Raw genomic sequence first — 576716 nt, 5'->3', positions numbered from 1 at the left:
AATAGAGAGTCACACCCGGGATCAACAGACCCATTCGAGAGGCACACCCCTAAACTACAGACACATGAGAGAGTCACACCCCGAAACTACAGACCCAACAGAGAGTCACACCCCAAAACTACACACCCAATAGAGAGTCACACCCCAAAACTGCAGACCCAATAGAGAGACACACCCCGAAACTACACACCCAATAGAGAGTCACACCCCGAAACTACACACCCAATAGAGAGTCACACCCCAAAACTACAGACCCAATAGAGAGTCACACCCCAAAACTGCAGACCCAATAGAGAGTCACACGCGGAAACTACGGACCCAATAGAGAGTCACACCCTGAAACTAAAGATCCAATAGAGAGTCACACCCCGGGAACTACAGACCCAATAGAGAGTCACACCCCGGGAACTACAGACCCATTAGAGAGTCACACCCCGAAACTACAGACCCATTAGAGAGTCACACCCGGGAACTACAGACCCAATAGATAGTCACACTCCGAAACTACAGACCGAACAGAGAGTCACACCCCGAAACTATAAACCCATTCGAGAGTCCCACCCGGGAACTACAGACCCAATAGAGAATCACACACTGATACTACAGACCCAATAGAGTGTCACACCCCGGGAACTACAGACCGATTAGAGAGTCACACCCCGAAACTACAGACCAAATAGAGAGTCACACCCCAAAACTACAGACACAATAGAGAGTCACACCCCAAAACTGCAGACTCAATAGAGTCACACCCCGAAACTACAGACACAATAGAGAGTCACACCCCGAAACTACAGACCCAATAGAGAGTCATAGCCCGAAACTACAGACACAATAGAGAGTCACACCCCAAAACTGCAGACTCAATAGAGAGTCATAGCCCGAAACTACAGACCCAATAGAGAGTCACACCCCGAAACAACAGACCCAATAGAGAGTCATAGCCCGAAACTACAGACACAATAGAGAGTCACACCCCAAAACTGCAGACTCAATCGAGAGTCATAGTCCGAAACTACAGACACAATAGAGGGTCACACCCCGAAACTACAGACCCAATAGAGTGTCACACCCCGGGAACTACAGACCGATTAGAGAGTCACACCCCGAAACTACAGACCCAATAGAGAGTCACACCCGGGAACTACAGACCCAATAGAGAGTCATACCCCGAAACTACAGACCCAATAGAGAGTCACACCCCGAAACTACAGACCCATTGGAGAGTCACACCCCAAAACTGCAGACCCAATAGAGAGTCACACCCCGAAACTACAGACCCAACAGAGAGTCACACCCCAAAACTGCAGACCCAATAGAGAGTCACACCCCGAAACTACAGACCCAATAGAGAGTCACACCCCAAAACTGCAGACCCAATAGAGAGTCACACCCCAAAACTGCAGACCCAATAGAGAGTCACACCCCGAAACTACAGACCCAATAGAGAGTCACACCCCGAAACTACAGACCCATTAGAGAGTCACACCCCGAAACTACAGACCCATTAGAGAGTCACACCCGGGAACTTCAGACCCAATAGATAGTCACAGCCCGAAACTACAGACCCAACAGAGAGTCACACCCCGAAACTACAAACACATTAGAGAGTCCCACCCGGGAACTACAGACCCAATAGAGAATCACACCCTGATACTACAGACCCAATAGAGTGTCACACCCCGGGAACGACAGACCGATTAGAGAGTCACACCCCGAAACTACAGACCAAATAGAGAGTCACACCCCAAAACTACAGACTCAATAGAGAGTCACACCCCGAAACTACAGACACAATAGAGAGTCACACCCCGAAACTACAGACCCAATAGAGAGTCATAGCCCGAAACTACAGACACAATAGAGAGTCACACCCCAAAACTACAGACTCAATAGAGAGTCATAGCCCGAAACTACAGACACAATAGAGGGTCACACCCCGAAACTACAGACCCAATAGAGTGTCACACCCAGGGATCTACATACCGATTAGAGAGTCACAACCCGAAATTACAGACCCAATAGAGAGTCACAATCCGGGAACTACAGACCCAATAGAGAGTCACACCCCGGGAACTAAAGACCCAATAGAGTGTCACACCCCGGGAACTGCAGACCCAATAGAGAGTCACTCCCCGAAACTACAGACCCAATAGAGAGTCACACCCCGGGAACTACAGACCCAATAGAGTGTCACACCCCGAAACTACAGACCCAATAGAGAGTCACACCCCGGGAACTACAGACCTAATAGAGAGTCATAGCCCGAAACTACAGACACAATAGAGAATCACACCCCAAAACTACAGACACAATAGAGAGTCACACCCCAAAACTGCAGACTCAATAGAGAGTCACACCCCGAAACTACAGGCCCAATAGAGAGTCACACCCGGGATCTGCAGATACAATAGAGAAACACACCCCGAAACTACAGACGCATTGGAGATTCACAGCCTGAAACGACAGACCCAAGAGAGAGACACATCCCGGAACAAGAGACCCAATAGGGAGTCACACCCGGGATCTACAGACCATTAGAGAGTCACACCCGGGATCTACAGACCCAGTAGAGAGTCACACCCGGGATCTACAGACCCAATAGAGAGTCACTCCCCAAAACTGCAGACCCAATAGAGAGTCACACCCCGAAACTACAGACCCAATAGAGAATCACACCCGGGATCTACAGACCCAATAGAGAGTCACACCCCGGAACTACAGATCCATTAGAGAGTCACACCCCAAAACTACAGTCCCAATAGAGAGTCACACCCCGGAAATAGTGACCCAATAGGGAGTCACACCTGGGATCTACAGACCCAATAGAGAGTCAAGCCCTGTCCAACAGACGATTAGAGCGTCACACCCCGGGACCTACAGACCCAACAGGGAGTCACACCCCGAAACTACAGACCCATGAGAGAGTTACACCCCGGTAACTACAGACCCAACAGAGAGTCACACCCCGAAACTACAGACCCAATAGAGAGGCACACCCCGAAACTACACACCCAATACAGAGTCACACCCCGAAACTGCAGACCCAATAGGGAGTCACACCCCGGGAACTACAAACCCAATAGAGAGTCACACCCCGAAACTGCAGACCCAATAGAGAGTCACACCCCGAAACTGCAGATCCATTAGAGATTCACACCCCAAAACTACAGTCCCAATAGAGAGTCACACCCCGAAACTGCAGACCCAATAGGGAGTCACACCCCGGGATCTACAAACCCAATAGAGAGTCACACCCCGAAACTACACACCCAATACAGAGTCACACCCCGAAACTGCAGACCCAATAGGGAGTCACACCCCGGGAACTACAAACCCAATAGAGAGTCACACCCCGAAACTGCAGACCCAATAGACAGTCACACCCCGAAACTGCAGATCCATTAGAGATTCACATCCCAAAACTACAGTCCCAATGGAGAGTCACACCCCGAAACTGCAGACCCAATAGGGAGTCACACCCCGGGAACTACAAACCCAATAGAGAGTCACACCCCGAAACTACAAACCCAATAGAGAGTCACACCCCGAAACTGCAGACCCAATGAGAGTCACACCCCGAAACTGCAGACCCAATACAGAGTCACACCCCGAAACTGCAGATCCATTGGAGATTCACACCCCGAAACTGCAGACCCAATAGAGAGTCACACCCCGGGAACTACAAACCCAATAGAGAGTCACACCCCGGGAACTACAAACCCAATAGAGAGTCACACCCCGAAACTACAATCCCAATAGAGAGTCACACCCCGAAACTACAGACACATTAGAGAGTCACACCCCGAAACTACATACCCATTAGAGAGTCACACCCCGAAACTACAGACCCAACAGAGAGTCACACCCGGGAACTACAGAGCCAATAGAGAGTCATACCCCGAAACTACAGACCCAATAGAGAGTCACACCCCGAAACTACAGACCCATTGGAGAGTCACACCCCAAAACTGCAGACCCAATAGAGAGTCACACCCCGAAACTACAGACCCAATAAAGAGTCACACCCCGGGAACTATAGACCCAATGGAGAGTCATAGCCCGAAACTACAGAGCCAATAGGGTGGAATACCCCGAAACTGCAGACTCAATAGAGAGTCACACCCCGAAACTACAGACACAATAGAGAGTCAGACCCCAAAACTGCAGACCCAATAGAGAGTCAATCCCCGAAACTACAGAGCCAATAGGGTGGAATACCCCGAAACTGCAGACTCAATAGAGAGTCACACCCCGAAACTACAGACACAATAGAGAGTCATACCCCGAAACTGCAGACCCAATAGAGAGTCACACCCCGAAACTACAGACCCAATAGAGAGTCACACCCCAAAACTGCAGACCCAATAGAGAGTCACACCCCGAAACTACAGACCCATTAGAGAGTCACACCCGGGAACTACAGACCCAATAGATAGTCACACCCCGAAACTACAGAACCAACAGAGAGTCACTCCCCAAAACTACAAACCCATTAGTGAGTCCCACCCGGGAACTACAGACCCAATAGAGAATCACACCCTGATACTACAGACCCAATAGAGTGTCACACCCCGGGAACTACAGACCGATTAGAGAGTCACACCCCGAAACAACAGACCCAATAGAGAGTCACACCCCGAAACTACAGACACAATAGAGAGTCACACACCAAAACTGCAGACTCAATAGAGAGTCACACCCCGAAACTACAGACACAATAGAGAGTCACACCCCAAAACTGCAGACTCAATAGAGAGTCATAGCCCGAAACTACAGACACAATAGAGGGTCACACCCCGAAACTACAGACCCAATAGAGTGTCACACCCAGGGATCTACATACCGATTAGAGAGTCACAACCCGAAATTACAGACCCAATAGAGAGTCACAATCCGGGAACTACAGACCCAATAGAGAGTCACACCCCGGGAACTAAAGACCCAATAGAGTGTCACACCCCGGGAACTGCAGACCCAATAGAGAGTCACTCCCCGAAACTACAGACCCAATAGAGAGTCACACCCCGGGAACTACAGACCCAATAGAGTGTCACACCCCGAAACTACAGACCCAATAGAGAGTCACACCCCGGGAACTACAGACCTAATAGAGAGTCATAGCCCGAAACTACAGACACAATAGAGAATCACACCCCAAAACTACAGACACAATAGAGAGTCACACCCCAAAACTGCAGACTCAATAGAGAGTCACACCCCGAAACTACAGGCCCAATAGAGAGTCACACCCGGGATCTGCAGATACAATAGAGAAACACACCCCGAAACTACAGACGCATTGGAGATTCACAGCCCGAAACGACAGACCCAAGAGAGAGACACATCCCGGAACAAGAGACCCAATAGGGAGTCACACCCGGGATCTACAGACCATTAGAGAGTCACACCCGGGATCTACAGACCCAGTAGAGAGTCACACCCGGGATCTACAGACCCAATAGAGAGTCACTCCCCAAAACTGCAGACCCAATAGAGAGTCACACCCCGAAACTACAGACCCAATAGAGAATCACACCCGGGATCTACAGACCCAATAGAGAGTCACACCCCGGAACTACAGATCCATTAGAGAGTCACACCCCAAAACTACAGTCCCAATAGAGAGTCACACCCCGGAAATAGTGACCCAATAGGGAGTCACACCTGGGATCTACAGACCCAATAGAGAGTCAAGCCCTGTCCAACAGACGATTAGAGCGTCACACCCCGGGACCTACAGACCCAACAGGGAGTCACACCCCGAAACTACAGACCCATGAGAGAGTTACACCCCGGTAACTACAGACCCAACAGAGAGTCACACCCCGAAACTACAGACCCAATAGAGAGGCACACCCCGAAACTACACACCCAATACAGAGTCACACCCCGAAACTGCAGACCCAATAGGGAGTCACACCCCGGGAACTACAAACCCAATAGAGAGTCACACCCCGAAACTGCAGACCCAATAGAGAGTCACACCCCGAAACTGCAGATCCATTAGAGATTCACACCCCAAAACTACAGTCCCAATAGAGAGTCACACCCCGAAACTGCAGACCCAATAGGGAGTCACACCCCGGGATCTACAAACCCAATAGAGAGTCACACCCCGAAACTACACACCCAATACAGAGTCACACCCCGAAACTGCAGACCCAATAGGGAGTCACACCCCGGGAACTACAAACCCAATAGAGAGTCACACCCCGAAACTGCAGACCCAATAGAGAGTCACACCCCGAAACTGCAGATCCATTAGAGATTCACATCCCAAAACTACAGTCCCAATGGAGAGTCACACCCCGAAACTGCAGACCCAATAGGGAGTCACACCCCGGGAACTACAAACCCAATAGAGAGTCACACCCCGAAACTACAAACCCAATAGAGAGTCACACCCCGAAACTGCAGACCCAATGAGAGTCACACCCCGAAACTGCAGACCCAATACAGAGTCACACCCCGAAACTGCAGATCCATTGGAGATTCACACCCCGAAACTGCAGACCCAATAGAGAGTCACACCCCGGGAACTACAAACCCAATAGAGAGTCACACCCCGGGAACTACAAACCCAATAGAGAGTCACACCCCGAAACTACAATCCCAATAGAGAGTCACACCCCGAAACTACAGACACATTAGAGAGTCACACCCCGAAACTACATACCCATTAGAGAGTCACACCCCGAAACTACAGACCCAACAGAGAGTCACACCCGGGAACTACAGAGCCAATAGAGAGTCATACCCCGAAACTACAGACCCAATAGAGAGTCACACCCCGAAACTACAGACCCATTGGAGAGTCACACCCCAAAACTGCAGACCCAATAGAGAGTCACACCCCGAAACTACAGACCCAATAAAGAGTCACACCCCGGGAACTATAGACCCAATGGAGAGTCATAGCCCGAAACTACAGAGCCAATAGGGTGGAATACCCCGAAACTGCAGACTCAATAGAGAGTCACACCCCGAAACTACAGACACAATAGAGAGTCAGACCCCAAAACTGCAGACCCAATAGAGAGTCAATCCCCGAAACTACAGAGCCAATAGGGTGGAATACCCCGAAACTGCAGACTCAATAGAGAGTCACACCCCGAAACTACAGACACAATAGAGAGTCATACCCCGAAACTGCAGACCCAATAGAGAGTCACACCCCGAAACTACAGACCCAATAGAGAGTCACACCCCAAAACTGCAGACCCAATAGAGAGTCACACCCCGAAACTACAGACCCATTAGAGAGTCACACCCGGGAACTACAGACCCAATAGATAGTCACACCCCGAAACTACAGAACCAACAGAGAGTCACTCCCCAAAACTACAAACCCATTAGTGAGTCCCACCCGGGAACTACAGACCCAATAGAGAATCACACCCTGATACTACAGACCCAATAGAGTGTCACACCCCGGGAACTACAGACCGATTAGAGAGTCACACCCCGAAACAACAGACCCAATAGAGAGTCACACCCCGAAACTACAGACACAATAGAGAGTCACACACCAAAACTGCAGACTCAATAGAGAGTCACACCCCGAAACTACAGACACAATAGAGAGTCACACCCCGAAACTACAGACCCAATAGAGAGTCATAGCCCGAAACTACAGACACAATAAAGAGTCACACCCCAAAACTGCAGACTCAATAGAGAATCATAGCCCGAAACTACAGACACAATAGAGGGTCACACCCCGAAACTACAGACCCAATAGAGTGTCACACATCCCGGGATCTACAGACCGATTAGAGAGTCACAACCCGAAATTACAGACCCAATAGAGAGTCACAACCCGGGAACTACAGACCCAATAGAGTGTCACACCCCGAAACTACAGACCCAATCGAGAGTCACACCCCGGGAACTAAAGACCCAATAGAGTGTCACACCCCGGGAACTAAAGACCCAATAGAGCGTCACACCCCAAAACCGCAGACTCAATAGAGAGTCACACCCCGAAACTACAGGCCCAATAGAGAGTCACACCCGGCATCTGCAGATACAATAGAGAAACACACCCCGAAACTGCAGACCCAATAGAGAGTCACACCCCGAAACTGCAGACCCAATAGAGAGTCACACCCCGAAACTACACACCCAATAGAGAGTCACACCCCGAAACTACACACCCAATAGAGAGTCACACCCCGAAACTACAGACCCAATGGAGAGTCACACCAGGGATCTCCAGACCCAATAGAGAGTCACACCCCGAAACTACAGATCCATTAGAGAGTCACACCCCAAAACTACAGATCCATTAGAGAGGCACACCCCGAAACTACAGACCCAATAGAGAGTCCCACCCCGAAACTACAGAGCCATTAGAGAGTCACACCCGGGCTCCACAGACCCATTAGAGAGGCACTCCCGAAAACTACAGACCCAATGGAGAGTCACACCCCGGGAAGTACAGACCCAATAGAGGCACACCCCGAAACTACAGACCCATTAGAGAGTCACACCTGGGCTCTACAGACCCATTAGAGAGTCACACCCCGAAACTGCAGACCCAATAGAGAGTCACACCCCAGGAAGTACAGACCCATTAGAAACTCACACCCCGAAACTACTGACCCATTAGAGAGTCACATCCCAAAACTACAGACCCAATAGAGAGTCACACCCCAGGAATAACAGATCCATTAGAAACTCACACCCTGAAACTGCAGACCCAATAGGGAGGCACACCCCGGGAACTACAAATCCAATCGAGAGTCACACCCCGGAACTAGAGACCCAATAGGGAGTCACACCCCGGTAACTGCAGACCCAACAGAGAGTCACACCCCGAAACTACAGACCCATTAGAGAGTCACACCCCGGTAACTACAGACCCAACCGAGAGTCACACCCCGAAACTACAGACCCATTAGAGAGTCACACCCCGAAACTGCAGACACATTAGAGATTCACACCCCGACACTATAGACCCATTAGAGAGTCACACCCCGAAACTGCAGACCCATTAGAGATTCACACCCAGACACTACAGACCCAATAGAGAGTCACAGCCCAGGAATAACAGATCCATTAGAAACTCACACCCCGAAACTGCAGACCCAATCGGGAGTCACACCCCGGGAACTACAAACCCAATACAGAGTCACACCCCGGAATTAGAGACCCAATAGGGAGTCACACCCGGGATCTACAGACCCAATAGAGAGTCACAACCCAAAACTACAGAGCCATTAGAGAGTCACACCCCGGTAACTGCAGACCCAACAGAGAGTCACACCCCGAAACTACAGATCCAACAGAGAGTCACACCCCAAAACTACACACCCAATAGAGAGTCACACCCCAAAACTGCAGACCCAATAGAGAGACACACCCCGAAACTACACACCCAATAGAGAGTCACACCCCGAAACTACACACCCAATAGAGAGTCACACCCCGAAACTACAGACCCAACAGAGAGTCACAGCCCAAAACTACAGACCCAACAGAGAGTCACACCCCGAAACTACACACCTAATAGAGAGTCACACCCCGAAACTACAGACCCAACAGAGAGTCACACCCCGAAACTACACACCCAATAGAGTCACACCCCGAAACTGCAGACCCATTAGAGAGTCACACCCCGGGACCTACAGACCCAATAGAGAGTCACACCCCGAAACTACAGACCCATTAGAGAGTCACACCCCGGTAACTACAGACCCAACAGAGAGTCACACCCCGAAACTACAGACCCAACAGAGAGTCACACCCCGAAACTACAGACCCAATAGAGAGGCACACCGCGAAACTACACACCCAATAGAGAGTCACACCCCGAAATCGCAGACCCAATAGAGAGTCACACCCCGAAACTACACACCCAGTAGAGAGTCACACCCCGAAATTGCATACCCAATAGAGAGTCACACCCCGAAACTACACACCCAATAGAGAGTCACACCCCGAAACATACAGACCCAATAGAGAGTCACACCCGGTATCTCCAGACCCAATAGAGAGTCACACCCTGAAACTACAGATCCATTGAGAGTCACACTCCAAAACTACAGACCCAATAGAGAGTCACACCCGGGAACTACAGATCCATTAGAGAGTCACACTCCAAAACTACAGTCCCTATAGAGAGTCACACCCCGAAACTAGAGACCCAATAGAGAGTTACACCCGGGATCTACAGACCCAATAGAGAGTCAAACCCTGTCCTACAGACTATTAGAGAGTCACACCCCGGGACCGACAGACCCAATAGAGAGTAACACCCCGAAACTGCAGACCCAATAGAGAGTCACTCCCCGAATCTACAGACCCATTCAAGAGTCACACCCGGGATCTACAGACCCATTCAAGAGTCACACCCGGGATCTACAGACCCAATAGAGAGTCACACCCGGGATCAACAGACCCATTCGAGAGGCACACCCCTAAACTACAGACACATTAGAGAGTCACACCCCGAAACTACAGACCCAACAGAGAGTCACACCCCAAAACTACACACCCAATAGAGAGTCACACCCCAAAACTGCAGACCCAATAGAGAGACACACCCCGAAACTACACACCCAATAGAGAGTCACACCCCGAAACTACACACCCAATAGAGAGTCACACCCCGAAACTACAGACCCAACAGAGAGTCACAGCCCAAAACTACAGACCCAACAGAGAGTCACACCCCGAAACTACACACCTAATAGAGAGTCACACCCCGAAACTACAGACCCAACAGAGAGTCACACCCCGAAACTACACACCCAATAGAGTCACACCCCGAAACTGCAGACCCATTAGAGAGTCACACCCCGAGACCTACAGACCCAATAGAGAGTCACACCCCGAAACTACAGACCCATTAGAGAGTCACACCCCGGTAACTACAGACCCAACAGAGAGTCACACCCCGAAACTACAGACCCAACAGAGAGTCACACCCCGAAACTACAGACCCAATAGAGAGGCACACCGCGAAACTACACACCCAATAGAGAGTCACACCCCGAAATCGCAGACCCAATAGAGAGTCACACCCCGAAACTACACACCCAGTAGAGAGTCACACCCCGAAATTGCATACCCAATAGAGAGTCACACCCCGAAACTACACACCCAATAGAGAGTCACACCCCGAAACATACAGACCCAATAGAGAGTCACACCCGGTATCTCCAGACCCAATAGAGAGTCACACCCTGAAACTACAGATCCATTGAGAGTCACACTCCAAAACTACAGACCCAATAGAGAGTCACACCCGGGAACTACAGATCCATTAGAGAGTCACACTCCAAAACTACAGTCCCTATAGAGAGTCACACCCCGAAACTAGAGACCCAATAGAGAGTTACACCCGGGATCTACAGACCCAATAGAGAGTCAAACCCTGTCCTACAGACTATTAGAGAGTCACACCCCGGGACCGACAGACCCAATAGAGAGTAACACCCCGAAACTGCAGACCCAATAGAGAGTCACTCCCCGAATCTACAGACCCATTCAAGAGTCACACCCGGGATCTACAGACCCATTCAAGAGTCACACCCGGGATCTACAGACCCAATAGAGAGTCACACCCGGGATCAACAGACCCATTCGAGAGGCACACCCCTAAACTACAGACACATTAGAGAGTCACACCCCGAAACTACAGACCCAATAGAGAGTCACAGCCCAGGAACTAGAGACCCATCAGAGAGTCACACCCCGAAACTACAGACAGATTAGAGTGTCACACCCCGAAACCACAGACCCATCAGAGAGTCACACCCCAAAACTACAGACCCATTAGAGAGTCCCACCCGGGATCTACAGACCCAATAGAGAGTCACGCCCCAGAACCACAGATCCATTGGAGAGTCACACCCCAAAACTACAGTCCCAATAGAGAGTCACACCCCGGAACTAGAGACCCAATAGGGAGTCACACCCGGGATCTACAGACCCAATAGGGAGTCAAACCCTGTCCAACAGACTATTAGAGAGTCACACCCCGGGACCTACAGACCCAATAGAGAGTCACACCCCGGAACTACAGATCCATGAGAGAGTCACACCCCGAAACTACACACCCAATAGAGAGTCACACCCCGAAACTACAGACCCAACAGAGAGTCACAGCCCAAAACTACAGACCCAACAGAGAGTCACACCCCGAAACTACACACCTAATAGAGAGTCACACCCCGAAACTACAGACCCAACAGAGAGTCACACCCCGAAACTACACACCCAATAGAGTCACACCCCGAAACTGCAGACCCATTAGAGAGTCACACCCCGGGACCTACAGACCCAATAGAGAGTCACACCCCGAAACTACAGACCCATTAGAGAGTCACACCCCGGTAACTGCAGACCCAACAGAGAGTCACACCCCGAAACTACAGACCCAATAGAGAGGCACACCGCGAAACTACAGACCCAACAGAGAGTCACACCCCGAAACTACACACCCAATAGAGTCACACCCCGAAACTGCAGACCCATTAGAGAGTCACACCCCGGGACCTACAGACCCAATAGAGAGTCACACCCCGAAACTACAGACCCATTAGAGAGTCACACCCCGGGACCTACAGACCCAATAGAGAGTCACACCCCGGAACTACAGATCCATGAGAGAGTCACACCCCAAAACTACAGTCCCAATAGAGAGTCACGCCCCGGAACTAGAGACCCAATAGGGAGTCACACCCGGGATCTACAGACCCAATAGAGAGTCAAACCCTGTCCAACAGACTATTAGAGAGTCACACCCCGGGACCAACAGACCCAACAGAGAGTCACACCCCGAAACTACACACCCAATAGAGAGTCAAACCCTGTCCAACAGACGATTAGAGAGTCACACCCCAGGACCTACAGACCCAACAGAGAGTCACACCCCGAAACTACAGTCCCAATAGGGAGTCACACCCTGGAACTAGAGACCGAATAGGGAGTCACACCCGGGATGTACAGACCCAATAGAGAGTCAAACCCTGTCCAACAGACTATTAGAGAGTCACACCCCGGGACCTACAGACCCAATAGAGAGTCATCCCTGTCCAACAGACTATTAGAGAGTCACACCCCGGGACCTACAGACCCAACAGAGAGTCACACCCCGAAACTACAGACCCATTAGAGAGTCACACCCCGGTAACTACAGACCCAACAGAGTCACACCTCGAAACTACAGACCCAACAGAGAGTCACACCCTGAAACTACACACCCAATAGAGAGTCACACCCCGAAACTGCAGACCCAATAGAGAGTCACACCCCGAAACTGCAGACCCAATAGTGAGTCACACCCAGAAACTACAGACCCAATAGAGAGTCACACCCCGGTAACTACAGACCCAACAGAGTCACACCTCGAAACTACAGACCCAACAGAGAGTCACACCCTGAAACTACACACCCAATAGAGAGTCACACCCCGAAACTGCAGACCCAATAGAGAGTCACACCCCGAAACTGCAGACCCAATAGAGAGTCACACCCCGAAACTGCAGACCCAATAGAGAGTCACACCCAGAAACTACAGACCCATTAGAGAGTCACACCCCGGTAACTACAGACCCAACAGAGAGTCACACCTCGAAACTACAGACCCAACAGAGAGTCACAGCCCGAAACTACACACCCAATAGAGAGTCACACCCCGAAACTGCAGACCCAATAGAGAGTCACACCCCGAAACTGCAGACACAATAGAGAGTCACACCCCGAAACTGCAGACCCAATAGAGAGTCACACCCCGGTAACTACGGACCCAACAGAGAGTCACACCCCGAAACTACAGATCCAATAGAGAGGCACACCCCGAAACTACACGCCCAATCGAGAGTCACACCCCGAAACTGCAGACCCAATAGAGAGTCACACCCCGAAACTACAGACCCATTCGAGAGTCACACCCGGGATCAACAGACCCATTAGAAAGTCACACCCCGAAACTACACACCCAATGGAGAGTCACACCCCGAAACTACACACCCAATAGAGAGTCACACCCCGAAACTACACACTCAATGGAGAGTCACACCCCAAAACTACACACCCAATAGAGAGTCACACTCCGAAACTACACACCCAATAGAGAGTCACACCTCGGGAACTACAGACCCATTCGAGAGGCACACCTCGAAACTACAGACCCAATAGAGAGTCACAGCCCAGGAGCTACATACACAAACGAGTGTCACACCCCAAAACTACTGACCCATTAGAGAGTCACATCCCGAAACTACAGACCCAACAGAGAGTCTCTCCCGGGACCTGCTTACCCAAAAGAGAGTCACAACCCGAAACTACAGACCCAATAGAGAATCACACCCGGGATCTACAGACCCATTCGAGAGGCACACCCGAAAACTACAGACCCAATGGAGAGTCACACCCCGGGAAGTACAGACCAATTAGAGAGTCACACCCCGAAACTACAGGCCCAATAGAGAATCACACCCCGAAACTACAGACCCATTAGAGAGTCACACCCCGAAACTACAGACCCAATAGAGAGTCACACCCCAAAATTACAGACCCAATAGAGAGTCACACCCAGGATCTGCACACCCATTAGAGAGTCACACCCCAAAACTACAGACCTAATAGAGAGTCACACCCCGGAACTACAGACCCAATAGAGAGTAACAGCCCGGGAACTACAGACCCAATAGAGAGTAACACCCCGGGAACTACAGACCCATTAGAGAGTCATACCCGGGATTTACAGCCCCAATAGGGAGTCACACCCTGTCCTACAGACCATTAGAGAGTTACACCCAGGAACTACAGACCCAATGGACCGTCATACCCGGGAACTACAGAACAAATATAGAGTCCAACCCCAATACTACAGACCGAATAGAGAATCACATCCCACGCACTATCAACCCATTCAAGAGTCACACCTAGGAACTACAGACTCATTTGAGAGTTATACTCCGGGAACTAATGGCCCAGTGGAGTGTGACACCCTGAAACTACAGATCCATTGGAGAGTTGCACCCAGGGAACTACAGAGCCATTAGAAAGTCATACCCAGGGGACTACTAACCGTTCATATAGTTACACCTGGGGACTGCACACACAGTAGACAGTCGCACCCGGGCTCTACTTCCCATTAGAGAGACACAGCTGTTCTCATCCAGAAACCCAGTTGGTGAAGGATAGAACTGGAGACAATCTTTCCACAAATGTTATATTTATTTACAGAATTACACATTATAAGCATACACATCCCAACCCAACAACCACAGTTTTATTCTGTGTCTGTTTTATAGCGGCTCAAGTGAATCCTCAGGTAATACCCACCACCTGCAAACAATTAATACACAATTCCCTCTTGAAATAATAATTGGAGTTTATATTTTCAACAAAATTGAAAATATACTTAAATGAAAAATCTTCATAGTCTGTAGAAAGCATTACATTGCGAGACGCCCCTACTCTCGGACCACCCAACAATTTCTTTACACATGCATTTCTTTTTGTAAAAGAATCAGACAGTTAATGACTTGCATCCACCCAATTAATTTTAGAGATTTCCTTTCTCTTCTCTTGCTTCAAGACAGCAAGGTCAATCTGTAACTTTTTCTCACACAGTTTTTGTGGAGTGTATATTATCCCACAATGAACGATTGTCAAAATAATATTCAATGGGTGTCCTATCTTCGGTACAGCCATTGTACAAAATCTCACTTAAAATATTTAACTAATAGAACCCCATACCCACTGCCTCCACAAAAGCCCATGTTCCGTCAGTCAAAGTACTTTTAACAACCCTTTTTATTTTCTTAGCTTCCCAAGCTAAAGGACAACATTTCCCATTTTTAGCCATACGAAATATTATGAAACCAGCTGCACTTGAATACCCATCAGGAAGATTAGCATGTGAAACATGGGTGGCACAGTGGCGCAGTGGTTAGCACCGCAGCCTCACAGCTCCAGCGACCCGGGTTCAATTCTGGGTACTGCCTGCGCGGAGTTTGCAAGTTCTCCCTGTGTCTGCGTGGGTTTCCTCCGGGTGCTCTGGTTTCCTCCCACATGCCAAAGACTTGCAGGTTGATAGGTAAATTGGCCTTTATAAATTGCCCCTAGTGTAGGTAGGTGGTCGGGAAATATAGGGACAGGTGGGATGTGGTAGGAATATGGAATTAGTGTAGGATTAGTATAAAATGGGTGGTTGATGGTCGGCACAGACTCGGTGGGCCGAAGGGCCTGTTTCAGTGCTGTATCTCTAAATAAAAAAACATCATTAAAATAACTCTCTAATGGGTCTGTTCTTTGGGTCATGTAAAGATAGGAGCTTATTTTTTAAATATTTTATTTGCTCTAAATACATTCTCAGCTTTAGGGTGTTTCATCATAATACTTAACCAGCACATCAAAACCAGCATCTAGTCTGGACTGAGTGCACACCAGTTCAACTGACAAATCAAGCTTCACAATTGCTCTGTCTGTTCTTTAGCTATAACATTTTTCAGTGATAGCCTAGTATGATTAACTAGCTGGGAGTAACACTCTCTAAATAGGATGGTTAGTTAAAGTTATTCCAGACCTGCTCTGCTTAATATTCACATCAATATATTTTAAAGCATCAGAAGCCCGACTTCCAATTTTAAATTCTACTCTAATCTTACTAATAACACATTTCTCAAATTCCTCAGTGCCAGCCCATCAGAAATCATCAATATGCATCATGAAGGTGTCTGAAAGTTTCCCTTTATGAAAGCAATAAAACATTGCGGGATTTGCTTTTAGTTGAACACAACCATTTGTTCAGCAAAACAGATTTCATTGAAAAATACCACAGCCTGGGAACATTATTCAGGTTGTCGACACGTGTTTAGTTTCCATTGTTTTCCTTCTGCATCTGCTGCTTCTTTGGGCGGTTTCAGAAATTCTTCTTTCTGAAAAGTGTTGCCCTGCAGAAATGCAGCTATTATGTCGATTGATCTACACTCCCACGAATAAGTGCCCAAAAGAGCTAAAAAGATTTTCAAAATTACTTTTCCAGCTGTGGGAGAATCGACTCTAACATCGGTATCACCCAGTTGTTCTTCAAAACTCCTCGCAACTCGCCTGGTTTTAGCCTCCCAAGGAGTTTTTCAATACAAATCCCCCTCTGTGACACAGCTTCTTTCCCCTTACCTGGTACTGCAGAATGAACTCCAAACTTTCTCCAACTATCTAATTCCCTTTGTTTTGCCTCTCTTATTAGTTGATTCTCAAGTTTATTGGCAGCTACCCATTATAGAAACATAAATATAGAAAAATAGGAGCAGGAGTAGGCCATTCGGCCCTTCGAGCCTGCTCCGCCATTCAATACGATCATGGCTGATCATCCAAACTCAGTACCCTGTTCCCGCTTTCTCCCCGTATCCCTTGATCCCTTTAACCCTAAGAACTATATCTAACTCTTTCTTGAATATATTTAATGATTTGGCCTCAACTGCTTTCTGCGGTAGAGAATTCCATAGGTTCGCCACTCTCTGGGTGAAGAAATCTCTCCTCATCTCAGTCCTAAATGATCATGAGGACTTCTGCTTCGAGTTCTGTTGCGAGACTGTTCTGTGATCTTTATTTTATTGTCTAATCTATTCAAACTACAGCCTCTACTTGCACTTTTATGTCTGTCGGGACTATTACTGCGAGATCTCCGTCTCGCACTATCAGAGGGTCTTTCTCCAGTGCATGATCATTTTCCGACACAAGAGTCACTTCCAGACACACTGGTACTTACACTGCACTTTATTACTCTCCACTCTTTCACTCCATTCTGCCAGTCTATGTACTTCACTTCTTGACCATCATCCTGAACATTCAATCAATATTTAAACTTGCCATAGATTTTTCTGCACATCCCTCAATTATCGCATCCCCCCATTCACTAGACTCCTCTGGAATATATGTCACCCAAGTACCCACTTTGGGCAATTGGCCTGTGGATGTGATAGCTCTGTCCTGTGTCTCATGATCACTCACATTCCCATTATCCAGCCCTTGATCGACCATATTCTGTTCCTCAGGACCTTCATTACAAAACACATGAGCATTTGAGGTACAAGGTGCCTCGCTTACTTCTATCAGCTGCTCAGAGTCTGAGATTTTGTAATTAATAGCGACTATCATGAGGACTGAACATTAACAGTTTGATTTCCATGTTTGATAACTACTGTCTTAACATCATGACCGATTACTTTACCAAGGTCTTTCCATTCCCTAGGACCCTCTCTTCTATAAAACACCGAATCGCCTGAATTAAATTCTGTCTCAGATGGTCTTATCCCATGCCTCAGAGCTCACTGAATTTTCTCCAAGAACTCAGACTTGATGAAAGTCCATTTTCCTGCATGAAAAACATTCAAATATGCAGAAAAATTGATCTAATTGTAGTACCTTCCACAGCAGGAGGACTATCACACAGAACTGAATTGGCAGAGACGATACCCTCCAACCATCTAGACCATGTCAGGAGAGTTGTCATCTTGTAGTCTGATTGATCAACTAAAGTTTTATGCAACATTTCATCGATCACCACATGATTTCTTTCACAAAGTCTATTGCTGGAAGTTCATTCAGCTGTAGTACTCGTAAACATGATGATTAGATTTTCACACATGTCTCTGAACTCGTCATTGCCAAATTTTCTCCATTATCAGTCACGCACCAATGGAAGGCCTACAGGAGGACATGGTGATGTCCTCCAATGCTATTCACAAATTTCACAATTCTCACTAATCTCTTCTAATAGCCTCGTACACTCTTCATCAGCTACACTTGCGTCATTTTGCAGGATTTTTAACCTTTGACAAGTAGGGTGAGCAAATTGTCTATGAAACTTTAAGATAATTTGCTTTTTTCTCTCTGATTCTTATTGCCTGATTCCATTAATACCACTCTAACACTCTGATGAGGAACATCCGGTTTTGTTAAGGTGATACAATAATGTCCTGTCTGGGTAAACAGCAGATCAACTAATTTTCCAAAAATAATTGCTTTTGGGGCGGCACAGTGGCACAGTGGTTAGCACTACAGACTCACACCTCCAGTGACCCGGGTTCAATTCTGGGTACTGCCTGTGTGGAGTTTGCAAGTTCTCCCTGTGACCATGTGGGTTTTCTCCGGGTGCTCCGCTTTCCTCCCACAGCCAAAAACTTGCAGGTTGATAGGTAAATTGGCCATTGTAAATTGCCCCTATAGGGGAATTGAGGGAAGGTGGGGATGGGGTAGGAATATGGGATTAATGTAGGATTAGTATAAATGGGTGGTTGATGGTTGGCACAGACACAGTGGCCGAAGGACCTGTTTCAGTGCTGTATCTAAAATAAATAAATCTATGTCAAATTTCATTTGTGCCTTTTTCATAGAAGCTTTATTCAACAGCATAGGTATCTCACTAGAGACTACATCAGTACTTGTAAAATGGCTTACTGCAGCTATTTTACATGGAATTACAACTTTCTTCAGTGACCTCAATGTATCGACATCACCAAACCTAAAGCAAGTAGTACCTTTATATTCCTTAACCTTGCATCTATTCTCACTAATTAGTGAATCAAGATAACAGTTTACCCAATCTATTCTATATACTGTCGAAGTACAAACACTATCTAGCAGTGCACAGATAAACGGGTCCGTGACTAGCACATTCATCACAGGACTAAAACCCCTTGTGATCTGTACAATTTTGTCAGATTCATTATTGTCTTCCTCCTCTTCCTCAGAATTCTCTGCATCATGTTTCATTTTTAGGACTCTGCCTCTTCACTTTGGGCACTTCATTACATAATGATATTTCAAGTTATGCCTGAAGCACCTGTTAACTGCTCCTTGGATATTCCTGGGATTCATTCACCTATTATTGCTGTTCCAATTCTGTCTTCTGCTGTAACATCCTGATCTGCTGAAGATGATTTCATTCTTTTCTGCCTGTCTTTAATCCTTCCATTGAATTTACGCATCCTGCATGCAGTATCTGGACCATTTTCAAACCTGGCAATATTTGAGTCCTCTATTCTTTGTGTCACCACGGAATGTTCCATTTGTTCTACGAAGGCTGAAGGAAATGAATGTTTACCCAGGAATTTGCTCAAGGCAGCAGACAGGTGATCCAATAGGGTCTCCCTCCCTGAGAATCGAACACCAGTCAGAACCAGTCGCCTGTCCATATGAGACACCTTAGCACAATTCAACAATTTAATCCTCTCTCCCTACTATCCCAGACCCCAACACTCCTTTCAGGTGAAGCAGCGATTTACTTGCACTTCTTTCAATGTAGTATACTGTATTCGCTGCTCACAATGTGGTCTCCTCTACATTCGGGAGACCAAACGCAGACTGGGAGACCACTTTGCGGAACACCTCCGCTCAGTCCGCAAGCAGGACACCGAGCTTCTGGTTGCTTGCCATTTCAATACACCCCCCTGCTCTCATGCTCACATCTCTGTTCTGGGATTGCTGGAGTGTTCCAGTGAACATCAACGCAAGCTCGAGGAACAGCATCTCATTTATCGATTAGGCACGTTACAGCCTGCCGGACTGAACATTGAGTTCAATAATTTCAGAGCATGACAGCCCCCCATTTTACTTTTATTTTTAGTTATTTTTTTCTTTTTCCTTCTTTTTTTAATATATTTTTTGTGTTTATTTAATTTATTTCATCTGAGTTTGTTCTGTTTGCCTACCCACTGTATTTTTTCATGTTTGTACCTGCAGCTGTTCAATTTTCAGTCCGTTAACACCCGATCTGTACGAATGCTTTGTCATTCAAAACACCATTAACATGTTGTTTGCCTTTGCTCCACGACCTCTGGTCAGCTGTTCTGTGACCCTGTCCTATCTACATCTTCTCCTTTGTTATCTCTTGCCCCACCCCCACTTTACTTGCTTATAACCTTTTACATTTCTAATATTTGCCAGTTCTGATGAAAGGTCACTGACCTGAAACGCTAACTCTGCTTCTCTCTCCACAGATGATGCCAGACCTGCTGAGTATTTCCAGCATTTCTTGTTTTTATTTCAACAATGTAAACACTAGAACTGATCCAGGGATCCCCAAATTGAATTTTGTCAATCTCTTATACCATCTTTTGAAGTCCATAAGATATTTTTCCATGGAATGACCATCTGTTTTCTGAAATCTATCAAATTCTGATCATGCCTCAGAGGCAGTCAACAGATCTTGTTTTAAAAATTTAATCCATGGAACTCTAATAGAAGGTCCAAACCTGGATCAATATCCAACTCATAAAATACTTTACTTCTGATTTTACTTCTTGTAGGAAGTGAGAAAGCCAAGGCCATACCTTGTTTCCTCTTTTGTAGAGATGTAACCCATATCTACCTCATTTTTCTACTGGTCATCTGGTTCAGACTCTTGACAAACATAGAAACATAGAAAATAGGAGCAGGAGTAGGCCATTCGGCCCTTCGAGCCTGCTCCGCCATTCATTATGAAAGCCTGTTCCCGCTTTCACCCCATACTCTTGATCCCTTTAGAACCAAGAGCTATATCTAACTCCTTTTTGAAAACATACAATGTGTTGGCCTTAACTGCTTTCTATAGTAGCGAATTCCACAGGCTCACTACTCTCTGGGTGAAGAAATTTCTCCTCATCTCAGTCCTGAAAGGTTTACCCCGAATCCTTAGACTATGACCCCTGGTTCTGGACTCCCCCACCATCGGGAACATCCTTCCTGCATCTACCCTGTCAAGTCCTGTTAGAATTTTATAGGTTTCTATGAGATCCCCCCTCACTCTTCTGAACTCCAGCGAATATAATCCTAACCAACTCAATCTCTCCTCATACGTCAGTCCCGCCATCCCAGGAATCAGTCTGGTAAACCTTCGCTGCACTCCCTCGATAGCAAGAACATCCTTCCTCAGATAAGGAGACCAAAAATGCACACAATATTCCAGGTGTGGCCTCACCAAGGCCCTGTATAATTGCAGCAAGACATTCCTGCTCCTGTACTCGAATCCTCTTGCTATGAAGGCCAACATACCATTTGCCTTTTTGACCGCCTGTTGCACCTGCATGCTAACCTTCAGCGACTGGTGTACGAGAACACCCAGGTCTTGTTGCATATTCTCCTCTCTCAGTTTATAGCCTTTCAGATAATAATCTGCCTTCCTGTTTTTGCTACCAAAGTGGATAACCTCACATTTATCCACATTATACTGCATCTGCCATGCATTAGCCCACTCACTCAACTTGTTCAAATCACCTAAAGCCTTTCTGCATCCTCCTCACAACTCAAATACATGAATAGGATGGGAATAGAGGGATACGGACCCCGGAAGTGCAGGAGGTTTTAGTTTAGACAGGCATCAAGATCGGCGCAGGCTTGGAGGTCCGAATGGCCTGTTCCTGTGCTGTACTGTTCTTTGTTCACCCTCCCACCCAATTTTGTGTCATCTGCAAATTTGGAGACATTACATTTAGTTCCCTCATCTAAATCATTAATTATATATTGTGAATAGCTGGGGTCCTAGCACCGATCCCTGTGGTACCCCACTGGTCACTGCCTGCCATCCCCAATCCCATGTGCTTTAATTTTACATGCTAATCTCTTATGTGTGACTTTGTCAAAAGCCTTCGGAAAGTCCAAATAAACCACATCCACTGGCTCCCCCTCATCAACTCTACTAGTTACATCCTCAAAGAATTCTAGTAGATTTGTCAAGCATGATTTCCCTTTCGTAAATCCATGCTGACTCTGCTCGATTCTACCACTGTTCTCCAAGTGCTCTGCTATAACATCTTTGATAATGGACTCTAGAATTTTCCCCACTACCGACATCAGGCTGACTGGTCTATAATTCCCTGCTTTCTCTCTACCTCCCTTTTTAAATAGTGGGGTTACATTAGCTACTCTCCAATCTGTAGAAACTGTTCCAGAGTCTATAGAATCTTGGAAGATGGCCGCCAATGCATCCACTATTTCTAGGGCCACTTCCTTAAGTACTCTGGGAAGCATACCATCAGGCCTTGGGGATTTATCGGCCTTCAATCCCATCAATTTCCCAACATCATTTCTCTACTAATACTTATTTCCTTCTGTTCCTCTCTCTCACTAAGCCCTGTGTTCCCCAACAAGATCAAAGGCAAACATAGCCAGACAATTTACACATGCTTTTTGCTATTTTTCACAATGGCAACTAAGACTGTAGTTTTCTGTCTGATTTTTGTTTTCTTCGCTTCCAACCTTCATCTTTAAGAAACCATTCTCAGCTATTATGTTCTAATCCAGAAAGCCAGTCGGTGAAGGGTAGAACTGTAGCCAATATTTACACACGTATATATTTATTTACAGAAATACACATTGCAAGCATTAACCTCCTAACCCAACAACCACAATTTCAATCTGTGTCAATTTATAGGGGCTTAAGTGAATTCCCAGTTAATGCCCACCACCTGCATACAATTAAACACAATTAATATACAATTAACAGCACTGGGGAACTGCAGATCCATTGGAGAGACACACCTGGGAATTATGATGACTTATAATGCTGCCAAAAAGAGCAGTAAGCCTGATGATTGGAAGGAATTTAGTATTCAGGAAAGGATGACCAAGAGTTTAATAAAGAGATGGAAAATAGCACATGCAAATAAACTAGGAAGAGACATAAACACAGATTGTAAAAGCTTCTATAAGTATGTAAAAAGGAAGAGATTAACAAAAGTAAACGTGGCTCCTTAAAGGCAGAGACAGGAGAAATTATAATAGGGAATAAGGAAATGGCAGAGATATTAGAAATATACCTCACAATAGAAAGCCACAATAACATTCTGGAAATAGTGGGGATCCAAAGGTCTAGCGGGAATGAAGAACATAAAGAAATTAGTACTAATTAGAGGCCGGTGAGCCTTATGTCAGTGGTAGGGAAACTAATAGAGAGGATTCTTCGGGACAGGATTTACTCCCATTTGGAAACAAACGAATTTATTAGCGAGAGACAGCATGGTTTTGTGAAGGGGAGGTCGCGTCTTACTAATTTGATTGAGTTCTTTGAGGAAGTGACGGAGATGATTGATGAGGGAAGGGCGGTGGATGTTATCTATATGGACTTTAGTAAAGCCTTTGACAAGATCCCGCATGGCAGACTGGTGCAAAAGGTGAAGTCACACGGGATCAGAGGTGAGCTGGCAAGATGGATACAGAACTGGCTCTGTCACAGAAGACAGAGGGTAACAGTGGATGGGTGTTTTTCTGAATGGAGGGATGTGACTAGTGGTGTTCCGCAGGGATCAGTGCTGGGACCTTTGCTCTTTGTAGTATATATAAATGATTTGGAGGAAAATGTAGCTGGTCTGATTAGTAAGTTTGCGGACGACACAAAGGTTGGTGGAGTTGCGGATAATGATGAGGATTGTCAGAGGATACAGCAGGATATAGATCGGTTGGAGACTTGGGCGGAGAAATGGCTGATGGAGTTTAATCCGGACAAATGTGAGGTAATGCATTTTGGAAGGTCTAATGCAGGTGGGAAGTATACAGTAAATGGCAGAACCCTTAGGAGTATTGACAGGCAGAGAGATCTGGGCATACAGGTCCACAGGTCACTGAAAGTGGCAACGCAGGTGGATAAGGTAGTCAAGAAGGCATACGGCATGCTTGCCTTCATCGGTTGGGGCATAGAGTATAAAAATTGGCAAGTCATGTTGCAGCTGTACAGAACTTTAGTTAGGCCACTCTTAGAATATTGTATGCAATTCTGGTCGCCAAACTACCAGAAGGACGTGGAGGCTTTGGAGAGGGTACAGAGAAGGTTTACCAGGATGTTGCCTGGTCTGGAGGGCATTAGCTATGAGGAGAGGTTGGAAAAACTCGGATTGTTTTCACTGGAACGACGGAGGTGGAGGGGCGACCTGATAGAGGTTTACAAAGTTATGAGCGGCATGGACAGAGTGGATAGTCAGAAGCTTTTTCCCAGGGTGGAAGAGTCAGTTACTAGGTTTAAGGTGCGAGGGGCAAAGTTTAGAGGGGATGTGCGAGGCAAGTTCTTTACACAGAGAGTGGTGAGTGCCTGGAACTTGCTGCCAGGGGAGGTGGTGGAAGCAGGTACCATAGAGACGTTTAAGAGGCATCTTGACAAATATATGAATAGGAAGGGAATAGAGGGATATGGGTCCCGGAAGTGCAGAAGGTGTTAGTTTAGGCAGGCATCAAGATCGGCGCAGGCTTGGAGGGTCAAATGGCCTGTTCCTGTGCTGTACTGTTCTTTGTTCTTTGTTGTTCTTTAGTGAAGAAATAGTACTGGAATAATTAATGGAACTGTAAGTCAACAAATTCTCTGTACCTGATAACCTGCTTCCTGGGGTTATAAAAGATGTGGCTACTGAGAGAGTGGATAATGGTTTTGATCTTCCAGAATCCCTTAGATTCTAGAACGGTCCCTGCAGAATGGAAGATAGCAACTGTAACCCCACCATTCAAAAATGAGGGAGAGAGAAATCAGGGAACTATAGGCCAGTTAGCTTGATATCAGTAGTAAGGAAAGTGCTCAAATCGATAATTCGGGACATGGTATCATGTTTGACAAATCTGTTAGAGCTTTTTGAGATTGTAACTAGAAGGGTAGATAAAAAGGAACCAGTAAATGTGTTTTTAGATTTTTTTTAAAAAGTTTGATAAGGTGCCACACAAGAGGCTATTACGCAGAATGAGATTGGGGGCAAAATATTAGCATGGATTGTGGATTGGTTAATGGACAGAAAACAGGGAGTAGGAATAAATGGACATTTTTGGGTTGGCAGGCTGTAACTCGTGGGGTACCACAAGGTTCAGTACTTGGGCCTCAGCTATTTGCAATCTGTATTAATGATTTAGATGAGGGGACTGAATGTAATGTATTCAGGTTTGCTGACGATACAAAGGTAGTGGAAAATTAACGGTGAAAAGGATGCAAAGAGGCTGCAGGATATAAACAGGTTGGATGAATGGTCAAGAACATGGCAGATGGAATATAATGTGGAAACGTGTGACATTATCCACATTGGTAGGAAAAAATTTAAAAAGCAGAACATTTTTGAGTGGGAAGAGACTGGGAAATATTTGCATTTAGAGGGACCCGGGTGTCTTTGTTCATGAATCACAGAAAGTTAACATGTAGGTACAGCAAGCAATTAGAAAGACAAATGGTTTGTTAGTTTTTGTTACAAAGGGATTGGAGGATAAGAATAAAGAATTAATCCAATTAATAATTATACAGGGCGTTGATGAGGCCACACCTGGAATAATGTGTGCATATTTGGTTTCCTTATGAAGGACATACTTGCCCGAGAGGGAGTATAATGAGGGTTCACTAAACCAATTCCTGGATGAGGGGATTGCCTGTAAGGAGAGATTAAGTAGACCAGGCCTATCTACCCTGGAGTTCAGAAGAATGAGAGGTGATCTAATAAATACATATAAAATTCTAAAGGAGCTTGACAGGGTAGATGCTGAGAGGCAGCTTCCCCTGGCTGGGGAATCTAGAACATGGGGTCACAGACTCAGAATTTTGTTTTTTATTCATTCATGGGATGTGGGCGTCACTGGCCAGGCCAGCATTTATTGCCCATCCCTAATTGCCCTTGAGAAGGTGGTGGTGAGCTGCCTTCTTGAACCACTGCAGTCCATTTGGGGTAGGTACACCCACAGTGCTGTTAGGAAGGGAGTTCCAGGATTTTGACCCAGCGGTAGTGAAGGAACGGCGATATAGTTCCAAGTCAGGATGCTGTGTGACTTGGAGGGGAACTTGCAGGTGATGGTGTTCCCATGCATTTGCTGCTCTTGTCCTTCCAGTTGGTAGAGGTTGCGGGTTTGGAAGGTGCTGTCGAAGGAGCCTTGGTGCATTGCTGCAGTGCATCTAGTAGATGGTACACGCTGCTGCCACTGTGTGATGGTGGTGGAGGGAGTGAATGTTTGTGGATGGGGTACCAATCAAGTGGGCTGCTTTGTCCTGGATGGTGTCAAGCTTCTTGAGTGTTGTTGGAGCTACACCCATCCAGGCAAGTGGAGAGTATTCCATCACATTCCTGACTTATTTATTTATTTAGAGATACAGCACTGAAACAGGCCCTTCGGCCCACCGAGTCTGTGCCGACCAACAACCACCCATTTATACTAATCCTACAATAACCCCATATTCCCTACCACATCCCCACCATTCTCCTACCACCTACCTATACTAGGGGCCAATTTACAATGGTCAATTTACCTATCAACCTGCAAGTCTTTGGCTGTGGGAGGAAACCAGAGCAGCCAGCGGAAACCCACACAGTCATCGGGAGAACTTGCAAACTCCACACAGGCAGTACCCAGAATTGAACCCATCGCTGGAGCTGCAAGGCTGTGGTGCTAACCACTGTGCCACTGTGCTGCTCTAGATGTGCCTTGTAGATGGTGGACAGGCTTTGGGGAGTCAGGAGGTGAGTTACTCGCTGCAGGATTCCGAGCCTCTGACCTGCTCTTGTAGCCACAGTATTTATATGGCTGCTCCAGTTCAGTTTCTGGTCAATGGTAGCCCCTAGGATGTTGATAGTGGGGGATTCAGCGATGGTAATGCCATTGAATGTCAAGGAGAGATGGTTAGATTCTCTCTTGTTGGAGATGGTCATTGCCTGGCACATGTGTGGCGCAAATGTTACTTGCCACTTGTCAGCCCAAGCCTGGATATTGTCCAGGTCTTGCTGCATTTCTACACGGACTGCTTCAATATCTGAGGAGTCACGAATGGTGCTGAACATTGTGCAATCAGCGAACATCCCCACTTCTGACCTTATGATTAAAGGAAGGTCGTTGATGAAGCAGCTGAAGATGGTTGGGCCTAGGACACTACCCTGAGGAACTCCTGCAGTGATGTCCTGGAGCTCAGATGATTGACCTCCAACAACCACAACCATCTTCCTTTGCGCTAGGCATGACTCCAGCCAGCAGAGGGTTTTCCCCCTGATTCCCATTGACCTTAGTTTTGTTCGGGCTCCTTGATGCCATACTCGGTCAAATGCTGCCTTGATGTCAAGAGCAGTCACTCTCACCTCACCTCTTGAGTTCAGCTCTTTTGTCCATGTTTGAACTAAGGCTGTAATGAGGTCAGGAGCTGAGTGGCCCTGGCGGAACACAAACTGAGCGTCACTGAGCAGATTATTGCTAAGCAAGTGTTGCTTGATGGCACTGTTAATGACACGTTCCATCACTTTACTGATGATTGAGAGTAGGCTGATGGGGCGGTAATTGGCCGGGTTGGACTTGTCCTGCTTTTTGTGCACGAGGACAGACCTGGGCAATTTTCCACATTGCCGGGTAGATGCCAGCATTGTAGCTGTACTGGAACAGGTTGGCTAGGGGCGCGGCAAGTTCTGGAGCACAGGTCTTCAGTACTATTGCTGGAATATTGTCAGGGCCCATAGCCTTTGCAGTATCCAGTGCCTTCAGTGATTTTCTGATATCACATGGAGTGAATCGAATTGGCTGAAGTCTGGCATCTGTGATGCTGGGGACTTCAGAATAAGGGGTCCGACATTTAGGACCATTTGTGACCATTTCACACCTTTGGGCGGAAGTCCTATGGTTTCAGATAAATCCAGCACTTTGTGCAGCTCAATGGGTTATTTCATTGCTGGGTGTCAGACAGACTAGAAAGGCCATTGGTTTGATCATTCAGTTGGATGATCTTGGCCAGACAGTAGGGACACCAGAATTCATCGTTGAGTCAGTCAGGCTTTGATTGCTATGCAGTGACTACTGTGAACAATGCCAGAGTGTGGATGTCAGGAGAAGAGGAGTTTGAGTCACGCTGACATTCATGATCGAAACACACAACATGAGGCCACTGAGTTGACCTTCCAACTCCACATCCTTTCCATTACACTTACTTACACCTCCGTAACATCACCCACCTCCACTCTGCCACTGTTGATCTGTGACTGAAACCCTGATCTGTGCCTTTTGTCATCTCCAGACTTGATTTTCCGGTGGCTTCCTGTCCGATCTCCCTTCTTCTATCCTCCATACAATTCCGCTAATCTAAAATTCAAAAGCCTGTTTTCTAACTCACACCAAGTTCTGTTCACTTGTCAACCCTATCCTTAGTGGCCCATTTTGCCTTGCAGTCTCCCAATGACTCCAATTTCAAATTTTCATCTTTGTGTTTAGATTCCTTCATGGACTCATCGCTCCCTATCTCTGTAACCTCATCCAGTCATACAGTATTCCTGGAACTCTGCCTTCCTCCAACCCTACATTCCTCCAACCTGGCATTCCTCTAACTCTGCGTTCCTCTAACAATGCGTTCCTCGAACACTGCGTTCCTCCAAAACTGCGATCCACCAACTCTGCCTTCCTCCAACTCTTCGTTCCTCTAACTCTGCCTTCCTCCAACACTGCATTCCTCCAACTTGGTGTTCCTCCAACTCTGCCTTCATCCAACTCAGCCTTCCTCCAACTCTTCGTTCCTCTAACTCTGCCTTCCTCCAACTCTGCCTTCCTCCAACTCTTCATTCCTCCAACTCTGCGTTCCTCCAACTCTGCCTTCCTCCAACTCTGCCCTCCTCCAACTCTTCGTTCCTCTAACTCTGCCTTCCTCTAACACTGCGTTCCTCCAACACTGTGTTCCTCCAACTCTGCATTCCTCCAGCTCTGCTTTCCTCCAAATCTACATTCCTCCAGCTCTGCGTTCCTCCAACTCTACGTTCCTCCAGCTCTGCCTTCCTCCAACTCTACATTCCTCCAGCTCTGTGTTCCTCCAGCTTTGCGTTTCTCCAGCTCTGCGTTTCTCCAACTCTACTTTCCTCCAACACTATGTTCCTCCAGCTCTGCGTTTCTCCAACTCTTCGTTCCTCCAACTCTATGTCCCTCCAACTCTGCGTTTCTCCAGCTCTTTGTTCCTCCAGCTGGGCGTTCCTCCAACTCTACATGTACCTCCAACTCTGCGTTCCTCCAGCTCTGTGTTCCTCCAACTCTACATTCCTCCAACTCTATGTTCCTCCAGCTCTGCGTTCCTCCAGCTCTGCTTTCCTCCAACTCTACATTCCTCCAGCTCTGCTTTCCTCCAACTCTACATTCCTCCAGCTCTGCTTTCCTCCAACTCTACGTTCCTCCAGCTCTGCTTTCCTCCAACTCTACATTCCTCCAGCTCGCGTTCCTCCAGCTTTGCGTTTCTCCAACTCTGCGTTACTCCAACTCTTCGTTCCTCCAACTCTTCGTTCCTCCAACTCTGCGTTTCTCCAACTCTGCGTTTCTCCAACTCTTCGTTCCTCCAGCTCTGCGTTCCTCCGGCATTACGTTCCTTCAGCTCTGCGTTCCTCCAACTCTATGTTCCTCCAACTCTGCGTTCCTCCAGCTCTGCATTCCTCCGGCACTACGTTCCTCCAACTCTGTGCTCCTCCAGCTCTGCGTTCCTCCGGCACTACGTTCCTTCAGCTCTGCGTTCCTCCAACTCTGTGCTCCTCCAACTCTGTGTTTCTCCAACTCTATGTTCCTCCAGCTCTGCGTTCCTCCAACTCTGCGTTCCTCCAGCTCTGCTTTCCTCCAGCTCTGCCTTCCTTCAACTCTGCCTTCCTCCAACTCTGCATTTCTCCAACTCTGCCTTCCTCCAACTCTGCATTCCTCCAGCTATGCGTTCCTCCAACTCTGCCTTCCTCCAACTCTGCCTTCCTCCAACTCTGCGTTTCTCCAACTCTGCGTTCCTCCAACTCGGCCTTCCTCCAACTCTACATTCCTCCAACTCTGCGTTTCTCCAACTCTTTGTTCCTCCAGCTCTGCGTTCCTCCTACTCTGCCTTCCTCCAACTCTGCCTTCCTCCAACTCTGCGTTTCTCCAACTCTGCGTTTCTCCAACTCTGCGTTCCTCCAACTCTGCCTTCCTCCAACTCTACATTCCTCCAGCTCTGCTTTCCTCCAACTCTACGTTCCTCCAGCTCTGCTTTCCTCCAACTCTACATTCCTCCAGCTCTGCATTCCTCCAGCTTTGCGTTTCTCCAACTCTGCGTTTCTCCAACTCTTCGTTCCTCCAACTCTACATTCCTCCAACTCTGCGTTTCTCCAACTCTTTGTTCCTCCAGCTCTGCGTTCCTCCGGCACTACGTTCCTTCAGCTCTGCGTTCCTCCAACTCTGTGCTCCTCCAACTCTGCGTTTCTCCAACTCTTTGTTCCTCCAACTCTGTGCTCCTCCAACTCTGCGTTCCTCTAACTCTGTGTTTCTCCAACTCCATGTTCCTCCAGCTCTGCGTTCCTCCAACTCTGCGTTCCTCCAGCTCTGCTTTCCTCCAGCTGTACATTCCTCCATCTCAGCGTTCCTCCAACTCTGCCTTCCTCCAGCTCTGCGTTTCTCCAACTCTGCGTTCCTCCAACTCTGCCTTCCGCCAACTCTACATTCCTCCAGCTCTGCGTTCCTCCAACTCTGCCTTCCTCCAACTCTGCGTTTCTCCAACTCTGCGTTCGTCCAACTCTGCCTTCCTCCAACTCTACATTCCTCCAACTCTGCGTTTCTCCAACTCTTTGTTCCTCCAGCTCTGCGTTCCTCCAACTCTGCCTTCCTCCAACTCTGCGTTTCTCCAACTCTGCGTTCCTCCAACTCTGCCTTCCTCCAACTCTACATTGCTCCAGCTCTGCGTTCCTCCAACTCTGCCTTCCTCCAACTCTGCGTTCCTCCAACTCTGCCTTCCTCCAACTCTGCGTTCCTCCAACTCTGCGTTTCTCCAACTCTCCGTTCCTCCAACTCTACATTCCTCCAACTCTGCGTTTCTCCAACTCTTCGTTCCTCCAGCTCTGCGTTTCTCCAACTCTCCGTTCCTCCAACTCTACATTCCTCCAACTCTGCGTTTCTCCAACTCTTCGTTCCTCCAGCTCTGCGTTCCTCCAGCTCTGTGCTCCTCCAACTCTGCGTTCCTCTAACTCTGTGTTTCTCCAACTCTATGTTCCTCCAGCTCTGCGTTCCTCCAACTCTGTGCTCCTCCAACTCTGCGTTCCTCTAACTCTGTGTTTCTCCAACTCTATGTTCCTCCAACTCTGTGCTCCTCCAACTCTGCGTTCCACCAACTCTGCATTCCTCCAGCACTACGTTCCTCCAGCACTACGTTCCTCCAACTCTGTGCTCCTCCAACTCTGTGTTCTTCTAACTCTGCGTTCCTCCAGCTCGGCGTTCCTCCAACACTACGTTTCTCCAACTCTGTGCTCCTCCAACTCTGCGTTTCTCCAGCTCTGCGTTCCTCTAGCTCTGTGTTCCTCCAACTCTGCGTTCCTCCGGCACTACGTTCCTCCAACTCTGTGCTCCTCCAACTCTGCGTTCCTCTAACTCTGCGTTCCTCCAACTCTGCGTTCCTCCAACTCTGCGTTCCTCTAGCTCTGTGTTCCTCCAACTCTGCGTTCCTCTAACTCTGTGTTCCTCCAGCTCTGCGTTCCTCCGGCACTACGTTCCTCCAACTCTGTGCTCCTCCAACTCTGCGTTCCTCTAACTCTGCGTTCCTCCAACTCTGTGTTCCTCCAACTCTGTGTTCCTCTAGCTCTGTGTTCCTCCAACTCTGCGTTCCTCTAGCTCTGTGTTTCTCCAACTCTGCGTTCCTCTAACTCTGTGTTCCTCCAACTCTTCGTTCCTCCAACTCTGCCTTCCTCCAACTCTGCCTTCCTCCAACTCTGCCTTCCTCTAACTCTGCGTTCCTCTCACACTGCGTTCCTCCAAAACTGCGTTCCTCCAACTCTGCCTTCCTCCAACTCTTCGTTCCTCTAACTCTGTGTTCCTCCAGCTCTGCATTCCTCCGGCACTACGTTCCTCCAACTCTGTGCTCCTCCAACTCTGCGTTCCTCTAACTCTGCGTTCCTCCAACTCTGTGTTCCTCCAACACTGCATTCCTCCAACTCGGTGTTCCTCCAACTCTGCCTTCCTCCAACTCAGCCTTCCTCCAACTCTTCGTTCCTCTAACTCTGCCTTCCTCTAACTCTGCCTTCCTCCAACTCTTCATATCTCCAACTCAGCGTTCCTCCAACTCTGCCTTCCTCCAACTCTGCCCTCCTCCAACTCTTCGTTCCTCTAACTCTGCCTTCCTCTAACACTGCGTTCCTCCAACACTGTGTTCCTCCAACTCTGCATTCCTCCAGCTCTGCATTCCTCCAACTCTACATTCCTCCAGCTCTGCGTTCCTTCAGCCTTGCGTTTCTCCAGCTCTGCGTTTCTCCAACTCTACATTCCTCCAACACTATGGTCCTCCAGCTCTGCGTTTCTCCAACTCTTCGTTCCTCCAACTCTATGTCCCTCCATCTCTGCGTTTCTCCAACTCTGCGTTCCTCTAGCCCTGTGTTTCTCCAACTCTGCGTTCCTCTAACTCTGTGTTCCTCCAACTCTTCGTTCCTCCAACTCTGCCTTCCTCTAACTCTGTGTTCCTCTCACACTGCTTTCCTCCAAAACTGCGTTCCTCCAACTCTGCCTTCCTCCAATTCTTCGTTCCTCTAACTCTGCCTTCCTCTAACACTGTGTTCCTCCAAAACTGCGTTCCTCCAACTCTGCCTTCCTCCAACTCTTCGTTCCTCTAACTCTGCCTTCCTCGAACACTGCATTCCTCCAACTCGGTGTTCCTCCAACTCTGCCTTCCTCCAACTCAGCCTTCCTCCAACTCTTTGTTCCTCTAATTCTGCCTTCCTCTAACTCTGCCTTCCTCCAACTCTTCATTCCTCCAACTCTGCGTTCCTCCAACTCTGCCTTCCTCCAAATCTGCCCTCCTCCAACTCTTCGTTCCTCTAACTCTGCCTTCCTCTTACACTGCGTTCCTCCAACACTGTGTTCCTCCAAATCTGCATTCCTCCAGCTCTGCGTTCCTCCAAATCTACATTCCTCCAGCTCTGCGTTCCTCCAACTCTACATTCCTCCAGATCTGCGTTCCTCCAGCTTTGCGTTTCTCCAGCTCTGCGTTTCTCCAACTCTACATTCCTCCAACACTATGTTCCTCCAGCTCTGCGTTTCTCCAACTCTTCGTTCCTCCAACTCTATGTCCCTCCAACTCTGCGTTTCTCCAACTCTGCGTTCCTCTAGCTCTGTGTTTCTCCAACTCTGCGTTCCTCTAACTCTGTGTTCCTCCAACTCTTCGTTCCTCCAACTCTGCCTTCCTCTAACTCTGCGTTCCTCTCACACTGCGTTCCTCCAAAACTGCGTTCCTCCAACTCTGCCTTCCTCCAACTCTTCGTTCCTCTAACTCTGCCTTCCTCGAACACTGCATTCCTCCAACTCGGTGTTCCTCCAACTCTGCCTTCCTCCAACTCAGCCTTCCTCCAACTCTTTGTTCCTCTAATTCTGCCTTCCTCTAACTCTGCCTTCCTCCAACTCTTCATTCCTCCAACTCTGCGTTCCTCCAACTATGCCTTCCTCCAAATCTGCCCTCCTCCAACTCTATGTTCCTCCAACTCTGCATTCCTCCAGCTCTGCGTTCCTCCAAATCTACATTCCTCCAGCTCTGCTTTCCTCCAACTCTACATTCCTCCAGCTCTGCGTTCCTCCAGCTTTGCGTTTCTCCAGCTCTGCGTTTCTCCAACTCTTCATTCCTCCAACATTATGTTCCTCCAGCTCTGCGTTTCTCCAACTCTTCGTTCCTCCAACTCTATGTCCCTCCAACTCTGCGTTTCTCCAACTCTTCGTTCCTCCAGCTCTGCGTTCCTCCAACTCTGCGTTTCTCCAACTCTTCGTTCCTCCAGCTCTGCGTTCCTCCAACTCTGCCTTCCTCCAACTCTGCGTTCCTCCAACTCTGTCTTCCTCCAAGCAAGCGTTCCTCCAACTCTGCGTTTCTCCAACTCTTCGTTCCTCCAGCTCTGCGTTCCACCGGCACTACGTTCCTCCAACTCTGTGCTCCTCCAACTCTGCGTTCCTCGAACTCTGTGTTTCTCCAACTCTATGTTCCTCCAGCTCTGCGTTCCTCCAACTCTGTGCTCCTCCAACTCTGCGTTCCTCTAACTCTGTGTTTCTCCAACTCTATGTTCCTCCAACTCTGCGTTCCTCCAACTCTGCATTCCTCCAACACTACGTTCCTCCAGCACTACGTTCCTCCATCTCTGTGCTCCTACAAGTCTGCGTTCTTCTAACTCTGTGTTCCTCCAGCTCTGCGTTCCTCCGACACTACGTTTCTCCAACTCTGTGCTCCTCCAACTCTGCGTTACTCCAGCTCTGCGTTCCTCCGGCACTACGTTCCTCCAACTCTGTGCTCCTCCAACTCTGCGTTCCTCTAACTCTGCGTTCCTCCAACTCTGCGTTCCTCCAACTCTGCGTTCCTCTAGCTCTGTGTTCCTCCAACTCTGTGTTACTCTAACTCTGTGTTCCTCCAGCTCTGCGTTCCTCCGGCACTACGTTCCTCCAACCCTGTGCTCCTCCAACTCTGCGTTCCTCTAACTCTGCATTCTTCCAACTCTGTGTTCCTCCAACTCTGCGTTCCTCGAGCTCTGGGTTCCTCCAACTCTGTGTTCCTCTCGCTCTGTGTTCCTCCAACTCTGCCTTCCTCTAACTCTGTGTTCCTCCAACTCTTCGTTCCTCCAACTCTGCCTTCCTCCAACTCTGCGTTCCTGTCACTCTGCGTTCCTCCAAAACTGCATTCCTCCAACTCTGCCTTCCTCCAACTCTTCGTTCCTCTACCTCTGCCTTCCTCTAACACTGTGTTCCTCTAACACTGTGTTCCTCCAACACTGTGTTCCTCCAACACTGTGTTCCTCCAACTCGGTGTTCCTCCAACTCTGCCTTCCTCCAACTCAGCCTTCCTCCAACTCTTCGTTCCTCTAACTCTGCCTTCCTCTAACTCTCTCTTCCTCCAACTCTTCATTCCTCCAACTCTGCGTTCCTCCAACTCTGCCTTCCTCCAAATCTGCCCTCCTCCAACTCTTCGTTCCTCCAAATCTACATTCCTCCAGCTCTGCGTTCCTCCAAATCTACATTCCTCCAGCTCTGCTTTACTCCAACTCTACATTCCTCCAGCTCTGCGTTCCTCCAGCTTTGCGTTTCTCCAGCTCTGTGTTTCTCCAACTCTGCGTTCCTCCGGCACTACGTTTCTCCAACTCTGTGCTCCTCCAACTCTGCGTTCCTCTAACTCTGCTTTCCTCCAACTCTGCGTTCCTCCAACTCTGCGTTCCTCTAGCTCTGTGTTCCTCCAACTCTGCGTTCCTCTAACTCTGTGTTCCTCCAGCTCTGCGTTCCTCCGGCACTACGTTCCTCCAACTCTGTGCTCCTCCAACTCTGCGTTCCTCTAACTCTGTGTTTCTCCAACTCTGCATTCCTCCAACTCTGCGTTCCTCTCACTCTGTGTTCCTCCAACTCTGTGTTACTCTTACTCTGTGTTACTCCAGCTCTGCGTTCCTCCGGCACTACGTTCCTCCAACTCTGTGCTCCTCCAACTCTGCGTTCCTCTAACTCTGTGTTTCTCCAACTCTGCATTCCTCCAACTCTGCGTTCCTCTCACTCTGTGTTCCTCCAACTCTGCGTTCCTCTAACTCTGTGTTTCTCCAACTCTGCGTTCCTCCAAATCTGCGTTCCTCTAACTCTGCGTTCCTCTAACTCTGTGTTCCTCTAACTCTGCGTTCCTCTAAATCTGTGTTTCTCCAACTCTGCGTTCCTCTAACTCTGTGTTCCTCCAACTCTGTGTTCCTCTAACTCTGTGTTCCTCCAGCTCTGCGTTCCTCCGGCGCTACGTTCCTCCAACTCTGCGTTCCTCTAACTCTGTGTTCCTCCAACTCTGCGTTCCTCTAACTCTGTGCTCCTCCAGCTCTGCGTTCCTCCGGCACTACGTTCCTCCAACTCTGTGCTCCTCCAACTCTGCGTTCCTCTAACTCTGTGTTCCTCCAGCTCTGCGTTCCTCCAACTCTGTGCTCCTCCAACTCTGCGTTCCTCTAACTCTGTGTTCCTCCAGCTCTGCGTTCCTCCGGCACTACGTTCCTCCAACTCTGCGTTCCTCGAACTCTGTGTTCCACCAGCTCTGCGTTCCTCCGGCACTACGTTTCTCTAACTCTGCTTTCCTCCAACTCTACGTTCCTCCAACTCTGCGTTCCTCCAACTCTACGTTCCTCCAACTCTGCGTTCCTCTAACTCTGTGCACCTCCAGCTCTGCGTTCCTCCAACTCTGCGTTTCTCTAACTCTGCGTTCCTCCAACTCTGCGTTCCTCCAACTCTGTGCTCCTCCAACTCTGCGTTCCTCTAACTCTGCTTTCCTCCAACTCTGCGTTCCTCCAACTCTGCGTTCCTCCAACTCTGCGTTCCTCCAACTCTGTGCTCCTCCAACTCTGCGTTCCTCTAACTCTGCTTTCCTCCAACTCTGCGTTCCTCCAACTCTGCGTTCCTCTAACTCTGCTTTCCTCCAGCTCTGCGTTCCTCCGGCACTACGTTTCTCCAACTCTGTGCTCCTCCAACTCTGCGTTTCTCCAGCTCTGTGTTTCTCCAGCTCTGTGCTCCTCCAACTCTGCGTTCCTCCAACTCTGCGTTCCTCTAACTCTGCTTTCCTCCAGCTCTGCGTTCCTCCGGCACTACGTTTCTCCAGCTCTGTGTTTCTCCAGCTCTGTGCTCCTCCAACTCTGCGTTCCTCCAACTCTGCGTTCCTTTAACTCTGCTTTCCTCCAGCTCTGCGTTCCTCCGGCACTACGTTTCTCCAACTCTGTGCTCCTCCAACTCTGCGTTCCTCCAACTCTGCGTTCCTCTAACTCTGCTTTCCTCCAGCTCTGCGTTCCTCCGGCACTACGTTTCTCCAACTCTGTGCTCCTCCAACTCTGCGTTTCTCCAGCTCTGTGTTTCTCCAGCTCTGTGCTCCTCCAACTCTGCGTTCCTCCAACTCTGCGTTCCTCTAACTCTGCTTTCCTCCAACTCTGCGTTCCTCCAACTCTGCGTTCCTCTAACTCTGCTTTCCTCCAGCTCTGCGTTCCTCCGGCACTACGTTTCTCCAGCTCTGTGTTTCTCCAGCTCTGTGCTCCTCCAACTCTGCGTTCCTCCAACTCTGCGTTCCTCTAACTCTGCTTTCCTCCAACTCTGCGTTCCTCCAACTCTGCGTTCCTCTAACTCTGCTTTCCTCCAGCTCTGCGTTCCTCCGGCACTACGTTTCTCCAACTCTGTGCTCCTCCAACTCTGCGTTCTTCTAACTCTGTGTTCCTCCAACTCTGCGTTTCTCCAGCTCTGTGCTCCTCCAACTCTGCGTTCCTCCAACTCTGCGTTCCTCCAACTCTGCGTTTCTCCAGCTCTGTGTTCCTCCGGCACTACGTTCCTCCAACTCTGTGTTCCTCCAACTCTGCGTTCCTCTAACTCTGTGTTCCTCCAGCTCTGCGTTCCTCCGGCACTACGTTCCTCCAACTCTGTGCTCCTCCAACTCTGCGTTCCTCCAACTCTATGTTTCTCCAGCTCTGTGCTCCTCCAACTCTGCGTTCCTCTAACTCTGTGTTTCTCCAACTCTATGTTTCTCCAGCTCTGCGTTCCTCCAACTCTGTGCTCCTCCAACTCTACGTTTCTCCAACTCTGCGTTCCTCCAACTCTATGTTTCTCCAGCTCTGTGCTCCTCCAACTCTGCGTTCTTCTAACTCTGTGTTCCTCTAACTCTGCGTTCCTCCAACTCTGCGTTCCTCCAACTCTGTGCTCCTCCAACTCTGCGTTCTTCTAACTCTGTGTTCCTCCAGCTCTGCGTTCCTCCGGCACTACGTTCCTCCAACTCTGTGCTCCTCCAACTCTGCGTTCCTCCAACTCTATGTTTCTCCAGCTCTGTGCTCCTCCAACTCTGCGTTCCTCTAACTCTGTGTTTCTCCAACTCTATGTTTCTCCAGCTCTGCGTTCCTCCAACTCTGTGCTCCTCCAACTCTACGTTCCTCTAACTCTGTGTTCCTCCAACTCTGTGCTCCTCCAGCTCTGCGTTCCTCCGGCACTACGTTTCTCCAACTCTGTGCTCCTCCAACTCTGCGTTCTTCTAACTCTGTGTTCCTCCAACTCTGCGTTTCTCCAGCTCTGTGCTCCTCCAACTCTGCGTTCCTCCAACTCTGCGTTCCTCCAACTCTGCGTTTCTCCAGCTCTGTGTTCCTCCGGCACTACGTTCCTCCAACTCTGTGCTCCTCCAACTCTGCGTTCCTCTAACTCTGTGTTTCTCCAACTCTATGTTTCTCCAGCTCTGCGTTCCTCCAACTCTGTGCTCCTCCAACTCTACGTTCCTCTAACTCTGTGTTCCTCCAACTCTGTGCTCCTCCAGCTCTGCGTTCCTCCGGCACTACGTTCCTCCAACTCTGTGCTCCTCCAACTCTGCGTTCTTCTAACTCTGTGTTCCTCCAGCTCTGCGTTCCTCCAACTCTGTGTTTCTCCAGCTCTGTGCTCCTCCAACTCTATGTTTCTCCAGCTCTGTGCTCCTCCAACTCTGCGTTCCTCTAACTCTGTGCTCCTCCAACTCTGCGTTCCTCCAACTCTATGTTTCTCCAGCTCTGTGCTCCTCCAACTCTGCGTTCCTCTAACTCTGTGCTCCTCCAACTCTGCGTTCCTCCAACTCTATGTTTCTCCAGCTCTGTGCTCCTCCAACTCTGCGTTCCTCTAACTCTGTGCTCCTCCAACTCTATGTTTCTCCAGCTCTGCGTTCCTCCAACTCTGTGCTCCTCCAACTCTACGTTCCTCTAACTCTGTGTTCCTCCAGCTCTGCGATCCTCCGGCACTACGTTCCTCCAACTCTGTGCTCCTCCAACTCTGCGTTCCTCTAACTCTGTGTTCCTCCAGCTCTGCGTTCCTCCAACTCTGCGTTTCTCCAACTCTTCGTTCCTCCAGCCATGCGTTCCTCTAACTCTGCGTTCCTCCAACTCTGCGTTCCTCCAACTCTGCGTTCCTCTAACTCTGTGCTCCTCCAACTCTGCGTTTCTCCAACTCTTCGTTCCTCCAGCCATGCGTTCCTCTAACTCTGTGTTCCTCCAACTCTGTGCTCCTCCAACTCTGCGTTCCTCTAACTCTGCTTTCCTCCAACTCTGCGTTTCTCCAACTCTTCGTTCCTCCAGCCATGCGTTCCTCTAACTCTGCGTTCCTCCAGCTCTGCGATCCTCCGGCACTACGTTCCTCCAACTCTGTGCTCCTCCAACTCTGCGTTCCTCTAACTCTGTGTTCCTCCAACTCTGCGTTCCTCTAACTCTGTGCTCCTCCAACTCTGCATTTCTCCAACTCTTCGTTCCTCCAGCCATGCGTTCCTCTAACTCTGTGTTCCTCCAACTCTGTGCTCCTCCAACTCTGCGTTCCTCTAACTCTGCTTTCCTCCAACTCTGCGTTCCTCCAACTCTGCGTTCCTCTAACTCTGTGTTCCTCCAACTCTGTGTTACTCTAACTCTGTGTTCCTCCAGCTCTGCGTTCCTCCGGCACTACGTTCCTCCAACTCTGTGCTCCTCCAACTCTGCTTTCCTCTAACTCTGCTTTCCTCCAACTCTGGTTCCTCCAACTCTGGTTCCTCCAACTCTGCGTTCCTCCAGCTCTGTGTTCCTCCGGCACTACGTTTCTCCAACTCTGTGCTCCTCCAACTCTGCGTTCCTCTAACTCTGTGTTTCTCCAACTCTATGTTTCTCCAGGTCTGCGTTCCTCCAACTCTGTGCTCCTCCAACTCTACGTTCCTCTAACTCTGTGTTCCTCAAACTCTGTGCTCCTCCAACTCTTCGTTCCTCCGGCACTACGTTCCTCCAACTCTGCGTTCCTCTAACTCTGTGTTTCTCCAACTCTGCATTCCTCCAACTCTGCGTTCCTCTAACTCTGTGTTCCTCCAACTCTGTGTTACTCTTACTCTGTGTTCCTCCAGCTCTGCGTTCCTCCAGCACTACGTTCCTCCAACTCTGTGCTCATCCAACTCTGCGTTCCTCTAACTCTGTGTTTCTCCAACTCTGCGTTCCTCCAACTCTGCGTTCCTCTAACTCTGTGTTCCTCCAGCTCTGCGATCCTCTAACTCTGCGTTCCTCTAACTCTGCGTTCCTCTAACTCTGCGTTCCTCTAACTCTGTGTTTCTCTAACTCTGTGTTCCTCCAACTCTGTGTTCCTCTAACTCTGTGTTCCTCCAGCTCTGCGTTCCTTCGGCACTACGTTCCTCCAACTCTGCGTTCCTCTAACTCTGTGTTCCTCCAACTCTGCGTTCCTCTAACTCTGCGTTCCTCTAACTCTGCGTTCCTCTAACTCTGTGTTCCTCCAGCTCTGCGATCCTCCGGCACTACGTTCCTCCAACTCTGCGTTCCTCTAACTCTGTGTTCCTCCAACTCTGTGCTCCTCCAACTCTGCGTTCCTCTAACTCTGCGTTCCTCTAACTCTGCGTTCCTCTAACTCTGTGTTTCTCCAACTCTGCGTTCCTCTAACTCTGTGTTCCTCCAACTCTGTGTTCCTCTAACTCTGTGTTCCTCCAGCTCTGCGTTCCTCCGGCACTACGTTCCTCCAACTCTGCGTTCCTCTAACTCTGCGTTCCTCCAACTCTGCGTTCCTCTAACTCTGTGTTCCTCCAACTCTGCGTTCCTCTAACTCTGTGCTCCTCCAACTCTGCGTTTCTCCAACTCTTCGTTCCTCCAGCCATGCGTTCCTCCAACTCTGCGTTCCTCCAACTCTGCGTTCCTCTAACTCTGTGTTCCTCCAACTCTGTGTTACTCTTACTCTGTGTTCCTCCAGCTCTGCGTTCCTCCAGCACTACGTTCCTCCAACTCTGTGCTCCTCCAACTCTGCGTTCCTCTAACTCTGCGTTCCTCTAACTCTGCGTTCCTCTAACTCTGTGTTTCTCCAACTCTGCGTTCCTCTAACTCTGTGTTCCTCCAACTCTGTGTTCCTCTAACTCTGTGTTCCTCCAGCTCTGCGTTCCTCTAACTCTGCGTTCCTCTAACTCTGCGTTCCTCTAACTCTGTGTTTCTCCAACTCTGCGTTCCTCTAACTCTGTGTTCCTCCAACTCTGTGTTCCTCTAACTCTGTGTTTCTCCAACTCTGCGTTCCTCTAACTCTGTGTTCCTCCAACTCTGTGCACCTCCAGCTCTGTGTTCCTCCAGCTCTGCGTTCTTCTAACTCTGTGTTCCTCCAACTCTGCGTTCCTCTAGCTCTGTGTTCCTCCGGCACTACGTTTCTCCAACTCTGTGCTCCTCCAACTCTGCGTTCCTCTAACTCTGTGTTTCTCCAACTCTATGTTTCTCCAGCTCTGCGTTCCTCCAACTCTGTGCTCCTCCAACTCTACGTTCCTCTAACTCTGTGTTCCTCCAACTCTGTGCTCCTCCAACTCTACGTTCCTCTAACTCTGTGTTCCTCCAACTCTGTGCTCCTCCAACTCTACGTTCCTCTAACTCTGTGTTCCTCCAACTCTGTGCTCCTCCAACTCTTCATTCCTCCGGCACTACGTTCCTCCAACTCTGTGCTCCTCCAACTCTGCGTTCTTCTAACTCTGTGTTCCTCCAACTCTGCGTTCCTCTAGCTCTGTGTTCCTCCGGCACTACGTTTCTCCAACTCTGTGCTCCTCCAACTCTGCGTTCTTCTAACTCTGTGTTCCTCCAGCTCTGCGTTCCTCCAACTCTGCGTTCCTCTAGCTCTGTGTTCCTCCGGCACTACGTTTCTCCAACTCTGTGCTCCTCCAACTCTGCGTTCCTCTAACTCTGTGTTTCTCCAACTCTATGTTTCTCCAGCTCTGCGTTCCTCCAACTCTGTGCTCCTCCAACTCTACGTTCCTCTAACTCTGTGTTCCTCCAACTCTGTGCTCCTCCAACTCTTCATTCCTCCGGCACTACGTTCCTCCAACTCTGCGTTCCTCTAACTCTGTGTTTCTCCAACTCTGCATTCCTCCAACTCTGCGTTCCTCTAACTCTGTGTTCCTCCAACTCTGTGTTACTCTTACTCTGTGTTCCTCCAGCTCTGCGTTCCTCCGGCACTATGTTCCTCCAACTCTGTGCTCATCCAACTCTGCGTTCCTCTAACTCTGTGTTTCTCCAACTCTGTGCTCCTCCAACTCTGCGTTCCTCTAACTCTGTGTTCCTCCAGCTCTGCGATCCTCCGGCACTACGTTCCTCCAACTCTGTGCTCCTCCAACTCTGCGTTCCTCTAACTCTGCGTTCCTCTAACTCTGCGTTCCTCTAACTCTGTGTTCCTCCAACTCTGTGTTCCTCTAACTCTGTGTTCCTCCAGCTCTGCGTTCCTCCGGCACTACGTTCCTCCAACTCTGCGTTCCTCTAACTCTGTGCTCCTCCAACTCTGCGTTTCTCCAACTCTTCGTTCCTCCAGCTCTGCGTTCCTCCAACTCTGCATTCCTCTAACTCTGGTGTCATATGCATCCCTACCCCTTCTCTGAAGCCATGGCCATGCCCTTCCCTGTGAAATTCCCTCCTCACCACCTCTCTCAGCTCACTTCTGTCTCCTTTTTAGGGCTGTCATAATATCTCTTGTATTGGCTCAGCGTTCATTTGTTTCTGATTATCCTTCTGTGAAATGTTTTGGAACACTTCCATAGAGCACGTGTGGAACTGTACCCCAGCGTCCTCAGGGTACGGAATGGAGGAGAGAAACTCTCAGACAGGCTCCATTCTGTTGGATTGTTCAGGCTGATCTTTGTTTTTTTTATTCGGTTTGAAGTTCGGTTTTGACATGATGACGTCACAGTAAATAATGTGAAGTATTGTTTATGACCTGATTTATGTGAAGTGGCTCGTGATTGTAAATAAATGCCCAAAGGCTGTGGTATCTTGGACAGAGACAGTGCCAGTTTAAACAAGCCTGTTCCTTTCCCAAGTGACAATGGAAATTTGCAGTTTGTTTATAAGAATGTTCTAATTCTGTTCTGAGATTTACCCTCAATGTTGAAGAATTTAAAGTCTAGGTCCAACATTCTAAAGGCCTTCACCGGGAATTAACTGAAGGAGACTAAACAAGCAGAACCTCACTTTCCTCTGCTGTGTATGAAATGATGCCCCAGCCAAAAAGAAACTCAGCTTCTGACGTCACAGTTTAATCTCCCTCTACTCTGTCCCAGCAATGAGCCTCAGACTCAATGGCAACTCCACAAGAGCCTCACTTGCTCTCTCAGTTCTGACACCTTTTAATTCCCCGGACCTCAAGTCACCCTTTACCTTGTCTGAGTGTTAGTGCCAGTTGGGCAGGTTCAGCACTGGAGCGCATAGGGATCATGAAGTAAAAACAAAAAATGCTGGAAATACTCAGCAGGCCTGCCAGCATCTGTGGAGAGAGAAACAGAGTTAATGTTTCAGGTCAGTGACCGTTCAACAGAACTAGCAAAGGTTAAAAAGGGAATAGGTTTTACACAAGTGACAGGGTGGAGGAGGGGAAGAAGAACAAAAGGAAAGGTCTGTGATAGGGCGGAGAGATTAAACGACAAAGATGTCATGGAACAGAAGGAGTGTAGTTTTGGTTTCGGACAGAAGTGTTCATTATTCTGCCACTACCACTCTCTTTGGACAAATGCTTTGTTTTTCACCAGAACTATTTAGCCCTCCATTTTACCCACCATTGCTCCATATCCCTTGATACCAAAAGGCAACAAAAATCTATCAATCTCAGACAAAAAAATTGCAAATTCCACCAGCATCCACAGCCTTTGTCACGCACAGCATAACTGATAATCGGCTGACGTGTGTTACACACAGGATAATACAGGCTGAGGTGTGTTACACACAGGATAACACAGGCTGAGGTGTGTTACACACTGGATAACACAGGCTGGGATGTGTTACACACAGGATAATACAGGCTGAGGTGTGTTACACACTGGATAACACAGGCTGGTATGTGTTACACACAGGATAACACAGGCTGAGGCGTGTTACACACTGGATAACACAGGCTGGGGTGTGTTACACACAGGATAACACAGGCTGGGATGTGTCACACACAGGATAATGCAGGCTGGGATGTGTTACACACAGGATAACACAGGCTGAGGCGTGTTACACACTGGATAACACAGGCTGGGATGTGTTACACACAGGATAACACAGGCTGAGGCGTGTTACGCACTGGATAACACAGGCTGGGATGTGTTACACACCGGATAACACAGGCTGGGATGTGTCACACACAGGATAATGCAGGCTGGGATGTGTTACACACTGGATAACACAGGCTGGGATGTGTTACACACTGGATAACACAGGCTGGGATGTGTTACACACAGGATAACACAGGCTGAGGTGTGTTACACACTGGATAACACAGGCTGGGGTGTGTCACACACAGGATAACACAGGCTGAGGTTTGTTACACACAGGATAACACAGACTGGGATGTGTTACACACTGGATAACACAGGCTGGGGTGTGTCACACACAGGATAACGCAGGCTGGGATGTGTTACACACAGGATAACACAGGCTGGGGTGTGTCACACACAGGATAACGCAGGCTGAGGTGTGTTACACACTGGATAACACAGGCTGGGATGTGTTACACACAGGATAATACAGGCTGAGGTGTGTTACACACTGGATAACACAGGCTGGTATGTGTTACACACAGGATAACACAGGCTGAGGCGTGTTACACACTGGATAACACAGGCTGGGGTGTGTTACACACAGGATAACACAGGCTGGGATGTGTCACACACAGGATAATGCAGGCTGGGATGTGTTACACACAGGATAACACAGGCTGAGGCGTGTTACACACTGGATAACACAGGCTGGGATGTGTTACACACAGGATAACACAGGCTGAGGCGTGTTACGCACTGGATAACACAGGCTGGGATGTGTTACACACCGGATAACACAGGCTGGGATGTGTCACACACAGGATAATGCAGGCTGGGATGTGTTACACACTGGATAACACAGGCTGGGATGTGTTACACACTGGATAACACAGGCTGGGATGTGTTACACACAGGATAACACAGGCTGAGGTGTGTTACACACTGGATAACACAGGCTGGGGTGTGTCACACACAGGATAACACAGGCTGAGGTTTGTTACACACAGGATAACACAGACTGGGATGTGTTACACACTGGATAACACAGGCTGGGGTGTGTCACACACAGGATAACGCAGGCTGGGATGTGTTACACACAGGATAACACAGGCTGGGGTGTGTCACACACAGGATAACGCAGGCTGGGATATGTTACACACAGAATAACACAGGCTGGGGTGTGTCACACACAGGATAACACAGGCTGAGGTGTGTTACACACAGGATAACACAGGCTGAGGTGTGTTACACACAGGATAACACAGGCTGAGGTGTGTTACACACTGGATAACACAGGCTGGGATGTGTTACACACTGGATAACACAGGCTGGGGTGTGTCACACACAGGATAACACAGGCTGGGATGTGTTACACACAGGATAACACAGGCTGAGGTGTGTTACACACAGGATAACACAGGCTGAGGTGTGTTACACACTGGATAACACAGGCTGGGATGTGTTACACACTGGATAACACAGGCTGGAATATGTTACACACAGAATCACACAGGCTGAGGTGTGTTGCACACAGAATCACACAGGCTGGGGTGTGTCACACACAGGATAACACAGGCTGGGGTGTGTCACACACAGGATAACGCAGGCTGGGATATGTTACACACAGAATCACACAGGCTGGGATATGTTACACACAGAATCACACAGGCTGAGGTGTGTCACACACAGGATAACGCAGGCTGGGATATGTTACACACAGAATAACGCAGGCTGGGGTGTGTTACACACAGGATAACGCAGGCTGGAATGTGTTACTCAGCTGGAAATACTCAGTAGGTCTGCCAGTATCTGTGGAGAGAGAAACAGCAATGTGGTTAACTCTTACATGCCCTCTGAAATGGCCTAGCAAGCCACTCAGTTCTACCTAACCGCTACGAAGTCAATAAAAAGGAATGAAACCGGACAGACCACGCGGCATCGACCTATGCACCGGAAACGACGACGGCAAACCCAGCCCTGTCGACCCTGCAAAGTCCTCCTTACTAACATCTGGGGGCTTGTGCCAAAGTTGGGAAAGCTGTCCCACAGACTAGTCAAGCAGCAGCCTGACATAGTCATACTCACGGAATCATACCTTACAGACAATGTCCCAGACACTGCCATCACCATCCCCGGGTATGTCCTGTCCCACCGGCAGGACAGACCCACCAGAGGTGGTGGCACAGTGGTATACAGTAGGGAGGGAGTTGCTCTGGGAGTCCTCAACGTCAACGCCGGACCCCATGAAGTCTCATGGCATCAGGTCAAACATGGACAAGGCACTCCAGCCTGTGTTATCCTGTGTTTTTTTTAAATTCATTCCTGGGATGTGAGCATCGCTGGCCAGGCCAGCATTTATTATCCATCCCGAATTGCCCTTGAGAAGGTGGTGGTGAGCTGCCTTCTTGAACTGCTGCAGTCCATGTGGGGTAGGTACACCCACAGTGCTGTTAGGAAGGGAGTTCCAGGATTTTGATCCAGCGACAGTGAAGGAGCGGCGATATAGTTCCAAGTCAGGATGGTGTGTGACTTGGAGGGGAACTTGCACGTGGTGATGTTCCCATGCATCTGTTGCCCTTGTCCTTTTAGTTGGTAGAGGTCGCGGGTTTCGAAGGTGCTGTCTGGTGAGTTGCTGCAATGAATCTTGTAGATGGTACACACTGCGCGTCAGTGGTGACGGGAGTGAATGTTTGTGGATGGGGTACCAATCAAATGGGCTGCTTTGTCCTGGATGGTGTCGAGATTCTTGAGTGTTGTTGGAGCTGCACCCATCCAGGCAAGTGGAGAGTATTCCATCACACTCCTGACTATGTCTTGTAGATGGTGGACAGGCTTTGGGGAGTCAGGAGGTGTGTTACTTACCACAGAATTCCCAGTCTCTGACCTGCTCTCATAGCTACAGTATTTATATGTCTACTCCAGTTCAGTTTCTGGTCAATGGGAACCCCCAGGATGTTGATAGTGGGGGATTCAGCGATGGTAATGCCATTGACCATCAAGGGGAGATGGTTAGATTCTCTCTTGTTGGAGATGGTCATTGCCTGGCACTTGTGTGGTGTGAATGTTACTTGCCACTTATCAGCCCAAGCCTGGATATTGTCCAGGTCTTGTTGCATTTCTACATGGACTGCTTCAGTATCTGAGGAGTCACAAATGGTGCTAAACATTGTGAAATCATCAGCGAAGATGCCCACTTCTGACCTTATGATTGAAGGAAGGTCATTGATGAAGCAGCTGAAGATGGTTGGGCCTAGGACACTACCCTGAGGAACCCCTGCAGTGATGTCCTGGAGCTCAGATGATTGACCTCCAACAACCACAACCATCTTCCTTTGCGCTAGGTATGACTCCAGCCAGCAGAGGGTTTTCCCCCTGATTCCCATTGACCTTAGTTTTGCTCGGGCTCCTTGATGCCATACTCAGTCAAATGCTGCCTTGATGTCAAGGGCAGTCACTCTCACCTCACCTCTTGAGTTCAGCTCTTTTTCCATGTTTGAACCAAAGCTGAGCGGCCCTGGCAGTACCCAAACTGAGCATCAGTGAGCAGGTTGTTGCTAAGCAAATGCTGCTTGATAGCACTGTCGATGACCACTTTGCTAATGATTGAGAGTAGACTGATGGGGCGGTAATTGGCCGGGTTGGATTTGTCCTGCATTTTGTGTACAGGACATACCTGGGCAATTTTCCACATTGCAGGGTAGATGCCAGTGTTGTAGCTGTACAGCAAGTTCTGGAGCACAGGTCTTCAATACTATTGCCAGAATATCGTCAGGGCCCATAGCTTTTGCAGTATCCAGTGCCTTCATTCGTTTCTTGGTATCACGCGGAGTGAATCGAATTGGCTGAAGTCAGGCATCTGTGATGCTGGGGACTTCAGGAGGAGGCCGAGATGGATCATCAACTCAACATTACTTCCTTGTTCTTGAACTCTGTGCCTCTATTTATAAAGCCCAGGATGCTGTATGTTTTATTGACTGCTTTCTCAACCTTCCCTGCCACCTTCAATGATTTGTGCACATATACCTCCGCCCCCACCCCGCCCCCCCCACCCCCCCCCCCTCCCCCGCCCCCGCCCCACCGGTCCCTCTCCTCCTGCGACCCCTTTAGAATTGTACCCTTTATTGTATATTGCCTCTCCCATTCTTCCTACCAAAATGAATCACTTCACACCTTTCTGCATTAAATTTCATCTGCCACTTGTCTTCCCATGCCACCAGCTTGTCTATGTCCTCTTGACGTCTGTCTCTGTCTCCCTCACAGTTTACAATGCTTCCAAATTTTGTGTCATCCGCAAATTTTGTAATTGTGCCCTGCACACCCAAGTTTAAGTCATTAATATAGATAAGAAAAGCAGTGGTCCCAATATTGACCCTTGGGGAACCCCACAATGAATCTACAGTGCTTAGGTGCAGGCCACCTACAGAGACCACACGGGGAGTTCAGTTTCAGAACTCATTGCACACAAACACCACTCTCACTAAAGTGCAATAAAATGTGTGCATCTTTACTACAGCTTATATTCTGTTACAGAACCATACATACAGCCCATCAAGACTGTGCTTGCTCTTTCAAAGAGCAATCCAGTTAGTCCCACTGCCCTGCTCTTTCCCCATATCTCAGCAATTCTTTCACCTTCAATTATTTATCCAGTTCTCTTTTGAAGGTTACTATTGAATCTGTATCCATCATCCTATCAGACAGTGCATTCCACGTCCTAACCATTTGTTGTGTAAAAATGTTTTCCTCATGTCACTTCTGGTTCTTTAACCAATCACCTTTAAATCTGTGCCCTCGCGTTATCAACTCTTCAGCCATTGGAAACAGTTTCTCTTTATTCACTCTATCTGAACCATTGATGTTTTAAAACTCCTTTATCAAATCTCTTCTTAACCTTCTCTGCTCCAAGGAGAACAACCCCAGCTTCTCCAGTCTCTCCACATAACTGTAATCCCTCATCCTGGGTACCATTCCAGTAAATCTCTCCTCTACCCTCTCCAAAGTCCTTCCTTAATTGTGGTGCCCAGAATTGAACACAATACTCCAGTCAGAGCCCAACTAGTGTTTTATATAGATTTAGCATAACTTCCTTTTGTACTCAGTGCCTCTATTTATAAAGTCCAGGATCCTATATGCTTTATTAATGGATTTATTGCATGCTTTACTATTTGTTAACCTGTTCTGCCACCTTCAGAGATTTATTAAGGGTAAATCATTCTTTGATTTTGCCCAAAGTGTGGATTGTCCAGTATACTTAAAAAAAGCAAGGGGAGATGTTCATTTCTTGGTAAAGATTCAGTCGGTAGCATCAGGCAGCGGATGGTATGTGTGCAGTTTGAACCCAATTGCAGAGCTCACTGGAAGTGCTTGATGAGGCAGGTACACTGAGATGTTGCTCACTTTTCCTCAGGTTTTGTGTTTTGCTGCTGCTCATTCAAATCCAAGCCAGGATTGTGCAGGGGGCAGTTTAATGTTGCCCACCCTCTCAGGGGCAGGATCTACCTTCCCCTGCCCCTCCCAGCCCAATTCGCCGAGCATCTGAAGCAAGTCTTTAGCCCCACAGGCATTTGCTGAGTGAGGGCTTTGGCTGCCCATGTGTCCTTGTTCTTTATACTATCTGCTGAGATACTGCTCGTGCCTGGAGCTGTGTAGCACCTGGTACCAACCAGGTTCACCTTCATTTTCCCTCACAGGACTTTACAATGTTTGATTGTGTGAGAAGGACAGAATCCTGCCATGGGATCTGTGTGTGTTAACTTGTGATATGTTCTGACATCGCAGTCAGCAGTAGGATGACTGCACGTGTACAGTTAATGATACTCAGACGCCTGGGGAAACATTCAGCCAGGCTCCATCTACCTGCTCCAGTGGATGTGAAACATCCCATTGACACTCTTTGACAAATAGCAGGAAATTCTCAGATTCCCTCAACTAACAACACTAAAAGCTGCATTAACTGCTTCCTCTGTAGGACGTTGCTGAAACAAGGTGGCTGACAAGTTTGCAACATGACCATTCATGAGCTTGGGAAATAACGAATTCTTAGCGTGAAGCTTTGCAAGATATCACATATAGTGGACGTGTTGATGCCAACATGATTTGTCCAGTATACATGTTGGACTGCTGATATGAATGGGTTTTATTTGTGAGAGGATCTTTATTGCAAATTTCCACCATTCTTCTTCTTCTTTGGCCTCCTTGTCTCAAGAGACAATGGGTAAGCGCCTGGAGGTGGTCAGTGGTTTGTGAAGCAGCGCCTGGAGTGGCTATAAAGGCCAATTCTAGAGTGACAGACTCTTCCACAGGTGCTGCAGATAATATTGTTTGTCGGGGCTGTTACACAGTTGGCTCTCCCCTTGCGCTTCTGTCTTTTTTCCTGCCAACAGCTAAGTCTCTTCGACTCGCCACACTTTAGCCCCGCCTTTATGGCTGCCCGCGAGCTCTGGCCATCACTGGCAACTGACTCCCACGACTTGTGATCAATGTCACAGGACTTCATGTCGCGTTTGCAGACGTCTTTAAAGTGGAGACATGGACGGCCGGTGGGTCTGGTACCGGTGACGAGCTCGCTGTACAATGTGTCCTTGGGGATCCTGCCATCTTCCATGCGGCTCAGTATCGGAAATGAATGCGGCTTTCAGATATCACCTCAGAGTGTGAAATCCTTTATGAGCATGTGTTATTCACTCTGCTCACAATTTCTTCAAATACTTCGAGGTGATTCTGCTTGAAATAGCTGTAAATAGCGACCTTTTAATTGACAATAACAGTAATGGGAAATCATTTGTGCTATTTGCCTGATTTAAACATGGGTCCTTTAAGCAGTGAGGACTGTACTTTGGTGCTGTGAGGAGGAGTTATATATAAACCTGCGTCTGTAGGCCCTGGCAGGAAGGATTACTCACCATTCTCGAAAAGCTGTACTTCTTCAGATAGCTCTAGACATTTCTGATGTGACCAAATTTGTAATACGTGCATGTGTGCTGGACAAGTGAAGGCCAGAGGCAAAGGTCGAGCCCATCAATCTAGCAATTGTTAGGCAGGATAATATCGAAAGTGTACAACATGTCACTGCTGATTAGACACAATCTCTCAACAATCTCACACAGGCAGCACAAGAGGAACTAACATTAATTACTGTGTCTCCAATGGAGGGGAGGAGACATTCTCCACTGATCCACTGGAAATTGTGTGTCTATAAATAAATTGCATTTGTGTGTGAGAGATAATGCTGGTTTGAGGGGGGTGGGGAATCCTCCTGCCTCGAGGGGGATGGGGGATCCTGCTGGTTCGAGGGGGATGAGGGTTCGAGGGGGATGGGGGATCCTGCTGGTTCGAGGGGAATGAGGGTTTGAGGGGGATGGGGGGTCCTGCTAGTTCGAAGGGGATGGGGAATCTTGCTGGGTCAAAGTGGATGGGGGATCCTGCTGGTGCGAAGGGGATGGGGGATCCTGCTGGTTTGTAGGGGATGGGGGACCCTACTGGTTCAAAGGGGATGGGGGATCCTGCTGGTGCGAAGGGAATGGGGGATCCTGCTGGTGCGAAGGGGATGAGGGATCCTGCTGGATCGAAGGGGATGGGGGAATCCTGCTGGCGGTCAGGAGTGAGAGGTGTGATGTTCGCAGGATTGAAGTAAGGTTCAGCTGAGTTTAGTAAGAGATATGAGACTGCATGCTGTTAAACACAATGGATTCTTCTTTATTCCTTGTACTTTCACTTTCCAGCCCCTCTGCTGGCAGGTATGTGTACAGCAGCTTCAAGTGAACATAATGCAAGGTGCAATTTCCAAAACACTACAGCGGGGGGAAGGCATTTCTGTCGTGCCTTTCACAATCTCAGGATGTCTCAAACACTTTCCTCTCTGAATGACAAGGTTGCAGCTTCAGGTGTTCAGGTGTTGAACACATCATCTTGGCTGATGCCCCTGGTGTCTGGGCTCACTCTCCTCCCTCAACTGATGCCACCAAAACAATTAAATACCTTGTCGCATTGTTGGGCATGAGGTCTTGCTGTCCACAAAATGGCTGCTTTGATTCCTTTGTTAACTGCAGTGACTGTACTTTAAATTCATACAACATCTGAATAGTCTTTTGGGGTGTTTGTGAAAGGTCACTATATATAAGTGTTACTGTTTTGCACACTGAGTTATAGAGTCACTGAATCATTACAGTACAAGAGGAGGTTATTCAGCCCATCGAGTCTGTGCTGGCTCTCGGTAGATCAATCCAGTCAGTCCCATTCCCCCGCTCTATCTCTGCAGCTTTGCAAGTTTATTTCCAACAAGTGCCCATCCAATTTCCTTTTGAAATCATTAATTGTCTCTGCTTCCACCACCTTCATAGGCAGCGAGTTCCAGCTCATTACCACTCGCTGTGTAAAAAAGGTCTTCCTCACGTCCCCCCCTGCATCTCTTGCCCAAAACCTTCAATCTGTGTCCCCTAGTCCTTGTACCATCAGCTAATGGGAACATTTTTTCTTTGTCTACCATTTCCAAACCTGTAACAATCTTGTTCCCCTCTATCAAATCCCCCCTCAATCTCCTTTTCTCCAAGGAGAACAACCCCAACTTCTCCAACCTAACCTTGTAACTAAAATCCCTCATCTCTGCAACCATTCTGGTAAATCTCCTCTTCACCTTCACAAGGATCCTCACATCTTTCCTGAAGTGTGGTGACCAGACTGGACACAATATTCTAGTTGTGGCCTAACCAGAGTTTATAAATGTTCATCATAACTTCCCCTGCTTTTGTACTCGATGTCTCGATTTATGAAGCCTAAGATCCCATATGCCTTACTAACCACTCTCTCTATATGTCCTGCCACTTTTAAAGGTCTCTGCACATGGACCGCCCTCACTCCCCCCGCACATTCTTCAGAACTGTGCCATTGCTTCATCCTATCCCTTCGGCCAAAATGCATCACCTCACAGTTCTCTGTATTAAATTCTGTCCGCCATATGTCTGCCCATTCTGCTTGCCTATCTATACACTGTTGCAGTCATTGTCACTGTTTGCCACTCCTCCAAGTTTGGTATCACCGGCAAATTTTGAAACTTTTCTCTTTATCCCAATATTCAAGTTCCAGGAGAAGTTTTCAAAAGGGTTTTTTCATCGTCCCATCACTAGAGTTAATGACACCATGTGCAAAATTGAAGGGTGCATCTAAAGGGATGTCAGTCCAATGAGACAGGGCACGCCTTGGAGTGAGGACTAGACAGGGAAAGGTTTGCAGATAATGCAAAGCTTAAAGCCGCTTCTGCATTTGCTCAGGGCTTCCACACTCTAAGGAACTGCACAAGGTCTCTTTGCTCCATCCCAGTCCCTGGAAGAGACCCTGTGGAAACTTCCTGCTGACTACGACCATCGACCATGAGCAGATGTCTTTTATTTGCCATTGATTCATTCACGGTTAACAATAAAATACTAATTATAGTCTTGAGGTGGTAGCACTCTTGCCTCTGATCAGAAGATCATGGGTTCAAATCCCACCCCCAGAAACTTCAGCACAAAACCTAGGCTGGCACTCCAGTACAGTACTGAGGGAGTGCTGCACTGTCAGAGGTGTTGTCTTTCAGATGACAAGTTAAACTGAGGCCCCTTCTGTCCTTTCAGGTGGATGTAAAAGATCCCATAGCACTATTTTGGAGTAGAGTATGGGAGTTCTCCAGGTTTAGTTTAGAGATACAGCACTGAAACAGGCCCTTCGGCCCACCGAGTCTGTGCCGACCATCAACCGCCCAATTATTCTAATCCTACACTAATCCCATATTCCTACCAAACATCCCCACCTGTCCCTATATTTCCCTACCACCTACCTATACTAGTGGCAATTTATATAATGGCCAATTTACCTATCAACCTGCAAGTCTTTTGGCTTGTGGGAGGAAACCGGAGCACCCGGAGGAAACCCACGCAGACACAGGGAGAACTTGCAAACTCCACACAGGCAGTACCCAGAATTGAACCCGGGTCACTGGAGCTGTGAGGCTGCGGTGCTAACCACTGCGCCACTGTGCCGCCCTGACTAATCAGGTGTCCCTGACTAATATCTATTCCTTGTCCGACATCCATGAAACAGATGATCTGGTCATTATCACATTGCTGTTTTGGGGAGCTTTCTGTACACAAATTAGCTGCTGCGTCTCCTACATTACAACAGTACCTACACTTCAAAAAGTACTTCATTGGCTGTGAAGTGCTTTGGGACATCATGAGGTTGTGAAAGGCACTACAGAAATGAAAGTCTTTTCTTTCTGTCCTATGCATGTGTGATTTTATAGGGGTTTAATATCCCTGCCAGAACAGGTCGTTGAGCCAGCTCAGCTATCATTACTATCAGCCACCAATTATTCCTCGACTTTGACAAGAAAGCATTACCGAGCTTTGTGAATGGGTTGCTGACATCAGTGATAGTTTCCATCCGAGACCTCCAATCAGCAGTTAGAGATGTATACAAATGAGAGTTGGCCTAGTTCTATAAGTGATGAGGTGCTCAGTGCTCGGGATGGATGCGATACAACGCAAGGGTAAATGGCTGAATGTCAGCCCATAAAATTCCCCTCAAGTCTGGAGAGAAATTTGGTTCAGGCCTGGTCCAGTTTGATATCTCGCTTCTGCTTAGTCAGTCAACTGATGGTGAGCGTTGGTAGTGGGACTACATTCATCCTCAGCATCACTGGGATAGGGGGTTAAAATTACCCAACGGCCATACCTGCAGCATATACATGGGTGGGTGGTTATTGGGGACAGATTGGGATCTCAGTTAGGGACCCCCTTCACATGATAGAAGCTCAGTGAAATTCACTGTTCAGGAACTCACACAAGGAATGGGGGGTTGGGCAGGGTCCTGTGGGGTGTTAGATCCAACAAGGGGGTAGCACTTTTAGGACAGTTGAAAACTCTCAGGAGAGGGAGTTTTTGACTAACAGAAAATAAGAAATGTTTCATTTTTTTTTAAGAAAACTTTGATCTGCAGATTTTGCTGTTCAAATTCGCGGTTTAAATGTTTGCTATGATAACGAGTGCACAATGCCCTCCTGTTTTTGCAGATACAACAGCTTGGTGACTGGTCAACGTGCCAGAGGAATCATCTGTATCTGTTGGGTTCTGTCCTTTATGATTGGCTTGACCCCAATGCTCGGCTGGAATAATTCCAACTACAACATCACGATGAAAATGAACAAGACTAAGACATGCAGTGAGGGTATGGTCTCCTGCCTGTTTGAGGAGGTGGTCACCATGGACTATATGGTATATTATAACTTCTTTGCCTGTGTCTTGATACCCTTGCTTATAATGTTTGGGATTTATCTGAGGATCTTCATGGCTGCTCGCCATCAACTCAAGCAAATGGAATTTAAAGTCATCCACACAGAGAAGAGCAGGTCCACCCTCCAGAAAGAAGTCCATGCAGCCAAGTCACTGGCCATCATCATGGGACTCTTCACCGCCTGCTGGTTGCCGCTGCACGTTATAAACTGTGTCAATCTTTTCTGTGAGAACTGTCGGCCACCAGCCTGGATCATGTACTTTGCAATCATCCTGTCGCACGCCAACTCTGTCGTCAACCCCTTAATTTATGCATACAGGATCAGAGAGTTCCGCCAGACTTTCCGGAAGATTCTGAAAAGGCACATCCTGAGGAAAACAGACCAGATGTTCAAAAACCAGAGCACAAGGAGCTCCGTTCATGGAGGGAGTATAAATATTCATGTCAATGGGTATGCTTTAGATCTCCTTAACACTTGTCCTGATGAGAAAGCTGGTGTGGTAGATGACAATATTCACCGGAACGGGCACATTCTGGTTCTGCAGCCAAATGGGACCCTGCCAGAAGGCCATCAAAATGAACAGCCTCTTGATCAAAATGGAGATGTGCAGAGCATCAGCAGCTCCTGTGATGTACATCTCAACACAACCTTTCTACAACAGACTTCCTGCATGACCCTCGCCAAAGTCTCCTGACCTGCAGCCAAGCGAGGCTCCAACTTGTTGTCATAATGGCAAGGTGAAGGGTTGCATAGCGAACTGCAGCAAGAAAAAGACAGAGAGAGAGAGAGAGAGGGAGAGACAAAAGGATGACATGCCCATGGAGCCAAAAGAACAAGTGTGGCGATCAGATTGAGGCCCAAGTGCCTAAGAGGTTTGACAGCAGCTCAGTGTAAAGTTTGCATTGACTGAGTTCACTCTGCAATGTATTTACGTTCCTCTGTAATGCTCGGCAGGCTCTCATCTTTCCACATTGGTTGGAGAACTGGAGTGTATGCTGCCTGCACCCTGGTGGACATTGGTGTGCATTCTTGTCATGCTTTATATTCCTGTTTGTAAGCTGTTACATGTCGGGTTGTGTGTGGTGTTTACACAAGTTCAGTTTATGTGGATGTTCCATAGTTCAGGTTGAAACATAGGCTGCACACAGTGGTCCTGCCTGGTCAATCGAAGCGTGTCCGCTCCTTAATGGTCACCTGTGGGGGTCGTTTGTATTTGTGGGTTAGCTTTGTAAATGGCCGCTAGCACTTTAATTGTGAATATGTCAACCTTTCTGGATCTAAATTCCAAGCTAGCTGTAATCTTTGAGGAACAGTATGAGCTTCCAGTGGAAACTGTGGACAGTTCTCAGTTAGAATAGCAGAAGCAGGTTCAAGGTCTGGATTTTGTTTATTTCTGTCACTCAGATTTAAAATAAAGTAATCAGACCCTTTTGGAATGAATCTGTACTCGGCACTATGGGGCGGAGCAGGAATTCCCGGGAAGCCTATGAGAAACCATAGTTTCCACAGCTTGTACACCTCATGCTCCATTTCAGAGAAGGAAATTTTTCAGTTCCTCCTTATTTATTCTAATTCTGTTGGAGCCCAGTGCCAGGAGCCTGAGCTTTAGGATCCTGTCTATTAGCTCCACTGATGTCTTCGTGAACAAGGAGCTACACAGACCAGAAATTCAGGCTGAAATTCTGGCAATGAAGACAAATATTACTGACCCAGTTGGGAATAGCTAGCTCAGCATGACCAGGGAATCAAAAGTGGGATTTCCTCTTTTGTGTGGCTTCATCTCTGGATCTTTATTGGAGATGTGCATCCCATGGCAGGCCTGGAGTTTGCTTGAGGTTGGTAGTGATATTGTAGAGAAATTTTTCAGGCAGTGAGGATGGAAAGAAGCAACCTTCTCATTTCCATTTTTTTCTCTCCTTTCCTGGTGAGGTACGTTAAGGTGCGATTCCTGGCACTGTTTAATACTCTGATGACAGTGAATGTGGGCTGGAGTGGACTGGCTCCACCCAAAAGGGTGCAGAATTCTTTGTGCTTCTCATGGGGGAGGAGATAATAAAACTCTGCGGAACCATTCACAGGTGCCCTCGGGAAATTTCCCAGGCCCGCACAGTGTTCTGCTCCATGTTCTGAGGCCTTGTTCTGAGCAGTGTCTGAATCATCCTTTTATCCATGTTAGATTCCCTCCAGCCCTGGGCTTTCTGCTGCATCTCTTTCACTGTGGATCTTTTTCCAAAAGTTTGTTCTTTATTTCACAACTAACCCGGCAAGTTCATTGGATGGAATGTCCCAGTTCCCTTTCAGATGTCTGATGGTTGTGAAATGTGCTATATAAATGCAAGTCCTTCTTTCCTTTTTCCCTCAAATTCCCACTCACACTCTAACCACCATCCTTTACCCTCCAACTGATTGGTGTAGGAATGGGACTGAAAGTTCCAGCTAGCTACTGACATCAAGTACTCAATGGCGCAGTAGTTTGAAAGATGGCTTCAGAGAGGGGATTAACTGTGCACAACAACTGTCCAGGGTGGACAATTATGGTCAGACAAGAGTTTGGTGATGATGGAGTGTATATGTTAAAGAAATAAATCTATCTGAAAATGAGGGAGCAGGTCATTAGCATGAGGTGAAGCAGATGGGGGGAAAACAATGATGTCACTGGATGTCAGGGTGATGTCACTGAGGATGACGCAGTGATGTCATGGTGGGTAATGCTGTGATGTCACTGTGGGGCTGCAGTGATGTCACTGTGGCTTTTGTAGTGATGTCACCGTGGCTTTTGCAGTGATGTCATTGAGTGGGGTGTTGCAGTGATGTCACTGGGTGATGCGGTGATGTCACTGGGGCTGTTGCAGTGATGTCACTGGATGGGGTGTCACAGTGATGTCACTGGGTGGGGTGTTGCAGTGATGTCACTGGGTGATGCTGTGATGTCACTGGGTGATGCAGTGATGTTACTGTGGATTTTGCAGTGATGTCACTGGGTGATGCAGTGATGTCAGTGTGAGAAGTGCAGTGATGTCACTGAAGGTGATGCAGTGATGTCACTGTGGGTAATGTAGTGATGTCACTGTGGGTGATGCAGTGATGTCACTGTGGGAAGTGCAGTGATCTCACTGAAGAAGATACAGTGATGTCGCTGAAGTTGATACAGTGATGTCACTGAAGGTGATACAGTGATGTCGCTGGGTGATATAATGATGGCGCTGTGGGTGATACAGTGTTGTCGCTGAAGGTGATACAGTGATGTCACTGAAGGTGATACAGTGATGTCGCTGTGGGTGATACAATGATGTCACTGAAGGTGATACAGTGATGTCGCTGTGGGTGATAACAATGATGTCACTGAAGTTGATACAGTGATGTCGCTGTGGGTGATACAGTGATGTCACTGCAGGTGATACAGTGATGTTGCTGTGGGTGATACAGTGATGTCACTGAAGGTGATACAGTGATGGCGCTGTGGGTGATAACAGTGATGTCACTGAAGTTGATACAGTGATATCACTGAAGGTGATACAGTGATGTCACTGCAGGTGATACAGTGATGTTGCTGTGGGTGATAACAGTGATGTCACTGAAGTTGATACAGTGATATCACTGAAGGTGATACAGTGATGTCACTGAAGGTGATACAATGATGTCGCTGTGGGTGATAACAGTGATGTCGCTGTGGGTGATACAGTGATGTCACTGCAGGTGATACAGTGATGTCGCTGTGGGTGATACAGTGATGTCACCGCAGGTGATACAGTGATGGCGCTGTGGGTGATAACAGTGATGTCACTGAAGTTGATACAGTGATATCACTGAAGGTGATACAGTGATGTCACTGAAGGTGATACAGTGATGTCGCTGTGGGTGATACAGTGATTTTACTGAAGTCGATACAGTGATGTCACTGAAGGTGAGCAATGATATCACTGAAGGTGATACAGTGATGTCGCTGAAGGTGATACAGTGATGTCGCTGTGGGTGATACAGTGATTTTACTGAAGTCGATACAGTGATGTCACTGAAGGTGAGCAATGATATCACTGAAGGTGATACAGTGATGTCGTTGAAGGTGATACAGTGATGTTGCTGTGGGTGATACAGTGATGTCGCTGAAGGTGATACAGTGATGGCGCTGTGGGTGATACAGTGATGTCGCTGTGGGTGATACAGCGATGTCACTGAAGGTGATACAGTGATGTTGCTGTGGGTGATACAGTGATGTCGCTGAAGGTGATACAGTGATGGCGCTGTGGGTGATACAGTGATGTCGCTGTGGGTGATACAGTGATGTCACTGAAGGTGATACAGTGATGTTGCTGTGGGTGATACAGTGATGTCGCTGAAGGTGATACAGTGATGGCGCTGTGGGTGATACAGTGATGTCGCTGTGGGTGATACAGTGATGTCACTGAAGGTGATACAGTGATGTTGCTGTGGGTGATACAGTGATGTCGCTGAAGGTGATACAGTGATGCCGCTGTGGGTGATACAGTGATGTCGCTGTGGGTGATACAGTGATGTCACTGAAGGTGATACAGTGATGTTGCTGTGGGTGATACAGTGATGTCACTGAAGGTGATACAGTGATGTCGCTGTGGGTGATACAGTGATTTTACTGAAGTCGATACAGTGATGTCACTGAAGGTGAGCAATGATATCACTGAAGGTGATACAGTGATGTCACTGAAGGTGATACAGTGATGTCGCTGTGGGTGATACAGTGATGTCACTGAAGGTGATACAGTGATGTCGCTGTGGGTGATACAGTGATGTCACTGAAGGTGATACAGTGATGTCGCTGTGGGTGATACAGTGGTCACTGAAGGTGATACAGTGATGTTGCTGTGGGTGATACAGTGATGTCGCTGAAGGTGATACAGTGATGTTGCTGTGGGTGATACAGTGATGTCGCTGAAGGTGATACAGTGATGTCACTGAAGGTGATACAGTGATGTCGCTGTGGGTGATACAGTGATGTCACTGAAGGTGATACAGTGATGTTGCTGTGGGTGATACAGTGATGTCGCTGTGGGTGATACAGTGATGTCACTGAAGGTGATACAGTGATATCACTGAAGGTGATACAGTGATTTCACTGAAGGTGAGACAGTGATGTCACTGAAGGTGGTACACTGATGTCACTGAAGGTGATACAGTGATGTCACTAAAGGTGATACAGTGATATCACTGGGTGGTACAGTGATGTTACTGAAGGTGACACAGTATGTCACTGAAGGTGATACAGTGATGTCACTGAAGGTGATACAGTGATATCACTGGGTGATACAGTGATGTCATTGAAGGTGATACAGTGATATCACTGGGTGATACAGTGATGTCTCTGAAGGTGATACAGTGATTTCACTGCGTGATACAGTATGTCATTGAAGGTGATACAGTGATATCACTGGGTGATACAGTGATGTCACTGAGGGTGGTACAGTGATGTTGCTAAAGGTGATAGAGTGATGTCGCTGGATGATACAGTGATGTTACTGAAGGTGATACACTGATGTCACTGAAGGTGATACAGTGATGTCACTGAAGGTGATACAGTGATGTCACTGGGGGATACAGTGATGTTACTGAAGGTGATACACTGATGTCACTGAAGGTGATACAGTGATGTCACTGAAGGTGATACAGTGATGTCACTGGGGGATACAGTATGTCACTGAAGGTGATACAGTGATATCACTGGGTGGTACAGTGATGTTACTGAAGGTGATACAGTGATGTCACTGAGTGATACAGTGATGTCACTGAAGGTGATAGAGTGATATCACTGGGTGATACAGTGATGTTACTGGGTGATACAGTGATGTCACTGAAGGTGGTACAGTGATGTCGCTGGGTGATACAGTGACATCACTGAAGGTGGTACAGTGATGTCACTGAAGGTGATACAGTGATGTCACTGATGGTGATACAGTATGTCACTGGGTGATACAGTGATGTCACTGAAGGTGATACAGTGATGTCACTGGGTGATAGTGACATCACTGGGTGAGGTTGTGTCGGATAAGCTTTCACACCTTGATGGTTAAACTTCAATCTGTAGAAGGCCTGTTGTTTAAAGCTGAAGGGAGCGCATAAGCACATGACCCACAACTTGTGAGGTATGGTATCATAGTGGTAATGTTACTGGCCTAGTAATTGGGGGTGCAGGCTTATGATCTGGTGACATGAGTCCAAATCCCACCACAGCAGTTGGGGGAATTTAAATTGAATTAGTTAAATAAATATGGAATAAGAAGTTGGTCTCAGTAATAGTGACCATGAAACGACTGGAATGTGTAAAAAAACAAGCTGGTTCACTAATATCTGCCATTGCTACCTGGTCTGGCCTACATGTGACTTCAGACCTACAGCAATGTGGTTGACTCCAACTGCCCTCTGAAATGGTCGAGCTGATATGAAACCTTCCCCATACAGACTGCACTGGTTTAGGAAGGTGGCTCACCACCACCTTCTCAATGGTGATTAGGGATGGACAATAAATACTTGTCTTGCCAGCGATGCCCACATCCAATAAATTAACAAAACATCATGCTGCCAGCCTAATGAGTGCCGATGGTTTAAAAGGTGACACTGTTCATCGTGAGTAATAAAAACCTTGCAACGAGAAACAAGGCTGATCTTAAATTAAACGGTTTCTTTTTTATATTTGTTGCGAAAATTTCGGGTTTATTGTTTAATAAACATGAATCTTCTGTTTAAATTCAAGAGGAAACTTGTCACTGTCTGTTTATTTGAACAACAAAACACAGGCTGAAACACTATTAAACTGTGCTTGGTTGAGAGGTGAATAGTGGAAAGCAGCCACTCCATCACCCTGGTGACCATGACAACTGGGGGCTGTGAGCAGGGATTTTTCAAACATCAGCTTAAACAAGAGATTTGGAAACGTGAGAAAAATTGATCTCTAAAACTGTGGACAATTCAACAAACAGGTTTTCTTGTATTCTTTTCTTCTCTACGGTGCGAGACACAAAAGGGACGGTCACATTTACTGCTAGAGAGTTTGTAGAGCAGGGAGAAATATCCAATGCCAAATTAAATCAATTAGATATTGAAGATTTTAAAACTCCAGCTGCCCAGGTTGGAGTCGCTTTCAAGCAAAAGGCAAGGAAACTGGAAATACGAACATACAAATTAGAAACAGGAGTAGGCCACTCGGCCCCTCGAGCCTGCTCTGCCATTCAACAAGATCATGGCCGATCTGATTGTCACCTCAACTCCATATTCCCACCTACCCCCGATAACCTTTCACCCCCTTACTTATCAAGAATCTATCTACCTCTGCCTTAAGAAATATTCAAAGATTCTGCTTCCGCTGCCTTTTGAGGAAGAGAATTCCAAAGACTCACGACCTTCTGAGAAAAAATTTCTCCTCATCTCTGTCTTAAATGGGCGACCCCTTATTTTTAAACAGTGACCCCTTGTTCTAGATTCTCCCACAAGGGGAAACATACTTTCCACATCCACCCTGTCAAGACCCTTCAGGATCTTATATGTTTCAATCAAGTCATCTCTTACTTTTCTAAACTCCAGCGGATACAAGCCTAGCCTGTCCAATCTTTCCTCAGAAGACAACCCACCCATTCCAAGTATTAGTCTAGTAAACCTTCTCTAAACAGCTTCCAATGCATTTACATTCTTTCTTAAATAAGGAGACTAGTATTGTACACAGTACTCCAGATGTGGTCTCAACAATGCCCTGTATAACTGAAGAATAACCTCCCTAATTAAAAAATAAATAAATAAAAATAAATAAACTTTTATATTCAATTCCCCTTGCAATAAACAATAACATTCTATTAACTTTCCTAATTATGTGCTGATCCTGCATACTGACCTTTTGCAATTCATACACTAGGACACCCAGATCCCTCTGCATCTCAGAGCTCTGCAATCTCTCACCATTTAGATAATATGCTTCTTTTTTATTCTTCCTGCCAAAATGGACAATTTCACATTTTCCCACATTAAACTCCATTTGCCAGATCTTTGCCCACACACTTAACCTATCTATATCCCTTTGTAGCCTCCTTATGTCCTCTTCACAACTTACTTTCCTACCTATCTTTGCGTCATCAGCAGATTTAGCAACCATACCTTCAGTCCCTTCATCTAAGTCATTTATATAAATTATAATAAGTTGAGGTCCCAGCACTGATCCTTGTGACACACCACTCATCACATCCTGCCAAACAGAAAATGATCCATTTATGCCTATTCTCTGTTTCCTATTAGCTAGCCAATCTACTATCCACACCTAAAAATTATGCCCTACACCTTGAGCTTTTATTTTCCGCAATAACCTTTGATGTGGCACCTTATCAAATGCCTTCTGGAAACCTAAGTACAATACATCCACTGGTTCCCCTTTATCCACAGCACATGTTACTTCTTCAAAGAACTCCAATAAATTGGTTAAACATGATTTCCCTTTCACAAAACCATGTAGACTCTGCCTGATGACTTTGAATTTGTCCAAGTGCCCTGCTATAACATCTTTAAGAATAGATTCTAACATTTTCCCTAACACAGATGTTAAGCTAACTGGCCTGTAGTTTCCTGCTTTCTGTCTCCCTCCCTTTTTGAATAAAGGAGTTACATTGGCTATTTTCCAATCTAATGGAACCTTCCCTATATCTAGGAAGTTTTGGAAAATTAAAACCAGAGCATCAACTATCTCACTAGCCACTTCCGGACCTGGGGAATCGTCAGCCCGCAGCTCTAACAATTTGTTCAGTACCACTTCCCTGGTGATTGTAATTTTCTTGAGTTCCTCCCTCCCTTCCATTCCTGATTTACAGCTAATGCAGGGATGTTACTTGTATCCTCAAATACCTGTTCAATTCATCTGCCATTTCCTTATTTTCTGTTATTAATTCCCCAGACTCACTTTCTATAGGACCATGCTCACTTTGTTAAATATTTTCTTTTTAAAATATCTATAGAACCTCTTACTATCTGTCTTTATATTTCTAGCTAGCTTTCTCTTGTACTCTAATTTTACCTTCCTTATTAATCTTTTAGTCATTCTTTGCTGCTTTTTATATTTTGTCCAACCTTCTGACCTGCCTCCCATCTTTGTGCAATTATATGCTTTTTCTTTAAGTTTGATGCTATCTTTATCTTTTTTAGTTAACCACAGATGATGGGTCCTTCCCTTGGAATTTTTCTTTCTTGTTGGAATGTATCTATTCTGTGTATTATGAAATTTCCCATTAAATATCTGCCACTGCATCTCCATTGGCCTATCCCTTAACCTACTCTGCCTGTTCATTTTTGGTAATGCTGCTTTCATCCCCTCATAATTGCCCTTATTTAAGTCTAAAATACTTGTCTTAGACCCACTCTACTTTGCGCGGCGCAGTGGTTAGCACCGCAGCCTCACAGCTCCAGGGACCCGGGTTCAGTTCTAGGTACTGCCTGTGTGGAGTTTGCAAGTTCTCCCTGTGACTGTGTGGGTTTCCGCCGGGTGCTCCGGTTTCCTCCCACAGCCAAAGACTTGCAGGTTGATAGGTAAATTGGCCATTATAAATTGCCCCTAGTGTAGGTAGGTGGTAGGAGAATGGTGGGGATGTGGTAGGGAATATGGGATTAATGTAGGATTAGTATAAGTGGGTGGTTGTTGGTCGGCACAGACTCGGTGGGCCAAAGGGCCTGTTTCAGTGCTGTATCTCTCTCTCTCTCTCTACTCTCCCTCAAACTGAATGTAACATTCAATCATATTATGATCACTGCTGCCTCGGGGCGCCTTCACTATGTGGTAATGACTTAGTCCTATCTCTGCACAATAACAGGTCAAGTATAGCCTGCTCTCTGTTTGACTCCAGAACGTGCTGTTCTAAGAAACTATCCCGAAAACATTCTATGAACTATTCATCTAGGCTACCTTTGCCCATCTGATTCTTCCAGTCTAAATGTAGATCAAAATCCCCCATAATTATCATCGTACCTTTCTGATAAGCTCTCATTATTTCTTCCTTTATACCCCGTCCTACCATGTGGTTACTGTTAGGGGGCCGATACACCACTCCCACAAGTGACATCTTGCCTTTATTATTTCTCATCTCTACCTAAACCACTTCTACATCCTGGTTTCCTGCAATTAGGTCATCCCTCTCTATTGTGCTAATACCATCATTAATTAACAGAGACACTCCTCCACTTTTCCTCACTTCCTGTCCTTCCGAAATGCCATGTACCCTTCAATATTCAGGTCCCAATCTATGTCATCCTGCAGTCATGTCTCAGTAATAGCTATCAGATTGTACTTATGTATTTCTATTTATTTATTTTGATTTTATTTAGAGATACAGCACTGAAACAGGCCCTGTGCCGACCATCAACCACCCATCTATACTAATCCCATATTCCTACCACATCCCCACCTTCTCTATATTCTCCTACCACCTACCTATACGAGGGGCAATTTATAATGGCCAATTTACCTATCAACCTGCATGTCTTTGGTTGTGGGAGGAAACCGGAGCACCCGGCGGAAACCCACACGGTTCATAGGGAGAACTTACAAACTCCACACAGGCAGTACCCAGATTTGAACCCGGGTCGCTGGAGCTGTGAGGCTGTGGTTCTAACCACTGCGCCACTGTGCCTTTCAGTTCATCTGTTTTATTTTAGAATGCTACGTGCATTCAGATACAGGGCCTTTAGTTTTGTCCTTTTATTATTTTTGTAACCTCAAGCCTTGTCTGCTAATTTACTCTTAGATTTGTATTCACTGTTCCTTCCTGTCACGTGTTTATCTTTTCCCTTTCTCTCTTGCCTTGTCTCTACTCTTTGATTTACCACATCTTCCAAAATTGGATCCCTTGCCCCCACTATTTAATTTAAAATCCTCTCTACTTCCCTAGTTATTCAGCTCGCTAGAACACCAGCCCCAGAATGGTTCAGGTGTAGACATCCCAAATAGTGAAGAATTTTGCTGACTATTTTAATCTTGCCCCGAACCAGAAGAAGCAAACATAGAATCTGAGCTCAAGTAAATAACCCTCCTAGAATGCAGTCGAATAGAGAGGAGATGCAGCTTCAAAAGGAAAGAGAGTACCAGTTCAAAAGAAAGGAAATACACTTGCAGAGGGATGGAGAAGAAAGAGAGGCAGCGGCAAAAAAGGTTGTGTTAGAAAGACTGCAAGCGCACGATGAGAATGCCGCCAGCAATTTAAACAGGATCCACAATTCGGAGCAAAACTTTGACATTATGAAACACTCTAAAGTCATGCCAAAATTTAATGAGGAGGAACTTGAGACTGATTTCATCTACTTTGAGAAAAAAGCTAATAGACTAAACTGGCCGAAAGAACATTGGACTATCCTCCTGCAAGGCGAATTGGTAGGTAGGGCTTGCAAAGTATTTCTCTGCTGTCAGAAGAGAGTTCTTCTGACTACGAACAAACTAAAATGGCAATTCTGCATGCGGATGAGTTGGTACCTGAAGCCTATCGACAGAAATTTAGAAACATTTGGAAAAGACCTGCCCAGACTTTGAAATTGAAAGAATTAAACATGTGGCTTTCAATCATTGAATACGATCTCTAAAGTTAGACACCTCATATGAAAATTTGAGAGAGATAATTCTATTAGAAGAATTTAAAATTAGCATCCCAATTAATATAAGAACCTATATTGAGGAGTAAGGAATTACAAGGGTGAGGGAAGCCGCCACCATGGCAGATGACTATGAGCTTATTCATAAACCCTTTTCGCAGGGAAAGTCCTTCCATAATAATAATTCTCAGAGGTTCAGAAAGGACAGAAGATGGGAAAGTGATAATAGATGGAGTGCTAGCAATAGGAAAGTAAAAAGTGACATTGCAAAAAGGCCTCCACCAGTGAAGAAAGAAAATGCAGAGGGAAGGAATGTTTTCCACAGACCTGTGTGTTCCCATTGCAGTAAAGCAGGGCATGTGAAAGCTGGCTGCTGGAAGCTAAAGGGAAGACCAGTTAGTTTTGTAGGAGTGCACAGGGCTAGCCAAGAAAAGGGTAGCAAGGCAGACCCTAACCATGGTAGGAACCCTGCAAAGAATACAGCCGTAGGTATGGCAGAGGTAGAGAAAATTCCTGAAGGCTATCAGGATTTTATTTTAACAGGAAAGGTGTCCCATACCCCTCTAGAGAGACAGGCAAACCCATTGTCCTATTTCGAGACACAGGGGCTACTCAATCGTTCATGCTGGGTAAAGGAATGACCTTCCCACCAGGGAGCTTGCTAAAAGCAAAGGTTCTGATAAAAGGGATTGAGGGGGGATACTTGTCTGTACTTATGTATCAGGTTCACTTGCAGTGTGACCTAGTTTCTGGACCAGTTACTGTAGGGATTTTCCCTAGTCTACCTGTGGCCAGAATAGACTTGCTACTCGGCAATGATTTGGCTGGGGATAAGGTGGTCGCAGCCCCAGTGACATTAGACCAGCCAAATGAGGCAAAAGAGACAGAACAAATACAGGAGGAAGTCCCAGGAATCTTTCCTGCCTGTGTAGTAACAAGGGTCATGACCAAACAAGCACCCAAAGAGAGAGCAGAGTCTGTAAATCAGTCATGTGACCCAGAGGTCTGGCTGGCCAAAACATTTTTTAGAGATTTAGGGGTGGTATACAGTAGACCCTCCTTAATTGAAGTCCAGCAGGCAGACCCTGATTTATAAAGGATAGCACAGACAGCCTATACTGAGGCAGAGGCAGAGAAACTGCCTGAGCATTACTGTTTTAAAAATGAAGTGGAGACCCCTACAGCAACCCACAGAGGAGGCGTGGACAGTAGTTCACCGAATTGTATTTCCCCCTAAATATCGCAGAGAGATCCTGCGAATTGTCCATGAAACTCCTATGGCTGGGCATGTGGGTATCTGAAAGAGTCAGGCCTGGATTAGCCGACAATATTACTGGCCTCAAATCCACAAGGACGTGGTCAAACTTTGTCGGACCTACCATACCTGCCAGGTTGTTGGGAAACCACAACCTACAATCAAACCTGCTCCGCTGATCCCCATTCTTAATTTCGAGGAACCTTTCTAATTGACCGCATGAGACCCCTACCCAGAACCACGACAGGTTATCAATACATTTTAACCATCATGGATATGACTACCCAATGCCCAGAAGCCATACCCTTGAGGAAAATTACTGCCAAAGCTGAGGGGTTAACCTAGTTCTTCACCAGATATGGACTCCCCCGAGAACGTCAGTCTGATCCGGGAACCAATTTTATGTCTCGACTGTTCCAGGAGGCTGTGCAAAGCCTTGGTGTTGACCATCTGAAATCTTCAACATATCACCCACAATCACAAGGGGCTCTGGAACAGTACCATCTGACCCTAAAAACTATGCTCTGAGTATGTTGTTGTGAATACTGAGACAAAGGAGTAATTTTCCTGCTGTTTGCTACCAAGGATTCCCCTCGTGAATCCATAGGTTTTAGCCCCTTCAAATTGATTTTCGGATGTGATGTGAGAGGCCCCCTAAAATTAATCAAAGAAGTCACATGAGGAACGGGAGCACGCGGAGAAACTGATGAGATTCCAGAAGGGTCAAAGGGAGGAAATTTCAATACTCAATGGTGTGTCCAGCTTCCTGGAAAGACTTTTCCAAACCTCTGCGGTGGAAAAGGAACACCTCAAACCCTCTCAGGAAGAAATGAAAGGGCAGGCAGGTAAGAAAGCTGCAGGCCATGAGTTTAAGCTAGGAGACCATGTTCTGATGCTCCTACCCCTGCAGGGCAAACCTCTAAAAGCCAGGCTTAGCGGCCCATATAGTGTAGGGAAAAAGGTGAATGATATAAATTACTTAATTAATACACCAGACAGGAGGAAAAAACAAAGACTGTGCCATGCTAACATGTTAAAAAGATACCACAGTCAGGAATCCGACAGACCAGTAAGTGTGTGCCAGGCAGTAAAAGCGGAAGAGGAACAGAGCAGAAGTGAGGACGAAGTGGAAGAGGAAGAGAACCCGAAAATTCTCAAATCAAACCCCCAAATGGCAAATTGGAAAACACTGAAATTCTAAGGAGATTAGACACAATTCTTGTCTATCTCTCTGAACAGCAAAGACAGGACCTAACTACATTACTAAAGGAGTTCAAGGAAGTCTGTAGGGACAAACCAGATTGCACACCCTTAACAATACATAGTGTAGATGCAGAAGAGATCCCACCAATAAACCCTATAGATTGAACCCCGATAAGCTAGCTCAACTCCACAGGGAAGTCCAATACATGCTGGAAAATGATTTAATTGAACCCAGTCAAAGTAGCTGGAGCTCTCCTATAGTACCATCTCCCAAGCCTGATGGTTCGGCCAGACTCTGCATTGAATACTGCAAGGTCAATGCAGTTACCAGAACCAACTTATAGCCAATCCCCTGTATCAAAGACTGTATCAACCAAGTAGAAAATTACATCTACATCAGCAAAATAAATTTATTAAAAGGAAACTGGCAAGTGCCAATGAGCCAGCAGGCAAAGGAAATCTCAACCTTTGTCACCCCCGATGGTCTATTTCAGTGCAAAGTAATGCCATTTGGTCTGAAAAATGCCACAGACACGTTCCAAAGATTAATGAACCAGGTGGTAGCTGGTTTGAACAACCATGTTGTTTACCTCAGTGACTTGTTAGTTTTCAGCAATACCTGGGAAAACCATTTAAATAATTTAAGGGAACACTTTTAGGGTCTAAGAGGGCATACCTAGTGGCCAACTTGGCAAGAAGGGGAGATGCTGGCATAGTGGTAATGTCAATGAACTGGCAATCCAGATATCCAGGCTAATGCCCTGGGGACATGAGCTCAAATTTAAATTCAATTAATTAATACATTCAATTAATTAATAAAAATCTGGAATTGAAAGCTAGTCTTAGTAATAGCTGCTTCCTTAACAGACCTGAAAAGTGCAAAATTGCTGTGGTCAGAGCAGTGCCAGCTAGCTTTCGAAAAGTTAAAGGTAATCTTAACAAACAACCTAGCATTGGCAGCCCCGAATTTCAATAACCTTGAAGATGACTATTGATGTCAGTGATGTTGAGTGTTAGTCTGAGATGATAATTTAGGCTTTGAGAAACCAATTATCTATTTGCCAAAAAAATTCTAAACAGACATCAGAAGTATTCCAGCACAGAAAAAGAAGCATTAAGGATATTCCTAGCTGTTCAACATTTCGAAGTCTAAATAATAATAGACACAAAAAGATTCAAATTTACACAGCCCACAGCCCGCTCACATTCCTGGAAAACTTCAAAGTTAAAAATGCCAGGCTTTTTCGATGGAGTTTACTTCTCCAACTATTTAACCTGAAAATTATACACACAGGGGGAAGAAAAAACATTCCAGTCCATGCACTGCCCAGCATGTGAAAAACACAATCAACAAAAGTCTGTACCAGAATCAGGTGTGAAAGCCTGAGGAATGTATGAGATGGTGGTGTGGTCCTATCTCTTCTTTCTTCCTTTCTTTCAAGCCACAAGAAACAAATAACAAAAAAATGAAATTCAAGGCATTTCATTTTTTCCCCTTTTTGTGGGAGGTGTCACATTCACAGGAAGGGCAGCAATGGAAATGCAAGATAAACCAAAGAGTTATAAAAAAAAAATAGAGCAATTTAAAAGACTGGTGCACTTGCCTTCAACAAGTTGGAGGAAAAAGTCACATGACACATACCTTCACCTGCACTAAAATATACATCCATGTCTGCTAGGACTGATACTCACTAACCGCATCTGCATTGAAATTTAACAGCTCAGTACACCTGGATGTGAACTGTCCACAAAATGAGCTAAAACAAAGGCATTAGAGATGCTCTATCTCCAGCTACAATCACTACAGTGAGGTGTAAACATCCCTCATCTTATCAAAATGGGATGAGATTAGATGCCATTGTACAGCCCCTCAGGAACAGAAAGCCTAAAGTCACATGGGCGAAATGATCACTTTATGAATTTACCTTTAAAGGTAAATTTTTGGGAGAACAAAGGAAGTCATCAGTCATCAAGTTGTCAGAACATCAAGATTATCATTCTGGGATCTCCAGTCACAGAGAGAACATCAAAAGCCATTTTAATTCCAGTGCAAGGTTGAGAGAGAGAGAGATATCAATTCCAGTTAAGGCATTTGAACCTTGCTCAGAAGAGTTGGAAAGTAACTGCAGCAGAGAAGTAAGAGAGTGCCTTTTGAACAACTCCTCCACTTGTGAAAATTGAACTAAGAGACACCAGCACCATCTTCAAACTGAAGTGTTGTGTGCCGGGAGACTTCAGCAACCCAGCAAAGCCAAGACGACCAGCGAACAGGCCTGCAACTTTAAAACTCACCTTCTAAGAGAATCCCACAGGTGTTGCCTGAAACAGCAGACCTTTGCAACTTGAACCCTTAATGCCTCTTGCCCTTTACCTTCTATTTATCTTTTCTTGAGTTTGCATGAACGAGTGAATGCATGCATGGGTGGTGTTGCGAACATTTTGGGTGATTATTGTTTAATAAATATTTAATCTTCTGTTTAAACTCAAGAGACAACCTGTCACTGTCTGTTTATTTGGACAACAAAACACAGGGGCTGGAACACTAATTTAAAACAAAACACATGGATGTGAAATTGGCTGTGACAGGAAACAGAGAGTAGTGATTAATGGATTTTTTTGGGCTGGAGGAAAGTTTGTCGTGGAGTTCCCCAGGGATCAGTGTTGGGACCCTTGCTCTTCCCGATATTTATTAATGACTGAGACCTTAGCGTACAGGGCACAATTTCAGAATTTGCGGATGATATGAAACTTGGAAACATTATGAACTGTGAGGAATGTAGAACTTCAAAAGGACATAGACAAGTTGGTGGAATGGACAGACAGGTGGCAGATGAAGTTCAATGTGGAGAAATGTGAAGTGATTCATTTTGGTAGGAAGAAGATGGAGAGACAATATAAAATAAAGGGTACAATTCTAAAGGGGATGCAGGAGCAGAGGGACCTGGGTGTATCTGTGCATAAGTCATTGAAGGTGGCAGGATGGGTTGAGAGGTCAGTTAATAAAGCATACAGTATCATGGACTTTATTATTAGGGGCATAGAGTACAAGAGCAAGGAAGTTATGTTGAACTTGTATAAGACACTAGTTCAGCCTCAGCTGGAGTATTGCGTCCAATTCTGGGCACCACACTTTAGGAAAGATGTGAAGGCATTGAAGAGAGTACAGAAAAGATTCACGAGAATGGTTCCAGGGATGAGGGAAAAAAAACATAGAAACATAGAAAATAGGAGCAGGAGTAGGCCATTCGGCCCTTCGAACCTGCTCTGCCATTCATTATGATCATGGTTGATCATCCAACTCAGTAACCTGCTCCCGCTTTCTCCCCATATCCTTTGATCCCTTTCACCCCAAGAGCTATATCTAACTCCTTCTTAAAACATACAATGTGTTGGCCTCAACTGCTTTCTGTGGTAGCGAATTCCACAGGCTCACCACTCTCTGGATGAAGAAATTCCTCCTCATCTCAGTCCTGAAAGGTTTACCCCGTATCCTTAGACTATGACCCCTGGTTCTGGACACCCCCACCATCGGGAACATCCTTCCTGCATCTACCCTGTCAAGTCCTGGTAGAATTTTATAGGTTTCTATGAGATCCCCCCTCACTCTTCTGAACTCCAGCGAATATAATCCAAATCGACTCAATCTCTCATCATACGTCAGTCCCGCCATCCCAGGAATTAGTCTGGTAAACCTTTGCTGCACTTCAGTTATGAAGACAGATTTGAGAAGTTAGGACTGTTTTCCTTGGAGAAGAGAAGGCTGAGAGGTGATTTGATCGAGGTATTCAAAATCATGATGGATCTGGACAGAGTAGATAGAGAGAAACTGTTCCGACTCATGAAAGGATCGAGATCGAGAGGGCACAGATTTAAAGTATTTGGTAACAGAAGCAAAAGTGACACGAGGAAAAAGTTTTTCACGCAGCGAGTGGTTAAGGTCTGGAATGCGCTGCCTGAGAATGTGGTGGAGGCAGGTTCAATTGAAGCATTTAAAAGGGAATTAGACAGTTACCTAAAAGGAAGAATGCGCAGGGTTATGGGGAGAAGGCAGGGGTGTGGCAATAGGTGATTTGCTCATTCGGAGAGCTGGTGCAGACATGATGGGCCGAATGACCTCCTTCTGTGTTATAATAATTCTGTGATTCGATGACTACCTGTGGTCAGTTGGGAAGTGACCAGTGGAAACCAGCCACACCATTTTCCACCTGTCCACAGCGATAATAAAATCTGGTTGTATTTGAGCAGAGTATCTGACTGTACAGTAGACAGTTTATAGCTAAATACTGACTAGGCTTTTGGTTTTTAAAAGCATAAAAAGTGCAGAGAGTTTAATACTTGTTTAAAAAAGGATTTTTCTCTGAATTGGTGCATGCTGGGTGACTGTGTGTGATCTCCCCTCACTGAGTCACATTCACACCTCCTGCCCTGGGCATTAGGGCCACAAACCAAACATTGAAAAGCCGGCTCGAGGTGTGAGCCTGGGAAACCAGTGTGCGAGATGGCCAATCGGCAGAGACTTGCCTGCAGAGGGATGCGGGGGAAGGGGAGAGGGACGGGGAGAATCAGGGGAGGATCAGGGGAGGGGGAGGGGCAGGGAGAAGAGCAGGGGCAGGAGAGGGGGGCAGAGGAGGGGTGCCGGGATTGGGAGGGAAGGGGAGGAGCTGGGGAGGGGTGGAGCACGACAGGGGAAGGAACAGAAGAGGGAATGGGTGGAGGCCGGGGTAGGGGAGGAGAGGGGCAAGGGAGGGGGCATGTGAAGGAGAAGGGGATGGGAGGAGAAGAGGCAGAGGGAGGGGAGGGATAGGGAGGAGCAGGGCAGGGGGAGGAGCAGGGGGAGGGGGTGCAGGGGAGAGGAGGGGGTGGGACAGTCTGGTTAGGGCTGTGCCTGGAAGGGGGTGGGGAATATTTAATGGGCTGGGTCCAGGGAGGTGTCTGTTATGGGGTTGGACTGAGTGGGGGCAGACAGGCTAAAGTGTTACAAGGGCTGGACTGGGTAAAGCTTGTTCTGGCTAGGTTGGGGATCCCAGTGAGTGTTACAAGGACTGGGGTCAGGGTGAGCACGTGAGTGTTAGAGGATGGGCCTGAGAGGTGGGGGTCGGGTTGTAGTGTTGGAGTCTCAGGGAAGGTGAGCAGGTGAGAGTTATGGGGGCCGAGGCCTTGGAGGACACGGGTTGTAAGTGAATGTTATAGGGTCTGGAGTGCTGGGGAATGGTATTCATGTAGAGTGCATTATTCTGCTATCACATGTGCTAACAGTTAACATTTCCATTCAAAGAGTAGCCAGAGTAATTTCACACAGCACATCCTGCATTGTATCCAATATCACACTGCACCAGGCCAACCAGCCAGCATTAACCTGATGGTGAACAAACACAAGCCATCGGGGACATGATCTCCCTCTGTGAAGAAGTCAGTGATAGCTGTATTCCAAAGTCTGAATGCCAACTTCCAGCCTTGTGTAAACATATGGAAACTTTGCCAGTTGTCACACACAATCTGTAGGTTCAGGGAGTGGAAGATATTGATTGGGATAATGTTAGAGTAAAGGGAAAGAAGGGGGAGGGATTTCTGAAATACGTTCAGGGGAACTTCTTTGACCAGTATGCTCTCAGTCCAACTAGAAAGGAGGCATTTCTGCATCTGATGCTGGGAAATGAGGTGGGCCAAATGGACCAAGTGTCTGTGGGGAGCATTTGGGTAAGAGGGATCATTGTATAATAAAGTTTAAACTAGTAATTCAGTAAAGCAAGGAACAATATAAGGTAGAACATCTAGATTGGAAGAGGGCTAATTTCAATGCGACGGTAAGGGATCCAGTCAGGATAAAATAGAACCAAAGACTGACAAGAAAAGCTGTAATGGAACAATGGATTATCTTTTAGAAACAGATGCTTCAGGTACAGGCTAGGAACATTCCAACAAGGGCGAAAGGTAGAGAATCAAAAATAGAGATCCTTGGATGACGAGGATGAAGAAAATGATGAAACAAAGAAGAGGGTGTATGATGCATTCTGGGGAATTGTACAAGTGAGAACCAGGCCATATACAATAAGTTGAGAGGGGAGGTGAAGAGGGAAATAAGACTGGCAAGGAGAGAATATGAGAATAGTATGGAAGTCCACTTAAAAAGGAACCCAAAAATCTTCTACTGGCACATAAATAGTAAGCAGGTAGGAAAAAGTGGAGTGAGGCGTATTAAAGACAAAGAGGGTAATATATGGTTAGAGGTACAGGGAAAGGTTAATATACTTAATGAGTTCTTTGTATCAATGTTTACTAAGTAAGAGGAATCTGACAAAATATTGGTAGAAGTGGAGAGAGTAAAGACAAGGGATAGAGTAAAAATTGGATGTGGAGGAGGTACTGGAAAGACTGGCTATGCTTAGGGTAGATAAGTCACCAGGCCCAGATGGCTTGTATCACAGGTTGCTAAAGGTAGTGGAGGTGGAGATAGTGTTTGCCATAATCTTCCAATTTTCCCTAGATATGGGGGAGATGCCAGAGGATTGGAGAATGGCAAATGTGACGCCCTTATTCAAGAAAGGGTGTAAGGACAATCCTAGCAACTACAGGCCCATTAGTTTAACATTAGTGGTGCGTAAGGTTTTAGAAACAATAATCAGGGAAAATGTCAACAGGCCGGAAGGTTCGAACTAATTAATGATAGTCAGCACGGATTTGTAAAAGGCAGATCATACTTGACTAATTGAATTTTTTGATGAAGTAACAGAGAAGGTTGATGAAGGGATGTTCTTTATATGGATTTTAAGAAAGAATTTGATAAGGTACCACATAAAAGGCTGATTAACAAAATTGAGGTTCATGGAATAGAAGGGTCAGTGTCCAATTGGATTAAAAGTTGTCTTCAGAACAGAAGACAATGATTTGTGGTAAATGATTGTTTTTCAGACAATGGTGTTCCCCAAGGGTCAGTACTGGACCACTGCTTTTTTTGATATATATATAAATGACTTGGATCTTGGAATACCGAGCATAATTTCAAAATTTGCTGATGATTCTAAACTTGGAGGAGTGGCAAACAGTGAGGATGATATGAACTGCCTGCAATAGGACATAGATAGGCTAGTACAATGGGCAGACAAGTGGCAGATGGAATTTAATGCAGATAGGTGTGAAGGGATGCATTTTGGTAGAAGGGTTAGGGTGAGGCAAGATATACTTAATGGCCCAGTTCTAAAGAGAGTGCAGGAACAGAGGGACCTGGGGTGTATGTGCATTGATCTTTGAAAGTGGCAGGACATATAGAGAGAGTGGTTAGTTAAGCATATGGAATCTTAGGCTTCATAAACAGAGATATTGAGTACAAAAGCAGGGGAAGTTATGCTGAACCTTTATGAAGCTCTGATTAGATTACAACTGGAGTATTGCATTCAGTTCTGGTCACCACACTTTTGGATGGTTCTGAGGGTCCTTGAGAGGGTGCAGATGAGATTTACCAGAATCGTTCCAGGGATGAGGGATTTTAGTTCCAAGGTTAGGTTGGAGAAGCTGGGGTTGTTCTCCTTGGAGCAAAGGAGTATGAGAGGAGATTTGATAGAGGTGTACAAGGTTATGACAGGTTTAGATAAGTTAGACAAAGGAAAACTGTTCCCATTAACTGATGGCACAAGGACGAGGAGACACAGATTGAAGATTTTGGGCAACAGAGGCAGGAGGAATGTAAGGAAGAACCTTTTTTGCACAGCAAGTAATAATGACCTGGAACTCATTGTCCACAAGGGTGGTGGAAGCAGAGATGATCAATGATTTCAAAAGGAAATTGGACGGGCACTTGAAGCGAATAAACTTGAAGGGCTATGGGGATAGAGCAGAGTGGGACTGACTGCATAGCTCCACGAAGAGCCAACATGGACTTGATATGCTGAATGACCTCCTTCTATGCCGCAAATGACTCTATGACTCCATAACCTGAGGGGGATAGACAGAGATTCAGACCTGAGGGGGATGAGCACAGGTTGGAGTTATACCTAGAAGAAAGGAAGATGGTTGTGGTTGTTGGAGGCCAATCACTGCAGGAGTTCCTCATGATAGAGTCCTCGGCCCAACCACCTTCAGCTGCTTCATCAATGACCTTCCTTCAATCATAAGGTCAGAAGTGGGGATATTTGCTAATGATTGTACAATGCTCAGCACCATTCGCAACTCCTCAGATACTGAAGTAATTCGTGTGCACATACAGCAAGACCTGGCTTGGGCTGCTGAGTGGCAAGTAACATTCGGACCACACAAGTGCCAGGCAATGGCCATCTCCAACAAGAGAGAATCTAACCATCTCCCTTTGACACTCAAATACATTATCATCACTGAATCCCCCACTGTCAACATCCTCGGGGTTACCTACACCAGATGGACTGCAATGGTTCAGAAGGCTGCTCTATACTTTTGTGGGATGATCTTAAGAGCAGACAACCTTAAGGACCTGTAAGTGTAGATCACTGGAGGAAGTGATAGCTTACTGAAGCAGTATGTGGATGGCCCTACTAAAGAAGGGGCTACACTCGACCTCCTCTTAGGAAATGAGGATGGGCAGGTGGTTGATGTGTAAGTGGGGGAGCACATTGGGACCAGGGACCTTAACTCTATTAGCTTCAAGATAGTTATGGAAAAGGATAGGACTGGTCCTTAAGTTGAAGTCCTAAATTAGGGGAAGGATAATTTCAATGGCATCAGACAGGAACTCTCAAAAGTTTACCCGAGCAAGCCTTTAATTTACCTCTATTTGTACCTTCAAATCATCTACCTTGTTGCGAATGCTGCTTGCAGTCAGATAGAGTGTCCTTCTCTTTGTCTTAACATTAATCCTCATTCCCATCCAATTTGATGTTTGCCTTCGTTTTGTCTGCCTTCCAATTTCGCTTACTACTTCTCTACTTCCTGTTACCTGTTTTGCTTCCCTCCAATCTGAGCTCCCTCTCAGGTTCCCATCCCCCTGACAATTTAGTTTAAACCCTCCCCAACAGCACTGGCAAATCTCCCTGCGATGATGTTAGTCCCAGTCCTTCTAAGGTGCAACCCATCCATCTTGTACAGGTTCCACCTGCCCCAGAACCGGTCCCAATGTCTCAGAAATCTAATGCCCTCCCTCCCACACCAATTCTCCAGCCACATGTTAAATCGCTTAATCCTTCTATGCTCACTGGAACTTGGCACTGGGAGTAATCCTGAGATTACTGCTTTTAAGGTCCTGCTTTTTAATTTCTTTCCTAACTCCCTAAAATCTGCTTTCAGGACCTCATCCCTCTTCCTACCTATGTCATTGGTACCAATGTGGGCCACGACATCTGCTGTTCACCTTCCCCCAGAAGGATGTCCTACAGCCACTCTGTAACATCCTTGACCCTGGCGCTGGGGAGGCAACATACCCTCCTGGAGTCACGTCTGCGGTCGCAGAAATGCCTGTCTGTCCTTCCAACTAATGAATCCCTGTAACTATTGCCCTTTCACTCTTCTTCCTGCCCTCCTGTGCAGCTAAGCCACCCGTGGTGCCATGGACTTGGCTGTTGCTGCACTCCTCTGAGGAACCTTCACCCTCACTAGTATCCAAAATGGAAAACCAGTTAGCAAGCAAGATTGACTCAGGGAACTCCTGAATATCAATGGTCACAGCTGTAGGAATGGGGGAAGTGATGACATGTATAGATTTATAGTTATGCAGTCCAAGGAAATGGGGGGAGGTTCAAGGGTCACAGAGGGAAGGTGGATAAAGGGTGTTGGGTGCAGGCTGGAAGGTGGCAGGAGGAGGTTGGAAGGTGGGGGAATTCGCCTGGAATAACACACGCACCAGTTTGCCAAATGACACTGTTCAAGGATTTCAAATCGATTGAGAGGAGACCATTGATTTCAGGTCAGATCACATGTGGCTCGAGTGCTCAACCAGACTCGCCATGGACCTCGCCAAACTCTCGACTGAGGAAGCCATACTCTCATATGCCTGGGACATGGCAGATGGCATGGCTTGCATGGACTCCTGTATGGCACGTGCAAAGCCATGTTAGACCTCAGGCATCTCCGACATATTTTCCCCATGAGATCACTGCACTTCCTGTAGACTTCTTGTCACCTCAAACAGAGGAGCATCATCTGGATGAGGCTGAGCAGGGGCCTGGTGCCCAGCAGTCCTCCTATTGTCAGGGGACCCGGCTGGCACATGCTCCCTCAGCTGCTGGGACATGTGCACACCAGTTTGTGACTCTGATTCTAATTTTAAACCCCCCTGTGGACCGTGTGGATGTATCTGTGCTGGCAGAGGTGGAAGAAGAGGCAGGTGACGGTGCACCCTCTGGGGCAGTGGCTGCATCTTCACCAGAGGAGGCAGCTTGTTCCTCGTGGTATGCAGCTGGTCAAGTGTGGGCACCTGCAGTGGCAAACCAAACAGAGACACATTAAGTACTATTGCATCATGAGGTCAACACTTTAACACACATTCCTCCTGTAATCACATGTGGCTGCAACAATAAATCCAACACTTCATCTTAAGCTTTGGTGATCCTGCCTCGCCATCAGCAATTGCTTGATCACCCTCCTCTCCAGCCAACTCTACTGCCTCCTCCTCTGCTGCTGTGAGTAATCTCAGGTTGGGCACTCCTCCACCCATTCTGGTCTGTTCTGGCACATTATGGGACTGTTTATCCTACAGGAGAAGGTGCTGATTCAATGAGATGTCAAATGATGCCTCAGAAGCATTTTCCACAGGCATCGGCATCACTCTTTCGGGACTGTCATTCACTTGCTGCATCTAAGGGCAAACATGCGCCACACTTACACCTTCTGCACAATGATGTGATATTTGGCACCAAGGCTGATCACACATTTGAGCACATGCCATGACTGCCCGCTGTCATAAACACTGTCACCGAGCCATGGAGCAGAACACTTGTACAGCTTCAGCAACATCACTTATCCTCTCCGATCTGAGCAAGTCATTGACCAGTTTCCAACACTGAACCCAGGTTCTACGGGTGATCCCACAGTTTAATACCTCGCCGTAACCTCCATCTAGACTACCTTGATCAGGCGGGAGGGTCTTCTGAGTCCACCCCTTTGGAAGAGGACCTCACGCCTTCCCTTGACAGCCTGGCGGAGAGACTGCAGGGAGGCATCCCTGAACCATGGCGCAGGACACTGCCATTATGATGCTGGGTGTGGGCGGTGCTGGTGAGATAAACATAAATGGGATTGGACAAAGTCAGCATGGGTTTACGAAAGGGAAATCATGCTTAACAAATCTATTGGAGTTTTTTGAGGATGTAACCAATAGAATAGATAAGGGAGAACCAGTGGATGTGGTGTATTTGGATTTTCAGAAAACTTTTGATAAGGTCCCACATAAGAGGTTAGTTTGCAAAATTAAAGCACATGGGATTGGGGGTAATATACTGGCATGGATTGAGAATTGGTTGACAGACAGGAAACAGAGAGTAGGAATAAACGGATCTTTTTCCAGATGGCAGGCAGTGACTAGTGGGGTACCGCAGGGATCAGTGCTTGGGCCCCAGCTATTCACAATATATATTAATGACTTGGGTGAGGGAACTAAATATAACACTTCCAGGTTTGCAGATGACACAAAGCCGGGGGAGAATGTGAGCTGTCAGGAGGATGCAAAGAGGCTCCAATGTGATTTGGACAAGTTGGGTGAGTGGGCAAATGCATGGCAGATGCAGTATAACGTGGATAAATGTGAGGTTATCCACTCTGGTTGTAAAAACAGAAAGGCAGATTATTATCTGAATGGTGATAGATTGGGAAAGGGGAGACCTGGGTGTCCTTGTACACCAGTCGCTGAAAGCAAGCATTCAGGTGCAGCAGGCAGTTAGGAAGGCGAATTGAATGTTGGCCTTCACTGCAAAAGGATTTGAGTATAGGAGCAAGGATGTCTTACTGCAGTTATACAGGGCCTTGGTGAGACCACGTCTGGAGTATTGTGTGCAATTTTGGTCTCCTTATCTGAGGAAGGATGTTCTTGCCATGGAGGGAGTGCAAAGAAGATTTACTAGGCTGATTCCTGCGATGGCAGGATTGATGTATGAGGAGAGATTGGGTCAACTAGGCCTATATTCACTAGAGTTTAGAAGAATGAGAGGGGATTTCATAGAAACCTATAAAATTCTCACAGGACTGGACAGACTAGATGCAGGGTGGATGTTCCCGATGGCTGGGGAGTCCAGAACCAGGGGTCACAGTCTCAGGATACGGGGTATGCCATTTAGAACTGGGATGAGGAGAAATTTATTCACTCGGAGGGTGGTGAACCTGTGGAATTCTCTACCACAGAAGGCAGTGGAGGCCAAGTCATTAAATATATTCAAGAAGGAAATAGATATATTTCTTAATGCCAAAGGGATGAAGGGATATAGGGAAAAAGCGGGAACAGGGTACTGAATTAGAGGATCAGCCATGACCTTTTTTGAATGGCGGAGCATGCCCGAAGGGCCGAATGGCCTACTCCAACTCCTATTTTCTATGTTTCTATGTTGGGTGGGGGGGGGGTGAAAATAAAAAGAGAGTTGGTGCTGGGGTTGGGAAGATTGCAAGAGATGAAGGATTCCAAAAAGAAATTACTTTATCTATGCAAGATGAAAAGTAAAATTCTCGGTGAGAAGATTGACCGGGAAGGCTTGCACTGCAAAATGATTTATAGCCCTGGCATTAATTGTGCTTTGCAGAGTGATGGTGGGTTCCACCAATGAAAATCCATCTCTGCTGCATGATCACACGTATCTCCCGTGGCCGCCATTGGCACTTTTTAAATAAGTAATCGTGTGGGAAATGGCAAAATGGGTGGAAGGGGAAGTGCTGCCTGCTTCCGGCTCCCCCATTGGAGACGTCCTGGGGCTCATAAAATACTGACCCACGTCTACAAGTTCCCCTATATCCACTTTGCTTGTTACTTCCTCAAAGAACTCTAATAAATTAGTCAAGCTTGATTGCCCTTTCACAAAACCATGTTGGCTCTGCTTGATTGTATTAGAATTTTCTAAATGTCCTGCTATTACCTCCTTAATAATGGATTCTAGCATTTTCCATATGACAGATGTTAGGCTAACTGGCCTATATTTTCCCGCTTTCTGTCTCCCTCCTTTCTTGAATAGATGTGTTACATTCACAACTTCCCAAGCTGCTGACACCTATCCTGAATCTAGGAAATTTTGAAAGATCTACTATCTCTGCAGCCACTTCTTTTAAGACACTATCTGCTCCTAAGGACTTATCAGTGTTTAGTCCTGCTAGTTTTCCCAGTACCTCTTCCCTAGTGATTGTGATTGTTTTAAGTTCCTCCCTCCATTTTACCTCTTGATTTTTCAATTACTCTTCGGATTTTTTTTGTGTCTTCGACAGTGAAGCCAGACACAAAATACCTGTTCAACACTTCCACCATTTCCTTGTTTCCCATGATTAATTCCCCAGTCTCACCCTCTAAGGAAACAACACTCACTATAGTTACTCTTTTCCTTTTCAAATACATGTAGAAACACTTACAATCTGTTTTTATATTTCTAGTTTGCTTTCTCCCATACTCCCATTTATCCCTTTTTTTAAGTCATTCCTTGCTGGTTTCTAAAATCTGCCCAATCTTCTGACCTGTCACTAATCTTCACAAAATTGCACACTTTTTCTTTCAATTTGATACTATCTTTAACTTCCTTAGTTAGCCACAGATGGTGCATCCTTCTCATAGAGTCTTTCTCAATGGAATATATCTTGGCTGAGAGTTATGAAATATCTCCTTAAATGTCTACTACTGCTTCTCTACTGTCCTACCTTTTAATCTATTTTCCCAGTTCATTTAGCCAGCTCTGTCTTCATGCCCTTGAAATTGCCTTTATTTATGATTACTATGCTAGTCTTAGACCCACACTTCTCACTCTCAAACTGAATGTGAAATTCTACCATGTTATGATCACTATTGCCTAGAGGCTCCTTTACTATGAGGTCATTAATTAATCCTGTCTCAGGCCTAGAATAGCCTGTTCCCTGGTTGGCACTAGAATGCACTGTTCTAAGAAATTGTTCCGAATACACTACAAGAGTGTTTCATCTTCCAGGCTACCTTTGTCAATCTGATTCATCCAATTTATATGAAGATTAAAATCACCCACGATTATTGCAATTCCTTTCCTACAAGCCCCATTGCTTCTTCCTGTATACTCTGTCCTACAGTGTAGTCACTCTTAGGACACTTATAAACCATCCACACAAGTGACTTCTTACCTTTGCCATTTCGCATCTCTACCCAAACAGATTCTACATCTTGATCTTCTGAACTAGGGTCATCTCTTACTACCGTACTAATGTCATCCTTAATTAACAGAGCTACCCCACCACCCTTTCCTAGCTTCCTGTCTTTCTGAAATGTCAAATACCCTTGAATATTTAGGTCCCAGCCTTGGTCACTTTGCAACCACGTCCCTGAAATGGCTATCAGGACATACAAATTTCTTTATTTTTTTAAATTCATTTATGGAACTGTGGGCATCGCTGGGCAGGCCATCATTTATGGCCCATCCATAATTAGCCTTGAGAAGGTGATGGTGAGCTGCCTTCTTGATATTCTGCAGTCCATGTGGTGGAGGGAGTGAATATTTGTGGATGGGGTGCAAATCAAGCAGGCTGCTTTGTCCTTGATGGTGTCAAGCTTCTTGAGTGTTATTGGAGCTGCATCCATCCAGGTAAGTGCAGAGTATTCCATCACACTCCTGACTTGTGCCTTGTAGATGGTGGACAGGCTCTGGGGAGTCAGGAGATGAGTTACTCGCCACAGGATTTCCAGCCTCTGACCTGCTCTTGTAGCCATGGTATTTATGTGGCTACTCCAGTTCAATGGTAACCCCCAGGATGTTGATAGTGGGGGATTCAGCAATTGTAATGCCAAGGGGAGATGGTTAGATTCTCTCTTGTTGGAGATGGTCATTGCCTGGCACTTGTGTGGCATAAATGTTACTTGCCACTTATCAGCCCAAGTCTGGATATTGTCCAAGCCTTGCTGCATTTCTATTTGAGCTATCAATTCATCTATTTTGTTATGAATACTGTGTGCAATTATATACAGAGCCTTTAATTCTGTCTTTTTAGCACTCTTGCCTTATCTGCTGGTGCACTCTTCAGTTTGTGGAAGAGTCTGTCATCTAGAATTGGCCTTTATAGCCACTCCAGGCGCTGTTCCACAAACCACTGACCACCTCCAGGTGCTTACCCATTGTCTCTCGAGACAAGGAGGCCAAAGAAGAAGAAGAAGAAGAAGACTCTTCAGTTTATACGCTCTGTCCCTTCCTGCCACTCTCTGGTTATCATTACCTATGTCACTATCCTGCTCTATTGCCTTGTCCTTTCTCTTTAATTTACCACAGCTCCCTTCACATGATCTGCCCCCCACCCCCCACTATATAGTTTAAAGCCCTCTCTACTGCCCTAGTTATACAACTCGCCAGAACACTGGTCCCAGCACAGTTCAGGTGTAGACCATCCCAACGGTACAGCCTCCACTTTCTCCAATACTGGTGCCAATGTGACAAGAATCGAAACCCATTTCTCCGACACAAACCTTTGAGCCACACATTCATCTCTCTCATCTTATTTACTCCACACCAAGTCACTTTTGGCTCAGGTAGTAATCCAGAGATTATTACCTTTGAGGTTCTGCTTTTTAATTTAGACCTTAGCTGCTCAAACTCCCTATGCAGAACCTCTTTCCTAGTCCTATCTATGTCGTTGGTACCCACAAAGACCACGACAACTGGATCCTCCTCCTCCCACTGCAAGTTCCTCTCCAGCCCAGAGCAGATGTCCCAAACCCTAGCACCGGGCAGGCAATGTTAGTGTCTAATAAGTTCTGTTAATGGATGTTAAATACCTAGTATTTGAAGGTAATAGGGTGAACAAGTATTGGGTGTTGATTAGTTAATTGCACTCAAATGTTTATAGAAAGAAGAGACAGCCAGCACTGGCTGGGTGTTGGTAGAAGTGGAGAATTCAGCTCTGTGTCAACCAATAAACAGTCTCCACCAAAGCATCCTAGTCTCAGTATCTTCTTCACAAACAGGCTTAGAGATTTTTCTAACATTGGTAGCAGAGAATGGTTACTTGAAAGTGAACATTGGAGACGAAGATTTGTTTTGAGACAGGAGATTAAAATTGGTGGGTTTTTTTGAGAAGGCTGTATTTGGGTTTTTTTTGAAGAAATGTGAATGAAAGCAGATGTAAGGTGTCAGGATCTGAACTTCCTCTGCTGCTTTGTGAAGCTGAACCTTATGATCAATGGAAGAATGAAGTTGATATATGGACACGGGTTACATCTTTACCAAAAAGGAAGCAAAGAATCGCCACTTCCTGCCAGAAGCAAAATCAGTGGCAAAGTGTTCACGGAGCTAGAGGCTCATCATTTGGACGATGAGGAAGGTTTGGACAAACTCTTGAAATTAATGGTTAAAACTTATATGAAAGATGACTTATTGAATGCCTATGAGGCGTGGTTGGACTTTGATCAATTTAGAAAAATGGATGGTTCTTCCATAGAATAATATATTATGGAGTTTAACCGACTATATGCAAGGTGCAGCGATTCTGCTTGGAAATTCCTAGATCAGTACTTGCCTTCAAATTGTTGGATTGTGCTAGGATATCGAACATGGATAGGCTTTTGGTATTAACTGAAGTTGGTTTCAATGCAAAAGGTATGCTGTTTGATCAGATGTCTGACACCCTGAAATTTTTTGGGGGAAAAACATAACTTTCCGGCTGCTTTCATGGCACAGATGGGCTCCTTAGCGGTGACACCGAAGGTGGAGGATACAATGCAGCAGCATTTTGAGGCCTTTCAAGTATGGGGCCCAGACATCAGTATGAAAGGAGAAACACATAGAAAACAAATGAGGATAAAGACCCTTTTGGCAGCTATGACAGACGGCAGGAATTGGGTAATTATGGCAGAAGGATGAACCCCAGGAATGACCAAGGGGTGGTCAACAGGTGTTTCTGATGTGACTCTATTGCATTGTCCAAAAAGGAATAACAGGCTTTTTGAGATGAGACATGACGTGGAAGGCGAGGATGACATTACTGATCAATCAGCAGGAATCGTACTGGTCACAAGAAGCTTCAGTCCGGTAATGAGTGTCCTAGTCGCAGATTCTTTCAATTGCGCAGTACTAGACAGTGGGTGCGCGTCCACATTATGTGGAGTGGACTAGTTAAGGTGTTACATGGATTCTTTAAATAAGGAAGACCGAAATAAGGTCAAAGATTACGATAGTTTGACCTGTTTCAGGTTTGGGGATGACAACATGTTGAAATCACTAAAAAGAGTGGTAATTCCATGTAAAATAGCAGGGGTAAACCTTTTTATTTGTACAGATGTAGTAATATATCTTTGCTGTTAAGTAAACCGTCTATGAAAAAGGCTCGGATGAAATTGGATATGGAACATGATAGGGCAGTTGCCTTTGGGAAATCTGTAGCTTTGCAGTTTACACAGTCGGGACATTATTGTATTCCTTTAGCGAGACCTAACATCTCTAAGCAGGTTGTTAAAGAAGTATTAATGGCATCTGGGGGTAGGGATTTAAAGGAGAAAAGGCAAATTATTTCAAAACTACATTAACAGTTTGCACATCCATCTTGTCTTCTGTTAAAATGCAGATGCAGGGGTAATGGATGACAACTACACTAAACTTATCGAAGATATCAGTGGAAAATGTGATATCTGTAAAAAAAAAAAATACAGGAGGTCGCCATCGCGACATATAGTGAGTCTCCCATTAGCAAGGGACTTTAATAAAACCATAGCGATGGACTTGAAGGTATGGGATTAAAAAAAAACATGTTTATTCTACACTTTATAGACATAGTGATTAGATTCAGTCTGTCGATGGTAATTTATAATAAAGACAAAAAATAGTGGACAAGATAATGGAAAGGTGGATGGGAAGAGGACTGGGAGCACCGGCTAGGAGGAGAATTTGCCAATGATGAGTTCGGGAGTATGTGTGAAAATCTGAATAGTGTAGCAATGCCCACAGCAGCAGAAAGTGCTTTTAGTAATGGGATTTGTGAGAAATCATGCCGTGATTGACGAAATGCTCTGAAAAATTTTAACTAACCAGCCAAATTGTAAATTGACTGCTGCTGAGGCGTGGGCAGTACACGTGGAAAATATGCTTCAAACGGTTGGGGGCTACAGCCCATATCAATTGGTTTATGGCAGAAATCCGGAAATATCTTCGGTAATGTGGGATCATTCCCTGACTTTCGAGGGGACTACAATTAGTTCAATTTTTGCGGAACATTTAAATGCCATGCATGCAGGGAGGAGAGCATTTATTAAGGCGGAGGTTTCAGAAAAAATCAGGACAGCTTCGAGGTATCGGATCAGGCCATCAGAAAAGAATTTTGATTCCGGGGATATGGTGTATTACAAAAGAGAAGGGCAGAAAGAATGGAGAGGCCCAGGAAAAGTTATCGGCACTGATGGTAAAACAGTGATTTTGCAACATGGCAACCAGACCATTAGAGTACATTCCTCGGGGCTTATTGGCACTGATTATACATTGACAGAATCTGAACAAATGATGGACACTTATGATACACCATGTACGTCACATGCACAAATGTCGGACCTTTGGGAGCAACAGATTGCGGCAGATAATGGGCTGACTGAGAGTGGATCAAGTGATAGTGAAGATCCAGATAAGGCCATTTATCCCAAAGGTCAACTACCGAAAGTTGGGACTAGAGTGACGTATATGCCAAAAGGGGCCAGTGAATGGAGGGAAGCCACCATTATAGGAAGGGCAGGAAAGGCCACAGGGAAATACAAACATTGGCTGAATGTGCAAGACAAGGGACAGAATATCTGACCTATAGATTGACAGAAGGAAGTAAAAATGTGGAAGGCCAGAAAACGTAGTATAAGTTCAGACAGTGGGCCTGAAGATGATCAGAGTCCAAGGAAAAGGTCACGAACTTGTGAAAGTAAGTTTGGTTGTAGGAGGGACAGGTCGGTAGTAGCAGTCCAGAAAGGGATAAGAACTCTAGTGGGGGATGTGGTTTCACTAGAGCAAGGACCAAAGAGCTGGCGAGGGGTGCCACAGGAAGTAGGAGCCCTTATGATAGAGAAGCTCTAGTGGCTACTAACAAGTTAGATGGTAAATTGATAAAGGATGCCAAGCAAAAAGAGATTGACAGTTGGACGTATAGAGAGAGAGAGAGATGCAGCACTGATACAGGCCCTTCAGCCCACCGAGTCTATGCCAACCCTCAACCACCCATTTATACTAATCCTACATTAATCCCATATTCCCTACCACTCCTACCACCAACCTACACTAGGAGCAATTTACAATGGCCAATTTACCTACCAACCTGCAAGTCTTTGGCTGTGGGAGGAAACCGGAGCACCCTGCAGAAACCCACGCGGTCACAGGGAGAACTTGCAAACTCCGCACAGGCAGTACCCAGAATCGAACCCGGGTCCCTGGAGCTGTGAGGCTGCGGTGCTAACCACTGTGCCGCCCATTGTGCCACTGTGCCACCCATATACACGGAGGTGCCAGATAGAGGACAACCAGCATTATCCCATAGATGGATCTGTACAGAGAAAGTACTTCCCGATGGTACGTATAAAGCGAAGGCCAGACTTGTACCTCGGGGGTTTGAGGAATGACTAGGCAACCAGGAAGTTAGAGTGGACTCCCCAACAGCAGGAAAAGCAAGTTTGAGGATTTTCCTAGCCCTTTTAGCGACACACTCATGGGAATGTATGTCCATTGACAGCAAAGCAGCATTTTTGCAAGGGGAGAAATTTCAAAGGGAAGTATTTTTAAAGCCACCAGAAGAAGCTGGAGATATAGAAGAGAAATTATGGAAGTTAAACAAGTGTGTTTATGGGCTAAATGATGCATCCAGGGTGTGGTATTTTTCAGTTAGGTCCGTCCTACTAAAAGCTGGTTGTATTCAACTAAAGGTGGATCTGACAATATTTTATTGGTACTATGAAGAAAAGTTAGCAGGCATTTTCTTACTGCACGTGGACGATTTTCTGTGGGGAGGATCTGAGGCATTTGAGAAATTTGTGGTAGATTAAGTTCTGTAGGAATTTTAAATGGGTCAGGCTTCCAGAACTTTTAAATATACAGGGTTGAATATTAGACAGACTAAGTTGGGGGTAACCCTTACTTAACAGTCTTACCTAGAGAATGTTAATAGGATCCCGATAAATCTGGCCAGACTCTCTCAGAAGGAAGACTCTGCAACCAAGGAAGAAGTAGACCAGTTAAGGAGCTTAATCGGGCAGTTGGACTGGTTGTGAACACAAACTAGGCCGGATGCTTGCTATGATGTATTAGAATTGAGCACCATGCTGAAACATGCTACTGTTGGGGAAGTGCTGAAAGCAAATAAGACATTGAAGAGATTGAGTTTTGATAAATGTACACACAAGTTTCCAGCATTGGGTGACCCAGAAGAGATGAAATTAGTCATTTTTAGTGGCGCCTCACACGCTAATCTTCCCGATGGTTATTCGAGCGCAGCAGGGTTCATTATATTTTCGATGGGAAGAAATGATAAATGTTGTCCATTAACCTGGGAATAGAAAATAAAGAGGATAGTTAAAAGCACCTTAGCTGCTGAGACACTTGCACTGATAGAAGCAATAGATATGGGTATGTATTTATCGAGTATTTTAAAAGAATTCTTGTGTAAGGGGCAAACGGAGAAGAGTTTTCCTGTAGAATGTTATAGATAACCACTCTCTCTGGGACAATGTCCATTCAACAAAACGTGTCGCACAAAAGAGGTTGAGGGTTGACCTTGCGAGTATAAAAGAAACGTTGGGAAGAAAAAGATTTCCAAAATAAAATGGGTCGACGCAAGTCATCAGTTGTCCGATTGTTTTCCGAAGAGAGGTGCTTATTCAAAGAAGTTGTTGAATGTCCTGGAAGAGGGTTGTCCTGTTATGATGAGTTAGGAAAATGTGGACTCTTTTAATGTTAAGATCGCTTTGTAATTATTCAAATGAGTTTTTTTTGTTTTTTTTTTAAAGTGGGGGAATATACAGCATGTTAATGGCTGGTGCTATTGAAAGTTAATGTATAATAATGTGAGATAAAGAAAAAGAAAGTGTACCAATATTTTGTCTCTCTGCTTTTTTATTTTATATTTATGTATTTTAATTTAAAGAAAAGTGTGGAATCTGTGAGTGTCTAAGTTCTATTAATGGAGGTTAAATACCTAGTAGTTGAAGGTAATAGGGTGAACAGGTATTGAGCGTTGATTAGTTAATTGTACTCAAATGAATATATAAAGAAGACCAGCCAGCACTGGCTGGGTGTTGTTAGGAGTGGAGAAGTCAGCTCTGTGTCAAGCAATAAACAGTCTCCACCAAAGCATCCTAGTCTCAGTGTCTTCTTCACAAACAGGCTCGGAAGTTTCTCTAACAGGCAACACAGCCTTCTGGACTCTCCCGGCTGCAAAGTATGGTGTCCGTTCCCCCTGACTATACTGTCTCCTACTACCACTACATTCCTATTTACTACCCCTGCTTGAATGGCTCCCTGCACCATGGTGCCATGGTCAGTTCGCTCATCCAGCCTGCAGCCCTCACTCTCATCCATCCAAGCTGCAAGATCCTCGAACCTGTTGGGCAAGTGCAAGGGCTGAGGCTCCTCCAGTGCTACCTTCTAGATCCCCATACTTGCCTCTCTTGCAGTCACACCCTCCTGTCCCTGACCACGAAACAAATCTGAAGTACCTAGCCTAAGGGGTGTGACTACCTCCTGGAACAAAGTGGCCCATCCCTGATGCATCTCAGAGTCTGAAGCTCAAACTCCAGCTCAGTAATTCTGAGCCGTAGTTCCTCAGGCTGCAGACACTTCCTGCAGACTGCTTGCCATGGATCACACAGGCGTCCACCAGCTCCCACATGCTACAGCTGCAACACATCCTGCTATCTCTATTGTGTATTATTTAACTAATTAGGTTTATAAATATCACTCAATGATTATCTGTAGTTATATCAAGTTGTTTAACTAGTTAAGCTGTAAATTTAATGCAATACTTGTATCTCCCCAGAACCAGTTTTAACGACTGCCACCATTTAGAGAAAAAAGAATTCAAAACTCACCAACCACTCCCCTACCTGCTCACCTAATTAATGCTTCTCGGCCTCAGCTCTCAACGTCTTGCTGCTGCTCTCTGGCTCCCGCTCTCGGTCCACACCTTTTTTGTACATGGTGGGAACAGCACCTCCTTGCTCACTGCACTGAATTCCCTAACTTACCAAATTCCCAAGTTCTCACTCTGCCTCTAGCTGCACTCAGTCACGGCTTGCTGAGTCGGAAGGTGAACAACCAGAGGAAGGGCATGCTAACCAGAGTTCTGAGTCTCTGAGGAGTCATTAAGACAAGCTCAGTTCTGGGAGGAAGTTCACGATGACAAGACTGGGATGAATAAGCACACCTCCTCAATAATTTAGGCAGTGTTAAGTTTGCTTACCTGTAAATAACGTTTTGTTTTAATCATGTATAGTTAGTCCGAACTGCAACATCATTGTTTATTATACATATGTTTTTATCTTAGGGAAAAAAGGGGGAGATTGTGGGATGACCTTAAGAGAGGACCATCTTAAGGACTTGTAAGTTAAGATCACCAGAGGAAGTGATGTCGTGTCACAAATGACCAAACAGTTGTGGGTAGAACCTGATAGAACAAGACATGTTTAGGTGTGGCTCGTGCAGTAACTGTTTAGATATATATGTTCCAGTTAAAGTTTAATAAAACATAGTCCTGTGAGTCCTCCAATAGATCACACATCAAAGGAACAAGTAATAATTATATACACCACCATCACAAGGGTAGTTAGGGACGGGAAATAAATGCTGGCCTTGCCAACAATGTTCACATCCCATGAACAAACAAAAAAAATTGTCTGACCCAAAAGGGATGGGCAGGGTCTGACCCGGGGGGGGATAGGCAGGGTCTGAAACGGGAGGGGATAGGCAGGGTCTGAACCGGGAAGGGATGGGCTGAGTCTGACCTGGGAGGGGATGGGCAGTGTCTCTCCCAGGACGGGATGGGCAGGGTCTGACCTGGGAGGGGATGGGCAGGGTCTGACCCAGGAGGGGATGGACAGGGTCTGACCCGGGAGAGGATGGGTAGGGTCTGACCCGAGGGTGATGGGCAGGGTCTGACCTGGGAGTGGATGGGCAGGGTCTGACCCGGGAGGGGATGGGCTGGGTCTGACCCGAGGGTGATGGGCAGGGTTTGACCCGGGAGGGGATGGGCAGGGTCTGACCCGAGGGTGATGGGCAGGGTCTGACTCAAGGGTGATGGGCAGAGTCCGACCTGGGAGGAGATGGGCAGGGACTGACCCGAGGGGGATGGGCAGAGTCTGGCCCGGGAGGGGATGGGCAGGCTCTGACCCGGGAGCAGATGGGCAAGGTCTGACCCGGGAGGAGATGGGCAGGGTCTGACCAGAGGGGGATGGGCAGAGTCTGACCCGGGAGGGGATGGGCAGAGTCTGACCCGGGAGGGGCTGGTCAGAGTCTGACCCGTGAGAGCATGGGCAGAGTCTGACCCGGGAGGGGATGGTCAGAGTCTGACCCGGGAGGGGATGGGCAGAGTCTGATCAGGGAGGAGATGGGCAGGGTCTGACCCGGGAGGGGATGGGCAGAGTCTGACCTGGGAGGGGATGGGCAGGGCCTGACCCGGGATGGGATGGACAGAGTCTGGCCTGGGAGGGGATGGGTTGGGTCTGACCCGGGAGGGGATGGGCAGAGTCTGACCTGGGAGGGGATGGGCAGGGTCCGACCCGTGAGGGGATGGGCGGAGTCTGACCCGGGAGGGGAAGGGCAGGGTCTGACCCGGGATTGGCTGGGCTGGGTCTGACCTAGGAGGGGAAGGGCAGAGTCTGACTCGGGAGGGGCTGGCAGGGTCTGACCCGGGAGGGGATGGGCTGGGTCTGACCCGGGAGGGGATGGGCAGAGTCCGACCTGGGAGGGGATGGGCAGAGTCCGACCCGGGAAGGGATGGGCGGAGTCTGACCCGGGAGGGGATGGGCAGAGTCTGACCTGGGAAGGGAAGGGCAGGGTCTGTCCTGGGAGGGGATGAGCAGAGTCTGACCCAGGAGGGGATGGGCAGGGTCTGACCCGGGAGGGGATGGGCAGAGTCTGACCCGGGAGGGGACGGGCAGAGTCTGACCCGGGAGGGGATGGGCAGAGTCTGACCCGGGAGGGGATTGGCAGCGTCTGACCCAAGGGTGATGGGCAGAGTCTGACCCGGGAGGGGATGGGCAGGGTCTGACCCGGGAGGGGATGAGCAGAGTCTGACCCAAGGGTGATGGGCAGGATCGGACCCATGAGGGGATGGGCAGAGTCTGACCCGGGTGGAGATGGGAAGGGTCTGACCCGGGAGGGGATGGGCAGAGTCTGACCCGGGAGGGGATGGGCAGACTCTGACCCGGGAGTGGATGGGCATGGTCTGACCTGGAAGGGGATGGGCAGTGTCTGACCCAGGAGGGGATGGGCAGTGTCCTACCTGGGAGGGGATGGGCAAGGTCTTACCCGGGAGGGGATGGGCAGAATCTGACCTGGGAGGGGATGGTCAGAGTCTGACCCTGGAGGGGATGGGCAGAGTCTGACCTGGGAGGAGTTGGGCAGGGTCTGACCCAAGGGTGATGGGCAGAGTTTGACCCGGGAGGGGATGGGCAGAGTCTAACCTGGGAGGGGTTGGGCAGAGTCTGACCCGGGTGGAGATGGGCAGGGTCTGACCCAAATGTGATGGGCAGGGTCTGACCCGGGAGGGGATGGGCAGAGTCTGACCTGGGAGGGGATGGGCAGAGTCTGACCTGGGAGGGGATGGGCAGAGTCTGACCTGGGAGTGGTTGGGCAGAGTCTGACCCGGGAGTGTATGGGCAGTGTCTGAACTGGCAGGGGATGGTCAGAGTCTGACCCGGGAGGGGATGGGCTGGGTCTGACCCGGGAGGGGACGGGCAGAGTCCAACCCTGGAGGGGATGGGCTGGGTCTGACCCGAGGGTGATGGGCAAGGTCTGAATGGGGAGTGGGTAGGCAGAATCTGACCCGAGAGGGGATGTTCAGAGTCCGACCCTGGAGGGGTTGGGCTGGGTCTGACCCGGGGGTGATGGGCAGGGTCTGACTCGTGAGGGGATGGGCAGAGTCTGACCCAGGAGGGGATGGGCTGGGTCTGACTCGGGAGGGGATGGGCTGGGTCTGACTCGGGAGGGGATGGGCAGAGTCTGACCTGGGAGGGGATGGGCTGGGTCTGACCCGAGGGTGATGGGCAAGGTCTGACTGGGGAGTGGGTAGGCAGAATCTGACCCGGGAGGGGATGGGCAGATTCTGACCCGGGAGGGGACGGGCAGAGACTGACCCGGGAGGGGACGGGCAGAGTCTGACCCGGGAGGGGCTGGGCTGGGTCTGACCCGAGGGTGATGGGCAGGGTCTGACTGGGGTGGGGATAGGCAGAGTCTGACCCGAGAGGGGATGGTCAGTTTCTGACCCGGGAGGGGACAGGCAGAGTCTGACCCGGGAGGGGATGGGCTGGGTCTGACCCGGGAGGGGATGGGCTGGTTCTGACCCGGGAAGGGAGGGGCTAGGTCTGACCAGAGGGTGATGGGCAGGGTATGACTGGGGAGGGGATAGGCAGAGTCTGACCCGGGAGGGGCTTGTCAGATTCTGGCCCGGGAGGGGACGGGCAGAGAGTGACCCGGGAGGGGATAGGCTGGGTCTGACCCGAGGGTGATGGGCAGGGTCTGACTCGGAGATGATGGGCTGGGTCTGTTCGAGGGTGATGGGCAGGGTCTGACTGGGGAGTGGATGGGCAGAGTCTGACCCGGGAGGGGATGGGCAGAGTCTGACCCGGGAGGGGATGGGCAGGGTCTGACCCGGGAGGGGATGGGCTGGGTCTGACCCGAGGGTGATGGGCAGGGTCTGACTGGGGAGTGGATGGGCAGAGTCTGACCCGGAAGGGGATGGGCAGAGTCTGACCCGGGAGGGGATGAGCAGGGTCTGACCCGGGAGGGGATGGGCTGGGTCTGACCCGAGGGTGATGGGCAGGGTCTGACTGGGGAGTGGATGGGCAGAGTCTGACCCGGAAGGGAATGGGCAGAGTCTGACCCAGGAGGGGATGAGTGGAGTCTAACCCGGGAGGGGATGGGCAGAGTCTGACCCGGGAGGGGATGGGCAGAGTCTGACCCGGGAGGGGATGGGCAGAGTCTGACCCGGGAGGGGATGAGCAGGGTCTGACCCGGGAGGGGATGAGCAGAGTCTGACCCTGGAGGGGATGGGCAGAGTCTGACCCGGGAGGGGATGGGCAGAGTCTGACCCGGGAGGGGATGAGCAGGGTCTGACCCGGGAGGGGATGAGCAGGGTCTGACCCGGGAGGGGATGGGCAGAGTCTGACCCGGGAGGGGATGAGCAGAGTCTGACGCGGGAGGGGATGAGCAGGGTCTGACCCGGAAGGGGATGGGCAGAGTCTGACCCGGGAGGGGATGGGTAGGGTCTGACCCGGGAGGGGATGGGCAGAGTCTGACCCGGGAGGGGATGGGCAGAGTCTGACAGTTTACCCATCTCTCTTCTGTTTGTTGAAGATTGCTGTGACCTTTACTGCAACAAACCAGGAGAATTGGCTGCAGTTGCTGGAACATACCTCCGTCTCCCTTCTTGGTGAAGTGTAGTCTCCACACATCTGCATTTCCCACAGGAACAGGAATGTTCACTTTGGTTTTATATTCAGTTGGCATTCTAGGATGTGTGTGTGTCGGCAATCCCCCTATCTTGACCAGAATACTTGCATTCTTCCTCCAGGTGAAATGTTTATTGTGAGATTCTCATGTGCAAAGACTGGGAAACCTGTAAAAATGGCCACAAAAAACCCTACTGCAAAATTTCACAGAGTGCAAAAACTGCTGAAAATGAGAAAAGCCTGAGTTGTCGAGTGTGTGCTGAAGGTAAGATAAGCCTTTACCCAGGCAGTGCTTTAATTGGATGTCCTGATCCTGGGAACAGTGGTTTCTGGGTGACAAGGACTGAGATGCTGCAGCAGAAACTAGTAAAATCACTTGGCCATCTATGTGACATCACTTACTAATGGTGATTGCGGGGTCTAAATAGGGGCAAACAGATATATGATTAAATACAATTGATTTAGCACAGAAAGTAGCAGAAACCTTTTATACTGAGTTGTGAGATTGTGCAGTCAAAATGTCAACATTTAAGAAAATAAAAACAAACTGCTGGAAATACACAGCAGGTCTGGCAGCATCTGTGGAGAGAGAAACAGAGTTAACCTTTCAGATCTGTGAACCTTCATCAGAACTGGCAAAGGTTAGAAATATAATAGGTTTTAAGCAAATAAAGCACGGGTAGGGGAAAAGTGAACTAAAGGGAAGTTTATGATAGGACAGAGGGCCGGAGAGATTGACAAGGAGGTCATGGGGCAAAAGCAAGTGTGCTAATGGTGTGGTGAAAGACAAAGCGTTAGTGCAGAGAGAGTGTTAATGACAGAATAATGAACAGCCCTAGCTAAAAGCACGAAAAAAACAGTAGGCAGGCACATGGTTAAAAAAAACAAAAAAAAGGAACAAAATAAAATAAAATAAAAATAAAAAAAGGGCCCATCATGCTCTGAAATTATTGAACTCAATGTTCAGTCCAGTAGGCTGTAATGTGCCTAATCGGAACATTTAAGAATTAAGAACAACATTTCGGAATAGGTTAAATCAGTGCTTGAGGGAACGGAGAGTAAAATGATATGGGAAGAGGGTAGGCACATGGGATTACAACTAATGCTGATGGAGAGAATAAAGACTATGTTGTGATGTATACCTGCATGTTGTATCGTGCTTTGTACTCTTCTCTCTATTTGCTTCAAGGGGAGATGAAGAGTTTTGTTTTTGCGTAGTGAGCTCTGATCTGGTCTGCACTGTGTAAAAGGATTGGTGCAAACAGTTTCAGTTGTAACTTTCAGATGGGGATTGGATACAAATTTGAAACAGAACAATTTGCAGGGCTATGGGGAGAGTGAGATTAATTGAATAGCTCTTTCGACGAGTCAACACAAGCACAATGGCCCAAATGACCTCTATCTGTTCTGTAGGATTCTATGAGATAATTGTATTTCTTAAAGCTACTTGTGAATTGCCAGAATGAGTGAATTTGATCGTTCGTTAATGGTATGACTTTCTCTTATGCTGCATAGCAACCAAGAGTCCACAAAACTGGCAACCCTAATGAGATACAAAGCTGTTTAGAAACAACACTGGAGAAAAAATAACTTGCACTGACAGAACCAGAAGAGAAGCCTGGAGATGACTGCCAAGGGATGTCCGAGTGAAGCTCAGTCCTATTGTTGACACTGTGTTAATTGATACATAAATGTCTGGTCTTAGGAAGAGCAGATAAGAATTGTCCAGGTTCGAAAAACTTTGCAGTAAACACATGAGAATGAAATTAGCCATCCAACAGGAGAGCAGCTACGTCTGATCTGAAGGAAAAGAGACCCAAATATCACACCCTTGCCTGAGAGGTGAAGAACACACAACAAAGACAGAAGAGAAAAAACTTATCTTCAGATTAAATTACTGCTATCATGAGATTCTCTGTTCATTAACAATAAAACATGTGCCTAGTGTGGTTCGATTGGAATCGAATGAACATTATGTATATACAGGATATTTCTCTGTTTTTTCTTCCGTTCTCAGATATGTTTTTCTAAACACTTACAGTTGCCCGGTCTTTATCAAATTAATATTGGTTAAATAACATTTGGCTACCTTAACAGACTTAGAGATAGTACATAGCAGCCAACACGGACTGTTGGGCTTAAGGACCCGTTTCCATTATATAATTTGTATCTAATCACTAGAACATGCTTTTGAAGCTCCCATTTTACATAATGGAACAAATTCAGCCCCTCCATATGGGTTGAAATAAAAGGGAAGAGGGGATCCGGCATGCTAATTGTCTATACTACAGATCACCTCACACTGGAAAGCAAGTAGAGGGAGAAATATATAAGCAAATATCTGAAATGAGTTAATGACATAGAATTATAATCACAGAAGATTTTAACAAACTACAAATAAACTGGCAAGAGGAGGAAAGGATACAGGGAATTGAGTTTTTACAATGTATGCAGGACTCCCATCTCACCCTGTAAAAAGCCAAACTGGAGAGAAAGGGAGCTCTGCTGGATCTAGTAATGAAAGATGAACCAGAACAGATAAGAGAAGTAAGTGTAGGGGAACATCTAGGCAATAGCGATAACATAAGTTTTTAAGATAAAGATTGAGAAGGACTTAAGTAAGACAAAAATCAAAGCAATAAAATGGAAAAAAGTTGATTTTAAAGGGATGAGAATGGAACTAGGGAAAGTGAACTAGAAAAATTTACTGACAAACTGAATTAGAACAACAATGGAAACAAATAAATCTGTAATCAATAGAGTCCAGGAGAAATATATTGCACTAAAAAGCACGAACAAACCAGCCAGTAATGACACACCATTGATGTAAAAAGAAATAAGGGAAGAATTGAAACTAAAGAAATAGACAGTCAATGCACAGACAAGAAAGAAGAGGATGTGTGGAGCATAAACACTAACATGGACTTGATGGGCCGAATGGCCTGTTTCTGTGCTGTAAATACTTATTTTGACCTACTGCCCCGTTTCCATGGGAATCTTGATGGCCACGATTTTAATTGCTAACTGCAGTTTGGTGGCTAAGGTACCTCCTGGAAGTAGGAGGGGCACTCATGAATTTATGGAAATTAAAGTCCAGTTACATCAAAGCGTTTTCACTCAGGGCTGAGTGGGAAAACCGCCAAGTGAAGGCAGGTCTGCGGCTGCTGGGAAGGGCAGAGAGGTCCTCCAAGGTGAGTGGACTTTCCTTTTGTGAGGCCAGGAAAAGCTAAAGTGCTCATCCAGCCTTCCCAGCCAAAGGCTGCGCCCCCCCCCCCCCCCACCCTGCCCCCCTCCCCCCTTACACTTTCCCATTCGTAAAACCTTCCTGATACCAATCCCTGCAGCTTGCCAGCAAGCTTTCCTTTAGTGCCAGCTGGTACCCTCTGAACCCCCGCAGTTCCTCGCTCAGCTGTCTGCCTGCTGCTGCTTTCCACCCATTTCTTGTGGGCACCTGATCAACAGCATGTGGATAAGGCCCTGCAGTTAAAATGCCCCGGCCTTCAAACTGATACTTAGACCACTCACCCCACTTCTCCCACCCCCTGCCACCTAAAACTGGCTGAGGGGTTAAAATCAATCGCAAAGTGTAACAGTAAAATAGTGCAAGAGCTGGGGGATAACCAGAGTAAGCAAAATTGGCAAGTGTACTCATTGGGGAACAAGGACGAGAGCTGATGTTTGGAGCAAGAGCTCAGGTGTCCACTGGTACTGAATGTCATGATGTTTTGAGGTCAATAGATCCTAAACTGATCCATTGTCAACTAGCGACCATTTAAATTTTATTAAGAGGAGGCATGGAAAATCATGGCAGCTCCATATAAACTGAAGCAGAGGAGGAAAGCGTGTGTTACTGAGGGACAAAAGCGTCTGCCAGACTCCTTCTCACTCCTGTGGAGCTTTACAGAGACATGTCAAGGAAGAGATTTTCCAATGAGTCAGCAGTAAAATAGAGAAGGGCACATCCATTGCAGTCTTCAAGCGGTGTTGGCTAATACTTGGGGAGGCTTGGAAAATAACTCCACAGAGCTAGGCCTCAACCAGCCTCGGAGAGGGTGACAGCATTTCAATATCACTCAGACCCCACATTCTTTTAAAAAATGGAGCGAAATAGACCCGTTTTCAGAAAATTACGATTATTCATGAAGCAAAACTTTAGGACAATGGCATTGTTCTTCCCTTTAATGAGATCCTGACCCTGTGCTCTTTTTAGAAATGATATATATTGGTTTAGATTTATTTATGAATATTAAATTAAGAACATCAAATATAATTTGGCATTTCTCTGTCCAATTGCTACATTGCTGTAGGGTTTTATGATTTTTAATAAAATACTAAAGTCATGACAGATTTCAATATGTAGCTGAAGAAATATTAACTTTGCTTTGGGATCAGGTGACTGGGCATGTTCTTTGAATACTAGATTACTATTGAGATGTGTTCTGTTGAACTTCCCATTGAATTTCATCAATAGCCCTGTCAAAAGGATTTTCAAAATGGTGGTGAATGGGGAGAGACTGCTTCTGCCTTTACTGAAAGTGTTCACGTCCTCTCAATCCAGCAATCAGTCTCCTCTGAACTGCCTACAGTGTTTGACTGCCTCCATTGTGTATCAGTAGCCTGAACAAGACTTGGTATTCAGTGCCTGACCAGAGTGTTGTGTAGTTAATACTAGCTAGCTGCTCTACTGTATTGGCTATATAGTCCAACAGCTATTGTCTCTCGTGATTGCTGTGCTGCACTGGATGGACAGGATGAATGTTAAGTCTAGTGGGAATCATCAGTCTTATAGTAGCTTTGAACCCTATTCAAGGAGTATATGTGCCACTTACTTGCTCTTTCTGCCAGCTTGACTGGACACTTATATTGAGTTACTGCTGATATGATAAACCAGTAAATGGGAACTCAAAGAAGACTCTTGGCAGCTCGCCCTTGATTTGTCACTGACACAAGATCTACCTGGTTCACTGATTGAATACCAGCTGAAGTGCCGTGACTGACTATCTCAATGTGTACCCCGGGTGTCAGAATTCGAATTGAATCTTCAAGACAAGCACTTCTCTGCTTTTCTTTCTAGTTTTCAGACACTTTCAACTGTTTCTTGAATCACCTTGGATGGTAATGTCATCGTTATCACCACAAAATCAGATGAATCAGTTGTTCTGACCTTCATGCCCAACTGTGGTCCCATTGTTGGAGCCTTGTAAATTTTACTCTCTGTCCATCGGATGAGACTTTGTGGTATATCTTCAGATATAAATTGAAAAATAATGACTTGCATTTATATAACCTGGTAAAATGACCATAGGGGCTTTACAAAGTGATAATCAGATATCAATGGATACCGAACCAATGAAAAAGTGATCAAAAACTCAGTCAGAAAGGTGGGTTGAAGGAGGGTCTTCAGGAGTGGGAGGTGGAAAGGTGGAGGGGTTTATGGAGGGATTAATGTGCTGTGTGTGTACACCTTTAAGAGGTGTGGCTAAAGATCATGTTAGTCATGCAAGAGCTATGATGTAACACATCACATGATTCTGAGTGTTGGCAGTTTTGAAGAAACGCCTGTACAGTGAACACCTCGATGTACCAGCTGTTTGACCATCACTCAATAAAGAACCCACAATATTGTGTTACTGATTCCATCTTTGTGTACAGTCTATAGTAACACAGCGGTTCAAAGAACATGCAACATGTTGGCAGCAGTGAGAGTTGTGAAGACCCAAAGACGCAACACATTAGCACTGCTGGGTTTTTACAAGAACTGGACACATTACAAGCTGGTAATGGTGTTAGACCACGTTGCAAGCTGTTTTATTTCTCTCAAGTCTGCTCAGCAACAATCTGGATCTCCAACATCCTGACCCTTCAAACCTTTTTACCTTCGAAGCAATGCAGTCAGCAGCTGCTGGCCAAGCTTCTTTACAGCTCGGGCTGTGAAGTCGGTGACTGCAGACTTCTGTTCACTTGATCGACACGGGGATTTGGAGGTCAGTTTCTCACGTTGGGAGCAACTTGAAGAATTCTGGGGAGTTGAACGCCGAACAGAGGTAACTGATCCCGTTACGTTTGCAAGGTGTGTCGGATAGTTTAGCACCATCATGGCAGTAAGCTAAGGGTCCCCGATATGGGGAATGCCGCAATCCGTTGGTGAACAGTGGAATGGGCAACAGTCAAGACACAGAACGGAAGAGAGCCATTACAGTTTTGGGCCTTCAATCTTTCTTCATGTCAAATCCACCCTTCATGGGCGAGGCTAAGCCAAAAGTGTGCAAATTCAGCAACAGTGCCACAAACCCCAAGCCTGTTCATTTGTGGTACTACAACAAATCTCCACAGCAAGTAGCAATGCCACAACCTCCAAAACAGTTCAACAGTGGAACTGCATCTCTTTTTTCATTAGAGAAGACAGCACCACACCATCCAAATCTGTTCAGAAGTGGTATTGTAAGTCTTTCTATTATTTGCCTTCACAACTTATCTTTTCTTCTGTAGGTGTGATGACACAGAGTCATTGTAATTATGGCAACACTATTTCTTACTATTAATTGGAAAACATCTGACCTGCTTTCTGAATTTCTTCTTTTCAAGCTGAGAGTCAAGATTTGTTTCGATGACCTAGCCATTGATGATCCACAGAAGGAAGCAGTAAAGATTCACATAGCCATTGGCAACAAAGAACTACATCATCCCAACACCTCTGGTCTTAATGACCAAGAGCAGAAGGACCCTGCAAATATTTGGTCCACTCTAGAAGACCAGTTATGCCTCAATCTCAATTTTCGAGTGCACTGACTCGAATTCATGTCTTTCAGACAACAACCTTATGAATCCATAGACCAGTTTGTCAGTTGTTGTCATGCCAAAGACCGAGAGTGTGATTTTACATACACTGAACTGGCAGATCGCATCATCGAACTTGTGACTGCATCCACACTAATGGAATTCTACCAAAAGGATCTTTTGGACAAACCCAAAGAGTACACGGGTGATGCCTTATTGAAGGATTGCCTCAAATTAAAGCCCATCATCGCGGGTCAACAAAGCCTTCAATCTCTATGTGTTGCAAATAACATAGGTGCATTGAACAGGGATTTCAAATCCAAGATACTATGTAGAAGGTACAGCTTTTACATTCGCACAGTGGCGCAGTGGTTAGCACCACAGCCTCACAGCTCCAGCGACCTGGGTTCAATTCTGGGTACTGCCTGTGCGGAGTTTGCAAGTTCTCCCTGTGACCGAGTGGGTTTTCTCCGGGTGCTCCGGTTTCCTCCCACAGCCAAAGACTTGCAGGTTGATAGGTTAATTGGCCATTGTAAATTGCCCCTAGTATAGGTAGGTGGTAGGGGAATATAGGGACAGGTGGGGATGTGGTAGGAATATGGGATTAGTATAAATGGGTGATTAATGGTCAGCACAGACTCGGTGGGCCGAAGGGCCTGTTTCAGTGCTGTATCTATAAATAAAATAAATAAAGCCTGTCCAACACTTAACTCCCTATGCAAAGCATGTGGTGTCAAGGGACAGTGAAAATGACAATGTCACAAAGCCAAGACAGACACTGCAGGCAAGAGTCTTGAAAACAAACAATCAAACTGCAGGACAGCTTCACGCCCTGACAAGCTTCACAATTTTCCATCAGGACACATCCGATTCATCCATGAAGTTGCGGGTGACACTAACACTACTGATCCCGAAGATCAGTATAAGCATGAGTGAGCGAGTGGAACAGTCATTCCACGTTGTCAATGTTAGCGAGCACATTGATTCCATTACTCCACTAGAAGCATTTGCATCCATTCATATTTCATGTCCAAGAAAAGAGGGCACACACTTGCTCTGGGCAAAAGTGAACACGGGTGCCAGTGCAAACGTTATATCCTGACACATCTTAAAATGCATGTATCTGGGTAAATGGCATTCCAAGATAACTCTGAGCAACGCTCAACTAACTGGGTCCCCGATCCCATGTCTCGGATCCATTATGATTGTGTGTTGTTATAATGATTCCAATTGGAAAGCCCAACTTTTCTAGATTGTTCAAATGACTGGACCTGCTATCGCTGGGCTACCAGTGACTATCCATGGTATTGGCCACTGCCCCGGGAACAGACGAGGATTCACCAATTCGTTCCATTGCAGATCTTACATCGATGAACCCTGACTGCTTTAACAAAATAGGCAGCTTCAAGGAAGATGTTACACTGCACCTCTGGGCAGATGTTACACCCACCATCAACCCGCCCCGGAAGTGTAGAATCCATATACAGGCCAAACTCCAGACCGAGCTGGACAAGATGGAGACAGATGGCATCATCCCTCATGTCCAAGACCACACTGACTGGTGCAACTCTCTCACTTGTGTGCTGATAAAGGGCGGCTGTTTACGAGTATGCCTTGACCCCACAGGCTGAATCGTGCCCTGAAAAGATGGAGCACAAAATTCTGACCCTCGAGGAGCTGAACCCCCAGTTTGCGGGTGCTCATTTTTTCTCCAAACTTGATGCCAAGAATGGCTACTGATCCGTGCAGTTAGCCAAGAACTCACAGGAGATCACCACCTGCCACACCCCTTTGGACAGGTCCTGCTTTCAGTGCCTCCCTTTTATCCATTAGCTCGGATGTGTTCCAACAGCATATGGACTACATCACGAAGCAGGTGCCTGGCTGTGTATGCATTGCTGATGATATCACCGTGGTGGGCAGGACCGGAGCAGAGCATGACCACAACCTGCATGCCCTGATACGTACAGCCATGTCAAATTCGCATTTGCCAAATTAACTTTCTTGGCTCCATCTCTTCGGACTAGGTCATCTGACCAGATCCTGGCAAATTGGAAACCATCCGTGCGATACCTGTCCCACAGGACAAAGAGGACCTTCAGCAATGCCTAGGTCTCTTCAATTGCCTCTCCCCCTTTATCCTCAGAAGGTGGCACCACTAAGAGATCTCTTGGAGAAGGACATCGCCTTCCTCTGACATGAAAACCATCACATGTCTTTGACCAACTGAAGACCTCGGTCACTGAGACTGCTTCAGTACTGCAGTTTTATGACCGTGCAGAGACCATGATGGTGGAGGTGGATGCCTCACAAGGACCTGGGTGCCTGCCTACTTCAGAAAGAGTGACTGTTTGCTTTTGTGTCCAAAGGCTTGTCGCAAGCCCAAGCCAATTATCGAGGAGACCTTGGCTCTTGTTTTCGGCATTACACGTACTATTGCTTTGTGGTGGAAACTGACCACAAGCCTTTGGAGATGATTTGGGGGAAGCCACTGATGAGAGTGCCTCTACACCTCCAGCAACTACTGATAAAGATAAAAGACTCTGACTGTGAAGTGAAATACAAGCCAGGCAAACTGATGACCACTTCCAACACACTGAGCCGATAATCCAACCCGGCGAATGCTGGAAACGTTTCAGTGGTATGGCAAGTTGACCTTGTCGACATCAAGTTAGAGGCTAAACAGTCCATTGACCTTGTCCATTTCACACAGCTGAAGTGTGACTAACTGCAGGCAGAGACTGTGGCAGACCTCACCTTCCAGGAACTCTGGAAGACCATTATGCAAGGCTGGCCAGACTCCATTCAGGACGTGGCTGAGTCCATTAGGTCATCCTGGGCATTCAAGGAATCGCGCACAGTGTCATTTACAAGGACAGACAAGTCCTGATCCCCGCATCACTATGTGTGGATATTCCCCAGCAGCTTCACCTGTCGCACATGGGCATTTACCACACCAGGCGATTGGTCAGGGATTCACAATGATATTGTCCACTGTCCAAGCCTGCCAGGCATGTCAGGCTCACCAGCCAAGCCAGCACAGAGAGCCCCTCATCCCCCAAGAGGTTCTTGTGGCCCCCATGGGCTAAGATTGCCAAGGATATGTTTCACATTCGCAACACCGACTAGCTAGTGGTCACAAATTATTTCTCTAAATATCCAATCATCCGTCGCCGACACATTGAGCTGTATGGTCACAAGTACTCCCAGTGCTATTTTCAGTCTGTTCGGAGACCAGAGGAGGTGATCTCCGATAACGTTCCTAAATACACTGGCGGATTGTTCCAGGACGTGCCTGAAATGGGGTGTTAAGCACACCACATCATCACCCCACTACCCACGTTCCAATGGCCTTGTGGAACATGTGATTTGCACCATCAAGTCATTGATCCTCAAGTACCAGCAGACTGGTCAGGATCGGCAAATTGCTATGATCCACCTTCGTGTAACTCCTCTGAGCTCTAACCTTCCGTCTCCAGCCGAGATCATGGTCAGATGTCGGGTTCATACGGATCTTCCTGGCTTCCACCAATCAGTACATCCTGAAGTTAGAGATGTTCTTGGAAAGTGAAAGAAATGCATGACAATCACACTGGGTGTGAACTTCCCAAATTAGCCATTGGTCAGCAAGTTAACATCCAAAACCCTATTGCTGGTACGTGGAGTTCTGCAACAGTCTCCAAGGTTCAACCAGAACCACGTTCTTATGAAGTAACTACAGCTACTGGCACTACACTGCATCATAACCGAGGTCAAATCAGAACTGTTCATTATTCCAAGTCCAATGAAAACTCCATTGCAGCTTGTACAAGATCAAGGATAGATCTCAGGCAGAGTCTACACAGTCTTCTTCCATGAAATCCAATTCACAAACATCTGTTTCAGTATCTGAGAGTTTCAAAATCTGGCAGAGTTATTAAACCACCTTTACATTTTCACAATTGATGTTCTCACATTCTTATTGGCTTTTTTGTATTGTCTCACAATACTTTTCTGTACATGTATATAGTTAACTTCTACTTACCTAAAGGAGATGTTTAAAGTTGTAAATATGGTCCTCGTTTCCTTTTGGGAAAAGGATTACTGATACCATCTGGAGTGGTCAGTCTTTGTGTATGTTCTATAGGAACACAGTGGTTCAAGGAACATGCAACAGTGAACATATGAAATCTTGTTGCTAACAATTAGCAAGCTGAGCTGATCCTCTCAGTAGGTGGGTCTATGTGAAAGACTTGTTAGAGAAAGAATTTGCATTTACAATATATATCAACCTTACCTGTAGCACTCTCAGCTCTGTGTTACAAGGTTATCGGCTCAAGTCCCACTTCAGAGACTGAGAAGGAGAAATTTGTGTTGAGCTACAAAGAATTATATCAATTCCTCAGGAGCAGGCATCCTTCGAAGAAGAACAGGCGAGTTCTCCCCGGTGTCCAGGCCAATATTTATACCTTAAGCAACATGACTAAAACAGATGATCTGGTCACTTTGTTGCTGCTCTATTTGGGATCTTGCTGTGTGAATTGGCTGCATCTTTTCTACATTACAACAGTGACTACACTTCAAAAGTATTTAATTGTGAAATGCTTTGGCACATTTTGAGGTTATGAAAGGTGCTATATAAATGCAAGTTCTTTCTTTCTAAGCTAATGCAATGCTTTTGAATTGCAGTTTATCTTGTGTAGGCAAACACAACAGCCACGCTTTCCAACAAACTGCAACAGGAAATAAAATCAAATAATCTGTTCTAGTGGTGTTTTCTGAGGGATAAAGATTGGCCAGGACACGGAGAACTCCCCTGCTCTTCAGATATCATTATGGGATCATTTACATCACCAAAGAGGGCAGACCTTGACTTAAAGTCTCACGCAGAAAGTGACACCTCTGACCATGCAGCATTCATTCCTTCAGTATTGAACTGGAGCATCAACCTTAATTATGTATTCAAGTCCTGAGGTGGGATTTGAATCAGAGGCAAAGCTGCTACCACTGAGCTAAGGCAGTAATGACATCATCTGCTGGTCTGTATATATTGTGAGTTTTACAATTTGTACCAAACCAGTGATTAAAGGTACCAACTGTGACATTCAGATCTGGTCACTTGCTGTTCACTGATGTTGAACTTTCTCTGAGTTTGCTCCGACTGCATCATCTCTTTGAGCCTTTCATTTTCATCATTCAAAGTATTTGTGTATGCAGTGACAAGTCTGACTCACAATGGTGTAGCATGGCCACTCCTAAAACAAGGCCTGTGGGATATCGATCACTGAAGCAGATTGGAGTCAATTCAGGACCTCCTGAAAAGGTACAGCCGCCCACACTGGACAATGTCCCTCTCACAAACATCATTAGGGACTTGCTCAATCACACAGCGAGCTGAAACAGAGATTACAATATTAGCAGTCTGAAGAGACCCGGATGATTAATGCATCAAACACAGCTGCGTGTGTTCCTGTTGGATTTAGCCCTGATGTTCCAGCCACACAAAATCTTCAAAGAATTAGAATTCTCAAATGGTCACAGCTCCGGGCTACTCCTCCCTCAAACTGCATGTGATGAAAGGTCATCGGCCTGCAACGTTAACACTGTTTCTCTCTCCACAGAGGTGCTGCTTGACCCGTTGAGTGTTTCCAGCATTTTCTGTTTTTATTTCAGGTGGAGTGTTCAGGAGTGTTTCCGTCCCCTCCCCCACTGTCTTAGATTAAATGCCATTGCTTGACAGGCTTCATCAAACAGTGCCCAGACATTTCTGTTTGCTGAGTCCCAGCTGACTGTGTAAGTGTTTGACTCCACTCCTCTGATAAGAAGCCCTCTAAGAATTTTCCAATACAGCAGTAATGGGACTGGTTGAGGGTCACTGTGGCCTGCCTAAGGGTATGGGGGGGGGGGGGGGGGGGGACATGGAGGAAGCTGTTTTTGGAACACTTCCTACATATTGGTTAATGTTTGTGAGGCAGTTCATGGATCTGGAGAGTAAAAGGCTCCTTCAGCAGCTCGGTGAGCAAAGGTGTCATGTGGTGTGGTACTGAGGCACACAATCAGTTCCCAATCTGTAACACATACAGTAAAGTCCAAAGGGTCTGGCTGTTAAGCAAGACCAGGATCTGACTCATCTGTGATGTCCCCACAGTTGAACATCTCTGATGTCTGGGCTCATACATGAGAAGGAGTTGCTGCAGCACCAATCCAGCTTCACGGATTGACTTTGTTTAAAACAGCTGACCTGTCTGTGTTTGAACAATACTCAGGTCAGCATTGCTGGGCAGCCCGTCATTTGCTCCCAAATGTGGGCGGCACAGTGGCGCAGTGATTAGCACCGCAGCCTCACAGCTCCAGCGACCCGGGTTCAATTCTGGGTACTGCCTGACTGGAGTTTGCAAGTTCTCCCTGTGACCGCGTGGGTTTTCTCCGGGTGCTCCGGTTTCCTCCCACAGCCAAAGACTTGCAGGTTGGTAGGTAAATTGGCCATTATAAATTGCCCCTAGTATAGGTAGGTGGTAGGGAAATATAGGGACAGTTGGGGATGTGGTAGGAATATGGGATTAGTGTAGGATTAGTATAATTGGGTGGTTGATGGTCGGCACAGACTCGGTGGGCCAAAGGGCCTGTTTCAGTGCTGTATCTCTAAACTAAAAACTAAATATAGAGTGCAAGAGAAAGGAGGTTAAGTTGAACTTGTATAAGAGAATAGTTCAGCCTCAGCTGGAGTATTGTGTCCAATTCTGGGCACCGCACTTGAGGAAAGACAGGAAGGCATTGGAGAGAGTACAGAAAAGATTCACAAGAATGGTTCCAGGGAATTTCAGTTATGAAGATAGATTGGAGAAGTTAGGACTGTTTTCCTTGGAGAAGAGAAGGCTGAAAGGTGATTTGATAGAGGTATTCAAAACCATGAGGGGTCTGGACAGAGCAGATCGAGAAAAACTGTTCCCACTCGTGAAAGGGTCGAGAATGAGAGGGCACAGGATTAAAATAATTGGTAAGAGAAGCAAAAGTGACATGAGGAAAAACTTTTTCACGCAGCGAGTGGTTAAGGTCTGGAATGCACTGCCTGAGAACGTGGTGGAGGCAGGTTCAATTGAAGCATTTAAAAGGGAATTAGACTGTTATATGAAAAGGAAGAATGTGCAGTAAAGGCCTGCTTAGGTCAGGAAAAACAACCCAACCCGAACGATCCACAGCAGACCTGAGCCTGATCTGGCCAGAGTCCCTCCAATTTCTCCCCGAGCCTGACCCCACTCGACCCGACCCGACCATCCCTTTACATATCTTGTGACTAGGAAGCTCCATGAAGATGGAACGCATGCGCAAGATGTCATAGTGATGTCACTCGCTCACTGCACAGACTCAGTTTCATCCCGGACTCCCAGCTCAGGTAAGTTTTTTTATTTTTAATACTTACCAGCAGCGCACTTACCGTGTGTGTCCGGCCTGACTGGACCCGATCCTGAAAGCCGGACCTGGAAGAAGGGCCCGACCCGACCCGATACCGACACATGCCGTCGGATCCTGTCAGGTTCGGATCGGATAGCAGGCCTTTAATGTGCAGCGTTATAGGGAGAAGGTGGGAGAACGGAACTGAGGGAATTGCTCTTTCGGAGAACCAGTGCAGACATGATGGGCCGAATGACCTCCGTCTGCGCTGTAACAATTCTGTGATTCTGTGATCCACTTTAACAGGAAAGCCCTGGGTCATAGGCCAGGGGTCAGAGGTGAAAGAATGAAAAGAAAGAAAGACTCAAATCAGTGGGAATCAGGGGGGAAACTCTCCCTTTGGAGATATACATAGCACAAAGGAAAATGGCTGTTGTTTGGATAAATACTTTTGTACACTTTGGCTTGCTGTACATGTGAACCTTGATGTCATGATATGTGATTAAAGGCTTTTGGGCAGTAGCTATTTTATGCACCACATGGAACATGGTGTCAGAAGTGAGTAGTCTGAATTTGAGAGGATTTTGATAGCTGTAAGACAGACAGCTAATGTGCAAAACTTCAGAGTTCAAAACAACTCCTGTCTGCAACTTTGCACAGGACAATGACAGCTGGGTAAGTCATTATGGCTTAGAATTTTCCAGTAGCTGCTCCTATAGACACGAAGGGAGATTTGAGAGTGAATTAGCATTTCTTCAAGTCTCAATGGCAGAATTATAAGATTACCACAGAGTTGGACAAGGAACCCGACAGATAATAGTAACTGTGTTATCATTGATGGGGAAGGAGTGTTCCAAGCTGTATTGCACCTAGATTTTACTGAGAGGAAAAGCAAGACTTGTGAGATTATGGAGGCCTTGAAGTCTCACTTCGAACCCTCTACTAATGTCATTTATGAACGCTATGTGTTTAACACTAGAGTTCAGATAGAGAGTATTGATCAGTATGTAACTGTATGTAAATGTTGAGCTGAGTCTTGTGAGTCTTGCAACTGAAGGATGATCTCAGAGATAGGATTGTCTCAGGAACAAGAGATCCCACTGTGAGAGCACGTCTACTGCGAGACGAGAAGCTTACTCTCAAAAAAGCTTTTGACATGTGCCGAAGCTCAGCTGAAGAGTATTGATGGGAGTATGGATGAGGCTGTGCACTATACTGAGAGGCAGTCCAAATCATCCAAGCACAAGTGAATGAAGAAAATAAAGGACAACTTTCGGAAAGGTCAGTGGAAAGATCAAGGCCAGAGTACTGGATATAAATACTGTGGTGACACCACAAGAAGGAAGAGGAAGCTTGTCAGTGTGAGGAAAGCAGTGTTCTAACTGCAAGAAGCTCAACCACTTTGCACGTAAATATTTTGCTAGAAAGAAGAAAATTCTGTAAAGATGGTTGACAGAAACACGTCAGGCGACGATTCTGACGAATCACTCTACACCCGAGAACATGTTGGTGCCTTCAAGACTCGAGGTAGAAAGTGGTTTGTGACTGTTGAACTGATGACTGCAGAAGTAGAGCATCAAGTTGATGTGAGGTGTCAGATAGACACTGGTTCTACATGCAACATGATGAGCTTCGCAGACTTGTGTGAAATGGCAGAAGATGGTGATTGGAATATGAAACCATTGAAGATACAGCTGAGGCTTTGTGGTGGAGTGATGCTCACCCCAAGAGGACAAACAAAACTGAGAGTCCAATGCAACAGGAAGAAAGAAGAACTTCAGTTGCAGATAGTGAACACGAAGCAAACTCCTCTCATCTCAGCTGAAACAAGTCAAAAGCTTGGACTGGTAACTCTCCACATACCAGAAAAGATTTGCAGTATTTCACATAACACCAAGCCATTGACTGCTGAACAAATCCTGACAGATTACAAAGATGTTTCCACAGGTATTGGATTCCTTTATGGTGAATATCATCTCAAAGTAGATGAGAGCGTGAGGCCAACTCAACATCTTCAATGGAGAATTCCAGCTGCCCTCAAGTTCAGCCTGAAAGACAAGATAGAGGAGCTTAAAAAGATGGGAGTAATCAAGAAAGTGACCACTTCTACAGACTGGATTAGCAGCATGGTAGCAGTGAAAAAATCTTGGAAGTTGAGAGTGCGTTTCGATCTAAAGGACCTCAGTAAAGCTTTTTAGAGATCTCCAATCATTGAATACCAACCATTGAAGAGATTCTGCCTCAACTTGCCAAGGCAAAGGTTTTTATTATGCTAGATGCTAAGGATGGATACGGACAAGTGACGTTGGATGAAAACAGCAGCTTTCTGACTACTTTCTGGATGCCATTTGGGAGGTACAGATAGTTGCACATGTCGTTTGGCATTCCTACTGCTGTGGAAAAGTACCAACACAGAACAGCATGAGGTAGTCAATGGTCTACCAGGAGTGAAAACGATCGTGGATGATCTTCTAGTCGATGGATGTAGAGATATGATGGAAGACACCATCACAGACCATGACCAGAATCTAGTGCGACTGCTAGAGAGAACTTGTCAGACATGAAAAGTTAGAGCTGAAGATGACCAAAGTCAGGTACATAGGGCATGTACTGACAGCTAAAGGTCTTTGCCCTGATCCTGATAAGGTGCAAGCTGTAGCAGAGATGCAGCAACCAACAGATGTGTGAAGATAGTTCAATGATTTGTTGGATTTGTGAACTACCTAGCCAAGTTCTTGCCCAAACTGTCATCAGAATATGAACCTCTACGCAAGCTCACTGCAGAGGAAGTTCAGTTATATTGGGGCACAGAACAAGAAGCAGCTTCCACTCACATCAAACGATGGGTGACGGCAATACCACTGCGGACACACAGTGATGTCAATGAGAAAGTCACCCTGCAGTGCGATGTCAGTGAAACAAGACTTGGAGCAAGCCTCAGACAGCAAGAACAACCAGTTGCGTTTGCATCCAGAGTGTTAACAGAAACTGACCGATGTTATGCACAGATCAAGGAAGAGTGTCTTTGCTTGTGAGCATTTCAGCCAGTATCTGTCTGGGAAGACAGAAAGTGATGGTAGTGTCTGACCACAAGCCACTTCAAAGCATTTTTCTCAAACCGCTTCTATCTGCCCAAAATTGTTTGCAAAGTGTTACGAGAGTTTCCATATATTTTTTGATAAAACTTGGAGTCTATATTTTAAAACTGAAGAGGCTAACCTTTGGGTGTTTTTTGAAAAGGAAGTTCAACAAAAGGCAAACTGTGAACAATTTTTTGCTGGAAAGCATGTGATTTCAAGTAAGCACCACAAGGACTTAAGAGCTATTTTTTGGTGTGACAAGACAGAATTTATGATTACCATGGGACTTGCTTGGAAAAAGTTTGGTTTCACTTTGAACTGGTAAAAGATGCTGGTTTTGGACTAAAAGAGGCAATTGGAATTTGTTTATGGACCTGCCAGGAGTTCAGAAGAAAACTGTTACCTCTCTTTGAAGAATCCCTGCTCTTGAAAAGCAAACACCATATGAAGTTGTACTGTTGCCTCCTGCATTTTTGAAGAAGTCCTGAATGGTTGCAGAAACCTTGCATCTTTAAAAAAGGATTTTGCATCGAATAGGTGAGGACTGAAACCTCTGTTGCTGCACACCTGATGGAAGACCTATGTGAAGCCTTCTGTAGTTGAATTTCTTTGCCGACCAAAATAGACGGTTCATCAACATCACCTGGAAAGATTCCTAGTGGCAGCCCTATTCAACTTTGGGACACCTCAAAACAAAGGACTTCCAAATTCGGTATAAGTTTTATTTTATTCCTTTTATTTGTAACAGCTGTAAACAGAAATCCCTATTTTTCCTGGTTAAGCAGTTTTTGGATGTATGTATGGGCTCAGATATAAAAAAATACGGGGCTTTAATATCTCAATTTGCATATATATTTACTTCATTATTGGTTAAGACTTGGTTTATAATAAACGGATAATTTTGTTGTTTATTAAAGAAACCTGGTTGGTGTGCTTTTATTCTAGGGAAAAGTAGAGTATCTAATTGGCTGTTTTGGGAAGTGGGAAATGTATTGATATGTTGTGAACTGTGGAGAAGTGGGACTGAATTAACAGTGCACTCCTCCCGCCTCAGTCGGAACAAAAGGATGTTCCTTTGTTTGCAGAGTTATCATAAGATCATAAGAACTAGGAGCAGGAGTAGGCCGTCCGGCCCCTCGAGCCTGCTCCGCCATTCAATAAGATCATGGCTGATCTTTTCATGGACTCAGATCCACTTACCCGCGCTCTCACCGTATCCCTTAATTCCTTTATTATTCAAAAAGATATCTACCTTAGCTTTAAAAACGTTTACTGAAGAAGCGTCAACTATTTCACTGGGCAAGGAATTCCATAGATTAACAACCCTCTGCGTGAAGAAGTTCCTTCTTAATTCAGTCCTAAATCTGCTCCCTCTAATCTTGAGGCTATGCCCTCTTGTCCCAGCTTCACCTGCCAGTGGAAACATCCTCCCTACTTGTATCTTATCTATTCCCTTCATGATTTTATATATTTCTATAAGATCCCCCCTCATTCTTCTGAATTCCAATGAATATAATCCCAATCTACTCAGTCTCTCCTCATAAGCCAACCCCCTCAACTCTGGAATCAACCTAGTGAACCTCCTCTGCACCCTCTCCAGTGCCAGTACATCCTTTCTCAAGTAAGGAGACCAAAACTGCACACAGTACTCCACGTGCGGCCTCACCAGTACCCTATACAGCTGCAACATAACCTCTCTGCTTTTAAACTCAATCCCTTTAGCAATGAAGGACAAAATTCCATTTGCCTTCCTAATTACTTGCTGTACCTGCAGACCAACCTTCTGCGATTCATGCACAAGGACACCCAGGTCCCTCTGCATAGCAGCATGCTGTAACTTTTTACCATTCAAGTAATAATCCTTTTTACTGTTACTCCTACCGAAATGAATGACTTCACATTTATTAACATTGTATTCCATCTGCCAGACCTTTGCCCACTCACTCAATGTATCTATGTTCCTCTGCAATGTTTCACAGTCATCTGCACACTTTGCTCTGCCACTCATCTTAGTGTCATCTGCAAACTTTGACACCCTACACGTGGTCCCCAACTCCAAATCATCTATATAAATTGTAAATAATTGCGGTCCCAACACCGATCCCTGAGGCACACCACTAGTGACTGATTGCCAACCAGAATAGCACTCATTTATCCCCACTCTCTGCTTCCTGTTAGTCAACCAATCCTCTATCCATGCTAATACTTTACCCCCATCCTTATCTTATGCAACAGCCTCTTATGCGGCACCTTGTCGAAGGCCTTTTGGAAATCTAGGTACACCACATCCACTGGGTCCCCATTGTCCACCTTGCTCGTAATGTCATCATAGAATTCCAAAAGATTTGTCAAGCATGACCTGCCCTTCATGAACCCATGCTGCGTCTGCCCAACGGGACAATTTCTATTGAGATGCCCTGCTATTTCTTCCTTGATAATAGACTCAAGCATCTTCCCCACTACAGAGGTTAAGCTAACCGGTCTAGAATTCCCCATCTTTTGTCTACCTCCCTTTTTAAACAGTGGCATCACATCTGCTGTTTTCCAATCTGCTGGGACTACCCCAGAATCCCCAGTGAATTTTGGAAAATTACCGCCAGTGCACCTGCTATTTCTCCCGCCATCTCTTTTAGTACCCTGGGATGCATTCCATCAGGGCCAGGAGACTTATCAATCCTTAGCTCCATTAGCTTGCCCAACACTACCTCTTCCGTAATAATGATTGTTTCCAGGTCCTCACCTAAGTTCGTCTCTTTGTCAATTACTGGCATGTTATTAATGTCCTCCACTGTGAAGACCGATACAAAATACCTGTTCAATGCCTCAGCCATTTCATCATATCCCATAACCTAAATTCCCCTTCTCATCCTCTAAAGGTCCAACGTTTACTTTAGCCACTCTTTTTCGTTTTATATATTTATAGAAACTTTTGCTATCTGTCTTTATATTCTGTGCTAGTTTTTTCTCATGTTCTATCTTACTTTTCTTTATAGCTCTTTTTGAGGCTTTCTGTTGACCTTTAAAGTTTTCCCAATCTTCTAGTTTCATGCTGTTTTTGGCCACTTTGTATGCCTTCTCTTTCAATTTGATAGCCTCCCTTATTTCCTTAGACACCCATGGCAGATTACCCCTTTTCTTCCAGTCCTTCCTTTTCACTGGAATATACTTTTGCTGAGCACTTTGAAAAATTGCTTTGAAAGTCCTCCACTGCTCGTCAACTGTCCCACCGTAAAATCTTTGTTTCCAGTCTACTTTAACCAAGTCCTCCCTCATTCTATTGTGGTCCCCCTTGTTCAAGCGCAGGACCCTGGTATTGGATTTTATCTTCACACTCTCCATCTGTATTCTAAATTCAACCATACTGTGATCACTCCTTCCAAGAGGATCCCTAACTATGAGGTCATTAATTATTCCTGTCTCATTACACAGGACTAGATCTAGGATAGCTTGCTCCCTCGTCGGTTCCATTACATACTGTTCAAGAAAACTATCACGGATACACTCAACGAATTCCTCCTCAAGGCTACCCTGACTGAGCTGGTTCGACCAATCTACATGTAGATTAAAATACCCCATGATAATTGTCGTACCATTTTTACAGGCATTAGTTATTTCTTTGTTTATTGCCCGCAAGGGAAGCACATGTGCATCGCCAACATGCTGTCGAGGGCTGTGCTACCTTGGAAGGAAGTTGATGATGCTCGTACAGAGTGCAAAATCTTCCAGATTCAACATGACGCAACAGTATGACATGCTCTGGCTGTCATCAATCCAGCAGAGACATTGAATCTAACAGACAAGTGTCTTGATCAGATCAAACAAACTACGTGACATGATGCAACTCTTCAATTGCTACAGGAAGTTGTGATGAAAGGATAGCCTGAAACCAGCAAGGACACACCTGTTGCTGTAGGAGAGTATTAGGCATACAGAGATGAAGTGACTGCCCAAGATGGTAACTTGTACAAAGGGGCTATGGTCATTATCCCTAAAGAGATGAGAAAAGAGATGCTGAAGCACGTTCACACAAGCCATCAAGGAATCGAGTCTAGTCTGAGGAAGTCAAGAGAAGTGCTCTACTGGCCAAACATGAGCAATGAGGTTAAGGACCACATCAGTCAGTGCAGTGCTTGCAATGAACATTAAGCTGAGCAAACTAAAGAGTCTCTCATGACTAATGATATCCCAGACAGAGCATGGCTGAAGCTTAGAGTAGACCTCTTCACTCTCACTGGAACTGATTATCTCGTCACAGTCAAATACTATTTGGACTACTGGGAGTTAGACTAGCTGACGTCAACAACTACCAGTGAGATTGTAGAATGCCTGAAAGCACACTTCAGTTGTCATGGCATTCCCAACATTGTGATGAACAACAATGGCCCTCAGTTCACAAGCGAAGAATTCAGACACTTCATATAAACTATTGGGAGATTCAGCATTACACATCATCTCCACACTATCCCCAGTGAAATGAAAAGACTGAACCTGTGGTGAAAATTGCCAAAAGGATCATAAAGAAATCTAGATCTGGCAAAGCTGTGTACAAGGAAATCTTAGATTGGAGAAACACACCTACTGAAGGCATGGGAAGTAGTCCAATCCGGGGACTGGTCGCACCTCAATGACAATTCCAACAGCTAAGAAACTACTGAAACTAGACATAGTAACAGGTGTGAGAAACAAGATTGTAGTGAGATGACAGGAAGTCAAATGTCACTTTGATAAAGCTGCCAAATTGTTGTCAGAGCTGAGAGTTGGAGAGCAGGTCAGAGTGCAAAGATTCAACACACTCAGGAGAAATGAATTCACTTGGCAACTTGGGACTTGCATGAAGTAGTTGCCACCTTGATTACACCAAGTGAAGGTGAACGACCAGATCTATCATCACTACTGCCGACATCTACACTCAACTGGAGAAGCTGCTCCTTCACAGCAAACGGCTGATGAGAAAGATCTGAATTTGCCAAATGAACAAGGAACTGAACGACTAACAGTCCCGGAGGTCAACCGTACTCCAACCAGTTCAACAGATGAGCAGCATCAATCACCACAATAACAACATTCCCCAGAGAAGGAACACCGACAACATCAATCAAGGAACCAGCAGACACCAGACGAATAGCCAACAACAACTCACATGCGTACCACAAAATGACCTGAATGCTTTAAAGATGATGTGTGAAAAGTATGTGTCAAGACAGACAAATTTAAAAGGACAAGAAAGAACAGACTTTATGAAAAGGGGGATGTTTGGATAAATACTTATGAAGCCTTTCGCTTGTTGTACACATGTGACCTCTGATATCATGATATGTAAATAAAGGCTTTCAAGTAGTAGACATTTAATGCACCACATGGAACAGTTGTTGTTGTTGGGAGCCAGTCATCTCAGTCCCAGGACATCACTGCAGGAGTTCCTCAGGATAGTGTCCTAGGCCCAACCATCTTCAGCTGCTTCATCAATGACCTTCCCTCTAACACAAGGTCAGAAGTGGGGATGTTCGCTGATGCTTGCACAATGTTCAGCACCATTCGCAACTCTTCATATACTGAAGCAGTTTGTGCTTGAATGCAGCAAGACCTGAACAATATTCAGGTTTAGGCTGATAAGTGGCTAGTAACATTCGCACAACACAAATACAAGGCAATGACCATCTCCAACAAGAGAGATTCTAACCACCTCTGCTTGACATTCGATTCACTCCGCATGATATCAAGAAACGACTGAAGGCATCGGATACTGCAAAAGCTATGGGGTCTGACAATATTTCGGTGATAGTACTGAAGTCCTGCGCTCCAGAACTTGCCGCGCCCCTAACCAAGCTGTCCCAGTACAGCTACAACACTGGCAGCGACCCTGCAATGTGAAAAATTGCAGGACAAGTCCAACCCGGCCAATTACCACCCCATCAGCCTACTCTCAATCGTCAGTAAAGTGATGGAAGGTGTCATCAACAGTGCCATCAAGGGGCACTTGCTTATCAATAACCTGCTCAGTGACGCTCAGTTTGGGTTCTGCCAGGGCCACTCAGCTCCAGACCTCATTACAGCCTTGGTTCAAACATGGACAAAAGAGCTGAACTCAAGAGGTGAGGCGAGAGTGACTGCCCTTGACATCAAGGCAGCATTTGACCACGTATGGCATCAAGGAGCCCTAGCAAAACTGAAGTCAATGGGAATCAGGGAGAAAACACTCCGCTAGCTGGAGTCATACCTAGCGCAAAGGAAGATGGTTGTGGTTGTTGGAGGTCAATCATTTGAGCTCCAGGACATCACTGCAGGAGTTCCTCAGGGTAGTGTCCTAGGCCCAACCATCTTCAGCTGCTTCATCTATGACCTTCCCTCTGACACAAGGTCAGAAGTGGGGATGTTCGCTGATGATTACACAATGTTCATAACCATTCGTGACTCTTCAGATACTGAAGCAGTCCATGTAGAAATACAGCAAGACCTGGACAATATCCAGGCTTGGGCTGATATGTGGCAAGTAACATTCACGCCACACAAGTGCCAGGCAATGACCATCTCCAACAAGAGAGAATCTAACCATCTCCCCTTGACATTCAATGGCATTACCATCGCTGAATCGCCCACTATCAACATCCTAGGGGCTACCATTGACCAGAAACTGAACTGGAGTAGTCATATAAATACTGTGGCTACAAGAGTAGGTCAGAGGCTAGGGATCCTGAGGTGTGTAATTCACCTCCTGACTCCCCAATGCCTGTCCACCATCTACAAGGCACAAGTCAGGAGTGTGATGGAATACTCTCCACTTGCCTGGATGGGTGCAGCTCCAACAACACTCAAGAAGCTCAACACCATCCAGGACAAAGCAGCCCACTTGATTGGTACCCCATCTACAAACATTCACTCCTTCCACCACTGACTCACAGTGGCAACAGTGTGTACCACCTACAAGATGCACTGCATCAATGCACCAAGACTCCTTAGACAGTACCTTCCAAACCCATGACCTCTACCAACTAGAAGGACAAGGGCAGCAAATACATGGGAACACCACCACCTGCAAGTTCCCCTCCAAGTCACACATCATCCTGACTTGGAACTATATCGCCGTTCCTTCACTGTCGCTGGGTCAAAATCCTGGAATTCCCTTCCTAACAGCACTGTGGGTGTACCCACACCAGATGGACAGCTGTGGCTCAGTAAGGCAGCTCACCATAACCTTCTTAACGGCAATTAAGGACGGGAAAGAAATTCTGGCCTTGCCAGCGATGCCCACATGCCATGTATAAAAGAAAATGACCCTTTGTTTGCGGATCATTCAGCTCTGTCTATATCATTCGCTTTCCGATGTTTAGCACGCATGTAGTCCTGTGTTGTAGCTTTAGCAGTTTGGCATCTTATTTTATGTATATCTGGTGCTGGTCCTGGCATGCTCTCTTACACTCCTCATTGAAACAGAATTGGTCCCTGGCTTGATGGTAATGGTAGAGTGGGGAATATGCCAGGCTATGAGTTTACAGATTGCGGCTGTATACAATTCTGCTGCTGCTGATGGCTCTCAGCACCTCGTGGATGCCCAGTTTTGAGTTGCTAAATCTGTTCTGAATCTGTCCCATTTAGAACGGTGGCAGTGCCACACAACACGATCACAGATGTCCTCAGAAGACGGAGCTTCATCTCCACAATGACTGGTGGTCACTCTGACCAATACTGTCATGGACAGATTCACCTACGACAAGTAGATAGGTGAGGGCAGTGCCAAGTAAGTTTTTCCCTCGTGTTGGTTCCCTCACCACCTGCCACAGACCTAGTCTAACAGTTATGTCCTTTAGAATTCAGCCAGCTCAGTCAGTAGTGGTGTTACCGAGCCACTCTTGGTGATGGACATTGAAGTCCCCCACCCAGAGTACATTCTGTGCCTTTGCCACCCTCAGTGCTTCCTTCAAGTGCTGTTCAACATGGAGGAGTACTGACTCATCAGCTGAGGGAGGGGGGTGGTAGGTGGTAATCAGCAGGAGCTTTCCTTGCCCATGTTTGACCTGATGTCATGAGACTTCATGGGATTCAGAGTCAATGTTGAGGACTCCCAGGGCGACTCCCTCCTGACTGTATACCACTGTACCATGTCTGGTGGTCTGTCCTGCCAGTCGGACAAGACATACCCAAGAATGGTGATGGAGGTGTCTGGTATATTGGCTAAATGGTATGACTCGATGAGTATGACTATGTCAGGCTGTTGCTTGACTAGTCTGCGGGATAGATCTCCCAACTTTGGCAAAAAACCCAGGTGTTAATGAGGAGAACTTTACAGGGTTGTCTGCGCTTGGGGTGCCCTTCTCATGTCTGAATCTAGGTCGATGCTGTCCGGTTTTATTCTTATTATACTTTCTTATCGTGGTTCAATACATCTGAGTGACTTACTAGACCATTTCACAGGGCAGTTAAAATCAACCATATTGTTGTGGGTCTGGAGTCACATGTAGGCCAGACCCGGTAAGGACGGCAGATTTCCTTCCCTGAAGGGCGTTAGTGAACCAGATGTGTTTTTACAACAATCCAGTAGGTTCACGGTCACCGTTACTGAGACTAGTTTTTTATTCCAGATTTATTGAATTTAAATTCAAAAGCTGCCATGGTGAGATTTAAATTCACATACCCAGATTTTTAAGCCAAGCCTCTGGGTTACTAGATACATAACCCCCACTCTACCATACACCATGACTCTCATGTCTCCCTCCTTTCCACCACCCTGTGTCTTGAGAATTAAAATTGTCTGGATAATTTGAGAGAGGGATGGTTTTTACACAGCGAGTGGTTAAGGTCTGGAATGCACTGTCTGAGAGTGTGATGGAGGCAGGTTCAGTGAGTGTTTAGGATCTGGAATGCACTGTCTGAGAGTGTGGTGGAGGCAGGTTCAGTGAGTGTTTAGGATCTGGATTGCACTGTCTGTGAGTGTGGTGGAGGCAGGTTCAGTGAGTGTTTAGGATCTGGAATGCACTGTCTGAGAGTGTGGTGGAGGCAGGTTCAGTGAGTGTTTAGGATCTGGAATGCACTGTCTGAGAGTGTGGTGGAGGCAGGTTCAGTGAGTGTTTAGGATCTGGAATGCACTGTCTGAGAGTGTGGTGGAGGCAGGTTCAGTGAGTGTTTAGGATCTGGATTGCACTGTCTGTGAGTGTGGTGGAGGCAGGTTCAGTGGGTGTTTAGGATCTGGAATGCACTGTCTGAGAGTGTGGTGGAGGCAGGTTCAGTGAGTGTTTAGGATCTGGATTGTACTGTCTGAGAGTGTGGTGGAGGCAGGTTCAGTGGGTGTTTAGGATCTGGAATGCACTGTCTGAGAGTGTGGTGGAGGCAGGTTCAGTGGGTGTTTAGGATCTGGAATGCACTGTCTGAGAGTGTGGTGGAGGCAGGTTCAGTGAGTGTTTAGGATCTGGATTGCACTGTCTGTGAGTGTGATGGAGGCAGGTTCAATCATGGCTTTCAAAAGAGAACTGGATAAGCACCTGAGGAAAAAAAATGTGCAGGGCTGCGGGGAAAAGGTAGGGGCTTGGAGCTAACTAGATTGCTCCAGTAAAGAGACGGTACAGACACAACTGGCTGAATAGCCTCCTTGGAAGCTGCAACCATTCTATGGTTCAATGATTCTATCATTCTAGAAAGTTCCAAGTGTTTACTCAGCTGAGGCTTAGCCTGTACAGTATGCAGTACACACTGCCTGTACAGTACAGTCATTAGCTGAGGCTCCGCCTGTACAGTGTGCAGTACACAGCCTGTACAGTAGTCATTAGCTGAGGCTCCGCCTGTACAGTGTGCAGTACACACTGCCTGTACAGTACAGTCATTAGCTGAGGCTCCGCCTGTACAGTGTACAGTACACACTGCCTGTACAGTACTGTCATTAGCTGAGGCTCCGCCTGTACAGTGTGCAGTACACACTGCCTGTACAATACAGTGTGTACAGTCATTAGCTGAGGCTCCGATCACTAGTGCACTTAGAAAATTCCTCTGTAAATCTACTCTTCAACTGAGTGCTGGCAGTTCATAGTTCAACACAGCGGTCAGAAACCAGTACAGAACAGAGAACTTTTCACACACTCATACACATTAGGCCCCTTACACTCACTGAACTCACACACAAGCACATCAGGCCCCTCACACTCACACACGTCACACTCAGTTCCTCAGCTGTTGTTTCAGGGAGAGTGAAGCTCAGCAGTACAGGGAAGAAGGGGGGAATGTGGGACAGTATTGGGGAAGGGACAAGAGATGAAGATGAAGGCGTGAGGGATGGATTGGGGTCGGACGGTGATGTGGAGGTAGCTGAGCGATGGTGATGGAAGGGTCTCTGAGGGATGGTGATGGCAGGTTGAGGGATGATTAAGAGGGTGTGAGGGATGGAATGGGGAATGGATGCTGATGTGAGGGTGTCTGAGGGATGGGATGATAGTGAGGCAGGTTGATGGATGGTGATGGGGTAATGAGGGGTTTGAGGGGTGGGGCGATGAGGGGTTTGAGGGGTGGAGCGATGAGGGGTCTGAGGGGTGGGGCGATGAGGGGTCTGAGGGGTGGGGCGATGAGGGGTCTGAGGGGTGGGGCGATGAGGGGTCTGAGGGATGGGGCGATGAGGGGTCTGAGGGATGGGGCGATGAGGGGTCTGAGGGGTGGGGCGATGAGGGGTCTGAGGGATGGGGCGATGAGGGGTTTGAGGGATGGGGCGATGAGGGGTTTGAGGGATGGGGCGATGAGGGGTTTGAGGGATGGGGTGATGAGGGGTTTGAGGGATGGGGTGATAAGGGGTTTGAGGGATGGGCTTTGGTGAAGCCTGGCAGTGATGGGTTGGATTGCCTTCTCTTCAAAGCTTCTCAGTTTTCCTACTTGAGGAGACATTTGAAGTGTAGAAGGGGAGGAATTTCTCAAGGAAGGATCAAACTTTCCTGACAGGGCTCCTTGATGGAGGCTGGAAGGGAGGGGAGGGAGGGTGTGAGGGAGGGAGATGTGCCCATAGATCCACTAACCAGAATTACAAGGTCCAGTTTAAATGTAGTGGAGGCCTGGCAGAGAAAGAGTCCTGGCCGTCCTGAACTCCTCACACCCACCACACCCCTCACACCCCACCCCAACTCTTTTACCCCCACTCCCACTACCCTCTATAACCATTGCCCACTCCTGTCCCCCTCCTTCCCCATCCCCACCCCCATTATCCCACTCTCCCACCCACCACTGCGCACCCACTCAGGCATAACTGGCCACTCCAGCCCATAACCTCTCACCAGCTTGTGACCCTGATTCTAAAGCCGAGCAGTTTCCCACTGAGGTGAAATTATCTGCACTGGTGGAGGGTTTAAGAGACTCATGGGATGGTGGACGCCTGTCCCCCTGTGACTGCAGACCCCTGCGAATGGCTACCTGTTGGGCTGTGCCGATCTCCTACTAAGCGTTATGTGGGTCTCCAACATTGATGCACATGCCAATGGGAGACAGTCCTCACTCTCTGGAGTCTCTGTGCAAATATTCCCGTCGGATATTGCGTGGCCGCCCTGGCTGACTGCCAGCTCCAAGGCCTCTTCCCTCGGCAGAGGTGAGTGGACATACAATTGGGAGTCCTCTGCCTGTCCGGGACATCTCCCTCTTATCATGGGCTCTCTTGTCCTGCAAGAGGAAGGATGGAGATGGTAGAGAGAACAACATGACAATTCTGCTCATTTCAGCCCCTCATCCCCTATTGAGGGATCTGACGTCTCTCATGCCGCCACTCACTGTCATGGGAATTAAGGTGGGGCGGTGGGTGGGCACTGCTGCCATCCTTAACTGGTCTGGCCTACATGTGACCCCATAGCAATTAATGTGGTTGACTCTTAAATGCCCTCTGAAATGGCCCAGCAAGCCAGTTTCTCAAGGGCAATTAGGGATGAGCAATAAATGCTGGCCGAGCCAGTGATGCCCACATCCCATGAACGAATAAAAAAAGCTCAGTCAACACCACAGCGCTGCCACCCTTCCCATATCACACAACCTCCTGCATAGTCACATGCAATGCTCAGTAACATATGGAGCACTCACCTTGACTGAACGCAGGAGGTCATTGACCCTCTTCCTGCACTGGACCCAGTTGCATTGGGTGATCCCACAGCTGCTAACCTCCTCTGCCATCTCCACCCTGGCTTGCTTGGTCAGGCGGGAGGACCTCTTATTACCATTGTGGGGGAAGAGAACCTCTCACCTTTCCCTTGCAGCCTGGAGGAGAATCTGCAGGGAGGCATCACTGAACTGTGGGACCAGCCTGTGTCATTGCTCGGACATCGTCTTCTGCCTTCCTTGGGGAGGGAGTGGGGGAATGCAGGACCCAATTGAACAAAGTTGTAGGCTGCATCAAGCTGAAAATATATCCAGGACAGGAGTGAATGCAGGGCTGGCAGGCCTTAAATATGGCGCCAACACCTGCTCTGGAGTTATCTGAGGGCATAATCAATGACTCGCCTCGCCCCGCCCCACCACGTGATTGGTGAGGTGTGGGGGGAGATCTCACTGTCAAATGGGACAGGAATGGCAACATTTACCAGGCCCGCCGCTGGGATTGACAGTGGACTCATTAAATTTAGCCCCTAGTGTTTCCTTTGACTCCTCCACACAAAGATCTGGTGTGATCATTAATCTTGTCTGTCCTGCACACCAGCTCAGATCTCTCATGTGTGGTACAACTCAGCCCCTCACTCATCCAATTTATGGTTTGCACTTTGAGTTTCCTTTTCCAAAGTTTCTGAAACATGTTTCATGAGCTCAGGGTCTTTTTCACATCCTGGTTAGATTAAACCAGGAGTAGTGGTGCTGGTGGGGTAGGGGGAAGGCTTGGGGATCCTTGCAATACAACGTACACGCAGCTATTCTGTGGCCACTCAGTCCCCCTCCCCCCACAACTCCTTCAGGAATCCTGGTCTATTTTAGGATACACCATCTGTTAGCCTCCAGTTCATCACTTGTGAGTGGCTAACAGTTGTTCAAAGAGATGACAAGTGAAAAACATTCAACAAGAGAATAGATTTCTTGTTCAGTTTAGGAGCCTGGTTTTGTATTTGTAAAGTGTGAGTGGGATTTGTTGGACAGCTTCAGACATACAAACTGGAACATTCTCCTGACACTGCCTCTGTTGGCTGGGGCTCCTGTTACCACTTCATTCCCTCTCCTTTCTCCTGCCAGCTTCTAGCTGCAGTCTGGTACTGAGTAGGCCTCTGGGAATCGAGCCCCGTCCTACTTGGTATTTCTCCACTTTGCCATGGCTGGTGCAGGTTGGGTTCAGTCCCTCTGTCTGCTTCAGTTGGTGCTTGGAGTTGAGATCAAAGGGTAGAGATACCCGAGGAATCTTTTTGGGTCACTGCAGTGTGAAGATATGGCAAGTCAGGGCAGGGCAGGAGCAGCTCTGAGGATGTGTGATGCACTGCAGCAACTCACCAAGGTTCCTTCGACAGCACCTTCCAAACCTGCGATCTCTCCCACCTAGAAGGACAAGGGCAGCACATACATGGGAACACCACCACCTACAAGTTCCCCTCCAAGTCACACACCATCCTGACTTGGAACTATATCGCCATTCCTTCACTGTCGCTGGGTCAAAATCCTGGAACTCCCTTCCTAACAGCACTGTGGGTGTACTTACCCCAAATGGACTGCAGTGGTTCAAGAAGGCAGCTCACCACCACCTTCTCAAGGGCAATTGGGGATGGGCAATAAATGCTGGTCTTGGGAATGTCACCCACATCCCGATTATCAATGTATAAAAAAGCTTTGTTTTAAAGTCTACAGCCTAAAAATTTGACTGCACTGTACCCGTTTACCAGTGCTAATTGTAAAATAACGACATATAAGGGTTAATGTTGGAGATAGTGAGAACACCCCTCCCATTGTAGAGATGATGTAATAGTCACATGGTAATGGGCTTTGGAGTGAAGAGAGTAGCAGCACGAAGGATGCTAGCTAAGGAGGCTTGAGGAGATTGTAAACAGTAATGCATATATAATAAAGAGTTATTAGTTGTCCTAATCTAGACTCTAGACTTTATCTACAACACCCTAGCTACGCTACAGCAACTACGACAACAAGACCACGCAACACTAACCAGCCTAGTAAACCCAATTTTTGTTTCCATTAAAATCATTCAGAACAAGGCCGAGTGAGTAAGTCCGAGAGGCCTGCCACAGTGGTAATGGCTGTTGGCTATCCAGCCTATTGACAAACAGCAGCCTGAAGGCCTCAAGCCCAAATCACCTTTTCTTTTCTGGGCTTGGGCCCTTGGCTTGGGCCTTGGGCCTTGCTACCTCACCATCTCAGATCCTCCAATCGAAATGAGACCGGGCACAACACTCAAAGCCAACTTCTATTCAGTGTCTCCCCAAAATGGAGGTAAAGTGAGGTAAACAGACATGAATATGCCAGACACACTGTGACATCACCCTGCCTCGGTACCATCTGAATTCATACCCTAGGCATGCGGTAAGAGCAGCACTCCATTCAGTCTCAGCATCTGAGGAGCAAATCTCCGTGTAACAGCATCAAAAGACCCCCTTGTACTTTGCTTTGTCCCCCAGGCATAACTGTTCTCCCAGCACAAAGTAGCAGACAAATGGACCTGTTGCGTATCAACCATTTTGAGATGTTTCTGAGAGACACAACACAACGTTGAGTAAAAGGACATGACCTGCACAACACATGGTTCAGATGGTGAATTGAGAGCGACTGCCTTTGACATCAAGCAGTATTTGCCCGAGGGCAACCCCACAGAGCCCTAGTAAAATTGGAGTCAATGGAAATCAGGGTAAGACTCTCCTCTGGTTGGAGTCATACCGAGCACAAAGGAAAATGGTTGGCTAAAAATCTCAGCTCCAGGACATCACTGCAGGAGTTCCTCAGGGTAGTGTCCTAGGCCCAACCATCTTCAGCTGCTTCATCAATGACCTTCCCTCTGAGACAAGGTCAGAAGCGGGGATGTTCGCTGATGATTGCACAATGTTCAACATCATTTGCAACTCCTCAGATACTGAAGCAGGCCGAGTCCAGATGCAGCAAGACCTGGACAATATTTAGGCTTCGGCTGATAAGTGGCAAGTAACATTCGCGCCACACAAGTGCCAGGCAATGACCATTTCCAACAAGAGAGAATCTAACCTTCTCCCCTTGACATTCAACGGCATTACCATCGCTGAATCCCCCACTATCAACGTCCTGGGGGTTACCAATGACCAGAAACTGAACTGGAGTAGCCACATAAATACTGTGGCTACAAGAGTAGGTCAGAGGCTAGGAATCCTGAGGCGAGTAACTCACCTCCTGACTCCCCAAAGCCTGTCCACCATCTACAAGGCACAAGTCAGGAGTGTGATGGAATACTCACCACTTGCCTGGATGGGTGCAGCTCACTCAAACACTCAAGAAGCTCGACACCATCCAGGACAAAGCAGCCCGCTTGATTGGCACCCCATCCACAAACATTCACTCCCTCCACCACCGACGCACAGTGGCAGCAATGTGTACCATCTACAAGATGCACTGCAGCAAAGCACCAAGGCTCCTTAGACAGCACCTTCCAAACCCGCGACCTCTACCACCAGGAGGCTATTCGGTCCATTGTGCCTCTGGTCATTTGGTAAAGCAATCCAATTAGTCCCAGGCCCAGGGGCGAGTTCGGTGCCCTATTCACAGCACTGGGAGCTGCCTGGAGGCAGGAGCTAGAAAGGAGGGCCCTTTGAAAAGGTAGCCAGGACAGGGTTTACTGTGCACCGACGATCTGGCACCAGCGGGTCTGCAGACAGGCAGTGATGGCACGGGTAGGCGTCCACGGGCAGCCTCAAGGTTTTCAGATGCCTCACTTGAGGCATTAACAGAGGCAGTAGCTCAGAGACAAGATATTGTTCCCAACTTCCGGTAGAAATAATCCACCCAAAGAACCTGGATGGAGGTGATGATGGAGGTCATCAGTAGAGGAGAGGCCACAAGGACGTGGGTCCACAGCCGGAAAGGATTCAATGACCAGCTAAGATGTGGAAAGGTGAGTGTCAAACGACACCCAGGTGACTGGCCTCTCTGGATGCAGCAGCATGCAGACTAGACGAGCAGAACAGACTGAGTGCCCATAGTTCCCCCTTACATTGTCACATCAAGTGCTCTGCTTGGCCTCGATGCTGGGCCTCAGGTGCCACACACAAGGAGGGTTTTCCTGCAACATCAGAGGCAGTTGAGTTCCCATATGTTGGAAATTCCTGAGGCATTGTGGAGCCATGGACAGATAGAGGAGTCAATGCAGTGGATGTGTGCCATTATGACTCAGGGATTTGAGCACATGAGCTCCTGCATTGAGAGAGTGGCCAATCTCTTAAACAGCCATATGCAGCAGCACTCTGATTGGATGCAGGAGCAAAGCCCTGATACACACAGGAAGACTGAGGCTCTCTGTAGCATGAACCGCTCAGAGTTGCTGATGGAGTGAAAGCCATCTGATGGCCTCATCCAGCCTGCAACCATGCCATGAAAGGGCTGAGGCAGTCGAGGAGGCTAATGAGGGCACCACTCCTCGGGGGCACTGGCGTCATCCCTCGCCACCTTGGCCCCTCTGAGGAACCACCCACATCGCAAGGCCCTGTGACAGAGGATGCCCCTACAAGGACGCAGGCACAGCAGCCCATGGAAGAGTCCCCATGGGCACCTCCACGACCAGGACAGAAGCCACAGGTATCTGAGCCAGTTGCAGAGACAATGGAGCAGGCTGCCTCCACCTCATCCTCAGCCACAGGGGGAGAACCCAGTAGAAGAGGACAGCTCCAGCTTCTCCAGTCTCTCCACATAACTGAAGTCCCTCATCCCTGCTATCATTCTGGTAAACCTCCTCTGTGCCCTCTTTAAAGCCTTGACATCCTTCCTAAAATGAGAGAGACAGTAAGGCAGCTTCATTAGAGCCGATGTTTGAGAGACAGCAAATTCTGGAAATAGCTGGTCATTAGATTGGAAAGTTCTGGAAAACTGTCTCTGGATAGAGAGACTCAGTGACGACGGAGCAGTTTAATTTGCTTAAGGACTGCTGAAGGTCTGGTGACTCATTCACTATCTTCAGGAAATCTTGATTAAATGCAGACCCTAACATTCCTCTTTTAAAACTGAAACTATTATTAACCTTTAGACTGCTGGCAGATGCTAGAAAACCACAGGTTCCAGTTCGGCCTGGGTTTCTATCTACAGCTGTCACAGTCTTACACTCAGACAAATCCCAGCAGATTCCCTTCAGTTTGTACGTCTCGGCCATAAGGCAGGGTTTCGAGTCACGGATTCACCCTTTGTCACTTGTGTCTGAATTTTGTTCAATGTTTGGCTTCGGGAATCCGAAAACACAAACACACACCACACAGACACACCGACACCACACACAAAAACTCACACACATACAAATATATACACACACTAAAGCGTGGCTACCCGACCCGAACCCAACCAGACCCGACGGCATGTGTGGGGTTTGGATCAGGTTGGATCTCTCTTCCGGGTCCAGCATTCGGGCTCGGGTCGAGCTGGACGTGGACGGCGCTGCCTTGCTCCGGGAAGTAATCTTCAATTGAACATTCAGGATGTCAAGGCGGGAAACGTGCAGTCCGGACTCCGCACTCTGCAGTAAAGCCTGCCTACCCGACCAAACCTAAGTTCACGTGTCAGGTTCGGGTTGGGTGGGATATTTAAAGAAATTAAAAGGCTCGGGGCCTGGGTTGTGTTTTAATTTTATACCCAGGCCAGGTTTTAACACACACACGTTATTCACATTTCTGCTCTCACTATCTGAGAGGGGTCTGCTCCTACTCTGGTCCCCTCCTTTGAACTGTGTGTGATGATGATACTCCTGCAATTTTCATGGTGGAGATGTTTTTGGAAACTGCTGCCTCTTTTTGCCTGTTGCTATGGGATGTTTGGAGTTTCTGGTTTGAACAGGATTCAGTAGGAAGCGTGAGTGAGCTCGTATCATCCAGGCAGGGTGAGGTACCAGGCCTGGAGAACTCACGTGGCTGATTGGTCACTGCTTGATAAAATTCCAAAAGCTTTTTTCTTGCCATTCTAGTTGTTAAAAAGATTTTGAAAGGTCCATTTCCTGGCAGGGAATAGGGAGAAGGAGCGATGTTCCTGGATTTTCATTCAAATCCTGGTTTGTCTGAGTAGGATTCCCTGATGTTAAAGTTTAAAAGATGGTGTTGGTTGGGACACTAGTCATTACTATAGGAACCCTCACTTACAAACTTAAAACCATAGAGAAAGGCTAATCCATCCAGCAGAATCTTGTGAACTCAGTCCCTGCCGAAACAACGGGACCATTTTCGGGTCAGGAACCCAGTTAACAAACTTGTGCATCATGCTGAGCTTCTTTAACTGAGCCACAACATTAGTACCCCGCCTCCGGGTTGCCTGACCAATTAGAGAGTGCTGGTGGGATGACACGTGTATACTGTCAAAGGAAAGATTTCTAATTGAAGGGACCAGGGCATGGGTTACAAGGGCTCACCTGCGCATGGGTTTTTGGGGCTGTACAACCACAGGGATGGAGAGGAGACCTGGGAAGTCTCCCCCACCCCCGGGTCTCCCACTCTTACCTGGAGGTCCAGCTAAAGGAGCTGAGGGGCTGCAGGGAGGTGAGCTCGCCCAGGGACAAGAGGAAGGGGACAGTCTCTCCAACCGAGCAGGCCTGTGTGCAAGTGGATCCAGGACATCAGGAGGGTGGGAAAGGTGAGGAGCAGTACACTTTCATCCCCACACTCCGACTTTCCCAACATTCTTCTGCACAGCACTCAGAATAACACACTGTGCAGTTGCACTCATTCCTGTCTATCCGGGTGCCTCCTCACATCCCCATCTGAACAGCCAACACTCACACTTGCCCTCATCCTATTGCCCTCTTGCACCCATGCCTCACAGTCACCCTCCACCAATGTTGTCTTTCCCACCTCTCCACACAAGCCATTACTAACACTTATAACTCTCTACTTTGTCCCCTTGCTGGAGAAGAGATCACACAAACTTGGGAGACTGTGATGGGGGATGGGGGTGGCCCTCCAGTTACAGACACCCATCAGCCACTGGCAATGCATGCCCACCTGCTCCTCTAGGTAGGAGGTCTCGTTCCAGGAGGCTGTAGATGTCAGCAGTGACCTGCCATGAGAGCCTGAGCCTCCTGAGGCACTGGTGGTCAGACATGTCGAGAGAACTGATCCTCTGCCTGTAGATTTGCATCTTGCCTCCTTCCCATACTGTGGTGAAGACTGGCAGCAGGGAAGTGCAGCAGAAGGTGAGCGAGATGCAAGACAGGTGAAATAACTTCCAAGAAGTTGGTAATCACCTGCCAGGTAGTGAATGCACTCTGAGAAGGAGTGCTGTGAGCAGCAGCCTCTCACCTGGCCATGGCTGCAGCTCTTCAGTGGAACTGATCAAAGACTTCCCAGCCTGTTAGTTTCACTGAAGAAGCTCTTCCTATTGTGCCCTCACCTCAGTGACCCTGGCTGGTTGCTGACAACTCAGGAAACAGATGCCCTGGCTGGGAAATCCAGAACTAAGTGTTCTAACAGGTCTTAATTGGCTTCTTAGCTACCTTACCTACTTCTTAATTACTTACTCAACAGATCAAAAGGAGTTTCCTTGCTTGCCTTCAATCTAACCCCCCGGAAACCCAGAAGAGATGTTGTTGGGATCCTGACCTGAAGTCAATTTCAGAGGATTTAATTCCCAGCACACGTTAACCCACCTCCCCTTACCTGAGAAAATCCCCTCATGTCTATGCTGGGGCTTTGCTTGAGCAATCCAAAACTATTTGCATTGTAATATCCTTTCCCCATAGCCCCGTCTCTTCCTCTGTGTCAAACATTTAAAAAAAGACTTGCATTTATATAACACCTTTCATGACCACCGGATGGCTCAAAGCACTTTACAGACAATGCTGTTTGTAATCTGGCTGCTGTGTTTCCTCCATTACAACAGTGATTGTCATGTAGTCATTGTAATGTAGGAAACACAGCAGTCAGTTTACACACAGCAAAATCATCATGAGCAGATAATCTGTTGTTGTGATTTTGATTGGGAGATAAATATTGGCCGGGAGACCAGGGAGAACTCCCCTACTCTTGTTCAAATGGTGCCATGGTAATGTTTACAACTATCACAGGGGCAGACATGGCCTCATCTGGGAGGCAGTACCTCCAACAAAAGAATACCTCTCTCAGTACTGCACTGGAGCGGCAGCCTAGAATTTTGCACTCAAGTCTCTAGAATGGGACTTAAACCCATGAGCTTCTGACTCAGAGGCAAGAGTATTATCTATTAGTCATGGCTGACACAGTTAAACAATTTCCTCATGCAAGAAACAATGATCTCTGCCTCACTCTCTCCCTGTGACAAAGTATTGCATAAGCCAACATCCTTCTAGGCAGAAACATTTTTCCCATGCTCTCTCTTCACTGAGTAACAGTTTTAGATTGATAATCCCTTGTTGCTAACTCCCCAACCAGATCTTCATTTCCACTCCAATTGGAATTATCTCGGTATCTCCAATCTTTCCTCATAACTATAGATGCCGTTCCTGGCATCATCTTGGTGAATCTACACTGAACACTCTCTGGGTTTCATGCCTTCGTTATAATGGGACATTCATAGGAACAAGAATAGGCCATTCAGCCAATCGAGCCTGCCCTGCCATTCAATATGATCCTGGCTGATCATTCACTTCAATGCCTTTTTCCCACACTATCCTCATATCCCCTTATGTCATTTGTATTTCGAAATCTGTCAATCTCCGCTTTAAACATACTCAATGACTGAGCTTCCACAACCCTCTGGGGTAGAGAATTCCAAAGATTCACAACCCTCTGAGTGGCACAGTGGCGCAGTGGTTAGCACCGCAGCCTCACAGCTCCAGGGACCCGGGTTCGATTCCGGGTACTGCCTGTGTGGAGTTTGCAAGTTCTCCCTGTGCCTGCGTGGGTTTTCTCCGGGTGCTCCGGTTTCCTCCCACAAGCCAAAAGACTTGCAGGTTGATAGGTAAATTGGCCATTATAAATTGTCACTAGTATAGGTATGTGGTAGGGAAATATAGGGACAGGTGGGGATGTTTGGTAGGAATATGGGATTAGTGTAGGATTAGTATAAATGGGTGGTTGATGTTCGGCACAGACTCGGTGGGCCGAAGGGCCTGTTTCAGTGCTGTATCTCTAATCTAATCTAATCTAAAGAAATTTCTCCTCATCCCTGTCCTAAGTGGCTTCCCCCTAATTTTGAAATTGTGTCCCCTGGTTCTAGACTCCCCAACCAGGGGAAACATCTTAGCTGCATCTACCCTGTCTGTCCCTTTAAGTATTTTGTAGGTTTCAATTTCATTCTTTGAAACTCTAGCGAATACAGACCCAGTTTCCCCAATCTCTCTTCATACGGCAGTCCTGCCATCCCGGGAACAAGTCTGTTGAATCTTTGTTGCACTCCCTATATGGCAATAACATCCTTCCTAAGGTAAGGGGACCAAAACTGCACACAGTACTCCAAGTGCGTTCTTAACCAAGGTTCTATACAATTGAAGCAAGACTTCGCTACTCCTGTGCTAACATACCATTAGCCTTCCTAATTGCTTGCTGCACCTGCATTTTAGCTTTCAGTGACTTATTGACAAGGATACCCAGGTCCCTTTGTACATCTACACTTTCTAATCTCTTACCATTTAAGAAATACTCTGCACATCTATTCCTCCGACCAAAGTGGATAACCTCACATTTTTCCACATTATATTCCATCTGCCACATTCTTCTCCCCCAATAAGTCTGTCCAAATCCCAAAACTGCATGTCAGACTCCAAGTGTAGCCTGACCAGTATTTGATCATTTATCATCACCTCTTTACTCCAGTGCTCTACGGCCATATTTTTTAATTGCACTTATGCACAAATTGCACTCCGTGCCTGCATGCAGCAAGAATGCAACATTCAAGCTTGGGCTAATAAGAGGAAAGTAACTCAATTGTCACAAAAGTACCAGGCAATGACCATCTCAAACAAGAGTGAATCTAAACATCTCCCACTTGATGTTCAATGGCATTACCATCGCTAAATCCCCCACTATCAACATTCTGGGGGCTACCATTGACCAGAAACTGAACTGGACCAGCCATATAAGTACCGTGGCTATAAGAACAGGTCAGAGACTGGGAATTCTGAGGCGAGTAACCCACCTCCTGACTCCCCAAAGCCTGTCCACCATCTACAAGGCATAAGTCAGGAGTGTGATGGAATACTCTTCACTCACCTGGATGGGTGCAGCTCCATCAACACTCATTTTACTCGACACCATCCAGGACAAAGCAGTCCTCTTGATTGGTATCCCATCCACAAACATTCACTCCCTCCACTATTGATGCACAGTGGCAGCAGTATGTACCATCTACAAGATGCACTGTAGCAACTCACCAAGGCTCCTTAGACAGCACCTTCCAAACCCGCGACCTCTACCAACTAGAAGGACAAGGGCAGCAAATGTAGGGGAACACCACCATGTGCAAGTCACACACCATTCTGACTTGGAACTATATCGCCGTTCCTTCACTGTCGCTGGGTCAAAATCCTGGAACTCCCTTCCTAACAGCACTGTGATATGTAAGAATGAAGATTTTGTGACTTATTGATAAAGTGTTCAACGTCCAACCTAACGGAGTGCACACTTTGCTCTGGATGCATACTACTGCATCCATATCTGTGAGCAAATGGTTTGTGCAGAATTCTTGAAGTAAGGGACAAAGTCCTTCATCACGTATCACATCACTCCCTCTGGACTCAAGCAATTTCAGACACCTCTGGATGCCATCTAACACTTCTACAATCATAGTAACAGCCAATAGAAACCAATCAGCAACTAACCTGGAACAGTTGAGGATCTTTATAAATAGCGCTGCTGGGAGGTCCTTCCAGCTGCTGAACACATGTTCAGTTATGTGAGATTAAGCGACACGTTAGCTGGAGCAGTGAGTTCCAAAATGGCAAAGCAGTGTCACACTCACACCAGAAGTATGTGTCATCTTGGACTTCAAAGACCACTTGTAGTGACCTAAAAACAGGCAGTACACATCCGAATTTTGCACTGTGTGTTTTCCTGAGATTTCAGGTTCAATGATTTCTCCCAAACCAGAGGGTGGACTACTGGGCGACAAGGGCTATCCATTGACCACATGACTGGTGCCTAACCCACGCACACATGGGCAGCAATCATATAACAAAAGCCCTGCTGCCACATGAAATGTGATAGAGCAGACCATTACAGCGTGCTGGAAGAATGCTTCTGTTGCCTGGACCGCTCTGGAGGAGCCTTGCTCTACTTGGAGGAGCGCATGTCAAGATTCGCGGTGCTCTTCCGCAGGCTCCACAACCATAAGGGCACAAAGCATCAACTTTGTGACAGCTAGCTGAGGAAGAGGACACTGACCGTCACAGCACCCACCAACACAAAATAAACATTCCAGACCAAATTTATAAATCAAACCATCTTAATATTTCAAACAAAAGTCTTGTGCATTCCTTTAGTGCCTGTCTTCCACGTGACTTTGTCTCTCCTACTGCTCCTACACACAGTGCTACCCCAATGGCTGCAGTGGAAAGCTACTAGCTTTCAGTGGGGGAGACTGCAGGTGACCTTGCAGGACGACCTCAGCAGCTCTGGCCCTAGAAGGTCTGAATCAGACTGCACCATCTCAGCATGGGTGGCACAGACTGGGCGGGCTGGCTGACAGGCAACAGTAAGGGCACTGGCAGACTGGCAGGGATGGGAGCCTGAATGGTACCATCCGGAGGGTGGACAGGAGGTTCATGCTCCACAAAGCCACTGCCTCCGGGATGGCAGCTCAGCAGTCCTTAGAAATCTGTTGGAGTATCGATTGCTGGATTACTGTGAAACTCTGCAAACCCCTTTGAGCACTGGTATCTGTAGCTATGATGGCAGCAGTCTGAGCTTGCACGGTGGCAAGCTGAGAGTTCACAACCTCAGTCTGAGCTTCCACTGCAGCACTCAGACGTTGAGTGGATTCTGCTTGTGGAGTGGAAATTGAGACGTTGAACATCAGACGCTGCATCATGGTTATGTACACAGATTTTCACATGGAGATGCCAACACTGCCATGCTGGAAAGGATGAGCTCTAAGCTCTGCACAGAGTCCTGTGCCAAGGTGATGCTAGACTCCTCCATGCCCCTTGACCATAACAGCAGCCTTTCTGACAGGCCTGGCAATACACCAAGCATCTCCGTGTGCACGTCCATCAACCTTTCTCTGTAGCCTGCTCCATTAACTTGCTCATCTGACTCCTCTGTGACAGAACTCCCTCTGGTGAGTTTGTACCTGCACTACCCTTGTTCCTTGCCCCGGCTGCAGGCCACTCATGCCTGGTGACTCACCACATACAAATGCCACCTCTAAACTATCCTCTAAATTATGTGCAGGAACCTGAAACAGGGTTGGGGTGAGGGAAAGGGGGAGAAACAGGAAGTGCATGCTTCCACCATCTACAGCCTGTAAATCAGAAGAGGTTGTGGGATGAGGGGGAGTGGGATGTGAGAGGGAGGATTATGAAGGAACATCAGGACATATCTTTGATGGTTTCATCCATGCCACTGGCCACGGCCTCAGTCACGGCTGCTCCAGTGATGGTGAGAACCTTCTCCTCCATCAAGGTAAGGAAATGCAGCCGTGCCTGTTCCTGGCTGGTTCAGTGCTGCTGCCTGTGCTTATGTGTCACCTTGTCCTGCAAGAGAGGGGGAAATGTGTCAGTGAGTGTGGTGTTTGGCTGATGTGTCTGTCACAGTTAAATTGCTGCCAGTGTGGGCAAGCTGTGAGATATGGGTGTGAGACTTGCAGCAGTGCTAAATGTGGGAGGGTGAAGTGAGGCCATGAATGTTAGGTCTGAATCGTGTTTGATAGAGACTGTTGGGAGGTGAGTGATAGGATTATAGTGCATTGAGAGCATGTGGGTCTAATGGTGCAGCTGATCACACAAAGTTTAAAGCACAGAAAGCGGCCACTTGGCCCATCGAGTCTGTACCGGCCAAAAAATGATCCACCTATTCTAATCCCACCTTCCAGCATTTGGTCCGTAGCCCTGCAGATTACGGCACTTGAGGTGCATATCCAGACTCCTTTTGAATGAGTTGAGGGTCTCTGCCTCAACTACCCTTTCAGGCAGTGAATTCCAGACCATCACCACTCTGTGGGTGAAAAAAAAAATCTTTCCTCATCTCCCCTCTAATCTTTCCACCAATCACTTTAAATCTAAGCCTCTCGTCACTGACCTCTCTGCTAAGGTGAATAGACCCTTCCCCTCCACTCTATCCAGGCCCCTCAGACTTTTGTACATTTCAATCAGATCTCCCCTCAGCCTTCTCTGTTCCAAGGAGAACAACCCCAGCCTATCCAATCTTTCCTCATAGCTGCATTTTTCCAGTCCTGGCAACATCCTTGTAAATCTCCTCTGTACCCTCTCTAGTGCAATTACATCCTTTCTGTAATGAGGTGAATAGAACTGCAACCAGTACTCAAATTATGGCCTAACTAATGAGTTATACAGTTTCAGCATAACCTCCCTGCTCTTATATTCTATACCTCGGCTAATAAAGGAAAGGATTCCATATGCTTTCTTAACCACCTTAAATCGATCTGTCCTGCTACCTTCAGGGATCTGTGGACATTCACTCCAAGGCCCCTCACTTCCTCTACAATTCTCAGTATTTTCCCACTTATCGTGTATTCCTTTGCCTTGTTTGACCAACCCAAATGCATCACCTCAGACTTCTCCAGGTTGAATTCCATTTGCCGCTTTTCTGCCCATCTGACCAGACCATCAATATCTTCCTGCAGCCTACAGCTATCCTCCTCGCTATCTAGCACACGGCCAATCTTTGTGTTGTTGGCAAACTTCTTGATCATGCCCCTTACATACACATCCAAATCATTAATATATACCACAAAAAGCAGGGGACCCAGTACTGAGCCCTGTGGAACGCCACTGGAAACAGCCCTCCAGTCGCAAAAACACCCGTCAACCAATTACCCTTTGTCATAGAGTTTAAGAGTTATACAGCACAGAAACAGGCCCTTCGGCCCACCGAGTCTGTGCCGACCATCAACCACCCATTTATACTAATCCTACACTAATCCCAATATTCCTACCACATCCCCACCTGTCCCTATATTTCCCCACCACCTACCTATACTAGGGGCAATTTATAATGGCCATTACCTATCAACCTACAAGTCTTTTGGCAGAAAACCGGAGCACCCGAAGAAAACCCACACAGACACAGGGAGAACTTGCAAACCCCACACAGGCAGTACCCAGAATTGAACCCGGGTCGCTGGAGCTGTGAGTCTGCGGTGCTAACCACTGCACCGCCTTGTATCCATCTTGCTGCATTTCCCTGTATCCCATGGGATTTTATTTTTTAAAACCAGTTTGTCATGTGGGACCTTGTCAAAAGCCTTGCTAAAATCCATGTAGACCACACCAACTGCACTACCCTCATCTACCTTCCTTGTTACTGCTTCAAAAAATTCAATCAAGTTGGTCAGACAAGATCTTCCCTTAACAAATCTATGCTGACTATCCTTGATTAATGTGCCTTTCTAAGTGATAGTTTATCTTGTCTCTCAGAATAGATTCCAATAATTTGCCCACTACTAAGGTTAGACTGAGTAGCCTGTCTATCCTTTACTCCCTTTCTAAACAGAGATACAACATTAGCAGTTCTCCAATCCTCCAACACCACACCTATATCCAGTGAGGACTGGAAAATGATGGTCAGACCTTCTGCTATTTCTTCTCTTGCTTCTTGTATCAGCCTGGGGTACATTTCACTGATGAGATATGACATATCAAGATATATTCTCTGACCTTGCCCACTCCTGAGGTTATTGAACTTCTTGCAGTACTACATCCAGGTCCTTGAGGCTAGACACTTGGCATTGACACCACAGGTATCTGAACTCAGTGTCTTTGTAATGTCTGTCTAGAGGGTCTACTGGCTCCCTGTGAATAAATGGCAACCCCAACCCCAACCCCTCCCCCTCCCCTTCCCCTTCCCCTTCCCCTTCCCCTTCCTGTACCAAGGCCTCCAGTGCAGCATTGGGAAATCTGTCAGCCCACGCTTTCCCATGTTGTGACATTCTTGTGTCTTTCCCAGCTCAGAATCAATTCTGGAATAACTTCCAACACCTGCTCCAGCTTAACTTCACTTCCCTTTAAGTGGTGCAGGATAGGTTACCACAGCAACCTTGGCCAATCAGCACAGGGTAGTTTGTGATGTCATGCAATTACTTATCATCTGGTGACATGACCTCATTAGTCCATATATGGTAGTGACCCCTTTTTTTTAAGAGATACAGCACTGAAACAGGCCCTTCGGCCCACCGAGTCTGTGCCGAACATCAACCACCCATTTATACTAATCCTATATTTCTACCACATCCTCACCTTCCCTATATTCCCCTACCACCTACCTATACTAGGGGCAATTTATAATGGCCAATTTACCTATCAACCTGCAAGTCTTTGGCTGTGGGAGGAAACCGGAGCACCCGGAGAAAACCCACACGGTCACAGGGAGAACTTGCAAACTCCGCACAGGCAGTACCCAGAATTGAACCCGGGTCACTGGAGCTGTGAGGCTGCGGTGCTAACCACTAACCTTGTTGTTAACTGCCAGGTTGTGACTGGATACAGCAGCAATGTATTGGATGGGTCCCAGTCAAGGAAACACAGTAATCATCTGAAATATTCCACCTCTGTTGTGAATTTTTCCTTTGGTTTGATATCTATAATGTACCACTCAGCTGGCTCGCAGCACTCCCTGCCACCCCCCCCCCCCCCCCCCTCCACCACCTCCCCTCCCCATGCTGGGAGGTACTGAAGAGTAGCACAGAGAGTCTGCTCTGCTGGTTTCCCTCCATTCACTCCTTCCTGCAGTGAGGAACTCACTGTCTTCACTATTCTCTTCTGAGGGAACAACCTTGAAGAGCTGAACACCACTTTCATCATTAATGTTTCAGGACAGTCACAGCAGTTTAGGTTCCTCTCCCCCACTCTCTCCCACTCTCCCCCACTGTCTCCCCCTCCCCATTCCCCCACCCTCCCACTCTCTCTCTCCCACTCTCCCGCTGTCTCTCACTCTCCCCCACTCTCTCTCTCCCGCTCTCTCTCACTCTTCCATTCTCTCTCTCAGCCACACTCTCTCACTCTCCCACTCTCTCTCACTCTCCCCCACTCTCTCGCTCTCCCCCACTCTCTCTTTCCCCACTCTCTCTCTCTTCCATTCTCTCTCTCAGCCACTCTCTCTCACTCTCCCACTGTCTCTCACTCTCCCACTGTCTCTCACTCTCCCCCACTCTCTCTCGCTCTCCCCCACTCTGTCGCTCTCCGCCACTCTCTCTTTCCCCACTCGCTCTCTCTTCCACTCTCTCTCTCTCTTCCATTCTCTCTCAGCCACACTCTCTCTCATTCTCTCCCACTCTCTCTTCCATTCTCTCTCTCTCCCCCACACTCTATATTTGTAGTGAATTGCAGCTTTTGATCCACAATGACCATTCAAAGCACACAGTGAATAGGAGGAGCCACAGGGCTAACAATTACCCATCTGCTGCTGGATTACAGCCTGGAGGTTACACATGCCGCCCACCAGGGACTCCTGCACTCTCTGTAAAGGGCCATGTTCTCAGAGCGGGCAGTAAAACACACTGCAATACAACCTGTAACTTACACACTCTATCCAGACTCAGGAAATAACAGTGGGCTGGATTTTGTGCAGCCATTGAGGATGAGAATGGTGGTGTGGCGGGAGGACGGGGTCAGAGAATTGTAACAACGCAGCCATTCACCCAGAAATCTGGCGTTGTGACATCGTTTCCAGATTTTGTCTGCTTCGGGAAAGCACAATGGCGGCATTCGTGCCAGGATGCTGCAGGAACCTATTTTAAATTGCTGAGATGCTGATTTAAATGCATTTAAATATCATTAATTTTCGAAGAGCAATTCTGGGAACACGAGTGACACTTACGTGCCTCCGGATTCATGACCAGTGAAACGTGGCAGCATTGAGGTGAGAGGGCACATTGACCCAATGGGTAGGCAGCCTTGAGCATTGCTGCATAGGAGAAGAGGGAGGTTTGGAGGCCATTGTGAGACTACATTGTTGCAGGCTTTGCAGGGAGTGGGGGGTGGGGGGGTGTCCGGGGTCCCTGGGCTCTGCTACGCGCATCCGGGGTACCGGGGGATCTGCAGTGGGGTACCAGAGGTTCTGAAAGGGGGTCTGGGGTCCCAGGGGCTCTGCAAGGTGGGGTCCAGGGTCCCGGGGTTCTGAAAGGGGGAGAATTGTGTGTTTAGGGTGGGAGGTCAGTACGGGGTTGGCAGACTGCTGTGTGATGGATCTGGTTACTCACACAGCTGGAACAGAGGGTGGGCCATCATTTAGGCCGGGATCTGAGGTCCATGGACAACGACACCAACATAACTGTCACATGCTCATGTACCAAGGCAGGAGGCCAGGTGGGGAGAGCTAAGCGCAAAGGAGGCAACAGAGAACCTCACAATGTCTCGTTTGAGGCCATCCTGGTGTTTATTCACAGAGAGTGAACTGAAGTCTCACCTTAATGCCTGAGCTCTTTCCATTTGTGGTCCCTGTCTTGTGAACGGATGCAATGTGCGCTGGTGCCCATGGGAGAGCATTTGTTAACGGGAGCTCTCATTACATTGGCATGTTAATGAGGACTGTGTTCACATTGGCACAGCCCTAAGGGGGAAGGGTGAGGTTAACATCTCACAATTAATGAATAATCATGCATGGCTTTCAAACAATAAAGCCTAAAGATTTCAACAAAGCATCTTTTAATTATATAACAGAAAAGGTATAATCCACACCCGTAAAACCCAAAGTGTGGCTATGTGCTCTCTTTAATCTGTTTGCGGGTGCTCCTACACAGTGTGATCCTGGCAGTAGAAGCTGGGCTGGAGGCCGGTTACTCACCAGGCTGCCCCTTGGCCTCTGATGACTTTGGCGGGCGACCTCTGGCTGCCTGAAGCCTGGAAGGCCCCGGCTGCCTGACGGTGTCCTGGACTGGTGCAAAACTCTCCTCAGACGTTGCAGCTGCTGGAGCTGGGCTCACTGGCAGAGGGACTGAGGAGCCAGGGGTCACACTCGGAGCACCCTGAGGGAAGCCCCCAGATGTCAGCCTCTCCTCCCCCTTTGAAGGTTCTCTTGAGGTTCTCTGTTGCCTCCTTTGCGCTTAGCTCTACCCACCTGGCCTCCTGCCTTGGTACATGAGCATGTGACAGTTATGTCGGTGTCGTTGTCCATGGACCTCAGATCCCGGCCTAAATGATGGCCCACCCTCTGTTCCAGCTGTGTGAGCAAACAGCCTCCCTGCTCACCAGAGAAAGACCAGGAGCTGCAGAAACCTCCCGGCTGCTGTTCCTGCTCTTGCCTTGCCACTGCTGTGTCGAACTCATGGCCAAGGCGATGGTGTCCAGATCCACGTGAATCTGTGGGATCTGCCTCTCCATGAGGGTCACCAACATCTTGATGGAGGAAGCCATGTGCTCATAGGCCTGAAACATGGCAGATGTCATGGCATGGATGGACTCCTCCATCGTCCACTTTTTGCTGTGCATGGCCTCTGCTATCTCTGCCAGATTTTGCCCTATCCCTCTTTGCAGCTCCAGCATGCCCTGTGCTGTCGACACCAGAGGCCCGTCATCAACCTGGTGCTCGCATGGGACTAGACACCCACAGCTCTCTGACTGTCAGAGGCCTCGGCTGTCTCAGCCTCCGCCAGCTGCTTGGGCGCGTGTGGTGCTCTCACCAGCTTGTGACGCTGATTCTAAAGGTGAGCGGTTACCCACCGAGGTAAAAGGTTCTGTGCTGGTGGAGGGTGCAAGAGAGTCATGGGACGGGGCATCCTCTGAGTCGTCCTCCTCCTCAGAGGTGGATATCTGTCCCCCTGTGGTTGCGGACTCCTGCGAATGGTTACTGGCATGAGAGAACACAAACATATGTGGGTTAGGCGGTGCAGATCTCCTAATGCCTACTCAGCGTTATGTGGGTCTCCAACATTGATGCACATGCCAATGGGAGACAGTCCTCACTCTCTGGAGTCTCTGTGCAAATATTCCCGTCGGATATTGCATGGCCGCCCTGGTTGACTGCCAGCTCCAAGGCCTCTTCCTTGGCAGAGGTGAGTGGACGTACATCTAGGATTCCTCTGCCTGTCCGGGACATCTCCCTCCTATCATGGGCTCTCTTGTCCTACCAGAGAAAGGATGGTGATGGTAGAGAATGTCAGAGATCAAGATGACAGTTGTGCTCATTACAGCCCCTCATCCCCTACAGGGGAATCTGATGTCTCTCATGCCAACACTCGCTGTCATGGGAGTTAAGGGTGGTCAGCTATGAAGGAAGGTGGCCTGCAGCGGAGAGACAGCCATACATCAGGAAGAGACAGAACCCTAGGCACTCAGCCAACACCACAGTGCTGCTACCCTCTCCATGTCGAACAACCTCCCGAGTAGTCAAATGCAGTGCTCAAGAAGGCAACTGTTATGGAGCACTCACCTTGACTGAACACAGGAGGTCATTGACCCTCTTCCTGCATTGGACCCAGTTGTACTGGGTGACCCCACAGCTGCTAACCTCCTCTGCGATCTCCACCGAGGCTTGCTTGGTCAGGTGGGAGGACCTCTTCTTACCATTGTGGAGGAAGAGAACCTCCCGCCTGTCCCTTACAGCCTGGAGGAGAATCTGCAGGGAGGCATTACTGAACCGTGGGGCCACCCTATGTCATTGCTCAGTGTTATGATCAAGTGAGGAGGAGTTGAAAGGCTCCCCTCTTGTTTGGCCACAACTGGGTTTATTTCTTTTAAACAGTGGATGTGCTTACAAATTCTTTTGTGCTATGATCGTAAAAGAACCAGTCGGACAGGTTTTCTTCAGCTTAAACAAAACAGGAGTGAATGCAGGGTTACAGATCTTTAAATATGGGGCCAGCACCTGCTCTGGAGTCATCTGAGGTCTCCCTCCCTTCCCTCGGCAAAATAGCCATCAGCCGCTGGCTGGCACCCACGTGACAGACGGGAACGGTGCCATTCACCAGGCCCAGTGCCAGGATCAGGGGCAGGCTCATTAAATTTAGCCCCATGTGAGCCATGCTTTTTAAAAAGCTGTTGATTAAACCCAATGGTCTTTCTGCGATCTGAACGACTCCCCTCACAAACGTGCATCTCACTGTGTGGAAATGATGGACTGAAATTAGCACACTAAAGACAATTAGCTATACAAAGCCCTCTGCCCATTGAAGCCTTTAAAGTTATTGGTTTTAAACATGAGATATAAACTACCTTCCATTTTCGGTAGTGGAGTGGGTTGATAAGGATGGTTCAGTTAATGTTGCTCGTGTGGATTTTCAAAAGGTGTTTGATAAAGTACCACAGCAGAGACTTGTTAGAATAATCGAAGCCCCCGGGATTAAAGGGACAGTGACTGCATGGATACGAAAATAGCTAAGGGACAGAAAGCAGAGAGCTGTGATGACTGGTTGTTTTTCAGAAGTTTATGGTGGTGCTCCTCAGTGATTGGTACTGGGATTTGTACTCTTTTTAATAAATATTGATAACCTGCATTTATGTATACAGGAAGTGATGCTAAAACTACTGAAAACACTGGTTAGGTCCTAGCTAGAGAATTGTGTCCAATTCTGGGCATGTCCCTTTCAGAAAAAGGTCAAGGCTTTCGAGCAGGTGGAAGGAAAGATTCACTAGCATAGTTCCCGGGATGAGGGATTTCAGCTACATGGGGAGACTGGAGGTGCTGGGGCCATTCTCCTTAGAACAGAGGTTAAGGGGAGATTAGATAGAGATGTTTAAAACCATGAATGGTTTTGATCGAGTAAACAAAGAGAAATTGTTTCAAGTGACAGAAGGCTCAGTAATGAGCGGACACGGATTTAAAGAACCAGAGGAAACTGGAGGAGACTTTTCTTTACACAGTGAGTTGTGATCTGGAACGCGCTGCCTGAACGGGCAGTGGAAGCCAATACAATACTAACTTTCAAAGGGGAATTGGAGAAATACTTAAAAGGGAAAACGCTATGTGGAAAGAGCAAGAGAGTGGGATTAATTGAATAGCTCTTCGAAAGGCCCAGCACAGGCATGATGGGCCGAATGACCTGTCCGAATGACCTGTGCTGTATGATTCCATATCCTCTGGTGGATTACAGATAATTACTAATTTTGTTATTTATTTTCGGGATGTTTGTGGCGAGTTGGGGCTTATTGTCTATCCCTAGTAGTCCTGAGAAGATGGTGACGTGCATTCTCCTTCAATAGATGCAGCCTTGTTACATTGGGTAAGATATTCCAGGATATTCCCAGTGGGCAGGAGAGCTTAGGAAAATGGAGCTCCATGCTTTCCTTGTGCTACTCCCGTCCCACAAGGAAACTCACCTTGCAGAGCCTCTCCTGCCCCTGACTCCTGTTCCCAGCAGATTTGGTTCCCTCTTCCCCACTCAGACCTTGGGTTAAAATCATAGATAAGATGACATCATTGGAGACCAATCTGCATATTTAAAGAGAACCCCATCGGCTTGAGACAGGTGCATCTGCAGCTTGCAATTTAAAATTTTAATTGGTTAGATCAGGGTGGAAAGGGAGTTACTAATTCCCCCATTCCATTTTAACTGAGGAGAAACTGGTGGGGAAGGTAAAATTGATCCCGATGACGCATTGCTTCAAGAGCATACACAATTATATTACAAAGTATTCACAGCACAGAAACAGGCCATTCAGCCCAACTGGTCTCTGCTGGTGTTTATGCTCCATAGGAATCTCCGCCCATCCTACTTCATCTAACCGTATCAGCATATCCTTCTATTCCTTTTTCTGTCATCTACTTATGAATGAGGTTGAATCCATTTGGGTGGAAATTAGAAACTCTAAGAAGAAAAAGTCATTGATAGGCGTAGTCTATAGGCCACCAAATAATAACATCACATTGGGGCGGGCAATAAACAAAGAAATAACTAATGCCTGTAAAAATGGTACGGCAATTATCATGGGGGATTTTAATCTACATGTAGATTGGTCGAACCAGCTCAGTCAGGGTAGCCTTGAGGAGGAATTCGTTGAGTGTATCCGTGATAGTTTTCTTGAACAGTATATAATGGAACCGATGAGGGAGCAAGCTATCCTAGATCTAGTCCTGTGTAATGAGACAGGAATAATTAATGACGTCATAGTTAGGGATCCTCTTGGAAGGAGTGATCACAGTATGGTTGAATTTAGAATACAGATGGAGAGTGTGAAGATAAAATCCAATACCAGGGTCCTGTGCTTGAACAAGGGGGACCACAATAGAATGAGGGAGGACTTGGCTAAAGTAGACTGGAAACAAAGATTTTATGGTGGGACAGATGACGAGCAGTGGAGGACTTTCAAAGCAATTTTTCAAAGTGCTCAGCAAAAGTATATTCCAGTGAAAAGGAAGGACTGGAAGAAAAGGGGTAATCTGCCATGGGTGTCTAAGGAAATAAGGGAGGCTATCAAATTGAAAGAGAAGGCATACAAAGTGGCCAAAAACAGCATGAAACTAGAAGATTGGGAAAACTTTAAAGGTCAACAGAAAGCCTCAAAAAGAGCCATAAAGAAAAGTAAGATAGAACATGAGAAAAAACTAGCACAGAATATAAAGACAGATAGCAAAAGTTTCTATAAATATATAAAACGAAAAAGAGTGGCTAAAGTAAACATTGGACCTTTAGAGGATGAGAAGGGGAATTTAGGTTATGGGATATGATGAAATGGCCGAGGCATTGAACAGGTATTTTGTATCAGTCTTCACAGTGGAGGACATTAATAACATGCCAGTAATTGACAAAGAGACGAACGTAGGTGAGGACCTGGAAACAATCATTATTACGGAAGAGGTAGTGTTGGGCAAGCTAATGGAGCTAAGGATTGATAAGTCTCCTGGCCCTGATGGAATGCATCCCAGGGATCTAAAAGAGATGGCGGGAGAAATAGCAGGTGCACTGACGGTAATTTTCCAAAATTCACTGGACTCTGGGGTAGTCCCAGCAGATTGGAAAACAGCAGATGTGATGCCACTGTTTAAAAAGGGAGGTAGACAAAAGATGGGGAATTATAGACCGATTAGTTTAACCTCTGTAGTGGGGAAGATGCTTGAGTCTATTATCAAGGAAGAAATAGCAGGGCATCTCGATAGAAATTGTCCCGTTGGGCAGACGCAGCATGGGTTCATGAAGGGCAGGTCATGCTTGACAAATCTTTTGGAATTCTATGATGACATTACGAGCAAGGTGGACAATGGGGACCCAGTGGATGTGGTGTACCTAGATTTCCAAAAGGCCTTCGACAAGGTGCCGCACAAGAGGCTGCTGCATAAGATAAGGATGCATGGCGTTAGGGGTAAAGTATTAGCATGGATAGAGGATTGGTTGACTAACAGGAAGCAGAGAGTGGGGATAAATGAGTGCTATTCTGGCTGGCAATCAGTCACTAGTGGTGTGCCTCAGGGATCGGTGTTGGGACCGCAATTATTTACAATTTATATAGATGATTTGGAGTTGGGGACCACGTGTAGGGTGTCAAAGTTTGCAGATGACACTAAGATGAGTGGCAGAGCAAAGTGTGCAGATGACTGTGAAACTTTGCAGAGGAACATAGATACATTGAGTGAGTGGGCAAAGGTCTGGCAGATGGAATACAATGTTAATAAATGTGAAGTCATTCATTTCGGTAGGAGTAACAGTAAAAAGGATTATTACTTGAATGGTAAAAAGTTGCAGCATGCTGCTATGCAGAGGGACCTAGGTGTCCTTGTGCATGAATCGCAGAAGGTTGGTCTGCAGGTACAGCAAGTAATTAGGAAGGCAAATGGAATTTTGTCCTTCATTGCTAAAGGGATTGAGTTTAAAAGCAGAGAGGTTATGTTGCAGCTGTATAAGGTACTGGTGAGGCCGCACCTGGAGTACTGTGTGCAGTTTTGGTCTTCTTACTTGAGAAAGGATATACTGGCACTGGAGAGGGTGCAGAGGAGGTTCACTAGGTTGATTCCGGAGTTGAGGGGGTTGGCTTATGAGGAGAGACTGAGTAGATTGGGATTATATTCAAGAAATGCTGGAATCACTCAGCAGGTCTGGCATTTTTTGCCAGACCTGCTGAGTGATTCCAGCATTTCTTGTTTTTGTTTCAGATTTCCAGCATCCGCAGTATTTTGCTTTTATTATATTGGGATTATATTGATTGGAGTTCAGAAGAATGAGGGGGGATCTTATAGAAACATATAAAATCATGAAGGGAATAGATAAGATACAAGTAGGGAGGATGTTTCCACTGGCAGGTGAAGCTAGGACAAGAGGGCATAGCCTCAAGATTAGAGGGAGAAGATTTAGGACTGAATTAAGAAGGAACTTCTTCACCCAGAGGGTTGTTAATCTATGGAATTCCTTGCCCAATGAAGTAGTTGACGCTTCTTCAGTAAACGTCTTTAAAGCTAAGGTAGATATCTTTTTGAACAATAAAGGAATTAAGGGATACGGTGGGAGTGCGGGTAAGTGGATCTGAGTCCACGAAAAGATCAGCCATGATCTTATTGAATGGCGGAGCAGGCTCGAGGGGCCGGATGGCCTACTCCTGCTCCTAGTTCTTATGATCTTATGATCTTATCTAGCTTTCCTTTAAATACATCTCTGCTATTCACCCCAACTATTCCACATTCTCACCACTCTCTGGATAAAGAACCACTCTCTGTGTTGCTGAATTGAGAAGTCCAGGCCAAGGACCATTATGCAGGATGCCACCAAGGTTGAAAAGGGTAAAAGAGAAGACAAAGTAAAGGAAGAATTTGTGACTCGAACAACTCACAACAAAAACAACTTGTATTTATATAGCGCCTTTAACAGAATAAAACATCCCAAGATACTTCATAGCAATCTTTTCAAGCAAAATTTGACAAGAAGCCACAAAAGGGGGTCAGACTGCCAAAAGCTGGGTCAAAGAGATAGGTTTTAAGAAGTGTCTGAAAGGAGGAAAGTGAGATAGAGAGATGGAGAGATTTAGGGAGGGAACTTCAGAGTTTGGGGCCTCGCGACTGAAGGTACAGCCACCAATGGTGAAGCAATTAAAATCGGGGATACTTGAGAGACCAGAATTAAAAGAGCACAGATACCCTGGAGGGTTGTGGGGCTGGAGGAGATTACAGAGATAGGGACGGAGAGCCCATGGGGGATTAGAAAACAAGGACGAGAATTTTTAAAAATCTTTTCACCCCACCATTGGCTGTGCCTTCAGCAATCAATGTTCTCGAATTCGCTCCCTAACCCTCGCCTCTTTCTCCTCCTTTAAGATGCTCCTCCAAGCCCCATTTATTTCACTTTCTCCCCTAATATTTTCTCCTTTGCCTTAGTGCCCTGGCTTTTTTGGGGAGCATTTCCCCAGTTAAAGGTGTGGAGAAATGCCATTTGCTGCTGTTGGAGTTGATGTCAACTTGGAATTTGAAAGACTGGTAGACTCAGTGCTAAAGTTGAGGTCCTGGAAAAGAATGTGTTAGTAATAACTCGAGATTTCAATGCAGTCAGGAGGAAGACAATAACGAGTTTGTTGTAGACGTTACAGGAAGACAATGTATTTCCTGTCACTAATCAGCTCTGTGCAGATTCTATTGGTGGTTAATTGAGCATTTTGTAACCCAATTTTTTTTTCATTGAACAGTAAGACTGTTGAAGACTGGGCTGAAATTCAACACCAGTGAAGAGAAATTCCCATTAAATTGTGGTCTGAATTTCTCAATTAATATGTAAGTTTAAAAAATAAAATGGCTGGATTCTTCATTAGAAGAGCAGTAAATGAAAGTGTGAACTTAAAAATCAAAAGGAACATCAAATTCTTAAGTGAAAAATGAATTTCACCCCAGATGGGACTCGAACCCACAATCCCTGGCTTAGGAGGCCAGTGCCTTATCCATTAGGCCACTGGGGCAGCACGGCTCCAAAACCTGCCGACAGCTTACTTAACGCTTTATCCAGCAGAGGGCGCAGCAACTACTCAGCAAAGTCATTGGGGAACCGGTCACAGGAAGAATGGAACACGGGGGGAGGGGCGGAATGCGACATGGGGGAGGAATGGGACATGGGGGAGGGGGAAATGTGACATGGGGGGAATGGGACATGGGGGGAGGGGGACATGGGGGGATTGGGATACGGGAGGAATGGGACATGGGGGAATGGGACATGGGGGTGAAATGGGACACGGGGGTGAACTGGGACATGGGGGGGGAATGGGACACAGGGGAGGGGGAAATGTGACATGGGGGGAATGGGACATGGGGGGAGGGGGACATGGGGGGATTGGGATACGGGGGGAATGGGACATGGGGGTGAAATGGGACATGGGGGGGAATGGGACATGGGGGTGAAATGGGACACGGGGGTGAAATGGGACATGGGGGGGGAATGGGACATGGGGGTGAAATGGGACACGGGGGTGAAATGGGACACGGGGGTGAAATGGGACATGGGGGAATGGGACATGGGGGTGAAATGGGACATGGGGGGAATGGGACATGGGGGTGAAATGGGACATGGGGGTGAAATGGGACATGGGGGGAATGGGACATGGGGTGAAATGGGACACGGGGGTGAAATGGGACATGGGGGGAATGGGACATGGGGGTGAAATGGGACATGGGGGGAATGGGACATGGGGGTGAAATGGGACATGGGGGGAATGGGACATGGGGGTGAAATGGGACATGGGGGGAATGGGACATGGGGGTGAAATGGGACATGGGGGGAATGGGACATGGGGGTGAAATGGGACACGGGGGTGAAATGGGACACGGGGGGGCGGGGGGGGGGATATCGATACCCAAGTTCAACACAAACAACAACTGTTTCCAATCCACTTTCGCTAAATCACTCCTCAGTTTAGTAAAATTGTCCTTGCCCCAATTGAAAACGCTAACTCCTGTTCTATCTCTGTCCTTTTCCACAATTAAGTTAAGACTGACTGAATTATGATTTTTTTCCTTTTTTTTTCTTCAAGAATCAGCAAGTATTTAGCCAAAGTATTCTTTTTGGTCTTTTATTTTGTAACAGAGCTCTGAAAGAAAATCTCTTTTTTTGGTTTACTGGCTGTGTGTGTGTGTAAGGTAAAAAGAGAACTTTCATATTCCAATCTGTGTGTTAATCTGACTGATTAAGTCTTGTTTTATAATAAATGGATAGTTTTGTTGTTTAGTAAAGAAACCTGATTGGTGTATTTTATTCCGGGATAGAGTCCATGATTGACCCTATCGGTAACAGTAAACATTTAAATATATGTTGTGACCTATGGCGAAGTGGAACTAGAAAAGACAATGCACTCCTCCCACCTCGGGCGTAACAGAAGGTTGAGAGGAGATTTGATAGAGGTATTTGAAATAATGAGGTGTTTGGACAGGGTAAATAGCAAAGAACTGTTCCCACTGGCAGACGGATCAAGAACAAGGGGGCACAAATTTAAGGTAAATGGCAAAAGAAGCAAGGGGGACATGAGGAAAATCTTTATCACACAGCGAGTGATTAGGATCTGGAATGCACTTCCTGAGAGTGTGGTGGAGGCAGGTTCAATCGAGGCATTCAAGAGGGAATTGGATTGTTATCTGAAAAGGAAGAATGTACAGGGTGACGGGGAGAAGTTGGGATGTGGCACTAGGTAAATTGATCTTTCAGAGAGCTAGCGCAGACACGATGGGCTGAATGGCCTCCTTCTGTGTTGTAACAATTCTGTGATTCTGCGGAGACATTGCTTGACTGGGAACCAATGGTAAGTCAGTGAGCACAAGGATGATATGTGAGCGGGACTTGATGCGAGTTAGGACAAGAGCAGCAGAGTTTTGGATGACCTCAAGTTTACAGAGGGTAGAATGGGGGAGATCAGACAGCAGTGCACTGAAATAGTCAAGTCTAGAGGTAATGAAGCATGAATGAGGGTTTCAGCAGCAGATGAGCTGAGACACGGGCGAAGTCGGGCAACGTTACAGAGATGGAAATAGGCAGTTTTAGTGATGGCGCGAATATGAGGTCGGAAGCTCATCTCGGGGTCAATGTGACACCAAGGTTGCAAACAGACTAATCTCAAATAAAAACAAGAAATGCTGGAACCACTCAGCAGGTCTGGCAGCATCTGTGGAAAGAGAAGCAGAGTTAACGTTTCGGGTCAGTGATGCTGCCAGACCTGCTGAGTGGTTCCAGCATTTCTTGTTTTTATTTCAGATTTCCAGCATCCGCAGTATTTTGCTTTTATTTTAGTTTAATCTCAGATTGTTGCTGGGGAGGAATGGAGTCGGTAGCTAGGGAACAGAGTTTGGAGCGGGGACTGAAAAGAATAGCTTCTGTTTTCCCAATATTGAATTGGAGGAATTTTCTCCTCATCCAGTACTGGATGTAGGATAAGCAGTCTGATCATTTAGTAACAGTGGAGGAGGGGGTGGTGAGGTAGAGCTGGGTGTTGTCAGCATACATGTGAAATCTAACACTGTGCTTTCAGATGATGTCACCAAGGGGCAGAATGCAGATGAGAAATAGAAGGGGGCCAAGGATAGATCCCTGGGGAACACCAGAGGTAACGGTGCGGGGGCAGGAAGAGAAGCCATTGCAAGTGATTCTCTGGCTACAATTAGACAGATAAGAATGGAACCAGGTGAGAGCAGTCCCACCCAGCTGGATAACAGTGGAGGAGGATGGTGTGGTCAACCATGTCAAAGGCTGCAGACAAGTTGAGAAGGAAGGAAAGTTTACCTTTATCACAGTCACATAGGATGTCATTTATTTGACTTTGATAAGAGCTGTTTCAGTGCTGTGGCAGGAGCGGAAACCCAATTGGAGGAATTCAAACATGAGGTTCCGAGAAAGGATTTGGAAGGTGACAGCACATTCAAGGACTTTGGAGAGAAAAGGGAGGTTGGAGACGGGGCGGTAGTTTGCAAAGGTGGTGGGGGTCAAGGGTTATTTTTTTGCAGAAATGGGCGATGGTGACGGATTTAAAGGAGAGCGGGACAACACCTGAAGAGAGAGAACCATGAACAATATCATCTAACATGGTAACCAGGAGGGGAAATTGGTGGTCATCTGTTTGGTGAATAGGGTCGAGGGAACAGGAGGTGGGTCTCATGGACAAGATGAGCTTGGAGAGGGCATGAGGAGAGATTGGAGAGGAACTAGAGAAAGATTCAAGTTCAGGATTAGGGTGAGGGGAGAACTTTAGAGGAGATCTGACTCGGTGGGCTAGTGGAAGGGAGGGAAGTGCCAGAGGCAGCTGACTGGATGGTCTGTATGTCAGTGACAAAATGTCCATGAATCCCTCACACTTATTGTGGGAGGTGAGGCTGGAGGGAATGGGAACAGGGATTTAAGAAGATGGTTTGCAGTCGAGAAAAGAAGCCAGAGGTTATCTTTGTATTCCAGGATGATCTTGGAATAGTGAGCAGTTTTAGCAGACCAGCACTCCGCAGTGCTTTATGTGATCCAGCCAGAACTGATGGTGAATATCTAAACTGTTGTTCACTATTTTCTTTCAAACCTGCGTCCCTTGGACTTGAGGGAGTGGAGATGAGGGCTGCAGGGAAAATGGCCAGGATGAAAGAGAGTAATGGTTTTATTGTAGACAAGGGCATCAATGCTGAGGGTGCAGTTGAGCAAATTATCAGCTGAAGAAATATTGTCGTGAATGGAGGGCCAAAGGGTAGACAGTTGGGATTTTGAAAGCGCAGTTGCAAGTGAATTAGGGGATAGTTTTTTCCAGGGGCCGATACAGAAGGAGGTAAGGTTGGGATGGTAAAGGGGGATGTGGGTAGAGAATGATGGGAAATGATCAGAGATGGTCTTACCTGTGATTGATGCGATGAGACAAGCGAGATGTGTGAGATGCAAAGGCAATGGAAGTGGATTGAATGTGGGTTGGGGAGTTTACAAGGAAGGAGAGATCAGGAGTGGATAAGAAAGCAATGAATTCAGATGGGAGAGAACATGATGAGTTGCGATAGAGGTTGAAATCACTGAGGACAAGAGTCGTTTGGTGTAGAGGCTGAGGGAGGAAAGCAGTGAAGATATCTCAGAATTATTTTTATCATACTTGGATGAACGGTAGAGAACGAGAATTTTAAATGAGGTAAGAAGGTGGAACAAGGTGAGATGCTTAAAACAGAAGAAAGTGCTAAAGCAGTTGACGGTCAGGACAAGTTGTGATTTGGTGATGTGCCACATGATGGTCTTGACAGGGTAAGTGGTGTCCTGGTGGAGAGGTTTCATTTAGGGGGAAGGTGTTATCATCCCTCAGCCAATTTTCATTAAGGACATAAGTTCAGGTCATTAATATATATCAAAAAGAACAGTGGTCCTAATTTGTGTCAAGTACTTGCTGAATCTATTTTTATATTCAAGACAGAGATTGATAGATTTCCAGATATTAAAGATATTAAGGGATTTGGGGATAGTGCGGGAAAATGACATTGAGGTAGATGAGCCATCATCTAGTTGAATGGCAGAGCAGGCTCGAAGGGCCGAATGGCCTCCTCCTGCTCCTGTTGCCTATTTTCCTATGTTCCTATGTACCCTCAGCCATTATGGAGGATGATTGCTGTGTAGAGGTGCTAATAAATCTCACTTCTCTTTCTGTCAGTGTTGCTGCCCATTATCTTTCTCTTCTGTCTACCATGTGAAACTGGTGTTTTTGTTGGACTGAAGCTGACCGCATACATCTGGCTGATGCTGTCAGTTTGATGCAATGTTGTGTTCTGAGAATTTGGGGAAAAGCCGCAACAGGCAGCTGTGCCATCACCCCACAGATACACCAATCTCAAACCATGCTCAAGGTCAAATACACTGTGGTAAACGGAGCTGTGGGAAGCTGGGAAGCAGAGTTACTTTGTGGTGAATCTTCCCTTTGTTCCCGTTGGTTTCTGTGGGGCAGTTGGCACTGTGGATGCCACGTGTTTATTAACAGCAATACTGTGGATGTGTAATGCTGGTGAAATCTGGGCATGGTGCCAGCTACTGAATTGAGATAAATACCTCAATGCAAGTTGACTCCAAGTCCTTTATAAGGTGTGTCAGGTTACTCAATGGGTTGTTGGTTTGCCAGCAGTAAGCACAGAACCTGGAGCTGATTATAGGCAGCATGTTTCCAGCTGTCAAGTCCCCACCCTCTGGAATTCTCTCCCGAAATCCCTCCACCTCCTTTAAGACCCTCCTTACAAACCAGCTCTTTCACCAAGAGTTGGTTACCGATCCTAATATCTTCTTCTTTGGCTTAATGGCCATTTTTGTCTCATTACACCTCTGTGAAGTGCCTTAGGTCATGTTTCTAGTTTAAAGGTGCTACATAAAAACAAGTTGTTGTTGGTTATGAGTGAATATTAGCTTTTATTAGTAGGGGGATCGAGTTTCGGAGCCACGAGGTCATGCTGCAGCTGTACAAAACTCTGGTGAGACCGCACCTGGAGTATTGCGTGCAGTTCTGGTCACCGCATTATAGGAAGGATGTGGAAGCTTTGGAAAGGGTGCAGAGGAGATTTACTAGGATGTTGCCTGGTATGAAGGGAAGGTCTTACGAGGAAAGGCTGAGGGACTTGAGGTTGTTTTTGTTAGAGAGAAGGAGGAGGAGAAGTGACTTAATAGAGACATATAAGATAATCTGAGGGTTAGATAGGGTGGATAGTGAGAGTCTTTTTCCTCGGATGGTGATGGCAAACACGAGGGGACATAGCTTTAAGTTGAGGGGTGATAGATATAGGACAGATGTCAGAGGTAGTTTCTTTACTCAGAGAGTAGTAGGGGCGTGGAACACCCTGCCTGCAACAGTAGTAGACTCGCCAACTTTAAGGGCATTTAAGTGGTCATTGGATAGACATATGGATGAAAATGGAATAGTTTAGGTCAGATGGTTTCACAGGTCGGCGCAACATCGAGGGCCGAAGGGCCTGTACTGCGCTGTAATGTTCTATGTTCTAATATTTTTCAGTTAGGTAAAGTCCCAGCCAATGCCCAGAGATCTGGAACCTAGAGGAAAGGCCACATTGATCTTTCAATTCTGCGTCCTACTTTTAAATTATCCATAGACTAGCAGCAAAAAGGAAATTATTGCTAACCTCAATACAATTCCTAATTGCAAAATTGCCCTTAGTTTAGCATTAATGGAAATGGGAACATGTTATGTGTGAAGTGGAGACTGCATTTCTGGGACAGTGGCTCATTGTTGGGACAGTGTAAGGGGAGTTGTACTCAGCAAACATCCTCTGCTCCAACTGAGCTCCGTCCAGATGCTGGAATAATATTCCATTCCCTGTTCTGACATCACTCAGCAAGCAGAACAAATTTGGCAGAAACGGTAGAAGGACGACAACAGACATCAAACAGGGCGAGAGGTCACATCTGGTGTAGTTTATCCAAATCGCCCAGTTAGAGATGTGAACAGCTGCATTTTCATTTCATGTGTTATTTCTGGGTCCCCTCCAGACTGTGCTTTCCCTCACAGTCCAAGTGTTCCAGTCAGGACACAGCTCCCAGGTTAGCAACCATTAATCATTCAAAAAAATCATTAAAATATCAAAAGTTGTCCACATCCACCTCACATTCAGAGAGCTTCTCCTCAACCCATCATTTCTCTCCTATTACTGCCACATCTCTAAGCTTTCTCACTGTATTCACTGTGGTGTCTCCTAGCTCCCAGCCCATTCCCTACAAAACTCCCTGGTCCAATCCCTTCACTCCAATTGCTACCCTGGTCATGGTACTGAGACCAGCTTAACCAGACTCAGACAACTCCTATTGCTCATTCACCACACTCACAGCGCCCATTCACCCTAGTGTCCATTCACCCCCTTTGTCCATTCACATCCCCAGTGCCCATTCACCCCCAGTGCCCATTCACCCCAGTGTCCATTCACCCCCTTGGTCCATTCACATCCCCAGTGCCCATTCACCTCCTTTGTCCATTCACATCCCCATTGCCCATTCACCCCTATTGCCCATTCACCCCAGTGCCCATTCACCTCCTTTGTCCATTTACCCCCATTTCCCATTCACCACACGCCCATGCCCAATTCACCCCCTCATTACCTATTCACCCCCGCCCCCACCCCCCCCCACCCCACCCCGCCATTGCCTATCCACCCACAACCTCTCCCCCTCCATTACTGTTGAAACTTACTTTGGTTAGACTTGATTATTCCAGTGTCTCCCTCACTGATCTCATAGAAATGGGTCATTCAGCCCCTCATAATTGTTCCACCTTTCAGTTAGTTCACGGCTAATCTGTACCTCAACTCTATGTGCTTTTGCTCCATATCCCTTGATACCCTGACCTATCAAAAGCCTATCAATCTCAAACTTGAAAGTTTCAATTCCGACCCAGTACCACAGCACTTTGGTGGACAGAATTCCAGATTGCCAGCACACTTTGTGTGGAAATGCCCTCCCTGATTTCACTCCCAAATGGCTTGGCTCTAATTATAAAATTGTTCCCCTTGCTCTGAAGTCCCTGACCAGAGGATATAGATTTTCTGTATTTACCCTGACAAATCCTTTCATCATTTTAAGCACTTTGATTCAATCACACTAAATAACGCCGCACGGGAAGTGGTTAGCCAATTCTGCCACCTTGGGACCATGGTGACAATCTGTCCCTTGATACAGAGCTCAATAAACGCACAGTGAAAGCAGCTACCACCTTTGGCCGACTCGCAAACCGCGCATGGCCTAACACCAAGCTGACCCTTAGGACCAAGCTGATGGTTATAAGGCCTGTGTTCTCAGCACCTTGCTCGATGGCTGTGAAACATGGGGGACTTACAGTGACAAGGAAAAGAAGCTCAATAATTTCCATCTTCACTTGTGCAGTGCATTATGGGTATATCCTGGCAGGCCAAAATGACAGATGTGGCAGTCCTCTCGTAGGCGGAGCTCCCAAGTGTGTTGGCACTAATCAGAAAGAGGTGACTTTGGTGGATCGGACATGTCTACAGGATGGAAGACAGTCACATACCCAAGGACCTTCTGGATGGTGAGGTAGCCGGGTCCAGATGACCAGGGGGGCGCCCAAAGCTCTGCTTCAAGGATGCTTGCAAGTGTGACATGAAGGCCCTAAATGTTGACTAGCGCACCTGGGAGTCACTAGCTGGTGAAAGAGGGAAATGGCGACACATCCATTCACAAATGGTTAGTATGTAGGTACAGCAAGTGATTAGGAAGGCAAATGGAATGTTGGCATTTATTGCAAGGGGAATCGAGTACAATAGTAGGGAAGTTTTACTGCAGCTGTAAAGGACCTTGGTGAGACCACTGGAGTACTCTGTACAGTTTTGGTCTCCTGATATAAAAAAGGATATAATTGTGGAAGTAGCAGTTCAGAGAAGGTTCACTCGACTAGGAATGAAGGGCCGATACCCATTGGAGTTTAAAAGAATGAGAGGTGATAATATTGAAACATATAGAAACATAGAAATATAGAAAATAGGAGCAGGAGTAGGCCATTCGGTTCTTCGAGACTGCTCCGCCATTCATTATGATCATGGCTGATCATCCAGCTCAGTAGCCTGTTCCCGCTTTCCCCCATATCCTTTAATCCATTTCACCCCAAGAGCTATATCTAACTCTTTCTTGAAAACATACAATAGAGTCTTAGAGTTGTACAGTTTAGAAACAGGCCCTTCAGCCCATCGCGTCCATGCCGACCATAATGCCTATCGAGACTAATCCCACCTGCCTGCATTAATTAGGGCGGCACAGTGGCGCAGTGGTTAGCACTGCAGCCTCACAGCTCCAGGGACCTGGGTTCGATTCCGGGTACTGCCTGTGTGGAGTTTGCAAGTTCTCCCTGTGTCTGCGTGGGTTTTCTCCGGGTGCTCCAGTTTCCTCCAACAAGCCAAAAGACTTGCAGGTTGATAGGTAAATTGGCCATTATAAATTGTCACTAGTATAGGTAGGTGGTAGGGAAATATAGGGACAGGTAGGGATGTTTGGTAGGAATATGGGATTAGTGTAGGATTAGTATAAATGGGTGGTTGATGTTCGGCACAGACTCGGTGGACCGAAGGGCCTGTGTCAGTGCTGTATCTGTAATCTAATCTAATTCCATATCCCACTATGCCTTGCTCATTCAAGTACTTGTCCATTTGCCTCTTAAATGTCGCTACTGTTCCTGCCTCCACCACCTCCTCAGGCAGCTCATTCCAGATACCCACTATTCTTTGTGTGAAACATTTACCGGTTTGATCCCCTTTAAACCTCCTCCCTCTCACCTTAAATCTATGCCCTCTAGTTTTAGTCACCCCTACCATGGGAAACAGACTCTTGCTATCTACCCTATCTATGCCTCTCATAATTTTATATACCTCTATCATGTCGCCTCTCAGCTTCCTTTGCTCCAGGGAAAACAGACCCAGCCTATCCAATCTCTTTTTATAACACAAGCCCTCCAAACCAGGCAACATCCTTGTGAATTTTTTCTGCACCCTCTCTAGCTTAATCACATCTTTCCTGTAGTGCGGCGACCAGAACTGCACACAGTACTCCAAATGCAGCCTAACCAACATTATGTACAACTGTAACATGACGTCCCAACTCTTGTACTCAATGCCTCGGCCGATGAAGGCAAGCATGCCATAAGCCTTCTTCACCACCCTGTCTACCTGTGTTGCCACTTTCAGGGAACTATGTACTTGCACCCCAAGGTCTCTCTGCTCAAGAACACTCCCCAGGACACTGCCATTCACTGTATATGTCCTGCCCTGGTTTAACTTCCCAAAATGCATCACTTCACGCTTGTCTGCGTTAAATTCCATTTGCCACACCCTTGCCCACTTTCCCAGTTGATCTATATCCTGTTGTAACCTTAGACAACCTTCTTCACTGTCCACTAGACCACCAATTTTGGTGTCATCTGCAAACTTACTAATCATGCCCCCTACAGTCACATCCAAGTCATTAACATATATGACAAACAACAGAGGGCCCAGCACCGATCCCTGCGGCACACCACTGGTCACCGGCCTCCAATCTGAAAAACAACCCTCCACTACCACCCTCTGCCTCCTATCACCAAGCCAATTTTGTATCCAATTGGCTAGCTCACCCTGAATCCCATGTGTTTGAACCTTCTGGACCAGCCTACCATGCGGGACTTTGTCAAAGGCCTTGCTAAAGTCCATGTAGACAACGTCCATCGCCCTGCCCTCGTCAATCCTCTTGGTCACCTCCTCGAAAAACTCAATCAAATTCGTGAGACATGATTTCCCACGCACAAAGCCATGCTGCCTATCCCTAATCAGACCATGCCTTTCCAGATGCATATAAATCCTGTCTCTCAGAATCCCTTCCAATAACTTTCCCACCACTGATGTAAGGCTCACCGGCCTGTAGTTCCCTGGCTTATCCCTGCTGCCCTTCTTAAATAAAGGCACAATATTAGCTATCCTCCAGTCTTCCGGTACCTCACCCGTGGCAACGATGATACACTTAAGAAGGAAATTAGGAGCGCGAAAAGAGGCCATGAGATTTCCCTGGCAGAGAAGATAAAGGAGAATCCTAAAAGATTCTCTAAGTATATTAAGAGTAAATGGGTAGCTCGGGAGAGAGTAGGTCCCCTTAAGGATCAGTGTGGTAATCTATGTGTGGAGCCACAGGAAATGGGCGAGGTCTTAAATGAATACTTCTCGTCAGTATTTACCGTGGAGAGGGTCATGGAAGCTAGTGAGTTCAAGGGAGGGAACAGCGATATCCTGGAGCATATCAACATTACAAAGGAGGAGGTGTTGGAGGTTTTGAAGTGCATCAAGGTGGATAAATCCCCAGGGCCTGACCAGGTGTATCCTTGGATGCTATGGGAACCAAGGGAGGAGAGTGCTGGGGCCCTGGCACAGATTTTTGTATCATCGTTAGCCACGGGTGAGGTACCGAAAGACTGGAGGATTGCTAATGTTGTGGGATTAGTATAGATAGGCATTATGGTCGGCATGGACACGGTGGGCTGAAGGGCCTGTTTCTATGCTGTATGGCTCTATGACTCTATAAAAATCTCTGCCAAGGCCCCAGCAATCTCCTTCCTTGCTTTCCCTAGCATCCTAGGATACACCTGGTCAGGCCCTGGGGATTTATCCACCTTAATGCGCTTCATAACCTCCAACACCTCCTCCTTTGTAATGTTGATATGCTCCAGGATATCGCTGTTCCCTCCCTTGAACTCACTAGCTTCTATGACCTTCTCCACGGTAAATACAGACGAGAAGTATTCATTGAAGACCTCGCCCATTTCCCGTGGCTCCACACATAGATTGCCACACTGATCCTTAAGGGGACCTACCCTCTCCCCAGCTACCCTTTTACTCTTAATATACTTATAGAATCTTTTAGGATTCTCCTTTATCTTATCTGCCAGGGAAATCTCATGGCCTCTTTTTGCCCTCCTAATTTCCTTCTTAAGTGTAGTCCTACATCCCCTATACTCCTCGAGGGACTCGCTTGATCCCAGCTGCCTATACCTGACATATGCCTCCTTCTTTGTCCTGACCAGACCCTCAATATCCCTCATCAACCAAGGTTCCCTAAACTTGCCAGCCTTGCCCTTCCATCTAACAGGAACATGCCAGCCCTGAACTCTTCCTATCTCCACTTTTAAAAGCCTCCCACTTGCCAGATGTCCCTTTACCTGTAAACAGCCTCTCCCATTCAACCTTTGAGAGTTCCTGTCTGATGCCATTGAAATTAGCCTTCCCCCAATTTAGGACTTCAACTTGAGGACCAGTCCTATCCTTTTCCATAACTATCTTGAAGCTAATAGAGTTATGGTCACTGGTCCCAAAGTGCTCCCCCACTGACACATCAACCACCTGCCCATCCTCATTTCCTAAGAGGAGGTCGAGTGTAGCCCCTTCTCTAGTAGGGCCATCCACATACTGCTTCAGTAAACTATCCTGGACGCACTTAACAAATTCTTCCCCATCTGATCCCTTAGCACTAAGGCAGTCCCAGTCAATATTAGGGAAGTTAAAATCACCTACTATTACAACCCTATAATTCCTACACCTATCTGTGATTTCCCTACATATCTGCTCCTCCACTTCCCTCTGACTATTGGGGGGCCTATAGTATAATTCCATCAAAGTGATCACCCCTTTCTTATTTCTAAGTTCTACCCATATGGCCTTGCTGGACATTCCCCCCGGGATATCCTCTCTAAGTACTGCCGTGAGGTCCTCCCTAATCAATAGTGCAACTCCCCCTCCTCTCTTACCTCCACTTCTGTCATGCTGGAAGCATTGGTACCCCGGAACATTGAGCTGCCAGTCCTGCCCATCCCTCAACCACATTTCCGTAATATCTATAATATCACAATCCCATGTACCGATCCATGTTCTGCCTTAACTGTAAGGCTTCTTGCATTAAAGTAAATGCAGTTTAGCCTACCAGACCTTCCACACTCCCTGTCCTGCCCCTGCCCGGCCTGCCTACTGGACTTGCTTGCTTTAACCTCTCCATTTGCCTCAACAATCTCATCGGAGAGACTACTACTTTGGGTCCCACCCCCCTGCAAGACTAGTTTAAACCCTCCCGAGTAGTGCCAGCAAACCTTCCCTCAAGGATATTGGTCCCCTTCCAGTTTAGATGCAACCCATCCCTCTTGTACAGGTCATCTCTGCACCAGAAGAGATCCGAATGATCCAAGTAGCTGAAGCCCTCCCACCTACACCAAGTCTTCAGCCACACATTCATTTGCCTTATCCTCCTATTCCTACCCTCACTAGCATGTGGCACAAGGTGTAATCCTGAGATTACAACCCGAGAGCTCCTGCTTTTTAACCTTCTTCCTAACTCCCTATATTCACTTTGCAGGACCTCATCTCTTTTCCTGCCTATGTCGTTTGTACCAATATGGACCACGACCTCTGGCTGCTCACCCTCCCCTTTCAGAATGTCCTGCAGCCACTCCAAGACAGCCTTGACCCTAGCACCATGGAGGCAACATACCATCCTGGAGTCTCGTTTGCAGCCACAGAAATGCCTATCTGCACCCCTTACAATAGAATCCCCTATCACTAAAGCTCTTCTACCCCTTTTCCTCCCCTGCAGTGCAGCAGAGCCCTCCGTGGTGCCACGAACTTGGCTGTTGCTGCTTTCCCCTGAGAGATCATCCCCCCCAACTGTATCCAAAGCGTTATATCTGTTTGAGAGGGGGATGGCCACAGGGGACTCCTGCACTACCTGCCTGTGCCTACTACTCCGTCTGGTGGTCAACCATCCCTCTTCTGCCTGTGCAGCCATTACCTGCGGTGTGACCAACTCACTAAACGTGCTATCCACGACGTCCTCAGCATCGCGGATGCTCCACAGTGAATCCACCCACAGCTCCAGCTCCGTAATGTGGGTAGTCAGTAGCTGCAGATGGATACACTTCCTGCACACATGGTCGTCAGGGACACTGGAAGCGTCCCTGATTTCCCACATAGCACAGGAGGAGCATATCACGGGACTGAGCTCTCCTGCCATGACTTACCCTTAGATTAATTAGTTAACACAAAAGTCTGAGTGTATCAGGCCTGTGTCCTCAGTATCTTGCTCTACGGCAGCGAGGCCTGGACAACGTATGCCAGCCAAGAGCGACGTCTCAATTCATTCCATCTTCGCTGCCTCCGGAGAATACTTGGCATCAGGTGGCAGGACTATATCTCCAACACAGAAGTCCTTGAAGCGGCCAACACCCCCAGCTTATACACACTACTGAGTCAGCGGCGCTTGAGATGGCTTGGCCATGTGAGCCGCATGGAAGATGGCAGGATCCCCAAAGACACATTGTACAGCGAGCTCGCCACTGGTATCAGACCCACCGGCCGTCCATGTCTCCGTTATAAAGACGTCTGCAAACGCGACATGAAATCGTGTGACATTGATCACAAGTCGTGGGAGTCAGTTGCCAGCATTCGCCAGAGCTGGCGGGCAGCCATAAAGACAGGGCTAAATTGTGGCGAGTCAAAGAGACTTAGTAGTTGGCAGGAAAAAAGACAGAGGCGCAAGGGGAGAGCCAACTGTGCAACAGCCCCAACAAACAAATTTCTCTGCAGCACCTGTGGAAGAGCCTGTCACTCCAGAATTGGCCTTTATAGCCACTCCAGGCGCTGCTTCACAAACCACTGACCACCTCCAGGCGCGTATCCATTGTCTCTCGAGATAAGGAGGCCCAAAAGAAAGAATTAGTTACACCCTTAATTAAAATTTACTAATTACACTAGGAGCCTTGTTCTACCCAGAACAATTGAAAGTCCTTAATAAGCTACACTGAATTTATTAAAAACACTTTCGTAGTACTTAACACCAGAGGTTTTTTATTTCAACAAAAAAAAGTTCCCCTTTTTTTTTAGGATATTTAAATGCACTAACTGCAGTGACTCACCATCCAATCACCTTGCAGCTCTCCTCTGACGTCACTGTTGACTTTTTATTCTTTTTTTTCAAAACCCTGACGCGCTGGAAGAGCTCCTCTCCGCTCCACTCCCGGAAGGTAATGTTTTGACCTCAACTGCTTTCTGTGGTAGCGAATTCCACAGGCTCACCACTCTCTGGGTGAAGAAATTGCTCCTCATCTCAGTCCTGAAAGGTTTACTCCGTATCCTTAAGATCCTGAGGGGACTTGATAAAGTGGATACTGGGAGGATGTTTCCTCTTGTGGATGAGAGTAGAACTAGGGGAGACAGTTTGAGAATAAGAGGTCTCCCTTTTAAGATGGAGATGAGGAGAATTTTATTTTCTCGAAGGGTTGTTAGTCTGTGGAATTCTCTTCCTCAGAAAGCAGTGGAGGCTGGGCCATTGAATTTATTCAAGGCTGAGTTAGATAGATTCTTGACAGACAAGGGAGTCAAGGGTTACGGGGGCAAACAGGAAAGTGGAGTTGAGACCATAACCAGATCGGCCATAATCGTATCGCCTGGTGTAGTAGGCTCAAAGGGCCGAATGGCCAACTCCTCCTCCTAAGTCCTATGTTCCTATCCTGTGGACTGGTCTGCACTACCACAATGACCATTTGCTACAGCAGCTTGACAAAGGCGCCAAAGTCAAAAACAACAACTCACAGCATCACTTGGCAGTTTCATGTGCAGCACTTGTGGCAGAACCTGCCCCTCAAGGATTGGCCTTCACAGCCATCAACAGAGGTGCAGCAAGAGAAGACATCCCACCTAAATGGATTGTTTGCTGTGTGTCCATCATCTCTCATAGATGGAAGGATGCCAAACAAATAGATCACCCCTCAACCTTCTAAACCCAAGAGAATACAAGTCAAATCTATGCCACCTGCCCTCATAATTTAATCTTTTTAATCTTGGTGTCACTCTGGTGAATTTGCACTGCACCCTCTCCAAGGACAGGTGTGGTGCCCAAAACAGCATTCAGACAGGGTCTGACCAGAGCTTTATAGTACTGAAACCTGACTTCCATCCTTTCTATTCCAGTTCCCTCGAGGTAATAGTTTCCCCGGTCAACCTTCCATTAGCCTTTTTGATTACTTTTTGTAATTATTCACTAACTTTTAGTGATTTGTGTTCCTGGACACTCAAATCTCTCTGCTCCTCCACAGTTCCTTGTCTCTCACCATTTAGGAAAATTCTGATTTATCTTTCTAAGATCCAGAGTGAATGGCCTCACATTTTTATCCCACTCATATAATCTACCTTTGTAATTTTTGTGCCCTCGTCTACACTTACTGTGCCTCCTAGATTTGTGTCATCTGCAAACTTGGATATACAATTCTATTCAATCAAACCTTTTATCTTGTCTCCCACCTCCTAACCAATTATGAACCCATGTCACAAGGTTACCTCCAGTTCTGTGCACTCTCATTTTTGCTGGTAATCTCTTGTAAGGAACCTTAGCCAATCCCATCTGGAAATACATATCGACAAACTCACAGATCCTCCTTATCCACCATGTTAGCAACCTCCTCAAAACGTTCAACTAGATTAGTCAGACATGTCCTACTCTTCATAAATCCATGCTGACTCTGTCTGATCAGCTCATATTTGTCCAAGTCCTCGGTCACTCTGTCCCTGGTGATATTTGTAGTAACATCTCCACAACAGACATAAAACTGACAGATCTGAAGTTACCTAGTTTCTCCCACTTTACCTTCTTAAATAATGGAGTGACAATCCAAAGGCACACTTCGTAAATCTAGAGAGGGTGGAAAATTATGACCAACACATCTGCAATTTCTTTACCTGTTTCTTTAAATACTTTGGGTGGAAACCATTAGGTCCTGGAGATTCGTTTATGTTAAATCCTATTATTTTCTGCATTACCAATTAAAACAATTAATTAATCCAATAAAATTGACCTCAACTTATCTTTAGGTTCTCTGATATTTTATCCTCTTCCTCGACTGTAAAAGCAGATGCAAAGTATTCAAGTAACAAGTCCATCACGTTTTTTATTGTGCATAAGAGTGTCCCCTGAATCTGTCTTTAATGGGTCCATAGTCCCATTTACTGTTCTCTTCTATTTATAGAAACTGTTACTGTTAACTTTGAGACTCCTTGCAAGTTTTTTTTCATATTCCTTTTTGCACCTGTTACATTCTCTCCCAGTTTTTGGGTTTCCACACTTCCTTACATTTATTGAACTTAATACTGCCTCTTACCTCATTTGATTGCTTAACTGCACAAGTTGAACTTTAGCCAGTTAGGTACAGCTTTTATATAAATAATTCTTGAATACTTCCCACAGTCTGTAGCTTTACCCATGAACAGTTCAGCCCAGTTTACTGCGGTCAGTTCATTTCTCATCCTTTCAAACTTTCCCTTCCCTAAACTCCTCCCATTTCCACTTCTCTCTGTTCCTTTAAAAGCTTCTGTCAAGCTATCTTCTCAACCAAGCTATCACTTGCCCCTCCTGATCCTCTGGCCATTGTTCAGCCTCCTTTCCATTATCCCTTTCATCCATTTTTCCTGTTTTCCATCTCTGTGGGGCACCAGCAGATGTTTTTCTACTTTGAAGATGTTGTATAAAAGTATAAGCATTCCAAACGCCTCTTCAGCCAGACCTGTCAATCATCCTTGATTAATAACTCAGTGATAGCTGATATTCCATATTATACACAATGCTGCCAATGCTTTAAAGAACAAAGAACAAAGAAAATTACAGCACAGGAACAGGCCCTTCGGCCCTCCAAGCCTGCGCCGATCCAGATCCTCTATCTAAACATGTTGCCTATTTTCTAAGGGTCTGTATCTCTTTACTTCCTGCCCATTCATGTATCTGTCTAGATACATCTTAAAAGACGCTATCGTGCCCGCGTCTACCACCTCCACTGGCAACGCGTTCCAGGCACCCACCGCCCTCTGCGTAAAGAACTTTCCACGCATATCCCCCCTAAACTTTTCCCCTCTCACTTTGAACTCGTGACCCCTAGTAATTGAATCCCCCACTCTGGGAAAAAGCTTCTTGCTATCCACCCTGTCTATACCTCTCATGATTTTGTACACCTCAATCAGGTCCCCCCTCAACCTCCGTCTTTCTAATGAAAATAATCCTAATCTACTCAACCTCTCTTCATAGCTAGCGCCCTCCATACCAGGCAACATCCTAGTGAACCTCCTCTGCACCCTCTCCAAAGCATCCACATCCTTTTGGTAATGTGGCGACCAGAACTGCACGCAGTATTCCAAATGTGGCCGAACCAAAGTCCTATACAACTGTAACATGACCTGCCAACTCTTGTACTCAATACCCCGTCTGATGAAGGAAAGCATGCCGTATGCCTTCTTGACCACTCTATTGACCTGCGTTGCCACCTTCAGGGAACAATGGACCTGAACACCCAAATCTCTCCGTACATCAATTTTCCCCAGGACTTTTCCATTTACTGTATAGTTCACTCTTGAATTGGATCTTCCAAAATGCATCACCTTGCATTTGCCCTGATTGAACGCCATCTGCCATTTCTCTGCCCAACTCTCCAGTCTATCTATATTCTGCTGTATTCTCTGACAGTCCCCTTCACTATCTGCTACTCCACCAATCTTAGTGTCATCTGCAAACTTGCTAATCAGACCACCTATACTTTCCTCCAAAGCATATATAGTTTAATTAGCACATAGAGCCAATCTAATCTAACTAATCTACCTATCCAAACTAATCCTCAGCTCCATCAAACTGGCCTGGTCCCAGGCCTCTGTTTTGAAACTGGGTAAGGAAAGTCAGCTTCCATTTTAACCCTAACTACTTAAGAATTGGAGGAAATGAAATCCAGCTATCTGCCCATTTTGTCACACGGCGGCAAATGCTCTGAGGCAACGGAGAGCTTCCCAACTTCAATTTAATTCTGATTATCACATACGACCATACGAATTAGGAGCAGAAGTAGGCCATTCAGCCCCTCGAGCCTGCTGCACCATTCAATAGGATCATGGCTGCTCTGTTTGCGTATGAATTCCACACTCTCATCTACCCCCGATAATCTTTGATTCCCTTGCCTGACAAGAATCTATCTACCTCTGCCTTAAAAATGTTCAATGACCCCGTCTCCAACACCTTGAGGCAGCGAGTTCCAAAGTCGCACAACCCTCTGAGAAAATATTTCTCTTCATCTCTGTCCTAAAAGGGCGCTGCCTAATTTTAAAACAGTGCCCCCTAGTTCTGGACTCCCCCACAAGAGGAAACATCCTTTCCACATCCACCTCGTCTGGACTGTTCAGGATCTTATAAACTTCAATCAAGTCTCCCCTCACTCTTCTAAACTCCAGTGAAAACAAGCCCAGTCTGTCCAATCTTTCCTCACACTCTAGGAAGGATGTGAAGGCATTAGAGAGGGTGCAGAAAAGATTCACGAGAATGGTTCCAGGGATGAGGAACTTCAGTTATGCGGATAGATTGGAGAAGCCGGAGCCATTCTCCTTAGAGAAGAGAAGATTGAGAGATTTGATAGAGGTGTTGAAAATCATGAGGAGTCCAGACAGAGTAGATAGAGAGAAACGTTTCCCATTGGTAGAAACATCAAGAACCAGAGGAACCAGATTTATGGTGATTATCAAGAGAACCAGAAGTGACATGAGGAAAAGCTTCGTTACACAGTGAGTGGTTAGGATCTAGAATGCGCTGCCTGTGAGTGTGATGGAGACAGATTCAATTGAGACTTTCAAAATGGAATTGGATAAGCACCTGATGGAAAAAATTTGCAGGGCTGCCAGGAAAAGGCAGATGAGTGGGACACGCTGAGTAGTTCTTACGAAGAGCCAGCACTGACACAACGGGCCAAATGGCCTCCTTCTATGCTGCAACTATTCGATGATTCAATGACCGGAATTTGACGTTGTGGAGGTGACCCCATCCACGGGGAATAAGTTAGGGGTGAGCCCTCCTCCACTGGGCCTGGAAGCCACACTGCAATTTAACGTGGCCCAAGCCCTTAATTGGCTTTGGCCGGAGTCCCGCCCCCACCCCACCTCAAGGCAGGAAGCCCCGCCTCCAAAATCTGGCAGCCAATCAGAGGCCCAGCAGCTCTTTAGCCCCAGCAGCGTCATCAGGAGTGGTGGCCACTGCTGGGACTGCACCCAGCCAGGACCAGCAACAATGGAGGAGGTCCCGAAAATGATAAGTGGGGATCAGACCTCGCTAGCAACAATCAGTGGGGCCCCAGAGAGGCGGGGGGTGGGGGGAGATTGATCAAGAGGGCAGGGGAAGGTGCTCCAGCAGGGGCTGCTTGTTCTGCTGGGGAGGCCATCCTTGGGGCCACAGTATGCCTAATCAGGGCGATCCCCCCGCCCAACCCGCAAGGAGGCCGCCGGGTATCACTGGGTAGCCTCCTCTGGTGTTGAAGTGCCAGTGTACCAGTGTCGGTGTGAGGAGGCTCTTAACTGGCATTTAATTGGCCACTTGGGCCTGAATTATGGTCCTGGGGTGGGGCGGACCATTTGCCACCTCCCCCGCTGGTAAAATAGCAACGGGTAGGTGACAGGAATGGCACCCCCCTACCTCCCACTCGATTTTATTCCCCTCCCCCCAACCCTGGCCTAGATTCTGTGCTACTGTCGGATGACTCTGAGCTCTCTGCACACCCCCTCACTCCCCATCTCCCACAGCAGTCAGACATTTTCCATACCAGCCCCTCTTGTGTCCCTTTCGGAAAATTATCAGCAATAAGACTATTTGTATTAACTCAATTGGTTCCGCCTTCGATCCCATTGGCAGCTGTGAGAAAGGGGTCTTATTCTGTGAACCCCAGGGGTGAAAGAGAAGTCTCCTGACTCACCCCCTGTATTCATGAGTACAGCGAGTGATACAGGCTCAGACAGAGGAGGAGGTGTTCTGTTCTGTTCTTTCCTCTATGAAACATTTAAGGAGATGTGGTGGTGTATTCAGCCACAGTAACTGTAATCACAGCAAGATTACATATCAACCAAACCCTGCAATCTGTTCTGCTGTGACATGTGCTGAAGCACTAAGGCATTATTCAACATGAAAAGGGAATTGTGACAAATATTGTCTGCAGAGAAAGGTAATGAGTCCCGGCTCATTGTTGCTGCAACACAGATCCGATTGCTTCAAATGGTCATGTTTCTGTTGTTATGTCTTTAAATTGTAGCAATGACAGAGCAGTGTGGATGTTAAAATGGAAGCACTGTTTCATTTGCCCTCTTGGTTTGAGATCCTGTGGGTAAAGAGTTCTGTCTAATGTTGGCCCAGTTGGCAGTCTCCCACTGTCTGTCACTGTCTGTACTTTGATCTACAGTTATCCCTGCTCTTTCGAATGCTAAATGTAAGCAAGTCTCCAATCTCTTTTGGGGAGAGAGTTCTAGATTTCACCATCCTTTGTGTGAAAAAGTGCTTCCTGATTTCACTCCTGAGCACGTTGGCTTGAACTGTAAGATTATGTCCCCGTCTGGATTCCTCCAGTAGGAGTCTTATTGGATCATGATCCTTGGCGCTGCACCGCACCCCGTGATGGAACTTTTCTTTGTGTGGTCAGATTGGCCGGGAATGAGACTCCATCCCAAACCCCACCACCGCCCCCACCATTTCTACATTCCATTCAGTCAGCACTGACCCACTGGGCACACACTGGCACTCACTGTCACCACAGACCCACCGGACTCGCACTGGCACTAACAGTCACTGCTGACCCACTGGGCACACACTGGCACTCACTGTCACCACAGACCCACCAGTTCGCACTGACACTCACTTTCACCACAGACCCACTGGGCACACATTGTCATAACAGACCCACCGGGCATGCACAGTCACCACAGACCCACTGGGCACACACTGGCACACACTGTCACAACAGACCCACTGGGCACACACTGGCACTCACTGTCACCACAGACCCACCAGGCATGCACTGTCACCACAGACTCACTGGGCACACACTGGCAATCACGTCACCACAGACCCACCGGGCATGCACTGGCACCACCGACCCACTGGGCACACACTGGCACACGCTGTCACAACAGACCCACCAGGCATGCACTGGCACTCACTGTCACCAAAGACCCACCGGGCACACACTGGCACTCACTGTCACCACAGACCCACCGGGCATGCACTGGCACTCACTGTCACCACAGACCCACTGGGCATTCACTGGCACTCACTGGCACCACAGACCCACCGGACACGTACTGGCACTCACTGTCACCACAGACCCACCGGACATGCACTGGCACTCACTGTCACCACAGACCCACCGGGCATGCACTGGCACTCACTGTCACCACAGACCCACTGGGCATTCACTGGCACTCACTGGCACCACAGACCCACCGGACACGTACTGGCACTCACTGTCACCACAGACCCACCGGACATGCACTGGCACTCACTGTCACCACAGACCCACCGGACATGCACTGGCACTCACTGTCACCACAGACCCACCGGACATGCACTGGCACTCACTGTCACCACAGACCCACCGGACATGCACTGGTACTCACTGTTACCACAGACCCACCGGACATGCACTGGCACTCACTGTCACCACAGACCCACCGGGCATGCACTGGCACTCACTGGCACCACAGACCCACCGGACACGTACTGGCACTCACTGTCACCACAGACCCACCGGACATGCACTGGCACTCACTGTCACCACAGACCCACTGGGCACACACTGGCACTCACTGTCACCATAGACCCACTGGGCATGAACTGTCACCACAGACCCACTGGGCATGAACTGTCACCACAGACCCACCGGACATGTACTGGCACTCACTGTCACTGCTGACCCACCGGACATGCACTGGCACTCACTGTCACCACAGACCCACTGGGCACACACTGGCACTCACTGTCACCATAGACCCACTGGGCATGAACTGTCACCACAGACCCACTGGGCATGAACTGTCACCACAGACCCACCGGACATGTACTGGCACTCACTGTCACTGCTGACCCACTGGGCACACACTGGCACTCACTGTCACCACAGACCCACTGGGCATTCACTGGCACTCACTGGCACCACAGACCCACCGGACACGTACTGGCACTCACTGTCACCACAGACCCACCGGACACGTACTGGCACTCACTGTCACCACAGACCCACCGGACATGCACTGGCACTCACTGTCACCACAGACCCACTGGGCACACACTGGCACTCACTGTCACCATAGACCCACTGGGCATGAACTGTCACCACAGACCCACTGGGCATGAACTGTCACCACAGACCCACCGGACATGTACTGGCACTCACTGTCACTGCTGACCCACTGGGCACACACTGGCACTCACTGTCACCACAGACCCACTGGGCACACACTGGCACTCACTGTCACCATAGACCCACTGGGCATGAACTGTCACCACAGACCCACCGGACATGTACTGGCACTCACTGTCACCATTGACCCAGCGGGCAAGGTCCCTTGTGGTACAGCAGGCTGCTTGTGCAGAGGAATTTTGAAAGGCCTGCTACATTGGAAAGATCAGGGCACAGGCCCCCAGCAGTCATCTGTTGTCCTGAGCCAGATCCACAGGATTAGTCTCAGTGAAACACAGGGTTAAAGTTATTTATTCACCATAGAAACTGGGGACGTTGGCAATGAGTGGCCCCTTGAATAGGATGGATTACAGATCTGTGTGAAACTTTACCCAACAACTGTGAACTCCAGCAGGCATTGAAATGATCCACAGGACACTAATCTTACCATTTCTTAAAGGGGACAGCCTCCCACTTCCGAGAGGCTTAGAATTCCTGTCTATATCCCAACATAGTGTTGGCCGATCAGGGGTAGCTGGTGGGGAATTCTGTTTGGGGAACTGCTCTACTGGGTCTTCACTTCCTGCTCTGAACCTGGCTTCCCAGATCCCACATCATTCAGCACAGCGACATATTCACAAATATTGGCATGAAATGCAAGTGAGGGCAATAGGTCCTCCAGAATAATTTCCCTCTAGTTGGTTTGAATCTGGTTTTCTCCAGACGCCCACTGTGCTGTCAGCAGAGATGGGCCCAGGGAGTTTATCCGATAAGAAAAATGCAGTTATTCACAGACCAGAACAGGAAGCTAAACATTTATAGGTTTCCTATTTCGCAGGCAGCAAGGCAAGGCCCAATCCTCCAGCTCTACCAACAACAACTTATATATATATATATATATATATATATATATAGCGCCTTTCACATAACAAAAGGCTCCAAGGCACTTCACAGGAGCATTATAAAACAATATCAGACACCGAGCCACAAAGGAGATATTAGGTCAGATGACCAAAAGCTTGGTCAAACAGGTAGGTTTAAGGAGTGTCTTAAAGGAGGAAAGTGAGGTGAAGAGGCGGAGAGGTGTCGGGAGGGTATTCCAGAGCTTGGGACCCAGGCAACTATAACCACAGCAACCAAGCAGTATGTGGATGGCCCTACTAGAGAAGGGGCTACACTCGATCTCCTCTTAGGAAATGAGGATGGGCAGGTGGTTGATGTGTCAGTGGGGGAGCACTTTGGCACCAGTGACCATAACTCTATTAGCTTCAAGATAGTTATGGAAAAGGATAGGACTGGTCCTCAGGTTAAAGTCCTAAATTGGGGGAAGGCTAATTTCGATGGCACCAGACAGGAACTCTCAAAAATTAATTGGGAGAGGCTGTTTACAGGTAAAGGGACATCTGGCAATGGGGAGCTTTTAAAAGTGAGATAGGAAGAGTTCAGGGCCAGCATGTTCCTGTTAGATGGAAGGGCAAGGCTGGCAAGTTTAGGGAACCTTGGTTGACGAGGGATATTGAAGGTCTGGTCAGGACAAAGAAGGAGGCATGTGTCAGGTATAGGCAGCTAGGATCGAGCGAGTCCCTCGAGGAGTATAGGGGATGTAGGATTACATTTAAGAAGGAAATTAGGAGGGCGAAAAGGGGCCATGAGATTTCCCTGGCAGATAAGATAAAGGAGAATCCTAAAAGATTCTCTAAGTATATTAAGAGTAAAAGGGTAGCTAGGGAGAGAGTAGGTCCCCTTAAGGATCAGTGTGGTAATCTATGTGTGGAGCCACAGGAAATGGGCGAGGTCTTAAATGAATATTTCTCGTCCGTATTTACCATGGAGAAGGTCATGGAAGCTAGTGAGTTCAAGGGAGGGAACAGCGATATCCTGGAGCATATCAACATTACAAAGGAGGAGGTGTTGGAGGTTTTGAAGCGCATTAACGTGGATAAATCCCCAGGGCCTGACCAGGTGTATCCTAGGATGCTATGGGAAGCATGGGAGAAGATTGCTGGGGCCCTGGCAGAGTTTTTTGTATCATCTTTAGCCATGGGTGAGGTACCGGAAGACTGGAAGATAGCTAATGTTGTGCCTTTATTTCAGAAGGGCAGCAGGGATAAGCCAGGGAACTACAGGCTGGTGAGCCTTACATCAGTGGTGGGAAAGTTATTGGAAGGGATTCTGAGAGACAGGATTTATATGCATCTGGAAAGGCAAGGTCTGACTAGGGATAGTCAGCATGGCTTTGTGCATGGGAAATCATGTCTCATGAATTTGATTGAGTTTTTCGAGGAGGTGACCAAGAGGATTGACGAGGGCAGGGCGATGGACGTTGTCTACATGGACCTTAGCAAGGCCTTTGACAAGGTCCCGCATGGTAGGCTGGTCCAGAAGGTTCGAACACATGGGATCCAGGGTGAGCTAGCAAATTGGATACAAAATTGGCTTGGTGATAGGAGGCAGAGGGTGGTAGTGGAGGGTTGTTTTTCAGATTGGAGGCCGGTGACCAGTGGTGTGCCACAGGGATCGGTGCTGGGCCCTCTGTTGTTTGTCATATATATTAATGACTTGGATGTGAATGTAGGGGGCATGATTAGTAAGTTTGCAGATGACACCAAAATTGGTGGTATAGTGGACAGTGAAGAAGGTTGTCTAACTTTACAACAGGATATAGATAAACTGGGAAAGTGGGCAAGGGAGTGGCAAATGGAATTTAATGTAGACAAGTGTGAAGTGATGCATTTTGGGAAGTTAAACCAGGGCAGGACATATACAGTGAATGGCAGGGCCCTGGGGAGTGTTCTTGAGCAGAGAGACCTTGGGGTGCAAGTACATAGTTCCCTGAAAGTTGGAACACAGGTAGACAGGGTGGTGAAGAAGGCTTATGGCATGCTTGACATCATCGGCCGAGGCATTGAGTACAAGAGTTGGGACGTCATGTTACAGTTGTACATAACGTTGGTTAGGTCGCATTTGGAGTACTGTGTGCAGTTCTGTTCGCCGCACTGCAGGAAAGATGTGATTAAGCTAGAGAGGGTGCAGAAAAGATTCATAAGGATGTTGCCTGGTTTGGAGGGCTCGAGTTATAAAGAGAGATTGGATAAGAACAAAAGAACAAAGAAAAGTACAGCACAGGAACAGGCCATTCGGCCCTCCAAGACTGCACCAATCATAATGCCTGTCTAAACTAAAAACTTCTGCACTTCCGGGGTCTGTATCCCTCTATTCCCATCCTATTCATGTATTTGTCAAGATGCCTCTTAAACGATAGGCTGGGTCTGTTTTCCCTGGAGCGAAGGAGGCTGAGAGGGGACATGATAGAGGTATATAAAATTATGAGAGGCACAGATAGGGTAGACAGCCAGAGTCTGTTTCCCATGGTAGGGGTGACTAAAACTAGAAGGCATAGATTTAAGGTGAGAGGGAGGAAGTTTAAAGGGGTAAATTTTTCACACAAAGAATAGGGGGTATCTGGAATGAGCTGCCTGAGGAGGTGGTGGAGGCAGGGACCGTAGTGACATTTAAGAGGCAGCTGGACAGGTACTTGAATGAGCAAGGCATAGAGGGATATGGAATTAATGCAGGCAGGTGGGATTAGTATAGACAAGCATTATGGTTGGCATGGACGCGGTGGGCCGAAGGGCCTGTTTCTTGCTGCACGACTCTATGACTCTACGACTCTATTACTCAATGGTGGAGCGATTAAAATCGAGGATGCACAAGAGGCCAGAATTAGAGGAGTGCAGATTTCTCGGAGGGCTGTGAGGCTGGAGGAGGTTACAGAGATAGGGAGGGGTGAGGCCATGGAGGGATTTGAAAACAAGAATGAGAATTTTAAAATCAAGTTGTTGCTTGACTGGGAGCCAAGTAGGTCGGCGAGCACAGGGGTGAAAGGGCATCGTGACTTGGTGAGAGTTAAGACACGGGCAGCAAAGTTTTGGATGACCTGAAGTTGACGGAGGGTAGAATGTGGGAGGCCAGCCAAGAGTATGTTGGAATAGTCAAGCCTAAAGGTAGAAAAGGCATGAATGAGGGTTCAGCAGCAGATAAGCTGAGACGGGGACAAAGTCGGGTGATGTTACGGAGGTGGAAATAGGAGGTCTTAGTGATGGCACGAATATGAGATTGGATGCTCGTCTCTTTGTCAAATGTGACACCCAGGTTGTGAACAGTCTAGCTTAATCGCAGACTGTTGCCAGGGAGAGGAATGGAGTCGGTAGCTAGGGAATGGAATTTGGAGTGGGGACTGAAAACAATGGCTTCAGTCTTCCCAATATTTAATTGGAGAAAATTTCTGCTCACCATTTCTATCGGATAAGCAGTCTGGTCAGTTAGCAACAGTGGAGGAGTTGAGAGAGATGGCGGTGGGGTAGAGCTGGGTGTTGTCAGCATACATGTGAAAACTAACATACGAACATATGAATTAGGAGCTGGAATAGGCCACTCGGCCCTTCGAGCCTGCTCTGCCATTCAATAAGATCATGGCTGATTTGATTGTAATCTCAACTTCACATTCCCGCCTACCCCCAATAACCTTTCACCCCCTTGTTTATCAAGAATCTATCTACCTCTGCCTTAAAAATATTCAAAGACTCTGCTTCCACCGCCTTTTGAGGAAGAGAGTTCCAAAGACTCACGACCCTCTGAGAGAAAAAAATCTCTCCCCATCTCTGTCTTAAATAGGCAATCCCTTATTTTTAAACAGTGACCCCTAGTTCTAGAATCTCCCTCAAGAGGAAACATCCTTTCCACATCCACCCTGTCAAGACCCCTCAGGATCTTATATGTTTCAATCAGATCACCTCTTACTCTTCCAAGCTCCAGCGGATCAAGCTGAGCCTGTCCAACCTTTCCTCATACGACAACCCGTTCATTCGGGTATTAGTCTAGTAAACCTTCTCTGAACTGCTTCCAATGCATTTACATCCTTCCTTAAATAAGGAGACCAGTACTGTACACAGTACTCCAGATGTGGTCTCACCAATGCCCTGTATAACTGAAGCATAACCTCCCTACTTTTGTATTCAATTCCCCTCGCAATAAACAATAACATTCTATTAGATTTCCTAATTACGTGCTGTACCTGCATACTAACCTTTTGTGATTCATGCACTAGGACATCCACATCCCTCTGCTTCTCAGAGCTCTGCAATCTCTCACCATTTAGATAATATGCTTCTTCCTGTTAAAATGGACAATTTCACATTTTCCCACATTATACTCCATTTGCCAGATCTTTGCCCACTCATTTAACCTATCTATATCCCTTTGTAGCCTTCTTATGTGCTCTTCACAACTTACTTTCCTACCTATTTTTGTGTCATCTGCAAATTTAGCAACCATACCTTCGGTCCCTTCATCCAAGTCATTTATATAAATTGTAAAAAGTTGTGACCCCAGTACTGATCCTTGTGGCAAACCACTCATTACATTTTGCCAACCAGAAAATGGCCCATTTACGTCTCCTCTCTGTTTCCTATTAGCTAGCCAATCTTCTATCCATGCCAAAATGTTACCCCCTACAACATGAGCTTTTATTTTCCACAATAACCTTTGATGTGACACCTTATCAAATGACTTCTGAAAATCTAAGTACAGTACATCCACTGGTTCCCCTTTATCCACAGCACATGTTACTTCTTCAAAGAACTCCAATAAATTGGATAAACATGATTTCCCTTTCACAAAACCATGTTGACGCTGCCTGATTACCCTGAATTTTTCTAAGTGCCCTGCTATAACATATTTAATAAGGGCTTCTAACATTTTCCCTATGAGAGATGTTAAGCTGTGCTTTTGGATGATGTCAGTGAGTGGCAGCATGTAGATGAGAAATAGGAGGGGAGAAAGGATAAATCCTTGGAGGACACCAGAGGTAATGGTGCAGGAGCAGGAAGAGAAGCCATTGCAAATGATACTCCAGCTATGATTAGATAAAATGAAATCTGGTGAGAGCAGTCCCACCCAGTTGGACGACAGGGGATAGGTATTGGAGGAGGATGATGTGGTCAACCATGTCAAAGGCCGAGAAGGATGAGGAGGGAAAGTTCCCTATAATATACACAGAGATTGCTATTCCATATATTATACACACAGCTTCACTTTCTGTTCCTTATTGAGAGCTATCTGCGGTGTCGAGCCTGGTTGCAGATGTGGCTACAACAGCGAGCAGAACTGCTCCAAAGCTTCCTGAAGGAAGCACGGTCTCCTGAAATGGAAACCCTGGGAAAGGTCTCAGAATGTACGCCTGGATCTGTGGATCCAGCTGGATAGGTAACGCCAGGATGATCTGGCTCTGCTCTGGTGCTGCCTCATGAATCTGGTCGCCCCCACAGTCTCCTCCTACTCTAACTTATCCCATTGGCTGTGCCGATCCAGCACACCTTGCATTTACTGGATCTCAAGAGTGTTGCATTATGAGGTTGCATTCCCTTGAGTATAGAAGACTAAAGGGTGATCTAACTGAGATGTTTAAAATAATTAAAGGATATGACAGGGTAGATAGAGAAAAATCTTTTGTTCAAGCGAGTGAGTGCAGAACAAGGAGGCATAACCTCAAAATAAGAGCTAGGTCATTCAGAGGTGATGTCAGGAAGCACTTCTTCAGATTCATGGCAGCAGAACTCGGTGCCCCCAAAAAGCTGTTGAAGCTGGGAGTCAGCAGAAAATTTCCACAACTGCAATTGATAGATTTTTAATAGACAAGGGTATTAATGGTTCCAGAACCAGGGTAAATAGAGTTGAAATACAGACAAACCATGATCTAAATGAATGGCAGGTTTGAGGGGCTGAATGGCCGCCTCCTGTTCCTGGGTTCCATTGAGCAGCCTTTGGATTGTAGCCCAGTCAATCTCTTCCAATAAGAATGCTCTCAATTGGTAATGCAGACTGTAGAGGGAGCTTCCTGTGTAGAAGGGTGAAAACTCCTTTACAGTAGCTGCAGTGAGTGTCAGACATGATCAAACATCTCAGTCAACAGTGTCCCTTTAAAAAGATACTTCTCCCGTGATCAATCAGTCCTGGCAACCTTTGTCTTCTAAGCAGTCTCGCAGGTTGTCAGAGTCAGCTGGCAAAGGCAGAAGTCCTGTCCTAACTCCATTAATTTCTGCCGCTGTGAGGACAGGCACATCTTCAGCCATCTCTGAAACCAAATGGGTTGATGTTCCAGGAGAATTCCAGTGTGAAATTGGGCCAGTTTGGAAATTCCTGGCCTTGCAGAGGTGCAAATCCCACCTTCGACCCTTCCCAACCCAAGAATGTCAGGCTTGCTGTATTTCCTAAGGGGTTAATGTATCCCAACCTGTTGTATGTGACATGATTTCATCAAACTGCTCCAATGTCCTTATTAGCAACGCACCATTGACACACCCATCCCCCAACTAGGAAACAGGATTCATTCTCTACCAGCAGGGCTGCTGCCTTGAGTAGACTCCGGGTGAAACACCTCCTGAGGTAAATGCAACCATTTAAACTCCATTGCTACTGCCAAAGTGGAGACCTGATCTTCACTGACCATAGTGTCCTTCTCCATCATCAACTTTCACCCACCAGGATTTGTTGTAAAGTTTTTAATGTCTTGCTTCACTTGAAATTCTCAAATACCAACTTTTTGATCTACCAGCAACTAGTGCAAACACAATACTGCAGAGTGATCCATAGAATAAGGAAAAGTCAGATCTGGGCTTTCTGCTTTGCCATGCCCACCTCCTGGCAGTCACGATACCAATGAAGACTTGGCATCAAGAGGTGCCCTCCCCTCTCAGTCCTCCGAGCTCCTTTGCGCTGGCCTGGAGCACTCCGTCTGTGAAGATCCGTGGCACCTTTAATGCAGGCAGCTGCTTCCAATGTTGCTGTCACAGGCACTGTAACTGCTCATGGGTGGGAAGTGTGGCCCCTGCAGGGCGGCGTCAATAAGTTCAGGTGTCTACAAACTCATCTTCCAGACTACCTTTGCTAATTTGATTCGTCCATTCTATATGAAGAGTAAAGTCCCCCACAATTATTTCTTGCTTAATGCTCCATATTTATATGGGTAGTCCAGTTAAGTTTTGGTTAATGCTGACAATCCCGGATGTTGATATTGGAGGATTCAGTGATTGTAATCCGTTGAATGTAAGGGGAGAAGGCTAGATTCTCTCTTGTTAGTCATTGCCTGGCACTTGTGAGGCAAGAATGTTATTTGCCACTTACCAGTCCAAGCCTGAACGTTGTACAGGTCTTGCTGCATGCAGGGACGGACTGCTTCATTATGTGAGGAGCTGTGAATGGTACTGAACACTTTGCAATCATCAGCGAACATCCTCATTTCTGACTTTATGATGGAGAGAATGTCATTGATGAAGCAGCTGAAGATGATTGGGCCTAGGACACTACCCTGAGGAACTCCTGCAGAAATGCCCCGGGACTGAGATGATTGACTTCCAACAACCACAACCATCTTCCTTTGTGCTAGGTATGACTCAAACCAGTGGAGAATTTACCTCTTCATTCCCATTGATTAGGGCTCCTTGATGCCATACACGGTCAAATGCTGCCTTGATGTCAAAGGCAGTCATTCTCACCTCACCTCTGGAGTTCAGCTCTTTTGTCCATGTTTGGACCAAGGCTGTAATTAAATCTGGAGCTGAGTGGCCGACAGAACCCAAACTGAGGGCGGCACAGTGGCGCAGTGGTTAGCACCGCAGCCTCACAGCTCCAGCGACCCGGGTTCAATTCTGGGTACTGCCTGTGTGGAGTTTGCAAGTTCTCCCTGTGTCTGCGTGGGTTTCCTCCGGGTGCTCCGGTTTCCTCCCACATGCCAAAGACTTGCTGGTTGAAAGGTTAATTGGCCATTATAAATTGCCCCTAGTATAGGTAGGTGGTAGGGAAAATGTGGGGACAGGTAGGAATATGGAATGTGTAAGATTAGTATAAATGGGTGGTTGATGGTCGGCACAGACTCGGTGGGCCGAAGGGCCTGTTTCAGTGCTGTATCTCTAAACTAAACTGAACGTCAGTGAGCAGGTTATTGTTGAGTAAGGGCTGCTTATAGCACTGTCGACGACCCCTTCCATCACTTTGTTGATGATTGAGAGTAGGGCAGTAACTGACCAGATTGGACTTGTTCTGCTTTTTGTGCACGAGGACAGACCTGGGCAATTTTCCACATTGCCAGGTAGATGCCAGTGTTGTAGCTGTACTGGAACAGCTTGACTAGGAGTGCGGTTAGTTCTGGAGCAGAAATTTTCAGCACCACAACTGGGATGTTGTCAGGGCCCATAGCCTATGCTGTATCCAGTGCCTTCAGCTGTTTCGTGATATCATGTGGAGTGAATCGGATTGGCTGAAGACTGGCATCTGTGATGCTGGGAACCTCAGGAAGAGGCTGAGATGGATCATTGAATTGGCACTTCTGGCTGAAGATGGATGCAAATGCTTTAGCCTTGTCTTTTGTACCAACATGCTAGGCTACCCCATCATTGAGGAGGGGGACTGTTTGCGGAGCCACCTCCTCCGGTTAGTAGTTTAATTGTCCACCACCATTCACAACGGATATGACAGAACTGCAGAGCTTAGATCTGATCCGTTAGTTGTGGGATTGCTTATCTCTATCTATAGCATGCTGTTTCTGCTGCTTGCCTTGCATTTCGTCCAGTGTTGCAGCTTCACCAGTTTGACACCTCATTTTCAGGTATGCCTGGTGCTGCTCCTGGAATGCCCTCCTGCATTCTTCATTGATCGAGGGTTGGTTCCCTGACTTGATAGTAATGGTAGAGTGGGGGATATGTCAGACCATGAGGTTACAGATTGTAGTTGGATACAATCCTGCTGCTGTTGATGATCCACAGTGCCTCATAGATGGCCAAATATGAGCTGCCAGATCTGTTCTGAATCTATCCCATTTAGCATAGTGGTATTGCCACACAACACGATGGAGGGTATCCACAATGTGAAGATGGGACTTGGTCTCCACTAGGACTGTTCTGTGGTCACTCTGACCAATACTGTCATGGACAGATGCATCTGCAACAGGTCGCTTGGTGAAGGCGAGGTCAAGTAGGTTTTTCCCTCGTGTTGTTTCCCTCACCACCTGCCGCAGACCCAGTCTAGCAGCTATGTCCTTCACGGCTCGGCCAGCTCTGTCAGTCGTGGTGCTACCGAATCCCTCTTGGTATGAACAGTGAAGTCCCCCACCTAGAGTAAATTCTGCTACCCTCAGCGTTTCTTCCAAGTGGTGTTCAACATGGAGGAGTACTGATTCATCAGCCGAGGGGTAGTGGTAGGTGGTAATCAGCAGGAGGTTTCCTTGCCCATGTTTGACCTGATACCATGAGACTTCATGGGATCCAGAGTCAATGTTAAGGGCTTGCAGGGCAACTCCCTCCCGACTGTATACCACTGTGCCACCACAGTGGTCTGTCCTGCTGATGGAACAGGACATACCCAGTGATGGTCATAGTCATAGAGTTATACAGCACAGAAACAGGCCCTTCGGCCCATTATGTCTGTGCTGACCATCAATCACCAAACTATTCTAATCCCATTTTCCAGCACTTGGCCCATAGCCTTGTATGCTATGACGTTTCAAGTACTCATCTAAATACTTCTTAAATGTTGTGAGGGTTCTTGCCTCTACCACCTCTTCAGGCAGTGTGCTCCAGATTCTGACCACCCTCTGGGTGAAAAAATCCCCCTCAATCTCCTGCCCCTTACCTTAAATCTATGCCCCCTGGTTATTGACCCCTGCAATCTCCTCCCTTGCCTCACATAACAGTCTGGGATACATCTCTTCTGGGCCTGGGGATTTATGCACTTTTAAGCCTGCTAAAACATTTAATATTTCCTCCCTTTCAAGGCTAATATATTCAAGTATATCACAATCCCCCTCCCTGATCTCTACACCTACATCGTCCTTCTCCACAGCGAACACAGATGAAAAGTAATCATTTAAAGCCTCACCTACATCCTCCGGCTCCACACACAGATTGCCACTTTGGTCCCTAATGGGCCCCACTCTTTCCCTGGTTATCCTCTTGCCCTTAATATACTTATAAAACGGCTTAGGATTTTCCTTTATCTTGCCCGCCAGTGTTTTTTCATGTCCCCTCTTCGCTCTCCTAATTACTTTTTTTTAGTACCCCCCTACACTTTCTGTACTCCTCTGGTGCCTCCGCTGTTTTCAGCGCTCCGAATCTGCCATAAGCCTCCTTTTTTTCCTGATCCAATCCTTTATATCCATTGACATCCAGGGTTCCCTGGACTTGATGGTCCTACCCTTCACCTTAATGGGTACATGTTGGCTCTGAACCCTCACTATTTCCTCTTTGAATGACTGCCACTCGCCTGATGTAGACTTTCCGACAAGTAGCTGCTCCTGGTCCACTTTGGCCAGATCCTGTTTTATCCTATTGAAATCGACCTTCCCCCAATTCAGTACCTTTATTTCCGGCCCATCTTTGTCATTTTCCATAACTAGCTTAACTCTTACAGGGCTATGGTCACTATCCCCAAAATGCTCTCCCACTGACACTTCTACCACTTGTCCAGCTTCATTCCTGAGGATTAGGTCCAGTACTGCCCCTTCTCTTGTATATCTTTCTACATACTGGCTCAAAAAGCTCTCCTGTATGCACTTAAGAATTCCGCTCCCTTTAATCCTTTTACACTAAGATTATCCCAGTTGATATTAGGTAAGTTGAAATCCCCTACTATTATTACCCTATTATTTTTACACCTCTCTGAGATTTGCCGACATATCTGCTCCTCTGCTTTCCCCTGGGAGGCCATTCCCTCCCAACAGTATCCAAAGCGTTTGAGAGGGGGATGGCCACAGGGGACTCCTGTACTACCTGCCTGCACCTACTACTCCGTCTGGTGGTCACCCATCTCTTTTCTGCCTGTGCAGCCATTACCTGCGGTGTGACCAACTCACTAAACGTGCTATCCACGACGTCCTCAGCATCGCGGATGCTCCACAGTGAATCCACCCGCACCTCCAGCTCCGTAATGTGGGTAGCCAGTAGCTGCAGATGGATACACTTCCTGCACACATGGTCACCAGGGACACTGGAAGCGTCCCTGATTTCCCACATAGCGCAGGAGGAGCATATCACGGGTGCGAGCTCTCCTGCCATGATTTACCCTTAGATGAATTAGTTACTGTCTTTAAAAATTACTAATTACACTAGGGACCTTGTTCTACTCCAAACACTACCCACTAGTCACATAATCACTATGCTACCATAACCACAATACTGCTATTCTCTACAATATAGACATGGGCTGCCAATTTCTATATACATTGGGGCTGCTAATCTCCATAATATTCAAAGTGGATGCTATTCTGTATAAGATGCACATGGACTTCTATTCTCTATAATATAAACAGGAGCTGCTAGTCCCTATTATATACCCAGGGGATGCTATTCTTTTTAATATACACAGGGACTTCCATTTTCTTTAATATACACAGGGTTTTCTCTTCCTGATAATGTATACAGGGATTGTAATTCTCTATGATATACACATGTATTGCTATCCTTTATAACATACATTGGGGCTGCTGTCAGCCCTAACATACAAAGGCCTGCTAATATCCCTAACATAAACACATGTTGACATTATCCCTAATATATACAGAGGCTGATATTATTCCTAATATAAACAGGGGCCATAGTTGTCTATTATGTAGTCATGGGCTGTTATTCTCTATAATACACACTCTTCTCTATAATTTACACAAGGCTCATATTATCAATAATATACACATGGGCTGCTACTTTCTATAATATTCTACAATATTATAATATAGGGGCTCCTAATCTCTATAAAAGACGTAGCGGATGTTATACCATATAATATACACCTGGGCTGCCATTATCCATAACATACAAGGGTGCTTCACTTTTCCACATTGTACACAGGGCCTGCTATTCCTTATAGTATAGATAGAGGCACAGTGGCGCAGTGGTTAGCACCGCAGCCTCACAGCTCCAGCGACCCGGGTTCAATTCTGGGTACTGCCTGTGTGGAGTTTGCAAGTTCTCCCTGTGTCTGTGTGGGTTTTCTCCGGGTGCTCCGGTTTCCTCCCACAAGCCAAAGACTTGCAGATTGATAGGTAAATTGGCCATTATAAATTTCCCCTAGTATAGGTAGGTGGTAGGGAAATATAGGGACAGGTGGGGATGTGGTAGGAATATGGAATTAGTATAGGATTAGTATAAATGGGTGGTTGATGGTCGGCACAGACTTGGTGGGCCGAAGGGCCTGTTTCAGTGCTGTATCTCTATCTATCTATCTATAATGTATACAGGGGCTGCTATTCTCTATAATACGCGCAGGGGCTGTGTTTCCCTATAATATACAAGGGATCTGTTGATCTCAATAACAGACACAGGGTCTGCTATGGCCTATAATATACACTGGGACTGCTATTCTCTATAATATACAAAGGGGCTGATGATCTCTACAATATACACAAAGGCTGCTTTTGTCTATAATATACACTGGGGCTGCTATTATCTATAAGATACAAAGGGGCTGTTATTATTTATAATATACACAGGGGCTGCTATTTTCTATAATATACTCTGGGACTGCTATTATCTACAATATACAAAGGAGCTGCTGTTCTCTATGATATACACAAGGGCTGCTATTGTCTACAATATACACAGGGGCTGCTATTCTCAATAGTATACAAAGGGGCTGCTATCATCTTTAATATACACAGGGGCTGTTATTATCTGCAATATACAAAGGGGCTGCTGTTCTCTATAATATACACAGGGGCTGCTACTCTCTATTAACATACACAGGGGCCGCTATTCCCTATAATATACACAGGGGCTGCTATTCTCTATAATATACACAGAGGTTGCTATTCTCAATAATATACAAAGGGTCTGCTGTTCTCTATAATATACACAGGGGCTGCTATTCCCTATAATATACAAAGGGGCTGCTAGTCCCTATAATATACAAAGGGTCTGCTATTCTCTATAATATACACAGAGGTTGCTATTCTCAATAATATACAAAGGGTCTGCTGTTCTCTATAATATACACAGAGGTTGCTATTCTCAATAATATACAAAAAGTCTGCTGTTCTCTATAATATACACAGAGGTTGCTATTCTCAATAATATACAAAGGGTCTGCTATTCTCTATAATATACACAGAGGTTGCTATTCTCAATAATATACAAAGGGTCTGCTGTTCTCTATAATATACACAGAGGTTGCTATTCTCAATAATATACAAAGGGTCTGCTGTTCTCTATAATATACACAGAGGTTGCTATTCTCAATAATATACAAAGGGTCTGCTGTTCTCTATAATATACAAAGGGGCCGCTATTCCCTATAATATACAAAGGGTCTGCTATTCTCTATAATATACACAGAGGTTGCTATTCTCAATAATATACAAAGGGTCTGCTGTTCTCTATAATATACACAGGGGCTGCTATTCCCTATAATATACAAAGGATCTGCTGTTCTCTATAATATACACAGAGGCTGCTATTTTTAATAATATACAAAGGGTCTGCTGTTCTCTATAATATACACAGAGGTTGCTATTTTTAATAATATACAAAGGGTCTGCTGTTCTCTATAATATACACAGAGGTTGCTATTCTCAATAATGTACAAAGGGTCTGCTGCTCTCTATAATATACACAGAGGCTGCTATTCTCAATAATATACAAAGGGTCTGCTATTCTCTATAATATACACAGAGGTTGCTATTCTCAATAATGTACAAAGGGTCTGCTATTCTCTATAATATACACAGAGGTTGCTATTCTCAATAATGTACAAAGGGTCTGCTATTCTCTATAATATACACAGAGGTTGCTATTCTCAATAATGTACAAAGGGTCTGCTGCTCTCTATAATATACACAGAGGCTGCTATTCTCAATAATATACAAAGGGTCTGCTATTCTCTATAATATACACAGAGGTTGCTATTCTCAATAATATACAAAGGGTCTGCTGTTCTCTATAATATACACAGAGGTTGCTATTCTCAATAATGTACAAAGGGTCTGCTGCTCTCTATAATATACACAGAGGCTGCTATTCTCAATAATATACAAAGGGTCTGCTATTCTCTATAATATACACAGAGGTTGCTATTCTCAATAATGTACAAAGGGTCTGCTGCTCTCTATAATATACACAGAGGCTGCTATTCTCAATAATATACAAAGGGTCTGCTATTCTCTATAATATACACAGAGGTTGCTATTCTCAATAATATACAAAGGGTCTGCTGTTCTCTATAATATACACAGAGGTTGCTATTCTCAATAATATACAAAGGGTCTGCTGTTCTCTATAATATACACAGAGGTTGCTATTCTCAATAATATACAAAGGGTCTGCTGTTCTCGATAATATACACAGAGGCTGCTATTCTCAATAATATACAAAGGGTCTGCTGTTCTCTATAATATACACAGAGGCTGCTATTCTTAATAATATACAAAGGGTCTGCTGTTCTCTATAATATACACAGATGCTGCTGTTGTTTGTAATATGCAAATTCGCTTCAAGTGGATTTGGAGAGGCTATGCAAGTGGGCAGAAATTTGTCAGATGGAATACAATGTGAAGAAACGTGAAGTTATTCATTTTGGTAGGGAAAAACAGAAATACAGAGTATTTTTTAATGGTGGGAGGCTGGGAAATGTTGAACTTCAAAGGGACCTGGGTGTCCTTGCTCATGAGTCACTGAAAGCTATCATGTAGGTACAGAAAGCAATTAAGAAGGAAAGTGGTATGTTGGCCTTTATTACAAGAGGATTTGAGTATAGGAGTAAAGATGTCTTACTGCAATTATATAGAGCCTAGGTGAGACCACACCTGGATTACTGTGTGCAGTTTTGGTCTCCTTACCTAGGCACATATATATTTGCCATGGAGGGAGTGCAACAAAGGTTCACCAAACTAATTCCTGGGATGGGGAGATTGTCCTACGAGGTAAGATTAAATAGACAGTGCCTTTATTCTCTGGAGTTTAGAGGAATGAGACGTGATCTCATTTAAAAAATTCTTCCAGGGCTGGACAGAGTAGATGCAGGAAGGATGTTTCCCCTGGCTGGGCAGTCCAGAACCAGGGGACACAGTCTCAGAATAAGGGGCAGCTGACTTAGGACTGAGATGAGGAGGAATTTCTTCACTCAGAGGGTGGTGAATCTTTGGAATTCTCTACCCCAGAGGGCTGTGGAAGCTCAATCATTGAGTATGTTCAAGATTTAGATCGACAGATTTCGACATATTAAAAACATCAAGGGAAACGGAGATAGTGCAGGAAAATGGTGTTGAAGTAGAAGATCAGCCATGATCTCATTGAATGGTGGAGTGGGTTAGAAGGGCTGAATGCCCTTCTGCTTCTATTTCTTATCTTCTTATACGCAAGGGCTGCTATATCCTATAATATACACAGGGGCTGCTATTCCCTATCAAGAACAAAGAACAAGGAACAGTACAGTACAGGAACAGGCCATTCGGCCCTCCAAGCCTGCGCCGATCTTGATGCCTGTCTAAACTAAAAGCTTCTGCACTTCCGGGGTCCATATCCCTCTATTCCCATCCAATTCATGTATTTGTCAAGATGTCTCTTAAACGTCATTATCGTACCTGCTTCCACCACCTCCCCCAGCAGCAAGTTCCAGGCACTCACCACCCTCTTTGTAAAGAACTTGCCTCGCACATCCCCTCTAAACTTTGCCCCTCGCACCTTAAACTTATGTCCCCTAGTAACTGACTCTTCTATAATATGCACAGGGGCTGCTATTCCCTACAGGATACACAGGGGCTGCTATTCCTTATAATATACGAAGGGGTTGCTATTCCCTATAATGTACACAGGGGCTGATATTCCTTATAATATACACAGGGACTGCTATTCCCTATAGTATATACAGGGGCTGCTGTTCACTATAATATACAGAGAGGCTGCTATTCCCTATAGTATACATAGGGGCTGCTATTCTATATAATATACACAGGAGTTACTATTATCTATAATGTACACAGGGGTTTGCTATTCCTTATAATATACACAGGGACTACTATTCTCTATGATGTACACAGGGGCTGCTATTCTCTATAATATACACAGGGGCTGCAATTCTCTATAATATACACAGAGACTACTATTCTCTATAATATACACAGGGGCTGCTATTCTCTATAATATACACAGGGGCTGCAATTCTCTATAATATACACAGGGGCTGCTATTCTCTATAATATACACAGGGGCTGCAATTCTCTATAATATACACAGGGGCTGCTATTCCCTATAATATACACAGGGGCTGCTATTCCCAATAATATACACAGGGGCTGCTAATCTCTATAATATACACAGGGGCTGCTATTCCCTATAATATACACAGGGGCTGCTATTCCCTATAATATACACAGGGGCTGCTATTCCCAATAATATACACAGGGGCTGCTATTCTCTATAATATACACAGGGGCTGCTATTCCCTATAATATACACAGGGGCTGCTAATCTCTATAATATACACAGGGGCTGCTATTCCCAATAATATACACAGGGGCTGCTAATCTCTATAATATACACAGGGGCTGCTATTCCCAATAATATACACAGGGGCTGCTAATCTCTATAATATACACAGGGGCTGCTATTCCCTATAATATACACAGGGGCTGCTATTCCCAATAGTGTACGCAGGGGCTGCTTTTATCCATGATATTTGCAGATTGACACTGCATTTATTATTAATCGGTGCACGTTTTACTCATTCTATTTGTTGTTCAGAGGGTTGTTACCTGATAACAGTTAGTATGATGGAGCTTGTGGGATGGATACATTCAGATGAAGCAGATTGTATTGTTGCTGTTTCTGAATCCTTTCTCTTTTTTTGTTATTTTCCTTTCAGCTTTAAGCTTTCCAGTAGCCTTTCTGCCCAGTGAGGTGTTTCTGTTATCCCCTAGCACCAATATCTTACCACTGGGTTCTTAAATGATCAGTCCTAATATTATCACTTGAATGTATTTATTCCTGACTAATCATTGAAGCCTCCCAGTCACAGTCCGTCCTGCTATTAATGACATTCCATAACTGCAGACATGGCAGGAAGACCAACACCTAGCACAGCCTCAATAGTTGCATTGCCAAGATGCCACCAATCAGTTCAGTCGACTTTGGCAAATTGGCCTGGCAATACCGATGGGGAACTTTTTTTACAGGGTCAGGGTTAGTAGAGTAGCTGCTGCCGAGCTGTGCCAACTGCTTTAAAAGCACCAGCAGCTCTCAGGCAATATGACGATGCCACTGGCTAGGACACCACTCGTCAGTCTTGGAATGTGTCTCACCTACTATGCAAGCAGACTGCAGTGATGATGGAGTGGCAGTGGTGACTGTGGATTGGCACAGAGGGCAAACTCCTCACACTCACGTCAGGGAGGGTGTGACAGGGCAAACCATCACTTGTCTCATGCTTCTTCCTGGCAATTCCTTTCTCTTCCTTTTAGTCAACAACATCCCAATTCACTTCATCTTTAACACTGGTCAAGTCTCTGATAGATTCAGACGATTTGTACCTCTCACAACACTCTCACAATTTGTCCCTGCCTCACGAGATTCTCTCTTGAACGTTCCACTCTCCTGTTTATCTTCACTTGGAGGAAGTTTCCATTTCACCACTGATGCCATCCCTGCACTCACCCAAAGAATGGTTACAGGGTGGGTATTACACATTGGTTACAGGGTGTGTATTACACACTGCTTACAGGGTGAGTATTACACACTCCTTAAAGGTGAATACTACACAGTGGTTACAGGGTAGGTATTACACTGTGGTTACAGGGTAGGTATTACACGCTCCTTACAGGGTGAGTATTACACAGTGGTTGCAGGGTGAGTATTACACCGTGCATACAGGGTAGGTATTACACTGTGGTTACAGGGTAGGTATTACACACTCCTTACAGGGTGAGTATTACACCGTGGTTACAGGGTGGAGTATTACACAGTGGTTACAGGATGAGTATTACACTGTGGTTACAGGGTGGGTATTACACACTCCTTACAGGGTGAGTATTACACAGTGGTTACAGGGTGAGTATTACACAGTGGTTACAGGGTGGGTATTACACAGTGCTTACAGGGTGAGTATTACACAGTGGTTACAGGGTGACTATTACACAGTGGTTACAGGGTGGGTATTACACAGTGCTTACAGGGTGAGTATTACACAGTGGTTACAGGGTGAGTATTACACAGCGGTTACAGGGTGGGTATTACACAGTGGTTCCAGGGTATGTATTGCACAGTGGTTACAGGGTGAGTATTACACAGTGGTTACAGGGTGGGTATTACACAGTGCTTACAGGGTGAGTATTACACAGTGGTTACAGGGTGGATATTACACAGTGCTTACAGGGTGAGTACTACAATGTGGTTACAGGATGGGTATTTGACAGTGGTTACAGGATGGGTATTTGACAGTGGTAACCAGGGTGAATATTACACAGTGGTTAGAGGATGGATATGACACTGTGGTTACAGGGTGTGTGTTACACAGTGGTTACAGGATAGGTATTACTCAGTGGTTACAGCATGGGTATTACACTGTGGTTACAGGGTGAGTATTACACAGTGGTTACAGGATGGGTATTTGACAGTGGTTACCAGGGTGAATATTACACAGTGGTTACAGGATAGGTATTACACAGTGGTTACAGGATGGGTATTTGACAGTGGTTACCAGGGTGAATATTACACAGTGGTTACAGGATGGGTATTACACTGTGGTTACAAGGTGAGTGTTACACAGTGGTTACAGGATGGGTATTTGACAGTGGTTACCAGGGTGAATATTACACAGTGGTTACAGGATGGGTATTACACTGTGGTTACAGGGTGAGTGTTACACAGTGGTTACAGAGTGGGTATTACACTGTGGTTACAGGGTGAGTGTTACACAGTGGTTACAGAACGGGTATTACACTGTGGTTATAGAGTGAGTATTACACAGTGGTTACAGAGTGAGTATTACACAGTGGTTACAGGGTGAGTATTACACAGTGGTTACAGGGTGTGTATTACACAGTGCTTACAGGAGAGTATTACACAGTGGTTACAGGCTGGGTATTACACACTGCTTACAGGTGAGTATTACACAGTGGTTACAGGGTGGGTATTACACACTCCTTAAAGGTTGAGTATTACACAGTGGTTACAGGGTGAGTATTACACAGTGGTTACAGGGTGGGTATTACACTGTGGTTACAGGGTAGGTATTACACACTCCTTACAGGGTGAGTATTACACAGTGGTTACAGGGTGGAGTATTACACAGTGGTTACAGGATGAGTATTACACTGTGGTTACAGGGTGGGTACTACACAGTGCTTACAGGTTGTGTATTACACTGTGGTTACAGGGTGTGTATTACACAGTGGTTACAGGGTGGGTATTACACTGTGGTTACAGGGTAGGTATTAGACACTCCTTACAGGGTGAGTATTACACAGTGGTTACAGGGTGGAGTATTACACAGTGGTTACAGGGTGAGTATTACACAGTGGTTACAGGGTGGGTATTACACAGTGGTTACAGGGTGGGTATTACACAGTGCTTACAGGGTGGGTGTTACACAGATGTTTACAGGGTGGGTATTACACAGTGCTTACAGGGTGAGTATTACACAGTGGTTACAGGGTGGGTATTACACTGTGGTTACAGGATGAGTATTACACTGTGGTTACAGGGTGGGTATTACACAGTGCTTACAGGGTGAGTATTACACAGTGGTTACAGGGTGAGTATTACACTGTGGTTACAGGGTGAGTATTACACAGTGGTTACAGGGTGGGTATTACACAGTGCTTACAGGGTGGGTGTTACACAGATGTTTACAGGGTGGGTATTACACAGTGCTTACAGGGTGAGTATTACACAGTGGTTACAGGGTGAGTATTACACTGTGGTTACAGGGTGAGTATTACACAGTGGTTACAGGGTGGGTATTACACAGTGCTTACAGGGTGGATGTGACACAGCTGTTTACAGGGTGGGTATTACACAGTGGTTACAGGGTGAGTATTACACACTGGTTACAGGGTGGGTGTTACACAGTGGTTCCAGGGTATGTATTGCACAGTGGTTACAGGGTGAGTATTACACAGTGGTTACAGGGTGGGTATTACACAGTGCTTACAGGGTGAGTATTACACAGTGGTTACAGGGTGAGTATTACACAGTGGTTAAAGGGTGTGTATTACACAGTGCTTACAGGGTGGGTATTACACACTCCTTACAGGTTGAGTATTACACAGTGGTTACAGGGTGAGTATTACACAGTGGTTACAGGGTGGGTATTACACTGTGGTTACAGGGTAGGTATTACACACTCCTTAATGGGTGAGTATTACACAGTGGTTACAGGGTGGAGTATTACACAGTGGTTACAGGATGAGTATTACACTGTGGTTACAGGGTGGGTATTACACAGTGCTTACAGGGTGAGTATTACACAGTGGTTACAGGGTGAGTATTACACAGTGGTTACACGGTGGGTATTACACAGTGCTTACAGGGTGAGTATTACACAGTGGTTACAGGGTGAGTATTACACAGTGGTTACACGGTGGGTATTACACAGTGCTTACAGGGTGAGTATTACACAGTGGTTACAGGGTGAGTATTACACTGTGGTTACAGGTGGGTATTACACAGTGCTTACAGGGTAGGTATTACACACTCCTTACAGGGCGAGTATTACACAGTGGTTACAGGATGAGTATTACACTGTGGTTACAGGATGGGTATTTGACAGTGGTTACAGGATGGGTATTTGACAGTGGTTACCAGGGTGAATATTACACAGTAATTACAGGATAGGTATTACACAGTGGTTACAGGGTGTGTGTTACACAGTGGTTACAGGATAGGTATTACACAGTGGTTACAGGGTGGGTATTACACAGTGCTTACAGGGTAGGTATTACACACTCCTTACAGGGCGAGTATTACACAGTGGTTACAGGGTGAGTATTACACTGTGGTTACAGGATGGGTATTTGACAGTGGTTACAGGATGGGTATTTGACAGTGGTTACCAGGGTGAATATTACACAGTAATTACAGGATAGGTATTACACAGTGGTTCCAGGGTGTGTGTTACACAGTGGTTACAGGATAGGTATTACACAGTGGTTACAGGGTGGGTATTACACAGTACTTACAGGGTGAGTATTACACAGTGGTTACAGGGTGAGTATTACACAGTGGTTACAGGGTGGGTATTACACTGTGGTTTCAGGGTGGGTATTACACACTCCTTACAGGGTGAGTATTACACAGTGGTTACAGGGTGCAGTATTACACAGTGGTTACAGGGTGAGTATTACACAGTGGTTACAGGGTGGGTATTACACAGTGCTTACAGGGTGAGTATTACACAGTGGTTACAGGGTGAGTATTACACAGTGGTTACAGGGTGGGTATTAAACAGTGGTTACAGGGTGGGTATTACACAGTGCTTACAGGGTGAGTATTACACAGTGGTTACAGGGTGAGTATTACACTGTGGTTGCAGGGTGAGTATTACACAGTGGTTACAGGGTGGGTATTACACAGTGCTTACAGGGTGGGTGTTACACAGCTGTTTACAGGGTGGGTATTACACAGTGGTTACAGGGTGAGTATTACACAGTGCTTACAGGGTAGGTATTACACACTCCTTACAGGGTGAGTATTACACAGTGGTTACAGGGTTAGTATTACACAGTGGTTACAGGGTGGGTATTACACTGTGGTTACAGGGTAGGTATTACACACTCCTTACAGGGTGAGTATTACACAGTGCTTACAGGGTGAGTATTACACAGTGGTTACAGGGTGAGTATAACACTGTGGTTACAGGGTGAGTATTACACAGTGGTTACAGGGTGGGTATTACACAGTGCTTACAGGGTGGGTGTTACACAGCTGTTTACAGGGTGGGTATTACACAGTGCTTCCAGGGTGAGTTTTACACAGTGGTTACAGGGTGAGTATTACACTGTGGTTACAGGGTGAGTATTACACAGTGGTTACAGGGTGTGTATTACACAGTGCTTACAGGGTGGGTGTTACACAGCTGTTTACAGGGTGGGTATTACACAGTGGTTACAGGGTGAGTATTACACAGTGGTTACAGGGTGGGTATTACACAGTGGTTCCAGGGTATGTATTGCACAGTGGTTACAGGGTGAGTATTACACAGTGGTTACAGGGTGGGTATTACACAGTGCGTACAGGGTGGGTATTACACTGTGCTTACAGGGTGAGTACTACACTGTGGTTACAGGATGGGTATTTGACAGTGGTTACAGGATGGGTATTTGACAGTGGTTACCAGGGTGAATATTACACAGTGGTTACAGAGTGGGTATTACACACTCCTTACAGGGTGAGTGTTACACAGTGGTTACAGAATGGGTATTACACTGTGTTTATAGAGTGAGTATTACACAGTGGTTACGGAATGGGTATTACACAGTGGTTACAGGATGGGTATTTGACAGTGGTTACAGGATGGGTATTTGACAGTGGTTACCAGGGTGAATATTACACAGTGGTTACAGGATAGGTATTACACAGTGGTTACAGGATGAGTATTTGACAGTGGTTACCAGGGTGAATATTACACAGTGGTTACAGGATGGGTATTACGCTGTGGTTACAGGGTGAGTGTTACACAGTAGTTACAGAATGAGTATTACACTGTGGTTATAGAGTGAGTATTACACAGTGGTTACAGGGTGGGTATTACACAATGGTTACAGGGTGAGTACTACACTGTGGTTACAGGATGGGTATTTGACAGTGGTTACAGGATGGGTATTTGACAGTGGTTACCAGGGTGAATATTACACAGTGATTAGAGGATGGATATGACACTGTGGTTACAGGGTGAATATTACACAGTAATTACAGGATAGGTATTACACAGTGGTTACAGGGTGTGTGTTACACAGTGGTTACAGGATAGGTATTACACAGTGGTTACAGCATGGGTATTACACAGTGGTTACAGGGTGAGTGTTACACAGTGGTTACAGGATAGGTATTATACAGTGGTTACAGGATGGGTATTGCACAGTGGTTACAGGATGGGTATTTGACAGTGGTTACCAGGGTGAATATTACACAGTGGTTACAGGATAGGTATTACACAGTGGTTACAGGATGGGTATTTGACAGTGGTTACCAGGGTGAATATTACACAGTGGTTACAGAATGGGTATTACACTGTGGTTATAGAGTGAGTATTACACAGTGGTTACAGGGTGGGTTTTACACTGTGGTTACAGGATGGGTATTACACTGTGGTTACAGGGTGAGTGTTACAGAGTGGTTACAGGATAGGTATTACACAGTGGTTACAGGATGGGTATTTGACAGTGGTTACCAGGGTGAATATTACACTGTGGTTCCAGGACGGAAATTACATAGTGGTTACAGGGTGGGTGTTGCACAGTGGTTACAGGTTGTATATTATACTGTGGTTACAGGGTCAGTATTACACTGCGGTTACAGGGTGAGTATTACACTGTGGTTACAGGGTGGGTGTTACACAGCTGGTTACAGGATGGATACAAGGACACTGGGAGTTGAGGACTTGTAGGAGATGTGGACACCCCCACACCCATACCTCCTATGAATATTTTATTATTTCTTTCCTGGGTTTCTCAGTTGATGCTATAGCTTCTCTCGCTGTCTCTGGTCATTATGTCAGAGTTTTTGTTGAAAGGGAGGATGAGAGCGTTTCTCTCAGTGTTATTTTGTTTTGTCTTGTTTACTCTCGATCTGGCTTGTCAGTATATTTCCTGTCTTTTCCTTTGGAAATGGTAGGGACATTCCAGAATGTGCTTATCATGTCCAGCCAAGAGCAAGAATGAGTGCAGCTTCTAGAAGTTACCAAATCAGAGCCTCTGATGGCCTCAGTCAGTGAGGAACTGGCAACAATCACCTTCCCAAGCTCAGTGAGACAATAATGATCTTTTGGCTTTGATCCATGATCTGACTTTCTCTGTTTGACTCACCTTGTTTCCAATCGCTAATGTTTCTCCCTAGTGTCCATCTCCCTGCCAAATTAGTTTAAAACATTCCCAGTTTCTATTCACCTGTTAAAAGGATGCACAATCATGCAATAACTTCACCACCACACCATTTTCTGGCCTATCAAATTGTTAACGGCTGCAAGTATTCAACTCTGAAATATTTATTTTGGATCCTTTCATTCCAATGAATGTTTCTTACTGATTCCCTCCCCTTAAGTTCACTCCAAGTGAACCCGCAGAATTTGAAAGTGTGCAGCCAGCTCTGCAGTCAACACTCGCACTCAGCCCCACACTCAGCCCCACACTCAGCCCCACATCCACACTCAGCCCGAAACCCATACTTAGCCCCACACCCAGCCCCACCCTTAGCCCCACATCCACACTGAGCCCGACACCCATACTTAGCCCCACACCCAGCCCCACACTTAGCCCCACACCCACACTCAGGCCCACACCCAGCCCCAAGCCCACACTGAGCCCCACACTCAGCCCCACACTCACCCTCAGCCACACACCAAAACGCACACTCATCCCCACACCCAGCCCCACACACAGCCCCAAACTCATCCCCACATCCACACTCAGCCCCAACCCACACTTAGCCCCACACCCAGCCCCACACCTAGCCCCACACCCACACTCAGCCCCACACCCAGCCCCAAGCCCACACTCTGCCTCACACTCAGTCCCACACTCACCCTCAGCCACACACCCACACTCACAATCAGCCCCACACCCAGCCGCACACACAGCCCCAAACTCAGCCCTACACCCGCACCAAGCCCCACATCCACACTCAGCCCCACATCCACACAGCCCCAAAACTGCACCCAGCCCTACACCCACAGTCACACCCACATTCACACTCAGCCCTACACCCACACCCAGCCCACACACACTCAGCCCTACACCCACACTCACACCCACATCCACACCCAGCCATACACGCACACCCAGCCCCACACCCACACCCAGCCCACACCCACTCAGCCCTACACCCACACTCACACCCACATCCACACCCAACCCCACACCCACACACAGCCATACACGCACACCCAGCCCGACACCCACACCGAGCACCACAACCACACTCAGCCCCACACCGAACCCCACACTCACAGCCAGCCCCAGACCCACACCCAGCCTCACACCCACATCGAACCCAACACCCACACTCAGCCCCACATCCATACCGAGCCCCAGAACCACACCCAGCCCCACATCCCCACCCAGCCCCAAACCCACACCCAGCTCCACACCCACACCATGCCCCATATCCAGGGGGCATAGATTTAAGGAAAGGGGCAGGAGATTTAGAGGGGATTTGAGGGAAAAAAATTTCACCCAGTGGATGGTTGTAATCTGGAACACACTACCTGAAGGGGTGGTAGAGGCAGGAACCCTCACAACATTCAAGAGTATATAGATGTACACTTGGAACGCTATAGCATACAAGGCTGCGGGCCAAGTGCTGGAAAATGGGATTAGAATAGATAGGTGCTTGATTGCCAGCACAGACACGATGAGCCAAAGGGCCTGTTTCTGTGCTGTAAAGCTCTATGACTCTGTGACTCAGCCCCACACCCACACCAAGCCCCACTCCCAGCACCACACCCACACTCGGCCCCAAACCCACACCCAGCCCCACACCACACCTACACTCTGCCCCAAACTCAGCCCCACATCCAGACTCAGCCCCACACCCACACTCCCACTCAGCCCCACTCTCAGCCCCACATCCACACTCAGCCCCACAGCCACCCTCAGCCCCACACCCACACTCAGCCCCACAACTGCACCCAGCCCTACACCCACACCCAGCCCACACACACTCAGCCCTACACCCACACCCACACTCACACCCACATCCACACTCAGCCCCACACCCACATCCAGCCCCACACCCACACCCAGCCCACACACACTCAGCCCTACACCCACACTCACACCCACATCCACACTCAGCCCCACACCCACACCCACATTCACACTCAGCCACACACCCACATCCTGCCCCACAACCACACCCAGCCCACACACACTCAGCCCTACACCCACACTCACACCCACATCCACACCCTGCCCCACACCCACACACAGCCATACATGCACACCCAGCCCCATACCCACACCGAGCACCACACCCACATTCAGCCCGACATCCACACCCAGCCCCACACTCACAGCCAGCCCCAGACCCACACCCAGCCCCACACCCACATCGAACCCAACACCCACACTCAGCCCCACATCCATACCGAGCCCCAGAACCACACCCATCCCCAAACCCCCACCCAGCCCCAAACCCACACCCAGCTCCATACCCGCACCATGCCCCATATCCAGGGGGCATAGATTTAAGGAAAGGGGAAGGAGATTTAGAGGGGATTTGAGGAAAAACAATTTCACCCAGTGGATGGTTGTGATCTGAAACACACTACCTGAAGCGGTGGTAGAGGCAGGAACCCTCACAACATTCAAGAAGTATTTCAATGTGCACTTGAAACACCATAGCGTACATGGCTACGGGCCAAGTGCTGGAAAATGTGATTAGAATAGATAGGTGCTTGATGGCTGGCACAGACACGATGAGCCAAAGGGCCTGTTTCTGTGCTGCATAACTCTATTGCTCTATGACTCAGCCCCACACCCATACCAAGTCCCACACCCACACCTACACTCAGCCCCAAACTCAGCCCCACATCCACACTCAGCCCCACACCCACACTCAGCCCCAAACTCAGCCCCACACCCACACCCAGTCCTACACCCAATCCCAGCCCACACACACACTCAGCCCACACCCACACCGAGCCCCACACCGACACTCTCACCTGCACACACATTGAGCCCCACATCCACACTCACACTCAGCCCCACACCCACACTCATCCCCAAACTCGGCCCCACACCCGCACTCAGCCCCACATCCACACTCGGCCCCACACCCACACACAGCCCCACATCCACACCCACACTCAACCCTACACCCACACCCAGCCCCACACTCACAGCCAGCCCCAGACCCGCACCCACATCGAGCCCAACACCCACAACGTGCCCCACACCCACATTCAGCCCCACACCCATATTCAGCACCACATTCACACCCAGCCCCACCCACACCCAGCTCCACATCCACATCCAGCCCCACACCCACACCCACATTCAGCCCCATACGCACACTCAGCTCCACACATCCCTGCACCCACACTCCTACACGAACACCCACCAACCACACCCAGTCCCACACACCCACACTCAGCCTCACACCCACATTCAGCCCCACACCCACACTCAGCTCCACACTCAGCCCCACACCCACACACCTATTCGAACACCCACGCCCACACCAAGCCCCACACTCACACCCACAGTAATACCCAGCCCAACACTCAGACATACACCCACACCCAGCCCCACTCTCATACTGATCCCCACACCCACACACACCCACACTCAGAGCCACACCCACACCCAGCCCCACACTCACACTGAGCCCCACATCCATACTCAGCCCCACACCCACACACCCACTCGAACACCCACACCCATCCTCCACCTAACCTCCACACCCACACCTACACTCAGTTCTGCCACACTCTCAGTCCCAGCCCCACCCCCTGCCCTCCCCATCCCCATCCCAGCCCCCCTAGAGATTGGTCCATGGACAACACAACCTCCTAATGCAGCAGAACCATCTAAATATTCAAAATGGCAAAGTGGACCCAGAATGCACTGCCACCATTTTGGTGCTCACATTAGAATCATTTGGCAATTGATTCATGGGAGCATCACCATTCTGGACCATCCCAGTTAATTGGACGCCACGTCCTGACTTTACTGGCTAAGGGATGTTAATCCCTCTCCTTCCTGGTGTATAGATAGGCTGAGAGAAGGACTCAGGTGTTCTGGCCCTACTGTGCAATATTGTGCTGGTCCATCCAGTGTAGAAGGTCCTGGATTTGACCCTCAGTCTTCTCTCAGTTAGTGACCTCATTCAGGACAGCAGTCTGTCTGGGACTGTGCAATTGGTCTCAATGCCCTTGGACAAGGAGGGGCAAATTCAACCAGGCTCCAGATCCTGATTTCTATCCAATGACTTCTGCTGGAAACAGTGAGAACAAGATAGTGCTGGGATGTGATGTCTGCCTGTAGTCAAATAGCCAGTTTAGGTGACATGTAACAAAGAGTCACTTGAAAAAGTTCCCAAATGCTGTGGAATTATACATCAGTGGGGAGAGAAGAGAAAAACAGCAGCCTGACCTGTGAATGAACTTTCCGTCTGCCAGGCAATCAGTGTTCTGTCTCATTACAACATGCTGCTATCTAGACCACAAACTGATATCGTTTGGAAAATGTATATTTTCTGGTCTGGCCTCACACATTCTGCTCTGCAGTGTCTCCTACTCACATGCCAGGCAGAAAAGGAGAGGACAGGCTCACTCAGAGCCTCTCACTCCCCGTATGGTCAGGTCTCTGGTGCAGTGATTGGTTGGTGGGGCAAGGGACTGTGTTTTTATTGCAGGTTATGCTTGTTTCCTGGGACAAGGTGTATTTAAAGAGCACAGTGACTGAATCACAGGCAGGTCTGATATAAGATCACTCGCTCTCCAGTAAACTGCTGCAGTCTTTCCAGTTTTACCATTTATTTTCTTTAAAAGTCTCAGTATCAGAAACTCCAAACACTCTGACTGCTGACCAAATAGTGTCATTTATCACATTTCTGGAACTGACTCACTGTCTAGTTACACAACATTCATTCAGGTCCAACTCATATTGTTATTAAATCAACCTTATTAACTTATTTATTGTCTTTAATATTTAGACCAATGTTTATGGGGCTGTTGTGTGTGAGTGTGTGTGTGTGAGGGTTTGTCTGTATGTGTATATCTGTTTGAATGTGTGAAGTGTGTGTATCAGTGTGTGTGCACGCAAGAGGATGTACAACTGCGTGTATATGTGTGAGTTTCTGTGTGTGAGCGTGTGAGTGTATTGTTACAGTCACGAGAGGAAGGGTCAAAGGACTTCCCTCTTTTCCCTCTCCTTGTTTGACCACAACAGGTTTAATTCTTTCTTAAAATGAATGTACTGGCCAATTCAGTAGGTGTTTGATTACTTACTTGCCATGATCATAACAAGAACCAATCGGATATGTTTTCTTGAGTTAACAAAGAAAGAGGTTAACTTTATTGTACCTAAACTGAACTAAGAAAAATAATAAACTACGTGCCAACTTTCACATTCTCACACACACACTAGAGGTTTACACTCACAAAAATAGGTTACAGAGTGGGGAAAGGTAGATTATATAAGTTAGAGTCCATAGAAAAAATGGGTAAACAGGTTTGTGGTTTGGTGATTCAGCTGGCTTTTAGTTGAATTCAGCGGTCCTGAGACTTTTCATTTAAAGAGTTGATGACTGGCTCGGCGGTTCTCTTGGAGATAGCGCTGCAGATGATTTCCTTCAATAGGGTTTCTGATTGTAGCTGGAGTTGGCAAAGATGATCAGTCAACAGGAGAGTTTGAAGTTTGTAAGCTGAAATGGAGAGAGAGAGTGAGAGGGGCCCCCACTTATGTCTGCACCTGTCAGAGTCCAACAGTTTCTCCTTTCTCTGCTGCAGAAAGACACAAGCTTGTCACATCACAGTTACTTAGCGATTCAAACATAGCAGGTTGCAGTATTTATTCTTGCTAAAAGAACAGGTAGTTCCCTTAAACCTCCTGGGTCTTGGTCCTTGCTGGGAAATGAGCAGACATTTCGTCTCCTTCTTCACAAGCCTTGCTTGTTACAAATAAGGTAGCCATCTTAAGCTGCTTGCAAAGTAATCTATCTGTCTTTTTTAAAATTTCTGTTCAAAAATATATAAATTCAGATCTCCAGTCAGTGGATAAAGAAAATTATCATTCAACAAAGCAAGTTGGCGTGAACCTTCCTACCACGCAAAATTAAATATGACAACAGGGACATTTCATTATGAAGACACAAATTAAAAAGGAACTGTACACACACATTCCTCAGTCTCACTGTAATAGACATGCTCTTGTTCATTTTTTTCATCAGGGCCTGGGTACGAGCTCAATTGGGGAACTCCAACTGCTCCGACTGGGCTCTATCAGCTTGTACTCCAGCATACACTGAATTCCCTCATGTATTTCTACAATATCTTCCTTTTCCAGTTTCTCTATATCAGTGAACTCAACCCTGGATTCAAAGCTGTTCATAATTTTGTGAAGATCATCCAGTACTTTTTGTATATGGTTCTTCTGTGCTCCACCAGGCCAACAGCTTAATTTGCAGAGCACTTTGCAAACCAGTTGTCATTGGTGACTTCATTTGTGTGGATTAGCTGTCCTGTCATAAATGCAAGTGGGCCAAATGGCACCATAACATCATGAGACACTTTGTTAGGCAAAGTTTTAAGCCTGCCTTGAAGTGTTTCGCAGTCATTTTGTATTTTAACCCAGTGCTGGATGTTTTTCCTTGCAGCTTGAGACCACCGATCAATTTCATCCTGCGGCACAGTGGCGCAGTGGTTAGCCCCGCAGCCTCACAGCTCCAGCGACCTGGGTTCAATTCCGGGTACTGCCTGTGTGGAGTTTGCAAGTTCTCCATGTCTGCGTGGGTTTCCTCCGGGTGCTCCGGTTTCCTCCCACATGCCAAAGACTTGCAGGTTGATAAGTAAATTGGCCATTGTAAATTGCCCCTAGTATAGGTAGGTGGTAGGGAAATATAGGGACAGGTGGGGATGTGGTAGGAATATGGAATTAGTGTAGGATTAGTATAAATGGGTGGTTGATGGTCGGCACAGACTCAGTGGGCTGAAGGGCCTGTTTCAGTGCTGTATCTCTAAATAAAAAAATAAATAAATAAAACTCTTCCTGTTCCAGCTCATCCAGGCTGGTCCACAATTCCTCCTCAGTTAGGATACCTGACTTGCAGTCACCACCACCATCACCACCCTCCAAATCTGCCACAAAACTCTTTTTGGGCTTAGGGTTTTCCCTTGGCTTATGAGCTTTTCTGTGCCTCCCTTCACAGGGAGGCAGTGGCATAGTGGTAATATCACTGGGCTAGTAATCCAGAGGTCCAGGCTTGAGCTCTGGGGACATAGGTTCGAATCCCACCACGGCAGATGGTGAAATTTGAAGTCAATTAATCTGGCATTACAAGCTAGTCTAATGGTGGCCATGAAATGATTGTCGATTGTCGTAAAAACCCATCTGGTTCACTAACGTCCTTTCGGGAAGGAAATCTGCCATCCTTACCTGCACTGGCCTACATGTGACTCCAGATCCACAGCAAAGAGGTTGACTCTTAAAAATGTCCTCTGAAATGGCCCAGCCACTCAGTTCTAGGGCAATTAGGGATAGGCAATAAATGCTGGCCTAGCCAGTGATGCCCACATCCCACAAATGAATTTTAAAAAAAAATCTTTAATTTCTAGGTCTTCATTCTGAATTTCCTCCTGAACCTGGGTCAATTTCCTGGGACCTAAGCAATTGGGATTTTGTTTTATGGAGGGGATCTCTCCTGCATCCATATCGTGTAGGGTTAGGGTTGTTGGTAATAGCACTAACACATGGTCTCCGGGCTGAAATGTTCTGGCCTTGCCAAGTTTATCCACCTGCCTTTTCATAGCTGTCTGGGAGGTTTTTAGGTGTTCCTGAGACACCTCACAGGCTCTCATGAGCCGTTCTCGGAACATGGAGATGTAGTCTAATAGGGATCATTTGTCCCTGTGTCCCCAAAACCTCTCCATGATTAGTTTTAGAGGACCTCACACCTCGTGTCCATAAACTAATTCAAAGGGACTAAAGCCAGTGGATTCATTGGGTGAGTCCCTGGTAGCAAACAGGAGAAATCCCAGCCCTTTGTCCCAGTCATGGGGTTACTCATAGCAGAATGCCCTTAGGGTCTGGTGATACCGTTCCAAAGCCCCTTGTGACAGTGGGTGGTAGACTGAGGACTTTAGGTGGGTTATGCCCAGAATACCAATGACCTTTTGAAAAATACTGGACATAAAATTCGTGCCCTGATCCGACTGTATCTCAGCAGGCAGCCTATATGGGGTGAAGAATTGGGTTCGCCCCTCCACCACTACCTTGACAGAGATAATTCTTAGAAGGATAGCCTCTGGAAATTGGGTAGCCACATCCATAATAGTGAGAAGATACTGGTAACCCCCATTTGTTTTAGGCAGGGGCCCCGCACAATCTACCAGCACTCTCCTGAACGGTTCCCCAAAAGCTGGTATGGGAATTAGGGGTGCAGGTTTTATTGCAGGTTGAGGCGTTCCCATCCGCTGGCACGTATGGCAAGTCTTACAGAACTCCACCACATCCTGATGGAATTGTGACCAGTAAACATGCTGTCTCATGTGGACTTGGGTTTTTCTGATACTGACATATCCAGCCATTGGAATCTCGTGGGTTATTCTCAATATTTCCTTACGGTACCTCAACAGCACCACTACCTGGTGAACCACCATCCACTCTTCGTCAGCAGGTCTGTGAGGAGGTCTCCACGTCTTCATCAGCACCTCATCCTTTAAATATTAGCATTCTAGAAGTCTCTCTGCTTCAGCTTCAGTTTGGGCAGTCTGTGCTAAATTTTGTAACCCTGAGTTGACTTGCTGAGCCTCAACCAAGGAAGACCTGTTTAACCCATCCTTTGGGTCCTCTAACTTCTCAAAGAAAGTTTCAGGTAACAGACAGAAGGGACATTCTCCGGCAGTGCCAGTTCAGCCTGCTCTGACAGTACTTGTCTGGCCATGGATCGTGTCACCATACAGTCAGGAAAAGTGCCTGGGACCTTTTCCTGTAACTGCTCTGTCTCCATGACCTCTTTCAGTCTCTCTAAAACCACTATCACCTTCGCCCCCGCCAGATCATTACCCAGGAGCAGGTCGATCCCGTCCACAGGTAAACTAGGGACAATCCCCACGGTTACCGGTCCTGAAACAAGGTCGCACTCCAGGTGCACCCGGTATAAAGGTATGGGCATATACCTTACCCCAATACCGTTAACTAGCATGCTAGCATTCAATGTACTCTCTGAAGTATTCCCGCACTCTCAGCAGTAGGTTTACTGGGTTTTACTGCTATAGTTACAGTCACAACCTGGTCTGCTGTGCTTTCCATCAGGGCCCCTTTTCCTGCACTGGTCTGGTGTATCCTGACTAAACCTACGGGTTTTCTCCGTACCTTCCAGCAGTCAGCTCAAAGGTGACCTGCCTTGTTACAATGGAAACATACAGGCTTCCGGGCATCACTCCTGTTCTCAGCACCATCCTTTTTAATCTGAGGAGAGCCCCCTGTGTTTCCAGCTCTCCCTTCTTGCCCATGGCTGTTCATCCTCCTATCACCCTCCACCTTCTATCCTTTTCAGGCTTTTGGAGGTGACTAGGGAAGGGTTTCCCTTGACGAAAGGGTTTGTGAATAAGTTTATAATCATCAGTCAGGAATGCTGCCTGCCTGGCTCTTGGAAGCTTTTGCTCCTCCACGTTGTTTCTTATGGAAAGGGGAAGCAGGTTTTTGAACTCCTAGAGGAGGATCACCTCTCTGAGGTTTTCATAGGTGGTCTCTATCTTAAGTGCCTGTATTCACTGGTCAAAAACAAACTGCTTAACTCTTTCAAGCTCAAGGTAAGTTTGTTCAGGCTGCTTTCAGAGTGTTCAGAATTTTTGGTAGTACGCATCTAGTACTAGCTCATATGCGCCCAGGATAACATTTTTAATCATCTCATAGTCTGATGAACTCAGTGAATAAACTTCCTGGGCTTTTGCTGTTAATTTGCTTTGCAATAACAGTGTCCAGCTTTCTGCCAGCCACTTCAGTTGTTTTGCAAGCTTTTCAAGAGACGAAAATACTTCCACATCCCGCTCATTGAACTTTAGTATCAAATGGGAGAACTTTAAGAGCTCAGCACCCGGTCCTGAGCTAGGGGTAACTCCCTCACTGGTTGTATTGGGTCCTCCCATAGTTAGTTCGAGCTGCCTTAACTCCCATTCCTCCTTCTCCTTCTGGAAAGATCTTTCTTTTTCCCTTTCCTCCCTTTGTTTTTCTCTTTCTTCCCTCTGTTTTTCCCTTTCCTGATACTCTCTTAGGAATTAGGAGAGCAAAGAGGGGATATGAGAAAGCTCTGGCTGGTAAAAGTAGGGAAAATCGCAAGATATTCTATAAGTATATCAATGGGAAGAGGATAACCAGGGAAAGAGTAGGACCCATTAGGAACCAAGGGGGAAATTTGTGGGTGGAGCCAGAGGACATTGGTAGGGTGTTGAACAAATACTTCACATCTGTCTTCACCCAAGAAAATGAGGATGTAGATATGGAACTTAGAGAGAGAGACTGTGAGGTTCTTGAGCAAATTGTCATAGGGAGTGACAAGGTATTGGAGGTTTTGGAAGGCTTAAAAGTGGACAGATCTCCAGGTCCGGACGATTTGTGTCCCAGAATGCTGTGGGAGGCGAGGGTGGAGATTGCAGGGGCTCTGACCCTAATTTTTCATTCCTCTCTGGCCGGGGCGGGGGGGGGGTGTGGGTGATGCCAGAGGACTGGAGAACAGCTAATGTGGTCCCACTATTTAAGAAAGGTTGTAGAGATAAGCCAGGGAACTACAGACCAGTGAGTCTCACATCAGTGGTAGGGAAACTATTGGAGAAAATTCTGAAGGAGAGAATCTATCTCCACTTGGAGAGGCAAAATTTGATTAGGAATAGTCAGCATGGCTTTGTCAGAGGGAGGTCATGCCTAACAAATTTGATTAAATTTTTTGAGTATGTGACCAGATGTGTAGATGATGGTAGTGCAGTTGATGTAGTTTACATGGATTTCAGCAAAGCCTTTGACAAGGTCCCAAATGGGAGACTTATCAAGAAAGCAAATGCACATGGGATATAAGGTAACTTGATAAGGTGGATTCAAAATTGGCTTAGCTGTAGGAGACAGAGAGTGATGACAGACGGCTGTTTTAGTGACTGGAAGCCAGTGTCCAGTGGCGTACCACAGGGATCGGTGCTGGGTCCCCTATTGTTTGTCATTTATATAAACGACATAGAAGACTATGTGGGGGGTAGGATCAGTAAGTTCGCGGATGACACAAAGATTGGCCGAGTGGTTAACAGTGAGGTGGAGTGTCTTAGGTTACAGGAAGATATAGACAGGATGGTCAAATGGGCAGAAAAGTGGCAGATGAAATTTAACGCTGAGAAGTGTGAGGTGATACACTTTGGAAGGAGTAATGTGACACGGAATTATTCAATGAATGGCCTGACACTGGGAAGTTCCGAGGAACAAAGGGACCTTGGCGTGTTTGTCCATAGATCTCTGAAGGCAGAAGGGCAGGTTAATAGGGTGGTGTAAAAGGCATATGGGACACTTGCCTTTATCGATCGAGGCATAGATTACAAAAACAGGGAGGTCATGTTGGAGTTGTCCAGAACTTTGGTAAGGCCACAGCTGGAGTACTGTGTGCAATTCTGGTCACCACATTATAGGAAGGATGTGATTGCATTGGAGGGGGTGCAGAGGCGATTCACCAGGATGTTGCCTGGGATGGAACATTTAAGCTATGAAGAGAGGTTGGATAGGCTTGGGTTGTTTACACTGGAGCAGAGAAGACTGAGGGGTGACCTGATCGAGGTGTACAAGATTATGAGGGGCATGGACAGGGTGGATAGGGAGCAGCTGTTCCCCTTAGTTGAAGGGTCAGTTACGAGGGGTCACAAGTTTAAGGTGAGGGGCAGGAGGTCTAAGGGGGATTTGAGGAAGAACTTTTTTACCCAGAGGGTGGTGACAGTCTGGAATGCCCTGCCTGGGAGGGTGGTAGAGGCGGGTTGTCTCACATCCTTTAAAAAGTACCTGGATGAGCACTTGGCATGTCATAACATTCAAGGCTATGGGCCAAGTGCTGGCAAATGGGATTAGGTAGACAGGTCAGGTGTTTTAATGCATCGGTACAGACTCGATGGGCCGAAGGGCCTCTTCTGCACTGTATTATTCTGTGATTCTCCCTCATCTCTCTCTTTCTGGAAAGCTATCTCTTTTTCTCTTTCCTGGAAGTCTAATTCTAGTCTCCTCTGTTCTAGCGGTATCTTAGCTAATGTTACTTTGTCTTTTTCAGATTCTATGCCTGTCTCCGGTTCTTTACTGTCAATTTTAAAATGGTTGGCCAAAGGTTTTATGATTTTGGGTTTCCTAGCTTTTGGATGGATAGTAATCTCTAACTGCCCGGGTATATTTCTCAACTCTTCAACAGATAGGGCTTTTACCTTGGCCCAAGTCACTTCACTCTGTTCTAGGAAGGTACTGGCCTCAAATGTAGACATTTTAGTACTCGAGCACTGAAAACCACAAGAAAACCTGTCCTGAAGTTTTTAAATTATTGCTAGGGCCCAATTTGGTTTCCTGCTTCCAATTTCCCATTTGTCTTTTAGTCTGGTCCCAGATGTGAGTCCCCAATTTCTGTTACGGTCAAGTGAGAAGAGTGTCCCTCTTTTCCCGCTCCTGGTTTGAACACAACAGGTTTAATTCTTTCTTAAAGTGAATGTACTGGCCAATTCAGTAGGTGTTTGATTACTTATTTGCTATGATCATAACAAGAACCAATCAGACAGGTTTTCTTGAGTTTAACAAAGAAAGAGGTTAACTTTATTGTACCTAAACTGAGCTAATAAAAACAATAAACTATGCGGCAACTTTTACTCACACACACAAACTAGAGGTTTACACACACACAAATAGGTTACAGAGTGGGGAAAGATAGATTGGTTAAGTTTAGAATCCATAGGAAAAAGGGGGTATGCAGTCTTTGTGGTTTGGTGATTTGGCTGGCTTCTAGCTGAATTTGGTGGTCCTGAAGCTTTCAGTTTGAAGAGGTAGATGATTGGTTCAGTGGGTCTCTTGGAGACAGCGATGCGAATGTTTTCCACCGACATGGTTTCTGATTGTAGCCGGAGTATGCAAAGGTGGTCAGTCCACAGGCAGAGTTCAAAACTTGTAAGCTGAAATGGAGAGACAGAGAGAGAGAGATAGAGAGAGAGAGAGGGGCCCCCCACTACCACTTGGGTCTGCATGTGTCAAGAGTCCAGAAGCTTCTCCTTTCTCTGCTGCAGAAAGACACAGACTTAAAACCACAGATGGGGAGGGGCTTGTCACATGATATTCACTCAGTGATTCAAACATAGCAGTTAGCAGTATTCAAAGAACAAAGAACAGTCCAGCACAGGAACAGGCCATTCGGCCCTCCAAGCCTGCGCCGACCTTGATGCCTGTCTAAACTAAAAAAACTTCTGCACTTCCGGGGACCGTATCCCTCTATTCCCATCCTATTCATGTATTTGTCAAGATGCCTCTTAAACGTCGCTATCGTACCTGCTTCCACCACCTCCCCCGGCAGCAAGTTCCAGGCACTCACCACCCTCTAAACTTTGCCCCTCGCACCTTAAACCTATGTCCCCTAGTAACTGACTCTTCCACCCTGGGAAAAAGCTTCTGACTATCCACTCTGTCCATGCCACTCATAACTTTGTAAACCTTTATCATGTCGCCCCTCCACCTCCGTCATTCCAGTGAAAACAATCCGAGTTTATCCAACCTCTCCTCATAGCTAATACCCTCCAGACCAGGCAACATCCTGGTAAATCTCTTCTGTACCCTCTCCAAAGCCTCCACATCCTTCTGGTAGTGTGGCGACCAGAATTGTACGCAATATTCTAAGTGTGGCCTAACTAAAGTTCTGTACAGCTGCAGCATGACTTGCCAATTTGTATACTCTGTGCCCCGACCGATGAAGGCAAGCATGCCTTATGCCTTCTTGACTACCTTATCCACCTGCGTTGCCACTTTCAGTGACCTGTGGACCTGTACGCCCAGATCTCTCTGCCTGTCAATACTCCTAAGGGTTCTGCCATTTACTGTATACTTCCCACCTGCATTAGACCTTCCAAAATGCATTACCTCACATTTGTCCGGACTAAACCCCATCTGCCATTTCTCCGCCCAAGTCTCCAACTGATCTATATCCTGCTGTATCCTCTGACAATCCTCATCACTATCTGCAACTCCACCAACCTTTGTGTCGTCCTTATTCCTTCTTGCTAAAAGAACAGTTAGTTCCCTTAAACTTCCTGGGTCTTGGTACTTGCTGGGAAATGAGCAGATATTTCGTCTCCTTCCTTACAAGCCTTGCAATGTAGGATACAGTGTTACAAATTAGGCAGCCATCTTAAGCTGCTTGCAAAGTCATTTTCTATCTGTCTTTTTTTAATGTCTTTTAAAAAATATATAAAATCAGATCTCCAGTCAGTGGATTAAAGAAAATTACCATTCAACAAAACAAGGTTGGTGTGACAGTGTGAATGTGTGTGTGTGAGTGTGTATGAGTATGTTAGTTTCCTTAAGTGTATATAACTGTTTGAATATGTTTGTGTGAGTGTGGATGTGCAGATGAGTGTGACAGTGTTTGGCTGTATGTGTATGAATGGTTGTGTATGTGTGTTATGTGCGGGCATGTGTGAACAAGTGCGCCAGATTTATGAAGGCCGCTGGGGGTGGGACCAGGTGTGCATGTGATTTGAAATCGCATGCTTGGACGTCGACACCTGGTCCCGCTGACTCCGAAAGGTGAAGCCATTTTAAAGGGGTTGCCGGGAAGGAGGGAGTAGCTGTTGAGCTGATTGTGGAGATCATTAACAGGCCTGTCAGCAGCAGTTTGGGATTTTCAAAGGCAGAGCACAGGGAAAACACCATGTCTGGAACATGACCGGGTGGTCAGGATGTGAACACTGCGGAGGGCAATGAGGGCTGTGGGATGGGCTGATTAACATAATGGAGAGGCCCAAAATAAATCTCATCTGCTTCAAACATGCCACAGAGTAGTCACTGCTGGAGCTGAAAGATTTGCTTTTCTCACTGGTGAGTGATAGGAAACCGGAGAGGGATGTGAGCTGGCTGGCATCACTGGGGCAGCTGGGGTTGGCAGGGGAAGGCCTGGTGAAGATACAAAGCCCAGCTGAGGGCGTTCAGAGGGGAAAAGGCTACTCTGACATTCAGGCAGCTAATGGATGCCATATTTAGGAAGGTGGAGGATTACATCCACTTTGACATGGGCCTGTGCAGGCACAGAGGGTGCTCCATTTCGTCTCCACTGCTGGATTTCCCCAGGTGCAGGGCAGCATCACTTCTACCCATGTGTCATCAAGACTCCCAATGACAGGCCAGTAAGATCCATCAACAGGAAGGGCTTCCACTCCCTCAACAGTTGCAAGCACAACAGGAGCCTCCTCCATGTGTGCACTCGCTTTCCTGGCAGCTGCCATGTCTCCTTTATCCTCCGCTTGTCCAGGCTGCCTCGGATCTTCATTCCATCCCCCAAAGTGCGTGGTGTTTCCAAGGGGACAAGAGAAATCCCTTGAAGAGATGGCTACTAACCTCTCGACAGAAGCCCCAGACAGAGGCACAGAGGTGACACAACCATTGCCACCTGCTCAGCAGGACAAGCATTGAGCAGGCCATTGGGCTGCCGAAGAAGTGATTCCGGTGCCTGGACCAGTTGGGTGGCACCCTCCAATACCCCCCTGCATGGGTCTCAGTCATTGTGGTGGTCTACTGTGCTCACCATAACATCGCCCTCCAGAGAGGTGTGGACCTTGAAGACACTGAAACCCTGGAAGGAGACAGGTCATTGTGGAAGGAGCAGGAGTAGGAGGTAAGAGAAGAGGAGGAAGAGGATGCAGAGAGGGGTAACACTAAACAGAGTGGTGCCCCTGCTGCACAATGAGGTGCAGTCCTTCTGCCACCCTCTGGGAAGGGGATCTCTCTCCTCCCCTTCACGGTCTCTAACATGAGATCAAGGTGGGCATCAATGAAGCGAGGTTCTGCCCTGCCCCGAGTGCCAGGCCTCCAGCTCCGTTGTGATATCTCACTTCCCTCTGGTGCAGTGGAAGGTTTTGACACAAACCGCAGATCTCTCCCTCAGGAAAACTAGCAGTTCAGTGATGGCTGTCGGTGGGGGGGTGGGGGGGGGGGGTGTCTACATGAGCCTGACACTTTGGGCTGGATTTTATGGACCTTCCTGAGACAGGGTTGGAGGTGGGGGGGGAGCCACATAGAATTGCGATGGGAGACGGTGGGGGGGGTGGGGGGGGGATGCCCCACCATCTCCAAGCGATTTTATCAAGGCCAGGAGGGACTGATCCAGCAGCGGGGTGGGGGGGGGACCTCCGCTATGCAGGGAGGTCGCCCAGTAATACGAGGCACCTCCTTCCCTTGGGCCTGGGGTGGGGGGGTGGCGGGGTCACCTCTCTGTGGGCAATCTGTGGCCCATGGAGGGCCTCCACCAGGAAAACCCCCACCTCCCTGGATTCCCCTCCCCTCCACCACACCCAACCTCCCCCACCCTGTTAATGGTTAATTATGTTGTTAAAGGTAAACAGCTGAAGGGCATTGTTCAATTCAGGATTTGACGTGAATGCTTTGGAGTGGCGCAGTGGTTAGCACTGCAGCCTCACAGCTCCGGCGACCCGGGTTGAGTTCTGGGTACTGCCTGTGCAGAGTTTGCAAGTTCTCCCTGTGACCACGTGGGTTTCCACCGGGTGCTCCGGTTTCCTCCCACAGCCAAAGACTTGCAGGTTGATTGGTAAATTGGCCATTGTAAATTGCCCCTAGTGTAGGTAGATGGTGGGGATATGGTAGGGAATATGGGATTAATGTAGGATTAGTATAAACGGGTGTTTGTTGGTCGGCACAGACTTGGTGGGCCGAAGGACCTGTTTCAGTTTTATATCTCTAAATAAAATAAAAAAATAAATAAGACCCTGTTGGGCACAAGTGTGCTTGGTGAACAGAAGGTAGAGATATGTAATGCTGTATTCTGTGAATAAACCCGATATCATGCAAAGGATCTATGTGTCCTTTCATTCTTCACCAGCTGACTTGGATCCACTGAACATTGGTAGCAGAGGATAGTTGCCAAAAAGGAGAGGTTTGGAAGCTAAGAATTCTTTATCAGACAGAAGGTTGTGATCTGAGTTACTTCTGAGAAGAATGGCTGAAACCAAGGGTAAAGTGTCAGGCTATGATTTCTCAATGATGTTCTTTGAATCCAAACCTAATGATCAATGGGAAAATGAAGTGGATATATGGACACGGGTTATCCATACTGAAGAGAAAACAAGGTATGACCTTGGCACTATCACTTTCTAATAAGAGCAAGATCAGGTGCAAAGTATTTTGTAAGCTCCAGGCCTGTCAGTTGGACACTGAGGAAGGTTTGAACCTTCTGTTAAGCTTTATGGATAAAATTTGTAAGAAGGACGATCTATTAAATGCATATGAGGCATGCCAGCCTTCGATAAATTTAGAAAAACGGGCAGTTAGTCCATAGAGGAATGTATCATGGAATTTCAAACACAATATAAAAGATTCCAGAAATTCTATTTGGAAATTTCTTGTTCAGTGCTTGCTTTCAAATTGTTGGATTGTGCTAAAGTGTTGCACATGGATAGGCTCCTGGTCTTTACTGGAGTTAGATTCTCAGAAAGAGACACGCTTTTGGATCATATGTCTGATGCTTTAAGAAAATTCCCTAGGAAAGCAGTCATTTCCAGCAGCCTTTATGGTACAAATGGAACATTCGGCGGTGTCCCAGAGGCAATGGTCACAGCATTTCGAGATCGCTCAGATATGAGGCGTCAGCGTCAATAGAGCAGAAAATTCGCAGACAAAGAAATGAGGATGGAGACATATTTGACAGATCTGGCAGACGACAGGAACAGAGTAACAACAATGCCCGGGGGAATTAATAACAGGAGTATCAGATATGACTCAAAATTATTCTGTAGTAAGTTGTCCAAACTGGAACAGGGTTTTCGAGAAGATGCATGACATGGAAGGTTCAGAAGTGGAAGTTGATATTGATCAGTCTGCGGGAATTGTACTGGTCACAAGAAGCTTCAGTCCAGTAATTAGTATACTAGTCACGGATTCATTTAATTGTGCCGTGTTGGACAGTGGTTGCACATCCACAGTCTGTGGAATGGATTGGTTTAAATGTTGTTCAGAATCACTCAGTAGTGAGGATCGGAGTAAGGTTAAGGAGTATGAAAGTTCTACTTGCTTCAGGGTCGGAGATGACAACACATTAAAGTCACTGAGAAGGGTGATGACTCCATGCAGAATAGCTGGAGTAAGTCACTTTATTAGTACAGATGTGGTGTCTAGTGAGATACCCTTGTTGCTGAGCCAGCCTTCCATGAAAAAGGCACAAATGAAATTGGACATGGAACATGATAAAGCAATTGTCTTTGGAAAGTCAGTAGATTTGCAATTTACCCAATCAGGACATTATTACATCCCTTTAACAAAGCCTGGCATCTCTTATGCGAATATTAAAGAAGTGTTAATGGCATCAGGTGATAGGATTTAGAAACATTGAAACATTAGAAAATAGGACCAATAGGCCATTCGGCCCTTCGGGCCTGCTCCACCACTCAAGAAAGATCATGGTTGATCGTCTAATTCAGTACCCTGTTACTGCCTTCTCCCCATATCCCTTGATCCCTTTGGCATTAAGAAATATATCTATCTCCTTCTTGAATATATTTAATGATTTGGCCTCCACTGCCTTCTGGGGTAGAGAATTCCACAGGTTCACCACCCTCTGAGTGAAGAAATTTCTCCTCATCTCAGTTCTAAATGACACACCCCGTATCCTGAGACTGTGACCCCCAGTTCTGGACTCGCCAGCCATCGGGAACATCCTCCCTGCATCTAGCCTGTCCAGTCCTGTTAGAATTTTACAGGTTTCTATGAGATCCCCTCTCATTCTTCTAAACTCTAGTGAATATAGGCCTCGTTGACCCATCTCTCCTTATATGTCAATCCTGCCATCCCAGGAATCAGCCTAGTAAATCTTCTTTGCACTCCCTTCATGGCAAGAACATCCTTCCTCAGATAAGGAGACCAAAACTGCACACAATACTCCAGATGTGGTCTCACCAAGGCCCTGTATAACTGCAGTAAGACATCCTTGCTCCTATACTCAAATCCTTTTTCAATGAAGGCCAACATACCATTCGCCTTCCTAACTGCTTGCTGTACCTGAATGCTTGCTTTCAGCGACTGGTGTACAAGGACACCCAGGTCTCATTGCACCTCCCCCTTTCCCAATCTATCACCATTCAGATAATAATCTGTCTTTCTGTTTTTACAACCAAAGTGGATAACCTCACATTTATCCACGTTATACTGCATCTGCAATGCATTTGCCCACTCACCCAACTTGTCCAAATTACATTGGCGCTTCTTTGCATCCTCCTCACAGCTCACGTTCTCCCCTGGCTTTGTGTCGCCTGCAAACTTGGAAATGTTATATTTAGTTCCCTCACGCAAGTCATTAATATATATTGTGAATAGCTGGGGCCCAAGTACTGATCCCTGCGGTACCCCACTAGTCACTGCCTGCCACCTGGAAAAAGACCCGGTTATTCCTACTGTCTGTTTCCTGTCTGTCAACTAATTCTCAATCCATGCCAGTATATTACCCCCAATCCCATGTGCTTTAAGTTTGAGAGACAAGAAGCAAATTGCCTTAAAGTTACATCGACAATTTGCTCATCCCTCTTGTCTCAGATTAAAAATCCTACTAAAGGTGGTTGATGGTGAGTACACAAACCTATTGAACAGATTAGTATAAAATGTGATATATGCAGAAAGTATTGGAGGACACCATCAAGGCCTATTGTCGGCCTTCCATTAGTAAGAGACTTTAATGAAATAGTAGCTATGGATTTAAAGGAGTGGGACAAAGACAGAAACAGTTTTGTTTTGCACTTCATAGACATGGCGGCAAGATTCATTCTTTCTACAATAATTCATGGTAAAGACAAAAGAACAACTGTGGATAAAATCATGGAAAAATGGATAGGGACTGGACTGGGGGGCACCGGCGAAATTCCTGACTGACAATGGGGGGGAAAATCACACAGTGATTGATGAGATGCTCCAGAACATCTTGGCCGACCAACCAAATTGCAAGCTAACATCTGCCCCGGCATAGGCAATCCATGCGAAGAATTTGTTTCAAATGGTTGGGGGTTATAGACTGTACCAGTCTTTGGGAGGAATCCCAAAATACTTTCTCTGCTGTGTTATCATCCCACTGCCTTAGGGACTACAATTAGTTCCACCTTTTCTGTGTACTTGAATGCCCTACATGCAGGGAGAAGGTTATTCATCAAGGCAGAAGTCTCAGAAAATTTGGTGAATCTTACGGCATTGCATAAAACCATCAAAGATAGACTTTAATCTTGGGGATTTAGTAAACTATAAAAGAGAGGGTCAGAAAGAGTGGGAAGGTCTGGGTAAAGTGATAGGGCGTGATGGGAAGACAGTGATTCTCCAACATGGTAGTCAAACTATTAGGGTCCATTCTTCTCAGTTAATCGGGATTAATTATAAGCTTGCAGAATATGAACAATTAGTAGCAGGTCGTGAGGCACCCTGTACCTCACATACTCATATGTTTGTCAGTTATGAGGAACAGCATGCAGTAGATAGGGGCTGGATGATGACAGACAAAGTGATACCGGTGCTCAAGATAGGGCTATCTTACCCAAAGGACAACTACCTAAAGTCAGTACTAGGGTAAGGTACATACCAGAGGGATCCACTGGATGGAGGGATGCGACCATTGTAGGAAGAGCCGGGAAAGCCACTGGCAAATTGGAACATTGGCTGAATGTCCAAGATGATGGACAAAAGGTAAGATCTATGGACTGGCAAAATGAGGTGAAACGGTGGAAAGCAAGAAAATGCAGTGCGAGTCCCCATAGTGGATCTGGAAGTGACTCCAGCACTAGAAAGCGATCACGTACTGGCGACAGGACTTCTGATAGTGGAAGGGAGAGTTCCTGTAGCAATAGCTCACAAAGAGATAAGAGGACAAGTAGAGGCCGTAGTTTGACTAGGCTACATGGTAGAACAAGGACTACAGAACAATTTAGGAACAATACTGGAAGTAGAAGCCCTTATGATCAGGAAATTATGGTGGCTGCAAAAATTAATGAGGCAAAACAAAAAGAGTTGGAAAGTTGGAAGGAATTTGGTGTCTATTCTGAAGTACGAGACTAGTGGCTCAGGGTTGCGTAGAGAGTCTTGGTGATCAGGCTATTAGAGTGAACACCCCCACGGCAGGAAAAGTGATCTTGAAAATGTTCTTAGTTCTTTTAGCCACATACTAGTGGACATGTAGGTCAATTGATTATAAAAGCTGCATTTTTGCAAGGTGAAAAATTTCAAAGAGAAGTGTTTTTGAAACTACTTAAAGAAGCGAGTGATGGAGAAGGGAAGCCGTGGAAATTAAACAAATGTTTTTATGGATTGAATGGTGCATTGAGAGTATGGCATTTCTCAGTTAGGTCTGTCTTGCTGAAAGTAGGCTGTATTCAGCTGAAAGCAGATCCGGCAATGTTCTACCGGTATCACAAAGAGAAATTCACAGGCATCTTTGGGTTTCTCTCAGGGGAGCTTCAGCAGAATTTGAGCAGTTGGTTATAGATAAATTAAAAGGGGAATTTAAGATTGGAAGTCAGGCTTCGGGGGCCTTTAAATATATAGGGTTAGATATTGATCAACTTGGGAATAACCTTGAATCAACAATCATACCTAGAAAGTGTTAATTGGACAGTTAAGCTGGTTATGTGCTCAGACAAGGCTTGATGTCAGTTATGACATAATGGGACATAGTACTAGGACGAAACACACTACAATTGAGAAGGGTTTGAGGGCAAATAAAACAATAAAGAAATTAAATTTGGAAAAATGTGTACTCAAGTTTCCAGCCCTGGGTGATCCAAAAGACATGAAATTAGTCCTTTTTAGTGAGGCTTCTTATGCCAATCTTCCAGATGAATATTCGAGTACAGTTGGGTTTATCATATTCTTGGTGGGGAAAAATTAGAAATGTTGTACCTTGGCCTGGGAAGCCAAGAAAAGAAAAAGAGTAGTTAAAAGCACTCTCGCTGCAGAAACACTGGTGTTTATAGAAGCGACAGATATGGGATTTTACTTTACTAACATTTTAAAAGAAATCGTATGCAACTGGCACTCTGCGAAAAGTTTGCCCATTGGATGTTATGTGGATAACCATTCATTTTGGGATAATGTTCATTCAACAGAGTGTCACCAAGAAAAGATTAAGGATTTACCTTGCCAGTATAAATGTTAGAGAGAAGAGAAATCTCTAAGATAAAATGGGTCGACGCAAGTCATCAATAATCAGGCTGTTATACTAGAAGAAATGCTTGTTCCAAGAAATTGTTGGAGGGGCTAGAAGAGGGACACCTCATACTATAAGTTGTATAGAATGTGGAAAATCATATTTTTTCTCTCTTGTTTTGTAATTGTTTAAGTTTCTTTTAAAGAAAGGGGAATCTGTTAATAGTTAATTATGTTGTTAAAGGTAAGTAGCTGAAGGACATTATTCAATTATGGATTTGAAGTGAATAGAAAGAGTGCCTGCTGGACACAAGTGTGGTTGTTGAACAGACAGCAGAGATATGTAATGCTGAATTCTGTGAATAAACTGACTATGAAGAAAAGGATCTGTGTGTAGAATCATTGTTCAATATTTGGCTTGGATCCGTTAAACACCCACCCTGCCCCCTGCCTCGCTGGGGCCTGCCAGACTGGCCCCGGCAACCCAGCCTCACTTACCTGGGGTCCGGGGTTCCAGCACTGGGTCTGGATTCAAGACCTCTTGCAGTACCGGTAGTGGCCACATCTCTTGGAGGCGGAATCCACATCTTTAAAGGGATGGGGATCCTGGCGCCAGGCACTTAGGTTCTGGAACAACGTAGGATCGTGCAAGAGGGGCTCAAAAGCAGAGACAGGGCTGCACCTCCCCCCCCCCCACCACCCGCCTTTTTGGCCCAATGTCAGGGGCCCCACCAACACCACAAAATCCAGACCTTCATCTGACCCACCTCCATTTCCCATCTCAACTGGCTCTAAGTGGACAGGAAACCCGTCTCCATACAAATTAAGAGCTCACCCATTTGAAAATCTGAACCTGAACCAGTTTCCAACTGGAGGCAGGTTTCTGACCCAAAACCAGACCCAGCTCCTGTTTCCCACCTCTGTAATGAGCCCAGTGTATATGAGCGTACGTATGTGTGTGAATGCGTGTGTGTGTGAGTGCATGAGTGTGTTTGTGAGCGTGAGTATGAATATGTATGAGTAGGTAAGTGAGTGATTGTGTGAGCGCGTATCAATGTGTGGGTGCGTGTGTGTGTATGTGTGTGAGTGAGAGCGCATGCATGTGTGGGTGTATTTGTGCACGTGCTTCTGAGTATGTGAGTGTGAATGGGTGTGTGGGTCTGTGAGTGTCTGAGTGCATATGGGTTTGTGTGTGAGTGTGTACAGGTGTATGTATGGATGTGTGAGTCCATATGGATTTATGTTTGTGTGAGTGAGAGTGTGAGTGGGAGTGTGTATAGATGTGTGAGTGTGCGTAATTGTAGAAGTGCGTGAGTGTGTGGGTACATGTCTGTGTGCGTACATGTGAGAAAGTGTGTGAGTGCATGTGTGTATGTGTGTCTGTGCGTGCATGTGAAAGTGTGTGTAAGTGTATGGTTGTATGGGTGAGTGTGTCAGTGGCCAGAACTTTACATTGGGATGGAGGGCCCACTGGCCAAAAGTTCGGGGCGGTGGGGGGGGTTAGTAAGCCTGCTTCCACCAGGCCTGAAAGCCATGATTTTGCGTAGCACAGCCCCTTGATTGGACTCGGGCAGGACTTCTGCCCCTCTGAGGCAGGAGATCCCGTCTCCAAGAGCTGCTGGGCAATCAGCAGGTCAGCAGCTCGTCAGTCCCAGCAGCGCCACTGGGGAGTGATGGCCACTGCTGGGACTGCACTCAGCCAGAACAGAACCGTGGAAGTCGGCCTCCATAAAGGTGTGGGGATTCGAGCCTCACTGGGGACAATTGGCTGGCCCCCAGCAAGGCAGAGGAGGGGTCAGGCAAGATACCGGGGGGCGGTACTCCAGCAGGGCGGCTTGTGCCACGGGGGGTGCTCCCCGTGGGGCACAGGGTACGCGATCAGAGGCCCCCCCACCCCACTGGCAAACAAGGAGGTCACCAGGATTTTTTCTATTCTTTCATGGGATTTCCAGGATTTTGACCCAGTGACAGTGAAGGAACAGAGATGTAGTTCCAAGTCAGGATGTGTGTGGTTTGAAGGGCAACTTGCAGGTGATGGTTTTCCGAAGCATCTGCTGCCCTTGTCCTTCGAGGGAGTAGAGATTGTGGGTTTGGAAGGTGCTGTCTAAGGAGCCTTGGTGCGTTGCTGCAGTGCATCTTGTAGATGGTACACACTGCTGCCACTGTGCGTCAGTGGTGGAGGGAGTGAATGTTTGTAGATGGGGTGCCAATCAAGTGGGCTGCTTTGTCCTGAATGGTGTTGAGCTTCCTGAGTGTTGTTGGAGCTACACCCATCCAGGCAAGTGGAGAGTATTCCATCACACTCCTGACTTGTGCCTTGTAGATGGTGGACAGGCTTTGGGGAGTGAGGAGGTGAGTTACTCGCCACATATTTCCCAGCCTCTGACCTTCTCTTGTAGCCACAGTATTTATATGGCTACTCCAGTTCAGTTTCTGGTCAATGGAAGCCCACAGGATGTTGTTAGTGGGGGATTTAGCGATGGTAATGCCATTGAATGTCAAGGGGAGATGCTTAGATTCTCTCTTGTTTGAGATGGTCATTGCCTGGCACTTGTGTGGCGTGAATGTTATTTGCCAGTTATCAGCTCAAGCCTGAATGTTGTCCAGGTATTACTGCATATGGACTTGGACTGCTTCAGTATCTGAGGAGTCACGAATGGTGCTGAACATTGTGCAATCATCACCAAATATTTCAATTTTTGACCTTATGATGGAGCGAAGGTCATTGATGAAGCAGCTAAAGATGGTTGGGCCTAGGACACTACCGTTAGGAACTCCTGCAGTGATGTCCTGGGACTGAGATCAATGACCTCCAACATCCACAGCCATCTTCCTTTTTTGTGCTAGGTAGGACTCCAATCAGCGGAGAGTTTCCCCCCTGATTCCCATTGACGCCAGTTTTGCTAGGGCTCATTGCTGTATTACTCAATTAAATGCTACCTTGATGTTAAGGGCAGTCACTCTCAACCCACCTCTTGTGTTAAGCTCTTTAATCCATGTTTGGACAAAGGTTGTAATGAGGTCAGGAGGTGAGTGGTCCTGGCGGAACCCAAACTAAGCATTGCTGAACAGGTAATTGCTGAGTAAGTATCACTTGATAGCACTGTCAATGACACCTTCCATCACTTTGCTGATGACCAAGAGTAGACTGATAGGGTGGTAAGTGGTCGGGTTGGACTTATAAGGACATAAGAAATAGGAGCAGGAGTAGGCCATTCAATAAGATCATGACGGATCTGCCCCAGACCTCAACTCCTCTTTCGTTCCAACTCCTCACAGCCCTCAACTCCCTGACATTTCAAAAATCTATCTACTCAGTGATCTAGCCTGCACAACTCTCTGGGGTAGAGAATTCCAGACATTCACTACCCTCTGAGAGAAGAAATTCCATCACATCTCAGTTTTAAATGAGTGTCCCCTTATTCTGTAACTATGTCCCCTAGTTTGAGATTCCCCCACTAGTGGAAACATCTTCTCAACATCTACCCTGTCAAGCCCCCTCAGAATCTTGTACATTTCGATAAGATCATCCCTCATTCTTCTAAACTGTAATGAATAAAGGCCTAACCTGTTTAGCCATTCTTGATAAGACAACCCCTTCATCCCAGGAATCAGCCTAGTGAATCTCTTTCGAACTGCCTCCAATGCCAGTATATCCTTTCCTAAATACAGGGACCAAAACTGTACACAGTACTCCAGGTGCGGCCTCACCAACACCCTGTACAGTTGGAACAAGACTTCCCTATTTTTAAACTCCAAACCCCTAGAAATAAAGGCCAAAATTCCATTTGCCTTCTTAATTACTTGCTGCACCTGCCTGCTAACTTTTTGTGTTTCATGCACAAGAACACCCAGATCCTTCTGTGCTGCACTTTTTTGGAGTCTCTCGCCATTTAAATAATAGTCTGCCTTTTGATTCTTCCTACCAAAGTGCATGACCTCACACTTTCCTACATTAAACTCCATCTGCCAAGTTTTTTCCCACTCATTCAACCTATCTATATCCCCTTGCAGATTCCTTATGTCCTCATCACAACATGCCTTCCCACCTATTTTTGTATTGTCAGCAAATTTGGATATATTACACTCTGCCCCCTCCTCCGAGTCATTAATATAGATCGTAAATAATTGAGGCCCTAGGACTGATCCTTGTTGCACTCCACTAGTTACGTCTTTCCAACCTGTAAAAGACCCATTAATCCCTACTCTCTGTCTTCTGTGAGTTAACCAATCCTCAATCCATGCTAATACATTACCCCCCAATACCGTGAGCTCCTATCTTGTGCAATAATATTTTATGTGGCACCTTATCGAATGCCTGCTGGAAATCTAAATACACTACATCTACTGAAGCTGGGTGCAAATGCTTCATCCTTGTCTTTTGCACTGATGTGCTGGGCTCCCCCATCGTTGAGGATGAGGATATTTGTGAAGCCTCCTCTTCCTGTTCGTTGTTTAATTGTCCACCATTCATGCCTGGATGTGCAGGACTTCAGAGATCAGATATGATCAGTTGGTTGTGCGATCGCTTAGCCCTGTCTATTGCATGCTGCTTACGCTGTTTGGCATGCAAGTAGTCCTGTGTTGTAGCTTCACTAGGTTGACACCTCATTTTGAGGTATGCCTGGTGCTGCTCCTGGCATGCTCTCCTGCACTCTTCATTGAACCAGGGTTGATCCCCCAGCTTGATGGTGTTGGCAGAGTGGGGAATATGCCGGGCCATGAGGTGACAGATTGTGGTTGAGTACAATTCTGCTGCTGCTGATGGCCCACAGCGCCTCATGGATGCCCGGTTTTGCATTTCTAGATCAGTTTGAAATCTATCCCATTTAGCACGGTGGTAGTGCCACACAACATGATAGAGGGTATTCTCAGTGTTCTGACAGGACTTTGTCTCCACAAGGTCAGTGTGGTGGTCACTCCTATCAATACTGTCATGGACAGATGCATCTGAGACTGGTAGATTGGTGAGGACGAAGTCAAGTAGGTATTTCCTTGCTCAGGCAGCCTCCTCAGGTGCTGACGTTCCTGGCCACCACTGGTAAAATTGCAGTGGGGACGGGAAGGTAATGGGAAGGGCAACTCCCCACCCCCAGCCCCCGCCTCCCATTTGATTTTATGTCCCCACCCCCAGCTCCTGCCCACTGCCGCTGGGGGCGTAAAGTTCCGGCCCGTGTGTGAATGTAAGTGTGTCGGTGAGTGAGTGTATGGCTGTGTGTTTGTTTGAGGGTGTAAAAGATTGTGCGAGAGTGTGTGTGTGTGCGTGTGTGTATGTGTGTGGGTGTGTGTATATGTGTGTGGGTGTGTGTATGTGTGTGGGTGTGTGTATATGTGTGGGTGTGTGTGTATGTGTGTGGGTGTGTGGGTGTGTGTATATGTGTGTGGGTGTGTGTATGTGTGTGGGTGTGTGGGTGTGTGTATATGTGTGGGTGTGTGTATATGTGTGTGGGTGTGTGGGTGTGTGTATGTGTGTGGGTGTGTGGGTGTGTGTATATGTGTGGGTGTGTGTATATGTGTGTGGGTGTGTGTATATGTGTGTGTGTGTGTGGGTGTGTGTGTTCGACTGTATGTTCCATCCACAAATTAGTGAGGGAATATTTTGAGATTCAATGCCTGGGACAGTGTTTCGGAGCCACAGGTGGCGATGATGGAAGGGCAAGGAGAGGAGAATTTGATGGAGACACTCTGTCTATGTTTGGATTGGTGGAACCAAGTGAAGTCAATGCTTCTGAGCTGGACATTGGAGGAGAGCCGTTGGGAAGAATGGTGTGGTCATTTGCGTCAAAGGCTTCAGAACGGTTAAGGTCAGACAATGCACCAGAGTCATAGTTACAGGGATTTTCATGCATGGCTTTGGTTAGGGCTGTTTCATTGTTATGGGAAGGGCAGAACCTGACTGGTGAAACCCAAACAAAATGATACAGGAGTGGCGGCCTGGGATTTGGGAGGCAAGAGCATGTTCAAGGAGCTTGGAGAGGAAAAGGAGGGTGGAGATAAAAAGGTTTTGAGGATGTGTCATTTTGAGGAAGTTGTGATGATGGCAACAGTGTAAGAGAATGAGAGAGGGACAACATGTGAGTTACTGACGGTGAGATTTTTCAATCCAAGATAGGGATAGAACTTGAAGAAGTTATATAAAAGGTCATACAACTTTAAGAAATCTTTGAGCTGAATTGCCTTTAATCCGGAACAACACCCAGTCTGGAAGCATAAAAAGCAGAGAAATAGATGATTTTGGAGAGGAAGGAGCTGAGGATGAGCAGTGGACTGGATAGTAATAAATAACTACTGGCTTGTTTTTAGGTGAGGTGAGAGTGACTGCCCTTGACATCAAGGCAGCATTTGACCGAGTATGGCATCAAGGAGCCCGAGCAAAACTGAAGTCAATGGGAATCAGGGGGAAAACCCTCTGCTGGTTGGAATCATACCTAGTGCAAAGGAAGATGGCTGTGGTTGTTGGAGGTCATTGATCTCAGTCCCAGGACATCACTGCAGGAGTTCCTAACGGTAGTGTCCTCGGCCCAACCATCTTCAGCTGCTTCATCAGTGACCTTCCTTCAATCATAGGGTCAGAAGTGGGATGTTCACTGATGATTGCACAATGTTCAGCACCATTCGTGACTCCTCAGATACTGAAGCAGTCCATGTAGAAATGCAGCAAGACCTGGACAATATCCAGGTTTGGGCTGATATGTGGCAAGTATCATTTGTGCCACACAAGTGTCAGGCAATGACCATCTCCAACAAGAGAGAATCGAACCATCTCCCCTTGATATTCATTGGCATTACCATCGCTGAATCCCCCACTACCAACATCCTGGGGGTTACCATTGACCATAAACTGAACTGGAGTAGCCATATAAATACTGTGGCTACAAGCACAGGTCAGCGGCCAAGACCTGAGAGGAGCTGAGGAGAGGTGGAGCAAGAGAGGGAGAGAAAGATAAATGGCTCAAACAGAGGCAGAAAGGCCAAGACCCAGGAAGAGCTGAGGAGAGGCATACCTTCGGGACCTCCAAGGGGCGGAATTTCAAGTGATGTCAGGATTCAAAAAGTGACACAGGCACAGTGAAGCAGCTGATTGGTAAGTAGGTTCAGCTGAGTTTTTCTACTTTTCTACTATTTATACTACTGCAGTCCATTAGCTTCCAAACTATAGGTAAGGACTTTAGACTGTAGTGGGTAGTGTTTGAAGTAGAGCAAGGCCTTTAGCACAATTAGTATTTTTTAATTAAAGGGCGTAACTAAGTAATCTAAAGGTAAGTCATGGCAGGAGAGCTCGCACCCGTGATATGCTCCTCCTGCGCTATGTGGGAAATCAGGGACGCTTCCAGTGTCCCTGACAATCATGTGTGCAGGAAGTGTATCCATCTGCAGTTACTGGCTACCCACATTATGGAGCTGGAGGTGCAGGTGGATTCACTGAGGAGCATCCGCAGTGCTGAGATCGTTGTGGATAGCACATTCAGCGAGGTGGTCGCGCCGCAGACAAATGCAGCAAAGGCAGGAAGGGAATGGGTGCCACCAGGCAGAGTAGAGGAAGGCAGGTAGTGCAGGAGTCCCCTGTGGCCATCCCCCTCGCTAACAGATATACCACTTTGGATATTGTTGGGGGAGATGGCTCAGGGGAAAGCAGCAAGAGCCAAGTTCATGGCACCATGGGTGGCTCTGCTGCACAGGAGGGGGGGAAGAAGAGTGGCAGGGCTATAGTGATAGGGGATTCAATTGTAAGGGGAACAGACAGGCATTTCTGCGGCTGCAAAAGAGACTCCAGGATGATCTGTTGCCTCCCTGGTGCCAGGGTCAAGGATGTCTCTGAGCGGCTGCAGGACATTCTAAGGGGGGAGGGCGAGCAGCCAGTTGTTGTGGTGCATAACAGTACCAACGATAGAGGTAAAAGAAGGGATGAGGTCCTAGAAGCTGAATACAGGGAGTCCAGACGTAAATTAAAAAGTAGAACCTCAAAGGTAGTAATCTCAGGATTACTACCAGTGCCACGTGCTAGCGAAAGTAGAAATAGCAGGATATATCAGACTCATGGCCCTCCTGCCTTGGGTGCTATGGCGTTGGAAGGATGAATGAGAACGGGCAGAGACTGCTTGAGTTGTGTACCTATCATAACCTCTGCATCACCAACTCGTTCTTTCACACTAAACCCTGTCACCAGGTTTCATGGAGGCACCCAAGATCGCGTCGTTGGCACCAGCTAGACCTCATTGTCACAAGGCGAGCCGCCTTAAACAGTGTTCAAATCACACGCAGCTTCCACAGTGCGGACTGCGACACCGACCACTCCCTGGTGTGCAGCAAGGTTAGACTCAGACCAAAGAAGTTGCATCATTCCAAGCAGAAGGGCCACCCACGCATCAACACGAGCAGAATTTCTCACCCACAGCTGTTACAAAAATTTCTAAATTCACTTGTAACAGCCCTTCAAAACACTCCCACAGGGGATGCTGAGACCAAGTGGGCCCACATCAGAGACGCCATCTATGAGTCAGCTTTGACCACCTACGGCAAAAGTGCGAAGAGAAATGCAGACTGGTTTCAATCTCATAATGAAGAGCTGGAACCTGTCATAGCTGCTAAGCGCATTGCACTGTTGAACTACAAGAAAGCCCCCAGCGATTTAACATCCGCAGCACTTAAAGCAGCCAGAAGTACTGCACAAAGAACAGCTAGGCGTTGCGCAAACGACTACTGGCAACACCTATGCAGTCATATTCAGCTGGCCTCAGACACCGGAAACATCAGAGGAATGTATGATGGCATGAAGAGAGCTCTTGGGCCAACCATCAAGAAGATCGCCCCGCTCAAATCTAAATCGGGGGACATAATCACTGACCAACGCAAACAAATGGACCGCTGGGTTGAGCACTACCTAGAACTGTACTCCAGGGAGAATGCTGTCACTGAGACTGCCCTCAATGCAGCCCAGTCTCTACCAGTCATGGATGAGCTGGACATACAGCCAACCAAATCGGAACTCAGTGATGCCATTGATTCTCTAGCCAGCGGAAAAGCCCCTGGGAAGGACAGCATTACCCCTGAAATAATCAAGAGTGCCAAGCCTGCTATACTCTCAGCACTACATGAACTGCTATGCCTGTGCTGGGGCGAGGGAGCAGTACCCCAGGACATGCGCGATGCCAATATCATCACCCTCTATAAAAGCAAAGGTGACCGCGGTGACTGCAACAACTACCGTGGAATCTCCCTGCTCAGCATAGTGGGGAAAGTCTTTGCTCGAGTCGCTCTAAACAGGCTCCAGAAGCTGACCGAGCGCGTCTACCCTGAGGCACAGTGTGGCTTTCGTGCAGAGAGATCGACCATTGACATGCTGTTCTCCCTTCGTCAGATACAGGAGAAATGCCGTGAACAACAGATGCCCCTCCACATTGCTTTCATTGATCTCACCAAAGCCTTTGACCTCGTCAGCAGACGTGGTCTCTTCAGACTACTAGAAAAGATTGGATGTCCACCAAAGCTACTAAGTATCATCACCTCATTCCATGACAATATGAAAGGCACAATTCAACATGGTGGCTCCTCATCAGAGCCCTTTCCTATCCTGAGTGGTGTGAAACAGGGCTGTGTTCTCGCAACCACACTTTTTGGGATTTTCTTCTCCCTGCTGCTTTCACATGCGTTCAAATCCTCTGAAGAAGGAATTTTCCTCCACAAAAGATCAGGGGGCAGGTTGTTCAACCTTGCCCGTCTAAGAGCGAAGTCCAAAGTACGGAAAGTCCTCATCAGGGAACTCCTGTTTGCTGACGATGCTGCTTTAACATCTCACACTGAAGAGTGCCTGCAGAGTCTCATCGACAGGTTTGCGGCTGCCTGCAATGAATTTGGCCTAACCATCAACCTCAAGAAAATGAACATCATGGGGCAGGACGTCAGAAATGCTCCATCCATCAATATTGGCGACCACGCTCTGGAAGTGGTTCAAGAGTTCACCTACCTAGGCTCAACTACCACCAGTAACCTGTCTCTAGATGCAGAAATCAACAAGCGCATGGGTAAGGCTTCCACTGCTATGTTCAGACTGGCCAAGAGAGTGTGGGAAAATGGCGCACTGACACGGAACACAAAAGTCCGAGTGTATCAGGCCTGTGTCCTCAGTATCTTGCTCTATGGCAGCGAGGCCTGGACAACGTATGCCAGCCAAGAGCGACGTCTCAATTCATTCCATCTTCGCTGCCTCCGGAGAATACTTGGCATCAGGTGGCAGCACTATATCTCCAACACAGAAGTCCTTGAAGCGGCCAACACCCCCAGCTTATACACACTACTGAGTCAGCGGCGCTTGAGATGGCTTGGCCATGTGAGCCGCATGGAAGATGGCAGGATCCCCAAAGACACATTGTACAGCGAGCTCGCCACTGGTATCAGACCCACCGGCCGTCCATGTCTCCGCTATAAAGACGTCTGCAAACGCGACATGAAATCCTGTGACATTGGTCACAAGTCGTGGGAGTCAGTTGCCAGCATTCGCCAGAGCTGGCGGGCAGCCATAAAGACAGGGCTAAATTGTGGCGAGTCGAAGAGACTTAGTAGTTGGCAGGAAAAAAGACAGAGGCGCAAGGGGAGAGCCAACTGTGCAACAGCCCCAACAAACAAATTTCTCTGCAGCACCTGTGGAAGAGCCTGTCACTCCAGAATTGGCCTTTATAGCCACTCCAGGCGCTGCTTCACAAACCACTGACCACCTCCAGGCGCGTATCCATTGTCTCTCGAGATAAGGAGGCCCAAAAGAAATAAGATCAGATGAATACGTGGTTGGAAAAATGGTGCAGGGGGAATTCAGATTCCTGGAACATTGGGACTGGTTCTGGGAAAGGTGGGACCAGTACAAGATGGACAGGTAGCATCTGGGCAGGACCGGGACCAATTTCCCGGGGGGTGTTTGCTAGTGTTGTCGGGGAGGGTTTAAATTAGAATGGTAGGGGGATGGGAATCTGAGCAGGGAGACAGAAAGGTAAGAAGCAAAAGTGGAAGGCCTTAGCCAGTGACATGAAGACATTTTTAAGATGTAAAGTTCCTTCATCCTGCTCCAACAATGTGACTCTGCCCCAACCTCACTGAGCTATGTCCCTTTTCCCACACTAACCATCTTGAGCCTTCTGGGTGAGATCGCCAAATTAGTGTTAATTCAATCCTGGTGTCCTTGGGACGTATTGGGGAATGGGTCACTGCACCATATCTTTTGGAGCTGTTTTTTCCCCAATAGCACAAAAACAGAGGATTGATTGGTCCCCTTGGGTTTCTCCAGGAGCATGCTGAGAATAGTGAGGAAGGTTCATGCTATGACCATTGCTGCGCAGTCATCACTGGAGGAAGTGCAGGATTCACAGCTTTACATCCTGTGAGAAATGGTCACAATGAGGCTGGTTGCATATTCCCCAAGGATGGCTCAAGCTGCTCCCCATTATAGTGCATTCTCAGGCTCTATGCACTCGCCTTTGCACTCACATGTAGGAAGTACACATGGAAGTGTTTGACCCTGAATAAGTGGAGGAGACATACAAGATCCCTTGCATGGGGTGGGAAGTAAATGAAGAAAAGGAGCCAGTGATGGGCTGTATGATTTAGTAGAATAGATACATCATGGCATTAAGCTGCAGCTGACTGCTGTAAATAGCAAGTTCAAGCAGCCAAGAGAAAGGCCAGCACTCCAGAAACTGCTTAGAAGTTTATTTTTCCGCTGTTATGAGCAACCCTCAGAACCGATCCACTGAGCCACTCGACTCTTTCCATATCAGAGCCTTCTGGCAAAGCTAGCTCCCTGACTATACCCCAACACCCCCCGACACCCTTTCCATAACACCCCATTAGGTGACTGTTTCATGGACAGACGGCAGGAATTCTTTAGAGTCTCTCCTGTTTTACACTGATGAATGGAGTTTGTGCTGAAGTTACGGTGGAGGAGTGGGAGTAGCTCAAAGGAAATTTCTGGCCAGAGAGTTGCCCAGACAATGGCCTCAGAGTCTTGTTAAATCTTGTATCCCGTTACATCCGCTACATGGCAGAAGAAGGTGGTGGGGGAAGAGAAAATGGCTGAAGAGCAAAAGGGACAGAGTCTCGGAAACAAAGAGAGAAAAAGAAGTATGAAGCAGGCAGAAAGACAGCAGGTTAAAATGAGCAGGATCGCCAGAAACTACATCCTTTTTCCAATCACTTCAAGAAGGTCCCACACACAAACTCTGCTGGGTCTCAGGCACATCCCCAACTCAGGTACATCCTGGTCTAGGATATCCAAGGCCCAATGAGAAGAATCCATGTGTAATGAGCTCCAGTTTGATCTCGTGTCCAATCCCAGACAGCCCAGCCAATGTCTCACATTTCACAGGCCCTGGCTCTGAGCCTGGCCCTGGGCACTTATGGGTCCAACCACAGGAATTCCAGACAGAACAGGGGACAGGCCACAGGAGCTGTGGCTGAGTAGCCCTGTGTCACTGAGGGCTGGGTTTCCTCCTATTTTCCATCTATTTTTTTTGACATCTTGAGGTACCCAAAGGAAGATATTTGGAATTGTGGGACCTACTGCAAACAATGCCAAAAACTGCCACACAATCTCCTTGAGCCCTTGATGGGGCAAACCTCAGGTTAGCTGGATTGCCCTGTTTCCCTTCCCTGTTGCCTGTCAGCCTTTCCAGGAAAATCCCTGCATCTTGGGAGCTTACAGGCTGTAGGCTTGTGTAGGCCACCATCACACAGCAGACCAGGCAGCCTGTATGGGTCTTTATACAGTTTCATGATCTGGGCCTATCAGTGAATTTCAGTGGCTGGAATGATTCTTTTTGGTGGGGAGGAGGATCTGTCAGGAATCTGTACCCCGGGAAATAATGGGAGTCCATTGCCAATCTCTTTGGTCCTCTGCTATAAAGAGAGGTGAGGAGAAGCACCACAGAGAGGCCAGGCTGGTTAATACCAGGGTACCATTTAATTCCACCCCCTCGTACCCCTGCCTCCTAGGGCCTAGTTTACCCTCATGGCTTGACAATGCTTGAAAAGGCTCAATTTCCTGCATGAGGCAACATCTAAATCGTGCCAACTGCGAGTCCAATGCAGGGAGCTCAATAAGCTCTGTGTCCACTGCCAAATGGGTCCTGTATCATGGTGCTCTGGCAATGATCTCCATTCATTCACTTGTCCTTGCATCACAGCTTGGTTAGGCTTCACTTAGAATACTATGTTCAGTTTTGGTCTCTTTTTATTCGTGATTGAGATGTGGGCGTTGCTAGCAAGGCCAGCATTTATTGTCCATCCCTAATTGCCCTTGAGAAGGTGGTGGTGAGCTGCCTTCTTGAACCACTGCAGTACATGTAGTGTAGGTGCACCCACAGTGCTGTTAGGGAGGGAGTTCCAGGATTTTGGCCCAGTGACAGTGAAGGAACGGCGATATAGTTCCAAGTCAGCATGGGCATTAAAGGTGGTGGTGTTCCATGCATCTGCTGCCCTTGTCCTTCTAGGTGATAGTGGTTGTGGAAGCTGCTGCTGAAGAAAGCTTGTCAAGTTGCTGCAGTGCATCTTGTAGATGGTAGATACTGCTGCCACTGTGTGTTGGTGGTGGAGGGAGTGAATGTTTGTGGATGGGGTGGCAATCAAGTGGGCTGCTTTGTCCTGGATGGTGTCGAGCTACCTGAGTGTTGTTGGAGCTGCACCCATCCAGGAAAGTGGAGAATATTCCATCACACTCCTGACTTGTGCCTTAGATGGTGCACAGGCTTTGGGGAGTCAGGAGGTGAGTTCCCCACTGCAGAATTCCTAGCCTCTGACCTGCTCTTGTAGCCACGGTATTTGTGTGCCTACTCCAGTTCAGTTTCTGGTCAATGGTAACCCCGAGGATGTTGATAGTGGGGGATTCAGTGATGATAATGCTATTATAGCTACCTTGTAAGTGGTAAGGTTAGTACTCCTAAGGCTTTAGTTAGTGTAATTTATTCATAATTACTAATTAGAATAGTGCTGTTTGGACAGAGTATAAGGCTGTGAGTTGGTGCGTGAGGGATTTCACTGACTAGGGGAAGGAGGTGCTCTTTGCAGTCTTTGTTTTCTTTTCTGCCTTTTCAGCCTGCACAGTACAGGGGAAGAAGCTGATTGGCAAGTAACTGGTAAGTTATTCTACTTATATTAGCAATAATTAATTTGTAAAGCTAATGGCAGGGCAGCTCGGCCAAGTGGAATGTGCTTCCTGTGGTATGTGGGAAATTGTGGACAGACCATGTGTCTTTGGCAAACATATCTGCAGAAAGTGTCACAGGCTGCAGAAGCTTGAGCTCCGGGTTTTGGAACTCGAACAGCAGCTGGGAGTCACTGTGGTGCATCTGCGAGGCAGAGAACTACATGGATAGCATGTTAGCACGTTTCAGGAGGTAGTCACCCCAGAGCTTAAGAAAGCACGAGCAGAAAGGGACTGGGTGGCTGCCAGCCAGACAGACAAGGTGGTCAAGGCTGGTAGTGCAGGAGCCCTCGGAGGGCATCCTACTTTCTAACAGGTATTCAGTTCTGAGTACCAAGAGCAGACAGGGTTCCTCTGGAGAGTTCAGCGAGCCAATGGCAGAGAAGTTTCCTCTGGAGAGATCAGCGAGCCAATGGCAGAGAGGGTTCCTCTGGAGAGTTCAGTGAGCCAATGGCAGAGAGGGTTCCTCTGGAGAGTTCAGAGAGAGTCATGACCAGAGCACCATCGGTGGCTCAGCTGTGCAGGGAGGGAGGAAAAAAGACAAGAGAGCAATAGTGGTAGGGGATTCTATAGTTAGGGGAATAGATGGGTGTTTCTGTGGTCGCAGACATCATTCCAGGATGGTATGTTGTCTCCCTGATGCAAGGGTCATGATCAATGGGAGCCTCCAGGATGTTGATAGTGGGGGATTCAGCGATCTTATTGCCAATGAATGTCAAGGGGAGATGGTTAGATTCTCTCTTGTTGGAGATGGGCATTACCTGGCACTTGTGTGCACGAATGTTACTTGCCACTTATCAGCCCAAGTCTGAATGTTGTCCAGGTCTTGCTGCATATGGACACGGACTGCTTCAGTGTCTGAGGAGTTGAAAATAGAATTGAACATTGTGCAATCATCAACGAACATCCCCATTTCTAATGTCATAATGGAGGGAAGGTCACATGGTTGGTGATATTGAGGCTTTAGGGACAATGCGGAGGAGGGTAACTGGACTCATTTCAAGTTTAAAACACTTTAGCTAACCAGGAGAGCAGGGCCTGTATAATTCAGAAAAGCAAAGACGTCGGGTTGATTTGACTAAGTTTTATAAATTAATAAAGGAACTAGATGTGTTTATGTAGACCAATTATTTCAACTGTTAGGGAGAAACAGGGGTCAGGCTTGCAAGTAATGTAGAACAGTGGACCTGTGGAGGAGGTTACCAGCTTTGTACAACAAACACTGATCTTCTCAATTCTTTTAAGAATCTATTTCTGGTTGGGGTGGAAATCACCTCTGCAGATAGACTGGAACATATATCACAGCCAACGTGATATATACTGGAACATATATCTCCACGGTGGCTATACTGGAACATATATCACAGCCAACGTGATATATACTGAACATATATCTCCACGGTGGCTATACTGGAACATATATCACAGCCAACGTGATATATACTGGAACATATATCTCCATGGTGGCTATACTGGAACATATATCACATCCAACGTGATATATACTGGAACATATATCTCCATGGCGGCTATACTGGAACATATATCACAGCCAACGTGATATATACTGGAACATATATCTCCACGGTGGCTATACTGGAACATATATCACAGCCAATGTGATACATACTGGAACATATATCTCCACGGTGGCTATACTGGAACATATATCACAGCCAACGTGATACATACTGGAACATATATCTCCACGGTGGCTATACTGGAACATATATAACAGCCAACGTGATATGTCAACTGGCACCAGCAGCATTCTCTCTCATGAGATGATGGTTTGCGCCTTGGTGGTCAACTCTGTGTTACGCATCGCCTGGTGTGACTCAGGACCCCCGCTCTGGCTTGGCAGTCTCTCCGCACTTGCTATAGATGAAGACAGTGGGCTGAGAAGGTGCAGCATTCGCTAACCTGTTTTCTCCTGGCCTTCTCAGCCAGCTGAGCTTTGCATTTCTGCTCACCTCTTCCGATGCCCCTCTGAGCAGTCAGCCTCCAGAGATCCTGGCCATTGGCAGCTGTCTCCTAGTTGCCTGTGTCAATGTCCTCCATCTTCATATCTTGCTTGCAGGCGTCCTTGTAGCGGAGGTATGGACATCCAGCAGGCCGCCCCAGTGGTCAATTCACTGTATAGAAGGCCTTTGGGTATATGGCTGTCGTCCATCTGATGAACGTGGCTGAGCCATTGCAGACATCGTTGGCTTAGTAATGAGTGTATGCTGATGGAATTAGCAGGCTCCAGGATGTCTGAGTTGGTGAAGTTGTCCTGCCAAGAGATGCTGAGGATATGTCTGAGACAGCGAAGGTGGAAACTGTTCAGCTTTTTCTCCTGCCATGCATATGTTTTTCTTGTCTCACTACTATAGAGGAGTGCACTGAGGACACAGGCTTGGTAGACTCGCAGTTTCGTGTTCTCTGTCAAGTTACTGTTGTTCCACACTCTCTTACTCAGCTTACACTGAACAGCTGCAGCTTTTGCAATTCACATGTTGATTTCAGCATCAAGTGACAGATTGCAGGTGATTGTGAAGTCTAGATATGTGAAGCTATCAATAATCTCCAGCGTCACATTATCAATGCTGATTGAGGTCCTGGACCGTGACACTCGTCTTCCTGATGCTGATGGTCAAACCAAACTCTTTACAGGTGTGAGAGAGTCTGTCCATTTACCGCTGAAGATGTTCCTCAGTCTGGAATGCTAGTGCGGAATCATCAGCAACTCTCTGATGAGGACTTGGTGCACTTTTTTCTTGGCTCTCAGATGGATAAGGCTGAACAGCTTTCCATCAGTTCTGGTACATAAATAGACCCCTCTGTAGATGAACTAAAGCCACACAACAGTAACAAAGATGTCATGCTGGGCCCCCACCAGCCAAGAATGTGGCATAGTAATTTCGCCATATGGACATTACATTTCAAATTGTTGTTGGGAAGAAGAGAAGGCCTGTTACAAGGGCTGCCAGACTTGGATGGAGGATATTTGCATACCAATAAGGACAAGAGAGGTTATTTCCTTTATACAATTTAACCCACATTGAACAATAAGCACCAGACATTGTAGGTGAGGGAACTCAAATTTCAGGATGACTGCTGGGATAGCTGAATCCACAAACAGACATGGTCAGACCAGCTGGTCACATGACTAGCCTGCTTGGCAACCTGGTTTTTCTGAATTGCACAAACAGTTTGAACTGAGAAAGACTGTTTGCTCCTGGACAGAGAAGATCTCTCTCCTGTCTGCTCCTATCTGTTTCTCACAAGCCTCTGAATCCGCTGAAGACACATGAACCCCAAGAGAGAAAAGTCTCTACAGCGAACAAGGTTTAAGAAGAATAATGGGCGCCAGCGAAAAGCAAGATCTACCTACAATCAAGGACTCTACAGTGAGCTCAAAGAACCGTGACAAAAACTCTTCAGATATTGCCTCAAACTTTTCCACTTTATTTCTTCTGCTCTTTTCTGTCTCTATTTGCATGTATGTATCGCATATGCATGCTCGTATGGGCATGTCTTGTATCCGTAGGTGTCAATTGAATTAGAGTTTAAGTTCAAGTTTAATAAATTTCAACTTTTCTTCTTTAACCTAAGAAAGCTTGTTTGTGCTGGTTTCTTTGCCCTATAATTGGAAAGCGATGAATCAAGGGGGAGCTAAAAACATGGTGTGTTTAAAATTAAACCCTGTCATGGTAAGACCAGGTGAAGGCTGAGAGGGACCCCTAAACACCTTTCTCACCTGGTCGTAACAAAGAGAATATGTCAAACAGTGTCGGCACCAGAACACATCGTGTTTGACTCCACTGCGGATCTCGAAGGGTACCGAAGTTGCCCCATCGTAGCTAACCTTACCCCTCGTTATCATGGAAGGAGGAATCACACTGAGCAGCTTCGATGGGCAACCAATTTTTGTCAGCAGCTTAAATAGACTGCCTTTACTCACGTGGTCAAATGCCTTGGTGAGGTAGATGAAGGCAATATATATTGTCACCTTTGTTCACAGCATTTCTCTTGCAGCTGCCGGACTGAGAAGATCACCTCAATTGTGGATCTTCCAGTTCTGAAACCACACTGTACTTTGGGATAGATATGTTCAGCCAAGATCTGCAGTCTGATAAGGGCAACACAGACAAATAGTTTTCCTGCAATCCCCAGCAAGGAGATGCCCAATAATTATTACAATCACTGCAGTCGCCCTTGTTCTTGTACAAGGTCACAATCTTTGCATCACACATATCCTGAGGCACTGCCCCTCCTTCCAGCAGAGACAGAGAAGTTTGTGCAGATGTTGCAGGATGTCTTGTTGCGTACAGGGAGTATAGCATCATCAGCAGGTAATGTGATATATATTGTCATGTATATCACAGCCAATGTGGTCTCCTGGATTAGCTTTGGCATTCTACAGTGATCAGAGAAGAATTTTCCTTTTCCTAATTGGCCTGGGTTTCGATCTTTTTTTCTCTCTCAGGAGAATACACTGGGAATGTTGTGGAGGCTGGATGGAGGAGTGGGTCTTTTGCCATTCATCATTTGTTATGTTGACATGAATCCCGCTCCCCCCCTCCTCCACAACTACCTAGGTTCTTGTTTAGAAGACATTCCCCAATCTTACTCCAAACCATTCTGCACGTATATCACAAGTGCCAAGAAATGTTGCAATTAAATCCAATGTGGTTGCCTTCCAGTGGTTTGTGACCATGATACTTGGCATTGGGACCTCCAACCGTGTGTCCTAGCCCCCCACTTCCCCTTAGTTCCCCCTCAGTGGCAGGTGGTTCGGAGGTGGTTGGCTGAAGCTTTCGAGCAGGAGCCATAGGAACCAGAAAAGGCCATTCAGCTGCTTGAGCCTGATACACTATTCAATTAGATCATGGAAGATCATGACCAATTCCATTTGCTCCATATCCCTTGATTCCCTTACCTATCAAAAATCTGTCAATCACAGACTTGAAAATTTCCATTGACACCCCTCCCATCTAGACTTTTGGCGGTAGAGAGATACCCAGACTTGGTTGCGGGATTGAGGTGATAATTTTTCCCCTTTGGCTGCTTGCCTCTTTCTCTTTGATGCAGCAAGTGGAGAGAGTGAACACGCTATTGTTATAACTGTGCTTCTGTATATTTTCTTAGATTTTTTTTTGAGGACTCATATATTTTAGAATTATGGACATTGTTTTATTTGGGAAATTAAAAAGGATTCCAGGGATTTGTTTTAAACTGGGGTCATTGAGAAGAGTTCATTGGAAGGTCTTTTGGACTTGGTTTGTAAACAACCCTTACTGGAAGTCACCAGCTGCTGCTTTTTGACTTAAGGGAGATGTTTACAGAGAAATGGCAGGTCAAGATTTATAGGGGTCAGGAGGCTTGGCTCTTAAGATATTGTTTGTTGTTTCGCTTTGTATTCTAAAGGATTCTAAAGTACTCTATCTATTCGAAAGGATGTGATAAATGGTCACTTGGATAATAATGATCTGATTGGGCATAGTCAACATGGATTTATGAATGGGAAATCATGTTTGACAAACCTATTGGAGTTTTTTGAGGATGTTACTAACAGAATTTATAAAGGGGAGTTGGTGGACGTGGTATACTTGGATTTTCTGAAGGCTTTTGATAAAGTCCCCCACAGGAGGTTGGTAGCAAAATTAAAGCACACAGGATAGGAGGTAATGTACTGGCATGGATTAAGGATTGGTTAACAGGCAGAAAGCGGAGAGTAGGAATAAACAGTCATTCTCATGTTGGCAGGCTCTGACTAGTGGGGTACCGCAAGAATCAGGCTTGGGCCCCAGCTGTTCACAATATATATCAATGATTTGAATGTGGGGACCAAACATAGTATTTCCAAGTTCGCGGATAACACAAAACTAGTTGGGAATGTGTGTTGTGAGGAAGTTGTAATGCGGCTTCAAGGGAATTTGGACAGACTTAGTGAGTGGGCAAGAACATGGCAGATGGAATATAACGTGGAAAAACGTGAGGTTATCCACTTTGGTAGGAGGAATAGATGTGCAGAGTATTTCTTAAATGGTAAAAGATTAGAAAGTGTAGATGTACAAAGGGACCTGGGTGTCCTGGTCAATAAATCACTGAAAGCTAACATGCAGGTGCAGCAAGCAATTAGGAAGGCTAATGGTATGTTGGCCTTTATCGCAAGAGGATTTGAGTACAGGAGTGATGAAGTCTTGCTTCAGTTGTATAGAACCTTGGTTAGACTGCACTTGGAGTACTGTGTGCAGTTTTGGTTCCCTTACCTTAGGAAGGATATTATTGCCATAGAGGGAGTGCAACAAAGGTTCACTAGACTTGTTCCCGGGATGGCGGAACTGTCCTATGAAGAGAGATTGGGGAAACTGGGCCTGTATTCTCTAGAATTTTGAAGAATGAGAGATGATCTCATTGAAATCTACAAAATACTTAAAGGGATAGACAGGGTAGATGCAAGTAAGATATTTCCCCTGGTTGGGGAGTCTAGAACTAGGGGACACAGTTTCAAGATAAGGGGGAAGCCACTTAGGACAGAGATTAGGAGAAACTTCTTTACTCAAAGCTTTGTGAATCTTTGGAATTCTCTACCCCAGAGGGCTGTAGAAGCTCAGTCATTGACTTTGTTTAAAGCAGAGATTGACAGATTTCTAAATACAAATGACATAAGGGGATATGAGGATAGTGTAGGGAAAAAGGCATTGAAGTGGATGATCAGCCATAATCTTATTGAATGGCAAGGCAGGCTCAATGGGCTGAATGGCCTACTCCTGCTCCTATGTTACTGCAGTCTGTTGGGGTGTGAACTGTTTTGAAGGCAATTGGAGAAAACCAGCCAAGAGAGCAGTCACCATCAGCTCATCCTCTTCCATCTCTGAGAGCCTCCTGAGAAGCAAATGTAAGAAATAGAGAAACTGATGCTTCATTTCTCCTGGAAAACCTGCCAAACTGATCCTCAACGTCGCCTGAAAAGAACAGTTCTAGAAGGATCCCATGACAGCCGTCGACGCATATTTGGGATACCAAACCAAAAAGGGACAACTGACATCTTTCCACATCTTCCCTTTTTTCTTCAAGAATTAGCAAGTACTTGGCAAGTATTTTTTTCGTCTTTTTTTTTGCAACAGAGCTCTGAAGAGAAAATCTCTTGTACTCATCTACTGATTAGGCACACTACAGCCTGCTGGACTGAACATTGAGTTCAATAATTTCAGAGCATGACAGCACCCCATTTTACTTTCATTTTTAGTTATTTTTTCTTCTTTTTTTCTTTTTTACATTCTTTTTTACATTTTTTACAATCTTTTTTTTGCACTTATTTAATTTCATCTTAGTTTGTTCAGTTTGCTTACCCACTGTTTTTTTTCAGGTTTGCACCTGCTGCTGTTCAATATTCAGTGCATTAATACCTAGTCTGTACTAATGCTTTGTCTTTCAACACACCATTAACATATTGTTTGCCTTTGCTCCATGACCTTTTGGTCAGCTATGTGGCCTGGTCCAATCTACACCTTCTCCTTTGTTATCTCGTGCCCCACCCCCACCTCACTTGCTTATAACCTGTGACTTTTCTAATATTTGTCAGTTCCGAAGAAGGGTCACCTACTCGAAACGTTAACTCTGCTTCTCTTTTCACCGATGCTGCCAGACCTGCTGAGTGGTTCCAGCATTTCTTGTTTTTATTTCAGATTTCCAGCATCCACAGTATTTTGCTTTTATATTATTAAGACAGTGCACTCCTCCTGCCTCAGTTGTAACACTATGTATATTGTTATGACCAAAGCAGGAGGAATGCACTGTTTATTCGAGTTCCACTTCTCAATGGGTCACAATATTTTTTTCCCACTTACCGATACAGTCAATTGTAGACTATATTTTTTATCCCAGAATAAAATATACCAACCAGATTTTGTTAATAAACAACAAAATTATCAGTTTATTATGAAAAAAAGTCTTACCCGGTAATGAAGTAAAACATAAACACACAGTCTGAAATATTAAAGTTCCCTTTTTACCTTAGCCCCTCATACTCACACACACATACATATACCGGTTAACCGGAAAAATAAAGGGATTTTTTTTCAAAGCTCTATTACAGACAAAACAAACACTTGGGCTGAATACTTGCTCATTCTTGAAGAAACAGCAGATGAGATATGTTGTGTTCCAAAACTGACATACAGTCTGGCCTCCGAGTATATGTAGACGGGTCACTGGGATCTTTTAGAACAGCTTTTTTCAGGCGCATGGAGAATTAATTTGTGGGCTTTTCTTCGAAGACAGGAGATGAGATGAGTTGGCACAATGGACTTCACAGGGTCTTTTAGAGAGGTGATGGAAAACTGAGCTGGGTTGTGGTCTTCTCTCCTTCCTTGGGAATTCTCCTCTCTCCTTGGAAGTTCTCTTCTCTCCTTGGAAGTTCTCGCCCTTTTTATACAGTTCAAAACAATTCAATAGCGAAACCAACAACAGGAGGTCAACCTCTTGACCTCCATCAATCTTGACCTGTCACTTCTTTATAAACAACTTCTCCAGGTGTCCAAAGTTCTCTGTTGTTTGTTGAGCTGGAAGTCAGGTAGTTTCCTGGACAGGCTAGTTGTTGCTGGAAGTCAGGTGGTTTCCCAGAAAAGCTTGTTTTCCTCACAAGACCTCTCAGTGCACCTTTTAAAAAACATTTCCGGGGCTGTTTTTTTAAGTCAAGTGGTGTTTACATGACCCCCTTTGAAAACCCCAAAGTTTAGCACTCTTTCAAAAACTAATCCTCAAAAAAGTATTTAACAAAACATAGAAGCACTATCATAACAATGTATATATTAAAAATATGTATATAAATATGATGGTCCCGCTATCATAAGGAATGTGAGTGAGCATGCCTTAGTAACAGATGTAAGAGATAAGTCAGAACAGATCATACAAGTCTTTCAGTGCTGTGAATGGAGAGGTTGCCAGCTGAAAGGGTGTGTGTTACAATCAGGTGAGGAAGGGTCGAAGGGTTCCCCTCTTGTCCCTCTCCTTGTTTGACCACAACATGGTTTATTTCTTTTTTAAAGTGGATATATTTGGCAATTCAGTGAGTGTTTAACTATTTACGTGCTATGATCATTAAAAAACAGCCAATCGGACAGGTTTTCTTGGGTTTAACAAAGAAAGAGGTTAGCTTTATTGTACTTAAACCGATCGAAGTAAAGTAATAAACTATGCTCCAACTTTCTCACACACACACTGTCGAGGTTCACACACACACACAAATAGGTTACAGAGTGGGTAAGGATAGCTTGGTCGGATTAGAGTCTGGAACATAAAGAAGGGGTATAGAGTCTGTGGAGTTTGGTGACTCGGCTGGATTTCGGCTGAATCAATGGTCCTGAGGCTTCCGGTTTGCAGATGTGGACAGCAGATTCAGTGGTTCTCCTGGAATCAGCAATCCGGATGATTTCCTTCACGGGGTGTCTGTCTGCAGCAGTGATAGATTTAGGTGTTTATGACCAGCAGGCATGGTTTGAAACTTGCAAGGTGGACTGGAGAGAGAGAGAGAGAGAGGAACCCCACTTGGGTCATCTCTGGCCATTGATTCTCTAGCCAGCGGAAAAGCCCCTGGGAAGGACTGCATTACCCCTGAAATCATCAAGAGTGCCAAGCCTGCTATACTTTCAGCACTGTACGAACTGCTTTGCCTGTGCTGGGACGAGGGAGCAGTACCACAGGACATGCGCGATGCCAATATCATCACCCTCTATAAAAACAAGGGTGACCGCGGTGACTGCAACAACTACCGTGGAATCTCACTGCTCAGCATAGTGGGGAAAGTCTTCACTCGAGTCACTTTAAACAGGCTTCAGAAGCTGGCTGAGTGTGTCTACCCTGAGGCACAGTGTGGCTTTCGAGCAGAGTGATCCACCATTGACATGCTGTTCTCCCTTCGCCACACGCTGCTATCTATGCCTCTGTGTCAACAGACCCCAGCAGAGCTGACGACCTTCATCAATGAACAGTGGGCAAGGCAGGTGGAGATATAAAACATGCTTCTAATCCTGCACTGCTTCCAGGTGTGACTGCCTTCTTTTACCTGGGCCAACCTGCTGAGGCCACTCAGTGTCCATCAGCAATAAGGAGCTACTCAGAGGTTGCTGGATGTACCAGACTAGCCACCGAGCCTGGATCATACCCTTTGGGGCCTCCTTCCCTTGAAGCCAAAGAGATGGGTCATCCAGTTGCCAGAGTTCAGCCACCACCTTAACTGTAACCTGGGCTCTCCAGCCATTTTAGTGCTGCAGGAGCCCTCGATGTTCCTTCGCCTTCTCTCCCTGTGACAGACTTCCTGTAAGAGGCACTAGTAGCTCAGAGATGAAGGAAGACCAGACCAAATCTGTTTCTGTCAACTGGCCAAGGAGGAAAATCCAGTCCTCACCATCTAGGTTCACATGGCAACAATGGTCAACTGAGTGCAGTACATCAACCCCTCGGAAATGATACCTTCAGAAGAGAATGGAGGATATGGGTGGGGGACAGTGGCATTCCTTACCAGTTTAATTATGCAACAATGTGGGCAGAACAGCTGTGTTTCACACAACGAGCGCATAGGTGTCTTCACTCCCAGAGGACAAGAATCATCAGACAGCCCTCACCACAGACGCCGTGGAATTTGTTCACAGTTGCTGCCCATACTGTGAATTCCACACATATTCAAAGTGGCTTTAAATATGGGCAGTCACTCCCCAACAGCCCCTTTCAATGGTCTAAGGGAGAATGATCCTAACCAATCAGATACCAGCAAAGTGAGTGCGGTCTTCTGCTCATGGGCTGAGGCCTCTTTATATTAATGAACAGCTCAGGAGTTGTATGGGTTTCTGCTGTGACCAGTCTGCCCCGTCATTGGGTGAACTCCATGACAAAGTGGACATTTGCATACTCCAAAACTGTGATCTTTGTCTAGTGGTTTTCACAAGTTTCGCACAGAAAATTCCCATCCAAACCACACTGGTACCAACATTCCCATCAAGAGCAGGGAATGAGGCATACATTTCCATTGGCATTCACTGCCTCTGATGATGGGACTATCTTTGTTTATACATCAGGATTATCTCCAACAGCCTTCATCCCTGTACAATACAGACACCAGTCCTGGGGGACAGAACACAGTTTGTATCTTAAATGCCCGTCAATCCTGTTCCAGGTCCACATCTGATCATTCTGTTATTGACATCCTTCCCACTCCATCTGTTGATTGCTTTCTTTAAGAAACATTAAACTGTAGATCTATATTTATATAGCACCTTTAATGTAACAAAAGGTCCCAAGGTGCTTCACAGAAGTGTTACAAAACAAAATATGACACAGCCATATAAGGAGATATTAGGTCAGAGAACCAAAAGCTTGGTCAAGGAGGTAGGTTTTAAGAAGTGTCTTAAAAGAGGAAAGTGAGGTAGAGAGATAGAGGGGTAGGGAAGATCTTCCAGAGCTTAGGGCCTAGACAACTGAAGGCATGGCCACCAATGGGGATACTCAAGATGCCAGATTTAGAGGAGTGCAGATATCCCGGAGGGTTGCAGGGCTGGAAGATATTACAGGCCGGATGGGTTACAGCTGAACAGAGCCGGGACCAATGCCCTGGTGAGGTGGTTTGCCAGTTCTTTGGAGAGGGTTGGAACTGTATCACTGTTTCTTCATTGTCGCTGGGTGAAAATCCTGGAGTTCCCTTCCTAACAGCACTGTGGGTGTACCTACACCACATGGACTGCAGCAGTTCAAGGCAACGGCTCACCACCACCTTCTCAAGGGAAATTAGGGATCAGCAACAAATACTGGCCTTGCCAGCCAGGCCTACATCCTGAGAATGAATTTATTTAAAAACGTGCAGCTAAATAAATTGGCTGCATGCAGTTCCAGCCTCAGATCGAGCTGGATCATTAACCACCCAGGATCCCAGTGCTGAGTTAATCATCATTTGGGTTCATGGGATGAGAGCACTGACCCCAATGTTACAGGCTAAACATGGAGTGATAATAACACTTTCAATCACAGTGTGACCTTGAGCAGTTTTGTGTAACACCACATTGCTGTTTATTATATGACCATTTTTTCTGGATATGTAGAAATTTCTCATAAATTATTCTGCAGTATAAAGTTCAACTTGCTAATAAAAATTCAATTTCTCCTCCCACACCCTGTTACATTTATTTTCTCCCTGTTTTATTTATTCATCTCCATACCTCTTGTACATTGGAGTAAATCAAGAGCTTGCAAATAGCATGTGAGACTCAGGTCAAAGGTCATTCAGGTTATTTACCCTCACATGTCTGTTTTAACCTTTGCCCTCTCTCTTCACCAGTCCCCCTCCTGAGCTGGTCAGAGATCTGTGAATCAGCTGGGGTGACTCCCACAGTGATTTCTCCTTACTTTTCCTACAGGGAAATATCAATGTCTCTCCCTTGCCAGCGCTATCACAATCAGCAGCTCACTGGAGCAGTAACCTACCACAGTCCCAGATAATAACTAATTCCTCATATTGTAACTCATCGTTGAAAGAAAGACTTGTATTTATTCAATGTCTTTAACAACGTCAGGGTGTCCCAAAATATTTTAAATGGCAAAGTACAGGTACTTGAACCCACAACTTTCTGACCCACCCTGACAGACACACACACACTCACATACACGTGGAGTCACAGAGTCTCCCACACATATGGAGACACACACAGAAACACACACACATACACACGTGGAGACTCAGACACACACATACATGGAAACACACACACATACACACGTGGAGACACAGACACACATGGAAACACACACACACATGGAAACACACACACATACACACGTGGAGACTCAGACACATACATGGAAACACACATACATACACACGTGGAGACTCAGACACACACACATGGAAACACACATACATACACACGTGGAGACTCAGACACACACATACATGGAAACACACACACATACACACGTGGAGACTCAGACACACACATACATGGAAACACACAGACATACACACGTGGAGACACAGACACACACATACATGGAAACACACACACATACACACGTGGAGACACAGGCACACACATACATGGAAACACACATACATACACACGTGGAGACTCAGACACACACATACATGGAAACACACATACATACACACGTGGAGACACAGACACACATGGAAACACACACACACATGGAAACACACACACATACACACGTGGAGACACAGACACACATGGAAACACACACACACATGGAAACACACATACATACACACGTGGAGACTCAGACACACACATACATGGAAACACACATACATACACACGTGGAGACTCAGACACACACATACATGGAAACACACATACATACACACGTGGAGACACAGACACACACATACATGGAAACACACATACATACACACGTGGAGACACAGACACACATGGAAACACACACACACATGGAAACACACACACATACACACGTGAAGACTCAGACACACACATACATGGAAACACACATACATACACACGTGGAGACTCAGACACACACAGACATGGAAACACACACACATACACACGTGGAGACACAGACACACACATACATGGAAACACACACATACACACGTGGAGACACAGACACACACATACATGGAAACACACATACATACACACGTGGAGACACAGACACACATGGAAACACACACACACACATGGAAACACACACACATACACACGTGGAGACACAGACACACACATACATGGAAACACACACACACATGGAAACACACACACATACACACGTGGAGACACAGACACACACACACATGGAAACACACACACATACACACGTGGAGACTCAGACATACACATACATGGAAACACACACACATACACACGTGGAGACACAGACACACACATACATGGAAACACACATACATACATACGTGGAGACACAGACACACATGGAAACACACACACATACACACGTGGAGACACAGACACACACATACATGGAAACACACATACATACACACAGAAACACACACACAGACACACATGGAGACACACACATACATGGAAACACACATACATACACACGTGGAGACACAGACACACACACACATGGAAACACACACACATGGAAACACACACACATACACACGTGGAGACACAGACACACACACATGGAAACACACACATACACACGTGGAGACTCAGACACACACATACATGGAAACACACACACATACACACGTGGAGACACAGACATACACATACATGTAAACACACATACATACATACGTGGAGACACAGACACACATGGAAACACACACACACATGGAAACACACACACATACACACGTGGAGACACAGACACACACATACATGGAAACACACATACATACACACAGAAACACACACACAGACACACATGGAGACACACACATACATACACACGTGGAGACACAGACACACACACACAGAAACACACACACACAGACACACATGGAGACACAGACACACACACATGCATGAAGACTCCCACCTTTGATGCCCTAGTTCCAATAAATAGATCTGTATCTCTCTCTCATCCGATTGTTCCCCCACCCCCCCCCCCCCCCCCCCCCCCAATACGGCCCTCATCTCTGCTCCCTTATGTCCAAGGGATGCAGACTTGAAAGGATACGGCAGACAACCGGTTCAGTCATCCACCATCACTACTGGGTCCTGCTTTCGTCTGCTAAAACTGCTCACTATTCCAGGACCATTCTGGAATGCCAAGGTAATCCCAACTTCTTTTCTCGACTGCAAACCGTCTTGTTAATGTCCCAGGAACTTGAGTGCTCAGTTGAATATAATTGCTTTGGAAGGGGAAATGTAAATTAAATTCAGTGAGTTCTCGGATCGTTCCTTGATCCTGTTGGATCAGACGACAGTTAGAAACTGCCCCTAAAAACTGAAAATGGATCAGCTTTCCCGCACACTTTGCCCTCACTGTAATTCTCTGAGTGTTGCTTTAACGGTGTAAAAGGTTTCTGTTTCCATGGAAATGCTGCTAGTTTTCTGATGGATCACAGCTGTACCTGAGAGACTGGATAGAATCATTGGCTGCTAAATTTGGTTGCGTAGCCCCTATTTTCTCGGTGCTACAGGTGTCATTCTTGTTCCAAGATGGTGTCTAGGGCAGCACATACACTATTGGTGAAGGTCATCTTAGGTCGGGTGTTAGTGCAGGTGCAGGGAACATGCCCCAGAAATATGCAGAGTAGGCAGATTGTGACATCAACCAGCGTGTAACACTGATTTGACACCATGCTGCCATTTTGGAGCTCAACGTTCCAGTTAATGCTGTCTCTTAAACACACACATTTGAATACATATTCAGCATCAGGAAGGACATCACCCTCTAGTGCTATTGATAGGGATCATCAACTACTTTCAGGTTAGTTGCTGATTGATTTCTACTGACTGTTGCTGCGTTTGTACAAGTGCTTATGGCTGTACTGTTACTAGTTGCTAAAGTCTATAAGGGGTGATGTGACACATGATGAAGGACGTTGTCCCTTACTTCATGAATTCTGCACAAACCATTTGCTCACAGACATGGATGCAGTAGTATGCATTTTCCTTGGACTGCTGCATGACAAGGTGAATGAGTAGAGGTGACAGAGAACAGGACAAGCTGCTGGAAGAGAAAGGAGGAGGAGGAGGAGGCCACATTCACCCTGGGGTCTTCAGGAAGCAATTCACCTACCTAAACTTCAGCGAGAAACTGTGGGTGAAAGCCTTCACAGTGGGACTGATGTCCGCCCTTCACCTCAGGCACTCTGTGCAGCCTGTCCATCGTCCCTAATTGGACAGCGAACATGGCAGCAACCTGTTAATTGGCTGCCTCCAGGAGGATCATGCAGCCGGGCAGACCACAGGCACCAGCAGGGTCAGGAACCGAAATGGTCCCAGTGCCTGAGAAGGTTTGAAGAGCAGAAGATTCTGCCCTACGTATCAGACATCTCTGCTTCACTAAGAAGACACTCACCTGTTACAGCCAGAATTTCAGCCTCAGAGCAGGTCCAGGACAGCAGTGCCAGCGGCTGTGAACTTTTATGCGTCTGGCTGCAGCAGGTGATATTTGCAACATCTCCACCGCTGTCCACTGTTGCCTAAGGGAGGTCACTGAGGCTCTACATGCAAAGACAGCTGAATGCATTTCATTCTCTCTTGCCAAAGAGAGAAGCAGGCAGTGTGAGGACTGCAGGCTTCCCAATGGTACACGTCGCTTTGTGGGAGCTGCATGCCAACTCTGAGATGTACCGCAACCAATGTCCACTCACTCAATGTCCAGCTAGTGTGTAACCATACTCAGCGAATCATGAAGCTCAATGCCCAGTATCCTGCCAGCAGTCATGATAACTTCATTCTGCAGCAATCCACCGTTCCATCTGAATTTGAGCTAACACGTCAAACGAGAGGGTGGCTATTGGGTGACAAGGCTTATCCGCTGACCACATGACTCTGGTGCGCAACCCATGCTCATGTGGGCAGCAATCATATAATGAAAGCCTTGCTGCCACATGAAATGGATCGAGCAAACCACTGGGGTGCCACTCCCACTTCCTGGATCGCTCTGGAGGAGCCCTGCAGTACTCAGCAGAGCATGTGGCAGCATTCGTCATGGTCTGCTGCATCCTGCACAACCTCACCATCATGTGGGTACAGCCTTTACAACAAGGTATATGATGGGAGGAGGGAGTAGGAGGAGCTGGCAACCAACACAACCTGTGATACCAGTAAAAGTAACCCCAATTTCCCATTCGACAACAGTCTCACAGCTTACCTTCCCTCACTTACTGTCCATCAAAGCATCTGCTTGGCCACAATACAAAAAATAAAAACCACCACAAAATAAACATTCCAGACCAAATTTATAAATCAAACCGTCTTAATATTTCAAACAAAAGTCTTGTGCATTCCTTTAGTGCCTGTCTTCCACGTGCCTTTGTCTCTCCTACTGCTCCTACACACAGTGCTACCCCAATGGCTGCAGTGGAAAGCTACTAGCTTTCAGTGGGGGAGACTGCAGGTGACCTTGCAGGACGACCTCAGCAGCTCTGGCCCTAGAAGGTCTGAATCAGACTGCACCATCTCAGCATGGGTGGCACAGACTGGGCGGGCTGGCTGACAGGCAACAGTAAGGGCACTGGCAGACTGGCAGGGATGGGAGCCTGAATGGTACCATCCTGAGGGTGGACAGGAGGTTCATGCTCCACAAAGCCACTGCCACTGCCTCCGGGATGGCAGCTCAGCAGTCCTACCACTGTGTTAGATTGCTGTAAGAGGCTGCAAACCCCTTTGAACACTGGCACCCGCAGGCATGATGACAGCAGCCTGAATCCTTGTGGCAGTTGAGCTTTCATGACAGCAATCTGAATCTCCACTGCAGCACTCAGACTTTGGGTGGCTTGTGCTTGTGCTGCAATTGAAGCTGAGGCAACAGCGATCTGACACTCCATGTGGGTGGGTCTGCAAGTGCTGTCATGTAGTTGGCCACCACTTCGACACGGGAAAGGATGGGCTCCAAGCTCTGCGTCAAGTTGGCGTTGGACTTCTCCATGCTCCTTGACAGTGACCACAGGCTTTGTGAAAGGCCTGCCAATGCACCAAGCATTTCAGTGTGCAAACCTATCTGCCTTCTTCTGTAGGCCACCCCATCAAAGTCCTCACCCAAGATCCTGCAGCACAACTTGTGTGTGACCTTGCCTTCAGGTGAGCTGGCACTTGTGCTACCTTTGTTCCCCGCCCTGGCTGCAAGTCACTTGTGCCCAGTGTCTCACCATGTACAGATCCCACCTCTAAGATAACCTCTAAAGTAAGCACAGTGTCAGTATCTGAGCTGGAGGCTGTGAGTGTCAGAGAGAGTGTTTCTCATTCATTACGGTTCTTCTGCTTTTCCATATCATTCTCTTCCAGCACTGCCTGACCAGGTGACAGTTCTTGGGTATCTGAAAGGAGAAAAGCAGAAGGTGATGAGGGGGGAATGGGATGTGAGAAGGAGGAATAGGTATGAGGATACTGTTATCTTCAATGGTTTCAGCTCTGCAGCTGGTAAGGGTCTCAGTCATGGCCACTCCAATGATGGTGAGCCACTCTCGGGGTTAGGACATGCAGCCATGCCTGTCTCCCGCTGGTTAGATGCTGCTGCCTTCCGATGTGCACCACCTTGTTTTGGAAGAGAGGGAAGTGTGTCAGTGAATGTGATGCAATCTGTTGGGGTGTTTGTGGCGGACATGGTTGAATAGCTTGCAGTGTCTGAAAGCTGTTAGATGCGAGTGTGAGGCTTGGAGCAGTGCTAAGTGTGTGAGGGTGAGGTGAAGCTCATGAGTCATGATTGAAGGAGATTATTGATAGGTGAGTGATGGGCTGTGGTGAATTGAACAGTGTGAGGCTCTTGGTGTAGTTGGTGGAATGTGGCATTTGAAGATTCATTCACTAATCTTTACCACTTGTGTGAGGTGATTGAACTTAAAATAGAAACATAGAAAATAGGAGCAGGAGTAGGCCATTCGGCCCTTCGAGCCTGCTCCACCATTCATTATGATCATGGCTGATCATCCAACTCAGTAACCTGTTCCTGCTTTCGCCCCATACCCTTTGATCCCTTTAGACCAAAGAGCTATATCTAACTCCTTCTTGAAAGCATACAATGTTTTAGCCTCAACTACTTTCTGTGGTAGCAAATTCCACAGTTTCACCACTCTCTGGGTGAAGAAATTTCTCCTCATCTCAGTCCTGAAAGGTTTACCCCGTATCCTTAGACCATGACCCCTGGTTCTGGACTCCCCCACCATCGGGAACATCCTTCCTGCATCTACCCTGTCAAGTCCTGCTAGAATTTTATAGGTTTCTATGAGATCCCCCCCCTCACTCTGGCATCCATGCATCACCCGACATTACTGCCAGTATTGGGTTATTTTACTGCAAGCAGATACAAGCACAGTGTAAAAGTTTACAGTCACACACACAGCAACAGCCATCCCAGATCAGGTTGGTCCCTCAGAGATTAAACTTGTCCAAAAACAACAACATTCCTCAAATCCCGTTGCAAGGACCTTGTCTGCACACCAACATGGTTTTGCCAAGAAAGTACATCTTGATATTTTGTTGTTCACTATCTCTCTGGGAACTCTGTTCTCAAACCCTTCGTGATCTCTGGCCATCTGAAGCAGCTTGGGAATACTAGGCTGTATTCCTACTGAGTGAGAGTTATTCACATATGTGCACCTCGAGGACCCTTAGACAAGACTGAGAATTGTACCATTTTTCCCCTACGTTACTACGGTGACTATACTCCTGAAGAACTTTATTGAGATAAAACACTTTGGGACATCCTGAAGTTGTGGATGGGGGCTATAGCAATGCAAATTGTTCTTTTATCCTGCAGTGATCAGAATGACTAATCAGTCAAACAGATGTGCGAGTTGATATCACAACTATCTTCCCAAGAAATTTATATTTTTAAACGCAAGTGAATCGTCTTTTGCGTTTTGCAAGTAGTTCCAGTCTTGCTTTAGTATGATCTGTTAAAAGTAATTTTTTTAAAAAGCACTCGCTATTTTCATTTGGGCTGTTCCATTAACCGGACAATACAGTTTCTGGCTCAGTCAAAATTGGGAAATTAAACTCGCATTGAAGAGGTTTCTTGGTATTTATACATCAGTCACAACCTCATGCTGGAAAACTGGTCGGACCAGGTCGAACCTTGGTTTTGCATCCTGTCCAATTTTACTCTCCATGGAGTTGAGTGCAGGTTTTGGTGGAGTTTTGACCGACCTCAAATAGGTTGGCAGGGGTGGAGGTGTCATGACCCCTGTGACCTCGCTCTCCCAGCTCTGCTACGGTGGAGCAGCGATATTCCACCAGCCAATGGTGACAGGCAGAAAGTCAGCGCTCTATGCCAAGCAACACTTGGGATGGACCACATTGCCCTGGGGCAGCCCTGAACAGAGGAGGGAGGGGATCAATGACAGTGGTTCACAGTAACTGACTCATTAGTCTGAGAGATTAAATGGCATCTCTTTAAAGGGAGCGCAGGAACAGAGAGACCAGGAAGATGACATACACAAATCTTCAACGGTGACTGGACAAGTTAAGCTGTTAGAAAGGCAATAGGTTCCTTGGCTTTATAAATCAAGGAATCGAGTACAAAAGCAATAGTAACAGTCAAAAGAGAATTGGATAAATACTTGAAGGGGAAAAACTTGCAGAATTATGGGGAAAAAGCGGGGTGTATGGGACTAATTGCATGTGTCTTTCAAAGAACTGCCATGGGTATGATGGGCCGAATGGCCGGCTTCCATACTGGCAATTTAGCGCTGACTTGTGAGTCATTTTGATCTGCTAGCAAGTAGATTGAGGCCCCCTAGAGCTTGTTACCTACAAGAGTGGTGGAAGCGGAGATGATGAATGATTTCAAAAGAAAATTAGATGGGCACATGAGGGACTTACAAGGCTATGGGGCTACAGCAGGGGAATGGGACTTACTGGATTGCTCTATGGAGAGCTGGCATGAACTTGATGGGCTGAAAGGTCTCTTCCTGTGCCATAATGACTCTATGACGTCAAACTAGTTTCATTTGAGACCTTTAAGGCTGCTTCATACTGGTCTAGCAGTGTCCAGTTCCCAACTACCCAAACACCTGCCTCTCACTTACCAGCAAAACATCTTTCTCTCTATCTCACTCCCTACTTCTCCCCCTCTCTCTCCCTCCCCATATGTCTTGTTCTGTGTCTCCACCTACCCACATCTCCCACTCCCCCTTCCAGTGTGCCCCCTTTCCCTCCCTCTCACCTACCCTGCCTCTTCACCTTCAATGGGAGAGTTTTCCCTGGTGTCATAGAATCATAGAGAGATACAGCACTGAAACAGGCCCTTCGGCCTACCAAGTCCGTGCCAACCATCGACCACCCATTTATACTAATCCTACATTAATCCCATTTTCCCTCTCACATCCCCACCTTCCCTCAATTCTTCTACCACCTACCTACACTAGGGGCAATTTTTACAATGGCCAATTTATCTATCAACCCGCAAGTCTTTGGCATGTGGGAGGAAACTGGAGCACCCGGAGGAAATCCTGCAGCCACAGGAAGAACTTGCAAACGCCGCACAGGCAGTACCCAGAACCGAACCCAGGTTGCTGGAGCTGTGAGGCTGCGGTGCTAGCCACTGCGCTACTATTTATCCCTCATTCAATATCACAAAAACAGATTATCTGTCAATATCACATTTGATGATTCTGGGATCTTGCTGTGTATAAAGTGGTTGCTCTGAGGTTCCTACATTACAACATGACTATACTTCAAAGGTATGCCATTGGCTTTGAGACATCCAGTAGTCAGGAAAGGTGCAATATAAATGCAAGTCTACCTTTCACCCACCTACCTCTGCCTCGAATCTTTGTCACATGCTCCATGTGCCATCGATATGGAGGAGGGTCTAGGTTTTGCACCAATCAGGGGAAGGGGTGGGGCCAGGTTTTGTGCCAATCAGGGTAGGGGGTGGGGCCAGATTTTGCGCCAGTCAGAGACAGGGTCTGCTCGGCTCCCCTCGAGCAGTTGGAGAGTTGAAGCCTAGTAGGGTAGAATCGGTACAGCCACCGACAGATAGCTCGAGCGAACATGGCAGCGGGAGAGCCCGGCTCCCTGGAGGAATGTCTGCAGACCTTCCTGTCTTCGGAGCAGCTTCGGCAGCTCCGAACTATTCTTTACGGCAAAGACCTCAAGTAAGCAAAGGACTGCGCGGGGGATTGTGGGAGATGTAGTTCCCTGCCCCTCCGCTGCCTATTCAGTGAGGGTTAATGAACTACAACTCCCAGAGGGCGGTGCGGACCTGTGCTGTGGGATTGTGGGAGATGTAGTTCCCCCGCGCCACCCTCCCTATGCAGTGAAGGTCTGTGAACCATAACCCCCAGAGAGCAGCGCGGACCTGTGTGGGTGATTGTGGGGGATGTAGTTCTCCACGCCGCTGCTCCCTGTACAATGAGGGTCGATGAACTACAAGTCCCAGAGGGCGCCGCAGCGCCAGGAGGGCTAGCCAGTTGCAGCCGGAAAGTAGCTGGGCTCCTGTCCTGTCACTCAGTGCTTCCGTCTCTTTCTTTCATTTCTTCTATAATTACAAAAATAACAACCTGTTCCAGACAATATATTACCCCCCAATTTTTCATATTACGCAAAAGAAATTTAAGCAAAAGACTCCAGTGCAGCACTAAGGGAGTGCTGCAGTGTCGGAGGTGCTGTCTTTCAGATGAGACGTTACACTGAAGTCTCACCTGCCTGCTCTGGTGGATGTGAAAGATCCCATGGCACTATTTCAAAGAAAAGCGGGGGTAGGGGGAGCTAATCCCCAGCGTCCTGGTGAATATTTATGCTTCAATCAACATCACAAAAACATTATCATCTTTATCGCCTTGCTGTTTGTGGGAGTTTGCTGTGTTTGCAACAATACAACACACTGCACTTCAAAGTTGCTTCATTAGCTGGAAAGCACTTTGAGATGTACGATAGTCAAGAAAAGTGCTGTATAAAAACAAGTATTTAAAAAATATATATTTATCCCTTAATGAATATTGCAAACAATTATGTGGTCATTGTCTCCTGACAACTTGTGCACAGAATGATCTCACAAATTATCAGCTGTGTTTCTGCATTAGAACAGTGACGACACCTCAAAAATGCTTAATTGGTGGTAAGGTTTGGGATGTCCTGTGGTTGTGAAATGCACTAAACAAATGCAAGTCTTCCTTTCATTAAAAATGCTGCGACCTGTTAAATAGTTGCTCAAGCTGTGTTCATGACCTGACCCGAAAACTGATTTGTTAAACCCAATCTTATGTTTACTGATTAACAGGGAGGAGCAGAAATTTAGTGACTTTGCTAACTCATTACTCAGGTCCAAAGAGGACTGGCTGCATTTACAGTGAGAAAGGATATGAAGTAGTATAGTGTTTAAAACTCTGCATGTGGCTTTAATTATTCCACAGCTTTGCTGAGGTTGTTGATTTTTTAATTGTTGAATATTTCGACAACATGTATAGCACCTTTCAATGTACAAAATAAACTAAGGTAGTCCAAATGGAGTAGATCATTTCTGGGGGAGATTATCAGCAATGTTATTGACTTCTATCGACACCCACATGACAGGCAGGGAAATGGGGAAGCAGGTTAAAATATAAAATCTACGCAATGCCACCCAGCATGCCACATATGCACCCACTGCTATTTGTATGGTGGCGGATATCGGGGAGAGCAGCTATTCCTGGAGATGCTCTGGCTATGATTGGCTAGATAAGAGTCGAATCAAACGAGGGCAATCCCATTGAGCTGCAGAATGGAGGAGAGACGTGGGGGGGCAGGTGGTATGATCAGCCATGTCAAAGGAGCAGACAGATCGAGGAGAGAGAATGCAGTCATCGAGGATGCCATTGTCAATTTTACTGGAATGAATCCAGAGCTGTGTGGGGCCAGAAACCTGATTGAAGAGATTGAAACAAGGAGTTTTGGCAGGGATGGGGGGGGGGGGGGACAGGTGTGAGGGAGGGAGTGGGAGTATGGGGGTGGGTTTGAGGGGGGGTTGGGGTGAGTTTGAGGGAGGGAGTGGGGTTATGGGTTTTGGGTTTCAGAGAGGTGTTGGGGTGGGTTTGAGGGAGGGAGCGTGAGTAGGGGGTGGGTTTGAGAGGGGTTGGGGCAGATTTGAGGAAAGGAGCGAGGGTGGGGGAGGCGGGTTTGAGTTTCTCACAAGGCCTGCTAGAGTGAATGGCAGCTCCTGATGATCATTTTTTGGCCCTGTTTCTCAGCTGCAACCAGGTTGAGAGGCTGCTGGCAGCCTGCTGGGAAGGCCTCTAGCACTAGGCCGTAGCACGGAACTACTGGGGGGCTGGTGGGGAGCAGTTGGGGTGCTGGGGTGGTTCAGGGGGCACATGAGGAAGACAATTAGAGTCTGGAGCCAGGAGACGGGGGGTGATAGAAGATCGAGAGGCCTGGTTGGGGCAGGGGTGGGGCAAGAGGGAAGATCAGGCGACATGGTTTGGGGAGTCATAGAGTTGTACGGCATAGAAACAGGCCCTTCGGCCCACCGCGTCCATGCCGACCCTAATGCCTATCTATACTAATCCGACCTGCCTGCATTAATTGCATATCCCTCTATGCCTTGCTCATTCAAGTACCCGTCCAGATGCCTCTTAAATGTTGCTACTGTTCCTGCCTCCACCACCTCCTCAGGCAGCTCATTCCAGATACCCACAATTCTTTGTGTGAAACATTTACCCCTTTGAGCCCCTTTAAACCTCCTCCCTCTCACCTTAAATCTGTGCCCTCTAGTTTTAGTCACCCCGACCATGGGAAACACTCTGGCTATCTACCCTATCTATGCCTCTCATAATTTTATATACCTCTATCATGTCCCCTCTCAGCCTCCTTCGTTCCAGGGAAAACAGATGCAGCCTATCCAATCTCTCTTTGTAACACAAGCCCTCCAAACCGGGCAACATCTTTGTGAATCTTTTCTGCACCCTCTCTAGTTTAATCACATCTTTCCTGCAGTGCGGCGACCAGAACTGCACACAGTACTCCAAATGCGGCCTAACCAACGTTATGTACAACTGTAACATGACGTCCCAACTCTTGTATTCAATGCCTCAGCCGATGAAGGCAAACATGCCATACGCCTTCTTTAGATTAGATTAGAATTAGATTAGAACATTACAGCGCAGTACAGGCCCTTCGGCCCTCGATGTTGCGCCGATCATCTGACCTACACTATTCCATTTTCATCCATATGTCTATCCAATGACCACTTAAATGCCCTTAAAGTTGGCGAGTCTACTACTGTTGCAGGCAGGGCGTTCCACGCCCCTACTACTCTCTGCGTAAAGAAACTACCTCTGACATCTGTCCTATATCTTTCACCCCTCAACTTAAAGCTATGTCCCCTCGTGTTTGCCATCATCATCCGAGGAAAAAGACTCTCACTATCCACCCTATCTAACCCTCTGATTATCTTGTATGTCTCTATTAAGTCACCTCTCCTCCTCCTTCTTTCTAACGAAAACAACCCCAAGTCCCTCAGCCTTTCCTCGTAAGACCTTCCTTCCATACCAGGCAACATCCTAGTAAATCTCCTCTGCACCCTTTCCAAAGCTTCCACATCCTTCCTATAATGCGGTGACCAGAACTGCACGCAATACTCAAGGTGCGGCCTCAGCAGAGTTTTGTACAGCTGCATCATGACCTAGTGGCTCCGAAACTCGATCCCCCTACTAATAAAAGCTAAAACACCATATGCCTTCTTAACAGCCCTATTAACCTGGGTAGCAACTTTCAGGGATTTATGTACCTGGACACCAAGATCTCTCTGCTCATCTACACTACCAAGAATCTTCCCATTAGCCCAGTACTCTGCATTGCTGTTACTCCTTCCAAAGTGAATCACCTCACACTTCTCCGCATTAAACTCCATTTGCCATCTCTCAGCCCAGCTCTGCAGCCTATCTATGTCCCTCTGTACCCTACAACACCCTTCGACACTATCCACAACTCCACCGACCTTCGTGTCATCCGCAAATTTACTAACCCACCCTTCTACACCCTCATCCAGGTCATTTATAAAAATGACAAACAGCAGTGGCCCCAAAACAGAACCTTGCGGTACACCACTAGTAACTAAACTCCAGGATGAACATTTGCCATCAACCACCACCCTCTGTCTTCTTTCAGCTAGCCAATTTCTGATCCAAAGCTCTAAATCACCTTCAACCCCATACTTCCGTATTTTCTGCAATAGCCTACCGTGGGGAACCTTATCAAACGCCTTACTGAAATCCATATACACCACATCCACGGCTTTACCCTCATCCACCTGTTTGGTCACCTTCTCGAAAAACTCAATAAGGTTTGTGAGGCACGACCTACCTTTCACAAAACCGTGCTGACTATCGCAAATGAACTTATTCTTTTCAAGATGATTATAAATCCTATCTCTTATAACCCTTTCCAACATTTTACCCACAACCGAAGTAAGGCTCACAGGTCTATAATTACCAGGGCTGTCTCTACTCCCCTTCTTGAACAAGGGGACAACATTTGCTATCCTCCAGTCCTCCGGCACTACTCCTGTCGACAATGACGACATAAAGATCAACAACAACGGCTCTGCAATCTCCTCCCTGGCTTCCCAGAGAATCCTAGGATAAATCCCATCTGGCCCAGGGGACTTATCTATTTTCACTCTTTCCAAAATTGCTAACACCTCCTCCTTGTGAATCTCAATCCCATCTAGCCTAGTAGGCTGTATCTCAGTAATCTCCTCGGCAACATTTTCTTTCTCTACTGTAAATACTGACGAAAAATATTCATTTAACGCTTCCCCTATCTCCTCTGATTCCGCACACAACTTCCCACTACTATCCTTGATTGGCCCTGTTCTAACTCTTATCATTATTTTATTCCTGATATACCTATAGAAAGCCTTAGGGTTTTCTTTGATCCTATCCGCCAATGACTTCTCGTGTCCTCTCCTTGCTCTTCTTAGCCCTCCCTTTAGATCCTTCCTGGCTAGCTTGTAACTCTCAAGCGCCCTAACTGAGCCTTCACGTCTCATCCTAACATAAGCCGCCCTCTTCCTCTTGACAAGCGCTTCAATTTTTTGAGTAAACCACGGCTCCCTCGCTCGACAACTTCCTCCCTGCCTGACAGGTACATACTTATCAAGGACACGCATTAGCTGCTCCTTGAATAAGCTCCACATTTCGTTTGTGCCCATCCCCTGCAGTTTCCTTCCCCATCCTACACATCCTAAATCTTGTCTAATCGCGTCATAATTTCCTTTCCCCCAGCTATAATTCTTGCCCTGCGGTATATACCTGTCCCTGCCCATCGCTAAGGTAAACCTAACTGAATTGTGATCACTATCGCCAAAGTGCTCACCTACATCTAAATCGAACACCTGGCCGGGTTCATTACCCAGTACCAAATCCAATGTGGCATCGCCCCTGGTTGGCCTGTCCACATACTGTGTCAGAAAACCCTCCTGCACACACTGGACAAAAACAGACCCATCTAAAGTACTCGAACTATAGTATTTCCAGTCAATATTTGGAAAGTTAAAGTCCCCCATAACCACTACCCTGTTACTCTCGCTCCTGTCGAGAATCATCTTCGCTATCCTTTCCTCTACATCTCTGGAACTATTCGGAGGTCTATAGAAAACTCCCAACAGGGTGACCTCTCCTCTCCTGTTTCTAACCTCGGCCCATACTACCTCAGTAGACGAGTCCTCAAACGTCCTTTCTGCCACTGTAATACTTTCCTTGATTAACAATGCCACACCCTGCCCTCTTTTACCCTCTTCTCTGTTCTTACTGAAACATCTAAATCCCACCATGTCTACCTGTGTTGCCACTTTCAGGGAACTATGTACTTGCACCCCAAAGTCTCTCTGCTCAACAACACTCCCCAAGGCCCTGCCATTCACTGTATATGTCCTGCCCTGGTTTAACTTCCCAAAATGCATTACTTCACACTTGTCTGCATTAAATTCCATTTGCCAATCCCTTGCCCACTTTCCCAGTTGATCTATATCCTGTTGTAACCTTAGACAACCTTCTTCACTGTCCACTATACCACCAATTTTGGTGTCATTTGCAAACTTACTAATCATGCCCCCTACATTCACATCTAAGTCATGAATATATATGACAAACAACAGAGGGCCCAGCACCGATCCCTGCGGCACACCACTGGTCACCGGCCTCCAATCTGAAAAACAACCATCCACTACCACGCTCTGCCTCCTATCACCAAGCCAATTTTGTATCCAATTTGCTAGCTCACCCTGGATCCCATGTGTTCGAACCTTCTGGACCAGCCTACCATGCGGGACCTTGTCAAAGGCCTTGCTGAAGTCCATGTAGACAACGTCCATCGCCCTTCCCTCATCAATCCTCTTGGTCACCTCCTCGAAAAACTCAATCAAATGAGACATGATTTCCCATGCACGAAGCCATGCTGACTATCCCTAATCAGACCTTGCCTTTCCCAATGCATATAAATCCTGACTCTCGGAATCCCTTCCAATAACTTTCCCACCACTGATGTAAGGCTCACCGGCCTGTAGTTCCCTGGCTTATCCCTGCTGCCCTTCTTAAATAAAGGCACAACATTAGCTATCATCCAGTCTTCCGGTACCTCACCCGTGGCTAACGATGATACAAAAATCTCTGCCAGGGCCCCAGCAATCTCCTCCCTTGCTTCCCATAGCATCCTAGGATACACCTGGTCAGACCCTGGGGATTTATCCACCTTAATGCGCTTCAAAACCTACAACACCTCCTTCGTAATGTTGATATGCTCAAGGATATCGCTGTTCCCTCCCTTGAACTCACTAGCTTCCATGACCTTCTCCACGGTAATTACGGATGAGAAATATTCATTTAAGACCTCGCCCATTTCCCATGGCTCCACACATAGATTACCACACTGATCCTTAAGGGGACCTACTCTCTCCCTAGCTACCCTTTTACTCTTAATATACTTATAGAATCTTTTAGGATTCTCCTTTATCTTATTTGCCAGGGAAATCTCATGGCCCCTTTTCGCCTTCCTAATTTCCTTCTTAAGTGTAGTCCTACATCCCTTATACTCCTCGAGGGACTCGCTCGATCCCAGCTGCCTATACCTGACATATGCCTCCTTCTTTGTCCTGACCAGACCCTCAATATCCCTCGTCAACCAAGGTTCCCTAAACTTGCCAGCCTTGCTCTTCCATCTAACGGGAACATGCCGGCCCTGAACTCTTCCTATCTCACTTTTAAAAGCCTCCCACTTGCCAGACGTCCCTTTACCTGTAAACAGCCTCTCCCATATAACTTTTGAGAGTTCCTGTCTGATGCCATTGAAATTAGCCTTCCCCCAATTTAGGAGCCAATAGAGTTATGGTCACTGGTCCCAAAATGCTCCCCCACTGACACATCAACCATCTGCCCATCCTCATTTCCTAAGAGGAGGTCGAGTGTAGCCCCTTCTCTAGTAGGGCCATCCACATACTGCTTCAGAAAACTATCCTGGAGTGGTGAGGAAAGGTTGATCGCAGCGAGGGGTAGGGGGGAGAGGCTGTTTGTAAAGCTGTTATACTGTCTTTCCGCTACTAGATCCAGCAGTCCTTGCCTCTGTTTAGCAGCTGGAATTCCCAAGGTCTAGTAAACCTGGCCGACCAGAGTTAATGTAAAATGATGGTTAAGCATGAGACTCCCAGCCTGTGAGCGGGTTGGTTGTCCACCCCGCCACCCCCCCCCCACCTTTGTTAACACCAGAATTGGGTGTGTTGGAGGCGGGATTCAGATTTTTAGCATTCTAACACGCCACCTGATCCAATCATGTCCATTTGTTGGGTTAAAATTCCCCTCATGGATTTGGGAGGTGAGAATGTGTTTAAGCACCTTGGAGAGGAAAAGGAGGTCGGAGATGGGATGGTAGCTTGCACAGATGAGTGGTTAAAGCGGAGTTCTCTTGAGGAGCCAGTAGATGATGGTGGTTTTGAAAGGGAGGGGGACAATAGCAGTATGGGGGCCAGGAGGAGAGGTTGGGTGATCAGCGGTTCAGTAAGAATGAGGCTCATGGGGATGTCCCATGGACAAGATGAGCATCAGGGGAGACAGCAGAGAAACTGAGAACACAAGAGGGAGTTGGGGGAGTGAGGGGTGTGGGGAGAGAGAAGGTTTGGCTTGGTAGGGAAGTGTGGGGGGTTGGGGAATATCAGAGGCAACACGACAGTGTGGATCTTAATGACAAAGAAGTTCATGAGCTCCTTGCATTTTTTTTAAGATGAGGGTGGAAGTGGGAAAAGGAGCGGAGTTTAAGGAGAAGGTTGGCAGTGGAGAAAAGGGGGGTTCTCTAGTCCTTCCAGGGTAATCCTGGCTGGAGTAGTCGCTGGTTTTGGCAGAGGAGTGAATCTCGATAGCGATTGATGTAGTCCAGCCAGATCTAGTAATGGATGATTAAATTCACAGAGAGAGAGGCTGGTCGGTACCTCTTATAGTTGAGTAAGTGAATACGGGGGCGGGGAGGGCATACTGGGAAAGCAACCGGAGTGGAAGAGGCTAAAGGTTTTACTGGGATCAAGGATATCAAAGGTGTACGTGAAATGTGTGGGAGATCAGCGGCTGCAGAAATATCATGGCAAGCAGAGGGCCAAAGGATCTCAGACCTCTGAGTAAGGAGTGACATTCAAGAATCAATGTTCAAGATTGTAATGGTACCTCCTATTATTTATAGTGTGTAGCTACTACAAATAGACTAAAAGGATGATTGACTCCTTTCACATTTACTTTGTTATTCAGGTTTCAGTTGCCAAGGTTGTAGCTACCAGTGCCACCTGCATCCGCCTTTTTCATCCATTCTCAGGTCCCACGGTCACTGTGTAAGGTGTCCCTGCTAATGCAGCCTCATCTGTGCTCCAATAGATGCATATCCATCAGAAGTGGAAATCCTGCTTATCCTGTTGCTAGCTCTGGGAAACAGGAAATCAATCTGCTGTTGCCATGACTGAGATTGGTTGACTCAGGAGTGAACAGCCCATTTCCACATGGGGTCATTTACCCCATCGATCCTCAAAGGTTTGATTTTTTTTTAAAGGTTTTTCCCCTTGGCTATCTATGGTTCTGGAGAAAACATAGTAATATAAAGAAAAACAAAAGCCAGGCTCTCAGATCGTCAAGCTTTGATTATAAATGTTTGCTTTGCTCTTTTTCAGAAAGCTGGATTTGCTGAAGTCTGCTGTGGAAGCAGCCCTGGAACGGGATTTTCAGCTGCAGGGTTTTAGGTTTGAGGCTTCCCCTGAGCAGCTCCGTCAGCCTCGGATTGTCAGAGTGGGACTTATTCAGAACAAGATTCTCCTTCCTACTGATTCGCCTGTATCTGAGCAGGTGCGGGGAATGCACGGGTTTATTTCAATGTTTGCATTAAATCTGTACAGTGGAGATGTGGGTGTCATAAGGAATGTAGAATTACAAAGAGCTTCCAATCCAGAAACAGGTTATTCAGTCCAACTGATCTATCCTGGAGGCTAAGTCTCCTCCCACCCTATCAACATATCCTTCTGTTTCTTTCTCTCTCATGTATTTATCTAGCTTCCCTTTAAATACATCTATACTATTAACCTCAACCACTTCATGTGGCAACAAGTTCCACATTCTCATCCCTTTCTGGGTGAAGAAGTTTCTCCTGAATTCCCTTATTGAATTTATTGGTGACTACCTCACATTTACGGCCACTAATTTTCCCCCAAAAACAGAAATAATTTCTCTATATCAATTCCCTTCATAAATTTAAAAACCTCTATTGAATCACCCTTGAGCCTTCTCTTTTCTAGAGAAAAGAGCCCCACCAGTCTGTTCAGTCTTTCCAGTTGTGGTATCATTCTTGTAAATCTTTTTGCACCCTCTCCAATGCTTTTTATAATATGAAGACCAGAGCTGTGTGGTGTAACTAAGTTTAGCATAAGTTTCCTACTTTTCAATTCTATCCCTTCTTTGGATTTTTGATGGGTTTTACAACCTGCGATGCTACTTTTAATGACTTGTGAGTCTGCAATGTAGGATAACAAAATAGTGTGTAATAATGAGAAACATGCTCAATAATTTCATAATAACTTTGTTTAACTTCTGGGAAATTAAATTCTTTCCAGTTCTACCTAATAGTTGTGCCCGGGGTTTAAGAAGATGCAGGTGCAGCAATTGTCTGGCAGTCAGTTATCAATCTCATGGTTCTGAGGAGATGGTAAATTGCAAGAATGAAATTCAGCAGAACAGGGAGATTGAATTACTAGATTATATACACTGAGAGAGAGAGTGGCTGTTCCTTATAACGTATAGTCAGTTTTTAAAGTAAACTTTCTGTGGTAAATGCCACATAGTTGAAAGGATAAATGGTGATAGTGAGAGTAGACACTGTCATGCAGGCCTCCCACCTGCCAAGAATGAGGCACATTAATTTTGCCATAAATTTCAAATTGTTGCTGGGAAGAAGAGGTGGCCTATTACAAGGGGTTGCAGGCCCCTGGCTGGAAGGACATTTTTGCATATTAACAGACAGTGTTGGAACAAAGGACTATTCCCTGACCCACCCAATTACACATAGCCAGAAGTGGTTATACCAGTCACATGACTACTCTGCTGGCCAACGTGGAGAGTTTTAAATTGGAGAAACAGGGTTTGAAGACAGAAAGCTCTTGGCTCCTGGATTGAAAAGAGCCTCTCCTGTCTGCTCCCATCTCTTTCTCACCAGCTTTGGAATCCATTGAAGACACATGAACCCCAAGAGAGAAAAATCTCCTACAGTGAACAAGGTTTAAGAAGAATACTGGGCCCCAACGAAAAGCAAAATCAACTTACAAAAGGACTCTACAATGAGCTCAAGAACTGTAACAAACCCCCTTCAAAGATTGCCTCAAACTTTTTCACTTTATTTTTCTTCTGCCCTTTTCTGTCCCTGTTTGCATATGTATATCACGTGCTCATGCTAGTGTGGGCATGTCATGTATCCATAGGAGGCGTTAACCAAATTAGAGTTTAAATTTAATAAAATTTCACTTTTCTTCTTTAAACCTGAGAAAACTTGGTGTGCTCGTTTCTTTGCCTTATACTTGGAAAGTGGTGAACAAGGATTCACCAAGGAGGAGCTCGGTGTGTTTAAAATTAAACCCTGTTGCATTAAGACCAGGTGAAGGCTGAGCGGTACCCCTAGACACCTTTCTCACCTGGTCGTAACAACACTAATATGGGCTGAGTGGACTGCACCATGGATTAATAGCACCTCATATTTATATAATTCCTTTAATATAATAACATTTCCCATGCTGTTTCACAAGAGCATTAATCAACCACAGGAAGCGATATTGGGGCAAATCAAAGAGGAAGGTTTTATAGAGCATCTTAAATGAGGAGATAGAGGTGGAGATGTTTGGGGACGGAATTCCAGAACCAGGGCCTAGGCAGCTGAAGGCACAACCGCTGATAATGGGGCGAAGGGAGTTAGGGAATGCAAGAGAGGCCAGGATTGAAGGAATGCAGTTTTTGGAGGGCTGGAAGAGATCACTGATAAAACTGAATAACTCAAATAGCCATGGGATTGTGAGTTGCCAAAGCTTTCCTCATTCATGGGCCAAAAGTGAAATTTCATTGTTATTGTTACATTACAGATTTTAAAAGTATTCCATTTTGGAATTTTGACCTCATCAAGGTGAGGAATATCTATGTTGGGGAATGGGACACCTCTCAGTCTTCTCTTATTTGTTGTGAATAATTTGGACCATAGAAACAAAAGTCAGCCATTCAGCCCTTCAAGCCTGTTCTGCCAATCTATTAGACCATGGCTGATCTGATGTATACCTCAACACTATCTTGCCACCTTTCCCTTGAAATCCTTACCCAACAAAACTCTAAAATCCATGCCCTGAGGAAGAGGATGGTAAGTTCAGAGGATGTGAGTGTTCTGCTATAGACCACCAGGGCAGTGTAAGGAGGAGGAGGATAATTTGCTGTTTGCAGAGATAACATCCTGTGAGAACAGGGAAGTTATTTTACTGGGAAATTGCATTGAAGCAAACATAAACTAGGAAATCCCAAGTAGTTTAGAAAGAGTTGGCAGATGCAGTGCAGGACTATTTCTGCACCCAGTGTGTCAAGGAAGTCATGGGAAATAACCTTGATCCGGTATTATCCGGTCCCAGAAAATGTACAAGAAATGGAAGTCGTATCACAGTGAGGCAGCGACCGAAGCATGATAACATTTAACATAATCGGGAAGTCAGATACCAAAAACCAGGAGCTGTGTATGTAACTCTAAAAAAGGCTAAATTTGAGGAAATGAAGGAACAACCAAAAACAAATAAATTGGAGGAGCTTCTTCAACGGCAGCTCAATAGAAGGCAAGTGGAACACATTTAAAGGAATATCACTGAGCATTGCAGACGAAGTGTATTCCCAAAACTAATAAGAACAGATTAAACAAATGTGACCCGAAATGGATTATCAAACAAATTGAGGCTAAGAGGAAAAATAGCCTGTATAACTTCTGCATGGAAAAAGAAGGGGCTCACAAGGATGACTAGAAGTGCATTCAGAAACTTGATAAAGGGATATTCGAAGGGACAAAAAGCTTAGCCACTCAGGCTAAACTTAACAAGGAAAATAAATTCTTTTAGTATCATAAAATACTAAATATTCTGAATGATTGCTTCCTCCAAGTATTCACAATGGATGAGCAACATGCCTTCTACAAACAAGTATCACAAATAAAATAAGTGGTTTTGATATAAATAAGGTAGAACACCTAAACAGATGAAATGGACTCAAAACTAATAGATCCGCAGGGTTACATCTGGGCACCACGCTATAGGAAGGATGTGATTGCACTATAGAGGGTGCCGAGGAGATTCACCAGGATGTTGCCTGGGCTGGAGCATTTCAGCTATGAAGAGAGACTGGATAGGCTAGGGTTGTTTTCCTTAGAGGAGAGAAGGCTGAGGGGAGAGATATGAATAAGGTATACAAAATTATGAGGGGGGTAGATAGGAAGAAACTTTTTCCATTAGCGGAGGGGTCAATAACCAGGGGGCATAAATTTAAGGTAAGGGGCGGGAGGTTTAGAGGGGATTTGAGGGAAAAAAAATTTCACCCAGAGAGTGGTTGGAATCTGGAACACACTGCCTGAAGAGGTGGTAGACGCAGGAACACTCACAACATTTAAGAAGTATTTAGATGAGCACTTGAAACGCCATAACATACAAGACTACAGGCCAAGTGCTGGAAAATGGGATTAGAATTAGTAACTTTAGGATGGCCGACACGATGGGCTGAAGGGCCTGTTTCTGTGCTGTATAACTCTGTGACTCTATGATATCATGTCTATCCCAGAGTGCTGAGAGGACAGTGTGAGGCACTTACAATCATTGAGGGAATCGCTGAACTAGGAAACACCAGCAGATTGGAAACAGAACAACAACAGACCCATTAGTTTATTTCCATGTTGTGTAAAATAATAAGGCTGATTAGAATATATGAAAAGATTATTTGCACAGTGATAACCTAGTAAACAGCAGTCAGTAGGGATTCAAAAAAGAAAATATTAGCTGACAGTTTCCTTGACAAAGACCTTTGATAAAATTCCACACAAAAGACTATTTATTGAACTCAAAACTTTGGGGATTCGGGGTAAAATCTAGGAGTAGATATATAACTGGCTGAAGGGTAGGAGTACGAGGAGAAGTACTCGTTAGAAGAGGAGCGTGCTGGATGGGGAGGGGGCGAGTCCTCGCTCGAGGAGAGTGATGTGCCCCAATTGCGTCCACTGTTCTTTCTACTTTACGTCATTAACCTGAATTCAGAAACCCAAAGCAAATTGGTTCAATTTACAGACAATACAGTGGACAGAGGTAGTGGAATCACAGGATACAGCCCAGAAAATGCAGAATGTTTTGGACAAAATATGTAAGTGAGCAGAACAATGGCGGGTGGAATTTAATACAGACGAATGTGAAGTGCAAGACAGAGGAAGGAAAAATAGATGAGACAATACAACATGGAGAGGGTTGAAGTTAAAAGTGAACTAGAGGTTTGAGTAAACTTGACACCCAAAAATCCAATCAATACGGAGCAGCAATCTACAACTGAGCGTTGAGTTACAGTCAAAACTGTCGAACAGAGATCAGAGGAGTTTGTGATGGAACTGTACAGGGCTCTGATCAGACCTACCTAGAATACTGTTCCGGTTATGGAGACATTTGAGCTCTGGAGGCAGGGCAGGGAAGAGCACCCGGCTAATCCCCAACATCAGGGAGGGGTCTGAGTTACGATGGAGAAACTGGGGCTTGAATCTTCTGAGGTGATCTTCCAAAGGGATAAAAGATTGTTGATGGAATGGAAAAAGTTAACCTGGATATTTTAAACTGTGGGAACAGAATTGGGACACGAGTTCAAACTGCTTTGATAGAGTATACACAGAGGGAGGCCGTCAATATAAGATATCACCAAGAAATCCTTGGGGAATTCAGAAGAAACATTTTTACTGAGAGAGTGGTGAGAATGTGGAACTCGCTACCACAGGGAGTGGTTGAAGCAAATATTATAGATGCATTTAAGGGGAAGCTGGACATGCATATGAGAGAGAAGGGAATAGAGGGTTACAATGATAGATTTAGATGAGAAAAGTTGGAAGGAGACTCGAGTGGTACATAAACACTGGCATTGACTGGTTGGGCTGAATGGCCTGTTTCTGTGCCCTATATCCTTTGTAATAAAAGGTAACTTTAGGATTGCTTGCAGGAATCTCTTCTTCATACAGTGAGTGATCAATGTGTGAAATACACTTCCTGACAGCAGAATGAAGTGAAAACCCTGGAATCGGTTAAGGGAAATTGGATCTCTCTGGATGAATTAAGATAGGATAAAGTGCCATTCTCATCTGTAACTATCTTGTGATCTATACAAAAAATTGTATTTCTATAGCACCTTTCACAAACTGAGGACACGCAAAGTGCTTCACAGCCAATGAAGTACTTTTGAAGTACAGTCACTGTTGTAATTTAGAGAAACACGGCATCCAATTTGCATACAGCAAGACCCCATAAACAATAATGAGACAAATGACCAGATAATCTGTTTTGGTGGTATTGGTTGAGCGACAAATACTGATCAGAACAGCAGGAGAACTTGCCTGGTCATCTTTGAATAGTGACGTGGGCTCTTTTGTGTACACTTGAGAGGACAGATAGGGCCTCAGTTTAACATCTCTTTCGAAAGCCAGCATCTCTGATAGTGTAGCACTCCCTTAGTGCTGCACTGTCACGTTAGCCTAGATTATTTGCTCAAGACTCTGGAGTGGGACTTGAAGCTGCAACCTTCTCTGTCTGAGGTGAGGATACTACCACTGAGTCAATGTATGACTTTTCTTTGTATTTACCAAAGGCAGCAGGTCATTAGCATCTATCCTCTTCATTGCCCACCTCTGGCAAGTGGCTGGAGCTTCAGTCTCCAAGGCCGAAATGACAGCAGCTTTTGTAAAATATGATTTTTTTTTAAAAGGGGCTGTTATTTTATTGTGTTGTTAATAACTGGGCTGATTCTCTTTTGTTTTAAACCTTCAGGTTGCAGCAATTCGAAAACGTATTGGAGACATTGTAGAAGTGGCTGCCAAGTGTGGAGTAAATATCATCTGTTTCCAGGAAGCCTGGAGTAAGTGATCCCTTCCTCAGTGAAGTATAACAGGCAATCCCAGTGCCCACCCGACACACTCAAGGATCGATTTGCACAATTCATACCCTGGGTTTGCTTATCAGCTTACCTGTCAAACAACCATTTTCCTTCCAGCCTCCAGGGGTATGGGAATAATCTCAAAACTATTGAAGGTGCCTTCACACCTGTGTCAGCTGTGGCTGAGTGGGCCAGTCTGAAGTTCGAGTCTTGTTCTAGTGACTTGAGCACGTAATCTTGACAGACACTTCAATGCAGTATTGAGGGAGTACTGCGCTGTCCGAGGTGCTGTCTTTCGGCCCTATCTGCCCCCTCAGGTGGATGTAAAAGATCCTATGGTACTATTCAAAGAAGAGCAGGGGAGTTCTCCCCAGTCCCGTCACCAATATTTAGTCCTCAAAAAACACCAAGAAACAAGTTATCTAATCATTGTCTTATTGTTGTTTGTGGGAGTTTGCTGTTTGCAAATTGGCTGCCATGTTTTCTATGTTATAAAAGTGACTACAGTTCAAAAGTCAAAAGTGCTTCATTGGCTGTAAACGCTTTGGGACATCCTGTGGCCACGAAATAATACAAGTTAATTCTTTCTGTACATTTGTTTCATTGCTTTAAGGGGTCATTCTGTGATCTGAGCAGTACAGGCTCACAGAAGCACATCTCGTTTATAGTGGGCTGGCAACATGTGATTTTTCTGTTGGTAAGCAATAGAATTTCACCCACTGCACACTCGGAATTTCTCAAGATGCATTCCCTCAGGACTGACAGATTGCAATGTCACCCTGTTGACTGGCCAGGTTAGATAGTCCATGTGTTAACTATAATCATTGTCTGCAGCCCATACTGTCTCCATTAAGGTAAAGTGCCATTTCTTCCCTTGTGTTTATTCACAGCTCCCAAGTGTCAACTTGGCTCGGTTGGTGACATTTTGCCCTTTGAGTCAGAAAGCTAAGTAATTTAAACTAAGGAGCAACAGTAAATATATATATTAATGATCAGAGTGATTAAATAGATCTAAAGGGATTAAAATTAACTAAGTAGAGGATACCAATGTTAAAGGGATCCAAGTTGCATCAAAAATTTGGTTATACATAAATAATACTAAACTAAATATATATCTGTCATAAGTAGATAGATTAGGACAGCTGAGACCCATTGCCTGCAATTCCTGTGCCATGTAGGAACTCCAGGATGCCTCATGTATCCTGGATAACCACATATGCAGCAAATGCCTCCAGTTGCTCAAACTCAAGCTTAGGATTTCTGAGGCTGAGGAATGGCTGGAATCACTGCGGGTGTAAGGGAGGATGAGAATATCCTGGAGCACATTTTCCAGGAGCTGATAATCCTGCAGCTGCAGAGACTTCACAAGGATAGTAAGTGGGTGGCCATCCAACAGGGTACGAAGCACAGGCAGTGCAGGAATTCTCTGAGAGTGTGGCATTCTGAAACCAGTTTTCAGAGCTGAACACCAGTGAGGGTGATGTCACCTTAGAGTGCAGTCTAGAACACATCCATGGCATTGTGGGATAAATGACTGAACAGGGACAGAGAAAAGTGTAGAAATGCAGTGGTCGTACATGACTTAATAGTCAGGGGGATATACAGGTGTTTCTGCAACAACAGACATGAGTTCTACATGGAGTGTTGCCTCCTTGGTGCCATATTAAAGGACAACATTGAGGGGATGCAGAACATTTTGAGGAGCAAAGAGGAACAGCTAGAAGTCATAGTCCAATGGCTTTGGAAAGAGAAGGGTTGAGGTCCTGTAGTCAGTTTTCATAGCTTGGGAGGAAGTTGAAAAAGCAGGACCTCAAAGGTGGATTACTCCCAGTGCCATGTGCAGGAATAGTAGGATAAACCAGATTAATTGTGTGACAGCAGACATGGTACAGGAGGGAAGACTTCAGATTCCTGGGGCATTGGGACCAATTTTGGGGCAGGAGGAACCCAGGTGGATAGGTTGCATCTCAACTGAGCTGGGGCCAATGTCCTTGCAAAAAGGTTAACAAGTGTTGTGGGGAACAGTTTAAACTAATTTGGTGGAGGGTTATCACCTGGATAAAACATTAGAAGAAAAGAGAAACAAGGTGCCCACAGGTCTAGGAGAGCCAAATAGCACCAGAGTAAAGAATAGTTCAGAAATAGGAGGAATCAGGGAAGGGGCAAATGCAAGGCTGTCTAAGATGGGTTTGGAGTTCATGTGGATAAATGCACGCAGCTTGGTAAACGAGGTTGGTGAGCTGCAGGCATGAATTGCCACATGGGACTGTGATATAGTGTTCATAATAGGGACCTGGCTCAAAGACGGGGAGGATTATAAATTTTATATTTGTGGCTCCAAGGTATTCAGCAAAGACGATGATGGGAAAATGGAGTGGGGGGAGGAGTGATGTTGGCAGCATTGATCAAATAAACTTATATCATTGGAGTGGGATGATGTAGTTGAGGGATCAAAGAGAGAGTCTATTTGGTTAGAATTAAGGAACAATAGAGGAACTATTACACTACTGGATGTATTCTATAGGCCACCAAATAGAGACAAGAAGATAGAGGAGCAAATTCGCAGACAAATTACAGGATGACGTAAGAACTACAGAGTTGTGATAATGAGGAGCTTCATTTATTCTAATAGACTGGGATAGTAACAGTGCAAAGGGCAAGGGGGAATTCCTGAAATGTACACAGAAGAGCTTTCTTGCTCACCGAGGAAGGTGGCTGTGCTGGATCTAGTTCTGGGGAATTAAGTGGAGCATGTTGTAGTGTGAGTGCATTTGGGGAATAGTGATCTTAATATCATTTGGTTTTTAAATAGTTATGGAAAAGGAGCAGATACAATCAAGTGTAAAAGTGTTTAACTGAAGGATGGCTATGGTGAGTTGAATCTAGCACTGGTGGTTGGAATCAAAAATTGGTAGGCAAAACAGTCATTAAATAATGGGAGGCCTTCAAAGGGGAGATGGTTTGGGTACAGAGTAGACCCATTCCTGTGTGAAGGCTAGAGCTCCCTTCATAACTAAAGATATAGAGGTTAAAATGAGACAGGAAAAGGAGTTTTATGACTATTATACGGTTAATAATATGGTAGAGAACCAAGCTGAATATGAAATCACAGAAGAGATCTAAAAAGGGAATAACAGCAGCAAAGAAAGAGTATGGCAATAGATTAGCAGGAAACTAAAAAGGGAATCCAAAAGTCTTTTATAAACCTACATATAGTTAAAAAAAAAAGCAGTCAAAGTAAGGATGGGGCTGACTGGGGACCAAAAAGGAGATCATCGGGTGGAGGCAGAGGGCATGGCTGTGGTACAAAATGAGTACTTTGCATCTGTCTTCACTAGCAAAGAAGATGCTGCTAATATCACAGTAAAGAAGGTGGAAGTAGTGATATTGGATAGGATAAAAATAAAAAGGAGGTAATGAAAAGGTTGGCAGGCCTCAAAGTCTCCCAGAATAGATGGGATACATCCTCAGTTACTGAAAGAAGTTAAGGGTGGAAATTGTGGAGTCTCTGGCCATAATCTCCCAATCCTCCTTAGATATGGGGCTGGTACCAGAAGACTGGAGGATTGTAAATATTACACCCCTGTTTAATAAAGGGGAGAGGGATAAACCCAGTAACTACAGGCCAGTCAGCCTAATGTCAGTGGTGGGGGAACTGCTTTTATAACTATAGATAAACAAAGGGACTAAGTGTCGCTTCATATGACCAGTTAGAAGTTAAATAAACCATCAACGTTTATAAACCAACTGTCTACCTATATTGATTTATGTTTGGGGGAAAAAGTAGCAACTTATGATTTTTATACCAAACCTCTTGATTTTTTTAAGAGTTTGTCTCCTGATTTATGAGATGGTGGGGTTGATATTACTGCAGTTAATTCTAGCCCTAATTACACTATTAGAACCAGGGCTACTTAAACAGTAGAAGAGTGGAGATTGGGGGAAAAAGAATAGAGTTTCACATGAAAGGTGCTCTCGAGGTAGCTGTCAGCCCTGGAGTCTGTGTCAGTACAATGACTAGTGAAATGGCAGTCACGCGGCAAATCAAATTTAATGCAAGGAGGTGTGAAGTGACGATTTGGAGAGGCAATATGAACTCAATAGTACTTTTTAAAAGTGGGTTGCAGAAACAGTGACCCCTGGGGGTGCATGTATACAGATCTTTGAGGGTTATGAGAAAGCTGCTTTTAAAAGTAAAACCATATGGGATCAATATTCTCTCTAAGCTGTGTGGATGCATGGCCGCACAGCAATCAGAAATGTGCCATGCAGGAACAAACGGGACACACATGAGCAACATTCCCTTTAGGACATACACGTGTGCAGCCATCCATCAATCTTAAAGGGACCATAAAGTGCAACAAGCCAACCTTACGCAGCAAACAGAAGTAGGAGGGAATATTGTATGGGATCATTGGCTTTATTAGTAGAGGGATAGCGTACAAAAGCAAGTAAGTTATAATAAACCTTTATAAAACACTGGTTAGGCCTCGGCTGAAGTATTGTGTTCAATTCTGGGCACTGCACTTTTATGAAGATGTCAAGGCCTTGGAGTGTGAGGAGCTCATGGACATCTTTGTCAACAAGAGTGAGACCATCCTATCAGCTGCCTCTGCCACTTCTCTCCCTTCCCCAACTCACCAGGCCAAACCTCCTCTAAAGTTCCCTCCTGCCCTAGCCCTAAACCCATATTGTTCTCTAGTTTCTCTCCTATCTCACCTCACACCCTCTGAACTCATCTTGTCCATGAGACCCATCTCCTGTTCCCATAATTCTATTCTTAATAAACTGCTGACCAACAACTTCCCTTCCAGGTATGTTAGCTTATATTGTTAATGGTCCCCTCTCCTTTAAATCTCAAAAAAAAAAACAAACCTTGACCCCATCGCTTTTGCAAACTACCACCCATCTCCAATCTCCCTTTCGTCTCCAGTCCTTGACCATGTTGTCACCTCCCAATCTTGTGCCCAGCTTTCCTGGAACTCCAATCAAGTTTCTGCTCCTACCCGAGGACTGAAAGCATCCCAACGCAATCCTGGCTGGTCTCCCACATTCTACCCTCTGTAAACTTGATGTCATCTAAAGCTCTGCTGCCCATGTCCTTACTCACACCAAGGTCCACTCACCCATCACCCCTCTGCTCATTGACCTACATTGGCTCCTGGTTTTAGCAATCGCTCAATTTTTAAAATTCTCGTCCTTTTTTAAAAATTCCTCCATGGCCTTGCCCCTCCCTATCTCTGTCATGTCCTGCAGTCTTACAACCCCCTTATACCTGCACGCCTCTAATTCTGGCTTCTTGGGCATCCCGATTTTTAATTGCTCCACCATTGGTGGTCATACCTTCAGTTGCCGAGGCCCTAAGCTCTGCAGTTCCCTCCTTAAACCTCTCTGCCTCTCTACCTCACTTTTCTCCTTTTTTAAGACCCTTGTTAAAACCTATTTCTTTGACCAAGCTTTTGGCCATTTGCTGTAATATCGCCCTATGTGCATCAGTGTCAAGTTTTGTTTTATCATGCTGCTGTGAAGCACCTTGGGAAGTTTTATTACTGTAAAGAAGCTTTGTCAATACAAGCTGCTGCTTCTGCTTTTGGTGGAAGCAGGTTCAAAAGGGAATTGGATATATTATTGAGGGGGACCAATTTACAGAACAATGGGGAAAGAGTAGGAGAATGGGAATAATTGGATAGTTCAATCAAAGAGCTGTAACATTCTATGATTACATCAGACTCTGTTTTAAGTTTGAAATATTAGGCAAAATAGAAAGTTTTTCCTCATGTCTCATTGGGAGAGGAAGAGATGAGCTTTGATGTGTTGACCGGCCTTTCCACTTCCTCTTACTCTTGTTCCTGTGGTCCCTGGCATATCCCACCTCCACATCCCTGGCATATTCATGTTACTGAGGAACTCCAAGTGTTTTTTTTTTTGAAAATACAGCTCAGCACTGCTCCAAATATATTTCTTTGCTAAAACCCATTGCAGTGTTTTTTTTTTGTAGCCATGCCCTTTGCCTTCTGTACCAGAGAAAAGTTGCCGTGGACAGAATTTGCTGAATCTGCAGAAGATGGTCCGACTACTCGATTTTGCCAAGAGGTGAGTGCTTTCTCCAAATTACTGAGAAACATTTACGTATTTTTAGGAGGAAAAAAATGAACTTGCATTTATGTAGCCCACTTAATAGTAAAGATCCCAAGATGCTTAACAAGAGTGATATCAATAAAAACATTTTTGACACTGAGCCACTGATAGAGCTGTCAGGGCAGATAACCAAAATCTTGATTGAGGAGTTAAATTTTAAGGAGCATCTTAAAAAAAGGAAAGGGAGACAAAGAGGAAGGGAATTCCAGTGCTTAGGGCCAGCGATTAAAATCAGGGATGCACAAGAAGCCAGAATTGGAGGAGCGCTGGGATCGCAAAGGCTTGTAGTACTGGAGGAAGCTACAGAGACAGGGAGGGGTGAGGCCACGAAGGGATTTGAAAATAAGGATGATGATTATAAAATGGAGGTATTGTCAGACAGGGAGCTAGTGGAAGTCAGCGAACTCAGGGGTGATGGGTGAATGAGATTTGAAGTGAGTTAAGATAAGAGCAGCAGAGTTTTGGAAGAGCTCAAGTTTACGTAGAGTGGAAGATAGGAGGCCAGTCAGGAGTGAGTTGAAATAGTCCAGTCTAGAGGTAACAAAGGCATGGATGAGGGTTTCAGCAGTGGATGAGCTGAGACAGGGGTGAAGTTGGGCGATGTTACAGAGGTGGAAGTAGACAGTCTTGGTGATGGTGCATATACATGATCGTAAACTCATCTCGGGGTCAACACCAAAGTTGCAAACGGTCTTTCTATGCTTATGACAGTTGCCGGGGTTGGAAACGGTGGACAAGGAACTGAGTTTATAGTGGGGTCCAAAGACAATGGCTTCACTTTCCCAATGTTTCATTGATGATAATGATCACACAGTTTTCTCACTTGGATAGTGGTTTTGTTTACTTGCTTTTTGGCCTGCCAGACAACCTAAAGCTTTTGAGCACTGAATATCTTCACAAACATCTGTATATAGTCCAAAATCTGAACTGGAGACTTTCCTGGGTTATTGAAAGGGGTGCTGCCAGACAGTGTGGCTCTGCACATTTTAGTCCAGGCTGACCTGTGAGTAAATTTACAAGGTAAGATGATGATGACAGTGCCATTACGTTTCTCACTTGCTTGTAAGAGTGTTGTCCTATAGTGCCAAAGAGCTGGGAGGACTGAAGGGTTGGAAATTTAAATCTGACACCCAGCCATCATGTAAATATGGCAACATGACGCTTCCTGGGACCTATAACAGATAATAAATCTCCACTGAGAAGTCGGCACAAGCAATCTCTCCGACTTGTAGCTGTTGTATTGCGTTGTTGCGTTTTCTCAATTCTCCAGCTCAGGCTCTATTGCAAGGGGAATCCTACTACACAGTCATGGCTGGGAGCAGCTTGTTTTTGCTGAAGTCTTGAAGTCAGCAAAAACTCCTTCGGCACTTGCCACACTGCTCCCTGTAGACTTTTGCAACTGTAAACAACTATAGACAGCATTAAACACATGTAGAATCGAAGCAACGGCCAATAGAAATCAACCAGCAACTAAGTTGCTGGATCTGGTTCTGGGGAATGAGGTGGTCAAGTGGAATGTCAGTAGGGGAACATTTAGAGAGCAGTAATCATAGTATCATGAGGTTTAGATTAGCTATGGAAAAAGACAAGGAGCAATCTATAGAGTAAAAATACTAAATTGGATGAGGGCCAATTTCAGTGGGTTGAGAGGGGATTTTCCCAGGTAAATTGGAATCAAAGATTGGCAGGCAAAACTGTGACATAACAACAGGCTGCCTTTAAAGAGGAGATGGTACTTGTACAGTCGAGGTACATTCCCACGAGAGGGAAAGATAGGGCAGCCAAAACCAGAAGTCACTGGATGACAAAAGAGATAGAGAGTAACATGTCGCTGAAAAAGGGTGTTTATGACATTTGTCAGGTTGATAATGCAAGTGAGAACCAGGCGAATATAGAAAGTCACGAGGGTAGGTGAAAAAGGAAATGAGAGTGTGTTAGGACCAGGTGAGGAGGGGATCTCAGGCTCCCTTTTCGCCAATTCTCTGGTTTGACTGGAACAGGGTTTATCCTTTTTACATAGTGATTGAACTTACCACCTCAGTGAGTGTTTGATCCTGTTCCTCTAACATAATTGCAAATGAACCAATCAGACAGGTTTTCTTGAGTTTAAACAAGAAAGATGTAAGTTTATTATTCTTATCACTCTAAACCGGTTAGAATTACTAAAATACGCCCGCATTCACACGAGAGACACACACACAAACAAATATATTACAGAGGGAAAACAAAGTTGGGTGGTTGGAGTAGAGTCTGAAATAAATAGAATTTAAAAACTGAATCTCAGTCCCAGAGTCTTTCGTTGAAATTGTAGTCCTGAAGTCCTCATTGGGCCACGTGCACGGTTGTAGGTTTGCTTCTCAGGCTCCGGAAGGCAGAAGAGGGGGTTTTATCTTTGTCCCCCAGTTATTGGCTATGCTGGTCTGTAGGTTTGAGGCTTTAGCAGTTTCAGCCGAGGCTTCTCTGGATCTTTACTGGAGAGAGGGAGAGAGAGAGAGAGTTGTTCCCTTGATGGCTTCCAGTTACTATCCACTTTCTGACTGATAAAGCGTAACCTCTCCAAAGCTGCAGAGTAGTCACATGGCATTCCCAAACCTCTTTGTTGGGCTGGTGAGGCCCTTCTGGAAAATTCTTTGAGATTCAAGGCACCACACCTTAAGCTGTTCAGTCACACTCAGAGGGGGCTGCCTCTTTCAAAGTCAATGAGTGTCGATGTCTCTTGATGACCGTGTTGACAAAACCATTTTAGGTAATTTAATCAGAGAGCATCCCATTGTTCTGGCTAGGTTGAATCGGTCATGTTGTCTCCCGTCTAATACTTTGGTGTTTAAAATGCAAATTTTCATGGCCATCTTGGCTGCCAGGTTATACTCCTTTTTTATACTCCTCCTTATCAGTTTTTAGCCCATCCAGTGTCTCAAATATCTCCTCTTTCACTATGACTATGGCAGCATCTTCTTGGTAAAAATGGATACAAAATATTCATTTAGTACCTCGGCCATGCCCTCTGCCTCCATGGATAAATCCCCTTTTTGGTCCCTAATTGGCCCCACCAGTCGTTTTTACTGCCTTTTTACTATTTATATGCCATTAGAAGACTTTTGGATTCCCTTTTATGTTTGCTGCCAGCCTCTTCTCATACTCTCTCTTTGCTGCTCATTTCTTTTTGCACTTCCCCTCAGAACTTTCTATACTCAGCCTGGTTCTCACTTGTAGTATCAACCTGACATCTGTCAAATGCACCCTTTTTCTGCTTCATCTTACTCTCTTATCACTTTCATCTTCCAGGGAGTGAAGTTGTGGAACAGAAAGGAAGTGTGACAAACAGGAAGTGCATGCGAGACATAAGACTTTTAGTATAATGTTTCAGAAGTGGGTGTCAGAAATCAGGAGCTGGAATTCGGACAGCATCTTTTTCGTCCTTAGCCTGGGTGTAGAGCTAACAGAGATTGAAACTGGGTTCTCCTGATGTGTTTGGCTCCATGCCACAGTGACGCAGTGGTTAGCACCACAGCTCCCAGGGACCTGGGTTCAATTCTGGGTACTGCCTGTGCGGAGTTTGCAAGTTCTCCCTGTGACCGCGTGGGTTTTCGCCGGGTGCTCCGGTTTCCTCCCACAGCCAAAGACTTGCAGGTTGATAGGTAAATTGGCCATTGTAAATTGCCCCTAGTGTAGGTAGGTGGTAGGGAATATGGGATTACTGCAGGTTTAATATAAATGAGTGGTTCTTGGCCGGCACAGACTCGTTGGGCCGAAGGGCCTGTTTCAGTGCTGTATCTATAAATAAATAAAATAAATAAATAAACACGTGGTGCATTTTCCCATTAGAGCTTCAAGTTTTGATGGATTTTGAGTGCCTAGTTCTATTACAATTGCAATGGGAACAGAATATGATTTAGCAATCTTTTTGCTGTTTGTGCTTTTCAGTCAATCTTTTCAATCAGTATTTTCATTTGTTTTTGTTCAATTCAGCCTAAGCTAATAATGCTATTTCTGCCAGAGAGTAATTAGTTTGGAGAGCTTGTATAGATAGCCCTTAGTCTTTTAGCTAATGTACAAATTTTGACTGACTGGAAGTTTTTCATTGCTGAGAAATGGAGAAGCTAGACTCGCTTGGTTGAACGTTGAAGTTGTTGGCCCTGTGATTGCAGTTTGTTGTGATTTTAATCTGTGAGGGGGTTTGATAGAGGAAGTACGGAGAAACTGTTTCTGCTCACAAGGGGGCCGTTAACCAGAAGACACAGATTAAAGGTGATTGGCAAAAAAGCCAGGTGAAGAGGAGAAATGTTTTTACACAGGCAAAATACCGCGGAAAATCTGACATATAAGCAGAAAATGATGGAAATACTCAGCAGGTGGGACTTGGATGCTGCCTGACCTACTGAACATTTGCAACATTTTATGTTTGTATACTACCCATGAATATTAAACAGAAGCATGTCCCCACAGAGAAGGAAAGAAGCAAGGAGTGAGTGGAAAAATTTAAGGACAAGTCAGCCCTGGCTGTTGTAAACCTCACAGCTGGATAAAGAGCTATTGCTGAAACTTTGTAAGTTCTCAGAGCAGAGCCTATCACTAATCATGCAATGCATGGGCAAGATAGGGGGAGCTAAAGAGCAAGTGAAAGTTGATATTTGTATCACTTAAAAAAAAAACAGATGACATTTTCATGAATCTCCATGATCATTCTGACCTGGTGCATACCTGAGACGGTGCTGCAAAAAAAGCACCCGAGACTGCCTCGGCATGAGTGCAGCTACCAAGAAACCTTGCACAAACTTGCAGGATTCTTTTGTGGTGGTCGCATGCCACCTGCACGTTAAACTCATGGAGACCCTTCCTATTTACGAATAAACCTGGCTGCTCAAAGGAGCTTTGATGGCCACATGGGTGCAGTCTATCACAGCCTGCACCTGAGGGATTCCTGCCAGGGAGGTGGAGCTGACAGCCCTCTGGCCCTGACTGGCAGCATCTGTTTCAAACTGGATATAGTCCGATGCCCTCGCATACAGGGCGTCCGTCACCTGAGTGATGCAGTTACGGGTGGCAGATTGTGAGGTCCTGCAGATGTCAGCAGCCGACCCCCCACAATGATCCAGAGGAAAAGAAATTCATTGCCACTGTCATCTTGACCTCTACGGGCAATGGATGTCCACCTGCTGCTCCGTCCTTAGGCCCTCCTCCGCAAGGGCACAGAGGTCTGTGATCACATGAGAGAGCGGCAACCTTCAGTGGCAGTGTTGCTCCGAGAGGTCCAAGAAGCTGATCCTTTGGCTGTAGACCCTCTGTTGAGGGTAATGCCTTCTATTTCCTGGCCATCATCCAGCCACTCTGCTGTGACCAGTTGCATGTGGGTGCATTGCACGCGGCACCTGCCGTTCCTCCTCCAGTTGCTGGCTGCCCCCATGTGGCTGCTGAGGTGGGTAACACTGCAGCTGCTCCTCAATGGTCCACCCGACCTCAGAATAGGTGGACCCCATGTCCCTGTGCAGGCTCAATTACAAAGGGTCTGTAACCTCGTTGAGGTGTCAAATGATGCTGCAGCAACCTTCAGCAATTTCTTCACCCCGAACACTATCAGTAAGAGCAGTCTCTCTGCACTTCTCCAGTAATGGCACGTCTCTGCCTTTGGCTGACCTCAGGCTTGCTGCTTTCCCCCTTTATAGTTCAGAGTGCTTGTCAGTTGAGGAACTTGCTGCTGTGCACTTTCCTCATCTAACTTGACGAGTTCCAGATGCAGCATGGTACCCCTGTACTGTTGGTAAAGAGCCTTTGCCCCTGGAAAATGACTCTTAATTTTCCCAATTACTTCAGTTGCTGTCCCATTACTGTCATGCAGGTTCCGACAATGCACGCAACCCACCCCGGGAAAAGCAGAAGGAGGCAGGGAAATGTCACTACACTGGCCCCACATCTTATCTCCCAATTTATTTTTCTCCTCCCACCCACCCACCACCACCCCCCCCCCCCCCCCTCCCCCGGCCTTCAAACCCGTCTCTGACGCCCTGTTAAAATTGCCCCCAAGATTTCTAATTAAAAGTGCACTGCAGAAATCAGCATTGAGATGAAGCTGTTTCAGCTTTGCACTGACACTGTCCTTGTATAGTGTGAATGGGAGCAAGACTGTTTCCACTGGGAAATCTTGCTCAGCCTCAGTCCTATTTATTCTGGTGTCCAGTCAGACTATGGCTCCAAACTCAGGCTGCATTTACATCATGGCTCAGTGTTGGTGCGATGTGAAATTGACACTGCTGTACTTTAAATCGACCTTACGTAATTTGAACCGAGAACAATTAAGATATAAAGCTTTTTAATCTTAGCTGTTGGCTGTTAAGTGTTGCTGTGTAGTTGTTGTTTAATTTTATCTGGTTTGTCTTTGTTGCCTGATACAATGCAATCACTATAGAGTGTCCGATAATCAGGCCGAGACGGGTTACTTTCCAGCTTTGACCTAAAACAAAAACAAAGTAATTCACTGACATTCACATCAGTGTTCGAATTCTTCAAGTGCATACAGGAGATCTTTTTGAGCCAGCATGTAGAAAGTCCTACAAGAGAAGGGGTGGTACTGGACCTAATCCTGGGGAATGAAGCTGGACAAGTGGTAGAAGTGTCAGTGGGGGAGCATTTCGAGGATAGTGACCATAACTCTGTAAGATTTAAGGTAGTTATGGAAAAGGACAAAGAGGGACCAGAAATAAAGGTACTGAATTGGTGGAAGGCCGTTATCAATATGAGAAAACAGGATCTGGCCAGAGTGGACTGGGAGCAGCTAGTAGTAGGAAAGTCTGCATCAGACCAGTTGGAGTCACTCAAAAAGGAAATAGTGAGAGTTCAGGGCCAACATGTTCCTGTTAAGGTGAAGGGTAGGACCAACAAGTCCAGGGAACCCTGGATGTCAAGGGATATAGCGGATTGGATAAGGAAAAAAAGGAGGCTTATGGCAGATTCAAAGTGCTGGAAACAGTGGAAGGGCTAGAGGAGTATAGAAAGTGTAGGGGGGTACTTAAAAAAGGAGAGCGAAGAGGGGACATGAAAAATCACTGGCGGGCAAGATAAAGGAAAATCCCAAGGCATTTTATAAGTATATTAAGGGCAAGAAGGTAATCAGGGAAAGAGTAGGGCCCATTAGGGACCAGAGTGGCAATCTGTGTGTGGAGCCGGAGGACATAGGTGAAGTTTTAAATGATTACTTTTCATCTGTGTTCACTATGGAGAAGGATGATGTGGGTGTAGAGATCATGGAGGAAGATTATGATACACTTGAACAAATTAGCATTGAAAGGGAGGAAGTATTAACTGTTTTAGCGGGCTTAAAAATAGATAAATCCCCAGGCCCAAATGAGATGTATCCCAGGCTGTTATGTGAGGCAAGGGAGGAGATAGCAGGGGCTCCAATACAAATTTTCAAATCCTGTCTGGCCACGAGAGGTACCAGAGGACTGGAGGACAGCGAATGTGGTACCATTATTCAAGAAGGGTAGCAGGGATAAACCAGGTAATTACAGGCCAGTGAGTCTAACATCAGTGGTAGGGAAACTATTGGAAAAAATTCTTGGTTCTTTGATTAATTTCCACTTGGAGAGGCAGGGATTAATCAGAGATAGTCAGCATGGCTTTGTCAGGGGGAGATCGTGTCTAACAAACTTGATTGAATTTTTCGAGATGGTGTGTAGATGAGGGTAAGGCAGTTGATGTAGTCTACATGGACTTCAGTAAGGCTTTTGATAAGGTCCCGCATGAGAGATTGGTTAAGAAGGTAGGAGCCCATGGGATCCAGGGCAATTTGGCAAATTGAATCCAAAATTGGCTTAGTGGCAGGAGACAGAGGGCGATGGTCAAGGGTTGTTTTTGCGAGTGGAAACCTGTGAGGGATCGGTGCTGGGACCCTTGCTGTTTGTAGTGTACATTAATGATTTAGACGTGAATATAGGAGGTATGATCAGTAAGTTCGCAGATGACATGAAAATTGGTGATGTCGTAAATAGTGAGGAGGAAAGCCTTAAATTACAGGACGATATAGATAAGCTGGTAATATGGGCGGAGCAGTGGCAAATGGAATTTAATCCTGAGAAGTGTGAGATGATGCATTTTGGGAGGACTAACAAGGTAAGGGAATATACAATGGATGGTAGGATCCTAGGAAGTACAGAGGGTCAGAGGGACCTTGGTGTACTTGTCCATAGATCACTGAAGGCAGCAACACAGGTGGATAAGGTGGTTAGGAAGGCATATGGGATACTTGCCTTTATTAGCTGAGGCATGGAATATAAGAGCAGGGAGGTTATGATGGAGCTGTATAAAATGCTAGTTAGGCCACAGCTGGAGTACAGTGTACAGTTCTGGGCACCACACTATAGGAAGGATGTGATTGCAATGGAGAGGGTGCAAGAACAAAAGAACAAAGAAAATTACAGCACAGGAACAGGCCCTTCGGCCCTCCAAGCCTACGCCGATCCAAATCCTCTATCTAAACCTGTCGCCTATTTTCTAAGGGTCTGTATCTCTTTACTTCCTGCCCATTCATGTATCTGTCTAGATACATCTTAAAAGACGCTATCATGCCCGCGTCTACCACCTCCGCTGGCAATGCGTTCCAGGCACCCACCACCTTCTGCGTAAAGAACTTTCCACGCATATCCCCCCTAAACTTTTCCCCTTTCACTTTGAACTCGTGTCCCCTTGTAATTGAATCCCCCACTCTGGGAAAAAGCTTCTTGCTATCCACCCTGTCTATACCTCTCATGATTTTGTACACCTCAATCAGGTCCCCCCTCAACCTCCATCTTTCTAATGAAAATAATCCTAATCGACTCAACCAGAGGGTGCAGAGGAGATTCACCAGGATGTTGCCTGAGCTGGAGCATTTCAGCTATGAAGAGAGACTGGATAGGCTGGGGTTGTTTTTCTTAGAGCAGAGAAGGCTGAGGGGGGACCTGATTGAGGTGTACAAAATTACGAGGGGCATTGATAGGATAGATAGGAAAATACTTTTTCCCTTTGTGGAGGGGTCAATAACCAGGGGTCATAGATTTAAGGTAAGGGGCAGGAGGTTTAGAGGGGATTTGAAGAAAAAAAATTTCAACCAGAGGGTGGTTGTAATCTGGAACACACAACCTGAAGGTGTGGCAGAGGCAAGAACCCTCACAACGTTTAAGAATTAGTTAGATGAGCACTTGAAACACCATAGCATACAAGGCTACGGGCCAAATGCTGGAAAATGGGATTAGAATAGATAGGTGCTTGATGGCTGGCACAGACACGATGGGCCAAAGGGCCTGTTTCTGTGCTGTATAACTCTACGACTCTATGACTATCTCATTCTCTCATCCTCCTTTCCTCTCTCCCTCCCCCTATTTTCTCTGCTCCTTTTAAAGAAGCTTACTATCTTTGGCCTACTTATCTCGAAAGACAATGGGTAAGCGCCTGGAGGGGGTCAGTGGTTTGTGGAGCAGCGCCTAGAGTGGCTATAAAGGCCAATTCTAGAGTGACAGGCTCTTCCACAGGTGCTGCAGAAAAATTTGTTTGTCGGGGCTGTTACACAGTTGGCTGTCCCCTTGCGCCTCTGTCTTTTTTTTCTGCCAACTACTAAGTCTCTTCGACTCGCCACACTTTAGCCCCGCCTTTATGGCTGCCCGCCAGCTCTGGCGAACGCTGGCAACTGACTCCCACGACTTGTGATCAATGTCACAGGATTTCATGTCGCGTTTGCAGACGTCTTTAAAGCGGAGACATGGACGGCCGGTGGGTCTGATACCAGTGGCGCGCTCGCTGTACAATGTGTCTTTGGGGATCCTGCCATCTTCCATGCGGCTCACATGGCCAAGCCATCTCAAGCGCCGCTGACTCAGTAGTGTGTATAAGCTGGGGATGTTGGCCGCCTCGAGGACTTCTGTGTTGGAGATACGGTCCTGCCACCTGATGCCAAATATTCTCCGGAAGCAGCGAAGATGGAATGAATTGAGACGTCGCTCTTGGCTGGCATACGTTGTCCAGGCCTCGCTGCCATAGAGCAAGGTACTGAGGACACAGGCTTGATGCACTCGGACTTTTGTGTTCCGTGTCAGTGCGCCATTTTCCCACACTCTCTTGGCCAGTCTGAACATAGCAGTGGAAGCCTTTCCCATGCGCTTGTTGATTTCTGCATCTAGAGACAGGTTACTGGTGATAGTTGAGCCTAGGTAGGTGAACTCTTGAACCACTTACAGAGCGTAGTCGCCAATATTGATGGATGGAGCATTTCTGACGTCCTGCCCCATGATGTTCGTTTTCTTGAGGCTGATGGTTAGGCAAAATTCATTGCAGGCAGCCGCAAACCTGTTGATGAAACTCTGCAGGCACTCTTCAGTGTGAGATGTTAAAGCAGCATCGTCAGCAAAGAGGAGTTCCCTGATGAAGACTTTCCGTACTTTGGACTTCGCTCTTAGACGGGCAAGGTTGAACAACCTGCCCCCTGATCTTGTGTGGAGGAAAATTCCTTCTTCCGAGGACTTGAACGCATGTGAAAGCAGCAGGGAGAAGAAAATCCCAAAAAGTGTGGGTGCGAGAACACAGCCCTGTTTCACGCCACTCAGTATAGGAAAGGGGTCTGATGAGGAGCCACCATGTTGAATTATGCCTTTCATATTGTCATGGAATGAGGTGATGATACTTAGTAGCTTTGGTGGACATCCGATCTTTTCTAGTAGTCTAAAGGGACCACGTCTGCTGACGAGGTCAAAGGCTTTGGTGAGATCAATGAAAGCAATGTAGAGGGGCATCTGTTGTTCACGGCATTTCTCCTGTATCTGACGAAGGGAGAACAGCATGTCAACGGTCGATCTCTCTGCACGAAAGCCACACTGTGCCTCAGGGTAGACGCGCTCGGCCAGCTTCTGGAGCCTGTTCAGAGCGACTCGAGCAAAGACTTTCCCACTATGCTGAGCAGGGAGATTCCACGGTAGTTGTTGCAGTCACCGCCGTCACCTTTGTTTTTATAGAGGGTAATGATATTGGCATCGCGCATGTCCTGAGGTACTGCTCCCTCGTCCCAGCACAGGCATAGCAGTTCATGCAGTGCTGAGAGTATAGCAGGCTTGGCACTCTTGATTATTTCAGGGGTAATGCTGTCCTTCCCAGGGGCTTTTCCGCTAGCTAGAGAATCAATGGCATCACTGAGTTCCGCTTTTGTTGGCTGTATGTCCAGCTCATCCATGACTGGTAGAGGCTGGGCTGCATTAAGGGCAGTCTCAGTGACAACATTTACTAACAGTTTAAGTCAGCATGCTTTTACCTGCAAACTGAAAACTGCATATTAATTCTCCAGAACACTGTAACCCAGGTCAACTGGTTGACTCCACCACAAAAACAAAATACTGTACCTGCTGAAAGTCTTACATAAAAGCAGAAAATGGTGGTAATACTCAGCAGGTCAGGCAACATCTGTCGAGAGTGAAACAGAGCTAACGTTTCTGATCGATGACCTTTCATCAGAACTGGGAAAAGTTAGAAATGTAACAGGTTTTAAGCAAGTGAGGGGGATGGTGGGTGGGTGGTGGAAAAGAACAAAAGGGTAGGTCTGTGATGGGGTGGAAGGCAGGAGAGATTAAATGACAAAAGGGATGATGGTGCAAGGCAAAAGGAGATGGTAATGGGACAAGTAGAGAAACAGAAGGTGGGTTTGGAGGAGATGTAAATGATCATGGTGGAATCATCACCAACATTTGTTACCCAGGAAAATAAGAGCAGTGATTCTGATCTGAAATGGTTACGTTGTGTTGAGTCTGGAAGGCTGGGAAAGTACCTCACTGAAAGTTGAGGTGCAGTTTCTTGAACCTCACCGCCCATTGCTTCATTGAAAAGATGCATCGGATGACTCCAGCATTTGCTATCAATGTGAACACCAAAAAATTATCACAACATTCAACCCCACTTACAGGCTAAACATCTGACTGAGATGTACTTCTAATTAAAAATAACTAACAGGCAAAAAAGATAAGTGAGATTAGCATGCAGCATAGTCAGATTTTCACACTGTCTACGACTGGGCTGATTGGAGCTTTATGAAGACTTCATTTGGATTCTCCCAGTCACTCCTGAAGAGAAACAGTCAATGCTGGAACACACATAAACACACTCATAGAACGAATGTACACCTTCCATATGGTCAGGGAGATCAAAATAAAACTGAAGAGCATTACGTGGATCCTGATTTGTAAGGATGTAGCAATCTCTCAGGCAGTTAAAATGTCAATGATTTTCATCCCCGGTCTGTACCAGCTACATTTCTTTCAGCATTTTCACCAGACATTTTTCATATGAGCACAGCTGGAAATTGTTTCTTTCTGATATGTTGTTTCTTGCTGCATCCATTACCCTCTTAAGCCTTTCCTTGAACAGAACCATAGAAGTTTCCAGCACAGAAGGAGGGAGACCATGGAGCCCATCATCTGTGTTGGCTCTTTGGAGCAATCCAAAATTAATTCCATTGTCCTGCTATTTCCCCATAGTCCCATATGGCCCTCTGTTTCAATTATACAAGATTAAATTGTCTCTGCTAAACCACTCCCTATCGCAGAGTAATTCATGCTTCTATGCATCTAGTAAAGCAATGTCTTATAATCTCTCTCTCTCTCTCCCTCCCTCCCTCCCTCCCCCTCTTTCCCCCCTCCTCCCCCCCTTGCTACCACACTACCGCTCTCTTTCCCCCCCCCATCTCTCTTCCCTCCCATCTCCCCTTTCTCTCTCTCTCTCTCTCTCCCCCTCCCCTCCTCTCTTCCCCCTCCCCTCCTCTCTTCCCCCTCCCCTCCTCTCTTCCCCCTCCCCTCCTCTCTTCCCCCTCCCCTCCTCTCTTCCCCCTCCCCTCCTCTCTTCCCCCCCCTTCCTCCCCCCTTCCCCCCCCTTCCCCCCCTTCCCCCCCCTTCCCCCCCCTTCCCCCCCCCTTCCCCCCCCCTTCCCCCCCCTCTTCCCCCCCCTCTTCCCCCCCCTCTTCCCCCCCCTCTTCCCCCCCCTCTTCCCCCCCCTCTTCCCCCCCCTCTTCCCCCCCCTCTTCCCCCCCCTCTCCCCCCCCCCTCTTCCCCCCCCCCTTCCCCCCCCCCTCTTCCCCCCCCTCTTCCCCCCCCTCTTCCCCCCCCCTCTTCTCCCCCCCTCTTCCCCCCCCTCTTCCCCCCCCCTCTTCCCCCCCCCCTCTTCCCCCCCCCCTCTTCCCCCCCCTCTTCCCCCCCCTCTTCCCCCCCCCTCTTCCCCCCCCTCTTCCCCCCCCCTCTTCCCCCCCCTCTTCCCCCCCCTCTTCCCCCCCCTCTTCCCCCCCCTTCTCTCCCCCCTTCTCTCCCCCCCTCTTCCCCCCCTTCTCTCCCCCCCTCTTCCCCCTTCTCTTCCCCCCCTTCTCTCCCCCTTCTCTTCCCCTCTTCCCCCTCTCTTCCCCCCCCTTCCCCCCCCCTTCCCCCCCCCTTCCCCCCTCTCTCTCATCCCCCCCCCTTTTCCCCCTTCTCTTTCACATACAGTACTCTAACTGTCCTTATAATTTATCATTACCTCTTTACTCTTGTACTCTATATGTGTTGATTTATAAAACCCAAAATGTTGTTAGGCTTAATCTACCTGCACCTTAGACAACTTTGTATTTGAAACTTCACCCTCCAGTGTCTTTCCATTGTCTTCTCCCATTCTTTCTTTTTAACAAGGCTCCTCTGCTTTTTCTGAAATTTCATGACACAATTCACTGCATTCCCTTATCTATCCAATCTGTCCTTTAAAAGACAACTCTCATCAATTTGACAAACACGAGTTGCCTTTAAAAAATCTGTGCTGGCTATCTGTGATTAATACATGAATTTGTAAAAAATGTGTTAATCTTAACTCAAATTTAAGACAATTGAATTATATGATCCTGACATTGTCACCATTTACTCAACAAAAAATGTGGACACTGGTTTTGACAACTACTCCTGAAGTGCCAAATACACTATTTCTGTTGCCTGACGATGCGATATTCCCTACCATTACAAGAACACTCTAGGACACAGAGCAACTGAAGTGCCACCATGTCATATGTCCTAAAGTTGAATATATAGGTCTAGTGCATGCCGCGCTGCTACTTGCCTATGGTGTGCGTTTAATGTGTTTTGCTAGTTAATCTTTTGCTCCTTCATTATCCCCTGCTGGCTGCTGCACTCTTTCCATCCAAGGCTCTTGGAATAATGGTCTCTCAGCTGCAGTGAGATGGTCCAATGTAGGGGCAGTCTGCCTTAATACATTTGTAGCCATTGGATGGGAAGGTGCGGATATGTTGTCATCCGAAGAGATAGCAGTGTTATCCATAACCATCCCATATATTGGGCACACTTGCAACTGACCTGTGTGAAAGCTTACTTTTATTTTTATGCATTCATGGGTGTCGCTGGCTGGGCCAGCATTTATTGCCCACCATAATTGCCCTTGAGAAGGTGGTGGTGAGCTGCTTTCTTGAACCACTGCAGTCCTTGGGGTGTAGGTACACCCACAGAGCTGTTTGGAAGGGAGTTCCAGGATTTTGACCCAGCGACAACGATGGAACGGTGATATAGTTCCAAGTCAGGATGGTGTGTGGCTTGGAGGGGAACTTGCAGATGGTGGTGTTCCCATGTATTTGCTGCTCTTATCCTTCTAGTTGATAGAGGTTGCGGGTTTGGAAGGTGCTGTCGAAGGAAGCTTGGTGAGTTACTGCAGTGCATCTTGTAGATGGTACACACTGTTGCCACTGTGCGTCGGTAGTGGAGGGAGTGAATGTTTGTGAATGGGGTGACAATCAAGCGGCTGCTTTGTCCTGGATGGTGTCGAGCTTCTTGAGTGTTGTTGGAGTTGCACCCATCCGGGCAAGTGTAGAGTATTCCATCACACTCCTGACTTGTGCCTTGTAGATGGTGGACAAGCTTTGGGAGTCAGGAGGTGAGATTCTCGCCACAGGATTCCTAGACTCTGACCTGCTCTTGTAGCCACAATATTTATATGGCTATTCCAGTTCAGTTTCTTTAGATTTTTTTTAGATTAGATTAGATTAGAGATACAGCACTGAAACAGGCCCTTCGGCCCACCGAGTCTGTGCCGAACATCAACCACCCATTTATACTAATCCTACACTAATCCCATATTCCTACCAAACATCCCCACCTGTCCCTATATTTCCCTACCACCTACCTATACTAGTGACAATTTATAATGGCCAATTTACCTATCAACCTGCAAGTCTTTTGGCTTGTGGGAGGAAACCGGAGCACCCGGAGAAAACCCACGCAGACACAGGGAGAACTTGCAAACTCCACACAGGCAGTACCCGGAATCGAACCCGGGTCCCTGGAGCTGTGAGGCTGCGGTGCTAACCACTGCGCCACTATGCCGCCCTGGTTTCTGGTCTATGGTAACCCCTAGGATGTTGATAGTGGGGAATTCAGCGATCGTAATGCCACTGAACTTCAAGGTTAGATTCTCTCTTGTTTGAGATGGTCATTGCCCGGCACTTGTGTGGCGCAAATGTCACTTGCCACTTATCAGCCCAAGCCTGGATATTGTCCAGGTCTTGCTGCATCTGGACACAGGCTGCTTCATTATCTGTGGAGTCGTGAAAGGTGCTGGACATTGTACAATCATCAGTGAACATTCCCACTTCTGACCTTATGATTGAAGGAAGGTCATTAATGAAGCAGCTGAAGATGGTGGGCCTAGGACACTACCCTGAGGAACTCCTGCAGTGATGTCCTGGAGCTGAGATGATTGACTTCCTGGAGTTTGCAAGTTCTCCCTGTGACTGCGTGGGTTTCCGTCGGGTGCTCCGGTTTCCTCCCACCGCCAAAGACTTGCAGGTGATAGGTAAATTGGTTATTGTAAATTGCCCCTAGTGTAGGTAGGTGGTAGGGAATATGGGATTACTGAAGGGTTAGTATAAATGGGTGGTTCTTGGTCGGCACAGACTCGGTGGGCCGAAGGGCCTGTTTCAGTGCTGTATCTCTAAATAAATAAATAAACCCCAACCATCTTCCTTTGCGCTAGTTATAACTCCAACCAGTGGAGAGCTTTCCCCCCTGATTCCCATTGACTCCAGTTTTGCTAGAACTCCTTGATGCCAAACTTGGTCAAATACTGCCTTGATGGCAAGCGCGGTCACTCTCACTTATTTACTCTTTGACAGTGTTCAGATTACTGATGCCCCTGTTGATAGCACTCTCAATATGCAATACCCGTCCAGGGAGGAGGAGACAGTGGTCCCAAAGGCTGCATGGCAATGGAATAAATATTCCTGAGAGATGCTATGGCTGGTGTTTCAGTGGGATTGACAAGAAAGCTGTGCACCTGTTCAAGTTCACTCATTGTATGTGTCTGCACTCACCACCAAAATCCCAGGGGGGTGTCTGTTTATGTACTGATGGTTTGAAGGATCAGAGTGAGTGATGGTGTCTGTTGAGAGGTGCCTACTCTCAGTAGTCTCCTGATCCCCAGAGCTGGAACAAAACGATGAGGGCCAAAGGTTATGCCATAGCCTAGGCAGTTTGGTCACAGTCTCCTTTCTGCAGATTGACTGACAAGGACCTGGTCTCCACTGTCTGCTTAGATTCCACGGAGAAAGGATTAGAGAAAAGGGTGAATAAAACTGTGAAGAAAGCAGGTGGGATTATAGGTTTTATAAAGTGGGGCATTGAGTAAAACATCAAAAAGCTAATGCTAAGCTTATGCAAATCATTAATTAGGTTGTAGTTGGTTGTATCCAGTTTTAGGGACATTATTTTAGGTAGGATGCCAAGATAACTTCATGACGTAAATTTAAACCCATCACCAAAAGAACAAAGGGAGAGGCCAGGAGACTTTTTTAATGTCATATCAACAAATGTGGATTCAAGTTCCCTACAATAGCTGTTATAAGGGAAGTGGATAAACATTTCAAAAAGAAAGAAGAATAGAGGGATATGGAGAAAGTGCAGCAGTATGGGATTAAGTATAACTTTCAGGGAGCATCTAAACAAATGATGGGCTGAATGGCCGTTTTCTGCATTGTAAAATTCTGTTGTTCAAATTCTACAGTCTGTAGAGAAGATTAAGGTGGCAACCTCGCAGAAACAGATGAAGTATTAGAATAGATAAGGTGAACCCACAGTATTACAGGTCAAAGGTCAGTGGATCAAGTGGCCATATGTTCAGAACTAGTGAAGAATAAATTTAAAACTTGTGCATTAGAAGAAGTTCTTTATTCAACAGAGGAAAAACATTTGGAAAAACTTGCTGTGTGAGTTAGTAGAGATTGAATGCTGGCCTGGGAGAATTGGAGTGGTATGGGGTGAATTCTGATGGACCTATTGGCCTCTTCTCATCTTTTGACTTTTTGTTCTACTTACATCAGCACTCATCATCAGCTTCTGTTTTTTTTCTCCAACATTAAATACCCCTCTCCCTCAAGTTTTTCCATTCCAGCTGTAGCTTTCAACCTTTAAAAACACCAGCCCCCCCCCTCATCCTGATTTACTTCATCATGCCACCCATTTATCACCTTTGCTGGTGTCCCATTCTATAGTCCTTAACTTCTCTAGTTTAAAAAGAAGGTTGACATTTGCAAGTGAATGTGCATACTTTTAAATCATACATTTCGGCTATTTCTAAAAGGGTCATTGGCCATTCTCCAAGCAACACTATTTATTTTCCTCTCTCCCCAGCAAAACATTTTGTGAATTTTGTTCATATTTCAGGTTCATAACATCCTGCCTGACGTTCTACATCAAAAACCACAGTGACAACATCAGCTGCAGGAGGCCAAACAGCCACCATGTATTTAGAACGTGTCACATTCCATTATTTGGACATCCACTGATATCTGAAAAGCAAGTGATAAAATGTGAACTGAAGTCTGTCCAAAAAAAGTAATATTGATAGAAAAATCAGGTTGGCTGCACCAAAGCAACAGATGCTATTTGTTGAGTCCCTTTTGGCAGTTATGAGATAACGTCGATTTAAGAGTTCTCTCCTTCACTGTAGTGGTAGATTTTGTTGAGGAGATGCCCTTGGATTTAATAAAAACCAGTGAATGAGGGACACAGATGTACTACAACAAATTGTATTTAATAAAACGCCACAAGGCGCTTACAGGAGCATTATAAAACAAAATTTAAGCCATATAAGGCAGATGGACAAAAACCTGGGCAAAGAGCTAGGCTTTAAAGAGCGCCTTCAAGGAAGAAAGTGAGGTAGAGAGGTGGAAAGGTTTAGGGAGGCAGTTCCAGAGCTTTGGGCCTAGGCAACTGAAGGCACAGATACCAATGGTGGAACGATCAAAATCGGTGATGCTCAAGAGGCCAGAATTAGAGGAGCACAGATATCTCAGAGGGTTGTAGGGCTGGAGGAGATTATAGAGATAGGGAGGGGTGAAGCCATGGAGGGATTTGAAAGCAAGGATGAGCATTTTAAAATTGAGGTGTTGGTTAACCGGGAGCCAATGTAGGTCAGTGAGCACAGGGATGACAGGTGAACAGGACTTGATGCAAGTAAGGACTCGGGCAGCAAATGACCTGACGTTCTGGAAAGATGGGAATGGATTTGGGAGGTGACAACATGCTCAAGGACCTTGGAATGGAAAGGGAGAATGGAGATGGGGTGTTACTTTGCAAGGGTTGTGGGGTCAAAGGTGGTTTTTTGAGGAGAGGGGTAATTACAGCAATTCTGAAGAAGAGAGGCATAGTACCTGACAAGAGAGAACAGTTAACAATATCAGTGAATATGGAGAACAGTAAGGAAAATGGTGTGATGAATAGTTTGATGAATAGAGTCAAGGGAACAGGAGATGGGTCTCTTGGACAAGATGAGCTTGGAGAGGGCATGAGTGAACGTAAGGAGAGAAACTAGAGAAAGATTTGAGTTCAGGGCTAGAGCAGGAGGGAGTTTTAGAGGAATTGCCTTTGATAGCAGTGTCGACAACACCTTCCATCACTTTACTGATGATCGGGAATAGACTGATGGGCCGGTAATTGGCTGGGTTGGGTTTGTCCTGCTTTTTGTGTACAGGACATTGTTACAAAAGTACTTCCATCTTTTAATATTTTATTTTTGAGGACTTGTGTTAAAACTGAAAAGGACACTTGAGATGTTGTTTGAGAACAACCTGAGCTGGAAATCATGTGCTTTAAGCTCAATAAACAATAGAAACCTTGGTGACCTGGGGAAGATGTTTACAGAGAAGCCACATGTCAAGGTTTATGGAGGACAGGAGGTTGACTTTCTCTTTTGGGGTGTGAACTGTTTTGAAGACAGTTGGAGATCAACTTGCCAAGGAAAAACCACCCAGCTCACCTCTTCATCTACCTCTTTGAAGAAACCCTGCAAATGTGGGAGAGCTAAAACCCCTGGTGCTGCATCTCGTGAGAAACTGGGAAAACCTGCCAGATTAATTCTTAACGCCACCTGAAAAGAACTGCTTCAGAAAGGATCCCAGTGACTCATTTCCGTACACCCAAACGCCAGGCCAAAAGGGACAACTGACTTCCTTCCATATCTTTTCCTTTTTCTTCAAGAATTAGCAGGTATTTGGCCAAAGTATTCTTATTTTGTCTTATTTTGTAACAGAACTCTGCAGAGAGAATTTCTGTATTTTTTTCAAAGTGTGTGTGTGGGGAATTTAAAAAAAGAACTTTCATATTTCAATCTGTGTGTTTGTGCTTTGCTTCGTTACTGGATAAGTCTTGTTTGATAATAAACTGATAATTTTGTTGTTCATTAAAGAAACCTGATTGGTTTATTTTATTCTGGGATAAAGAGTAGAATATATGATTGACTGCATTGGTAACTGGGTAAACATTTAACTATATGTTATGACCTATGTGAACAGTTTTAGTCTCCAGTGGTTAGCACCGCAGCCTCAGCTCCAGCGACCCGGGTTCGGTTCTGAGTGCTGCCTGTGCGGAGTTTGTAAGTTCTCCCTGTGACCGCATGGGTTTCCGCCGGGTGCTCCAGTTTCCTCCCACAGCCAAAGACTTGCAGGTTGATAGGTAAATTGGCCATTGTAAATTGCCCCAAGTGTAGGTAGGTGGTAGGAGAATTGAGGGAAGGTGGGGATGTGGTAAGGGACATGGGATTAATGTAGGATTAGTATAAATGGGTGGTTGATGGTCGGCACAGACTCGGTGGGCCGAAGGGCCTGTTTCAGTGCTGTATCTCTCTATGACTCTATGACCTGTGGAGAAGTGGAACTAGAAAAGACAGTGCTCTCCTCCCACCTGTCGTAACAACATACCTGGGCAATTTTGCACATTGTTGGGTAGATGCCAGTGTTGTAGCTGTACTGGAACAACTTGGCTAGGAATGCAGCTAGTTCAGGAGCACAAGTCTTCAGTATGAGCGCCGAAATGTCGTCGGGGCCCATAGCCTTTGCAGTAGTCAGTGCCTTCAGTAGTTTCTTGGTATCATGTGGAGGGAATCAAATTGGCTGAAGACTGGCATCTGAGATGCTGGGGACCTCAGAAGGAGGCTGAGCTGGATCGTCGACTTGGCATTCCTGGCTGAAGATGGTTGCAAATGCTTCAACCTTGTCTTTTTCACTGATGTGCTGGGCTACCCAATCATTGAGGATGGGAATATTTGTGGAGCCTCCTCCTCCTGCTAATTGTTTAATTGTCCACCACCATTCACGACTGGATGTGGCAGGACTGCAGAGCTTAGATCTGATCTGGTGGTTGTGGGATCGCTTAGCTCTATCGCATGCCACTTCTGCTGTTTGGCATGCAAATAGTCCTGGGTTGTAGCTTCATCAGGCTTACTCCTCATTTTTAGGTATGCCTGGTGCTGCTCCTGGCATGCCCTCCTGTACTCTTCATTGAATCAGGGTTGATTCCCCCAGCTTGATGGTAATGGTGGAGTGGAGGATATGCCGGGCCATGAGGTTACAGATTGAATACAATTCTGCTGCTGCCCCAAAGCGCCTCATGAATGTCCAGTGTTGAGTTGATAGATCTGTTCAAAATCTATTCAATTTAGCACAGTGGTAGTGCCACACAACACGATGGTGAGTATTCTCAGTGTGAAGATGGGGCTTTTAGTTTGAAGAGGTAGATAACTGATTTGGTGGGTCTCTTGGAGGCAGCGATGCAGATGATTTCCTCCAAAGGGATTTCTGATTGTAGCCAGAGTATGCAAAGGTGGTCAGTCAACAGGCAGGGTTCGAAGCTTGCAAGCTGGAATGGAGAAAGAGAGAGGAGGGACCCCCACTTGGGTCTGCACGTGTCAGAGTCCAGATGCCTCTCCTTGCTCCTGCAGAGAAACACCAGCTTAAAACCCAATTGGGGAGGAGGGGGGGGCTGTCACATGACAGTCACCTAGTGATTCAAACATGGTAGTTAGCAATGTATTTCTTCCTGCTAAAAAGAACAGGTAGTTCCCTTAAACTTCCTGGGTCTTGGTTCTTGCTGGGATGAGCAGCCATTTCATCTCCAGTGGCGCAGTGGTTAACACCGCAGCCTCACAGCTCCAGCGACCCGGGTTCGATTCTGGGTACTGCCTGTGCGGAGTTTGCAAGTTCTCCCTGTGACCGCGTGGGTTTCTGCAGGGTGCTCCGGTTTCCTCCCACAGCCAAAGACTTGCAGGTTGCTAGGTAAATTGGCCATTGTAAATTGTCCCTAGTATAGGTAGGTGGTAGGAGAATTGAGGGAAGATGGGGATGTGGTGGGAATATGGGATTAATGTAGGATTCGTATAAATGGGTGGTTGATGGTCGGCACAGACTCAGTGGGCCAAAGGGCCTGTTTCAGTGCTGTATCTCTAAAACAAAACAAAACACCTCACAGGCGTTGCAGTGTAGGATACAGTGTTGCAAATTAGGGGGCCATCGTAAGCTGCTATCAAGGTCATCTTTCATTTGTTCCTTTTTAAATTTCTTTTAAAAAATATAAATTTGGATCTCCAGTCAGTGGGTTAAAGAAAATTATCATTTAACAAAGCACATTGGCGTGACACTGGTCACGCATTGAATTCTGACGTGAGAGATGCAGAACCGTAAAGGAGGAATCAGTAATAACAATAAACAGAAGAGCACTAGGAGTAGGAGTAGACCATATGGCCCATCGAGCCTGCTCCGCTATTCAATACAATCATGGCTGATCTTGGGCTTCAACTCCACTTCCCCGCCTGCTCTGCATATCCCTTGATTCCATGAGACACCAAAAATCTGTCTATCCCAGCCTTAAATATACTCAATGATGAAGCATCCACAGCCTTATTGGTGGAGAATTCCAAAGATTCACAACCCTTTGAAAGAAATAATTTCTCCTGATCTCAGTCCTAAATGATCGGCCCCTTATCCTGAAACCATGCCCCCATGTTCTAGATTCCCTAACCAGTGGAAACAAACTCTCAGCTTCTACCCTATCAAACCCCTTATCAATGAGATTGCCTCTCATTCTTCTAAACTCCAGAGAATATAGGCCCAATTTACTCATTGTAGGACCACCCTCTCATCCCAGGGACCAATCTAGTGAACCTTCACTTGCCACCTCTAATGCAAGTATATCCTTCCTTAAATATGGAGACCAAAACTGCACACAGTATTCCAGGTGTGATCTCACCAAAGCCCTGTACAATTGTAGCAAGACTTCTTTATTCCTGTACTCCAATCCTCTTGCAATAAAGGCCAACATGGCATTTGCCTTCATAATTGCTTGCTGTACCTGCATGCTAACTTTCTGCGTTCCTTGTAGGAGCATACCTAAGTATCATAGAAACATAGAAAATAAGAGCAGGAGTAGGCCATTCGGCCCTTCAAGCCTGCTCCACTATTCATTATGATCATGGCTGATCATCCAACTCAGTAACCTGTTCCCGCTTTCGCCCCATACCCTTTGATCCCTTTAGACCCAAGACCTATATCTAACTCCTTCTTGAAAACATACAATGTTTTGGCCTCAACTGCTTTCTGTGGTAGCAAATTCCACAGGCTCGCCACTCTCTGGGTGAAGAAATTTCTCCTCATCTCAGTCCTCAATGGTTTACCCCTTATCCTTAGACTATGACCCCTGGTTCTGGACTCCCCAACCATCGGGAACATCCTTCCTGCATCTACCCTGTCAAGTCCTGTTAGAATTTTATAGGTTTCTAAATCCCCCCTCACTCTTCTGAATTCCAGCGAATATAATCCTAACCAACTCAATCTCTCCTCGTATGTCAGTCCTGCCATCCCAGGAATCAATCTGGTAAACCTTCGCTGCACTCCCTCTATAGCAAGAACATCCTTCCTCAGATAAGGAGACCACAACTGCACACAATATTCCAGGTGTGGCCTCACCAAGGCCCTGTATAATTGCAGCAAAACACCCCTGCTCCTGTACTCGAATCCTCTCGCTATGAAGGCCAACATACCATTTGCCTTTTTTACCGCCTGTTGGACCTGCAGCGACTGGTGTACGAGAACACCCAGGTGTCGCTGCGTATTCCCCTCTTTCAGTTTATAGCCGTTCAGATAATCTGCCTTCCTGTTTTTGCTACCAAAGCGGATAACCTCACATTTATCCACATTATACTGCATCTGCCATGCATTAGCCCACTCACTCAACTTGTCCAAATCACCCTGAAGCCTCTCTGCATCCTCCTCGCAACTCACCCTCCCACCCAGTTTTGTGTCCTCTGCAAATTTGGAGATATTACATTTAGTTCCCTCATCTAAATCATTAATATATATTGTGAATAGCTGGAGTCCTAGCACCGATCCCTGTGGTACCCCACTAGTCATTGCTTGCCATTCGGAAAAAGACCCATTTATCCCTACTCTTTGTTTCCTGCCTGCCAACCAATTTTCTATCCATTGCAATACACTACCCCCAATCCCATGCGCTTTAATTTTACATGCTGATCTCTTATGTGGGACTTTGTCGAAAGCCTTCTGAAAGTCCAAATAAACCACATCCACTGGCTCCCCCTGATCAGCTGTACTAGTTTCATCCTCGAAGAATCCTAGTAGATTTAGCAAGCATGATTTCCCTTTTGTAAATCCATGCTGACTCTGCCCGATTCTACCACTGTTCTTCAAGTGCTCAGCTATAAAATCTTTGATAATGGACGCTGGAATTTTCCCCACTACTGACGTCAGGCTGACTGGTCTATAATTCCCTGCTTTCTCTCTACCTCCCTTTTTAAATAGTGGGGTTACAATAGCTACCCTCCAATCTGTAGGAACTATTCAAGTGTCTATAGAATCTTGGAAGATGACCACCAATGCATTCACTATTTCTGGGGCCACTTCCTTAAGTACTCTGGGATGCATACCATCAGGCCCTGGGGATTTATCGGCCTTCAATCCCATCAATTTCCCCAACACCATTTATCTACTAATACTGATTTCCTTCAGTTCCTCTCTCACTAAGCCCTGTGTTCCCCAACATTTCTGGTATGATATTTGTGTCCTTCTTTGTGAAGACAGAACCAAAGTATGCATTTAGTTGGTCATCCATTTCTTTGTTCCCCATAATAAATTCTCCTGTTTCTAACTGTAAAGGACCTACATTTGTCTTCACCAATCTTTTTCTCTTCACATACCTATGGAGACTTTTACAGTCAGTTTTTATGTTCCCCGCAAGCTTGCTCTCGTACTCTATTTCCCCCTTCGTAATCAATCCCTTGGTCCTCCTTTGCTGAATTCTAAACTGCTCCCAATCCTCAGGTCTGTTGTTTTTTCTGGCAAACTTATGTGCTGCTTCCTTGGATCTAATGCTATCTCTAATTTCCCTTGTAAGCCATGGTTTGGCTACCTTTCCCATTTTACATTTGCGCCAGACAGGGATAAACAATTGTTGCAGTTTATCCATGCGCTCTTTAAATGTTTCCCACTGCCTACCTAACGTCATCCATTTAAGTAATGTTTCCCAATCCATCATAGCCAACTCGCGCCTCATACCTTTGTAGTTTCCTTTACTAAGATTCAGGACCCTAGTCTCAGAATCAATTACGTCACACTCCATCTTGATGAAGAATTCTATCATATTATGATCGCTCATCCCCAAGGGGTCTCGCACCACTAGATTGTCAATTATTCCTCTCTCATTACACAATACCCAGTCTAGGATGGCCTGTTCTCTAGTTGGTTCCTCAACATATTGGTCCAGAAAACCATCCCGTATATAGTCCAAGAATTCCTCCTCTGCAGTATTATGACTAATTTGATTTGCCCAATCTATATACAGATTAAAGTCACCCATAATTACAGATGTTCCTTTATCGCATGTGTCTCTAATTTCCTATCTAATGCCATTCCCAACATCACCACTACAGTTTGGGGGTCTATATACAACCCCCACCAATGTTTTCTGCCCCTTGGTGTTTCTTAGCTCCACCCATAAAAGTTTCACACCTTTCAAAAAATATTCTGCTTTTCTATTTTTACGACCAGAGTGAATAATTTCACACCTCCCTCCATTATACTCCATCTGCCATCTTGTTGCCACTCACTTACCCTGTCTATATCTCTTTGCAGCCTCTCTGTGTCCTCCCCGCAGCTTACTTTGCCATCTAGCTCTGTATCGCAGTGAATTTAGAGCAGCCTTCCTTCCCCTTTGACCTGGATAATCAATGTAATTTGAATTAATTATGCCACATTAACTGTTTAATGCTGACTTAGCAGTAAGAGTTCTGCATTTTCTTTCTCATTCTTGGTGTGGGCATCACTGGCAAGACCAGGATTTATTGCCCATTCCTAGATGCCCTTGAGAAGGTGGTGGTGAGCTGCCTTTGTGAACAGCTGCATTCATATGGTGAAGGTGCTCCCACAATGCTGGAGTTCCAGCACTTTAGTGCTTCCTCTCTTTTTCCCCTCTCAAAAATGTATAACTGTTTGACTTTAAACAGGGACAGGATTTATATCAGTATTGAGCATTAAGATTGTTAAACAGCTCTAGAAATTGAGAATATTCCTTGATGATAGAAGCCAGGGAGTTGACTTTCACCATTCTGCTCAGATGTGAAATTGTCACTGTGGACTGACCCCCTTTTATAGAATATAAGTGATACTCACTCACATTAAAGTAAATAATGATGAAAATCAGGGGTTTCTATAACAGGTGGCTGATCCGCAACACTGGTTTAGCACCCGGACAGCAAGTTGAAAGTCGACCACCATATGCCCAGTCTTTATGTTCAGTAGTTTCATCATTTATCCAGTGGCTGAAGAGAAGCCTTTGAAAGAAACTCTCCTTCCCTCTCTCCCTGTCTCATTAACAACAGCAGCTCCTGTTTCATAAACCCCAGTGACTCTGTAGCACCATCTAACCCCATCTCATTTATTTTCTCCTATAGGCATAACATTGAAGCTTTCTGCTTTTTCTGAGCTCCCATTTTCCTCCTTTTGAGTTCCAGGCCAACTAACTGTTTAACAGCATGTTGCACATGGTTGGACTCCTGCCCCTCCAACTGGATCTGGTGGCCCTATCAAACTAAAATTGGACAAATCAAACATAATTCCACAAACATACGAACTGATAAACTGGCTTATCTTATAACAAGTTTATTCCAGAGACATCATTGGTAAATCAATAAAACCATGATCTATGTGCACTCCTTTCTAAAAGGAGTGGCAAATGGCAGTTTCGTTTCAATGAGGATAGAAAAATGACAAAATAACAATCACCTAATGCAACAAATGGAACACATTACAACACACTAAAACCATTTTGAAAGATAGACTAGCATTTCCCTCATAGCTTATTTCAACTCTTAATGCTTCACATACTCTGAAGGAAAATGACTGCTATGTAATCATTTTGTATACAACCAGACTTTGCAGACAAATAATGATCAGTTTCTGGGGTCTGGATGTAATGGTGTCATTTTTGGAAAAGTTGAACTTTTCTTTCCACGTTCATTCCCATGACAAAATATATGATCAGTCATCGGGGAGTTCTTCTAATTGAAACTCTCTGCTTCACTTGTCGGCAACACTCTTTGCCTCTGAGTCAGAAAGTTGTGGTTTCAAGTCTCAGTGCAAAACTCGAACACACAATCTCGCTGGCACTCTAAGGGAATGCTGTATTGTTGGAGGTGCCGCCCTGCAAATGGGATGTTAAACTGAGGTGTGTCTGCCTGTTGCAGTGATCAGGCTGGATGTTAAACATCCCATGGCACTTTTGAAGAGCTCTCCATGCCCTTCATCCCTCAGCTAACACCACCAAAAATGAGAAAAATGGGAGTAACACTGCTGCTACCAACAAGAGCAGTTTCCTTCAGAGCTGCAGCCATCTGCAACAGGAAAGAACCGAGATGGACATCCCTGGATTTAACAAGAGCAACGGGAGTTTATGGAACAGAGCAAGTCTCATAATGAGAAAAGTACTGAGATAGGAAAGAATATGAGACATATCAAGAGAAGGAATGAGGGAGACAAGGAGAGGAAATAAGAGAGAAAGACTGAGGAAGACAAAGTAACGATGTAAGAGAGATAGGAGAGGGAATAAGGAAGAATGAATGGAGGGAATAAAAGAAAAGGAACACAAGGTGAGGGGAGTGAAAGTGGGAGTAAAAGAGCCAGAGAGAGGGAATGAGTTGTAATTCCAGATTTTAAAGTAAATATGAACAAAGTTTGTCAAAAGTCACATTGGGCAAGGTGTCAAAATTCCTTACCTAACTTAACCTGTAGATGTAATGTTCCAGATTCCTCCATCACCATCCCCGGGTATGTCCTGTCTCACCAGCAGGACAGACCCGCCAGAGGTGGTGGCACAGTGGTATACAGTCAGGGAGGAGTTGTCCTGTGAGTCCTCAACATTGACTCTGGACCCCATGAAGTCTCATGGCATCAGGTCAAACATGGGCAAGGAAACCTCTTGCTGATTGTCACCTAGTGCCCTCCCCCAGCTGATGAATCAGTACTCCTCCATGTTGTACACCACTTGAAAGAAGCACTGAGGGTAGCAAGGGCACAGAATGTACTCTGGGTGGGGGACTTCATTGTCCATCTTTGTGATTATCCATCACCAAGGGTGACTCGGTAGCACCACTAGTGACCGAGCTGACCAACTTCTGAAAGGCTCATCTGCCAGACTGGGCCTGTGGCCGGTGGTGAGTGAACCAACACGAGGGAAAATCCTACTTTACTTCATCCACACCAATCTACCTGTCGCAGATGTATTTATCCATGATAGTATTGGTAGGAATGAATACTGCACAGTCCTTGTGGAGACAAAGTCCCATCTCCATACTGAGGACACTCTGCATCGTGTTGTGTGGCACTACTACTGTGCTAAATGGGTTGATTCAGAACAGATCTAACAGCTCAAAGTTGGGCATCCACGAGGCACTGTGGACCATCAGCAGCAGCAGAATTGTATTCAACCACAATCTGTAACCTCTTGGCCCAGCATATACCCCACTCTACCATTACCATCAAGCCAGGGGACCAACCCTAGTTCAACAAGGAGTGTAGAAGAGCTTGTCAGGACAGCACCAGACATACCTAAAAATGAAGTGCCAATGTGCTGACGTTACAGGATTATGTGCATGCTAAGCAGCAGAAGCAGCATGCTATAGACAGAACTAAACAATCCCACAACCAACGGATCAGATCAAAGCTCTGTAGTCCTGCCACATCCAGTCGTGAAAAGTGGTGGACAATTAAATAACTAATGGGAAGAGGAGGTTCCACAAACATTCTCATCCTCAATGACAGGGGAGCCCGGTACGTGAAACATAGAAGATTCTGAGAGGGCTTGACAGGATAGATACTGAGAGGATGTTTCCCCTGGCTGGAGGGCCTAGAACTAGGGGGCACAGTCATAGGATAAGTTGTCAGCCACTTTGGACTGAGATGGGGCGAAATTCCTTCACTGGGGATTGTGAATCTTTGGCATTCTTTACTCCAGAGGACTGTGCATGCTCAGTCATTGAGTATATTCAAGGCTGAGATTGATAGATTTTGAGCTCTAAAGGAATAAAAGGATATGGGGATCGGGTGGTAAGTGGAGTTGAGGTTGAGGATCAGCCATGATCTTATCAACTGGTAGAGCAGGTTCGAGGGGACATAGGGCCTGCTCCTGCTCTTATTTCTTATGTCCTTATATGAGCACAAAGACAAGGCTGAAGCATTTTCAACCAATTTCAGCTAGAAGTGCTGAGTGAATCATCCATCTCGGCCTCCACATGAGGTCCCTACCATCATAGAAGCCAATCTTCAATCAATTAGATTCACTCCACATGATATCAAGAAAAGGCTGAATGCAGTGGATACAGCAAAGACTATAGGCCGAAACAACATCCCAGCTGTAGTACTGAAGACTTGTGCTCCAGAACTAGTCACATCCCTAACCAAGCTGTTCCTGTACAGCTACAACACTGGCATCTACCCGATAAAGTGGAAAATTGCCCAGGTATGTCCTGGACACAAAAAGCAGGAAAAATCCAATCCAGCCAATTACTGCCCCATCAGTCTATTCTCGATCATGAGCAAAATATTGGCAGCACTATCAGGTGACACTTACTCAGCAATAACCTGCTCACTGATGCTCAGTTTGGGTTTTGCCAGAACCACTTGGCTCCAAATTTCATTACAGCCTTGGTCTAAACATAATCAAAAGAGCTGAATTTCAGAGGTGAGGTGAGAGTGTTCGCCCTTGATTTCAAGGCAGCATTTGACTGAGTGTAGCATCAGGGCACCCTAATAAAGTTGAAGCCAGTGGGGTATTGGGAGGATATATCCACTGGTTGGAGTCATACCTAGCACAAAAGAAGATTGTTATGGTTGTTGAAGGTCAATCATCTCAGCCCCAGGACATCACTGCAGGAGTTACTCAAGGTAGTGTCCTAGGCGCAAACATCTTCAGTTGCTTCATCAATGACCTTCCCTCCATCAAAATTTCTGAAGTGGGGATGTTTGCTGATGATTGCATAGTATTCAGTTCCATTCCCAACTCCTCAGATAATGAAGCAGTCAGTGTCCACATGCAGCAAGAGCTGAACAAAATTCAGGCTTGGGCTATAAGTGGCAAGTAATATTCATGCCTCACAAGTGCCAGGCAATGATATCTCCCCTTCACATTCAATGTCATTACCATTGCTGAATCCCCCACTATCAACATCCGGGGGCGTGGGGGGGGGGGTCACCATTGACCAGAAACTTAACTGGACCAGCCTTTTAAATACTGTGGCTACAAGGGCAGGTCAGAGACTGGGAAATCTGCAGCGGGTAACTCACCTCTTGACTCCATAACACTGTCCACTGTCTACATGTCAAGAGCATGATGGAATATTCTCCACTTGCCACAATGAGTGCAGCTCCAAGAACACTCAAGAAACTCAACACCATTCAGGACAAAGCAGCCCACTTGATCATCACCCCATTCACAACCTTAAACATTCACTCCATCGCCTACAGTGCACAGTGGCAGCAGTGTGTACCATCTGCAAGATGCACTGCAGCAATTTGCCAAGGCTCCTTCAACAGCATCTTACAAACCCGTGACCTCTACCATCTAAGAGAACAAGGGCAGCAGACACATAGGAACACCACCATCTGCAAGTTCCCCTCCAAGTCACACACCATCCTGACTTGGAAATATATCGCCGTTCCTTCACTGTTGCTGGGTCAATATCCTGGAACTCTCTCCCTAACAGCACTGTGGATGTACCTGCTCCACACAGACTGCAGTGGTTCAAGAAGGTGGCTCAACACCAGCTTCTCAAGGACAATTAGGGATGGGCAATAAGACTGCGACACTCACATCCCATGAATGAATTCCAAAAATTAGAATATCTGTCCATGTCTCTATTATATTTGAAGGTTGTGGGTGCAATTTTGATTCCTGTCTCTTGAGCCGTAAGAGATTGCCAATCACTGCACGAAACCCAATGGTCCCAGGTTCCATTTTTGTTTGATGCTCAGTTGGCTATTCTCAGTCAGTACGTCTACATCCCTATGTGCAGTCAAGTACGCTGCTGAGACTCACTACCCACTAACACCAGATTTTGGAGGTAAAAGTTTTTTTTTAAAAAGATTTTTCATTATACCATGGGGCAGTAGCTTAAACAAAAGGTATACTGTTCACCCTGACTTTCCTCCCCCTCCCTCTGCACTCGACTTTCTGTCTCCTTTGCTGTGTGTCCAATTTTCTTTCCGCCTCTCCAAGCACCTGATCTTCTCCCTTTCCTGCACACCTGACTTTCTTCACCTTCCCTGTGTGCCCAACTTTTTTTCCTGCTCCCCGTACACCCGACATTCTTTCCCCTTTGAAATGCACCCGATTTTCCTTCCTCCCGCAATCAGATGTGGAAGCGCCATTGATTAGAACAGCATGTGAAGTAGTTATAATTTTGAAAAGCTCCTCCGAAGATCTGATTACAAAGGATACTTAAAAGATAAATCAGCAGCATCCAGGAAATGTGCTTACAGTCTGCAATCTGCTTTCTTCTCCTTTCTAATGAGGTAAATATTTCAATAAATTCTGTATAGTGTAGTGAAAATGTCAGTTATGATACCAGTCATGTTCACTTAAAGAACTTTTTGATTAATTAAATCCCTGGGCGTTACTATTTCATATAAGTAATCTATTGGTCTCCAGATGGTTTCCAATTATATTTCTGCTGATAATAATGCAACACCTCGGGAATAACCTGCAGTCCATGAAATTTATCCTGGATGGACTAGATTAGGTTCCAATGACTTAACGAACAATTAAAACTATTATTAGGGATGAGTAAACAGGGACAGAGCGGCATTTGTTTGTGTTTGCCATCAATCAGTTTTGAAGCAGGGTTTAATACTGCCAACCCTCTCACAGCAGTACTTTGTCAGATGTATCTTATGTGAATAGTTCAGGCTATAAGTAAGTCATTAACATTATCCTGCATCACTCAAAAACAGATTGGTTGTTACGTCACTGCTGTTTACAAATTGGCGTTTCCTACATTTTAACAGTAATTATGCTTCAAGAAATAGTTCATTGGTTATAAAATGCTTTGGGACATTCTGAGATCATGAAAGACGTAGTCTTTTATTGTCTGATATTTTTGGCCTATTGTCCATGAATACATTATTTTATGAGTCCCAGTTGTGGAGGGTGTAATGGAAGGAGAGCCCGATCTTGCCCACACAAATTACATGGAAGTCAGACAAGGCCGGGTCATGAGTTGCTTTATGTTCCAGGCAATTGGTTTCAGATCTGGCAAACTTGCAGCCTCAAACTCATTCAAACCGACCTGGCAGATGCTCTTCCATCGTGGTCTGCCAGTGGCTGTGTCTTCCCAAGTGTTGATATTGCAAGATTTCAAGCTTTCCTTTAGTGTGTCTTTATAACATTTCATCTGTGTTGTGATATCCAGACTGCAGGTAAATAGCTACGGGAGTTTTATAATTAGTAGTGTGAACAATGTATCCAGATCAATACAATGGACCTATTTGACGATGACTTCGATTCCAGTTATATTGCAACCCAAGAGAACATCAGTGTTTGGCCCCCTGTCCCGCCGATCAATGCCAGTGATAATGTCATAGACAGTATGAGTGGAAATGATCAAATAGCTTGATGTGACGACAGCAGCAGATCCATGACCATGGTCCATATTATAGGGTGATGGGGACAACTGCTTAGTCTGTAGTGACTTCTGTTGACAGACTAACGCCGCAGTCCTGGACACATAGCAAGGGAGAAGGAAAGTAGAGTGTAGAGGGAGGCGGAGGAAAGTCGGAGCGAACAGTCCATGGCGCCACAGGTGGCTCAGCTGCACAGAAGGGGAGGAAGAAGAGTGGAAGAGCAATAGTGAGAGGGGATTCGATAGAACATAGGAAGAACATAGAAAGATAGGAACAGGAGTAGGCCATTCAGCCCCTCGAGCCTGTCCCGCCATTCAATGAGATCATGGCTGATCCACGGCCTAACTCCATATACCTGCCTTTGGCCCATATCCCTTAATATCTTTGCTTAACAAAAATCTATCGATTTCAGATTTAAAATTAACAACTGTTCTAGCTTCAACTGCTGTTTGTGGGAGAGTGTTCCAAACCTCTACCGCCCTTTGCGTGAAGTTGTGCTTCCTAACAACTCTCCTGAACGGTCTGGTCCTAATGTTTAAGACTATGCCCCCTAGTTTTAGAATCTCCAACCACTGGAAATAGTTTATCTTTATCTAGCCTGTCTTTTCCTGTTAATATCTTGAAGACTTTGATCAGATCACACCTTAACCTTCTAAATTTTAGCGAAAACAGGCCTAATTTGTGTAATCTCTCCTCGTAACTTAACCCCTGTAGTCCAGGTATCATTCTTGTAAACCTACGTTGCACTCCCTCCAAGGCCTTTCTAAGGTGTGGTGCCCAGAACTGTTCACAGTACTCCAAGTGGGGTCTAACCAGGGTTTTGTACAGCTGCAGCATAACCTCCATGTCTTTATACTCCAATCCTCTAGATATAAAGGCTAGCATTCCATTAGCCTTTTTGATTATTTTCTGCACTTGCTCATGGCATTTTAAAGATCTATGCACCTGAGCCCCCAAGGGGATCAGACAGGCATTTCTGCAGCAGTAAACGTGACTCCAGGATGGTGTCAGGATCAAGGATGTCATGGAGGGGCTGCAGGACATCCTTCTGGGGGAAGGTGAACTCCCAGAGGTCATGGTCCACATTGATACCAATTACATAGATAGGAAGAGGGATGAAGTCCTGAAAGCAGATTTTAGGCAGTTAGGAAGGAAATTAAAAAGCAGGACCTCTAGAGCAGTAGAGGCCAGTGCCACGTGCTAGTGAGCATAGGAATAGGAGAATTGATCGATTGAACCCGTGGCTGAAGAATTGGTGTAGGAGGGAGGGCATCAGATTTCTGAGGACTGGTACTGGGGCAGGTGGGACTTGTACAAGATAGACAGGCTACACCGTAACAGGACCGGAATTAATATCCTCGCAGGGAGATTTGCTAGTGCTGTTGGAGAGGGTTTAAACTAGCGTGTCGGGGGACAGGAACCTGAAGGGTAGCGCAAATTGGAAGGAAGTAAAGCTGGTAACAGGAGGTAGAAAAGTAGCAAGTGACATTAGAAGGCAGGCAAAACAAAGTCGAGCATCAACTAGGCTTAGAATGCAGAATAATGTCAAGAAGACAAGGTTAAGGGCACTCTACCTGAATGCACAGAGCATTCGCAACAAGGTAGATGATTTAAAGGCACAAATAGAGGTAAATGGGTATGATCTAATTGCCCTAACGGAAACGTGGCTACAGGGTGACCAAGACTGGGAACTGAATATTCAAGGATATTTGACATTTAGGAAGGACAGGCAAAAAGGAAAAGGAGGTGGCGTTGCACTGTTAAGGGATGTGATCAGTACATTAGTAAGGGAGTATCTCAGATCAGAAGAACAAAATGTGGAATCTGTTTTGGTGGAGCTGAGAAACAGCAAGGGGCAGCAAACATTGGTAGGAATAAAAACCAGAAATGCTGGAAATACTCAGCAAGTCTGGCAGCATCTGTGGAGAGAGAAGCAGAGTTAACATTTCAGGTCAGTGACCCTTCTTCAGAACTCTGATGAAAGGTCACTGACCTGAAACGTTAACTCTGCTTCTCTCTCCACAGATGCTGCCAGACCTGCTGGGTATTTCCAGCATTTCCTGTTTTTATTTCAGATTTCCAGCATCCGCAGTATTTTGCTTTCATTTTAAACATTGGTAGGAGTTGTTTATAGGCCACCAAACAGTCATGGTAGTGTCGGGCATGGTATTAATCAGGAGATTAGAGAAGCATGTAGCATGGGTAATACAGTAATCATGGGTGACTTCAATCTGCAAAAAGACTGTGTAAATCTAATAAGCACTAATGCTGTGGAGGACACATTTCTGGAGTGTGTTGGGGATGGTTTTCTAGAGCAGTATGTTGAGGAACCAACTAGAGAATAGGCTATTTTAGATCTAGTATTATGTAATGAGAAGGGGCTAATTAGTAATATTGTTGTAAAAGAACCACTTCCCTTCCGTGAGTGGAGCGGAGAGGAGCGGACCTGTGGGGAGAACGCCGAGCGAGAGAAGAGGATAAATTGAGCCCGAGGATTGAGGCAAAGTCACTTACCTTCTGGGAGCAGAGCGGAGAGGAGCGGACCTGTGGGGAGAACGCTGAGCGAGAGAAGAAGATAAATTGACCCGAGGATCAAGGCCCAGTCACTTACCTTCTGGGAGCGGAGTGGAAAGGAGTCGGACCTGTGTGAGAGCAGTGCAGGCGCGTTGGAGGTTGAAATAAAAAGTCAACAGTGACATCACAGGAAAGCTGCAAGGTGATTGGTTGGTGAGTAACAGCTGTTAGTGCCTGAAAATAGCTTTAAAAAATCAGGAGAAAGTTTTTTTTAAACCTACCGTATAAGTGATACGGTTAGTACTACTAAAGTGTGTTTTTTTACATTAGTGTAATTTATTAGGGACTTTAGATTGTAGTAGGTAGTGTTTGGAGTAGTATAAGGCCCCTAGTGTAATTAGTATTTTTTAATTAAAGGGAGTAACTAAGAAATCGAAAGGTAAGTCATGGCAGGAGAGCCTGCACCCGTGATATGCTCCTCCTGCTCTATGTGGGAAATCAGGGACGCTTCCAGTGTCCCTGACAACCACATGTGCAGGAAGTGTATCCATCTGCAGCTACTGGCTACCCGCATTATGGAGCTGGAGCTGCGGGTGGATTCACTGTGGAGCATCCGCGATGCTGAGGATGTCGTGGATAGCACGTTTAGTGAGGTGGTCACACCGCAGGTAATGGTTGCACAGGCAGAAAAGGGATGGGTGACCACCAGGCGGAGTAGTAGGCACAGGCAGGTGGTGCCTGTGGCCATTCCCCCCTCATATCACTTTGGATACTGTTGGGGGGGATGGCCTCCCAGGGGAAAGCAGCAACAGCCAAGTTCGTGGCACCACAGAGGGCTCTACTGCACAGGACGGGGTAAAAAGACTGGGAGAGCCATAGTGATAGGAGATTCAATTGTAAGGGGAACAGACAGGCATTTCTGTGGCCGCAAACGAGACTCCAGGATGGTATGTTGCCTTCCTGGTGCTAGGGTCAAGGATGTCTCGGAGCGGCTGCAGGACATTCTGAAGGGGGAGGGTGAACAGCCAGTGGTTGTGTTACATGTCGGTACCAACAACATAGGTAGAAAAAGGGATGAGGTCCTGCAAGATGAATTTAAGGAGTTAGGAGCTAAATTAAAAAGCAGGACTTCAAAGGTAATAATCTCAGGATTACTTCCTGTGCCACGTGTTAGTGAGTATAGGAACAGCAGAATGGACAGATGAATGAGTGGCTGGAGAAATGGTGCAGGAGGGAGGGATTTAGATTCCTGGGACATTGGGACCATTCTGGGGAAGGTGGGACCTGTACAAGCGGGACGGGTTACACCCAGGCAGGACCGGAACCGATGTCCTCGCATGGGCGTTTGCTAGTGCTGTTGGCGAGGATTTAAACTAGAATGGCAGGGGAATGGGAACCTGAGCGGGGAGACTGAGGAGGAGGAAACAAGGATAGAAACGAAAGACAGGAAACAAAAAGGCAAAAGTGGAAGGCATAGAAATCAAGGGCAAGAAACAAATAGGGCCATAGTGCAAAATAATGCTAAGATGCCCAAGAATCTTAAAAAGACAAGCCTAAAGGCATTGTGTCTCAATGCGCGGAGTATTCGCAATAAGGTAGGTGAATTAACCGCGCAAATAGATGTAAATGGATATGATATAGTTGCAATTAGGGAGACATCGCTGCAGAGTAACCAAGGATGGGAACTGAACATCCAGGGATATTCAATATTTAGAAAGGACAGGCAAAAAGGGAAAGGAGGTGGAGTAGTGTTCTTAGTAAAAGAGGCAATCAATACAATAGTGAGGAAGGATCTTAGCTTCGAGAATCGTGATGTGGAATCTGTATGGGTGAAGCTAAGAGACACCAAAGGGGCAGAAAACGTTGGTGTGTGTTGTATATCGACCCCCAAACAGCAGTGGTGATGTAGAGGATGGCATTAAACAGGAAATTAGAGACGCATGCAATAAGGGTGCAGCTGCAATTATGGGTGAGTTTAATCTACATATAGATTGGGCAAACCAAATTAGCAGTAAATACTGTAGAGGAGGAATTCCTCAAGTGTGTATGTGATGGGTTTTTTGGACCAATACATTGAGGAACTAACTAGAGAATGGGCCATCCTAGACTGGGTATTGTGTAATGAGAAAAGATTAGTTAACAGTCTTGTTGTGCGAGGTCCCTTGGGGAAGAGTGACCATAACATGATAGAATTCTTCATTAAGATGGAGAGTGAGAGACTTGATTCCGAGACTAGGGTCCTGAATCAAAATAAAGGAAACTATGAAGGTATGAGGCCCGTGTTGGCTATGATAGATTGGGAAAGGGTTGAGAGTGGAAAGGCAATGGCTAGCATTTAAAGAGTGCATGGATGAATTACAACAATTGTTCATTTCTGTTTGACGCAAAAATAAAACAGGAAGGATGGTTCAACCGTGGCTTACAAAAGAAATTAGGGATGGTATTAGATCCAAGGAGGAGAAATATAAAATGGCCAGAACAAGCAGCAAACCTGAGGATTGGGAGCAGTTTAGAATTCAGCAAAGGAGGACAAAGGGATTGATTAAGAAGGGGAAAATAGAGTATGAGAGTAAGCTTGCAGAGAACATAAAAACTGACTGTAAAAGCTTCTATAGATATGTGAAGAGAAAAACATTAGTGAAGACAAATGTGGGTCCCTTACAGTCAGAAACCGGGGAATTTATAATGGGGAGCAAAGAAATGGCAGACCAATTAAATACATACTTTGGATCTGTCTTCACAAAGGAGGACACAAATTACCTCCCAGAAATGTTGGGGGACATAGGGTCTATTGAGAAGGAGGAACTGCATGAAATCAGTATTAGTAGGGAAATGGTGTTAGGGATTTTGCTGGGATTGAAGGCCGATAAATCCCCAGGGCCTGACAATCTACATCCCAGAGTACTTAAAGAAGTGGCCCTAGAAATAGTAGATGCATTGCTGGTCATTTTTCAAAATTCTACAGACTCTGGAACAGTTCCAGTGGATTGGAGGGTAGCTAATGTAACCCCACTATTTAAAAAAGGCGGTAGAGAGAAAAGAGGGAATTATAGACCTGTTAGCCTGATATCAATAGTGGGGAAAATGCTAGAGTGCATTCTAAAAGATGTAATAGCAGAGCACTTGGAAAGCAATGACAGGATCGGACAAAGTCAACATGGATTTATGAAAGAGAAATCATGCTTGACAAATCTACCAGAATTTTTTGAGGATGTAACTAGTAGGAGCGATAAGGGAGAACAAGTGGATGTGGTGTATTTGAACTTTCAGAAGGCTTTCGATAAGGTCCCACGTAAGAGATTAGCATGCAAACCTAAAGCACATGGGATTGGGGGTAAGGTACTGACATAGATAGAGAACTGGTTGGCAGTCGGGAAAGAAAGAGTAGGAATAAACGGGTCTTTTTCCAAGTGGCAGGCAGTGACTAGTGGGGTACCGCAGGGATCAGTGCTATGACCCCAGCTATTCACAATATATATTAATGATATAGATGAGGGAATTCAATGTAATATATCCAAGTTTGCAGATGACACAAAGCTGGGTGGGAGTGTGAGCTGTGAGGAGGATGCAGAGAAGCTCCAGTGCGGTTTGGACAGGTTGAGTGAGTGGGCAAATACATGGCAGATGCAGTATAATATGGATAAATGTGAGGTTATCCACATTGGTGGCAAAAACAGAAAGGCAGATTATTATCTGAATAGCAATAGATTGGGAAAGGGGGAGGTGCAGCGAGACCTGGGTGTCCTTGTGCACCAGCCTCTGAAAGTAAGCATGCAGGTGCAGCAGGCAGTTAAGAAGGCAAATGGCATGTTGGCCTTCATAGCGAGAGGATTCGAGTACAGGAGCAAGGATGTCTTGCTGCAATTATACAGGGCCTTGGTGAGGCCATACCTGGAATATTGTGTGCAGTTTTGGTCTCCTTATCTGAGGAAGGATGTTCTTGCTATGGAAGGTTCACCAGACTGATTCCTGGGATGGCAGGACTGACATATGGAGAGAGATTGGGTCGGTTATGCTTGTATTCGCTAGAGTTTAGAAGAATGAGAGGGGATCTCATAGAAATCTACAAAATTCTAACAGGACTGGACAGACTAGATGCAGGAAGAATGTTCCCGATGGCGGGGGAGTCCAGGACCAGGGGTCAGAGTCTAAGGATAAGGGGTAAGCCGTATAGGACTGAGATGAGGAGAGATTTCTTCACCCAGAGAGTGGTGAACCTGTGGAATTCGCTACCACAGAAAGCAGTTGAGGCCAAATCATTAAATATATTCAAGAAAGAGTTAGATATAGTTCTTAGGGCTAATGGGATCAAGGGATATGGGGAGAAAGTGGGGAAAGGTTACTGAGTTTGGATGTTCAGCCGTGATTGTATTGAATGGTGGAGCAGTCTCAAAGGGCCGAATGGCCTACTGCTGCTCCTATTTTTCTATGTTTCTAACCTTTAGGGATCAGTGATCATGAAATGATGGAATTTTACATTATGTTTGAAAATGAGGTCGTTCAATCTGAAGTCAGGGTGTTAAATTTGAACAAAGGAAATTCTGAAGGTATGAGGGACAAATTGGCTGAGGTGGATTGGGAAAATACATTAAAAGTTATGACAGTAATAGGCAATGGATAGTCCTTAAAGAATTGTTACATAGTTTACAGCAACTATACATTCCTTCAAGGCACAAAAACCCCAAAAGAAAAGGCAGTCAACCGTGGCTAACAAAGGAAGTTAAGGATTGTATAAGATTAAACGAAAAGGCCAATAAATAGTAGTAAACCAGAGGATTAGGAGAATTTTAGAAGAGAGCAAAGGAGGACCAAGAAACTGATAAAGAAAAGGAGAATAGAATATGAATGTAAACTAGCAAAAGACATAAAAATGGCCTGTAAAAGCTTCTATAGATACATAAAAAGGAAATATTTGGCAAAGACAAATGTGGGACCATTACAGGCAGAGTCAGGGGAATTTATAATGGAGATTAGAAAAATGGCAGAGAAGTAAATGATTACTTTGTGTCTGTCTTCACTGACGAAGATACAAGAAATCTCCCAGAATCAGAGATCCAAGGGACTAGTGAGAATGAAAAATTGAAGGAAATTACTATTAGTAAGAAGGGTGTATTGGAGAAATTAATGGGGCTGAAGGTTGATAAGTCCCCAGGACCTGATATTCTACATCCCAGAGGGTTGAAAGAGTATGGAGATAGTGGATGCATTGGTGATCATCTTCCAAAATTCTATAGATTCTGGAACAATTCCTGCAGATTGGAAGGTAACAAATGTCACCCCACTATTTAAAAAGGGAGGGAGAGAGAAAACAGGGAATTACAGACCTGTTAGCCTGACATCAGTAGTAGGGAAAATGCTAGAATCTCTTCTAAGGGATGTGATAAATGGACACTTGGATAATAATGATCTGATTGGGCATAGTCAACATGGATTTATGAATGGGAAATCATGTTTGATGAACGTGTTGGAGTTTTTTGAGGATGTTACTAACAGAATTGATAAAGGGGATTCAGTGGATGTGGTATACTTGGGTTTTCAAAAGGCCTTTGATAAAGTCCCCCACAGGAGATTGGTTAACAAAATTAAAGCACATGGGATAGGAGGTAATGTACTGGCATGGATTAAGGATTGGTTAACAAGCAGAAAACGGAGAGTAGGAATAAACGGGTCATTCTCATGTTGGCAGGCTGTGATTAGTGGAGTACCGCAAGGATCAGTACTTCGGCCCCACCTGTTCACAAATATATCAGTGATTTGGGTGCGGGGACCAAATGTAATATCTCCAAGTTCGTGGATGACACAAAACTAGGTGGGAATGTGTGTTGTGAGGAAGTTGAAAAGTGGCTTCAAGGGGATTTGGAAAGACTTAGTGAGTGGGCAAGAACATGACAGATAGAATATAATGTGGAAAAATGTGAAGTTATCCACTTTGGAAGGAGGAACAGATGTGCAGAGTTTTTCTTAAATGGTAAGAGATTAGAAAATGTAGATGTACAAAGGGACCTGGGTGTCCTTGTAAATAAGTCACTGAAAGCTAACATGCAGGTGCAGCAAGCAATTCAGAAGGCTAATGGTATGTTGGCCTTTATCGCAAGAGGATTTGAGTACAGGAGTAGTGAAGTCTTGCTTCAATTGTATAGAACCTTGGTTAGACTGCACCTGGAGTACTGTGTGCAGTTTTGGTCCCCTTACCTATTATTGCTGTAGAGGGCGTGAAACCAAGGTTCACTAGACTTGTTCCCGGGATGGTGGGACTGTCCTATGAAGAGAGATTGGGGAAACTGGACCTGCATTCTCTCAAGTTTCGAAGAATGAAAGGTGATATCATTGAAACCTACAAAATACTTAAAGGGACAGACAGGGTAGATGCAGCTAAAATGTCTCCCCTGGTTGGGGAGTCTCGAACCAGGGGACACAATTTCAAAATAAGCAGGAAGCCACTTAGGACAGAGATGAGGAGAAATTTCTTTACTCAGAGGGTTGTGAATCTTTGGAATTCTCTACCCCAGAGGGCTGTGGAAGCTCAATCATTGAGTATGTTTAAAGCAGAGATTGAGAGATTTCTAAATACCAATAACACAAGGAGATGTGAGGATAGCGTGTGAAAAAGGCATTGAAGTGGATGACCAGCAATTATCGTATTGAATGGCGGGGCAGGCTCGATGGGCTGAATGGCCTACTCCTGCTCCTATGTTCCTAACAGTATACTTTTTGTTTAAGCTACTGCCCCATGGTAAAATTAAAAACTTTTTTAATGAAAAAAAAACACTTTTACCTCCAAAACCTGGTGTTACTGCGACCTCGGTAGTGAGTCTCAGCAGCTGACAGCACACCGAGTGAGTGTTGTCAAAATATAACATTACATTATAGACTGGATTTAATGAGGAATTTCCAGATTTGGCATACGTATCATGTTAATCCAAGACAAGCCACTTTCTACATGTTTAAAGGTAATGGGATCCAGAGGTGAAATAATGGCCCGGTATGGTGTTCCACTGCAAGAGTGGTAAAATAACGTTTGATTTGCTCTCACTCTTCTGAGTTCTGAATAACAAAACTCAGATAGCCAGGTGGTGCAGGATAGAACACTGAAGTCAAGTCTTAAATCACTTATTAGCTTTTATTTACAGAGTTCACATTGCATACCTTGCATTTATAACAGCACCGCGCTCTTTCAGCCTGCTCCTCTATATGAACACAGGTGAGTCCCCAATTAATACCCTCAAACCTGAATACAATTACCACCCAATTCATACATAATTAACACTTCTTGCCATGGGTTCTTGACAGACTATGAAGGAAAATTTGGATGGTGTGTCTCCACTGGACCACACCAGTATCCTTCTTGGCACTGGTTTGCTAGTAACTTGGCAATAGGCAAGTTGTCTCATCATCAGACAAGTGCTTGGTGCACTTGAGGAAATAAGAAGGAAGCAATAACACAAGGCATTTTCTGCTTTCCCATGATGATTAAAAAAACACATGGGGCAAGATTGTTTATGTGAAAACGATGCAGGATGTGGAGCCACATTGCAAAATGGGGGTATTTTTTCAAACTTTGCAATGCGAGCTGGTGTTCGCTAGCTGATTATAGTTAGCACCATAGCCTGAATGCACTAATGCAGGATGATGCTCCTCCCCCCCACTTCCTGCTTTGTAGAGTCGTTCAAGCTTAATACGTTGTGATTGTAGATAATAAGGACTCGCTGAGTAAAATTGTGAGATGTTCACTTGTTTTAGCCACATGATTAAATAGGGAGGGAGAAAGAGAATTGGCTTAGATGGGCAGAGTTTGTTCTATCTATTTATATACCTCTGTAAATTAACAAATACCCCAAGAAACATTGCAGGAAGGTGGGGGAAGCATTTGGTCACTGAGCAGCAAGTGGGAGAGTTGTAAGAGTGAAGTTCAGAGTCACTTGTGAGGAGGCTGGTGAAGGTGGGAGAGAAGCAAGATGAAGGCTTTTGGGAGGATTCTTGAGAGTTGGGTTAAGATGGCTGTGGTCCAGATTCCGGATGACAACTTAACGCCCATTTCGAAAAGTTCTGATGAAAGGTCACAGACCTGGAACGTTAACTCTGCTTCTCTCTCCACAGATGCTGCCAGACCTGCTGAGTATTTCCAGCACTTTCTGTTTTTATTTCAGATTTCCAGCATCTGCACTACTTTGCTTTTATTATCGAAAATCTGGCGGTTCATTTCACTTTTTTTAAAAGCAGTCCCACTCGATTCACAACAGGTGATGGGGAACTTTTTTTAAATTCATTCATGGGATGTGGGCGTCGCAGGCCAGGCCAGCATTTATTGCCCATCCCTAATTGCCCTTAACTGAGTGGCTTGCTAGGCCATTTCGAGGGCATGTAAGAGTCAACCACATTGCTGTGGATCTGGAGTCACATGTAGGCCAGACCAGGTAAGGATGGCAGATTTCCTTCCCTAAAGGACATTCGTGAACCAGATGGTTTTTTTTTAATACCAATCAACGATGGTTTCATGGCCATCATTAGACTAGCTTTAAATTCTACCTTCTGCTGTGGTGGGATTCGAACCCATGTCCCCAGAGAAATATCTGGGTCTCTGGGTTACTAGTCCAGTAACAATACCAGTATGCCACCGCCTCCCCAACTGAGGCACAGCATTAAAAGAGATACAAAACCCACAGAAAAATCAGACAAATTAACAGGCAAGAAGAAACTCTAGGAGAAGAGGGAGGGAAAAAGGGAACTGGCTGGGCAACAGGAGACAGAGAGTAGCAGCTCCAGGGACCTGGGTTCAATTCTGGGTACTGCCTGTGCAGAGTTTGCAAGTTGTGGGTTTTCGCCGGGTGCTCTGGTTTCCTCCCACCGCCAAAGACTTGCAGGAGATAGGTAAATTGGCCATTGTAAATTGCCCCTAGTGTAGGTAGGGAATATGGATTACTGTAGGGTTAGTATAAATGGGTGGTTGTTGGTCGGCACAGACTCGGTGGGCCGAAGGGCCTGTTTCAGTGCTGTATCTCTTCTTTCTTCTTTGGCCTCCTTATCTCGAGAGACAATGGATACGCGCCTGGAGGTGATCAGTGGTTTGTGAAGCAGCGCCTGGAGTGGCTATAAAGGCCAATTCTAGAGTGACAGGCTCTTCCACAGGTGCTGCAGAAAAATTTGTTTGTCGGGGCTGTTACACAGTTGGCTCTCCCCTTGCGCCTCTGTCTTTTTTCCTGCGAACTGCTAAGTCTCTTCGACTCGCCACATTTTAGCCCCGTCTTTATGGCTGCCCGCCAGCTCTGGCGAACGCTGGCAACTGACTCCCACGACTTGTGATCAATGTCACAGGATTTCATGTCGCGTTTGCAGACGTCTTTAAAGCGGAGACATGGACGGCCGGTGGGTCTGATACCAGTGGCGAGCTCGCTGTACAATGTGTCTTTGGGGATCCTGCCATCTTCCATGTGGCTCACATGGCCAAGCCATCTCAAGCGCCGCTGACTCAGTAGTGTGTACAAGCTGGGGATGTTGGCCGCCTCGAGGACTTCTGTGTTGGAGATACGGTCCTGCCACCTGATGCCAAGCATTCCCCGGAGGCAGGGAAGATGGAATGAATTGAGACGTCGCTCTTGGCTGACATACGTTGTCCGGGCCTCGCTGCCATCGAGCAAGGTACTGAGGACACAGGCTTGATACACTCGGACTTTTGTGTTCCGTGTCAGTGCGCCATTTTCCCACACTCTCTTGGCCAGTCTGGACATAGCAGTGGAAGCCTTACCCATGCGCTTGTTGATTTCTGCATCTAGAGACAGGTTACTGGTGATAGTTGAGCCTAGGTAGGTGAACTCTTGAACCACTTCCAGAGCGTATCTCTAAATAAATAAAATAAATAAATAAATAGCCAGGGGAGGAAGATTATGCCTATAATATCGATTAGAAATTTGGCCAAAGTCTGGCAACGGCATCAAGAAATAAAGAGGTGACAGCGAACCATGGAAAGAAATAGAGGCAAACACCACCCCCCCACCGCCAAACACCCCCCCCCACCGCCAAACACCACCCCCCCACCGCCAAACACCTCGCCCCACTGAAAATGGATGTGGACAAGTTCGGATCTTAGTATAGATAGCAAAGCCCTTCCTTTTTATGTTGGCATTAGGGGGGACTCCATGCACTAGGAGTTCTCCATATGTGCAATTAGGGCGTTTCACCCCTTGCCCTTTTTTTCCATTCTATAAAAAGGTTCTTTTGGATGATTTTACCTTTATCCTCTCACCCCCATAGGTTCTTTCTGGCCCCCACCTGTTCTTCATCTTTATGCTGCTCCTTGGTGGGACATCAGTCCCCATGATGTTGGCAGACCAATACTGTTGGTCACAACCCAAGAAGAACTTCCCATTGCTCGTCACATACTGTAATAGGATCGTTTTACATCCACCTGATCAGAGAAACAGGGCCTTGGTTTAACATCTCGCCCGAAAGACGGCACCTCTGACAGTGCAGCACTCTCTCAGTACTGTACTGAAGTGTCAGCCTGGATTATGAGCTCACAGTTTTCTTTGCAGAGATTTAAATGCAACCAACTGAGCCAAGTTGACATTTAGACCGGTCCTCTGATTTTATATCTTTCCTTATTTGCATTACCCTGTAATAGGCACCTTAAGAAACATCCACCCTATCTCATCAACTACATAATTGGTTTAAATCACTATGAAGATATTCTGTCTCCTTTCTATTAGTTTCATGCCCACAGACCTTTGTGTCACCAGTAAATTCAGAGAGATATTCACAAATAATTGTAAATCAGACGGGTCCTGTGGAACTTCTTGTTACTATCTACCTCACAGTTTTTCCCCTTTCTCATCACCCTCTATCTCCTGTTGCCAAACCAGTTCCTAATCCATCTAGGCAATTTGTTTATGAGCCTTAACCCTCCTGAGGAGCTTCAATTTGAAAATCCAGGTGAACCAAATTAGCCATTCCCACAAACTTAGTTAATTAGTCAAAAGATGTTTGTAAGACATGAGCTGTTATTTCTAAAACCATGCTGACTGCTCACTATGATATCTCTGCTCTTGAGATGTTTACCTCTAGCATCCCATAGATACTATCAACTGTTTTTCCCATTATGTTATTAGGCTGACTGGCCTGTGATTGTTATTGCTATTACTGAGACTTGGTTGAAGGAAAGGCACGATTGGCAACCAAATATCCCAGGATATCGATGCTTCAGGCGGGATAGAGAGGGAGGTAAAAGGGGTGGAGGAGTTGCATTACTGGTCAAAGAGGATATCACAGCTGTGCTGAAGGAGGACACTATGGAGGACTCGAGCAGTGAGGCAATATGGGCAGAACTCAGAAATAGGAAGGGTGCGGTAACAATGTTGGGGCTGTACTACAGGCCTCCCAACAGCGAGCGTGAGATAGAGGTACAAATATGTAAACAGATTATGGAAAGATGTAGGAGCAACAGGGTGGTGGTGATAGGAGATTTTAATTTTCCCAACATTGACTGGGATTCACTTAGTGTTAGAGGTCTAGATGGAGCAGAATTTGTAAGGAGCATCCAGGAGGGTTTTCTCGAGCAGTATGTAAATAGTCCAACTCGGGAAGGGGCCATACTGGACCTGGTGTTGGGGAATGAGCCCGGCCAGGTGGTTGAAGTTTCAGTCGGGGACTACTTTGGGAATAGTGATCACAATTCCGTAAATTTTAGAATACACATGGACAAAGACGAGAGTGGTCCTAAAGGAAGAGTGCTAAATTGGGGGAAGGCCAACTATACCAAAATTCAGCAGGAGCTGGGGAATGTAGATTGGGAGTAGCTGTTTGAAGATAAATCCACATTTGATATGTGGGAGGCTTTTAAAGAGAGGTTGATTAGCGTGCAGGAGAGACATGTTCCTGTGAAAATGAGGGATAGAAATGGCAAGATTAGGGAACCATGGATGACCGGTGTAATTGTGAAACGAGCTAAGAGGAAAAAGGAAGCAAACATAAGGTCTAGGCGGCTGAAGAAAGACGAAGCTTTGGAAGAATATTGGGAATATAGGACCAGTCTGAAACGAGGAATTAAGAGGGCTAAAATGGGTCATGAAATATCTTTAGCAAACAGGGTTAAGGAAAATCCCAAAGCCTTTTATCCATATATAAGGAGCAAGAGGGTAACTAGAGAAAGGATTGGCCCACTCAAGGACAAAGGAGGAAAATTATGCGTGGAGTCAGAGAAAATGGGTGAGATTCTAAACGAGTACTTTGCATCGGTATTCACCGAGGAGAGGGACATGACGGATGTTGAGGTTAGGGATAGATGTTTGATTACTCTAGGTCAAGTCGGCATAAGGAGGGAGGAAGTGTTGGGTATTCTAAAAGGCATTAAGGTGGACAAGTCCCCAGGTCCGGATGAGATCTATCCCAGGTTATTGAGGGAAGCGAGAGAGGAAATAGCTGGGGCCTTAACAGATATCTTTGCAGCATCCTTAAACACGGGTGAGGTCCCGGAGGACTGGAGAATTGCTAATGTTGTCCCCTTGTTTAAGAAGGGTAGCAGGGATAATCCAGGTAATTATAGACCGGTGAGCCTGACGTCAGTGGTAGGGAAGCTGCTGGAGAAGATACTGAGGGATAGGATCTATTCCCATTTGGAAGAAAATGGGCTTATCAGTGATAGGCAACATGGTTTTGTGCAGGGAAGGTCATGTCTTACCAACTTAATAGAATTCTTTGAGGAAGTGACAAAGTTGATTGATGAGGGAAGGGCTGTAGATGTCATATACATGGACTTCAGTAAGGCGTTTGATAAGGTTCCCCATGGTAGGTTGATGGAGAAAGTGAAGTCGCATGGGGTCCAGGGTGTACTAGCTAGATGGATAAAGAACTGGCTGGGCAACAGGAGACAGAGAGTAGCAGTGGAAGGGAGTTTCTCAAAATGGAGAGACGTGTGACCAGTGGTGTTCCACAGGGATCCGTGCTGGGACCGCTGTTGTTTGTGATATACATAAATGATTTGGAGGAAAGTATAGGTGGTCTGATTAGCAAGTTTGCAGACGACACTAAGATTGGTGGAGTAGCAGATAATGAAGGGGACTGTCAGAGAATACAGCAGAATATAGATAGATTGGAGAGTTGGGCAGAGAAATGGCAGATGGAGTTCAATCAGGGCAAATGCGAGGTGATGCATTTTGGAAGATCCAATTCAAGAGTGAACTATACAGTAAATGGAAAAGTCCTGGGGAAAATTGATGTACAGAGAGATTTGGGTGTTCAGGTCCATTGTTCCCTGAAGGTGGCAACGCAGGTCAATAGAGTGGTCAAGAAGGCATACGGCATGCTTTCCTTCATCGGACGGGGTATTGACTACAAGAGTTGGCAGGTCATGTTACAGTTGTATAAGACTTTGGTTCGGCCACATTTGGAATACTGCGTGCAGTTCTAGTCGCCACATTACCAAAAGGATGTAGATGCTTTGGAGAGGGTGCAGAGGAGGTTCACCAGGATGTTGCCTGGTATGGAGGGCGCTAGCTATGAAGAGAGGTTGAGTAGATTAGGATTATTTTCATTAGAAAGACGGAGGTTGAGGGGGGACCTGATTGAGGTGTACAAAATCATGAGAGGTATAGACAGGGTGGACAGCAAGAAGCTTTTTCCCAGAGTGGGGGATTCAATTACTAGGGGTCACGAGTTCAAAGTGAGAGGGGAAAAGTTTAGGGGGGATATGCGTGGAAAGTTCTTTACGCAGAAGGTGGTGGGTGCCTGGAACGCGTTGCCAGCGGAGGTGGTAGACGCGGGCACGATAGCGTCTTTTAAGATGTATCTAGACAGATACATGAATGGGCAGGAAGCAAAGAGATACAGACCCTTAGAAAATAGGCGACAGGTTTAGATAGAGGATTTGGATCGGCGTAGGCTTGGAGGGCCGAAGGGCCTGTTCCTGTGCTGTAATTTTCTTTGTTCTTTGATTACCAGGTTCATGATTTTACTCATTTTTCTGAATATTGGAACTACATTTGGCATCCTCCAGTCCTCAACTACTTCAGTATTTATGGAATGCCAAAGAAAATCAACCAAAGCATCATTATGGTGTCAGCTATGTCTCAGTGGTATCACTCTCTTGCTTCTGAGTCACAAGGTTAAGGGTTCAGGACCCACTCCAGGGACTTGAGCACAAAATCTACGGTACAGCACAGTACTGAACGAGTGCTGCACTGTCAGAGGTGTCGTCTTTCAGATGAGACTTTAAACCGAGTCTGCTCTCGGGTGGATGTAAACGATCCCATGGCAATATTTTGATGTAGAGCAGGGGGTTTCTCCCCAGTGTCCTGACCAATATTTATCATTCGACCAACATCACTTAAAAAAATGATCTGCTTTATTTCTGCTTGTGGGAGCTTGAGTACTTCATTGTCCGTAAAGCACTTTTGGATGTCCTGAAGTTGTGGAAGAGGCTGTATAAATGCAATATTCTTCCTTCCTTCCTAACCCACTTTCGTTCCCCCTCCCTTCTTCCTTCTATCCATTCACTTCCCTACCTCCCTCCCCTCCTTCCCCCTCCCCTTCCTTCCTTCACATCGCTTCCATCCCTTCCCTCCCTTCCTCCTTCCCTCTCCCCTCACTCTCGCCCTCCTCCTTTCTCCCTCCTCATACTCCCCTCTCTCCCCATTCCCCTCATTCATTTCCTCTCCCCTCCCTCCCTTTGCTTCCCCCTTTAATCCCTTCCCATCCCCCATACCCCCCCCCCCTCCTCTCCCTCCCTTTCCTTCACTCTCTTTCCCCCTTCACTCCTTCCATCCCCTCCCTCTCCTCCCTCCCTTCTTCCTTTTCTCTTTATCCTTGAATTCCTTGAGGTCGTATCCCGTGTAGTGCAGGAGCTTGGTGGAAATCTGATGCTTCCAGTTTAAATAGTGATCTGCTAACCCAGTGCAGATGGGGAAATCACACCTGAGACTTTTTCTGCTTTATGGCTTCTTGTAGTACCAGGTGATGCCTTTGCACATGAAGTAACTGGGGCTGCTTTCTCATTGTTGTGTTACACTTGTGGTTAAAAACAGAAAAATCTGAAACTGAGTGCTTTTAGTCATTTATATACAATATGTCTGAGATAAAAGCTACTGCTAGTATTTTATATAGAACTTACACACAGTTATGAAATGCTTAATTGTATGCTGCTCCATCAGCATTTCAACAGGTCTTGCTCACAAATCTTAGCTTCTCTGCTATGGCGCGGACAGGATTTCCAGTGTACACACAGCGGAAGGTCACAGATTTAATTCCTGATTTAGTGCTAGGATAGATGATCTCAGCTGGCACTATGGCTACCATAATTGGTCTCAGAGAATCTAGGATGGGGGAGACAATCATCCAGGGCTCCCGCTGCTGATCACTGCCAAAGATTATGCGCATTGGGTGAGGAAAAGATTCAGTTTGGCTGTGACGGCCTCCATGGTCAAATAGTGGATTCGTGCTCATGATCCTGATTTCATTCCACCTTCTCCTGGGTTTTACCCAGGCAAGTTTGAAGGCAAACAGGGGTGCCCTGTCCAGCTGTCGGGTAAGGCATTTCAATATTCTAACAGGTTATTAAGTTCTGTTTTAATCAAGCATTCTGGATTTAACGGCCAGCAGGCCTATTTCCCAAGCTGTCAGCAACTCATCAGTGTCACTGAGGCAAGTGACACTTCAGTGAAACTAACAGGCTGGGAAGTCTTTGATCAGTTACACTGAAGAGCTGCAGCCATAGCCAGGTGAGAGGCTGCTGCTCACAGCACTTCTTCTTAGAGAGTGCATTCATGACTTGACAGGTGATTACCAACTTCTTGGAAGTCACTTCACCTGTCTTGCACTTCAGCTGCACTTCCCAGCCTGTTAGAGAAACTTCCAAGCCTGTTTGTGAAGAAGACACTGAGACTAGGATGCTTTGGTGGAGACTGTTTATTGCTTGCCATAGAGCTTACTTTTGCACTCCTAACAACACTCAGCCAGTGCTGGCTGGCTGTTCTTTATTGATACTGTCATGAAAAATCTATATGTAAAAAGGGAAATATAAATTTAAACAGTTGGAACTTTACATGAGACTTTTAATGGAAAAGTCTTGCAAATAATTTTTTTTAAACTGTCAGCCAAGATGGTCACTGCAATTTACATTTGAAACACTAAGAGATCAAACTGGAGACGACAAGTCTCATTCAACCTGGCCAGAACAATGAGGTGCTCTCAGTGCTTAAATTACCTGGAATGGTCTTATCAACAGGCTCGTCAGGGCCATCTATACCCATTCACTTTGAAAGAGCCAACCCCTTTCAAGTGTGACTGGACATCTTGAGGTGTAGCACCTTGAATCTCAGAGAAGATTCCACAAAAACCTCATTAAAAGAACAAAGGAGCTTGATAGTGTCATGTAACTGCCTGCGCAGCTCTGGCAAAACTGTAAGCTTTGTCACAGAGTCAGCAGAGACAGAGTAATTGAAAAGCCATCAATGAAGCAGGAGTCTCTCTCTCACTCCCTCTCTCGCCAGTAAATATCAAGAGACAATCCAGCTGCAACTGGGAACTCTCAAGCCTACAGACTGCCACAGCCAGTAACCAGGGGACAAGAATCAAACGCCTCTTCTGCCTTCAGCAGCCATGAGAAAAGCAAGTCCACAACTGTGCACGTGACGCAGTGAGGACTTCAGGACTACAATTTCAACTGAGGACTATGGGATTAATATACCATATTTAAGTTCCATTTATTCCAGACTTTAGTCCAACCACCAAATCTGTTTTCCATCTGTAATCTATTTGCGTGTGTGTGTGACCTTCGTGTGAATGTGTATATGAATATGTAGAGTATTTTTAGTAATTTTAACCAGGTTAGAGTGTTAAGATTACATCTTTCTTGTTTAAACTCAAGAAAACCTGTCTGATTGGTTCATTTGCACTTACATTAGAGGAACAGGAGCAAGTCCTCAACCACTGTGTTAAAAAAGGATCAATCCTGTTGCGGTCAAACCAGAGAATGGGCGAAAGAGGAGCCTGAAACCCCCTCCTCACCTGGTCCTAACAAGACATTTGAGTACAATTAACTAATCAACACCCAATACCTGTTCACCCTATTGCCTTCAACTACCAGGTATTGATACATCCATTAACAGAATGTATTAGACACTGAACCGGTTGCCACATTTCACCACAGTACGGGAGCAGCTTATGTAGCTCTATCTTCCACCTTTTCCTGAGGGTCAAAAACAGATGCCACACCACTGCCAACTGTGCCAGAAGCAGCTGGAGCAGCACCAGCTGCCTTCTCCTCAGCTCAGTGCTGCTTCACAGGGCAGAGGGAATTACTACCTCTGAGGTTTTTCTGCCATCAGGACCAAAAGCGTGTCCTGACCTCACTGGTATTGGCTGGCTGCACGGTGTCGCGATCTTACGGGAGGCAGCCAATCAAGAGGCCGCCTCCGCATTTGCTGCCCAATTAAAGACAGTGGTGGGTTCCCAAGGCTGGGGACCCAATCAGAGGGCTCAAAGCTCTGGACAGCTGGAAGCCCCACAGGAAGAGGTGACCAATGCTGAGGAAGGTAGGGGACCGGGAGGGTGCCTCAAAATTGAGATGCTCTCTGAAGCCCTCTGAAAATTTAAAAATAATGAAGGGCCACAGCTGTCAGACCATCATTGTGAAGAGGAAACACCTCCACGGGATTGCTTGTGGCCGTGACTGTGGCCTTCTCATCCCAGCGGCTCTGTGATGAGGGATTGAGAGGAGGCGTTCATGGCCTCTTCCCCAGCCTGCAGATTCCAACAGGCTCCTGACCTTTTCAATGGTCCCGCTGTTTTGGCAGGGACTAAATTTTGGAAATTCCTCCCAGGAAGACTGAGATGATCTTTGATATGACCTTTTCTTAAACTGTTCCTTAAACTGTTTGCTAGATTCGAAGGAAATTAAAGTCAACTGCAAGATAAACTGTTTTTTGTCACATAGCTGCTGAACCTGTGGACATTTATTCAAAAGACATAAAAAAAAATGATTTTCTGCATCCCATCAGCAACCTCATATTTTCCAAATTGTTAATATCATTCTGAGTGCAAGGCCATGCATTATTGAGAGGTGGGGAAGTGAATAAATCTCTGGTTAGACTGCCAGGCATCTGCAGTGAGACGAGCAGCTTATCACGTAGCAGACAGGCTGTGCCTCTCAATGATGGGCTGTGATCTGTGCACTGAGTTGTTGTTGATGTGGATTCATTCAGTGCTGCAGGTGTTCTGTGTGAGAACTGTTCATCACTGCATGGGCACTCTCCTTTGGTGTTTCGTAGCATTCTTTAATCTCTGTTACTTAATAATGTAACCCAAACTTATTTTTTTATTGGCAAGTGATTTTACTTCATTCCTTAAAGTTGCTTTCTGCCTCAAAGTCTCTCTATAGCAAGTGGGTGAGGGCAGGGTGAGAACCTGAATTCAGGACGTCGGCATAGGTGGTGTCGTAGCTGGCGGCTGGCAGTGGACGAAAGCAGACCAATAGAAACAGTACCCCAACCTTTCATTGCTCTCTTTCTCTCTCTGGGGAATTATGTGCTGCTGACTTAGCATCTTTTCAATAAGGAAGACTGGCGATGTGCAGCTTCTCCTGCAAAGTACTCCTGTTATATCCCTTCGTGATGCCAACACTGCAGTTTCTAAATGCTGTGCCCCATCCCATTTTTCATAAGTCTTTGTTTTTACAGCAAAGGGTCATTTTCGACTTGTTGAGCCGAGACCAAGAGTGTTGCCAGGCTATTCAACTGTGAGCGTCATCACAGCTGTTTCCTGGCCAAATTTTCAAACATACTCAATTTTCATCAGATGTAACTGGATAGGGATTGGATTTGGGAGCATTGGTGATTTCATCCCCCACACTCCAGGGGCGATCAGGTCAGTTCTGGTTTCATAGTTGAGATCAGCTGGGAGCAAAGCAACAGACTTTCTAGTTTGTATGGTGCAGTGTCACACCAGGCGGAGCCCACAGCAGGCAGTGTCACACCAGGCGGAGCCCACATCAGGCAGTACCACACCAGGCGGAGCCCACACCAGGCAGTGTCACACCAGGCGGAGCCCACAGCAGGCAGTACCACACCAGGCGGAGCCCATAGCAGGCAGTGTCACACCAGGCGGAGCCCACATCAGGCAGTGTCACACCAGGCGGAGCCCACAGCAGGCAGTGTCACACCAGGCGGAGCCCACATCAGGCAGTACCACACCAGGCGGAGCCCACACCAGGCAGTGTCACACCAGGCGGAGCCCACAGCAGGCAGTGTCACACCAGGCGGAGCCCACACCAGGCAGTGTCACACCAGGCGGAGCCCACAGCAGGCAGTGTCACACCAGATGGAGCCCACACCAGTCAGTGTCACACCAGGAGCAGCCCACACCAGGTGGAGCCCACACCAGGTGGAGCCCACACCAGGAGCAGCCCACACCAGGCGGAGCCCACACCAGGCAGAGCCCACACCAGGCGGAGCCCACACCAGGCGGAGCCCACACCAGGAGCAGCCCACACCAGGAGCAGCCCACACCAGGCGGAGCCCACACCAGGCGGAGCCCACACCAGGCGGAGCCCACACCAGGAGCAGCCCACACCAGGAGCAGCCCACACCAGGCGGAGCCCACACCAGGCGGAGCCCACACCAGTCAGTGTCACACCAGGAGCAGCCCACACCAGGTGGAGCCCACACCAGGCGGAGCCCACACCAGTCAGTGTCACACCAGGAGCAGCCCACACCAGGCGGAGCCCACACCAGGCGGAGCCCACACCAGGAGCAGCCCACACCAGGCGGAGCCCACACCAGGCGGAGCCCACACCAGGCGGTGTCACACCAGGCGGAGCCCACACCAGGCGGAGCCCACACCAGCCGGTGCCCACACCAAACAATGTCACACCAGGCGGAGCCCACACCAGGCGGAGCCCACACCCGGCGGAGCCCACACCCGGCGGTGTCGCACCAGGCGGAGCCCACACCCGGCGGTGTCGCACCAGGCGGAGCCCGCACCCGGCGGTGTCGCACCAGGCGGAGCCCACACCAGGTGGAGCCCACACCAGGAGCAGCCCACACCAGGCGGAGCCCACACCAGGCAGAGCCCACACCAGGCGGAGCCCACACCAGGCGGAGCCCACACCAGGAGCAGCCCACACCAGGAGCAGCCCACACCAGGCGGAGCCCACACCAGGCGGAGCCCACACCAGGAGCAGCCCACACCAGGAGCAGCCCACACCAGGCGGAGCCCACACCAGGCGGAGCCCACACCAGTCAGTGTCACACCAGGAGCAGCCCACACCAGGTGGAGCCCACACCAGGCGGAGCCCACACCAGTCAGTGTCACACCAGGAGCAGCCCACACCAGGCGGAGCCCACACCAGGCGGAGCCCACACCAGGAGCAGCCCACACCAGGCGGAGCCCACACCAGGAGCAGCCCACACCAGGCGGAGCCCACACCAGGCGGAGCCCACACCAGGCGGTGTCACACCAGGCGGAGCCCACACCAGGCGGAGCCCACACCAGCCGGTGCCCACACCAAACAATGTCACACCAGGCGGAGCCCACACCAGGCGGAGCCCACACCCGGCGGAGCCCATACCCGGCGGTGTCGCACCAGGCGGAGCCCACACCCGGTGGTGTCGCACCAGGCGGAGCCCGCACCCGGCGGTGTCGCACCAGGCGGAGCCCACACCCGGCGGTGTCGCACCAGGCGGAGCCCGCACCCGGCGGTGTCGCACCAGGCGGGGCCCACACCCGGCGGTGTCGCACCAGGCGGAGCCCACACCCGGCGGTGTCGCACCAGGCGGAGCCCGCACCCGGCGGTGTCGCACCAGGCGGGGCCCACACCCGACGGTGTCGCACCAGGCGGAGCCCGCACCCGGCGGTGTCGCACCAGGCGGGGCCCACACCCGGCGGTGTCGCACCAGGCGGGGCCCACACCCGGCTGTGTCGCACCAGGCGGAGCCCGACTCAGAAGTGAAATGCATTATAAAAATTCAAAGAGGAGACTGGATTGTGAGATTATCTAAACGATTTGAGAAGGGCAGCAATGATGACAAATATGGAGCAAAAATTGATGTGAAAACAGCCTCGATTAGTGTTTATGAATGAGGGACATTTGAGTTTTGCATATCAGAGACTTACTCAACTATTTCCACAAAGTCTATCAGTCAAAAACTCCACCCACAAGTCCAGATTTTCCAATGGGCGTGATTTTAACATGGTCCATAACCTCAGAGTGAAATGTTAGGGCTGTGCGATGGGGGAAATAACGAGAGATTATCTCGAAACCCCCTCCTCCCCATTCCCCTGACACTAAAACTGGTTGCAAGGAATTGGGGACTGGGATAAAGCAGGGGGTCTGTCACTCTCTGTTGAAGCTGGGGGTCTGTCACTCCCTGTTGCAGCTGTGGGTCTGTCACTCCCTGTTGCAGCTGTGGGTCTGTCACTCCCTGTTGAAGCTGGGGGTCTGTCACTCCCCACTGAAGCTGGGGGTCTGTCACTCCCTGTTGAAGCTGGGGGCCTGTCACTCCCCGCTGAAGCTGGGGGCCTGTCACTCCCCGCTGAAGCTGGGGGCCTGTCACTCCCTGCTGAAGCTGGGGGTCTGTCACTCCCTGCTAAAGCTGGGGGTCTGTCACTTTCTCCTGAAGCTGGGGTTTCTCTTTCCCTGCTGAACCTGGGGATCTGTCGCTCTCTGCTGCAGCTGGGGGTTGTCACTCTCTGCTGAAGCTGGGCGTCTGTCACTCCCCGTTGAAGCTGTTGGTCTGTCTTCCATGCTGAAGCTAGGGGTCTGTCACTTTCCGCTGAAGCTGGGGTCTGTCACTCTCTGCTGAAGCTGGGGTCTGTCACTCCCTCCTGAAGCTGGGGGTCTGTCACTTTCTCCTGAAGCTGGGGGTCTGTCACTTTCTGCTGAAGCTGGGGGTCCATCACTCCCTGCTGAACCTGGGGATCTGTCGCTCTCTGCTGCAGCTGGGGGTCTGTCACTTTCTCCTGAAGCTGGGGGTCTGTCACTTTCTCCTGAAGCTGGGGTCTGTCACTCCCCGCTAAAGCTGGGGGTCTGTCACTTTCTCCTGAAGCTGGGGGTCTGTCACTCCCCGCTGAAGCTGGGGGTCTTTCGCTCCCCACTGAAGCTGGGGCTCTGTCACTTTCTCCTGAAGCTGGGGGTCTGTCACTCCCCGCTGAAGCTGGGGGTCTTTCGCTCCCTGCTGAAGCTGGGGGTCTGTCACTCTCTGCTGAAGCTGGGGCTCTGTCACTCTCTGCTGAAGCTGGGGGTCTTTCGCTCCCCGCTGAAGCTGGGGGTTTGTCACTATCTGCTGAAGCTGGGGGTCTGTCACTCCCTGCTGAACCTGGGGGTCTTTCGCTCCCCGCTGAAGCTGGGGGTTTGTCACTATCTGCTGTAGCTGGGGGTCTGTCACTCCCTGCTGAACCTGGGGGTCTTTCACTCCCCGCTGAAGCTGGGGGTTTGCCACTATCTGCTGAAGCTGGGGGTCTGTCACTCCCCGCTGAAGCTGGGGGTCTGTCACTCTCTGCTGTAGCTGGGGGTCTGTCACTCCCCGCTGAAGCTGGGGGTCTGTCACTCCCCGCTGAAGCTGGGGGTCTGTCACTCCCCGCTGAAGCTGGGGGTCTGTCACTCCCCGCTGAAGCTGGGGGTCTGTCACTCCCCGCTGAAGCTGGGGGTCTGTCACTCCCCGCTGAAGCTGGGGGTCTGTCACTCTCTGCTGAAGCTGGGGGTCTGTCACTCCCTGCTGAAGCTGGGGGTCTGTCACTCTCTGCTGAAGCTGGGGGTCTGTCACTCTCTGCTGAAGCTGGGGGTCTGTCACTCTCTGCTGATGCTGGGGGTCTGTCACTCTCTGTTGAAGCTGGGGGTCTGTCACTCTCTGCTGAAGCTGGGGGTCTGTCACTCTCTGCTGATGCTGGGGGTCTGTCACTCTCTGTTGAAGCTGGGGGTCTGTCACTGCTGAAGCTGGGGGTCTTTCACTCTGCTGAAGATCGGGGGGTGTCACTCCCTGCTGAAGCTGGGGGTCTGTCACTCCCTGCTGAAGCTGGGGGTCTGTCACTCTCTGTTGAAGCTGGGGGTCTGTCACTCTCTGCTGAAGCTGGGGGTCTGTCACTCTCTGCTGATGCTGGGGGTCTGTCACTCTCTGTTGAAGCTGGGGGTCTGTCACTCCCTGCTGAAGCTGGGGGTCTGTCACTCTCTGTTGAAGCTGGGGGTCTGTCACTCTCTGCTGAAGATCGGGGAGTGTCACTCTCTGTTGAAGCTGGGGGTCTGTCACTCTCTGCTGAACCTGGGGGTCTGTTACTTTTATTTTTTTTATAGTGTCATTCCTATTCTAATGTAGGAATCGCAGCAGTTAATTTGCATGCCACAATCTGCAGTGTGAGTGTTGTATATTGTTGTTAGCATTTTAGATGCTAGGTTGAGCTTGCTTTACAGAGATCTCGCAGTCGTTGTAAATCTAAACAGTGACTCATTTATCATATTTAAATGGACTGTATACACTTTCCATAAGCCTGTCTAGCTTCTGCTACTCATGATACTTCTTGCTTCTCTGAAGCCTCTTACATCATCATCAGAGTGGGAGGTGTTACTCTCACTGTCTGAAACATTAACGCTTTCAGACCCTTATACTACATCTCCCCTCAAGTCTTGGTCCATATGTATAACTTATATACATAATATATCTATATAAATTCCTTTTTATATTATGTGCTACCCCAGCTCCCCCCAAGTCTCTGCGTTTTGAGCTTCCTCCCCATCACAGCTCGGATGGTGCTAATCCACATAGCAATGGAGTCGATCTGTAGTTTTAGAGTGCAGTGTGAAAATCTTCATTTTTCTTCAACAACACTGAAGACTCCTCTTTCAGCTTCACCATTAGATTGAGGTTATCTCAGGGAACGTGTGAGATGTACAAATCTACATTTTCCTGCAAACTGTGTGAAGTATTCGTTTTAAAATTGTGGTCCATAATCTGGCACAACCTTTTCAGGAATACCATGCATTGCAAAGATCTCCTGTAAAACTCGAATGTCAGATTCGGTAGTTGTATACAACCTTTTAACTTCAATCCATCTTGAAAAATAGTCAATCACTATCATGTAGGATTTCCCATGAAACAAAAATAGATACATTTCTAGACGTTCCCACAGTCAGGTTGGAAATGTTGTCGATAGAAGGGGTTCCCGCTGGTCTCATCTGTGCACTGTGCGTACCTGGCATTTCGAGATCATTTGTTCTATATCTCTGGTTATCCTTGGTGACCAGATGGATGATTGAGCCCGTGCTCTGCATTTCATGATACCCATGTGGCTCTCATGATAATATCTGTCTGGAGTGAAGCCAGAATCACCAGCCTGTCGTTATATACCAGCAAATCATCCAGAATAGTGAAGAGCGTCCTGAACTCAAAGGAAATTTTCATCACTTTACCACTGGGACATTGCTGTGGCCAACCTTATGTGCAATATTGGTGTATTTGGATGCATTCCTCATCTCACTTCTGAGCATGACGAATTTCTTGGAGATTTTGTGAACTTGCTGGCCATTGCAATGCAGTGCACGGTGAATGCAACTGAATCTCATCAATGAAGTTAACATCCTGTTGTGTAGGATGGTCAACAGAAGCTCTGGATAAAGCATCAGCGTAAGTTTGTATCTTGCCTTGTATATACACTGTCTCGTACGTGAATCTCATTAGCCGCAACCAGAATTCTCGGAGAAACTCTAGCGAGTTTCTTTTCATCCAGTAAGGAAGCTAAGGGTTTGTGGTCTGTCTCGATGACAACTTTTAAGCCAATAATATAATCTGAGAACTTTTCGTAAGCCCACGTGACTGCGAGAGCTTCTCTCTCTATGACAGCGTACCTTGTCTCAATGTCAGACAATGCTTGGGATGCATAATAGATCGGTCTTCTACATCCATCTGGCTGCTCTTGAAAAAGGACTGCTCCTAACCCTGTAGAGGAAGCGTCTGCTGCAATTGTGGTCGGTAGTGAAGGGTTATAATGTGCTAAGATATCTGGTGAAATCAGCATTTCCTTGATCGTTTGAAATACCTGCTCCTGATGTGCATTCCAACACCATGCTTGATCTTCTTTAAGAGCTGTCTTAAGGGATCAGTAACTTGCACTGGATCAGACAGAAATTTTGCCAACTGATTAACCATTCCATGGAATTGTTGAAGATCTTGGACAGAAGTAGGAAGTGGGAATTCACTAACGGCTCTCGTCTTTTGCAGCTCTGTCATTATGACCTTGCTGCTAACGATGTGCCCTCGGAAAAGAATAGACGTCTTTGGAAATTCACATTTTTCATTATGTGTCAGGCCATCTTCCTGTCAACAATTCAAAACCGCTCTATCCCTCAGGTCATGTTCTTTGACAGATTCATCATGGACTAAGATGTCATCCATATGGCATATTGCTTTTTTAAGGCCCTGTAAAATGTTTGACATATCCTTTGGAATATTTCAGGTGCAGATGTTGTACCGAATGGTAAACGTTTAAAACAAAATCTTCCAAACGGAGTGATGAAGGTTGTCAGTAATCCTGACTTCTTGTCCAATGGAACTTGCCAGAAGCTGCTATTCGCGTCACGTTTTGTGAACATAATACTCTTGGATAACTTTGCCAAGCTGTCATCTACTGAGGACATTGGGTGAATTTCCCTGTGACCACCTTGTTAAGCTGAGTTAGGTCTACACAAATGCAAAGAGTACTGTTTCGTTTAGGAACTGGGACCATTCCCAAACACCACTCTGTTGGGTTCGTGACAGGAGAAATGACTCCCATCCTGGTCATCCCTTCTATCTGAATTTGGACTTGCTTCATCAATGGATGTGGTATCGTCCCAGGCGTAAAAATACATACCAGTTCAGCATCTTCCCTCAATGTAATACTGTATTCGTCTTCCTAGAACCGAAAATAATTTTGGAAAGTCTGCTTGAAAGTGGCTCTTGAATTCTTGTTGCTTGATTTCATCCACTTTTTTGGTAAGATGAAGATCTAATCCCCGCTGTTCTGCTCAAAAGAGAAAATCCTTGATTCTGTAGAACATAGTGTTTCCAGTATCTGCTTTCCCATGTACTGGAGTGTTGCCTGTGGCTTTGCCTCAATTTTCAGTTCAAGTCCTAGTGGATTGAGTAACTGAGTATCTGTTGGTTGCAAGCAACGTGCTGATAACCATGGTTTGTTCTCTGACAAAACTGTGATGCTTGCTCCAGTGTCCAATTTAAAATTGGTAATATGTCTGTTGACATAAATATCTGCTGTCCAGAATGCATGATTAGGGTCATTGATCTCTCCATGGAAATTTCCTGGTTTATTTTTCAATGGAGCTTGATCCACTTTGTTGACAGCTCTTTGCATGAAGACTTTTTCTTTGGAATCTTTGAAAGTAGAGGTCTTGCTTTGACACATTTTTACAAAATGGCCCACTTTTTTACAGTTAAAGGAATTGTATGGTCATCGGAGTTTTCCTGATCCAAGGTTTCTCTTCTCTCAGGATTGCTCTGTTCTGCTTACGGACCTCTGCTTGTCTGACCATCTATATCGCCTTGTCCAGAGTGATGTCTTCTTTATACTGTAATAAATCTGATAGAGGTTCATCCACAATACCCACAACAATACAGTCTCTTATCAATTCTGTCTTCAGGTCTCCATAGTCACATCCTTCAGCCAGTCTGTACAAGTCATTAATGAAAGCATCCACCGATTCACCCAGTTTCTGGACCCTTCTATTAAACTTGGCCCTTTCTTATTGCTTTTTAAATTAAAATATTTATTGAACGCTTTTAAAATGTCATCAAAACTATCAGAAACCTCATTGATGCCCTGTCATCACATAATTTTTTGTATTTGTTCAAGGGATGTGGGTGTCGTTGGCAAGGCCAGCATTTATTACCCATTCTTAATTGCCCTTGAGAAACTGAATGGCTTGCTAGGCCATTTCAGTTAAGAGTCAACCACATTGCTGTGGGTCTGGAGTCACATCTAGGCCAGACCAGGTAAGGACAGCAGATTTCCTTTCCGAAAGGACATTACCAAACCACATGGGTTTATATAACAATTGGTTCATCAATGTTTTTATGGTTATCATTAAACTAGTTTTTTAATTCCAGATTTTGTTTTTAATTAACTGAATTTAAATGGGATTTGAAGCCATGTTCCCAAGGCTTTAGCCTGTAGACTATTAGGCTTTGTGACATTACCACTATGCTACCACTTCCCCAGCTGATGTAGCTATTGAGTACAGCAAAGTGTTTACTTGTTCTGCTTCAGACTCGCAGTGCAGCTGGGAAGCTATTCAATATCTGAAAAATCTTCTCCACAGAGACCAATTCTGAATCTGGTTAGGTCCTTCCAAATTCTCAAAACTTTCTGGTGTCGTATATTTTGAATCCATATCCTCCCTAAACTCTGTAGGTACTTTCCTTTATAAATTTTTGTTCCCGCAGTGTAAGTGTGCCCACGCTTTTCGGAGGTTTCCTGCTCTTTTTGGCAGTTTCTCGCGCTTCACCCTCGCGATCTGCTCGAGTAATGGTTGCCGACTTTGGATCCGCCCATTGTGAAGATTCAGCTTCTCCCCATTCTGCCTGCTCAGTGCGTCATTAGACAACGTTTCTATCCTTTTCTAAAGGTTGCTCACCCGATCCCCAACTGTTGCTCAGTTCTGTGACTCAATGCCTGTGATCGCTGGACCTGGATTTTTCTCACAGACCACCAGGCTTCTGTGGTACAGCCTGAATGCCTGTGCGGCTGACTCACCAACTCTCTGTGTCTTTTCATTGTCTACAGAGCAGCTCTGGAGCTCTTCGCAGTTTCTGCGTGAGATCTGCATTTTTTTGGTGCTGCTATACCAGGTTACACTTCTTAAAATCTTCTGGGTATGTTCACCGCTACCTCCATATTATATATTGTTGCTAGCATTTCAGATGCTAGGTTCAGCTTGGTTTATAGAGATCTCAGAGTTGCTGTAAATCTAAACAGTAACTCATTTATTATATTTACATGGACTCTATACACTTTCCATAAGCCTGTATAGCTTTTGCGACTCATGATGCTTCTTACTTCTCCCAAGTCTATTACCCATGTGATCACTTACATCATGACAGTGGGTGGTCTTACTTTCACTGTCCCAAACATTAACCTTTCTGACCCTTATATTACAATGATAATGACCAAATAATCTGTTTCAGTGATGCAGGGGAGAACTCCCTTGCTGTTGTTTGGAATAGCACCACAGGATATATTACATCCACCTGAGAGGATGAATGAGGCTTAGCTTCAACATCTTCTACAAAATCTAAAGGGCAACACTTCACCAGTGCAGCACTGCACTGGAGTAGCAGCCTAGTTTTGCCCAAGTGCATGGAGTGGGGCTTGAACCCATAACCTTTTGACTTCGAGGTGAGAGTGCTACCAACTGACCCACAGCTGATGTCTTTCCTGAAAGGAGGAAAATATCATACAGTACAGGTTAAAACTACTTGTCCAGATTCATCTGCAGGTTAACTGTTACACAGACGGAAAATGATACAGCAAAGTACTGGATCAGCACGACACTTAAAAACAATAAAATTATAATCACTCCACAGGGAGTTAAAATATTCTTTAGCACGGTATGATACTGATTCCCGCCCAAGCCAACGGCAGTAATGTCACTGATGGTGGCAGAAGTCAAAACAGGTGGCAAGGGGGTCGGGGGGAGAGGGTGCAAGGGGGGATGTGGGCACAATCTGACTGCCACCGGGGACCCAAGAAACGGTCCCTGCAAAATCAGTTGGGAATGGCAGAGGATCAGAAAGGTCCATGATTAGGGTAGGGGAAGCCCAAGGTTACCTGAAGGAGCACTACTACTCCTCCTGGCCCCATGGAGAATCATTCAAAATTACCCTACCTGGGCCTCTTGGCCTGCCACCAGCTTTCACTGGCAAGTTTAAGACTGTGTGGCTTTTAGTTGTGGTTACAATGAAAATGTCCCAAAGAAGTCCCTTGGCTAAATTCAGGCATTTTAAGGTGGGGTGAGGAGGTGAGGACTATCAGAGGATAGGCCAGTATTCAATGCACAGTCTTTCCTGATTGACAGGGACCATCTCCAGGAGTCTCCAGCTGTGCTCTTCTACCACTGTCTTTCCTGCTTGTCAGCCAGCCAACCTTCAATCTGGGCGAGAAGTGGAATAAAGAAATGAGGCATTGCTGTTAAATTTGGTAGGACCCCCACCTTCCTGGGATTTCTGGGTTCTTGCCCCCCCCCCCACCCCACTCCCTCCCTGCCTTCCTGTTAATATTGGGGGGGCCTTGTCTCTGAATATTATTTTCTATGGTGAGAGGAAAAGCAGCTTCCATTTTAAATCTTGTTTCAAACAGTATGTAAGAAAACTTGGTTTAAGTCATTTATTGGAGTAACAGGGAGAGAACTTGCCTCTCTTCATAATCCCTCTTCTATTTTCCCTATAGTGAATTTAAAAAGTCTTATGTAAACATTATTTGGTGGAGGTGCCGTTACTTTGATAGACACGTTGAAAAATTGAGATAAATGAATCTTGCATCTCCAATAGCAGTAATAATTAATCGCAAGCACCAATTTTCTACAGGTGAGGTCCCAGAGGACTGGAGAATAGCCAATGTTGTTCCTTTGTTTAAGAAGGGTGGCAAGGATAATCCAGGAAATTATAGGCCGGTGAGCCTTACGTCAGTGGTAGGGAAACTATTAGAGAGGATTATTCGGGACAGGATTTACTCCCATTTGGAAACAAACGAACTTATTAGCGAGAGACAGCATGGTTTTGTGAAGGGGAGGTCGTGTCTTACTAATTTGATTGAGTTTTTTGAGGAAGTGACGAAGATAATTGATGAAGGAAGGGCAGTGGATGTTATCTATATGGACTTTAGTAAAGCCTTTGACAAGGTCCCGCATGGCAGACTGGTACAAAAGGTGAAGTCACACGGGATCAGAGGTGAGCTGGCAAGATGGATACAGAACTGGCTCAGTCATAGAAGACAGAGGGTATCAGTGGATGAGTGTTTTTCTGAATGGAGGGATGTGACTAGTGGTGTTCCGCAGGGATCAGTGCTGGGACCTTTGCTGTTTGTAGTATATATAAATGATTTGGAGGAAAATGTAGCTGGTCTGATTAGTAAGTTTGCGGACGACACAAAGGTTGGTGGAGTTATGGATAATGATGAGGATTGTCAGAGGATACAGCAGGATATAGATCGGTTGGAGACTTGGGCGGAGAAATGGCAGATGGAGTTTAATCTGGACAAATGTGAGGTAATGCATTTTGGAAGGTCTAATGCAGGTGGGAGGTATACAGTAAATGGCAGAACCCTTAGGAGTATTGACAGGCAGAGAGATCTGGGCGTACAGGTCCACAGGTCACTGAAAGTGACAACGCAGGTGGATAAGGTAGTCAAGAAGGCATACGGCATGCTTGCCTTCATCGGTCGGGACATAGAGTATAAAAATTGGCAAGTCATGTTGCAGCTGTACAGAACCTTAGTTAGGCCACACTTAGAATATTGCGTGCAATTCTGGTCGCCACACTACCAGAAGGACGTGGAGGCTTTGGAGAGGGGAAGGAGGAGGTTTACCAGGATGTTGCCTGGTCTGAAGGGCATTAGCTATGAGGAGAGGTTGGATAAACTTGGATTGTTTTCACTGGAACGACAGAGGTGGAGGGGCGACATGATAGAGGTTTACAAAGTTATGAGCGGCATGGACAGAGTGGATAGTCAGAAGCTTTTTCCCAGGGTGGAAGAGTCAGTTACTAGGGGACATAGGTTTAAAGTGCGAGGGGCAAAGTTTAGAGGGGATGTGCGAGGCAAGTTCTTTACACAGAGGGTGGTGAGCGCCTGGAACTTGCTGCCGGGGGAGGTGGTGGAAGCAGATACGATAGCGACGTTTAAGAGACATCTTGACAAATATATGAATAGGAAGGGAATAGAGGGATATGGGCCCCGGAAGTGCAGAAGGTTTTAATTTAGGCAGGCATCAAGATCGGCGCAGGCTTGGAGGGCCGAATGGCCTGTTACTGTGCTGTACTGTTCTTTGTTCTCACTTCCTATGAAATATACTCATTATCGTCCTTGAGACCGTCTGACTGCTTAGCACCATTCCATTGAATGCTGTCAATACGGTGTATAAAATGGAGCCCTAAGCAATAAGGAAGTTAATCTCCTTTATCTAAGGCAGTTTGTTGGCACAGAGCATTGATATAACCAGTATCAGAATGTGATTTTGCATTAGCAATTAATCTGCACAGCAAGAGGAGCCGTTACCCTCCATGAAGTGAGGAAAAGACAATGAATCACTCACCTCAAAGCGATCTCTCTTACCACCTCCAGCCTGTGACAGAATAGAACAGTGCATAAAGTTAGCATAAATTTCTCATTTTTGGCATGCTGTAATCTAGAAAATAGGAGACACTGTCATCTGTGCAACAGAGTTTTTTACCCTCTGATTTTGCAGCCTCTCCTTTCCTGATAGAGGATATGGTGTCAGTGGCGCCACTAACTCTCCACTACCTCACCTCAGTGATCATTCTTCTTGTGTTTGATACGTGTGAGAGACATTGCGTGTGTTTTTGTGTAGTTTTATTCACTGTCCCATGACTAACTGCACATTTCTCACAGTGCAGTGTGTGAATCACTGAGTATTGATTTTCCAAATGCTGTTCAGTGACAGTGAAAACCTTTTTTCTTTTAACTGCTCAAAGATGCAAATCCTTCATTAAATATAAACAGAAAATGCCGAAAATAGGCAACAAACACCTCAGCTTCAAAGAGAAGGAAAACAGATTAATGTTTCGGAGGAGAGAGAGAGAGAAAGTGTATGTTGAACAATCCAAACAACATCACTTCATTTTCCACTCTTCTAGATTCACATTTGAATTCACTTGAAAAAAACCCACAATTGGTAAGTGTGACCATGAACTGTCAGATTGTAGTAAAAACACAAATGATTCACAAATGCCCTTTAGAGAAGGAAGGAAGACTGCTGTCCTTACCCAGTCTGGTCCACATGTGACTCCAGTCTCACACCAATGTGGTTGATCCTGAACTGTCCTCTGAAGTGGCCTAACAAGCCACTCAGCTGTACAGGACAACTAAAGATGGGCAATAACTGCCAGCCTGCCAGCAACACCCACACCCTGAGAATCAGTTTTTAAAAATTGGGTGAAGTCGGCATTTGCACTCCACTATGATGCACTCCACAATTGCGCAGTCTTGTAACAAACTATCTGAGTTCACAATAAATTATGGCCACTCAGGATAGGAGCAGAAGGGCTCCCAGTGCCTATGGGATCGTATCCCAGCAAGATTCAGCATCTTCAGGGGAAGGAGACAGAAATGGGAAGGCAATTGACAAGGAAGCAAGTATCATCTATCTATATGTGTCTTTAATATTGACTCAGACAATTTTATGATCCCTGTATTGGAAAGATACATTGGCTTTCCATTTCTGTTCATTTCCCATATTTCACTCCAATTGAAGTCATTAAAATGGTGTATCCAGTGCACCAATTATAACAGCTGTTGTAGCTTTTCCACTTGTCAATCAATCCAGTCTACAAATTATCCCTGAACACAGTTTTGTAGAATATCCAAACCTAAGAGTGTAACTTTTGTTTTGTTGACAGTTTCTTCAGCCTGGTCTGTTTTTGTCAGAGTGTAGGGTAACACTGGATTTTATGATCCCCCTCACCGAGTGTTGAGAAAGGGATTCTTGTACATCGTTTGTTCTTTCTCCAGGGTGCAGTTATCAAGGTGGTTGCCGAGAAACGTGTCTTTGAGGGAATGCCACCTCACCTCCTCGCTCTTGCATATTTATGATATGTAGATAGGTTTGCTATATTTGAATCCGCAGCTGCATGCAGTAATTTCCTTGCACGTCCTAATGGGCTCCATTCTGCGCTCAAATTCACCTTTATATTAGATTAGATTAGAGATACAGCACTGAAACAGGCCCTTCGGCCCACCGAGTCTGTGCCGAACATCAACCACCCATTTTATACTAATCCTACACTAATCCCATATTCCCAACAAACATCCCCACCTGTGCCTATATTTCCCGACCACCTACCTATACTAGTGACAATTTATAATGGCCAATTTACCTATCAACCTGCAAGTCTTTTGGCTTGTGGGAGGAAACCGGAGCACCCGGAGAAAACTCACGCAGACACAGGGAGAACTTGCAAACTCCACACAGGCAGTACCCGGAATTGAACCCGGGTCCCTGGAGCTGTGAGGCTGCAGTGCTAACCACTGCACCACTGTGCCACGCTTTGAAATGGATCAGTCAAATGAGCTCCCTTTCCTTGACGTACGAGTTGAGAAATCTGTTAAGGGGTTCTCTACCATGGTCTACCACAAACCTACCTTGACTGGTCAATACACACATTGGGATTCTTACAGTTCAACACGCGATAAGATTGGCCTTATTGGCAACCTCGTAAATGGGGCCCGAGCCATTTGCTCACCTTGCAAGCCTAATACTGAAATCGGGTGAATCAAAGACATCCTGCATGACAACAGCTACCCTGATCAGATCATTTCTCGCTGTATATCGCACAAATTTATGAACGGACCTAAGGCCATCATTTTCGGCCGTGAAAAGTGCCCAGTCTACACCAAATTACCCTGGAAGGGTAATGTATCCCAAAAATATGAGCAATAGTTGAAGCTAGCTGTTTTACGCTGCTACTATGCAGTAGCAACACGTGGTGCTCGCCACTAACAGGGTGCTGCTGTCAAGCCAAAAAGATGTCCTACCTAGCTCACAAATGAGTAATGTGATGTGTGAATTTCAATGCCAGAGTGATGCTAGATATATGGGTCGTACGTCCCAAAGACTGGCAGATCACATCAAACAATATGTCCCTTCTGTTCTCAATGGACAAGATTCAGGCCGTACCCAACCAGCCCGTGCTTGCAAAACTCAAAACAGAGTGTCCAACGTTAGGTGTGATTCCGTGACTGGACAACATTTGCAAAATAATCCTCATTGTGCTAAGAATTACGCTGATAGCTAATTTAAGATTGTCAGTAGGGCTCGCAGTGTGAAGCATTTGTGCGTACTGGAAGCTACATATATTAATCCACGGGGCCCTGTTCTTTGCAGACAAAAAGGAATATGTACAAACATTGCGCCTGTTCCAGCTAAACAAAATAAGTTACAGCCATTCACTGGTTCAATCCTCAGGACAATGCCTTGACCAATCAGAGTCAAGCTGCCTGGTTTAAATTTCAAACAAAGCTTGACAGTTAACTGTCAGTCGCTGTAAACTGGTGCATTCTCCATGGCAACGCCTCTACCAATCAGAGTTCACTTGCCAACCAATCAGCACTCCCTTGTCATGCAGTATAAGTTGTTGTTTTCCCTTCCATTGGTTATTCTTGCTTATTGTCCTGATGAGTGCAAGACAAAAATCTTCGACAACATGTCTCTATTTGCAGCAATACTCAAGTTCTGTACTACCAAATGACTAAAAGTCACTGAGCTGAACATGGAGGATAGTCATGGTCCAGTCACATGTTCCTGCTCAGTGGCTGAGCTGATTGGTGCCTTACACTGAAACTAATATGTCAGGGCACTCTCAGGGTAAGTGTCAGTGTGTGACAGGGCACTATCACGAAAATGTACTTTATGTCAAATGATGATTTTTAATCCACCGGCTGGAAACCCGAATTGAATTTTGAAAAAACAGACTCAAGGTGACTTGATGCTTGCAGCTAAAGATGGCTACCCCAGTTTGCATCACTGTACCACTTCCACATTCCAGTCCATTGAGATGGAGACACCATGTCTGCAAAGACCCATTAAGGACAATGACCTGGGGAATCTGAGTGAACCACATATCCTGTTCCCATTAGCAAGGTATCAAGGCAATCACCTGAGGTATTGGACTGGTGTTTCACTCTTGTATTGAGGTTACAGTTGATAAAATATGGCTTATGTTTAGTGATGCAGCACTGAAACAGGCCCTTTGGCCCACCGAGTCTGTGCTGGCCACCCATTTATACTAATTCTACATTAATCCCATATTCCCTACCACATCCCCACCATTCTCTTATCACCTACCTACACTAGGGACAATTTGTAATGGCCAATTTACCTATCAACCTGCAAGTCTTTGGCTGTGGGAGGAAACCGGAGCACCCGGCGGAAACCCACACAGTCACAGGGAGAACTTGCAAACTCCACACAGGCAGTACACAGAACTGAACCCAGGTCGCTGGAGCTGTGCCACTGTGTTGCCCCGTATGTAGAGCTTTCAGAGGTTCTACTCCTTTAGCCTATTAGCTTTAGCCTAAAACTGAAAGGTACAAACCTAAAACAAAAGCAAAATACTGCTGATGCTGGAAATCTGAAATAAAAACGGAAAAGGCAGGAAACACTCAGCAGGTCTGGTAGCATTGTGGAGAGCGAAAATGAATTAATGTCTCTGGTTGATAACCTTTTAGCAGCTACAAACCGGGTTCTCAATGCAGTCTTGTTTGTTTCCTTCCCTGTCTTTTTTCTTTCTCTCCCTCTTGTTCTCTCCCTCTTCCTGCAGCTTGCAAGAAAATATAACATGGTTGTGGTGTCCCCAATCTTGGAGCGAGATGAGGCTCATGGAGACACACTTTGGAACACTGCAGTAGTGATTTCTAACTCTGGCAATGTTCTTGGCAAGACCAGGAAGAACCACATTCCCAGGGTTGGAGATTTTAATGAGGTAAGAATATGGTGTTAAATGGTGAGTATTTCAATTTGTAAAACCCAGGAGAATTGCAGTGATGGACTATTCTGTCTATTCAATATCCTGGTCCTCTTGGCCAGTCAAAATAATAGTGTTCTTACATTGTGCTCCCTGGGTGACTCAGTGGGGTAAAATGCACCCCCTTACATGGAACTGAGGCAGAGAGAGCAGGGAGCTCCTAGCTTCAATCTCTGCTCAGTGTTGAGTTGGTTTAGCATAACTGGGATGGTGATGGGGTGGTGACACCATCACCTCTGCTGTAGGGAAGGGTTTCTGCTCCTGGTTGCTATCCACTGATTCCCTCTGGATTGGGGATTAGGGGATTGAGATTGCAGATTGGAGATTGTTGATACTGATAGCTACGTGCTAGTTTATTGTTATACAGACTGTCCTCAAGCTTACTCCTGATAATTGAATCCCTTATTTTACACTCATCCTGACATGGAACTATATCGCTGTTCCTTCACTGTTGTTGGGTCAAAATCCTGGAACTCCCGAGCTAATAGCACTGTGGGTGTAACTACACCACATGGACTGCAGCGGTTCAAGAAAGCAGCTCACCACCACCTTGCCAGCAACATCCACATCCCATGAACAGATAAAAAAAAAAATGAGCAGTGTGTCTGATGTAAAATGATTGATGCCCCAGAAATATTAAAATAGATTAAAACAAATAAGTCACCAGGAATATATGATACTTATCTCATACTTCTATGATAAACCAGGGAGGAGATTTGTAAGTCACTGTCAATCACTATGAGGATTCACTGCTCCTGGGAAAGTACCAGTACATTAGAAACAGGCTGATGTGAATATTCAAAAAGGGAGGCAAAGCAAGCACAGGCAACGACAGATCTATTAATCATACATCCATTTCATGCATCTACTGCCCTTGTCCTTCTAGGTGGTAGAGGTTGCGGTATTGGAAGATGTTGTTGAAGGAGGCTTGGCAAGTTGCTGCAGTGCATCTTGTAGGTGGTACACACTGCAGCCACTGTGTGCCGATGGTGGAGGGAGTGAATGTTTAAGGTGGTGGATGGGGTGCTGATCAAGTGCTCTGCTTTGTCCTGGATGGTGTTGACCCTCTTGAGTGTTGTTGGAGCTGCACTCTTCCAGGAAAGTGGAGAGTATTCCATCACACTCCTGACTTGTGTGTCTTGTAGTTGGTGAACAAGCTTTGGGGAGTCAGGAGGCAGAATTCCCAGCCTCTGACCTGCTCTTGTAGCCGCCTTATTTATATGGCTGGTCCAGTTAAGTTTCTGGTCAATGGTAACCCTGTTACCTTCCCTTGTGATGTTTGGAAGGAAAAGTCATTCAGTATAATTATTATCTAGTGTTCGTCCTCTGTTTCAAACCTATTTTTATTGTTTGTGTCTGCCTTCTTACTGTTGAAGTGCTATTGTTATTTTATTTAATTCCAGAGCCTGGGGCCTAAGTGGCTGAAGGCACGGCCACCAATGATGGGGTGAAAGGAAGGGCAAGTCAGAGGAACAAAGATAGCTCAGGGCTGAGTGTGATAGAACAAAGAACAGTACAGCACAGGAACAGGCCATTTGGCCCTCCAAGCCTGCGCCGATCTTGATGCCTGACGAAACTAACACCTTCTGCACTTCCGGGGTCCATATCCCTCTATTCCCATCCTATTCATGTATTTGTCAAGATGCCTCTTAAACGTCGCTATCGTACCTGCTTTCACCACCTCCCCTGGCAGCAAGTTCCAGGCACTCACCACCCTCTGTGTAAAAAAAACTTGCCTCGCGCATCCCCTCTAAACTTTGCCCCTCGCACCTTAAACCTATGTCCCCTAGTAACTGACTCTTCCACCCTGGGAAAAAGCTTCTGACTATCCACTCTGTCCATGCCGCTCATAACTTTGTAAACCTCTATCATGTCGCCCCTCCACCTCTGTCGTTCCAGTGAAAACAATCCGAGTTTATCCAACCTCTCCTCATAGCTAATGCCCTCCAGACCAGGCAACATCCTGGTAAACCTCCTCTGTACCCTCTCCAAAGCCTCCACGTCCTTCTGGTAGTGTGGAGACCAGAATTGCACGCAATATTCTAAATAAGTGGAACTGGAGGAGGTTACCGAGATAGGGGAAACATGAAGCTGTGGAGAGATTTAAACGGAGGGCAAGAACTTTAAATTGGAAGCAAAGGGGGACCAAGAGCCAGAGGTGAAGGTGAGAAGAACTTGGTATGGAATAATTAGGAGTTCAATATATTCTCTAAGCCATTTGCTACACAATAGGCATTAGACCAGGGACCGTTATTGGTCAATGAATAAACTTACTGAGACATTTAGGAGCTCACTGATGGACATTTATGACTTTGCACCTTTAACAGATGAATTATAGTAAATGTCATGCGTGAAATATCTGTACTATGACGTGACTGAGCCCAGAGGCAAAAGCAATTATCACACAGACAGCCACAATGAGCATTTGTCTACTGTTAAATACAATGAGGTTCTAAATATAGGATAACAGATAGCTGGCAGCAAGTCAGCAGCCAGTAATTTCAAGAGCGTCATTACTGCACTTTATTAACATTGGCAAATATGCTGAATTGAATACCTGCGTAATCTGTTTAGTTTATATATGATGCAGTGTTGTTTGTATAAAGAAGCAAGAAGCAGTCATGATGAGTGCAGTAGAAGTGGGGTAAGAAAAGGTAAACACAAAGATGACAGTAAAGCAATGCAGAGTTACCATCAGCATATTACTGTGAAATAGTCTGTAAGCAATATATTCAACTAAAAATGACTCCAAATCATTTCATACTCTTCACGTTTTATGACCTCTGATAGTTTGTTAGGTTTTCTCTGGTTATTACTCCTATTACTATCTGATGTTATGGGCCGGATTTTGGAACTTTTTTCTGATTCATTCAGAGGATGTGGGAATGGGTGGCTAGGCCAGCATTTATTGCCCATGCTGCGAAGGTGGAAACAGAGGCAGACGGGCCCACAATTACCCGCTGTCAGCTGGTGTGCCGGTTTGCTGGCATGTTCCCACATTGGGGCCACTTTCAAAGTGGCTGGTATGGTGTGGGGGGATGGGGGTGCTGATGGTTATCCACCTGCAAGCGATGGGTAGCCAATTATGCCCCTTAAGGGACCTATTAAGGTCACTGTGCAGAGCCTGACTGGAATTTTCCACTCAGCAGTTGGGCCCCCTCCAGTGAGGCGGAATACTGACTGATGAATGGAGACGGCCTCCCAGCAGCAGACTGGGGGGACAGCCCTTCATCTAGTCTTTTTAACCGCCTCTGCTGCATCCACCCTACCCCAGCCTGTGGCTGCGACTGTGAGATCCTGTGGAGAGATTTCCCCTCCACGATGACAGCCTGCCAACTTTTTATTTTATCTTTTTAAACAATCTTCAGAGGGCACCTCCATGCGGCGCCCTTTCTTTCACCTACCAACATCGGCAGTTCCCGCCTCTGGCCTCATGCCAGTTGACATTGTTGTTGCTTCCCAAATGCACGCCCACCTTATCCACAACTCTGTTTGAAGCATTCCAATCTGGTTTCTGCCATTGCCACAAAACTGAAATGGCCCAAACCAAAGTAACAAGTAACTCCTCTCTGAGAACCCTTCCTTGATCTCTCTGCAACCTTTGACATATTCGACCATGCCATCCTCCGACAACACGTCGCACTTCAGCTCAGTGGGACTGCCCTCACCAGGTTCTACTCTTACCTACCACAATCATAACTTCTTCAGAAATGGGCTCTCTTTCTGTCCCTTCACCATTACCTCTGGAGTCCCCAAGGATCTGACTTTGGCCTCTTTCTCATCTAAATGCTGCCCCTTGGCAATATCATCTGAAGACTTGAAGAGGTTTGCCAGGATGTTGCCTGGTCTGGAGGGTATTAGCTATGAGGAGAGGTTGGATAAACTCGGATTGTTTTCACTGGAACGACGGAGGTGGAGGGGCGACATGATAGAGGTTTACAAAGTTATGAGTGGAATGGACAGAGTGGATAGTCAGAAGCTTTTTCCCAGGGCGGAAGAGTCAGTTACTAGGGGACATAGGTTTAAGGTGAGAGAGGCAAAGTTTAGAGGGGATGTGCGAGGCAAGTTTTTTTTACACAGAGGGTGGTGAGTGCCTGGAACTTGCTGCCGGGGAAGGTGGTGGAAGCAGGTACAATAGCGACGTTTAAGAGGCATCTTGACAAATACATGAATAGGAAGGGAATAGAGGGATACGGTCCCCGGAAGTGCAGAAGGTTTTAATTTAGGCAGGCATCATGATCGGCACAGACTTGGAGGGCCGAATGGCCTGTTCCTGTGCTGTACTGTTCTTTGTTCTATGTTATCAGATTCCACATGTATGCTGAGAATTTTAAATTGGATGTATTTGGGACTGAGAGTCAATGTAGGTCCTCACTTCAAAGACAGGGATGATGGCTGAGCAGGACATGATGTGGGAAAGGATATGGGCAGCTGCCAGTATCCACCTCTACTTCTCAACCACTTCTCTCATTGTTCCACCACCTTTCTTGATCTGTCTACTGCCTACTGCCTCTATCTTGTCAGACAGAAATCCAGGCTTAAAAGAGATGTAATTTCCTCCAGTTAAACTTTGGAAACATTGAACAGCAAGCTCTGTATGCTTGACACCAACACAACTTCACAGTCCTATTCAACCCTGAGCTGAGTTTCCAACCCCATATGCTCTCCATCACAAAGACTGTCTACTTCCATCTCTCTAACATTGTCCATCTCAGATCCTGCCTTACCCCGCCCATCTGCAGCTGAAACCCTCATCAATGCCTTTCTTAGCTCCAGACTGAACTATTTCGGTGCTCTGCTGGCCAGCCTCCCGTCTTTCACCCTAGGTAAACGTCATCTCATTCAAAACTGCTCCTATCCAAGTCCTGCTGTCCTATCACCCCTGTCCTCACTAATCTATAGTGGTTGGCAGCGACTGTGGAACAATATCTCAGCAATGAGTCAGCTTCCTCAGGAGGGAAGAAAATTGGTGAAAAATGATTGAATCAATGTATGACTAAAGAGCATTAACAGATTTATGTGGGTGGTATTATGTAACTGAAAGATCCAGAAGTTTAGCGAGTTTGGACATTGCCAATGCTCTCTCCCAGATATGTAATGAAATGTACCCCAGGCTGTTAAAAGAAGCAAGAGAGGAAATGGCAGAAGGTTTGACCATCATTTTCCAGTCCTCACTGGATACAGGTGTGGTGCCGGAGGATTGGCGAACTGCTAACATTTTACCTCTGTTTAAAAAGGGATCGAGGGATGGACTACATAATTACAGGTCAGTCTGTCTAACCTCAGTAATGGGAAAATTATTGGAATCTATTCTGAGAGACAGGATAAACTGTCACTTAGAAAGGCACAGGTTAATCAAGGATTTGTTAAGGGAAGATCTTGTTTGACCAACTTGATCGAATTTTTTGAAGAAGTAACAAGAAGGATTGATGAGGGTAGTACAGTTGATGTGGTCTACATGGATTTTAGCAAGGCTTTTGACAAGGTCCCACATGGCAGACTGGTTAAAAAAATAAAATCCCATGGGATCCAGAGAAATGCAGCAAGGTGGATACAAAGTTGGCTCAGTGGCAGGAAACAAAGGGTAATAGTTGACGGGTGTTTTAGTGACTGGAGGGCTGTTCCCATTGGTGTTCCGCAGGGCTCGGTACTGGGTCCCCTGCTTTTTGTGGTTTATATTAACAATTTGAACATAAATGTAGGGGGCATGATCAAGAAGTTTGCAGATGACACAAAGATTGGCCATGTGGTAGATAGCAAGGATAGCTGGAGGCTGCAGGAAGATATTGATGGTCTGGTCAGATGGGCAGAAAAGTGGCAAATGGAATTCAACCCAGAGAAGTGTGAAGTGATGCATTTGGGGAGGTCAAACAAGGCAAAGGAATACACGATAGATGGGAAAATACTGAGAAGTATATGAGAAGTGAGGGACATTTGAGTGAATGTCCACAGATCCCTGAAGGTAGCAGGCCAGGTCGATCAGGTGGTTAAATAGGCATGTGGAATCCTTTCCTTTATTAGCCAAGGTATAGAATACACGAGTAGGGAGGTTATGCTGTAACTGTATAATTCATTGGTTAGGCCACAACTTGAAAACTGTGTGCATTCTGGTCACCTCATTACGGAAAGGATGTAATTACACTAGAGAGGGTACAGAGGAGATTTACGAGGATGTTGCCAGGACTGGAAAAATGCAGCTATGAGGAAAGATTGGATAGGCTAGGGTTGTTCGCTTGGAACAGAGAAGTCTGAGGGGAGATCTAATTGAAATGTACAAAATTGGGGAAATACTAGAATGTATTATTAAGGACATGGTAACAGGGCAGTTGGAAAATCACAATATGATTAGGCAGAATCAACAGTTTTATGTAAAGGAAATTGTGTTTGACGAATCTAAGAGTTTTTTGAGAGTGTAACTAGCAGGGTAGATGGGGGGAACCAGCAGATGTAGTAATATAAAAGCAAAATACTGCAGATGCTGGAAATCTGAAATAAAAACAAGAAATGCTGGAAATACTCAGCAGGTCTGGCAGCATCTGTGGAGAGAGAAGCAGAGTTAACGTTTGAGGTCTGTGACCTTTCATCAGAACTGGCAAATATTAGAAATGTAAAAGGTTATAAGCAAGTAAAGCGGGGGTGGGGCAAGAGATAACAAAGGAGAGATTCAGTGATGGTAATGCCGTTGAATGTCAAGGGGAGACGTTCTCTCTTGTTGGAGATGGTTAGGTTCTCTCTCGTTGGAGATGGTATGGTCATTGCCTGGCACTTGTTTGACATGAATGTTATTTGCCACTTATCAGCCCAAGCCTGGATGTTGTCCAGTTCTTTCTGCACACAGGCAAGGACTGCTTCAGTATCTGAGAATAGTGAATCGTACTGAACATTGTGCAATCATGAGCAAACATCCCAACTTGTGACCTCATGATGGGGGGAAGGTTGTTGATGAAGCAGCTGAAGATGGTTGGGCCTAGGACACTACCCTGAGGGACTCCTACAGTGATGTCCTGGGACTGAGATGATTGGCCTCCAGCAACCACAACCTCCTTTCTTTATGCTAGGTATAACTCCAACCAGTGGAGAGTTTTCCCCCGATTCCCTTTGACTTCAATTTTGTTCGGGCTCCTTGATGCCACACACGGTCACTTGCTGCCTTGATGTCAAGGGCGGTCACTCTCACTTTCCCTCTTGAGCTCAGCTCTTTTGTCCATGTTTCGACCAAGGCTGTTGTTATGGCCAGGTAGTAAGGGGTGTGTGTGGTTCCCACTGTTCATCTCCCAACTGACCACAGCAAGTGTTTTTGTTACTAGGGTTTTAATCCCTTGTGTTTTATTTGTCAAATAAACAGACTGTGACAAGTTTTCTGGAAGGTTTAAAACAGAAGATTAACTATTTATTGAACATTATTCATTCACGAAATGGTCGCAACGCACCCACACACGTATTCACTCACTCACACATACACAAGAATAGATAGATAGAGAGGGAAAGGGTTTGAAGTAAGGTCCGTGTTCAGGGTTCACGATAAACCTTCTCAGAGGACAGTTTCTCTATTAATGTTGCAGGCCTGGGCTGTTTGTAAATTTTTCTGGTGGTTGAGATTTCAGTCTAGAGGTGGTGTCACTTTCAGTCTCTGCTACACTGAGTTGAAGGGTAGAATTTGCAGCAGGGCTCCCTTGATTTTTGCTGGATCTCTCAGCTGGACAGGCTTTGGTGTTGTTATTATGATCTCTCTTTCTCCAGAGGGTTACTTTTTAAAGTAAAAATCTCACAAATGTTGCCTCTTTTAGGAGATGCAGGAGCCCTGCCATGTAGTGACCAACAGTGGACCAGGATGTGGCTACTTCACACCTTCTTTGTTTCAGAAGAACCCATTCAATTCAGGAATGACTCTTAATGGGTTCAGGATGAGTGTAATTAATGCCTCTTAGCTTGGAGTGTATCCTTTTGTCCTACAGACAGTTTGAATGTACAGGGCCAGGTTGATTGATCTTCTGCAGCCATTTTGCAACACATTGTCCACTTTTTTAAAGCAAAAGTCAATTTCTATAATTCTTCAGTTTGGGTTCTGTAGTTTCATCACTGCACTTCTCGTGAGCGTAACACTGTAATGAGGTCAGGAGCCGAGTGGCCCTGGCGGAATCCAAACTGAGCATCAGTGATCAGGTTATTGCTGTGTAAGTGCCGCTTGATAGCACTGTCGACAACACCTACCATCACTTTGCTGGTGATCAGGAACAGGCTGATGAGCCTTAATTGCTGGATTGGATTTTTTCCTGTTTTTTGTGGACATACCTGGGCAATTTTCCACATTACCAGGTAGATGCCAGTGTTGTAGCTGTACTGGAACAGCTTGGCTAGAGGTGCAGCTAGTTCTGGAGCACAGGTCTTCAGTACTATTGCATTACCCTTGTTACATGCTCCTCTAATTTCCTGATATATACTCTGTCCGACATTATGATTACTGATGGGGTCCAATAACCTACTCTCACCAATGTTTTCTGCCCTTTGTCATTTCTTAGCTCCGTCCATATTGATTCTACATCCTGATTTTCTGGGATAAGATCCTTTTTGTCTATTGCTTATATCTCATCCATTCTTATCAGGGCTACCCTCACCTCCTTTTCCATTTTCCCAATCTGATCTAAAAGACAAGCATGCTAGAATATTTAGTTCCCAACCTTGGTCACCCTGCAACCATGTCTCAGTAATGGCTACTAGATCAAACCCATTTATCCCTATTTGCCCTATTAATTCATCTATCTTGTTACGAGTGCTTCATGCATTGAGATATAATGCCATGAATTTTAATTTTTTACTGTTTTCCTCCAATGTGGCCTTATTCACTGATACCCCATCGCTGTTGTTAAACTCTCTCTCCCTTCCTGACAATCTGTTTGATTTTACCCAAATTGCTTTACAGCCTTGACTTTTCTCTTCAAACTTACAAATTTACTCTTACCTGAACAGTCTCTCCCCCTTTTAGTTTAAAGCCCTATCTACCACCCTAGTTATTCGATTCGACAGGACACTGGTCCCAGCCCAGATTAAGTTGAAACTATCCCAACGGAACAGCTCCCTCGTTCTCCAGCACTGGTGCCAGTGCCCCATGAGTTGAAACCCATGCCTCCCACACAACCCTTTTAGCCACGGATTTAAGCCTCTAATGTGTTTGCCCCATGCCAATGTGGCTCAGGTACTAAATCAAGAGATTATAACCTTTGAGGTTCTGCTTTTTAATTTCCACCTATGATATTGGTTCCTATATGTACCATGACAACTAAAGAATCTATCTAGTTTAAATTTATTAATTTAATGAAATATTAATTATAGGTTCCTAGTTTCTAATTTAAACCACTCACCTACCTAAGGGAGCAATAAAATGTATTACTCACCAGCCAATCACCAAGCTGCTGTCCTAGGCATACTGAGTCTGTGTTGTTTACCCCAGCTGAATAGTCACTACTGGAAAATCTCACACATTTTTAAACCTGGTTTAATTATCCGAATACTTCACCTTTGCTTTGATACATGCCCGAAGCTTGTTCTGTCATCCTGAAGCTGTTGTAATTCCCAACATTTCCATCAAGATATCATGGTGCATCAGCAACCAGGCAGCTAAGTATGAAATAGTTCTGGAATGTCTCTGCCTGAGGCAATACTGATAAGCTTGGTGAGACACTACAATGTTGCCAGGAAATATGAACATACAAAAATTAATTGGCAGGAAATAAATAACTGGTCCATCAAGCCTGCTGCATAGCATGATGGTGAGTATCATGACTGAACACTTCCACCTAATACCCCCACCTACCACCTCTCACCCACCCCACCGCCCCTCCAACTCTCACCCACCCTGCAGCCCCTCCACCTCTCACCCACCCCTCCGCCCCTCCACCTCTCACCCACCCCACCGCTCCTCCACCTCTCACCCACCCTGCAGCCCCTCCACCTCTCACCCACCCTGCAGCCCCTCCACCTCTCACCCACCCCACCGCCCCTCCACCTCTCACCCACCCCACCGCCCCTCCACCTCTCACCCACTCCACCGCCCCTCCACATCTCACCCACCCTGCAGCCCCTCCACCTCTCACCCACCCTGCAGCCCCTCCACCTCTCACCCACCCTGCAGCCCCTCCACCCCTCACCCACCCCACCGCCCCTTCACCTCTCACCCACCCCACCGCCTCTCCACCTCTCACCCACCCTGCAGCCCCTCCACCTCTCACCCACCCTGCAGCCCCTCCACCTCTCACCCACCCTGCAGCCCCTCCACCTCTCACCCACCCCACCGCCCCTCCACCTCTCACCCACTCCACCGCCCCTCCACCTCTCACCCACTCCACCGCCCCTCCACCTCTCACCCACTCCACCACCCCTCCACATCTCACCCACCCCACCGACCCTCCACATCTCACCCACCCCTCCACCCCTCATCCACCCCACCGCCCCTCCACAACTCACCCACCCCACCGCCCCTCCACCTCTCACCCATCACCTCTCACCCATCACCTCTCACCCACCACCTCTTACCCACCCCACCCCCCCTCCACCTCTCACCCACCCCACTGCCCCTCCACCTCTCACCCACCCCACTGCCCCTCCACCTCTCACCCACCCTGCAGCCCCTCCACCTCTCACCCACCACACCGCCCCTCCACCTCTCACCCACCCACCGCCCCTCCACCTCTCACCCACCCACCGCCTCTCCACCTCTCACCCACCCTGCAGCCCCTCTACCTCTCACCCACCCCACATCCCCTCTACCTCTCACCCACCCCACCGCCCCTCCACCTCTCACCCACCCTGCAGCCCCTCCACCTCTCACCCACCCCACTGCCCCTCCACCTCTCACCCACCCTGCAGCCCCTCCGCCTCTCACCCACCCTGCAGCCCCTCCGCCTCTCACCCACTCCACCGCCCCTCCACCTCTCACCCACCCTGCAGCCCCTCCACCTCTCACCCACCCCACCGCCCCTCCACCTCTCACCCACCACACCGCCCCTCCACCTCTCACCCACTCTGCAGCCCCTCCACCTCTCACCCACCCCACTGCCCCTCCACCTCTCACCCACCCCACTGCCCCTCCACCTCTCACCCACCCTGCAGCCCCTCCACCTCTCACCCACCCCACTGCCCCTCCACCTCTCACCCACCCTGCAGCCCCTCCACCTCTCACCCACCCCACTGCCCCTCCACCTCTCACCCACCCTGCAGCCCCTCCACCTCTCACCCACCCTGCAGCCCCTCCACCTCTCACCCACCCTGCAGCCCCTCCACCTCTCACCCACCCCGCAGCCCCTCCACCTCTCACCCACCCCACCGCCCCTCCACCTCTCACCCACCCCGCAGCCCCTCCACCTCTCACCCACCCCACCGCCCCTCCACCTCTCACCCACCACACCGCCCCTCCACCTCTCACCCACTCTGCAGCCCCTCCACCTCTCACCCACCCCACTGCCCCTCCACCTCTCACCCACCCCACTGCCCCTCCACCTCTCACCAACCCTGCAGCCCCCCCACCTCTCGCCCACCCTGCAGCCCCTCCACCTCTCACCCACCCCACCGCCCCTCCACCTCTCACCCACCACACCGCCCCTCCACCTCTCACCCACCACACCGCCCCTCCACCTCTCACCCACCACACCGCCCCTCCACCTCTCACCCACCCACCGCCTCTCCACCTCTCACCCACCCTGCAGCCCCTCCACCTCTTACCCACCCTGCAGCCCCTCCACCTCTCACCCACCCCACCGCCCCTCCACCTCTCACCCACCACACTGCCCCTCCACCTCTCACCCACTCTGCAGCCCCTCCACCTCTCACCCACCCCACTGCCCCTCCACCTCTCACCCACCCCACTGCCCCTCCACCTCTCACCCACCCCACCGCCCCTCCACTTCTCACCCACCCCACCGCCCCTCCACCTCTCACCCATCACCTCTCACCCATCACCTCTCACCCACCACCTCTTACCCACCCCACCCCACTGCCCCTCCACCTCTCACCCACCCCACTGCCCCTCCACCTCTCACCCACCCTGCAGCCCCTCCACCTCTCGCCCACCCCGCAGCCCCTCCACCTCTCACCAACCCCACCGCCCCTCCACCTCTCACCCACCACACCGCCCCTCCACCTCTCACCCACCCACCGCCTCTCCACCTCTCACCCACCCTGCAGCCCCTCCACCTCTCACCCACCCCACCGCCCCTCCACTTCTCACCCACCCCACCGCCCCTCCACCTCTCACCCACCACACCGCCCCTCCACCTCTCACCCACTCTGCAGGCCCTCCACCTCTCACCCACCCCACCGCCCCTCCACCTCTCACCCACCACACCGCCCCTCCACCTCTCACCCACCCACCGCCTCTCCACCTCTCACCCACCCTGCAGCCCCTCCACCTCTCACCCACCCCACCGCCCCTCCACCTCTCACCCACCACACTGCCCCTCCACCTCTCACCCACTCTGCAGCCCCTCCACCTCTCACCCACCCCACTGCCCCTCCACCTCTCACCCACCCCACTGCCCCTCCAACTCTCACCCACCCCACCGCCCCTCCACTTCTCACCCGCCCCTCCACCTCTCACCCATCACCTCTCACCCACCACCTCTTACCCACCCCACCCCCCCCTCCACCTCTTACCCACCCCACCCCCCCCTCCACCTCTCACCCACCCCACTGCCCCTCCACCTCTCACCCACCCCACTGCCCCTCCACCTCTCACCCACCCTGCAGCCCCTCCACCTCTCGCCCACCCCGCAGCCCCTCCACCTCTCACCCACCCCACCGCCCCTCCACCTCTCACCCACCACACCGCCCCTCCACCTCTCACCCACCCACCGCCTCTCCACCTCTCGCCCACCCTGCAGCCCCTCCACCTCTTACCCACCCTGCAGCCCCTCCGCCTCTCACCCACCCCACCGCCCCTCCACCTCTCACCCACCCCACCGCCCCTCCACCTCTCACCCACCACACCGCCCCTCCACCTCTCACCCACTCTGCAGGCCCTCCACCTCTCACCCACCCCACTGCTCCTCCACTTCTCACCCACCCCACCGCCCCTCCACCTCTCACCCATCACCTCTCACCCACCACCTCTTACCCACCCCACCCCCCCTCCACCTCTCACCCACCCCACTGCCCCTCCAACTCTCACCCACCCCACTGCCCCTCCAACTCTCACCCACCCCACTGCCCCTCCACCTCTCACCCACCCTGCAGCCCCTCCACCTCTCGCCCACCCTGCAGCCCCTCCACCTCTCACCCACCCCACCGCCCCTCCATCTCTCACCCACCACACCGCCCCTCCATCTCTCACCCACCCACCGCCTCTCCACCTCTCACCCACCCTGCAGCCCCTCCACCTCTCACCCACCCTGCAGCCCCTCCACCTCTCACCCACCCCACCGCCCTTCCACCTCACCGCCCCTCCACCTCACACCCACCCCACTGCCCCTCCACCTCACTCCCACCCCACCGCCCCTCCACCTCTCACCCACCCCACCGCCCCTCCACCTCACCGCCCCTCCACCTCACACCCACCCCACCGCCCCTCCACCTCACACCCACCCCACCGACCCTCCACATCTCACCCACCCCACCGCCCCTCCACCTCTCACCCACCCCACCGCCCCTCCTCCTCTCACCCACCCCACCGCCCCTCCACCTCACCGCCCCTCCACCCCACACCCACCCCACTGCCCCTCCACCTCACACCCACCCCACCGCCCCTCCACCTCTCACCCACCCCACCGCCCTTCCACCTCACACCCACCCCACCCGACCCTCCACATCTCACCCACCCCACCGCCCCTCCACCTCACCGCCCCTCCACCTCACACCCACCCCACTGCCCCTCCTCCTCTCACCCACCCCACCGCCCCTCCACCCCACCGCCCCTCCACCTCTCACCCACCCCACCGCCCCTCCACCTCACACCCACCCTGCGGCCCCTCCACCTCTCACCCACCCCAAAACCCCACCAGCTCTCCCCAACCTCGCAGCCCAATTATTCTATTACATTCCATTTCATTTTATTTAAATGTTGCTGCTCCTAAAGTAAAATGGAATTGACCCCTGCCTGAAGGTGCCTGTACTAAATGGACAATCCTCTTCTTGCTGTTGAAAGGAGTTCCAGGTTTTGACCCAGAGATGATGAAGGAATGGCGATATATATATATATATATATATATATATATATATATATATATGTCCAAGTCAGGATGGTGTGAGACTTGGAGACAATTTGGTTGCTGTCCCCTTCATCAGAATTGAAGCTTCTGACTTTGGTTACAGATGTATTTCTTTGTCCATAGTCTACATACTACATGGAGGGAAACACGGGACACCGAGTGTTTCAGACTCAGTTTGGACGGATTGCTGTTAATATCTGTTATGGTCGTCACCACCCTTTGAACTGGCTCATGTACAGCATTAATGGCGCTGAAATTATCTTCAACCCGTGTGCTACTGTGGGGGAGCTGAGGTAAGAGAACAGTGTAACTGCATTTAATGGTAACCTGTCGTGACATTTCACTCTCAGCTTGGCTAGAGGTTGAATTGTTCTGGACAAATAGTTCTTGGTATAATCAAACACGTCGTTGATTCATTTCATTATGTGAGCATTATGCAGAACAGATGGGCATGGCTTTCTCACTATGACTGTTCATCATCAACTTTAAACAGTGAAAAGGACTAATTTTCTGGTGAAAGTTTGTTGTGTTTTCTAATTTCCCCCGTCCCCAAATATTGGAAATCTTTCAAATTGAGTACCAAGGGTGTGTGCAGGAAGGAGATCTCGTCATATTTGTACTTAGTTTCAGATTACAGACCTAGATAGATTGATTAGCCTGTAATGCAAATCCAATTAACTAAATGAGAATATTATCAGAAAGCTATGCGAGGTACAGATGGAAGTCCTGTTCACCAGATGGAACCTTTCTAAATCTACTTGAACATATTATCACATTTAAATCACATTTACAAGCATATTGTATCTCTCAGCTGTTGCAAAGTGGTTTTGGCGGAGCAGTTTTAATATTGACATTTAATTGATAAGACCTCTGTACACTCTTGTCAGGTATGATCCTGAGTGAGCTGTGCATTTTGACAAAGTGCTGTGCATGAATTAAACTCCTAACTTTGGGATAAACATGTGGAGTTGTCCCCTGAGGGCAGCTGGTGCCATTTCTCTTAAAGAAAAGTTACCGTGGGCAGTGCACTTCACTAGGACTGGGATGGAGAACGGACTGTGTCTTTAACATAGTAAAACTTCACAAGAATGTTATCAAACAGAATTTGACATTGAGCCACATAAGGAGATATTAGGGCAGGAGACCAAAAGCTTGGTCAAAGAATTAGATTTTAAGAAATGTCTTAACATAGAAACATTTACAACACAGAAGAAGGCCATTCAGCCCATCGTGTCTGTGCTGGCCGACAAACAGCCTAATCCTACCTTCCAGCTCTTGGTCCGTAGCCCTGTCATTTACGACATCTCAAATGCATATCCAAGTATTTTTTAAATGTGATGAGCGTTTCTGCCTCTCTCACTTTTTCAGGCAGTCTTAATGGAGGAGAGGGAGGTAGGAAGGTGTTGAGGTTTAGGATGGAATTCCAGCACTTAGGGCATTGGCAGCGGAAGGCACCAATGGTGGAGTGATTAAAATTAAAAGGGGATCTCTCCGTATTTGTGCTTAGTTTCAGATTAGAGACCTATATAGATTGATTAGCCTGTAATGCAAATCCAATTAACTAAATGAGAATATTATTAGAAAGCTATGCAAGGCACAGATGGAAGTCCTGTTCACCAGATGGAACCTTTCACATTTAAATCACATTTACAAGCATATTGTATCTCTCAGCTGTTGCAAAGTGGTGCTGGTGGATCGGGAATATTCAAGAGTCAGATCTAGAGAAGGGCAGATATCTCGGAAGATTGTAAGGCTGGAATAGAATACAAGGATGGGGAGGGGAGAGGACATGGAGGGATTTGAAAACAAGAATGAGAATTTTAAAATCAAGGTATTGTTTAACCAGGAGCCAATGTAGGTCAGCGAGCATCGGGATGATAGCTGAACGTGACACGATATGAGTTAGGAGACGGGCGGCAGAGTTTTGGATGACCTTGTGTTTACGGAAGGTAGAATGTGGGAGACCGGCCAGGAGTGCATTGGAATAGTCAAGTCTAGAGGTAATGAAGGTATGAATGAGGGTTTCAGCTGCAGATGAGCTGAGGCAGAGGTGGAGGTGGAAATAGGCGCTCTGAGTGATGGCACGAATATGTGGTCGGAAACTCATTTTGGTCAAATCGAACCACAATGTTACGAACAGTCTATTTCAGCCTCAGGCAGTTGCCAGAAAGAGGAATGGAGTTGGTGGATAGGGAATGGGGTTTGTGGTGGGGACTGAAGACAATGAAGTCTTCCCATTTTTTTCATTCATTCACACTTGGATTCATGCAAGGGCAGCATTTATTATCCATCCCTAATTGCCCTTGAGAAGGTGGTGGTGAACCACCTGCTTGAACCGTTGCAGTCCATGTGGGGTAGGTACATCCACAGTGCTGTTAAGAAGGGAGTTCCAGGATTTTGACCCAGCAACAGTGAAGGAATGGCGATGTAGTTCCAAGTCAGGAACTTGCATGTTGTGATTTTCCCTTGCCTCTGCTGTCCTTGTCATTCTAGGTGGTGGAGGTTGCGGGTTTGGAAGGTGCTGTCGAAGGAGTCTTGGCAATTTGCTGCAGTGGATCTTGTAGATGGTACACACTGCTGCCACTGTGCATCGGTGGTGGAGGAAGTGAATATTTAAGGTGGTGGATAAGGTGCCAATCAAGCAGGCTGCTTTGTCCTGGATGGTGTTGAGCTTCTTGAGTGTTGTTGGAGCTGCACCCATCCAGGCAAGTGGAGAGTATTCCATCACACTCCTGACTTGTGCCTTGTAGATGATGGACAGGATCTGGGTTACTCGCCATAAAATTCCCAGCTCTTGTAGCCATGGTCCAGTTATGCTTCTGGTCAATAATGCAGTCCCTAAGTTTAGTTGGAGGAAATTTCTGCTTATCCTGTACTGGATACAGTGGCGCAGTGGTTAACACCGCAGCCTCACAGCTCCAGCTGACCCGGGTTCAATTCTGGGTACTGCCTGTGCAGAGGTTGCAAGTTCTCCCTGTGACTGCGTGGGTTTCCACCGGGTGCTCTGGTTTCCTCCCACAGCCAAAGACTTGCAGGTTGATGGGTAAATTGGCCATTATAAATTGCCCCTAGTATAGGTAGGTGGTAGGGGAATTGAGGGAAGGTGGGGATGTGGTTGGAATATGGGATTAATGTAGGATTAGTATAAATGGGTGGTTGATGATCAGCACAGACTTGGTGGGCTGAAGGGCCTGTCTCAGTGCTGTATCTCTAAATAAATAAAATTGGCCATTGTAAATTGCCCCTAATGTAGGTAGGAGAATTGAGGGATGTGATAGGGAATATGGGATTAATGTAGGATTAGTATAAATGGCTGGTTGATGGTCAGCATGGACTCGAAGGGCCGGTTTCAGTGCTGTATCTCTCTATGATGCTATGGATGTCAGAAAAGCAATCTGGAAAATTAGAGACAGCGTGGTGGTGTAGAACTGGGTGTTGTCAGCATACATGTTGAAACTGACTCTGTGTTTTTGGATAACATCCAAAGGGGCAGCATGTGGATGAGAAATAGGATAGATCCTTGGGAAATAGCAGAGGTAACGGTGCAGGAGTGGGAAGAGAAACCATTCCATGTGATTCTGTGGCTACGACTGGATAGCTAAGGATGGAACCAGGTGCATTTTGCCCACTCACTTCTGTCTCTGTTCCTTTGTATCTTCCTGCTCCCATCAACACAACTTACTGTGCATTTTAATTCAGTGTCAGAGATAACGTTAAACATATACAAACCATTAATAATAAATAATAAAAACAGAAAATGCTGGAAATACTCAGCAAGTCAGGCAGCATCTGTGGAGATAGAAAAAGAGTTAATGTTTGGGGCTGAAAGGCCTACTCCTGCTCCTATGTTCCTATATTCAAGACCGAGATTGACTTCCACATTTTAAAGATATTAAGGGATATGGGGATAGTGCGGGAAAATGGTGTTGAGTTAGAAGATCAGCGATGATCTAGTTGAATGGCAGAGCAGGCTCAAGGGGCCGAATGTCCTACTCCTGCTCCTATTTCCTGTGTTTCAGGTAGATAACCTTTTGTCAGAACTGGAAAAGGTTTGCGATGAAACAGGTTTTAATCAAGTACAGAGACGGGGAAAGCGGGGGAGAACAAAAGGGAAGTTCTGTGATAGGGTGGAAGGCAGGAGAGATTAAATGACAGAAGGGATGATGGTGCAAGGCAAAAGGAAATGGTAATGAGGCAAGTAAAGAAACAAAAGATGGGTCCAGAGGAGGTGGAGATGGGAAAAGCAATCATCAGCAATAGCAGCTGTCTGAAAAAATAGGGGCAAAGGTTATGATCTGAAATTGTTGAACTCTCTGTAAAGTACCTTGCAGAAAGATGAGGTGCTGTTCCTTGAGCTTGCATTCGCACAATGTAGGAGGTTGACGACAGAAAGGATATACAAATGATTGCCTAGGTTAGAATATTATATTCTGCTTTGGGAGTCTTACCTTCAGAAAGGTATCAAGGCTATGGGAAAGATGCAGAAAAGATTTACTAAGGTCCTGCATTGGATGAGAGGTTTTTGTTAAGAGGAGAGGTGAGAGTAAGTGGTTCAGTGGTTCAGCTCTGTTCAGTGGTTCAAAGATTTTCAAAGCTGATGCATTTTGATAAGATAAATCACCTGCTCTATTAATCTTACTAAAATGCATCACAATTGTGTGAATCAGTTACTGAAGGGCAGTATTAAGCTTAACTCAGCCCTGTAACCTTTACATGATACTGGCTTTTGTTCAATGATATTTGCTGCTTTTATAGTTCTGACTGTGTGATTAGAGGAGGATTCCATAAGCATTGATTGTCAAAAGGTCAGGAAAGCAGCAACTCAGTAACAGGAGCCCGATTATTTACTATCCTGGGCTTTAGTAATGTTGGTAGATGAGGTTGTAGGCTGCTCCTTACAAACAAGCCATATCCCAGATCCTGCTGTTGAGGAAAACACAGAGAAGGAATTAACTGCATCGTGGGTTATGATCAACGTTGCCTTTAAGCTGCGCAGCCGCACAGCAACCTGGAAGTCCCTGCATAGGCCACGCACAAGCCGGCCACTTCTAATTACCCCGTGCACATGGCCATGCAAAACAACTTAAAGGGGCCATGCACTTTAAAAAATCGCCTGCGCACTCCATAAAAAAATTAGAGGGAACACTGGTTACCATCTGGGGAATGTTTACACCAGTGCAGCTTGACTTGGCAACTACCCAGTAATGTGGGCAATTGCCCAAGTACATCCTATCTACAAAAAGCAGAATAACTTTAAGCTGGTCAATTACTGCCCTATCGGCCTTTCTCAATCCTCAGTGAAGTGATGTAAGGAGCTAGCAATACTGTCATCATGTGACACATACTCCTCATTAACCTACTCACTGACACTCAATTCCAGTTCCAGTCCCATCAAAACCACTTTGCTCCAGACCTTATCAGAGCCTTGCTCCAGAGGTGGACACAAGCTGACTGCCAGAGGAGAGGTAGGGGTAGCTGACCTTAACACCAAGGCAGCATTTGACAGTGTTTTACCAAGGAACCCTGGCAAAAGGGAGGTCAATGGGGTTCAAATGGAAAACCCTCCACTGGCTGGAATCGTATCCAATTCAAAGGAAGATGGTCATGGTTGTCAGAGGCCAATCAGCTCAGGCCCAGGACTTCTTCAGGGAAGTGTTCTTGGCCGAACAATCTTCAGCTACCACATTGCTAACCTTCCCTCAGTCGTATAGTCAGGAGTGAGGCTTGTATGCTCACAATCCGACAATGTTCAGCCGCATTTAGATTCTCCTCATACGAGATGGCCAAAGAAATGACTTGTATCGATAACTAAATTGCTTTCCAGAGTATGTGTCAATCTCCTCGATACATTTATTTTCAGACAGATCAGCCAATAAATGCAACAAAATGATTTGAAACATTCCTGTGTGAAGGAAACAGTTTTTAACTCCTTGTGTACCATGACAAAATTAAAGGGCTCAATACCGTATTAAATCTTAGAGAAATATACCTCATTTTCCTCCCAGGCATATTATTAAGTGTAAAGGAGAGTTTTTACCTTCTGCCTGACCTGGGCTTTACATACCAGTTGCATTGGCTCAGATTTTTCTTTTAGGAAGTTTTTATGAATGATAAATATAACAAGGTTCAGTTAATGGGCAGTTCCCTGATCTCATTAGTGGAAACGCTGAGGAAGGAAGTGCTTCTTTAAGTTAACTGTTTGTTATTCTAACTGTTTCAGTGAACCTATGTGGCCTATTGAAGCCAGGAATGCAGCCATTGCCAACCACTGTTTCACCTGCGCCATCAACCGAGTCGGGACGGTGAGTAGCAGCTTCTAACTTAATGGGCTGCTGATGGGCCAGCGGAACAGGGCCTCATTACACAATAACACTTAAACCTGTTGTTTTTGCTTTTAATGCTAGGGCTTCCTTTCACTGATTCAATGTCACAAACAATAAAACAAATCCCAGAAATATAGTTCTTTGTAATTTCACCAATCACTTACTGTAAATTTTACAGCATGTGGACAAAGATAGCTGGGCTGAATTGTAGGTTTTTAGGGATCTTTTTCAAATCATGACAAGATTTTTCTCTTATTTGTATTCAGTTCGCCCTTGGTTGCTAACCTTCAAATTAAATGACTGTAATAAGACAGTAACTATCCTTCCTGAATCCCCATTTAAATGAAGTACTTTAAGAAAATGATGCTAAAAGATTCCTGACGTAGCTGAACGATATCCTGTGAGGAGGATAGTGATAAATGTCAAGAGGACATAGACAGGCTGGTGGAATGGGCAGACAAATGGCAGATGAAATGTAATGCAGAAAAGTGTGAAGTGCTTCATTTTGGTAGGAAGAACGAGAAGAGGCAATATAAATTAAAGGGGGCATATGTGCACAAATCATTGTCGGTTGCAGGGCAGGTTGAGAAAGCAGTTAATAAAGCATACAGGATCCTGGGATTTACAAATAAAGTACAAGAACAAGGAAGTTTCTGGGCACCACACTTTCAGAAGGTTAAGGTATTAGAGAGGGCGCAGAAAAGATTCATGAGAATGGTTCCAGGGATGAGGAATTTCAGTTACGTGGATAGATTGGAGAAGCTGGGCCTGTTTTCCTTGGAGGAGAGATTAAGAGATTTGATCGAGGTGATCAAAATCATGAAGGATCTGGACAGAGTATGTAGGGAGAAACTGTCCCCATTGGCCGAAGGATTCCGAACCAGATGACACTAATTTAAGGTGATTGGCAAAAGAACCAGAGGCAACATGAGGAAGAACTTTTTTACATAGCAAGTGGTTAGGATCTGGAATTCACTGCCTGGAAGTGTGGTGGAGGCAGATTCAATCAAGGCTTTCAAAAGAGAATTGGACAATTATCTGAAGAGAAAAAATTTGCAGGGCAACGGGGACTAGGTGAGTTGCTCTTGCAGAAGAGCTGGCACAGACACGACAGCCCAAGTGACCTCCATCTGTGCTGTAGACATGCCACGATTCTATGATTTGTGTCTGAGTTTGAAAAGAAACAAGCTTGCATTTAAATATCACCTTGAATATAAAAAAAAGACACAGGAGCATATTCAGAAAAAAATAGAAGCCAAGCCAAAGAAGAAGATAATTAGGAGGGATGACCAAAAGCTTGGTCAAAGATGTGGGTTTTAAGGAAGGTTTTAAAGGATAAGAGAGGGGTAAAGAGGCAGAGAGGTTTAGTGAGGGAATTCCAGAGATTTGGGCCTAGATGGATAAAGGCACAACTGCCAATGGTGGGGCGAAGAGAGTTGGAGGTGCACAAAAGGCCAGAGTGGGAGGAGCACAGAGTCCTGCAGGACAGGATGTAGGGCTAGAGGAGGTTAAGGAGTTAGTGAGAGGGAAGGGAGGCCATGCACAGATTTAAACAAGAACAGCTAAAAAATAGTTTCAGAACAGTTCAAACAGTTAAAATAAAATCCATCATACTGAAGCATCCATCTTATTTATCAACTGCCTTGTACAAACAAATGTAGCAACCTTCTCACAGGAGTCCTGGAAATCGAGCTTCTTCATGTTTAATGCATTTGGCTATAGTTAGTATCTGGAAAGGCATCATTTGCAAACAAACTTGTCGTATTGTCCGTTGTCAACTTGTATCTTAGAAAGACGGTCGTTCTTACAATAATAGGTCTGAGATCAATAGAAAAGTGGGAAGTATTGAAAGCAACTTTTGAGTAAGCTGCTAGTGAAATTTATTCCAGACAAGTCCAAACAGATGAGAACAACTGTAAACCTGTGCAGTTCAGTCATGAGGTAGTTGGCCAGATTAGCTAAATTATGGTCATGTAAATTAACTGGCACAGACACGATGGGACAAATGGCCTTCTGTGTCATAAATTTTCTATGAAATAATTGTAAATGCAGTTAAAAATTGAACATATGGAATACTGAAGGTAAGATTGCAGAAAACCTCTCCAGTACCAATAACAAATTTATCAAATGCATGTGCAATTAACAAAGGGTGAAAGAAATTATACCTGCCAATTGGAAGCTGGACTCTTGGGACAGGGAATAATTATTAAGAAGATTCTATGCAATCTCCTTTACCGAGGAAGAACAGAATGTTGTTAAACACAGATTTCCAAAAACAGCGGTTAGTATGAAATCACAATATATTTGATTATAAAAGGGTAGAGGCTTTTAAAGTAGACTTTCACCCTTTTAAAGTCTATTTTAACCTCACCAACTTCCCAGGTGTCTCTTCAGGTAAAGACTTGGGAATGCATTTTCCAAAAATGAGTTAATTACAGTTACATGGAAAGACGGGCGAAGCTGGGGTTGTTCTCCTTCGAGCAAAGAAGGCCAAGAGGAGATTTGATAGAGGAGTTTAAAATCATGAAGGGTTTAGATAGAGTAAATAAAGAGAAACTGTTTCCAATGGCTGAAAAAGTTGATAACGCGAGGGCACAGATTTAAAGGTGATTGGCTAAAGAACCAGAGGTGACATGAGAAAAACATTTTTACACAATGAGTGGTTAGGATTTTAAATCCACTGCCTGATAGGCTGATGGATACAGATTCAATCGAAGCCTTCAAATGAGAATTGAATAAATACTTGAAGGAAAAAAATTGCAGGATCTGGGGAAAGAGCAGGGGAGTGCTGTACTGTTCTATAATTCTCTGAAAGGAGCAATGCACAGGCGATAATCAGGCAGGGAGGATTGCACACCTATTAACTCCTGCTGATCTTCTGTTCAGTAATTTTTTTTAATTTCCAAGGATCACTTTTATGTAGGTTTTATTCCTTGAATATTGTTTGTCCAGAGTGACAGTGAATCAAGGATCTGCACAAGTGATAGAAGACAGCACGAGGCAGTTGAGAAGAAAACAGTAATGCTGCTATGTAGTACATAAAATAATGTTATTGTGAATACGTATGTATGATTAATGTAATCTCTACAAACTATTCCTTTTCAAAGTATGTCCTATGATAATGTTGGAGGCTGGTACAAGAGTGGGTTAACACATTTCCCTCTGGGTTCGAATCCAGCCCTGACTGATAGGGTAAAAGTCTCTGGTTATCAAGGATCTATAGAAATGTGAAATGAGTTTGATCATGAGAGGAGCCTGACAGTGTCTTTCACTTCATTTTCCTCTGTCCTTGTGGGCAAACATTCATTCAGAGGGGTGCAGAGAAGTTGGAGTGAGGCCCAGTGTCAAGCTGGGCTCTGATCAGAGGATTTAAGGAGGCAATGGGAGGCTTTGACCACTCAACGTCAGTACAGGCTCAGTTAATATCGTGGAAGCACTGGGTAACCTCTTGGAATGCCCTGGGCATCCAGACAGTCAGCTGAAGAAGAGCCAAGTGCCCTTTTCTTCTCCAATGGAGATGAAGCTAAGGATGATGAATGAGAGGAGGAGGACCAAGATTTAATAGGAACAAGAGTAGGCCATTCACCCCTGGAGCCTGTTCCATCGTCTGTACCTCAACTGCTTTGTCTCTATATCCCTCAATACCTTTACAAGTGTCTCAGGCCTCAGGCAATCCTGTCTAAGTTAGCTCAATGAAAGTCGTTTGATTAGTTTAACATCAGGATAACCTCCCAGCTAGCTTTGTTCCTAGTCTTACCCTGGTGAGGATATGGATACTATGATCATAGTTGAGCTGGCTGTTGCGTGCCTGTTTGTAGAGTTTATTTTTCCCATGTCATTTGCAACAAAGATCGTCTGTGAGTGTTTGATCCAGATGGCAGTGGTGGCATTCAGGCCAGATAATCTGTGTCATGCAGCAAAGGTTTCCAATCAGGTAGCCACTGCTGATCTGGAGACAAGAATCGGAATGTGCACCAAGCTATTGGTTCTGCTGTTTAGTTTGGAATGTAGATTTACAAGAGAGGTTACAGAAGCTACTTGCTGGGGTTCCAGATCTTTGAGGGACCATATTGAGGCAACTTCAAAGAGGCAGAGTTTATGGCTTATTATAGGAATTACCCTGGCAACATCAGCACGGGCCTGGCATTCTGGGATTAAAAAGCAACATTATTTAGGTCGAAAGGCATGAAATGACTCAGCAATGTAGCGAGCAGGGCTTCAAGAAGAGGAAGCCCCATTGGCCCCCAGCTGCCTCGTAAAGTACCAGCTGTGGTGAACCTGGCTGGGACACCCCTGGGGGATTACTTCAAGAATGGCGTTCAATTCCCCTGGTGCTTCAGTAGCACAAACCAGCAGCACAATCTACTCCTTACTTATTGTGAGTTCTCTGCAGGTACCAGCCGTGGTTCAATTGGTAACACCTCTGTGTCAAAAGGTTGTGGTTTAAGCCTCACTCCAGAGTGTTGAACATAAAATCTAGGCTGACATTCCAGTGCGGTACTGAGGGAGTGCTGCACTGTTGGAGGTGCTGCCTTTCAGATGAAGCGTTAAACCTTGGCTCCGCCTGCCCTCTTAGATGAATATATAAGGTCCCAGGGCACTATTTTTGGGGGGATTTCTCCCCCGTGTTCTGGCCAATATTTATACTTCAACCAGCATCTCTAAAATAAATTGCCTGGTTGTGGGAGCTTACTGTGCACAAATTGGCAGCCATGCTTCCTACATTACAACAGGGACTACACTTCAAAGTACTTCATTGGCTGTAAAACGCTTTGGGACATCCTGAGGTCATGAAAGGCGCTATAGAAATGCAAGTTCTTTCTTTGTTTCTTGCTCAACAGTTATAATTTTCATGGGACAGTTTAAAGCTCCTTGGAACAAGATCAGAAAGCTGTTGCTAAGAAGAATAACAAAAAAATTCCCCAGGGCCAAGAACATTATTTTACTTCTCTTACTTTGGTTTTCAGAAGTGTGGGAAGTTTTTGGCTAATATTTGACCTTCGGGCTCTAGCTGCCTTCATCCTGAAGAAGAAAGTCAGGACATTGGTCATGAAGCATGACCATTTTGGTTAGCTTGCAACCACGTCCTGAGTTTCTTCCACAAGTGAGATGCATCTGTCCTATGGGACGTTGGAGTTGTCTGCTGTAAGCATGGGAACAAGACATATCCAGGGCCGTCACATACAATACTTGGCACAGGAATAAACTTCCTCCATTATAACAGTGACTACACTTAAAAAGTATTGCATCGGCTATAAAGTGTTTTGGGATGTTATGAAGCGGGGAAAGGCACTATACAAATGCAAGTATGTCTTTCATGATGCATATGCCTCTTAGTTAAGGCTCCCCACCTAAGCACTTTGATTAAGCAGTTAATGATGACTATGTTTGGTATGTATCATTGGATACAGACTGTCATGTGTTCTTTGTGTTACATTAAGTAGCACAATGAGATACGTGGATTCCAGTGCCTTGAAGATCTCCAACAGGTTTATTTACAGCTAAACTAGTATATACAATACAGAGCAAACTATGTACAGAACCTTTGTTTAGGGTGTTAGTTACAGAGTGACTATGACTACATCTGGTACTTAGCTCGTTAGCATACTGAGTTCTTAAAGTGACATCACTCTTGAAGCAATCATACAAGTCCTTTCTTTCCAAAGATAAGTCTCATACGCTAGAAGTAAAAACACAGAAAATTGGATAACATCGAAATTAGTTATATGGGATAGAGATTAGAAAATTTATAAATGCAGAAGCTTAAGAGTCCTTATATCGTTTTGGTGGTTTGACAACTCTTCCCGATCTTGTTATGGTATAACCTTCTGGTGTTGTGGATTTTACCCATGGCTGTTTTTGGTTTGCAGACATATTGTCAATGTGTTAATTATTGTCCTGATGTTCCATCACACCCTCATCCTCAGAGTGTGTTCTTTCGAGTATACCGTGCACAATTGGAGTATTGCACACTTCTCTTAGTTGGCTTCGGTTCCTCCTCAACACGAGATGTTGTAACCTCCTAAGACCTAGGCTCACTGCATACCTCTGCGGGTAACCATGTTCTCATTATGGGGTGCATGACCTTTTGTCCTACATGTAGCTGTGGTAGTTTTGCCCCTGCATGTTCATGCACCATCTTCATTCTCCCGTTTTTCGAGTCGTGTCATCTGCATCTCAGAGAATTTGGACTGATGATGGCTTGGCAGAATCGTTCGCACTTGTCTGCCAAACATGATCTCTGCTGGTGACGGGAAGCCCATATCCATAGGTGTAGCTCTGAGGTGGAGCATGGCAACATGAAAATCTTGTTTCGTTATCCTACACTTCAGGATAAGTGATTTAACTGTGCAAACCATTCGCTCAGCAAGACCGTTCGATCTAGGGTAATGTGGTGAGGATGTCACATGGTTTAGGCACCATTTGACACACATATCCCTGAAAGGTTTGCCCATTTACTGTGGCCCATTGTCAGAAATAATTTCTTCAGGTGCACCGAATAGACTGAATATGGCACTCAATGTGTCTGCGACGAGCGCGGTTGAAGTGTCTTTTACCTGTCTGACAACTGGAAATTTGGAGAAATAATCGAAAATAGATCAGTGGTTATTTTGGACCAAGGGACTGACAGAATCACATGAGGGTGTAGAGGTTCTTTACGTTGTTGTGGCTGGTGGCTCTTGCATGCCTCGCACATCCTCACTAACTTTTCAATGTCACCATTGATCCCTGGCCAATAAACAGTGTCTCCTGCCAATCGTCTTATTCACTCTATGCCCATATGGCCTTGGTGAAGTTGTGACAAAATGTCCTCGCAGAGAGCTTCGGGCAAAATCACTTGTTTTCCTTTGAAGGTGATGCCTCTTGAGATCCCGAGTTCATCTCTATAAGGCCAAAACCTTGTGATCCCAAAAACCAGAGCAAGTGTTTCATGCTCTATGTTTGAGTAATTGGATTATGCTTAGGGTAAACTTCTGGATCCAAATGCAATTAGTTTGCCATCCTGCAAGATGCATGCTCCAGACCCTTTTTGTGAGGAGTCGACTTCCAGGATTGTCGTCTTCCTTGGGTCGTAGTACTGCAGGGTACAGGTTTCTGGTGACAATGCTTGTTTGAGAGAACATATGCTGCTGGTCCTCCTGTCATACAAATGGTGCGTCTTTCTTTACGAGCCTTCTCAGTGATGATGTTTTGTCAGAAAAATTTGGAATGTATGGTGCCAAGAAGTTGAAAAATCCAAGGCATCTCTGTGGATCTTCTTAGAGTCATAGAGAGATACAGCACTGAAACAGGCCCTTTGGCCCACTGAGTCTGTGCTGACCAACAACCACCCATTTCTACTAATCCCATATCCCTACCATTCTCCTACCATCTACCTACACCGGGGCAATTTACAATGGCCAATTTACCTATCAACCTGCAAGTCTTTGGCTGTGGGAGGAAACCCACACGGTCAGAGGGAGAACTTGCAACCTCCACACAGGCAGTACCCAGAACAGAACCCAGATTGCTGGAGCTGTGAGGTTGCAGTGCTAACCACAGTGCCTTACATCTTCAACTTTGCCTGGGTCAGGACAGATGAATCGATGGAGCCAAAGAAATTGATCTGACTTACATTCACCTGGCACTTCTTGCTGTTAAAAACGAGCCCTTTGCCACGAGCTACTGCCATCAGTGAAACAAGATTTTGATCATGTTCTTCTTTGGTTTTGCCCAATACCGCAATGCAGATACATCCAGGCACGTTTTCTATAATTCTGTCCATATGCTGCTGAAACAGATCTTGACTCACAGATAAGCTAAAGGGGAGTCTCTGGATGCAATATCTTCCAAATGGTGTCCTGAAGGTGGTGACTTCTTGATATTCCTTAGCTAGGTGTACCGACCAACTTGTTTAGCATCCAACTTGGAGAAGAATTTGGCTCCTGTGAACTTGGGATTCAATTCCTGTAATGTTGGAATCTTGTGGGGGCATCTCCTTAGGGAGCGGTTTAGGAGGAGGCGGACTAGCTGGGCAGAGAAGCATGGCTGAACAGCAATTTAGATTTATACATCGCCTCTGACATATTAAAACATCCCAAGGTGCTTCATCAGAGCATTATCAAACACAATTTGACATTGAGCCATATAAGGTGATATTAGGACATGTGACCAGAAGTTTAGTTGAAGAGGCAGCTTTGAAAGAGCATCTTAAAGGTAAAGCGGCGATGAGGTTTGGGGAGTAAATTCGAGGATGTGGAAGAGGGTGCAGAATTGGAAGAGAACAATGTTTTCAAATCCCTCCCGATCACTGTAACCTCCTCCAGCCCCACAAGTCCCCTCAATGAACATTTTAAAACTGAGGCATTACTGGACCAGGAAACAGGCACTGTAGGTAGGCTCAGGTCCCTCCCCTTGGTATCTACATATCCCTGTTGGCAGATTCAGGTGCGAATGACTTCACTGTGACCCTCAGCAATGCTTAGGAAAGCTGTGTTGCCCTCAGGAAGCAATAACTGATAGTTGCAGAAAAATCTCTCAAAGGAGACCTTCAGCTGGTGATCTGAGCTTACTGCTTAATGAGTCCTGCCATCACCGCCCACTTTAGCAACAAACTCAACTCATTGATTTACTGGCATGTAGCTCTCCTCCACAACTACCAAGTTTCCCATTTGGTGCTCCTCAGTTTGCTCCTTCTTACACTAGCTGTACTCCAACCTTGCCTCAAAACTATCCCATTAGTGACACAAACATCTCACTGAAAACAAACCTGACAGTCTCCTGTTCAGGAACACCATGCGTCCCTCTGTGTGTCATTGTTATGTCTCTTTTCAAGCACAGCCTCCTATTTCTATGGTGGCTCAAGGTTCTGAATTGGCTAATGGTTTGTAATAGGAGCTTTGAGGAATTGAGATAGCCCTTGTCTTCTACAACATTAACGGTGCTATATAAATGCAAGCTGTTGTTGTCTTTTGTTTCGGGCTCTTTCTGCATAAAGAAGACAGTAGAATGCAATGTACTCTGCATGCCATGATACAGAATGGAGCCCAGGTTTCAGCAGGCATTCCTTGATGGAGGTGAAAACAGGTGCTGGCAATGTACTATCTAACCTGTAAGCCATCTGTCATGTTTGGCTGTGAGTAAAGGAACACTCACAAGGAGGGCTTGTGAGGGGGTATTGTGGTACCTCATCCTATAGGTGCTAAGTTGCAGATAGTGTTCAACTCAGGGCATGTTGGCTGCTACTGGGAACAATACTTATTGTATTGTTGTATTGCATTGTTATAAAAGTTACATTGGCTGTCCTGAGAGGATGCACTCACTGTCAAGGCCGCTTGCTTCCATGGACCTCCTTCCATTATGGGCAAAAGGCTGGGCCTTCCTTTTCTGGTTTACAAATTGCAAAACTTCTACTGAATATCTGCGGACACATTGCCCTGAAGAAACATCAGCCCCGGACACTTCAGTGAAGCACATTGTTACAGACACCAAGTGGCTGCCTTGGCTCTTTCACTGCTGCAGCAGCACTGGTTTTTCCTGCCCCGTGGTGGACACCCTATAGAGGGTATTTATGGCCGTGAATATTTAACGCGGGTTCTTAGCAGTGGAACACAAACGGGAGAAAGTGCAGCTCAAGTGCACTTCTGTTAACCTGTCAAAGAGGTTACAGTTTAAACCCATGTTCCCATGAACTTGCAGATATCCCATGTTCCTGATACTCACTGATTTTAGAGTTTTGATTTGGAGTTTGTCCACCATTGAGGTAACAGTGTGGGTAATGACCCTTTCCAAACCTATAAGCTCAAAAAATTCAAATAGAACAAGGTAGAAAATCTGAACTGTAAGCACAATTAGGACTGAGTGCCCGGTTCTTAAGGGTTGAATTACCTGGCCTGGGGGAAGATCTCACCCAGAGGCTCAGGTTAGAGCCCAACCTTTCTCCCATGCATGTTCCCACACTCCTACACTCTTCCTCCTGAGGATGTACTGTCTCCCTCAGATCCATCTCTTACAGACATTATGAAGAAATGCCGTTAGACAATGAGCAGTTTCGGAGCAGCCTCACCTCCCAGGATTGCTCATAACTGTTTCTTCTATCCCAGTAACAGTTACTCACAGGAGCAAAGTCTGTGACAATCTGTAAGTTCAGGAGGTCTCCCCTTTGAACCTCAGGAATCATTGTAGTGTCTCTGCCTGTTAATGATCTGTGTAATTCTCAATCCCATTCCTAACGAGACATTCATCCAGCTCTTATTTTAAAGATTTTGTTCAATACACACTAACAGTGCACATCCACTACACAGTGTGAAGGGTTTAATCGCCACACTGAGCCTTTTTAGAATATTTAATGGAGGTAACTCCATTGCTCACACACATGAGGACCTTTACATACAGAAAAGCCTCATGCTATGGATAGATGGGGAAATGGTGTGGGTGACTTCCACTTTTCGCCTCCCAGCTGGCTGTAGACGGTATTTCTTTTAAATGGTGTTTAGCCCCTTAGTATTTTGTTTGCCAAATAAACAGACAATGACAGGTTTTCTCGTAGGTTTAAAAAAGGAAGATTAAATGTTTATTTCAACAGCAAAACCAGAATTGTTCGTCACCTTCACCCATTCTCGCATTCACCCACACCATTTCCCTATCTGTCCGTAACACTCACCAAGTTTGTCTGTTCTTCATGGATCAACCCTACTTACCCATCTTCTAACTATATCCCTTTGGTGACCTGAATCTCCTACTCTCAGTGATGAAAGGTGTCGTTGAAAGTGCCATCAAGCAACGCTTACCAAAAACCTGCTCACCAGTACTCAGTTTGGGTTACACCAGGACCACTCAGCTCCAGACCTCATTAAAGCCTCAGACCAAACATGGAGAAAAGAACTGAATTCTAGAGGTGAGGCAGCATTTGACCAAGTGTAGCATCAAGAAGCCTGAGCAAAGTTTAATGCCATGGTTGCAGTCATACCTATCACAAAAGAAGATGGTTGTAGTTGTTGGAGACCAAACATCTCAGCTCCAGGTCTTCACTCCAGGAGTTCCTCAGGGTCGTGTCCGAGGCCCAACAATCTTCAGCTGCTTCATCAATGACGTGCCCTCCATCATAAGGTCAGAAGTGGGGATGTTCACAGATGATTGCACAATGTTCAGTTCCATTCACAACTCTTCGTAATGCATGCAGCAAGACCAGGACAACATTCAAGCTTGGGCTGATCAGTGGCAAGTAACATTTGTGCTGCATACGCGCCAGATAATGATCATCTCGAAGAAGAGAGAATCTAACCATCTCAATTGACATTCAAAGGTATTACCATCGCTGAATTCCCCACCATCAACATCATAAGAAAGAGGAGCAGCAGTAGACCAGAAGGCCCCTCGAGCCATTCAAGACAATAATGGCTCATTTTCAGCTTCAACTCCACTTCCCCGTTCACTATCCACATAAGGGGAGGCGGTGGTGTAATGTCAATAGACTACTAACCCAGAACCCCAGTCTCTGGGGACATGGATTCGAATCACACCGTGGCAGATGGTGGAATTTGAATTCAATTAACAAATCTGCAATTTAAAAAAGCTAGTCTAGTGGTGATCATGAAACCATTGTCAATTGTTGTAAAAACCCATCTGGTTCACTAATGTCCTCTGGTGACGTTCCTTCTTTTAGGGAAGGAAATCTGCTGGCCTTACCTGGTCTGGTCTACATGTGACTCCAGACCCACAGCAATGTGGTCGACTCTTAACTGCCCTCTGAAATGGCCTAGCAAGCCACTCAATTGTATCAAACCACTACAAAGCCGAAGAAAAGGAATGAAACCGCATGGACTACCCAGCATTGACCTCGGCAGTGGAAACGACAATGGCAAACTCAGCAATGTCGAACCGGCAAAGTCCTTATTACTAACATCTGGCAGTTTGTAACAGCCTGACACAGTCATACTTTTTTTTTTTAAATTCATTCATGGGATGTGGGCATCACTGGCCAGGCCAGCATTTATTGCCCATTCCTAATTGCCCTTGAGAAGGTGGTGGTGAGCTGCCTTCTTGAACTGCTGCAGTCCATGTGGGGTAGGTACACCCACAGTGCTGTTAGGAAGGGATTTCCAGAATTTTGACCCAGCGACAGTGAAGGAACGGCGATATAGTTCTAAGTCAGGATGGTGTGTGACTTGGAGGGGAACTTGCAGGTGGTGGTGTTCCCATGCATTTGCTGCCCTTGTCCTTCTAGGTGGTAGAGATCGCAGGTTTGAAAGGTGCTGTCTAAGGAGCCTTGGTGCGTTGCTACAGTGCATCTTGTAGATGGTACACACTGCTGCCACTGTGCGTTGGTGGCGGAGGGAGTGAATGTTTGTAGATGGGGTGCCAATCAAGTGGGCTGCTTTGTCCTGGATGGTGACGAGCTTCTTGAGTGTTGTTGGAGCTGCACCCATCCAGGCAAGTGGGTCCTGTCCCAAAAGCAGTGGCAGCACAGTGGTATATAGTCGGGAGGGAGTTGCCCTGGGAGTCCTCAACATTGACTCCAGACCCCATACAATCATATGGCATCAGGTCAGACATGGGCAAGGAAACCTCCTGCTGATTATCACCTACTGCACCCCGCTCCCTCGGCTGATGAATCAATGCTTCTCCATGTTGAACACCAATTGGAAGAAGCACTGAAGGTAGCAAGGGCACAAAATATACTCTGGTTGAGGGACTTCAATGTCGATCACCAAGAGTGGCTCACTAGCACCATTACTGACTGAGCTGGCCAAGTCCTAAAGGACATAGCTGCTAGACTGGGTCTGCGGTAGGTGGTGAAGGAAACAACAAGAGGGAAAAACCTACTTGACCTTGTCCTCCCCAATCTACCTGTTGCAGATGCATCTGTCCATGACAGTATTGGTAGGAGCGACCACCACACAGTCCTTGTGGAGATGAAGTCCTAGAGACAGGGACCACAGACAGAGACAGAGCGTGAGAGAGGAGCATGGCAGGAACAGAGGTTTAAAAAGTGCGCCAAAAGCCCAGAGTCAGAGACCAGAGAGAGAGAGAGGAGCAGAGCAGGGAAAAAATCGAGAAGTGACATCAGAGTAAAGTCACAATCAACAGTGAGAGCAGGGAATCAGAGAGCCGCCAGGGTGAGTATACAGGTAAGCTTTTAATTTAAATCAAACATAACAGCTGATGAAAGGTCACTGACCTGAAACGTTAACTCTGCTTCTCTCTCCACAGATGCTGCCGGATCTGCTGAGTATTTCCAGCATTTCTTGTTTTTATTTCAGATTTCCAGCATCTGTAGTATTTTGCTTTTATTATAGCATCAAATAACACAGGCAAGCAGGTTGGTGATTGGTTTGGGAAGAAGCTACCTGTTTGGTAAGTGATTAAGGTCCATTCTAATCCTAACCTTTAAAATAGTAAAGCAACTAGTGGTAAGCTTAATAAAATATATTTTTAAAAACAAAATAAATAATTGAATAAAATAATTAAGTAGTTAATTAAAAGACATTAAGGATGACAGGACAGGTGATGTGTCATGGCTGCAGCATGTGGGAGCTCCTGGATGCCAGTGTGATCCAGGGCAAACACGTCTGCAGTAAGTGGTTGCGGTTTGAAGAACTTTGGGTCAGTGTCATTGAACTGGAGTCTGAGCTACAGACACTGCGACACATCAGGGAGGGGAAAGTTACCTGGACATTTTGTACCAGGAGGCGGTCACACTCCATAGGATAGGGTCTTCTGATTTGGTCAATGGTCAGGGATAGGAGAGTGTGGCTGCAGTTGAGGCAGGTAAGGGGACCCAGAGGGCAGGAGTGCAGGAGCCTCAGCCTTTGCGATTGTCCAACAGGTTTGAGGTTCTTTCAGCTTGTTTGGATGAGAGTGGGGGCTGCAGGGTGGATGAGCAACCTGACCATGGCACCATGGTACAGGAAGCCATTCAAGTGGAGGGAGAAAAAAAGAATGTAGTGGCAGTAGGGGACAGTATAGTGAGGGGTTTTGACACTAATCTCTGCAGCATGGAGCGAGAGTCCAGTTGGCTGTATTGCCTGGGTTCGGGACATCTGCTCAGGGCTGGAGAGGAACTTACAGTGGGAGGGGAAGGATCCAGTCGTCATGGTCCATGTAGGTATCGACGACATAGGCAGGACAAAGAAAGAGGTTCTGCATAGTCAGTATGAGGAACTAGGAACCAAATTAAGAAGCAGAACCTCAAAGGTAATAATCTCTGGATTATTATCTGAGCCATGTGCAAATTGGCATAGGGCAAATAAGGTTAGAGAAATTAATGCGTGGCTCAAGGACTGGTGTAGTAGAAGTGGGTTCTGGTTTGTGGGACATTGGCAGCAGTGCTGGGGAAAGTGGTGGCTGTATCTTTGGGACGGTCAGCACCTGAACCGTACTGGGGCCGGTGTTCTAGCGAGCCACATAACTAGGGAAGTGGAGAGGGTTTTAAACTGAATAGTGGGGGCAAGGGATCAAATTTGGGAAGATATGGTAAATCAAGGAGTAGAGTCAAGGCAAGAGAGAAAGGTATTAATATGGGAAATGATAAACACACTGTGACAGGAAGGGACAGAGAGTACAAATCTAAGAGTATATCAACAGATAAGGCTAGAGGTAACAAAAATAATGAAAGGACAAAACTAAAGGCTCTGTATCTGAATGCACGTAGCATTTGAAACAAAACCCAAGAACTGAGAGCGCAGGGAGAAATAAATAAGTACGATCTGATAGCCATTACTGAGACATGGCTGCAGGACAACAGAGATTGGGACCTGAATATTGAAGGATACATGGCATTTAGGAAGGACAGGAAGCGAGGAAAAAGTGGAGGGGTGGCTCTGTTAATTAATGATGGTATTAGCGCAATAAAGAGGGATGACCTAAGTTTGGGAGACCAGGATGTAGAAGCAGTTTGGGTAGAAAGAGAAATCGTAAAGGCAAGGGGTCACCTGTGGGAGTGGTGTACAGGCCACCTAACAATAACCTGAAGGTAGAGGCAGGAACCCTCACAACATTTAAGAAGTATTTAGATGAGCACTTGAAATGCCATAGCATACAAGGCTATGAACCAAGTGCTGGAAAATGGGATTAGAATAGATAGTGCTTGATGGCCGGCACAGACACGATGGGCCGAAGGACCTGTTTCTGTGCTGTATAGCTCTATGACTCTAACCACACTGTGGAACGGGATATAAAGGAAGAAATAATGGCAGCTTGTCAGAAAGGTACAGCGATAATTATGGGAGATTTTAACCTACATATAGACTGGAAAAATCAGATGGGCAGAGGTAGCCTAGATGAGGAGTACATAGAATGTTTTTGGGATAATTTCTTGGAACAATACACTCTGGAGCCAACCAGAGAACAGGCTACACTAGACCTGGTATTATGCAACAAGATAGGATTAATTAATGACCTCATAGTTAAGGTGCCCCTAGGTAGCAGCGATCATAATATGATTGAATTTTACATTCAGTTTGAGGAAGAGAAGAGTGGATCCAAGGCTAGTATTTTAAACTTAAATAAGGGCAATAATGAGGGCATGAAAGCTGAACTGGCAAATCAGGTTAAGGGATAGATCAATAGAGATGCAGTGGCAGATATTTAAGGGTATATTTTGGAATACACAGAATAGATACATTTCAACGAGAAAGAAAAATTCCAAAGGTGGGACCCGCCATCCGTGGTTAACGAAAACAGTTAACGATAGTATCAAACTTAAAGAGAAACCTATAATTGCACAAAGATCAGAAGATTGGACAGAATATAAAAAACAGCAAAGAATGACTAAAAGATTGATAAGGAAGGTAAAATTAGAGTACGCGAGAAAGCTGGCTACATATATAAAGACAGATAGTAAGAGTTTCCATCGATATTTAAAAAAGAAAAGTTAACAAGGTGAGCGTTGGTCCTATAGAAAGTGAGCCTGGGAAATTAATAAGAGGTAACAAGGAAAGGGAAAAGGAATTAAACAAATATTTTGCATCGGTCTTCACTATTGGGGATATAAGTAACATCCCAGTATTAGCTGCAAATCAGGAAATGGAAGGGAGGGAGGAACTCAAGAAAATTACAAGCACCAGGGAAGTGTTACTGAACAAATTGTTGGAGCTGCGGGCTGACAAATCCCCGGGTCCTGATAGACTTCATCCTCGGGTATTAAAAGAAGTAGCTAGTGAGATATTTGATGCGTTAGTATTAATTTTCCAAAATTCCCTAGATTCGGGGAAAGTGCCGCTAGATTGGAAAATAGTGAATGTATCTCCTTTATTCAAAAAGGGAGACAGAAAGCAAGAAACTACAGGCCAGTTAGCTTAACATCTGTCTTAGGGAAAATGTTAGAAGCTATTATTAAAGACATTATAGCAGGGCATTTAGAAAAATTCAAGGTAATCAGGGAGAGTCAACATGGTTTTGTGAAAGGGAAATCATGTTTAACCAATTTATTGGAGTTCTTTGAGGGAGTTAGATGTGCTGTGGATAAAGGGGAACCGGTGGATGTATTGTACTTAGATTTCCAGAAGGCATTTGATAAGGTGCCACATCAAAGGTTATTGCAGAAAATAAAAACTCATGGTGTGGAGGGTAACATATTGGCATGGATAGAAGATTGGTTAGCTAACAGGAAACAGAGAGTAGGCATAAATGGGTCATTTTCTGGTTGGCAAGATGTAACGAGTGGTGTGCCACAGGGATCAGTGCTGGGGCCACAACTTCTTACAATTTATATAAATGACTTGGATGAAGGGACCGAAGGTATGGTTGCTAAATGTGCTAATGACACAAAGATAGGTAGGAAAGTAACCTGTGAAGAGGACATAAGAGGCTACAAAGGGATATAGATAGGTTAAGTGAGTGGGCAAAGACCTGGCAAATAGAGTATAATGTGGGAAAGTGGGAAATTATCCACTTAGGCAGGAAGAATAAAATGAAGCATATTATCTAAATGGTGAGAGATTGCAGAGCTCTGAGATGCAGAGGGATCTGGGTGGCCTAGTGCATGAATCACAAAAGGTTAGTATGCAGATACAGCATGTAATTAGGAAAGCTAATAGAATGTTATCACTTATCATGAGGGGAGTTGAATACAAAAGTAGCGAGGTTATGCTTCAGCTATACAGGGCATTAGTGAGACCACATCCGGAGTACTGTGTACAGTATTGGTCTCCTTATTTAAGGAAGGATGTAAATGTGTTGGAGGCAGTACAGAGAAGGTTTACTAGACTAATACCTGGAATGGGTGGGCTGTCTTACGAGGAAAAATTGGACAGGCTAGGCTCATATCTGCTGGAATTTAGAAGAGTAAGAGGCGACTTGATTGAAACATGTAAGATCCTGAGGGGTCTTGACAGGGGGAATGTGGAAAGGATGTTTCCCCTTGTGGGAGAATCTAGAACTAGGGGTCACTGTTTAAAAATAAGGGGTCGCCCATTTAAGACAGAGATGAGGAGAAATTTTTTCTCTCAGAGGGTCGTGAGTCTTTGGAATTTTCTTCCTCAAAAGGCAGTGGAAGCAGAGTCTTTGAATATTTTTAAGGCAGAGGTAGATAGATTCTTGATAAGCAAGGGGGTGAAAGGTTATTGGGGGTAGGTGGAAATGTGGAGTAATCAGTTCAGCCATGAACTTATTGAATGGCGGAGCAGGCTCGAAGGGCCGAGTGGCCTACTGCTGCTCCTAATTTGTATGTTAGTATATTCGTAAGTCCCGTCTTCACACTTAGGGTACCCACCATCGTGTTTTGTAGCACCACCACTGTGCTAAATGGTATACATTTCAAACAGATCATGCAACTCAAAACTGGGCATCCATGAGGTGCTGTGGGCCATCAGCAGCAGCAAAATATTCAGCCACAATACGTAACCTCATGGCCCGGCATATCCCCCACTCTACCGTTACCATCAAGCCGGGGGACCAACCCTGGTTCAATGAAAAGTGCAGGAGGGCATGCCAGGAGCAGCACCAGGCATACCTCAAAATGAGATGTCAGCCTGGACTATTTGCATGACAAACAGGGGAATCAGCATGCAATAGACAGAGCTAAGCAATACCACAACCAACAGATCAGATCTAAGCTCTGCAGTCCTGCCACATCCAGTCATGAATGGTGGTGGACAATTAAACAACTGACAGGAGCAGGAGGCGCAACAAACATCCCCATCCTCAACGATGGGGGAGCCCAGCACATCATTGCAAAAGACAAGGCTGAATCATTTGCATCCATCTTCAGCCAGAACTGCCAAGTGGATGATCCATCTCGGCCTCCTCTTGAGGTCCCCAGCATCACAGATGCCAGTCTTCAGCCAATCCAATTCATTTCCCGTGATGTCAAGAAATGGCTGAAGGTACTGAATGCTGCAAAGGCTGTGGGCCCTGAAAACATTCCAGCAATAGTACTGAAGACTTGTGTTCCAGAACTAGCTGCGCCACTAGCCAAGCTGTTCCAGTACAGTTACAACCCTGGCATCTACCTGGCAATGTCGAAAATTGCCCAGGTGTGTCCTGTGCACAGAAAGCAGGACAAATCCAACCCGGCCAATTACCGCCCCATCAGTCTACTCCCGATCATCAACAAAGTGATGGAAGGGGTCGTTAACAGTGCTATCAAGCGACACGTGCTCATCAATAACCTGTTCACTGACACACAGTTTGGGTTCCGTCAGGGCCACTCAGCTCCTGACCTCATTACAGCCTTGGTCCAAACATGGACAAAAGAGCTGAACTCGTGAGGTGAGAGTGACTGCCCTTAACATCAAGGAGCCCGAGCAAAATTGGAGTCAATGAGAATCGGGGGACAACTCTCTGCTGGTTGGAGTCATATGTAGCACAAAGGAAAATGGTTTTGGTTGTTGGAGGTCAATCATCTCAGTCCCAGGACATGACTGTGTCTTTTACTGCGAAGAAAGACACAAAATATTTATTCAATGTCTCTGCCATTTCTTCCTTCCCATGATAATATCTCTTGTCTCTACCTGTAAGGGAGCAATGCTTACTTTAGCTACTCTCCTTTTTATATGCCATGATCATATTAAATGGCGGAACAGGCTTGATGGGCTGTATGGTCTACTCCTGCTTCTATTTCTTGTGTTCTTGTGTTCCTGGAACTCACCAGTGAAAGGAAGGTCAGAACACAATGGTAATTGAGGGAGCTGAACATGACAGGGAAATATGCCAATAAGTACTGAAAACTCACAGCTACTTTCTTGCCTAAATGTTTGAAAGGCTTTGTCCACATTACTTGTGCTGAGCTGTCTCCACAATGGTGGTGGTATGCAGAGCACACAGAGCCTCTTCAAATGATGTCAAGGAGGAGGAGAAGGCGGAATGTGATGCGGCCAAGGCACCAGCAGTGGTGTTCACTGCTGCCCAGGATGCCTTCATTATTGTGAGGTTCACTTATATTTCACTGGTCCACCCATCTGACAGTCAAGTGGAAAATCCACTTGCCCCTCCCACCTTCTGCCAACACAAAGTAGTCCTGCAAACAACATAGCATCCTTTTTACAGCACTCCCCCCCCCCCCCCCCCCACATTGCTCGGCGTCAATTCTTGTCTCCCCATTCATCACAAATGAAAGTGCAACTTGCCAGGCAGGAACTAAAAATGAGCAAGACGGGAAAGTGATGGAAAGAAATAATATAATTGTGCCTCAAAAATAAAATAGAAACTTACCAATTTAACATTGTCTAACACACCCACATGTATATGTGCATATCCTTGTCCAACTACAAATCTTTACTCTTGCTTATCCTAGCATTTCTACATGGTATAATCCCTGTAGCTTCAGCAGAGGTAGAGGTTGTTTGCTCGGATGGCTGCTTTAACTGCTGAGATACTCTTGGCCAATGTCCTCTGGGTTTTTGGATCCTGTGAGGCTCCCGCCAAAGACAGCTCCACCTGCAATTGTGCAGGGGCAGACTCAGCCATCAGAACACAAGGCAGCATGTGGGCACTGACGGGGGGGGGGGGTGGTGGTGTTGGGGTAATGAGTGAGAAGTCGAAGCGCTTTGTCCAATTCCCCACTTCGATGTCCCCTTTCACCATCATCCCTCTCTTAGCCCACTCGCACCTCCCTGCTAGCAATGAGCTGGATCGCACTTTACTGCAATTCAGTGGGGGTAATGAATGGCCAACGCCAAATATCATGCATCCTATTTATGATGGTATTAATAGTGTGTAAGCCATTGGTGAGGGCCTACATGCACTCTCGTGATTGCCGCGTTTAATGCTTCATGCTGGTAGCCGTCCTGTCTATGGACAAAGACATCATTGCACAGGCCTGCAAAATCATGCCATGTTTGAGTCGCCAGGTGAAAACCCAATTGAAGTGTGAGTATCTGAGCTGGTGCATCGTCTGCATTAGTCCTGTGATGATGTATCCTCAAAGTGAGTGGCCTGCTTTGAGAAGTCCTCATTGTCCTCCTGCACCATTTCCTGGGAGATTAAAGACATGAATTAGAACTTTCAAAGTTAGAATGTTTTAAGTGATCGTAATGCAGTGGCTGCTGAAATCAAGTATACATGAGTGAGTGTTGAATGCCATGTGACTTTCTGATATTTAATTCTGTCACCAGGTAGTTAGGAGGTCTCCAAATCAGGCGGCCAAGCATGCTGAGACTCCATGATGTCCAGTGCTGCCTCCTCTGCAGCTGTCAGTTGAGAAGTGCTGGAGGGCCACCTCCGGTGTTCTCTGCCTCTACCTAGTGTTCTCTGCTCCTGCAAGGAGGGAAAGAAGAGATCTGCGAGTGTGAGTAATTAAGTGTGTTAAATGAATGAATGGAGAACATTCGTTGAGGGTGACTAAGAAGGAGAGGCAGAACACTATATAAAGAGAGAGTGTTAGTGATGGATGGACAGATGAGGATGTGAGGAAATGACAGAGAGGGACCGGTGTACCTGTAAGGTAAGTTGGTGCAAGGGTGATGTGCTAGAGCAGAGTAGAGAAGGCAGACTGAGGGGATTGGGGTGATGGTGGATAATGGGCAGCCTTGCTGGTGACAGAATTAAGTATCCTACAGCCTCCATTGTGTTGTGTGGCACTATGACCCTGCTAAATTGGATAGATTTAGAACAGATCTAACAACTCAAAACTGGGGATCCATGAGGCACTATGGGCCATCGGCAGCCCAAGAATTGTATTCAACCACAATCTGTAACCTCATGGCCCAGCACATCTTGGTATCCATAAGGCACTATGGGCCATCGGCAGCACAAAAGAGCTGAACTCAAGAGGTGAGGTGAGAGTGACGTCCTTGACATAAAGACAGCATTTGAGTGTGGTCTCAATGAGCCTTTGCACAATTAAAGTCAATGAGAATCAAGGGGGAACGCTCTCTACTGGTTGGAGTCATACCGACCACAAAGGAAGATGGCTGTGGTTATTAGAGGCCAATTATCTCAGCCCCAGGACATCACTGCAGGAGTTCCTCCGGGCCATGTGCAAAGTCCAACCAGCTTCAACTGCTACATAAATGACCTTCCCTCCACCATAAGGTCAGAAGTGGGGATTTTTGCAGATTGCACAGCGTTCAGTTCCATTTACAACTTCTCAGATAATGAAACAGTCCGAGCCCGCATGTGGTAAGATCCAGCCAAGTCCTGAAGGACATATTTGCCAGACTGGGCCTGTGGCAGGTGGTGAAAGAACCAACTCCTAGAATCATAATATCCTAGAATGTTTACAGCACAGAAGGAGGCCATTTAGCCCGTCATGTCCATGCCGGCTCTCTGCAAGAACAACTCACCGAGTCCCACTCCCCGGCCCTTTCCCTGTACACCTCCAAATTTTTTCTCTTCCGATAATCATCCAATTCTCTTTTGAATGCTTCAATTGAATCTGCCTCCACCACACTCAGGCAGTGCATTCCAGATCCGAAACACTTGCTGTGTAAAAATGTTTTTCCTCAAGTCACCATTGCTTCTTGTGCCAATCACCTTAAATCGGTGTCCTCTGGTTCTGGATCCTTCTGCCAATGGCAACAGTTTTCCCGATCTACTCTGTCCAGACCCCTCATGATTTTAAATTGTTGTAGTCTGTTGCTGCTCCAGTGGGTGGTGCCATTGTGCTGCTGCAAGTCACAGCCACCAGGAAGGAGCTTCAGCAAACAGCTCTATTTCACCGTGTCATTTGCTGCTCACTCACAGAGCGCACATACATGAGGTTGTAGCTCCTCTCTGTGGCGGAAGGTTCTTCAGCATTCACAGTTGTCAGCAATGCCACAGAAAAGTTTCATTAAAGTATTTGTATCAGGAGCACTTTATCCTGACCATACCTGCAATAATAGTGAGGCAGCTTCCTGCTACAGCATAAAGCAACACTGAACTTCTCAACCTATACAAAGCCTGCAAGCAAAACAGAGTGGTGATAGGGTTGCTAATCCTCCAGGAGTGCCCTGGAATCTCCAGGAATTAAAGATTAATCTTCTGGAGATTACAGCAAGCAACCCAGGGGTAAAATCACAAGGATATTGAAAAAATTGTGGGGGGTTTTCATTTTCTTTGAACATTTTCAGTCACTAGTTATGAAAATATTGGGGATGATAAAGAATGTCTGTTTGAGTGAGCAGAGCAATTGGGAGCGTGTTGAAACCTCCAGGAATATGTCCGACTATTGTTGCAACGCGAGGTGAGAGTCGGCGTGTGTGGTCTCAGCAACCCCCACGGAGAGTTGAGTGTCAGAACTTAGCCATTTTAACCCGAAGCCCTCATGTGAATAATCCATTACTGCCTCCCGCACCAAGTGGGTGGCAGTGGCAGGAGGAGGTCCAAGGATTCCTTGTGGGCCTTGGACGAGCCTTCCAAAATTTTAAAACTTAATTTTCCTTGGCTTCTTCTGCTCATTTTGCCACTTCTTGCGAGCGAGCTGGGTTATAATCGAAGCTTGGGTACATACGAATTTGGTAATTCAGATTAAAATGCTCAGTAAAAATGGTGCAGTAAAGGACCAAGTGATGAATGTAACAAGTACCTTTCAGAATCATTACGAAAAAGAGTGGAGGAAGATACACACAAAACGATGAAAGTAGCAATGAAATTGCAGAGCAAGACTTGCATTTATGTAGTTCCTTTCATGCCTCAGGACATCCAAAAACAGCCAATGCTTTGAAGTGTGGTCACTGTTATAATGTAGGAACACAGCAGCCAACTTAAGGTTCCACAAACTGCAATGTGATATTGACAAAATCAACTGATTTTTGTGATGTTGCTTAGGGGATTAACATTGGCCAGGACACCAGGGAGAACTCTCCAGCTCTTCTTCATAATAGTGTCATGAGATCTTTTGTGTCCACCTGAGAGGTCAGACGGGGTGTCAGTTTAATGTCTCATCCAAAAGACAGCTCCAACAACAGTGCAGCACCCCCTCAGTACAGCACTAAGTTATCAGCCTGCATTATGTGCTTAAATCTCTGGAGTGGAATTTGAACCCACAACTTTCTGACTGAGCAGTGAGAGAACTACCCACTGAGCTACTTGGCAGGCCTGCAAATGGCAAGGGTAATTTAAGAGGGTGGCAGTTCTGAGCGGGGCTACTGAAGATTCATTATCCTAACATCAGTAACATAGAAATAATGGAATCTGTTCTCAGGAGTGCCTGACTGGTGATAACTTCTTGTCTCAACTGATATGGTCACCTCGGGCATGCTTCAAGTATCCTTCCTTTGTCACTGGTTCCTTTACCATTAAAAAACAAGGACCATGAAATTTAGCTCCTTAGCATTGGGTACTGTTTTATCTACAAAATGGCATCCGTCGCACACGCGCAGACTTTTGATTCTAGCCATGCTGGGCGCCATTTTTGGGAGGGCATTAGTACGAGCACAGGGGCATCTGCCGGAAATATGCAGAGTAGGCAGGTTATGACATCAGTCAGTGCGTAACACTGATTAGACTCCAGTGCTGCCATTTTTGAACTCAACACTCCAGCTAATGCCCTCTCTTAAACACACACAGCTGAACATACGTTCAGCAGCCAAAGGACCCGCCACCAGTGCCATTTAAAGGGATCATCAGCTAGTTCCAGGTTAGTTGCTGATTGATTTCTACTGCTGTTGCTACAATTGTAGAAGTTTTTGATGGTATCCAGAGGTGTTTAAAGTTGCTGAAGTCTACAAGGAGTGATGTGGCTCGTGGTGAAGGACTTTGTCTTGACTTCAAGGATTCTGCACAAACCACTTACTCACAGACATGGGTGCAGTAGTATGCATTTCCCTTGGACTACAGCATGACAAGGTGAATGAACAGAGGTGACACAGAACAGGACAAGCTGCTGGAAGAGAAAGGAGGAGGAGGGAGAGACGGGCTCTCAGCAGGGTGCTCCTGAACCTCAGCAAGGAACAGAGTGTCAGACATGAAAACAGAAAGTGCTGGAAATACTCAGCAGGTCAGGCAGCATCTGTGGAGAGAGAAACAGAGTTAACATTTCAGCTCACTGACCTCACTGAGGATGTTGTAGGTTACAGAGGGACATAGATAGGCTGCAGAGCTGGGCTGAGAGATGGCAAATGGAGTTTAATGCGGAAAAGTGTGAGGTGATTCACTTTGGAAGGAGTAACAGGAATGCAGAGTACTGGGCTAATGGGAAGATTCTTGGTAGTGTCGATGAGCAGAGAGATCTTGGTGTCCAGGTACATAAATCCCTGAAAGTTGCCACCCAGGTTAATAGGGCTGTTAAGAAGGCATATGGTGTGTTAGCTTTTATTAGTAGGGGGATCGAGTTTCGGAGCCACGAGGTCATGCTGCAGCTGTACAAAACTCTGGTGCGGCCGCACCTGGAGTATTGCATGCAGTTCTGGTCACCGCATTATAGGAAGGATGTGGAAGCTTTGGAAAGGGTGCAGAGGAGATTTACTAGGATGTTGCCTGGTATGGAGGGAAGGTCTTACGAGGAAAGGCTGAGGGACTTGAGGTTGTTTTCGTTAGAGAGAAGGAGGAGGAGAGGTGACTTAATAGAGACATATAAGATAATCAGAGGGTTAGATAGGGTGGATAGTGAGAGTCTATTTCCCCGGATGGTGATGACAGACACGAGGGGACATAGCTTTAAGTTGAGGGGTGATAGATATAGGACAGATGTTAGAGGTAGTTTCTTTACTCAGAGAGTAGTAGGGGCGTGGAACGCCCTGCCTGTAACAGTAGTAGACTCGCCAACTTTAAGGGCATTTAAGTGGTCATCGGATAGACATATGGATGAAAATGGAATAGTGTAGGTCAGATGGTTTCACAGGTCGGCGCAACATCGAGGGCCGAAGGGCCTGTACTGCGCTGTAATGTTCTATGTTCTATACAGCCCCTTTTATCTGGGCTGTCCATGATCGACTCAGTCGACTACAGTACCAATGAACATAATCCCAATTCCCAACAGTCTCACACCTTACCTTCCCTTTTTTATTGACCATCACAGCATCTCCTTGGTCACAATACAAAAATAAAAACCAACACAAACTAAACATTCCAAATCAGATTTATAAATCAAATCATGCCATATTGCATACAAGCGTAAAATAATCACCCTTGTCCATTGCATTAATGTCTGTCTTTCATGTGCCTTTGCCTGTCCTAGTGCTCCTACACAGTGCTACCCCAGTGGCTGCAGCGTGGCTGGTGGAAGATTACTGATTTTCACTGGGGGAGATGCAGATGGCCTTGCAGACGATCTGGAGCAGCTCTTGTCCTACAAGACCCGGCTTCGGACTGCACTACCTTGGCATGAATGCCAGCAGTCTGGGCTGGCTGGCTGCCAGGCAACAGCAAGGGCACTGGTGAAGTGGCAGTGGTGGGAGGACAAATGCTGTCATCCTGAGAGAGGACAGCAGGGGCACCTCAGCAATTCGAGTAATCTGTTGGAGGACAGATTGCTGGACTGCTGTGACACTCCACAAGCCCCTTTGAACACTGGTATCGGCATCCATGATGGCAGCAAGCTGACCCAGCATGACTTCAGTCTGAGCTTCCTCTGCAGCATTCAGACATTAGGTGGTTTCTACTTGTGCTGCAATGAAAACAGAGACATCGGTCATCAGACTCTGCATTATGGTTAGGTCCACAAGTACAGTAATGGCCACCACTTCCATGTAGGAAAGGATGGGCTCCAAACTCTGTGCCAAATTGGTGGCAGACTTCTCCATATTCCTTGACATTGACTGCAGTTTTTCTGGCAGGCCTGCCAATGTACCAAGCATTTCAGTTGTGCAAACACACCAACTTTCTGTAGACGCCCCATCAAAGTCCTCATGTAAGTCCTCTGGAGCAGAACTCATGTGCGACCTTGTCCTCTGGTGAGTTGGCACCTGCACTACCCTTGTCCCCTGCTCTGGCTGCAGGCCACTTGTGCCTGTTGTCTCACCATGTGCAGATCACGCCGCTAAGATTTTCTCGGAATCACGTGCAGTGTCAGTATCTGAGCTTGTGGCTGTGAGCATGAGACTGAGGTGTTTCTTCTTCATCACTGTCTTCCTGCTCTTACTGTTCTTGCTCGACTATCACTGCCTGACCAAGTTGCAGTTCTTGGGAATATGTGGCGAGAGGAAGGGTGCAGGGGAGAGCAAGAGGTGCTTGCTTAAACCATCTACAACTTGGAAATCAGAAGAGATAGTGGGATGAAGGCAAAGTGGAATGTGAAGAGGATTAGAACTGAGGTTACCGTTCTCTTCGATGGTTTAAGCTCTGCCACTGGCCATGGCCTCAGTCATGGCTGCACCAGTGATGGCGATCTCCATGTCCACCATCGGGGTTAGAACATGCAGCTGTACCTGTCCCCTGCTGCCTCCAGTTATGCGCCACCTTGACCTGCAAGAGAGAGGGAAATATGTCAGCGAGTGCAGTGCAATGTGTTTGAGTGATGTGGCTGTCATGATTGAATAGCTGATAGTGTGAACTGTGAGACTTGCAGCAGTGCTAAATGTGTGAGGGTGCGTTGAAGCTACAAATGTGAGGTCTGAGTCATGGCGGATGGATATTGTTGGTAGGTGTGATGGGGTATGGTGCGTTGAGCAGTGTGTGAGGTTAGTGCTGCAGTTGGTAGCATATGGCATTTGAAGATGCATTCACTGACTTTGACCATTCTTGCGCTACTGCATCCAGGTCCTCAGGGCTAGACTCCTGGCATTGACCACCATAGGTATCTGGTCCCACTGCCTTTGTACAGTTGATCTGCAGAACCTCCTGCCAGCTTGAATGGTGTTAGTGTCACACAAACTCGGTCCCTCTGCAACACGCAGTTATCATGCAAATCAGCAGGCAGCTGGAAGTTTGCATGCTGCTGTACTGGAAGCAATATGTATGGGTTAATTATGCATTGTGACAGCCAAGCTCGGTTTCTGGGTTCTATCCAATATCACTGTCAAAGTGTCAACCCAGAGCAACATGTTGTTATGTCCTGGGTATTAATCGGCTACCCATAATTTGCACACACAAACACATTTTGGTAATGATAAATTACCACAATATGAATGATTTACCATTTAAAGCTGCAGCCCAGTGCGGTAGAGCATGTTATCTCATGTGCAGTCGCGTACACCAGAACGCTACATAAGAGCTAATTCTGCACTCCTAATAGGGAAGCCATGCTTTAAGGGAACACAAGCCAGACATGAGGCTAAAACATTGTAGCCCCAAGTTCGCTTGAGTTCCGAAGAAGGGTCACTGACCCGAAACGTTAACTCTGCTTCTCTTTCCACAGATGCTGCCAGACCTGCTGAGTGATTCCAGCATTTCTTGTTTTTGTTGTCGCTGAGCTATGCTCTTTGCTCACTGGGAGTGTGGGATTATTGATTAAGCTCAGAAGATCCCACACAAAATGCTGGTAATTGCACCAAATAATGTAACAGAAAATCAACATTCTCTTGTGGGAGAGCGATCAACATACTTGAAGCCCCTCCCAAAAAATAACTTTTTGATTCGTTCATGGGATGTGGGCGTCACTGGCTCGACCAGCATTTATTGCCCATCCTTAATTGCCCTTGAGAAGGTGGTGGTGAGCTGCCTTCTTGAACCACTGCAGTCCATGTGGGGTAGGTCCACCCGCAGTGCTGTTAGGAAGGGAGTTCCAGGATTTTGTGAAGGAACAGCGATATAGTTCCAAGTCAGGATGGTGTGTGGCTTGGAGAGGAACTTGCAGATGGTGATGTTCCCATGCATTTTCTGCCCTTGTCTTTCTAGGTGGTAGAGGACATGGGTTTGGAAGGTGCTGTTTAAGGAGCCTTGGTGCGTTGCTGCAGTGCATCTTGTAGATGGTACACACTGTTGCCACTGTGCGTCGGTGGTGGAGGGAGTTAATGTTTGTAGATGGGGTGGGCCAATCAAGCGGGCAGCTTTGTCCTGGATGGTGTCGAACTTCTTGAGTGTTGTTGGAGCTGCACCCATCCAGGCAAGTGGAGAGTATACCATCACACTCCTGACTTGTGCCTTGTAGATGCTGGACAGGATTTGGGGAGTCAGGAGGTGAGTTACTCGCCGCAGGATTCCTAGCCTCTGACCTGCCATGGTATTTATATGGCTACTCCAGAACAGTTTCTGGTCAATGGTAACCCTAGGATGTTGATAGTGATGGTAATGCCATTGAATGTCAAGGGGAGATGGTTACATTCTCTATTGTTGGAGATGGTCATTGCCTGGCACTTGTGTGGTGCGAATGTTACTTACCACTTATCAGTCCAAACCTGGATATTGTCCAGGTCTTGCTGCATTTCTACACAGACTGCTTCAATATCTGAGGAGTTGCGAATGGTGCTGAACATTGTACAATCATCAGCAAACATCCCCGCTTCTGACCTTATGATTGAAGGAAGGTCATTGATGAAGCAGCTGAAGATGGTTGGGCCGAGGACACTACCCTGATAAATTCCTGCAGTGATGTCCTGGGACTGAGATGATTGACCAACAACCACAGCCATCAGTTCCGAAGAAGGGTCACTGACCCGAAACGTTAACTCTGCTTCTCTTTCCACAGATGCTGCCAGACCTGCTGAGTGAATCCAGCATTTCTTGTTTTTGTTTCAGATTTCCAGCATCTGCAGTATTTTGCTTTTACCACAGCCATCTTCCTTTGCGCTGAGTATGACTCCAACCAGCGGAGGGTTTTCCCCCGATTCCCATTGACTTCAGTTTTGCTAGGGCTCCTTACAAAGAAAAGAACAAACAAAGAAAATTACAGCACAGGAACAGGCCCTTCGGCCCTCCAAGCCTGCGCCGATCCAGATCCTCTATCTAAACCTGTTGCCTATTTTCTAAGGGTCTGTATCTCTTTGCTTCCTGCCCATTCATGTATCTGTCTAGATACATCTTAAAAGACGCTATCGTGCCCGCGTCTACCACCTCCGCTGGCAACGCGTTCCAGGCACCCACCACCCTCTGCATAAAGAACTTTCCACGCATATCCGCCCTAAACTTTTCCCCTCTCACTTTGAACTCGTGACCCCTAGTAATTGAATCCCCCACTCTGGGGAAAAAGCTTCTTGCTATCCACCCTGTCTATACCTCATGATTTTGTACACTTCAATCAGGTCCCCCCTCAACCTCCGTCTTTCTAATGAAAATAATCCTAATCTACTCAACCTCTCTTCATAGCTAGCGCCCTCCATACCAGGCAACATCCTGGTGAACCTCCTCTGCACCCTCTCCAAAGCATCCACATCCTTTTGGTAATGTGGCGACAAGAACTGCATGCAGTATTCCAAATGTGGCCGAACCAAAGTCTTATACAACTGTAACATGACCTGCCAACTCTTGTACTCAATACCCCGTCCGATGAAGGAAAGCATGCCGTATGCCTTCTTGACCACTCTATTGACCTGCGTTGCCACCTTCAGGGAACAATGGACCTGAACACCCAAATCTCTCTGTACATCAATTTTCCCCAGGACTTTTCCATTTACTGTATAGTTCACTCTTGAATTGGATCTTCCAAAATGCATCACCTCGCATTTGCCCGGATTGAACACCATCTGCCATTTCTCTGCCCAACTCTCCAATCTATCTATATTCTGCTGTATTCTCTGACAGTCCCCTTCACTATCTGCTACTCCACCAATCTTAGTGTCGTCTGCAAACTTGCTAATCAGACCACCTATACTTTCCTCCAAATCATTTATGTATGTCACAAACCACAGTGGTCCCAGCACGGATCCCTGTGGAACACCACTGGTCACACGTCTCCATTTTGAGAAACTCCCTTCCACTGCTACTCTCTGTCTCCTGTTGCCCAGCCAGTTCTTTATCCATCTAGCTAGTACACCCTGGACCCCATGCGACTTCACTTTCTCCATCAACCTACCATGGGGAACCTTATCAAACGCCTTACTGAAGTCCATGTATATGACATCTTGACATCTACAGCCCTTCCCTCATCAATCAACTTTGTCACTTCCTCAAAGAATTCTATTAAATCTTTGATGCCATACTCGGTCAAATGCTGCCTTAATGTCAAGGGCAGTCACTCTCACCTCACTTCTTGAATTCAGCTCTTTTGTCCATGTTTGAACCAAGGCTGTAATGAGGTCTGGAGCTGAGTGGCCCTGGCAGAACCTAAACTGAGCGTAACTGAGCAGGTTATTGCTAAGCAAGTGCCGCTTGATGGCACTGTTGATGATACCTTCCATCACTTTACTGATGATTGAGAGTAAACTGATGGTGCGGTAATTAGCCAGGTTGGATTTGTCCTGCTTTTTGTGTACAGGACATACCTGGGCAATTTTCCACATTGCCAAGTAGATGCCAGTGTTGTAGCTGTACTGGAACAGCTTGGCTAGGGACGCGGAATGTTCTGGAGCACAGGTCTTCAGTACCATTGCCGGAATATCGTCAGGGTTCAGAGCTTTTGCTGTATCCAGTGCCTTCAGTCGTTTCTTGATATCACGCGGAGTGAATCGAATTGGCTGAAGTCTGGCATCTGTAATGCTGGGGACTTCAGGAGGAGGCCGAGATGGATCATCAACTCAGCACTTCTGGCTGAAGATTGTTGCAAATGCTTCAGCTTTACCTTTCGCACTGATGTGCTGAGCTCTCCCAACATTGAGGATGGGGATATTTGTGGAGCCACCTCCTCCTGTTAGTTGTTTAATTGTCCACCATCATTCACAACTGGATGTGGCAGGATTGCAGAGCTTAAATCTGATCCGTTGGTTATGGGATCGCTTAGCTTTGTCTATCACATGCAGCTAACGCAGTTTTGCACGCAGATAGTCCTGTGTTGTAGCTTCATGCATGATGGGCTGCATGGTCTTCTACTGTGCTGTATCATTCTATGATTCTATAATAGATATACTAGTAGAATAGCCATACATATAAAACTGTTTTCCTGTTCTATCTTTGCCCTTCTTAAATTCTTTTTCAATTTCCCCCTGCACTCTGATTCTGCCTGGTTTTCTACTCTATTCTGTATCTGACATTTGTTAGAAACACCCTTTTTCTGTTGTATTTTAACTTCTGTTTCCTTTGTCATCCAGGGAACTCTAGCTTTGGCTGCCCAATCTTTCCTCCTTATGGGAATATGCTTGGTTTGTACCCGAGGTGAAGCCATCTTGAAGGCCTGTCATTGCTCTTATACCATTTTCCTGGGCAGTCTTTGTTTGCAGTGCAGTGTTAGATCAGTTATAGAGACTAAAGAATTGAGGGGAGGGGATTAAAGTGGTGCAGCCAGGAGGGTAGTGAGGAGAGGAGAGGGGAGTGTTGCGAAGAGTGGGGAGGAGTGATGCAGCAATGATGTTTTGTCTGGTTTCTCAGCTACCTATATCCTCCTCTATCTTGAGAATACTGTTGCAAATTGCTATGACGTGTAAATATAAATGTAACTTTCACAGAGTCAGTATTTATTTATTGTGAACATTTACTGTGCCCAGGGTGGGCAGTTCATACCATAACCAAGTGGGCGGCACAATGGCGCAGTGGTTAGCACCGCAGCCTCACAGCTCCAGCGACCCGCGTTCAGTTCTGGGTACTGCCTTGCGGAGTTTACAAGTTCTCCCTGTGTCTGCGTGGGTTTTCGCCAGATGCTCCGGTTTCCTCCCACAGCCAAAGACTTGCAGGTAAATTGGCCATTGTAAATTGCCCCTAGTGTAGGTAGATGGTAGGAGAATGGTGGGGCTGTGGTAGAGAATATGGGGTTAATATAGGATTGTGTTGGTCGGCACAGACTCGGGCCGAAGGGCCTGTTTCAGTGCTGTATCTCCAAATACAATAAAATAAAAATAAATAAATAAATATAGCTGACCCAGCAGCCACAGCCTGTAGATTTCCAGCTGATTAGATCTCAGGCCTCTCACTGCTCTTTACACTGGGTAGACTGCTGCTTACACTGAAAAAACTTTGTCTCATCTGTTACTTTTACCACCCAGGAACATTTCAAGAATGAATTTACATCGGGCGATGGACAGAAGGGTAAGCAGGAAGCTTTCCCAGGTTGTTTTCCTTTTCCTGAACTTTATCCTGATGTCACTGTTATTATTAACAATCACTTCCATAGTTTTCATCAGGTAACACGTCTTTAGTATATAACATCAATTCTTAAAGCAACTTAGTTTATGAAGATTGAGTTGATGTTGCTTGTGGAATTACAGCACTGTCCCATCCCTCTCACACATCCAAATAAAGCAACCACGGTCATGAAAAGACATGAGACATAACATAAAATTAAAGGAAAGAACATATAAAAATGCGAAGAAAAGTGTAGATCCAGGAGACTGAGAAAGATATAACCAACAGCAAAGGAAGACAAAACAGGTCATAAGAGCTGCAAAAAGGTATACGAAAAGAAATTTGCAAGGGATCGCAAGATAAACACAAACGTTTTTATGATTATATTAGAACACGGGTAGTCAAGGGGAATGTGGGCACCTTAAAAACAGAGACAGGTAATATTGTAACTACAGGTAAGGAAATGGCAGGGAAACTTTGTGTCAGTTTTCACAGTAAAGGAAGAGGATAATATATCTGACATTCCAGGGAAACCAATTGAGAATAAACTGGAACTCGCTAAAGTTAACATAAGCAAGAAAACAGTATGAGAAAAAATAGTGGTGCTAAAGACTGACAAATCCCTAGGTCCTGATGGTTTCCATCTTCGGGTTTTAAAGGAAGTAGGTGAGGGAATTGTAGATGCTTTAGCCATAATCTTTCAAAGCTCTCTTCATTCAGGAATTGTCCCTTTAGATTGGAAAATTGCAAATATAACTCCATTATTAAAGAAAGCTGAGAGAGAAACTGAGAAATCATTGGCCTGTTAGTTGGACATCTTTTGTGGAGACGTTATTAGAATCTGTAATTAAGGGCAGAGTAACTGAGCATTCACAGAAATTTGTGCCAATGAGAGAGACATCATGGACTTTCAAAGGATAGGTCGGGTCTAACAAACTTGATTGAATTTTTTGAGGAAGTAACTAAAGTAGTAGACATAGAATCAGAGAATCAGAATCGTTACAGTGCAGAAGGAGGCCATTCGCCCATCATGTCAGCACTGGCTCTCTGAAAGAGCAACTCCCTCAGTTCCATTCCTCTGCCTTCTCCCCATAACTCTGCACATTCTTCCTTTTCATATAATAGTCTAATTCCCTTTTGAATTCTTCAATTGAATCTCTACCACACTCTCAGGCAGTGCATTCCAGACAAAGAATAAAGAACAGTACAGCACAGGAACAGGCCATTCGGCCCTCCAAGCCTGCGCCAATCATGATGCCTGTCTAAACTAAAACCTTCTGCACTTCCGGGGTCCGTATCCCTCTATTCCCATCCTATTCACGTATTTCTCAAGATGCCTCTTAAACGTCTCTATCGTATCTGCTTCCACCACCTCTCCCGGAAACGTGTTCCAGGCACTCACCACCCTCTGTGTAAAGAACCTGCCTCGCACATCCCCTCTAAACTTTGCCCCTCGCACCTTAAACCTATGTCCCCTAGTAACTGACTCTTCCACCCTGGGAAAAAGCTTCTGACTATCCACTCTGTCCATGCCACTCAGAACTTTGTAAACCTCTATCATGTCGCCCCTCCACCTCCGTCATTCCAGTGAAAACAATCCAAGTTTATCCAACCTCTCCTCATAGCTAATACCCTCCAGACCAGGCAACATCCTGGTAAACCTCTTCTGTACCCTCTCCAAAGCCCCACATCCTTCTGGTAGTGTGGTGACCAGAGTTGCACGCAATAATCCAAGTGTGGTCTAAGGTTCTGTACAGCTGCAGCATGACGTGCCAATTTTTATACTCTATGCCCCGACCGATAAAGGCAAGCATGCGTATGCCTTCTTGATTACCTTATCCACCTACATTGCCACTTTCAGTAATCTGTGGACCTGTACGCCCAGATCTCTCTGCCTGTCAATACTGCTAAGGGTTCTGCCATTTACTGTAAACCTCCTACCTGTATTAGACCTTCCAAAATGCATTACCTCACATTTGTCTGGATTAAACTCCATCTGCCATTTCTAGCCCAAGTCTCCAACCGATCTATATCCTACTGTATCCTCTGACAATTCTCATCACTATCCGCAACTCCACCAACCTTTGTGTCGTCCGCAAACTTACTAACCAGACCAGCTACATTTTCCTCCAAATCATTTATATATAATACAAACAGCAAAGGTCCCAGCACTGATCCCTGCGGAACACCACTAGTCACAGCCCTCCATTCAGAAAAGCACCCTTCCACTGCTACCCTCTGTCTTCTATGACCAAGCCAGTTCAGTATCCATCTTGCCAGCTCACCTCTGATCCCCTGTGACTTCACCTTTTATACCAGTCTGCCATGAGGGACTTTGTCAAAGGCTTTACTGAAGTCCATGTAGACAACATCCACTGCCCTTCCTTCATCAATCATCTTCGTCACTTCCTCAAAAAACTCGATCAAGTTAGTGAGACACGACCTCCCCTTCACAAAACCATGCTGCCTCTCGCTAATAAGTCCATTTGTTTCCAAATGGGAGTAAATCCTGTCCCGAAGAATCCTCTCCAATAATTTCCCTACCACTGATGTAAGGCTCACCGGCCTGTAATTTCCTGGATTATCCTTGCTACCCTTCTTAAACAAAGGAACAACATTGGCTATTCTCCAGTCCTCTGGGACCTCACCTGTAGCCAATGAGGATACAAAGATTTCTGTCAAGGCCCCAGCAATTTCTTCCCTTGTCTTAACCACTTGGTGCGTGAAAATGTTTTCCTCATGTCACTTTTGCTTCTCTTACCAAATACTTTAAATCTGTGCCCTCTCGTTCTCGATCCTTTCATGAGTGGGAACAGTTTCCCTCTATCTACTCTGTCCAGACCTCTCATGATTTTGAATACCTCTATCAAATCACCTCTCAACCTTCTCCTCTCCAAGGTAAACAGTCCTAACTTCTCCAATCTATCTTCATAAATGAAATTCCTTGTCCCTGAAACCATTCTTGTGAATCTTTTCTGTACTCTCTCCAATGCCGTCACGTCTTTCCTCAAGTGCGGTGCCCAGAATTGGACGCACTACACCAGCTGAGGCCGAACTAGTGTCTTATACAAGTTCAAATAACTTCCTTGCTCTTGTACTCTATGCCATTATTAATAAAGTCCATGATACTGTATGCTTTATTAACTACTCTCTCAATCTGTCCTGCCACCTTCAATGACTTATGCACATATGCACCCAGGTCCCTCTGCTCCAGCACCCCCTTTAGAATTGTACCCTTTATTTTATATTGTCTCTCCATGTTCTTCCTACCAAAATGAATCACTTCACATTTCTCTGCATTGAACTTTATCTGCCAGCTGTCTGTCCATTCCTCCAACTTGTCTATGTCCTTTTGAAATTCTACACTATCCTCCTCACAGTTCACAATGCTTCCAAGTTTTGTATCATCAGCAAACTTTGAAATTCTGCCCTATACACCAAGGTCTAGGTCATTAATATAGATCAGGAAAAGCAAGGGTCCCAACACTGATCCCTGGGGAACTCCACTGCAAACCTTCCTGCAGCCCGAAAAACATCCATTAACCACTACCCTCTGTTTCCTGTCACTCAGTCAATTTCGTATCTATGTTGCTACCATCCTTTTTATTCCACGAACGACAAGTTTGCTCACAAGTCTGTCATTTGGCACTGTATCAAATGCCTTTTGAAAGTCCATGTACACCACATCAACAGCATTGCCCTCATCAATCCTCTCTGTTACTTCCTCAAAAAACTCCAGCAAGTTAGTTAAACATGATTTTCCCTTTAAGAAATCAATGCTGGCTTTCCTTAATTAACTCGCATTTGTCCATGTGACTATTGATTTTGTCCCTAATTATTTTTTCTAGAAGTTTTCCCACCACCAAAGTTAAACTGACTGATCTGTAGTTGCTGGGCTTAGCTCTACACCCTTTTTTGAACAAGGGTGTAACGTTTGCAATTCTCCAGTCCTCTGGCACCATCCCCGAGTCTAAGGAAGACTGAAAAATTATGGCCAGTGTCTCTGCGATTTCCACCCTCACTTCCCTCAGTATCCTTGGATGCATCTCATCTGGTCCTGATGCTTTATCCACTACAGACAGCCTATCTAATACTTCCTCTTTATCAATTTTAAACCTCTCCAGTGTCTGACTTACCTCCTCTTTCAACATTGCCTGGGTTGCATCTTCTTCCTTGTTAAAGACAGATGCAAAGTATTCATTTAATACCTCAGCTATGCCCTCCGCCTTCATGTGAAAATCCCCTTTCTGGTCTCGAATCGGCCCCATTCCTCCTTTTATCACCCTTTTATTATTTATATGCCTTTAGAAAACTTTGGGATTTCTTTTAATGCTAGCTGCAGTCTCTTTTCATGCTCTCTCTTTGCTTCTTTTATTTGCTTTTTCACCTCCTCTCTGTACCTTCAATATTTAGCCTGGTTCTCAATAGTATTTTCTACCTGGCATCTGTCAGAAGTACACTTTTTCTTCTTTATCTTAATCTCTACCTCTTTTGTCATCCAGAGAGCAATGGATTTGTTTGCCTTACTTTGCCCTTTTTGAGGGAACATACCTTGACTGTGCCCAAACTATCTCTTCTTTGAAGGTAGCCCATTGTTCATCTACTGGTTTTCCTGACAGCTTTTGACTCCAATTTCTTCGCCCCAGCTCCATTCTTACCCCATTGAAGTTGGCCTTCCCCCAGTTAATTATTCTTACCCTGGATTTCTCTTTGTCCTTTTCCATAGTCGGCCGAAACCTAAATACAATGATCACTTTCCCCTAAATGCTCTCCTACTGTTACTTGATCCACTTGGCCCACCTCATTCCCAAGAACCAGGTATAGCTGTGCCTCCTTTCTCATTGGACTAGCAACATACTGTTGTAGATAATTTTCCTGAACACACTCTAGGAACTCTTGCCCCTCACTGTCCTTTACACTACTATTATCCCAGTCTATGTTTGGATAATTAAAGTCCCCCATTATTACTACCCTATAATTTTTGCACCTCTCTGTAATATCTATGGATGTAGTTTATTACGACTTTCAGAAGGCGCTGGATAAGGTTCCATATAAGAGACTGTTTGCAAGAATAAAAGCCCTTGAAATTATAGGCATATTATTGACCTGCTTAGGAGATTGGTTAGACAGTATAAGACAGAGAATAGGAACACTGGGTATGTACTGCAGTTGGAAGGAAGTGGTAACACACTGTGATCTGTGCTGAGGCCTTAACTATTCACTATATTTGTTAATGACTTAGCTAACTCAATAGAGAGCCATATATGCGGCTTGGACACAGAGTGTGAAGTTGGAGTTTGGTGAGAGGGGAGTTCGATGAAGATGGGAAGGAAGTGCTCCATCTACCTTTTTCAGCCTCCAGTAGTTGGTGAATTTTCTTCCTTTGTCTCTAAGCTTGGAGAATGCAACTTAAGTCATAAGCTGATTGGTCAGTGAGTATCCACTGTAAGGGACTCTGTATAGATGGCTACATAATAGAAAAAGATGAAAATTTTAAATAACCCTTAACTACCTACAGGAGAACAGAAGGAGTTGAATGGTGAGTGAGGGTCTGTAAGTCTACATTCTACTAGCAGCTAGTTTAAAAGTAAAGTTAAGGTAGCCAGAGCAGCTCGGCCGAGTGGAAAGTGCCTCCTGTGGTATGTGGAAATTCGTGGATGCTTCAAGTGGCCTCGACGAACACGTCTGCAGGAAATGTCACCAGCTACAGAAACTTGAGCTCTCGGTTTCGGAACTTGAGCGGCGAGTGGAGTCACTGTGGTGCATCTGCGAGGCTGAGAACTATGGGGATAGCACGTTTAGGGAGGTGGTCACACTGCAGGTTAGGAGCATGCAGGCAGAAAGAGAACAGGTGACCACCAGAAAGTGTAGGAGGACCAGGCAGGTGATGCAGGAGTCCTCTGAGTCTCGCTCGCTCACGAACCTGTTTTCCATTTTGGATGCTGGTGAGGGTGATGGTTCCTCAGAGGTGTGTAGCAAGAGCCACGTTTGGGGCACCATGGGTGGCTCAGCTGAACGGGCGGGAAGGAAGAAGAGTGGAAGAGCAATAGGGGTAAGGGATTCAATAGTTAGGGGAACAGATAGGTGTTTCTGTGGCCATAGACGTGACTCCAGGATGGTGTGTTGCCTCCCTGGTGCCAGGGTCAAGGATGTCATAGAGCAGCTGTACGACATTCTTAAGGGCGAACTAAAGGCCTGCTCAGGTCAGGGAATAAGAACCTGACCGAACCACAGAGAACCCAAGCCCAACCCGGCCAACTCCCTCCAATTTTGCCCCACGCCCTACCCGCCCGATCCTGACTCGACCATCCCTTTACTTAGTTTCCGACTTGGAGCCTCCAGGAAGCTGCAGCTTAACATAGAAAATAGGAGCAGAAGTAGGCCATTCGGCTCTTCGAGCCTGCTCCACCATTCATTATGATCATGGCTGCTCATCCAACTCAGTAATCTGTTCCCGCTTTCGCCCCATATCCTTTGATCCCTTTAAACCCAAGAGCTATATCTAACTCCTTCTTGAAAACATACAATGTTTTGGCCTCAACTGCTTTCTGTGGTAGCGAATTCCACAGGCTCACCACTCTCTGGGTGAAGAAATTTCTCCTCATCTCAGTCCTGAAAGGTTTACCCCATATCCTTAGACTATGACTCCTGGTTCTGGACTCCCCCACCATCGGGAACATCCTTCCTGCATCTACCCTGTCAAGTCCTGTTAGAATTTTATAGGTTTCTATGAGATCCCCCCCTCACTCTTCTGAACTCCAGCGAATATAATCCTAACCAACTCAATCTCTCCTCATATGTCAGTCCTGCCATCCCAGGAATCAGTCTGGTAAACCTTCGCTGCACTCCCTCTATAGCAGGAACATCCTTCCTCAGATAAGGAGACCAAAACTGCACACAGTATTCCAGGTGTGGCCTCACCAAGGCCCTGTATAATTGCAGCAAGATATCCCTGCTCCTGTACTCAAATCCTCTCGCTATGAACGCCAACATACCATTTGCCTTTTTGACCACCTGTTGCACCTGCATGCTTACCTTCAGCGACTGGTGTACGAGAACACCCAGGTCTCGTTTCATATTCCCCTCTCTCAGTTTATAGCCGTTCAGATAATAAACTGCCTTCCTGTTTTTGCTCCCAAAGTGGATAACCTCACATTTATCCACATTATACTGCATCTGCCATGCATTTTCCCACTCACTCAACTTGTCCAAATCACCCTGAAGTCTCTCTGCATCCTCCTCACAACTCACCCTCCCACCCAGTTTTGTGTCATCTGCAAATTTGGAGATATTACATTTAGTTCCCTCATCTAAATCATTAATTTATATTGTGAATAGCTGGGGTCCTAGCACTGAACCCTACAGTACTCCACTGGTCACTGCCTGCCATTCAGAAAAAGACCCTTTTATTCCTACTCTTTATTTCCTGTCCGCCAACCAATTTTCTATCCATTGCAATACACTACCCCCAGTCGCATGCACTTTAAGTTTACATGCTGATCTCTTATGTGGGACTTTGTCGAAAGCCTTCTGAAAGTCCAAATAAACCACATCCACTGGCTCCCCCTCATCAACTCTACTAGTTTCATCCTCGAAGAATTCTAGTAAATTTGTCAAGCATGATTTCCCTTTCGTAAATCCATGCTGACTCTGTCTGATTCTACCACTGTTTTCTGCTATAAAATCTTTGATAATGGACTCTAGAATTTTCCCCACTAACAACGTCAGGCTGACTGGTCTATAATTCCCTGTTTTCTCTCTACCTCCCTTTTTAAATAGTGGGGTTACATTAGCTACCCTCCAATCTGTAGGAACTGTTCCAGAGTCTAGAATCTTGGAAGATGACCACCAATGCATCCACTATTTCTAGGGCCACTTCCTTAAGTAGTCTGGGATGCAGACAATCAGGCCCTGGGGATTTATCAGCCTTCAATCCCATCAATTTCCCTGACACCATTTCTCTACTAATACTGATTTCCTTCAGTTCCTCCCTCTCACTAAGCCCTGTATTCCCCAACATTTCTGGTATGATATTTGTGTCCTCCTTTGTGAAGACAGAACCAAAGTATGCATTTAGTTGGTCATCCATTTCTTTGTTCCCCATAATAAATTCCCGTTTCTGTCTGTAAGGGACCAATCTTTTTCTCTTCACTTACCTATAGAAACTTTTACAGTCAGTTTTTATGTTCCCCGCAAGCTTACTCTCGTACTCCATTTTCCCCTTCTTAATCAATCTCTGGGTCCTCCTTTGCTGAATTCTAAACTGCTCCCAATCCTCAGGTCTGTTGTTTTTTCTGGTGAATTTGTATGCCTCTTCCTTGGATCTAATGCTATCTCTAATTTCCCTTGTAAGCCATGGTTTGGCTACCTTTCCCATTGTACTTTTGCACCAGACAGGGATAAACAATTGTTGCAGTTCATCCATGCATAGAGACATCACTCGCTCACTGCACAGACTCAGTTTCCCTGCTTGACGTCTCGGACTCCCTGTTCAGATAAGTTTTTTAATTTTAATACGTACCAGCAGAGCACTTACTGTGTGTGTCTGGCCTGACCTGGACCTGGCCCGACGCGACCCGAGCCCGAAAGCCGGACCTGGAAGAAGGGCCCGACCCGACCCAAACCGATCACATATTGTCGGGTCCCGTCGGGTTCGGGTTGGGTAGCAGGCCTTTAGGGTGAACAGCCATAGGTGATGGTTCACTTTGGTACCAACGACATAGGTAGAAAGAGGGATGAGGTCCTGAAAGCAGATTTTAGGGAACTGGGCAAGACGTTAAAAAGCAGGACCTGAGATGTAGTATTCTCTGGATTAGTCCAAGTGCTACCTGCTACTGAGCATAGAAATAGGAGGTTAGAGCTGATGAATGAGTGGCTGGAGAGATGGTGCGGGGGGCTTTAGATTCCTGGGACATTGGGACCAGTTCTGGGAGAGGTGGGACCATTACAAACCGGATGGTTTGCACCTCAACAGGGCCGGGACCAATATCCTTGTTGGAAGGTTTGCTGGTGCTGTTGGGCAGTGTTTGAATTAGTTTGGCCGGAGGATGGGAACCTGAGGGTAGATTCAATGGGGCAAAATCAGAAATGGAAGACAGAAAATTATTGGGTGAGTCTGGAAGGCAGAGGAAACAAAGGATAGAAAATTTTTTTTAAGTTTGGCGGTGCTCAAGGCAATATAGTTCAATGCAAGTAGTATAGCAAATAAAACAGACGCGCTGAGGGCACAAAAGGAAATGTGGCTATATGATATAGCTATTACAGAAACATGGCTTAAAAGGGAAAGGAATGGCAGCTCAACGTTCTTGGTTACAGGATTTTCAGACAAGATAGAGAGGAGGATAAAAAGGGAGGGGGGGGTGGCAATTTTGGATAGAGAAGTAATTACAGCTGAGAAGAGCTGTATGTTAGAAGGATCATCAATTGAGGCCATATGGATTGAGCTCAGGAACAAAAAAGGGGCATTCACACTACTGGGAGTGTACTATAGACCCCTGAACAGTCAGAGGGAGATAGAAGAGCAAATATGAAGGCAAATCTCTGAGAAGTGCAAAAACAATAGGGCAGTAATAGGGGATTTTAACTACCCCAATATTAACTTGGATAGTTTTAGTGTGAAAGGAATGAAGGGAACAGAATTCTTAAGGTGCATCAGCCAGTATGTAGTAAGTCCACAAGAGAAGGTGCTGTTCTGGATTTGGTTTTAGATAATGAAGTTGGGCAGGTTGAAGGAGTGGCAGTGGGAGAGCATTTTGGTGGTAGTGATCATAATTCAGTCAGTTTTAACAGAATGGAAAAGGACAGCGATAAAACAGAAGTTAAAGTTCTAAACTGGGTCAGGCCAATTTTATTAAACTGAGAAATGGTTGAGCAAAAGTTGACTGGAAACAGCTACTTGAAGGTAAATCAGTGTCAGAGCAATGGGAGGTATTCAAAGGGGAGATTCAGTGGGTTCAGAGCAAACTGCATTGGAAGCAGTTCAGAGAAGGTTTACGAGACTAATTCCTGGAATGAACGGGTTGTCATATGAGGAAAGATTGGACAGGCTAGGCTTGTATCTGCTGGAATTTCGACTAGTAAGAGGCGACTTGATTGAAACATATAAGATCCTGAGGGGTCTTGACAGGGTGGATGTGGAAAGGATGTTTCCCCTTGTGGGAGAATCTCGAACTAGGGGTCACTGTTTAAGAATAAGGGGTCGCCCATTTAAGACAGAGATGAGGAGAAATTTTTTCTCTCAGAGGGTTGTGAGTCTTTGGAATTCTCTTCCTCAAAAGACAGTGAAAGCAGAGTCTTTCAATATTTTTAAGGCAGAGGTAGATAGATTCTTGATAAGCAAGGAGGTGAAAGGTTATCGGGGGTAGGTGGAAATGTGGAGTAATCAGTTCAGCCATGAACTTATTGAATGGTGGAGCAGGCTCGTGGGGCCGAGTGGCCTACTGCTGCTCCTAATTTGTATGTTTGTATGTAACATGTTCCCACAAAGAAAAAGGGTGGGATGGCCAAACATAGAGCCCCATGGATGTCAAGGAGCCTGCAGGGTAAGATGAGGCAGAAAAGGAAAGCTTATGTCAGACATCAAGAACTCAATACTACAGAAAGCCGAGAGGAGTATAGAAAGTGGAGGGCTGAAATCAAAAAGGAAATTAGGAAAGCATAGAGGGCATGAAAGAATATTGGCAAGTAAAATCAAGGTGAACCCAAAACTGTTTCATCAATACATTAAGAGTAAGAGGATAATTAAGGAAAGAACATGGCCCATAAAAGACCAAAAAGATAACCTGTGTGTGGAGACAGAAGATGTGGGTATTGAATACTTTGCATCTGTCTTCACAAAAAAGGGGGATAATGCAGATGTTGTAGTTAAGGAAGAGGGGTGTGCAGTATTGGATGTGATAAACATGGGGGAGAGGAATTATTAATGGGATTAACACTCTTGAAAGTGGATAAATCACCAGGGCCGAATGCAATGTATCCCAGGCTGTTAAAAGAAGCCAGGGAGGAAATAGCGGAAGGTCTGATCATCATTTTCAATCCTTACTGGATACAGGTATGTCATGTCTGACTAACTTGATTGAATTTTTTGAGGAGGTAACAAGGAGGATTGATAAAGGTAGTGCAGTTGATGTGATCTACATGGATTTAGCAAGGCCCTGGACCGAATGCTGATACTGCCCCCTCACGAGGGCCTTGCTGACTGGCCCCGGCAACCCCACCTCACCTTCTACGGGTCTGGGATTTCAACACTGGGCCTGGGTCCGGGGCCTCTGCAGTACCGGCAGTGGCCACTGCTCCCGGTGAAGCTGCCGATACTGTTGAACTGCCGGCCCTGTGATTAGTCAACAGTTCTTGGGGGTGGGATCGCCATCCCTATTAAGTGTTTAAAGGGACAGGGATCCCCCCTCCTTCAACATTGATGGCCAAAGATCGGAGGATCGCTCCAGGGGCCTGAAAAGACGCAGAGGTGGGATTCTCGCCCGACTTTTCAGCCCGACACCAGGACCCCCGTCTCCTGCACAAAGTCCAGCCCCTCATTACAGAAAGGATGTAATTGCATTGGAGAGGGTACAGAGGAGATTTACGAGGATGTTGCCAGGACTGGAAAATTGCAGCTATGCGGAAATATAGGTTAGGCTGGGGTTGTTCTCCTTGGAACAGAGGAGGCTGAGGAGAGATTTTGTTGAAATGTACAAAATTGTGAGGGGCCTAGCTCGAGCGGATGGGAAGGGCCTATTTACCTAAAGAGAAAGGACAAGGCAATAGAGCAGGATAGTGATATAGATAATGATAACCAGAGAGTGGCAGGAAGGGACAGAGCATATAAACTGAAGAGAGCACCAGCAGATAAGGCCAGAGTTTGCAAGAGTGCTAAAAAGACAGAATTAAAGGCTCTGTATCTAAATTGATGCAGTATTCATAATAAAATGGATGAATTGATAGCACAAATAGGAATAAATATGTATGTCCTGATGGCCATTTCAGAGATAAAATCAAAAAGTGCTGGAAATACTCAGCAGATCTGGCAGCATCTGTGGAGAGAGATGTCAGGTCAGTGCCCCTTCATCAGAACAGGCAAAGGTTAGAAATGTAATAGGTTTTAAGCAAATAAAGCGGGGGTGGGGCAAGAGATAACAAAAGAGAAGGTGTTGATAGGACAAGGTCACAGAGAATAACTGCAAAGCAGCTCATAGGGCAAAGGCAAAGAGTGTGTTAATAGTGTGGTGAAAGACAAAGCGTTAGTGCAGAGAGGGTGTTAAATGACAGAATAATGAAAGCCCTAGCCAAAAGCACAAACGTGAAAAAGAAGTGGGCAGGCACGTGGTAAAAAAAAGTGTAATGATGAAACAAACAAAAATAAAATGAAATAAAAATAAAAAATACAAAATAAAACTAAAAAAAAAAGGGGGTGACCAGTCATGCTCTGAAATTATTGAACACAATGTTCAGTCCGGCAGGCTGTACCGTGCCTAATCGGTAAATGAGATGCTGTTCCTTGAGCTTGCATTGATGTTCACTGGAACACTGCAGCAATCCCAGGACAGAGATGTGGGCATGAGAACAAGGGGGGGGGGTGTTGAAATGGCAAGCGGCAGGAAGCTCGGGGTCATGTTTTCGGACTGAGCGGAGGTGTTCCACAATGCGGTCACCCAGTCTGCGTTTGGTCTCCCCTACATTGATTAACTAGCAGTGATTTACTTGTACTTCTTTCAATGTAGTATACTGTATTCACTGCTCACAATGTGGTCTCCCCTACATTGGGGAGACCACATTGTGAGCAGTGAATACAGTATACTACATTGAAAGAAGTTAAGTAAATCACTGCTTCACCTGAAAGGAGTGTTTGGGGCCTTGGATAGTGAGGAGAGAGGAGGTAAAAGGACATATATTACACCTCCTGCGATTGCATGGGAAGGTGCCGTGGGAAGGGGATGAAGTGTAGGGTGTAATGGAGGAGTGGACCAGGGTGTCGTGGAGGGAATGATTCCTTCGGAATGCTAACGGGGGAGGGGAGAGGAAGATGTGTTTGGTAGTGGCATCACGCTGGATGTGGCGGAAATGGCAGAGGATGATCCACCAGGACGGTTTGAGGGCTCTCCGCTTCTTCCTTGAACAGAGGCCCAACCAGTCCCCATCCACCACCACCCTCCTCCGCCTGGCTGAACTTGTTCTCACAATGAACGACTTCTCCTTCAACTCCACTCATTTCCTTCAAGTGAAAGATGTTGTTATGGGTACCCGCATAGGTCCTAGTTATGCCTGTCTTTTTGTGGGATAAGTTGAACATTCCTTGTTACAGTCCTACTCAGGCCCCCTCCCCCAACTCTTTTCCGGTACATTGATGACTGTATCGGTGCCGTTTCCTGCTCCTGCCCCGAACTGGAAAACTTTATCAACTTTGCTTCCAATTTCCACCCTTCTCTCACCTTTACGTGGTCCATCTCCGACACTTCCCTTCCCTTCCTCAACCTCTCTGTCTCAATCTCTAGGGATAGATTATCTACTAATATTCATTATAAGCCCACTGACTCCCACAGCTACCTCGACTACACTTCTTCACACGCTGCCTCCTGTAAGGACTCCATTCCATTCTCCCAGTTTCTCCGTCTCCAACGCATCTGCTCTGATGATGCTACCTTCCACAACTATGCCTCTGATATGTCTTCTTTTTTCTTCAACTGAGGATTCCCCCCCACTGTGGTTGACAGGGCCCTCAACCGTGTCCGGCCCACTTCCCGCACTTCTGCCCTCACCCCTTCCCCTCCCTCCCAGAACCGCGACAGGGTTCCCCTTGTCCTCACTTTTCACCCCACCAGCCTCCACATCCAAAGGATCATCCTCTGCCATGGTGGTGATGCCACTACCAAACACATCTTCCCCTCCCCTGTCAGCATTCCGAAGGGATAATTCCTTCTGCGACACCCTGGTCCACTCCTCCATTACACCCTACACCTCGTCCCCTTCCCATGGCACCTTCCCGTACAATTGCAAGAGGTGTAATACCTGCACTTTTACCTCCTCTCTTCTCACTATCCAAGGCCCCAAACACTCCTTTCAGGTGAAGCAGTGATTTAATTGTACTTCTTTCAATGTAGTATACTGTATTCACTGCTCGCAATGTGGTCTCCTCTACATTGGGGAGACGAAACGCAGATTGGGTGACCGCTTTGCTTAACATCTCCGCTCAGTCCGAAAGCATGACTCCAAGCTTCCAGTTGCTTGCCATTTCAACTATCCCCTCCGCTCTCATGCCAACATTTCTGTCTTTGACTGCTCCAGTGAACATCAACGCAAGCTCGAGGAACAGCACCTGATCTTTCGATTAGGCACTCTACAGCCTTGCCAACTGAACATTGAGTTCAATAACTTCAGAGCATGACTGGCCTTTTTTAATATTTTATTTTTGAACCATGTGCCTGCTTTTCATGTAGTCAGAGCTGCTCATTATTCCACTATTAACACCCTCTCTGGACTAATGCTTTGTCTTTCATCACAAGCATTAACACACGTTTTGCCTTTGTCCCAGGACAGCTTTGTTATTTAATCTCTCCTGCCCTTTCACACACCTTCCCCTTTTTCTCTCTCCCATCCTCCTCCCCTTCACTTGCTTAAAACCTAATTATTTTCTAACCTTTGCCAGTTCTCATGAAAGGTCACAGACTTGAAACGTTAACTACGCTTCTCTCTCCACAGATGCTGCCAGACCTGCTGAGTATTTCCAGCACTTTTTGTTTTTGTTTCAGATGTCCAGCATTTTCAGTATTTTGCTTTTATTATAGGATTAATTAATGACCTCATAGTAAAGGAGCCTCTAGGCAACAGTGATCATAACGTGACAGAATTTCACATTCAGTTTGAGAGTGAAAAGTGTGGGTCTAAGACTAGCGACCTAATCATACATAAAGGCAATTACAAGGGTATGAGGACAGAGTTGGCTAAAATGAACTGGGAAAATAGATTAAAAGGTAGGACACTAGAGAAGCAGTGGCAGACAGTTAAGGAGATATTTCATAACACTTAGCAAAAATATGTTCCATTAAGAAAGACTCTATGAGAAGGATGCACCATCCATGGCTACATAAGTTAAGAATAGTATCAAATTGAAATAAAAAGGTGTGCAATACTGAGAAGATGAGTGGTACGTCATAAGATTGGACAGATTTTAGAAACAAGCAAAGAATGACTGAAAAATTAAGGAAGGAGAAATTAGAGTAAAAGAGAAAGCTAACTAGAAATATAAAAACAGATAGTAAGTCTTTCTACAAGTATTTAAAAAGGAAAAGAGTCACTAAAACGAGCTTAAACCCGTAGAGCATGAGACTGGGGAATTAATAATGTGAAACAAGAAAATGGCGGAAGTGTTGAACAAGTATTTTGTGTCTGTCTTCACTGTTGAAGACACAAAAAATCCCAAGAGTACTTGAAAATCAAGAGGTAATTAGGAGGGAGGAACTTAAAACAATCACGAGGGAAAAGGTACTGAGAAAACTATTAGAACTAAAGGCTGACAAGTCCCTAGGACCAGATAGCCTGCATCCTAAGGTCTTAAAAGAAGTGGCTGCAGAGTTTGTAAATGCATTGGTTGTGATCTTTCAAAACTCCCTAGATTCTGGAAAGATCCCAGCTGATTGGAAAATTGTAAATGTAACACCTCTATTCAAGAAAGAAGGGAGACAGAAAGCAGGAAACTATAGGCCAGTTAGCCTAACATCTGTCATCGGGAAAATTCTAGAATCCATTATTAAGGAGGTAATAGCAGGACATCTAGAAAATCATAATACAATCAAACAGAGTCAACATGGTTTTGTGAAAGTGAAATTGTGTTGACTAATTTATTAGACTTCTTTGAGGAAGTAACAAGAAAGGTGTGCTGTGGTGTACTTGGATTTCCAAAATGCATTCGATAAGGTGCCACTGCAAAGGTTGCTACACAAAGTAAGAACTTATGGTGTAGTGGGTACCATATTAGGATGGATAGAGGATTGGTTAGCTAACAGGAAGCAGAGAGTAGGGATGAATGGGGCATTTTTGGGTTGGCAAGCTGTAACTAGTGGAGTGTCACAGGGATCAGTGCTGGGGTCTCAACTATTTACAACTTATATCAATGACTTGGGGGTAGGGACCAAATGTACGGTAGCTAAATTTGCTGATGACAGATATGAAGGAAAGTAAACTATCAACAGGACGAAAGGGTCCACAAAGTGATTTAGATTGGTTAAGTGAGTGGACAAAAATATGGCAGATGGAGCATAAGGTGAACTTGTCCACTTTGGCAGGATGAATAGAAAACACAGAAACATAGAAAATAGGAGCAGGAGTAGGCCATTCGGCCCTTTGAGCCTGCTCCGCCATTCATTATGACCATGGCTGATGATCCAACTCAGTAACCTGTTCTCATTTTCCCCCAAATCCTTTGATCCCTTTCACCCCAAGAGCTATATCGAAATCCTTCTTGAAAACATACAATGTGTTGGCCTTAACTGCTTTCTATGGTAGCGAATTCCACAGGCTCACTAGTCTCTGGGTGAAGAAATTTCTCCTCATCTCAGTCCTGAAAGGTTTACCCCGTATCCTTAGACTATGACCCCTGGTCTGGACTCCTCCACCATCGGGAACATCCTTCCTGCATCTACCCTGTCAAATCCTGTTAGAATTTTATAGGTTTCTATGAGATCTCTCCTCACTCTTCTGAACTCCAGCAAATATAATCCTAAGTGACTCAATCTCTCCTCATACGTCAGTCCCGCCATCCCAGGAATCAGTCTGGTAAACCTTCGCTGCACTCCCTCGATAGCAAGAACATCCTTCCTCAGATAAGGAGACCAAAACTGCACACAATATTCCAGGTGTGGCCTCACCAAGGCCCTGTATAATTGCAGCAAGACATCCCTGCTCCTGTACTCGAATCCTCTTGCTATGAAGGCCAACATACCATTTGCCTTTTTGACCGCTTGTTGCATCTGCATGCTAACCTCCAGCGACTGGTGTACGAGAACACCCAGGTCTCGTTGCATATTCCCCTCTCTCAGTTTATAGCCGTTCAGATAATAATCTGCCTTCCTGTTTTTGCTACCAAAGTGGATAACCTCACATTTATCCACATTATACTGCATCTGCCATGCACTTGCCCACTCACACAACTTGTCCAAATCACCCTGAAGCCTCTCTGCATCCTCCTCACAACTCACCCTCCCACCCAGTTTTGTGTCATCTGCAAATTTGGAGATATTACATTTAGTTCCCTCATCTAAATCATTAATATATATTGTGACTAGCTGGGGTCCGAGCACCGATCCCTGCAGTACCCCACTAGTCACTGCCTGTAAAAGCTGTATATTTGAATGGAATTGCAGAACGGATCAAGGTTTCTTGGTACATGAATCACAAATAGTTAGTATGCAGGTACAGCAAGTTATTAGGATGGCAAACGAGCCATTTCTGGGGTGGGGGGGGTGTCGTTTTCGGGGATGTCGATTCCGGGGGGGGGGTCGTTTCTGGGTGCGGGCGGCGGGGGGGGGTGTCGTTTCCAGTGGGTATCTGTCCCGGGAGGGGAGGGGCGTTGTCGCTTTCAAGGAGTGTTTCGTTTCTGGGGGCAGGGGGGGGTTTGTCGTTTCCGGGGGGCGTCGTTCCCGGGGAGTGTGTCATTTCTGGTGAGTGGGGGGGGGGGGTGAGGTGTGGGGAGGTCGTTTCCGAGGAAAGTGCCGTTTCCGGCGGGAGGATGTCTTTTCCAGCGGTGGTGGAGGGGGCGGGGGGAGGTCGTTTCCCAGGGGGGTGTCATTTCTGGGGGAGGTGTCGGTCTGGGGCGAGGGGGTATTGTTTCCAAGGAGTGTGTCGTATCTGGGCGGGGTGGGGGCGTGTCCTTTGCATGGGTTCTGTTGTTTATATTGACTTATATTTTGTATCGATGCTTTTTTTCTGCTTCCCCTGGAAAGCTCATCGTGACTTTGGCCATTTCTATGGCTCCAGTTATATCGCTGCTCCTGATGGTAGTCGGACACCTGGGCTGTCTCGTACCGATGATGGGCTGCTTGTTGCTGAGCTTGATTTGAACCTGTGTCGACAGATGAATGATAAATGGACATTCAAGGTGAGTCAAAGCAACATTACATGACACAGTCTTTACTGCCCTGCTGTCCAAGCTCCTATACCTCCTTTTAAATGTTTCCCGCGAAGGTGACAACCTATTCCTTCCTGTGCACTGACGCCAGGGTCAGCTTCCACCCCTCGCATCCAATCCGTTAATATGATTATTTCCTTTCCCTCTGAATCCTCAGCCATCTCTGCTCCTCATTCTCCCCATTTCGATCACCAAGAACGATCCTTGCTACCTATGTCACCTTCGTCCCCCAGAAATAACTCCCACCCCAATTCATCCAACTTGTGCCCTGACCAGCTCCAGGGCATTATACACATTACACTGTTCTGTAATCAGCTCCAGCACCCAGAAAAAAACACCTTCAACATCTTCACCTTCAGAAACCCCCTGCAGCTTCCTCACTCCCCTCTCACTGTCCAGTCTCCATTCCCCACTCCCCTCTCACTGTCCATTCCCCAATCCTCACCCTCCCACCTCACTGTCCAATCCCCATTCCTCACTCCCCTCTCACTGTCCATTCCCCAATCCTCACCCTCCCACCTCACTGTCCAATCCCCATTCCTCACTCCCCTCTCACTGTCCATTCCTCATTCCTCACTCCCCTCTCACTGTCCATTCCCCATTCCTCACTCCCATCTCACTGTCGATTCCCTCTTACTCACTCCCCCCTCACTGTCCATTCCCCATTCCTCACTCCCCTCTCACTGTCCATTCCCCATTCCTCACTCCCCTCTCAATGTCCATTCCCCATTCCACACTCCCCTCTCACTGTCCATTCCCCATTCCTCACTCCCCTCTCACTATCCATTCCCCATTCATCACTCCCATCTCACTGTCTATTCCCCGTTCCTCACTCCCATCTCACTGTCCATTCCCCATTCCTCACTCCCATCTCACTGTTCATTCCCCATTCCTCACTTCCCTCTCTTGTCCATTCCTCAGTCATCACTCCATCTCTTTGTCCATTCCCCATTCCTCACTCCCCTGTCACTGACAAGTCCTCAGACCTCACTCCCATCTCACTCCCATCTCGCTGTCCATTCCCCATTCCTCTCTCCCCTCTCACTGTCCATCCCCCATTCCTCACTCCCGTCTCACTTCCATTCCCCATTCCTCACTCCCTTCTCTCTATCCATTCCCCATTCCTCACTCTCCTCTCACTGTCCATTCCCCAATCCTCACCCTCCCACCTCACTGACCATTCCCCATTCCTCACTGCCCCCTCACTGTCCATTCCCCATTCCTCTGCCTCCCAACTCACTGTCCATTCCCCATTCCTCACTCCTGTCTCACTGTCCATTCCCCATTCCTCATTCCCTGTCACTCTCCATTCCCCATTCCTCACTCCCCTGTCACTGTCCATTCCCCATTCCTCACTCCCATCTCACTGTCCATTCCCCAATCCTCACTCCCCTCTCACTGTCCATTGCCCATTCCTCACTCCTCTCACACTCTCCATTTGCTATTCCTCACTCCCCTCTCACTGTCCATTCCCCATTCCTCCCCCCTCTCACTGTCCATTCCCCATTTCTCACTCCCGTCTCTCTATCCATTCCCCATTCCTCACTCCCCCCTCACTGTCCATTCCTCAGTCCTCACTCCCATCGCACTATCCATTCTCCATTCCTCACTCCCATCTCACTATCCATTCCCCATTCCTCACTCCCCCCTCACTGTCCATTCCCCATTCCTCACTCCCCTCTCACTGTCCATTCCCCATTCCTCACTCCCCTCTCACTGTCCATCCCCATTCCACACTCCCCTCTCACTGTCCATTCCCCATTCCTCACTCCCATCTCACTGTCTATTCCCCATTCTTCACTCCCATCTCACTGTCCATTCCCCATTCCTCACTCCCATCTCACTGTCCATTCCCCATTCCTCACTCCCATCTCACTGTTCATTCCCCATTCCCCACTTCCCACTCACTGTCCGCTCCCCATTCCTCACTCTCGTCTCACTATCCATTCCCCATTTCTCACTCCTCTCTCACTGTCGATTCCCTCTTCCTCACTCCCCCCTCACTGTCCATTCCCCATTCCTCACTCCCCTCTCACTGTCCATTGCGCATTCCCCTCTCACTGTGCATTCCTCATTCCTCACTCCCCTCTCACTGTCCATTCTCCATTCCTCACTCCCGTCTCACAACCCATTCCACATTCCTCGCTCCCCTCTCGCTGTCCATTCCCCATTCCCCTCTCACTGTGCATTCCTCATTCCTCACTCCCCTCTCACTGTCCATTCTCCATTCCTCACTCCCGTCTCACAACCCATTCCACATTCCTCGCTCCCCTCTCACTGTCCATTCTCCATTCCTCACTCCCGTCTCACAACCCATTCCCCATTCCTCACTCCCCTCTCACTATCCATTCCCAATTCCTCATTCCCCTCTCACTGTCCATTCCCCATTCCTCACTCTCGTCTCACTATCCATTCCCCATTCCTCACTCCTCTCTCACTGTCCATTCCCCAATCCTTACCCTCCCACCTCACTGACCATTCCCCATCCCTCACTCCCCCCTCACTGTCCATTCCCCATTCCTCACTCCCCTCTCACTGTCCATTCCCCAATCCTCTCCCTCCCACCTCACTATCCATTCCCCATTCCTCACTCCTGTCTCACTGTCCATTCCCCATTCCTCATTCCCTGTCACTCTCCATTTCCCATTCCTCTCTCCCCTGTCACTGTCCATTCCCCATTCCTCACTTCCATCTCACTCTCCGTTCCCCATTCCTCACTCCCCTCTCACTATCCATTCCCCATTCCTCACTCCCCTCTCACTGTCCATTCCCCATTCCTCACTGCCCCCTCACTGTCCATTCCCCATTCCTCACTGCCCCCTCACTGCACATTCCCCATTCCTCCCTGCCCCCTCACTAACCATTCCCCATTCCTCACTCCCATCTCACTGTCTATTCCCCATTCCTCACTCCCATCTCACTGTCCATTCCCCATTCCTCACTCCCATCTCACTGTCCATTCCCCATTCCTCACTCCCCTTTCACTGTCCATTCCCCAATCCTCACCCTCCCACCTCACTGTCCAATCCCCATTCCTCACTCCCCTCTCACTGTCCATTCCCCAATCCTCACCCTCCCACCTCACTGTCCAATCCCCATTCCTCACTCCCCTCTCACTGTCCATTCCTCATTCCTCTCTCCCGTCTCACTATCCATTCCCCATTCCTCACTCCCCTCTCACTGTCCATTCCTCATTCCTCACTCCCCTCTCACTGTCCATTCCCCATTCCTCACTCCCATCTCACTGTCGCTTCCCGCTTACTCACTCCCCCCTCACTGTCAATTCCCGCTTACTCACTCCCCCCTCACTGTCCATTCCCCATTCCTCACTCCCCTCTCACTGTCCATTCCCCATTCCTCACTCCCCTCTCAATGTCCATTCCCCATTCCTCACTCCCCTCTCACTGTCCATCCCCATTCCACACTCCCCTCTCACTGTCTATTCCCCATTCCTCACTCCCATCTCACTGTCCATTCCCCATTCCTCACTCCCATCTCACTGTCCATTCCCCATTCCTCACTTCCCTCTCTTGTCCATTCCTCAGTCATCACTCCATCTCTTTGTCCATTCTCCATTCCTCACTCCCCTGTCACTGTCGATTCCCTCTTCCTCACTCCCCCCTCACTGTCCATTCCCCATTCCTCACTCCCCTCTCACTGTCCATTGCGCATTCCCCTCTCACTGTGCATTCCTCATTCCTCACTCCCCTCTCACTGTCCATTCTCCATTCCTCACTCCCGTCTCACAACCCATTCCACATTCCTCGCTCCCCTCTCACTGTCCATTCCCCATTCCCCTCTCACTGTCCATTCCCCATTCCTCACTCCCCTCTCACTGTCCATTCCCCATTCCTGATTCCCGTCTCATTTCCATTCCCCATTCCTCACTCCAATCTCACTGTCCATTCCCCATTCCTCACTCCCCTCTCACTATCCATTCCCCATTCCTCACTCTCGTCTCACTGTCCATTCCCCATTCCTCACTCTCGTCTCACTATCCATTCCCCATTCCTCACTCCTGTCTCACTGTCCATTCCCCATTCCTCATTCCCTGTCACTCTCTATTTCCCATTCCTCTGTCCCCTGTCACTGTCCATTCCCCATTCCTCACTTCCATCTCACTGTCCGTTCCCCATTCCTCACTCCCCTCTCACTATCCATTCCCCATTCCTCACTCCCCTCTCACTGTCCATTCCCCATTCCTCACTGCCCCCTCACTGTCCATTCCCCATTCCTCACTGCCCCCTCACTGCACATTCCCCATACCTCCCTGCCCCCTCACTAACCATTCCCCATTCCTCACTCCCCCCTCACTGTCCATTCCCCATTCCTCACTGCCCCCTCTCTGTCCATTCTCCATTCCTCACCCGCCCCTCACTGTGCATTCCCCATTCCTCACTCCCCTCTCACTATCCATTCCCCATTCCTCACTCCCCTCTCACTGTCAATTCCCCATTCCTCACTCCCCCCTCACTGTCCATTGCCCATTCCTCACTCCACTCTCGCTCTCCATTCCTTATTCCTCACTCCCCTCTCACTGTCCATTCCCCATTCCTCACCCCCCTCTCATTGTCCATTCCTCATTCCTCACCCACCTCTCACTGTCCGTTCCCCATTCCTCACTCCCCTCTCACTGTCCATTCTCCATTCCTCACTCCCGTCTCTATATCGATTCCCCATTACTGACTCCCCCCTCACTGTCCATTCCTCAGTCCTCACTCCCATCACACTATCCATTCTCCATTCCTCACTCCCATCACACTGTCCATTCCCCATTCCTCACTCCCCTCTCACTGTCCATTCCACATTCCTCACTCCCGTCTCACTATCCATTCCCCATTCCTCACTCCCCTCACACTGTCCATTCTCCATTCCTCACTCCCCTCTCACTGTCCATTCCTCAGTCCTCACTCCCCTCTCACTGTCCATTCCCCATTACTCACTCCCCTCTCACTGTCCATTCTCCATCCTCACTCCCCTCTCACTGTCCATTCCGCAGTCCTCACTCCCCGCTCACTGTCTATTCCCCATTCCTCACTCCCCTCTCACTATCCATTGCCAATTCCTCATTCCCCTTTCACTGTCCATTCCCCATTCCTCACTCTCGTCTCACTATCCATTCCCCATTCCTCCCTGCCCCCTCACTGTACATCCCCATTACTCACTCCCCTCTCACTATCCATTCCCCATTCCTCAGCCCCCTCTCACTGTCCATTGCCCAGTCCTCACTCCTCTCTCGCTCTCCATTCCCTATTCCTCACTCCCCTCTCACTGTCCATTCCCCATTCCTCACCCCCCTCTCACTGTCCTTTCCCCATTCCTCACTCCCCTCTCACTGTCCATTCTCCATTCCTCGCTTCCGTCTCTCTATCCATTCCCCATTCCTCACGCCCCCCCTCACTGTCCATTCCTCAGTCCTCACTCCCATCACACTATGCATTCTCCATTCCTCACTCCCATCACACTGTCCATTCCCCATTCCTCACTCCCCTCTCACTGTCCATTCCCCATTCCTCACTCCCGTCTCACTGTCCATTCCCCATTCCTTACTCCCCTCTCACTGTCCATTCTCCATTCCTCACTCCCCTCTCACTGTCCATTCCTCAGTCCTCACTCCCCTCTCACTGTCCATTCCCCATTACTCACTCCCCTCTCACTGTCCATTCTCCATCCTCACTCCCCTCTCACTGTCCATTACTCAGTCCTCACTCCCCTCTCACTGTCCATTCTCCATTCCTCGCTTCCGTCTCTCTATCCATTCCCCATTCCTCACGCCCCCCCTCACTGTCCATTCCTCAGTCCTCACTCCCATCACACTATGCATTCTCCATTCCTCACTCCCATCACACTGTCCATTCCCCATTCCTCACTCCCCTCTCACTGTCCATTCCCCATTCCTCACTCCCGTCTCACTGTCCATTCCCCATTCCTTACTCCCCTCTCACTGTCCATTCTCCATTCCTCACTCCCCTCTCACTGTCCATTCCTCAGTCCTCACTCCCCTCTCACTGTCCATTCCCCATTACTCACTCCCCTCTCACTGTCCATTCTCCATCCTCACTCCCCTCTCACAATCCATTCCACATTCCTCACTTCCCTCTCACTATCCATTCCCCATTCCTCCCTCCCCTCTCACTATCCATTCCTCACTCCCCTCTCACTGTCCATTCCTCAGTCCACACACCCCTCTCACTGTCCATTCCCCATTCCTCACTCCCCTCTCACTGTCCATTCCCCATTCCTCACTCCCCTCTCACAATCCATTCCACATTCCTCACTTCCCTCTCACTATCCATTCCCCATTCCACACTCCCCTCTCACTATCCATTCCCCATTCCACACTCCCCTCTCACTGTCCATTCCCCATTCCTCACTCCCATCTCGCTGTCCATTCCCCATTCCTCACTTCCATCTCACTGTTCATTCCCCATTCCTCACTCCCATCTCACTGTCCATTCCCCATTCCTCACTCCCATCTCACTGTCCATTCCTCATTCCTCACTCCCCTCTCACTGTCCATTCCCCATTCCTCACTCCCCTCTCACTGTCCATCCCCATTCCACACTCCCCTCTCACTGTCCATTCCCCATTCCTCACTCCCCTCTCACTATCCATTCCACATTCCTCACTTCCCTCTCACTATCCATTACCCATTCCTCACTCCCCTCTCATTATCCATCCCCATTCCTCCCTCTCATCTCACTGTCCATTCCCCATTCCTCACTCCCCTCTCACAATCCATTCCACATTCCTCACTTCCCTCTCACTATCCATTCCCCATTCCACACTCCCCTCTCACTATCCATTCCCCATTCCACACTCCCCTCTCACTATCCATTCCCCATTCCACACTCCCCTCTCACTGTCCATTCCCCATTCCTCACTCCCATCTCTGTCCATTCCCCATTCCTCACTTCCATCTCACTGTTCATTCCCCATTCCTCACTCCCATCTCACTGTCTATTCCCCATTCCTCACTCCCATCTCACTGTCCATTCCTCATTCCTCACTCCCCTCTCACTGTCCATCCCCATTCCACACTACCCTCTCACTGTCCTTTCCCCATTCCTCACTCCCCTCTCACTGTCCATTCTCCATTCCTCGCTTCCGTCTCTCTATCCATTCCCCATTCCTCACGCCCCCCCTCACTGTCCATTCCTCAGTCCTCACTCCCATCACACTATGCATTCTCCATTCCTCACTCCCATCACACTATCCATTCCCCATTCCTCACTCCCCTCTCACTGTCCATTCCCCATTCCTCACTCCCGTCTCACTGTCCATTCCCCATTCCTTACTCCCCTCTCACTGTCCATTCTCCATTCCTCACTCCCCTCTCACTGTCCATTCCTCAGTCCTCACTCCCCTCTCACTGTCCATTCCCCATTACTCACTCCCCTCTCACTGTCCATTCTCCATCCTCACTCCCCTCTCACTGTCCATTCCTCAGTCCTCACTCCCCTCTCACTGTCCATTCCCCATTCCTCACTCCCCTCTCACAATCCATTCCACATTCCTCACTTCCCTCTCACTATCCATTCCCCATTCCTCCCTCCCCTCTCACTATCCATTCCTCACTCCCCTCTCACTGTCCATTCCTCAGTCCACACACCCCTCTCACTGTCCATTCCCCATTCCTCACTCCCCTCTCACTGTCCATTCCCCATTCCTCACTCCCCTCTCACAATCCATTCCACATTCCTCACTTCCCTCTCACTATCCATTCCCCATTCCACACTCCCCTCTCACTATCCATTCCCCATTCCACACTCCCCTCTCACTGTCCATTCCCCATTCCTCACTCCCATCTCGCTGTCCATTCCCCATTCCTCACTCCCCTCTCACTGTCCATTCCCCATTCCTCACTCCCCACTCACTGTCCATTCCTCACTCCTCACTCCCCTCTCTTTGTCCATCCCCATTCCTCCCTCTCATCTCACTGTCCATTCCCCATTCCTCACTCCCCTCTCACTATCCATTCCACATTCCTCACTTCCCTCTCACTATCCATTACCCATTCCTCACTCCCCTCTCATTATCCATCCCCATTCCTCCCTCTCATCTCACTGTCCATTCCCCATTCCTCACTCCCCTCTCACAATCCATTCCACATTCCTCACTTCCCTCTCACTATCCATTCCCCATTCCACACTCCCCTCTCACTATCCATTCCCCATTCCACACTCCCCTCTCACTGTCCATTCCCCATTCCTCACTCCCATCTCTGTCCATTCCCCATTCCTCACTTCCATCTCACTGTTCATTCCCCATTCCTCACTCCCATCTCACTGTCTATTCCCCATTCCTCACTCCCATCTCACTGTCCATTCCTCATTCCTCACTCCCCTCTCACTGTCCATCCCCATTCCACACTACCCTCTCACTGTCCATTCCCCATTCCTCACTCCCCACTCACTGTCCATTCCTCACTCCTCACTCCCCTCTCATTGTCCATCCCCATTCCTCCCTCTCATCTCACTATCCATTCCACATTCCTCACTTGACTCTCACTATCCATTCCCCATTCCACACTCCCCTCTCACTGTCCATTCCCCATTCCTCACTCCCATCTCACTGTCCATTCCCCATTCCTCACTACCGTCTCACTATCCATTCCCCATTCCTCACTCCCATCACACTGTCCATTCCCCATTCCTCACTCCCCTCTCACTGTCCATTCCACATTCCTCACTCCCGTCTCACTATCCATTCCCCATTCCTCACTCCCCTCACACTGTCCATTCTCCATTCCTCACTCCCCTCTCACTGTCCATTCCTCAGTCCTCACTCCCCTCTCACTGTCCATTCCCCATTACTCACTCCCCTCTCACTGTCCATTCTCCATCCTCACTCCCCTCTCACTGTCCATTCCGCAGTCCTCACTCCCCGCTCACTGTCTATTCCCCATTCCTCACTCCCCTCTCACTATCCATTGCCAATTCCTCATTCCCCTTTCACTGTCCATTCCCCATTCCTCACTCTCGTCTCACTATCCATTCCCCATTCCTCCCTGCCCCCTCACTGTACATCCCCATTACTCACTCCCCTCTCACTATCCATTCCCCATTCCTCACCCCCCTCTCACTGTCCATTGCCCATTCCTCACTCCTCTCTCGCTCTCCATTCCCTATTCCTCACTCCCCTCTCACTGTCCATTCCCCATTCATCACCCCCCTCTCACTGTCCTTTCCCCATTCCTCACTCCCCTCTCACTGTCCATTCTCCATTCCTCGCTTCCGTCTCTCTATCCATTCCCCATTCCTCACGCACCCCCTCACTGTCCATTCCTCAGTCCTCACTCCCATCACACTATCCATTCTCCATTCCTTACTCCCATCACACTATCCATTCCCCATTCCTCACTCCCCTCTCACTGTCCATTCCCCATTCCTCACTCCTGTCTCACTGTCCATTCCCCATTCCTCACTCCCCTCTCACTGTCCATTCCCCATTCCTCACTCCAGTCTCATTTCCATTCCCCATTCCTCACTCCCGTCTCACTGTCCATTCCCCATTCCTCCCTCCCCTCTCACTATCCTTTCCCCATTCCTCACTCCCCTCTCACTGTCCATTCCCCATTCCTCACTCCCCTCTCATTGTCCATTACCCATTCCTCACTCCCCTCTCACTGTCCATTCCCCATTTCTCACTCCCCTCTCACTGTCCATTCCCCATTCCTCACTCCCCTCTCACTGTCCATTCCCCATTCCTCACTGACTCTCACTCTCCATTCCCCATTCCTCACTCCCCTCTCACTGTCCATTCCCCATTCCTCACTCCCCTCTCACTGTCCATTCCCCATTCCTCACTCCCCTCTCACTGTCCATTCCCCATTCCTCACTCCCCTCTCACTCTCCATTCCCCATTCCTCACTCCCCTCTCACTGTCCATTCCCCATTCCTCACTCCCCTCTCACTGTCCATTCCCCATTCCTCACTCCCCTCTCACTGTCCATTCCCCATTCCTCACTCCCCTCTCACTGTCCATTACCCATTCCTCACTCCCCTCTCACTGTCCATTCCCCATTTCTCACTCCCCTCTCACTGTCCATTCCCCATTCCTCACTCCCCTCTCACTCTCCATTCCCCATTCCTCACTCCCCTCTCACTGTCCATTCCCCATTCCTCACTCCCCTCTCACTGTCCATTCCCCATTCCTCACTCCCATCTCACTGTCCATCCCCCATTCCTCACTCCCATCTCACTGTCCATTCCCCATTCCTCACTCCCATCTCACTGTCCATTCCTCATTTCTCACTCCCATCTCACTGTCCATTCCCCATTCCACACACCCCTCTCACTGTCCATCCCGATTCCTCACTCCCCTCTCACTGTCCATTCCCCATTCCTCACTCCCCTCTCACTGTCCATTCCCCATTCCTCACTTCCCTGTCACTGTCCATTCCTCATTCCTCACTCCCCTCTCACTGTCCATCACCATTCCTCACTCCCCTCTCACTGTCCATTCCCCATTCCTCACTCCCGTCTCACTGTCCATTCCCCATTCCTCACTCCCCTCTCACTGTCCATTCCTCACTCCTCACTCCCCTCTCACTGTCCATTCCTCACTCCTCACTCCCCTCTCACTGTCCATTCCTCACTCCTCACTCCCCTCTCACTGTCCATCCCCATTCCTCCCTCCCATCTCACTGTCCATTCCCCATGCCTCACTCCCATCTCACTGTCCATTCCCCATTCCTCACTCCCCTCTCACTGTCCATTCCCCATTCCTCACACCCCTCTCACTGTCCATTCCCCATTCCTCACTCCCATCTCACTGTCCATTCCCCATTCCTCTCTCCCATCTCACTGTCCATTCCCCATTCCTCACTCCCATCTCACTGTCCATTTCTCATTCCTCACTCCCCTCTCACTGTCCATTCCCCATTCCTCACTCCCACCTCACTGTCCATTCCCCATTCCTCACTCCCCTCTCACTGTCCATTCCCCATTCCTCACTCCCCTCTCACAATCCATTCCACATTCCTCACTTCCCTCTCACTATCCATTCCCCATTCCACACTCCCCTCTCACTATCCATTCCCCATTCCACACTCCCCTCTCACTGTCCATTCCCCATTCCTCACTCCCATCTCGCTGTCCATTCCCCATTCCTCACTTCCATCTCGCTGTTCATTCCCCATTCCTCACTCCCATCTCACTGTCCATTCCCCATTCCTCACTCCCATCTCACTGTCCGTTCCTCATTCCTCACTCCCCTCTCACTGTCCATCCCCATTCCACACTCCCCTCTCACTGTCCATTCCCCATTCCTCACTCCCCACTCACTGTCCATTCCTCACTCCTCACTCCCCTCTCTTTGTCCATCCCCATTCCTCCCTCTCATCTCACTGTCCATTCCCCATTCCTCACTCCCCTCTCACTATCCATTCCACATTCCTCACTTCCCTCTCACTATCCATTACCCATTCCTCACTCCCCTCTCATTATCCATCCCCATTCCTCCCTCTCATCTCACTGTCCATTCCCCATTCCTCACTCCCCTCTCACAATCCATTCCCCATTCCTCACTCCCATCTCACTGTCCATTCCCCATTCCTCACTCCCATCTCACTGTCCATTCCCCATTCCTCACTCCCCTTTCACTGTCCATTCCCCAATCCTCACCCTCCCACCTCACTGTCCAATCCCCATTCCTCACTCCCCTCTCACTGTCCATTCCCCAATCCTCACCCTCCCACCTCACTGTCCAATCCCCATTCCTCACTCCCCTCTCACTGTCCATTCCTCATTCCTCTCTCCCGTCTCACTATCCATTCCCCATTCCTCACTCCCCTCTCACTGTCCATTCCTCATTCCTCACTCCCCTCTCACTGTCCATTCCCCATTCCTCACTCCCATCTCACTGTCGATTCCCGCTTACTCACTCCCCCCTCACTGTCGATTCCCGCTTACTCACTCCCCCCTCACTGTCCATTCCCCATTCCTCACTCCCCTCTCACTGTCCATTCCCCATTCCTCACTCCCCTCTCAATGTCCATTCCCCATTCCTCACTCCCCTCTCACTGTCCATCCCCATTCCACACTCCCCTCTCACTGTCTATTCCCCATTCCTCACTCCCATCTCACTGTCCATTCCCCATTCCTCACTCCCATCTCACTGTTCATTCCCCATTCCTCACTTCCCTCTCTTGTCCATTCCTCAGTCATCACTCCATCTCTTTGTCCATTCCCCATTCCTCACTCCCCTGTCACTGTCGATTCCCTCTTCCTCACTCCCCCCTCACTGTCCATTCCCCATTCCTCACTCCCCTCTCACTGTCCATTGCGCATTCCCCTCTCACTGTGCATTCCTCATTCCTCACTCCCCTCTCACTGTCCATTCTCCATTCCTCACTCCCGTCTCACAACCCATTCCACATTCCTCGCTCCCCTCTCACTGTCCATTCCCCATTCCCCTCTCACTGTCCATTCCCCATTCCTCACTCCCCTCTCACTGTCCATTCCCCATTCCTGATTCCCGTCTCATTTCCATTCCCCATTCCTCACTCCAATCTCACTGTCCATTCCCCATTCCTCACTCCCCTCTCACTATCCATTCCCAATTCCTCATTCCCCTCTCACTGTCCATTCCCCATTCCTCACTCTCGTCTCACTATCCATTCCCCATTCCTCACTCCCCTCTCACTGTCCATTCCCCAATCCTTACCCTCCCACCTCAGTGACCATTCCCCATCCCTCACTCCCCCCTCACTGTCCATTCCCCATTCCTCACTCCCCTCTCACTGTCCATTCCCCAATCCTCTCCCTCCCACCTCACTATCCATTCCCCATTCCTCACTCCTGTCTCACTGTCCATTCCCCATTCCTCATTCCCTGTCACTCTCTATTTCCCATTCCTCTCTCCCCTGTCACTGTCCATTCCCCATTCCTCACTTCCATCTCACTGTCCGTTCCCCATTCCTCACTCCCCTCTCACTATCCATTCCCCATTCCTCACTCCCCTCTCACTGTCCATTCCCCATTCCTCACTGCCCCCTCACTGTCCATTCCCCATTCCTCACTGCCCCCTCACTGCACATTCCCCATTCCTCCCTGCCCCCTCACTAACCATTCCCCATTCCTCACTCCCCCCTCACTGTCCATTCCCCATTCCTCACTGCCCCCTCTCTGTCCATTCTCCATTCCTCACCCGCCCCTCACTGTGCATTCCCCATTCCTCACTGCCCCCTCACTGTCCATTCCCCATTTGTCACTAGCCCCTCACTGTACATTCCCCATTCCTCACTCCCCTCTCACTATCCATTCCCCATTCCTCACTCCCCTCTCACTGTCAATTCCCCATTCCTCACTCCCCCCTCACTGTCCATTGCCCATTCCTCACTCCACTCTCGCTCTCCATTCCTTATTCCTCACTCCCCTCTCACTGTCCATTCCCCATTCCTCACCCCCCTCTCATTGTCCATTCCTCATTCCTCACCCACCTCTCACTGTCCGTTCCCCATTTCTCACTCCCCTCTCACTGTCCATTCTCCATTCCTCACTCCCGTCTCTATATCGATTCCCCATTACTGACTCCCCCCTCACTGTCCATTCCTCAGTCCTCACTCCCATCACACTATCCATTCTCCATTCCTCACTCCCATCACACTGTCCATTCCCCATTCCTCACTCCCCTCTCACTGTCCATTCCACATTCCTCACTCCCGTCTCACTATCCATTCCCCATTCCTCACTCCCCTCACACTGTCCATTCTCCATTCCTCACTCCCCTCTCACTGTCCATTCCTCAGTCCTCACTCCCCTCTCACTGTCCATTCCCCATTACTCACTCCCCTCTCACTGTCCATTCTCCATCCTCACTCCCCTCTCACTGTCCATTCCGCAGTCCTCACTCCCCGCTCACTGTCTATTCCCCATTCCTCACTCCCCTCTCACTATCCATTGCCAATTCCTCATTCCCCTTTCACTGTCCATTCCCCATTCCTCACTCTCGTCTCACTATCCATTCCCCATTCCTCCCTGCCCCCTCACTGTACATCCCCATTACTCACTCCCCTCTCACTATCCATTCCCCATTCCTCAGCCCCCTCTCACTGTCCATTGCCCATTCCTCACTCCTCTCTCGCTCTCCATTCCCTATTCCTCACTCCCCTCTCACTGTCCATTCCCCATTCCTCACCCCCCTCTCATTGTCCATTCCTCATTCCTCACCCACCTCTCACTGTCCGTTCCCCATTTCTCACTCCCCTCTCACTGTCCATTCTCCATTCCTCACTCCCGTCTCTCTATCCATTCCCCATTCCTCACGCCCCCCCTCACTGTCCATTCCTCAGTCCTCACTCCCATCACACTATGCATTCTCCATTCCTCACTCCCATCACACTATCCATTCCCCATTCCTCACTCCCCTCTCACTGTCCATTCCCCATTCCTCACTCCCGTCTCACTGTCCATTCCCCATTCCTTACTCCCCTCTCACTGTCCATTCTCCATTCCTCACTCCCCTCTCACTGTCCATTCCTCAGTCCTCACTCCCCTCTCACTGTCCATTCCCCATTACTCACTCCCCTCTCACTGTCCATTCTCCATCCTCACTCCCCTCTCACTGTCCATTCCTCAGTCCTCACTCCCCTCTCACTGTCCATTCCTCAGTCCTCACTCCCCTCTCACTGTCCATTCCCCATTCCTCACTCCCCTCTCACAATCCATTCCACATTCCTCACTTCCCTCTCACTATCCATTCCCCATTCCTCCCTCCCCTCTCACTATCCATTCCTCACTCCCCTCTCACTGTCCATTCCTCAGTCCACACACCCCTCTCACTGTCCATTCCCCATTCCTCACTCCCCTCTCACTGTCCATTCCCCATTCCTCACTCCCCTCTCACAATCCATTCCACATTCCTCACTTCCCTCTCACTATCCATTCCCCATTCCACACTCCCCTCTCACTATCCATTCCCCATTCCACACTCCCCTCTCACTGTCCATTCCCCATTCCTCACTCCCATCTCGCTGTCCATTCCCCATTCCTCACTTCCATCTCACTGTTCATTCCCCATTCCTCACTCCCATCTCACTGTCCATTCCCCATTCCTCACTCCCATCTCACTGTCCATTCCTCATTCCTCACTCCCCTCTCACTGTCCATCCCCATTCCACACTCCCCTCTCACTGTCCATTCCCCATTCCTCACTCCCCACTCACTGTCCATTCCTCACTCCTCACTCCCCTCTCTTTGTCCATCCCCATTCCTCCCTCTCATCTCACTGTCCATTCCCCATTCCTCACTCCCCTCTCACTATCCATTCCACATTCCTCACTTCCCTCTCACTATCCATTACCCATTCCTCACTCCCCTCTCATTATCCATCCCCATTCCTCCCTCTCATCTCACTGTCCATTCCCCATTCCTCACTCCCCTCTCACAATCCATTCCACATTCCTCACTTCCCTCTCACTATCCATTCCCCATTCCACACTCCCCTCTCACTATCCATTCCCCATTCCACACTCCCCTCTCACTATCCATTCCCCATTCCACACTCCCCTCTCACTGTCCATTCCCCATTCCTCACTCCCATCTCTGTCCATTCCCCATTCCTCACTTCCATCTCACTGTTCATTCCCCATTCCTCACTCCCATCTCACTGTCTATTCCCCATTCCTCACTCCCATCTCACTGTCCATTCCTCATTCCTCACTCCCCTCTCACTGTCCATCCCCATTCCACACTACCCTCTCACTGTCCTTTCCCCATTCCTCACTCCCCTCTCACTGTCCATTCTCCATTCCTCGCTTCCGTCTCTCTATCCATTCCCCATTCCTCACGCCCCCCCTCACTGTCCATTCCTCAGTCCTCACTCCCATCACACTATGCATTCTCCATTCCTCACTCCCATCACACTATCCATTCCCCATTCCTCACTCCCATCTCACTGTCCATTCCCCATTCCTCACTCCCGTCTCACTGTCCATTCCCCATTCCTTACTCCCCTCTCACTGTCCATTTTCCATTCCTCACTCCCCTCTCACTGTCCATTCCTCAGTCCTCACTCCCCTCTCACAGTCCATTCCCCATTACTCACTCCCCTCTCACTGTCCATTCTCCATCCTCACTCCCCTCTCACTGTCCATTCCTCAGTCCTCACTCCCCTCTCACTGTCCATTCCCCATTCCTCACTCCCCTCTCACAATCCATTCCACATTCCTCACTTCCCTCTCACTATCCATTCCCCATTCCTCCCTCCCCTCTCACTATCCATTCCTCACTCCCCTCTCACTGTCCATTCCTCAGTCCACACACCCCTCTCACTGTCCATTCCCCATTCCTCACTCCCCTCTCACTGTCCATTCCCCATTCCTCACTCCCCTCTCACAATCCATTCCACATTCCTCACTTCCCTCTCACTATCCATTCCCCATTCCACACTCCCCTCTCACTATCCATTCCCCATTCCACACTCCCCTCTCACTATCCATTCCCCATTCCACACTCCCCTCTCACTGTCCATTCCCCATTCCTCACTCCCATCTCGCTGTCCATTCCCCATTCCTCACTTCCATCTCACTGTTCATTCCCCATTCCTCACTCCCATCTCACTGTCCATTCCCCATTCCTCACTCCCATCTCACTGTCCATTCCTCATTCCTCACTCCCCTCTCACTGTCCATCCCCATTCCACACTCCCCTCTCACTGTCCATTCCCCATTCCTCACTCCCCACTCACTGTCCATTCCTCACTCCTCACTCCCCTCTCTTTGTCCATCCCCATTCCTCCCTCTCATCTCACTGTCCATTCCCCATTCCTCACTCCCCTCTCACTATCCATTCCACATTCCTCACTTCCCTCTCACTATCCATTACCCATTCCTCACTCCCCTCTCATTATCCATCCCCATTCCTCCCTCTCATCTCACTGTCCATTCCCCATTCCTCACTCCCCTCTCACAATCCATTCCACATTCCTCACTTCCCTCTCACTATCCATTCCCCATTCCACACTCCCCTCTCACTATCCATTCCCCATTCCACACTCCCCTCTCACTGTCCATTCCCCATTCCTCACTCCCATCTCTGTCCATTCCCCATTCCTCACTTCCATCTCACTGTTCATTCCCCATTACTCACTCCCATCTCACTGTCTATTCCCCATTCCTCACTCCCATCTCACTGTCCATTGCCCATTCCTCACTCCTCTCTCGCTCTCCATTCCCTATTCCTTACTCCCCTCTCACTGTCCATTCCCCATTCCTCACCCCCCTCTCACTGTCCTTTCCCCATTCCTCACTCCCCTCTCACTGTCCATTCTCCATTCCTCGCTTCCGTCTCTCTATCCATTCCCCATTCCTCACGCCCCCCCTCACTGTCCATTCCTCAGTCCTCACTCCCATCACACTATCCATTCTCCATTCCTTACTCCCATCACACTATCCATTCCCCATTCCTCACTCCCCTCTCACTGTCCATTCCCCATTCCTCACTCCTGTCTCACTGTCCATTCCCCATTCCTCACTCCCCTCTCACTGTCCATTCCCCATTCCTCACTCCAGTCTCATTTCCATTCCCCATTCCTCACTCCCGTCTCACTGTCCATTCCCCATTCCTCCCTCCCCTCTCACTATCCTTTCCCCATTCCTCACTCCCCTCTCACTGTCCATTCCCCATTCCTCACTCCCCTCTCATTGTCCATTACCCATTCCTCACTCCCCTCTCACTGTCCATTCCCCATTTCTCACTCCCCTCTCACTGTCCATTCCCCATTCCTCACTCCCCTCTCACTGTCCATTCCCCATTCCTCACTGACTCTCACTCTCCATTCCCCATTCCTCACTCCCCTCTCACTGTCCATTCCCCATTCCTCACTCCCCTCTCACTGTCCATTCCCCATTCCTCACTCCCCTCTCACTGTCCATTCCCCATTCCTCACTCCCCTCTCACTCTCCATTCCCCATTCCTCACTCCCCTCTCACTGTCCATTCCCCATTCCTCACTCCCCTCTCACTGTCCATTCCCCATTCCTCACTCCCCTCTCACTGTCCATTCCCCATTCCTCACTCCCCTCTCACTGTCCATTACCCATTCCTCACTCCCCTCTCACTGTCCATTCCCCATTTCTCACTCCCCTCTCACTGTCCATTCCCCATTCCTCACTCCCCTCTCACTGTCCATTCCCCATTCCTCACTCCCCTCTCACTCTCCATTCCCCATTCCTCACTCCCCTCTCACTGTCCATTCCCCATTCCTCACTCCCCTCTCACTGTCCATTCCCCATTCCTCACTCCCATCTCACTGTCCATCCCCCATTCCTCACTCCCATCTCACTGTCCATTCCCCATTCCTCACTCCAATCTCACTGTCCATTCCTCATTTCTCACTCCCATCTCACTGTCCATTCCCCATTCCACACACCCCTCTCACTGTCCATCCCGATTCCTCACTCCCCTCTCACTGTCCATTCCCCATTCCTCACTCCCCTCTCACTGTCCATTCCCCATTCCTCACTTCCCTCTCACTGTCCATTCCTCATTCCTCACTCCCCTCTCACTGTCCATCACCATTCCTCACTCCCCTCTCACTGTCCATTCCCCATTCCTCACTCCCGTCTCACTGTCCATTCCCCATTCCTCACTCCCCTCTCACTGTCCATTCCTCACTCCTCACTCCCCTCTCACTGTCCATTCCTCACTCCTCACTCCCCTCTCACTGTCCATTCCTCACTCCTCACTCCCCTCTCACTGTCCATCCCCATTCCTCCCTCCCATCTCACTGTCCATTCCCCATTCCTCACTCCCATCTCACTGTCCATTCCCCATTCCTCACTCCCCTCTCACTGTCCATTCCCCATTCCTCACTCCCCTCTCACTGTCCATTCCCCATTCCTCACTCCCATCTCACTGTCCATTCCCCATTCCTCTCTCCCATCTCACTGTCCATTCCCCATTCCTCACTCCCATCTCACTGTCCATTTCTCATTCCTCACTCCCCTCTCACTGTCCATTCCCCATTCCTCACTCCCATCTCACTGTCCATTCCCCATTCCTCACTCCCATCTCACTGTCCATTCCTCATTCCTCACTCCGCTCTCATTTGCATTCCCCATTCCTCACTGCCATGTCACTGTCCATTGCCCATTCCTCACTCCCATCTCACTGTCCATTCCTCATTCCTCACTCCGCTCTCACTGTCCATTCCCCATTCCTCACTCCCATCTCACTGTCCATTCCCCATTCCTCACTCCCATCTCACTGTCCATTCCCCATTCCTCACTCCCCTCTCACTGTCCATTCCTCATTCCTCACTCCCCTCTCACTGTCCATCACCATTCCTCACTCCCCTCTCACTGTCCATTCCCCATTCCTCACTCCCATCTCACTGTTCATTCCCCATTCCTCACTCCCCTCTCACTGTCCATTCCCCATTCCTCACTCCCCTCTCACTGTCCATTCCTCATTCCTCACTCCCCTCTCACTGTCCATCACCATTCCTCACTCCCCTCTCACTGTCCATTCCCCATTCCTCACTCCCACCTCTGTCCATTCCCCATTCCTCACTCCCCTCTCACTGTCCATTCCCCATTCCTCACTCCCCTCTCACAATCCATTCCACATTCCTCACTTCCCTCTCACTATCCATTCCCCATTCCACACTCCCCTCTCACTATCCATTCCCCATTCCTCACTCCCCTCACACTGTCCATTCTCCATTCCTCACTCCCCTCTCACTGTCCATTCCTCAGTCCTCACTCCCCTCTCACTGTCCATTCCCCATTACTCACTCCCCTCTCACTGTCCATTCTCCATCCTCACTCCCCTCTCACTGTCCATTCCGCAGTCCTCACTCCCCGCTCACTGTCTATTCCCCATTCCTCACTCCCCTCTCACTATCCATTGCCAATTCCTCATTCCCCTTTCACTGTCCATTCCCCATTCCTCACTCTCGTCTCACTATCCATTCCCCATTCCTCCCTGCCCCCTCACTGTACATCCCCATTACTCACTCCCCTCTCACTATCCATTCCCCATTCCTCAGCCCCCTCTCACTGTCCATTGCCCATTCCTCACTCCTCTCTCGCTCTCCATTCCCTATTCCTCACTCCCCTCTCACTGTCCATTCCCCATTCCTCACCCCCCTCTCACTGTCCTTTCCCCATTCCTCACTCCCCTCTCACTGTCCATTCTCCATTCCTCGCTTCCGTCTCTCTATCCATTCCCCATTCCTCACGCCCCCCCTCACTGTCCATTCCTCAGTCCTCACTCCCATCACACTATGCATTCTCCATTCCTCACTCCCATCACACTATCCATTCCCCATTCCTCACTCCCCTCTCACTGTCCATTCCCCATTCCTCACTCCCGTCTCACTGTCCATTCCCCATTCCTTACTCCCCTCTCACTGTCCATTCTCCATTCCTCACTCCCCTCTCACTGTCCATTCCTCAGTCCTCACTCCCCTCTCACTGTCCATTCCCCATTACTCACTCCCCTCTCACTGTCCATTCTCCATCCTCACTCCCCTCTCACTGTCCATTCCTCAGTCCTCACTCCCCTCTCACTGTCCATTCCTCAGTCCTCACTCCCCTCTCACTGTCCATTCCCCATTCCTCACTCCCCTCTCACAATCCATTCCACATTCCTCACTTCCCTCTCACTATCCATTCCCCATTCCTCCCTCCCCTCTCACTATCCATTCCTCACTCCCCTCTCACTGTCCATTCCTCAGTCCACACACCCCTCTCACTGTCCATTCCCCATTCCTCACTCCCCTCTCACTGTCCATTCCCCATTCCTCACTCCCCTCTCACAATCCATTCCACATTCCTCACTTCCCTCTCACTATCCATTCCCCATTCCACACTCCCCTCTCACTATCCATTCCACACTCCCCTCTCACTGTCCATTCCCCATTCCTCACTCCCATCTCGCTGTCCATTCCCCATTCCTCACTTCCATCTCACTGTTCATTCCCCATTCCTCACTCCCATCTCACTGTCCATTCCCCATTCCTCACTCCCATCTCACTGTCCATTCCTCATTCCTCACTCCCCTCTCACTGTCCATCCCCATTCCACACTCCCCTCTCACTGTCCATTCCCCATTCCTCACTCCCCACTCACTGTCCATTCCTCACTCCTCACTCCCCTCTCTTTGTCCATCCCCATTCCTCCCTCTCATCTCACTGTCCATTCCCCATTCCTCACTCCCCTCTCACTATCCATTCCACATTCCTCACTTCCCTCTCACTATCCATTACCCATTCCTCACTCCCCTCTCATTATCCATCCCCATTCCTCCCTCTCATCTCACTGTCCATTCCCCATTCCTCACTCCCCTCTCACAATCCATTCCACATTCCTCACTTCCCTCTCACTATCCATTCCCCATTCCACACTCCCCTCTCACTATCCATTCCCCATTCCACACTCCCCTCTCACTATCCATTCCCCATTCCACACTCCCCTCTCACTGTCCATTCCCCATTCCTCACTCCCATCTCTGTCCATTCCCCATTCCTCACTTCCATCTCACTGTTCATTCCCCATTCCTCACTCCCATCTCACTGTCTATTCCCCATTCCTCACTCCCATCTCACTGTCCATTCCTCACTCCTCACTCCCCTCTCACTGTCCATCCCCATTCCACACTACCCTCTCACTGTCCTTTCCCCATTCCTCACTCCCCTCTCACTGTCCATTCTCCATTCCTCGCTTCCGTCTCTCTATCCATTCCCCATTCCTCACGCCCCCCCTCACTGTCCATTCCTCAGTCCTCACTCCCATCACACTATGCATTCTCCATTCCTCACTCCCATCACACTATCCATTCCCCATTCCTCACTCCCCTCTCACTGTCCATTCCCCATTCCTCACTCCCGTCTCACTGTCCATTCCCCATTCCTTACTCCCCTCTCACTGTCCATTCTCCATTCCTCACTCCCCTCTCACTGTCCATTCCTCAGTCCTCACTCCCCTCTCACAGTCCATTCCCCATTACTCACTCCCCTCTCACTGTCCATTCTCCATCCTCACTCCCCTCTCACTGTCCATTCCTCAGTCCTCACTCCCCTCTCACTGTCCATTCCCCATTCCTCACTCCCCTCTCACAATCCATTCCACATTCCTCACTTCCCTCTCACTATCCATTCCCCATTCCTCCCTCCCCTCTCACTATCCATTCCTCACTCCCCTCTCACTGTCCATTCCTCAGTCCACACACCCCTCTCACTGTCCATTCCCCATTCCTCACTCCCCTCTCACTGTCCATTCCCCATTCCTCACTCCCCTCTCACAATCCATTCCACATTCCTCACTTCCCTCTCACTATCCATTCCCCATTCCACACTCCCCTCTCACTATCCATTCCCCATTCCACACTCCCCTCTCACTGTCCATTCCCCATTCCTCACTCCCATCTCGCTGTCCATTCCCCATTCCTCACTTCCATCTCACTGTTCATTCCCCATTCCTCACTCCCATCTCACTGTCCATTCCCCATTCCTCACTCCCATCTCACTGTCCATTCCTCATTCCTCACTCCCCTCTCACTGTCCATCCCCATTCCACACTCCCCTCTCACTGTCCATTCCCCATTCCTCACTCCCCACTCACTGTCCATTCCTCACTCCTCACTCCCCTCTCTTTGTCCATCCCCATTCCTCCCTCTCATCTCACTGTCCATTCCCCATTCCTCACTCCCCTCTCACTATCCATTCCACATTCCTCACTTCCCTCTCACTATCCATTACCCATTCCTCACTCCCCTCTCATTATCCATCCCCATTCCTCCCTCTCATCTCACTGTCCATTCCCCATTCCTCACTCCCCTCTCACAATCCATTCCACATTCCTCACTTCCCTCTCACTATCCATTCCCCATTCCACACTCCCCTCTCACTATCCATTCCCCATTCCACACTCCCCTCTCACTGTCCATTCCCCATTCCTCACTCCCATCTCTGTCCATTCCCCATTCCTCACTTCCATCTCACTGTTCATTCCCCATTACTCACTCCCATCTCACTGTCTATTCCCCATTCCTCACTCCCATCTCACTGTCCATTGCCCATTCCTCACTCCTCTCTCGCTCTCCATTCCCTATTCCTCACTCCCCTCTCACTGTCCATTCCCCATTCCTCACCCCCCTCTCACTGTCCTTTCCCCATTCCTCACTCCCCTCTCACTGTCCATTCTCCATTCCTCGCTTCCGTCTCTCTATCCATTCCCCATTCCTCACGCCCCCCCTCACTGTCCATTCCTCAGTCCTCACTCCCATCACACTATCCATTCTCCATTCCTTACTCCCATCACACTATCCATTCCCCATTCCTCACTCCCCTCTCACTGTCCATTCCCCATTCCTCACTCCTGTCTCACTGTCCATTCCCCATTCCTCACTCCCCTCTCACTGTCCATTCCCCATTCCTCACTCCAGTCTCATTTCCATTCCCCATTCCTCACTCCCGTCTCACTGTCCATTCCCCATTCCTCCCTCCCCTCTCACTATCCTTTCCCCATTCCTCACTCCCCTCTCACTGTCCATTCCCCATTCCTCACTCCCCTCTCACTGTCCATTCCCCATTTCTCACTCCCCTCTCACTGTCCATTCCCCATTCCTCACTCCCCTCTCACTGTCCATTCCCCATTCCTCACTGACTCTCACTCTCCATTCCCCATTCCTCACTCCCCTCTCACTGTCCATTCCCCATTCCTCACTCCCCTCTCACTGTCCATTCCCCATTCCTCACTCCCCTCTCACTGTCCATTCCCCATTCCTCACTCCCCTCTCACTCTCCATTCCCCATTCCTCACTCCCCTCTCACTGTCCATTCCCCATTCCTCACTCCCCTCTCACTGTCCATTCCCCATTCCTCACTCCCCTCTCACTGTCCATTCCCCATTCCTCACTCCCCTCTCACTGTCCATTACCCATTCCTCACTCCCCTCTCACTGTCCATTCCCCATTTCTCACTCCCCTCTCACTGTCCATTCCCCATTCCTCACTCCCCTCTCACTGTCCATTCCCCATTCCTCACTCCCCTCTCACTCTCCATTCCCCATTCCTCACTCCCCTCTCACTGTCCATTCCCCATTCCTCACTCCCCTCTCACTGTCCATTCCCCATTCCTCACTCCCATCTCACTGTCCATCCCCCATTCCTCACTCCCATCTCACTGTCCATTCCCCATTCCTCACTCCCATCTCACTGTCCATTCCTCATTTCTCACTCCCATCTCACTGTCCATTCCCCATTCCACACACCCCTCTCACTGTCCATCCCGATTCCTCACTCCCCTCTCACTGTCCATTCCCCATTCCTCACTCCCCTCTCACTGTCCATTCCCCATTCCTCACTTCCCTCTCACTGTCCATTCCTCATTCCTCACTCCCCTCTCACTGTCCATCACCATTCCTCACTCCCCTCTCACTGTCCATTCCCCATTCCTCACTCCCGTCTCACTGTCCATTCCCCATTCCTCACTCCCCTCTCACTGTCCATTCCTCACTCCTCACTCCCCTCTCACTGTCCATTCCTCACTCCTCTCTCCCCTCTCACTGTCCATTCCTCACTCCTCACTCCCCTCTCACTGTCCATCCCCATTCCTCCCTCCCATCTCACTGTCCATTCCCCATTCCTCACTCCCATCTCACTGTCCATTCCCCATTCCTCACTCCCCTCTCACTGTCCATTCCCCATTCCTCACTACCCTCTCACTGTCCATTCCCCATTCCTCACTCCCATCTCACTGTCCATTCCCCATTCCTCTCTCCCATCTCACTGTCCATTCCCCATTCCTCACTCCCATCTCACTGTCCATTTCTCATTCCTCACTCCCCTCTCACTGTCCATTCCCCATTCCTCACTCCCATCTCACTGTCCTTTCCCCATTCCTCACTCCCATCTCACTGTCCATTCCTCATTCCTCACTCCGCTCTCATTTGCATTCCCCATTCCTCACTGCCATCTCACTGTCCATTGCCCATTCCTCACTCCCATCTCACTGTCCATTCCTCATTCCTCACTCCGCTCTCACTGTCCATTCCCCATTCCTCACTCCCATCTCACTGTCCATTCCCCATTCCTCACTCCCATCTCACTGTCCATTCCCCATTCCTCACTCCCCTCTCACTGTCCATTCCTCATTCCTCACTCCCCTCTCACTGTCCATCACCATTCCTCACTCCCCTCTCACTGTCCATTCCCCATTCCTCACTCCCATCTCACTGTTCATTCCCCATTCCTCACTCCCCTCTCACTGTCCATTCCCCATTCCTCACTCCCCTCTCACTGTCCATTCCTCATTCCTCACTCCCCTCTCACTGTCCATCACCATTCCTCACTCCCCTCTCACTGTCCATTCCCCATTCCTCACTCCCACCTCACTGTCCATTCCCCATTCCTCACTCCCCTCTCACTGTCCATTCCCCATTCCTCACTCCCCTCTCACAATCCATTCCACATTCCTCACTTCCCTCTCACTATCCATTCCCCATTCCACACTCCCCTCTCACTATCCATTCCCCATTCCACACTCCCCTCTCACTGTCCATTCCCCATTCCTCACTCCCATCTCGCTGTCCATTCCCCATTCCTCACTTCCATCTCACTGTTCATTCCCCATTCCTCACTCCCATCTCACTGTCCATTCCCCATTCCTCACTCCCATCTCACTGTCCATTCCTCATTCCTCACTCCCCTCTCACTGTCCATCCCCATTCCACACTCCCCTCTCACTGTCCATTCCCCATTCCTCACTCCCATCTCACTGTCCATTCCCCATTCCTCCCTCCCATCTCACTGTCCATTCCTCATTCCTCACTCCCCTCTCACTGTCCATCCCCATTCCACACTCCCCTCTCACTGTCCATTCCCCATTCCTCACTCCCATCTCACTGTCCATTCCCCATTCCTCCCTCTCATCTCACTGTCCATTCCCCATTCCTCACTCCCCTCTCACTATCCATTCCACATTCCTCACTTCCCTCTCACTATCCATTACCCATTCCTCACTCCCCTCTCATTATCCATCCCCATTCCTCCCTCTCATCTCACTGTCCATTCCCCATTCCTCACTCCCCTCTCACAATCCATTCCACATTCCTCACTTCCCTCTCACTATCCATTCCCCATTCCACACTCCCCTCTCACTATCCATTCCCCATTCCACACTCCCCTCTCACTGTCCATTCCCCATTCCTCACTCCCATCTCTGTCCATTCCCCATTCCTCACTTCCATCTCACTGTTCATTCCCCATTCCTCACTCCCATCTCACTGTCTATTCCCCATTTCTCACTCCCCTCTCACTGTCCATTCCTCATTCCTCACTCCCCTCTCACTGTCCATCCCCATTCCACACTACCCTCTCACTGTCCATTCCCCATTCCTCACTCCCCACTCACTGTCCATTCCTCATTCCTCACTCCCCTCTCATTGTCCATCCCCATTCCTCCCTCTCATCTCACTATCCATTCCACATTCCTCACTTGACTCTCACTATCCATTCCCCATTCCACACTCCCCTCTCACTGTCCATTCCCCATTCCTCACTCCTATCTCACTGTCCATTCCCCATTCCTCACTCCCGTCTCACTATCCATTCCCCATTCCTCACTCCCCTCACACTGTCCATTCTCCATTCCTCACTCCCCTCTCACTGTCCATTCCTCAGTCCTCACTCCCCTCTCACTGTCCATTCCCCATTACTCACTCCCCTCTCACTGTCCATTCTCCATCCTCACTCCCCTCTCACTGTCCATTCCGCAGTCCTCACTCCCCGCTCACTGTCTATTCCCCATTCCTCACTCCCCTCTCACTATCCATTGCCAATTCCTCATTCCCCTTTCACTGTCCATTCCCCATTCCTCACTCTCGTCTCACTATCCATTCCCCATTCCTCCCTGCCCCCTCACTGTACATCCCCATTACTCACCCCCCTCTCACTGTCCATTGCCCATTCCTCACTCCTCTCTCGCTCTCCATTCCCTATTCCTCACTCCCCTCTCACTGTCCATTCCCCATTCCTCACCCCCCTCTCACTGTCCTTTCCCCATTCCTCACTCCCCTCTCACTGTCCATTCTCCATTCCTGGCTTCCGTCTCTCTATCCATTCCCCATTCCTCACGCCCCCCCTCACTGTCCATTCCTCAGTCCTCACTCCCATCACACTATCCATTCTCCATTCCTTACTCCCATCACACTATCCATTCCCCATTCCTCACTCCCCTCTCACTGTCCATTCCCCATTCCTCACTCCTGTCTCACTGTCCATTCCCCATTCCTCACTCCCCTCTCACTGTCCATTCCCCATTCCTCACTCCAGTCTCATTTCCATTCCCCATTCCTCACTCCCGTCTCACTGTCCATTCCCCATTCCTCCCTCCCCTCTCACTATCCTTTCCCCATTCCTCACTCCCCTCTCACTGTCCATTCCCCATTCCTCACTCCCCTCTCATTGTCCATTACCCATTCCTCACCCCTCTCACTGTCCATTCCCCATTTCTCACTCCCCTCTCACTGTCCATTCCCCATTCCTCACTCCCCTCTCACTGTCCATTCCCCATTCCTCACTGACTCTCACTCTCCATTCCCCATTCCTCACTCCCCTCTCACTGTCCATTCCCCATTCCTCACTCCCCTCTCACTGTCCATTCCCCATTCCTCTCTCCCCTCTCACTGTCCATTCCCCATTCCTCACTCCCCTCTCACTCTCCATTCCCCATTCCTCACTCCCCTCTCACTGTCCATTCCCCATTCCTCACTCCCCTCTCACTGTCCATTCCCCATTCCTCACTCCCCTCTCACTGTCCATTCCCCATTCCTCACTCCCCTCTCACTGTCCATTACCCATTCCTCACTCCCCTCTCACTGTCCATTCCCCATTTCTCACTCCCCTCTCACTGTCCATTCCCCATTCCTCACTCCCCTCTCACTGTCCATTCCCCATTCCTCACTCCCCTCTCACTCTCCATTCCCCATTTCTCACTCCCCTCTCACTGTCCATTCCCCATTCCTCACTCCCCTCTCACTGTCCATTCCCCATTCCTCACTCCCATCTCACTGTCCATCCCCCATTCCTCACTCCCATCTCACTGTCCATTCCCCATTCCTCACTCCCATTTCACTGTCCATTCCTCATTTCTCACTCCCATCTCACTGTCCATTCCCCATTCCACACACCCCTCTCACTGTCCATCCCGATTCCTCACTCCCCTCTCACTGTCCATTCCCCATTCCTCACTCCCCTCTCACTGTCCATTCCCCATTCCTCACTTCCCTCTCACTGTCCATTTCTCATTCCTCACTCCCCTCTCACTGTCCATCACCATTCCTCACTCCCCTCTCACTGTCCATCCCCATTCCACACTACCCTCTCACTGTCCATTCCCCATTCCTCACTCCCCACTCACTGTCCATTCCTCATTCCTCACTCCCCTCTCATTGTCCATCCCCATTCCTCCCTCTCATCTCACTATCCATTCCACATTCCTCACTTGACTCTCACTATCCATTCCCCATTCCACACTCCCCTCTCACTGTCCATTCCCCATTCCTCACTCCTATCTCACTGTCCATTCCCCATTCCTCACTCCCGTCTCACTATCCATTCCCCATTCCTCACTCCCCTCACACTGTCCATTCTCCATTCCTCACTCCCCTCTCACTGTCCATTCCTCAGTCCTCACTCCCCTCTCACTGTCCATTCCCCATTACTCACTCCCCTCTCACTGTCCATTCTCCATCCTCACTCCCCTTTCACTGTCCATTCCCCATTCCTCACTCCCCGCTCACTGTCTATTCCCCATTCCTCACTCCCCTCTCACTATCCATTGCCAATTCCTCATTCCCCTTTCACTGTCCATTCCCCATTCCTCACTCTCGTCTCACTATCCATTCCCCATTCCTCCCTGCCCCCTCACTGTACATCCCCATTACTCACCCCCCTCTCACTGTCCATTGCCCATTCCTCACTCCTCTCTCGCTCTCCATTCCCTATTCCTCACTCCCCTCTCACTGTCCATTCCCCATTCCTCACCCCCCTCTCACTGTCCTTTCCCCATTCCTCACTCCCCTCTCACTGTCCATTCTCCATTCCTCGCTTCCGTCTCTCTATCCATTCCCCATTCCTCACGCCCCCCCTCACTGTCCATTCCTCAGTCCTCACTCCCATCACACTATCCATTCTCCATTCCTTACTCCCATCACACTATCCATTCCCCATTCCTCACTCCCCTCTCACTGTCCATTCCCCATTCCTCACTCCTGTCTCACTGTCCATTCCCCATTCCTCACTCCCCTCTCACTGTCCATTCCCCATTCCTCACTCCAGTCTCATTTCCATTCCCCATTCCTCACTCCCGTCTCACTGTCCATTCCCCATTCCTCCCTCCCCTCTCACTATCCTTTCCCCATTCCTCACTCCCCTCTCACTGTCCATTCCCCATTCCTCACTCCCCTCTCATTGTCCATTACCCATTCCTCACCCCTCTCACTGTCCATTCCCCATTTCTCACTCCCCTCTCACTGTCCATTCCCCATTCCTCACTCCCCTCTCACTGTCCATTCCCCATTCCTCACTGACTCTCACTCTCCATTCCCCATTCCTCACTCCCCTCTCACTGTCCATTCCCCATTCCTCACTCCCCTCTCACTGTCCATTCCCCATTCCTCACTCCCCTCTCACTGTCCATTCCCCATTCCTCACTCCCCTCTCACTCTCCATTCCCCATTCCTCACTCCCCTCTCACTGTCCATTCCCCATTCCTCACTCCCCTCTCACTGTCCATTCCCCATTCCTCACTCCCCTCTCACTGTCCATTCCCCATTCCTCACTCCCCTCTCACTGTCCATTACCCATTCCTCACTCCCCTCTCACTGTCCATTCCCCATTTCTCACTCCCCTCTCACTGTCCATTCCCCATTCCTCACTCCCCTCTCACTGTCCATTCCCCATTCCTCACTCCCCTCTCACTCTCCATTCCCCATTTCTCACTCCCCTCTCACTGTCCATTCCCCATTCCTCACTCCCCTCTCACTGTCCATTCCCCATTCCTCACTCCCATCTCACTGTCCATCCCCCATTCCTCACTCCCATCTCACTGTCCATTCCCCATTCCTCACTCCCATTTCACTGTCCATTCCTCATTTCTCACTCCCATCTCACTGTCCATTCCCCATTCCACACACCCCTCTCACTGTCCATCCCGATTCCTCACTCCCCTCTCACTGTCCATTCCCCATTCCTCACTCCCCTCTCACTGTCCATTCCCCATTCCTCACTTCCCTCTCACTGTCCATTTCTCATTCCTCACTCCCCTCTCACTGTCCATCACCATTCCTCACTCCCCTCTCACTGTCCATCCCCATTCCTCCCTCCCATCTCACTGTCCATTCCCCATTCCTCACTCCCATCTCACTGTCCATTCCCCATTCCTCACTCCCCTCTCACTGTCCATTCCCCATTCCTCACTCCCCTCTCACTGTCCATTCCCCATTCCTCACTCCCATCTCACTGTCCATTCCCCATTCCTCTCTCCCATCTCACTGTCCATTCCTCATTCCTCACTCCGCTCTCATTTGCATTCCCCATTCCTCACTGCCATCTCACTGTCCATTGCCCATTCCTCACTCCCATCTCACTGTCCATTCCTCATTCCTCACTCCGCTCTCACTGTCCATTCCCCATTCCTCACTCCCATCTCACTGTCCATTCCCCATTCCTCACTCCCATCTCACTGTCCATTCCCCATTCCTCACTCCCCTCTCACTGTCCATTCCTCATTCCTCACTCCCCTCTCACTGTCCATCACCATTCCTCACTCCCCTCTCACTGTCCATTCCCCATTCCTCACTCCCATCTCACTGTTCATTCCCCATTCCTCACTCCCCTCTCACTGTCCATTCCCCATTCCTCACTCCCCTCTCACTGTCCATTCCTCATTCCTCACTCCCCTCTCACTGTCCATCACCATTCCTCACTCCCCTCTCACTGTCCATTCCCCATTCCTCACTCCCCTCTCACTGTCCATTCCCCATTCCTCACTCCCCTCTCACTGTCCATTCCTCACTCCTCACTCCCCTCTCACTGTCCATTCCTCACTCCTCACTCCCCTCTCACTGTCCATTCCTCACTCCTCACTCCCCTCTCACTGTCCATCCCCATTCCTCCCTCCCGTCTCACTGTCCATTCCCCATTCCTCACTCCCCTCTGACGATCCATTCCCCATTCCTCACTCCTGTCTCACTGTCCATTCCCCATTCCTCACTCCTGTCTCACTGTCCATTCCCCATTCCTCACTCCCCTCTCACTGTCCATTCCCCATTCCTCACTCCAGTCTCATTTCCATTCCCCATTCCTCACTCCCGTCTCACTGTCCATTCCTCACTCATCACTCCCCTCTCACTGTCCATTCCTCACTCATCACTCCCCTCTCACTGTCCATTCCTCACTCCTCACTCCCCTCTCACTGTCCATCCCCATTCCTCCCTCCCATCTCACTGTCCATTCCCCATTCCTCACTCCCATCTCACTGTCCATTCCCCATTCCTCACTCCCCTCTCACTCTCCATTCCCCATTCCTCACTCCCCTCTCACCGTCCATTCCCCATTCCTCACTCCCCTCTCACTGTCCATTCCCCATTCCTCACTCCCATCTCACTGTCCATTCCCCATTCCTCTCTCCCATCTCACTGTCCATTCCCCATTCCTCACTCCCATCTCACTGTCCATTCCTCATTCCTCACTCCCCTCTCACTGTCCATTCCCCATTCCTCACTCCCATCTCACTGTCCATTCCCCATTCCTCACTCCCATCTCACTGTCCATTCCCCATTCCTCACTCCCATCTCACTGTCGATTCCCCATTCCTCACTCCCCTCTCACTGTCCATTCCCCATTCCTCACTCCCATCTCTGTCCATTCCCCATTCCTCACTCCCATCTCACTGTCCATTCCCCATTCCTCACTCCCATCTCACTGTTCTTTCCCCATTCCTCACTCCCATCTCACTGTGCATTCCCCATTCCTCACTCCCATCTCACTGTCCATTCCCCATTCCTCACTCCCCTCTCAGTCTCCATTCCCCATTCCTCACTCCCCTCTCACTGTCCATTCCTCATTCTTCACTCCCCTCTCACTGTCCATTCCCCATTCCTCACTCCCCTCTCACAATCCATTCCACATTCCTCACTTCCCTCTCACTATCCATTCCCCATTCCACACTCCCCTCTCACTATCCATTCCCCATTCCACACTCCCCTCTCACTGTCCATTCCCCATTCCTCACTCCCATCTCGCTGTCCATTCCCCATTCCTCACTTCCATCTCACTGTTCATTCCCCATTCCTCACTCCCATCTCACTGTCCATTCCCCATTCCTCACTCCCATCTCACTGTCCATTCCTCATTCCTCACTCCCCTCTCACTGTCCATCCCCATTCCACACTCCCCTCTCACTGTCCATTCCCCATTCCTCACTCCCCACTCACTGTCCATTCCTCACTCCTCACTCCCCTCTCTTTGTCCATCCCCATTCCTCCCTCTCATCTCACTGTCCATTCCCCATTCCTCACTCCCCTCTCACTATCCATTCCACATTCCTCACTTCCCTCTCACTATCCATTACCCATTCCTCACTCCCCTCTCATTATCCATCCCCATTCCTCCCTCTCATCTCACTGTCCATTCCCCATTCCTCACTCCCCTCTCACAATCCATTCCACATTCCTCACTTCCCTCTCACTATCCATTCCCCATTCCACACTCCCCTCTCACTATCCATTCCCCATTCCACACTCCCCTCTCACTATCCATTCCCCATTCCACACTCCCCTCTCACTGTCCATTCCCCATTCCTCACTCCCATCTCTGTCCATTCCCCATTCCTCACTTCCATCTCACTGTTCATTCCCCATTCCTCACTCCCATCTCACTGTCTATTCCCCATTTCTCACTCCCCTCTCACTGTCCATTCCTCATTCCTCACTCCCCTCTCACTGTCCATCCCCATTCCACACTACCCTCTCACTGTCCATTCCCCATTCCTCACTCCCCACTCACTGTCCATTCCTCATTCCTCACTCCCCTCTCATTGTCCATCCCCATTCCTCCCTCTCATCTCACTATCCATTCCACATTCCTCACTTGACTCTCACTATCCATTCCCCATTCCACACTCCCCTCTCACTGTCCATTCCCCATTCCTCACTCCCATCTCACTGTCCATTCCCCATTCCTCACTCCCGTCTCACTATCCATTCCCCATTCCTCACTCCCCTCACACTGTCCATTCTCCATTCCTCACTCCCCTCTCACTGTCCATTCCTCAGTCCTCACTCCCCTCTCACTGTCCATTCCCCATTACTCACTCCCCTCTCACTGTCCATTCTCCATCCTCACTCCCCTCTCACTGTCCATTCCGCAGTCCTCACTCCCCGCTCACTGTCTATTCCCCATTCCTCACTCCCCTCTCACTATCCATTGCCAATTCCTCATTCCCCTTTCACTGTCCATTCCCCATTCCTCACTCTCGTCTCACTATCCATTCCCCATTCCTCCCTGCCCCCTCACTGTACATCCCCATTACTCACCCCCCTCTCACTGTCCATTGCCCATTCCTCACTCCTCTCTCGCTCTCCATTCCCTATTCCTCACTCCCCTCTCACTGTCCATTCCCCATTCCTCACCCCCCTCTCTCTGTCCTTTCCCCATTCCTCACTCCCCTCTCACTGTCCATTCTCCATTCCTCGCTTCCGTCTCTCTATCCATTCCCCATTCCTCAGTCCTCACTCCCATCACACTATCCATTCTCCATTCCTTACTCCCATCACACTATCCATTCCCCATTCCTCACTCCCCTCTCACTGTCCATTCCCCATTCCTCACTCCTGTCTCACTGTCCATTCCCCATTCCTCACTCCCCTCTCACTGTCCATTCCCCATTCCTCACTCCAGTCTCATTTCCATTCCCCATTCCTCACTCCCGTCTCACTGTCCATTCCCCATTCCTCCCTCCCCTCTCACTATCCTTTCCCCATTCCTCACTCCCCTCTCACTGTCCATTCCCCATTCCTCACTCCCCTCTCATTGTCCATTACCCATTCCTCACCCCTCTCACTGTCCATTCCCCATTTCTCACTCCCCTCTCACTGTCCATTCCCCATTCCTCACTCCCCTCTCACTGTCCATTCCCCATTCCTCACTGACTCTCACTCTCCATTCCCCATTCCTCACTCCCCTCTCACTGTCCATTCCCCATTCCTCACTCCCCTCTCACTGTCCATTCCCCATTCCTCACTCCCCTCTCACTGTCCATTCCCCATTCCTCACTCCCCTCTCACTCTCCATTCCCCATTCCTCACTCCCCTCTCACTGTCCATTCCCCATTCCTCACTCCCCTCTCACTGTCCATTCCCCATTCCTCACTCCCCTCTCACTGTCCATTACCCATTCCTCACTCCCCTCTCACTGTCCATTCCCCATTTCTCACTCCCCTCTCACTGTCCATTCCCCATTCCTCACTCCCCTCTCACTGTCCATTCCCCATTCCTCACTCCCCTCTCACTCTCCATTCCCCATTTCTCACTCCCCTCTCACTGTCCATTCCCCATTCCTCACTCCCCTCTCACTGTCCATTCCCCATTCCTCACTCCCATCTCACTGTCCATCCCCCATTCCTCACTCCCATCTCACTGTCCATTCCCCATTCCTCACTCCCATTTCACTGTCCATTCCTCATTTCTCACTCCCATCTCACTGTCCATTCCCCATTCCACACACCCCTCTCACTGTCCATCCCGATTCCTCACTCCCCTCTCACTGTCCATTCCCCATTCCTCACTGCCCTCTCACTGTCCATTCCCCATTCCTCACTTCCCTCTCACTGTCCATTTCTCATTCCTCACTCCCCTCTCACTGTCCATCACCATTCCTCACTCCCCTCTCACTGTCCATTCCCCATTCCTCACTCCCGTCTCACTGTCCATTCCCCATTCCTCACTCCCCTCTCACTGTCCATTCCTCACTCCTCACTCCCCTCTCACTGTCCATTCCTCACTCCTCACTCCCCTCTCACTGTCCATTCCTCACTCCTCACTCCCCTCTCACTGTCCATCCCCATTCCTCCCTCCCATCTCACTGTCCATTCCCCATTCCTCACTCCCATCTCACTGTCCATTCCCCATTCCTCACTCCCCTCTCACTGTCCATTCCCCATTCCTCACTCCCCTCTCACTGTCCATTCCCCATTCCTCACTCCCATCTCACTGTCCATTCCCCATTCCTCTCTCCCATCTCACTGTCCATTCCTCATTCCTCACTCCGCTCTCATTTGCATTCCCCATTCCTCACTGCCATCTCACTGTCCATTGCCCATTCCTCACTCCCATCTCACTGTCCATTCCTCATTCCTCACTCCGCTCTCACTGTCCATTCCCCATTCCTCACTCCCATCTCACTGTCCATTCCCCATTCCTCACTCCCATCTCACTGTCCATTCCCCATTCCTCACTCCCCTCTCACTGTCCATTCCTCATTCCTCACTCCCCTCTCACTGTCCATCACCATTCCTCCCTCCCCTCTCACTGTCCATTCCCCATTCCTCACTCCCATATCACTGTTCATTCCCCATTCCTCACTCCCCTCTCACTGTCCATTCCCCATTCCTCACTCCCCTCTCACTGTCCATTCCTCATTCCTCACTCCCCTCTCACTGTCCATCACCATTCCTCACTCCCCTCTCACTGTCCATTCCCCATTCCTCACTCCCCTCTCACTGTCCATTCCCCATTCCTCACTCCCCTCTCACTGTCCATTCCTCACTCCTCACTCCCCTCTCACTGTCCATTCCTCACTCCTCACTCCCCTCTCACTGTCCATCCCCATTCCTCCCTCCCGTCTCACTGTCCATTCCCCATTCCTCACTCCCCTCTGACGATCCATTCCCCATTCCTCACTCCTGTCTCACTGTCCATTCCCCATTCCTCACTCCTGTCTCACTGTCCATTCCCCATTCCTCACTCCCCTCTCACTGTCCATTCCCCATTCCTCACTCCAGTCTCATTTCCATTCCCCATTCCTCACTCCCGTCTCACTGTCCATTCCTCACTCATCACTCCCCTCTCACTGTCCATTCCTCACTCATCACTCCCCTCTCACTGTCCATTCCTCACTCCTCACTCCCCTCTCACTGTCCATCCCCATTCCTCCCTCCCATCTCACTGTCCATTCCCCATTCCTCACTCCCATCTCACTGTCCATTCCCCATTCCTCACTCCCCTCTCACTCTCCATTCCCCATTCCTCACTCCCCTCTCACCGTCCATTCCCCATTCCTCACTCCCCTCTCACTGTCCATTCCCCATTCCTCACTCCCATCTCACTGTCCATTCCCCATTCCTCTCTCCCATCTCACTGTCCATTCCCCATTCCTCACTCCCATCTCACTGTCCATTCCTCATTCCTCACTCCCCTCTCACTGTCCATTCCCCATTCCTCACTCCCATCTCACTGTCCATTCCCCATTCCTCACTCCCATCTCACTGTCCATTCCCCATTCCTCACTCCCATCTCACTGTCGATTCCCCATTCCTCACTCCCCTCTCACTGTCCATTCCCCATTCCTCACTCCCATCTCTGTCCATTCCCCATTCCTCACTCCCATCTCACTGTCCATTCCCCATTCCTCACTCCCATCTCACTGTTCTTTCCCCATTCCTCACTCCCATCTCACTGTGCATTCCCCATTCCTCACTCCCATCTCACTGTCAATTCCCCATTCCTCACTCCCCTCTCAGTCTCCATTCCCCATTCCTCACTCCCCTCTCACTGTCCATTCCTCATTCTTCACTCCCCTCTCACTGTCCATTCCCCATTCCTCACTCCCCTCTCACAATCCATTCCACATTCCTCACTTCCCTCTCACTATCCATTCCCCATTCCTCCCTCCCCTCTCACTATCCATTCCTCACTCCCCTCTCACTGTCCATTCCTCAGTCCACACACCCCTCTCACTGTCCATTCCCCATTCCTCACTCCCCTCTCACTGTCCATTCCCCATTCCTCACTCCCCTCTCACAATCCATTCCACATTCCTCACTTCCCTCTCACTATCCATTCCCCATTCCACACTCCCCTCTCACTATCCATTCTCCATTCCACACTCCCCTCTCACTGTCCATTCCCCATTCCTCACTCCCATCTCGCTGTCCATTCCCCATTCCTCACTTCCAGCTCGCTGTTCATTCCCCATTCCTCACTCCCATCTCACTGTCCATTCCCCATTCCTCACTCCCATCTCACTGTCCATTCCTCATTCCTCACTCCCCTCTCACTGTCCATCCCCATTCCACACTCCCCTCTCACTGTCCATTCCCCATTCCTCACTCCCCACTCACTGTCCATTCCTCACTCCTCACTCCCCTCTCATTGTCCATCCCCATTCCTCCCTCTCATCTCACTGTCCATTCCCCATTTCTCACTCCCCTCTCACTATCCATTCCACATTCCTCACTTCCCTCTCACTATCCATTACCCATTCCTCACTCCCCTCTCATTATCCATCCCCATTCCTCCCTCTCATCTCACTGTCCATTCCCCATTCCTCACTCCCCTCTCACAATCCATTCCACATTCCTCACTTCCCTCTCACTATCCATTCCCCATTCCACACTCCCCTCTCACTATCCATTCCCCATTCCACACTCCCCTCTCACTGTCCATTCCCCATTCCTCACTCCCATCTCTGTCCATTCCCCATTCCTCACTTCCATCTCACTGTTCATTCCCCATTCCTCACTCCCATCTCACTGTCTATTCCCCATTCCTCACTCCCATCTCACTGTCCATTCCTCATTCCTCACTCCCCTCTCACTGTCCATCCCCATTCCACACTACCCTCTCACTGTCCATTCCCCATTCCTCACTCCCCACTCACTGTCCATTCCTCACTCCTCACTCCCCTCTCATTGTCCATCCCCATTCCTCCCTCTCATCTCACTGTCCATTCCCCATTCCTCACTCCCCTCTCACTATCCATTCCACATTCCTCACTTGACTCTCACTATCCATTCCCCATTCCACACTCCCCTCTCACTGTCCATTCCCCATTCCTCACTCCCATCTCACTGTCCATTCCCCATTCCTCACTCCCGTCTCACTATCCATTCCCCATTCCTCACTCCCCTCACACTGTCCATTCTCCATTCCTCACTCCCCTCTCACTGTCCATTCCTCAGTCCTCACTCCCCTCTCACTGTCCATTCCCCATTACTCACTCCCCTCTCACTGTCCATTCTCCATCCTCACTCCACTCTCACTGTCCATTCCGCAGTCCTCACTCCCCGCTCACTGTCTATTCCCCATTCCTCACTCCCCTCTCACTATCCATTGCCAATTCCTCATTCCCCTTTCACTGTCCATTCCCCATTCCTCACTCTCGTCTCACTATCCATTCCCCATTCCTCCCTGCCTCCTCACTGTACATCCCCATTACTCACTCCCCTCTCACTATCCATTCCCCATTCCTCACCCCCCTCTCACTGTCCATTGCCCATTCCTCACTCCTCTCTCGCTCTCCATTCCCTATTCCTCACTCCCCTCTCACTGTCCATTCCCCATTCCTCACCCCCCTCTCACTGTCCTTTCCCCATTCCTCACTCCCCTCTCACTGTCCATTCTCCATTCCTCGCTTCCGTCTCTCTATCCATTCCCCATTCCTCACGCCCCCCCTCACTGTCCATTCCTCAGTCCTCACTCCCATCACACTATCCATTCTCCATTCCTCACTCCCATCACACTATCCATTCCCCATTCCTCACTCCCCTCTCACTGTCCATTCCCCATTCCTCACTCCTGTCTCACTGTCCATTCCCCATTCCTCACTCCCCTCTCACTGTCCATGCCCCATTCCTCACTCCAGTCTCATTTCCATTCCCCATTCCTCACTCCCGTCTCACTGTCCATTCCCCATTCCTCCCTCCCCTCTCACTATCCTTTCCCCATTCCTCACTCCCCTCTCACTGTCCATTCCCCATTTCTCACTCCCCTCTCACTGTCCATTCCCCATTCCTCACTCCCCTCTCACTGTCCATTCCCCATTCCTCACTCCCATCTCACTGTCCATTTCTCATTCCTCACTCCCTCTCACTGTCCATTCTCCATTCCTCACTCCCATCTCACTGTCCATTCCCCATTCCTCACTCCCATCTCACTGTCCATTCCTCATTCCTCACTCCGCTCTCATTTGCATTCCCCATTCCTCACTGCCATCTCACTGTCCATTGCCCATTCCTCACTCCCATCTCACTGTCCATTCCTCATTCCTCACTCCGCTCTCACTGTCCATTCCCCATTCCTCACTTCCAGCTCGCTGTTCATTCCCCATTCCTCACTCCCATCTCACTGTCCATTCCCCATTCCTCACTCCCATCTCACTGTCCATTCCTCATTCCTCACTCCCCTCTCACTGTCCATCCCCATTCCACACTCCCCTCTCACTGTCCATTCCCCATTCCTCACTCCCCACTCACTGTCCATTCCTCACTCCTCACTCCCCTCTCATTGTCCATCCCCATTCCTCCCTCTCATCTCACTGTCCATTCCCCATTTCTCACTCCCCTCTCACTATCCATTCCACATTCCTCACTTCCCTCTCACTATCCATTACCCATTCCTCACTCCCCTCTCATTATCCATCCCCATTCCTCCCTCTCATCTCACTGTCCATTCCCCATTCCTCACTCCCCTCTCACAATCCATTCCACATTCCTCACTTCCCTCTCACTATCCATTCCCCATTCCACACTCCCCTCTCACTATCCATTCCCCATTCCACACTCCCCTCTCACTGTCCATTCCCCATTCCTCACTCCCATCTCTGTCCATTCCCCATTCCTCACTTCCATCTCACTGTTCATTCCCCATTCCTCACTCCCATCTCACTGTCTATTCCCCATTCCTCACTCCCATCTCACTGTCCATTCCTCATTCCTCACTCCCCTCTCACTGTCCATCCCCATTCCACACTACCCTCTCACTGTCCATTCCCCATTCCTCACTCCCCACTCACTGTCCATTCCTCACTCCTCACTCCCCTCTCATTGTCCATCCCCATTCCTCCCTCTCATCTCACTGTCCATTCCCCATTCCTCACTCCCCTCTCACTATCCATTCCACATTCCTCACTTGACTCTCACTATCCATTCCCCATTCCACACTCCCCTCTCACTGTCCATTCCCCATTCCTCACTCCCATCTCACTGTCCATTCCCCATTCCTCACTCCCGTCTCACTATCCATTCCCCATTCCTCACTCCCCTCACACTGTCCATTCTCCATTCCTCACTCCCCTCTCACTGTCCATTCCTCAGTCCTCACTCCCCTCTCACTGTCCATTCCCCATTACTCACTCCCCTCTCACTGTCCATTCTCCATCCTCACTCCACTCTCACTGTCCATTCCGCAGTCCTCACTCCCCGCTCACTGTCTATTCCCCATTCCTCACTCCCCTCTCACTATCCATTGCCAATTCCTCATTCCCCTTTCACTGTCCATTCCCCATTCCTCACTCTCGTCTCACTATCCATTCCCCATTCCTCCCTGCCTCCTCACTGTACATCCCCATTACTCACTCCCCTCTCACTATCCATTCCCCATTCCTCACCCCCCTCTCACTGTCCATTGCCCATTCCTCACTCCTCTCTCGCTCTCCATTCCCTATTCCTCACTCCCCTCTCACTGTCCATTCCCCATTCCTCACCCCCCTCTCACTGTCCTTTCCCCATTCCTCACTCCCCTCTCACTGTCCATTCTCCATTCCTCGCTTCCGTCTCTCTATCCATTCCCCATTCCTCACGCCCCCCCTCACTGTCCATTCCTCAGTCCTCACTCCTATCACACTATCCATTCTCCATTCCTCACTCCCATCACACTATCCATTCCCCATTCCTCACTCCCCTCTCACTGTCCATTCCCCATTCCTCACTCCTGTCTCACTGTCCATTCCCCATTCCTCACTCCCCTCTCACTGTCCATGCCCCATTCCTCACTCCAGTCTCATTTCCATTCCCCATTCCTCACTCCCGTCTCACTGTCCATTCCCCATTCCTCCCTCCCCTCTCACTATCCTTTCCCCATTCCTCACTCCCCTCTCACTGTCCATTCCCCATTCCTCACTCCCCTCTCATTGTCCATTACCCATTCCTCACTCCCTTCTTACTGTCCATTCCCCATTTCTCACTCCCCTCTCACTGTCCATTCCCCATTCCTCACTCCCCTCTCACTGTCCATTCCCCATTCCTCACTCCCATCTCACTGTCCATTTCTCATTCCTCACTCCCTCTCACTGTCCATTCCCCATTCCTCACTCCCATCTCACTGTCCATTCCCCATTCCTCACTCCCATCTCACTGTCCATTCCTCATTCCTCACTCCGCTCTCATTTGCATTCCCCATTCCTCACTGCCATCTCACTGTCCATTGCCCATTCCTCACTCCCATCTCACTGTCCATTCCTCATTCCTCACTCCGCTCTCACTGTCCATTCCCCATTCCTCACTCCCATCTCACTGTCCATTCCCCATTCCTCACTCCCATCTCACTGTCCATTCCCCATTCCTCACTCCCCTCTCACTGTCCATTCCTCATTCCTCACTCCCCTCTCACTGTCCATCACCATTCCTCACTCCCCTCTCACTGTCCATTCCCCATTCCTCACTCCCATCTCACTGTTCATTCCCCATTCCTCACTCCCCTCTCACTGTCCATTCCTCATTCCTCACTCCCCTCTCACTGTCCATCACCATTCCTCACTCCCCTCTCACTGTCCATTCCCCATTCCTCACTCCCCTCTCACTGTCCATTCCCCATTCCTCACTCCCCTCTCACTGTCCATTCCTCACTCCTCACTCCCCTCTCACTGTCCATTCCTCACTCCTCACTCCCCTCTCACTGTCCATTCCTCACTCCTCACTCCCCTCTCACTGTCCATCCCCATTCCTCCCTCCCGTCTCACTGTCCATTCCCCATTCCTCACTCCCCTCTGACGATCCATTCCCCATTCCTCACTCCTGTCTCACTGTCCATTCCCCATTCCTCACTCCTGTCTCACTGTCCATTCCCCATTCCTCACTCCCCTCTCACTGTCCATTCCCCATTCCTCACTCCAGTCTCATTTCCATTCCCCATTCCTCACTCCCGTCTCACTGTCCATTCCTCACTCATCACTCCCCTCTCACTGTCCATTCCTCACTCATCACTCCCCTCTCACTGTCCATTCCTCACTCCTCACTCCCCTCTCACTGTCCATCCCCATTCCTCCCTCCCATCTCACTGTCCATTCCCCATTCCTCACTCCATCTCACTGTCCATTCCCCATTCCTCACTCCCCTCTCACACTCCATTCCCCATTCCTCACTCCCCTCTCACCATCCATTCCCCATTCCTCACGCCCATCTCACTGTCCATTCCCCATTCCTCTCTCCCATCTCACTGTCCATTCCCCATTCCTCACTCCCATCTCACTGTCCATTCCTCATTCCTCACTCCCCTCTCACTGTCCATTCCCCATTCCTCACTCCCATCTCACTGTCCATTCCCCATTCCTCACTCCCATCTCACTGTCCATTCCCCATTCCTCACTCCCATCTCACTGTCGATTCCCCATTCCTCACTCCCCTCTCACTGTCCATTCCCCATTCCTCACTCCCATCTCTGTCCATTCCCCATTCCTCACTCCCATCTCACTGTCCATTCCCCATTCCTCACTCCCATCTCACTGTTCTTTCCCCATTCCTCACTCCCATCTCACTGTGCATTCCCCATTCCTCACTCCCATCTCACTGTCCATTCCCCATTCCTCACTCCCCTCTCAGTCTCCATTCCCCATTCCTCACTCCCCTCTCACTGTCCATTCCTCATTCTTCACTCCCCTCTCACTGTCCATTCCCCATTCCTCACTCCCCTCTCACAATCCATTCCACATTCCTCACTTCCCTCTCACTATCCATTCCCCATTCCTCCCTCCCCTCTCACTATCCATTCCTCACTCCCCTCTCACTGTCCATTCCTCAGTCCACACACCCCTCTCACTGTCCATTCCCCATTCCTCACTCCCCTCTCACTGTCCATTCCCCATTCCTCACTCCCCTCTCACAATCCATTCCACATTCCTCACTTCCCTCTCACTATCCATTCCCCATTCCACACTCCCCTCTCACTATCCATTCCCCATTCCACACTCCCCTCTCACTGTCCATTCCCCATTCCTCACTCCCATCTCGCTGTCCATTCCCCTTTCCTCACTTCCAGCTCGCTGTTCATTCCCCATTCCTCACTCCCATCTCACTGTCCATTCCCCATTCCTCACTCCCATCTCACTGTCCATTCCTCATTCCTCACTCCCCTCTCACTGTCCATCCCCATTCCACACTCCCCTCTCACTGTCCATTCCCCATTCCTCACTCCCCACTCACTGTCCATTCCTCACTCCTCACTCCCCTCTCATTGTCCATCCCCATTCCTCCCTCTCATCTCACTGTCCATTCCCCATTCCTCACTCCCCTCTCACTATCCATTCCACATTCCTCACTTCCCTCTCACTATCCATTACCCATTCCTCACTCCCCTCTCATTATCCATCCCCATTCCTCCCTCTCATCTCACTGTCCATTCCCCATTCCTCACTCCCCTCTCACAATCCATTCCACATTCCTCACTTCCCTCTCACTATCCATTCCCCATTCCACACTCCCCTCTCACTATCCATTCCCCATTCCACACTCCCCTCTCACTGTCCATTCCCCATTCCTCACTCCCATCTCTGTCCATTCCCCATTCTTCACTTCCATCTCACTGTTCATTCCCCATTCCTCACTCCCATCTCACTGTCTATTCCCCATTCCTCACTCCCATCTCACTGTCCATTCCTCATTCCTCACTCCCCTCTCACTGTCCATCCCCATTCCACACTACCCTCTCACTGTCCATTCCCCATTCCTCACTCCCCACTCACTGTCCATTCCTCACTCCTCACTCCCCTCTCATTGTCCATCCCCATTCCTCCCTCTCATCTCACTGTCCATTCCCCATTCCTCACTCCCCTCTCACTATCCATTCCACATTCCTCACTTGACTCTCACTATCCATTCCCCATTCCACACTCCCCTCTCACTGTCCATTCCCCATTCCTCACTCCCATCTCACTGTCCATTCCCCATTCCTCACTCCCGTCTCACTATCCATTCCCCATTCCTCACTCCCCTCACACTGTCCATTCTCCATTCCTCACTCCCCTCTCACTGTCCATTCCTCAGTCCTCACTCCCCTCTCACTGTCCATTCCCCATTACTCACTCCCCTCTCACTGTCCATTCTCCATCCTCACTCCACTCTCACTGTCCATTCCGCAGTCCTCACTCCCCGCTCACTGTCTATTCCCCATTCCTCACTCCCCTCTCACTATCCATTGCCAATTCCTCATTCCCCTTTCACTGTCCATTCCCCATTCCTCACTCTCGTCTCACTATCCATTCCCCATTCCTCCCTGCCCCCTCACTGTACATCCCCATTACTCACTCCCCTCTCACTATCCATTCCCCATTCCTCACCCCCCTCTCACTGTCCATTGCCCATTCCTCACTCCTCTCTCGCTCTCCATTCCCTATTCCTCACTCCCCTCTCACTGTCCATTCCCCATTCCTCACCCCCCTCTCACTGTCCTTTCCCCATTCCTCACTCCCCTCTCACTGTCCATTCTCCATTCCTCGCTTCCGTCTCTCTATCCATTCCCCATTCCTCACGCCCCCCCTCACTGTCCATTCCTCAGTCCTCACTCCCATCACACTATCCATTCTCCATTCCTCACTCCCATCACACTATCCATTCCCCATTCCTCACTCCCCTCTCACTGTCCATTCCCCATTCCTCACTCCTGTCTCACTGTCCATTCCCCATTCCTCACTCCCCTCTCACTGTCCATGCCCCATTCCTCACTCCCATCTCACTGTCCATTCCCCATTCCTCACTCCCCTCTCACTCTCCATTCCCCATTCCTCACTCCCCTCTCACTGTCCATTCCCCATTCCTCACTCCCCTCTCACTGTCCATTCCCCATTCCTCACTCCCATCTCACTGTCCATTCCCCATTCCTCTCTCCCATCTCACTGTCCATTCCCCATTCCTCACTCCCATCTCACTGTCCATTTCTCATTCCTCACTCCCTCTCACTGTCCATTCCCCATTCCTCACTCCCATCTCACTGTCCATTCCCCATTCCTCACTCCCATCTCACTGTCCATTCCTCATTCCTCACTCCGCTCTCATTTGCATTCCCCATTCCTCACTGCCATCTCACTGTCCATTGCCCATTCCTCACTCCCATCTCACTGTCCATTCCTCATTCCTCACTCCGCTCTCACTGTCCATTCCCCATTCCTCACTCCCATCTCACTGTCCATTCCCCATTCCTCACTCCCATCTCACTGTCCATTCCCCATTCCTCACTCCCCTCTCACTGTCCATTCCTCATTCCTCACTCCCCTCTCACTGTCCATCACCATTCCTCACTCCCCTCTCACTGTCCATTCCCCATTCCTCACTCCCATCTCACTGTTCATTCCCCATTCCTCACTCCCCTCTCACTGTCCATTCCTCATTCCTCACTCCCCTCTCACTGTCCATCACCATTCCTCACTCCCCTCTCACTGTCCATTCCCCATTCCTCACTCCTCTCTCACTGTCCATTCCCCATTCCTCACTCCCCTCTCACTGTCCATTCCTCACTCCTCACTCCCCTCTCACTGTCCATTCCTCACTCCTCACTCCCCTCTCACTGTCCATTCCTCACTCCTCACTCCCCTCTCACTGTCCATTCCTCACTCCTCACTCCCCTCTCACTGTCCATCCCCATTCCTCCCTCCCATCTCACTGTCCATTCCCCATTCCTCACTCCCCTCTGACGATCCATTCCCCATTCCTCACTCCTGTCTCACTGTCCATTCCCCATTCCTCACTCCTGTCTCACTGTCCATTCCCCATTCCTCACTCCCCTCTCACTGTCCATTCCCCATTCCTCACTCCAGTCTCATTTCCATTCCCCATTCCTTACTCCCGTCTCACTGTCCATTCCTCACTCATCACTCCCCTCTCACTGTCCATTCCTCACTCATCACTCCCCTCTCACTGTCCATTCCTCACTCATCACTCCCCTCTCACTGTCCATTCCTCACTCCTCACTCCCCTCTCACTGTCCATCCCCATTCCTCCCTCCCATCTCACTGTCCATTCCCCATTCCTCACTCCCCTCTCACTGTCCATCACCATTCCTCACTCCCCTCTCACTGTCCATTCCCCATTCCTCACTCCCCTCTCACTGTCCATTCCCCATTCCTCACTCCCCTCTCACTGTCCATTCCTCACTCCCCTCTCACTGTCCATTCCTCACTCCTCACTCCCCTCTCACTGTCCATTCCTCACTCCTCACTCCCCTCTCACTGTCCATTCCTCACTCCTCACTCCCCTCTCACTGTCCATCCCCATTCCTCCCTCCCATCTCACTGTCCATTCCCCATTCCTCACTCCCCTCTGACGATCCATTCCCCATTCCTCACTCCTGTCTCACTGTCCATTCCCCATTCCTCACTCCTGTCTCACTGTCCATTCCCCATTCCTCACTCCCCTCTCACTGTCCATTCCCCATTCCTCACTCAAGTCTCATTTCCATTCCCCATTCCTCACTCCCGTCTCACTGTCCATTCCTCACTCATCACTCCCCTCTCACTGTCCATTCCTCACTCATCACTCCCCTCTCACTGTCCATTCCTCACTCATCACTCCCCTCTCACTGTCCATTCCTCACTCCTCACTCCCCTCTCACTGTCCATCCCCATTCCTCCCTCCCATCTCACTGTCCATTCCCCATTCCTCACTCCCATCTCACTGTCCATTCCCCATTCCTCACTCCCCTCTCACTGTCCATCACCATTCCTCACTCCCCTCTCACTATCCATTCCCCATTCCTCACTCCCCTCTCACTGTCCATTCCCCATTCCTCACTCCCCTCTCACTGTCCATTACCCATTCCTCACTCCCCTCTCACTGTCCATTCCCCATTTCTCACTCCCCTCTCACTGTCCATTCCCCATTCCTCACTCCCCTCTCACTGTCCATTCCCCATTCCTCACTCCCCCCTCACTGTCCATTCCCCATTCCTCACTCCCCTCTCACTCTCCATTCCCCATTCCTCACTCCCCTCTCACCGTCCATTCCCCATTCCTCACTCCCCTCTCACTGTCCATTCCCCATTCCTCACTCCCATCTCACTGTCCATCCCCCATTCCTCACTCCCATCTCACTGTCCATTCCCCATTCCTCACTCCCATCTCACTGTCGATTCCTCATTTCTCACTCCCATCTCACTGTCCATTCCCCATTCCACACACCCCTCTCACTGTCCATCCCCATTCCTCACTCCCCTCTCACTGTCCATTCCCCATTCCTCACTCCCCTCTCACTGTCCATTCCCCATTCCTCACTTCCCTCTCACTGTCCATTCCTCATTCCTCACTCCCCTCTCACTGTCCATCACCATTCCTCACTCCCCTCTCACTGTCCATTCCCCATTCCTCACTCCCATCTCACTGTCCATCCCCCATTCCTCACTCCCATCTCACTGTCCATTCCCCATTCCTCACTCCCATCTCACTGTCGATTCCTTATTTCTCACTCCCATCTCACTGTCCATTCCCCATTCCACACACCCCTCTCACTGTCCATCCCCATTCCTCACTCCCCTCTCACTGTCCATTCCCCATTCCTCACTCCCCTCTCACTGTCCATTCCCCATTCCTCACTTCCCTCTCACTGTCCATTCCTCATTCCTCACTCCCCTCTCACTGTCCATCACCATTCCTCACTCCCCTCTCACTGTCCATTCCCCATTCCTCACTCCCGTCTCACTGTCCAATCCCCATTCCTCACTCCCCTCTCACTGTCCATTCCTCACTCCTCACTCCCCTCTCACTCTCCATTCCCCATTCCTCTCTCCCATCTCACTGTCCATTCCCCATTCCTCACTCCCATCTCACTGTCCATTTCTCATTCCTCATTCCCCTCTCACTGTCCATTCCCCATTCCTCACTCCCATCTCACTGTCCATTCCCCATTCCTCACTTCCATCTCACTGTCCATTCCTCATTCCTCACTCCGCTCTCATTTCCATTCCCCATTCCTCACTGCCATCTCACTGTCCATTGCCCATTCCTCACTCCCATCTCACTGTCCATTCCTCATTCCTCACTCCGCTCTCACTGTCCATTCCCCATTCCTCACTCCCATCTCACTGTCATTCCCCATTCCTCACTCCCATCTCACTGTTCATTCCCCATTCCTCACTCCCATCTCACTGTTCATTCCCCATTCCTCACTCCCATCTCACTGTTCATTCCCCATACCACACACCCCTCTCCCTGTCCATCCCCATTCCTCACTCCCCTCTCACTGTCCATTCCCCATTCCTCACTCCCCTCTCACTGTCCATCCCCATTCCTCACTCCCCTCTCACTGTCCATTCCCCATTCCTCACTCCCCTCTCACTGTCCATTCCTCATTCCTCACTCCCCTCTCACTGTCCATCACCATTCCTCACTCCCCTCTCACTGTCCATTCCCCATACCTCACTCCCCTCTCACTGTCCATTCCCCATTCCTCACTCCCCTCTCACTGTCCGTTCCTCACTCCTCACTCCCCTCTCACTGTCCATTCCTCACTCCTCACTCCCCTCTCACTGTCCATTCCTCACTCCTCACTCCCCTCTCACTGTCCATTCCCCATTCCTCACTCCCCTCTGACGATCCATTCCCCATTCCTCACTCCTGTCTCACTGTCCATTCCCCATTCCTCACTCCTGTCTCACTGTCCATTCCCCATTCCTCACTCCCCTCTCACTGTCCATCACCATTCCTCACTCCCCTCTCACTGTCCATTCCCCATACCTCACTCCCCTCTCACTGTCCATTCCCCATTCCTCACTCCCCTCTCACTGTCCATTCCTCACTCCTCACTCCCCTCTCACTGTCCATTCCCCATTCCACACTCCAGTCTCATTTCCATTCCCCATTCCTCACTCCCGTCTCGCTGTCCATTCCCCATTCCTCCCTCCCCTCTCACTATCCTTTCCCCATTCCTCACTCCCTTGTCACTGTCCGTTCTCCATTCCTCACTCCCCTCTCACTGTCCATTCCCCATTCCTCTCTTCCCCATCACTCTCCCTTCCCCATTCCTTACTCGCCTCTCACTGTCCATTCCTCATTCCACACTCCCCTCTCACTATCCATTTCCCATTCCTCACTGCCCTCTCACTATGCATTCCCCATTCCTCACTCCTCTCTCACTATCCATTCCCCATTCCTCACTCCCCTCTCACTATCCATTCCCCATTCCTCACTCCCATCTCACTCTCCATTCCCCATTCCTCACTCCCCTCTCACTGTACATTCCCCATTCCTCACTCCCATCTCACTCTCCATTCCCCATTCCTCACTCCCCTCTCACTGTCCATTCCCCATTCCTCACTCCCCTCTCACTGTCCATTCCCCATTCCTCACTCCCATCTCACTGTCCATCCCCCATTCCTCACTCCCATCTCACTGTCCATTCCCCATTCCTCACTCCCATCTCACTGTCCATTCCTCATTTCTCACTCCCATCTCACTGTCCATTCCCCATTCCACACACCCCTCTCACTGTCCATCCCGATTCCTCACTCCCCTCTCACTGTCCATTCCCCATTCCTCACTCCCCTCTCACTGTCCATTCCCCATTCCTCACTTCCCTCTCACTGTCTATTCCTCATTCCTCACTCCCCTCTCACTGTCCATCACCATTCCTCACTCCCCTCTCACTGTCCATTCCCCATTCCTCACTCCCGTCTCACTGTCCATTCCCCATTCCTCACTCCCCTCTCACTGTCCATTCCTCACTCCTCACTCCCCTCTCACTGTCCATTCCTCACTCCTCACTCCCCTCTCACTGTCCATTCCTCACTCCTCACTCCCCTCTCACTGTCCATCCCCATTCCTCCCTCCCATCTCACTGTCCATTCCCCATTCCTCACTCCCATCTCACTGTCCATTCCCCATTCCTCACTCCCCTCTCACTCTCCATTCCCCATTCCTCACTCCCCTCTCACTGTCCATTCCCCATTCCTCACTCCCCTCTCACTGTCCATTCCCCATTCCTCACTCCCATCTCACTGTCCATTCCCCATTCCTCTCTCCCATCTCACTGTCCATTCCCCATTCCTCACTCCCATCTCACTGTCCATTTCTCATTCCTCACTCCCTCTCACTGTCCATTCCCCATTCCTCACTCCCATCTCACTGTCCATTCCCCATTCCTCACTCCCATCTCACTGTCCATTCCTCATTCCTCACTCCGCTCTCATTTGCATTCCCCATTCCTCACTGCCATCTCACTGTCCATCACCATTCCTCACTCCCCTCTCACTGTCCATTCCCCATTCCTCACTCCCATCTCACTGTCCATTCCCCATTCCTCACTCCCCTCTCACTGTCCATTCCTCATTCCTCACTCCCCTCTCACTGTCCATCACCATTCCTCACTCCCCTCTCACTGTCCATTCCCCATTCCTCACTCCCATCTCACTGTTCATTCCCCATTCCTCACTCCCCTCTCACTGTCCATTCCTCATTCCTCACTCCCCTCTCACTGTCCATCACCATTCCTCACTCCCCTCTCACTGTCCATTCCCCATTCCTCACTCCCCTCTCACTGTCCATTCCCCATTCCTCACTCCCCTCTCACTGTCCATTCCTCACTCCTCACTCCCCTCTCACTGTCCATTCCTCACTCCTCACTCCCCTCTCACTGTCCATTCCTCACTCCTCACTCCCCTCTCACTGTCCATTCCTCACTCCTCACTCCCCTCTCACTGTCCATCCCCATTCCTCCCTCCCATCTCACTGTCCATTCCCCATTCCTCACTCCCCTCTGACGATCCATTCCCCATTCCTCACTCCTGTCTCACTGTCCATTCCCCATTCCTCACTCCTGTCTCACTGTCCATTCCCCATTCCTCACTCCCCTCTCACTGTCCATTCCCCATTCCTCACTCCAGTCTCATTTCCATTCCCCATTCCTCACTCCCGTCTCACTGTCCATTCCTCACTCATCACTCCCCTCTCACTGTCCATTCCTCACTCATCACTCCCCTCTCACTGTCCATTCCTCACTCCTCACTCCCCTCTCACTGTCCATCCCCATTCCTCCCTCCCATCTCACTGTCCATTCCCCATTCCTCACTCCCCTCTCACTGTCCATCACCATTCCTCACTCCCCTCTCACTGTCCATTCCCCATTCCTCACTCCCCTCTCACTGTCCATTCCCCATTCCTCACTCCCCTCTCACTGTCCATTCCTCACTCCCCTCTCACTGTCCATTCCTCACTCCTCACTCCCCTCTCACTGTCCATTCCCCATTCCTCACTCCCATCTCACTGTCCATTCCCCATTCCTCACTCCCCTCTCACTGTCCATCACCATTCTTCACTCCCCTCTCACTGTCCATTCCCCATTCCTCACTCCCCTCTCACTATCCATTCCCCATTCCTCACTCCCCTCTCACTGTCCATTCCCCATTCCTCACTCCCCTCTCACTGTCCATTACCCATTCCTCACTCCCCTCTCACTGTCCATTCCCCATTTCTCACTCCCCTCTCTCTGTCCATTCCCCATTCCTCACTCCCCCCTCACTGTCCATTCCCCATTCCTCACTCCCCTCTCACTCTCCATTCCCCATTCCTCACTCCCCTCTCACTGTCCATTCCCCATTCCTCACTCCCCTCTCAGTGTCCATTCCCCATTCCTCACTGCCATCTCACTGTCCATTGCCCATTCCTCACTCCCATCTCACTGTCCATTCCCCATTCCTCACTCCCATCTCACTGTCGATTCCTCATTTCTCACTCCCATCTCACTGTCCATTCCCCATTCCACACACCCCTCTCACTGTCCATCCCCATTCCTCACTCCCCTCTCACTGTCCATTCCCCATTCCTCACTCCCCTCTCACTGTCCATTCCCCATTCCTCACTTCCCTCTCACTGTCAATTCCTCATTCCTCACTCCCCTCTCACTGTCCATCACCATTCCTCACTCCCCTCTCACTGTCCATTCCCCATTCCTCACTCCCGTCTCACTGTCCAATCCCCATTCCTCACTCCCCTCTCACTGTCCATTCCTCACTCCTCACTCCCCTCTCACTGTCCATTCCTCACTCCTCACTCCCCTCTCACTCTCCATTCCCCATTCCTCTCTCCCATCTCACTGTCCATTCCCCATTCCTCACTCCCATCTCACTGTCCATTTCTCATTCCTCACTCCCCTCTCACTGTCCATTCCCCATTCCTCACTCCCATCTCACTGTCCATTCCCCATTCCTCACTCCCATCTCACTGTCCATTCCTCATTCCTCACTCCGCTCTCATTTCCATTCCCCATTCCTCACTGCCATCTCACTGTCCACTGCCCATTCCTCACTCCCATCTCACTGTCCATTCCTCATTCCTCACTCCGCTCTCACTGTCCATTCCCCATTCCTCACTCCCATCTCACTGTCCATTCCCCATTCCTCACTCCCATCTCACTGTTCATTCCCCATTCCTCACTCCCATCTCACTGTTCATTCCCCATTCCTCACTCCCATCTCACTGTCCATTCCCCATTCCTTACTCCCATCTCACTGTTCATTCCCCATACCACACACCCCTCTCCCTGTCCATCCCCATTCCTCACTCCCCTCTCACTGTCCATTCCCCATTCCTCACTCCCCTCTCACTGTCCATTCCTCATTCCTCACTCCCCTCTCACTGTCCATCACCATTCCTCACTCCCCTCTCACTGTCCATTCCCCATACCTCACTCCCCTCTCACTGTCCATTCCCCATTCCTCACTCCCCTCTCACTGTCCATTCCTCATTCCTCACTCCCCTCTCACTGTCCATTCCTCACTCCTCACTCCCCTCTCACTGTCCATTCCTCACTCCTCACTCCCCTCTCACTGTCCATCCCCATTCCTCCCTCCCATCTCACTGTCCATTCCCCATTCCTCACTCCCCTCTGACGATCCATTCCCCATTCCTCACTCCTGTCTCACTGTCCATTCCCCATTCCTCACTCCTGTCTCACTGTCCATTCCCCATTCCTCACTCCCCTCTCACTGTCCATTCCCCATTCCTCACTCCAGTCTCATTTCCATTCCCCATTCCTCACTCCCGTCTCACTGTCCATTCCCCATTCCTCCCTCCCCTCTCACTATCCTTTCCCCATTCCTCACTCCCTTGTCACTGTCCGTTCTCCATTCCTCACTCCCCTCTCACTGTCCATTCCCCATTCCTCTCTTCCCCATCACTCTCCCTTCCCCATTCCTTACTCGCCTCTCACTGTCCATTCCTCATTCCACACTCCCCTCTCACTATCCATTTCCCATTCCTCACTGCCCTCTCACTATGCATTCCCCATTCCTCACTCCTCTCTCACTATCCATTCCCCATTCCTCACTCCCCTCTCACTATCCATTCCCCATTCCTCACTCCCATCTCACTCTCCATTCCCCATTCCTCACTCCCCTCTCACTGTACATTCCCCATTCCTCACTCCCATCTCACTCTCCATTCCCCATTCCTCACTGCCCTCTCACTGTCCATTCCCCATTCCTCACACCCCTCTCACTCTCCATTCCTCATTCCACACTCCCCTCTCACTATCCATTTCCCATTCCTCACTGCCCTCTCACTATGCATTCCCCATTCCTCACTCCTCTCTCACTATCCATTCCCCATTCCTCACTCCCCTCTCACTATCCATTCCCCATTCCTCACTCCCCTCTCACTCTCCATTCCCCATTCCTCACTCCCATCTCACTCTCCATTCCCCATTCCTCACTCCCCTCTCACTGTACATTCCCCATTCCTCACTCCCCTCTCACTGTACATTCCCCATTCCTCACTCCCATCTCACTCTCCATTCCCCATTCCTCACTCCCATCTCACTGTCCATTCCCCATTCCTCACTCCCCTCTCACTATGCATTCCCCATTCCTCACTCCTCTCTCACTATCCATTCCCCATTCCTCACTCCCCTCTCACTATCCATTCCCCATTCCTCACTCCCCTCTCACTCTCCATTCCCCATTCCTCACTCCCATCTCACTCTCCATTCCCCATTCCTCACACCCCTCTCACTATCCATTCCCCATTCCTCACTCCCATCTCACTCTCCATTCCCCATTCCTCACTCCCCTCTCACTGTCCATTCCCCATTCCTCACTCCCATCTCACTCTCCATTCCCCATTCCTCACACCCCTCTCAGTATCCATTCCCCATTCCTCACTCCCATCTCACTCTCCATTCCCCATTCCTCACTCCCCTCTCACTGTCCATTCCCCATTCCTCACACCCCTCTCACTATCCATTCCCCATTCCTCACTCCCATCTCACTCTCCATTCCCCATTCCTCACTCCCCTCTCACTGTCCATTCCCCATTCCTCACTCCCCTCTCACTGTCCGTTCCACATTCCTCACTCCCCTCTCACTGTCCATTCCCCATTCCTCACTCCCCTCTCACTGTCCATTCCCCATTCCTCACTCCCCTCTCACTGTCCGTTCCACATTCCTCACTCCCCTCTCACTATCCATTACCCATTCCTCACTCCCCTCTCATTATCCATCCCCATTCCTCCCTCTCATCTCACTGTCCATTCCCCATTCCTCACTCCCCTCTCACTGTCCATTCCCCATTCCTCACTCCCCTCTCACTGTCCATTCCCCATTCCTCACTCCCCTCTCACTGTCCATTCCTCATTCCTCACTCCCATCTCACTGTCCATTCCCCATTCCTCACTCCCAACTCATTGTCCATTCCCCATTCCTCACTCCCCTCTCACTATCCATTACCCATTCCTCACTCCCCTCTCACTGTCCATTCCCCATTCCTCACTCCCCTCTCACTGTCCATCCCCATTCCTCACTCCCCTCTCACTGTCCATTCCTCACTCCTCACTCCCCTCTCATTGTCCATCCCCATTCCTCCCTCTCATCTCACTGTCCATTCCCCATTCCTCACTCCCCTCTCACTATCCATTCCACATTCCTCACTTCCCTCTCACTATCCATTCCCCATTCCACACTCCCCTCTCACTATCCATTCCCCATTCCACACTCCCCTCTCACTGTCCATTCCCCATTCCTCACTCCCATCTCACTGTCCATTCCCCATTCCTCACTCCCATCTTACTGTTCATTCCCCATTCCTCACTCCCATCTCACTGTCCATTCCCCATTCCTCACTCCCATCTCACTGTCCATTCCTCATTCCTCACTCCCCTCTCACTGTCCATCCCCATTCCACACTCCCCTCTCACTGTCCATTCCCCATTCCTCACTCCCCACTCACTGTCCATTCCTCACTCCTCACTCCCCTCTCATTGTCCATCCCCATTCCTCCCTCTCATCTCACTGTCCATTCCCCATTCCTCACTCCCCTCTCACTATCCATTCCACATTCCTCACTTCCCTCTCACTATCCATTCCCCATTCCACACTCCCCTCTCACTGTCCATTCCCCATTCCTCACTCCCATCTCACTGTCCATTCCCCATTCCTCACTCCCATCTCACTGTCCATTCCTCATTCCTCACTCCCCTCTCACTGTCCATCCCCATTCCGCACTCCCCTCTCACTGTCCATTCCCCATTCCTCACTCCCCTCTCACTATCCATTCCTCATTCCTCACTCCCCTCTCACTGTCCATTCCCCATTCCTCACTCCCCTCTCACTGTCCATTCCCCATTCCTCACTCCCATTTCACTGTCCATTCTCCATTCCTCAATCCCCTCTCACTATCCATTCCCCATTCCTCACTCCCATCTCACTGTCCATTCCCCATTCCTCACTCCCATCTCACTGTCCATTCCCCATTCCTCACTCCCCTCTCACTGTCCATTCCCCATTCCTCACTCCCCTCTCACTGTCCATTCCTGATTCCTCACTCCCCTCTCACTGTCCATTCCCATTCCACACTCCCCTCTCACTGTCCATTCCCCATTCCTCACTCCCATCTCACTGTCCATTCCCCATTCCACACATCCCTCTCACTGTCCATCCCCATTCCTCACTCCCCTCTCACTGTCCATCCCCATTCTTCACTCCCCTCTCACTGTCCATTCCCCATTCCTCACTCCCCTCTCACTGTCCATTCCTCAAATCTCACTCCCCTCTCACTATCCATTCCCCATTCCTCACTCCCCTCTCACTGTCCATTCCCCATTCCTCACTCCCATCTCACTGTTTATTCCCCATTCCTCACTCCCCTCTCACTGTCCATTCCCCATTCCTCACTCCCATCTCACTGTCCATTCCCCATTCCTCACTCCCATCTCACTGTTTATTCCCCATTCCTCACTCCCCTCTCACTGTCCATTCCCCATTCCTCACTCCCATCTCACTGTCCATTCCCCATTCCTCACTCCCCTCTCTCTGTCCATTCCTCATTCCTCACTCCCATCTCAGACTCCCCCTTCCCCTGTTCACATTGTTCTAATGTCCAGTCTGCTGCTCCTCTGCTTTCTGGCCCAATTATCTTTTTACTCAGAGGCCCAATTTGATTGACACTCCAGCCTGTTTCTGAGTTGGCTGTTGTTTCTTTTTATACTCCTGGCTGTTTTTTGTAGACTCCCGACAGTTTAGGGAGAAAGGAGTCTGGTGCAGCCTGAAATTCAAGCCATGATGGGAACTGTATTGCAAGCAATGCCTGCAAGACTGGCTCTCTGTGATTGGCCTGGAGAACATGTTTTCCCTCAAACTAAACAGGAGGCACAGAGTATGTACCCGATGTTTCACATTGTTCGGGTTGCTGCAGGAGATGGTCCTGCCAGTTAGCTTCCCCTCACTCCTGCTGCCTTTACCCAGTGAGTTGGTGCAGTTCCAACCCTTTGAATGTTTATCTGGACTTGGCTAATTGACTGATACGGCATCTCACCAAATGCAGCTGGGAAGTGATCCAGCTGGAGATCAGAATCAATCATGAAATGTCCCAGCAGGAGCTGTTCATCAAAGAGGTTCAGTTCTTGCCGGGTGAGTTTCTCCATGGACCATCAGACAACTTTACCACAATTCAAACAGGATCCTCTCCAAGTCAAGTGGGATCCTAACTACAAGAATAGCTTCACACTGAACCTAATGGAACCAACAGTGCTGCACATACACCTGCTGACCACCTGCTCCTGCAGAAAGGGTTCGTAGGTTGGTTCCATGCACAGTCCATCACTGATCAAAGCGTATTCGACACCCCATTGGGACTGGTTAGTAAGGTGTAATATGTATTCCAGGGCTGTCTGTAGTCTCTGTCTGGGCTCGTTCCTCTGTGTCCTCCAGCTGATTTTGCACTGACAGAGGTCTGGGATTGGATTCTTGACAGTCTGTCAGTCCAGGACAGGAAGACTGACTCTAAAAGGCTAATGGCAGGGGTGGGGGTGTGCATGGTGACATTAAGATGCAAATAATAGGAGGTGTGATTAGAGAAACATTATCCTTGACTTCCAGTGAGTTCACTGGAAGACCTGGGCGAGACACTGCTCCATCCAGTTATTCCTGACCCCTGCTCCGTTTCTTATTTCTTCTTTTCTCAGATGACGGGGAGGTTTGAGTCGTACGCTGAAGAACTTGCTCAGGCAGTACAGCCTGACTTTCAGCCCAACATCATCATGGAGTAATGACGTTACTGTGCACAGTCAGGCTGGAGGCTCTGCCAGAGATTAGCAGTGTTTGATCATGGGAGATATATTGATTTTACTGAATCATGTTCTCTTATTTCCTATTTCCTTTTGTCCAACGACGCATAATTGTTGTGATTTTACACCAGATGTTTTCTTGGGCTCAGGGTCACCACCAGGCTAACACACAGAACTCACATCTCAACCTGTACAACAAGCTTGCGTTTAAAAACTAGCTCACCTACTCCACTAAAAACTTCAATGCACAGAGCACTTGATCCACTCATGACAAGCCTGAAACTGACACGTGATGCCCAATATAATTCCGTCATTGGAAACCTCTGGAAATCAAAACAGGCTCCAGCCAAACAGTGACCTTGCCCTTTCCAAAAGGTCTTGGATAGAGCTACCAATCAAACCCTTAATCCAGGGTCAAGCCTGGTCCTTTGCTCTGTGTCACAGTGGCAGAACAGCACCTCTGCAGCTAAACTAAAACAAAAGGCAGTTGACCACTGCGTCTCACAATAGCATTAGTTCATTCAAAAGATTTTTGTGATGATTGTGATGGCTCTGGATCAATTAAATAATGAATATATCAGTCAAGCTATTGTATTTGCCCAGAAACGTGCACCTTGTGGAGCCCTCTTCAGTCAACATGCCCCATCTGACCTGATGCCCATCTGTTGAAAAATACTTTGACATCTTGGGCGTTAACCCCTTTCATGCTGATTCTGACAGTACAAAATACAAGTTAAAAATTCAACACAGACAATAAGTGCACTTTTATCACAGAAATTCATTCAAGCTGTTTTGATGTGTCAATTAGATCTTTAGTTTTCAGGTTAGCTAAGTGACAGGCAAAAAAAAATTAAAGAGTGTCTAATCCAAGCTACTGTGAAATCTGCAGCCATCAGTTAAGTTTCTCCTTGAGGGGACACAACCCACTTCCCTCAAACAGAGAACTCAGATTTAGTTTCCGTTAGAGCCAAGGCTTGGGAGCTCTTGTGTCTGAGCTGTGATATTGCTGGAGTTTAACCAGTCAAAGTCCCACAGCTCTCCAGAGCAAAACACTGGTAAACTTCCTACCTTCCCATGAGCAGGGTTCTCTGCGAACGCGTGCAAAGAATTACATCCTCCCGCCATTGACAGGTCTGTCTTCCATTACTGAGCCAAGCCCGTCTGGTCAGTTGTTAGTCCCTGGTATCAGGTTACTGGGTCCGCTATAGAGGGTTGACTTGTTTCTGAACTTTGATCATTGAGCCTGCTATCTTGGAGCCACCTTGACCCTAAAGGAGACCTGCATAACTCCCCCCATAGTCATTAAATGGTCATAGAAAATTGAAATTTGCAGGTTTGAGGCCTTGCTTGCTGGTCAGTAGGTACTGGGAGCTCCTCACAAGTGACATGGTGAACAGCTCAACTCAACACAAATTCTGATCCTTCCAGTCTAGCTGAGAGTAGGATTCTCTCCAGACATCCACATTCACAACAAAAACGTACAGCACTTTCAACATAAAAAATATCCCTAGGCTCTTTAAATTGTTGTAGCAAGAGGAATGTATTTGCCAACCTAGCAGGAGAGTTCAGGAGGAGCAGCTGAAGGCTTGGCTGAAAAGATAGGTTTTTAAAGCAGGTTGAAGAGGTGGGGGTGGGGGAAGCGGGGCGTGGGGGTGGGTGCGGGGACAGTCTCACAAGGGAGTTTCAGAAAGGAGAGCAGAGTCTAGGTAGCATGGAAGAAAGGAAAACAAGGAATAATGGAATGTGGAGCGTGGATAAGCGTTTCAGCAGCAGAGGGGCTAAGGTAGGGATATAGGTAGGGAATATTGCAGAGGTAGAATTGAGTACTCCTGGTGATGGAACAAACTTGAGGAAAGGTCGCTCTTAGGATTGAGGAGGACATCAAGGTTCCATTTGTATTGTACTGTAATAGACCTTATTTAAGTTTAATACTCTGCTTTCAGGCTTACCATCATTGCTGAAAATAGAGACATGTTGTCGAAGCTTGTCAAACATGTTAAACAACATGTCCCTTCCGCTGTTCACAATGGGCAAGGTACAGGCCGTACCCAACCAGCTTGTGCTTGCAAAACTCAAAACACAATATCCAACATTAGATGTGATTCCGTGATTGGACAACATTTGCCAAATAATCTTCAGTGTGCTAAGAATTACGCTGACAACCAATTTAAGATTGTCAGTAGGGTTCGCAGTGTGAAGCATTTGTGCGTACTGGAGGCTACATATATTAATACACGGGGCCCTGTTCTTTGCAGACAGAAAGAACATGGACAAACATTGTGCCTGTTCCAGCTAAACAAAATAAGTGACAGCCATTCACTGGTTCATTCCTCAGGGGCAATGCCTTGAGCAATCAGAGTCAAGCTGCCTGGGTTAGATTTCAAACAAAGCTTGGCAGTTGACTGTCAGTCACCGTAAATTGGTGCATTCTCCATGGCAATGCCTCTACCAATTAGAGTTCACTTGCCAACCAATCAGCACTGTCCTCTCCTACAGTATAAAGTTGTTGTTTTCCCTTACATTGCTATTCTTGTGGATTGTCCTGATGAGTGCAAGACGAAAAGCTTCAACAACATGTCTCTATTTTCAGCATTACTCAAGTTCTGTACTACCAAACGACTATTTGCTTACCATTATGATCACTCTTCCCCAAGTGACCCCCTTACTAAGAGACTATTAATTAACCCTGTCTCATTACACATTACACACCCAAAATACCCTCTTCCCAGGTTGGTTCCATAACCTATTCTTCTAGGAAACGGTCTTGAATATATTCCATTAACTCATTCTCCAAACTACTTTTGCCAAATTGCAAATAACTGACTGTATGAAGATTAAAGTCTCCCATGATTATTGGATTATCTTTTTTACAAGCATCTTTTATTTCTTGATTAATAGCTATACCATTGGATATGATATGATTAAAAGGCCTGCAAACTACTCTGATCAGTTTTTTTCTGCCCCTTGTTGTTTCTTATCTCCAACCAGACTCATTCTATTTCCTGCTGTTCCGAGTCAAGATCCTTCCTCACTACAATCCTTATAGCATCCTTTATTATCAGAGGTAACCCCGACCCCCACTTTTCCATTTTGTTTCTCTTTTCGAAAGATCAAGTACCCTGGAATATTAAGTTCCGAAACTTGGTCAGCCTGCAATCACGTCTCTGTAATGGCTATCAGATCAAATCCATTTATCTCTATTTGTGCCATTAATTCATCTATCTTGTTACAAATGCTTTGTGCATTCAGTTAAAACACCTTTGATTTTACCAGGTTTTCCTGATTTGACCTTATTCACTCGATTACCATTAAACTCTCTGCCCCTTCCTGTCACACTCAGCTTATCTTTACCCAAATCATTACACTGCTCTATGACTTTGCCTTTTCTCTTTAGATTTATGTTTCCCTTCATCTTCCCCTCCCTGGTCTTTATTTATTTAAAGCCCTGCTACTGTGCTAGTTATTCGATTAGCCAGGACATTGTCCCAAGCCTAGTTTAAGTGGAGCCTGCCAACACAGAGCAGCTCCCTCTTTCCTCAGTACTGGTGCCTGTGGCCCATGAATTGAAGCCCCTGCCTCCCACACCACTCTTTCAGCCAGGCATTTAACCTTCTAATCTGTTTATCCCCAAGTCAACTGGCACGCAGCTCAGAAAGTAATCCAGAAATTAATATCTATGAAGTTTTGTTTATTAATTTGGACACTAACTCCTCAAATTCCCTCAACAGAACGTCTTTCCTAAGTTGTTGTTTCCTACATAGACCATGACAACTGGAACCCCCTCCCCACTCCAAGTTCTTCTCCAACCACGGGGATATGTCCTAAACCCTGGCACCAAGGCAGGCAGCACAACCTACGGAACTCCCGACGGCAGCTGCAGAGAACACTATCTATTCCCCTGACTATACTGTCCCCTATCACTACCACATTCCTTTTCACTTCCCCCAGTTGAATGGCCTCCTGTACCACAGTGCTGTGCTCAGTTTTCTCATTCACTCTGCAGACTTTGCTCTCATCCACACAAGCAGCTAGAACCTCGTACCTATTGGATAAGGCCAAGGGTCGAGGCGCCTCCAGCACTGTACCTGGGGCCCCCTCACCCACCTGACTCACAGTCACACCCTGACCTGCATCAGTACCTAACCTAAGGGGTGTGACTGCCTCCTGGAACAAAGTGTCCAGGTATCTCTCCCCCCTCCCTGATGCCTTGCAATGTCTGCAGCTCAGACTCCAGCTCAACAACTCTGAGCTGAAGTTCCTCAGATGCAGACACTTATAGCAAGTGGGGTTGTCTGGGATCGCGATGATCTCCACAAGTGGCCATATGCTACAATTATGGCACACCACCTACACTGCAATGTCTGTAAAACTTTGTTTTCTTTATTTAACTAATTAATGTTTATGTATTTAATCAACTTAACTTCGAATCATAGAAAGTTTAAGTCACAGAAAGAGGCCACTTGACCCATCGTGTCTGCACCGGCCAAAAAACGATCCACCCAATCTAATCCCACCTTCCAGCATTTGGTCCGTAGCCCTGCAGATTACAGCACTTGAGGTGTATATCCAGACTCCTTTTAAATGAGTTCAGGGTTTCTGCCTCTACTACCCTTTCAGGCAGTGAGTTCCAGACCCCCCACCACCCTCTGAGTGAAAAAATGTTTCCCCATCTCCCCTCTAATCTTTCTACCAATCACTAAATCTATGCCCCCTAGTCACTGACCTCTCTGCTGAGGTAAATAGGTCCCTCACATTCACTCTATCCAGGCCCCTCAAAATTTTGTACATTTCAATCAGATCTCCCCTCAGCTTTCTCTGTTCCAAGGAGAACCTCCCGAGCCTATCCAATCTTTCCTCTTAGCTGCATTTTCCAGTACTGGCAACATCCTTGTAAATCTCCTCTGTACCCTCTCTGGTGCAATTACATCCTTTCTGTAATGAGGTGACCAGAACTGCACTCAGTACTCAAGTAGTGGCATAACTATGAGTTATACAGTTCCAGCATAACCTCTAAAATAAAAGCAAAATACTGCGGATGCTGGAAATCTGAAACAAAAACAAGAAATGCTGGAGTCACTCAGCAGGTCTGGCAGCATCTGTGGAAAGAGAAGCAGAGTTAACGTTTCGGGTCAGTGACCCTTCTTCGGAACTGACAAATATTAGAAAAGTCACAGATTATAAACAAGTGAGGTGGGGGTTGGGCAAGAGATAACAAAGGAGAAGGTGCAGATTGGACCAGGCCACATAGCTGACCAAAAGGTCACGGAACAAAGGCAAACAATATGTTAATGGTGTGTTGAAAGACAAAGCATTAGTACAGATTAGGTGTGAATATACTGAATATTGAACATCAGCAAGTGCAAACCTGAAGAAAAACAACCTGAAAAAAAACAGTGGGTAAGCAAACTGAACAAACTAAGATGAAATGAAATAAATGCAAAAAAAGATTGTAAAAAATGTAAAAAGGAATGCAAAAAAAAGGAAAAAATAACTAAAAATGACTAAAAATGAAAGTAAAGTGGGGGGCTGTCATGCTCTGAAATTATTGAACTCAATGTTCAGTCCGGCAGGCTGTAGTGTGCCTAATCGGTAGATGAGATGCTGTTCCTCGAGCTTGCGTTGATGTTCACTGGAACACTGCAGCAATCCCAGGACAGAGATGTGAGCATGAGAGCAGGGGGGAGTGTTGAAATGGCAAGCAACCGGAAGCTCAGGGTCCTGCTTGCGGACTGAGCGGAGATGTTCCGCAAAGCGGTCACCCAGTCTGCGCTTGGTCTCCCCAATGTAGAGGAGACCACACTGTGAGCAGCGAATACAGTATACTACATTGAAAGAAGTACAAGTAAATCGCTGCTTCACCTGAAAGGAGTGTTTGGGGCCTGGGATAGTGAGGAGAGAGGAGGTAAATGGGCAGGTATTACACCTCCTGCGATTGCAAGGGAAGGTGCCCTGGGACGGGGACGAGGTGGTGGGGGTAATGGAGGAGTGGACCAGGGTGTCGCGGAGGGAACGATCCCTTCGGAATGCTGACAGGGGAAGGGAGGGGAAGATGCGACTGGTAGTGGCATCACGCTGGAGGTGGCGAAAATGGCGGAGGATGATCCTTTGGATATGGAGGCTGGTGGGATGAAAAGTGAGGACAAGGGGAACCCTGTCACGGTTCTGGGAGGGAGGGGAAGGGGTGAGGGTAGAGGTGCGGGGAATGGGTCGGACACGGTTGAGGGCCCTGTCAACCACAGTGGGGGGAAATCCTCGGTTGAGGAAAAAGGAGGTCATATCAGAAGCACCGTCATGGAAGGTGGCATCATCAGAGCAGATGCGTCGGAGACGGAGAAACTGGGAGAATGGAATGGAGTCCTTACAGGAGGTAGGGTGTGAAGAAGTGTAGTCGAGATAGCTGTGGGAGTCAGTGGGCTTATAATGGATATTGGTAGACAACCTATCCCCAGAGATGGAGACAGAGAAGTCGAGGAAGGGAAGGGAAGTGTCAGAGATGGACCATGTAAAGGTGAGAGAAGGGTGGAAATTGGAAGCAAAGTTGATAAAGTTTTCTAGTTCGGGGCGGGAGCAGGAAACGGCACCGATACAGTCATCAATGTACCGGAAAAAGAGTTGGGGGAGGGGGCCTGAGTAGGACTGGAACAAAGAATGCTCGACATATCCCACGAAAAGACAGGCATAACTAGGACCCATGCGGGTACCCATAGCGACACCTTTTACTTGAAGGAAGTGCGTGGAGTTGAAGGAGAAGTTGTTCAATGTGAGAACAAGTTCAGCCAGGCGGAGGAGGGTGGTGGTGGATGGGGACTGGTTGGGCCTCTGTTCCAGGAAGAAGCGGAGAGCCCTCAAACCATCCTGGTGGGGGATGGAGGTGTAGAGCGATTGGACGTCCATAGTGAAGAGGAGGCGGTTGGGACCAGGAAACTGGAAATTGTCAAAATGACGTAGGGCGTCAGAAGAGTCACGGATGTAGGTGGGAAGAGACTGGACCAGCGGAGAAAAGATAGAGTCTAGATAGGAAGAAATGAGTTCAGTTGGGCAGGAGCAGGCTGACACAATGGGTCTGCCGGGACAGTCCCGTTTGTGGATTTTGGGAAGGAGGTAGAAGCGGGCTGTCCGGGGTTGCGGGACTATGAGGTTGGAAGCTGTAGAGGGAAGATCTCCAGAGGAGATGAGGTCAGTGACAGTCCTTTGGACGGTGGCTTGATGTTCGGTGGTGGGGTCATGGTCCAGAGGGAGGTAGGAAGAGGTGTCTGTGAGTTGGCGTTGAGCTTCTGCAAGGTAGAGGTCGGTACGCCATACAACAACAGCACCACCCTTGTCTGCAGGTTTGATGACCATGTCGGGGTTAGACCTGAGAGAACGGAGTGCCTCAAGTTCAGAGGGGGACAGGTTAGAGTGAGTGAGGGGGGCAGAGAAATTGAGACGACCAATGTCTCGCCGACAGTTTTCAATGAAGAGATCAAGAGCGGGTAAGAGGCCAGGGGGAGGGGTCCAGGTAGAGGGAGAATGCTGGAGGCGAGTGAATGGGTCTGCTGGTCGGGGGGAGGACTCCTGGTCGAAGAAGTGAGCCCGGAGGCGGAGGCGACGGAAGAAGAGCTCAACGTCATGCCGAGCGCGAAATTCATTGAGGTGGGGGCGTAAGGGGATAAAACTGAGACCTTTGCTGAGTACAGAACGCTCAGCATCAGAGAGGGGGAGGTCAGAGGGTATAATGAATACACGGCAAGGGGTCAGATCAGAAGGGGTGGGGTCAGAGGGAAGTGAAGCGGAAGGAGGATCTGGAGGGGCATTAGTCCCCATCAGCTGCTGGAGCTTGCGTTCCTTAACACCTGAAAGGAAGAAAAAAAGTTTTTTGTTAATGCGTCGGATGAGACGTAAGATGAGATGAAACTGCGGAGTAGAACAGATTTGAGATAAGGTGAGACGGTGCTGCTGGAGAGAGAGGTCCAGTGTGTGCATATGGCGGCGCATAGCACTGAGTGTGGATCTCAGGATGCGGCGAGAGTAGCAGTCCGAGGAACGTTGTATTTCTCGGAGATACCTGTGATCCTGGGTGGTTTCAAAGCGTGATGGGTGAAACTGCAGTTGGAATCCACGTGGAGTCAGTCGGAGCCGGAGACAGTCACTGAGGAAGGAGATGTGGCTGTGAAAACGAGTTTTGGTAGATACCTTATCAAACACCAGGAGGGAAATAGAAAGCAATGAAGGTGAACAAGGTAAAAGAGACAAACGAAAATCCCGTCGGAGAGAAGAGCAGAACTTCTTCAAGGTAGGCATTCCTGGAAGAGAAGTGGCAGTGAATTAAACACTAAAATAAAAGCAAAATACTGCGGATGCTGGAAATCTGAAACAAAAACAAGAAATGCTGGATTCACTCAGCAGGTCTGGCAGCATCTGTGGAAAGAGAAGCAGAGTTAACGTTTCGGGTCAGTGACCCTTCTTCGGAACTGACAAATATTAGAAAAGTCACAGATTATAAACAAGTGAGGTGGGGGTTGGGCAAGAGATAACAAAGGAGAAGGTGCAGATTGGACCAGGCCACATAGCTGACCAAAAGGTCACGGAGCAAAGGCAAACAATATGTTAATGGTGTGTTGAAAGACAAAGCATTAGTACAGATTAGGTGTGAATATACTGAATATTGAACATCAGCAAGTGCAAACCTGAAGAAAAACAACCTGAAAAAAAACAGTGGGTAAGCAAACTGAACAAACTAAGATGAAATGAAATAAATGCAAAAAAAGATTGTAAAAAATGTAAAAAGGAATGCAAAAAAAAGGAAAAAATAACTAAAAATGACTAAAAATGAAAGTAAAGTGGGGGGCTGTCATGCTCTGAAATTATTGAACTCAATGTTCAGTCCGGCAGGCTGTAGTGTGCCTAATCGGTAGATGAGATGCTGTTCCTCGAGCTTGCGTTGATGTTCACTGGAACACTGCAGCAATCCCAGGACAGAGATGTGAGCATGAGAGCAGGGGGGAGTGTTGAAATGGCAAGCAACCGGAAGCTCAGGGTCCTGCTTGCGGACTGAGCGGAGATGTTCCGCAAAGCGGTCACCCAGTCTGCGCTTGGTCTCCCCAATGTAGAGGAGACCACACTGTGAGCAGCGAATACAGTATACTACATTGAAAGAAGTACAAGTAAATCGCTGCTTCACCTGAAAGGAGTGTTTGGGGCCTGGGATAGTGAGGAGAGAGGAGGTAAATGGGCAGGTATTACACCTCCTGCGATTGCAAGGGAAGGTGCCCTGGGACGGGGACGAGGTGGTGGGGGTAATGGAGGAGTGGACCAGGGTGTCGCGGAGGGAACGATCCCTTCGGAATGCTGACAGGGGAAGGGAGGGGAAGATGCGACTGGTAGTGGCATCACGCTGGAGGTGGCGAAAATGGCGGAGGATGATCCTTTGGATATGGAGGCTGGTGGGATGAAAAGTGAGGACAAGGGGAACCCTGTCACGGTTCTGGGAGGGAGGGGAAGGGGTGAGGGTAGAGGTGCGGGGAATGGGTCGGACACGGTTGAGGGCCCTGTCAACCACAGTGGGGGGAAATCCTCGGTTGAGGAAAAAGGAGGTCATATCAGAAGCACCGTCATGGAAGGTGGCATCATCAGAGCAGATGCGTCGGAGACGGAGAAACTGGGAGAATGGAATGGAGTCCTTACAGGAGGTAGGGTGTGAAGAAGTGTAGTCGAGATAGCTGTGGGAGTCAGTGGGCTTATAATGGATATTGGTAGACAACCTATCCCCAGAGATGGAGACAGAGAAGTCGAGGAAGGGAAGGGAAGTGTCAGAGATGGACCATGTAAAGGTGAGAGAAGGGTGGAAATTGGAAGCAAAGTTGATAAAGTTTTCTAGTTCGGGGCGGGAGCAGGAAACGGCACCGATACAGTCATCAATGTACCGGAAAAAGAGTTGGGGGAGGGGGCCTGAGTAGGACTGGAACAAAGAATGCTCGACATATCCCACGAAAAGACAGGCATAACTAGGACCCATGCGGGTACCCATAGCGACACCTTTTACTTGAAGGAAGTGCGTGGAGTTGAAGGAGAAGTTGTTCAATGTGAGAACAAGTTCAGCCAGGCGGAGGAGGGTGGTGGTGGATGGGGACTGGTTGGGCCTCTGTTCCAGGAAGAAGCGGAGAGCCCTCAAACCATCCTGGTGGGGGATGGAGGTGTAGAGCGATTGGACGTCCATAGTGAAGAGGAGGCGGTTGGGACCAGGAAACTGGAAATTGTCAAAATGACGTAGGGCGTCAGAAGAGTCACGGATGTAGGTGGGAAGAGACTGGACCAGCGGAGAAAAGATAGAGTCTAGATAGGAAGAAATGAGTTCAGTTGGGCAGGAGCAGGCTGACACAATGGGTCTGCCGGGACAGTCCCGTTTGTGGATTTTGGGAAGGAGGTAGAAGCGGGCTGTCCGGGGTTGCGGGACTATGAGGTTGGAAGCTGTAGAGGGAAGATCTCCAGAGGAGATGAGGTCAGTGACAGTCCTTTGGACGGTGGCTTGATGTTCGGTGGTGGGGTCATGGTCCAGAGGGAGGTAGGAAGAGGTGTCTGTGAGTTGGCGTTGAGCTTCTGCAAGGTAGAGGTCGGTACGCCATACAACAACAGCACCACCCTTGTCTGCAGGTTTGATGACCATGTCGGGGTTAGACCTGAGAGAACGGAGTGCCTCAAGTTCAGAGGGGGACAGGTTAGAGTGAGTGAGGGGGGCAGAGAAATTGAGACGACCAATGTCTCGCCGACAGTTTTCAATGAAGAGATCAAGAGCGGGTAAGAGGCCAGGGGGAGGGGTCCAGGTAGAGGGAGAATGCTGGAGGCGAGTGAATGGGTCTGCTGGTCGGGGGGAGGACTCCTGGTCGAAGAAGTGAGCCCGGAGGCGGAGGCGACGGAAGAAGAGCTCAACGTCATGCCGAGCGCGAAATTCATTGAGGTGGGGGCGTAAGGGGATAAAACTGAGACCTTTGCTGAGTACAGAACGCTCAGCATCAGAGAGGGGGAGGTCAGAGGGTATAGTGAATACACGGCAAGGGGTCAGATCAGAAGGGGTGGGGTCAGAGGGAAGTGAAGCGGAAGGAGGATCTGGAGGGGCATTAGTCCCCATCAGCTGCTGGAGCTTGCGTTCCTTAACACCTGAAAGGAAGAAAAAAAGTTTTTTGTTAATGCGTCGGATGAGACGTAAGATGAGATGAAACTGCGGAGTAGAACAGATTTGAGATAAGGTGAGACGGTGCTGCTGGAGAGAGAGGTCCAGTGTGTGCATATGGCGGCGCATAGCACTGAGTGTGGATCTCAGGATGCGGCGAGAGTAGCAGTCCGAGGAACGTTGTATTTCTCGGAGATACCTGTGATCCTGGGTGGTTTCAAAGCGTGATGGGTGAAACTGCAGTTGGAATCCACGTGGAGTCAGTCGGAGCCGGAGACAGTCACTGAGGAAGGAGATGTGGCTGTGAAAACGAGTTTTGGTAGATACCTTATCAAACACCAGGAGGGAAATAGAAAGCAATGAAGGTGAACAAGGTAAAAGAGACAAACGAAAATCCCGTCGGAGAGAAGAGCAGAACTTCTTCAAGGTAGGCATTCCTGGAAGAGAAGTGGCAGTGAATTAAACACTAAAATAAAAGCAAAATACTGCGGATGCTGGAAATCTGAAACAAAAACAAGAAATGCTGGATTCACTCAGCAGGTCTGGCAGCATCTGTGGAAAGAGAAGCAGAGTTAACGTTTCGGGTCAGTGACCCTTCTTCGGAACTGACAAATATTAGAAAAGTCACAGATTATAAACAAGTGAGGTGGGGGTTGGGCAAGAGATAACAAAGGAGAAGGTGCAGATTGGACCAGGCCACATAGCTGACCAAAAGGTCACGGAGCAAAGGCAAACAATATGTTAATGGTGTGTTGAAAGACAAAGCATTAGTACAGATTAGGTGTGAATATACTGAATATTGAACATCAGCAAGTGCAAACCTGAAGAAAAACAACCTGAAAAAAAACAGTGGGTAAGCAAACTGAACAAACTAAGATGAAATGAAATAAATGCAAAAAAAGATTGTAAAAAATGTAAAAAGGAATGCAAAAAAAAGGAAAAAATAACTAAAAATGACTAAAAATGAAAGTAAAGTGGGGGGCTGTCATGCTCTGAAATTATTGAACTCAATGTTCAGTCCGGCAGGCTGTAGTGTGCCTAATCGGTAGATGAGATGCTGTTCCTCGAGCTTGCGTTGATGTTCACTGGAACACTGCAGCAATCCCAGGACAGAGATGTGAGCATGAGAGCAGGGGGGAGTGTTGAAATGGCAAGCAACCGGAAGCTCAGGGTCCTGCTTGCGGACTGAGCGGAGATGTTCCGCAAAGCGGTCACCCAGTCTGCGCTTGGTCTCCCCAATGTAGAGGAGACCACACTGTGAGCAGCGAATACAGTATACTACATTGAAAGAAGTACAAGTAAATCGCTGCTTCACCTGAAAGGAGTGTTTGGGGCCTGGGATAGTGAGGAGAGAGGAGGTAAATGGGCAGGTATTACACCTCCTGCGATTGCAAGGGAAGGTGCCCTGGGACGGGGACGAGGTGGTGGGGGTAATGGAGGAGTGGACCAGGGTGTCGCGGAGGGAACGATCCCTTCGGAATGCTGACAGGGGAAGGGAGGGGAAGATGCGACTGGTAGTGGCATCACGCTGGAGGTGGCGAAAATGGCGGAGGATGATCCTTTGGATATGGAGGCTGGTGGGATGAAAAGTGAGGACAAGGGGAACCCTGTCACGGTTCTGGGAGGGAGGGGAAGGGGTGAGGGTAGAGGTGCGGGGAATGGGTCGGACACGGTTGAGGGCCCTGTCAACCACAGTGGGGGGAAATCCTCGGTTGAGGAAAAAGGAGGTCATATCAGAAGCACCGTCATGGAAGGTGGCATCATCAGAGCAGATGCGTCGGAGACGGAGAAACTGGGAGAATGGAATGGAGTCCTTACAGGAGGTAGGGTGTGAAGAAGTGTAGTCGAGATAGCTGTGGGAGTCAGTGGGCTTATAATGGATATTGGTAGACAACCTATCCCCAGAGATGGAGACAGAGAAGTCGAGGAAGGGAAGGGAAGTGTCAGAGATGGACCATGTAAAGGTGAGAGAAGGGTGGAAATTGGAAGCAAAGTTGATAAAGTTTTCTAGTTCGGGGCGGGAGCAGGAAACGGCACCGATACAGTCATCAATGTACCGGAAAAAGAGTTGGGGGAGGGGGCCTGAGTAGGACTGGAACAAAGAATGCTCGACATATCCCACGAAAAGACAGGCATAACTAGGACCCATGCGGGTACCCATAGCGACACCTTTTACTTGAAGGAAGTGCGTGGAGTTGAAGGAGAAGTTGTTCAATGTGAGAACAAGTTCAGCCAGGCGGAGGAGGGTGGTGGTGGATGGGGACTGGTTGGGCCTCTGTTCCAGGAAGAAGCGGAGAGCCCTCAAACCATCCTGGTGGGGGATGGAGGTGTAGAGCGATTGGACGTCCATAGTGAAGAGGAGGCGGTTGGGACCAGGAAACTGGAAATTGTCAAAATGACGTAGGGCGTCAGAAGAGTCACGGATGTAGGTGGGAAGAGACTGGACCAGCGGAGAAAAGATAGAGTCTAGATAGGAAGAAATGAGTTCAGTTGGGCAGGAGCAGGCTGACACAATGGGTCTGCCGGGACAGTCCCGTTTGTGGATTTTGGGAAGGAGGTAGAAGCGGGCTGTCCGGGGTTGCGGGACTATGAGGTTGGAAGCTGTAGAGGGAAGATCTCCAGAGGAGATGAGGTCAGTGACAGTCCTTTGGACGGTGGCTTGATGTTCGGTGGTGGGGTCATGGTCCAGAGGGAGGTAGGAAGAGGTGTCTGTGAGTTGGCGTTGAGCTTCTGCAAGGTAGAGGTCGGTACGCCATACAACAACAGCACCACCCTTGTCTGCAGGTTTGATGACCATGTCGGGGTTAGACCTGAGAGAACGGAGTGCCTCAAGTTCAGAGGGGGACAGGTTAGAGTGAGTGAGGGGGGCAGAGAAATTGAGACGACCAATGTCTCGCCGACAGTTTTCAATGAAGAGATCAAGAGCGGGTAAGAGGCCAGGGGGAGGGGTCCAGGTAGAGGGAGAATGCTGGAGGCGAGTGAATGGGTCTGCTGGTCGGGGGGAGGACTCCTGGTCGAAGAAGTGAGCCCGGAGGCGGAGGCGACGGAAGAAGAGCTCAACGTCATGCCGAGCGCGAAATTCATTGAGGTGGGGGCGTAAGGGGATAAAACTGAGACCTTTGCTGAGTACAGAACGCTCAGCATCAGAGAGGGGGAGGTCAGAGGGTATAGTGAATACACGGCAAGGGGTCAGATCAGAAGGGGTGGGGTCAGAGGGAAGTGAAGCGGAAGGAGGATCTGGAGGGGCATTAGTCCCCATCAGCTGCTGGAGCTTGCGTTCCTTAACACCTGAAAGGAAGAAAAAAAGTTTTTTGTTAATGCGTCGGATGAGACGTAAGATGAGATGAAACTGCGGAGTAGAACAGATTTGAGATAAGGTGAGACGGTGCTGCTGGAGAGAGAGGTCCAGTGTGTGCATATGGCGGCGCATAGCACTGAGTGTGGATCTCAGGATGCGGCGAGAGTAGCAGTCCGAGGAACGTTGTATTTCTCGGAGATACCTGTGATCCTGGGTGGTTTCAAAGCATGATGGGTGAAACTGCAGTTGGAATCCACGTGGAGTCAGTCGGAGCCGGAGACAGTCACTGAGGAAGGAGATGTGGCTGTGAAAACGAGTTTTGGTAGATACCTTATCAAACACCAGGAGGGAAATAGAAAGCAATGAAGGTGAACAAGGTAAAAGAGACAAACGAAAATCCCGTCGGAGAGAAGAGCAGAACTTCTTCAAGGTAGGCATTCCTGGAAGAGAAGTGGCAGTGAATTAAACACTAAAATAAAAGCAAAATACTGCGGATGCTGGAAATCTGAAACAAAAACAAGAAATGCTGGATTCACTCAGCAGGTCTGGCAGCATCTGTGGAAAGAGAAGCAGAGTTAACGTTTCGGGTCAGTGACCCTTCTTCGGAACTGACAAATATTAGAAAAGTCACAGATTATAAACAAGTGAGGTGGGGGTTGGGCAAGAGATAACAAAGGAGAAGGTGCAGATTGGACCAGGCCACATAGCTGACCAAAAGGTCACGGAGCAAAGGCAAACAATATGTTAATGGTGTGTTGAAAGACAAAGCATTAGTACAGATTAGGTGTGAATATACTGAATATTGAACATCAGCAAGTGCAAACCTGAAGAAAAACAACCTGAAAAAAAACAGTGGGTAAGCAAACTGAACAAACTAAGATGAAATGAAATAAATGCAAAAAAAGATTGTAAAAAATGTAAAAAGGAATGCAAAAAAAAGGAAAAAATAACTAAAAATGACTAAAAATGAAAGTAAAGTGGGGGGCTGTCATGCTCTGAAATTATTGAACTCAATGTTCAGTCCGGCAGGCTGTAGTGTGCCTAATCGGTAGATGAGATGCTGTTCCTCGAGCTTGCGTTGATGTTCACTGGAACACTGCAGCAATCCCAGGACAGAGATGTGAGCATGAGAGCAGGGGGGAGTGTTGAAATGGCAAGCAACCGGAAGCTCAGGGTCCTGCTTGCGGACTGAGCGGAGATGTTCCGCAAAGCGGTCACCCAGTCTGCGCTTGGTCTCCCCAATGTAGAGGAGACCACACTGTGAGCAGCGAATACAGTATACTACATTGAAAGAAGTACAAGTAAATCGCTGCTTCACCTGAAAGGAGTGTTTGGGGCCTGGGATAGTGAGGAGAGAGGAGGTAAATGGGCAGGTATTACACCTCCTGCGATTGCAAGGGAAGGTGCCCTGGGACGGGGACGAGGTGGTGGGGGTAATGGAGGAGTGGACCAGGGTGTCGCGGAGGGAACGATCCCTTCGGAATGCTGACAGGGGAAGGGAGGGGAAGATGCGACTGGTAGTGGCATCACGCTGGAGGTGGCGAAAATGGCGGAGGATGATCCTTTGGATATGGAGGCTGGTGGGATGAAAAGTGAGGACAAGGGGAACCCTGTCACGGTTCTGGGAGGGAGGGGAAGGGGTGAGGGTAGAGGTGCGGGGAATGGGTCGGACACGGTTGAGGGCCCTGTCAACCACAGTGGGGGGAAATCCTCGGTTGAGGAAAAAGGAGGTCATATCAGAAGCACCGTCATGGAAGGTGGCATCATCAGAGCAGATGCGTCGGAGACGGAGAAACTGGGAGAATGGAATGGAGTCCTTACAGGAGGTAGGGTGTGAAGAAGTGTAGTCGAGATAGCTGTGGGAGTCAGTGGGCTTATAATGGATATTGGTAGACAACCTATCCCCAGAGATGGAGACAGAGAAGTCGAGGAAGGGAAGGGAAGTGTCAGAGATGGACCATGTAAAGGTGAGAGAAGGGTGGAAATTGGAAGCAAAGTTGATAAAGTTTTCTAGTTCGGGGCGGGAGCAGGAAACGGCACCGATACAGTCATCAATGTACCGGAAAAAGAGTTGGGGGAGGGGGCCTGAGTAGGACTGGAACAAAGAATGCTCGACATATCCCACGAAAAGACAGGCATAACTAGGACCCATGCGGGTACCCATAGCGACACCTTTTACTTGAAGGAAGTGCGTGGAGTTGAAGGAGAAGTTGTTCAATGTGAGAACAAGTTCAGCCAGGCGGAGGAGGGTGGTGGTGGATGGGGACTGGTTGGGCCTCTGTTCCAGGAAGAAGCGGAGAGCCCTCAAACCATCCTGGTGGGGGATGGAGGTGTAGAGCGATTGGACGTCCATAGTGAAGAGGAGGCGGTTGGGACCAGGAAACTGGAAATTGTCAAAATGACGTAGGGCGTCAGAAGAGTCACGGATGTAGGTGGGAAGAGACTGGACCAGCGGAGAAAAGATAGAGTCTAGATAGGAAGAAATGAGTTCAGTTGGGCAGGAGCAGGCTGACACAATGGGTCTGCCGGGACAGTCCCGTTTGTGGATTTTGGGAAGGAGGTAGAAGCGGGCTGTCCGGGGTTGCGGGACTATGAGGTTGGAAGCTGTAGAGGGAAGATCTCCAGAGGAGATGAGGTCAGTGACAGTCCTTTGGACGGTGGCTTGATGTTCGGTGGTGGGGTCATGGTCCAGAGGGAGGTAGGAAGAGGTGTCTGTGAGTTGGCGTTGAGCTTCTGCAAGGTAGAGGTCGGTACGCCATACAACAACAGCACCACCCTTGTCTGCAGGTTTGATGACCATGTCGGGGTTAGACCTGAGAGAACGGAGTGCCTCAAGTTCAGAGGGGGACAGGTTAGAGTGAGTGAGGGGGGCAGAGAAATTGAGACGACCAATGTCTCGCCGACAGTTTTCAATGAAGAGATCAAGAGCGGGTAAGAGGCCAGGGGGAGGGGTCCAGGTAGAGGGAGAATGCTGGAGGCGAGTGAATGGGTCTGCTGGTCGGGGGGAGGACTCCTGGTCGAAGAAGTGAGCCCGGAGGCGGAGGCGACGGAAGAAGAGCTCAACGTCATGCCGAGCGCGAAATTCATTGAGGTGGGGGCGTAAGGGGATAAAACTGAGACCTTTGCTGAGTACAGAACGCTCAGCATCAGAGAGGGGGAGGTCAGAGGGTATAGTGAATACACGGCAAGGGGTCAGATCAGAAGGGGTGGGGTCAGAGGGAAGTGAAGCGGAAGGAGGATCTGGAGGGGCATTAGTCCCCATCAGCTGCTGGAGCTTGCGTTCCTTAACACCTGAAAGGAAGAAAAAAAGTTTTTTGTTAATGCGTCGGATGAGACGTAAGATGAGATGAAACTGCGGAGTAGAACAGATTTGAGATAAGGTGAGACGGTGCTGCTGGAGAGAGAGGTCCAGTGTGTGCATATGGCGGCGCATAGCACTGAGTGTGGATCTCAGGATGCGGCGAGAGTAGCAGTCCGAGGAACGTTGTATTTCTCGGAGATACCTGTGATCCTGGGTGGTTTCAAAGCATGATGGGTGAAACTGCAGTTGGAATCCACGTGGAGTCAGTCGGAGCCGGAGACAGTCACTGAGGAAGGAGATGTGGCTGTGAAAACGAGTTTTGGTAGATACCTTATCAAACACCAGGAGGGAAATAGAAAGCAATGAAGGTGAACAAGGTAAAAGAGACAAACGAAAATCCCGTCGGAGAGAAGAGCAGAACTTCTTCAAGGTAGGCATTCCTGGAAGAGAAGTGGCAGTGAATTAAACACTAAAATAAAAGCAAAATACTGCGGATGCTGGAAATCTGAAACAAAAACAAGAAATGCTGGATTCACTCAGCAGGTCTGGCAGCATCTGTGGAAAGAGAAGCAGAGTTAACGTTTCGGGTCAGTGACCCTTCTTCGGAACTGACAAATATTAGAAAAGTCACAGATTATAAACAAGTGAGGTGGGGGTTGGGCAAGAGATAACAAAGGAGAAGGTGCAGATTGGACCAGGCCACATAGCTGACCAAAAGGTCACGGAGCAAAGGCAAACAATATGTTAATGGTGTGTTGAAAGACAAAGCATTAGTACAGATTAGGTGTGAATATACTGAATATTGAACATCAGCAAGTGCAAACCTGAAGAAAAACAACCTGAAAAAAAACAGTGGGTAAGCAAACTGAACAAACTAAGATGAAATGAAATAAATGCAAAAAAAGATTGTAAAAAATGTAAAAAGGAATGCAAAAAAAAGGAAAAAATAACTAAAAATGACTAAAAATGAAAGTAAAGTGGGGGGCTGTCATGCTCTGAAATTATTGAACTCAATGTTCAGTCCGGCAGGCTGTAGTGTGCCTAATCGGTAGATGAGATGCTGTTCCTCGAGCTTGCGTTGATGTTCACTGGAACACTGCAGCAATCCCAGGACAGAGATGTGAGCATGAGAGCAGGGGGGAGTGTTGAAATGGCAAGCAACCGGAAGCTCAGGGTCCTGCTTGCGGACTGAGCGGAGATGTTCCGCAAAGCGGTCACCCAGTCTGCGCTTGGTCTCCCCAATGTAGAGGAGACCACACTGTGAGCAGCGAATACAGTATACTACATTGAAAGAAGTACAAGTAAATCGCTGCTTGACCGTGACCTTTTGGTCAGCTATGTGGCCTGGTCCAATCTGCACCTTCTCCTTTGTTATCTCTTGCCCAACCCCCACCTCACTTGTTTATAATCTGTGACTTTTCTAATATTTGTCAGTTCCGAAGAAGGGTCACTGACCCGAAACGTTAACTCTGCTTCTCTTTCCACAGATGCTGCCAGACCTGCTGAGTGAATCCAGCATTTCTTGTTTTTGTTCCAGCATAACCTCCCTGCTCTTATATTCTATACCTCTGCTAATAAAGGAAAGGATTCCATATGCCTTCTTAATCACCTTATCGAGCTGTCCTGTTACTTTCAGGGATCTGTGGATATTCACTCCAAGGTCCTTCACTTGCTCTACACCTCTCAGTATTTTCCTATTAATCATATATTCCTTTGCCTTGTTTGACCTTCCCAAATGCATCACTTCACACTTCTCTGCGTTCCATTTGCCACTTTTCTGCCAACCTGACCAGCCCATCAATATCTTCCTACAGCTATCCTCCTCGCTTTCTACCACACGGCCAATCTTTGTGTCGTTTGCAAACTTCTTGATCATGCCCCCTACATTTATGTCCAAAGCGTTAATATATAACAAAAAAATTAGGGGACCCAGTACTCAGCCCTGCGGAACGCCACTGGAAACAGCCCTCCAGTCGCAAAAACACCATCAGCAATTACCCTTTGTTTCCTGCCACTGAGCCAATTTTGTATCCGCCCTGCTGCATTTCCCTGGATCCTATGGGCTTTTTTTTTTAACCAGTCTGCCATGTGGGACCTTGTCAAAAGTCTTGCTAAAATCAATGTAGATCACATCAACTGCACTACCCTCATCAAGCCCTCTGGTTACTTCTTGAAAAAATTCGATCAAGTTGGTCAGACAAGATCGCCCCTTAACAAATCCATGCTGACTATCCTTGATTAATCTGTGCCTAAGTGACAGTTTATCCTGTCTCTCAGAATAGATTCCAATAATTTTCCCACTGCTGAGGTTAGACTGAGTAGCCTGTAATTATTTGGTCTATCCCATACTCCTTTTTTAAACAAAGGTAGCACACCCCCTGCATCTAGTGAGGACTGAAAAATGATGGGCAGACGTTCTGCTATTTCCTCCAAGGCTTCTTTTAACAACCTGTGGTACATTTCATCAGGCCCTGATGATTTATCCACTTTCAAGGATGCTATTCCCATTTATACTCCCTCGCTCCCTGTGTTAATCACATCCAATACTTCACACCCCTCTTCCTTAACGACAACATCTGCATCGTCCTCCTCTTTTGTGGTGACAGACGTAAAGTATTCATTAAGAACCATACCAATATCTTCCGCCCCTACACACACAGGTTACCTTTTTGGTCTTTTATGGGCCCTACTCTTTCCTTAGTTATCCTCTTACTCTTAATGTATTGATAAAAAATCTTTGGGTTCACCTTGATTTTGCTTGCCAATATTCTTTTGTGCCCTCTCTTTACTTTCCTAACTTCCTTTTTGATTTCACCCCTCCTGTCAGTTTTCTGTAGTATTGAGTTCTTGGTATTGGACATCAGGGCGGCACAGTGGTTAGCACCACAGCCTCACAGCTAGAGCGACCCAGGTTCAGTTCTGGGTACAGCCTGTGCGGAGTTTGCAAGTTCTCCCTGTGACCGCGTGGGTTTCCGCCGGGTGCTTCGGTTTCCTCCGACAGCCAAAGACTTGCAGGTTGATAGGTAAATTGGCCATTGTAAATTGCTCCTAGTGTAGGTAGGTGGTAGGAGAATGGTTGGGATGTGGTAGGAAATATGGGATTAAAGTAGGATTAGTATAAATGGGTGGTTGTTGGTCAGCACAGACTCGGTGGGCTGAAGGGCCTGTTTCATTGCTGTATCTCTAAATATAAAAATAAGCTTTCCTTTTCTGCCTTATCTTACTCTATAAGCTCCTAGATTTGGCTGTCCCACCGTTTTTCTTTGTGAGAACATGTTTACTCTGAACCCCTCGAATCTCCCCTTTGAATGCCTCCCACTGTTCTGACACTGATTTACTTTCAAGTAGCTGTTTCCAATCCACTTTCGCTAAATTACTCCTCAGTTTAGTAAAATTGGCCTTGCCCCAATTGAGAACTCTAACTCCTGTTCTATCTCTGTCCTTTTCCATAATTATATTAAAATTGACTGAATTATGATCACTACCACCAAAATGCTGTTTCACTGCCACTCCTTCCACTTGCCGTCTTCATTTCCTAAAACTAAGTCTAAAACTGCACCTTCTCTTGTTGGGTTGCTACGTATGGCCAAAAAGGTTCTCCTGAATGCACCTCAAGAATTCTGCTCCTTCAATTCCTTTCACACTAAAACTATCCCAGTTAATACTGGGGTAGTTAAAATCCCCGACTATTACTGCCCTGTTCTTTTGGCACTTCTCAGAGATTTGCCAACATATCTGCTCTTCTATCTCCTGCTGACTGTTTGTCTGACAGTCTCTAGTACACTCCCAGCAGTGTGATTGTCCCTTTTTGGTTCCTTATGGCCTCATTTGATGAACCTTCCAACATATCATCCCTCCTCACAGCTGTAATTGTTTCTTTGATCAAAATTGCCACTCCCCCTCCTTTCTTATCCCCCTCCCTATCACGTCTGAAAATCCTGTAACCAGGAACGTTGAGCTGCCATTCCTGTCCCTCCTTAAGCCATGTTTCTGTAATAGCTATGATATCAGACTGCCACGTGTCTATCTGTGCCCTCAGCTCATCTGCTTTATTTGCTATACTCCTTGGATTGAAATAGATACCCTTGAGCACTGCCAAACTCTTTTTTATTTTCTAACCTTTGTTTCCTCTGCCTTCCAGACTCATCCATTAATTTTCTGCCTTCCATTTTCATTTCTGATTTTGTCCCAACTCAGTGCCCTCAGGTCCCCATCCCTCTGCCAAATGAGTTTAAACCTTCCACAACAGCACTAGCAAAATATCCCATGTCTGGTATCTGCTGCTACTCTTTTTAAATCACTGGTGCTCAGGGTTCCTGTTCTTTTGATCAGGGGAGTGGAGTGTCTCCCAGAGGGAGGGGAGTGTTTACAGTTGAGAGGAGATGATGATTGCAGTGATCACATTCTGAGTCAAAATGTTGTGGGTCCCCGTCCCACTCCAGAGATCCATGCTGACCTTTCAGGGCAGTACTGAGGGAGTGCTGCACTGCCAGATGTGTCATCTTCTGGATGAGACATTAAACCAAGGCCGTGTCTTCTGTCTCAGGTGGACTTAAAAGATCCCATGACATTATGTGACGAGCAGGGGAGTTCTTCCAGTGTCTTGACCAATACTTATCCCTCAACCAACATCACTGCAGGTTATCTGGACATTCACCCATTTGCTGTTTGTCCAATTCATTTCTAATTTCATGAATTCCACTTCCAATTCTACTATCCCCACTACTATCAACTGCAAATTTGACCAATTTGGATTGAGTTCCTAAAGCCAATTGATTGACATAAATTTTAAACAGTTTTCTCCACACCAAGCTCTGGGACAACCCCACTCAGTACCACCACCCTGCTGACAAAACTGCTGGAATAAATGTCTATTATTTTCTGGTCTTCAGCCATTCCCAAAGTTTAACATGAATTCCCTCAACTTAGCTAATAGCTTTTCATGTGGAACTTTGTCAGATGCCTTCTGGAAGTCTCAGCACATCACAGGGCTTCCCACAATCGACTTGGTTTCTCATTTCCTCAAAGAAGTTGGAGCGGTTGATCAGGCAGGATCCTTCGCAATCCATGTTGTCTGGTGGTAATTTGGCTATTGCTGTACAAAGCAACAACTTATATTGCACCATTAACATCATAAAATGCCCCAAGGCATTTGACAGGAGTATTATAAAGCAACATTTGATACTCAGCCACATAAGATAATATTAGTGCAGATGGCTGAAAGTTTGGTCAAAGGGTAGGTTTAGGGACTGTTTTAAAGGAGAAAAGAAAGGTGGAAAGGTTTAGGAAGGGAATTCCAGATCTTAGGGCATTGGCAGCTGAAGGCACAGCCACCAATGGTGGGGAAATTAAAATCAGGATGTACAGGAGGCCAAAATTGGAGGAGCGCAGATATCTCAGATTGTTGTGTAGCTGCCGATTACAGAGATAGAGCAGGGCAAGGCCATGGAGGGATTTGAAAACAAGGGTGAGAATGTTAACATCAAGGCATTGCTTAACTAGGAGCCAATGTGGATCAGTGAGCATAGGGATGATGGGTGAATAGGATTTGATGCAAGTTAGACACGGTCAGCAGAGTTTTGGATAACCTCAAGTTTATGGAGGGTAGAATTGGGAGGCCGGCCAGGAGTGTGTAGAAAATAACAAAGGCATGGATGAGGGTTTCAGCACCAGCTAAGCTGAGCCAGGGACAGTAAAACGCAGATGGAAATAGGCAGTCTTAATGATGGCACAGGTATGTGGGCAGAAGCTGATCTCAGGGTCAAATGATGGCACAGTGGTCAGCACCGCAGCCTCACAGCTCCAGGGACCCGGGTTCGATTCTGGGTACTGCCTGTGTGGAGTTTGCAAGTTCTCCCTGTGACCACGTGGGTTTTCGCCGGGTGCTCCGGTTTCGTCCCACAGCCAAAGACTTGCAGGTGATAGGTAAATTGGCCATTGTAAATTGCCCCTAGTGTAGATAGGTGGTAGGGAATATGGGATTACTGTAGGGTTAGTATAAATGGGTGGTTGTTGGTCGGCACAGACTCGGTGGGCCGAAGGGCCTGTTTCAGTGCTGTATCTCTAAATAAAATTAAATAAATAAATATAACACCAGAATTGTGAACAGTCCAGTTCAGCCTCAGACTGTTGCCAGGGAGAGGGATGGAGTCAGTAGCTAGGGAACAGAGCTTGAAATGGGGACCAAATCCAATGGCTTCTGTCTTTCCAATGTTTTAACTGGAGGAAATTCTGCTAATCCAGTCCTGAATGTTGGATAATCAGTCTGATAACTTAACAGTAGAGAAGTGGTGAGGTAGAGCTGAGTGTCGTCAGTGTACATGTGAAAACTAATGCTGTGCTTTCAGATGATGTCACCGAAGGCAGCCTGTAGATGAGAAATAGGAGAGGCCAAGGATAAATCCTTGAGGGACACCATAGATAAAAATGGAACCAGGTGAGAGCAGTCCCACCCAGCTCGAGACAATGGAGAGGCTTTGGAGAACAATGGTGTCGTCAACCATGTCAAAGGCTGCAGACAGGTCAAGAAATACAAGGAGTGATAGTTTACAACAAAAACAGAAAATGCTGAATATACTCAACCTGTCAGGCAGCATCTGTGGAGAGAAAAACAGACCTTACCAATGTGTCACAGTCACAGAGGATGTCATTTGTGGCTTTGTAAGAGCTGTTTCAATACTGTAGCAGGGGTGGAAACCTGATTGGAGGGATTCAAACATGGAGTTTTGAGAAAGATTGGCCCGGATTTGGGAGGTGACAACATGTTCAAGGACTTTGGAGATGGGGCAATAGTTTGCAAGGTGTTATGACCTCAATGAGGTGATTAACATTAAAACATGAGATGTGAACTCCCCAGACCAATTTAAAGTACATGACAAGATTTCATGTTTTAAGACTTCTACTATAACAACTAAACTAAAAATCAACATTAACTTAACAGTACTTCGGAATTAGCTAACACAGATTACAGAGAAAGGTATTTCCCTTTAAGACACTTGAAAACCGCACACCACATTTGTACGTTACACAATGTCCTCATTGAAGCCATAACTTTGCAGTTAAAAGTCCCAAGTTCCTCCCAGTTGCAATGGATTAGATCTCCCAGTCCTTCTCAAAGTCAATGTCCTTTTTGCTTACTTCTTCCGAGCACTTTCAACTTGGACTTGCATGAATAAGGCAATCTCTGGTGACCCCAGTGGTCCTTTCCTCTGCCAACCTCAGCTTTTGAACTGGGTTCAAGTCTTAGCAGCCTCTGGCTGTGTCACTGTTCTGACAGCAGATGTTTTCTCTCTCGCTCTCTCTCTGAGGCTGCCACTGCTGATCTTTGCATCTTCCAGTCTTCCCTACAGTCTCCAGATTTCTGAAAGCCTGTTGAATTGTCCAGAATCTAAAGTCAATAGTCATTTGCCTTTTCCAATATGCAGAGTCCGCAAATCTGGCCACAGCAGAACTACCCAGGCCTTCCTTTGTTTCCAGGTGTTACAAATTTCAACTCGAGTTTGCACCTTAAGAGCCCTTGGCTCCCTGTTTATGATCTGAGAGTCTGGGAGAGCAAAAGTTCTTCAGGTTTTACAACCTTGCATTCTGCTTTCAAAAGGGTCTTTGGTCGGAGTTCCTCGTTTACATGGGTCTCTGGGTAGAGTTGGTGTGAGGTCACTTTTCTCCTCCGAATCCTTCTTACACTACATTAACAATCACAGCTTTTAAAACCATAATCATACTGCAAAGTCCAGCGTTCATAACATCTCCTCCCCAAAAACAGAAAATTCATTATTGTAGTAATGTTTCTCTCCAATTTTATCAACACATAACATTGTAAACACTTTCATTGTTAACATTTTACATAGGTAACAACATTATTTTCATTCTTTTCAGTTTTTTTTCCATTATACCCTTTCTTTAAATTCTGGACACAGCATCGGCAATTACATTGCTCTTTCCTGTAACATGTACAATCTTTAGGGTAACTGGTTGTAACATTAAACTCCATCAGAATAATCTGCTGCTCCTGGTTTTGAATTTCTCTAAAAACCTTAATGAATTATGATTGGTGTAAATGGTTATTTCCATTTGGCCATTATTGACGTATACTTCAAAATGTTGAAGAGCCAATACGAGACCTAAAGCCTCCTTTTCAATAGCAGAGTACTTTTTTTGGCACTTGTTAGTTTTTAGAAAAGTAACTGGTTGTTTGATACCAGCATCATTATCCTGGAATAACACTGTTCCTACTCCTACATCTCTGGCATCAATAGCTACTTTAAAGGGCTTCCTAACATTGGGTGCCGCCAGGGCAGGTTCATTTATGAAAATGGCCTTTAATTTCTCAAATGCTATTTGACAGGATTTTGTCCACTGGACCTTCATTCCCTTTTTTTAACAAATTTGTCAGTGGGGTAACTACTGTACTGAAGTTAAGAACGAATTTCCAGTAGAACCCACACATTCCTGGGAATCATAGTATATCCTTTTTTGTCTTGGGGGCTGGAAAGTCTAATATCGCCTGAACCTTAGCTTCTCTAGGCAACACTTGACCGTGACCCACGACATGCCCCAAACAGATGCCCTTAGCCTTGGCAAACTCACTCTTCACTAAGTTTATTACCAAATTGGCTTTCGTTAACTTGTCGAACAGAGCCTTTAAGTGTTCACTGTATATCAATAAATCATGATGTACACTGCCTGAACAGGTCCCATCTCCCCTGGAGCTGGTCCCAATGTCCAAGGAATCTAAAGCCCTCTCTCCTGCATCATCTTTCCAGCCATGCATTCACCTGCTTTATCCTCCTATTTCTATACTCACTTGCACGTGGTACCGGGAGTAATCTGGATTTTCAAAGGCCTTTGATAAGGTGCCCCATAATAGATTAATGAATAAAGTCAGAGAATGTGGAGTTAGGGGACAAGTGGCAGAATAGATTGCAAGCTGGCTTCAAGACAGAAAGCAGAGAATGGGAGTAAAGGATAGTTCTTCAGTGGGCCAGAAAGTGGGAAATGGCGTTCCACAAGGGTTAGTGCTGGGACGACTGCTGTTCACAATTTCATTAATGATTTGGACTTTGTGGGTACTCAATACTGAGGAGGACTGCAAAAAATTACAGAAGGACAATAATAAACTTGCAGAATGGGCAAATAATTGGCAAATGAAGTTCAACATGGATAAATTTGAGGTGATACATTTTGGTAGGAAGACTAGGAAGGTCATTTATTACTTGGAAGTGGGGTACAGGAAGAAAGGGATCTCGGGATACAAATACACCAATCGCTAAAAGTTGCACCACAGCTTAGCAAAGCTACGAAAAAGCAAATTAAGCACTAGGCTTTATTTCTAGGGGATAGAATTGAAAAGTAGGAAGGTTATGCTAAACCTATATCAAACCTTAGACCAGATGTAGAGTTATTATAGATAGAATATAGAAACATTAGAGTGGGTGCAGAAAATATTTACAAGGATGACACCAGAAATGTGTGGGTGTACATATCAAGAAAGGATAAACAGACTGGGTCTCTTCTCTTGAAAAAAGGCTAAAGGGGTGACCCAATAGAGGTCTTTAAAGTTATGAAAGGTTTTGATAGTGTGGATACAGACAATGTTTCCACTTGTGGGGAAGAGCATAACTAGAGGCCATCGATGTAAGATAGTTTTGAAGGAATTCAATAGGGCGTTCAGGAGAAACCTCTTTATCCAAGAGTGGTGAGAATATGGAACTCGCTACCACAAGTAGTGGTTGAAGTGAATAGTATAGATGCATTTAAGGGGAAACTAGACCAGCCTATGAGGGAGAAGGGAATAGAGGGTTATAAGGTTCAATTTAGATGAGAAAAGACGGGAGGAAGCTCGAGTGGAGCATGGACTGGTTGGGCCAAATAGCCTGTTTCTGTGCTGTATATCCTATGTTGCAATTGCTTAGTCCAGCAATCACCTGGTTAACCAACCTTTGAAATGTGGCTGCTGCATTTTTCATACCATACGACACTGAAATAGGCCATCTGGGATCACAAAGGCAGAAATTTCTTCAGCTTGTAAGTCAAGGGGTCTTGCCAATATCCTTTCAGCAAATCAATCTTGCTAATAAAGACTGAATTCCCCACTCTGTCAATACAATCTTTAAGTCGTGGGTTTGGATAAGACTCTATTTTAGTTACTGCATTGACTTTCTGATAATCAATAGAAAATCATTTGGAACCATCTGGCTTTGATACCAGCACAACTGGAGAACTCCAGCTACTTTGACTGGGTTCAATTATATTATTCTTTAGCATATATTGAACCTCTTTGACCTGAGCCACTTTATCAGGATTGAGTTAATAAGGGTTCTTTTTAATGGGTGTAGTTGTCCCTACACCAACCCCATGAATAGCCAAAGTGCATCCTGGCTTATCTGCACAATCCACTTTAAACTCTTAACAGCTCAGCTATGTCCCTTTTATGCTGTTTAGTGAGATAGTGTAGAACTATATTTAAACTTTCTAATACTTCTGTGTTGGCCAGTTTCACCGCATGGGATTTAATCTGAGAGTTTCTGCCCCTTCACCCAGTTCAGTAAAAGTCACACTATCCTTATCCTCCTCTTCTGTCATTTGGCATATATTAGTTGACAAGGTTCACAGTCATAGAACCTTTTCAACAGATTCTCTTTGACTTTTCCATCTGCCTGAGGTACTAACCAAATAGTTGACTTCACTAAGTTTCCCCAGGCAAAGGCAACAACACTGACACCTCGTCTCCAGGTTGAAAACTACATGCCTTAGCTGTTCTATCCACTTGGATTTTCATCACTTGCTGAGAAACCTTGAGATGTTCTCTGGTCATCTCACAAGCTCTTGAGAGTCGCCCTCGAAATTCTGACAAATAATCTAAGAGTGCAGTTTCCTCTTCCTGTGCTAAAGGTCTGAATGAGTTTAAGGGGACCCCTAACTTCATGCCCATAGACTAATTCAAAAGGACTAAAAGCAGTAGACTCATTTGGAGTGCCCCTGGTGGTAAATAATAAAAATGATATCCCCTTATCCCAATCATAGGGATAGTTAGGCATTAATCATGCTCTTTAGGGTTTGGTGATACCTTTCCAAAGCATCTTGTGACTGCGGATGATTTGAGCTGTCTCACTCCCAAATTACACGTGACCTCTTGAAATATCCCTGACATGAAATTTGACCCATGGTCCAACTGAAGATGAACCCATAATAAAGTGAAAAACTGAATCAACCCCTCAATCTCAACTTTTGCTGTGTTTTCAAGGATATTGCCTCTGGAAACTGAGTGGATAAATCCATGACGGTTAGGAGAAACCTGTGACCTGACTTGGTTGTGGGTAAGGGTCCAACACAATCCACAAGAATCCTACTAAACGCTTTGTCAAAAGCAGGTATCAGAATTAATATGGCTGGCTTAATTGAAGGCTGTGGCTTCCCAATCATCTGACATGTGTGACAAGTCTTACAGATGTTGACAATATCCCTATGCAGTTTCGGCCAATAAAAATGCTTCGTTACCCTAGCCTGAGTCTTCCGAATACTCAAATGACCTGCCACTGGCATCTCATGGGCAATTCTCAAAATTTTACAGTGGCAGCAGGGGTCAACAGAGGGGTCAAGGTTGTTTTTTTTTTAGGAGGAGTGATGACAGCAGATTGAAGGACAGGGACAGCACCTGAAAAGAAAGCTGTTAACAATATCAGCTAACATGGGGGCCAGGAAGGGAAGTTGACAGGTCAGTAGTTTAGTGGGAATAGGGTTGAAGGAGCAGGAAGTGAGTCACATGGACAAGATGAGCGTGGAGAGAACATGAAGGAAGCTAGGAAACTTGAAAACGATGAGCGTTCAGGGCAAGGACAGAGGGGGACCTTAGAGGAAGTTTGGCCCAAAGGGCTAGGGGAAGGGATGGAGGGAGGTACACGGCAAAGGAACCAGTTTGGATGGGTCTAGATCTCAGTGACAAAGAATTCTATGAGCTCCTCACACTTATTGTTGGAGGAGACAGGGGAGAGAGGTTTATGATGAATTGCAGTAGAGAAAAGAAGTCGGGTTATCTTTGCATTCCAAGATGTTCCTGGAATAGTGAAGTTTTAGAAGACAGGAGCGGGACCCTATATTGTTTTATGTGGTCCAGCCAGATATAGTGATGAATGGCTAAACCAGTTGTCTGCCATATCCATTCCAGTCTGTGTGCTTTGGACTTAAAGGAGTGGAGCTGAGGGCCATACTGAGGGTAATGCAGGGTGAGGGAGAGTCATAGAGAGATACAACACTGAAACAGGCCCTTCGGTGCACCGAGTCTGTGCCAACCATCAACCACCCATTTATACTAAAATGGAGAGTAATGGTTTTATTGGCGACTATGGCAGCAAAGGTAAACGTGAAAGTGCAGATGAGCAAATCAATAGCTGGAGAAATGTTGCGATGAATGGAGGGCCAAAGGCTAAGCAGCTGGGATTTTGAAAGTGCAATAGTAAGGGAATTGGGGGATAGTTTTTTTTTCAGGGATGGAATTAGGGTTGGGACATAGGTGGAGAGTGATACAAGAAAATTATCAGATAATCTTCAGGTTTAGTCCTCATAATTTATCCCTTTAAATGGGGTTGAAGTAAAGCTAACAGGCCTGTGGTTGCTGGTGTCCCCCTTTTGAATAGGGGATCATGCTAGTCCCAATCTACTGGTCTCTCCTGTCCAGTACTCAGTGACTCCTCAATGATAGTCTGTGCCTCACAAATCTCCCAGTCTCTCTCAGCTCTTTGGGATAAATAACATGTTTCCCTAGGATTTATTTGTTTTGACCCCTTTTAATCTGTCTGGGAATCCATCTCATATCAGTGACTAATTTTACTCAGGTTGTGTGTTTGGAGAAGACTGTTGCTCATGTTTTCCACTGTGAATATTTGGAGGAAGTAATCATTTAGAATATTTATTATTTTGTGCTCATCCTCAGTTTCAATCTAGTTTGCATCTTTTCATGTTTTCACCTTTTCTCTGATTGATCTTTACAGTTGCAATAGCTGTTTTTAAGTCCCTGTTGCCTCTTTGGCCCACTGATCATCCTTTCAACATGTTTCTTAATTTTCTAATATGAATCCCAGAGGATCCCTTCCTGTCTCCCTCACTGCCATTTGTTCAGGTTCTTTAATCTCCTTCATTCACTTGTAATTTATTTGTTCATCTGTTCAGGGCAATGCCTCATCAGCCTATGTTTTGCTGGTTTCGGTGATGTATTTATCATTATTCCATTAAAGTTCCTCTACTGTCTGTTTTTAAACAAGCTCCCCCCCCCCCCCACCCCCCCACCCCCCCCACCAGACAAAAAATAACTTGCTCAAATTGCTCCATTTTTTTTAGCTTAGCCCTTTTAAAGTTATATACCTGCTTCCCGATCTTTGACATTTCTCACTCCCAATCATTCTGTTGTTACTGTTCCCCAGAGCTGCTAAGACTTTCAATTCCTGGACCATGAATGAATGCCAGGTCAAGGGTGAGCAATTCTTGGGACTTCCTTGATACACTGGGTCAAGAAAGAGTCAGGCATTGCATCTTCCAACTCCAACTCTAATTCACCAGGGTTTTCCCTGATTATTTTAGGTTGACTGAAATCTCCTATTAAAATAATTTTCTTCTCAGCCTTTATCCCTATCTCTTCACAGGACAAGCTGTCTTCCCTATTGCTGACCTGGTGGTCTTGAGTACATGCAGTTAACTTGGATTCTTTTATATTAGAGATAGCAAATCAATATAGTTCATTTTGAACTTTTCTACCCCTCCATAGGATGTAAAAGTTGATACTATGTGCAGCAGACATATGCAGCTACACCACCTCCTTTTCTGAACACGCTGTGTCCCTGTAACTGTGTCAAGCCTTACAGCTTGTGAATATTCAACACAAAATAGTAAAATTGAAGTCAATGGGAATCAGAGGGAAAGCTCTCTATTGACTGGAGTCATACCTAGCACTAAGGAAGATGCTTGTGTTTGTTGGAGATCAATCATCTCAGCTCCAGGCCATCACTGCAGGAGTTGCTCAGAGCAGTGCACGAGGCCCAACCATCTTCAGCTGCTGCATCAATGCCTTCCATCCATCATAAGGACAGAAGTGGGAATGTTCACTGATGATTGCAGTGTTCAGTTCCATTCGCAACTCCTCAGATAATGAAGCAATCCGTGTCCACGTGCAGCAAGACCTGGACAACATTCAGACTTGGACTGATAAGTGGCAAGTAACATTCACGCCACACAAGTGCCAGACAATGACCATCTCCCCTTGACATTCAATGGCATTAACATTGTCGTATTCCCCTCCATAGACATACTGGAGGGGTCACCATTGACCAGAAACTTAATTGCATCAGTCCTATAAATACGTGGCTGAAAGAGCAAGTCAGACACTGGGTATCCTGCGGCGAGTAACTCACCTCCCGACTTCCCCGAAACCTTTCCATCATCTATGAGGCACAAGTCAGAAATATGATGGAATACTCTCCACTTGCCAGGCTGAGTGCAGCTCCAACAACACTCAAGAAGCTTGACACTATACAAGACAAAGCCCCACTTGATTGGCACCCCATCCACCATCTGCAACCTTCACTCCCTTCACCACCGACACTCAGTGGCAGCAGTGTGTACCATCTACAGGATGCACTGCAGCAACTCGCCAAAGCTCCTTTGACAGCCCTTTCCAAATCCGCAACCTCTACCACCTAGAAGGTCAAGGGCAACTGATGCATGAGATCACCACCTGCAAGTTCCCCTCCAAGTCACACACCATCCTGACTTGGAACTATATCACCATTCCTTCACGGTTGCTGGGTCACAATCCTGGAACTCCCTTCCGAACAGCACTGTGGGTGTACCTACCCCACATGGACTGCAGCGGTTCAAGGTGGCAGCTCACGGGGAACTAGGTATGGACAATAAATGCTGGCCTTTTCAGTGACGTCCCACACCCCACAAATTATTTTCTTTAAAAAAAAGTTCATGTAGTTCCCAAGAACAACCTCAATATCTCCACAAAGCCACTTCTTTAGACTTTTGCTTTTACAATGTAAACAACACCCTCACATTTACATTTCACCGTTAAAATAGAAAAACATCCCAAGAACCTTCACAGAGGCATAACTAAAGATTGACATGCAGCCAAAGGAAACATTTGGACAAGTGACTAAAAGTTTGGCCAAAGAGTTAAGTTTTACAGAGGATCAATAGGAGGAGGAGGAACTCAGGGATGAAGTACTAGAACGTGGGGCCTAGATGGCTGAAAGCATGGGCGCCAATAGTAGGGTGAGGGAATTGAGGGATGTGGAAGGGACCGGGAGTTCTGTGAGTGTTATAGGTTTGACAGCAGATATGGGGTGATTGAGGCTATGAAAGGCTTTAAACACAAGAATGTAAGTTTTAATTTGGAGACTTGGGAGGACTGGGAGTGGATGTAGGTCAGCTTGGGGCTTGGTGTGAGTCAAGATATGGGTAGCAGACTTTTGGATGGTGGTTTATGGAAAGTGGAAGATGGGAGGCCAGTCAGGTATTGGGATAGTCATGTCTGGAGGTGAAAAAGGCACAGATGAGGGTTTCAGCAGCAGATGCGCTGAGACACAGGTTGATTGGGTGAGGTGAAAAGAAATGGTCTTGGTGATAGGACGATATGGGGTCGGAAGATTAACTCAGGATCACAAGGGCACAGAAGTTGTGGCAGTCTGGCTCAACCTGAGACAGTGGCCAGGGAGAGGGATGAAATAGGTGGCTAGTGTGGAGAGTTTGTGGTGGGAGCTGAAGCCAATGGCTTTGGTCTTCTTGATGTTTAACTGCAGAAAATTACAGCTCTCCAAGACTAAATGCTGGGCAAGAAGTATGCCAAATCAGAAGCAGTGGAGGGGTGGAGAGATGTAGAGCTCCGTGCATGTGGAAGCTGATTCCATGTCTTACAGTAATGAATCCAAGAGGCAGCACATAAATGAGTAATAGGAGATGGCCATGGATAGGTCCTTGGGGGTATTTGAGAGGAAGTGGGAAGCCATTGCAGGTGATTCTCTGGCTAAAACTGGATGAAAAGAATGGAACCAATTGGATAACAGTAAAGAGGCGCGGAGGAGGATGGTGTGGTGAACCGTGCCAAAGGCTGCGGGTAAGTCAAGCAGGAAGACGAGGGATAGTAACCATGGTCAGGCACATAGGATGTAATTTTTAAACTTTGATTAGTGGTTTCAGGGCTGTGGCTACTTGCTGGTACCTACAGACTTTCATCATTCATTTGCAGAGCCCCATTTATATCTTAAATAAAAGCAAAATACTGCGGATGCTGGAAATCTGAAATAAAAACAAGAAATGCTGGAACCACTCAGCAGGTCTGGCAGCATCTGTGAAAAGAGAAGCAGAGTTAACGTTTCGGGTCAGTGACCCTTCTTCGGAACTGACAAATATTAGAAAAGTCACAGGTTATAAGCAAGTGAGGTGGGGGTGGGGCAAGAGATAACAAAGGAGGTCTAGATTGGACCAGGCCACATAGCTGACCAAAAGGTCACGGAGCAAAGGCAAACAATATGTTAATGGTGTGTTGAAAGACAATGCATTAGTACAGATTAGGTGTTAATACACTGAATATTGAACAGCAGCAAGTGCAAACAGTGGGTAAGCAAACTGAACAAACTAAGATGAAATGAAATAAATGCAAAAAAAAATTGTAAAAAAGAATGTAAAAAAAAAAGGAAGAAAAAATAACTAAAAATGAAAGTAAAATGGGGGGCAGTCATGCTCTGAAATTATTGAACTCAATGTTCAGTCCGGCAGGCTGTAGTGTGCCTAATCGGTAGATGAGATGCTGTTCCTCGAGCTTGCGTTGATATCTTAGTTATATTTATATCTTAGTTGCCTTTGCATCCACCAAGTCCAGAACTCGCCCCTGTCGCAAATCTTCACACCCACTGCCAAGGGACTCTGGCAGAGATTGAATAGTTTTTTGGTGCGTTCCCAAAGATCTGCATCATCCCACTGCACAGTGCAAACAAACAGAGCCATGGGAGAGCTGTCGTTAATGTCATTTTAGATGAAGAATAACTAGTCACCTCAATGAGTTACAAAGCAATGCCCCCAATTAAGGTCAAAGTTATCTGACTAGATTCCAGCACCTACAGGTGTGTGGAGAAGCACCTATCCAATAGACATAGTGAGAGAATCAGGAGCTTTAAGTGCTTATCGTGTGAACATAGGTAACAGATTGAATGGAGTGCAACGACCTGGCGCAGTCTAATATACCAGCCTGGGTTTCCTCAGCTTTTTGCATGTTATACATACGAGCCACAGCAATACAGGATGTGTAACCCAGAAACAGCAGTGGTTGTTGCAATTACAGTAAATGAGAGGAAAATGCATTTGTTCACACAAGTCAGGTGTTGGCAGGGAGCTGGGACCAAAGAGGTAGAAATTACTACAAACGCTTCACTTGTACCAACAACTAATGTTCCAGTACTGAGTCCGCCTCTCAATTCCTTTTAAATAGTTAAAACAGTAAGCGATGAACTTTAGGATGAATGTTTTAGCTCCAGTCATAAGCGGAGAGTTCCTACTCTTCTTTGTAAATAACAACCTGATAATGAAATAAAAAACAGAAAGTTCTGGAAATACTCAGCGGGTCTGGCAGCATCTGTGGAGAGAGAAACAGAGTTAAGGTTTCAGGTCAATGACCCTTCAACAGAACTAAATGGTTAACTGTTTCACTCTCACAGGTGCTGCCAGACCTGCTGTGAATTTCCAGCATTTTCTATTTTCATTTCAGATTTCCAACAACCACAGTATTTTGCCTTCGTTTTAGCTGATAACGAGAAATGGCAGGTTTCAAGGTTGTATGTTCCTGCAATGTTAATGGCCATTATTCCAGACAAATATATGCAGCTTTTTTTGTTACAAGGGAAATTTAGCTACCCTGTTTTTCCTAAAAGCTGTACACATCCCATCTGTCGGCAGCACCCATACTGCACACGTGTAAAACACAAACCATTAGCCAGAAACTGCAGATCATGCATTTATATAGCAACTTTAACATAGTAAAATGTCCCATGACACTTCACAGGAGCATTATGACACCAAAATGTGACACCAACCCAAAGGAGGAGATATTAGAGCTAAAGCTTGGTCCAAGAGGTAGGTTTTAAGGAGCATCTTAAAGGAGGTAGAGAGATTTAGGGTGGGAATTCTAGTGCGTCGGATCCAACTATGTACTCCCCCTCCAGTGAAACGGGGCTCCCTGAGCACCTCTCCCAGCGAGTTCGCTGAAGTCCATTACAATTAAACATTTGTCCAAGAAAAGACTGTTGAGAAATCCAGCCTGGAATACTTATCAAATCATCTTTTAATTAGACACTATGATATTCAAATAAACCTGATTATAAAACACACTGAAACATTGATCAGAACACCATGAACAAAAAGGAGAAATGGTGCCTCAGATGAGCTGTGTCAATATCCTGGGTCGGGCTCAAAACGCCTGACAGAATTTAAGTGCATCCAACAGCCGCTGAGTCACTGAGTTCCCAATATTAGTGACGCGCAGCAAACAACTGAACACTTCAATTTTAGAAACACAAGACCAACCAACAGGGTCACTGCCTTTTGCCAATCCAAAATTGGACAAGATTTGGGTGAGGTTTGGGGGGAGATGAATTACAGCTGGGGTTTGGGGACTGAGATTCTGATGTTTTAGGTGCAATGAGCTTCCACATTATGAGGGACAGAATCTTTTTTTAATTATCCTGATTTTCTATGCAGATTGGCTGCAATATATTGTGGTTGGGGTATATTGTCCTCTCTATAAAGTTAAAGGAAATCCTTCACTAAATGATTTTTTTTTAATTAAAAGCTTCCAGACACACAGTATCCCATTTAGCATTTTATGCCGAGAATCCTATTTGAAAGGTGCATGAATGGAAATACCAGTCTTGGTCAAGATGGAATCAGTCAGTCAAATTCTTCTCTCACCCCTTAGGACAGACTGTGACACTGAGCTACAGACTGCTCCAGTTAGAGCCAGGCTCGGCATGGGATTATTAACTGCCAAGACAGGGCTGGCCCTGGAACTCGCCATCTTGTACAGGGGAGGGCAGGCCCAGAGCTTTCTGGATGCCTGGCCCTCATTTCAACGTGCTCGACTTGTATAGGTTGTTGAACCTGGTGACCCTCAGCTGAGGCAGTGCAAGAGGCTGATCCTGATTAAAGGTCATTTGGGCAAAAGCAATCCTGAAGCAATGCAGCAACCAACAAAACATCGTGTTCTGTCGCATACTAAATTAAAGACAGAGTTTGTGGCCAACAGTTCCTCACCATCCGCCTGTAAAAAAAAAATCATACAGCAGCATTTTCAGCATGTGAAACCAAAGCATTTTACCAGAATTAAGGCTTTCCTTAGTTCTATAGTAAGGTCTGATACATGGAAACAGTCAGGTTTGACGCTAGCATTCAAAACCAGTTTAACTCAAAGTGGCTCGTAAGCAATAAACTGAGCAGTCAACGGAAACCTGATACGATAGCCAAGTGTGGACCGTATTCCGAGGCTGAATCAAGTTACTTTTCACCATGATATGATTTCTCAGTGAGATTACTCGGCACGTTTCAAGTAAAAGGGAAGGAACTGCCGACAGGAGGAGTTGCATAAAGATTCTGTCCAATAAGTGACCATCATTAGGGGAACTGGGGTGGGCGGGGGGGGGGGGGGGGTGCGGAAACAGACTTTGGGTACTGTGCAGCGACAGAAATTGGACACGCACTGTGCAAAGCGAGGAATGCAATTGCGACGCCTCCACCTTATATCCTTAGGTAGTATGTGTATTGGAGTGAGGAGCCTGCTCTGTGATACTGTAATCAGCTGTCCTTGTAAACAAACAGGATGTCTTCATCTGTCCCGTAGCTCGTGCGGGCTTCGTTGAAGTTACTTACGGTTGTGCAGCAGACTCCTGCAGAGCAGAAACAGGGCAAATGTCAATCAACACTCGACTCAAAAACTGCTCACATTTTTTTTTAATTTATTCTACTGAGGCGCTGGCCCTTGATGGGATAAGGTCAGACCGGGACCGGCAGCCCTGTTCAACTGGTCAGAATCTGTCCAAGTGTCGACTAGCTATTCAACCATGGAGGTGTCATGGCGAAACCAAACCCCCGGCTTAGTCAATGTGACACATACATACACTTCGCCTTCCCCTAGCTCAGGGTGTTGAGGTCAATTGCAGTCCAAGCCAAATAAGCAGTCCCCAAAAGGGTAAGTAGAAAAGACAAAAGAAAAGTTTAAAACTCTGGAGTGGGAGGGGTGGTTGGGGGGGGGGGGGGGGGGGGGGGAGTGATGGATGACAGGCTCCTTAGACAGCACCTTCCAAACCCGCAACCTCCACCTCGAAGGACAAGAGCAGCAGATGCATGGGAACATCACCACCTGCAAGTTCCCCTCCAAGTCACACACCACCCTGACTTGGAACTATATCGCCGTTCCTTCACTGTAGCTGGGTCAAAATCCTGGAACTCCCTTCCTAACAGCACTGTGGGTGCACCTACCCCACATGGACTACAGCAGTTCAAGACGGCAGCTCACCACCACCTTCTCAAGGGCAATTAGGGATGGGCAATAAATGCTGGCATAGCCAGTGATGCCCACATCCCATGAATTAATAAAAAAACATAGGCATTTACTTACAGGCAGGGCATTAAACAGAGAAATTATAGGACCCAGGAAAAGGAGAGAATCGTTTGGCAGTACAGAACTTGAGTATTGCTGAAAAGAGAGACATGTTGAAGCTTTTCATCTTGCACTCATCAGGGCAATCTGAAAGAATACCAATGTAAGGGAAAACAATTACTTTATACTGTATGAGAAGAGAATGCTGATTGGTTGGCAAGTGAACTCTGATTGGTAGAGGCGTTGCCATGGAGAATGCACCAGTTTACGGTGATTGATAGTTAACTACCAAGCTGTGTTTGAAATTTAAACCAGGCAGCTTGACTCTGATTGTCCTGAGGAATGAACCAGTGAATGGCTGTCACTTATTTTGTTTAGCTGGAACAGGCACAATGTTTGTACACATTCTTTCTGTCTGCAAAGAACAGGGCCCCGTGTATTAATATGCGCAAATGCGCCATACTGAAAGGCCCGACTGAATCTTAAATTGGTTGTTAGCGTAATTCCAAGCACGCTGAGGATTATTTAGCAAATGTTATCCAATCGCAGAATCACATCTAATGTTGGATACTGTGTTTTGAGTTTTGCAAGCACGAGCTGGTCAGGTACGGCCCGTACCTTGCCCGTGGCGAACAGTGGCAACCTCGTAACTAGGGCCCAAGCCATTTGCTCATCATGCAAGCTTGATGCTGAAATAGGGCGAATCAAAAATATCCTGTGTGACAATGACTACCCTGATCAGATCATTTCTCACTGTATATCGCTTAAACTTATGAACGGGCTTAAGGCCGTCATTTTCGGCCCTGAATAGTGCCCAGTCTACCTCAGCTTACCCTGGTGTATCCCAAAATTTGAGCAACAAGTGAAGCTAGCTGTTTCAAGCTGCTACTATGCAGTAGCAACACGTGAAGTATTCGCCACTAACAGGTTGCTGCCATTGAGCCAGAAAGGCACCCTGCCAATCACATAAATGAGTAATGCGATATATGAATTTCAATGCCAGTGTGATGCTAGGTATATAGCCCATACGTCCCAAAGGCTGGCGGATCATATCAAACATGTCCTTTCCATCCTACGGAACATACCCAACCAGCCCGTTTTTTGAGTTTTGCAAGTACAGTACCCAACATTAGATGTGATTCCGCCTGTTCCAGCTAAACAAAATAAGTGACAGCCATTCACTGGTTCATTCCTCAGGGGAATCAGAGTCAAGCTGCCTGGTTTAAATTTCAAACACAGCTTAGCAGTGAACAGTCAAGTCACCGTAAACTGGTGCATTCTCCATGGCAACGCCTCTACCAGAGTTCACTTGCCAATCAATCAGCACTCTCTTCTTGTACAGTATAAAGTCATTGTTTTCCCTCAATTTGGTTATTCTTGCGGATTGTCCTGATGAGTGCAAGACGAAAAGCTTCGACAACATGTCTCTCTTCGCAACAAAGACAATAACAAACATTTCACATTCAACACCTTCTTCCAGTCTCAACAGTTAAAGACTCATTGAGAAAGGTAGAACTGAATGGAAAAAGTAATAGTGGTGCGAATATAGTTAACATATTAATAGTCACTAAAAATTAATTATTAAAGAGGACACCAGTCTTGCTGTCCAGTTTCTGTAACATACCCAATAACTCAGGTGGCAAGCGTCTATCCCTATGTAGACGTAAGAGATTTAATGGCACTATTCAAAGAGGCTTCTCCCAGTGTCCTGACCAATATTTATCCCCCAGCCAACATCACGGAGATGCAGCTCCTTCTACGCTGTGCCATCAAGCACTCCCGGGGCAGGTACAGCACAGGTTAGATACAGAGTAATGTTCCAACACTGACTGCATTTGAAAAGTCTTTAATTTGCTGTAAAATATTTTGTGACTTCCTGAGGCCATGAAAGATGCTATATAAATGCAAGTTCCTCTCATCTTTCCTACCTAATTAGGAAAGGGATTGAATATCACCCGCAGCCAGATGGAAAATTGCATAGCATAAGAAATAGGAGCAGGAGGAGGCCACACAACCACTCATCCCCATATCCCTCGATTCCCTTAACAGTCCAAAAATCTATTGATCTCAGTCTTAAATATGCTCAATGACTGAGCATTCACAACCTTCTGGGCTAGAGAATTCCAAAGATTCATAACCCTCTGTGTGAAGAAATTTCTCCTCATCTCAGTCCGAAATGGCCGTGCTTTATCCTGAGACTATGATCCCTAGTTCTAGACTCTCCAACCAGGAAACAGCTTCTCAGCATCCACCCTGTCAATCCCACTCATAATTTTAGGTGATCTCATTGAAACATATATTCTTCTAAACTCCAGAGTATAGGCCCATTCTACTCCATTTCTCCACATAGAACAACGCTCTCTTCTCAGGAATTAATCTAGTGAACCTTCGTTGAACCCCCTCTAACGCAAGTATATCCTTCCTTAGGTACAAAGACAAAAAGTGTGCACAGTACTCCAGGTGTGTTTCACCAAAGCCCTGTGCAATTGCAACAAACCTTCCTTACTCTTGTACTCCAACCCCTTGCAATAAAGGCCACCATACCATTTGCCTTTCTAATTGCTTGTTGTACCTGCATGCTAACTTTTATGTTTTGTGTACAAGGACACCCAAGTCCTCTGAACACCAACATTTAATAATTTCTCACCATTTGAAAAATATTCAGTTTGTCTATTCTTCCCCACATTATACTCCATCTGCCACCTTGTTGCCCACTCACCTAATCTATCTATATCCCTTTGCAGACACTGCCTCCTTACAGCTTACTTTCCCACCTAGCTTTGTATTGTCAGCAAATTTGATTACATTACAGTCGGTCCTTTCACCTAAATCAGCACTGAATCTTGCGGCACCTCCGGTGCTAACAGCCTGTCAACCTGAAATGACCCATTTACCCCTACTCTTCGTTTTCTATCCATTTACCAATCCTCAATCCATGCTAGTTACATCCTCAAAATACTCGAATGGATTTGTGAAGCACAATTTCCCTTTCATAAAATCTTGCTGACTCTGCCTAATCATATTATGATTTTATAAGTGCTCTGTTACCACTTCCTAAATAATGGATTCCAGCATTTTTCCAATGACTGATGTCAGGCTAACTGGCTTATAGTTCACTGTTTTCGCTCTCCCTCCTTTCTTAAATAGCAATATTACCTTTTCTACCTTCAAATCCACAGGCACCCTTCTAGAATCTAGGGATTTTTGGAAAATCACAGCCAGTGCATCCACTACTTCTGTAGCCACCTCTTTTAAAGTCCTAGGATGCAGGCCATCAGATCAGTGGCGCAGTGGTTAGCACCGCAGCCTCACAGCTCCAGCGACCCGGGTTCAATTCTGGGTACTGCCTGTGTGGAGTTTGCAAGTTCTCCCTGTGTCTGCGTGGGTTTCCTCCGGGTGCTCCGGTTTCCTCCCACAGCCAAAAGACTTGCAGGTTGATAGGTGAATTGGCCATTATAAATTGCCACTAGTATAGGTAGGTGGTAGGGGAATATAGGGACAGGTGAGGATGTGGTAGGAATATGGGATTAGTGTAGGATTAATATAAATGGGTGGTTAATGGTCAGCACAGACTCGGTGGGCCGAAGGGCCTGTTTCAGTGCTGTAACTCGAAATATAAATCTCATTCTAAGAATCATGGGGATTCTTTGGCTTTTAGTCTCATTAATTTCTCCAGGACTATTTCTTTACTAATATTAGTTCCTCATTCTCATTATCCCCTTGGTTCCCCACTACTTTTGGTATGTTTTCTGTGTCTTCTACTGTGAAGACAGATACAAAATAATAGTTTAATGTCTCTGCCATTTCCTTATTCCCCATTGTAATTCCTCCGGTCTCAGTCTCGAAGGGAGTAATGCTTACTTTCACATCTTTCTTGCTTTTTCATACTTGGAGAAGCTCTTACGTGTTTTTATACTTTTGTGCTAGTTAACTTTCATATTCCATTTCTCCCTCTTTATCAATTTTGCTATCCTTTGTTGGTTTCTAAAAAACTCTCCCAATCCTCAGGCTTACCACTCTTCTTTGCAATACTATAAGCCTCTTCTTTTAATCTAATACTATTCTTAATCTCTATAGTTAGCCAAGGATGGATCTCTTTTCCCATCGAGCTTTTATTTCTCAATGGAATGTATATTCATTGAGAATTGAGAAATATTTCTTTAAATGTTCACCATTGTTTATCTGTTCTACTTTTTAATCTAATTTCCTGATCTACTTCAGTCAGCTCTCCCCTAATACCTACATAATTGGCTTTATTTACATTTAATACTCTAGTTTCAGGCTTATCTACGTCACTCAAGAACTCAATGTGAAATTATATCATATTATGATCAATCTTCCACAGGGGATCCCTCAATGTAAGATTATTAGTTAACTCTATCCCATTATACAAGACAAGATCTAAAATAGTCTCTTCCCTGGTTGGTTCTACAAGAGCTGATGAAGAGAAGGATTTGTGGACTCTGGTGAGGCGCTGCTTCACAAACCACTGACCACCTCCAGGCGCTTACCCATTGTCTCTTGAGACAAAGAGGCCAAAGAAGGTGAGGTCCCACAGGACTGGTAGCAACGACCGATTCACGGATTCAGGGAGCTTCCCCTTCCCTGTCTCAGTGGATTGCTGAGCTCCACTTACTGTCAGCATAAGCCGGGTTGTTGTAGAAGATGCAGCCCGAGTTCCTGTTGTAGCCACACACCACAATAAAATGTCCCTGATAGTCTGGCTTCCTGCAGAAACATTTCTGTCCAATGGGCAGTAGGCAACAGAACTTGACCGGAGCTGAGCAGAGGTCACAGACGAGCAGGACTGCATTCACCAGTACGATGACCACATGATCCTTGGCCAGGTGCTCCTGGATCTCCTGAATGGTGACAGACCTGTTCCAGGGACAGATAAGAGTCATAGAGTTATACAGCACAGAAACAGGCCCTTCAGCCCATCGTGTCTGTGCCAGCCATCAAGCACCTAACTATTCTAATCCCATTTTCCAGCACTTGGCCCGTAGCCTTGTATGTAATGGTGTTTCAGGTGCTCATCTAAATACTTCTTAAATGCTGTGAGGGTTCCTGCCTCTACCACCCCTTCAGGCAGTGCATTCCAGATTCCAACCACCCACTGAGTGAAAAAAGTTTTCCTCAAGATAGAGATCGACTCATCCTCCAAGAAATGATTAAACACACACACAGAACCCTATAGTCCCAGATGGGGTCCCAATCCCCAGCTCAAGTGCCTCATTTTGCCCTGAGCAGCGTGAATCTACAGGGTCTTCCAATTCTCAGGTCACCCACCAGGTCCCACAAAGTTTGGATTTGAGTTATTGTTAACTCTGTTGGGAGAGACAGTGCTGAGGCAGGTACAGCACTTCCAGTGACAGCTTTGGCTTCTGCTTCACAGTGAGGGCTCCTGATTGCCTTGGAACCTTCTCTGGCCTGCTGCTACCCCTCTCCAGGGACAGCATCCCTTCAAAATAAAACAATTGGAGAAAATTTCCATTTGGAGCTAAGTTTAAGGTGGCATTGGCTCACAAAAGCAAGAAATGGAAATGAAAATGGGTACATAGGAAATAGAAGCAGGAGTAGGCCATTCAACCCCTTGAGCCTGTTCTGCCATTCAACCAGATCATGGCTGATCCATCTCAATGCCATTTTCCACACTATCCGCATATCTTTTGATAAAAGGGTCTCCCTTTTAAGACTGAGATGAGGAGGAATTTTTTTCTCTCAAAGGGTCATCGATCTTTGGAATTCTCTTCCCCAGAGAGCAGTGGAGTCTGGGACATTGAATATACTCCAGGCTGAGTTCGACAGATTTTTGATCGACAAGGGAGTCAAGGGTTATGGGGGGCAGAAAGGAAAGTGGAGTTAAGACCACAATGAGATCAGCCATCATTTACCAGTCCTTTCGCAACCTTGATGTCATATCTGACCCCGAGTTGTGCTTCCGACCACATATCCACGCCACCGCCAAAACCACCCATTTCCATGTCAATAAAGTCGCCAGGCTCCATCTCCGCCTCAGCTCATCTGCTGCTGAAACCCTCATCCATGCCTGTGCTATCTCTAGATTTGATTATACCAACACTCTCCTGGTCATCTTCCCTTGGTCTATCCCCCGCATACTTAATATGAACAGGTACAGCTGGAGTTAGAAAATATTACTGTCAATAAGATTTAAACACTAGCAGATCATCCATGGTGTTGCACATAGGAGCTCAGAGGATTCATAAAGTGCGACGGGATGTAGGTGTGATGGAAAGCAAATATGTTATCAGAAATGCATGCTGTGCATTACTGCGAAGCTCCTGTGATACTGGCCCATGACACTGAAGCTTTATGAAGGAACAGCCTGTGGGTGTAATATATGTCGTTGGCTTGTGGTGCAGTAGATTGAAGGTGGTTGGAGAAATGGGTTTAGCATTGGTAAGGAAAGGGTTGTGAATGATTGGAGCAGTTAGCGACTGGGGTACAGTCACAGAATGGATGAGGGGTGGAGGCAAGAACTGGGGTGTGGATTGTGCGAGTCACATGGTGTTCTCCAATGACTAATGAGTATATTATAATCAGTGATACGACAGCACCAGCTATCTGGGAGATAACAGACCTGAGTCACCAACACTACAGCATGACAAGGTGTGACAAAACCAAGGCAGCAAGAAGTAAGCATGGCAAACAGGAAGCATGCACTGGACACAAGACCTTTGATACAAGATGGAATAGTGTTCGTAATATTTAGACAATCTGAAGAAATACACACACATGACAATAACAGGCATCATAATCTAACATTATAGCATAAGCACACAGTAAAGAGAATTCTCAGAAAGGATAACGATCAGACATGGAGAACTGCATAACCCAGACATGCTGCAGCTAGTTTACCAGCCAACAATGTCCTTGTCTGACCAGTGTGCCTGACAGGGCTTTCTACACACAATCAGACAGAGAAATGCCTGTAATAGCCAGGGGCCAATCACAGGGAGACATCAGACAATCACAGGGAGAAACTGTGCAATAGAAAGCCAATCATGCGGAGTGCTATGCAATAAGAGTCAATGTGAAACCAAGAGCCAATCGCCAGGCAACACTAATCTGAGACAAAAATATGCTGTATACTTGAGGTCCTTATGTCCTCCCATTTATGAATATGTTTATTCATTTTTTTCAGTCATGTTAATATACTGTAAGAAAGGTAAAAAAGAAATTAGCATTTATCTGATATTTGAATAAAATGGTGTTTAATTGTGAAATCTGACAGAGTAAAGCTCTCCCTTCTGCCCAAATGGCCCCCTTAACTACTTCAACCAACTCCCCAGTGCCACACCATCCATCCTTCCGAGTAACATCACAATCTCTGCACCTTGTAAATGAACAGGCCTTGACTCCACCTCATTTATCACAGGGTCACATTAAAGTTACAGCTTCCTACCTCTTTTCTACCTGAACACCATTTGCTTCCGCACGAGCAAACAGCTGATTTACCCGGTCCTCTTCGGTGTCGAAATGTTTCCGATAGAATGACTGAGGAAAGGAAAGGAAAGGGCGGGTCACTTCTTTAAGAGAAATCATACCCCATAGAGCCCCATGAGATATCTGTCCAAACACCTTGAGTGACAACTAATCATGTGGCACAGGTATATCAATATTAATATATTAAAAGGTCTTGGGGGTATTGTCTGCACTTCCTATCCATAAATGTTACTTCTCATGTCAACATTTATAATGGAAACAACTTCTTCAAACAATTAGAATGGAATTTTGTATGCAAACAGTGCACCATCACGGTTTTGTCAATGAACCAATCAAATCACTCAAAATTCCTTTTGAAAAAATTAGTCCACCATTTCTCAGTAAGTGAAATTACTAAAATGTTTTAAACCAAATTAAAAAAACACAATTAAATTGATCCATTAATCTAGGGACAACTTGTAAAGATTCCCTGTATGCAATCTGAATCAACAAGAGTCATGAGCTTTGCATCCAATAGGAATTTTCTTTTCTCAATTAAGAGATTGAATTTTCAAGGTTTATTTCAAAAAGTGATTACATTTAGTTGAACTTTATTAATTGTTATAAAATTCTCACAGACGCATCTTACGATCAGCAGATATGTGATCATAGTTTTTTTTTAAAGTTAGTAAAGAAAACAGATTGTTTATCGAGAATGAATTCCTTTTCAGTCACCCTTTTTATTACTCTTGAAAATTCAGCTCAAAAACTCCTGAAGACATACAGATTTTTTGAAATTGAAAACTTAGAAATTGTTCTAACAGAATTTTGAGTATTTTCAGGTAATTTGTGTTCATGGAAATCTATGTTACGACAGTGCAATACTGAGGGAGTGTTGCACTGTCAGAGATGCTGTCTTTCAGATGAAATGTGAAACCTGTTTGGTGGATGTAAAAGTTCTCATGGCACCATTCGAAGAAGAGTAGGGGAGCTCTCCTGGTGCACTGACCAATGATTATACTTCAATAAACATCACTAAAATAGGTTATCTGTTCATTAATTTCATTGCTGTTGATGGGAGCTTGCTGTGCTCATCTTGGCTGCCACATTACATTTCCTACATTACAACACTGAGTATTGTCATGCTAGGCCCCCACCTGCCAAGAACAAGGCACATTAATTTTGTCATGAACTTTGATTTTAAACTGTTACTGGAGCGAATAAAGGACTTGTTAAACAGATCAGTTGTGGCTGGAAAAGACATTTGCATATTAACAGACAGTGTTTGGAAGGACAAAGCAGCCATTCCCTAACATCCAACCCACAATGAACTTTTGATCAACAGACATTGAAGGTGGGGGAGCTCGCATTCTAGGTTAACTGCTAAGATGGCCGAATACACAAATGGACATGGTCAAACCAGCTAGTCACATGACTAACCTGCTGGGCAACCTGAGTTTTTTGAATTTGTACAAAGAGTTTGGGCAGAAAGCTGTTTGCTCCTGGACTAAGAAGATCTCTCTCCTGTCTGCTCCCATCTCTTTCCCACAAGCCTCTGAATCCACTGAAGACACATGAATCCCAACAGAGAAAAGCCTCCTACAGCGAACAAGGTGTAAGAATACTAGGCCCCAACGAAAAGCAAGATCTACCTACAATAAAGGACTCTACATTGAGCTCGAAGAACCATTACAACAACTCTTCAGATATTGCCTCAAACTTTTCCACTTTATTTTTCTTCTGCTCTTTTCTGTCTCTATTTGCATGTGTATCGTATGCATGCTAGCGTGGGGCGTGGTATGTATCCATAGGCATTAACCAAATTAGAGTTTAAGTTTAATAAATTTCAACTTTTCTTCTTTAAACTTAAGAAAGCCTGTTTGTGCTGGTTTCTTTGCCTTATAATTGGAAAGTGGCGAACAAGGATTCACCAAAGGGGAGCTAAAAACATGGTGTGTTTAAAATTAAACCCTGTTACAGTAAGACCAGCTGAAGGCTAAAAGGGACCCCTAGACACCTTTCTCACCTGGTCGTAACAGTATACTTCAAAAGTACTTCATTGGCTGTAAAGCACATTACGGCATCCTGAGGTCTTGAAAGGAGCTAAATAAATGCAAGTTCTATTTTTAATCCAGTCACAGACAAGACAAAGTCTAGGGGGTAAATGGATGAGTACAAATTTGGGATAATTATCAGCAATCAGGACCGTGAAGAACCTGATCAGACCGTGGGATTCTGGCCACGCAACAGATGAACAGGCACTGAGAAACAGGCAACAGATAGACACAGATGATGATTTGAATAATAATGCGATGTAATTCACAGGTTGTAATGTGTTTGAAGGTATCCCATAGACATGATTAGGCTCTGTATAAATACAAATCATTGATTTCTCTCATAACTGAAATCAGACACAGTTCACCCAGCAGAAAGACGTGTAATCCCACCCATCCTCAAAAATGGAGAATCATTGGAAGTACAGAAATGTTCCTGGATTAGGAATATTGAAGTAGAAATAATTCAGTCATCTGGAAAGGGCTGAACCCAGAAGTTCTGGAATCTGTGCAACAGACTAAGGTAAAATGAAGAGTTTGACAAGGATTCTAGTATTATCAAAAGGGGAAACAAACATGAGCACAGAACTACTGGTGTAATCTACACTGCTGTATTTGTGACAATCTCAATTTTATAAATTGGGAAGAGGAAGACGACAGGAGAGAAGTTGAAAGAGAGAAAAAGACGAGGTTCCACTCATCACTCAAATTTCACGGTGTAATATTGCTGTAGCTGTTAGGATTCTGTTCAGTGACACAAACATTGGTGTTAAATTAAGAAGCCCACTGTAAATAAACTTAAACTTATCATTGCAATGCTGTAGAAATTAATAGTGAAATAAACAGAATGCATGGCGCTAACAATTTGGCCTTAGGGTGGGAGATGTCAACCAATGATCCTGGCCCTGCTCCCTATACACCAAGTCCCACCAGAAACTGAGTCAGTGTGAACATGGAATAAGGAGAGGGTCAGACTCCACTGGCAAATAGCCTGGCTTCACATGTAAGCTCTGGCACAAGCTCGGGCAATTGGGTGAGTTGCGAGGGGGCTGCAGTGCCAGCGAAACCATACCCCTGCAAGAGTCAGCACCATCAGGACAGGACAGGACTACAACTGGAGAAAGAAAGATTTCTGCTACAGGCTTTCTTTAGTAAGGTACTGTCAGCAAGAGGAGACAGTAGGAATGGCTAAAAATGTGACAGTGGAGAGGACCACTGGATGGCAGATGCTGTCATGATATTTGGTGCGTGCGGTGAGAATATTTTGAGCTCACCTGGTATCGATAGCCCTTGTCCACTCCCAATGTCTTTGTACAGAACCTGTGCACAACACCAAACTGCTGCATCAGATAAGCCAGGTCTATCGTCCAGACACTTTCACTGAGCTGCAATCGCCAGCAGGTGGTCTGAAATTCTTCCTCACTCACAGGATGGAGGTACCTTTATATAGGATAGAAAGAGAAAGGGCTACAGCGGGGAGTTACCAGTCACTCTGCAATGCCCAGTGAAAACTCGACTCCCAGCCTGGACTCCTCCTGCACTATGTAAGGCTCCTTGATTAAAATGCTGCATTAAACAGGAACTGTAGCACATTAATAAACACAGGATTTAAACTGCACCCCCCACCCCCCCATCCCAGGGTGGAACCTGCTAGATCCCTGCAGCAGGAGAGACATTCACCCAAACAGCCATTCTGCAGCTAAAAGCCCAGCCAGCAAGTGTCAGGACATTCAACCATGGAGGGCAATATCACAACTGATCCTCTTGACTCACTGTCCAGACACACCTGTTAGCAGGGAGTCACTGGACAGTCTTGAGGAGCAGGAAAGCTGGCTGATTCTCCCCCTCCTTACCCCAGTGTTGCACAAGCCAGTTCATCTTCAGCTGCTTCATCAATGACCTTCCTTCAATCATAAGGTCAGAAGTGGGGATGTTCGCTGATGATTGCACAATGTTCAGCACCATTCGTGACTCCTCAGATACTGAAGCAGTCCGTGTAGAAATGCAGCAAGACCTGGACAACTTCCAGGCTTGGGCTGATAAGTGGCAAGTAATATTCGCACCACACAAGTGCCAGGCAATGACCATCTCCAACAAGAGAGAATCTAACCATCTCCCCTTGACATTCAACGGCATTACCATCGCTGAATCCCCCACTATCAACATCCTTGGGGCTACCATTGACCAGAAATTGAACTGGAGTAGCCATATAAATACCGTGGCTAGAGGCTAGGAATCCTGAGGCGAGTAACTCACCTCCTGACTCCCCAAAGCCTGTCCTCCATCTACAAGGCACAAGTCAGGAGTGTGATGGAATACTCTCCACTTGCCTGGATGGGTGCAGCTCCAACAACACTCAAGTGAAGCTCAACACCATCCAGGACAAAGCTGCCCACTTGATTGGCACCCCATCTACAAACATTCACTCCCTCCACCACCGACGCACAGTGGTAGCAGTGTGTACCATCTACAAGATGCACTGCAGCAATGCACCAAGGCTCCTTAGACAGCACCTTCCAAACCCACGACCTCTACCAACTAGAAGGACAAGGGCAGCAAATGCATGGGAACACCACCACCTGCAAGTTCCCCTCCAAGTCACACACCATCCTGACTTAGAACTATATCACCGTTCCTTCACTGTCGCTGGGTCAAAATCCTGGAACTCCCTTCCTAACAGCACTGTGGGTGTAGCTACCCCACATGGACTGCAGCGCTTCAAGAAGGCAGCTCACCACCACCTTCTCAAGGGCAATGAGGGATGGGCAATAAATGCTGGCCTGGCCAGTGATGCCCACATCCCATGAATGAATAAAAAAAAAGTTGTAGTGCTCCTGTTGCAGCTCTAGCCTAGGATCAGCTAACTCAGCTGAGATTGGGGATCAAACCTCAGCCCCTGGTCTACATGGTTCAGCAGCACACTGCTCAGGCCTTCTATATACTGAGACACTGGTGCAGCCCGACAGGTCGTCTGATGAAATGTGACTCAGTAGCCGGCTGAAACAGACTTGGATTGATGAGAGATGTTTCCTCAGCTATTCAACGCCCTGAGTTGAAACTCCACCACACACCTCCGGGCAATCTGCCATGTGCAATGCTACTGGAACTCAGCACTTCTAAAAGGTGCAATTATGTTTCCTCTCATCCCCAGGGAAGGCAGGGTGGAGGTACAGTTGGGGCAATGCAGGCAGTTACCCAGGGACAGAGCAGGGAAGGATGTCAGTTGGGATGTGGAACTGGAACAGGCTGCAATGCAGAAGTGGAGGGATTTGCAATGAGGACTATGATCTTACAATCAACTCACTGAGGCACAAGGGTTCTGCGTTACAGCACAAGGTATATGCAGCTATTCTTCCAGACTATTACAAGTTAAGCATGACAAGGCATGTTCAGGACTGTTCTGAGGAAGCACATCTTCACACAAACAATGATCTGGATTGAATTCCCGGAGGCAAAAACTCTGGAGTCATTAAAGAGGAAACTGGATGCTGTGATGGAACAATTGTAGGTTTCTATACAAGGATGAGTAGATGGGCTGAATAACCTTATCTGTGTGCACACTCTGTTCCACCACTAGTTCAGTGTTGTCCAATATGCTTGTCACTAGCCACATGGGGCTAACTGGAAATCCAGATGTGGTTATTTACATAAAATAAAAACAAAATACTGCAGATGCTGGAAATCTGAAACAAAAACAAGTACTGGAAATACTCAGCAGGTCTGGCCGCTGGACAGAGAAACAAAGTTAACGTTTCAGGTCTGTGAGCTTTCATCAGAACTGGCAAATGTTAGAAAAGAATTAGGTTTTAAGCAAATGAAGGGGAGGGGGGTGGGGGAAGAGAACAAAGGGGAAAGTGTTTGATAGGGCAGAGGGAGATTAAATAACAAAGCTGTCCTGGGACAAAGGCAAAAGCGTATGTTAATGCTTGTGGTGAAAGACAAAGCATTAGCCCAGAGAGACTGTTAATAGCGAATAATGAGCAGCTCTGACTACATGAAAAGCAGACACATGGTTCAAAAATAAATTATAAAAAGGCTGGTCATGCTCTGAAGTTATTGAACACAATATTCAGTCCGCAAGGCTGTAGAGTGCCTAACCAAAAGAACAGGTGCTGCTCCTCGAGCTTGCGTTGATGTTCACTGGAACACAGCAGCAGGCCAAAGACAGAAATGCTGGTATGAGAGCAGAGGGGAGTGTTGAAATGACAAGCAACGGAAGCTCAGGGTCATGCTTTCGGACTGAGCGGAGGTGCTCAGCAAGGCGGTCACCCAGTCTCCATTTGTAGAGGAAACCACATTGTGAGCAGCAAATACAGTACACTAAATTGAAAGAAGTACAAACAAATCACTGCGTCACCTGAAAGGAGTGTTTGGGGCCTTGGATAGTGAGGAGAGAGGAGGTAAAAGGGCAGGTATTACATCCCCTGCGATTGCATGGGAAGGTGCCGTGGGAAGGGAACAAGGTGTCAGGGAGGGAACGATCCCTTCAGAATGCTGACAGGGGAGGGGAAGATGCGTTTTGTGGTGGCATCACGTTGGAAGTGGCAGAAATAGCGGAGGATGATCCTCTGGATCTGGAAGCTGGTGGGGTGGAAAGTGAGGACAAGGGGAACCCTGTCGCTGTCGTGGGAGGGAGGGGAAGGGATGAGGGTAGAGGTGCGGGAAACGGGCCAGACACGGTTGAAGGCCCTGTCAACCACATTGGGGGGTGGGGGAATCCTCGGTTGAGAAAAAAGGAAGACATATCAAAAGTGCTGTTGTGGAAGGTTGCATCATCAGAGCAGATGCGTCGGAGATGGAGAAACTGGGAGAATGGAATGGAATCCTTACAGGATGCGAGGAAGTGTAGTCAAGGTAGCTGTGAGAGTCGGTGGGCTTAGAAAGAATATTAGTGGACATAAACAGCTATTTACATGTCTGATCAGTAACTGAATAATGAGGAATTGACACAGTCAATGAGCAAGTGATCTCAAGACTCATTCACACAATGCATCGTGTGAACATTGGGAATTGTTTAGAAACCAACAGCGGATGACTAAAAAAACAAATAAAGAGAGAGAAAATTGATGAGAGTAAATTGGCAAGAAATATAAAAACAAACAATAAGAGCTTCTATGGGTATATAAAAAGGAAGAGAGTAGCTAAAGTTAAGCGTGGGACCCTTCGAGGATGAGACTGGGGAAGTAACAGGGAACTGGCAGATAATTTAAACCAATATTTCGCATCGATCTTCACGGCGGAGGACATTATAAACATCCCAACAATAGCTAAACAAGGTGTAAATGGGAGGGAGGGACTTGTAACAATCTCTATCAAGAGGGAAAAGGTGCTGGGCTAACTGATGGGACTAAAGGCAGACAAGTCACCAGGACCTGATGGTCTGCATCCAAGGGTTTTAAAAGTGGCTGCAAGAGATAGTGGAGGCATTGGTCATAATATACCAAAACTCACTGGATTCCAGTAGGGTACCAGCGGATTGGAAAACCGCTAATGTGATACCCATATTCAAGAAAGGAGAAAGACAGAAAGCAGGAAGCTATCGACCAGTTAGCTTAACATCAGTCATTGGGAAAATGCTACAGTCCATTATTAAGGAAGAAATAGCAGGACATTTAGAAAAACATAATGCAATCAAACAGAGTCAACATGGTTTTATGAAAGGGAAATCATGTTTGACAAATTTGTTAGAGTTCTTTGAGGATATAACAAGCAGAGTGAATAAAGGGGAACCAGTAGATGTAGTGTATTTGGATTTTCAGAAGGCATTCCATAAGGTGCCACATAAAAGGTTATTGCACAAAATAAGAGCTCAGGGTATTGGGGGGTAATGTGTTAGCATGGATTGAGGATTGGCTAACACACAGAAGGCAGAGAGTCGGGACTAATGGGTCTTTTTCAGGTTGGAAAGCTGTAACTAGTGGGGTGCCACAAGGATTGGTCCTAAGGCCTCAACTATTTACTATCTATATTAATGACTTAGAGGAAGGGACAGAGTGTAGTGTATCCACATTTGCTGATGATACAAAAATAGGTGGGAAGGCATGTTGTGACAAGGACACAAAGAATCTGCAAAGGGATATAGATAGGTTAAGTGAGTGGGCAAAAACTTGGCAGATGGAGTTCAATGTGGGAAAGTGTGAGATCATCCACTTTGGTAGGAAGAATAAAAAGGCAGATTATTTAGATGGAGAAAGACTACAAAATACTGCAGTACAGAGGGATCTGGGTGTTCTTGTATATGAAACACAAAGATAGCATGCAGGTGCAGCAAATAATTAGGAACGCAACTAGAATTTTGGCCTTTATTGCTAGGGGGTTAGAGTTTAAAAATAGGGAAGTCTTGTTACAACTGTATAGGGTGTTGGTGAGGCCACACCTGGAGTACTGCATACAGTTTTGGTCCCCGTATTGAAGGAAGGATATACGAGCATTGGAGGCAGTTCAGAAAAGGTTCACTAGGCTGATTCCTGGGATGAAGGCATTGTCTTATTAAGAACGGGTAAACAGGTTAGACCTTTATTCATTGGAGTTTAGAAGAATGAGAGGTAATCTTATTGAAACATATAAGATTTTAAGGGGGCTTGACAGGGTAGATGTTAAGATGATGTTTCCAATAGTGGGGGAATCTCGAACTAGGGGCATAGTTACAGAATAAAGGGGCACACATTTAAAACTGAGATGCAAAGGAATTTCTTCTCAGAGGGTGGTGAATCTCTGGAATTCTCTACCTCAGAGTTGTGGAGGCTAGGTCACTGAATGTATTTGAGGAGGCAGATAGATTTTTGAAACCTCGGGGAGTTGAGGGTTATGCGGAGCAGGCCCGAAAGAGAAGTTGAGGCCTGGGACAGATCAGCCATGATCTTATTAAATGGCGGGACAAGCTTGAGGGGCAGAATGGCCGACTCCTGTTCCTATTTCTTATGCTATTAACCTTTTTGTACGTCTGCTGGTGAAATGATAAGGTGAAAAGCTGAGTCTATGAGGGTTTTTTGATCATGATAAATCACAGAACGATACAGCAGAGAAGGAGTCCATTCAGGCCATCGGAGCTGTGCTGGCTCTTTGGTGGACCTATTAATTCAGTTCCATTGCCCTGCTCTTTCCCTTGGCCCTGTAAATCATCTTAACTTCAAGTATTTATCCAATTCTCTTTTGAAATTTACTATTGTATCTGCTTCCACCACCTTTCCAGGCAGCGCATTCCATTCATAACCACTCACTGTGTAAAAAAAAAGTTTCATCTCCCCACTGGTTCTTTTGCCAATACCTGCGTCCACCGATTACCGACCCTTATGCCACTGGAAACAGTTTCTCCTTATTTATTGCACCCCTAGCCAAGCTGTTCCAGTACAGTTACAACACAGGCATCTACCCAATATTGTGGAAAATTGCCCTGATCTATCCTGCGCACAAGAAGCGGGACAAGTCCAACTCTATTAGCGCCCAATCAGTTTACTCTCTATCATCAGCAAAGTGATGGAAGGGGTCATCAACAGTGCTATCAAGCTGCATTTGCTCAGCAATAACCTGCTCACTGACTCAGTTTGGGTTCTGTCAGGGCCAGTCAGCTCCTGACCTCATTACAGCCTTAGTTCAAACATAGACAAAAGAGCTGCACTCCAGAGGTGAGGTGAGAGTGACTGTCCTTGACAGCAAGGCACAATTTGACCGAGTATGGCATCAAGGAGCCGTAGCAAAACTGGAGTCAATGGGAATCAGGGGGAAAACTCTCTGCTGGTTGGAGTCATACCTAGCACAAAGGAAGATGGTTGTGGTTGTTGGAGGTCAATCATCTCAGTCCCAGGATATTACTGCACAATGTTCAGCATCATTCGCGACTCCTCAGATACTGAAGCAGTCCGTGTAGAAATACAGTAAGATCTGGACAGCATCCAGGCTTGGGCTGATCAGTGGCAAGTAACATTCGCGCCACACAAATGGCAGGCAATGACCATCTCAAATAACAGAGAATCTAACCATCTCCCCCCTTGATGTTCAATGACATTACCATCGCTGAATCCTCCACTATCAACATCCTGGGGGTTACCATTGACCAGAAACTGAACTGGGCCACCACATAAATTCTGTGGCTCCAAGAGCAGGTCAGAGGTGAGTAACTCAGCTCCTGTCTCCCCAATCCCTGTCCACCATCTACAAGGCACAAGTCAGGAGTGTGATGGATGCAGCTCCAACAACACTCAAGAAGCTTGACACCATCCATGACAAAGCACCTTTGACTGGCACCTCATCCACCACCTTCAACATTCACTCCCTTCACCACCGGCGCATAGTGGCATAAAGCCTGGCTCAGGTATAAAATTAAAGTCCGACCGGAGCCCTTTAATTTTTTTTCACGCCCGACCCTACACGAATCTCCTTCATCTGGCAGCGGGCTATTACTGCAGCTGGAATTGTGGGGAGTCATGGGTAAGTCTGATCCTGTGACTTCCCGGAAGCAGCATCCAGACCCGACCCAGACATATGTAGTTGGGTCTAGTCGGGTAGCCAGGCTTTACAGTGACAGCAGTGTGTACCATCTACAAGATGCACTGCAGCAAAGCATCACGGCTCCTTAGACAGCACCTTCCAAACCCACGACCTCTACCACATAGAAGGACAAGGGCAACAGATGCATGGGAACACCACCACCTGCAAATTCCCCTCCAAGCCACACACCATCCTAACTTGGAACTATATCGCCATTCCTTCACTTCGCTGGGTCAAAATCCTGCAACACCCTTCCTAACAGCACTGTGGGTGTACCTACCCCCCGCCCCAAGGACTGTAGTGGCTCAAGAAGGCAGCTCACCACCACCTTCTCAAGGGCGATTAGGGATGGGCAATAAATGCTGGCCTGGCCAGTGACACCCACATCCCACGAACAAATTTTTTAAAAAAATCATGATTTTGAACACCTGTTAAATCTCCTCTCAACTGTTTCTGCTCTAAGGAGACCAACTGCAGCTTCTCCATTCTATCCATATAACAGATGTCTTTCATCCCTGCTACCATTCTAGTAAATCTCTTCTACATCCTCTCCAAAGCCTTGACATCTTTCCTAAAATATGGTGCCCAGATTTGAACACAACATCCCAGCTGAGGCCCAACCAATGTTTTATTAACATTTAGCATAACTTCCTTACTTTTGTACTCTAGCCTCTATTAATAAGTCCAAGATCATATTTTATTATCACCCTTCTCAACTTGTTCTGCCACCTTCAAAGATTTGAGTTCATACACTCCCAGTTCATTCTGTTCTTGCAGCCCCTTTAAAGTTGTACCATTCAGTTCATATTGCCTCAGCCGTGACTCAGTGGATTGCTCTCTCGCCTCTTAAGTCAGAAGGTTGTGGATTCAAGTCCCACTCCAGGACTTGAGCACAAAATCTAGGCCAACACTCCAGTGCAGTAGAGGGAGTGCTGCACTGTCAGAAGTGCCACCTTTCAGATGAAACGTTAAACCGAGGCCCCGTCTGCCTTCTCAGGTGGTGTAAAAGATCCCATGGCAGTATTTTGAAGAGGAGCGGGTGGAGTAATTCCAGTGTCCTGGCCAATACTTATTCCTCAATCAACATCACAAAAACAGATTTGGTCATTACCACATTGCTGTTTGTGGGAGTTTGCTGTGCGCAAATTGGCCGTGTTTCCTACTTTACAACAGTGACTACACTTCAAAAGTACTTCACTGGCTGTAAAGCGCTTTGAGACAACCTGAGGTTGTGGAAGGTGCTATATAAATGCAAGTCTGTCTTTTTTCCTCATTCCTATCAAAATGCATCACTTCACTGCATTAAATTTCAACTGCGATGTGTCTGCCCCCCGAAGGCTATTACTAGCCTGTTCAGTGTTTACGACATTCTTGAGTTTTGTATCTTAAGTAAACTTTGCAATTCTGTCCTGTATACCCAATATATATCAAAAGGAGCAGCAATCCTAATACTGACCCTGGGAACATTGCTGTATACTCCACTCCCTATCACCACCAACCCCCACACCCCCCCCCCCCCCCTACCCACCCCCACACACACTCCCATCACAACTCTCTGCTTTCTGTCCCTTAGCCTAGTTTGCATCCAGGCTGCCACTGTTCCTTTAATCCCTCGGGTGCTTTAGTTCCTTGATTACTGAATGGCGGTAGATGTGTATTAAGTAAATACACGCGTGAAGTACAGTTACTGTTTGTATGAGTGCCTGTAAGGTGTTTGCTGCTAAAATTAGTGCATGTGGCTAAAAGTGAGAGACTGTAACCACACATGTGGCTAATCAGCAATTTCTATTGGACAACATTGGATCAGATCAAGGATGACACTTCCTGATACCTTCATTTATTGATATTAAACTGAGTCTGCCCATTCTGCCAGCCTACCCATGGCTCCAGTATTTTTCCTCCATTAGCTGAAGATGAAGCCTGTAACCCAATGAGAACAATTGATTCCCAAAAGACAAAGTTGTACATTAGGGTTTAAGCAGGGATGGGGAAGAGGTGAGGGTGTAAATGGCATCTATACTTACTGTAGCACCATCCTGGAGCAGGCGAATCCACAATCCCAGTGAAAAGATTGTTGAATCACAGGAACATTTAGCTGAACCAAGTCATCTGGGAGAACAGAAGCAGAGAACTTGATAAACATCTGGATTTTAACAGGGTTAACAAGGCTGAGTGTTACCTCCTCCCTGGGCAGGAATTAATTATTGCACTGAGGGTGGCTGCCAGCCCGGGGCTAAGTCACTCCCCCCCCCCCCCCCCACCCACCCCAGGGCTCAGTCTCTGTCTCCCCACGCCCCCCCCCCCCCCCCCAGGGCTCAGTCACTCTTTACCACTCCTCAATTCCACCACCGGCCCAGTCTCTTTCTCCCCCCACCCCCGGCCTCAGTCCCAGGCCCTGGATCCCACATTTACCCCTTAGCATCTCCGGCTCACTGGGTTTCATGGTCGCGGCCACTCCCCGGGCCGGAAGGAGCCGTTACCGCGGTTACACTCTCCCTGACAACCAGGCCCCGGTGCTAGTCAAACTCCAATGGTGCTGCCCGGAAACCGAATCTTTGTTTACGCCTTCACCAGCCGCTTCTCCCCGCCTGGCACCGAAAGGGCGGCGGGCGCTGGGAGAAAATACCGTCCAGCAGCCATTACAGGGGAAAATATGTTAAGTGGCGTTGCCAGGTTCAACGCGGAACAGCAAAAACGGTAATTTGCCGTAGAAAAAAGTTCTATGTCAGACTGATTACGTAGGCGAATGAGCCCTTCTGATTCAGGGCAGCCTGGGACATGGAAGAGCACTCGCCGCGGTGCCGCCTGGGACGGTGGAGGAGCACTCGCCGCGGTGCCGCCTGGGACGGTGGAGGAGCACTCGCCGCGGAGCCGCCTGGGACGGTGGAGGAGCACTCGCCGCGGAGCCGCCTGGGACGGTGGAGGACTATTAAAAGGCAAAGCGCGCGGTGGCGGAGGCTGCATCATGTCGATCGGAGTTCCTATCAAAGTGCTGCATGAGGCTGAGGGCCATGTCGTGACCTGTGAGACTAACACGGGCGAGGTTTACCGGGGCAAGCTGATCGAGGCTGAGGACAATATGAACTGTCAGGTGAGGCCCGGGGAAGGTTCGCTTAATGCTCGGGGATTGAGGCCTTGAGGAAGCCGGTTCTCTGGGGCTGGAGCAGTTGCTGCTCCAACACCGGCTCTGATCTCTTTCTTCACCCCCAATCCCGTCCCTTCTGAGTCAGCAGTTTGTGGGTTCAAGTCATACTCCAGAAATTGGGGCATAAAAATCAAGGCCAATATTTATCTCCGTCAACATCACAAAAACAGATTATCTGGTCATTACCAGATTGCTGTGTGTGGGATCTTACTGTGTGCAAATTGGCTGCTGGGTTTCATACATTACAACTTCAGAACTACTTCAGCTGTAAAATGGTTTGGGATATTGTGACTATCAATGCAAGTCTGTCTTTCTGACCCTCCTGAAAATTTTCTTCTAAATTCCCCTTTCACTTTTTCAGTGCTCACCTATAACTGTTAATTGGCTCCATATATCAGCAAAATGACCAGTCCTCATGTTATTCTAAAAACAATTTGTATTCTTCAGTTTTTATTTGTGATACTGCCTCTTTTTCAATCTGTGACCTCCCTCAGACTTGTGGGTTTTCTTCTCCCTGATATTGACTGCCACCACCTCTCTTTCCCCCCCCCCCCCCCCCCCACACACCTCCAACCCCACCCTGTTGTAAAATGATTCAGCACAAAAGGAGGCCATTTAGTCCATTGCTTTTGGACTAGTAAACTGCATCTGCCAATTCAGCTTGAGGCTCCTGGACTGCTGAATAAGATACTCCATGATCATCTCTTGTGGACAATCTCTCTTGTCTCCTTGTATGAGGGCAGCTATATGATGGGTAGCTCTTTCCCAGTGTGATGATGTAAGATGGTCACTAAGGCTGCCAAGGCTTCTTGGCCAGTGCCCTGTGTACAGGCTCAGTGTCGCATCCTCTAGTCTCTGCAGTATTCTGTGTGTTGTATACCCCCGGATGCTGCTGTATTTATTGCTGTCACACATGATACTGATGGTTTCATTGCTCATTCTGCTGATTTCCCAATTACTTTCTCTATATCCCTCCAGCTTGTAATTCCAATGTTTATTTTCCTTTCCTAATGCTCACTTTACACTTGTGCTGCTAAATTTCACTTTTTTTTTTCTCTGTCATCTCTGTTCAATTTGCTCTTCTATCTGGATTTCTCTCCAACCCAGCTACCTGATCTGAATAGTTTGCAGCAATGCCTGTACCCCTGGTATTTTGGGAAAATTGATAGCTGTTTGTACCCCTGCTGCTAAATCACTGGGTAATAAGGTTCTCTTGGGATTGCTCCTCCCTCCCACCTGCCTCTTTCCAGGCACAGCTCTTTCCTCCTCTTCACCTCCACCACCCCCCCGCCCCCCCCCCCCCCCCCAAAACCTCCAACCAGGACACTGCTGCTTGTCCACCTGCTGTCTCCACTGGTGCAGCCGGTTGCAAATGAATGTCCTTTATTCTGTGTTTTATTGCCCCTGGAGACAATTTTGCTGGACATTTAGTGTCCTGTGTGAGGCCATCTGCTCCAAGGGTCATATCCCCCTTTTTAGTAACTTCCATGTTTCCATCAGTTCCTGAATACTTCTCACTTCCCATAAAATGAGCCCTTCCCTCTGGGCGAGGACTTTGGTTTACTTCTAAGCATAGGGGTTGTTCAGGGTGGCCTCAGTTTCCTGGTTGCCTGATCTCTCCTCATGCTGTTTAAGAACTCTGTTCCTTCTGTCTGTTTGGATGGGAAGCATTGGGGTCTGCAAAGATCAGCACACTTAGTCTAGCACAGTCTGCTCCAGATCTATGCCCTTTCACATTGGTGAGGCTGAGTGCAAACAGCTCCTATTGTAAGTGACGTGTCTCACCTTTGCCCACTGTGTCCGAAACCTTATCTTTCACTTGTGATTTCACAAAAATTAGTCCAATTGAGTTCTGATGAAAGGCCACAGGCCTGAAACGTTGACTGTTTGTTTCTCTTTGCACAGCTGCTGCCAAACCTGCTGTGTATTTCCAGCACTTTGTTTTTATTTCAGATTTCCAATATCTGCAATATTTTTCCTTTTTTTGTGTTTAATTCACAGCCACATCTCTTCCAGGAATGCCTGCCTTGAAGTTCTAATCTTCTGTCTGATGGGATTTGCATTGGTCTCTTTTCCATTGTTCACCTTTAGGGTTTTCCATTTCCCTTCTAGCGTTTGGTAAGATGTCTGCCAAAACTCATTTTCAAAGCCACATTTTCTTCTCCAGTGACTGTCTCTGGCTCAGACTTATTAGATGTGGATTCCAAATGAAGTTCCATCCTTCATGTTTCGAATCCACCCAGGATTGCAGGTATCTCCAAGACATACAACATTCCTTGGACTGCTGCTGTCGCTGTGTCCGGAGATCCACACTCAGTGCCATGTGCCACCACATGCACACACGTCTGTCTGTGTGTGTCTCTCTCAAAGCTGCCCTGCTCCACGGTTTCATTTCATTCATTCTTCATCTTATATGATGCGTTAACAACATTTTTTTCTCTTCCTTTCAGATGTGAAGGAACACAAGCTCCAGCAGCTCATGGATGCCAGCGCCCCTCCAGATCTCTCCTCCTCTTCACTTCCCTCTGACCCTATCCCTTCTTCTAATCTCGCCCCTTGCCATGCAGTCTCTGACCTTTCTCTCTGGCACTGAACAATCAGTTCTGATGACAGGTCACAGACCTGAAATGTTAACTGTTTTTTCTCTCTGCACAGATGCTGCCAGACCTGCTGAGTATTTCCAGCACTTTGTTTTTATTTTAGTACGGCTGAGAGAAACCTACAATCTTCCAACTCACCTTTTCTTACACTTAAGCCCCTCCCGCTTGCCTCCTTTCAATGCTGAATAGTCAGTTTCTCTGACCTTTACTCTCAACACTGACCCTGGGGACCAGCCTTGTGTCTATAATTTTTCATTATTGGCATGTAGTGAGTGTACTATGCAGCTTCACAGTTGGACAGTTACACTTCACCAGGCTTGCTAACTATCTTCACTGCTCTTTTTTTGCTGTGGGCCATGAGTTCTGGATGTTGGATGGGGTGCTTGGTATATGTGATGCTTGAGCTGCTTAAAGCTGCCAGAAGTGCTGCGCAAATGACTACTGGCAACACCTATGAAGTCATATTCAGCTAGCCTCTGACACAGGAAATATCAGAGGAATGTATGATGGCATTGAGAGCTTTTGGGCCAACCATCAAGAAGATCGCCCCCCTCAAATCTAAATCAGGGGACACAATCACTGACTAATGCAAGCAAATGGACCGCTGGGTGGAACATACCTAGAACTGTACTCCAGGGAGAATGTTGTCACTGAGACCGCCCTCAATGCAGCCCTGTCTCGGCCAGTCATGGATGAGCTGGACGTACAGCCAACAAAATCGGAACTCAGTGATGCCACTGATTCTCTAGCCAGTGGAAAAACCCCTGGGAAGGACGGCATTACCCCTGAAATAATCAAGAGTGCCAAGCCTGCTATACTTTCAGCACTGCACGAACTGCTTTGCCTGTGCTGGGACGAGGGTGCAGTACCACAGGACAAGCGCGATGCCAATATCATCACCCTCTAAGAACAAGAGTGACTGCAACAACTACCGTGGAATCTCCCTGCTCAGCATAGTGGGAAAATTCTTCACTCGTGTCACCTTAAACAGGCTCCAGAAGCTGGCTGAGCGTCTCTATCCTGAGGCACAGTGTGGCTTTTGAGCAAAGAGATCCACCATTGACATGCTGTTCTCCCTTTGCCAGCTACAGGAGAAATGCCGTGAACAACAGATGCCCCTCTACGTTGCTTTCATTGATTTTACCAAAGCCTTTGACCTCGTTCGCAGACGTGGTCTCTTCAGAATACTAGAAAAGATTGGATGCCCACCAAAGCTACTAAGTATCATCACCTCATTCCATGACCATATGAAAGGCACAATTCAGCATAGCGGCGCCTCATCAGACCCCTTTCCAATCCTGAGTGGCGTGAAACAGGGCTGTGTTCTCACACCTACACTGTTTGGGATTTTCTTCTCCCTGCTGCTCTCATGCGTTCAAGTCCCCTGAAGAAGGAATTTTCCTCCACACAAGATCAGATGGCAGGTTGTTCAATCTTGCCCGTCTAAAAGCGAAGACCAAAGTATGGAAATTCCTCATCAGGGAACTCCTCTTTGATGATGCTGCATTAACATCTCATACTGAAGAGTGTCTGCAGAGTCTCATCAACAGGTTGGCGGCTGCCTGCAATGAATTTGGCCTCAAGAAAAGTAACATCATGGGACAGGACGTCAGAAATGCCCCATCCATCAATATCGGCGACCACACTCTGGAAGTGGTTCAAGAGTTCACCTACCTAGGCTCAACTATCACCAGTAACCTGTCTCGTTGCAGAATTAAACAAGCGCATGGGAAAGGCTTCCTCTGCTATGTCCAGACTGGCCAAGAGTGTGGGGAAAATGGCACACTGACACAACACAAAAGTCCGAGTGTATCAAGCCTGTGTCCTCAGTACCTTGCTCTACGGCAGTGAGGCCTGGACAACGTACGTCAGCCAAGAGCGACATCTCAATTCATTCCATCTTCGCTGCCTCCGGAGAATCCTTGGCATCGGGTGGCAGGACCGTATCTCCAACACAGAAGTCCTTGAGGCGGCCAACATCCCCAGCATATACACCCTTCTAAGCCAGCGGCGCCTGAGATGGCTTGGCCATGTGAACTGCATGGAAGATGGCAGGATCCCCAAGGACACATTGTACAGCGAGCTCGTCGCTGGTACCAGACCCACTGGCCGTCCATGTCTCCGCTTTAAAGACATCTGCAAACGCGACATGAAGTCCTGTGACATTGATCACAAGTCGTGGGAGTCAGTTGCCAGCGATCGCCAGAGCTGGCGGGCAGCCATAAAGGTGGGGCTAAAGTGTGGCAAGTCTAAGAGTTGGCAGGAAAAAAGATAGAAGCGCAAGGAGAGAGCCAACTGTGTAACAGCCCTGACTACCAATTTTATCTGCAGCACCTGTGGAAGAGTCTGTCACTCTAGAATTGGCCTTTATAGCCACTCCAGGCGCTGCTTCAAAAACCACTGACCATCTCCAGGCACTCACCCATTATCTCTCGAGACAAGGAGGCCAAAGAAGAGCTGCAGTATTACTGGAGTTTGAGTGTAGTGATTCTTTACTGTGTATCTAAGAATTTGCAGACTGATTAACAGGCTGTGATGTGAACATTCCTTCGATGGTCATAGCCACCTTCATACCAGCTCACAGGGCCCCTCACCCACTAGTCGTGACTAGCCTACTGAATGTCAGTCCAGAATTCAGAGCCAGACCTCTGGTCTGTGCTGACAGCAACACTCTGGAGCACATTTTGAACCATACACTAACTGGCTCAGAGGTGGTGATCCATATCACTTGCTGTATGTTTGTTTCTGCTCCAGTCCCACAAGTGTTGGGTGCAGTTCCTATACTGTTACCATTTCTAACCAGCTGTGCTGCACTGTTCTGGAACCTGTCTAGTTACTCTGGATAATCTGATTGGAGCTGTGCTGTTTTAGTGGCTTCAGCTAGTGCCCCAGTGATCTGACAAACACGAGGCAATGTGCTGATTGCACAGATACCAGTGTTCAGAGAATAGTCCCCCTCCAGTTAGATATTTGGGCGGCGCAGTGGTTAGCACCGCAGCCTCACAGCTCCAGCGACCCAGGTTCAATTCTGGGTACTGTCTGTGCAAAGTTTGCAAGTTCTCCCTGTGACTGTGGGTTTTCGCCAGGTGCTCAGGTTTCCTCCCACAGCCAAAGACTTGCAGGTTGATAAGTAAATTGGCCATTATAAATTGCCCATAGTATAGGTAGGGGAGTTGAGGGAAGGTGGGGATGTGGTAGTAATTTGGGATTAATGTAGGATTAGTTATAAATGGGTGGTTGATGGTCAGCACCGACTCGGTGGGCTGAAGGGCCTGTTTCAGTGCTGTATCTCTAAATACATAAATATACTTGCACTGCAGTATTTCTTTACTGTCTGACATCCTGACCAGCCTCAGCTGGCTTTATTTCTGTCTGGGCTTTGGCAGATCATTTCCATTGTTAAAATGTGGTTAATCCTCCTCTGTTTTGGAGTGGATGATGCTGTGATCCCAGTGCCTGTACTGACCCTGTTCCCCTTTCCACTGCAGATGTCCAACATCACCGTCACCTACCGGGATGGGCGTGTGGCACAGCTGGAGCAAGTGTACATCCGTGGCAGCAAGATTCGCTTCCTGATCTTACCAGACATGCTGAAAAACGCCCCCATGTTAAAGAGCATGAAGAACAAGAACCAGGGAACTGGGGCTGGCCGAGGGAAGGCTGCAATCCTCAAAGCTCAAGGTCAGTGTGTCTGCATCCTGAGCCCTTGTCTCTTCAGTCCTTTACAGATGGATAATGTGATTGACTTGTATGTTCCATGTGCATGAGCTGTTCCTGGCCTGGGACTGTGAGCTGGGCCAGGGTCACTTTGCTGCATTACAAGTACAGCTGGGGTCACTGCATAGTGCAGCCTGATTGCTGCCCTTTTGCCACTAATGTCTAAACTCCAAGTCGAGCTGAGGAGATCAAACTGTGCTGTCTGTGAAAGCGCTTGGTGTATTGGACAAGTAGTTTCAGTCCAAATCTGTGCATGTTTTTGAGTATTGTTTGAAGATCTGAGGGAGGAAAGGATGGCTGGTTGGGAAATGGGGGGCAAATGATTCTCTGATACTTGACTAAGATCCATGGACATTAAGGGTTATAGAAATAGGACACGAAAATGGAGTTGATGTAGAAGTTCAGCATGCTCGAGGACTTATATTTATGTTACGTTGCTGCTCCATGTTGTAGCAGTGTAGAGGGAGCTTTACTCTGTATATAACCCCATTTTTTTTCTGGTAACATGTTTGTGTATTATGTTTTCTACCCTGGGAGTATTTGATGGAGTTAGTGTAAAGCTCCCTCTACACTATCTAACTCTGTTTTTCTTTTTTGAAAGTGAACTTTATATCCCAGGCCCCTTTTGTGTATTTTATGTTGAGGGGGCCTTTATTCCTCAGGGCCCCCCCCCCCCCCCCATATACATTTTATAAAATCGATCTATTAAAATTGAATAAATAAGACAAAATTCAAATTAAAATGCCATTCTCTGCGTCAGTGAAGGTACCTAACCTTTTTTTGTTTTTTGTTTTTTCCGCTGTACCTGTCCTGGGAGTGTTTGGGGACTGTGTAGAGGGAGCTTTACTCGTATCTGAACTGGTTTTTTTTCTCTTTTTTTTTGAAGGTGGCCTTTATACCCCAGGCAGCTTTTCATATACATTTTAAAATAACTTTATTTAAAAACATATAAATCAAAAACTCAAATTAAAATGTCGTTCTCTGCATCAATGATGTGCTGTCGTCCCTGTGGTGCCCATCAGTTGTGGAAGGTATCTAACCCCATTTTTTTTTTTCTCTATTGGTCACACTCCCATCGTACAGGTTACTATCCATGGTGAACCTTGTAACCTTTCGATTTCACCTGCGGGAGAACATGCTGTACCTGCCCTTGGAGTGTTTGATGGACAGTGTAGAGGGAGCTTTACTCTGTATCTAACCCCATGCGACAGCTGCGCAGGGAGTATTTGATAGGTCAGTATAGTTGGCACTTAACCCAATGTGCACCTTCCCTGAGAGCTGACAAATGATGCCAGAAATGAAAATATCTGTTCCCATGAGCAACTTGAGCACACTAATAAAGACCAAATAATTAACAAGATACAATTCTTTACAGTGGCTGCCCGAGGGCGAGGCCGTGGAATGGGCCGTGGGAACATCTTCCAGAAGAGGAGGTGAGGTTGGTCACCCGGAAGGAGTTCCAGCATTGCTTGTGTATTTGTTACTTTATAATTCTGCAGAATGACGAAGTCCATTTTGTTAAGATTTATTGTCAATAAACTTTTTTTTTCCATAACCGGGTCTGTGTTTGGTCATGTTGAGTGTGAGATGAATTATCTCCTTTTTAAATTACTCTTTGGGCAGTAACCATGATGAACTCTTTGGTTTCTCCTGCTCCTTTCACTGTACATCTTTTTCATAGCCTCCTTCTGTTCTGTATGATTCTATTCAGCTCATCATGCTTTTGCTATCCCTTTGAAAAAGCTATGCAAATAGTCCCACTCTTCTACTTGTGCCCTGTAAATTTATCTTTTTTTTTTTTTCTTTTCCCTTCCCTTCCTTGTGTCAGACTGGCTGTGGTTCAGTGCCAACAACGCTGGGTTCAGCAGTGTAATTGCCTCAATTCTGTTTTTCCCTAGGCTGGGCTTTCTGACAGTGGTACACTGTATTGCTAGGTCAGTGACTGTTGTATATCTGCAGTATTACCATGGTTTGCGGTGTTTGTCCCAACTCAAGAGGCTATAGGAGATGACTGGTGTGAGCAATGGAAAATGACACCAGTAAAACAGGTACTCCTTTATAGGTTTGGAGCTTTACTCCTGCAGCTAACCTGTCCTGGAAACGTGCAGAGTACATCTCCCATTCAGATAGGCCACAGGATGGGAAGGGTATCCCACACACATACAGTTTGCTCATGTGAGACCCACTCCCCATTCCTGTAAGTCCAGATTCAGGGAGTCCCAAGTGTGAGCAGGATTCTGCTAGAATCTAACCCAAATTAAGCAATGTATTTGAAAGGCACCTCAACAGGATATAATTAAGTCAGGATGAGTAAGAAACAAACCAGCTGTTGGGGCAGAAGCCAGACCAGGGAGTGAAGGTTGATAGCTGGGAACTGTATAGACTTCACAACATGGAATGTTTGATTAATGTGAAACAAAGGTAATGGACTCCAGCTAGAGACATCTGGGGTGGGCACTGATAAAGACTAGAATGGTGTGTTTAGAGTATATGATCAATCAACCATTGTTGGACCATATTTTGTGAGAATAGTATATAGGTTTGTGTCTTTGTGTGTGATATCAGAGCATTATCTCAAATTGCCCAAGGTGGACTCTCCCTGCACATGCTTGAATAAATGATCAAAACCTGTACCCGAGTTTCCTCGTGTGGTGATTTGAGTTGTCCCACAACAGGGGGAACATGACAGAATTGTGAAGATGTGAGCAGTGTGGATGGCAATGAGGGCTATGGGAAGGGCTGATTAATTCAGAGGCAGTAAATAAAGCTTGGCTACTTCAGATGTGTCTCCTTGTGGATATTGCTTCAGCTGGAAGAGTTTAATGTCACAGTGGAGAGTGGCAGGAAACCAGACAGGGAAGGGAGCCTGCTGTCATCACTGTGGCAGCTGAGGTTGGTACAGGGAGGCCTGGTTAATGTTCAAGGCCCAGCTGAGGTAGGTCAGATGGGAACAGGCTCCTATGGCATTGGACAGAGGAGCCATGATGAGCTGCTGCAGATGCAACCTCCTGGACAGCAGGAGGCCAAAGAAACAGTGTGTGGCTGCAAAGGAATATGTTCCCGTCCCCACTCGGGCCCTCTGAAATCCCTGGTGATTGATTTGTATAGGCAATGGCTGCTGCTTGCCTTTAAAGATCGCATTCAGTTCTCCATTTCCACCTCCATAATGCTTTCAGCGTCTCTAATTGGACCAATTATTTTGCATTTAAAAATTGCGGTGGGGTTGGGACTCGGAAATGCTCTGATCATCAGGGTCCTGATCAAAAATCCAGCCCAAAGTATTTCTTCATCTCTGCTGTTTTCTCATTCCCCATCATTTCTCGTGTCTCTGCCTCTAAGGGGCCAACGTCTACTTTAGCTACTCCTTTTTATAAAAGCTCTCGTAATCTGTTTTTATATTCTTGGCTACTTTAACTCTCGTTCTATCTTTTTCCCTTTTTATCAACCTTTTTGCTGGTTTCTAAAACTCTCCCAATCCTCAATCTTACTACCTTCACAAAATTATAAACCTCTTTTAATCTAATACTGTCTTTAACTTCCCTAGTAAGCCACGAATGGATCTTTCTCACTAAGTTTCAGTTTTTTAACTGAACGCATTAAATGTTTCCCACTGTTTATTTACTGCCATACCTTTTGGTCTATATAAATGCAAGCCTTTTTTTCATTGTAAATTGCCCCTAGTGTAGGTAGGTGGTAGGGAATATGGGATAACTGTAGGGTTAGTATAAATGGGTCGTTGGTCGGCACAGACTCGGTGGGCTGAAGGGCCTGTTTCAGTGCTGTATCTCTAAATAAATATATTGGAGATGTTAGGACTGTTTTTCTTGGAGAAGAGAAGGACTCTTTTCTTGCAGAAGTGACCAGAGGATTGGAGGACAGCGAATGTGGTACCATTATTCAAGAAGGGTAGTAGAGATAAACCAGGTAATTACTGGACAGTGAATCTAACATCAGTGGTTGGGAAACTATTGGAAAAAGTTCTGGGGGATAGGATTGATCACCACTTGGAGAGGCAGGGATTAATCCAGGATGGTCAGCATAGCTTTGTCAGGGGGACATCATGTCCAACAAATTTGATTGAATTTTTCGAGGCGGTGACTAGATGTGTAGATGAAAGGAAAGCAGTTGATGTAGTCTACATGGACTTCAATAAGGCTTTTGATAAGGTCCCGCATGGGAGATTGGTTAAGAAGGTAAGAGCCCATGGGATCCAGGGAAAATTGGATCCAAAACTGGCTTAGTGGCAGAGGGTAATGGTCAAGGGTTGGTTTTGCGATTGGAAACCTGTGATCACAGGGATCGGCGCTGGGACCCTTGCTGTTTTGTAGTGTACATTAATGATTTAGACGTGAATATAGGAGGTATGATCAGTAAGTTCACAGATGACATGAAAATTGGTGGTGTCGTAAATAATGAGGAGGAAAGCCTTAGATTACAGGACGATATAGATGGGCAGAGCAGTAGCAAATGGAATTTAATCCTGAGAAGTGTGAGGTGATGCATTTTGGGAGGGCTAACAAGACCAGGGAATATACAATGGATGGTAGGACCCTAAGAAGTACAGAGAGTCAGAGGGACCTTGGTGTACTTGTCCATAGATCACCTGAAGATAGCAACACTGGTAGATAAGGTGGTTAGGAAGGCATATGGGATACTTGCCTTTATCAGCCGAGGCATAGAATATAAGAACAGGGAGGTTATGATGGAGCTGTATAAAATGCTAGTTAGGCCACAGCTGGAGTACTGTGTACAGTTCTGGGCACCACACTATAGGAAGGATGTGATTGCACTGGAGAGGGTGCAGAGGAGATTCACCAGGATGTTGCCTGGGCTGGAGCATTTCAGCTATGAAGAGAGACTGAAAAGATTAGGGTTGTTTTCCTTAGAGCAGAGAAGACTGAGGGCGGACATGATTGAGGTATACAAAATTATGAGGGGCATTGATAGATTAGATAGGAAGAAACTTTTTCCTTTAGCAGACGGGTCAATAACCAGGGGGCATAGATTTAAGCTAAGGGGCAGGAGGTTTAGAAGGTATTTGAGGAAAAAAAATTTTACCCAGAGGGTGGTTGGAATCTGGAACACACTGCCTGAAGTGGTGGTAGAGGCAGGAACCCTCAACATTTAAAAAAATATTTACATGAGCATTTGAAACGTCATAGCATACAAGGCTACAGGCCAGGTGCTAACAATGGGATTAGAGTACTTGGGTGCTTGATGGTCGGCACAGACACGATGTTTCTGTGCTGAATGACTATGACATGCGCTCTTTAAATGCTATCCATTGTCTCTCCACTGTCAACCCTTTAAGTAACGTTCCCCAATCTATCATAGCCAACCCGCGCCTCATACCTTCATAGTTTCCTTTATTTAGATTCAGGACCCTTGTCTCAGAATCAACTCTCTCACTCTCCATCTTAATGAAGAATTCTGTCATGTTATGGTCACTGTTCCCCAAAGGATCCCATACAACAAGATTGTTAACTAATCCTTTCTCATTACACAATACCCAGTCTCGGGTGGCCTGTTCTTTAGTTGGCATGGCAGGGAACCTCAGCCCCTTGGAATGCACATCCGGAGGCATGTGGGAAATCCTGGATGTTTCTCATGGCCTGGGCGACTGCACGTGCAGGAAGTATCATCAGTTAGAGCAGCTCGAGCTCTGGGTTTCAGAGCTTGAACAGCAGTTGGAGTCACAATAGGCCATCTGTGAGGCTGAGAGCTCTGTGGATAGCACATTTTGGAGGTAGTCACTCCGCAGCTTAAAAATGTGCAGTTACAGAGGAAATAGGTGATTGGCAGAAGGACAAGGAAGGCCAGGCAGGGACCCCATGAGTGCAGTTTTGAAAACTGGTGAGAGTGATGATTCCTCTGGGGAGTGTGGACAGAGCCTCGTCCATGGCACCATGAGTAGCTCAGCTGCACAGCGGGGAAGGAACAAGAGTGGAAGAGCAACAGTGGTAGGGGATTCAATAGTGAGAGGGAAAGACAGGCACTTCTGCAGCCATAGACGTGACTCCAGGATGGAATGTTGCCTCCCTGGTGCCGGGGTCAATGATGTCACTGAGTGGCAGCAGGACATTCTGAGGCGTAGGGTGACCAGCCAGAGATTGTAGTTCATATCGGCACCAATGACATATGCAGAAAGAGGGATGAGGTCCTGCAGGCAGAGTTCAGGGAGCTAGGAGAGAGATTGAAAAGCAGGATCTCAAAGGTCATAATCTCCAGATTACTTCTGGTGCCACGTGCCAGTGAGGACAGAAATAGGAAGGCAAAGCTGATGAATATGTGGCTGGACCGATGCTGCAAGAGGGAGGGCTTCAGATTCCTGAGGTATTGGGAGCAATACTTGGGGAGTGGGACCTGTACAAGCCGGGCTGTTGCACCTCAACAGGATCAGGACCAATATCCTCGCAGGGGGATTTGCTATTGCTGTTGGGGAGGGTTTAAACTAGCTCACCATGAAGATGCAAACCTCAGAGTAGATTCAGAAGGGAGAGAAGAAAAGTTAGAAATGGAAGGCAGGAAATTAGGAGGCCTGTTTGGAAGGCAGAGGTAATAAAGGATAGAAAATAGACAACAAGGGAGTTTGGCAGTGCTAAATGGTAAAAACTTCAATGCAAGAAATCTAGGAAATAAGGCAGATAAGGTGAGAGCGCAGATTGACACATGGGAGTATGATATTATAGCTATTACTGAGGCATGACTGAAAGAAGGACAGGAATGGCAGCTCAGCATTCCTAGTCACAGGGTTTTCAGAAGAGATAAAGAAGGGGATAAAAAAGGAGGGGAGGTTGTTGCAATATTGATTAAAGAAACACTTAGAACTGAAGAGAGATGACATGGTAGAAGGGTCATCATATGAGGCCAAATGGGCTGAACTGAAGAACAAACAAGGGACAATCACTCTACTGGGAGCGTACATTAGACTCTCGAACAGTCAGAGGGAGATAGAAAATCAAATGTGTAGGCAAATTTCTGTGAAGTGAAAAAAAAGGGCAGAAATTGAGGGGGATTTCATCTACTGTAATATTAACTGGGATAGAATTAATGTGAAAGGCACTTGAATGTAGGGGGTATGATTAAGAAATTTGGCTGTGTGTTTCTTAATGAAGAAAGCTGTAGACTGCAGGAAGATATCAATGGACTAGTCGGGTGGGCAGACCAGTGACAAATGGACTCAATCTGGAGAAGTGCAAGATAATGCATTTGGAGAAGGCTAACAAGGCAAGGAAATACACAATAAGTGGTAAGATACTGAGAAATGTAGAGGAACTGAGGGACCTTGGAGTGTATGTCCACAGATCCCTGAAGGTGGTTGGACAGTTGGATTAGGTGGTCAAGAATGTGTACAGGATACTTGCCTTTATTAGCCGAGCCATAGAATATAAGAGCTGGGAGGTAATGCTGCAACTGTATAAAACACTAGTCAGGCCACAGCTGGAATACTGCGTGCAGTTCTGGTCACTGCGCTATAGGAAAGATGTGATTGCATTAGAGAGAGTACAGAGGAGATTTACAAGGATGTTGCCTGAACTGGAGAATTTTAGTTGTGAGGAAAGACTGCATAGGCTAGGGTTGTTTTCTTTGGAAGAGAGGAGGTTGAGGGGAGACCTAATTGAAGTGTATAAAATTATGAGGCGTCTATTTAGAGTAGATAGGAAGGCTTTATTCCCCTTGGTTGAGGGGTCCATAACCAGGGGACATAGATTTAGGGTAAGAGGTAGGAAGTTTAGAGGGTATTCAAGGGAGATTTTTTTCACCTAGAGGGTGGTGGGGGTCTGGAATTCACTGCCTGAAAGGGTGGTAGAAGAAGAAACCCTCATAACATTTAAAAAGTACTTGGATATGCAGTTGAAGTGCCTAAACCTACAAGGCTACAGACCAAGAGCTGGAAAGTGGGATTAGGCTGGATGGCTCCTTGTCAGCCAGCACCCACACAATGGGGCAAATGGCTGTAAATTTCTATATTTCTATGGCAACACCTGCCCTTTTACCTCTTCCCTCTTCATATAGCTAGAGTCTATAGCTTCTGTTCAACTATCATTTTAATTCTCCACATTGCTCATGCTGAGCTTTCTGTCCTCAGCCTACTGCAATGTTCCAATGAAGCTCAACACAAGCTCAAGGAACAGCACCTCATCTTTCCTTTAGGCACTTTACTTTTGGACTCAACACTGAGTTCAGCAATTTCAGACCAGAATCTCAGCCCCCATTTTGTTTCCTTTTTGCAGGTTACAATTGTACTCCCGTTTTCCCTGTTTTTGCTTTCAGACAGCAGCTTTTCATTATTCTGCCATTCACACCTCCTCTAGACACATCTTTTGCTTCTTGTCTTACTTTTACTTGTCCTATTACCACTCCCTTTGGCCTTACACCAGCAACTCTTTTTGTCATCTAATCTCTCCTGTCTTCTACCCTATCACAGATCCCTTTTGTTCTTCTTTCCACCCTCCTCCTTTTCACTCACTTAAAACCTATTACATTTCTAACTTTTCCCAGTTCATAGCATCATAGAATGGTTACAGCACAGAAGGAGGCCATTTATTTATTTATTTAGAGATACAGCACCGAAACAGGCCCTTCGGCCCACCGAGTCTGTGCCGACCATCAACCGCCCATTTTTACTAATCCTACATTTCTACAACATCCCCACCTGTCCCTATATTCCCCTACCACCTACCTCTACTAGGGGCAATTTATAATGGCCAATTTACCTATCAACTGCAAGTCTTTGGTGGCGGGAGGAAACCAGAGCACCCGGCGAAAACCCACGCAGACACAGGGAGAACTTGCAAACTCTGCACAGGCAGTACCCAGAATTGAACCCGGGTCACTGGAGCTGTGAGGCTGCGGTGCTAACCACTGCGCCACTGTGCCGCCCATTTGGCCCGTTGTGTCTGTGCCAGCTCTCTGCAAGAACAACTCACCTCGTCCCACTCCCCTGCCTTTTCCCTGTAATCCTACAACATTTTTTTCTCTTCAGATAATTATCCAATTTTCCTTTGAATGCCTTGATTGAATCTGCCTCCACCACACTCTCTGGCAGTGTATTCCAGATCCTAACCATTTTCTACGTAAAAAAGTTTTTCCTCATCTTCAAGCAGTGTCCCCTGGTTCTGGATCCTTCCACCAATGAGAACAGTTTCTCCCTATCTACTCAGTCCAGACCACTCATGGTTTTGAACACCTTTATCAAATTTGGGGCAGGCAATGACGTAGTGGTAATGTCACTAGACTAGTAATCTAGAGCCCAGGCTAATGCTCTGGGAACATGGGTTCGAATCCCACCATGGCAGATGGGGAAATTTGAATTCAATTAGTAAATCTGGAATTTTAAAGCAAGCTAGTTTAATCCTACATGTGACTCCAGATCTACAGCCATGTGGTTGACTCTTAAATGCCCTCTGAAATGGCCGAGCAAGCCACTCAGTTCAAGGGCAATTAAGGATGGGCAATGAATGCTGGCCTAGCCAGTGACACCCACATCCCACAAACGATTAAAAAAAACCTTTATCAAATCTCCTTTTAATCTTCTTTTCCCTGAGGAGAACAGCGCCATTTTCTCCAACCTATCCATGTAACTGAAGTTCCTTATCCCTGGATCTATTCTCGTGAAACTTTTCTGCACCCCCTCTAATGCCTTCACATCCTTCCTAACTGGACACAATACTCCAGTTGAGGCCGAACCAGTGTTTTATCCAGGTTTACCATAACTTGCTTGTTCTCGTACTCTATGCCCCTATTTATAAAGCCCTGCATGCTATTTGCTTTATTAATCACTTTCTCAACCTGCCCTGCAAACTTCAATGATTTGTGCACATATACCCCCAGGTCCCTCTGCTCCTGCACCCACTTTAGAATTGTACCCTTTAATTTATATTGCCTCTCCTATTGCCTCTCCTCGTTCTTTATACCAAAATGAATCACTTCACACTGTTCTGCATTAAATTCCATCTGCCATCTGTCCACCCATTCCACCAGCCTCTTGAAGTTTATCACTATCCTCCTCACAGTTCACAACATTTCCAAGTTTTGTGTCATCCACAAATTTTGACATTGTGCCCTGTACACCAAAGTCCAGTTCATTAATATATATCAAGAAAAGCAGGGGTCCTAACGCAGACCCCTGGGGAACCTCACTTTATACCTTCCTCCCATCTGAAAAACAACCATTAACCACTACTCTCTGTTTCCTGTCACTCAGCCAATTTTGTATCCATGCTGCTACTGTCCATTTTATCCCATGGGCTTTAACTTTGCTGACAAACCTGTTATGTGGCACTCTATCACATGCCTTTTGAAAATCCATGTACACCACATCAATCACCGTAATCAACCCTCTCTGTTACCTCATCAAAAAACTCAAGTAATTTAGTTAAACATGATTGTCCCTTAACAAATCCATGTTGGCTTTCATTAATTAATCCACATTGTCCAAGTGACGGTTAATTTTGTCCCAAATTATCGTTTCTAAAAGCCTTCCCGCCACAGACGTTAAACTAACTGGCCTGTAGTTACTGGACTTGTCCTTACACCTTTTTTAAACAAGGGTGTAACATTTGCAATTCTCCAGGCCTCTGGTATCACTCCTGTATCTAAGAAGAATTGGAAAATTATGGCCAGTGTCTTTGCAATTTCCACCCTTCCTTCCCTCAGTATCCTTAGATGCATCTCATCTGGTACTGGTGACTTATCATCTTTAAGTACAGTTAGCCTATCTAATACCTCCTCTTTACGAATTTCATCCAGTGTTTCAACTACCTCCTCTATCACTAAGACTTGGGCAGCATCTTTTTCCTTGCGAAAGACAAATGCAAAGTACTTATTTAGTATCTCAGCCATGCCCCCCCTACCTCTTTCGTAAATCCTCCTTTTACCACCCTTTTATTATTTGTATGCCTATAGAAGACTTTTAGATTCCCTTTTATGTTAGCTGCCAGTTTCTTCTCATACTCTCTCTTTGAGTCATAGGGTTATACAGCACAGAAACAGGCTCTTCAGCCCATCGTGTCCAAGCCGGCCATCAAAAACCTATCTATTCTAATCTCATTTTCCAGCACTTGGCCCATACCCTTGTATGCTATGGCATTTCAAATGCACACTTAAATATTTCTTAAATGTTGTGAGGGTTCCTGCCTCTACCACCCCTTCAGGCAGTGCGTTCCAGATTCCAACCACCCTCTGAGTGAAAAAGATTTTCCTCAAATCCCCTCTAAACCTCCTGCCCCTTACCTTAAATCTATGCCCCCCGTTTGTTGACCCCTCCGCTAAGGGAAAACATTTCTTCCTATCTATCCTATCAATGACCCTCATAATTTTGTATACCCCAATCATGTCCCCCCTCATCCTTCTCTGCTCTAAGGAAAACAATCCTAGCCTATCCAGTCTCTCTTCATAGCTGAAATTCTCCAGCCCAGGCAACATCCTGGTGAATCTCCTCTGCACCCTCTGCAGGCCAATCACATCCTTCCTGTAGTGTGGCGACCAGAGCTGTACACAGTACTCCAGCTGTGGCCTAACTAGTGTTTTATACAGCTCCATCATAACCCCCCTGCTCTTATATTCTATGCCTCAGCTAATAAAGGCAAGTATCCCATATGCTTTCCTAACCACCTTATCCACCTGTGCTGCTGCCTTCAGTAATCTATGGACAAGTACACCAAGGTCCCTCTGACCTTCCTAGGGTCCTACCATCATTTGTATATTCCCTTGCCTTGTTAGTTCTCCAAAATGCATCACCTCACATTTCTCAGGATTAAATTCCATTTGCCACTGCTCTGCCCATCTTACCAGACCATCTATATCATCCTGTAATCTAAGGCTTTCCTCCTCACTATTTACGACACCACCAATTTTCGTGTCATCTGCAAACTTACTGATCATATCTCCTATATTCACGTCTAAATCATTAATGTACAATACAAACAGCAAGGGTCCCAACACCGATCCCTGTGGTACACCACTGGTCACAGGCTTCCAATCGCAAAAACAACCCTCACCCATCACCCTCCTGCCACTAAGCCAATTTTGGATCCAATTTGCCAAATTGCCCTGGATCCCATGGGCTGTTACCTTCTTGACCAATTTCCCATGAGGGACCTTATCAAAAGCCTTATTGAAGTCCATGTAGACTACACACCTAGGCACCTCCGCAAAAAATTCAATAAAATTTGTTAGACATGATCTCCCCCTGACAAAGCCATGCTGACTATCCTTGATTAATCCCTGCCTCTCCAAGTGGAGATTAATCCTGTCCCTCAGAATCTTTTCCAATAGTTTCCCTACCACTGATGTTAGACTCACTGGCCAGTAATTACCTGGTTTATCCCTACTACCCACCTTGAATAATGGTACCACATTTGCTGTCCTCCAGTCCTCTGGATCCTCTCTGGCACCTCTCCTGTGGCCGGAGAGGATTTGAAAATTTGTGTCAGAGCCTCTGCAATCTCCTGCTTTGCCTCACGTAACAGCCTGGGATACATCTCATCTGGGCCTAGGGATTTATCCACTTTTACGCCCACTAAAACAGTTAATACCTCCTCCCTTTCAATGCTAATTTGTTCAAGTATATCACAATCCCCCTCCCTGATCGCTACACCTACATCGTCCTTCTCCACAGCGAACACAGATGCAAAGTAATCATTTAAAAACTCACCTATGTCCTCCAGCTCCACACACAGATTGTCACTTTGGACCCTAATGGGCCCTACCTTTCCCTGGTTATCCTTTTGCCCTTAACATACTTATAAAATACCTTTTAGCGTGCCCGCCAGTGTTTTTGCATGCCCACTCTTCACTCTCCTCATTACTTTTTTTAAGTACCACCTACACTTTCTGTACTCCTCTAGGGCCTCTGCTGTTTTCAGCCCTCTGAATCTGCCATAAGCCTCCTTTTTTTCCTGATCCAATCCTCTACATCCCTTCCCTCTGGACTTGTCGGTCCTACCCTTCACCTTAACTGGAACTTGCTGGCCCTGACCTCACACTATTTCCTCTTTGAATGACTCCCACTGGTCTGATGTAGACTTTCCTACAAGTAGCTGCTCCCAGTCCACTTTGGCCAAATCCTGTTTTATCCTTTTGAAATCGGCCTTCCCCCAATTCAGTACCTTTATTTCCAGTCCCTCTTTGTCCTTTTCCATAACTACCTTAAATTTTACAGAGTTATGGTCACTATCCCCCGAAATGCTCCCCCACTTGTCTGGCTTCATTCACGAAGATTAGGTCCAGTACTGACCCTTCTCTTGTCGGACTTTCTATGTGCTGGCTCAAAAAGCTCTCCTGTGTGCAGTTTAAGAATTCCGTCCCCTTTAAGCCTTTTGCACGAAGACTATCCCAGTTAATATTGGGGAAGTTGAAATCCCCTACTATTACTACCTTAATATTTTTACACCTATCTGAGATTTGCATATATATCTGCTCCTCTGTCTCTCCCTGACTGTTTGGAGGCCTGTAGTACATTCCCAGCAAAGTGATTGCCCCCTTTTTGTTTTTAAGTTCTACCCATATGGCCTCATTTGAGGGACCTTCTAAGATATCATCCCTCCATACTGCAGTAATTACTCCTTGATCAACAGTGCATTGCCACCTGCTCTTTTACAACCCCCCCACCCCACCCCCACACCGTCATGCCTGAATATTCTATACCCTGGAATATTGAGCTGCCAGTCCTGCCCTTCCCTCAACCATGTCTCTGTGATAGCAACAATATCATATTCCCATGTGTTAATCAATGCCCTCAATTCATCTGCCTTACTTGTAAGACTCCTTGCATTAAAATAGATGCAATCCAGCCTTGCATTATTCGCTTGTGCCTTAACATGTGTATATTTGCTCTGCCTTCCAATCTGACTTAGTTTCTCTTCTATATTTGGCTGTGCATCACCTCCTACTGTACCTCCACTCTGTATCCTATCCCCCTGCCAAATTAGTTTTAAACTCACTAGTATGTGGCACTGGAGTAATCCAGAGATTACAACCTTTGAGGTCCTGATTTTTAATCTGCTACCTAGCTCCCTAAATTCTTGTTGCAGAACAATATCCCTCTTTTTACCTTTGTCGTTGGTACCAATATGAACCACAACCTCTGACTGTTCACCCTCCCCTTCCGTGATACCCGAGCACCAGGGAGGCAACATACCATCCTGGAGTCACATTTGTGGCCACAGAAACGCCCATCTATACTCCTTATGATGGAATCAACTATCACTTTAGTTCTCCCACTCTTTTACCTCCCTTCCTGTGCAGCTGAGCCACCTGTGGTGCCACAGACTTGGATCTTGCTGCATTCCCCTGAGAAGCTATCTCTCCCAACAGTATCCAAAGTGGAAAATCTGTTAGCGAGGAAGATGGACCCAGGGGAGTCCTGCACTACCTGCCTAGTTCTTCTACTCTGGCGATCACCCATTCCCTTTCTGCCTGAGCAGTCTTTACCTGCCGTGTGTCCACGATGATCTCAGCCTCGCAGATGCTCAACAGTGTCCCCAGTCGCTGCTCCAGATCGGAAATGCAGATTTTGAGTAGCTGCAGCTGGAGACACTTCCTGCACACGTGTTCGCCCTGGACACTGGAAGTGTCCCTGACTTCTCACATTGCACAGGAGGAGCACTCCACGCTGCCGAGCTACCCTCTCATGACTTACCCTTTGTTTCTCTTATTTGTTTTTTAACTTCCTCTCTGAACCTTCTATATTCAGCTTGGTTCTCAATTGTATTATCTGTCATATGTACCCATTTTCTGCTTCATCTTACTCTCTAGCCTTTTTCTGCTTTGTCTTACTCTCTAGAGACATGATTGTATGCTTGTAATACCTGTGCACCAAAGGGAGGACAGCCTGCTGGCATCTATCTAGCTTGTAGCTACAAGTGTCATGAAGGCCATGAGCTGTTTGAATTGTACACAGAAAGGAAATTTTGTTGCGATTGTGGGAACAGCAAGTTTAATAATCTGCAGTGCAGATTTTTCTCAGAAAAAAGAAAATTATGGCAATAAATGGAACAACAATTTCTTTGGACTGTACTGTACCTGCAAGATCCCAAGGATGAAATCCCTGATGAAATGATTCAGTTTGTCATGTCTGCAGACTGGTTCCATGGAAGGGTAAGGCAACCGATCACATATATGTAGTTTTTTTATGTCTGATGATCTTTTATTTTGGAACCATTGAGATTTATAGAACATAACTCATTGCTCATCAGCAAAACAGTTCTGCTGACCTCTCCCTGTAGCCATGTTTCATCTGCTTCAAATATTTATCTGCTTTTTCTCTAAGAAGATGCAATAGTGTCTCTGCCTCAATTATTCCTTGTGGCAAAGCATTCCATATTCCATCTGTTCCTAATGGAGAAAATAAAATGAATTATTGTTACCTGGTCATTAGTGCCACATAATGGACTTGTTAGAAAATTTAAAGCCTGTGGGATTAATGTCAGCAGGATACAAAATTGGCTTAGGAACAGAGAACAGAGAGTAGCAGTAAATTGTTTATCAGACTGGGGTTAAGGACACAGTGATGTTCCCGAGAGTTGCCTCAGTTCAAGTATTGTGTGTCCAATTCAGGGCATTACACTTTAGGAAGGATGTCAAGGCCTTGGAGAGGGTGCAGAGGAGATTTACTGGAATGGTTTCAGCGATAAAGGACTTCAGTTATGGGAGAGACTGGACAAGCTGGGGCTGTTCTCCTCAGAGTAGGGAATGTTACGGGGAGATTTGACACAAGTGTTCGAAATCATGAACTGATTTGATAAATAAGGAGAAACTGTTTCCACTGATAAAAGGGTTGGTAACCAGGGGACACAGATTTAAAATGATTGGCAAAGCGACAGTAGATTTGTCAAGCATGAGTTCCCTTTCATAAATCCATGTTGACTTTGTCTCAATTCGCGGAGTATTTGCAATAAGGTAGACGAATTAACCGTGCAAATGGATACAATATAGTTGCGATTACGGAGACATGGCTGCAGGGTGACCAAGGAATGGAACTGTACATCCAGGGGTACTCAATATTTAGGAAGGACAGGCGAAAAGGGAAAGGAGGTTGGGTAGCATTGTTAGTAAAGGAGGAAATCAATGCAATAGTGAGGAAGGATATTAGCTCAGAGAATCCTGATGTGGAATCTGTATGGGTGAATCGAAGAAACACCAAGGGGCAGAAAACATTGGTGGGGGTTGTATATAGACCCCCAAACAGCAGTGGTGATGTAGAGGATGGCATTAAACAGGAAATTAGAGACGCATGCAATAAGGGTGCAACTGTAATTATGGGTGACGTTAATCGACATATAGATTGGGCAAACCAAATTAGCAATAATATTGTAGAGGAAGAATTCCTCAAGTGCATACGTGATGGTTTTTTTAGACCAATATGTTGAGGAACCAACTAGAGAACAGGCCATCCTAGACTGGGTATTGTGTAATGAGAAAGGATGAGTTAACAATCTTGTTGTGCGGGGTCCCTTGGGGAAGAGCGACCATAACGTGATAGAATTCTTCATTAAGATGGAGAGTGAGAGAGTTGATTCCAAGACTAGGGTCCTGAATCTAAATAAAGGAAACTATGAAGGTATGAGGTGTGAGTTGGCGATGATAGATTGGGGAATGTTACTTAAAGAGTTGACAGTGGAAAGGCAATGGCTAGCATTTAAAGAGCGCATGGATGAATTACACCAATTATTCATTCCTGTCTGGCGCAAAAATAAATCAGGAAGGATGGTTCAACCGTGGCTTACAGAAGAAATTAGGGATAGTATTAGATCCAAAGGGGAGAAATATAAAATGGCCAGAACAAGCAGCAAACCTGAGGATTGGGAGCAATTTAGAATTCAGCAAAGGAGGACAAAGGGATTGATTAAGAAGGGGAAAATAGAGTATGAGAATAAGCTTGAAGAGAACATAAAAACTGACTGTAAAAGCTTCTATAGATATGTGAAAAGAAAAAGATTAGTGAAGACAAATGTCGGTCCCTTACAGTCAGAAACAGGGGAATTTATGATGGGGAACAACGAAATGGCGGACCAATTAAATACATACTTTGGTTCTATCTTCACAAAGGAGGACACAAATTACCTCACAGAAATGTTGGGGAACATACAGTCTAGTGAGAAGGAGGAACTGTATGAAATCAGTATTAGTAAGGAAATTGATGGGATTGAAGGCCGATAAATCCCCCAGGCCTGATAATCTACAACCCAGAGTACTTAAGGAAGTGGCCCTAGAAATAGTAGATGCATTGCTGGTCATTTTTCAAAATGCTATAGACTCTGGAACAGTTCCAACTGATTGGAGGGTAACTAATGTAACCCCACTATTTAAAAAAAAAGGTAGAGAGAAAACAGGGAATTATAGACCTGTTAGCCTGACATCAGTAGTGGGGAAAATGCTAGAGTCCATTATAAAGATGTAATAGCAGAGCACTTGGAAAACAATGACAGGATTGGACAAAGTCAACGTGGATTTATGAAAGGGAACTCATGCTTGACAAATCTACTGGAATTTTTTGAGGATGTGATTAGCAGAATAGATAAGGGAGAACAAGTGGATGTGGTGTATTTGGACTTTCAGAAGGCTTTCAATAAGGTTCCACATAAGAGATTAGCATGCAAAATTAAAGCACATGGGATTGGGGGTAAGGTACTGACATGGATAGAGAACTGGTTGGCAGACAGGAAAGAAAGAGTAGGAATAAACGGGTCTTTTTCCGACTGGCAGTGACTACTGGGGTACCGCAGGTATCAGTGCTAGGACCCCAGCTATTCACATTTTTTTAATGATATAGATGAGGGAATTAGCCACGAGGTCATGCTGCAGCTGTACCAAACTCTGGTGAGACCGCACCTGGAGTATTGTGTGCAGTTCTGGTCACCGCATTATAGGAAGGATGTGGAAGCTATGGAAAGGGTGCAGAGGAGATTTACTAGGATGTTGCCTGGTATGGAGGGAAGGTCTTACGAGGAAAGGCTGAGGGACTTGAGGTTGTTTTCGTTGGAGAGAAGGAGGAGGAGAGGTGACTTAATAGAGACATATAAGATAATCAGAGGGTTGGATAGGGTGGATAGTGAGAGTCTTTTTCCTCGGATGGTGATGGCAAACACGAGGGGACATAGCTTTAAGTTGAGGGGTGATAGATATAGGACAGATGTCAGAGGTAGTTTCTTTACTCAGAGAGTAGTAGGGGCGTGGAACGCCCTGCCTGCAACAGTAGTAGACTCGCCAACTTTAAGGGCATTTAAGTGGTCATTGGATAGACATATGGATGAAAATGGAATAGTGTAGGTCAGATGGTTTCACAGGTCGGCGCAACATCGAGGGCCGAAGGGCCTGTACTGCGCTGTAATGTTCTAATTCTAATTCTAAATGTAATATATCCAAGTTTGCAGATGACACAAAGCTGGGTGGGAGTGTGAACTGTGAGGAGAATGCAGAGAAGCTCCAATGTGATTTGGACAGGTTGAGTGAGTGGGCAAATACATGGCAGATGCAGTATAATGTGAATAAATGTGGGGTTATCCACTTTGGTGGCAAAAACAGAAAGGCAGATTATTATCTGAATGGCAATAGATTGGGAAAGGGGGAGGTGCAGCGAGACCTGGGTGTCCTTGTGCACCAGTCGCAAAAAGTATGCATGTAGGTGCATCAGGCAGTTAAGAAGGCAAATGGTATGTTGGTCTTCATAGCGAGAGGATTCGAGTACAGGAGCAAGGATGTCTTGCTGCCTTGGTGAGGCCATACCTGGAGTATTGTGTGCAGTTTTGGTCTCCTTATCTGAGGAAGGATGTTGTTGCTATGGAGGGAGTGCAGCGAAGGTTCACCAGACTGATTCCTGGGATGGCAGGACTGACGTATGGAGAGAGATTGGGTCGATTAGGCTTGTATTCATTCGAATTTAGAAGAATGAGAGGGGATATCATAGAAACCTACAAAATTCTAACAGGACTGGACAGACTAGATGCAGGAAGGATGTTCCTGATGGCGGGGGAGTCCAGGACCAGGGGTCACAGTCTAAGGATAAGGGGTAAGCTTCACCCAGAGAGTGGTGAACCTGTGGAATTCTCTACCACGGAAAGCAGTTGAGGCCAAATCATTAAATATATTCAAGAAAGGGTTAGATATAGTTCTTAGGGTTAAAGGAATCGAGGGATACGGGGAGAAAGTGGGAACAGGTTACTGAGTTTGGATGATCAGCCATGATTGTATTGAATGGCAGTGCAGGCTCGAAGGGCCAAATGGCCTAATCCTGCTCCTATTTTCTACGTTTCTATGTTTCTAAGTGTCACAAGGAAATTTTTTAGTCACCGAGTTGTTGTGATCTGGAATGCACTGCTTGAAAGGGTATAGGAAATAGATACAATAGTGACTTTCAAAAGGGAATTGGATACATAGTTGAAGGTGTAAAATTACAGGGTTATGGGGAAAGAGCAGGGAAGTGGGGCACAATGGATAGCTCCTTCAAAGAGCCAGCACAGGCATGATGAGCCTCCTTCTGTATTCTATTATTCTATGATTCTATGAACTCAAGTATCGTATTTCTAGTTACTTGCTGTGTGTTACTGCTCCTGTGTAATGATCTTCCATGTAAATAAATCTTACTGTTGATATTAACCTGATTGAAATTATCCTGGAACTCCCTTCCTAACAGCACATGGACTGCAGTGGTTCAAGAAGGCGGCTCACCACCACCTTCTCAAGGGAAATTAGGGATGGGCAATAAATGCTGGCCTTTCCAGCAATGCTCACATCCCGTGAAAGAATAAAAAAAAATCTTGAGTTCTCTATTTATTGCCTTTGGCATTCACACTACACAGGTGCCAGGCAATGACCAGCTCCAACAAGAGAATCTAACCATCTCCCCTTAACATTCAATTATTATCATCGCTGAGTCCCCCACTGTCAACATCCTGGGAGTTATCTTAGATCAGAAACTTAACTGGACCAGCCATTTAAGTACTGTGGCTACAAGAGCAGAACAGAGGCTGGGAATTCTGCAGCGAGTGACTCATGTCCTGACACCCCAAAGCCTGTCCATGCTGCCCATCAGAGGAGCCATCTTTCAGATTAGGTGTTATCCCAAAAAGTCAGCTGGTGTTCATCACTTTGAAAACAAACATCTTTGTATAATGAGTGGAGAGGGAGGAAAGTGCAAAAGCCACACAGTGGGTGCACCAACCACTCAGACCATCCTATACACTGAGAAAGATGTGTGGTCGGTGAAGAACCTGAGACATTCCTTGAAAGTCCAGTCACATGCAATATGAGAGCCAATCTGTGCTTTGTAATGCTCTTAATTGTGCCTAGATTAGCAAACTGATGATTGTCAAATGTTTTTCCACTCAGTAATGTAGTAAACCATCAATACATGTGATTCTGTATATCAGGAGTTTAATTTATAAAGAAAGGTTAAAGGAAACTGAGATTATTCTGTTTGGAAAAGAGACGTCAATCTGATGAGATCAATGGCTTTACAGTTAGACTCGGATGTTGATAGCGGGGATAGTTGGTATTCACTAATAGTAATGACATTGAATGTCAAGGGGAGATTTTTTTTTTATTCGTTTGTTCATGGGATGTGGGCGTCGCTGGATGGGTCAGCATTTATTGCCCATCCCTAATTGCCCTTGAGAAGGTGGTGGTGAGTTGCCTTCTTGAAATGCTGCAGACTGTGTTGGGTAGGTACACCCACAGTGCTGTTAAGGAGGGAGTTCCAGGATTTTGACCCAGTGACAGTGAAGGAACAGCGATATAGTTCCAAGTCAGGATGGTGTGTGACTTGGAGGGGAACTTGCAGGTGGTGGTGTTCCCATGAATCTGCTGCCCTTGACCTTCTAGTTGGTAGAGGTCGTGGGTTTGGAAGGTGCTGTCAAAGGAGCCTTGGTGCATTGCTGCAGTGCATCTTGTAGATGGTACACACTGCTGCCACTGTGCGTCGGTGGTGGAGGAAGTGAGTGGGGTGCCAATCAAGCGGGCTGCTTTGTCCTGGATGTTGTCGAACTTCTTGAGTGTTGTTGGAGCTGCACCCATCCGGGCAAGTGGAGAGTATTCCATCACACTCCTGACTTGTGCCTTATCGATGGTGGACAGGCTTTGGGGAGTCATGAGGTGAGTTACTCGCTGCAGAATTCTCAGGCTTGACCTGCTCTTGTAGCCACAGTATTTATGTGGCTGGTCCAGTTCAGTTTCTGGTCAATGGTAACTCCCAGGATGTTGATAGTGGTGGATTCAACTATCGTAATACCATTGAACATCAAGGGGAGATGGTTAGGTTCTCTCTTAATGGAGATGGTCATTGCCTGGCACATGTGTTTTGTGAATGTTGCTCAACACTATCAACCCAAGATTGAATGTTGTCCAGGTCTTTCTGCACGCAAACACGGACTGCTTCAGTATCTGAGGAATGGAACTGGACATTGTGCAATCATCAGTGAACATCCCCATTTCTGACCTCATGATGGAAGGAAGGTCATTGATGAAGTAGCTGATGTCAAACTGATGTGATTGAAGGATTTATGGTTCAACAATTTTATCAAAATTGAGTTAGTTACATTGTTCACTGTAATGAAGTACACAACAACTTGTATTTATATAGCACCATTAACATAGTAAAATCATCCCAAGGCACTTAACTGGAACCTTATCGGACAAAATTTGACGATGAACCACATAAGAGATATTAAGACAGATGACCAAAAGCTTGGTCAAATATGTAAGTTTTAAGGAGTATCTTAAGAGAGATACAAGATGTAGAGAGGCAGAGGGGTTTAGGGAAGGAATTCCAGAGCTTAGGGCCAAGGTAGCTGAAGGCTTAGCCACCAATGGTGGAATGAAGAAAATCAGGGATGTGCAAAAGGGCCGAATTAGAGGAGTGCTGAGTTCCCAGAGGATGGTGAAGACTGGAGGAGGTAACAGGAAGCAGAGGACCATGGAGGAATTTGAAAACAAAGATGAAAATTTTTAAATCAAGGTGTTACTTAACCCATAGCCACTGTAGGTCAGGGAGCACAGGCATGGTGGAAAAATCCAATCTGGCCAATTATCGCTCCATCAGTCTACTCTCAATCATCAGCAAAGTGATGGAAGGTGTCATTGACAGTGCGATCAAGCAGCACTTACGGAGCAATAACCTGCTCACTGACACTCAGCTTGGGTTCCACCAGGGCCACTTGGCTCCAGACCTCATTATAGCCTTGGTCCAAACATGGACAAAAAAGCTGAATTCCAGAGGTGAGGTGACAGTGACTGCCCTTAACATCAAGGTGGCATTTGACTGAGTATGACATCAAGGAGCCCTAGCAAAATTGAAGTCAATGGGAATCAGGGAGAAAACTCTCCACTGGTTGGAGTCACACCTAATGTCATGCAGACCCCCACCTGCCAAGAATGAGGCATATTAATTTTGTCATATGATCATTGATTTTAAACTGTTGCTGGAGTGAAGAAATTATTTGTTTGAAGATAACCAGACACTGGGCTGGAAGTACATTTGCATACTCAGAGATGCTGCTTGTGGAAACAAATGACTATTCCCTGCTCCAGTTAACCCAAATGGATTTTGATCACCAGACATTGAAGGTGTAAAGAAGTGCATTCCAGGCCCTGCTAAGATGATACAATCCACAGAGCCAGGACTGGTTAAACCAGCTGGTCACATGAGTAACTGGCTGGTCCAGGTTTTTTTGAAATAGTCACAGGACAGTTTTAATTCAGAAGGCTGTTTGAAACTGAAGCTGGAACAAGGAAGCCTCTTTCTCTCTCTCACTTTCTCCCAAGCCACCGGACCCACGGAAGACACGTAAACCTCAAGAGAGAAAATACTCCTACATCTGAACAAGTTGAAGCGTGAACTGGGTCCCAACGAATTGCAAGACTTACCAGCAACCAAAGACTCCACATTGAACTGAAAGGACTGTAACTACCAGATATCGCCTCAAACTTTTCCCCTTTATTCCTTCTACATTTTCTGTCTCTATCTGCGTGTGCATGCTAGCGTGGTCGCGTCAGATATTTGTGGTGGTTAACCGGATTAGAGTTTAAGATGAATAAACTTTTACCTTTCTTGTTTAAATCTAAGGAAACCTGCCTGATTTCTTTGCCTTACAATCGGAGCGATGAATCAGGTTCACTGAGGGGGAGCTAAAAACACGGTGTTTCTAAAATTAAATCCTGTTACAGTTGAACCAGGCAAAGGCTGAGAGGGAATCTCTTCTCATCTGGTCGTAACACTAGCATAAAGGAAGATAATTGTGGTTGTTGGAGGTAAATCATCTCTGGACATCACTGCAGGAGTTCCTCAGGGTAGTGTCCGAGGTCCAACCATCTTCAGCTGCTTCATCAATGACCTTCCCTCCATCATAACATTAGAAGTGCTAATATTTGCTGATAAGTTGTGGCTCAGTTAATAGCACTCTTACCTCTAAGTCCCAAGATCCTGGGTTCAAATACCACTCCAGGGCTTGAGCACAGAAATCAACCCTGAGGGAGTGCTGCACTATTGGAGGTGCTGTTTGTCAAATGAGACATTAAACTGAGACCCAGTCTGCCCTCTCAGGGTGGATGTAAAAAATCCCATGGAATTATTTCGAAGAAGAGCAGGAGAGTTATTCCCAGTACCTTGGCCAATATTTATCTCTCAATCAACATCACAAAAAACAGATTATGTGGTCATTAGAGCCGTAGAGTTATACAGCACAGAAACAGGCCCTTCGGCCCATCATGTCTGTGCCGGCCATCAAGCACCTAACTATTCTAATACCATTTTCCAGCACTTGTCCCGTAGCCTTGTATGCTATGGCATTTCAAGTGCTCATCTAAAGACTCCTTAAATGTTGTGATGGTTCCTGCCTCTACCACCCCTTCAGGCAGTGTGTTCCAGATTCCAACCACCCTCTGGGTAAAAAATTTTTTCCTCAAATCCCCCCTTCCCTTAAATCTATGCCCCCTGGTTTTTGACCCCTCCACTAAGGGAAAAAGTCTCTTCCTATCTATTGGGGTGGCACAGTGGCGCAGTGGTTAGCACCGCAGCCTCACAGCTCCAGGAACCCGGGTTCGATTCTGGGTACTGCCTGTGCGGCGTTTGCAAGTTCTCCCTGTGACTGTGTGGGTTTCCGCTGGGTGCTCCGGTTTCCTCCCACAGCCAAAGACTTGCAGGTGATAGGTAAATTGGCCGTTGTAAATTGCCCCTAGTGTAGGTAGGGAATATGAGATTACTGTAGGGTTAGTATAAATGGGTGGTTGTTGGCCGGCACAGACTCGGTGGGCCGAAGGGCCTGTTTCAGTGCTGTATCTCTAAATAAAAATAAAAAATAAAATCTACCCTATTAATGCCCCTCATAATTTTGTATACCTCAATCATGTCCCCCCTCATCCTTCTCTGTTCTAAGGAAAACAACCCTAGCCTTTTCAGTCTCTCTTCATAGCTGAAATACTCCAGCCCAGGCAACATCCTGGTGAATCTCCTGTGCACCCTCTCCAGTGCAATCACATCCTTCCTATAGTGTGGTGACCAGAACTGTACACAGTACTCCAGCTGTGGAGTAGCATTTTATACAGCTCCATCATAACCTCCCTGCTCTCATATTCTATGCCTCGGCTGATAAAGGCAAGTATCCCATATTCCTTCCTAACCACCTTATCTACCTGTGCTGCTGCCTTCAGTGATCTATAGACAAGTACACCAAGGTCCCTCTGACCTTCTGTACTTCCTAGGGTCCTACCATCCATTATATATTCATCTAGAACAGCTAGACCAGTTGTTAATTTTAAATCTGAGATAGACAGATTTTTGTTAAGCGAAGATACTAAGGGATATGGGCCAAAGGCAGGTATATGCAGTTAGGCCGCGGATCAGCCATGATCTCATTGAATGGCAGGACAGACTCAAGGGGCTGAATGGCCTACTCCTGTTCCTATCTTCCTATGTTCCTATGTGTCCTCCCAAAATGCATCACCTCACACTTCTCAGGATTAAATTCCATTTGCCACTGTTCCGCCCATCTTACCAGCCCATTTATATCGTCCTGTAATCTAAGGCTTTCCTCCTCACTATCTACAACACCACCAATTTTTGTGTCATCTGCGAACTTACTGATCATACCTCCTATATTCACATCTAAATCATTAATGTACACTAAAACAGCAAGGGAAACAGCACCGATCCCTGTGGTACACCACTGGTCACAGGCTTCCACTCCCAAAAACAGCCCTCAACCATTACCCTCTGTTTCCTGCCACCAAGCCAATTTTAGATCGAATTTGCCAAATTGTCCTGGATCCCATGGGCTGTTACCTTCTTAACCAATCTCCCATGCGGGACCTTATCAAAAGCTTTACTGAAGTCAATGTAGATGACATCAATTGCTTTACCCTCACCTACACATCTAGTCACCTCCTCGAAAAATTCAATCAAGTTAGTTAGACATGGTCTCTCCCTGACAAAGCCATGCTGACTATCCCTGATTAATCCCTGCCTCTCCAAGTGGAGCTTAATCCTGTCCCTCAGAATTTTTCCAACCACTGATGTTAGACTCACTGGCCAGTAATTACCTGGTTTATCCCTACTACCCTTCTTGAATAATGGCACCACATTCGCTGTCCTCCAGTCCTCTGGCACCTCTCCTGTGGCCAGAGAGAATCTGAAAATTTGTGTTAGAACCCCTGCTATTACCTCCCTTGCTGGGATACATCTCATCTGGGCCTGGGGATTTATCCACTTTTAAGCCCGCTAAAACATCTAATACTTCCTCCCTTTCAATGCTAATATGTTCAAGTATATCACAATCCCCCTCCCTGATCTCTACACCTACATCGTCGTTCTCCACAGTGAACACAGATGAAAAGTAATCATTTAAAACTTCACCTATGTACTCCGGCTCCACACACAGATTGCCACTTTTGTCCCTAATGGGCCCTACTCTTTCCCTGGTTATCCTCTTGTCCTTAATATACTTATAAAACACCTTAGGATTTTCCTTTATCTTGCGCGCCAATGTTTTTTCATGTCCCCTCTTTGCTCTCCTAATTACTTTTTTAAGTACCACCCCCCCCCCCCCCTCTACACTTTCTGTACTCCTCCAGGGCCTCCGCTGTTTTCAGCACTTTGAATCTGTCATAAGCCTCCTTTTTTTTCCTGATGCAATCCTCTATATCCCTTGACATCTAGGGTTCCCTGGACTTGATGGTCCTACCCTTCACCTTAATGGGTACATGTTGGTCTGAACTCTCACTATTTCCTCTTTGAATGACTCCCACAGGTCTGATGTAGACTTTCCTACAAGTAGCTGCTCCCAGTCCACTTTGGCCAGATCCTGTTTTATCAAATGGAAATCGGCCTTCACCCAATTCAGTACCTTTATTTCTAGCCCGTCTTTGTCCTTTTCCATAACTACATTAAATCTTACAGAGTTATGGTCACTATCCCCAAAATGTACCCCCACTGATACTTCTACCACTTGTCTGGCTTCATTCCCTAGGATTAGGTCCAGTACTGACCCTTCTCTTGTAAGACTTTCTACGTGCTGGCTCAAAAAGCTCTCCTGTATGCATTTTAAGAATTCCTCCCCCTTTAAGCCTTTTGCACTAAGACTATCCCAGTTGATATTAGGTAAGTTGAAATCCCTTACTATTATTACCCTATTATTTTTACACCTGACTGAGATTTGCCTACATATCTGCTCCTTTATCTCTCCCTGACTGTTTGGAGGCCTGCACTAAGACTATCCCAGTTGATATTAGGTAAGTTGAAATCCCTTACTATTATTACCCTATTATTTTTACACCTGACTGAGATTTGCCTACATATCTGCTCCTTTATCTCTCCCTGACTGTTTGGAGGCCTGTAGTACACACCCAGCCAAGTGATTGCCCCCCCCCCCTTTTGTTTTTAAGTTCTACCCATATGGCCTCATTTGAGGAACCTTCGAAGATATCATCCCTCCTTACTGCAGTAATTGACTCCTTGATCAACAGTGCAATGCCACCTCCTCTTTTATTCCCTCCCCTATCACGCCTGAATATTCTGCCATTGCTGTTTGCAGGAGCTTGCTGTGCACAAATTGGCTGCTGTGTTTCCTACATTAAAACAGTGATTCCACTTCAAAAGAACTTAATTGGCTGTAAAGTGCTTTGAGATGTCCAGTGGTTGCGATAAAGCGCTATATAAATGCAAGTCTTTCTTCCCTTTATGATTGCACAGTGTTCAGTTCTATTTGTAACTCCTCAGATAATGAAGCAGTCCGTGTTCCGATGCAGCAAGTCCTGGACAACATTCAGGATTGGGCTGATATGTGCTAAGTAACATAAACACTACACAAGTGCCAGGCAATGACCATCTCCAACAAGAGAGAACCCAACCATCTCCCCTTGACATTTAATGGCATTACCATCACTGATTTCCGCACCATCAGCATCCTGGGAGTTACCATTGACCAGAAGCTGAACTGGACCAGCCACATAAATACCGTGACGACAAGAGCAGGTCAGAGGCTGGGAATTCTGCAGTGAGTGACTCGTGTCATGCCTGTCCATCATCCACAAGGCACAAGTCAGGAGTGCCTGGATGAGTGCAGCTCCAAGAACACTCAAGAAGCTCAACACCATCCAGGACAAAACAGCCCGCTTGATCAGCACCCCATCCACCACCTTAAACATTTACTCCCTCCACCACCAGCGCACAATGGCAACCGTGTGTATCATCTACAAGATGCACAACAGGAATTCACCATGCCTCCTTCAACAGCACCTTACATACTCACGACCTCGTCCACCTGGAAGGACAAAGTATGGGAACACCACCACCTACAAGTTCCCCTCAAAGCCACACACCATCCTGACTTGGAAATAAATCACAGTTCCTTCACTGTTGTTGGGTCAGAATCCTGGAACTCCCTCCTTAACAGCACTGCGGGTGTACCTACACTACATGGACTACAGCGGTTCAAGAAGGTGGCTCACCACCAGCTTTTCAAGGGCAATTAGAGATTGGCAATAAATGCTGGCCTAGGCAGAGATGCTCACATCCCATGAATGAATAATAAAGGGATTTGGTGTGAGTTAGGATATGGGCAGAAGAGTTTTGGACGAGCTCAAGTTTATGGCCAGGAGAGCATGTGTGAGGGTTCCAGGATTGTGGCGGAGTCAGGTGATATCCTGTTGGTAGAAGTAGATGGTCTAGGTAATGGTGTAGACATGTCATCTGAAGGTCATGAATAAATAAGAAAAGTTAAGGCTAAAAAGAGGATGTGCAACTAACACAAAAGGTAGTAGATTTTAAGGATAAGACACGGATGGTGGAATTAGGTTCAAGAGACAATTGCATGTCATAGTGTTGCTGAACAAGGCATAATTGAGGGACATGATGTGGATAGGTGGGGTCCACAGAATCACAGAATTGTTACAGTGCAGAAGGAGGCCATTCGGCCCATCATGTCTGCACCGGCTCTCTGAAAGAGCAATTCCCTCAGTTCCATTCCCCTGCCTTCTCTCCATAACCCTGCACATTCTTCCTTTTCATATAACTGTCTAATTCCCTTTTGAATGCTTCAATTGAACCTGCCTCCACCACACTCTCAGGCAGCGCATTCCGGACCTTAACCACTCGCTGCGTGAAAACGTTTTCGTCATGTCACTTTTGCTTCTCTTACCAAATACTTTAAATCTGTGCCCTCTTGTTCTCAATCCTTTCATGAGTGGGAACAGTTTCCCTCTATCTACTCTGTCCAGACCCCTCATGATTTTGAATACCTCTATCAAATCACCTCTCAGCCTTCTCTTCAAGGAAAACAGTCCTAACTTCTCCAATCTATCTTCATAACTGAAATTCCTCATCCCTGTGTCATGCAGGCCCCCATCTGCTAAGAATGAGGCATATTAATTTCACCACATGGACATTAAATTTCAAATTGTTGCTGGGAAGAAGAGAAGGCCTGTTACAAGGGTTTGCAGGCCCCTGGCTGGAAGGACATTTTTGCATATTAGCAGACAGTATTGGAACAAAGGAGCTATCCCCTGCTCCCAGAACAGATGTGGTCTGATCAGTTTAGTCACATGACTAACTGGCTTTTGCAGGGTTTGAACTGAGTTTTAAATTGGAGAAACAGTGTTTGAAGACAGTGCTCCTGCATTGAAAAGACCTCCTCTCCTCCTGTCTGCTCCCATCTCTTTCTCACGGAACTGAAGCCCACAAAAAAGTCTCTTACAGTGAATAAGGTTTAAGAAGAATACTGGGTCCCAACAAAAAGCAGGATCAACCTACAAAAGGACTCTACAGGGTAAGGTAAGACAGAAAAGGAAAGCTTATGTCCGAAACCGAGAACTCAATACTACAGGAAGCCGAGAGGAGTATAGAAAGTGGAGGGGTGAAATCTAACAGGAAATTAGGAAAGCAAAGAGAGGGAATGAAAGAATATTGGCAAGCAAAATCAAGGTGAACCCAAAGATGTTTTATCAATGCATTAAGAGTAAGAGGATAACTAAAGAGAGAGTAGGGCCAATAAAAGACCCAAAAGGTAAACTATGTGTAGGAGTGGAAGATAATGGTATGGTTCTTAATGAATATTTTGCGTCTGTCTTCACAAAAGAGGGGGACAATGCAGATATTGTAGTTAAGGAGGAAGAGTGTGAAGTATTGGATGTGATAAACATAGGGAGAGAGGAAGTATTAATGGGATTAGCATCCTTGAAACTTGATAAATCACCAGGGCCAGATGAAATGTATCCTAGGCTGTTTAAACAAGCAAGAGAGGAAATAGCAGAGGGTCTGACCATCATTTTCCATTCCTCACTGGATACAGGTGTGGTGCCGGATGATTGGAGAATTGCTAACATTGTACCTCTCTTTAAAAAGGGAGCGAAGGATATACTGAATAATTACAGGCCAGTCAGTCTAACCTCCGTAGTGGGCAAATTATTGGAATCTATTCTGAGAGACAGGGTAAACTTAGAAAGGCACAGGTTAATCAAGGATAGTTAGCATGGATTAGTTAAGGGAAAATCTTGTTTGACCAACTTGATTGAATTTTTTGAAGCGGTAACAAGAAAGATAGATGAGGGTAGCGCAGTTGATGTGGTCTACATGGATTTTAGCAAGGCTTTTGACAAGGTCCCACATGGCAGACTGGTTAAAAAAATAAAATCCCATGGGATCCAGGGAAATGCAACAATGCAACAAAATTGGCTCAGTGGCAGGATACAAAGGGTAATTGTTGACGGCTGTTTTAGCGCCTGGAGGGCTGTTTCTGGTGGTGTTCCGCCGGGGTCAGTACTGGGTCCCCTGCTTTTTGTGGTGTATAGTAATGATTTGGACGTAAATGTAGGGGGCATGATCAAGAAGTTTGCAGACGACACAAAGATTGGCCGTGTGGTAGATAGCGAGGAGGATAGCTGTAGGCTGCAGGAAGATATTGATAGTCTGGTCAGATGGGCAGAAATGTGGCAAATGGAATTCAACCTGGAGAAGTGTGAGGTGATGCATCTGGGGAGGTCAAACAAGGCAAAGGAATACACGATTAATGGGAAAATACGGAGAAGTGTAAAGGAAGTAAGGGACCTTGGAGTGAATGTCCACAGATCCCTGAAGGTAGCAGGATAGGTCGATAAGGTAGTTAAGAAAGCATATGGAATCCTTTCCTTTATTAGCCGAGGTATAGAATATAAGAGCAGGGAGGTTATGTTGGAACTCATTGGTTAGGCCACAACTTGAGTATTGTGTGCAGTTCTAGTCACCTCATTACAGAAAGGATGTAATTGCACTAGAGAGGGTACAGAGGAGATTTACGAGGATGTTGCCAGGACTGGGAAAAATGCAGCTGTGAGGAAAGATTGGATAGACTGGGGTTGTTCTCCTTGGAACAGAGAAGGCTGAGGGGAGATCTGATTGAAATGTACAAAATTTTGAGGGGCCTGGATAGAGTGGAGGTGAGGGGCCTATTCACCTTAGCAGAGAGGTCAGTGATTACGGGACATAGATATGAAGTGATTGGTCAAAAAATTAGAGGAGAGTTGATCTGGAACTCACTGCCTGGAAGGGTAGTTGAGGCAGAGACCCTCAACTCATTCAAAAGGGGTCTGGATATGCACCTCAAGTGTCGTAATCTGCGGGGCTACAGACCTAATGCTGGAAGGTGGGATTAAAATAGGTGGATCATTTTTCAGCCGGCACAGACACGATGGGCCAAGTGGCCTCTTTCTGTGCCTTAAACTTTCTATGATTCTATACTTCTATTCTGTAAGCTCGAAGAACTATAACAAACTCTTCAAATATTGCCTCAAACCTTTCCACTTTATCTTTTCTTCTGCTCTTTTCTGTCCCTATCTGCATGTATGTATCGCATATGCATGCTAGGGCGGGCGCTTCGTTTATCTGTAGGCATTAACCGAATTAGAGTTTAAGTTTAATAAATTTCACTTTTCTTCTTTAAACCTTAGAAAGCCTGTTTGTGCTGATTTTTTTGTCTTATAATTGGAAAGCGGTGAACAAGGATTCACCAAGGGGGAGCTCAAAACACGGTGTGTTTAAAATTAAACCCTGTTACAGTAAGACCAGGTGAAGGCTGAGAAGGACCCAGACACCTTTCTCACCTGGTTGTAACACCTGGAACCATTCTCGTGAATCTTTTCTGTACTCTCTCCAATGCCTCCATGTCT

At 46.9% G+C, this 576716-nt stretch overlaps 4 protein-coding genes and 1 non-coding gene across 9 annotated transcripts in view; 3 read left to right on the top strand and 2 right to left on the bottom strand.

Moving 5' to 3' along the window:
• The window catches only part of adora2aa (adenosine A2a receptor a), a 146444-nt gene extending 83601 nt beyond the window's left edge, over positions 1 to 62843 (top strand). Inside the window, exons 3-4 of one of the 2 annotated variants that reach the window (XR_010977304.1) lie at positions 55902 to 59819; positions 59866 to 62843. Coding sequence is in view for 1 of the 2 variants with exons in the window: in XM_068055448.1 (XP_067911549.1) it covers positions 55902 to 56817 (916 nt within the window). In the remaining variant the exon portion in view is untranslated. Of the gene's footprint in view, positions 1 to 55901 lie in introns of both variants that reach the window. The other variant, XM_068055448.1, reaches the window with a different exon arrangement.
• Positions 62844 to 152061: 89218 nt separating this feature from the next.
• trnar-ccu (transfer RNA arginine (anticodon CCU)) lies at positions 152062 to 152134 on the bottom strand. The gene has a single exon. It is a non-coding gene; the product is annotated as a tRNA-Arg (tRNA).
• Positions 152135 to 257921: 105787 nt separating this feature from the next.
• Positions 257922 to 482198, top strand: upb1 (ureidopropionase, beta). 2 transcript variants are annotated; one of them, XM_068055441.1, is made up of 10 exons: positions 257922 to 258142; positions 267163 to 267334; positions 273553 to 273640; positions 279657 to 279751; positions 350300 to 350461; positions 364822 to 364991; positions 370919 to 371000; positions 403310 to 403352; positions 421319 to 421473; positions 479157 to 482198. In XM_068055441.1, the coding sequence occupies exons 1-10, from the start codon at positions 258039 to 258041 to the stop codon at positions 479238 to 479240; spliced, it is 1155 nt and encodes a 384-aa protein (XP_067911542.1). In that variant the 5' UTR covers positions 257922 to 258038; the 3' UTR covers positions 479241 to 482198. The 2 variants fall into 2 exon arrangements, with proteins under 2 accessions (XP_067911542.1, XP_067911543.1); XM_068055442.1 differs by lacking the exon at positions 403310 to 403352 and having other exon boundaries at positions 479157 to 479324.
• Positions 482199 to 515310: 33112 nt separating this feature from the next.
• On the bottom strand, positions 515311 to 538448 carry gucd1 (guanylyl cyclase domain containing 1). Of its 3 annotated transcripts, none has more exons than XM_068055445.1 (7): positions 538059 to 538448; positions 537650 to 537734; positions 528413 to 528578; positions 525065 to 525156; positions 522275 to 522516; positions 517657 to 517785; positions 516839 to 516925 (listed from the first exon to the last, which is right to left on the bottom strand). In XM_068055445.1, exons 1-6 carry the CDS (start codon positions 538066 to 538068, stop codon positions 517667 to 517669), a joined length of 714 nt encoding a protein of 237 aa, XP_067911546.1. In that variant the 5' UTR covers positions 538069 to 538448; the 3' UTR covers positions 516839 to 516925; positions 517657 to 517666. The 3 variants fall into 3 exon arrangements, with proteins under 3 accessions (XP_067911547.1, XP_067911546.1, XP_067911545.1); XM_068055444.1 differs by having other exon boundaries at positions 538038 to 538447; XM_068055446.1 differs by lacking the exon at positions 517657 to 517785 and having other exon boundaries at positions 515311 to 516925; positions 538038 to 538443.
• A 46-nt stretch (positions 538449 to 538494) lies between these two features.
• On the top strand, positions 538495 to 546642 carry LOC137382885 (small nuclear ribonucleoprotein Sm D3). Its single transcript, XM_068055447.1, has 3 exons — positions 538495 to 538716; positions 544859 to 545051; positions 546463 to 546642. The coding sequence occupies exons 1-3, from the start codon at positions 538591 to 538593 to the stop codon at positions 546522 to 546524; spliced, it is 381 nt and encodes a 126-aa protein (XP_067911548.1). The 5' UTR covers positions 538495 to 538590; the 3' UTR covers positions 546525 to 546642.
• Positions 546643 to 576716: the final 30074 nt, after the last annotated feature.

Source organism: Heterodontus francisci, chromosome 23 (genome assembly GCF_036365525.1).
Source record: "Heterodontus francisci isolate sHetFra1 chromosome 23, sHetFra1.hap1, whole genome shotgun sequence".
NCBI classification, from domain to species: Eukaryota; Metazoa; Chordata; class Chondrichthyes; order Heterodontiformes; family Heterodontidae; genus Heterodontus; species Heterodontus francisci.
This window is presented reverse-complemented; position numbering and strand designations above follow the sequence as displayed.

Coding starts and splice junctions, on each gene's coding strand:
- upb1 (XM_068055441.1), top strand. CDS start 258,039: ATGGCAGCGGGAGAGCCCGGCTCCCTGGAGGAATGTCTGCAGACCTTC. Junction 279,752..350,299: donor CTACTCGATTTTGCCAAGAG/GTGAGTGCTTTC, acceptor CTCTTCCTGCAG/CTTGCAAGAAAATATAACAT. Junction 403,353..421,318: donor ATCGGGCGATGGACAGAAGG/GTAAGCAGGAAG, acceptor TCCCCTGGAAAG/CTCATCGTGACTTTGGCCAT.
- LOC137382885 (XM_068055447.1), top strand. CDS start 538,591: ATGTCGATCGGAGTTCCTATCAAAGTGCTGCATGAGGCTGAGGGCCAT. Junction 538,717..544,858: donor AGGACAATATGAACTGTCAG/GTGAGGCCCGGG, acceptor TTTCCACTGCAG/ATGTCCAACATCACCGTCAC. Junction 545,052..546,462: donor TGCAATCCTCAAAGCTCAAG/GTCAGTGTGTCT, acceptor AATTCTTTACAG/TGGCTGCCCGAGGGCGAGGC.
- gucd1 (XM_068055444.1), bottom strand. CDS start 538,068: ATGAAACCCAGTGAGCCGGAGATGCTAAGGG. Junction 525,157..528,412: donor ACAAGGGCTATCGATACCAG/GTGAGCTCAAAA, acceptor TCCTTTCCTCAG/TCATTCTATCGGAAACATTT. Junction 517,786..522,274: donor CAACCCGGCTTATGCTGACA/GTAAGTGGAGCT, acceptor GTATTCTTTCAG/ATTGCCCTGATGAGTGCAAG.